A 576,716-nucleotide genomic window follows, 5' to 3' on the forward strand; every position below is an offset into this window, starting at 1 on the left:
TCAGTGCAAATAGACCCAATATGAGATTGTGCATCATTTTCAATCCACTTATGAAAATTCTTGAATTTTTGAAAAGCATCAGATTTGTTCTTCAATAAATAAACCCAACACATTCTGGTGTAATCATCAATAAATGTCATGATATATTTATTTCCATTTGCAGAAGGAACAGGCATTGGACCACATAAATCTGAATGAATGAGTTCAAGCTTCCTATGTGCTCTTGAACGTGAATCATGAAAAGACTGTTTGCTATGCTTTCCTACAATGCAAGCATCACATTGCTTATGTTTTCTAGGAATTGTAGGCAAACCAGCAACACCATTTTTCTTTAATAAGCAGAGATTGTCATAGTTTAAATGTCCAAATCTAGCATGCCATAATAAACTTGATGGAAGTGTACCTTCTTCATGATGAGAAATATATGAGAAATGTTGTGCATGAGCAGAAGTTCCTTGCAGTTTAAGAAGTCTTTCTTCTTCTATACCCCTCATGACAAGTGAGTGGTCAGATGCCTTTCTTACCTCAAGCTTGCCATAAAACATATGAATGGAGTGACCTTGCTGGCGGATATGGACCAGGGACAACAAGTTTCTCTTGAGTTGTGGGAGATATAGAACATGATCCAGAAGAAAGTCTGGAAGACCAGGCAGTTTAAGCCTAATTGTGCCAAGCCCTGATGGCTTGATTTTTGACTGATCTGCAAAGTATACTGCTCCATCAACATTGTCAGTGAAATCTTCAAAAAAATCTTTCCTATGAGTCATATGACAGGTTGATCCTAAATCAAGCAGCCAATCATTTTTCGAAGAAGCAAGTGAAGCATTAAACAAATCTTCATTTACTTCAATGTTACATTGTGCCTCAATATAGTGAGCGGATTCAGGTGCTTTACCTTTGTCTGTGTCATCAGTTTTACCTTTCTGCTGGTTTCTTCTCTGCTCAATTTTGTCCCATGGTAGCTTGCATGTAGAAGCATCATGTGATCCATTTCGTTTGCAGTGAATGCAATGCAAATCTGCCTTTTCTCCTTGAGAATGTCTGCCCCCCTTGCCTCTGAAGTATCTTCCTCTTCCTCTTCGTCCACCTCTTCCTCTTGTATAATCTTGAGCAGGATGCGTTTCTTTATGAGCAAGGCAAACAGTCTCTTCAGAAGATTCAGGGACTGTTTTCTTTCCAAAGGCTTTCTCTCTTTCAGCAAACTTTTTCAGAAGAGACTCAAAGGTTATGTCTTTAAGATTTCCATTTGCTTGTAAAGACTCAAGATAATTGGAGTAGGTAGGATAGAGTGCTTTGAGAAAGGCAATAAGAGAGATATCCAGCTCAACCTTAGTGGATTTAATATCATGCATTATAGACTTTATTTCAGATGCAAGAGCAAGGGGATCATTATTTTTCAGTTCAAGAGTGAAGAGTTTAATCATGAGCTGAACAACTTCAAGTGCAGAATGTGAATCATAGAGTTCTTTCAGCTTTTGTAAAGCTTCAAACGCAGTGGAATAGGATGAAATATGACGACTTACTTCTTCATTTACAGATGTTGCGATCAATGCATAGGCTTTGCTGTTCTTGTTTTCCCAAATGACAAGTTCTTTATCTGATGTAGGCTGCACAGGGTCTTTGTCTTCTTCTTCGACACACATTCCTTTCCACAACTCATTGTAGATGAGGGTGTGTTTTACCATCCGAGACCATTCAGAATAGTTCTCCTTGCCAGTGAGAACTATTCTGACCATAGAGATGATTGAATGCATTCTGTAAAAAATTACTTCTGCTAAAAAAATCCTTACGTTACAGACTTCAAATCCCTCTAATATTTTCTAAAAGCATCAGCATTTCATTGTACTTATCACTGCAATACTACTATGTTTTGAGAAATGCGCAATGGATCACTTCAATATATCACTTCATTCTATTAATATATCACTTCAATATATCAATATATTATGTAATTAAAAAAAATGCGCAAGGGATATATCACTTCAATATATATATCAATTCAAAATGCATAAGGGATATATTACTTCAATATATATTAATGCAAAACTATTATGAAAGCAGCGCAATATGTAAAACTTTTGGATGATACTGCGCGTTTTAATCTTCACTGATTTAGCAGATTGCAGAGACAATATGCATTTCCTCCTCTTGCGCCGATGATACCATTCACCATATAGTATTTTCACAACTCTGTATATGGACCAGACTTTTTAAAAGAGACAAAATATTATTCAGTCCAGCTTCTTGCAATACTAGGTTCGACCATCGCCGACAAACACCGTTCTCAGGGAAAGTGGCGTTATCTGCTTGAAAGCATTCATGGATGCTAACACCATAGATGATAATGATGGTCACCAGTACTATGTGCAATGTGCATCTACATCAATTGTATTGAAACTATTCATTATCGTCTCTTCTTTGAGCGTAATGACTATGTCACTATGAAATATGATCCACATCCGTTCAGCTCTGCAAAAACAATGTGGCAGGCCAGCGCAACAAAATAACGATAAATTAAAATGGTGTATAAAATGTAAATCTCAATACCATGTCATCGACATTCCAGAAACGATGTCGCAGTTGGAAGGGGTCGGCTTTCTGTATCTTCAAATCAACAAATTGCTTCCCGATTTTCGTTTTCCCATGAGAGTCACCTCCAATATTACGGTGGAATGGTTAAACCATATTGTGGGAAGAAAAATAAATCAGAGAAGCTGAAATCGAAGCATCTTTCGCCTCTGAATGATCGGCCTCTATCAGATAAGAGGAGGCTGAATCTATTGGAATTTATATCGAAAGATCTTCCTGCTTTGGCTACGACCCCAGCAGATGCGAGTGCATCCCTTACAGAGCAAGTCAGAGCAGAAATTCTCTCGGACGCTGTGAATGCGATGATGAGACAATTAGAACAGGCCAAAGCGGAGCGCAAGGAGAGGAAGCGGCAATTGAAAGCCCAGAAAAAGACTCTGAAATTAGCTGAAAAGCAGAGGTTTGGTTCGGTCAATAGAAGATCTGAAGATAGATAGAATGACTATCGGAGGTTCCTCCAGGCAATGGTAATGCCAGAGAGAAAATCTTCAAAATGAAATGCGCACAATGCCATACTGCTGACAAGGGTGCAAGTATCAAGTAGCGTAACGGACCAGCGTCATTAGACTATGTCAGAGGAATATCAGACAAAGGCAGAGCAGCGCAGTGCTCAGGACAGAGGCAGGAGTTACAACTATTTTTAGAACCTGGAACCTGTGCTCTGATACCATGTCAGGCCAGGGTAACTCCAGAATAAGCAGAAGAAAAACTGATATGTTATTTCATTAGAGAACTATTGTTTATATACAAAAAGGAGACGGAACAATTCATCTTCTTGATGACTGTTCACGTTCCAGTTCACCCATCCGTTGAGGATTAGGTGTCAACAGTACTCTCTCCATGGTTTTCTAATATAGCAAACTACATGGTTTCAACACAGTTCCCACCACACCAGTCCTCGAGAGAGAAGAGTAAGATAGTAAGGAAAAGCGCTCCTTTCGCCTGGATTGGAGGAAATCTCTTCAAACTTGGCCCAGTTCAGATATTGAGAAGATGTGTCAGAGAGTAGGAAGTCTTTGACATCCTCCTGACCTATCATGATGGGCCTTGTGGAGGTCATTTTGCAGCAAAAAGAATTGCCTTAAATATATTGCAAGCAGGCTACTACTGGCCCACTCTTCATCAAGATGTGAGGAGATACATGAGTGAGTGTGATTAGTGTCAAAGGATGGGGAAACCCACTCCAAAGGATGAAATGCCCATGCAACATCAGGTGACCTTTGAGCCATTTGAGAAGCGGGGCATGGACTTTGTGGGACCTATCAACCCCCCTTCCAAGCAGAAGCAGTACATCATTGTGTGCACCAACTTCCTGACAAAGTGGGTAGAGACAAAAGCAATCAAAGCAAGAACAGAAGAAAAAGTAGTTGATTTTTTGAGAGAAAACATATTCTACAAGTTCGGGTATCCGAGAGAGTTGGTCACAGACCAAGGCAACCAGTTCACTTCCAGCCTGATTGAAGACCCGCTCACACGTCATAAGATCAATCACATGACATCCACCCCTTACCATGCACAATCCAATGGGCAAGTAGAGGTAACTAACAGAGCTTTGGAAGGGATCCTTACCAAGGTAGTGAGCAACAACAGAAAATACAGGGTGGATAGATTAGTTGAGGCCACTTGGGCCTACAACACAACATGGAAGATGACCACCGGGTTCACACCCTATGAACTGGTCTATGGGAAGAAGGCTTTGTTGTCAATAGAGTTTGAATTAAATACCCTAAGGATGGCAACTCAGCTGGACCTAGACCTCAGCCATGCATAGAAGGAAAGATTACTTCAGCTCAATGGATTGGATGAACACAAATTGCAAGCCCTTCTCCATACAGAGGTATTTCAGCTTCAGAGAAAGATATGGCATGACAAAATTATCAAGGAGAAGAAATTCCAAGAGGGAGATTGGGCACTACTCTATGATTGAAGATATAAATATTTTTAAGGCAAGCTGAGGAAAAGAAGGTTGGGACCCAAGACTACGGAGAAATGAAATGACAATGTTTTAGTGCTGATCAGAACCATTGATGATGAAACCATCCCCATGCTTGTCAATGGACATTGGTTGAAAGTTTACAAGAAACCCCTCTCCAAGTGAGATTTTATTGAAGAATTGAATAAAAAAGTGATGGTAGTGGATCATGTCTTAGCTTCCACTTCAACCACTCACTAAAGAAAAGAAAAAAAGTAAAAAATAATAAGGACTCAAGTGAAAACCTCCATGAGGCACTTGAGTCCCATCCTTGGGTTGAAAACCTCTTCTAAGGTGGCCCAGTGATGTCAAAAAAAAAAAAAGAGGAAAAAGAATAAGATCCCTAGGTGAAAACCTCCCTTGGAGGCACCCCGGGTAGGAAATTAGGGTGAAAACTTCTTTGAGGCACCCTAATTGTTATTAAAAAAAAGAGGGAGAAAAAAATGAATTTCTATTACATTGCAGGTTTGCAAGAGGACTACAGGGAGTAGAAGAAGGTGCCAAGGGAACCCTAACATTCATACTAGCACCCATCTCATCTTATCCACACCTTCCTCCATTTTTGGCATCTCTTTCACCCCACTGTACTTTTTTTTGCAAAACTGTGTTTTCTATAGGAGGCTCTGTGTTTTCTACAAGAGGCTCCTGTAGGAATTACAGAGAGCCAAAAATATCTACAGAAGGTAGTTTGAGGGGCCAGAAGAGCTTCATGAGGAACTTGTCATCCCTCTTACCACCTTCAAGCCTCCTTGCTATAATCTCCAAGCCCGCATCACACCCCCAAGCATCATTTATTTTCCTATCGAAGAAAAACACAGAAAAAACACTTTTCCAATATGAAAAAAAAAAAACCAAAAAAAAAAGGAAAAAGGCACCAATAACCTTACTTGAAGCTTACCTATTTTCCCTCCATCATGCATGACACCTATGGAATTATTATCGAGCTCCAAGCACAGGGAAAAGCTGAAGTTTCAAGGGGAGAAGTAGCTACAAGAGCTCTTGTAGGAATTCTTGTAGCAGCTAATCCCATAGAAGTTCAGCACCAAAAACAAAAGAGTGCACATCTGTAGGTTGAAGAGGCACATGCAGCTCAACTCCAGCAAAGGAAGAACTTGCAAAAACCCAAAACAACACATCAACCAGCAAAGACAGCATGCATAAAGGTAAATGAAGGCATGCAGCAGAGAGAGCCACAACACCTCACAACAAATACACTTGGATCACAGGTAAGTAACTAATTCACTCCTCTATTTGCATTTGTGTAATTAGGGGTCATATGAAGGCAACGAGATGGTTGATATTGAACGAGGGAAAGGTGGCCAATTAACTTGGCCACCTTCATCTAGTTGACTTCACTTATCCGAGATGTCACCCACATGTGCGCACAGTCAACTGAAGAAAAGATGCCAAGGATAGGTAGTGGAGAAAGAGTAAACTCTGGTGCAATGATGAGGGATGATTACGAGGAGGGGTAATGATGACCAAGTAGGTGTGGACCAATGGTCCAAATATAGCCAACGTACACCTTGCCAGCACAACACTTATAACCAAAAATATCCATAAAGGGTAATGAGCACTCCTCCTCGCGTATTCTCACCACCTTTTCTTCATTTTCTCTTTGTAACTCAGCTACAACAGCCTTCTTGTGCCCCCATAGCCTCGTAACCACCATTCTCTATCGATTTCCCCCCTATCTTCACTCTCGGCATTTTCTACAAGAGCAGGTACAAGATAACTACAGGAGCACCTACAGGAAATCTATAAGAGGGACAGTGAGCTTCTACAGGAGGGGCAGTAAGCCATTTTGAAGGGAGAAAACATGGGTTTTTGCACTAAATTTAGTCTGAAGAGGTAGGGTTCATGCATGCCCCATGTTGAGTATCAATATATGAAAGAAGTGGTCTCAATTTGAGGATGAAATCAGTCTTTAGAAGGGCAAGAAATACATAAAAATTCTCTTGTTTATTTAAAAAAAACACAGTCTCCTCTGTTTTTCTTTATTTTTCTCAAAAACTCTCTATCTCCACCAACATATTTGGTTTTTTTTTTAAAGCATAGGCAGTATTACAGGAGTGTTTATGATAAGGGAGCCCACTAAGTCCACTAGGCTCCGTGCACATCCTCAAGTATTGGACATATTCAGAAGGGCAAACTGGACGACCTTCTTTGAGAAATTTTGAGGGTTTGATGAGGATATTTCCCAAGAATATTCTCTCTATCTAGTCCCTCACACAAGAACACGTGCCACTATAACCATTGGAGGCCTCTCCATTGAAATAACCATAGAATTCATCAGTAGGGTCACTACCCTTCCTCTTGCGCTTCCTTGAAGTAAAGATGAAAAACCCATGGGCCAAGCTGCCAAGAAGAAATTCTTCCAAAATAATGAAACCCCTGTGGAAGATAAAAATGGAATTAGAAGGGTTAGTATACCATATCCTTGGGATGAGGTTAGCTACCAAATAATCAAATACATTTCTTGTGAGGGAAGGCACAACATTTTCTATGGTTATCATTTCAGAATCCTCCATGACTTGAGTTATGGCATGGATACCCCAGCACCTTAGAAGCTCAACATCCCTTATTTTCTCCTTCAATCCCTCATTGACTCTAGCACCAAGGTACAAGCAGGAAACCCAGGGCAGTTATCTCACCATGGCTTAATCAAACTCCTAGTAGAGGAAGCCCTCCATACCTTTACACTCCCTATAACATGTGAAATTTTTCGAAATATGACAGCTAATGATGACATAAAAGCATTAACCTATGATTTCAGTCCTACTAGCAGTGAGGAGGAAGAACAACAAGGAGGAGAAGGTGTAGCCAGTGGTGACACATCAGAGCAAGAAAGGAGGGAGGAAGGAAAAGAGACAGAGGAGGGAAAATTTGAAGAGACAAAAAAAGAGATAGGAGAAGGAGAAAAAGAGGCAGAGAAGGCAGAGCAAGGGGAAGAGTCCCCTGAGACTTTGGAAAGAGAGATAGTTGTTGCCTTCACTGCCCTCAGTACACTAGTCAAACCAAAGCAGAAGAGAAAAAGATAGACCTCCATGTATTTCAAGGCAAGGAAGAGCACAAGAATTAAAATAGGCAAACCTCAGCCCTCTTCAAAAGTTCCCATTACCATTGAAGATTCACCATCTGCCAAGGTGAAAGAGTCTCCTTCCAAGACACCTATCACATATGAAAGGGGGACTCCAAGATCTTCTACATGGAAGGGGAAGGTAGTACTACAAGACCCAAAACCAGACCTACAGGAGGCTGAGACAGTCCTACAGGAGACACTGTCTAAACTACAGGAGACCCAAAAGCTTGAGGAAAGGATAGAAGGATAGCTAGAGGTGAAGCAGGAAGGAAAAGAGATACAGGAACTTGACCCCCAACCTAGTCTTGCCTCCCACTACAATCTACTTGAGGGTGGTAGAATAATCCCACAAAAATTTGTAATCCCACTGTTTTTCGAATTGGAGAAAGAAAGAGTGAGAACTCATAGGTGGATGCAGATAGCCAAATCCAAAGGAGTTGAGGATGTTGGCCATATGGAAAACAAACTCAGGGAAATGGGTAGAGAATTGAGTGCTCTCAGAGACAGAGAAGCCATTCCAAGAAGCCACCTTGAAACTAAAAATGAATTATTAAGGAGGCAACTACAAGAAAAAGAGACTCAGCTGGCATACATGGCTAGCTTATCCATGGAGGCATTACAATTCAAAACACCAGCCAAATCTTATGGCCTCTATCTGAAGGACCAATGGCTTCAATTCCAAATAAATATTTTGGCACAAATAGGCACAACGCCTTTCCAAGACTATAGGTAGTTCATGGACCTATGTGACCAAAGCAACTCAGAGGATAAAGCAAAAATGGTAGATTTTTACGTACACAACATGGCCCTCACAAACATGAATGTGTGGGACCCCAATGCCAAGCTAGGGGACTTGCAATTAATGGCCATGGCTTCATGGATGAACCATAAAGAATTGAGAGCAGCAGAAATAGAAAGATTGATGATAAAAGACCAGAATGAGCCATTAATGATAAGAGTTGAGCCATCAGATCCTATGGCACTCATCAGCACACACAACCTGCTTGCCAATGACCCTCATATTTCCCCCAAATATCTAACCAATCAGGCACAAGCCATTGCAAACTTTGAATATATGCAAAGGCTACTTGAGGATGACTGTGTGCATGCATGCATGATAATATGGAACCCTTACCTCACAGTTTGCAAATCAGGGAATACCAGTCCCCCATGAGGCTAAAGGAGTCATTGAAAAGAGTTCCAATGTACAAGCACTCCATGCAAAGGCTGAAGGTCAACTGGATTGGCCTTAAACTGAGTCCCCCACTCCTATTAGGCATGCTGGAAGGTAGAAGAGAAGAAGAAGAGGAGTAGCAGTGGAATGACATAGACAAAACAATAGGGTTTTATGACCAACATGAGTAGACCACATCAGAAGCCTGGGATGCTAGGGAGGCCACCAGGGCAATAAAAGATAAGGAGATTGACTAAGTTGCTCAGAGGATGAGCAATATCTTTAGTAGGGGGGTGATGATGAGCCTCATAAATGGGTAATTATATGGGTTCATTTTACCTCGTAACCTAGTCAAATCAACCATTCTCTTAGCTTATTGTATGATTTTATGATTATATTTATGCTTATAGAGTGAGTTGAGTTAGTTATGATGCCATGTGGTCTAACATGTATTTAATGCAGATTATTGATTAATTTCGAGGTCAAAGTCAATGATCCAATGGTCAAGTGGCAGAAATAACTTGAAGTAGATAGAGGAGAGGAATTATAGGAGGGAATCCCTCTCATTTATTACTTCTCACTTCGAATTCCCCTTTTTTCAGCTCGGAGTACAAGCAACCGAATCATGCACTAGAAGGCTGTCGAGCAAGTGGAGGATGATTGAGAGTTATCTTGAGTTTTGGGAGCCAAGCCTACCTAATTTTAAGGAAGCTGTTGGTAGCTTCAGATGTATAAGTAGATAGGACTAGGGCCTCACTAGGGTCAGATTTTTGTTTATGTAAACTCTGCTCAAATTTTGAGCTTATTATTTTGTGACGGGTTCATGTAATCTTGCTATTTTTTTGATAATGAATATGGAATCCTTTTTGAGCTAGCACTAAGTTACCTCAGAGGGTTGAAGCTCTTGGGTTAGGGACCAATCCAAGCAGCCAAGCTTCTCTTTACTTGTATTTGTATGCTTTACTTCAGTTTGTAGATTAATTTGATGCTAGACATATTTCTTTCATGGTTAAGAATATGTTGCTTTTGATGATTTAGTAGTTTGCTTTCATTTGTGCTTTTTGTAGCAGGTTAAGCAGTGATCAAAAAAGATTCAAAAGGCTAGAAAGAGTGCCTTGGCCTCTCTTCCTCCCTTTGGGACCATGATATGAGGCAAAGACCCTCTTGCTGCCCCAAAAACATAGATTTTCCTCCTTCATAGGACTTCTAGTGTTTGCAGCTTTGTAGTATGTTAATAGTCTCGTTTTTCTTTGCTTCAGATCTTCCTTATCATGTTCACTTCCTGATTTGCAATATTCCTCTTTCATGCTTTCCTTGCTTGTATCATTTCTCAACATTTCCTTTCATAGGTCATAGTTTAGATCATTTTAATGCAAAACTCTGTTTTTCCTAAATGTACTCATTTCATTGTTTGCTTGATCTTCTTGGTTAACTATCAATTCATTTGTAGTAGATCTCTTCCAGAAGTAGGCCAACTTATCAACACTCACATCCTCCATCTGATCCATGCCCTACAGGTCTCCCAAACCTCACCTCAATTCTGCCTTAGTTTCTTGCATTTTTCATAGAACTTCTTCCTCTCTCCTTGAGAAAACCCAATCATCTTTCTCTCTCCTGGCGGTTCATGGTAGACCTTAGGCACCCTAACACCTCACCCCAACCTTCATCAACCTTTTTCACCCACTCTCACACCCTCAAAATAGCGGAAATTTCTCTCGGCCTCCTCCTGTAGGCCTCCTGTAGTTTCCTTGTTTTCCTCTTGTAGTTTCCCTGTGTCCTCCTGTAGTTTTTCCTGTAGGCATTCTTTTGAAGGCCGAGTGTGGGAAAAGCCTCCAGAAGGCCACCTAAGACCTCCTAGGACCCATTCACACCATCTTCCATCCTCCCAAGCTCCAAAACCACCCTTTAATGCCACCTGTTCACTGCCACACTCACACACAATAAATTATATGCATGTTAAATTCACATAAAAATACATCAAAATCCAAAAATATGTTTTTTTGCCTATTTACCTCCAGAAATACCATGGTTAGATGTTGTTTTCTTTATTGAGTAGGTAATAGAGTTTCTTTCATGGTTTTCATAATGTTTTTGGCAAAAGTAGTATTAACTTGTTAATTAGGGTTTACTAGGTCTTGCTTTACATTCCAGTCTTTTTCCTTTCTACAATTAGAATAGCTTCTATAGAGTAATATTTCTTTTCTTCCATCACAAATAAAGCTTATTCTAAAATCTATAGAATTTGGCTTGAGCTCCTAGTGATCTCGTGTCGGCTGACCAAATGACAACTTGTAGTGAGAACTAGTACTTGTGCATATAGCACTGACGCTTCCAAGTTTGTTATGAACTACTGGGTTGATAAAAGTAAGGTTGGTATCCTAGGAGTTGCAGCATTCTTGCTGCAATATTGGCACTCACCACGCTAGAAACAGCGGGCTCAGAAAACCAAATGCAGGAGGTGCAGTAGGCAACAACCCAGTGCGCTTCCGACATTCAGGCCGTTCGGGACCGATTGGAGGGACTTCGCCCCAAGATTGCCGCGCCAACTGAGTGACTCAGGGACGAGTCATGATGTTTGTGTTGGGGGCCTATTGGGCATGGAATCCCCCAAAACACATTTTGGGGCTCAGAGCCCAATTTTTCATCAGATATGTTGTAAGACTTTGCGAATTACGGGCATAGAGCGCGAAGTATAGGTTGAGTCATAGGGTCGTACGCCCTAAGTTTTGTAATCTAATGTAATGTCATGTCGGCCTACCCATGGTCCACAGACCATGGGATTGTATAAATAGAGTGAGGTTCTAAGTTGTAAAGAGAGTGAAGAAGGATATAGATGAGTACGAATGGTTCGAGCATAGAGTAAGAGTCTAAGTGTATTAGGTCATAGTAATTGGAAGAGGCTCTACAACTGAGTGCAAAGAGGCCTAGTAGAGTTCGCAGCTGAGTGCACGGACCCCTGTAGCTGAGTGCGCAAGGCGAAGTTGATTCTTTAACCGAAGAAGAAGAGTAATAAAGAGAAGTTTGATTTTGAAGACTATGTATCTGATTTTGTATGATTTTGTATGAATTTATACTATTTTGTTTATCGCACGCACTTATATGAATGTTGGATATAGTGTTAGTTATCACTAGACTTACACAGATAAGTTAAGTAATCAAATAATAACAGGTTAATAGTAAGGAACTTGGGTAATAATACCGATCGCACCCCGAGTAGGGCTGCGCGAGGGCAGCATCACAAGTTGTGTGGAACTAATAGATGCGCATAGTGACAAGTGCACAGGGTCAAAATGAAAATCACCAGAGCTCATCAGACATCCTTAGGGTGTGAAACCTAGTGAAGCACCCTCCCATACTACTTCGGGTGAGACCTCAATCTGCGCTCCGCGGACTGTTGTCGAAAGGGCGAGTAGTACTGGGATTTGTTTGGCTAAATCAGCTCTGAACCTGGGTCAGGCCCATACAAACCAATAGAATTGTAGGAATACTGATAGATCATGGTGAGACGATGAACAGGATGAAGAAGGACTACACATGCTAGAAGACTTGCTTGCAGCTGGACGAACATACCAAGCAAATCAAGCAACAAGTGAGAGGAGCATGTCCATGGAACCATCAAGCAAAACCAATACCATTGAAGACCTCGCATCACCAAGCCATGTGGAGGAGAAGACAAACCACACCAAGAATACATCCATCGCTCAACAACATAACCACTTGGCATGGACACAACAATCAACCAGTACATGTCAACAGTGTCATGTTGAGTTGTGTCATAAGTTGTCTTCGCCACATCACCATTATGGGCCATATCTGTTGTAACTGAATGTAATATAAAGTGAATTCCAATGGATGCAAACAAGAATTCAAAGAGTCATGTCAGTTGAAAAGTCATGGGAAGTTGAACAGTCACGAGGGTAGTCCAAGAGTCATAAGGTTCAAGCATCATCCTTGGCTATATATACCCCTTGTTACACAACATTTTTTCATTGTCCCTGTACTCCCCGTTCCTTGATCCTGGAAGACCTCTACAGTGAACTCTGCATGCTTTTCCTTCATGAATAAATTTGCATTGTGTCCCTCTTCAGGAGCAAATAAATTCCCTTTTGCAGCATTTCCCCTGAAACTTATGTTCAAGACCAGCGCTAATCACCTTTGTCTCCCCCGCACTGATGTGCAGAGATTAAGACTACTCCTCATGCTGACTGGAGCGACTGAGCTGTGTTCGAGTTGTGTCGGTCCTGTTATGGGAAGTTTTTTAAATTAGAGCCAAATCTTCAAGCTCTAGAAGCTTTGTAACGGAATTTTGGTAAATGGTTTGGCCAGATGGGGTCAAGGATGTTAGTTTGGGCTCCTTTCCCCTATAATGATGGTACTACCTCAAGGGATAAGACCTTCTCCCATGAGAAGAGGATCCATCTCCTATCCATGTTTCCTATATAGACCTCCCTTCTTCCTAAGTACAAGCTAGTTAGAGTGTTGATGTTAGTGTGCTTATGCTATTTTGGTTTGGAGTAGACAAGAAAGCTATTACTAGTTGTGTGAGGGAGAAGTGTGATTTGGTTTGGAGTGAAGCCTAAAGGGAAGAGTAAAAATATTGTTGCTTGTGGCCATCATGGAATTCTAGTAATAGTGTGTGGGAACCTTGTCTTGTCAGAGGAAGACTGCAACGTTAAGACAAATGGTTGTAATCTCTCTTTGATATTAATATATGCAACTATCAGTTGATTTCCTACATGTTTTGTAATCTTACATATTCATGGCTTAATGTTTCTTGACTTGTTGAGTAGGTTCAATTGAAATTTGTCTATTATCATGTTTGTTGCCTATTGTTGTTTACTTGTTTCAAGTGCTTGAAGAAGGAATAGAGAGATAGTTGGAGCGAGCAAGCGAGGACATCATCAAGCAGGATAAGCAGACCAAGAGGTAGGCCCTCTTGATTGATTCTAACCTAAGGAAATATTCCATAGAATATATCTATTGTGGATAGACCCATTATCAAGCTAGAGGAATTCGTTCGTTTCCACACTTATAATTTTACTTCATCACAAATTGGCAACTCCACTGGGGAATCCCGATCCTTTTGTTTGTCTTGGATTTCATGATTTCATGAGAAGTTTTCTAGTTCCACGTTTTCCCTCTGGTTTTGTTTCTTTTATCCTTCTTACTAGACTAAATTTAAAATTCATAGTAGCAAATCTGGTCCCTGTTTCAATTTTATTTTTTATTTTTTCTTAGCTCCCTTGACCAGAGTGCTTAATCCACTAACAGTTGCACTAACTAGCATGAGTTGTTGAAAAACATTCGCATTGTCCAGCCTCTAGCACTTGTTATCAGTTAGATAGACACACCGATGCTTGTAAGTGAATATTAGGGCTTGACCTCAATCTTGGCCAGTGTGTTCTTCTCTTGTGTTTTTGACCCCGTAAGCCTTTTAGACTGTTTTCTCCCTCATTAAAAAGCTACTTTTCATTTGGTTTTGTTTTCTTGGATTATCATCTTTCTGCTTGATTGATTGAGTCATTGAGTGGCCAACGACACTAGGGCATCTAGTTGGTCATCCATTCAACAATTTTTGAAATCACTAAGTCGGGTTGTAGGTGTGCTTACTCTTTGCATTTTGTTTTTGGTCCTTTTTTTGACTTTGGCCTCTTTTTGCACAAGTTCGAAAAGTTTTTGTTTGCTTGCCTAAATGTTTCTTTTCCGACATGGATTACATTGCTCGTCTTGTGGTTGGTAAAGTTGGTGTTTCATTGATCTGAATGAAATTCTTTTTTCATGTTTTCATCTACTGGAGAGCTTATTGTCTCGAGAACTTTTTCACTGAAAGATTGTATGCGAAAAGTTTGTTTCATTGTTTCATGGAAAAGTATGAAATTCTAGCTTGTTTCATTTTTTTACGATAACTTGCATCTTTAAAAGACCATAATTGCATCATCATTTGAAAAAGGAAGAGAATTTTTTTCTTTTGAAAGATCTAATAGATAAGTGCTTGTCAAGAAATTAGGAATTGGGATGCATTTTTCATTAGTCTATTTTTTGAAAAAGTAAGGTAGTGAAAGATCATTTCGTTTTCAGTTTCTTGATTGTTTTCATTTGATTGAGTAGTTTCTACCCTCTCTAGTGTAGGAATTTCATCGAACTGAAAGGGTCTTGTCTCATTTAGTTGCATTTAAAGTTTTTTGAGTGGAATAGCTAAGACCTAAAAACTAAAACATAACTAAAGATCAACCTTAAAATGAATTCAATTAACCTAAGGTGCATTTGAAATTAACGATCATATATAGAAGGTCTAGGCTAGAGACATGTTCTGGCATATTTAAACCTAGCAACTATCATTAGCTTCAACATTAGACAACACTAGTACAGATTTGTGCTCCCCATACCATCGAGTATATAATAGAAGACCCCATTAGGCTACAATCCTTTTATCCTTAAGAAGCTAAGTCAGCCGCCTTACAAACATGATACACTGAACACAACATTTGAGGAGATCGCCTGCTCGTACTTCTTGGTTTTCTACGAGGTATTCTATAGTTCACGGTTGCCTAGTAATCTTGTTTACCTAGATCATCCAGAGCAGTCATTTGATCTTTTTGACTCATTAAACTTAAAAGATTATTCGAGCACTTGTCCTTTCGAGCTCGTTTCCAATCGAAAGAGATAGAATCATCTTTGTTTCTTTCTCGACTCTTAAAAGATGAAAGAGACTTAGTATTTTATGCATCTTAATAATTTATTGCCCATGATCCAAAACACCATGTTAGTCTTTTTAGAGACCAAATCATGAGTTTCCTTAAAAAAAAAAAGTTAAAGCCTTGAAGTTATTTATTCCATCGACTAAGACAAGGTCATCATGGCTAAACCTTCTGGTTCACCTAATTCCTCTTCCTCTCCTCCATCTGAAAGATTATCAGAGGAGTTGTTTCCTGAGTTACCAGAGTCACTCGAGGACCAAAATGTTGAACTCACAATTATTTTGAGTGTTCAACCGTTGTCATCTCATCCTCCACCTACTTTCAATATTGGGTCATCTGTTGATCTTGGCCCGGAATCTCTGGACAACCTCGTTCGAACTATATATATCTCATGTGGCGCACCAAGGCACTCAAAAAATAAGTGTGCATGTCCAAATAGAGTATGCGTTCTCCATACATCTGAGACACATGTCTCTCAAAAATCACCAGCAGGAAATAAAAAACCTAGGTGTCTACTAAGGTGGGTTGTGCTCTCTGTAGCACACCACCACCCATGCCACCCGCCTCAACAGGTGGTGCGCCCTGGGTTCCACTCATATTGTGTGGGTCTGGAACGCTATGGGGACCTCCTTGATCCCCATGTAATCTAGAATCGTTGATGTCAGGCCCTCAAGGTTTCGGGCCACTGTCTCCACCGTATCATCAACTAGAGGAGCCAAGGCTAGCGCCGCGATGCCATGCGCATCCCGCTGCGCCTCTGAAGCCAGCTCGACGGGTCTCACTGGTCCTACATCTACATACCATAGCGTTCATCATCAAGACATATACATGAAAAATTCAAAAAACATCATACAGATAATAATGCAAAAAAATGTCATCAAGTGTCTTACCACCATCATCCCGCTGCTCTCCAGCGGGCAACTGCATGTCAGGATCTTCGCGGAAGTCCATGCTAGCATATGGCCAATCCTCCATGAAGATCGTCTGGCACTCCAGCAACTCTCGGAACAATGTCTCCCACGCCACCGGTCGTCTGCCACCTCCTCGTGGCATGACGTGTGCCCACCGTGTAGCCCTAGTCTCACGTGGTCTGGGAAAATCCAAATCCATGTCTTGTAACTGCAATGTCGACACCCACTCCAGCATGAGTGGGACTAAGATGGATCCATAACCAAATTGCTTCATCTCTCCTCGATGGTAGTTGGTGAGTTGCCTCTTCATGTTTGTCGTCACCGTTTCTGCCAAGTTAAACATGGTTGGATTGAGACATTCGAGAGCCAGCCGGACATGGGTCTTCAAAGCCTCATGTTGGGCTTGGGAGCCCACTGCCCATGTCACCATGAAAAGCAGGAATATGTCAGCCACTGTTGGGATTACCACCTTCCCACTCCTCGTCTTGCGTGCCCGTGGGCACACTTGAGCCATCAGCATCTCTAAGGAATCACCCCCAGGTCGCTGCCCCTCTAGGATAGGCCTCTCACCTCGACAAGACATACCGGTCAAAAAATATATGTCTGTAGCATCAAACTCGATATCCAGGCTTCGGATGATGAATTTCCCATCTGTGGGATTCCAGGCCCGAATCAGTAGCTCCAGCAAATCAGGTTGTGATCGGAGATGCGGAGTTAGGAAGAATTTGAGCAATCCGCTTGCTCGTAACGCATTTCGACACCCCACATCGGTGAAAGATTCTATGTCATTGTCATCATGTGTCCACTCTTGCTAGACAAACGCCATTATCACCTGCATGACAGAAAAAATCGAATTAGGACTTCATTTACCAAATTCAACGCGTAATTTGCATAAAAAATAATAAGTTTGTGTCGTCATCGCACGTGTTTTTAAAACACAGGTGATGACGGGGGGTCTCTAGTTCATTTTTTCATGATCATCGTGGAAGTACACCACTTTTCTACAATGATCGAGGCTCGTTATTTGTAAATTTTTCTCGGTCATCGCGGACCTGAAGGCTATAACCGCGATGACCGAGCAGCAGAGCTCGGTCCAAAAAACAGCCTAAACTAATACATATAACATTTGAAATGCATGAAAGAGGTATGGAATTGAAGCGCGGGGAAAGGACTAATTACTTGGAACAAGTTTCACGGTGAATGATGGACAAATATGACCGAATTTAGCTCGCCAGCTTTGGTGCTCCAAAATACTCCACAGTGCAATGAATAGTAACTATGGTAAAAATGGTAGGATTAAACCCTTTTTATAGTAATTTTTGGGAATTTAAAAATTATATTTTGTAAATGTGGGTTTTTTCCTCGTTTTTGTCGCATGGTGAGTTAAAATGTCATTTTTTAACTATGTTTCTCTGTATATTGTTCATTTTATATCGAATGGGTTCACGTTTGACGTGCTTTGTGCAGAGCTTCAGGTAGTGGAATTATGTCAGCTTCGTGAGCACTTGATCCAAAAAAGGTCGTCTTTAAGCTCTTTTCCAACTTAAAAAATGAAAACATGGCTGAGTTGTTCCTCTTGACTAGTTAAAAGAAGTAAGAGGCGGTGGCCTTTAAGCTCTTTTCCGACCGTTTAAACACAAAACGATTGTCGGGCCTTTGTCGTTTCACGCTCGTTATCGGTTACGAAACGACATGATTCTGACCGCTTTTCTACTTTTTCGGGTCGAAGTCACTAGTTACAAAAAGTACTCCTTGATTGTAATGGTCGGACGGTTCTTTCGAGTATTGTTTTATACTTTTTCATACTCGAGAGATGCAAATTTACGAAAAAGGACCCCCGTGGAGTTTTCTTTTCCATGTCTTTTTCAAACTCTCTAAACACGAAAAAGACTCCAAGTTTTACCTATGTTGGACTCATTAAACCCTGACGACATTGGACTCGTCACCATGACGGGACTTGAGCTTCTCCTTCCTAGGGCTCATTAAATTATTACTAGGTTGGAATCAATAGCAGGTTTATCGTTGATTGTCTCTGGCAGCTAGTCACTCTTGAACATCGACACTTTTGCTTTTTGTCGGGTTGGGACATCCATACATCGTCATTTGGCCTTCCACAGGTTTGGGTTGTCATTTAGCCTCATTCCATCTGATTCATGTCGTCTTCATCGAGCCTCTGATCCCTTGGTATCTGAATGCTGCCACCCTCGGAGTCGTGTCGCCGACATGTTCAAGAGTATAATCCTTCTGCAGTTTACACCCTCACCTTCTCCTCTGATACTTTGTTTCGCCATCTACCACTTGTTCCTTATCTCGTGTCGTTGATGGGGGAAACATTATGGCCCTCTTGCGATGGGTCGTCTCCTGTCGACATCAGCTCATTATCTAGGAGATTGATTTAGAGATCCCCTTTGGTACCTTAGAGCTTGAATGCTTCAATGGCAAGTTCTTCGCAACTGATGCTCGACTTTCATCATTGGTCGTCGATTGGGTGATTCCATGAGTGTTTGACTTCAGCGCTCTTTTCACACTTCATGGATTGTGCTAGCTAGTACCTTTAGAACCATTGGCATTATTGGTGGTTTCTCTCGTGCTTGTTAATGGTTCTCATCATTGACTGGTAATCAAGTGATTTTCTATCATGCTCGACTTCAGCACATCTATTCGCATGCTAGAATTTGTACGATGATCGAATGGGTTCAAGACCCCGAACTCAGATTACACATGTTCGGGCTGTGTGGATTGGTTTAGGATTACATGAATCATTGATGGATGGCTCTGACCATACCTGAGTCTTCATGGATGGCTGTGGCCATACCTTTATCATCATCATGGTCTCATTAGCTGGATGGTTGTGTCCATACAACAAACCTATTTCGTATGTCTTTTGGATGGCTGCGCCCATGCCTAGACTACATGTACTTCATTATGAGAGATATCAGTTGTACTTGCATGCAGGTTCTTCCAGATGGTATTCTAGCTTAGTCAATTTCATAAATCATTTCACCACTCCCTCTCTCTCGGGCTTCATACTTTAGGGGGCATCTGTTACACAGTAATTTGTCACTGTCTTCATCCCAGTCTTCCTACTGTGTCATGTGTCCAAGTCAAACATGCTCATATGAGAAAAATGCTCTCTGATGTTGCCAAATGACCCACTTTTCCTATGTTATTTGTCTCATCGCATCTATTGGCTAAATAAACGCGCTGAAGGGCGCTCCAAAATAGTCTAGAAGCACTACCATCGCGGAAGTACACCTGATTCCCACGATGGTCTGATTTTATGTGCCAACGCGAGGTTGCTTGTGATCTTTAGCAATGACTTGACTAGATACATTATTTAATAGTGATGTCAGCGCGGAAGATGAGTTATGCCCCCGCGATGATCTAGATTGGGCGAATTTGTTCCAACAGTCGGCCTTCCAGATGACTCCAGACTTGGTTGTTGGCATAGTTTGTGTCGTCCTCCTTTCTCTGGCGAGGTTGTTCCATCATTTATGCTACCTTCCTTGGGGATAAGCTCACTCTTCCACCATTCATGGAGAATCCTTCTCCTATTTAAACTCTCACCATTGCTATGCATTGCTAGTTTTTGGAATGGTTGCTGATAGTTGGCTAGTTGAGTAGTGTTGTTAGTGTTTGTGAGTTTGCTAGATAGCTGGTGTGAGTGTGACAAGTGTGGGATTATTGATAGCTTGTGGAAGGTTGTGAAGTGCCCTTAATCTTGTGTAAAACGTATGAGTGAGAGAGACTTGTATGTTGGGAGATCCATCTTCAAAGAGTGAATGCTTGAGGAACATGTTGGCTGGACCCTTCTAAGAAGGCTTGTGACATCAAGACTTTGGTTGTAAGCTTACTCTTATTTCATTATTAATGCAATCAGTGATGTTTTCCTATGTCTTGTATGTAATGTACTTGATATCTCATGACTTCTTGACTTTGTGAGTAGATAGATCATTTTTGTTCCGGTTACGTGCTTTGTTGTATTTCCTTTTCATTATTTCAGGTTGATTACTCATTAGGAGAAGGAAGTCAAAGCTGGAGCAGCGCAACGGAACTCCATCGACCACCAGTTGAGGTAGGCCTCCAACTATGATTGTTTAAGGAAAGCTATTGTTGATTTGTCCTTGTTTGTGACTAGACCCACTCTAGGCTAGAGGGGTTGCCTCTGTCCGCAGCAAGAACACTTTCCTGCATCACAGATCTGCTAGTTCTTTTGGTTGTATAGTGTTGTTGTTGCTTTTGAGTTTGGTAGATAGCTTTGGTGTGAGTGTGATAAGTGTGGGATTGCTAAATAGTTTGCAAGAGGTTTTGTAGTGCCCTTAACCTTGTATTGAAGCTTGTGAGTGAGACAGAGGTATTGTTGTTTGGGAGACCCATCTTTGGGAGTGAATGCTTGAAGAAACATGCTAGCTGGACCCTCCGAGAAGGCTTGCGACATCAAGACTTGTTTGTAAGCTTTGCTCTTGATTTATTATTAATACAATCAATGACGATTTCCTATGTATTGTATCTAATCTACTTGATAGCTCATGATTTCTTGACTTTATGAGTAAATAGGTCATTGTTGTTTTCGATTACATGCTCTATTGTTTTCTTGTGGTGTTTCAGGTTGATTTATCATTAAGGAGAAGGAAATAAAAGCTAGAGCAACGCAATAGAAATTCATCAACCACCGGTTTGAGGTAGGCCCCCAACGATGACTATTCAAGGGAATTAATTGTTGTTTTTTCCTTGTTGTGACTAGACCCACAATAGGGCTAGAGGGGTTGCCTTTGTCTGCAGAGGGAACACTTTCCTACTTCACAAGTTCGCAACTCCACTAGGGAGTCCTTCGTATGTTTTTTCTCTTGTTTGCTCTTGTTTGGTTTTGATTTAGTGTCTCTTGAATTTTGGGGTTAAACTATCAGTCTTTTGGGTTATCTGGGTCAATCTGGGAAGTCCCTTTATTATATGTAAGGATAGGCTAGTTTTGTTTGGGAGTTTTTGTTCATCTTTCATTGTTTTTAATATCGTCACTGAAAAAAGGTTAACAGTCGTGCCAATGTCGCCCTGTCTCTGTTTTAAAGTTTTGTGTGTCACTAAATCCTATCGTACAGCTGCGAAGATTCTTGAAATTGGCCCGTCACAGAAGAGACATGTACTCTTGCGACTGTCTCACGGAATCTGTCAAGGGTGCGGACACGACTGACCTTCCTAGAAGTCTAAGACATTCTAATGACAAACAAGACAAAATGGAGTGATCTTTCTCTAAATATACCTTTTAAAACATGGAAACTACAAGTGTTTAGGCTTACCTTATTCCAAAACGCTATTGTTGAAGTCCGTCCTTGCCGATCCGGATGAGCTCCTCCTTCACATCAATTCCTGCAACCACAAACAATCAAACCATTACCAAGCACTTGCATTTCATATAATAAAACATATATTCAACATGCAGACCAAGGAACACATGAAATAACTCATTAACACAAGCTATTGAGAAAAATAAACCAGTTTGTATTAATAACGAAGCAAAGAAACTCTTACAACCTGGCCTTGGTGTTGTGCAAGTTCCTCCCAGGGTCCATCAAGGGTTTTCCTCTACTTTGACAAAGCTCACCCACTTCCAAGTAGAATCATGTAAAGACAATCTCTCCTCACAAAGGTTCTAATGGAAGACCTAAATCCTGCAGCATTTACCCAAAGAAAATGTATAGCTCCAACCTCCCCTCCCTCTGGCTCAATGTCTTTATTTATAGTGCTGTAAAGAGGTTATTCAGGTCCACCATCAATGGGATAATCCCCCTCTTTGGGTGGGATAGCTCCCTTATTGATGGGATAAGTTCCCTCTTAATAGAGATACATGAACCAACTGGAGGCGCATCCATTTCATCAAACTGACCTCTAGAAAGTTCTAGAAGTAACCACAAGTAACTTTTTCAAGATAAAACTCGTGCATTTTGCCTTTTACAGAAGGACGCACCTGTCCCTTAACATACAGAGCATCCATGGACGCAGCTTTTGTAAACATGGTCAGCGTCCCCACAGTTAAGGCTAGAGAGAACCTGCGACCCCAGAGATAAACATAGTTTTTACAATACTTTCTCTCTTCTTTGAGTTTGAGATGGATAACAGAGGCATAAGACTTGCCTAAAAAGGGTAGCATGACTGTTGATTTGAGCCATACTAACTGTAAGTAGTCAAGGTGACATTTTTTAGTGTAACAGATTGCCCCCTAAAGTGCGAAGCCTGGAATAGATTAGGGTTTTGTAATTCTAGGAAGGGTGAAGCGCTTTATCATTTCAAGGATTGTCTTGTGGATGACCTGGTTGGAATCTGCAATTTTCAACACAAAATACATGTATAAGATTATATCATCACTGAGGTAGGCATTCCCATACTCAGATTCAAAACTTTAACTAATGGACTAACTATTCTGATACAGGAATGATCTTGCAATACATCATTTTTATAGACTTTTGTAGACACAGTATGGACGCAGCCATCTGTTTATGATTAGTCTACATAGACAATGAATACAAAACTCCTCGCAGCCTGGATGGTAGAAACTAGATCCAGGGTCTTCACTTCTACTTCCCGAATTGGTACGATTCTAACCATGTGATTAAATGATTTGATGTCGAACATGTTAGAAACCACTTGATTACCAGTCGATGATGTGAACTGTTAACAAGCGTGAGAGAGACCACCAGTAATGTCAATGGTTCTCAAAGTACCAAGCACAACCCGTGAAATGTGAATAGATGTTTTGATGTCGAACACTTCACGGAATCCTTTGATCGAAAGTCAATGATGTAAACTGTCGTCAAAGGCGAGAAACCTGCCATTGATGCATGAAGACTTCAAGGTACTGTCGATTCCTAAGTCATCTTTCTAGATAATGTGTCGATGTCGATAGAAAGTGACTCGTTGCAGGCAAGCCTGCAACACGAAATCATTGTTCAAGTTGAAGAAATGTTGCTGTAAGGACCGACTTCAGGGATGGTCAAATGGATGACAAGTATTTTGCAGATGAAAGTTTTGCTTGCAGACCTCTTGAACACATAACGACACGACTGATGGCTTGGTGATGAATAACTCAAAGTTAATCCCCGGAACCCGGTTAAAGACTTTCAAAGTGGTTTGGTCAACTGTGAGGTAAAAGATTTCCCAACCCAGGTGAATGAAAAAGTGTCGCGTTCAAGAGTGGTAATAAAGTTTCTTTTGAGACAAAAGGTGACAAATAGGTTCATTCTTTTCTCTTTTCCCCCACCATTTCTGGCAAGTACCTCTTTATTTTTAACAAGCTTGAGGAGGATAACATATGCTTGATTATAAGCTCATCCTTCGGACGAGTCCAACCTAGTTTAAATTCGAACCCTAGGAAGGAGTGGTTCGTTCCTGTTTGTAATTGAACAGGTCCTTTACTGTAAAAGTTTAACGAGCCCAGTATAGGAGAAACTCGGCGTTTTTCAATTTTAGAGAGTCTGAAAAACTTAAGGAAACTCCACGTTGAACTTTTTCGTAAATTTGTGTCCCTCAAGCCCGAAAAAGTATAAAATAATACCTGGGGGAACCGCTTGATCTTGCGACCAAGGAGTACTTTCATAATAGTGTCGTCGACCTGAAAAGTAAAAAGCGATCAAGGACACGTCGTTTTATTTCCTTATCGAGTTTGAAACGACAAAAACCCGGCAATCTTTTCCTGATTTTACGGTCAGAAAAGAGCTAAAAGGGGACCGTCTTTTAATTCCGTTTTAACGAGTGTAAAAGAAACGCTCGGCAATCTTTTCATGTTTTAAGAGTCTGAAAAGAGCTTAAAAGATGACTCTGAGGTTTCACTTTTTCATAAGTTTTAACGAGTTCGAAAAAGGGATAAAAATGTACTCATGGTTTTCACTTTTCGTAAGTTTTAATGAGTTCGAAAAAATGATAAAAATGTACTCATATGGCCGACTTTCAATTTAATTTACGAGCAGGAAAAGACAGAAAGAACTCGACATTTTCATTTGTTTTACGAGAATGAAAGATAGCAAAATAATCTCGGGATTTTCATGAGTTTAACGAGTCTTGAAAATAACTGAAATTGACTCGAGATAGGTTTCATTTTTACAAAAGCTTGAAACAGGGAAAAACTATGCTTCAAAGTAGTTTCATTTTTTCACAAGCTTGAAACAGAGAGAAAACTGTGCTTGATGCCCCCTAAGCGTAACTGCTAGAGCGCATGCCCCCCAGCTTCATTTCATTCAACTAAGTACAAGCCGGATGGAATGAAGACTCATGAACGAGATCGTTTGAAAGACCCGACCTAAACTATAAGAAAATTATGCAAAACTAACTAACTTAAATATACAACCTAACATCTATGAGATCTAGTCAATCTCTCGACTCAAGTAGAGGAGGATTTGTTTCATTTTTTAACGAGCTTGACACAGGAAAAGAACTATGCTCGGATTCAGTTTCATGTTTACGCAAGCTTGAAACGAAAAACTATGCTTGTTATAAGTCCACATGCCCCCAGCATAATGACGCAAATTAAGGTACATGCCCCCCAAGCTTCATTGCATTCAATGAGGTGGATGGAATGAAGCTTTACTTTCAAGATCTTGGAAAGACTTGTGGGAGTTGTTTCATTTTTTAGTGAGCTTGACACAAGACAAGGAACTATGCTCATAACTACTCTCTACAATCTACCTAACAAAAAACTTTACGCTAAAAACCTTGATTCATTTTTTAACGAGCTTGACACAAGACAAGGAACTATGCTCTAAAATCCTTGTTTCATTTTTTAATGAGCTTGACACAAGACAAGGAACTATGCTCATAAAATCCTTGATTCATTTTTTAATGAGCTTGACACAAGACAAGGAACTATGCTCATAACTACTCTCTAATCTACCTACTTAACCTACCCTTGTTTCATTTTTTAACGAGCTTGACACAAGACAAGGAACTATGCTCGAAAAGTTCGCATGCCCCCAGCATAATGATGCAAAGTGAGGTACATGCCCCCCAGGCTTCATTGCACTCAACCGGCTGGATGAAATGAAGGTTTACTTTCAATATTTAACTTGAAAAGGGAGTTGTTTCATTTTTAAGGAGGTTGACACAAGAAAAGAACTATCCTCATACCTGATTCATTTTTTAACGAGGTTGACTCAGTAACAGGAACTATCCTCAAACCTGATTCATTTTTTAACGAGGTTGACTCAGTAACAGGAACTATCCTCACAAAATCCTACTTTCTACAATCTAACTACATATCCTAAAATCTAGCTGATTCATTTTTTAATGAGGTTGACTTAGTAAAAGAACTATCCTCATCAACCGATTCATTTTTTAACGAGGTTGACACAGTAAAAGGAACTTTCCTCGGCAGTCTGTTTCATTTTTTAACGAGGTTGAGACAGGAAGAAAAACTATCCTCGTACACACTGATTCATTTTTTAAACGAGGTTGACAAAGTAAAAGGAACTTTCCTCACAACATCCATTTTCATTTTTTAACGAGGTTGAGATAGGAACAAACTATCCTCGTACACACTGATTCATTTTTTAAACGAGGTTGACACAGTAAAAGGAACTTTCCTCACATCCATTTTCATTTTTTAACGAGGTTGAGATAGGAACAAACTATCCTCGTGGACACTGATTCCTTTTTTAAACGAGGTTGACACAGTAAAAGGAACTTTCCTCACAACATCCATTTTCATTTTTTAACAAGGTTGAGATAGGAACAAACTATCCTCGTGGACACATGTTTCATTTTTTAACGAGGTTGGTACAGGAAAAAACTATCCTCGCAACACTGATCATGGCTTCCAACTGGAAGAAAGACATGTCAATGGACACTCCTTGATCATGGCTTCCAAGAGGTCTTCATCAGAAGGAAGAATAGTTCTCTGGAAGGAATCCATGTCAAGGGACTCGAAAGGGATAAGAACATCGTGTTCAAGTAATCCCATAGAGTTTTCCATGTCAATTACCAAATCTAAATCAAAGGAAGATGAGCAAACAGTGAGAGGCTCACTTTCATCAGTAACTGAAAACATGGGACCAGTGGCCACATAATTAACCCGTGGCAGGGTAGATACCACTTTAGAATCCGGAACATTTAGGGGTGTCATATTATTGGTAGTTGAGACAAGACTAGGGAACGAAAGCTGGTCTACAATCACAATACTGCCATTGTGAGGGAAAGACATCACGCGAAAGAGTGTCGATACAACAGCTTTCATTGCATAAACATAGTCTCGCCCAAGGAGTAAATTGAAATCCAAGGGACCTCGAACTACCATAAGATCAATACAGACAGTTTTACCTTCCAAGGTAATAGAAAACTTAGGAAGGATCCCTAAAGGTTCACTAATGGTTCTGTTAAAAGCTTTTAGATTCTGCGTAACAGGTGCAAGCTGAGGGGAACCCAAAGCTTTCCAAACAGTTGAGGATAAAATACTAACAGAAGCACCCTCATCTACCTGAGTACGATGTATGTCCCTACCACCAGCCTTGACAATGATTTGGAAAGGGATGGAGGAAGGAAGACGAGGTTCTGTCAGTCTATTCCAATCAAAGGAAAAGACCTCAGTGCTTGGAGGGGGTTCTGTAGAAACAGGTGAAATGCCCCCCGGCATAGAAGAATCTGATGTAACAAGAAGAACCTGAGCGGTATGAAGTTCACTCTCTAAAGGGAAAGTGGAATCGACCGAATTTGAAATTGAATCGACCACTTGATCAACTAACGGATCATCAACCTGAGTGACATGAGTTTCACTCTCCAATGGAAGAGTGTGATTGACGGTACTTGAATTTAGATCAATCACTCCGTCATTTGACGGTAGGTTGGGAGAAAGTTTACGGTAACCAGTTGGAAATTCTTGCTGTGGAACAGGAAGGTTTTCCAACAATGTTGAGGCTTCATCCATGTGAGGGCAAATGTGAGTTTGATGACTCCCTTTGCATAACTTACAAGGAAACCTAACTTTACCCTTTTTCCCAGGAACCTGACTATCACTGGTTGATGGATCAATGGAAAGTTGACGAGATTTTTCTGACCATACTTCCAAGACCTTTGGAATTCCAGGACAACTGACAAGGAAGTGGTCACCCTTACAAAGCCTGCAAGGGTATTTGGGTTTACGGTGCATGTCGGAATTTTCCTTAACACAACTAACACTTACAGCCATGGTTGGTTGGTTTACTTCTTTCTTATCTTGCTTCTTCTTCTTCTTCTTCTTCTTCCCTTTCTTCTTCTTCTTAGCCTCCTGGTTACTAGCATCAAGGCTTTTACCAGGCGAAGAGGAAGAAATGGAGGAAGAAAAATTAGGCGAAGAAGGTAAAGGGTCAACTGAAGGTTGGTGATGTTGAGATGGTGAACTCTGTTGAGGTGAAGCATCCGGTTGAGGTGGAACAATTGGAGTATTTTGGGCCAACGAAGTTGAAAATAACCATATCGGTAAACCTATTGTAAATCCAGGTAATGACAAAGTAGCCATATAAGGAGGACCAACATTCCCAAAGTAAGGAAAAGTACTAGGATTCTCATTAGGAGGGGTTCCTAGGTTGATAAATTCCGGAACATTTGCCATTATATTCAACTTCAGTGAATTTTATTAACAATTTTAAACTAAAATTAACAATTCACAATTTACACCTAACAATTAAAATTCACAATTCACACCTATGGTCTCTAAAAGTAAAAACAAACAAATTAACACGCGCTATCAAATCTAGGAGTCAAACCACACACAAACAGTAGCCTTCCGGACCGAAAACACTAGTTGGTGATTAAGCCCAACCTCGCAGAATCCAGTACAGAAATAGTGGGTGGAACAGTTACCCCGACAACCTGCTTAATGAATAGACTGGACCAAGTTCCTCCACTTTAACCGTCCCGAGTGAAGTGAACCCCCCAGAAAATCCAAGTGAGTATAGCCGACGTCTGCTCCAGGTACAGTGGGACCTTCCCTCCACCGTCACCTTGGGTAGAATCCTAAAGATTATGGTCACTAAGGTTACCAATCACAACAATTACACCTGGGGGAACAGTCTAAACTCCGACAGCACGCAAGGGCAGAGTAACAAGCTCAATCCCCTTACCGGCTCCTTGACAGTAATCCAAGGTTTACCGATAAGTGACCCCTGGCTCCTCGACAATGGTTAATCCGAGGTTTACCGTTTGTAATACGTACTGTCTGGCGTCGTTCCCAACGAGGGGGGAATGATCCCCTCACTGGTTCGGACACGAGCTCGTGCTTCTCCTTTAAGAGGAGCTTTCCCAGAGTGCAATTGAAACAATTGGATTTATTCTACTCAAGATAAACTATATGTTTGGTTTTGTAGTCTTGGAGAGTTAAGTACTTACCTACTCCAAGACCCTAGCCTAAGCTATGTTGGTGTTTCAGAGCCCTAGAAATGTAAAAATTACTAGATGAATTTTAATTAAGCGCTGTGTTATTAAGGCTGTTATTACTCAAATGGGTAAATGGAGATGAAACCAATGGTGTTATGACCCGACTCAACTGAATGCAATCGAATATGATAATGTAATCCTTTCAATTCGATGAATCCTACCTAAAGTAAGGAGAGAGTTTCCATTCACTTCCAACAATGCAAAAAATTGATCATTAAGAGAAAATATAACAAATTCTCTAATGCACTAATTTCATCAAGAAGAACTAATGCAAATCAATTCCAAACCATTTTTTTTATTTTATTTTGAGTAAATTCAAATCAAAGAAAACTGATCTAAATCTACGATTGATTTTTCAGAATGTAAACTATGCAATTGTAATCTAAGCACAATTCACTTGAAAAGTATGCAAATGTAATCTATGCACATTTTTCATTTATATTCTGAAAATGAGAATTCTAATTATGCAAATGTGATCTATGCAAGAGAATTCTCAGACACAAGACGATTCTAATGTGATCTAAGAACCAATCAAGTGCAAGTCGAGAAAACTGGGTGAGAGTTCCAAAGATCAAAACATAAAAACACTCAAAGGCGATTAACACTCATACACAATTTAGCCCCCCCCGGCGAATGAGGGGGAAATTTTTTTGCAAAAACAGAAGCAAAAAGATCCAAAATTGTGAAAGGACTGAGACAAACCTCCAAGTAATGACCAAAGGAAATCAAATTAAGAATTTCTCAAAAAAGAGACTCAAAACACCCAATTGATGAAAGCTTAAGAGCAGGAACAAGCTTAGGTGAAGATTCTGGACAAGGGACTAATGAATCTGGGCAGAAAAAACTAAGAAAAAACAAAATCTAAAAGCAATTAAAGCAAAAATGGAGTTTTCCTAAATTTTTACAGGAAGACGCAGGTAACGCGTTAGAACAGGCGCGGGCCCGCTCTGTGCAAACGGCAACAGCGCGTCCGAAGACGCACTGTGCAGTACTCAGAGGGTGCGTCCGTCTGAAAAACTCAAGAAAAACCAAAATAAAACTAATCCTAAGCTAACCCACCCAGAGACAGAATCACAGAGCCAAAACCAGAAAAATAAACCAATTTTCTCAAAGCAAAGTTCACATAAAGGAAAAGACTTTTCTCATCAATGGAATCTTTCCCCAGTGGAGTCGCCAATTTGTCTCACGGAATCTGTCAAGGGTGCGGACACGACTGACCTTCCTAGAAGTCTAAGACATTCAAATGACAAACAAGACAAAATGGAGTGATCTTTCTCTAAATATACCTTTTAAAACATGGAAACTACAAGTGTTTAGGCTTACCTTATTCCAAAACGCTATTGTTGAAGTCCGTCCTTGCCGATCCGGATGAGCTCCTCCTTCACATCAATTCCTGCAACCACAAACAATCAAACCATTACCAAGCACTTGCATTTCATATAATAAAACATATATTCAACATGCAGACCAAGGAACACATGAAATAACTCATTAACACAAGCTATTGAGAAAAATAAACCAGTTTGTATTAATAACGAAGCAAAGAAACTCTTACAACCTGGCCTTGGTGTTGTGCAAGTTCCTCCCAGGGTCCATCAAGGGTTTTCCTCTACTTTGACAAAGCTCACCCACTTCCAAGTAGAATCATGTAAAGACAATCTCTCCTCACAAAGGTTCTAATGGAAGACCTAAATCCTGCAGCATTTACCCAAAGAAAATGTATAGCTCCAACCTCCCCTCCCTCTGGCTCAATGTCTTTATTTATAGTGTTGTAAAGAGGTTATTCAGGTCCACCATCAATGGGATAATCCCCCTCTTTGGGTGGGATAGCTCCCTTATTGATGGGATAAGTTCCCTCTTAATAGAGATACATGAACCAACTGGAGGCGCATCCATTTCATCAAACCGACCTCTAGAAAGTTCTAGAAGTAACCACAAGTAACTTTTTCAAGATAAAACTCGCGCATTTTGCCTTTTACAGAAGGACGCACCTGTCCCTTAACATACAGAGCGTCCATGGACGCAGCTTTTGTAAACATGGTCAGCGTCCCCGCAGTTAAGGCTAGAGAGAACCTGCGACCCCAGAGATAAACATAGTTTTTACAATACTTTCTCTCTTCTTTGAGTTTGAGATGGATAACAGAGGCATAAGACTTGCCTAAAAAGGGTAGCATGACTGTTGATTTGAGCCATACTAACTGTAAGTAGTCAAGGTGACATTTTTTAGTGTAACAGCGACAACGTCGCTTTGTTGCTATGGCTAGTGGCTGATTGTCCCTAGTTGCTGGTGTTATGCCTGCGACGATTCCTGTAGAGTTGTTTTTTTCAATTCTACCTCCTAAATTCACCAGTCTTGTTGATCCCCTGCTATATTTTTCTTTCCCATTAGTTTGTTTTTAATTGCTTCTCATTTATATACTCCCTCTTTGGTTTCATTGAGTGCACCTTGCATTTTTGGCTTTGTGACCTAGTTTTTTCAAATTTTTGAATTCCTTGGCTTGGTTGCTTGTTTGCCCAAGGTTCATCTGCAACCTTCTTGTTGATCTATTTGAGGCTTCTTCATTGCTCATTTCTTGCTGGTTGATTTTTAGTGACAATTATTAAACCAATTTTTTATATTGATTCGATTTCTTTTCACTACCAAACATAGATCACAATTGTTTGGATTGATCGGTTCACACTTGCTTGTTTGTATCTTTAAACTCAAAACAATCAAAATCAAATGACTGCATTCATTTACTATACGAAAGTGAAAGTATATTTGCATTTCGAGTTTTCATGTTTGAGGAATTGGAAAGAAAATTTAAAATCTATCATCAGTAGTATCCATGCACTGTAGGATTGATGTGTTTATGACTTATGTCTCTTAGCTGATTTTGGTTTTGTCTTGGTTTGGGAATTATCTCTCTACCCTCTTGTAGGTAGGAATTCATATAAGTAAAAGATGTTTTACTCATTCTAGCTGCATCCTAGGTTTTTTTTGATATACATACGGTAAGGCTTGGAAACTAAAACATAATTCAAGATCAACTCCAAAATGAACTTAACAACGTGTTGGAACATAACACACATTATTTAGAGGTCTAGGCTAGAGACGTGCTTCAGCATCATTAAACCTAGTCACTATTGCTTTCACTTAAGGTTGGGTGATTCCTCCTTCTGTGACTCAATAATGGTCTAGTATAGACTTGTGCTCCCAGTACCATCGAGTATATGTTGGGGGACCCCACTAGGTTATCATCCTATATCCTTAGGAAGTCGTGTCTGTTGCCTTGGAAATCTTAACGCACCGAACACAACATTCCGAAAGATTGACTGTCGTATGAGAATTCCTTGGTTTTCATATGATCGCCAAGGTGTATATGCAATTTTATGGGTTGTTTGGTAAACCTTTTTCCTAGTTTCTCCAAAGTAGTCACTTTCATTCCTTTTCAGACTCCTTAAAAGAAAAGGTCCATCTAAGCACTTGTCCTTTCAGGCTCATTAAATATTCGAAGGTGACTAGAGTCATCTTTTCATCCTTTTCTTGACTCTCTAAAGATGAAAAGGTCAAGTTCTATTCCTGTGTCTTAAAATTTATTCCGCCACGTTCACAGTTGCCCCGTTATATCTTGTTGCGTTTTAGTTTGCGTACAGTTGTCTTCCTTACCCGATTAGTTTTCCCTAGGGTTTTTTAGTTAAATCATCCTAGCGGAATCACTGATCCCGTCTCTCGTTCCAAGCGACCAAGGATATCCACCTTCTATCACTCCTGAGGTAATGGTTGTTAGTGATACTCTTCTTGTCATTTCGAGTATCCAACCGCTTAACTCTTGCGCTCCAGAAGATGAGTCTTATGATATTCATTGGAACCCTGTCTGGGAGACTTTCGAAGAAGACTTTCCCCTTACTCCTTGTAGTGTTTCGGTCCTAATGTCTTCCTCTGACATGGATGAAACGAACCCCATCACGAGTGAAGATACCTTTATGGCAAGTGGTGAAATCCCTATACCTATGGAAACTTCACCCTTCCGAGTCACTCCTATTGGTATCATGTTGCCTCTACGCTATAATGCTCTGGCTCATATCATAGATTCTAGGTCTCCCCTTACATGTTCCATCTGGTCTCGTACTATCACTCTGACTTTGGGACCCTTTACTCCCCAGATTCACAATGTAACTTCCACATCTGTTCTAACTATTCCAACCATTTGTGTGGCTTCCTCAACCCCCGTTGTTAGTGCCATCACCGCATCTTCAATTGTGACCATTATTGTTGGACCTTCAACTGGTCCTCCAAATAGTGGCCTGTCGACATCCACATCTGGGGTTGTTGACCCTAGCCTTAGTTCCCCACCTTCTTCTGGTTCCATTCCAGTAGGGGGGCATATGATCAATATTTCCAAGCTCTTCAGAATTTGGATCCACAAAATTAGTTTCATTATTATGATTCTCAAGGAGCCCATATTTACCACCCTGGACCCATAGCATCTCAGCCTACGGTTGAGGTTTCGGTTCCATTATCTGTCACTTGGGATACCACCGCTTACCATGGTGGCCAAGCACAACCTTCAAATTTTCAAATTCCACCTTGTTATCACAAAATCCAACCCCTGATAGGCTGTTGTGATTAGGAAGACTTTAAGTAACTATTTCAAACCTACTTTAGGCTGAGGCTTAGCCTCCCCAACCTGAGAGGGCTCTCTCAAAGTATTAATGATCTTTGATTATGATAAAGATGGCTAACTCTTGTGAAACAAAGGTAAAATGTGAGTGGTGGAAACAAAATTAGAAACTATCCATTGGGCTTATGGAGTCAACATCATTTCAATATAAAAATGTTATCAACCTTACATAGAAGTCAGGGCATTCAGGATTCAACACATTTAGAACATACCAAAAACATATAGGACCATACAGTCTATGAATGTATACAGGAAATTAGAGCACCATGAGTGAGTTCTAAGTGATTACACATTCATACCACTGCAAATATTGGGAAAAGAACAATACAACACATTCTGAACATCGAATCCTTCCTGAGTCTTGAGAAACAAAGCAAATTTTGTATTACTGAAAAAGACTCTTTACATAAAGCCAAATATCAAAGCTTTTCTGAATAATTTTCCAACCCTTAATACATTAGTTCTCTCTCCTATATATAGAATTCTTTACAAAGCTGAGATTCATCCTCCTATGTGAGGGGAACTCGAATTATGCTTGCTATCACACCTACTCAAACTTTAACTAACTATTAAATACAACGACTACTAACTAGGAGCTTTAGAAACCTAAGACAATTAGGAGTCTAATTCTACATCATGCTGAGCATAGCATTAATTACAATCAATTCTCGTTCTTTGACAAGTGGTCTCCTTCAATTTAGCTGTGGTGGATGTTCGAAGCTCCTTACTGGTCCTTAATGTCTTATCCTTTTACTGCTCCTGAGAAATAGGAAACTGCCCCTGTTTTTATGCTTTTGGTTTCCTCAAAGATATTCGGAAGTAATTAACCATGTTGATCTTCTTGAATTAGTCAACAATCTATTGGAGTGCCACGTCCTTCATGTGCTGTAAGCCTTTCCCATGTACATGTGTGATGACAAAAACTTCTTTAACTCTGATTGAAAAGTCTTCAAAATTTTGTCGACTGAACTTTAATTATGCAGCTACAGCAGTTTCATAGCGCGCTACGAAACTGCTGTGTAATTTCAAAAACACAGTCTTCCTTTCATAGCTAAATGATCGCCACTGTTCATGGCTTAAGCCCCTTACTCCCTTGATCACCTTGACAAGATTTGCTTGCAACTTTTCAAGAAACGGATATTTCTCCCAAGGAAGAGATGCAATGACACCAGTAACACCATTGACTATTCCAAATATAACTGTAGTAATCTGGCTAGATTTTGAATCTGGCAAATGCATAACAAGAGATCCATGCCTAATAAGATACAACAAACTCTCCTAAGTGGTATTCACCTACAACTTCCAATTTTCCTCTCTCTTCATCAGTTGCAGCATCAGTTATACAACATGACTTTATGTTGAAATATGTCAAAGCAACAAGACCTGAAATTGTATCCATGCATGCCACAGTCACCGGACAGCCTACATAAACAATGCCTGAATCTGCAACTTTATTTCGATAAGTTTGCATCTCCTTCAAGTTTGTAAGCCCAGTCAGAGGTTTGATATCTGAGTTCTTTATACAATTGCACCATCCAATGTTCAATGCTTCTATTTTTGTAAGCCCTTTTTAGATGTACCAATCCACCATGAATCCCTGAGCACATCTCCAGATCCAGACTTGTCAAGTTCACAAGACCAGCTAAGGTACACAAGCCTGATGTAGTTATTGCATTGCTCTTTTAAAACTAAGTGAAGTCAAGTTTATAAGTCCACATGTTGCTAGTGATTGCAATCTTCTTTGTATAAAGATGAAAAATGTGCTCCCTGATATTGCCTGCTCTAGAATTCAAAGCACTGTATTTTGCATTTAGAACTTCAAAATGTGCATTATCAGCACCTCGGGAACGAATAGACATTGCACACAAAATTTCCATTATTGCATCACTCAGAAAATCACTGCTTGTTAGGTCATTAGGATCTACTCCTTCCCACTAAACTTGCTCAATTATAGTTATTGCAGGTTTGATTCTTCTATCATATTCTACAGTTTCCAGAAGCTTCAACTCATCACTAACAAAACTGTCTTCTTTGTGAAGGACCACCCTTCCATTTGTAATGACAGCATTATCGTCTGACCCAAGTCCAAAATCTGACGATAAAAAAGCAGAAACCCTTTGCAAATAATCCTTGAAAGAGTCCCATGAGATTTCTGACAGTGCAGACCTCAAGCGATCTGACTTTAAATCATTTGCTTCAGCCAACTTAGTAACTTCTTCAATAAAATCTTTGACATTGGTATTACTTGTTTGTGAACTATATAAATGTTGTGCCTCATACCAAATAATTAACTGGTTTAGAAATTCTAAAGCCTTGGCATGGCACCCTTTTGATTCCAACCAAAAGATATCGAAGTCCATGACGAAGAACTTTCAACCCTCTCTTTGAGGTAAGATCAACAGCAAGAAGATGGGTAACTGGCTTCATGTCATCTTCAGTTTCTGGAGAATGTGAATATTGAAGTTTCACCACCACTGAATCCCTCTGATGTGGCAAGGGACACAAACTTCTGATGGTCCTTTTCCTCTCTAATGAGGCCTGTGAGATCTTCTAGTCCAGCATCAGAAATACATTGACAATAGTTAAAATTCAAATTTACACAATTTTGCGATAGTGAAAGCCCTGAATCTGTCACGTCTGAGCTAGAAATATCAACTGCCAAGAGGGGCAGTCCCTGCGTTGCAAGAATTTCAACCCAACTTTGCCTAGATCATTTCTCTCTGCTCTGTCGATCGGAGAGTTCCCATGACAAAACCAGGCGGCTGAAATTGAATGGCCGGATATGTAGGTCCACCACCACGCCCAATACTTCCTCCATGGACTTTTAATATCAAACTCTTTATAAGCAGCTACAACATCTCCCTATGCTTTATATAATTCCCATGCAGCAGTGAAACGCCCTACATCTTATCCTGAATCAAAATAACCAACCATAACCTTGTGGTGTTCATTATCATTTTCAATAATATGGTTTCGATACCAATCTATCGATAATGAAGATATTGTAGCCAGTTTCAGGTATCATGCAGCTGACTGAAAAAATATTGATCATCCACAAAAATGTAGTGCAATAAGATAAAAGAGCCCAGAATAAACATCCACTACTTCCCAAATGAAATCTGTGATCAGCTAGCAGAAGAAAAACATCGGGTATTGAATGAGATGTAAACCAACTCAATTTAGTCCAGAAATCATAAATTAGGACCAAGAGATAGGCGAAGTGTATAAGCTGACAACTGTTAATGGATTTTGATGGATATGACAGCTGTGTAAGATTGGCTATGGATTCGAACAAATCCCCGATTTCGTAGTGCAGCCAGTGCAAAATGTGGGTTTTGCACTACGAAAACACCTAAACGGAGTTTATGCACTACGAAAACACCTAAACGGAGTTTATGCGCTACGAAAACTCCTAAATAGTTTCGTAACACATAAGAACCTTCAAACAAAGCTGATACATGGAAACTATATGGGTTATGAGACCAGTGATGAATGAGAATGGATAGTTGACCTTTATTTAACCATCCCACCAAGACTCCTAGGACTTAGACACTAAAGTAAACAAAAAATAAAACCTAGACTAGCACCTAACCTTTACAATCAAACTGATGTGAACAACTTGTAAATTGTTTCTTAAGTGATAACACACCCTATCAAGGTCAACTGTCTCACAGACAACCATCTTACAGACAACTGTATTATAGGCAACCTTATCCAGGGAAACCTGTCGACCCACAAGGACAACCCATCTAGGGACAACCTTCGGCCTTCAGTGGTTCCTCTTTCACATACTTCGGGCAACCTTCTGGAAACCCAGGACAAACTTACATCCAACAAGGGCAGCCTGGTTCCCAGCAATGTCACCCTTCTGGACAAGTGGGTCAGCCTCAAATTCAACAAAGCCAACCAATTGTTCATCCTACTCAACCATCTAGTCAGTCTGGGCAACCTTCGGTTGCACAAGGTCAACCCAATACCCAGCAAGTTCAAACTTCTGGGAAAATGGGTCAACCTCAACCTCAACTGGGCCAACCTTCTAGCTAGATGGCTCAGCCTCAGTTTTCCCAAGGAAATTCATTTGGGCCTGCTCAACTGGGCACTCAAACGCTCATTGCTTCTCAAAGTCCACCGAGTTTTCAGCCCTAGTCTGGGCTCCAGACCCAATCCAATCTTCAAACTCAGGTTGGATCCCAAACCCAACTTGCTTATCAAATGTAGCCTGGTCCCCAAGCTCAATTTGGAGCCCAACCAACTTATGGTTTTCAGCAGTCCCAAGGGCAAACTCAATTTTCCCCATACCAAAATTATCAACAACTGCAGGTTAACCCTTATCAGAATATCCAGCAACCATATGTTGCTCCTGCAGGACAAGTTGGTAATCAGTGGAATGCTGGGGGCTAGATCCATGGTCAACCATCTAGCTACAGTTATAACCCCTATGGAAAAAATCCCTACCAACAAAACCCTTATGGGCTGAATCCGTCCGAAAAAAATCAATGGGGGCAACCGAGAACTGGATGGAACTCTGGTGTTACCTCTTACCCATGGCCTCAAATGTCCTTTAACCCTCAATTACCATTTTTAGCGATGTTGGAATTACCAGATGTGTCCAAACTGACAAATGATCCCATTCTTCATAATTCGTATTGGCCACCGGTTCCAACTAAAATCCCCAGTGATTGCCCCAAATTTGATGGTAAGGCTGGAGAAGATCCCCAAGCTCATGTCATGACTTATCATGCATGGTTTTCATCAAATTCATGGCTCGATGATTCAATCCAGCTGCTCCTTTTTCAATGGACTCGCACTGGCTCTGCCACAAAATGGTACATTGAGCTAGCTCGTAGATCTTTTCAGCACTTTAACTCGCTGGCTATAGCATTTTTAACTCATTTTCAGCTGCCGATTCGATATGAAACAAACACACAAATCTTGAAATCCTTAAAGCAAAACATGGCCACGCATATCTCCAATCATATTCGTGAATGGAGAAGACGTCACCGTTTGGTTAAGTTCTAGATCCCCGATTAGCTTCTGACTGACTAGTTCACAACCTCATTCATCGGTCTGATAGCCCGGGACAATGCTATGGGGGCATGTGTAACTGAAGAGTAAGCTATCGCACGTGCTCAGTATCTTGACTTGGTTTACTCCCAATTCGGTATGCTATATGATTATTTTCCTGACGCTCCATGACCCGAAACTTCTAAAGCCACATCAACACCATTTGTTGATGGTGTCATCGGTTCTATCAATGCATCCTCTAAAAAATCTTCCACCAACCCTGGGAAGAAAAATTCTAACACTCTGAATGAAAATGCTTCTCAAGCCGTATCCAATTCTGGTAACACTCCTAAGGTTAACGTCGTTCAGTCCACCATGGCGGATAAAACTTCGAAAGGAAAGAAGAAGGGAAAAGGAAAGAATAAAGCCGATCAACCAAAGCAAGATTCCCCTAAACCTCCAGCCGAGGAAGGTACCAAGTGCAAGCCTAAGTATCCTTGTCTTATTTGCGACGAGGATCACTATACTAAAGACTACCCAAGGCGGTCTCAAGTTAGTTGTTTATTAAAAGGTTCCCCTAGGACTCCTGTCGTGCTCAAAGAGCCTTCTCCCTTGCGGCAGACTCAAATGGTGGCTGATCCATCTCAATCCTCTTTTCCCTTTGGTTCTTAGGTATTTATGGCTAGGAAAATTCCCATCCACATCAGTACTCAGTCAAAAGAGTATCCTTCACCTACTAGGAAGGAAATTGAGGTCCCCTCTAGTGCTCCTTTGTCCAGTTCTGGCTTGCTCCATATCAAGCGACCTAGTACTGAGTCAGTCATTCGACCTCCTCCTAAAGGGGCGCTCCGGAAGTCTTCTTACAACCCTAATGCTCGTGTTGTGCAACATTATAGCGTTGTTGAGGACTTGGCCCAGGCTCCGTAAGCTATGTCTGCATTAGAGGTCCTCCAGAGCTGCCCCTCTCAGAGGAAGTCATTGCTATCGTCCATCAGTGGCATTGACCCGACCGACTCGGATTTGATCACTTTTGACCTAGACAATCATGTACCGAGATTTCCCCACCAAATTGCCTTCCTTGTTCAATTCATCATCAATTCTAAAACTATTCATTGCACTATCATTGATGAAGGCGCTTCTACTTGCATTATGTCTATTGCTTGTTGGAAGGCTATCCGTTCTCTGACTCTGAGTCAATCTCCCAATACCTTGGAAGCCTTCGATGGGAGAGATTCCGTCCTTATGGTATACTCTCATGTCTACCTATTACCCTGGAAGGGAAGATGTCGAAGTGGAGGACGAAGTTTTCGATGCCATTTTAACTTACAACCTTCTTTTAGGACAAAGCTGGACATAAGCCATGCGAACTGTGGCTTCATCTCTATTTTGTGTCCTTCATTTTCCCCATTAGGGGAAGATTGTCATAGTAGAACAGTTGTCCTTCTTCACCTCTTCCTCCTCCGATGGCAGCGTGCCTTTCGTGGAGCATACCTTTGTTCCATATGAGAGTGTGGGTGCTGGATTGTTCAAAGATCCTGCCCTTATGGGTGTTTTTTCACTCCCACCTCCCAGCATTGCTCCCGTTCATATGATTTTTGTTCATTCTGATCCTTGGCTTTTCTTCTCGTTGATCAAATAGAATCTTGGTGCAATGTGATGCTGTTGAGTCTTGCCGACCTCAACTACGTCGAAATTGTTTCTATGTCAGCTTCTCTCATGAACCTGCTCCTTCGAGCAGGGCTCTCGACTCATACATCCAATCCCCTTGGCTTCGAGATGCCGCTTCTTCAGACCCTTTACAGGAAATCTTTCCTTCTGATGAAGCAATTATTGAGACTGTGTCTTTTGAGGAACCCCCTTGGTCTGATCATCACCATCGTTCCTCGTTTCTCCCGACGCATAAGCTAATGCTTACTTGTCTTGAGTAGCTTTCTCCCTGTATCCCCTCCCAACCCCTTCAGACACCCATCCAAATTCATCATGTTTTTTCTAAAGGAAACATGGGGAACATTATGCAAACTCAGCCGATTGACAACTTTGTTATAATAGGGGTTGTCAAGCACATTCATATCGGAGTAACCTGTACTCCGGAGGAGATTCAGCTTTATACTAATCTTTTTCACGAATTTCATGATGTTTTCACTTGGTCTTACGAAGAGATGCCCGACATCGATCCTAGCATTGTGGTGCATGAAATACCTACATATCTGGGTGCCAAACCTGTTTGACAGTGTCTATGCCCCGTGCACCCACAAGAGGCTGTAGCTACTAAAGAAGAAGTCAAAAAGCTTCTTAAGGCTGGCTTTATTTACCCTATCCCACTCACAGATTGGGTTTCTAATATTGTCCCTGTGACTAAGAAACATGGCACTATTAGGGTATGTGTTGATTATCGCGACATTAATCGTGCCTGTCCCAAAGACAACTACCCTACACCTTTCATTGACTAGCTCATTGATGAGTGTGCTGGGAGTGAGATCTATTCATTCATGGACGACTTTTCTGGTTATAACCAGATTAATATCTCACCTGTGGATCAACACAAGACCACCTTTATCTACCTATGGGGTACTTTCACTTATAAAAAGCTCCCTTTTAGTCTAAAAAATGCCAGTGCTACCTTCCAGTGCGCAATGTCTTACGCGTTTCATGATATTCAACACATTGTGCAGCCTTACCTAGATGACCTTCCGACTCATTCAACGAAACACCATGACCACCCAAATCACCTTCACAAAAATTTTCTTCGCTATTGACACTATCGTATCTGTCTTAATCCGCATAAATGTGTCTTCTACGTGGAATCTGGCAGACTTCTTGGGTTTGTCATCTCCCAAGAAGGTATCTGTCTAGATCCCCTTAAAGTTGAGGCCATCCTGAATCTCCCTCACCCTGCTTCTTTGCAGCAATTGCAGATTCTGCAAGGCAAAGAAAATTTTTTATGCTATTTCATTCTGAATTATGCTGAAGTGGCCAAAGGCTATACGCGGTTATTAAAGTAGGATACCCATTTTCTTTGGGATACCGCTGCACAAGAGTCATTCGAGCAGCTCAAGGCCCTCCTTATTTCTTATCCATTGCTACGTCCACCTGATTATCACCGTGACTATACTCTTTATTTAGCTGCTGCCGATAGCACCATCGGGATGGTTCTGGTCCAATACTATGATGATGGTACTGAGCATGTTGTTTATTATCTCAGTTGCAATTTACTTGATACAAAAACTCGATATGCCTATGTCGATAAGTTGGCATTGGCAGTCGTTTACACCATCCAACATTTCTACCACTATATATTATTGTGCACCACGATGGTGATTTCTGACTACAACCCAATGATGTACATCTTGTCACGTCAGCTACTCGGGGACAAGTACTCAAAATGGACTATCATCCTTCAAGAGTTTGACTTGGAGTTTACTACAGCCAAGTTTAAGAAGTCCTTCGTTTTCACTGAGCTGATTTGCTCCCTACCATCCGCTACCGCACCCTCTCGATCAGAGGACCATATCCCAGATGAATCTCTATTCTTGATTAGCACCCTTGATCCTTGGTATGGGGATATTATTGTCTACCTTTAGACATCCTCCTTTCATCTAGATTTGTCCAAGGATGCTCCATGACATATTTGCCATCATTCTCAACCTTATCGCATTGTTGGGGACACCCTATACCATCTCGGTGCTGACTCTGTTCTCTGCCGTTGTTTGACGTTTGAGAAAGTCGAATGAGTTCTACATGACTACGACTCTGGCACCTGTGGTGGTCATATTTTCGGATATGCTACTGCTCAGAAGATCCTCCGTGCTGGTTATTCTTGGCTGTCTTTTTTTAAAGATTGCATTCTTACCGTCTGTTCTTGTCATGCGTGCCAAATCTACCAATGGAAGATGCGTGCGCCTCCTGCTCCTTTACACCTTGTCATTACCGTCGACCCTTTTTCCAAATGGGGCATTGATTATATGACCTATAACCCTCTCTCAGCCGGGGGCATGGGTATATCATCATTGCCATTGATTATTTCATGAAATGGGCTGAGGCAATGCCTATGCTATCTAATGACGGTAAGACAGCGGCACAATTTTTATTCAATCATGTCATTTCATGATTCAGAGTCCCTCAAGCTATCATCACTGATTACGGTTCTCATTTTTGTAGTCATATGATGATTGAGTTAAAAACCTAGCTCGGCTTGCAGCATGATAGTTCAACACCATATTATCCTCAGGCCAATGGCCAAGTAGAAGTTGACAACAAAGTTTTGGTCACGATGCTTCAACGCACCATCGACATGCACAAGTCCAACTGGCATTTGATGTTGTTTTCTGCCTTATGGGCTTACCGAACTTCAATGAAGAATGCCACCAGGTTCACCCCATTCCAATTGGTTTATGGTCAGGAGGCTACCTTTCCGATTGAGTGTGAGATCCCTTCTCTTACATTATCCATCGAATTTCTCCCAAACACTACTCTGGTAGAAGAACATCTTCTTTACCTAGAGTGGTTAGATGAGACCCATCGACTAGCCTCTCTAATCATTGAAGTGCAGAAGAAGAGAGTGAAAACTCACTTCAACCAAGCTGTCAATCCTCGTTCTTTCATTGAAGGAGATTTAGTCTTTCTCTATGATCAAGCAAATGATAAGCTGGGGGTAGGCAAATTCGAGCCTATGTGGCATGGGCCTTACATTGTGAAATGTGTTTTGCAAAAAGGGGCTTATGAGCTGATCGATTATGAAGGGAATCCTCTAGATAAGCCCCGAAATGGGCTTTATTTGAAAAAATATTATGCATGAATTTCATGCATCTAATTTGTACATACGTGTGTTTTCAGCAGGTGTGTTGTTAGTGTGTGTTTTCATGTTTGGCTTGGTGTGTAGGCATAATTGCCACTTATTGTGTCTTTTTACTTCTTGTGCAGATGTCTGGTACACCTTATGTTGCTTTCGCTGATCATGCCTGCCGTAGTACCCGGAACCTTTCTTTTGCGGCGTGAGTGATCTACGATCCTCACGGTGAGTTAGTATACCTTCAAGGTGTTTGTCTGGGTTGCACCACAAACAATGTCACTGAATATAGTGCTATCATTGAATCACTAACCAAGGTTGTCAACCTCAATATTCGCGCATTGGTTGTGAATCTGGATTCTCAACTTGTTGTACACCAGCTTAAGAGGCATTATTTTGTTAGAGATCATCATATTTTAAGGTTGTATTTACGTGTTAAATTATTGGAAAGGAATTTTGATTTTATTACATATCAACACATTCCCAGAAGATTAAACAGATTAACTGATGCATTAGCAAATCATGTATTAGACAGACATTTACGCAACATGTAATCAAAACATTGTATAGAAGCATTTAAAACACAATAATGAACCATAGATAGCATGTATATATATATATATATATATATATATATATATATATATATATATATAGATATATATATATATATCGTGTATCTATATATATATATATATATATATATATATATATATATATATATATATAGATATATATATATATATATATATATATATATATATATATATATATATATATATATCGTGTATATATATATATATATATATATATATATATATATATATATATATATATATAGATATATATATATATATATATATATATATATATATATATATATATATCGTGTGGCGCACTGAGGCACTCAAAAAATAAGTGTATATGTCAAAAATAGAGTCTGTGCTCCCAATACATCTGAGACACATGTCTCTCAAAAAATCAGCAGGAAGTAAAACCTAGGTATCTACTATAGTGGGTTCTGCTCTCTATAGCAGACCACTGCCCGTGCAACTCGTCTCAAGAGCCTATGCACCCTAGGTGGCACTCCGACTGTGTGTCTCTGGTACTCTACTGGGACCTCCTCGATCCCCCTATAATCCGGGATCCCGTCAGTCAAGCCCTCAAGGTTACGGGCTATCTCCTCCACTGCATTGCCACTAGGGTGAACCAGGGCCAGTTCCATGTTGCCCTGCGGGTCCCTCCATGCCTCAGGAGCTAGTCCTACCAGCCTCTCTGGTCCCACATCTGCAAGTAACATAAGAGACATTATTAAGACATATGCATGATAAAATCCAAAAACATCATAAAAATCTAAACATAAATAGTGTGGTGTTTCAATCAAGTGTTTACCTCCCTCATCCCACTACTTGGCCGTCGGAAGTACCATGTTAGGGTCTCCACAGAAATCTGTGCCTGCGTACGACCAGTCCCCGACTATGACCTTTTTTTAGTCTAGCCACTCTCAGAAGAGCATCCCCCATGATACCGGTCAACCGCCACCCCCTCGCAGCATAGCATGTGCCCAGCGGGTGATGCGGGTCGCTCGTGGCCTAGGTACATACAGGTCCATGTCTTGCAGCTAAAGAACTGGTACCCACTCTAGCATGAACAAGATCAGAATAGATCCATACCTAAACTACTTCGCCTCCCCGTGCTGGCACCTCGTCAGTTGTCTCTTCATGTTGATGACCACTGCTTTGGCCCAGTTATACATGGTCGGATTAAGGTAATCAAGAGCTAACCGAAGGTGAGTCTTTGTTGCCTCATGTTTGTCTTGCGAGCCCGCCATCCTCGTCACCCTGAAAAATATCGAGCGAAGAGTCAAGTTTTCCACTGTTGGGATTTGCAATTTCCCGCTAGTGGCTGAATTGCGTACCCCTGGGCACACCCGTGCTATTAGCATGTCTAAAGTCTCGCCAGAAACTCAGTGACCCTCTAAGATCGGCCTCTCGCCATGGCAAGACAATCCAGTGAAAAATATATGTCCATGGCATCAAATTCGATATCTCTGCCCTCGATGATGAACTTCTCGTCTGTCGGGTTCCAGGAGCGGATTGAAAACTCTAGTAAGTCAAGTTGTGCTCGGAGATGTGGAGTGAGGAAGAATTTCAGCAATCTGCACTTGAGTAGGGCTCTTTGGTACCCAGGATCATTAAAAGCTTGTTCGTCATTGTCATCATGAGTTCTTTCCTGCCACACGAAAGCCATTTTTCCCTGCATCAAAGGAAAAATTGATTAGAGCACCTTTCATAAGCTTAAAAGCATGAATTATAAAAAAAAAGTTGACTTTATGGTGCCACCGCAACTTTTTTTCAAACAACGGCGATGGCTCAAGGTTAGCCATTCATTTTTTCAGTGACCATCATGGGAGTACATCTATATCTGCCGATGATCCCGATGGTAGCTCGTGTTAACACGCTCAGCCATCGCTAACTCGAGCGGATGTTCCGTGACGACCAAGAGGCGAATGTGGATTTCAAAATCCACCCAAAAACCACCTATCTACCATCAAATTGAACGAAAAAAGCTTTGAAATGCAGCGCAAGGAAGAGATTACTTACCTGGTAAAGCCTCGGGCGAAATTGTTGACCGTTGGTGCCAAAATCAAGCTCGGGACCTCACTCAATTTTGCACACCAAAATGCCAAGGTAAAAACTCACAATGGTAAATGTGAAAATAAACTTACCATACCCCCTTTTATAGTGTTTTTTCAAAAAATTAAAATTTTACACTATATGGTTTGGGTTTTTTCCATTTATTTTAGGGTTTTGGTTAGGGTTTGACCTTGTATCCACAAATATACTGTTTTTATGTTGAATGGGTCTTCTGTTGTGGTGTTTTGTGCAGAAATACAGGGGGTGAATACATGTCGTGATCCATATACACTTGGTCCATATTTTGTAAAAATTCCACTTTAGAGCTCTTTTGTGACTTAAAAGATGAAAATATTGCCGAGTTTTCCCTTTTGACTCATTAAACGAAATAAAAGGTAGTCCACTTTGAGCTCTTTTCTGACCGTATAAATGTGAAAAGATCGCCAGACTTTTTTCATTTCAGGTTTGATATTGGTTATGAAATGATGTGTCTTTGAACGCTTTTCTACTTTTTTGGATCGAGGCCACTAATTACGAAAAGTACTCCTTGATCGTAATGGTCAAGCAGTTCTCTCGAGTATTATTTTATAATTTTTTAGGCTCGAGAGACACAAATGTATGAAAAAGGACCCCACTGGAGTTTTTTTTTTCGTGTCTTTTTCAAAATATCTAAACATGAAAAAGACTCCGAGTTTTTCCTATGTCGGACTCGTTAAACCCTAACGACATTGGACTCGTCACCATAACGAGACTCGAGCTTCTCCTCCCTAGGGCTCGTTAAACTATCACTAGGTTGGATTTTTTCGAAGGACAAACTTATATTACAAGCATATGCTATCCCCTTCAAGCTTGTTTCCAAAAAATAATTGGGGTACTCTCCAGTAATGGTGGGGGGAAATTTGGATGTCATCATTGGTTACCTGCGGCAGCTAGTCACTCTTGAACATCGACACTTTTTCTTCTTGTCGAGGGGATATCCATCCATCGTCATTTGGCCTTCTGGGGTTTTGAGTTGCCATTTCACCTCACTCCATCTGATCCATGTTGTCTCCATCGAGGCTCCAATCCCTTGGTACCTGAATGCTGCCACCTCCCAAAGTCGTGTCGCCGATGTGTTCAGGAGTATAATTCTTCTGCAGTTCACACCCTTACCTCCTCCTCTGATACTTTGTTTCACCATCTACCACTTGTCCCTTTCGTGTCATAGATAGGGGAAACATTATGGCCCTCCTACAATGGATTGTCTCCTGTTGACGCCAGCTCATTATCCGGGAGATTGATCTAGAGATTCCCTTTTGGTACTTTGGAGCTTGCATGCCTCAATGGCAAGTTCTTTGGCCCTGACGATCGACTCTCATCATTGGCCTTCGATTGGGTGATTCCACGAGTGTTCAACTTCAGCTCATTTTTTTCACTTGATGGATTATACTAGACAATACCTTGAGAGCCATTGGCATTATTGTTGGTTTCTCTCGCGCTTGTTAACAGTTTTCATCATTGACCGGTAATCAAGTGACTTTCTATCATGCTCGACTTCAACACATCTATTCGCATGCTAGAATTTGTACTATGATCGGTTGGGTTTCAAGAACCTGAACTAAGATTACACCTGTTCGGGTTGCGTGGGTTGGTTCGTGATTACATACATGACTCTGTGACGGATGGCTGTGACCATACCTGAGTCTTCATGGATGGTTGTGACCATACCTTTATCATTATCATGGTCCTATCAGCTGGGTGGCTGCGTCCATATCACAAACCAAGTTTTGTATGTCTTTTGGATGGTTGCGCCCATGCCTAAACTACATGTATTTCACTATCAGAGATACCAGTTGTACTCATGCCTACAGGTTCTTCCAGGTGGTGTTCCAGTTCAGACAACTTCGTAAATCATTTCACCCCTTCCACTCTCTCACGCTTCATGCTTTAAGGGGCATCTGTTACGCAGTAATTTGTCACTGCCTTCATCCCAGTCCTTCTACTGTGTCATGCGTCAAATAAACATGCTCATATCTTCCCACCAATACAAGAAGATTAAGCAAATTCTCTCTAATGTTGCCAATTGACCCTCATTTCCTAAGTTTTCTGCCTCGCCGTGAGAGTACACTTAATATACGCGATGGACCTCTGTGATAAACAGTCCCATCGTGAACCCATCACGAGAGTACACCTATTTCCTGTGACGGTCAGATTTCAAGCCCCGGTGTGAGGCTATTAACCATATACAGTGACGAACGGTCTGCATACATTTCTTCCTAGCGATGTCGTCGCTGAAGCTTAGTTCACGACCAACGATGATCCAGATTAGGCAAATTTTTTCCAGCGGTCGGCCTTCTGGATCTCTCTAGACCTGGTTGTTGGGTCAATTTGGGTCACCCTTCACCCTCTGGGATGGTAATTCCATCTTTTGTGCTGCTTTCCTTGAGTATAAGCTCCCTCTCCCTCATTTCATGGAGACTCCTTCTCCTATAAAATTAGTCACCATTGCTATGATCTACTAGTTCTTTTGGTTGTATAGTAGTGTTGTTGCTTTTGAGTTTGGTAGATAGCCTTAGTGTGCATGTGACAAGTGTGGGATTGCTAAATAGTTTGAAAGAGGTTGTGGAGTGCCCTTAACCTTGTATTGAAGCTTGTGAGTGAGAGAGAGGTATTGTTGTTTGGGAGACCCATCTTTGATAGTAAATTCTTGAAGAAACATGCTGGTTGGACCCTCCGAGAAGGCTTGCGATGTCAAGACTTGGTAGTAAGCTTTGCTCTTGATTTATTATTAATCCAATCAATGATGATTTCCTATGTCTTGTATGTAATCTACTTGACAGCTCATGCTTTCTTGACTTTCTGAGTAAATAGGTCATTGTTGCTCTCGGTTACATGCTCTGTTGTTTTCTTGCGATGTTTCAAGTTGATTTCTCATTAAGGAGAAGGAAACGGAAGCTAGAGCAGTGCAACGGAAATTCATCAACCGTCGGTTTGAGGTAGGCCCCAAACAATGACTATTTAAGGGAATTAATTGTTGTTTTGTCCTTGGTGTGACTAGACCCACTCTAGGGCTAGAGGGGTTGCCTTTGTCCGTAGAGGGAACACTTTCCTACTTCACACCATTTCTTCTCTGGCATTGCGCACCCTTGCAGCTAACTTACGTACGTGCACCTCCACCGGTTCCGCTGCTTGGATGACCAACTCCAGGACCATATGGTAGGCTTCCTCCACCACCTACACTATCTATCTATTTTGCGCCACTGTCTCGTTGCGCTGCAGGCTCAAATTCTCAATGTTGATGTGTTTCTCGTGCATTACTTGTATAGCGCGACTCTCCATGGCCCGTAGTTCTGTAGTGACTCCATCCTGCAAAAGATAGAGCGTCTTCTGATGGAGCACTGCCATGTTTAAACCGATCACTTTCAAGCTGTTGAACATAGGCCTATTGGCCTCATTCTCTGTCATTAGTGCTCCATCCGGTAGCACTATTGTGTTGGTCACCCTCATGCGCAGAACTTTCTCAGTCACTGAAGTTCCAACTGCGAGGCTTGTTGACACAGTGCCAACCTGTGGAGTGTGCACCTACAACTCTTGTATTTGCATCCGAAGATCCCCCAATACCGACTGGTGTTATTCCTCAAACTGTTGAAGGGCCTTTGTGGTGACATCCCTCATTGTTTCACCAATATCATGTAGATCCCCCTCAGTGAGGGTGATTGGGTCAAACGACATCTTTGAGGCCTTTGTCTTCTTTCATGGCCCCACCTCCTCTCACAAGCACAGACATTTGAGCTAGTTGGACGTTGTGTGTGGGCCTACGCCACCTTGTTTAGTGTCTGTCTCTAGTTCAAGCGAAGGTGACTTCTATCCTTCGTACTATTCTTCTGTTGTTCCTCGGCAAACTTCACAGTGTCGCATGCCGCCTGGGCCTTAGCCACTACTTCTTCCTTCCTGCACTTTTTCGCCAGCTACGCCATTTGTAGTTTCATCTCTTCCTTCTTCCGTTGCATGGCGGACTTCTTTGCCTCCACCATGGAGCCCGTTGGAGTGCACCACTCTAGCAGCCAAGACTCAAGGACTACAAAAATTACATTGTCAATCACCAAATATGGTAAATCATGCCACATCTTCATGGGGTCCTTCCGCGCCCTGATGAAGACATGGTGGAAATCTACCTTGAACTCTGCAAAGCTCTGCAAACTATTGTAGACCATGGGTGATAACTGCATCTTGCAATTAATCCCCATCCTGATGTTCATCTCCATGAGCACCCAAAAGATCTTGCTCTCCCTTATCCTATGTGCGTCCTTGGTTGCACATAGCGAAACATACTTCACTACCTCTAAAAGGTCCTACGTGATCGATGGGAACTAGCTATCTTCGGGCAACTCCCATGCCACTAGTACTATTGACAATAGGACCCATGCATAATGAAATTTTTTTCCATGCTCCTGTGCCTCGTGGCAGTTCGCAAGGAACTCACCACATGGTAGTTTTCCTAGTTGAACTAGACCCCTTTTGCGAATTGTGTTGCTAGTGCAACCATTGGCGAGGGAACCTCAGCCACATGGCACTTCTATATCACCTTTCCTACCAATATCTGTGTTGTGACTTTGACTACAGGTTTATTGATGTTGGAAATGGCATACCCTCGCTTCTTCTTCTCCAAATTAAACATCTTTTCATGGCCTCTGCGATGACCAAATCGTCACTCTTTCCTTCTGAAATGTTTGTCGGGTCCTCCCCTATGCAAGGGAGCCATGTAATCCTATGAACCAGATGGTCTGTGATGGGGATGGGCTCCTCTAGCAACAAGCACCCATCATGCACCAAGTAGAGTAGTTGTCTGATAATGAAAATGGTCACTAGGGAACGGTGGTAATACGACACCGAGAGACGGTTTCGCAATCCTACTTTCTCAACACCTCTGATCCATTTCCGCGGCTCCAACTCTATTATTCCAGCTGGCGTGTCTTTATTCTGGTGCATTAGCCACGTGGTCGCTAGATGTGGGAATTTCTCATGTTCTGTGAGGTCCCAATATTCAAATTTCAGAATGGGCACCCATCCCAAGTGCGCTCCTTCAAACACAATATCATCTGGAAGCAACAGAGTTTGTAGAGAGCTCTTTCTCTCATCTATATCTTTGGGCACCTTGGCTTTACCCTTCTACAGAGGAACATATGTAGGCAACCTGGTGAGAGGGTCCACACCTTGGGTTTCGGCTTCCATCTCTACATCCTCCTCCTCCACCAAGATCTCTTCAAAGTATTCCTCCTCATCGGCATCCAAATTAATGACCTTCCCCTTTTCCTCCATTGTGAGCTTGGCCCTCAGATGATTTCTAGGCGAGACGCACACGGGTATCATGGCCTGCTTTTCCTTCTTAGGTCTCGGCGTGCGCAGTGATTTATGGACCTCAGTGATTATCCTGACACTCTCTGGGGCTTCTACTTCCGCAATTGCCCGCGGGGCTTCCTCAGCTGTCATTGCTCTAGTATCCATGACTTCTTTGGGTGCTGCCATAGTGCGATTCCACAGTTCTCTTAGTGTCTGGTAATTTCTCAAGCAATGAATTTGCTTTCAAAATATCGAATAAGTCTCGGTTCATGAATATCTGAGCGTGCAACAACTCAGTTCTCAAATTGCCAAGTTTTGTTTCCTGGATAGCCATTCGTGATTTATATCGCCTTTCTAATAGGAATTCGATCGTTTCCCCCACATTCAGTTCATTCATTCTAGATTGGCAGCCAATTTTCAAGAATCTAGCCCATAAAGTTCACCTTAAATTCCTGCCACCCGCTCCCTTTGGCCACATCATGAATAGTGACTTTAACAGTCACTTTCCGGCTGACCCACGTGCCAACGCAGCTACCCTTGAGTTGTTGCATACCTTGTGACACTTCACTACTATGTGCAGTCCTGTCATCGTGTAGTTCCTAGGCAGAGTAGTTTATAGTCCCGAGCCTCCTTTCAGTTTCCTGGAGCGCTAAGACTATGCTTTTGTCAGCTAGTCAAATGGCCGAGCCACCTGTGTATGACTTCAAATGACTGCCATTCACTTTTCCCAGGAAAGGTTCTCCATTTATCTTTACCAACTGCACCGCGCCTCCATCAGTAATATCCTTAATAACATACAGCCTTGGCCAATGCATTTTGATCTTCCCTCGAACTTTATCAAACTTTCTATCATACAACATAACCAAATCATTCATCGTAAAGGTGCACAATGTAATATGTCGATCGTTCCATGCCTTTTCACGTTTCTTTTGTACCTGCTGGTGAAATCCAGCCAAAAATCATTCTTCTTCGAGCTCATCCAACTGTGCCAGCCTCTCCTCCAGAGCTCCATGATTGTAGAGTCTCCAAAATGTATTCAAAATATCATCCACTTTCACCTTTATCACCACCATTTCACTCACATGTCACAACTCCATGACCATATAACCTTTCATTAGCCTCCATTTTCATAATTATATGGGTTACCTTTGTGCTTTCCAAAAGTTAATAATTTCTAGTATTATAAGTGAATTAAATGGCTAAAACTTAGAAACATGACATATACTTTCTAGTACTTAAAAATGGCTTGAGTTTCATGACATGTGTAGGTCATTTGGAAGCTTCCAAGGCACCCTTATGTGGCCTCCAATGCTCAAATTCGAATTATCTTCAAGATATGGAAGAAGATTTGGATAAAGGTAAAAGATGATATGTGTCTCATGATTACCTATTTGAGTTGTAACTCTATCAGATTTTCTAGGGATCTAGGGAGAGAATAATGGACCTCCATTAATGAGGTAGCTTCTTGTGTTTTTTTATAAATAGGAGAGCCTTCTCCTTTGAAAGGCATGTGTAAAGTTGGGGAAATGCTCATGTTTTAAATATAGAATTCGGATTTGGCAACATGCTCATGAGTGATGTTCAACTTGATTTGGTTATGCTTGCATTTGGAGCCTCTCAACTTTCCATCCCTCATGCTTTTGGATTGGCCACCTACAACGTGTGAGATTTATTGCTTTCATGGATTAAGATTTATTCTTTCATATCTTTTCCTATGTGAGAGGCTAAGAGTGATTGCCTTTATTTGCTTTCTACCTAGAATTTAAGAGCATTTGATTTTATTTTCTTTCATATATTTTCATGTGTGAGAGGTTAGGAGTGATTGTTGTTATTTTGTTTCTACCTAGAAGTTAAGAGCATTTGTTTTTATTTTCTTTCATATCTTTTCCTGTGTGAGAGGTTAAGAATGATTGTTTTTTCTTTCAGTTCTAAAAGAGTCGTGTGCTGTTCAATTCCTGTAAGATTGAAAGATTAAGATTTCAATTCCGCGTGTTGCACTATAATTGTACTATAATTTCTTTTTAGTTGATTGTTGAATTAGAATAGGTGAATTTGGTTTGTCATTATTTGGTTTCATAGTTAGATTGATCTAAATTGAAACTTAATTTCTAGCATATACAGTGCATGCACGCTTCGCAAGTTTTACGAAACCCCTGGGTTGATAATTAAATGATAGGTAATTATCTTGCCTCAACACCATTTAGCTTTACCAACTGCATCGTGCCTCCATTGGTAATCTCCTTGATAACATACGGCCCTAGCCAATGTACTCTGAGCTTCCTTGGAAATTTATCAAACTTACTATCATACAACAGAACCAAATCATTCACCTTAAAGGTGTGCATCGTAATATGTTGATCGTGCCATGCTTTTTCACATTGCTTTTGTACCTGTTGGTGAAATCCAGCCAAAAATCGTTCTTCTTCGAGCTCATCCAGCTACGTGAGCCTCTCCTCCAGGGCTCCATGATCTATCATATATGTAAGCATTGTTATGCCCAAACTAGGAACGATGTATTCCATAGGCATTACGACTTCCACTCCATAGTCAAGCCTAAAAGGTGTTTGTCCTGACAGTTTCTTGCATGTCTTCCAATAAGCCCATAACGCTGCAGGTAGGTGTAGGTCCCAATCACTTTGCTACGCATTGCATACCTTAGTCAATGCGGTCTCTAGTACTTTGTTGAACGCCTCTGTCTGTATATTCTTCTACATGATTATTCTTGTTGAATAATGCCTTCCCAATGTTAGGATCCATATGCAAGTTCGCCCCCCACAACACATGCCTATTGATCAGGTAATTTAGTGTGGAGTACAAGTGCCTCTGCGTAGGTTGGGGATCTTCTCCATAGGCCGACATCCACTTGGCCAGATGTGTGCCCAGATCATTCTGCCCACCATGCTTTTCTGTTAGTTACATCTTAGGTTTCCCAAATCGTACTCTCATCATTCTCCCCATTCACGCTAATCATCAAAACTCCCTTTGTGTGTACCCCACCATCTCGCGAGCGTAGTGCGCAGTACCTAGTCCAAGGCCTGGAAGCATTGTTTTTCTAGCACCTCCCTTTCAAATGCATCCAAGAAGGTATCTACCTCACTCAAACCATCATAAGTAAGCAGATCTCTTACTTCTATCAACACGCAGTGTAGTGACCTGGTCATCATATTGGAATTTAGTGTAGTTACCTCATGTAACCTATTCTGCCATTGTTCTATTTCTTCGTCAGAATCCGAAGTGTAGGAGCTCTCTTGCTCCCATGTAATTAGTCCATCCACAGTGGGATTCAACTAGTCTCGGTCTCACATTGTTATCTTATAAATGCAGTCCAAATCATCATTGCTCTCATAGTCGCGGACCGGTTCCGTATAGCGAAATCCTTCCGAAGGGTCCAAGGGTACAATTACATGGAGTGGCTTCTTTTCAAAGATCATTTTCCACTTATTCAGATTAATTACCTAGTTCATGTTAGTGGCCTAGTCAATTCCTAAGAGCACGAGGTAGGGATTGCTATCATCAACAATATCTATCACTTCGAAATCTACCAGCGAGCTCGCTCCCTCAATATCCACAGTTATTCCAATCACCCCATGGGTATTATGTTCTGCTGGTTCTCCATCCTTAGTTTAATTGGAGACCATTGCAGTGCAGGTCTCCCCATTTCTTCCCATGTCTGTTTTGGCATAACATTCACATCTAATCCTAAATCCAGAATGACTTAATTTATTCGTATTCTCCAATCTGCACGGTAAGTCTCATTTCTCATCTTGTTCTTGTCTTATGTTTTCCAATCTTCCGGACTACTATGTTTCTAATTAGATATCGTTTTTGGGATTCAACTGCGTTAAGTAAGTCATTCAAACGTATGACCATTTCCATGAGAGGTAGTCGTAACTGACTAATTTCTCATGATTTTTGAATAGTTCACTTAGCACTCATTGCATCGGGTGATGCTCACAGGGGTGAAGAAGTGGGATTGAAACTAGTGAAATGTGGAGAACGAATCACATAGCATCAATCATCACTTCCGGGGCTTGCACCCGGTAACCAGGACTTCCCAGGAGGTCACCCATCCCAGAACTCCTCTGGCTCAAGCGCGCTTAACTGTGGAGTTTTTCCCCACAATCAAGCCCACTTAGCTTGCTACCCCATTTGCAAAACCTTAGCAAGTATTGTGCCTCATGAACCATTCAAGTAGAGATCCCTTGACTCTTTTTGAATTTAAGTATGGGGGATTTACGCAGTGCATTATATTAGATATCGTTTTTGGGATTCAACTGTGTTAAGTAAGTCATTCAAACGTATGACCATTTCCATGAGAGGTAGTCGTAACTGACTAATTTCTCATGATTTTTGAATAGTTCACTTAGCACTCATTGCATCGAGTGATGCTCACAGGGGTGAAGAAGTGGGATTGAAACTAGTGAAATGTGGAGAACGAATCACATAGCATCAATCATCACTTCCGGGGCTTGCACCCGGTAACCAGGACTTCCCAGGAGGTCACCCATCCCAGAACTCCTCTGGCTCAAGCGCGCTTAACTGTGGAGTTTTTCCCCACAATCAAGCCCACTTAGCTTGCTACCCCATTTGCAAAACCTTAGCAAGTATTGTGCCTCATGAACCATTCAAGTAGAGATCCCTTGACTCTTTTTGAATTTAAGTATGGGGGATTTACGCAGTGCATTATATTAGATATCGTTTTTGGGATTCAACTGCGTTAAGTAAGTCATTCAAACGTATGAACATTTCCATGAGAGGTAGTCGTAACTGACTAATTTCTCCTGGCACAGTCCTAGCGCATCTGTTGATGAGTTCCTGTAACCCTTTCACAACCTTACTGTCGTGTAGTAACTTCATACAGGTTTCCAGGAAAGTCGTGAGCATAGATGGGTCCACTTCTAGCTCTGGTTTATCTTTGCTTCCTGAAGTGGAGGCATCAATGAAGCTCTTCTTAGCTTCCATGAAAGCTTCCTGAGCCCTCTCCAAATCAAACTTATCTTCTTTCGTCAGAGCTTTGCGAACTCAAGTACTCTCCTCTAGTTGTTTCCCTTTGTCATCTCCCATCGCGATTGCACTTCAGAGCACAATTTTTACATTCAAGTCTTCTTTGTGTGGCTCACATCTCATCATTTGTAGGTTCTAAGTCAGGGGAGGTAGTAGTGCTCCTTTGTCATGTATCCTAGCTATCAGTGTAGGACAATCTTCTGTCTCATGATCAAATAGCGTGCAATATTTGCACGATGGGCGCGTTGGATTCATGTAATCATGGGCATAGTGTCCTAGTCCTCCACAAATATTTGCACGATGGGCGCGTTGGATTCATGTAATCATGGGCATAGTGTCCTAGACCTCTACAATTGTAGCAAATCAACTATCTGTGACCTCTACCAAGTCCTCCTCCACCTTGACTTCATCTGCACCCCTGAAATCCTATCTACACCATTCCCGCATTTTGGTCAAGGGGCTGCATTTCAGCCTGAAGTCTGTAAGTGGGAGCTATATCCGTCATCAATTCATAACTCCTACACATATGCTCGTCATGTCCCACCGACCTAAAAAAGTTGCAGAACAACTGTTGTGAAGTTTGCATATACATCTATAACAAGTGACAATTGTCAGTGGCATGTTTTTCGGCTATTTGACAGATTTCTCAACACGAAGAAGGTGTTGTGCTAGGTCCTACTTGATCTTTCAGCCTTAACAAAATCGGTCCTCCTCCTACAAGGTAATTCATAAAAACTAGGCAGTGTCTTTGTCATGACCCTGATTCTTCCATTTCACACACCATACTTCTTCACGCACTTATGGCCAAACTGTCCTATCCTGTTTCAAAATCTTCATCTCAAGGCACACATTCTTTTGCTGCAAGTGGATCTATTGAACTCCTAAGTTAGGATTGTGCATCGAGGTCTCACGAAGCCTTATGGAAATCTCCAAAGCCTCTTCCTGATTTTTTATCTTCTACTACGACAACGCACTCCTTAAATGTGGTAGTAGTGAAGCTACAAACCACTGGCGATGTTTTCCATCTGTCAAATTCATATTGGCTTTGTGAATCATACATTTCAGCCTCTAATCTAGCACCCAAGGAGTCTCTCCTAGTAGCATCATGATCTCTTGAAATCCCACAGTCAACTACGCTTTAGAATTAGGCCTGCTAAATTCTCTATTTAGCGTTGTTTAGATATCCGCGACTCTCGCATTTGGGTTACCATTGGAATACTTAATATACCAAGTCAGCGTACGATCTTGCAGGGTGCTAATTAGTGTCAGTCTCTTTATATGGTCATCTGTAACACCTTGTGCTTCCCATATAGCCCTTACAATGAACTAGAATTGGTATGTACCGTCATTTCCCAAACCTTTGAGCATAGGAAATTTCACTGTGTTTGCCATACTGAATCACGGTGGTGGTGGAGTTGGTATGGGTGAAGATGGAGGTGATGGTGGTGAAGCCAATGGTGGTGTGAGTGGAGGTGGTATTCATGGAATCCTTTGTCTTATCAACTTAATAGAACTTTGCGAAGAGACCTTTGCGAGCTCTTCTTCATCCCCTCGTCGAGGTGAAATCAAGGGGCTATTTTTTGGACCCTTATTTCCTCTGTTCCTGTAAACCTTTCCACTTTGCATAGCTCCGGACATCAAGGTAGCTGCATAACCCACTTTTTGTACAACAATATTTTAATCTAGGTATTCAAATAGTTTATGTACTTACCTCACAATCATTTAAGAAAGCGTCACTCTGCCTCGCTATAGCTGACTCAGGTGTCAATCGTGATCTCAGTAATGAATCCTCCTATAATATGATCGAGCCAATGATCGACGGCACGCACGATTTTATCTTTTGATGCTTCCATTCTTTGTACTAGCTTTGGGATCCCACAATAGGACCATCAATTTTCCACCTTCCTTGGCTGTTTTCTAGCTTCGCGATCCACTTGTATAACTTAGTAGGGAAGAACGCGAAAAATATTTTGTGGATCCCCGTATACAGGTAGTTGTCTAACCACTCTTCTTTTAAAAGTCATGGGTTTCTATTCTCCTGGACCACAAACTCATGAATACTACTGTCCAACCAGCCTTCGATGTCTTTCTTAGTTGGATTCCAATGATACGACATCGCACATCTCTATGCAGATTCTAGTCTCGGCAACATAACCATTTGTTGTCTTATGGGGGCATGACAGGTTCAGAGTCATTTAGCCAAACAAATCCCTACACTATTGGCCATTTCAGCATCATCCTGCGAGCGTGGAATGAAGTCTAACCCGAAGCAGTATGGGGGGATGCTGGAACCACTTTTTTTCACCCTTGAGACGTCTGTGATGTCGGTTTAGTCCAACAAGGCTTGCCTTTGCACAGGTTGCTTCACACTCTATTCTAACCTTTAATACCTTCGAGATTTGTTACAATCAGCTTTTGCACAGCCCTAACCAGGGGCTAACATCCTTTCACACTACTAAGGCAGTGAACTACACTAATTCCCGAACTAGACTAAGTATCTTACTTATCTTATTAACAGATCTTGATTATCTTCGCGTAAACAGATATTGTAACTGGCGTTCATTTAGCCAATACAGTTATACACATTCGCATATCATATAAGCATTAGAAGTGAAATTCATACCCAATATAACAGATTTGTAAACAAGAAATAAATACATAGAGTTAATAGAGACTTCTCTTAATTAATACTTCCAGATAATTACAAACTCGACTCGTCCTACGCACTTAGCTATAGGGGTCCACGCACTCAACTGCGGACCACTAGGCCTATGCGCACTCAACTACGGAGCCTCTTCCTACTCTACGACCCAAAACTATACTTTACAGAACTATCTCGCATACATTACATTAACAAAATAAGGATGGAAAACCCTATGACTCTTTTACAACTACGCCCTCCGCGCCCACAAAATGTTGAGTCTTTACATTGGAATTGCAAAATTGACCAAAATCTGGGCTCTAAGCCCCAAAACTGCCCTTGGGGGATCCCCTGCCCAACAGATGATCAAGCTCTCATTCTTATTCATAGTCATGATTCTCTTTCTAATTCACAAGTTGGTATTAGCAATCATTCAAATTATGTTATTCTAACCAAGTCTTGTGAAAAGAAGTTTGTTTTAAGTTAGTGTCAATTGTGTTTTAATAATAATTATAAAACTGTTATAGACATTTTTGTGCCTTACAGCTCTAAGCATGAAATGTCCATAAACCAAGGGATCCTAAGTCCCTAAAAGTGTTGTTCCGACCCCTAAAGGAACAAGGTCAACAAGTTACAACTTCTCCCAGAAGTTCTCCACCAGAAACTGCTCAGAATCAGTCAAATCAGGATCATTTCAGCTGCTCCACTGGCTAGCTACGTTGCATAGCACCCAAATACACTAGCTAGGTGCGTTGCAACGCACCTAAATGCACTACCAGGGTGCGTTGAGCGGGAAATGACAAATGGTAGTGTCATTCCGCGAGGTGGAAAGACAATGGAAGCTTCCAGAATCTTCTCCAATGACACTTGCCTCACTGAGTTCGACCAAGGATGAGTAAGAGGCTCTCAGTCTCCAAGTGGAAGCAAGAACTGACAGAGAGAAGCCACTAGTCAAATCATAAGTTGACTCATCCTCCTTGCATACATCTATATATGGATCCCTCATCCCAGAGATCCAGAGGCTGGAATTTTGTACATTGCAGAGAATTGTTGTTGGTTTTGAGATAGATATCAGAGTATTGGGTGATTTATGCTTTGTTGGAGGTGAAGAGGGGCTTCTTTGCTGGGGGGTTGATGCTGGATCAGGAATCATCGGTTGTAACTCCTCCTGGATCTTCTTTTTATATCAATAAAACTATTTGAGTTTCTCCTACATGCTTGTGTATCATTGATGTTTGTTACATTTGTATGTTTAGCTTAAATCTGATCCTAAGCTATTTATGAATATAAATCCATGTCTTTGTGTAGTTTTCTTCTTCTGTGATCTTACAGGAACTTGGTGAAGCTGGGCAAGTAAGGGAGCAGGTAGCTGGAAGCTGTCAAAGAGGAGAGAGATTGGATCAAAGGACTAGCGCAAGACACAGGTTGGTTCATCCTATTCCTCTTCGTTTATAGTTCATAAAGAAGAATACAAAAGTAGTTTTCTCTATTTGTTTCTAAGGTCACTGTCACACCTTAGTGGGATAGGGTCATTCTGAATAGACACTTTTCCCGTTAACAAAAACTAGTGTAAATTATGATTTGATTTTATTATTTTTCATTCACTTATTTTGTTTAACTTCCGATTTATTTATTTATTTATTTATATATTTATTTATTTATTTTTATTATTATTTTATTTTTTATTTTTTTTCATTTTTCAATTTTTAGATACTTTGTGCTATCATATTGAGCAGCTAAGTATTGAACACTCAATTGATGTGTTGCCTAAATGGGAAAATGAAGTTTCACATTCTAATAGTGAACATCAAGAGCTATTTCTCTTCCAATTCCAACTGATGTTCATTTCTTATCAATTACTTCTTTCTTCTCGAAAGCGGTGTCAACAAGAGCGTGTATTTTCACAACATGGCCAGAAATTTGACCTAATTAATAATCTTCCATTGTATTTAACATATTTTCATCCATATTTCATAGACCCCTTTGAAAAATATTTGGAATGTTTTCCTTCACGGAATATTGTTAACAGTTTAACACTTGCACATAACACTAACAAATTTATGCAGGCCATCAGAGTGAAAAGGAATACTAGAGATTGGTGATTGGAACTTTGGAGATGATTTACATGAGCATCGTTTTAAAAATGATGATAAGGGAATCTCTGATATGCTATGTGGCAGTCTTGTGGGGTCGGGCTTTTGTTATTTTATTTGTAAAAGAGCGCTTTTATCGTTTTTAGGCTTATAATTTAGAAAACTCTATCGGAAAAAGTTTAATTTGCAACTTTTTAGAAGAGGACATGTTATGCAATTTGAAATACCCCGATAATTTTTCTCGATAAGGGATTTAAAACAACAACCATTAGGGAAATTTTGAGGTCTAAAATGGTTCCCTTAAGAAAAATGTACAACTAAAATAAAATTTATAAGAACCATTAGGATTCAACATAATTATGTCAACCATGGGGGGTGATTCACCATTTTTGGAGTAAAAACATAAAAATTTTAAAAAATAGTAAAATAATAAAACTACTTTTTCAACTCGTATTTTCAACTTATCTCCCTAAGGTTTTACTCAAATTTTGAGTGGGAGTACTCATTGGATGCAAAACTTGATTCCTCGTCCAAGGAGTACTCATGTTGCATACTTTCAATGGACCCTCCTACACAAAAAATGAGAAATACATTAGAAAATATGATTGCAATCACGTTTTTTTCATGTATTTCTCATTTTTCATGTAGTAGGGTTCATCGAAAGTATGCAACATGGGTACTCCTTGGATGAGGAATCAAATTTTGCATCCTAGAAATTTGAGTAAACCCATACGGGGATAAGTTGAAAACACGAGTTGAAAAATAGTTTTTCTTTTTTCCGTCTAAAATTTGATGATGTAATCTAATATTATTTTATTATTTCATAATTTCCTTAGGAGGCCCATTTTAGACCTCAAAATTCCCCTATTGCACTTGTTTACGAATATGCGTGATGATCTTAAGCTCCAATATAAGGTTTTGATAAGGCAGATTTATCATTTTAGTCAAGTTCTAAAAAAATGAACTTAATATTACCTTATTTTATTGAACCCTAAAGGATTTTATCCTAAATTAAAAAGGGTCACCATATATTATTAGTTCTACTATTAACCAGAATGGGGGGGTTGTTGAGTAGTACAACACAAGCATAATCAAATAGGTTCATATTTCCATCATGAACTAAACATTGAATAACACAATCTAAGAATTCATTACCATTCAAAGGCATAAAATATATCACCAAATATACAACTTTTCAAGACAATAATGGGAGTAGTTCCCCAACACCAAATTTACACAGTTTTTAAACGTTGCAGAAGGAGAACTGCACGAATTAATCCAACCTTGCCAAGATTTCCAGGATGGTTAAACTTATTCAAAGATTTGTGGTTTATCAATTAATTAAAGAATACATAGGTTCATATAGTCATCATAAACATAATGTTGAACGACTCAATCTAGACTTACCGAGCATAATTAAATAGGTTCATATTTCCATCATGAACTGAATATTAAATATCACAATCTAGGCATTCATTACGAATCAGAGCTATACACGATCTTATACCAAACATAGGAATAACAAGGAACATGATAGTTTGTAACTCACACATAAATATAGTATAATTATATTTTAAGATGGTTGGCAACTAGAGGGGGGACTTCAACTTTCCACCCAGCCATAATCCAACTACATTGTAACTTTCTTATAACTGACCACCCTCAAATTAGATCCAAAGTCTTACGAGATCCTTACTTAGGGAATTTCACACTAAAGGATTGGTCACATACCTATGAGATGAAGTCCACTATCCTGATGCTTTAACAACTTCTCTCTAGTAGTAAGTACCATAGAAATTTGATAGAAATTGCAACTACTCAATATTTTGAACTAAAAACAAGAGACACAAATTATACTCTACTAATTTGTGGAATGGAAACCACAATTTAGAACAACATGCATAGACATGCAACAAGCAAAACCACAAGTACACAATGAACCTAACTAGGAAAAATTCCCTCAAGCCTCTTTGCATTAATCATTTGAAGAGAGAAACAATTACACTTGATTTCTCTAGCTCTATACAGAACTTGCAAAAGCAACACTATTCTCTTTGTTGAATGAAAGCCTCTAGCCAACACTTAGCCAATTTTTGGCTCCTCCAGCCTCTTGTTTCCTTGTGGAATCTTGAGAAAATTCGAGCTCCTAAATAATAGGGAAGTCCATATTTCCTTGTGTAATTCCCAAGGATGGTCTCTTGATTGCATACAATAATTATATACAACTAGTATACAACTTATATTACACTAGCCTTGTCTCCTCCACTCCAGCTAAGAAACTGGAATTCCATGCATGCATGAGCTACTTTGGGCTAGTTGATTAGTTAACTAACAGATCTTTGATTTAGACTATTGTCCCACTGTACAACTGACCTGCAACTGACTCTATCAATAGTTAGAGGGCAGTTAACTAAGTACAACTGAAAATAACTGAACTAGATTGCTAAATTTTAGCAATCAACACATGCATGACTAAACTCCAAGCCCACTAACTCAAATTTACTGACCTAAGTGACAATAGCCATGTCACACTAGTTAACTACCTCCAAGTTGTCATGTTGATGTGAAAAATCGATTTACTCAATTTGACTAAGGTTAAGGTCAAATTGAGTCTTTCTTTCTACACTTTCTAACAAACACCATGTTAGCCTCCTATTGCAACAGGGTTTCATTTTTCATGATTGACATTCTTACATGCCAAATATGTCATACTTTGCAGGCTGGAGTGTTCCATATTTCCACAGGATACCATGAAGTGTGCTTAGTCCAAATAACACTGCTGTTTTCCAATTTTGATGAGTTTTTCCAGTTTCGAAGAGTTTTCATTTAAGGGAGGTCCAAACAGTTTAACCTTGGTCTCCCTAGGTTTCAATTTCCTGTTTTAGAATATAGAGAATGCATCTGACCAAATAGTTTAATCTTGGCAGATCTGTAGATAGGTAGAGAATCAAAGGGACCCAACTGCTTAATCTGGGCCCTGGCAGAAATAAGGGTAGATTTAGATAGGAAACATTCAAAAAGAAAAAATTGTAAAGCTAGGTCTGCAAGTCTAAGTGCACCGAAATCAAAAGAAGAAAAAAATGTTAGGTGAGTAGGCTGGGTAGGTAGCTGTGAGGTTGCAGAATGATGATTTATGATCAATTTTGTGTTACAAAGTGTTTTATCTCTTCAGATCACAGTTGTAGATAGTTTTTCATCTGAAACAGCTCAAGCTGGACATCACTAACTCCCCCTTCTTCTAATTCCCCAAGTCACTAATTTCCCCAAAGAGGTCAAGATCTGCTTGATTCCTCTTAGTTTCATCATTCTCCATGTCATTTGTCTTGGTGAAGATTTGCTTCACTCAAGGATCCTTTATTTCCATCTATAACTCACTTTTCCCTCGAGGATTAGCCTAAGGTCTCTTACCTTAGCGCCTGCTTATCATCACCATATTAACCATTAACCCTACTATATAGCTCCCTATCAGTTTTCCCCTTCCCCTACTAAAACTATGTATATAAAACTCCCCTATGTAACTATCCCCTCCCTGGAAATATAGCCATATTTCTTCTAAGTCAGGGAAAAAATGGTCCATTAGGGGTTGTTTTTAACCCATCCGTGTCATAACAGGAGTTAGATGACACCTGTTCATGCTAACAACCTCTCCCCTAGCCCTAAAACCCTCAAAAACCCACTTTGGCGCCCTTACACCAAAGTTTTATTCACAAAAACATGTCCCGCCCGCTTATTAACCCCCCAAAACCCACATAAACCATAGTTTTACCCCCGCCACGCCGTATTAAAATTCGAATATTCCATGAATATTCTCGCCCCTTATCCCTCCGCCATATCGTGCTCCCCGTCAACCGTTAGATTGCCCACCCCACAAATCTACGGTGGGCGGGCCTTCCTGTCCCCTGACGAACCTGAAGGTTAGCGTCCGGGAGATGGGTGGTATTGCCGCCGTACTCCTGCCACGCGTCACCTCTTGGGCTGTGGCGGAGCCCCCTCCCCCGAAACCACCTTTGACCAAAGGCGGTGTGCCCAGAAACCACTTACTGCCCTTCCCCTATGACGTAAGCCCCACGTCACTTGCTGCATCATCTGCCTGCGTGGCCTCCTGCCATTGTACCACCGAGTCACCCTGCCACGTGTCCTGCCACCGTGTCCCCTGCCATATTGCCACATCACCTCTGTACGTGATGATGTCATCATGCTGACTTCATCCGCCACGTCATCATGCTAACATCATTGCTGACATCATCCGCCGTACGAAGTCTGTTATGCTGACGTCATGCTGGCGTCATCAGCAATTTTACCGTAAAGGGCGAAAATCGCACTCCGGAGCCCCGGAATCAGTTTTTGAGGCAGTTTTTGATGCGCAAATCGCGTATCGCTGGATAAAATAGGCCTGAATGGGGAATCTTTAGGGAATCTTTTCAAAACGCAGCCCCCAGCAAGCCTGAAATGCTCTGAATGACCCATTTTTCTTCGCGAAGCTTGCCGAAAGGAGCAGAAGACAGTTCTAAAGGAAACAGAGGCCGAACAACGGCCATTAATTTGTGATTAGACCCACAGCAGAGGAGAAACGCGACCCAATTCATTTGTCAAAGAGTATCATATGGAGAAGAATAGCCAAAGAGTATCAGCCAAGATTTTTTAGGGGCTCGAAGCACCTGAACATTGATGAGCCCCCCAGAAAGTCAAATCAAGAGGCGTAAGCCCATCCTTGCCCTCAAATCACAGTTAAAGCTTTAATGTTGGCATTATGTTTTCTGGTATGACTGTATGTTACAGATGTTGTACTTGATGGCAACTCCAGTGGTAAGGCTCTCAGTTTGTTGAAAATTAAGAAGGACGCAGGCAATCGGTTCAGAAAGTGCGTCCCCGCAGGTATACCATGCAGAACCCGCGTCCAAGGACGCCGGCCAACCGTTCAGGGGGTGCGTCCACCTAGTGCACACATTTCAAGGCAGAGAAAAAGCACGTGGGGGCTTCTTGTGTGGTATCTAGCCGACGGTTTTGTGTTTCTATGGTGTCGGCTCGTGGTATTGTTCCATGTTTTGAGGAGGAGCTTGCCTATATAAAGCAAAGGAGTTCATTTGGATTAGAATTGTCTTTGGTTGAATATCTTATTTGGTGAGATCTAGTCCAGATCTAAGAGGGCGAATCTTCTAATGGACTGTGATCTCTATGGCGCATGATCAGATCTGTAGATCTGACTGTTTGGGTTAGTCCTGAAGTCTTCATATCATTTATATCTGAAAGGACGCAGGTTCAGTGAAGGGAAAGTGCGCCGGGACGCAGGTACTGTAAAGGTCAAGTGCGCCGGGACGCAGCTCAGCAGAGAGAGACCTGCATGGGGACGCAGGGCAGACGTGGCTCAGGTGCGTCCGGGACGTAGCTCAGTAACGGGAGATCTGCGTGGGGACGCAGGATAGACCAGGTTCAGGTGCGTCCCTGAGGTAAAAGGCGCGGCGCGATAGTATCTCTGGGTGCGTCTATGGGTTAACAGGACGCGGCGCAATAGTGCTCTTGGGTGCGTCCCTGTAGAAAAAGACGCAGTACAATTGAAGAAACAGTGCGTGGGCACGCAGTGGAGCAGAAGGTTAACTGCGTCTGGTCGCTGGCCACAGAAGGGAAAACTGCGTCTCTGTTCTGATTGATTATATTTCTCTGTTGATAAGGTGTTCTAGGTTAATTTTGTTATTGCTGTTCTGATATCTGTAGTAATCTGTAACTGTTATGTACTTGTTGATCATCTGATGCTTTATGAAAAGAAGTAGGGGGTTGTAGCTCCCTTCCAGGAGTAGACTGGAAAACGAAGAGAGAGTTGTAGCTCTCTGCAGGTTGCAGCCTGCGTACTGGTAAAGGACTGCACCAGTACAAAATCATTGTAAAAGAAGTTTCTAAATTTAAAGAAGATAGAGACATATTGCAGCAGGTGGTTTTCACCCACATTGGGTTTCCACCTTACATCTTGTGTTCTTTGGTGTGACTATCTGTTTTTCATGCTCATTATTTTATGGTACTAACATGCAAAAATAATTCAAAGATCAAATAAGGAAGATTTATTAATTTGCTAGATAATACTGATTCACCCCCCTCTCAGTATTATTTCCAACAATTGGTATCAGAGCCAGGTTCTTCAGAGAAGCTTGATCGCTTGAAGGTAGATCGTTCATCATGAGCAACTACGAGAGAGAAGCATCAGTCAGGCCACCGATTTTTGATGGGACAAACTTCAATTATTGGAAGGTAAGAGTTACTGCATATCTTCAATCTCTTGGTACAGAAGTTTGGGACATTGTAGAAACAGGCTATGCTTTTCCTTCAGCTACTCCTATAGATCCAGCTGAGAAAAAGAAGTATGAAACAAATGCAAAAGCAGTCAGTACTCTATTAGGAAGTATATCCCAAACAGAATTCATGAAGGTAATGCACTTCAAATCAGCAAAAGAGATATGGGACAAAATGGTCACGAGCTATGAAGGAGATGAACAGGTAAAACAAGCTAAACTTCAAACTCTCAGGATTCAATATGAGACTCTCAAGATGTATAATGATGAAAGTGTGGCTAATTATTTTCTTCGGGTAGATAAGATTGTTAATTGTATGAAAAATTTGGGTGAAGAAATAAAAGAGGCTATAGTAGTTCAAAAGATTCTAAGATCATTATCCCCCAAGTTTGAATCTAAAGTATCTGCAATAGAAGAAAAGGAAAATCTCCGTGTTCTCACTATGTCTCAGCTACATGGAATTCTAACTGCTTATGAAATGAGAAAGGGAGGTCCATCAGACAGAAGGGAAGCTGCTTTTAAGGCATCAGGCAAAGAAGATTACTATGAAGCAAGACACGTTCCAGAAGAAGAGGAAGAAGAATCAAATTTTGTCAGAAATCTTCAAAGGGGTTCTGGAAGGTTCAGAGGTAAGCTACCTTTCAAATGCTTTTCTTGTGGAAGAGTAGGTCATTATGCTGCAAAATGTCCTTATAAGGATAAAGGAAAGGAACCTGCTAGATGGAACAAGAAACAAAGTGCAAATAAGAAAAGCTACTACACCCATGAAGATAGTGATGGCTTATCAAACAGTGATGAAGATGAACAAGGTAATAAATATACGCTGTTAATGGCATTTGAAGATGATGATTATGAGGATGCTGTAGATGTGGATAATCTCTATGATGAAATTACTAGACTCAAGAGATGTATAGAAGAAAAGAATGTGATCATTGATACTCTACAATTTCAAATTGATGAAAAGGAAAAACATCTTGAAAAACTAGAAGGAGAAATTGTTGGTCTCAGAAAAGAAATTGAGAAAACAAAAGCTATCAATCTTAAGTTTGTCAAAGGATCTGAAACTTTGGATGAGATTATCAATGTGCAGCGGTCTCCTCTAAACAAGACAGGTTTGGGCTATAATGGAGAAACCTCTCAAGCATCCACCTCAAAAAGTTATCATGATGCAACAAGAAGAAATGAGAAAAAGAACAATGAAGATAATCAGGTAAAGCAGGGACGAATTACAAACAGAAACTATCAGGGGCAATCCATCTTAAGGGTGAACAAAAGCTACAACCAGCCACAGGTAAAATCTTCTCAGTTTGGTTCAAGAATAGATGAAAATAGAAATTACAATCAGTTGACTGGTAGATTCAATAACCGCAGAAGCTTCTTCAATGGACAATGCTTTTCTTGCCATAACTTTGGTCACAAAGCAGCTCAATGTGTTGCATATAAAACAATCATGACTAGGGAAGCTCAAAAACAAAGAAGTATGATTACAAAAAGGACCTATAACAACTTTTCGGCTCTTGAAAATGAAGTTGAATGTTCTATTTGCAATAATTTTGGTCATGAAGACTCTGAATGCAGGAGCAGGTTTCAGGAAAGAAAGGAACAAGAGCGGAAAAAGGAACAAGCCTCAAGCACCAAAACATGGAGAATAAAGGAACCTCAAACAGAAATATGTGGGATAGCACTCTATGCAGAGGGACAGGAAAATCTATGGTACATTGACAGTGGATGTTCGAAGCATATGACAGGTGAAAAAGAAAAACTTGAGTCTTATTCTACGTTAGAAAAGGGAAAGAAAGTCTCTTTTGGAAATGATACTCCTGCAACTATAAAAGGAAAAGGTATTGCTCCTTTAAAAGAAAATGTCAAGGCTGGAAATGTTTTGTATGTTGATGGATTGAAGCATAATCTTCTAAGTGTCAGCCAGATGTGTGATCAAAGAACCGAGGTTATTTTCAGATCGAATGGATGTCTTGTTCGTGATCTTGATACAGGTAAAACAGTACTCAAGGGCAAAAGAACTCCAAATAATCTATACATATTTGAAGAAGGACAACAACAATGCTATCTGAGCAAGGATGAAGAGCACTGGTTATGGCATCGAAGGTTGGGACATCTAAGCTTCTCACAAATAAGGAAAGCATGCAAATATCAGGCAGTTCGCGATCTTCCAGATATTAAAATTCCTGACAACACCATATGCAGATCATGTCAGTTTGGAAAACAAACCAGGGCTAACTTTCCAGAGAAAGAAGGATCAGCTAGCATGCCTCTTGAGCTAGTACATACAGATACATGTGGCCCATTCAGGAAAAGAACACCTAGAGGAGAGGAATACTTAATATTATTTATTGACGATTTCTCCAGGTTTGTCTGGTTGGGACTTATGAAGCACAAAGATGAAGCATTCGAAAAATTCAAATCCTTCAAAGCCTTGGTTGAGAATGAATCAGGTCACAAAATTAAGTGCCTCAGATCCGACAGAGGTGGGGAATTTACTTCAAATGAATTTTTCGATTTTTGTGATGAACATGGGATAAGGAGAGAATTCTCTACAGCTAGAACTCCTCAGCAAAATGGAGTTGTTGAAAGAATGAACAGAACAATCCAACAAATGGCTCGTGCTATGCTTGATGAATCAGGAACTCCCGCAACTTTCTGGGGTGAAGCTGCACATGCTGCGGTTATTATTCTCAACAAGACAAATGTCCGGGTGAACAGCACTCAAACTCCTCATGAGCTCTGGAGTGGTAAAACTCCTTCGGTAAAGCACTTCAAAATCTTTGGGAGCAAATGCTATATCAAGAATACTGATGAGCAACTTGGAAAACTTGAACCTAGAGCAGATGAAGGCATCCTTCTTGGCTACTCTCCACATAGCAAAGCATACAAATGCTACAATAAAAGACTTGGCATAATTGTTGACAGCATTGATGTAGTGGTTGATGAGAAGGGATATATTCCTAGGCAAGTACATCATGAAGATATAGAAGAAGATGAAGGCTACCCTCAAAGACAGAATGATGAAGAAGAAGAACCCCAAGGAGAACCTCAAGAAGAACCAGAGGAGCAGACAAGAATAGAAGAGAAAACTCCATCCAGATATGTTCAGAAGAATCATCCAGAATCTCAGATTGTGGGGCAGAAAGAAACAGGTGTACAAACAAGAAGAACAGTTGCAGAAGCCTCAAGCTATTTGGCATTACTCTCCTCTACTGAACCACAAAATGTGAAAGAAGCATGCAAAGATGAATGTTGGGTGAAAGCAATGAATGAAGAACTTGAGCAAATCGAAAAGAACAACACTTGGGAGCTGGTTCCTAGACCAAAGGATAAGAATGTTATCGGAACAAAATGGGTCTTCAAAAATAAATTGAATGAAAATGGAGAAGTAATTAGAAACAAAGCCAGACTTGTTTGTAAAGGGTATGCGCAGCAAGAAGGAATAGACTTTGAAGAAACTTTTGCTCCTGTTGCAAGACTTGAGGCCATTCGAATGTTCCTTGCTCTCTCAAGTTTTCAAAACTTCAAAGTATTTCAAATGGACGTGAAATCAGCCTTTCTGAATGGAGACTTGGAAGAAGAAGTGTACATTGAACAGCCAGATGGGTTCATTCTTGGAAATGATCCAAATCTTGTATGCCGATTGAAAAAGGCTCTCTATGGTCTCAAACAAGCTCCAAGGGCTTGGTACTACCGGTTGGACAAATATCTTCATCAACAAGGTTTCTCAAAAGGTTCAGCAGATAGCAATCTGTATATAAAAGATGAAAATGACAAATTGCTAATACTTGTTGTATATGTAGATGACATTATTTTTGGCAGCAATGAAGAAGCTATGAGTCAAAGCTTTGCCTCGGTCATGCAAAAAGAATTTGAAATGTCCTTGCTAGGAGAACTGACATATTTCCTTGGTTTACAAATCCAACAAAAGGAAGGAGGAATCTTTTTATCTCAAACCAAGTATTTCAAGCAGATTTTGAAAAAATATGGCATGGAAGATGCAAAACCAGTATGTACACCCATGGTCACAGGATGTAGTCTCAGTGCAAATGATGAATCTGCAGCAGTACATCAACCAACCTACAGATCTATGATTGGAAGTTTACTATATTTGACAGGTACCCGACCGGACATCATGCATGCAGTTGGAATAGTTGGAAGATTTCAGGCAAATCCGAAGGAGACTCATCTTCAGGCAGTAAAGAGAATTTTCAAATATCTTCAAGGGACTCAAAATTATGGCTTATGGTATCCTAGAGATACAGATCTTACCCTTCATGCTTATACAGATGCAGATTGGGCCGGAAGCGTGGATGACAGGAAAAGCACAAGTGGTGGTGCGTTCTTTATGGGTTCCAGACTGGTATCTTGGTTCAGCAAGAAACAGAGTTCGATTGCCTTGTCTACAGCTGAAGCGGAATATGTTGCTGCTGCATCTTGTTGCACTCAACTCCTTTGGATGATGCAGACTTTGCAGGATTTTCAAATCACTTGTACACCACCTATTCCCATCTTATGTGATAACACAAGTGCAATCAGCATCTCAAAGAATCCGGTTATGCATTCAAAAACCAAGCACATACCAATCAAGTACCATTTTCTCCAGGAACAAGTACTTGAACAGAAAGTCAAGTTGGAGTATGTTCCTTCCAAGGAACAAGTTGCTGATATTCTTACCAAACCATTGCCCAGGGACACGTTTGAATACCTCAGGCAAAAGCTGGGGGTTGTTGATGCATCATCTTGTTGAACCTCTTCTTATTGGTGGTACAGGCTCAGGGGGAGCACATAATGCATTGTTGGCATTATGGAGAAGGAGATCTTGGAAATAGCTGCAATATGTCTCTATCTCTTTCATGGTGGTGCGTTGCTGCAGATCTGTTCATTTTCAGGGGGAGCATGAGCTTAGGGGGAGCATACCCTTTGCCCTTGATGTCAAAGGGGGAGAATGAAGCTGAAGTTTGTGAGGTTGCCATCAAGTCCAAAGGGAGAGATTGTTGGCATTATGTTTTCTGGTATGACTGTATGTTACAGATGTTGTACTTGATGGCAACTCCAGTGGTAAGGCTCTCAGTTTGTTGAAAATTAAGAAGGACGCAGGCAATCGGTTCAGAAAGTGCGTCCCCGCAGGTATACCATGCAGAACCCGCGTCCAAGGACGCAGGCCAACCGTTCAGGGGATGCGTCCACCCAGTGCACACATTTCAAGGCAGAGAAAAAGCACGTGGGGGCTTCTTGTGTGGTATCTAGCCGACGGTTTTGTGTTTCTATGGTGTCGACTCGTGGTATTGTTCCATGTTTTGAGGAGGAGCTTGCCTATATAAAGCAAAGGAGTTCATTTGGATTAGCATTGTCTTTGGTTGAATATCTTATTTGGTGAGATCTAGTCCAGATCTAAGAGGGCGAATCTTCTAATGGACTGTGATCTCTATGGCGCATGATCAGATCTGTAGATCTGACTGTTTGGGTTAGTCCTGAAGTCTTCATATCGTTTATATCTGAAAGGACGCAGGTTCAGTGAAGGGAAAGTGCGCCGGGACGCAGGTACTGTAAAGGTCAAGTGCACCGGGACGCAGCTCAGCAGAGAGAGACCTGCATGGGGACGCAGGGCAGACGTGGCTCAGGTGCGTCCGGGACGCAGCTCAGTAACGGGAGATCTGCGTGGGGACGCAGGACAGACCAGGTTCAGGTGCGTCCCTGAGGTAAAAGGCGCGGCGCGATAGTATCTCTGGGTGCGTCTATGGGTTAACAGGACGCGGCGCAATAGTGTTCTTGGGTGCGTCCCTGTAGAAAAAGACGCAGTACAGTTGAAGAAACAGTGCGTGGGCACGCAGTGGAGTAGAAGGTTAACTGCGTCTGGTCGCAGGCCACAGAAGGGAAAACTGCGTCTCTGTTCTGATTGATTATATTTCTCTGTTGATAAGGTGTTCTGGGTTAATTCTGTTATTGCTGATCTGATATCTGTAGTAATCTGTAACTGTTATGTACTTGTTGATCATCTGATGCTTTATGAAAAGAATTAGGGGGTTGTAGCTCCCTTCCAGGAGTAGACTGGAAAACGAAGAGAGAGTTGTAGCTCTCTGCAGGTTGCATCCTGCGTACTGGTAAAGGACTGCACCAGTACAAAATCATTGTAAAAGAAGTTTCTAAATTGAAAGAAGATAGAGACATATTGCAGCAGGTGGTTTTCACCCACATTGGGTTTCCACCTTACATCTTGTGTTCTTTGGTGTGACTATCTGTTTTTCATGCTCATTATTTTATGGTACTAACATGCAAAAATAATTCAAAGATCAAATAAGGAAGATTTATTAATTTGCTAGATAATACTGATTCACCCCCCTCTCAGTATTATTTCCAACATTTAAATGCAGACGGATAGCAAAGAAGCAGAAACCCATACACATTTATTTCAGAAAGCACTGCACCAAGCCACCGAGGACAACATCATTTATTCAGTTTTGATACGGCGGCCCTTAGCGCAGCCCGAGATATTTTTATGCATTTATTTCTGGATAGGATTATGTTAAAGTAATCATCTTTCTTTTAGACCTGTTTCGGTCAAGTTGTAATAAGAGCAGTTGTAGAGAGTTTTTCTATATATATATCGCTCTCTACATTGTTTCAAGCGGTTGGTTAATTGAGAATTTTCACTAGAGACTCGCATTGTATACTTTAGTTTTTCTATAACCAAAGATTACTGAAAGCTTGGAGAGCAAATGGCCTGTTGTTAATGAATGTTTTGAAGAAATGAAGATGGAATTCTTGTGCTGTAGCCTGAAACAATAAGTGCATCTTACCTCTGTTTTATTGTTTACCACTATCTAAATAGCAAAAAGAAAGAATAGCTTAGAATTTGTTTAAATACACTCTATGCTCAATTTCTGCTATTTCCTTATGTTTTCCTTTGAATGAATTGGTTATGAATATGAATTCCTCCTGGCTCATATTTACCCCGATTCACCTGTGTTTGCCAATTATCTAGGGATTCTTAATTGCCCCTAGGTAGAGCTCTGTTACCTCCATCTGTTAAGCTGATTGAGAGATTCTTAACTGCCTCTCATTACTTAGCATTCACTCCATCATTTAAACCTGAAACATTGTTTCACGCGCAACTATCTTGCTCTACCTTCCCTTATTGTGACCAAGGGAGTGCACCAGCAGTCCTCCTCCTCGACTCCACGCCCAATGGTTTGAAACCCTTGGACTATGCTCTGCCTCTCTACCTGAAACATCAATTTTCCCACCAAAAACAAAAAAGAAAAAACCCTCTGAACTCAATACCTAGCCTAAAATCCTTCTCAACAAAGCTAAATCAGAAAGAGAGAGCCCTCTCTGATTGGAGGTGGGCTAGAACCTGCAATCCAAAGTTGGTCTGTGGTTACCTCGGCCATATCCTTTTCCGGAGCTTAAGGACAACCTGAGTGATAACATAATGGTGACCATATTGGGGATTCCTCAGTTAATTTCACAAAGAAGGTAATAAAGCTCCGTTGAGACCATAAATCAATCTTCCCTATTGTTGTTTATCTCTTAAAACTACAGATGAAGCCTGAATGTAAGCCACGAAGCCTTTGAAACTGTTCTTTGCTTTGCATTAACAGAAGTAAATAAAAGCTGCTTCAGTCAATCTTCATGCTAGTTTTAAGTTGCAAATAGTTGTCCCAAATTTTTATTAGTTCCTTGCTAATTACAAAAATATTCCCAGAGAAATACCAAAAAACTAGTTCAGAAGTTGGCTCCTAAGAAAAATCCGCGACACACAAGGTCAAATCCAGACCCGAATCCACCAGCTATTTTTGAGAACCCTAACATAATCCCGAAGATCCGCAAGAAGCAAGAAAGACAGGAAAATTTTGTTGATTTAAGTCCTGAAATAGCTTACCCTAGCTGCATTCCGACTCCTGTCAAGGTTTTGTTTCATTCAGACCCTGTTTCGCCTAGTTCATCATCCACACCTCAAACTCCTCCTTCCACACCTTCATTCACAGCACATACTACCACTACTGTTGTTCCCAGCGTTCCAGTTGCTCCTATTATCCCAGTTATCCCAGTTATCCTTGTTGTTCCATTAATCCCCGTTGTTCCACTTATCCCTACCAATATGGCTAATAGATATGCACCCCTGCAATTACCTGCTAATGCTGAGGCATTACCTCAAGAGTACCCATCTAAAATCACATATTTTGATAGTACTGGCCCTTTTACTGCCATTTAACATACTAAAAAGATGCAAGACTATTTTGAAAACTACGAGATAGATGATGATAGCGCGAGAATGAGAAATTTTGTTCAGAGCTTAACAGGTGATGTCTGAACCTGGTTCAGATCACTTGCTACAAATTCCATAACCACTCCAGATGAGCTTTACCAATCCTTTACCAACAGATGGGAGAAAAAGAAAGACCCCTTGCACATACTAGCCGAATATGATACAATTAAAAGAGGTCCTCAAGAGACTGTTTTAGAGTACCGTGCAAGATTCAATAATGTTTACAATGCAATACCACAGAACCTAAGGCCTCCCCTTGATCTGGCCTTGTACAAATTTCCGGATGGTTTTGACCCTGATATGGCATACCAGTTAAAAGAAAGAGCTCCTCAGACCCTTGCAGACATGCAAAACGTTGCTGTCAGTGTTGAGGCTAACTTAATTGCCAAGAGAAACAGAGCTAGAATGGAAAGAAAAACCACCTTTAAGGAAGAACCCTCAGCCTTTGACCAAAAGCTTGATTCTATTATCAATGGCCTACAAAGGCTAGGAGAAAGAGTAGAAAATGTTGAGAGAAAAGCATCATGGGAAGGACAACAGTCCAATACCATAAGGAATCCAAATTTTAGGAAAACACAGAACACAAATGCTGGTAGGTCTAACCAATACCATGACATAAGACCCCCTTTTCAGGATAACTATGTTGAAGGATCTACTTCTAGTGAACCCATAGAGGACACTCACATGAACCTGATGGATCTAAAGGGTGAGCACCAAACTGTCCTGTCCCAAGAAGACCAAAATGAACTCGATTACAATCAGTTTCAAACTAAATCTGGTGAGTCCTTTGATTTTAAACAAGGATATGATACTGTTGTGTATGAAGTACACAAACAATATAACATGTATTTCATTAAATTGGGAATTAAATAGTGGATCTAGAATTTCAAAATAACCAAAGAACTCAATTCTAGTAATTTCCTTGTAATAAAAAATTTCCAGTTTTAATGAAATATGTGTTATATAAGTTGAGAACTAGGACCATTGACATTTCGGAACCTAGTTAAACAAAGGATGGCAAACAACCCAACAAGACCAAAGGTAAGGCTGTCATAACAGAACCAGCTGATACAAATGTTCAAAACCCGCATCAAGTGACTGTAGAAGACATAACAGAAATACAGCCTTCCAAAGATCAGCCTTTGCCACCTTCTCCCTCGAAAGAAAGCTCGAACAGTGTCCCAAAAAACTTTACTGAAACTAAAAAACCGCAAGTTATCAGTCCTCATAACGCTGATAAACAAGAGCAAATCGCAGATAATTTAAATGAAAAGGAAAAAACTGCCTTTATCAACAACAAGACTCCATTGGAAAAGCCATTTAATTTAGAGGCAGAAATAGCTAAGTTGAAAATATCCATCCCCCTCTCAGAACTTGCCAAACACGATGTATATAGGCAACAAATTCAAAGGTCACTTCAAATTCCAGAAAACAAGGACGATGTAAATGTTTTGGATGATTCCCCTGAACTGTTGTTTGGACCAGAAGTCAATGGAAAGTCAACACATGGACCTGTCCCACCCTTTTATGTCAGTTTGCATATACATGACAAAGTTTTGCACAATGCTATGTTTGACTCAGGGGCATCGCACAATCTAATGCCCAAAGCAGTTATGGAAAAACTGAACCTTGACGTTACAAGACCTTACAAAGACTTGTACTCATTTGACTCAAGTCAAGTGAAATTTCTAGGCCTCATCAAAGACTTGTGTGTCTCCTTAGTTCAATATCCAAATAAGACCATCCTCATGGATGTAGTGGTTGCCGACATTCCACCAAAGTACGGTATGCTCCTATCAAGATCATGGGGAGCAAAGCTTCAAGGATCCCTTCAATTAGACCTTTCCTACGCTACTATTTCAGTCTTTGGGCAACCAAAGAGACTGTACAGGGAAACGTTGATGAAATATGTGGTAAGTAGTGAGAGAAAGACTGAAAATTTTCCCATTTATTCAATCCATTCTGATATGGATTCCTTTTTTTTTTAATGATGATACAAATTCTCCAACTGATAATGAGCCCTTGGATCTGGAACAACAAGCACACATCAATGAAGAATCAGTTGCACACACTAGTGAAACTGTCACAACAGTTAACACAACCAGCATGTTAGAAGAACATCCCCAAATAGAAATTGTAAATCTGCCCAATCCTAAATTAGCTGAAACTCTTAGTACAAACCACAAGCAAGAAATCACTTGGTATTTAGAGTTTGATGGCTCTGTTAACAAGTTGGGAGCAGGGGCAGGTGTCTGGATTCACAATACATATAACAACCATGCAGAAGGTCATGCCTACAGACTGAATTTTAAATGCACAAATAACATGGCAGAATATGAGGCTCTGCTACTAGGCCTTAAACTGCTCAAAGCTCTAGGAGCTGCAAAAGTGTCTATTTTAGGAGACTCTGATTTAATCATACAACATATGAAAGGTAATTTTGTTACCAATGACAATAGAATGAGAGCCTATAGGACTGCTGCCACTAATATACTCAATGCATTCACTGAATTCAAGATGGCCAGAATTTCAATAGAACATAACATTCATGCACACGGCCTAGCCACCTTTGGTAGTACATGCAAGCTTCCTTTTGACCCAAACCATCACTTCACAGCTGAAATAAAACATAGGCCCGCTATCCCAAGTAACATCAAAGATTGGCAGGTATTCGAAAATGATGCCCAGATTAATAATTTCCTCACCCTTGAGCATGAGTTTTCAAATGTTAACATCGACTTGGATGCTATGACAGATTTGGAACAACAAACAAATGAAGATCAGTAAGCTATAACAGCTGCAACAGCCAAGCAAATCCTGAAACCGATTGTTTTTTACAAAGAAAACATAGAACAGCTAAAACAAATGCATTTGGAAGACATTTCCAAAGCAGAGGCAGAAATAATTGACTTAAAGGATAACTTTCTGCCTGCTGGCCTAACCCCATTAGAAGACATGTTCGACGCCAATGACGTTCCTAGAAAGCCAAAATTGCAACCCAATAACACTGATATAGAAGAACACAACATTGGGACGACAGAAAATCTAAAAATAATCCAATTGTCCAAAAATTTTCCACTCGATCAAAAGCCCAAATACATTGACTTGTTCAAAGAGTTCCAAGATGTATTTGCTTGGAGCTATGAGGATTTGAAATCCTATGACACCTCGGTGATCCAACACACAATCCCCTTAAAACCGAACTAGAAACCCTTCAAGCAGAAACTTAGAAGAATCAACCCTATGCTTCTTCCCCCAATTGAGAAGGAAGTAAAGAGGATGTTTGAAGCAGGCATCATAGCACCCATCAGATTTTTTGAATGGGTATCCAATCTTGTTCCTACAAGAAAAAAGACAGGTGAAATCAGACTTTGTGTAGATCTCAGAAATTTAAACCAAGTCTCCCTAAAAGACCATTACCCTTTGCCTAAAATGGGTCACGTCTTGCAGAGAGTAGTGGGGTCATCTAGAATCTCTTTGCTAGATGGTTTTTCAGGTTTCAACCAAATACTTGTTCACCCGGATGACCAGGACAAAACTACTTTTACCACACCGTGGGGAACATTCAAGTATGTAAAGATGTCATTCGGACTTAAAAATGCTAGTGGAACTTTTCAACGAGCAATGGATATTGCATTTGCCAAAGAAATACATGACTTCCTAGTTGTCTATCTTGATGACTTGACCCCATTTTCCAAATCTGATGAAGAGCACCTCAAGCATCTTAGAAAAATTTTCATGACATGTAGGAAATATGGCATTTCCTTGAATCCCAAGAAGTCCCTATTTGGCCTCGAAGAAGGCAAGTTACTTGGCCACATTATATCAAAAGATGGGATTAGAATCGACCCTGAAAGAATCCAGGCCATCCTCCAAATTCCATATCCAAGAAACATAAAAGAGTTACAAGCATTCCTTGGAAAGATCAACTTCCTAAGAAGATTTATTCCAAATCTAGCTGAACTAATACAATTGTTAAGCAACATGTTAAAGAAGGATTCCAAGGTAAGATGGTCCCTGGAAACCAAGCAAGCCCTTGAAAGTATCAAAGCTGCATTAACCCAAACCCCTGTACTCACCAGCCCACAGTTTGAGAAAGATTTTATCATATTTTCGTTTGCATCTGATCACACAATAGTCGTTGTCCTTTTGAAAAAGGATGAAAAAGGAGCTGAAAAGCCAATCGCTTTCTTCAGCCGAGCCTTAAGAAACGCCCCTTTGAAGTACCCAATAATGGAAAAGCAGGCCTACGCACTTGTTAAGGCCATCAAGGATTTCAGAGTGTACATTTTATGTTCACGTGTGATTGCCTATGTCCCACACGCTACTGTAAAAGACATATTCACCCAAGAGGGATTAGAAGGAAAAAGAGGCAAGTGGATTGCAAGCATCCTTGAGTATGACATACAAATAAAACCAACCAAGCTGATAAAGGGACAAGGTTTAGCCAAACTGATGTCCGAAACAAATTTTCAAGCCTTAGACATTAACCAACTGGATAAGGAATCGGAGCTGGCGACTCCACAGATCAGTGAAATATTTCTGCAATGCCCTTGGTACACTGATATTTGCTTTGTATTGTTAAACCTGTGTGCTCCCCCAAGATTGTCCAGGACCAAGAAAAGATTTTTGAAAATGAAGGCTTTAAAGTTTTGTGTTATAGATGGTGCATTATTTTGGAGAAATCATGAAGGTATACTGCTGAATTGTTTAACCATGAATGAAACTAATAATGTCATGAAAGAATTCCATGCAGGTGACTGTGGAGGAAATCTATATTGGAAGTCCACTGCTGATAAAATTATAAGGGCTGGTTTCTATTGGCCCTCTCTTTTTGCAGATGTAAATAGGTTTGCCATGTCATGTCACAAATGCCAAATTTTTGAGGGCAAGAGAAAGTTGTTACCCCTGCCCCTGAAACCCATCTCAACCGAACAACCTTTTCAACAATGGGGTCTTGACTTCATTGGAGAAATCCATCCCTCTTCCTCAGGCCAGCACAAATGGATCCTAACAGCGACTGACTATTTCACCAAGTGGGTTGAAGCCATTCCCTGCAGACAAGCCAATGACACCATCATTATCCAATTCCTTGAGTGCAATATCCTTTCTAGATTTTGCTGCCCTGAGAAAATCATCACTGACAATACCGTTGCCTTTAAGTCCAAAAAGATGATCAATTTCTGCCACAGATTTCATATTACCTTGGGCCACTCTACAGCCTATTACCCTCAAGGTAATGGCTTGGCCGAATCATCTAACAAAATCCTCATCAACATCATAAAGAAAGTGCTGGAGGAGAACAAGAAGAACTGGCACAAAAAGTTGGTAAATGCCCTATGGGCAGACATACTCTCGAGCAAGAGATCCATTGGGATGAGCCCTTATGAGCTAGTATATGGCATGGAGGCAAGATTTCCTTCATCCCTGGGCATTCCTACTATCAAACTGTTACAGGAAATTCAGGCTGACCTAAACGACATTCAAAGAAGAATCAACCAAACCATTCATCTTCAGCAAACCAGAGAAAAAGTTTATGGCAGAGCTCAAATTTTGCAAGAAAAGCTTAAAAAGATGTTCGATAGAAGAGCTAAGGCTGAGGATTTCAATGTTGGTGACAAAGTTCTGAGGTGGGACTCAAGAAGAGAAGACAAGGGAAAACATGCAAAGTTTGATTTTTTATGGAAAGGTCCATTTGTTGTTTCTGCTGTTCAGGGAAATAACACTTATTTTCTCAGATCTATAGAGGACAACACTGCTGAAGAAGGCCCTGTCAATGGCCGTATGCTGAAACATTACCATGACCCCTTTTAAGGGACACAATGCAGTTTTGTATATATCTTTGTACAGTCTTATTTGTATATATCAACACTCTGTTTTTATTTTTGTATAAGCAGGCCGATTTTTTAAGGAAAAGCAGTAAATTTGTGAAAGACAAGTTTTAAAAGCTCTGTCTCTGGACCAATTTCATCAAAACAGCAAGAGGAAAACTGTCACATTACAAGCAATTCATGGTAGAAAAGAATTATTTGCAGTCATTGTGCATAATTATCAAGCACGCAGAAGGAAGCAGACGATGCTACACAGTTCACAGTAATTCAGTTGAGGAGGAGGTTGTTCATAGTTCAAAGTTTTACATTTTTAGCAGCCAGAACAAATGTTTCCAGTCTACAGCAACCACAAAAGATCAAGGCAGTCTGACCTGCTGTTCTTGGCTTTTCACAAGGAAAAGCCATCCTTAAGTGGGGCCACTGTTAGCCTCCTGTTGCAACAGGGTTTCATTTTTCATGATTGACATTTTTAAATGCCAAATATGTCATACTTTGCAGGCTGCCATGTTCCATATTTCCATAGGATACCATGAAGTGTGCTTAGTCCAAATAGCACTGTTGTTTTCCAATTTTGATGAGTTGTTCGAGTTTTGAAGAGTTTTCATTTAAGGGAGGTCCAAACAGTCTAACCTTGGTCTCCCTAGGTTTCAATTTCCTGTTTTAGAATATAGAGAAAGCATCTGACCAAATAGTTTAATCTTGGCAGATCTGTAGATAGGTAGAGAATCAACTGGACCCAACTACTTAATCTGGGCCCTGGCAGAAATAAGGGTAGATTTAGATAGGAAACATTCAAAAGGAAAAAATTGTAAAGCTGGGTCTGCAAGTCTAAGTGCACCCAAATCAAAAGAAGAAAAAATGTTACGTGAGTAGGCTGGGTAGGTAGCTGTGAGGTTGCAGAATGATGATTTATGATCAATTTTGTGTTACAAAGTGTTTTATCTCTTCAGATCACAGTTGCAGATAGTTTTTCATCTGAAGGAGCTCAAGCTGGACATCACTAACTCCCCCTTCTTCTAATTCCCCAAGTCACTTACTAATTTCCCCAAAGAGGTCAAGATCTGCTTGATTCCTCTTAGTTTCATCATTCTCCATGTCATTTGTCTTAGTGAAGATCTGCTTCACTCAAGGATCCTTTATTTCTCATCTATAACTCACTTTTCCCTCGAGGATTAGCCTAAGGTCTCTTACCTTAGCGCCTACTTATCATCACCATATTAACCACTAACCCTACTATATAACTCCCTATCAGTTTTCTCCTTCCCCTACTAAAACTATGTATATAAAACTCCCTTATGTAACTATCCCCTCCCTGACAATATAGCCATATTTCTTCTAAGTCAGGGAAAAAATGGTCCATCAGGGGTTGTTTTTAACCCATCCGTGTCATAACAGGAGTTATATGACACCTGGTCATGCTAACAACCTCTCCCCTAGCCCTAAAACCCTCAAAAACCCACTTTGGCGCCCTTACACCAAAGTTTTATTCACAAAAACATGTCCCGCCCGCTTATTAACCCCCAAAACCCACATAAACCCTAGTTTTACCCCCGCCGCGCCGTATTAAAATTGGAATATTCCATGAATATTCATGCCCCTTATCCCTCCGCCGTATCGTGCTCCCCGCCAACCGTTAGATCGCCCCCCCCACAGATCTACGGTGGGCGGGCCTTCCTGTCCCCCGACGCACCTGAAGGTTAGCGTTCGGGAGATGGGCGGTATTGCCGCCGTACTCCCACCACGCGTCACTTCCTGGGTTGTGGCGGAGCCCCCTCCCCCGAAACCACCTTTGACCAAAGGCGGTGCACCCAGAAACCACTTACCGCCCTCCCTCTGTGATGTAAGCCCCACGTCACTTGCCGCATCATCCGCCTGCGTGGCCTCCTGCCACTGTACCGCCGAGTCACCCTGCCACGTGTCCTGCCACTGTGTCCCCTGTCGACTACCACGTCACCTCCGTACGTGATGATGTCATCATGCTGACTTCATCTGCCACGTCATCATGATGATGTCATTGCTGACGTCATCCGTCGTACGAAGTCCGTTATGCTGATGTCATGCTGACATCATCATCAATTTTAGCGCGAAGGGCGTAAATCGCACTCCGGAGCCTCGGAATCAGTTTTTGAGGCAATTTTTGATGCGCAAATCGCGCATCGCTGGATAAAATAGGCCTGAATGGGGAATCTTTAGGGAATCTATTCATCACGCAGCCCCCAGCAAGCCCGAAAGGTGCCGAATGACCCATTTTTCTTCGCGAAGCTTGCCGAAAGGAGCAGAAGACAGTTCTAAAGGAAACAGAGGCCGAACAGTGGCCATTAATTTGTGATTAGACCCACAACAAATGAGAAAAGTGACCCAATTCATTTGTCAAAGAGTATCAGATGGAGAAGAAGAGCCAAAGAGTATCAGCCAAGATTTTTTAGGGGCTCGAAGCACCTGAACATTGATGAGCCCCCCAGAAAGTCAAATCAAGAGGCGTAAGCCCATCCTGGCCCTCAAATCACAGTTAAAGCTTTAAATTCAGACGAACAACAAAGAAGCAGAAACCCATACACATTTATTTCAGAAAAAACTACACCAAGCCACCGAGGACAACATCATTTATTCAGTTTTGATACGGCAGCCCTCAGCACAGCCGAAGATATTTTTATGCATTTATTTCTGGATAGGATTAGGTTAAAGTAATCATCTTTCTTTCAGACCTGTTTAGGTCAAGTTGTAATAAGAGCAGTTGTAGAGAGTTTTTCCCTATATATATCGCTCTCTACATTGTTTCAAGCGGTTGGTAAACTGATAATTTTCACTAGAGACTCGCATTGTATACCTGAGTTTTTCTATAACCAAAGATTGTTGAAAGCTTGGAGAGCAAACTGCCTGTTGTTAATGAATGTTTTGAAGAAATGAAGATGGAATTCTTGTGCTGCAGCTTGAAACAATAAGTGCATCTTACCTCTGTTTTATTGTTTACCACTATCTAAATAGCAGAAAGAAAGAATAGCTTAGAATTTGTTTAAATACACTCTATGCTCAATTTCTGTTATTTCCTTATGTTTTCCTCTGAATGAATTGGTTATGAATATGAATTCCTCCTGGCTCATATTTACCCCGATTCACCTGTGTTTGCCAATTATCTAGGGATTCTTAATTGCCCCTAGGTAGAGCTCTGTTACCTCCATCTGTTAAGCTGATTGAGAGATTCTTAACTGCCTCTCATTACTTAGCATTCACTCCATCATTTAAACCTGAAACATTGTTTCATGCGCAGCTATCTTGCTCCACCTTCCCTTATTTTGACCAAGGGAATGCACCAGCAGTCCTCCTCCTCGACTCCACGACCAATGGTTTGAAACCCTCGGACTATGCTCTGCCTCTCTACCTGAAACATCAATTTTCCCACCAAAAACAAAAAAATAAAAAACCCTCTGAACTCAATACCTAGCCTAAAATCCTTCTCAACAAAGCTAAATCAGAAAGAGAGAGCCCTCTCTGATTGTAGGTGGGCTAGAACCTGCAATCCATAGTTGGTCTGTGGTTACCTCGGCCGTATCCTTTTCCGGAGCTTAAGGACAACCTGAGTGATAACACACCAGAGTGACTCACTTACTTCTCTGAGTTCAATCACACGGCTTCACTCAAAGTCTACATGGGCTATTGCTCATTTCCCCATTTTTATCTCTGAATGTTCTTCCGCTTAGACACAGACCTAGCCTAGTTTCCATTGTTTAAACATTAGTCTAAGTTTTGATGTTTTTACTTCTACAACTTAGGAAATTAGCATTACATGATTTCTTTCTCCATTTATGTAGTAGAATAGCTCTCCCCTAGACTAGGTTTGCTCTCCTTCCATCAAAATGAAGCTTCTTCTGACCCTATAGAATTCTGGCTTGGAATCCCTAGGGTCTCTTGCCAAATGAGCAGTGACAATAGACAATACCTTCACTTCTACTCGTGTATATAGCATAGTCACCTCCAAGTTTGTACAAACCCCAGGTTGATAAATAAAGCTGGTAGCCCTGGGGGTTGCAGCATATGAGCAACTCTTTCAGTAGGGGGGTGATGATGAATCTCATCATTGAGTAATTATATGGGCCTTAATTGGAATTAATTCACCTCCTAGCTTAGTCAAACCAACTATTCTCACAACTTATTACATAATTTTGATTATATTTTGCTTATGGGTTGAGTTAGAGTTGGATGTTTTTCTTTGTGGTCTAATGTGCATGTAATGTAGGAATAAAAGGTAAAAGTAAGGAACTATGGTAAAAAAGCTTGGTAAAAACTCAGATGGGCAAGGGAGAGGAACTGCAGGAGGTAAATCCTCCTCATTTACTATCCATCCATTCGAATATCCCTCCATAAGCTAAAAGTACAAACAACAAAATCAGGAGTACTAAAAGACAACCAAGCAAGTAGAAGTACAAGCAACCTCCCTACTAGAAGGTAGCTGAGCTAGTGAAAGTGAAAGAACAAGTTACCATTAAGTTGGGAGCTGTAACTCCCTAATTTTTAGGGAATTCATTGAGACATCAGATGTATAGATAGAGAGGCTTAAGACCTCCTTTTTTTTAGTCAATTAGCCAGTCATTAATTAGCTAGTTAGTCACCAATAGTCAAGTGCAGACTTGTAACAGTTTGATGTAACACAATGTTCTTTTATAATGAAGATGAGTTTCGATTTGAGCCAGCACTGAGTTAACTCAGAGGGCTAAATATCTTGGGTGAGGGCCTGACCCTAGCAGCCAAAGCTCCTCTTTATTGTATTGTTAAGTAGCATAGCTTCCTACTTTCTGTTAATTTTCTTAATCAGATGCATTCTCATTATAGCAACAGTATAGATTCATGTTTTCTGTTAATTTACTTAAGCAGTTCACTTCCATTGCAGCAGTAGAATAGATGCATGGTTTGATTTTTCATTTGGTATAAAAGATGCATTTTCATTACAGTGTTTCAGCACAAAGTCATGGCTTTCCTGTTCATGTACTTAAGTAGCTTCTTGTTTTTTGTTTATTTGCTTGAATAGTTGCAGTCTCATTACAGTAGTGTCGAACAGTTTAGTTGTGATTTAGTTTTCTTCATTTATGCTTTCAATTAGCCTGGTAGCAAAGAATTGATCCACAAGTTTGCTCACGTGTGTCTCGGCCTCACCTCCTCCCTATGGGACCATGATGTGAGGAAGAAACCCTAAAACAACCCCAAAAACATAGGCTTTTGGTTTTCAGAAATGGTTTTTCGTTTAAACACAGTCACTGAGTTCATTGTCACTCTACCCCTTTAATATTCATCAGCTTGATTCACTCTCTTTCTTTCATTCAGACCTCACTCACATTACCATGTCCTTCCCCTTCAACACGAAATTCCTGAGTAGAAGCTATTAAATTCATGTTTAAATGATTTTTGCCGGTAAATCTCTCTATATGGAAAAACTGACCAATCACCGCTCAAATTCCTTTTTTCATTTGACTTTTCGCCCTTTAAATCCCCTCCATCAATCTAACTCAGCTAATCCGACGCCTATCGCACACCCACTCACCAACGTGCTCGGTCGATTCCCCACCATAGATCTGATGGCCTTCACGCGATATCGCGTGGATCTCCTGTCCGACCATTATCCGGCTGAGGGAACGTGATATGATCATTTTTCCCATGCTATGTTATAGGAGAAATTGACCTCCTAATCAACTCAGAGGTCAAAGACAATGTGACTGAAGCAATGGCCACAATTACAGGCCCAGAATCCACACTAACGCTCTCTATACACAGACAACCTACTTTATAAATCTTGTTACCAAGCATAAAGGAGCGTTAGTCACCCTACTAGCTCATGTTGTTAGACCAGGTGGAGCGTTAGTGAACTTAATTAATGTTCAAAAGGTCATGCCAACGAATCTGCTCATAAATATCTAGATATTAAATCCCTAGATTTGTGCAAGAAAAGCAAGGAAACTCCAAAAATCAAGATATTTGGAGAAATTCTATTTTGAGAATGAAGGCAAATGTAAAAAATCTTATTAACAAGGCAGGTTCATGGTTTTTTCCCTAATGAGCTCTAGATGGAGCTTGGCAGCCCTAATTCAATTGCTACATAAGCATCGAGAGGGCCATTGCAAAAGGGTCAGAGCATTTGGAAGGATAGCCCATACAGCTGTTGTGAACTGTCATATTCTTGAAGAAGTTAGATGAAAGAGGGAGAGAGAGAGAGAGAGGAAGAAGGGGTAAGGAAAGCTAATACAATGGATTGTTGTAATCACTCTTCCATTCTAAATATAGAACTGCAATTGTGTTCCCTACTCCAAAGTGTCAGTGATATTATTCATTTATATGTTCATTCTGATGCTTTTTGAGTTGAGTAGTTAAGTTATACATTTATACATGTTTGTTACAGATTCTTACATTAGTTTTTAGAAGCGTATGCTGTGATTGGTTTGCTTTGTCCTTTGTGCAGGAATCGACTTGGAGCCAGCTTAGAAGGAGTTCTTCTTGCCGCACGAAGATCCCCAAGTGAATCTATAAGGAACCAAAGGAACGAAGATCCCCATACCCTATCAATTTATGTTTGATAGATGAACATGTGTGTAACAGGTAGCTTTTGCAGATAATCTTACAGTCTATCGAAGGTCCCAGGAAAGCCTTTGAGGGTAGTTTTCATCCCATGCATTTTACCCCATAGCAGAATTGGCAACTCCACTGGGGACTATACATCTAGTTCCCGGTTACCCGGACTCCTCTTAGATCTTCTCTTTCTTCTAAGAGATTCCCACTTCTTCAAATCCTTTTCTGACCCACCATCTACCTTGTTACATCCTGCAAAGTTGCATTTTCCTCAGAAATTGATCCTAAATACCCTTTGTTTGAGCTATTTCCTTCACTAACGTAGGTTGCTAGTCTACACAGAGCTTTATAAAGCTCTTTGACTGTGCACAGGGAGCGTTAGTGGCCAAACTAACTCTCTGTTTACAAAGAAACAGAGCGTTAGTCACCCATTTCCATATTTTTTAGAAGATTCTGTGGACCAGAAGGGGGGGAACTTGTCTCAGGGGCTAAATTAAGATCTGCAACAGTATCATGTTAACAAATTTGGTGTCTTGAAAATTTTATTTTTAAAAAAATGTTTTAGTTTTTCTCTCTTAAAAGAAATTTTTTTGAAAGAAAGGCTGATAAACTGTATTGTTCCTTCTGTCGAAATAGTTGTAGGTTGCTTCATTTTGGTTTTCAGTAGTTGTTAGGGAATATTGATAAAAGAAACTTTCGGTTATGCTTGTGTTGAATGGCTTTATATGCACTGATGAATCCATGAATATGTGAAAAGATACATGTGTAGAATAAGACTTGTTTGCATAAGAAATTGAAAACAAATAATTCAAAGCATTGTTCTTCATGGTTTATTGAGTCGAGAGTCTCACCATATTCATACGTCAACACCTCTACCAAAGACAAATAAGAAAGTACACTAAAATTTACATTAAAATCAATCAGTTACTCTTTTTGAGCAAACCAACATTAGCTAGATTAGGACCTTGGGATAAGCATGTGAGTGAACTGCCCAAGGTTGAAAATCAAAACTAGTGTCGTTAACGAGTGAAAAATCCTTCTACACTCATATTATCAGGACCACTCCACTAACAATGGAGCGAAATACGAGACAACATCGAACTGTAATTGAAGGTAGCCCGCCTTCTCTTACAACTCCTTTAGGCATTCTATGTATTGGGGATCCCTCTGGGGATTTCGGAACTGAGTCGGGGACTCAGGTATCCTACCCACATAGCATGTTGTCTACAACTATGTCCCCCCTAGTAATGTCTGTGATTTGAGGTATCTCTAGTGGCCAAAAATTTTAGGTACTTACCTAAGGTGACTGGGACGGGTTGTGCTTGTACCTCAAACTGACGGATCTACTTTGTCTTCAGTTTTTGGGAGGGTGCTCGTCTTCACGAGAGTACTTGGCCCCTCAATCTGAGGTTTGGGCAAAGCTCAAAAGTAACCATAACCATACATTTGGCCATCCTTCTTTATTATTCATTGAGAGACTGGGTTTCATCTCTAGTAATCGGTGCTTATTAGATGAGGTAATTTCCCTCTATTTGCTAATTGACATATTTAGTGTACTTTTTCTTTTTAGGTACCTGCATGCTCTTATTTTTGAGACTTTAACGAATATCACATTAAAATCTATTTGATAAAACTTAACAGTCATTGTGGCTGCATCCAGCCCTCATCGTCAATCCAGACGACTGTTAGGACTTCATCCACTCATTGTGGAGGATCCGCCGATTTCCACTGACTCGGATTCCTTATCTTCGAGGAATCAGTCTCCTAAATCGTACACGGGATCTGTGTGGACGACCGACGATTCTAGTCTGCCAGAGGATTTCTTCACGAAAGGATTTCTTCCTCATTTTAACACTCCACTCACAAATATGTCGGAACCTATCGTTACTCCCGTGGTACCTGTACTTCCTTATTCAATAGGGGGAGCTTTACCATCTATTCAGTCGACGCCTCAAGGGTTGTGGAATTATAGAGACACTATTGGTATTCTACCACTTCCCCAGTCGATGAGCATCACAACATTAGTAATGTGGAATCCTGCTATCCCGTTTGTCCCAGGTACTGCAACTCACATAACACTCTCTATAAGTGGAACCCAGTAGATGCCAGGTTCCACTCCTATGGTGCGAAAAAACATACCTTCGACTAGTGCCACATATAGTGCTCCATATAACACTCAATATGGCACTATGGGTGCAGTTCCAGTTTACCAACAACAAGGTCGGCCGCCAACGTATAGTTACAACCCCTAGATTCAGATATCTGGGGCGGTTCCCAATATGCACATGCCAGTGGGGAATGTCATAGTTCCCTTGCCATTCTCAGGCATGCATGGACAGGTGCTGATTGACATGAGTGTTCCCTCTATCAATCAAAGCCATATGGTTAGTTCTGTGTCGGTTGGAAATCCACAAGGGATTCACACCCAATCTATGGGGGCAACCTACTCACAAATTCAGATGAGTCAATGGGGAACCGCTTATACTTGGGGCCACTTCATACCCCAGTATCAAAATCCTCATGGAAATCCACTCTATAACACCGTACCACAAAGCAACTGCTACACCACACAACCCATGTACACCATGGGCACCCAAACGATGGGAGGAGCGCAGAGCTCCTCAGGTCATCTATCATCACCATGGTCCGAGTCGGGGGCACCCAACAATTTGCCCTTTTTGGCAACATTGGATATTCTCGACTTATACAAGTTGAAAAACGACCCCATCTACCACAACATACAATGGTTTTCGATCCCGCATAAAATACCAATGGACATTCCAAAATTCGACAGAAAACAAGGGGAGGAACTGGGCACCCATATCACCACCTACCATCTGTTGAGTGTTTCTAACTCCATGGTGGATGATATTTTCTGGTTACATCTTTTTCCCCGCACCCTTACTGGAAATGCAGCAAAGTGGTATATTGAGTTACCATGCACGTCAGTAAATACCTTCGATAATTTAGCAATGGAATTCCTGAAGCACTTCCAGCTACATATCCGCTATGAGACTGGTACAGAGCTCCTCACTTCATTTCGTCAGGATACCCCCACCCACATCTCCGATCATATACATGAATGGAGATGTAGGTGGAGGTTAGTCAAAGCTCCCCTCCCAGACTTTCTCTTAACGGACTGGTTCGGCAGGTCATTACTTCCGAAAATCGCTAGAGATGTCGCTCTAGGTGGTGTGATCATAAAAGACCAATCCATAGGTCATGTCCAGCACTTGGATTTGATATATTCATAGTCTAGCACTCTTTACGACATAATCCCCCATGCCCCTGACAACCCTAATGCTTCTGCTACCGCCAAAACGACTGCTCTTCCTACCACTACGATAAACTTTGTGCAGTCTACACAAAATCCCAGTGGTAAGAAAAAGAAGATAAGAAAAAGACCTCTCCTTCTGAGGAGCAGTCAACAAATCAGCCCAACCCAAAACAAAAGGCTATTATGCCTACTACTAATGAAAAGGATACACCTACCATATTTCCTTGTAAACTCTGTGCTGAAGACCACAAAACCTGGCATTGTCCGTGGCTTCAGGAATGCATAGACTACCTTGCTAAAATGGATAGTGGTAAGAGCCCCACTGTGCTTAGGAATCCTTTGCAGTAAAATCCTATTGCAAACCAATAGCAACCCATGGCAGGGGGCAACAATGGTTCGCAAAATCCTTCAGCTTGTGAAGGATCTTCTGCCGTTTACACATTTGGAATGGTAGATCTCACCACAAGAGCCAAATCTTATGGAGCTCCTATCACTCTGACAGTAGAACCATCCTCAGGTCAAAACCCATCGCCGCCCAATGATCTGCATATCGAAAGGCTGGTTGAGGACTTTGTAATTTGACCCCACAAGGGGGCACTTCGATGCACAATACACAATACATCTACACGTGCCACCCAACACTACAACGTCATAGAGGATTTAGCGCAAGCACCATCTGCTATGTCGGCACTCGAAGTATTACAAACATACCCCAGACAAAGGAGAGCTTTGCTTTCAGCTATCAAAGGTATTGACCCTGTGGATTCCATGCTTGCTATTTTCGACATGGACAAGTGTAAACCTCCCCTTTCCCACCAGCTTTCATTTCAGGTGCATATCACTTCAGAAGGTAAAGGTATACATAGAACTGTCATCGACGAAGGTGATTCAACCTGCATCATGTCAGCTTCATGCTGGCTCACCTTGGGTTCTCCAACCCTATCCCCACCGTTGAACTCCCTTAAAGCTTTCGATGGCCACACCTTTATCCCAAAAGGATACCTAGCTATTTTTCCCATCACTTTGGCTGGAAAAATAATAACGGTCGACGTAGAAGTCGTGGACAAGAAACTTGACTATAATCTATTGATGGGTCGTAGTTGGACATATGCCATGACGACAGTCGTATCTACTGTCTTTCGCATCATCCAATTTCCATTGGATGGAAATGTTATTATAGTAGATCAGTTTTATTTTTGCACCCTTGATTATTCACCATTACCAAGTGGCTCTGTACCCCTAATAGGAGGTGGAACTGATAGTTATGTCAGTATAGGTACCATTCTACTGAAGGCTTCTTCCCTCATGAGTTGTTTCCCTCTTCAACCACCGCAGGTTTCACAGATTGTCAATATGCTTTCATCTTTTCCTCATGAACAGACCGATCCATGGATCCTACTGGCTCCTTCAGACATTGACGCTTATGAAGAACAAATGCCACTGTCACCAGTTGAATTGGCCTGTGAAGCCATTCAAATTGCATCCAAATCTCCAGTCACTTTGGTTTCAGCCAACAATACCACTACCCCTCCCATAACTGCTCCTTCTTTCAATCCACTCAATCAAGTCCAATCGGTGGACGAAGCTATTAGAGAGATCACGAGGTTAGAAGAGCAACCTTGGGAGGATTCACACCATCATGTTTCGATATCTGATTCGGACATGATGCCTCTTCAAATCCTGTCACCTGACGCACATGAAATCGCTTCCTCACCGTATACGATTATCCAAATTTTGGACTCAAAAGGAAACAGGGGAAATATTTCACAAACATTGCTCCCCGATATTTCTATCATGATAGGCGTTGTGGAAAACATACAGAGTGGAGCCAATCACAATCCTGAGGAAATTGTGAGCTTCACCTACTCATTTAGGGACTTCCACGATGTTTTTCCTTGGTTTTATGAGGAAGTGCATGGCATAGACCCTTCTAATGTCAAGCATGAGATCGATAAAGGTTGAGAATTCTCTTTATGGTATTTTTCTTGCTCGTTAATATGAAAAACCTTAAGTCTTCTTCTTTGGGCTTGTTAAACTACTACAAAGATGAATAGAGCACTTTTTGAGATATTTTATTGCTCTTCAAAAAATATAAACATCATTGAGTTTTCATTGTTGAGCTCATTAAAAACCATCCAACCATGGACAGAGCACTTTTTGTGACATTTTATTTCTCTTTAAAAAATATAAACATCTCTGAGTCTTTGTAGTAGGGCTCGTTAAAAATATATACCACAATGAGTAAAGAAATTTTAGGGATAGTTTATCACTCTTTAAAAAATATAAAAATCCCCAAGTTTTCATCATTTGAAGTCATTAAATATATGCAACGATGGTCATAGAACTTTTTATGATATTTTATTGCTCTTTAAAAAATAATAACCATATCCGAGTTTTTCTTCACTTGCAGTCGTTAAATATATGCAAATGCTGCTCTGAGCACCTCTTTTTTTTTATCTTTTTCCAGCTCATAAATTGAGAAAGACCAATAGAGCATCCTTTTTAGGCACCTTTTTCTCACTCTTTAAACTGAAAAAATCTTGAGCTGTGTCTTTCTGCTCGTTAAACATGCTAAAGATGACTCGAGCATTATTTTAGGTACTTTTTCTTACTCGCTAAAAAATAAAAAAATCTCAAGTTTTTGTTATTGAGCTCGTTAAAGTGTCACAACAAAACACGAGTTTAGTCCGTCCCCTCGTACTTGCAACAAAATCAGGTCGAAATCTATTGGAAAAATGTTTCTCTTTATCTGGGTTCAATAGATTAAAATACGGAAAAGTAACCGATTCGGGTATACTATTAACCTTTTTTCACACCCGGTTAACAACTATGACAAAGGGACCACCATGGAGTCTCTCTTTACGATCTTTTAAGACTCTATAAATATGGAAATACCACCGAGTTGTCTAGTCTGGACTCTTTAAATACACAAACAAGATATAGAGTCGTTCTTTTTACGAAACTTTTCATACTTAATCGACGAGTTTTCTTGTTTGAACTCATTAAACTAATTAGATAGGGCAAAGAGTCATTCTTTTTGCAATCCTTTTAAGACTCTCTAAACATGAAAATATCGATGAGTTTACCTGTCTGGACTCATTAAAAAATCAGATGGGGAAAGTGGATAATACAACTGTATCTTGTATTCGAAAGCGTGGTTTGATAGCAAACGTTCCCTTGAACATGGCACTCCCTCAGATAAACCTTCATTTTGATAGCCTCTCAATATGAACCCTAGAAACCTATGAGTTTTTAGCCTATATACCCTAATTTAATTGCATCTCCGTATCTTAAACACTCTGTAGTGTTCATGAGTCTAGTGTTGTCTGGTTAAAACCGTTGTCATGCCTTCTACTATTCAAGTGTCCCAACTTGTTTCCTCTATCAACCAATCCTATATATCCTTTCATCATGCCCTCCATTGTTTAGACCCAAAAGCTCAAAAGATTCTTCAAAAAACAAAATCATCCTTGTCCGGTTTCATGTCGATTGATGTAGGACACATCATTTCCTACCTTTCGACAAGTTTCTTCCTATCGACTTCAACACTCTATCTAGGAAGATAACCTAGAAACACATTCAGTGCCTTGGTGCTTGCAGACATTAGTGGCAGGTTACCTTGTGCTTGATCACGGGTTTTCATTATTGGCTCCTAGTTAAGCGATCCTACGAGTGTTCGACGATAAAATATCTTTCACACTCACTAGTTTGACTGTGCATCTTGGAGACCATCACCATTATCAGTGGCCTTCCTCGCATCTGTTAACGATCTCAACTATTGGCTGGTAATCAGATGATTTCGTGCATGTTCGACATCAACACATATTATCACATGTATCAATCTATCCTGTTCGATGAAGCAAGAATCAAGACCTTGGGTAGAGGCTTGCATCATTCAGCCTTGTTTCCTCTCCCATGTTGCGATATTGTTCTTTGGAGACAACTATTTCAGGATGATCTATTATAACACTGGACCTGCCCTTTGCCATATTGGCGGCCAACATTGTTATATCTCCAAGGAGAAAATTACTCTGACATAGCTACTGAGCATGGGAATGCCTGACTCAAGACATGATTTTAGAAGTTTATATATATGTATCTGTGTTGTATCAGGTTTTCCTTGCCACCTAAAACTTCTCTCTCTCTCTACAAAGATTTTTGACAGAAAATTACAGTATTTTTTCATAAATTTTTGGCTATCGTCTCTCCCTATGATCTCATACTTTAGGGGGCATCTTTTATAGGACAAATTGACCTCCTAATCAACTCAGAGGTGAAAGACAAGGTGACTAAAGCAATGACCACAATTGCAGGCCCAAAATCCACACTAACGCTCTCTATACACTGACAACCTGCTTTATAAAGCTTGTTACCCAGCATAAAGGAGCATTAGTCACCCTGCTAACTCATGTTGTTAGACCAGGGGGAGCGTTATTGAACTTAAGTGATGTTCAGAAGGTCATGCCAATGAATCTGCTCATAAATATCTAGATATTAAATCCCTAAATTTGTGCAAGAAAAGCAAGGAAACTCCAAAAATCAAGATATTTAGAGAAATTCTATTCTGAGAATGAAGACAAATGGAAAAAATCTTGTAAACGGGGCAGGTTCATGGTTTTTTCCTTAATGAACTCTAGATGGAGCTTGGCAACCCTAATTCAATTGCTACATAAGCAGCAAGAGGGCCACTCGAAAAGGGTCAGAGCATTTGGAAGGATAGCCCATAGAGCTATTGTGAACTATCATATTCTTGAAGAAGTTAGCTGAAAGAGGGAGAGAGAGAGAGGAAGAAGGAATAAGGAAGGTTGATACAATGGATTGTTGTAATCACTCTTCCATTCTAAATATAGAACTGTAGTTGTGTTCCCTACTCGAAAGTGTCAGTGATATTGTTCATTTATTTGTTCATTCTGATGCTTGTTGAGTTGAGTAGTTAAGTTATACATTTATACATGTTTGTTATGGATTTTTACATTAGTTTTTATAAGCATATGTTGTGATTGGTTTGCTTTGTCCTTTGTGCACGAACCGACTTAGAGCTGGCTGAGAAGGAGTTCTTCTTGCCGCATGGAGATCCCCAAGCGAATCTAGAAGGAACCAAAGGTGATCCTCTTTCCATACCCTGTCAATTTATGTTTGATAGATGAACATGTGTGTAACAAGTAGCTTTTGCAAATAACCTTACAGTTTGTCGAAGGTCCCAGGAAGGCCTTTGAGGGTAGTTTTCATCCTTTGCATTTTACCCCATAGCACTACGTGTCAGCTGAGGAGGCTAATCACGTGAAATTCTACAAAACTACTTACAGCTTTGAGGGCGTACGATATTCCACTTACCACCCTCTAAACCTGCTCTCCCATTTTCGCACATTTTCCTTTTACCACTTCCATCTTCGTCATCGATCTTTCTCCTAATCTGACAGTTGTCACTTCACCCAACACCATTTCCGCACGTTCCTTTTGCCCGAGATCTCCGCCATCCATCCACCGATTGATTTCATGATATAATCTCAGTCATCCATCCTGTTAGTTGACCATGTTCCATCTGCGTACATATCCTCCTGTGATCTGATCTCAGTCATTCGTTCGCTTTCCACCCACCTGATCCAATGGTTCTTATGCAGTGTTTCTCATTACGTCCCCTTTCCATCATTTTGATCTCCGACCGTTCTTCCGCTTAGACACGGATCTATCCTAGTTTCCATTATTTAAAACTTAGTCTAATTTTTGATGTTTTTACTTCTGCAACTTAGGAAATTAGCATTACATGATTTCTTTCTCCATTTCTGCAGTAGAATATCTCTCCCCTATACTAGGTTTGCTCTTCTTCCATCACACTCAACCTTCTTCTTACCCTATAGAAGTCTGGCTTGGAACCCCTGGGGTCTCTTGCCAGATGAGCAATGACAACAAGCAGTACCTTCACTTCTACTTGTGTATATAGCATAGTCACCTCCACGTTTGTACGAACCCTGGGTTGATAAGTAAATCTGGTAGCCTTGGGAGTTGCAGCATATGAGCAACTCTTTCAGTAGGGGGGTGATGATGAGCCTCATCATTGAGTAATTATATGGGCCTTAATTTGCCTTAATTCACCTCCTAGATTAGTCAAACTAGCTATTCTCCCAAATTATTGCATACTTTCGATTATATTTGCTTATGGGTTGAGTTAGAGTTGGATATTTTTCTTTGTGGTCTAATGTGCAGGTAATGTAGGAATAAAAGGTAAAATAAAAAAACTATGGTAAAAGACCTTGGTAAAAACTTAGATGGGACAAGGGAGAGGAACTACAGGAGGTAAATCCTCTTCATTTACTGTCCATCCATTCGAATATCCCTCCATCAGCTAAAAGTACAGACAACCAAATCAAGAGTACTAAAATACAGCCAAGCAAGTGGAAGTACAAGCAGCCTCCCTACTAGAAGGCAACCGAGCTAGTGAAAGTGAAAGGACAAGTTACCATTAAGTTGGGATATGTACCTCCCTAATTTTGAGGGAAGTTGTTGAGACTTCAGATGTATAAATAGAGAGGCTTAGGACCTCAGTTTTTTTAGTCAGTTAGAGAGTCATTAGACAACTAGTTAGTCACCAATAGTTAAGTGCAGACTTGTAACAGTTTGATGTAACACAGTGTTCTTTTATAATGAAGATGAGTTTCGATTTGAGCCAACACTGAGTTAACTAAGAGGGCTGAAGCTTTTGGGTTAGGGCCTGACCCTAGCAGTGAAAGCTCCTCTTTATTGTATTGTTAAGTAGCATAGCTTCCTACTTTATGTTCATTTGCTTAATAATATGCATTCTCATTACAACAATAGTATAGATTCATGTTTTCTTTTCATTTACTTAAACAATTCACTTCCATTGTAGTAGTAGCATAGATGCATGGCTTGATTATTCATTTGGTTAAATAGATGCATTTTCATTACAGTGGTTCAACACAGAGTTATGGCTTTCCTAATCATGTACCTAAGCATCTCCCTGTTTTCTATTCATTTGCTTGAATAGTTGCAGTCTCATTACAGTAGTGTAGAACAAATTAGTTGTGATTTAGTTTGCTTCATTTATGATTTCAATTATCCTGGTAGCAAATAAAAGATCCACAAGGTCTCTCACTGGTGTGTCGGCCTCACCTCCTCCCTCTGGGACCATGATGTGAGGAAGAAACCCTGTAGCAAACCCAAAAACACAAGGTTTTGGTTTTCACAAAGGGTTTGTCATTTAAACATAGTCACTAAGTTCATTGTCACTCTGCCCCTTTAATAGTCATCAACTCAATTTACCCTCTTTTTGTCATTCAGACCTCACTCACATTCCCATTTCCTTCCCCTTCATCACAAAAATGCCTGAGCAAAATCTACTAAATTCATGTTTAAACGGTTTTTTCTCATAAATCGCTCTACACAGCAAAACTAACCAATCACTGCTCAAATTCCTTTTTGCGTTTGAATTTTTTCCCTTTAAATCCCCATAGTTGATCTGCCTCAGCTGATTCGACGGCTATCGTACACCGTCTCACCAACCTGCTCGGTCCATTCACCACCATCGATCTACCTTGCGAGATCCAACGACCTTCATGTGATAACACGTAGATCTCCTGTCCTACCATTATCCAGGTGAGGGCATGCGATATGAGTGGTTTCCCTGTGCTACGTGTCGATCAGGGAGGATAATTGCGTGAAATTATACAAAACTGCTTACAGCTTTGAGGGCACGCAATATTTCTCTTACTGCCCTCTAAACTCACTCTCCCATTTTCGTACGTTTTCTTTTTTCTGCTTACATCTCCGTCATCGATCTGTCTCCTGATTTAATGGTTGTTGATTCACCCTATACCATTTCCGCACATTCCTTTTCCCTGTGATCTCTATCGTCCATCTGCCGATTGATTCTGTGATATAATCTTAGTCGTTCATCCCATTAGTTGACCATGTTCGGACATCTTCCTACGTATCCTCCTGCAATCCGATCTCAGTCGTTCATTCACTTTCCACCTACCTGATTCAATGGTTCTTATGCATTGTTGCTGATTACGTCCCCTTTACACCATTTTGATCTCCGGATGTTCTTCTGCTTAGACATAGACTTAGCCTAGTTTCCATTGTTTAACCCTTGGTCTAAGTTTTGATGTTTTTACTTTTTCAACTTACGAAATTATCTTTACATGATTGCTTTCTCCATTTCTGCAGTAGAATAGCTCTCCCCTAGACTAGGTTTTCTCTCCTTCCATCAAAATCAAGCTTCTTCTGACCCTATAGAAGTCTGTCTTGGAACCCCTTGGATCTCTTCCCAAATGAGCAGTGACAACAAGCAGTACCTTCACTTCTACTTGTGTATATAGCATATTCACCTCCAAGTTTGTATGAACCCTGGGTTGATAAGTAAAGCCAGTAGCCCTGGGAGTTACAGCATTCTTGCTGCAATACCTAGGTGTTGTTGGGAAAAGTATCCAATACGGAATGACCCTATCCCACTCTAAGGGTGATAATACCTCAGCAACAACCGAATGCAAAGCTATTCAAGATTACTTCTTTATGGGATGTAAGAGAGAGGAGAAAGAGATCCACTAACCGTTATCTTCCACTAATGATTGATCCAATCTTCCCTCTTTGCTGCTTGCTCCCAACTCCTTGCTCTTTCACTGGCCCAGCTACACAAAGATCCTGCAAAAGCACAAGAAAAGGAAACTACAAGAAGCATACATCCATAATTGATTCAAGGATTAGAATAAATCAAATATACAAGCATCAATACGCCCCAGAGACACATGCATATAGAAGAACCTAAAATGCTTTATTAATGGAAGAAGTAAAGTTCTGAGAGTGTTACAACCATAAGAGGCCCAATCCAGCAACACCTCCCAGCAGAAAGAAATCTCCTCTTCACCTCCTTCAAGCAAATCACCCAATAGTTCTATACTCAAACCAACAGCACTTCCTTACATTCACCAGATTCCAGCCTCCCTAGACCTCATGAGAGAGCTCTATATATAGGAGTTTTGGAGAAAGGATGAGTCAGCTTGAGCTTGGCATGAAGCTGACTAGTGTCCTCTCCCACTTCAGTTATACTTCAGTTCTTGAGTCCACTTGGAATTTCTTGCTTCCACTTGGAGATCTAGATCCTCTTACTCATCACAAGGTGAATTCCCTAATCCAAGTGTCATTTTGGAAGCTTCCTGGGCACTTGACACCTTGCAGAATGACTGTGCCACTTGGCCAATCTCGCCTAGCGCAGGTAGCCTTCATTAGAGTTGACATTCAGTGCAGGTACAGAGTGGATCAGTTGACATTCAGCGCAGATGCTCAGTGGAGCAGTTGACATGATCCAGAATTAGCTTGTTTTTGAGTGTTTTCAAGTGGAGAACTGATTTTTAGTGCTGTGGTTTGCTGACCTTGTTCCTCTAGGGGTAGGAACAACATGTTTAGGGACTTTGGATCCCTCAGATTATTGATATTTCATGCTTCATGCTGTTAGGCACAAAAATGTCTATAACAGTTGCCCCCTAAAGTATGAGGTCGTTTATCGGGTGAAATGCTTTATCAGGAGGATCCGAAGTTCATTCAATCGCTGAGAGGTGCCCTGTAATAAATACAATACAATACATTATTTTTCATTCTGCTTTCATGATCTAGCTAAGGCGGGCATTCCCATGCTCAGCTTTATAAATTCATTTTGGTACATATAACAGACGACCGTCTGATAGTAGACTGATAATTCTCTGCTGAAATTATCATCCTTTGAGTAGGATGATCATCTGCTGTAATAATGTACATATCAAATGTCTTTATATCTTGAATATATATCGCAGCCCGGATGGATGAAACTAGATCCGGGGTCTTCAAACTCGTTCAATCTTCACTCTAAGTACAAGTCGATCCATGTGAGAATTGCGCTGAAGTCGAACATGGAAAGACATCGCTTGATTACCGGTCAATAATGTAAACCGTTAACAAGCGCGAGAGGAATCACCAATAATGAAAATGACCCTCAAGGTACTGCAGTACAATTCACGTGGTGTGAATAAAGGACTTGGCGTCGAACACCACGCAAAATCTTCTAGTCGAAGGTCATTGATGTATACCTGTCGCCGGAAGTGAGAAACTTGCCATTGAGGCATGCAAGCTTCAAAGTACTGAGGGGGGGTGTTCCTAGATCAAATTCTTGGATAATGAGCTGAAGTTGACAAGAAGCGATCCATCAAAGGAGGGCCTTAATGAATCCCACATCAGTGACACGGAACGGAGCTAATGATTTTAGTGGAGGTGAAAACAATCTGTGAAATATGATTCAGGGTGGCGATCATGGGTGGATGAAGGATAATGTATGGTAGTGGATGGGACACGGTTGACTCTTTCTGAACACATCTCTTGAACATATAACGACACTGATGTGATGGATCGGTAGCATTACCCCAAATGTGGATGGTTTGGCGAGGACCATGGTGATGAGACCGGTGAATGAAACAACCCAACCCAATGTGATACGGAGGACAAAGTGTCATGTTCAAGAGCGACTTGCTACCATTAAAGCTTTGAGGTTCTCCCAATTTTTCCCCAGTCATTTCTGACCAGTACCTCTTTATTTTTGTCAAGCTTGAAGAGGATAACATATGCTTGTTCTATAACCTGCCCTTCGGGCAAGCCCATCATTATGTTTTAATGAGCTTAGCGATAGGGAAACTCGTTCTCGTCTAAAGACAAGTTTGTCGCTATTTAACCATTTTAACGAGTCTAACGACAAATAAAACTCGGTCCTTTTCATTTTTAGAGAGTCTGAAAAGGTACAGAAAGTTAACTCCAAAATTCCTTTTTCGTCATCTAATCCCTTAAGTCCGAAAAAGTATAAAACAATACAGAAGGGATGAGTTTTCGATAACTTTAACGAGCCGAATAAAACAAGCGCTCGACCTTTTTGAGTAATAATCCCTCAGGTCCAAAATGATTAAAATCTAGAGGAGGGATAGCTCTTCCGGTCACTTTAACGAGCTGGAAGGCCAAAACTCGGCAAACTTTTCATATTTTACGAGTCAGAAGAAAAGAGCTCAAAGAAGACTCATCTTTTGAGGAACGAGTGATAAACAAGGATAGCAGTAGATTCCAGGTACAGGTTGGGATTTTCCAATCACAGCAGTGTCACAAGGATGGCTAAGTGAAATCACTCTTCGCAGCTGTTCCTCAAAATGGGTAAACAATTATATGGGGGTGAACGATCGGCCAAATGGAATGGAGGTGGCAAGTGCGAACACGACCAAGGCTTTTTATGGCTAATAAATTTACGATCACAATGGTTATTTACCGAAATAGGTTCATTTTTTAATGAGCTTAAACTCTGGAGGAAACTCTTGCTCACGCTTTTCTATTTTTTAACGAGCATAAATTCCACGGTAAAACTGCTCGATCTTATGTTTATTTTTTAACGAGCATGAACTATGTGCCAAAACTGCTCGGTTATATGGTCAAATTTTGATTTTTTACCATTACTAGCTTTTCTCTTTTCAAATATAGTACTGCATTTTCAATTGCTGCAACAAACTTTGTTAGAAATGAATAATATTTGCATGGAAATGAGATTATAACCCTAATATTTCACTTTAAACTGTGTAAAAAGCCATTAAAAGGTGTTTTTACCTCTCATTTACCACTTCATTTGCATTTGGTTTGTTGGAGCTCTGGAGGTGCCTCTTCCCCCTTGATTTTCACCAGTTGATTCCGGGAGATTCTGCGGAAGATTTTCGGCGCCGTCTGGGCCAGGTAGGAGCTAAACCCTAGTTCTTTCTTTTCATGGTTTCATTTCTCTGTTTTAGGCCTGTTTCCCAGTATTTCTGAGCCCCAGGGGTTTTTCAAAATCGCCCTAGTTCCAGCGCAGGTTCCCCTTTCGAAACCTACGCTGAAGGTCAAGCTGCCTTAAGGCAGCCTGACCCTCAGCGTAGGTGGGGGACTCTCTGCCTGCGCTGGGCTCAAAAAACTGAGTTTTAAGGTCATTTTTTGATGATTTTTTCGCTAGTTTTTCATCAAAATCAGGAACTTACTCTTTCTCTTGTTTTCTTTGCAGGGAACCTTGAACAAAATGTCCCTTACATGGCGAGAACGAGAACATGAAGAGGAGGACACGATTGCCCTCCATGACCCTGTCACGATGAACGCGTTGCGGAACTGTGGCCTGCTGAAGTTCTTCTGTATCTCTAGTATGAGAGCACAGATTTCTTTGCTGCAGTACATGCTTGATGCTTGGGATCCTGTTAACCAAGTGTTCCAGACTAGGGGAAAGGCCATCCCCTTGACCATAGAGGACATGTACTTCTTGACTGGACTGTCAAGACGAGGTGCCCCCATTTCCTTGTCAGGTACGGCCCGGGGGACTGATTCCACCAGAGATTATGTCCGCCAGTATTGCAGGGAAGGTTCTCAGCCGAGCAGAGACGGCAAGATTGTTATTCGTGAGATTATTGATTGGGCTCTCAGGTCCATTCTGTTCACTATTGGTAGGATGGTCGGCAGTGCAGCTCTACATGTTGCCAACAGGTCTTATATGCAGCACGCTTTGGAGTGTCTCCAATCGAAAGTATTCAACTGGTGTGATGCAGTACTTGTTCAGATGAAAAGTCAATTGACCAAGGTAAAGGACGGGAAGCTGAAGAACTTTGGATTTGGTTCTATTCTGACTGCCTTCGCCTTGGAGAAAATCCCACTGATGCAGCCTCAGTAAATCATACTTGACTTGCCTTCTCCGACCGAGCCACGCATGCAGAGGTGGGTTGACCACATGTCTAGGCATGCTGGTCAACCTCAGTTTACTTTTACTGAGGCCTTCTTTAGGTGGTTCGAGCGTCAGGAGATGGCGTTTTCCGAGTATCCATATGTGGGTATGGATTTCCGAGGCGATCCGGATTTGGTGCTACCGGATGGCGAGCAGTGGGGCGCCATTGGTAAACTCCTTGACCATATTACTGTTTACTGTTCTTATTCATAATGTTGATGTGCTTTATTCTATCAAGGCTTTTAATTGTACTCTTGGGTGCATGTAGATATTGGTCCTGTCCGTCCAGCAGTTCGTCTGAGATCGCCCGCTGCTGCCCTGGCAGTGGAGCCTGCTAGGAGAGTTGTTATTCGCGATCTTGACGATACTGAGACCCTTACAGCTGTGCAGGAGCAGGTTGAGAGCCTTACTCGTGGTCTTCCAGATGTACAGATTGACGAGTTACCTTTACAGCTGCAGCGGCATACTATTGGTGTGCCTAGACGATGGACTCGTCTCTTGCGCATGATTGCACAGGCCGTGACGTACTATCATGAGCACCACTAGGCTAGGGTGCCCCCTAGCATCTTTTTGAGTTTTTAGGTCATATGACCAATTTTGTCTTGGTTACAGAACATTATGTATGAACTTATATAAACAGCTTATATGTATTTTGATTTTCGAGTTTTATTCTGGTTGATTTACGTGATCCATATGTACAATCTTTGATGATGTGTCCTTTTTATAAATGTTGCAAATGTCTATCTGACACATAGTTTGCTAATGAGTCAGTTAATGTGTTTAAGTTTCTTGAAATATGTTGATATTGAATTGAATCAAATCGTCTTTCCAAGATCTTAACCCTTAGGAACATGCGATAAATAGCTGGATTACGAACAGAATATATACCATTGAGTTGTAGTATTACGAGCTGTGAGTCTAGCCTGACAATTAGTCGGCTTATGCCACGTGTGATGGCATCAGAGAGTAGTTCTATCAACGTGCTATACTCAGCGATGTTATTTGTTGATTTCCCAATACTACACCTCTGAAACTTACTAACTCGCCGCTTGGATCAAAAATGGCCCAGGCTGCGGAAGATAGGTTTTGCGAACTACGACTCGCTCCGTCAGCATATCGAACACATGTATCCATAAGGTTCGACATCTGCAACGAACGAAAAAGGTGGATCAGTCGACCAGAACAAACACTTTAGACAAAACAAAATACAACAAAAGCATGCAGGTTACTATTAAGCATAGTAACGCTTGAGGTACAGCCCGTTACGAGGCTGCGCCAGTGGAATTCCGTCATAATCCATTAACTCGTAGGCTCCTTTTGATAACACCCTTTTAACAATATAGGGGCCCATCCATAAGGACTTGAATTTTCCTGCTCCCAATTTATCGGATTCTTGGTCATAAAGCAAGACCAAATCACCTTCTGAGAAGACACGGGGTTTGACATTTTTGTCGAACTGAGCCTTGACTCGTTTCTTATGGGCCTCGTTAGCCAAAGCGGCATCACGACGGGTTTCATCCAACTGGATTAATTCCAAGAAACGAGCCTCTTCTTCTGAAGTTCCGGGGAGAAGATCGACTGCGAGTTTAAGCGACGAAATTTCGCACTGGATTGGCAAGACTGCTTCCAGGTCATACACCAGTTGAAAAGGTGTGAACCTGGTTGCGTTCTTTACCGACGTTCGGTAAGCCCACAAGGCTGAGTACAGGATTAGGTGCCACCTTCTTTTATGAACCCCAATCATCCTTTGCAACATACGCTTCAGGACCTTGTTGATTGCCTCAACTTGTCCGTTGGCTTGCGGATAATATGGGGTAGAGCTGTCGTGAGATAGCCCTAGCTTGGTAGCTAACTCGACCATCATGTGATTACGAAAATGTGACCCATGATCTGTGACTATAGCCTGTGGTACGCCGAACCTGGCAACTACATGATTGAAAAAGAAAAGGGCAGCTGTTTCACCAGTGTTATCCAATGTAGGCATCACCTCGGCCCATTTGGTAAAATAGTCAACAGCGACTATAATATACCCATGCCCCCCAGTCGAGGTGGGGTTACATTGCATGAAATCGATGCCCCACTTGGCGAAGGGCCCAACAGCAACTATCGGCTGCAAAGGTGCGGGTGGTCGTCTGGTTTTGCTATCAAAAATTTGACAAGCATGGCAACTTCTGACTGCGGTTATGCAATCTTTGAACATGGTTGTCCAGAAGTATCCTGCTCGTAAGATTCTTTGTGTTGTTTCATATCCAGACTGATGCCCCCCACACGCGCCTGAATGACATTCATTCAGGGCTTTTTTGGCCTCCTCATGGGTAAGGCACCTCCTCAAAACTATATCGACACCACGACGGTAGAGTGTATCACCGACGATCATGTAGTCTTTTGCTTGGTATCGTATACGTTTTTGTTCAGAGCGAGAGGTGTTAGGCCTGAACTTTTGGGTTTGGAGATAAACTATGATATCTCCATACCACTCATCGCTTACAGATATCAGAAACAAACTTTCGTCCACGATTGATTCTTCCGATGTTTCATCGTTGGACGATGATGGGAGATCGCACAATAATTCTGCGAAAACTAGAGCTTTCTTTGATTTGGATTTTACAAATTCCAGATCAAACTCTTGAAGGATCGCTATCCATTTTGAATATTTGCCCCCCAGCAACTTTCGCGACAGTATATAAGTCATGGGGTTGCAATCTGACAAGATGGTAGTTTTCCGAAAGAGGACATAATGTCGAAACCTTTGAATCGCTTGAACAGCTGCAAGCGCTAGTTTTTCAACATAAGAATATTTACTTTCTGTCTCGTTTAATTTTTTACTTAAATAATAGATAGGATGTTCAATTCCATCGACTTCTTGAACTAAAACCATTGCAATGGTCGTATCCGCTACAGCCAGATACAGGTTAAAATCTCTTTGATAGTCCGGGGCGTACATTAATGATGCTTTTACTAGACAATCTTTCAGAGCATCAAAGGAAGCTTGCGCCACGTGGTCCCAGACAAAAGGTACATCCTTTTTCAAAAGACGAGTATAACCCTTAGCAAGTTCTGCGTAATTTGGAATGAACCTCCTCAGAAAGTTTTCTTTCCCTTGGAGTTTCTGAATCTGAAGCAAATTTGAAGGTGGAGGCAAATTAATGATTGCCTGAACCTTACAGGGGTCAAGACAAATCCCATCCTTAGAGACTACAAAGCCAAGTAAACGACCAGAACCGACGCAAAACACACATTTGTGTGGATTGAGTCTTATCTTGTAGTGTCGGCAACGTAGAAATATCGCTCTTAAATGCTACGGATGACCAGTCCGCTTTCGCGAATGAGCCGGAAGATCGTCGAGATAAGGTTGAACAATGTTCTTGATGTCATGGAAGGTATAATTCATCGCCCTCTGAAACGTCGCCCCTGCGTTCTTTAAACCAAACGGTAATTTTCGATAAGCGAATGTGCCCCACAGACAAATAAATGCAGTCTTTGACTGGTCCTGTGGGCGGATATTTATTTGATTATACCCGGAAATTCCATCCATAAATGAAAAGATTTCACATCCGGCGCATTCATCAATTATCTGGTCGATGAAGGGTGTAGGGTAGTTGTCCTTCGGACAAGCTTGGTTTACATCCCTATAATCAACACACACTCTAATCGTCCCTTGTTTCTTCATAACAGGGACAATATTCGATACCCAATCGGTTAGAGGAACCGGGTAGATGAATCCAGCATGGAGGAGTTTTTCAACTTCTGCCTTAATGGCAGCGCCTTTCTTCGGATGCACTTGCCAAAGCCGTTGTCTTACTGGTTTGACATCATGATACATTTTAATTTCATGTTCAACGATACTCGAGTCAATGCCTGGCATTTCATCATATGACCAAGCAAAGACATCTCTAAATTCACGAAAAAGAGCGTTATATATTTCTGTTGAGGGCCCTGAGGTCGGGTCGACAACAAGGGGGATACCCACCCGGTCTGGAACCTGGTTGGCGGCTCCTTGCCCGTTTGGAGTAGCGGGTCCAACTGGGGGTAATGGGACCAGTTTCCCAATGTGATGGGTGTGTGTGTGTGCGTAGAGTCTGATGGTATTAATCTAAGGAAGGGGGAGGGATTCTTCTAATCTAGTTTTAATTCTAACTGCTAAATTAACTCTACGCTAATGTAATCTAATGAAAAAAAATACATCTAATCTATGCTAACCCGGGGTGTTTTTCTTTTGTTATGCGATCTAGAAAGATTTCTAACAGCAACCGGTAATAAAGATCATTCAACTGATATCAGAATATAAATCAATAAAGATAAACCATTCTGCATAAGAAGTTAGGCAGAGTAGTTGTGAACAGCATATCGCATAATCAATTTTTCTATATGTTAAACATAAATAAATGACCCCACCGTACAGAAGTGCCAAATGGTAATACAGACATTCATGCAATAACATACAAAGAACTCAGCCACATATCACTTTAGGAATACTAGCAGAATCTAGCCAAGAGATAAAAGTACCATTTATGACTAAGTTCACTAATAAACTTCAAGTAACAATGATTTATTTCTACTTGTTCTAACATCTGCTAAGAGTATAGAAGTGCAACATCAGTAACAGATATTAAAATGCAAACATAAATAAATCTCGATCCATCCATTCATCAAAAACCTCCTCTGAGGGTGCAGAAGTGCATGTTCTGAGGATAAGTTTTTTGACAGATTTCCGGACCCTTCTCCAAAAACCATGAGAAGGGTTAAATACTACTAACTAATCAATCTTAATTACATGAAATTAGGGAATCGGCCTCAAATGACCGCCCTTTTACTAAAAGCAACTTTATTTCTAAATTTAAAATCTAATTTCTGACCGTTTCTGTATATTCTCTTTAGTGTTGTCAACAGTGTAATGCTTTCCTGGGAAGAGTCGGCTAGCCGCCTTCTTGTTTCGCTCGGGAGATAAAAGTGGAAATAGCAGGAGCTGGCACTTCCTTCCGGCAGACCAGAAGATATTTTCGAAAACCTTTCTCCAGCTGGGTGTATTCGCCGCGTGTATACTTAGCGTGTCCCAGTTTCTTCTCGAACTGATTTTGTTGTTGCCGTTTTCGGTTTCCAGTCGTGCGAATGACTGAGTGGGTTAAGAGTCGTGCTACATGGGCAACTCCCTGTGTCGAGAATTTCTTCCGTCCTTTGTTCCAGGTTTCCCTGAAGCGTTCTCCTTCTCATGCGCTTCTTTCTCTGCTTCACTAAGTCTTAGCTTCAGGATCTTTTCTGAATACGCTGCTTTTGTGCGCCTTTGACTTTGAGTCCTGGATAGTCTAATTTCATCAGTGCCGGTTGGCTGATAGCCCGGAATTCGCGGTTCTGCTGCATGCGGCATCCATTTTGCGAAAGCATTCTCTCTTTGTTGATTGGCGCTTTCCTCTTTCCTTCAGATGTTTCCTGCATATAAACTTATATCAGTTGCGTGTCTTGCAGTTTACGCAAAGGAGAAGTGAAATGAGAAGACTTGACGTGAAAGCATTAATCTCTAATGAACGCATAATTCTGACATCCATCATCACTTGACTCTTCAATAAATGTAACGCAATCATTCCTAGATACTTAAGCATTAGGTCATTAAATTCTTTCAAGGCGCGCGCTTAATGCATGGGTCTATCGTGTGGTAAGTCTTTTCAGATCGCAGGTCACATATCGCAAATCGCAAATATCGCAAGTTCTCGTTTAATGGTTACGTCGTATAGTGTAATGCTTGCGATTTGCGATATCGCATATCGGCGATCGCATTGCTCGAAGGTTTTTCTTTTAAGGGGCGCGTGTGAAGTATGCGATGCGATGAACTTCGCATCGCAATTTCGCAGTATTTGTTTTTTGCGCTCGAGTTATGCTTCGGCCTTTCTTTGCGATGCGATTTGAGCCTTAGGGAGAGAAATACAAAAACTTTAGAAAAAGTATTTTTTTGGGATTTTCGTTCAGGGTCCCCTCTTCGCTTGACGTTATTACTAATGTCAAATGAAGAAAGGGGGGTTGTTGGTGACCACAACAATGGCGATTCACTGTGAAGAACCAGTTATCTCTGCTTGTTCTATTGCATTTTCACTTCCAAAACAGAAAATTTTTCTTATGCCTAAATTTTGTTATGGACAGATAGAGTATTACCTTTTATCCTGTCAATGATGTTTCGTCACAACTTCTTATTCGATTCTGATTGTTTGTTTCCCTTGGGTTATTTTTTGTATTCATACCTAGTCATTACTCAGTCTCCTCAAAGACAAAATAAGGTCTTCTCTGCGTACTGGCTTTGTAAAGTATGCTCATTTGTCGCAGGTAGAGCCTCTGCTGCCCGCAAGCGTCCATAGCCTCGACAGGGTTACCATGTTATCCAGCAATGATCCTTTTTCCTGCTTGAGGTTATTTACAACATTCCAGAGAAAAATCCTTTTGACACTTTTTCTTTCTTTTTTTTTTTTTTATTTATTTTTTTTTTATTCTCTAAAGAACAATGTCTTGGTTTGGTGGCCAAATTATGACACAGTCATTCACTTGATTTATACTTTTTGCTGAACAAGCTAGCTCGTGATGAGACCCCTTGTCTTTCGATTGCACAATCTTGAGTCGTTGCCCTGTTTTGGTAGACAGTAGTGGCAAAGTCAGCAAGTTATAATATATGTGATCATGATAAGCCGACTCGTGATGAGACCTCTTATTCTTTGAGATATAGTGTTTTCTTGGATTGTCTCTCTGGATGCTGCGATTTTCCTTAGCATGGAGGAAGTCATTGTTTTTCCTTAAGAAAGCTCTGGACGACAATAATAGAGTTTTAAGAACAGCAGTTTTGCAGAGAATACCTATTTTGCTATCGATGATACCTTTCATAGCATTGGCATAAAACAATTTTTGCCAAAAGTTACTCTCATCCCAAGTTTCTTTGTGAAGTTTGAAACTAACATCATATTCAAGTTAAAGTCAACTCTATTTGTCAATAATAAAAGTCAGATTTTTTGAAAATTTTTGCTATTTATACAAGTGAAATCAAAATTTGATACAGAAATAGTATGTTTCTTCATGAATACTATTTATGATCATTCACAACCAGCCCTATCTATGAAAAAATGAAAACTAACATGAAAATTTAAAACTATCCTACAAAAACAGAAGGATGACCTTCTATGGGAAATATATTTTGAGGATTTGTCCGTTTACAGGCAGAGAATCTCTTCTGCCTGTCAAGTCCTGCAACACAAAAGTTGACGGGCCTATGACTTCTACGATTTGAAAAGGACCAAGCCATAGCTTCTGGAATTTTGTATGTTTGCCCTTTTCTTCGTGAGCCTTATCCCACTTCAAAACTATATCACCCATCTGGAAGTTTTTTCTGGTCTTTATGTTCGAGTCAAAAGAGGATTTTATCAGCGCTTGGTGGTGAGCATGGGTTTTCTTGGCCTGTTCTCGTCGTTCTTCTAACTTGATTACCTCCATTTGCCTTAGTTGTAAGGGAGAAGTAGGTACTTCATCAATGTATTGTACTAAGGACAAAGAGGGAATGAGTAAGTGAGTAGGAAGAACTGCTTCTCTCCCGTAAACCAAATTAAAGGGAGAAGTCCCGATAGAGGCTTTCTTGGTAATTTTGTCTGCCCATAAGGCGTTTACCAGCGCTTTGTGCCAATTCTTTTGGTTTTGGTCAACTGTCTTTTTGATAATCCTGATTAGGTTCTTGTTCATTGATTCAGCCAACCCATTACCTTGCGGATAGTAGTTGGCATAATACTTCAGTTTGAACCCTCTTTTGAGTGCGAACTCAGTCATGGTATTTCCAGAAAAATATGAAGCGTTATCAAATATTAAGGCCGTTGGCAATCCAAACCTAGTAATGATAAACTGATCTATGAATTCAACAATGTTTTCAGAATTAGTTGTCTTGAGCGGAACTGCCTCTACCCATTTAGTAAAATAGTCAGTTGCAGTGATGATATACCTATGCTGTTTAGAGGAGTGAGGAACGATCTCACCTATTATGTCCAGGCCCCATTGGCTGAATGGCTGTTCGATGTTAACCGGCTCCAGTGGCATGGATGACTTCTTTTGTTTTCCTGCAGCAGTTTGGCAGACTTGGCATTTTCTCACGTGATTGTACGAGTCTTTGAACAGCGTGGGCCAGTAGTATCTTGCACGTAAGATCTTGTGTGCGGTGGCTTCTCCAGCATAGTGTCCACCTGCTGGTCCATCGTGGAGTTCCTGCAAAACCTTTTCAGCTTCAGTTTTCTCAAGACATCTAAGAAGCATAGAATCATAGTTTCTTTTAAATAAGACATCATTTACGAGCTGGTATTGTTTAGCTTTTAACCTCAGGGCTCTCTTTTTTATGTGATCCAGGTGAAATGGAGCATATCCGTTCTTGAGGAAATAAATGATGTCGGCATAAAATGATTCTGCGTCGTTTAGGCTTACCTCATACGCGTGTACCTCTTCAGGTGACTCTTCGGGGATTTGCGATGCTCCAGCTAACATCTTGCAGAAGCCTTGGCCTCTTACAATGTGTGCCGGCTTGATTTCCAGGTCGTATTCTTGCAAGGCGGTGATCCAATTCACTCTCTTTTCGCCCACATCTTTCTGAATTAGGAGGTTTCTTACCACCGGGAATGGTACTATGACCTTGGTATGGGCCTTTAGCAAGAAGGGTCTGAAATATTTGACTGCTTTAAAGACGGCATATGCCTGTTTTTCTACGTCTGAATATTTCAGCTCAGCACCTTGTAAGTTTGAGCTAAAGAATGTGATTGGGGCTTCTGCATTTTCTTTGTTTTCCTGGGTCAAGATCGCAGCATACGAATGCTCTGAGGAAAACGTGTATAAGACAAATGGTTCTGAAAAATTTGGGGTTGCTAGGGATGGAGCGTCGATGATGGCTTGTTTGATTAAGTTAAACGCTTTGTGCTCGTCTAGACCCCATTTAAAGTCTGAATTCTTTTTTATCATTTTTTGTAAAGGAGAAATAATACGTGAAAAATCTGGGACAAATCTTTTCACAAAATTGATCTGTCCTAGGAAAGATTGCATGGTCTTTTTGTTATGGGGCATGGATATCTCGGAAATTTCTTTGATTCTGGCAGATTCGATATGAATGCCCGATTTGGACACTATGAATCCTAGCAATTTTCCTTCACTCAACGCGAAAAAAGATTTCTTCGGGTTAAGCGAGATTCCATACCTTAAACATCTTTGAAAGATTTGCTTCAAATCTTTGAGATGGTCGCTTCGTTTTTTGGAGTACACAGTTATATCATCCAGGTAAATCACTACTGATTTATTGATTAACCCTTTGAACGCAATATCCATAGCTCTTTGAAAAGTAGCGCCGGCGTTGATCAGACCGAACGGCATCTTTCGATACGCGTAGGTACCCCATTTAGTTCGGAAGGTGGTTTTTAGCTGATCGTCTGGGTGTACCAGCACTTGATTATATCCTAAAAATCCATCCAGGAAAGACATCAATTCTGAGCCTGCTACAGCCTGTAATATTTGCTCCATAGGTGGGAGGGGAAAATTGTCCTTCTTACAGGCTTTGTTGAGATTCCGGAAGTCGATGCAGTTTCTAATATCTCTGTTTTTCTTCCTAACAGGTACCATATTGGATACCCATTTGGAATGTCTGACCGGGAAAATTATTCTGGCTCTCAACAACTTATTCAGCTCAGTTTTTATCTGATTTTCCAGGTTGGGGTGAATTTTTCTGAGCTTCTGTTGGACGGGTTTCTCGTTATCGATCATAGGGATAGTGTGCTGAATGATAGAAGTGTTATAAGTTTTCAGCTCATCGTAGTTCCAGGCAAAGACGTTTTTGTACTGTCGTAGAAGACGAATGTATGCTGATTTTTCTTCAGGAGCTAGGCCTTGGCCTAGATTGATGTTTTGGGGTTTCTCGTCGGTTCCTAAGTTCACTGATTCGTAGTTCAGAGTTGAACTGTAAAGTTTGGCGTTAGCTGACCTTTTGAACCGACTTTTTAAGTCATACAAATCTTCTAATTTGACCACTGATTTGGGTATAGCATTATCAGTGCCACTTTGTTGTATTTGGTGGTCATGACAGTCCTCGTCAATTATCTGGTTTGAGTAGGATCCTTCGGACGTAAGGAAACTTACGATGTCTGGGTCGTCATTGAATACTCTCCAGTTGGTGATGTTGTCAGGAATAGACGGTTTAAAAATTAATTCTATCGAAAACCTATCTGGACTAAAGTCTTCGGAGGGAATGAGTCTGGAGGCTACGTTTGCTAGCAGGTCTGCGCTTGCATTGTGAAGTCTTGGGATTGATGAAATATTGAATGCTGTAAAATGCGCAGTGAGATCTTGCACTAAAGATTGGTAGTGCTTTAAATGACTAGACAGGAAGTGTATGGTGTTACGTACCTGTTTGACGATGATCTCGGAATCTCCAAAGACTTGAAGATATTTGACGTTGGAGCCGATTGCTTTGTATAGGCCTTGCACCAAGGCTTCGTATTCAGCTGTGTTGTTCGTGCAATCGAACTCCAGTCTGCATGTGAGTATGGTCTTATTTACGTCTGGGCTAATTAAGACGCATCCTGCTCCCGCTCCCTCGTTGGACTTAGAGCCATCAAAATATAATTTCCAAAATAAAGAAGTATTTACAGGGTTATCTAAGAAACTAACACATTTTGAATCATCAGTCTGGGAAAAGTTTTCTACTTGGGACACGACTGAATTTTCTAAATATGGTGATATGTGAGCATTGAAATTTCCAAGGAAAGAGTCTACCGAATAGTTGCCTATGATGCTGCTGTTGTATGCTATGGCTTCGTTCTCTCCCTCCAGGTCCGTCACTATGTACTTTTGGTGCAGTTCTCGTTCAACCTTTATTTGATTTGGCTTCCCGTTGAAGGGTAACCACATGTGCGACCAGTCAGTCGAAAAATATCCGTGGAGCTTCTCGGACCAATCCCTGCTAAGAATTAGACCATAAAATTCAGGGATGTCAGCAACTAGAATATCGATGACCTGGCACACCTTGGGGTTGGACGATAGTCTTATGTTCACTTGATTTAGTTCGCCTATCACTTCGACTTGTGATCGATCAAGTTGAACTATGCGTACTGCGGATTTTTGCGGTTGAACATTAAGTTTGGCACATATTGACTTGGGTAGAATATTGGTTGAAGCACCAGAATCAACCAAGCAGTTATGCACGTTTCTGTTAAAGATCTCGTAAGTGAGGAGGAAAGGGGGAGTGTGAGATCTAGACCTCCCTCCAATCAAGGCGATGTCATTTGGATCTATTTTATTGATCGCGTTGATTGGGGGTCTTCCTATATTATGGGAAGCTATAGCTGTAGGTAGAGGCGCAGTAGGTACGGCGTGTAACTCTTTCATCATGATCTTCTGTTGGTGTTTCAATTTGCTCAGCTCGTACAGGGTGATATTAGCCCTAGTCTTCTTCATGTCGTCGATGATGTTATACTCCATTTCATCCGACACTATTAGTGTCTTTGATGGAGGTGATTGCTCTGATTGGACTGGGCTAAATGAGGTCGCTTTAGGGGTTGTCTTCTTTGTTGCGGCCTTTTCTTTTGCTGGAGGGCTTGCGCCCTTCTGTTTTGGGGTAGTCTGGGGAGGATCAAGTTGATTTCTGCTTCTTGTGCTAACCGGAAGTGCTTCTTGATCTTCCTCTTGTGGGAGGATGAAATCCCACATTCCTTGCAGTTCCACCACTTCTTCATCGTCGGTATGCGTTTCAGCGGTGTTCTCTTCTTCTTCTTCTTCAGATTCCACGTTAGAGACCACGCTAGGTGGCTTCGTCTCCATAGGAGGATTTCTCTTAAAACTCCTAAAAGGCTTTCTTGGGGACGATTCTGCTACTTGTTTCCTGATATCAATCATCTCATTTGACATGGCCTTTAATACCTTTTGTAATCCTTCTATGTCGAAAGGATCCTTCGTTTGCTTCTTCTTGGTTTCTTCTTTGAAAGAGATTTTCTTAGATTTACGCTCTTCGATTGTAGATCTCTTTTCTAAGGCTACTAAGCGTCTTTCGACTGCTAATGCCTCAGCCAAATTTTCGACTAAGGTTGTCTTGCTTGCCCTATCTACGAAGATGGCCAAGTTTGAAGGTAAGGTCGTGATGTACCATTCGCATCTTACTTCCTCGCTGGGTTGGGAAGCAGCGGGGATTTTATTGAGGATCTTGTTGAACCGTAAGTTAAAATATTTAATGGGTTCCCGAGCCTCAGCTTTAAGATTGGACAGATCGTTGATCAGTGTCGCTGTCGATCTATCATCGCCGAATTTAGTGAGAAATTGATTTTGAAAAATATCCCAGCTGGTGATAGATCCGGAGGGTAACGAGAAGTACCATGACCCGGTCGTCCCTTGCATCATATAGGGGAAGAGTCGGACCACGGCATCTTCGTTGGTAACTCCGTTGAGATTAACAGAAAGCATGAAATTATTGATATGTTCTTCAGCTAGCATTCCAGTTTCTGGATTGAACTTTGGTAACCACTTCTTAGGATGGGCAGGTATTGGACTCAGGGGTGGAGGCATTAAAACCGCCCCAGGGTTGTTCCATGGAGATTGTGCCATCGCTGAGTTATTGGTTAGTAAAAGTGTAGAAGATGATCTTTGAGGTTGAGAAGATAGAGATGTTATGATCTTTGACGATTGTGGAGGAAGAGTTGCGGAAGATGGATGAGTGATTTGAGGTGGAGATGTGGGTGGTCGACTTCGCGGAGAGGGAGTTGAAATGGATGAGGTGGATGAAAGAGTCTCTCTGTCAGACTCTTGAAATGTTTTCCTTGCTCTTTTCCTAGTGGGGAGAGGGATTTCAGTTGGCTGAATGCCAAACTTTTCACTCTTCAATCGGGTCAGGGGATGAGCAGGGTTGTATTGCGAAGTCAAGTTTCTTTTAGATTTATCAGATTTCTGGTTAAAAATAGAGAATCCCTGGAGTTTACGGATCAAGGTTTGAACTTCAGGGGGATTGACAATAAGTTGTTCTGATGTATCGGGATGTATAGCAGCGGTGGATGTCCGAGCGACTTCCAGTTCCGAGTTTAGTCGTATTGGGGAAGTCGGGGAAGTTGGTGAGGGTGATTTGCTCTTAGAATGGTATTTGGGTTTTGAATTATGTGCCATTCATAGATGTTGCCCTCCTTCTAGCGCCAGAAATGTTGAGGGCCCCGAGGTCGGGTCGACAACAAGGGGGATACCCACCCGGTCCGGAACCTGGTTGGCGGCTCCTTGCCCGTTTGTAGTAGCGGGTCCGACTGGGGGTAATGGGACCAGTTTCCCAATGTGATGGGTGTGTGTGTGTGCATAGAGTCTGATGGTATTAATCTAAGGAAGGGGGAGGGATTCTTCTAATCTAGTTTTAATTCTAACTGCTAAATTAACTCTATGCTAATGTAATCTAATGAAAAAAATACATCTAATCTACGCTAACCCGGGGTGTTTTTCTTTTGTTATGCGATCTAGAAAGATTTCTAACAGCAGCCGGTAAGAAAGATCATTCAACTGATATCAAAATATAAATCAATAAATATAAACCATTCTGCATAAGAAGTTAGGCAGAGTAGTTGTGAACAGCATATCGCATAATCAGTTTTTCTATATGTTAAACATAAATAAATGACCCCACCGTACAGAAGTGCCAAATGGTAATACAGACATTCATGCAATAACATACAAAGAACTCAGCCACATATCACTTTAGGAATACTAGCAGAATCTAGCCAAGAGATAAAAGTACCATTTATGACTAAGTTCACTAATAAACTTCAAGTAACAATGATTTATTTCTACTTGTTCTAACATCTGCTAAGAGTACAGAAGTGCAACATCAGTAACAGATATTAAAATGCAAACATAAATAAATCTCGATCCATCCATTCATCAAAAACCTCCTCTGAGGGTGCAGAAGTGCATGTTCTGAGGATAAGTTTTTTGACAGATTTCCGGACCCTTCTCCAAAAACCATGAGAAGGGTTAAATACTACTAACTAATCAATCTTAATTACATGAAATTAGGGAATCGGCCTCAAATGACCGCCCTTTTACTAAAAGCAACTTTATTTCTAAATTTAAAATCTAATTTCTGACCGTTTCTGTATATTCTCTTTAGTGTTGTCAACAGTGTAATGCTTTCCTGGGAAGAGTCGGCTAGCCGCCTTCTTGTTTCGCTCGGGAGATAAAAGTGGAAATAGCAGGAGCTGGTACTTCCTTCCGGCAGACCAGAAGATATTTTCGAAAACCTTTCTCCAGCTGGGTGTATTCGCCGCGTGTATACTTAGCGTGTCCCAGTTTCTTCTCGAACTGATTTTGCTGTTACCGTTTTCGGTTTCCGGTCGTGCGAATGACTGAGTGGGTTAAGAGTCGTGCTGCATGGGAAACTCCCTGTGTCGAGAATTTCTTCCGTCCTTTGTTCCAGGTTTCCCTGAAGCGTTCTACTTCTCATGCGCTTCTTTCTCTGCTTCACTAAGTCTTAGCTTCAGGATCTTTTCTGAATACGCTGCTTTTGTGCGCCTTTGACTCTGAGTCCTGGATAGTCTAATTTCATCAGTGCCGGTTGGCTGATAGCCTGGAATCCGCAGTTCTGCTGCATGTGGCATCCATTTTGTGAAAGCATTCTCTCTTTGCTGATTGGCGCTTTCCTCTTTCCTTCAGATGTTTCCTGCATATAAACTTATATCAGTTGCGTGTCTTGCAGTTTACGCAAAGGAGAAGTGAAATGAGAAGACTTGACGTGAAAGCATTAATCTCTAATGAACGCATAATTCTGACATCCATCATCACTTGACTCTTCGATAAATGTAACGCAATCATTCCTAGATACTTAAGCATGCGGTCATTAAATTCTTTCAAGGCGTGCGCTTAATGCATGGGTCTATCGTGTGGTAAGTCTTTTCAGATCGCAGGTCGCAGATCGCAGATTGCCACCATCGCAGATCGCAAATCACAAATCACAAATATCGCAAGTTCTCGTTTAATGGTTACGTCGTATAGCGTAATGCTTGCGATTTGCGATATCGCATATCGGCGATCGCATTGCTCGAAGGTTTTTCTTTTAAGGGGCGCGTGTGAAGTATGCGATGCGATGAACTTCGCATCGCAATTTCGCAGTATTTGTTTTTTGCGCTCGAGTTATGCTTCGGCCTTTCTTTGCGATGCGATTTGAGCCTTAGGGAGAGAAATACAAAAACTTTAGAAAAAGTATTTTTTTGGGATTTTCGTTCAGGGTCCCCTCTTCGCTTGACATTATTGCTAATGTCAACTGAAGAAAGGGGGGTTGTTGGTGACCACAACAATTTCCAGTTCTGAAGGGGAACAACCTTTGCCGACATAAATATTCTCTACCATATCTGTTTTAGTCGAGATATTTATGGCTATAGTCTCTTCAATATTGGATAGGTTTCTCTCGGAATCCACCGTGTTTACAGTATTTGTTAGGAATTCAAAAACTGAAGGGTGATAAAGGTCACTTTGAGTATCTTCTTCATATTCCGGAAGAAGGGAACGATGGTGGTGATCATTCCATGGTGCCCCCTCAATCATCATTGATTGTAAGATTCCTTCGTCAGTCCCATGTACTTTCGACCAAGGATCTAATGGGGTTCCATATTCTCTAGACCTATCTACCCAAACGCTTGACGAGCGTTGATTTGGGTTCGCCTCCCATGCTCGAAACATTGATTGCTACAATATTTCTAAAGTGCTTGGGGGCAAAACCATTGAATGATCCATGTTGACCTTCGTGGAAGATATCATGTTGCAGGTTGCTACAAACGGTACATTCCCTATATAAATAGGAGGTGGTAGCGCGAAAGTTCCCATCAATGTGGGGTCTTTCAATAATCCTACTCCGATATCTTGAATTGAATGGTTGCTCTCATGGATCATGGGAATGCTTCCTGTAACTTGTGAACCATTAGGGAGGAAATTCTGTTGGTCGACGATCGTAATCCCTCCTTCAAACGGGAATGCGATCTTCCTAAAATAAGTCGACACGACAGCTGCCATGGCATAAATCCATGGTCTACCCAGTAGGATGTTATAGTCGAGATTTCCATCAATGACCTCAACATCAATTTCTACTGTTTTTCCTCCTAGTTCAACTTTCAAGTTATTAAGGATACCGTATGGGGTATAAGTCTTTCCGTCGAAAGCTTTTAATGTCGTCGAAGATCGCGACAAGGTTGGAGATCCTAAAGTTTTCCAGCAACTCATTGACATAATACATGTCGAGGCTCCCTCATCAATTATTGTTCTGTGAACGGTTTTGTTGAGTGCTTTCACTTGAATAAGGAAAGCTAGCTGAGCTGGTAACTGAGGATCATATCCCTTGTGATCAAAGGATACAAGATTGGAATCCTTAGGATCAACCCCACCAATTTCCAATAACAACGCCTGCCTTTGGGTTGGACAATTTTGTAGCACTTCAAGAGTCGACATAGTGGATGGCGATTGGGCCAAATCTTCCACTATGTTATAATGTTGCGCCGCTCTGGCACGAGGATTAAATGTCGACTTGTGTACTACACCCTTTGGCGGTTTTATTGTTAATTCAGGGTGGTACAACTTCTGTCGAAGTTGTTGTCAAACCACTTGGTTGATCTTTACCTTTTTCGTTCGACAGCTGAGGATTCCCATAATCTTTGTTCCTTGTCGAAATCAAAGCATCATTCTGTTGTTTCGAAACCGACAACATAAGGACTTGCGACGGGGAAGCATTTCCACTATCAACCAGATTTTGACCTGGGTTGGGAAATGGATCAGTTAACACAGCTGATGTTTGGGAACTTTTAAAGAACCTCTTTAACTCAGCTTTGAATGGGCAATTCTTTGTGTAATGATCCTCATCATCACATATTTGACATGGATAAATTTGTTTCCCTTTTCCAGGAGGGTTTGAAGAATTTTTTCCAGGGGATGACTGACCCTGTTTCTTCTTCTTCCCTTTGTTTTGTTTCTTCTTGCTTCCTGGTTGATTGGTTTCTTTGCCTTTATCTTCTGATACGGCATTTACTTCCGAAGCAAGAATTTCTTCTTTTGCATTTTGGTCTGAATTCTTACGGGATTTCTTTGACGAACCCCTTGTCGATTTCGTGTTTGCCGTGCCAATCACGCCGTCACCGGCATGAGAGTCACTATTTGATTTAGGAGGGGGAGGAAATGAAAATTCCGGTCTAGGGGCGTCAGGTATTTTGTCATAGAGCGTGCCGGACTGAGTATAAACTAAGTCCAAATACTGCGCACGAGCAATAACTTGCTCCTCTGTTACGACTCCCCCCTTGGCCACATCTTCCGTAATAGCCGGAAGTAACGACTTTATAAACCATTCAGCTAACAACTGATCGGGAACATACGTTTTCACCATCCTACGACGACGACGCCACTCATGTATATGATCAGATATATGGGTAGCAGTTGTCTGTTTGAAGTTGGTTAATATTTCTGTTCCCGTTTCATACCTTATCGGTAATTGAAAGTGGGTTAAGAAAGTCGTGGCTAGGGAACTAAAATTGTCGAAAGAGGCTCTTAGCAATTCAATATACCATTTAGCCGCTGGACCTGTCAATGTCCTCTGAAAAAGGCGAAGTCTTATTGAATCGTCGTTAAGGGTGTTCGACGAACACCACAGATGAAAAGTCATCACGTGATTCGATGGGTCTTCACCTGGATTTCCATTGAATTTAGGAATGTCAGATGGAAGTTTATGAGGAATCGCTGGCCACCAAGGGGCATAAGCAATCAGATCGTTCGTTAACTGGTGTAAATCGGGTAACTCTAAAGTCGCCACGAATGGTAACTGTTGATTCAGGTTAGGCGAAGCATAACCAGGGTACGATGCAATCGCTTGAGCAGTGGGCCTTTGCATACCAGCATAATGTAATTGATGTTGGTATGATTGATACGGTTGGTGGACTTGACCACTGTAAAGTGGTTGGTTTTGACCGTTTTGGATATACGGTTGTCCACTGTTCGCAAAGATCTGCTGCTCAGAACCTTGGTACACTTGCTGGAATTGCGGTTGTTGGTATTGTACAAGCCATGGTTGTGACGCCATGTTCTGTTGCGCCATGCTAACCATTGGACCAAGGTGTGGGGTAATTGTACCCGTTTGTACTTGTGTCGTCCCACCAGTTGGCGATTGTGGTTGTGACCCATGGTCAAGCGACTGTTGCATTACAACCTGAGAAATCTGAGGTTGACATGTAACAGGTATCGCTTGAACTTGCGACACGGTTACAATAGCCGGTGTGGTTGGGATGTTCGTCACAGGTACACACTGTTGCATAGAATATACAACCCTTGGCTGTTGAGGTAGCATAGGTACCCAACTACTTGCTGCAATTCCAGTATAACCTGAATACTGTTGCGAACTCACGTATGGGTACCCTCCCGGAGGGGGTAATGAAATGGCATATTGCCCCCCATACGGTATCAATCCCGAACTCAAGGGGATTGATTGCCCAGATTGACCTCCAAATGGATCAATTTGGCGAGTTTCAACATAAGAGTTGCCGGGTATTACTCCGGATGAACAAACTGGAACAGACCATACTATCGAAATAGTCCCTTGGTGGACTCCTTCTAGCTGTTGAGAGCTAGTCGGGACAGCTGGTGTGCCGGCAAACATCGTCGGAGTGACGGCAGGGACTTCTGATGTCGCTGTGTCATTTGACACAGTCCTAGATGACGACGGTTGTTCAGACATTTTAAGTCCATCCAATAGATTACCTAGCGATTCTAAAGGTACTTCCACTTGTGGTGGATTAACTTTTGATGAAGGAAATAAAATGATCCCGACTCCAAAATGAGTTGGAGTACTTGCTTGCGGATCCTCTGCAATTTCCTCTATCGCAATCAAACCCGCTGGAAGAGGAAGACCGTCAGGTCCGTAAAATATTTCTGGTGCCGAAGAAGTGGTTGTTTCGACAACGACAGTTGTTTGAGGAACAAAACTCTCTGGACCGGTTACAGATGGAACTCGTTCAGTTATACAAGTATTTGCCCCCAGACTAGGATCAGTATTACTGTCCTTTTGTGGCTGTTGAACTTCTTCTATAGAGGCAGGGTTTCCAGAAATGTTAGGAGTAACTGGAACCTCAGATGCAGTTGGAACACTTGTTCTAACTTTCAAAGGAGATTTTGAACCGGTTAAACGAGTTCGCTTTGCCCGTACTGTTTTCGATTCCGGGGGCAAAGATGGTTGACTCGTAAGCCTCCGCGAACGACGGGGTTTCAATTGACTTTCTTCCACGATTGTGGATTACTCGATCAACTAAAATATTAAAAGGGGAAATTTGTGTTTCCGAATTGAATGAATTTTATTAGACGCTTTTAGACACAACTTGCTTTTTCACTTTTTAAGAGTCGAGAAAAAGCTAAAGATGACTCTAGTCTCCTTCGATGTATTAACGAGCCCGAAGTGACAAATGCTCGGTTGGACTTTTTCAGTTATAGAGTTTGAAAAAGGCCAAAATAAACTGCTCTAGAGATCTAGGCAGAGGGTGTGCCAAACCTTTCGCAAAACCACAGAATACGTTTTACGGTACGAGTGGTCGATCTTCGTGAATGCTATGTTCACTGCATTGCGATCAGTAGGGCGGCCGACACGGATTCCTATGGATAAAGGCTTTGTTCCTATAGGGGTCTCCCAATATATACGCGACGGTACGTGGGAGCACAAGTCCGTATTAGTGCCATCGACTCTTAGGAGGAATCACCCACCTTCGTCGAGATCAATAGTCACTACGTTTAACAACGCCTGAACACGTCTCTAGCTTAGACCTTTATCTGTTTGCGTTATGTTTCAAAGCGTTGTTAGGTTCATTCAATATATTTTAAGTTGATCTTTTTAAATTTTGCCTTTCAAGGTTCACCACGAGATGTTTTGATACAAATTCCTAAATGCAGTCTAAGATGAGAAGCAAGCTTTTTCAATCTTTTCGACTTATGAAAATCTTAACTACTGAGGGAAAAGAGAGACAAAATATTTTCACACAGATCAAAGAGCATACACTAATGCACTTTTTCCCTAAATCAACATACAAACTTATATGCAAAATGCAAAGATGCAGGTATTTCTTTTCTCTTTCTTAATGTTTGTGCGACACAAAAAAGAAAGCTGTTGTATAACTTTGAATTCAATTTCAAGTGAAAGAAAACAAGCTTGTCCAAAATCAAAAGAGACCTTAAGATTTCCTTGTTTCGACACTGGAAATATATAAATTCAAACCATATGATGAAAACAAAAGCTCAATCAGCTATGAACAGCAAACAAACTAACTCTTAAGATCAAAACGACACTTTATCACAGGTCTAGATCTAAGAGGCCACAACAAGACTAGTTCACTTTCGTTATGGGAAACTGTAAATGATACAAGAAATAAATAAAGAACAAACACAGTTTCTTTATACAACCGAGGCAGAATAGTGACAAGGAAAGTTGGTTTCAGATAGGTACATTGACTGTTAACAGGCAGCAAAAACAAGAGTGAAAACAGGGCAAGAAACAGCAGGAAACCCCAGTAGCACTAGACAAGACTGGTCCAGCGCAGGTGGTACACAGGAAGTTTGACCTTCAGCGTAGGTAGCCCCTTCGGGAACTGCGCTGAAATGCAGACAGCCTTCACATAGCTTGCACTGAAGAACGAAACTTTCGTTTCTCTTGGTTTCCGGGTCACAGATTGCTCAAAAATTCACAGTTTTTGTCCAAATCAGAAGCTATCAGTCAAGGACACACTAAGGGATGAAAAGGAAGATGAAAAGCTATCACTAAGAGCTTATTAGAGTCCTTGTGGATCAGCTCTTCAAATCATAAACTTGCCCAGAAACTGAGCTAGAGTAGCTGCCCTCTACTTTGCATTTGAAAGATCCAAATGCAGTTCAATTCAGTACTCCCTATGTTTATGAAATGAATAGCAAAAACACAAACAACCAACAAGATACGATCCCCAGTGGAGTCGCCAATTTGTTGTTGGGAAAAGTATCCAATACGGAATGACCCTATCCCACTCTAAGGGTGATAGTACCTCAGCAACAAGCGAATGCAAAGCTATTCAAGATTACTTCTTTATGGGATGTAAGAGAGAGGAGAAAGAGATCCACTAACCGTTATCTTCCGCTAATGATTGATCCAATCTTCCCTCTTTGCTGCTTGCTCCCAGCTCCTTGATCTTTCACTGGCCCAGCTACACAAAGATCCTGCAAAAGCACAAGAAAAGGAAACTACAAGAAGCATACATCCATAATTGATTCAAGGATTAGAATAAATCAAATATACAAGCATCAATACGCCCCAGAGACACATGCATATAGAAGAACCTCAAATGCTTTATTAATGGAAGAAGTAAAGTTCTGAGAGTGTTACAACCATAAGAGGCCCAATCCAGCAACACCTCCCACCATAAAGAAATCTCCTCTTCACCTCCTTCAAGCAAATCACCCAATAGTTCTATACTCAAACCAACAACACTTCCTTACATTCACCAGATTCCAGCCTCCCTAGACCTCATGAGAGAGCTCTATATATAGGAGTTTTGGAGAAAGGATGAGTCAGCTTGAGCTTGGCATGAAGCTGACTAGTGTCCTCTCCCACTTCAGTTATACTTCAGTTCTTGAGTCCACTTGGAGGTTCTTGCTTCCACTTGGAGATCTAGATCCTCTTACTCATCACAAGGCGAATTCCCTGATCCAAGTGTCATTTTGGAAGCTTCCTGGGCACTTGACACCTTGCAGAATGACTGTGTCACTTGGCCAATCTTGCCCAGCGCAGGTAGCCTTCATTAGAGTTGACATTCAGCGCAGGTACAGAGTGGAGCAGTTGACATTCAGCGCAGATGCTCAGTGGAGCAGTTGACATGATCCAGAATTAGCTTGTTTTGAGTGTTTTCAGGTGGAGAACTGATTTTTAGTGCTGTGGTTTGCTGACCTTGTTCCTCTAGGGGTAGGAACAACATGTTTAGGGACTTTGGATCCCTCAGATTATTGATATTTCATGCTTCATGCTGTTAGGCACAAAAATTTCTATAACACTAGGGTCACCAGTCGGTGGTTTTTCAAACCACCATATTAAATCACCACCTCCACCTTTTATTTATTCAAGATACATCTGCCCAAAACCATAAACCGTTCAGCCTACCCCCCAAAATCCCGCCGGTGGTTTTCAATAAGTCAAACAGTCAACCTTCACTAACCATGCCACATTCATTCCACTTCATACACTACATCATCCATCCGCTTACCTTCATCCAATAAAACTTCACCATGTTAGTTTCTTGTTGCGCCACAACGCTCCCATTCCATTGCCGGTCTCATGGTTAATTGAAACTATGTTTTTCCCTATACACCACATTAATTTAAAACATGGTTTTCGTACCATAAGAATAAATTTTATGAAAATGAAAGAGGTTTTGTTTTCAAACATCCTTATTAACAAAAACCTCTCCCAGTTTTGTAACAGCTCTTATGGTTTGGGAGATTTTATAGAAACTTTAAAGACATATGTTCCCAAATTTTTCGTGTTTAGCCATATTTTGGCAGAACATATTGTGGCCAATAAAAGATGATTCTTGAGAAACTGAAGTAGGTTTGTGTTCCTAATATGCTGAGTTACAATAAACTACTTATGATTTTACACATCTATTACATAAGCAGAGATAAAAGTACATCGTCACAACCTATATTTCGAACTATGTGAGTTCCTTTTTAGACATCTTTTTGCAGAAAATATTATGAACAACTAGAGCCAAATTTTTTGAAATTGACAGAGGTTTATCTCAAGAACATATTCATATACAATAACCTCTCTTAGTGTTTATAGAAATGTCTCAGATTGAGATATACAAAGAGGCATTACTGGACCCTATTTTTCAGGATTTCGGGGTGAGGCCACCTCATCAACTAAGAGTTGCAATTCAATTTGAATTTCTCCTTTTTATAAAGAGAAATGCATAATGATTGTGGCAAGTAGATACATTAGTTTTTAATGTCCTGTATTTCAATTCTATTTTGTAAAATAGTTTAAGATATTTGTAAACAAATATTGATATTTTAGTTTAGAATTTGTATAAATACTTCATCAATTGAAGTAATTAGGGTGGGATTTTGACGCCAAATCTCTACACTTTGTAATAGCTTCTCTTATTTTATTTCTAATGAAAGCCTTATGGCTCTAGTTTGGCAGAATTTTGTGTTTCTTGTATATTTTTCCAGTATTTCCATATATGTTTTTCAATCTCTCTGAAATCCCCTGTAGATTTATAATTACGCAAAGAGATTAGTATAGCAAATTGTCTATCTGATCTAGCTCCTCCTTGAAATTGTTGGAAATATTGAGGGGGGGTGAAGCAGTGTTCCATTTCAATTGTTATTTTTACCAGTTAAATTATTTGTATTTAGAAGGCAAAATGAACAATAGGAATAAATGATTTTATTAATATAATATTTACAATAAATCAGGTACAATATATATAAGGCTCCAATCTATTTCCAACCACGAACTTGGTCATTTGTGAGGCTCCAACCTCTAGTGCTACAACCCTATCTTCTTAAGGAACCAACCTTGTGTTTAGGAGCACCAACTCCAAGGACACCAATCCTTCCAATTATGAGGCACCAACCCCAAGGGCTACAACCCTATCTTGTCAAGGCACCAACCTTTCTTTTTTGAGGCTCCAACGTTTAGGGCACCAACCCTCTGGGCTCCAACCTTTAGGGCACCAACCCTCTGTGCTCCAACCCACTGCTATATTTTTTCTAGATATGTTTGGTAGTTATTCTCTGCTCCCAACATTTTCTTCACTGAATTTTGTCAATCTACAGCTTCACTATTCCATGCTACATCATCAATGAAAACCTATCTTCATATGAAGGAGTCTTCACAACTCTTCATGTTTCCCACAAAGAGTCTGCAAAGTTACCTCATGATGATTTCAAATATACACCATGATCTATAATAGTCTTTACACAACTTCAATGTGTCTAGAATGAACTGCAGTAAGATCTGCACAAAACAACGCTCTGTTTCAAGCCCTCGTTCTCACTGTCACAGTAAATGCTTCAGGAGTGACTGCTTCAGGAGTAACTGCTTCAGGAGTGACTTCTTCTCATTTTTCTTGCTATCGTGATCTCTTACTTCCCAAAACCAGACTCACAAACGCTTCAATGATAGTGCTAGCTACCGCTCCCTTCAAACGATGTCAAATGAAACTTTATTTTTCCCCTTCACGGAATTGTTCTTCAGGTTGCGTTATGTACTTGATTAATTCATCACAGGTCCGAGCCTTTCAAAGATTAACCCAATCAACATAATTGCTTCATCATTTGGCTTCCTCCTATCTTGCTAGACCTACGGCTTCCTTCTAACCTGCTGAACCTTCAACTTCCTTCTGTCCTGCTGGACCTTCGACTTCCTTCTGTCTTGCTGGACCTACAACTTACTTCTATCCTTATACTTCCTTTTTTCTCACTCAATATTCAGCTTATTTTGTACCTTCATTGTCTTCCAGAACTTTGCCTTCTCGACCTTTTGACTTCTTCTTTCGTTTGCTTGACCTTCAGCTTCTCAATCTTTGGCTTCCTCTGTCTCTTCGAGTTCAACAATACACAAAAGACACGTTCAGTTGGATGAGAGGCTGAATTACAATAGATGTTTGGTGGTCCCCACATGCCACATTATTACTTTAATCGTAATCGAAACTTCATGAAAAATTGGAGTTATTCCTTTAATCCCGCAAACGAATGCCAGTCCCACCTGAATGCACAAGACCGGACCCAAAATAAAATAAACCTGTGTCCATAAACTTCTTAGGTCCACTCAGTCCCAAGTCTTATCGGATTAATTCTCCATCGTTGATGTCATCAATAATCCGACAGTTGTTGATCCACCCTATCAACAAACCCAATCGCCGATCCTCCACTATTTAATCAAGGCACGCAGGATCCAATGATTCCTAATCCTTCTTAATACTCTCAAGATAAATGTAAACTTATAAACATTATATTAAAATTAAATTAAATATACCAAAAATCAACTTCACATTCTTTATTTTTAATTTTCAAATATATGCAAATTCCAAATTGTTTAGTGAAATAAATCTTTCCTTCCCATTAACTTTATTTTCTCCATGAAAAAAATATACTTTATTTCTAAACATAAAAATGTTATTCAACATCTTAATTCCAAAGTGGTCGACTCAAATATTTCATTAACTTTGTTTTCTAATTATATAATACCTCTAAATGAAAATGAAAAATTTATTTTAAAAAAAACCTAATATTATTATAAAAAAAAAAATTCACTTTTAAATATATAGATATTAATTATTATTTTAATTTTAAATTATTTAATCAAACTTTCTCATTAACTTTATTTTTATAATTATATTAAGTTTTAAACTTCCGTGAATATATGAATGCTGTTAATTATTCATTATTTAAATTTACAAAAATATTTTGTAACTATACAGCCACCAAAATAATCTATATTAGTATGATAAAAATATATTTTATTATTAATAATTTTGATACTATCCCCTCGTTTTTCAAGGCAATCTCTATGCAGAATCTTTCATATCAACCTCTCACAACTATTTTTCAATTCGAAACCACATGAACACTAAGCCATCTTATACACATGAAAGCCATCAAACTCAAGCTAGACAAATTGTTTACACTAATGTATCTCCCCTAAATTTTGGAGGAAAGGGATTTTCTTACATCATTATGTTAAAAAAATAACATATAATATCACAGTCGTAGGTAAGCCCATCTCAAAACCACTGTGAATCCGAAGGTGAATGCAAAGAAGAGGGTTCACCATCGTGGAAGAAGGTGAAACGAGGATGGTTTGTGCAAGTCTGAGGGAGCAGCTTATTCTTCGTCTGGAATCAGGGTAAATGCAAGTAGAGCGTGCTATTCAAGGACTACTTGATGGGCATGGACATGCGTAAGTATGTGAAATGACATGGAGCTTTTCCAGAAAGCAGTGCGATAAAAGCTGTTTTGTCAGCAAAAAGAAGCCCTTCGCTACCGCCACAACAGACTAATATACTTTGCTTGGAGTTATTGTAAAAACTTGGTCAGGCAGTCAGTCAGGCACACATACAGGAAAGTTAGACTCCTCTGGAAACTTCTCGCAGAATGCAAGTGACAGCTTTCACATTATAATTAGAGGAATAATTTATGGAAGATTTGGTAGTCGATTTAGCACATGACTGATTTTGGAGGAGCAGCTGGGTTTGAATTGGATGGAGTTTTTTGTCCAACCATTGAGCACTGTGGTGAGCAGTGTGAGCAGTGTGGTCAGCAGTGTGAGCAGAGAAGAGTAGTGTGAGTAGTGTGGGCGGCAGTGAGAGCAGCAAGCAGTGAACAGTGAACAGTGAGTAGTGTGAGAGCATGGATTTTTTATGCAGCGGAAGTATCGAGCAGCGAGCAAGTAGCAGCAAATGCATTCAAACATGACAAAGGAACTAGAAATTTCAGAGCATGTGGAGACAAATGATTTAGGACAAGTGAAAATTGCCTCATCTGCCAAGGTTAGGAAGTGGGTTTGGGTCAATTCCAAACAATATCATGGCATTTTAAAACGAAGAATAGCCCGTCCAAAATGGAAGCAAGCAAGGAAGAAATGGTCTCAAAAGAAAAGTAATTGAGCCCTTCGCAAAAGACACTCAAACAAGTCTCCTACACAAGCACGTGGAAACAAGAAGTCCAAAGGCAAAGTCATTGATGATTTCATCTTATATAGTCCCACATTCACACCTCTCACCTGGTCATCTGATCTTTATGTGAAAGAATTGTTAAATTCCAAACAAAGTTTGGAGGTTTTAGAAGCTAAAGGGCAGAAAAGAGATCATAAAATTCAGATAATAACAGCTGAGAACAATGTGTTAGCAAAAAGCAATAAAATTTTAAACGAACAAGTGACATTGGTACAGGAAGCTCTCCTGATAGGAAACACAGAATGGCAATGCATGAAGGCGAATGTGCAAACCATAAAGAAATATGTAGTGGAATGTACATAGGTGGTGAATGTGAAATCATCCCAAGATAAAGGGACAACGATTTCCCAAATAAACAACCATGAAGAGAATGCAAGAGAAGAAACGAAAGGAGATTCCACCAAAGTTTCCAAAACATGGGCTCAAGTTATTAGCAATTCTACTAATAAGGAAGGAGAAACAAATATTCAGGTTGACAACATGCAAGATAGTGAAGCAAGGAAAGACAAAATAGGTCAGCAAAAATAATTATTAAATGGGTGAAAGGCTATGGGAAAAATGAATGTACTCTTGACCTTGCAAGAGACTTCCTGAAAGACAAGTTGCTATGGCAAGGAAAAATATGTCAAGCATGGAGGGAGGGTAAGTTTAACGGGGAGAGAGCCAGGCCCATAAAATTTATTATGCCTAGCTTGTGTTATAAATATATTATTCCAAGCAAGAAACATCTCTTGAGGGGTTCCCATTTTTTCCTAGAAGAAGATTTAACTGTAAAACAACAGGAGGAAAGAAGGGAGGAAATGTTAAAGATTAGGGAAGCAAGAGATGAAGGAAAGAGAGCATGGATTTATAAAGGCAAAGCTGTGATAACGCAATTTGGACCTCCTTCTAGAACAGAACAGCAAGATGGTAATAAGGAAGAGGCAACAAACTGTTCAACAGGAAATTAGAAAGCAGGGTCGATATGGGAAAACAAGGAAAAAGACTCAAATGTGAGTCTTGCATGTCAAAATAAATAGCAATCAAGTCGTACCTAGGTTTCCTTAAGATTAGTTTGTTGGAACTGCAAAGGTTACCCATGGATACGAGGACCTGGGTTAGGGCCTATTGTGGAAAACAGAGACACAACTTGCCTCATAGAGACACATGAGCATGAAGGGTGCAAGACACCTTTGTTTGAAGGATACATGAAGATGGCAGTGTGGAACAAGGTAGCAGGGAATGGCAAAGGACACAGGGGTATCATGGTTTTAGTAAGGGAGAAAGAAGGTCATCTTATTCAATTAGAAAAAGAAGACTCAAATAAGCAATTCATTTGGTTTAAAATATTAGAAAATGGAAACCACATTAGAATTACAGCATGCTATTTTGTGCCACAGGTTTCAAAAATCTGCAAAGGTAAAGGGCTTGACCACAAAGATCCATTTGCAGCTTTAAAAGCAGATATTGCAACATATTCGCAGCTAGGTGAAGTCCTTATAGTGGGTGATTTCAATGCTAGGACTACAAGTGACCAAGCTAGCATTCTTTGTTGTAAAGATGATTGTGACCCTATTTGGCTTACAAAAGAAAGTAATCATCAGTGGGAAAGAATTTCATAGGATAAGGGCTGCAATTTCTTTGGTGAACAATTGCTTACTCTATGTGGGGCCTTTGATTTAGTCATTTTTAATGGCTTTACTAGATGGGCAAAGTCCGATAATTTCACTTGCAATACTTACAATGGAGCAAGTGTGGTAGATTATGTAATTTGCTCACATGGTTTTTGTGAGAAAATGGAAGAAGTTTTGGTTGGAGATCAGCTGTGGGATTTGAAATCAGATCACAAGCCAATTTATTTATATTTCTCTTGGATTGGAAAAAAACAATTAGAGTAAAAAACTCCGCATGTCCAACAAAATCTCCCACAAGGCAGAATTCTTTTGACGCCAGAAAATTGTAATACCTTCAAAATGGCACTAGAGAGGCTCTTTGAGAAGGAGAAAATTACAATTCACAACCTTCATAGTCATGAATTAACACATTTAATTCAATGCGCACTTGCAAAGTGCAAAAGAACAAAAATTAAGAAGTTTGAAACAAATTTCTTTTTGGTTAATGCTTGGTTTGACGAGGAATGCAAAAAGGCAAGGAGAATGTGGAAAGAGTCAAAGAAGGACAACATAAAGCTCAAATCATACAAGCAGTTATTAAGCAAGAAAAAGGCTGATTTCATGGTTTCAAGGAGGGAAGAACTAATCTCCCTTAGGAAAAATAATCCCAAATTATTTTGGAAGGAGCTCCAACCGAAAAAGATACAAATTGGAAATGATATTACAGCTTCTAAATGGTTTGACTGTGCAAGACAACTCTATGAGTAGGTTCCCAAGGCTGACCTGCCCCCTTGGTCAACACCAATACTAAACTCTTCATGATACAAGAGGTAGAGATGGGTATCAAGAAGTTGGGTGTTGGAAAAGAAAAAGACTTAGCTAAACTCCAAGCAGAATATCTAAAGTGGGGCTCAAAGATTCTTGCACCTCACATTACAAAAATCTTCAACAATATCATACAACAAGGGCTCCCCACAGATTAGTCAACTAGTCTGGCAATACCTCTTTTCAAGAGCGGTGATGTCAATAATCCCTCCAATTATAGGACCATCATGATAAACCCTTTTTTTGCAAAACTATTTGGAAGCATGCTAGAAAACAAAATTAGCAAGTGGGCAGAAGAAAGAGATAAGCATGCTAAAGGGCAAGAAGGTTTTAAACCTAAACATTCCACAGTTGATCATTTCATAACTTTAAGGCACATCATTGAAAAAGTTTGGGAGAAAAAGGAAGAAGTATTTTGTTGCTTTGTCGATTTCAAAAAAGTGTTTGACTCGGTTCCTAGAGATAAACTTTGGTAGAGAATGGAGGAACTTGGGGTTCCTAACATTTGAGAGCAGTTGTGCATAGGCTGTATGAAGATGCGAAAGTTATAATTAGAACTTCAGTAGGCATTTCTAAAAGTTTTAGAAGCAATATTGGGGTTCAGCAAGGTTTCCCACTATCTCCTACCCTTTTTTGTTTATATATCGACAAGCTTGAGGAGTGGTTAAATTCGCAAGGGGGTGATGGTATCTCTTTGTGCAAGTTTGTTATAAGGCTTCTTTTGTATGTAGATGACCTTATTCTAATTGCTAAATCGGCTCTTGGTTTGCAAGAGCACTTACTATCCCTTGAGCATTTTTGTAGAAGTGTGGGGATGCAAGTCAATATCAGCGAAACAAAAGTAGTGGTCTTCTCTACAAAAAGAAAGCATAACCAGCATAAGTTCTACTTTGAAGGAAACATTCTGGAAGAAGTTGCAGATTACAAATACCTCGAGATTGACTTCAACAAAATTCTAAGCTGGAATGGTTGTATAAAGAAAAGAACTTTGGGGGGTTGCAAAGCATTTTATAATTTTTAAAATAGGTGTAGAGAGGCAGAGTTATGGGACTGGAAGACCACTCAAACTCTGTGAACTGTGGACTAGTTGTACCTCCGACATGCAGTGGAGACAAATTGAGAAAATTCAAAAGCATTTGATTACAAACAAAGTTAAGATTAAAAGTGCAGTTCTTTATGATATCTTGTTAAGTGATATACGGACTTCTCCTATTGAAGCAATTGCTATGGTGATTCATAAGGTATTTAAAAAAAAATTGAGCAAATGGAAGAGGGCAGATGGCCTAAGGTTGTCTTTAATGATAGATTGTGCAAGAGCAAAAGAACTTGGATGCAGCAAAATAAAAAATGGTTTAGTAAATGGGGTATTTGCTTGAACACGTGTCCCATAAACAACAAAGAGATAAAATATTTTGTTATGGAAAAGTTCCACAAACATACTTGGAATAAGGAGCTAGGAAGAAAGAAAAATTACTATATTGAATTGTTTAATCCCACTCATAATCATCAACCAAAAGCATACATAGAAGCCAATATTTCTTGGAGAGCCAAAATTCTTGTTGCTCAGTTAAGGACTAATTCTCATCAACTCCGTTGTGAAACATAGCGCTAGAAAAGGCCAAAGGAAGTGTGGGAGGAAAGGGTATGCATTTTTTTTGCTTCCGGAGAAGTGGAAACAGGAAAACATTTCATTTTACAATGTGAGGCCTTCAAAGACAACAGGGAAATTTATGCAGATATGTTGGCAGCTAGCTCTTGGGATAATCTATTTAGTGAGGGGTTTTTCAAGAAGTTAGGAGTATTCATTGTGAAGCTTCACTGAAAAAGGGCCGAATAGATCAAGCATATGAAGAAGAAGTCTGTCCAATAGGCTATTTTTAGCCTCTTAGACATTAAAATAAATTCTTTCTTTCTTTCTTCACCAACCCACCCTGCAACACATAATGGTTCTAATGCGAACATAATAATTCTATTATGACTTTTTGAAGCAGCGACTAAAATATTTTTATTCCACCAACATTCAACATGAAACTAGTGGGACTTTTGGAAGCAACAATTAAAATATTTTTTTTCCACCCAACATTTCATAGGAAACGCTCACCCATAGGGAGACCATTGAAAATAGAGAATGGACAAATACTTCACCTATCTTCTATGAATAGTTTCAAAATAAAATACACGGTTGCAAAGTACAACATTGCATATGTTTATATAGAATGGATAATACTTCACCTATCATATATGAATAGTTGCAAAATAAAATGCAAAGTACAACATTGCATATGTTTATAGAGAATGGATAAATACTTCACCTATCATATATGAATAGTTGCAAAATAAAATATATTGTTGCAAAGTACAACATTGCGTATTTTTAGGTATTTTATATTTTCTCTTAAATATGTTGTTTTTTTCTATTTTAATTGTTTTTTAATGTTGGTATAAATTTATTTTGATTTTGGTTTTTTAATGTTGGTATAAATTTATTTTGATTTTGGTTTTTTTAATGAAAATAGATTAATCACAAGTTTTTTAATAATATACTGTTGCAAAGTACAACATTGCGTATTTTTAGGTATTTTATATTTTCTCTTAAATAGGTTGTTTTTTTTCTATTTTAATTGTTTTTTAATGTTGGTATAAATTTATTTTGATTTTGGTTTTTTTAAATGAAAATAGATTAATCAAAAGTTTTTTTATTAGTTTGATTGAATATTTATCAGATTTTGTCTGGTCAAACTAGGGATGAAATTAATGATGGTTATTTGGATTTTAGGATGCATCATAAATATAAATTTCGTCATTTTAATTAATGTTCATCTCTCTCTTTTTTTCCAAGCTTCTCAATATTCTCATGGATTGTTACAAAGATGCCCTTTATCTTCTTTACTTTTTTTGTTGGTTGTCGAGTAGATTAATAAAAGATGCCATAAGGAAGGTTGACCTCAAAGGCATAAATGTATCATAGAACTCTCATGTTTTCCACTTTCTATTTGTAGATGATATTCTCTTCTTTCTATTTGGATTTGCACATAATATTTCCACTATTAAAGAAATTGTGAATAGATTTGACCTCACAGCAGGCATGCAAATCAATTCCGAGAATTCGAATATTGCTTGGGCCTATGTCCCAAATGCTTTCATTAAATCATTCCACATTTTTTCTCTTTCAAGATCATACCTCTCGAGGAAGGTATATGTATCTTGGCTTTCGTCTCAAGCCCAATGCCTATTGGAAAGTGGATAGCGTCTGGGTGATTAAGAAAATTGAAAAAAAATGGACATATGAAAAATTAAATTACTATCCAAAGTGGGTTGTTTGGTTCAAGTCACATCAGTTATAGAAGCCATTCTTAGTATCGGTCCTCAATTGTGATTATTCCTAGAGGAGTTCTATAGAAGATACGTAGTCCGTGTGTTAATTACCTATGGTATGGTGGGAGGTAGAAATTTGGCATTCCCTTAGTCAAATGCAATGATGTTCCAAATCCAAAACTATTGGGTGGTTGGGGCATAAAAAAATTTCTTTTACTTTGCCAATCTTTAACAACCAAGAGCTTATGGAGGTGTCTAGATAATAACAAGTTGTGGGGGAGGGTCACTTGAGATAAATATTTAAGGGTGGAGTCCATAATCAAATGGATCTAAGACCCATCACAGACCATTAGAAATGCTTCAGTAGTATGGAGATCTTTGGTGAGTGTTTTCCCTTTGATTAGTAATTGGGTTGCTTGGAAAGTCAGAAATGGTAAGAATGTATGCATTAGTATAGATCCTTGAATTGGCACTAGGGACAACTTCTCTTTGAGTGTTGCTCCTTCACCTTCACAATTATAGTATTTTGTTATAAGGAATGCAAAATATGACCAACCTCATGAAATTGGGCCCCGGGCATGGCGATCAACTATCAAATTGAGGCTTCAAAGGGAATCTTGCTATTGAATGGAGTAGTCATATCAATATGCTTGTATCCTCTCTTATTCTCTTATATCTAGAAAGTGATGACATTCGAGCATGGTCGAAGAATGTTACGTCCGGTGATTACACAACTAAGTTGAGATATTATTCAAATATGGAATTAGATTTCGTAGGTGATAGGTAGTGGTGGTGGTCTTTTACGTGGAAACACAACATACCACTAAAATCCAAAATCACTCTCTAACTGACCCTTAATTAAAATATTTTGGGAAAACGACTAGAAGCGAGGATGGTCATGCAAAAATAGATGAAGCTTGTGTTGAGTCCAGGTTGAAACAACCTCGTAAATATTTATTTCATGTAGTTATAGAGTTTAGGTTTGGGGTTTAATAAAAATTATTTGTAAACATGTTTCTTCAAATTTGAATAAGGAGACTCTTTAGGATTGTGTCAAAGATTGTGTGAATGATGTCACAGTCGGAGAGCAGCTTGTTCTTCCTACTACTTTTGTGAACTCAATATGGTGGGCTTGTAATTAATTCATCTTACAAGATTCTTATATTCCTATTGAGGTTGTGATAGGAATCATTGCAGGCATCTACAAAAATTTTAGGACCACTCGTAAAAGAAAGAAAGAAAGAGTCCCAATCATGCCTTCTCTTCTCTTGGACATTACTTGGGCCTTCTTTGATGTGGTTAGTCATGGATATCCTCCCAGATGTAGTGTGGGTGCTATCATGCATATTCATCAAAACCACCAAATGTTGATTCACTACTCAGGGAGTTTACAACCCTATGGACATTGTTCTACATGGAAAATTTAAAAAAAATTAAGAAGTTACAGATTATGGGAGATTTGAAATTGGTGATAGATTAGATTGACGGAAAAGAAATCATTGATGCCCCTTTCCTGGAACACATTTTATTGCATATCAATGAGGAATTAGGGAAGCTGGAATAGTAGTTAGTTAAACATATTTTCTGGGAGATGAACATGAAAGAGGACACATTATCTAAGGAAGATTTACAACTTCCATCAAGTTTCTTTAGCATTTATGAGGTACTAGATGGATATGAGACTATCGCCATGGAATTTCATCTATAGCACCTGCATGAATGGTTGAATTGATCTATGTTTCTTTTTAGGACTACTCATAATGACATATGTAAGGATTTGACACATATATATATATATATATATATATATATATATATATATATATATATATCTATTCAAGTGGTTCGAGTTCATCAAATATTACATCAGACTTGACTTGTGGCTTGAGAAACCACGACACAAGGCATCTAAGCTGTCAAAATCACTCGAGGATCACACACGGCCTAAGCCACACAAACCTTTGACATGACTAGATTTTTTCCCACGAAGTATCGAACAAGTGACCTTCATATCACAGAGTGACTTAACAGTACACCCCATCACCATCTATTCTATGCCCGATGGGCGATTTGATAATTATTTTTTAATGGATTTGAAAACGTATATTTTCAATCTTCTAGAAATATAAGTTTTTATTTTTTTATCTTTTCCCCGAAAATAGATATATATATATATATATATATATATATATATATATAGAGAGAGAGAGAGAGAGAGAGAGAGAGAGAGAGAGAGATCATTTTAATTTTGAATTTACGAAACGTTGATAGGGAACACATTTCTCAACATGACTACCTCTTCTGAGTGTAAATATTTCTCAAAATGCAAACCTATTTTTGAATTTAAAGCTTGAAAAAAGATATTTCTATCAACCTTCGATTTATAATATGGAGAAGAACAACATCTTTTGATGAATTGATTCCCATGTGAATGGATTGTATGGATTTTTTTTTGTGAGTTGCATGGATTATTCATTTATTACAATTTTATGAAAAAATTATTTCCGCAAATTAGTTGTAATTCATTAATAAGTGCTCAAGCAGAATACATCCGGATAAATCTTTTTTCTAAATAATTCCTTATCTACTTCTAGATGGTGTTTGTGCGCTTAATCATTATTGAAGTAAATGAATTTATTTTTCATGCTTCAATGATCAATCTTTCTTCTTATACCTTCTTTTAAATTGAGTTTATGGTCCTCGCTAAGATGGATAGGTAATATATTTATTTGGTTTACAATTATGTAGTTTTAATAGTTATTCAAACAGGAAATTAAATTTTATATCCATCTCTATGGAGGATTTGGAATTGATTTCCATTTATTTTAAGTGGCAAACCAACCCCACATATTACATGGAAATTACTATCCCAAATGACAGCAAGTCTAGTTTAAACTTTCCGTTGGTAGTTTCCCCTAGTTGATATAAGAATATTTCTGCATATCAACACGACCACATTAACTTGTACAACAAAAAGGTACTATTCAGAGTTAGTGTTATTGAGAGATAATACAAAAATATGAAACATCTAATACTCCATGTCCTTAATACTCTAAACTACCGACACCTAACAGTCGATATCCTAACAATGTGCCATGTCGACTCATCATGTTTCATGCCACATCAAACTACCATACCAAAAAGACATATTGGAATGATATCGGGTTCCATAAGTATTGGGAGGAAAACCTAAAAGCCAATGTTTGAACATCCCCATACTCAATCACCTAATAACCCAATATCCAATCATTCGAAAACTTGACATCAGGATACTCAATGACATAACACCTAATATCTTCAAGGGTGATAATTATAGGTATCAAAAGTCAATATCCTAATACACAATCATCCAACATCTCAAAACTCGGGTCATTGGTCCATTTAGGAAAGACTAAAAGAATTCAATACTATTCTCACCTGATCCAATAATGGACAATTAACTATTGTAACTCCACTTTTTCATTCAACTAACATTTTATCTACTAGGTCATTATGTCATCAAACCAATGGCCACTAAGCAGAAAGAAAAACCCTGCTTCATGACACTCACCCAATTTAGTTGACAGATGTCAAATAATGAGAAATTTCTGACTAACTAATAGACATTCGCTATCTATCAATATCATGGGTTCATGTTTATAGGTTGATCATTTTATTATTAACATCCTATAGTTGATACCCTAAAAGCTGACATCCTGTCATCCCAAACCTTAGATCCTTTCAACTAAGTTCTTGGTCATGTCCCTTCTACTAGGGCCAAAGCCTGTAAACCCCAAAATTTATAAAGTTCTTTTAACAAACCAAAAATTCTAAAACTTTCATTGCACTTCCCAAGCAAGTTTCAAAAGGCCGAAAAATATTCTCTATCCTATTAATGAATCCAAAAACACAACCTTCAATCAAACATCTCCACAAAAGAAAGACATAAAATGGCCAATTTACAAAGCTTCTCAACTTTACCCGGCTAAGATGAAATACTCTCACTCCTTTGGACTACAAACTACAACATCATGCTATCAACTCCAACTCTCACAAATAGAGGGACCAAAGTTTTGACTTATGTCTAGAGGAAATAATTCTTCCCATCACAAAAGAATGATCAAATCTTCTCATTCAAATAGGGATACAATCATAGTTATTTAATCCCACCACTAGCCTGATAAAGGACATTCACATTATAGAGTATATAAAGAGCCTTAGAGCTCAGGTCAACTTATACATTCACCTCACTAAACCACATACCCCATATTCATCATAGGTAACTTGTTTCAAAGAACAATTATATAGTCATAGCATTCATTCATGAAAGAAGTAATATCTAGAACCCAAGAAAAACAATGTGATAAATTTATCTCATCACTTATACATATTCTACAAACAAACATAACAACTTCTAGCTTATCATTAAAATATGCACTATTACCAACATAGAAAGAATAATGAAACATTGAACATCAATTTCATTTGATTGGTAGAGAAATATATACACTTCCCTCATTCAGTGAAACTTTTTGGAAACTATATAAGGGAGAGCAACTCTTCATCCAACCATCGACACAACTACATTGCATATTTCTTGTAGCTAACCATTCCCAAGCTAGATTTTTTGTCTTAAGAGGGAGCTCACTTAGATTTCAACAAGATTCATTTCAAGGTAGAGGACATGAAATCCACTCTCCTTCACATACATGAGTTAGGATTTCACCTTTCAATTACTAAGCTAAGGCCCATTAAAAAATCAAAGTATGACCACCAAGGGTCTCCAAAATACAAAGGGGAGCCCTTCATTAATTTAGTAGTTCCTCGATGCTTCTCCTTTTACCAGTGCCTTGCATGCTCAATTAAGAAAAACCATTTAAAATTTCCTCCTAGCCCTTTGACTTAGGTTCAAGGGTTCCTCATTGATTTCCTTATCCACTTCAGTTAAAATCAAAATTTCACATAATATTTTTAATTTGTTAATGTAAGTATTATTATATTATTTTTAAATGTAACATTAATGTCTCTTGTTGCAATCAACAAGCATAGATCCATCTTAAGTCCCGATCTACCAAACCCCGAGAGGGATTAGATTTTTTAAAGATGTAAACATCTCTTGGAGTGCAAAACCTGAGGAAAGTTTTGCACCTCGATTATCCCTCTCCCCACCTAGATCCAGTGTTAGGATGGATCTATGCTAGATTTGAGAAATGCACTAATAAAATGTTTAATCATAATACATTTTTTATTATCACTTATTTTATATAATATATACATAATTGACATTGAAATAATAATATTTTATTTATGATTCACACTCTCCACATTAAAACATAACCATATGGCTCTCTCTCTCTCTCTCTAAAATGTGTGTGTGTGTGTTTTCAATATTTTTTTAAATTTTATATGTCAACTCCATATTAAACATTGAAGGAATTACCAATTTTGCATACCCTGAGGTAGAAATCCGTATTAATTAATAAGAACTCTCTTTCTCTGCATTAAATTCTCTTACTTAACACATAAGATTTTTTTAAATTTAAATTACTATTGAAAATAACAACAAGAAATGTTAAAAATAGAATCTAGAAATTCCAATTTAATTTGTCCTTGAATTAAATTGTGAATTAAAATTGTAAATTCTTTTCTCATAGCAACTTGTAATCGTTAACTAAGTTAATTTGAATTAGTTAACTTAGGAATTTCAAGTTTGAAGTCTTTTGGAAGTCATGTATATGTTCTCCCTAAGTTTTAGGCGTCCAATATGAGTTTAAATTGAGTTTCAAATTAGATCACTCGGTTTACTGAGTTATGTTCAGTTAAATTACTTCTAAATTATTTTTGAAACGAATAGAGGACTAACAGCCAGTTGGTGCACTAATGCATTCAATAGTGCTACTCCATTTAACTAAATATTTCCTCATGAGAAACTCATGCATGTCAATTCAGAGAAAGACCCAATTGAGACTAGATTATAGGGACAATGTACTATCAGTTGTATGATTTAATGAGTTGTATAGATCATGCATGCAATCAAGAACTGGACCTAGTTTGGGTTGCGCAGTTTTGGATGCAATAGATTCCCATTAATATGGTTTATTCAGCCATAGGAATTGCACAAGGAAATAGGGCTTGGAGAGCAATAGAAGAGGCTAAGGTTTGACTTGAGCTTGCTTGTGAGCTGAGAGATTGATTATACTTGTGTAGGGATTGTTCTTGTGAGAACAAGCATTGTATTATCATCTTGTATTTATGACTTAATGCAATATAGATAGTGGGGGTTTTGAGCTGTGGCTTTCCCCGCATACTTATTTTGTTATGTACAATTGATTTGTCTTCCTCTTGCTATTATTATTCTCATTGATCTTTATGGGCTTCTGCTGTAAAGAGTAGAAATAGATTCTTGTCTTTTACTTTAATACATTGCATGAACTTATGAATCTACAATTATTTTATTTTTTGTAAATAAAATTGATATAACATTATGTTATTTATTATAGACATTGAAATGTTTTGTTATCAATATAATTTTGTTTTAAATATTACATATTAACTAAACATAAAATAAATTACACATAATATAATATCAATATAATATTATTTCTATATGTCATTTGCTTTAGTATTAAGTAGTGAAAAAAATACATAGTTTCCTCGTATCAATTTTTTTTAATCTTTTTATATAAAATTGATTTATTTAAAGTAAATATTGATTTTTTTGTTATATATAGATAAATAAATATAATTTTTAAATATAATATTACGATAATACTTTATTAGACATATTAATAAAAAATATATATTAAAATCTTTCAACAATATAAATTATAATTATATTTACAATTAAAAACTAATAAATTATATAAAAAATATCACTTAAAGGAAACCGACTCACATTTCAACCTTCACTATGACTTCCTTACCCATGAACTTAATATTATAAACCACAAAAAAGCAAAAAACTAGTAGTTGAACCCAAACGGTAAACGTACGAGCATATACTTCATTGTAAAACCTTATTAATCCTTAAACACCATGTTCCCTTTTAAACAATATATGCGATGGGGTATGTTGCCTATGAATACTATTGTACCACCCCTCGAACCATCAATCGCTCTACATATATGAAAGATAGCGAGTTTTCATGTAATATATATCTATATATATTAATTTTATTTTATTTTATGGTCATGGTCATGGTCATGGTCATAGTCACAGTCATGTGACCTTTTTTTAACCAACATTAAATATTAGGAGGATTAAGGCAAAATGCAAGTCTAAAAATAATTGCAATTTATAAGAATGATTTAATTTAAATTAAGATAAAGTCACATACGAAATTGATGTATGAAACTTTTTTGTTTTGGCCACAAAAAAAACACATATTCTTAACAATCATATCCAATCAAACTAAACACATTAATATGTTTCTATATTTTCATATAATATTTATTATAATGAATATTAAAATCAAAATTCAATCTTAAAATAAATGGTTTATAAGCTCAGTGTACTTCCACTACACCACCTTAATGACACATAATTGGTGATGATGATACAAATTAACTACTTTTAAGTTCAACTAAGCCTCACATAATTTTAGTGACAATATCTCACATGTAAATAGATCATATGAAAAGTTAAATATTTACATACAAAAAAAAATTGTTGTCTTTCTTCCATTCAGCCAGCTATTGTGCATCTGATGTTGTTGGTTTTGGAATATCAATTTGTGTGTACTCCAATACTCCATTGTCATCCAACACAACTTCCATTCTATATTTACAAGAACATAAATTTGAAGTTCCCTCCAATGTATTTAATTCATTGAAAGACATTGTTCTTGTATTGAAGAAATACCTGCACCACAAATCTGTTATTCAAAATTTCTTTGAGAGATGATCAGGAACCTAGTTTCTATTTTGTTTTCAATAGCTCTAATATCATGTAGAAATAACTCAAAATTTGTAGTTGTTAATGAAATCAAACTAAAATGAATAGACACAAATTTCTTCTACTAAATTATGCAGAAGGAAAATTGACAATAGAAACACATGCAATCACTCAATCACAATGAACACAATTTTTACTGGGGCAAAATGCTTAGGAAAAACCCCTCCTTTGTTTGTATTATATAGGATAAGAACAATAATATATTAAAATGACTGCTTCAACTTTTGAAGCTTAATCTACACTACAATATTGATCTCCTCATGTCTATGCTCCGACCAATACTTAGCAAAAATAGGCCTCCTTCTTCCTCCTATTTCCTTTCGCAATTCATGCTCCTAAATAATAGGAAAATATCTTATTTCCTTGTGCAAATCCCAAGAGAATTAGTTCACCTACTCAAAGCAAACATTGTACACTCTCTAGTATACAATGATAATTACAATGTGCCTTTTTCCTTCAACTTCACTAGGCAATTCCAATTGCATGCATGACTAGGGCTATTTTCAGTAAATTGACTAGTTAACTAAGAGCTAGCTGAGTTTACAACCATTACAGCTACTCAAATGAACTCATACTGACTCTATTCTAGACTAGAGCTCAAATAACTGACTTTCACTAAATATAACACCTCTTGATAGTTAGATCTTAGCCATCAACTAGCAAAAAAATCTACTTCTATCTCACATACTCAATTTGACTAACTTAACTGAGTGATTTGGCCATGTCACTCCTGCTAATTTCCTTCTAATTCTTCTTTTTAAAGTGGAAATTTAAATTTCTCCATTTCACTAAGGCACAAGTCAAATGAATCCTTTTCTTGCTACAATGTAACACGATGAATGAATCTAAACAACATATCATCCAATTAGAGTTGGCTAGGAAACAGATCCTGGAAGAAAAAGAGGAAAACTAGAGGCTTAAAAGTAGAGCAGTTTGGATTAAAATAGGCGATGAGAATACACCGTTTTTTCAAAAATTTGTAAAATAAAAGAGGGCCATCAATATGATTTAGACTCTAAAAATCCGAAAAGGTGAGAGGGCTTCAAATTTCTTGGATCTGGTCAACTTGGGAATTCGTCACTTTCATTCCCTGTTCGTGGCTTCCCAAGAAGCATCCCTCACAGAGGTAATTCAAGTATCTTCTCTATTTCCTAGATGCGTTGATGATGAAGTAAACAAAGAACTAATGGGGTCGGCCACTGAATGGGAAATTGAGATTATTCTTCATGGATTTAAAAAAGATAAAATCCCTGGGCCGAATGGGTGGTCAGTGGAGTTCTTCTTGGAATTTTATGACATTCTTGGAAGGAATTTTCCAATGGTAATTAAATAGAGACGAAGGCTGGGTAGAATGTATGATGCCTTTAACTACAACTTTATAATGCTAATCCCCAAAATGGACTCGCCAAGAATCTACAATATGACTATAGATCGTTCTCACTTTACAACTACTTCTACAAGATTATAGCTAAGATCGTAGCAAACTTCTTGAAGCCTATACTCTCATAATACATCACAAAGGAGAAATTTTATTTTTTTGAGGATTGAAAAATTCACAAGGCGATAGGGACAACATAAGAGAGCTTGCACAGTTTGAAGTCCAAAAATCTTAAGGGGATGGTCTATAAGATAGACCTATCTAAGGCGTATCAGAATGTATTTAACTCATCTTGGGTATCATTTAAATTTTATTAATTGGATAATGTTTTGTATTTATACTGTATCATTTGTTTTATTAATCTGTTATCACTCAGGTTGTCCTTAAGCTCTGGAAAAGGATACGGCCGAGGTAACCACAGACCAAGTTTGGACTGCAGGTTCTAGCCAACCTGCAATCAGAGAGGGCTCTCTCTTTATGATTTAGCTTTGTTGAAAAGGATTTTAGGCTAGGTCTCGATTTCAGAGGGTTTTGTTTTGTTTTTGGTGGGAAAACTGATGTTTCAGATAGAGAGGCAAGGCATAGTCTGGAAGTTTCAAACCATTGGGCATGGAGTCGAGGAGGAGAACTGCTGGTGCATTTCTTTGGTCACAAGAGAGGGAAAGTGGAGAAAGATAGCTGAGCATGAAACAATATTTCAGGTTTAAATGGTGGGAAGAATGCTTAGTAATGAGAGGCAGTTAAGAATCTCTCAATCAGCCTAACAGAGGAGGTAACAGAACGCTACCTAGGGGCAGTAAAGAATCCCTAGATAATTGGCCAACACAAGTGAATTGGGGTAAACATGAGCCAGGAGGAATTCATATTCATAACCAATTCAAACAGAGGAAAACATAAAGAAATAGCGGAAATTTAGCATAGAGTGTATTTAAACAAATTCTAAGCTATTCTTTCTTTCTGCTATTTAGATAGTGGTAAACAATAAACAGAGGTAAGATGCACTTATTGCTTCAGGCTGTAGCACGAGAATTCCATCTTCATATCTCCAAAAAAACATTCATTTACAACAGTCAGTTTGCTCTCCAAGCTTTCGGCAATCTTTGATTATAGAAAAAACCCAGGTATACAATGTGAGTCTCTAGTGAAAATTCTCAATCAACCAACCCTTGAAACAATGTAGAGGGCGGTATATATAGGGAAAAACTATCTACAGAGTTCCTTTATTACATCTTGACCTAATTAGGTCTGAAAGAAAGATGATTACTTAACCAAATCCTATCCAGAAATAAATGCAAAAATATCTCGGGCTGCGCTCAGGGCCGCCGTATCAAAACTGAGTAAATGATGTTGTCCTTGGTGGCTTGCTGCAGTGTTTTCTGAAATAAATGTGTATGGGTTTTTGCATCTCTACTGTCTGTCTGCATTTAAAGCTTTAACTGTGATTTGAGGGCAAGGATGGGCTTACGCCTCCTGATTTGACTTTCTAGGGGGCTCATCAATGTTCAGGTGCTTCGAGCCCCTAAAAAATCTTCGGCTGATACTCTTTGGCTCTCCTTCTTCCTCTGATACTCTTTGGCAATAAACAGATGATGTTCTGACATGCTGTGGGTTAAATCATCATTTAATGGCCATTGTTCAGCCTCTTTTTTCTTCAAAATTGTTTCTGGTCCTCTTGGCAAGCTTCGCGAAGAAAAATGGGTCATTTGGCGCCTTTCGGGCCTGCGGGGGGCCGCAGAATGAAAAGATTCCCTAAAGATTCCCCATTCAGGCCTAAAAAATCTAGCGATGAGGGATAGGCGCAAATCGCTCATCAAAAACTGTCTCAGAAACTGATTCCTGGGCTCCGAAGTGCGATTTTTGCCCTTCGCGCCAAAAAAGTGCTGATGACATCAGCATGACGTCAGCATGATGTGACGTTGTGCGGCGGGTGACGTCAGCGATGACGTCAGCATGATGACTTGGCGAGATGACGTCAACATGATGATGTCATCTTGTACGGACGGTGACGTGGCAGGTGCAGTGGTGGGGTACGTTGGCAGGAGGCCACATGGCAGGTGCAGTGGTAGGGTACGTTGGCAGGAGGCCACGTGGCAGGTGACTCGACATGTGACTGGGCAGGGGGGTGACGTAAGTGGTGACGTCACCGGGCAGGAGGCAGTAAGTGGTTTTGTGGCGCACCACCTTTGGGGGGGGAGCGGTTTTGTCAGAGGGGGCTCCGCCACAGCCCAGGAGCTGACGCGTGGCGCGAGGTACGACGGTAATACCGCCCATCTCCCGGACGCTAAAGCTCAGGCGTTTTGGAGATGGGACGGCTCGCCCACCGTCGATCTGTGGGGCGGACGATCGGACGGCTGGCGGGAAGGACGAGGCGACGGCTGGTTAGGGCGGGGAATATGTGCAGAATATTCCCTTTTCAATATAGCGCGCGGTGGGTTTAAAACTTAGTTTTATGCGGGTTACGGGGGTTATATGGGTTTAATACGCGCGGGTCAATGTATTTGTGCACAAAATTTTGGTTTAGGGGCGGAAAAGGGGGTTTTTGAGGGTTTAGGGCTAGGGGAGAGGTTATTGTCAGGTTAATCCCTTTTAAGACACAGATGGGCTAAAAACAGCCCCGGATGGACCTTTTTTTCCCGGAATTATAAAAATATGGCTATATTGCCAGGGAGGGGATATTTACATAGGGGGATTTTATATAGAAAGTATTAATAGGGGAAAGGGGAAAACTGATAGGGAGCTATACAATATTGTTAGTAGTTAATATGAAGGTGATAAGCAGGCGCTAAGGTTAGGGACCTTAGGCTAATTTTGGGGAAAAGACTTTGAAAATAAATAGAATCCTTGAGTGAAGCAGATCTTCACCAAGGCAACTACTATGGATGATGATGAAAATTAAGAGGAATCAAGCAGATCTTGACCTCTTTGGGAAGTTAGTAAGTGACTTGGGGAATTTAGAAGAAGGGGGAGTTAGTGATGTTCACCTTTGAGCTCCTTTGCCTGAAAACTGCCTGCACTGTGATCTGTAAAGATAAAGCACTTTGTAACACAAAATTGATCATAAATTATCATTCTGCAACCACACAGCTACCTACCCAGCCTACTCTCCTAACATTTTTTCTTCTTTTGAATTGGGTGCACTTAGACTTGCAAACCCAGATTTACATTTTTTTTTTTTTTTGAATTTTTCCTATCTAAATATACACTTATTTATGCCAGGGCCCAGATTAAGCAGTTGAGTCCCTTTTATTCTCTACCTATATAAAGATCTGCCAAGATTAAACTGTTTGGACAAATATCATTCTCTATATTCTAAAACAGGAAATTGAAACCTAGGGAGACCAAGATTAAACTATTTGGACCCACCTTAAATGAAAACTTTTTCAAAACTGGAACAACTCATCAAAAATTGGAATCAGCAGTGGCATTTGGACTAGCACACTTCATGGCTTTCTTCTTTGGTCTATTATGGAAATATGGAACACTGCAGCTTGTAGAGTATGACATATTTGGCATGTAAAAATGTCAATCATGAAAAATGATGCCCTGTTGCAACAGGAGGCTAACAGTGGCTCCACTTGGGGATAGCCTTCCCTTGCGGAAGGCCAAGAACAGCAGGTCAGATTGCCTTGATCTTCTGTGGCTGTTGTAGACTGGAAAAATTTGTTCTGGCTGCTAGAAATATAAACTTGGAACTATAAACAACCTCCTCCTCAACTAAATTACTGTGAACTGTACAACATCGCCTGCTTTCTTCTGCGTGCTTGATAATTATGTACACCATTGTTTGAGCATTATGCCTCTGAAAATCAAGGGCCAAAACTGATGTGTCTTCTCTGACTCTGGTCCTAAATAGTTACTGACCAATTTCTTCTTCCTTGTCAACACTCTTTGCAACAGCTTGCCTTTACCATGATATATTGTAATGTGTCTGTGCTATTCTTCGCTATTGAGCTGAAATTAGTGTAGAGACAGGGCCTTTAAAACTGGAATACTTGCATCGGCTGGAACTTCACAGTTTTACTGCTGCTTCTTAAACAATCGACTTGCTTATAAAAATGAAAACAAAGTGCTGATATATACAAATAAGATTGTACAAAGATATATACAAAACTGCATTGTGTCCCTTTAAATGGGGTCATGGTAATGCTTCAGCATACGGCCATTGACAGGGCCTTCTTCAGCAAAACAATCCTCTACAGATATGAGAAAATAGGTGTTATTTCCCTGAACAGCAGAAATAACCAATGGACCTCTCCATAGAAAATCAAACTTGGCATGTTTGCCCTTGTCTTCCCTTCTTGAGTCCCATCTTAGAACTTTGTCACCAACATTGAAATCTTCAGCCTTAGCTCTCTTATCAAACATCTTTTTGAGCTTTTCTTGCACAATTTGAGCTCTGTCGTAAACTTGTTCTCTGGTTTGCTGCAGGTGGATGGTCTGATTAATTCTTCTTTGAATGTCATTCGGTTCAGCCTGAATCTCTTGTAACAGCTTGATAGTAGGAATGCCCAGGGACGAAGGAAATCTAGCTTCCATGCCATACACTAGCTCATAAGGGCTCATCCCAATTGATCTTTTGCTTGACAGTCTGTCTGCCCATAGGGCATTTACCAGCTTTTTGTGCCAGTTCTTCTTGTTTTCTTCCAACACTTTCTTTATGATGTTAATGAGGCTTTTGTTAGATGACTCGGCCAAGCCATTTCCTTGAGGGTAATATGTTGTGGAGTGGCCCAAGGTAATATGAAATATGTGGCAAAAATTGATCATCTTTTTGGACTTAAAGGCAGCGGCATTGTCAGTGATGATTTTCTCAGGGCAGCCAAATCTTGAAAGGATATTGCACTCGACGAATTGGATAATGATGGTATCATTGGCTTGTCTACGGGGAATGGCTTCAACCCACTTAGTGAAATAGTCGGTGGCTGTTAGGATCCATTTGTGCTGGCCTGAGGAAGAGGGATGGATTTCTCCAATGAAGTCAAGACCCCATTGTTGAAAAGGTTTTTCTGTGGAGATGGGTTTAAGGGGCAGGGGCAACAGCTTTCTCTTGCCCTCAAAAATTTGGCATTTGTGACATGACATGGCAAACTTCTTTATGTCTGCAAAAAGAGAGGGCCAATAAAAACCAGCCCTTAGAATTTTATCAGCAGTGGACTTCCAGTATAGATGTCCTCCACAGTCACCTGCATGGAATTCTTTCATGACATTGTTAGTTTCATTCATGGTTAAACAATTAAGAAATATACCTTCATGATTTCTCCAAAATAATGCACCATCTATAACACAAAACTTTAAAGCCTTCATTTTCAAAAATCTTTTCTTAGTTCTGGAAAATCGTGGGGGAGCACATAGGTTTAACAATACAAAGCAAATATCAGCGTACCATGGGGATTGTAAAAAGATTTCACTGATCTGTGGAGTCGCCAGCTCCAGTTCATTGTCCAGCTGGTTAATCTCTAAGGCTTGAAAATTCGTTTCGGACATCAGTTTAGCTAAGCCTTGTCCCTTTATCAGCTTGGTTGGTTTTATCTCTATGTCATATTCAAGGATGTTTGCAATCCACTTGCCTCTTTGGCCTTCTAATCCCTCTTGGGTCAATATGTCTTTTACAGCAGCATGTGGGACATAGGCAATCACGTGTGAATATAGTATGTACACTCTGAAATCCTTGATGGCCTTAACCAGTGCATAGGCCTGCTTTTCCATTATTGGGTACTTCAAAGCAGCGTCTCTTAATGCTCGGCTGAAAAAAGCGATTGGTTTTTCAGCTCCCTGTTCATCCTTTTGCAAAAGGACAGCGACTATAGTGTGATCAGATGCAAATGAAAATATGATAAAATCTTTATCAAACTGTGGGCTAGTTAGGACAGGGGTTTGTGTTAAGGCTGATTTGATACTCTCAAATGCTTGCTTGGTTTCAAGAGACCATTTTACCTTGGCATCCTTCTTTAACATGTTGCTTAACAATCTTATCAGCTCAGCTAGATTTGGAATAAATCTTCTCAAGAAGTTGATTTTCCCAAGGAATGCTTATAGCTCTTTAATGTTTCTTGGAAATGGGATTTGGAGGATGGCTTGTATTCTTTCGGGATCAATTCTAATCCCATCCTTTGATATGATGTGGCCAAGTAATTTGCCTTCTTCAAGGCCAAACAGAGACTTCTTGGGGTTCAAGGAAATGCCGTATTTCCTACATGTCATGAAAAATTGCTTGAGATGCTTGAGGTGTTCTTCATCAAATTTGGAAAATGGGGTTAAGTCATCAAGGTAGACAACTAGGAAGTCATGTATTTCTTTGGCAAAAGAAATATCCATTGCTCGTTGAAAGGTAGCACCAGCGTTTTTAAGACCAAATGGCATCTTTACATACTTAAATGTTCCCCAGGGTGTAGTAAAGGCAGTTTTGTCTTGGTCGTCTGGGTGAACAAGTATTTGGTTGAAACATGAAAAACCATCTAGCAAAGAGATTCTAGATGATCCCACTACTCTCTGCAAGATGTGGTCCATTTTAGGAAAAGGGTAATGGTCTTTTAGGGAGACTTGGTTTAAATTTCTGAGATCTACACAAAGTCTAATTTTGCCTGTCTTTTTTCTTGTAGGAACAAGATTGGACACCCATTTAGAAAATCTGATGGGTGCTATGATGCCTGCTTCAAACATCCTCTTTACTTCCTTCTCAATCGGGGGAAGAAGCATAGGGTTAATTCTTCTAAGTTTCTGGTTGAAGGGTTTCTTTTTTGGTTTTAAAGGAATGGTGTGTTGGATCACCGAGGTGTCGTAGGATTTCAGATCCTCATAGCTCCAAGCAAATACATCTTGGAATTCTTTGAATAAGTCAATGTACTTGGGCTTTTGATCAGGTGCTAAGTTTTTGGACAGTTTGATCATTTTTGGCTTTTCTACTGTCCCAATGTTATGTTCCTCTATCTCAGTGTTTATGGGCTGCAATTTTGGCTTTCTTGGCACGTCATTAGCATCAAACATATCTTCTAATGGGGTTAGGCCAGCAGGCAGAAAGTTATCCTTTAAGTCAATGATGTCTGCCTCTGTTTTGGCTATATCTTCCAACTGTATTTGTTTCAGCTGTTCTATGTTTTCCTTGTCAAAAATAGTTGGTTTCAGGATTTGATTGACTGTTGCAGCCGTTACGTCTTGCTGATTCTCATTTGTTTGGTGTTATGGATCTGTCATAGCATCCATGTCGATGTTAATATTCGAAAACTCATGCTCAAGGGTGAGGAAATTGTTAATCTGGGCATCATTTTCGAATACTTGCCAGTCTTTAACGTTATTTGGGACTACGGGCCTATGTTTTATTTCAGATGTAAAGTGATGGTTTGGGTAAAAAGGAAGCTTGCATGTACTAGCAAAGGTGGCTAGGCTGTGTGCTTGAATGTTGTGATTTCTTGAAATCTTGTCAAGCTTGAATTCGGTGAATGCCTGTAGTATATTAGTAGCAGCGGTCCTATAGGCTCTCATTCTGTTGTCATTGGTTACAAAATTGCCTTTCATCTGTTGTATGATTAAATCAGAGTCTCCTAAAATAGACACTTTTGCTGCTCCTAGAGCTCTGAGGAGTTTAAGGCCTAAAAGCAGAGCCTCATACTCTACCATGTTATTTGTGCATTTAAAATTCAGTCTCTAGGCATCGCCTTCTGCATGGTTGTTATATGTGTTGTGAATCCAGACACCTGCCCCTGCTCCTAACTTGTTGACAGAGCCATCAAACTCTAAATACCATGTGATTTCTCGCTTATGGTCAGTATCAAGAGATTGGGTTGTTTTAGGATTGGGCAGATTTAAAATTTCTGTTTGGGAATGTTCTTTTGGTATGCTGGTTGCATCAATTGTTGTGACAGTTTCGTGGGTATTTGCAACCGACTCTTCGTTGATGTGTGCTTTTTGCTCTAGAGTGAAGGGCTCATTATCAATTGAAACATTTGTATCATCATTAAACAAAATAAAAGAATCCATATCAGAGTGGATTGAGTAAATGGGAAAATTTTCAGGCTTGCTCTCACTACTTACCACATATTTCATGAGCGTTTCTATATACAGTCTCTTTGGTTGCCCAAAGACTGAAATGGTGGCATAGGAAAGGTCTAATTGAAGGTATCCTTGGAGCTTTGCTCCCCATGATCTTGACAGGAGCATACCGTACTTTGGTGGAATGTCAGCAACCACTACATCCATGAGGATGGTCTTGTTTGGGTATTGAACTAAGGAGACACACAAGTCTTTGATGAGGCCTAAACATTTCACTTGACTTGAGTCAAATGAGTATAAATCTTTGTAAGGTCTTGTAACATCAAGATTCAGTTTTTCCATAACTGCTCTGGGCATAAGATTGTCCGATGACCTTGAGTCAAACATAACAATGTGCAAAACCTTATCATGTATATGAAAACTGACATAAAAGGGTGGGATAGGTCCATGTGTTTATTTTCCGTTAACTTCTGGGCCAAATAGCAGCTCTGGGGTGTCATCCAAAACATTTACATCATCCTTGACCTCTGGCATTTGAAGTGATCTTTGAATTTGTTGCCTATATACATCGTGTTTGGCCAATTCTGAGAGGGGAATGGATATTTTTAACTTAGCTATTTCTGCTTCTAAATTAAATGGTTTTTCCAGTAGAGTCTTGGTGTTGATAATGGCAGTTTTTTCTGTTTCATTTGAATTATCTGCGTTTTGCTCTTGCTTATCAGTCCTATGGGAGGTTTTTGCTTGCGGTTTTTCAACTTCAGGAAAGTTTTTTGGAACCCTGTTTGAGCTTTCTTTCGAGGAAGAAGGTGGCAAAGGCTGATCTTTGGAAGGTTGTATCTCTGTTATGTCTTCTACAGTCACTTGATGCGGTTTTGGAATAGGTATATCAGCTGGTTCTGTTATGACAACCTTGCCTTTAGTCTTGTTGGGTTGTTTGCCTTCCTTTGTTTTACTCGGTTCGGAAATGTCAATGATCCTAGTTCTCAGCTTATATTGTTTATGTACTTCATACACAGCGGTATCATAACCTTGTTTAAAATCAAAAGACTCGCCAGACCTAGTCTGAAACTGATTGTAATCGGGTTCATTTTGGTCTTCTTGGGATAGGACAGTTTGGTGCTCACCCTTTAGATCCATTAAGTTCATGTGAGTGTCCTCTATGGGTTCACTAGAAGTAGATCCTTCAACATAATTATCTTGGAAAGGGGGTCTTATATCATGGTCTTGGTTAGGCCTACCAGCATTTGTGTTCCGCGTTTTCCTAAAATTTGGGTTCCTTATGGTATTGGACTGTTGTCCTTCCCATGATGCTTTTCTCTCAACATTTTCTACTCTTTCTCCCAGCCTTTGCAGGCCACTGATGATAGCATCAAGCTTTTGATCAAAAGCTGAGGGTTCTTCCTTAAAGGTGGTTCTTCTTTCCATTCTAGCTCGGTTTCTTTTGGCAATTAAATTGGCTTCTATGCTGACAGCAACATTTTGCACGTCCGCAAGGGTTTGAGGAGCTCTTTCTTTTAACTGGTATGCCATATCCGGGTCGAATCCATCGGGAAATTTGTACAAGGCCAGATCAGATGGAGGCCTTAAGTTCTGTGGTATTGCGTTATATACATTATTGAATCTTGCACAGTACTCCAAAACAGTCTCTTGAGGACCTCGCTTGATCGTATCATATTCAGCTAGTATGTGCAAGGGGTCTTTCTTTTTCTCCCATCTGTTGGTAAAGGATTAGTAAAGCTCATCTGGAGTGGTTATGGAATTTGCAGCAAGTGATCTGAACCAAGTTCTTACATCACCTGTCAAACTCAGAACAAAAATTCTCATTCTCACACTATCATCGTCTATCTCATAGTTTTCAAAGTAGTCCTGCATCTTTTTGGTGTGCTGAAGGGCTGTGAAAGGACCGGTGGAATCAAAATATGTGATTTTCGATTGGTACTCTTGAGGTAAAGCCCCAAAATTAGCAGGTAATTGCAGGGGTTCATATCTATTAGCCATATTGGTAGGTATAAGTGGAACAAAGGGGATAAGTGGAACAACGGGAGTAACGGGGATCACAGGAGTAACTGGGACGTTGTTGGGTCCCTATAATACTAGTGATTACCCCATTAATATTGTAGTTATACCCCTTATTTATATTGTTGTGCCCCCATTGCACCCATATTGTTATTAATGCGCCCATAGAATCCCTCTATTGTTATTTGTGTGGCTTTATATTATTATTGTTAGGTCGGCAGGATTATATTGTGACTCCTTAGACTCCTATATATAGAAAGGAGGTTTTGTCATTTGAATCATCCAAGAATTGTTCATTTATGTAATGTAAAGGAGGTGGCCCCCCTGAAGAGGCTGAATTCTAAGGCGTTGATCTATCTTTTCTATCTTTTCTTGAGCTGGTTTCATAACATTTGGTATCAGAGCTTTGGATTCTAGGGTTTCGCTGCTCCAAATAGGTCATCGTGGAATTTTCGCTATAAATTTTGTACTTTGACGTTTAAGAAGTCACAAAAAAAACCCATTTGAGAAGAAATCACGCTGAATCTTGGGTCCGAATTTTTGATCTTTTCGCGGGAAATTTCCGGAGATATGATCTGAGGAAGTTGGTCTTTTTGCAGACTCCTGAATTACACTCAAAACAGGTGACCTAGGGAAAATCGTCATAACTTTCTTTCTGTGCATCAGATTGAAATTTCGTAAGAAGGTACAGAAAGAGGACGGACTGTAGTTTTATTTTATATATTTTTCAGAGTCAAAGGTTGAAACAGTGACACGTGGCACTTCATACAAGTTCGCTCTACTGAACTAGTCTATAATCAGGTCACTGCGGGAGATTGTGCATAACTCTTCCTTGGAGAATCCAATTTGGATCAGACTAGTGGCATTGGAAAGAGGACATAGAAGGCTACTACAGGTCACAATTTCAGAACTGGATGATTCGAAATTACAGAGATACATCAGATTCAATATCAGGCTTCTACAAAGTAAAAAAAGGTGTGTAGTTTTTTTTAAATTTTTGCATAAGCTTGGTTTGAAGGAATTCAAAGGGCATAGTAAAGCATTATTATCGGTAACTGATGCCCCGAGGAAAGAAAATGCAAACACCTAGTAAGGAACCTGAAAGCTCTAGCATGACTCATGAAGAAGAGGAAGAAATGCTACATGATATATCAAAATTACAAGAACAAGTGCAACAAATGTCACGCTCACAAAAGCTAACAGATGCTAAGATAAAGGGCATGGAAGCTAAGATGGATGATCTAAAGGTAGATTTGAGGACAAATTTGAAGACAGACATGGCAGATTTGAAGACAGATTTGACAAATTTTCTACAAGAAATACTTACTAATGGTGAAAAGGTTGTAAAGGAAACTCATGATGTGAACAAAAGAAATGTTAATCATGATTCCATAGACTCTAATGTTGGATCGAAGACCCACCATATTCCAAAAATCGATATGAGGAAGTTTGATGGCAAGGATCCCGCCACATGGATATTACAGATGGAGCAGTTCTTCGATCTCAATAATGTGCAAAACACACAAAAGGTACGTATGGCAACTTTATATTTGGAACCAAATCAGTTTGTATGGTATCAATGGCTTTGCTCTCGTAAACAATTTATCACTTGGGCAATTTTTACGGAAGAATTGATAGCACATTATGAGGATACAAAAAGCAACACTTTTTTTAGCCAATTGATAAGTCTCAAACAAAAGGGTTCAATAATGGAGCACATTGAGGAGTTCCAAAAATTGAACATAAGGGTAAAAGATATTCCAGAGGAGCATAGGATTGATGTGTTCATAGGGTCTTTAAAGGATAATATCCAACATGATGTTGCCTTTGGGAACCTGATTCATTAGAGAAGGCATTCAGGTTAGCAAGAAAAATGGAAAGCAAAATTATGGCAACCAGGAAGCATACCACTCACAACTATAAAGACGGAAGTGTTGTTGCCCCTAGTCTTCCACAACCTATAAGGTTGACACCACAACAATTGGAAGAAAAAAGAGCAAAAGGGCTTTGTTACAGTTGTGATAGCAAATACACTAAAGGTCATAAGTGTGCTGAGAAGAAATTATTCTACATAGATTGTGAAGAGGAAGAAGAAAAGGAGCAAGAAAGGTCAAAAGAAGAGGATATGCTCCAGGAACAAAGCCTAGATGAAGAACAAATAAATCCGACCATATCTTGTAATGCATTGGCGGGAATTACCACTCCTCAAACCATCAAGATAGAAGGACAAATCAAGAAGAAAAAGGTAATAGTGTTGATTGATTCAGGAAGCACCCACAATTTTATTCATTGTAGGGTAGCAAAAGAATTGAATTGCTTCCTATATCCAGCACCAGAGTGTCAAGTGATGATTGCAAATGGAGGAACAATAAATTTCTCTGGAAAGTGCCATAATATCAAGCTATCCATGGGAGAATATGTATTGACTAGCCCAATGCTTTCCATTCCAATGGGAGGTGCTGATGTTGTACTAGGAGTCCAATGGCTACAATCCTTGGGTACAATAGCTTTTAATTTTCAAGAACTTTTCATCAAATTTTCTACGGAAGGAAAGGAAGTTGAATTAAGGGGTATTGCAGGGAAACCAGGAAAGATAATCAGCTCTAATGGTATGACAAAGCTTCTAAAAAAGGAGCAAAGAGGTGTAATTGCACAATTATGTTCGCTAGATGTTTCCACATTAGAATCATCTATTTCTCCAGATCTCCAAAAAGTCTTGGACAATCATTCCAAGGTATTTGAGACTCCCAAAGGTCTCCCACCTATGCGTGATCATGATCATGCTATTCATCTGATTCCAGGAAGTGTTCCTCCAAACATCAGGCCGTACAGATATCCCTATGTCCAAAAAAGTGAAATTGAACGTATGGTTGCAGAAATGCTAGAGGCTGGTATAATTCAACCGAGTCAAAGTTCTTTCTCTGCTCCAGTAGTATTGGTGCACAAGAAGGATGGATCATGGCGCATGTGTCCGGATTATAGGGAGCTCAACAAGCTCACTATTAAAGATAAGTTCCCCATTCCTGTCATTGATGAATTACTGGATGAATTGCATGGATCAATTTACTTCACCAAGTTGGATCTTCGTTCAGGATATCATCAAATCAGAATGAAGATTGAAGACATTCCGAAAACGACATTTAGAACTCATGAGGGTCATTATGAATTTTTGGTCATGCCTTTTGGCCTTACCAATGCACCTTCAACATTTCAAGGTTTGATGAATTCAATTTTCAAACCATTCCTTAGAAAATTTGTGTTAGTATTTTTTGATGATATACTAATCTACAACAAGTCTTGGAAGGATCATGTTGAACATGTTGACAGGGTGCTACAACTATTGGAGGAGAAACAATTATATGCAAAAAGATCCAAATGTTTCTTTGGAGTCCAGGAGGTGGAATATTTGGGTCATATTGTATCTCATGAAGGAGTTAAGGTAGACCCTAGCAAAATTAAAGCCATTAAGGAATGGAAAATCCCCACATCCATAAAGCATTTGCGAGGATTTCTTGGGTTGACAGGGTATTATCGCAAGTTTGTTAAGAATTATGGGAGAATAGCAGCACCGCTAACAACATTATTGAAGAAAGATGCATTTTCATGGACTCCAGAAGCAACAAAGGCCTTTGAACATCTTAAAGAGGCAATGTGCCAAGCACCGGTCTTAGCTACACCAGACTTCACAAAAACCTTTATTGTGGAATGTGATGCTTCAGGAAATGGAATTGGTGCTGTTCTAATGCAAGATGAAAGACCCATTGCTTTTGAAAGTCGTCCAATCAAGGGAAAGTTTTTAAGAAAAGCTATTTATGAGAAGGAAATTTGGCAATACTTCATGCACTTAAGAAATGGCGACCCTACCTAATGGGAAGACACTTCAAGGTAAAAACGGATCATGATAGCCTTAAATACTTTTTAGAACAAAGATTATCCTCTGAAGAGCAACAAAAGTGGGTCACAAAGATGTTGGGTTATGACTTTGAAATCATCTACAAAAAAGGGAAGCAAAATGTGGTGGCAGATGCACTCTCAAGAAAGGATGAGGATGTGGAAGCATTGTTGTGCGCCATTTCTATTATCCAACCAGATTGGATAAATGAAGCAAGGGAGGAATGGAAGAATGACGAAGAAGTGTGGGCACTTATTCGAAAGCTACAACAAGATTCCAGTACATCTGATACATTTAGCTGGAAAAATGATTCGTTATGGTACAAAGATCGCTTATACCTCTGTAAGAATTCCCAGCTAAAACAAAAGATTCTTATGGAATTGCACACTTCTCCCTTAGGAGGGCACTCAGGATTTTTAAAAACTTACCACAGGGTTAAGAAGGAATTTTTTTTGAATGGCCTTAAATCAGATATTCAAAAGTTTGTGGCAGAATGTTTGGTTTTCCAACAAAATAAAGTTGAAACAATTAAGACACCGGGTCTATTACAACCTTTATCCATTCCAAGCCAACGTTGGGAGGAGGTATCAATGGATTTTATCACAGGTTTACCCAAGTCTGAGGGAAAGAGTGTCATCATGGTGGTAGTTGACAGACTTACCAAGTATGCACACTTTTGTGCATTATCACATCCATTTAAAGCCAGTACAGTTTCTACTGCATTTATGGAAACAATTCAAAAGCTACATGGAAACCCAAAGATTATTGTAAGTGACAGAGATCCCATTTTCACTGGAAATTTTTGGAAATAATTATTTTCTTGTCTTGGTACTCAGTTAGCTCATAGCTCATCTTATCATCCTCAATCTGATGGGCAAACTGAGATAGTAAACAAATGTTTGGAAGGATATCTTCGTTGCTTTGTATCTGATAAACAGACACAATGGGTCAAATGGTTGCCTCTGGCTGAATGGTGGTATAACACTTCCTTTCATACAACAACAAAAATGACCCGATTTATGGCACTTTATGGGTATCAACCACCATCCATCACATCATATTTAAGAGAAAATTCTAAGATTCAAGTAGTGGAACATCACATCAAACATCAACAACAAGTCCCCCAACTCTTAAAGGATAACCTCGTGTTGGCACAGAATAGAATGAAACAACAGGCAGATCAAAATCGCAGTGAAAGAAGTTTTGATGTAGGTGATTGGGTATTCCTACGGATACAACCATATAAGCAAATGTCCCTCAAGCAAGCTAAGAAGGATAATAAAATATCACCAAAGTATTATGGTCCGTACAAGGTGTTGCAAAAGATTGGTACTATGGCATACAAATTGGATCTTCCTGTAGCTTCTCGATTGCACCCAGTTTTCCATGTTTCATGCTTAAAGAAGGTTATAGGCGACAAGCTCCCAGTTCAAACAATATTGCCAGAAATTGACGAGGAAGGAAAAATTATATTGGAACCAGAAGCAGTTATAGAAACAAGAACTCAACAGCTACGAAATCGATCAATTTCAGAGTACCTTATCAAGTGGAAGAACTTATCGGCTGAAGATTCCACATGGGAGGATGAGAATTTTATGCAGAAATATCCAGAACTACTCAAGCGTTGAGGAAAACACTCTTTTGAAGGAGAGGGGCATGTTGGGTCCCTATAATACTAGTGATTACCCCATTACTATTGTAGTTATACCCCTTATTTATATTATTGTGCCCCCATTGCCCCCATATTGTTATTAATGTGCCCATAGAATCCCTCTATTGTTATTTTTGTGGCTTTATATTATTATTGTTAGGTCGGCTGAATTATATTGTGACTCCTTAGACTCCTATATATAGAAAGGAGGTTTTTTCATTTGAATCATCCAAGAATTGTTCATTTATGTAATGTAAAGGAGGTGGTCCCCTCGAAGAGGCTGAGTTCTAAGTCGTTGATCTATCTTTTCTATCGTTTTGGTGTGTTGAAGGGCTGTGAAAGGACCGGTGGAATCAAAATATGTGATTTTCGATTGGTACTCTTGAGGTAAAGCCCCAGCATTAGCAGGTAATTGCAGGGGTGCATATCTATTAGCCATATTGGCTTGTATAAGTGGAACAAAGGGGATAAGTGGAACAACGGGAGTAATGGGGATCACAGGAGTAACTGGGACGCTGGAAACAATAGTAGTGCTAGTATGTGCAGTGAATGAAGGTGTGGAAGGAGTACTACGGGATGTAGATGATGAACTAAGGGAAATAGGGGTTGAATGGAACAAAACCTTGACAGGAGTCGGAATACTGCTAGGGTAAGCTGTTTCAGGGCTCAAATCAGCAAAATCTTCCTGTCTTTCTTGCTTCCTAATGATTTTGGAGATTATGTTAGGGTTTTCAAAAACAGCTGGAGGGTTGGGGTCTGGATTTGACCTTGTATATCGTGGATTTTTCTTGGGAGCCAGCTTCTGAATTGTTTTTTGGGTAATTTTCTGGGGAATATTTTTGTAATAAATAAGGGACTAATTAAAATATGAGACAACTTGTTTGTAACTTAAAACTAGAATGAAGTTTGACTGAAGCAGCATTTATTTACTCCTGTTAATGCAAAGCAAAAAACAGTCTCAAAGGCTTCCTGGCTGACATTCAGGCTTCATTTGTAGTTTTAAGAGATAAACAACAGTTGGAAAGTTTGATTTATGGTCTCAGCAGAGCTTTCTTACCTTCTTCGTGAAACTATCTGAGGAAGGTCCCCAGTGGAGTCACCATTATGTTATCACTCAGGTTGTCCTTAAGCTCTGGAAAAGGATACGGCCGAGGTAACCACAGACCAACTTTGGAGTGTAGGTTCTAGCCAACCTACAATCAGAGAGGGCTCTCTCTTTATGATTTAGCTTTGTTGAAAAGGATTTTAGGCTAGGTCTCGAGTTCAGAGGGTTTTGTTTTGTTTTTGGTGGGAAAATTGATGTTTCAGACAAAGAGGCAAGGCATAGTCTGGAAGTTTCAAACCATTGGGCGTGGAGTCGAGGAGGAGAAATTCCGGTGCATTTCTTCGGTCACAAGAGAGGGAAAGTGGAGCAAGATAGTTGAGCATGAAACAATATTTCAGGTTTAAATGGTGAGAAGAATGCTAAGTAATGAGAGGCAGTTAAGAATCTCTCAATCAGCTTAACAGAGGAGGTAACAGAGCGCTACCTAGGGGCAGTAAAGAATCCCTAGATAATTGGCCAACACAAGTGAATTGGGGTAAACATGAGCTAGGAGGAATTCATATTCATAACCAATTCAAACAGAGGAAAACATAAAGAAATAGCGGAAATTGAGCATAGAGTGTATTTAAACAAATTCTAAGCTATTCTTTCTTTCTGCTATTCAGATAGTGGTAAACAATAAACAGAGGTAAGATGCACTTATTGCTTCAGGCTGTAGCACGAGAATTCCATCTTCATATCTTCAAAAAAACATTCATTTACAACAGTCAGTTTTCTCTCCAAGCTTTCAGCAATATTTGATTATAGAAAAAACTCAGGTATAAAATGCGAGTCTCTAGTGAAAATTCTCAATCAACCAACCCTTGAAACAATGTAGAGGGCGGTATATATAGGGAAAAACTATCTACAGAGTTCCTTTATTACATCTTGACCTAATTAGGTCTGAAAGAAAGATGATTACTTAACCTAATCCTATCCATAAATAAATGCAAAAATATCTCGGGCTGCGCTCAGGGCCGCCGTATCAAAACTGAGTAAATGATGTTGTCCTTGGTGGCTTGCTGCAGTGTTTTCTGAAATAAATGTGTATGGGTTTTTGCATCTCTGCTGTATGTCTGCATTTAAAGCTTTAACTGTGATTTGAGGGCAAGGATGGGCTTACGCCTCCTGATTTGACTTTCTGGGGGGCTCATCAATGTTTAGGTGCTTCGAGCCCCTAAAAAATCTTCGGCTGATAATCTTTGGCTCTCCTTCTTCCTCTGATACTATTTGGCAATAAACAGATGTTTTTCTTACATGCTGTGGGTTAAATCATCATTTAATGGCCGTTGTTCGGCCTCTGTTTTCTTCAAAATTGTTTTTGGTCCTCTCGGCAAGCTTCGCGAAGAAAAATGGGTCATTCAGTGCCTTTCGGGCCTGCTGGGGGCCGCAGAATGAAAAGATTCCCTAAAGATTCCCCATTCAGGCCTAAAAAATCTAGCGATGAGCGATAGGCGCAAATCGCTCATCAAAAACTCCCTCAGAAACTGATTCCGGGGCTCCGAAGTGTGAATTTTGCCCTTCACGCCAAAAAAGTGATGATGACGTCAGCATGATGTGACGTTGTACGGTGGGTGACGTCAGCGATGACGTCAGCATGATGACGTGGCAGGATGACGTCAGCATGATGACATCATCCTGTACAGGCGGTAACGTGGCAGGTGCAGTGGTAGGGTACGGTGGCAGGAGGCCACGTGGCAGGTGACTCGACATGTGACTGGGCAGGGGGGTGACGTAAGTGGTGACGTCACCGGGCAGGAGGTGGTAAGTGGTTTTGTGGCGCACCACCTTTGGGGGGGGAGCGGTTTTGTCAGAGGGGGCTCCGCCATAGCCCAGGAGCTAACGCGTGGCAGGAGGTACGGCGGTAATACCATCCATCTCCCGGACACTAAAGCTCGGGCGTTTTGGAGATGGGACGGCCCGCCCACCGTCGATCTGCGGGGCGGACGATCGGATGGCTGGCGGGAAGGACGAGGCGACGGCTGGTTAGGGCAGGGAATATGCGCAGAATATTCCCTTTTAAATATAGCGTGCGGTGGGTTTAAAACTTAGGTTTATGCGGGTTACGGGGGTTATATGGGTTTAATACGTGCGGGTCAATGTATTTGTGCACAAAACTTTGGTTTAGGGGTGGAAAAGGGGGTTTTTGAGGGTTTAGGTCAAGGGGAGAGGTTATTAATCTGGCCAGGTGTTAGATTAATCCCTTTTAAGACACGGATGGGCTAAAAACAACCCTGGATGGACCGTTTTTTCCCGAACTTATAAAAATATGGCTATATTGCCAGGGAGGGGATATTTACATAGGGGGATTTTATATACAAAGTTTTAATAGGGGAAAGGGGAAAACTGATAGGGAGCTATACAATATTGTTAGTAGTTAATATGAAGGTGATAAGCAGGCGCTAAGGTCAGGGACCTTAGGCTAATTTTGGGGAAAAGACTTTGAAAAGAAATAGAATCCTTGAGTGAAGCAGATCTTCACCAAGGCAACTGCTATGGATGATGATGAAACTTAAGAGGAATCAAGCAGATCTTGACCTCTTTGGGAAGTTAGTAAGTGACTTGGGGAATTTAGAAGAAGGGGGGAGTTAGTGATGTTCACCTTTGAGCTCCTTTGCCTGAAAACTGCCTGCACTGTGATCTGTAAAGATAAAGCACTTTGTAACACAAAATTGATCATAAATTATCATTCTGCAACCACACAGCTACCTACCCAGCCTACTCTCCTAACATTTTTTCTTCTTTTGAATTGGGTGCACTTAGACTTGCAAACCCAGATTTACAATTTTTTTTTTTTTTTTTTGAATTTTTCCTATCTAAATCTACACTTATTTCTGCCAGGGCCCAAATTAAGCAGTTGAGTCCATTTGATTCTCTACCTATCTAAAGATCTGCCAAGATTAAACTGTTTGGACAGATATCATTCTCTATATTCTAAAACAGGAAATTGAAACCTAGGGAGACCAAGATTAAACTGTTTGGACCCCCTTTAAATGAAAACTTCTTCAAAACTGGAACAACTCATCAAAAATTGGAATCAGCAGTGGCATTTGGACTAGCACACTTCATGGCTTTCTTGTTTGGTCTATTCTGGAAATATGGAACACTGCAGCTTGCAGAGTATGACATATTTGGCATGTAAAAATGTCAATCATGAAAAATGATACCCTGTTGCAACAGGAGGCTAACATAATCAATGGGGCTCAACACAATTTTTTCATGTAGAGAGGGGGCTTCGACAGGGCCTCCCTTTGTCCCCCCTTCTATTTCTCTTAGTTACTTAGGGATTGACTAGAATTATCAGAGAAGTTAAGAGAAGGGGTGAGCTAAAAGGGTGACTTTAGCAGGTGAACTTTCTCTCTCCCATTTATGCTTTGTAGGTGATGTGTTATTGTTTGGTGATGGCTCTAGAAGAGACACGATCACCATAAGAAATGCTTTGGCCCTTTTCTGTAAGGATACAGGCATGGAAAATGTCTACACAAGTCCACCATATCAACTTCACGATGCTCTAGGGATGAAATAGCATATGCCCAATCATTGTTTCCTTGCAAAATGGTGGACTTTGAAGAAGAGTTGAAGTATCTTGGATTTAATTTGAAGCCAAACAATTATAAGACAATTGACTAGATGTGGCTATTGGAAAAAATTAAGAAGTGCCTCAAAGGGTGGAGTTTCAAATGGTGATCCCAAGTAGGAAGACTAGTGCTTATAAAGTGAGTTTTGGAGGAAATTTTGGTGCTTTAGATGTCGCTATCCTAGATCCTAAAAGGGATTCTACATATGATCAAAAAGTGTTGTTGCATATTTCTCTGGAAGGGGTAAAAGGAAGGCCGGACTTTTGTATGGGTAGGCTGGGATAAAATTGCTCTCCTAAATAAATGGGGGGGTTGTGGTTTAAAAAAATGTTCCTGCTTTTCCCAAGCTCTAGCTGCAAAATTTGGTTGGTGGTTTGTTTCTTCTAACACCTTATGGATAGAGGTGGTCTACAAAAGTATATTGCCCCAGCTTCATTGCTAGACAAGATCAGATCACCAATCAAAAGTAGGCTAAATGTGTAAATTGTGTGGAAGGCAATTGTTAATTTTTTCAACATTCTTGGAAGTGGATTAGCGTGGAGAGTTGGGAATGAAGAGAAGGTCTGAATAGGGAAATATCCATGGGTGGGTTGAGGGGGTGACTATCAACTTCCTCAAGATCTGGTGATCACCTGGTAACTCGAGGAAAGAAAACATTCAATCAGGGAGTTGATCCGGAGAGTACACCTTCGTGGGCGCAAGGATGGATGAACCCCCAGGATATTAATTTGCCTCAAGAATGGCAAAAGGTATGGAAAAGTTACTCCCTAGCTTTAAACTTTACTGATGTCAGGATACAAGAGTGTAGGATGAGCTCCACTAGAATCACTCCCCCTTTGGGGAATATTCTCCAAAGGAGGGCTACCTTTATATAAATTTTGCAAAAGAGCCAGAGAAGCATGAATGGTGGTGGAAGTCACTCTAGAACCTTAAATTCATAGCAAAGGCTTGACTATTTCAATGGTGTTTAATGGAAAACAAAATTTTTACGGGCGATAATCTTAAAAGACAAAACTTTTATGGGTTGACATGGTGTATGTTATGCAAGGCAATAGAAGAGTCGATTCACCACCTACTTGTAGCATGTCTAGTCTTAGAACAAGTTTGGAATTTGGTATGCAATTATCTATCAGGTTGGAATTGATGGGAGGGTTAATCCTACAACTTAAATTGGTATGCCTGGTGGAATGTGGTAAATCCCAAGAAGCTGAGATTTTTTCCTCCAATCATCAGTTGGGGAATTTGGTTGGGAAGAAATATTCTTATCTTTAAAGATAAACCTTTTTTTCCTAACAAAATTATTGTCCAAGTAGTTGCTATCTATGATTTTTTTGTGATTCATGAAGAAAATTTAAGAATCTACAACATTGTTGAGGAACATATTAATAAATCTATGTTGTGGGCCTATTTAGATGGTTCACCTCAGGAAGGGAGCTGATACGGAGGGGGGAATACTGTATCTAAATGAGAATCATTCCTTCAAATTAAAAACTAATTTGGGCAATCGAACACATAAATTTGTTGAACTTCTAAGTCTAAAGTTACTTCTCCTTTTTGCTACTAAAAAAAATGTTGATAGTTATGGTTTTTTAGAGAATCACATACAATCATGAATTGGTTCAATCAACACTCCTTTTGTCACATTCACACACTTAGGCCAATTTTGGAGGAGTTCTTGTTGATCAAAATAATTTTTGACTATATATCATGTCTTTATATTTACACCGAAAGAAATACCATTTCAGATGAACTTTCCAAGGAGGGGGCTCAACAGGAGAGGGGAGTTTGGCAGATATTAGAGCAAATAGGCCATGAGCATTATGTATACTATCATAGGACATTTATAGAACCTATACAATAGACAAAGGACTAATATTGATATAGATTTATTCAGGGACAATGTGGGTAGTTCTTGGTTACTATTGGCAACATGATCAAATCATAGCAAATTTTTCCCTCCTTTTTACAGTATACCTTTTTTGACATAGGTTATCATGCACATGATACTCTATTTCTCACGTAGTTTTTGTATATGTAGCTTATATGATATTGGACTTACTCATACAATTTTTTATAGGTGCAAACTATATGATACTGCTTAGTATAAAAATTTGTAACAAAAACTCCCTATCTACAATATTTTTGGATGTGATTTTGAGGCATGTACAACATGTAATTTTCATCATCTAATGAAAATTATGATTTTTCCTTGTAGGAAAAGAAATGTAAATAATTTCTTATAAATTTACCAACATTGTAACTAAAGACATTTTATAAGTGTCATTACTAATAGTAATATTATCGTGTAAAATTACAATCTAATACAAACATGCAAGCATTTAAGACGACAAATTTTGACAAATCACAATAACTTAAACATTCATGTTAAGTTAAATAAGATATATTCATCAGCTATAATTGGTTATATTTAAATTAATTGATGATGATGATGATGATGATGGTTAATGTTCGATGAGACCAAACGTTGGTCTATCGGACCTAAAGAAACAAATTATTTATTTTGATTTAAGGTTTTATTCCTATGCTCAAAAAGCTTGGAGAGAAGCCTCCTGAGCTCACTATATTTTGACATTGTAAAAGGCTAGGAAGGTTAGTATTGTAACAAAGATTGTGAAACTGAGATCTAATGTGGTTGTATGCGGGGCATGTTAGCTCTGCTATGTTCTTCGACATTTGATGGATTAAAATAGGTGTTGAGTAGTGCTGGTTTGGTTGCATAAGGCTGGCAGCAGTTTTTTCACGCTTTCTCCTTCATTTTCCCTTTTCTCCTTATAACTCCCGCTACCCTGTTTTACACCCACATTTGGCATAAAACCCTTGTTTACTTAACTCCCGGGCATTTTTTTGTTTATAACTCTATAAAACCTTGATAATCCGTATAAACCCCTTATAAACCCTTTTCCCACAGATCCCGGGTGCAAGGTCTAAACCCACAAAAACGTATGTATTTAACCATGCGCCTGTACCGCCCCTGACCCATCAAATCAATGTGGACCCGTGCATTCATTCTGTGCCATCCGAACCTCCACCTCATGATCCAATGACATACGCTGCTCTCACCACGCGAACCTGCACAAACGATAACCCGTGGGGAAAGCGGTTTCCCCGCTGTCCCATCCGCCACGCTTCACAATCTTACAGGATCGCGCCATCGCGCACGTAAACCACCTTTTCCCGTAAGCGGTGCGAGGAAACCGCTTACCGCCATCCAGTACAGTCCCCGCTCGCTAACCCTCTTGCATCTTTGCCGCCCGTCAGACGTCGGATCTGCCCAGCCATGATTCGACGGTCCACGTTCTTCCCATGCATATGCCTTCCGATAGCCCACATACTCCGATCTCCACCGCCAATTGGTCAGATCCAACGGTTTGTATTCAATTACATCTCTGTTTCCTCCTGCCGCCCACCAAAAGATCTCGGTCGTCCATCTGAGTCATCCAACGGCTAGCATTGGTTCCCAAGCCCTCGTCTGTTTGGCATGCAGTTTCCTTGTTTTGACTTGTCCTGTGCACACGAAGGAGGAAAGAAGCCATGATCCAGTACCTTGCGCATTGAATCCTCAGCTACCACATTCAAAGAACAGCATGGCCAAGGATGAGAAGGATATCCTTGAGAAGAGAAACATGACATTTCACCTGCTCATAAAGTACAATAGAGTACCAGAAAGGTCATTTTGTCCATTAAAACAATCAAATTGTATTGAATACCATATCCGATAGTAAATGTGGTTGGTGGTCAGTTATGAACCCTCCGCGCATAGGTTATGTAGAGCAATTTTGTAATCAACCTCTATATATACCCAGAAATAGAATGTAAGAGGGTTGACGGATGTTATTTTGATATAAGCTTCAACTTCTGGAGTCTGTAACTACTGTGATACCTGCAGCTTCTGGTCTTCATTTTCAGCTAATGCAAGCTTATTTTGCTGTCAATTGCTCACTTTCCACTTCTTCTTGTTTATTCTAGGCTGTGCCTGTTATGCATCTTTCATGTGCTCTTGATGTTTAGCATTAGAGGGGCTGTCATCCCACCTCTGTGTTAGAATCTAGCTTGTATCATTGAATTTGTATGCAGGTTTCTGTTATTTTAATGCCAGAGAGCTGTCATCTTGTCTGTGCATTAGGAAATAGAATTGTAGACCTCCTTACTAGTTGCAGCTGGCCATCACAGGGTCCTGTGCATCTACTGGTGTGATCAGTATTCTCCATTTTCACCTGTTCCTCAAACTGTGAGTAATTGGTGGTCTAAAGCCCTATAGTCTGGGGGTGTTCACCCATGTCTGGGGTTAAGCATAATAAAAGTGGTTATCTGGCTTGAATATGTATCATTTCTCTCATTCATCCACCATTTTCCAACATTTTTGTGAGTTTGTAATGTTCCCGAGCATCTCTGAGATACATCCTAAGAGAGTTTCTTGGGGTGATAACAGGGCACTCTAAGAGGAAGTGGTTTTCATCCTCGATGTTCCTATTCTCACATATATGACAGATCCTTTCCATCCATGGTGTTTTAGGAACTACCCAATAGCCTGTTTCACTATGAAGCTCATGAGAATTCGTTCTAATCTCTACTATATTAATTTTCTTCTTTGAGCTAGTTAAAATAGAGAGATACTTTTGATCTTCTACGGTGGGGTTGATGACCTTCTTATAATAACTTAATTTTCTTTTAGCCAATAAATCTTTCTCACACCACATTTTTTCTTTGAACTTAGAAGTAACAATATCTTTAATGTTATTAATGTTTGGCAATGCATCATACTCGTCGATCTCCCAACGGTTTAACCAGGCCCTTATAAATAGATAATAGATACAAAACATGCATTTATTACATAGTACATTCAATAAGATAGAAAAGACATTAATAAGATTTTCAATTCATTGTTTTGATAAATGGAATTTAATGCACCATTGATTCTAGTACTTTTGACAACTTTATTTTAAGGTATTATTAGTTACCAATAAGCCTTATAATCCAAAAAAATGGAAAACATCTTAGTAGAAGGTTTCCTAATGCTACTAGGGATTTTAGTCCTTCATTTGTGATAGAAAGACCTTGCTATAGCAAATAAGTTTCAACAAAGTTATTGAGACATTGTTTGAACCCTAAATATAATAAATAACAACTTGGCTAGGGTCATAATGGTGAAGACCCCCACCCCCTCTTAATACTCTCAAAATAAATTTAAATTTATAAACATTATATTAAAATTGAAATTAAAATTAAATTAAATATACCAAAAAATCAACTTCAAGTTACTTTCACATTAAGAAAAAAATTTCAGTAGAAATCACATAGGATAATTTTTGCCAACGCATTTCAAACCATCTAGTGTGGTTCATCCTCACAACATTATTTTTTTTTTCAAATATATGCAAATTCCAAATTGTTTAGTGAAGTCAAATCTTACCATTAACTTTATCTTCTCCATTAAAAAATGATTATTTATTTCTATAATATTATTCATCATCTTAATTTCCAAGTTATCGAATTAAATCTTTCATTAACTTTGTTTTCTAATTATATCCTACATAAAACTGAAAATAGGAAAATTATTAAAAAAAGTTATATATATTATTTTAATTTCAAATTAAATAATCAAACTTTCAATTAACTTTATTTTCATAATTATATTATTTAAAAGTTTCCTGAATATATGAACGTGGTTAATTATACATTATTTTAATATACAAAAATATTTTGTAGCTATCCAGCCACTCAAATAATCTAAGATTATTTTAAAAACACATAATACTATAAAAAGATTTTTTTATCCATAGATACTATTTATTAATTTCAAATGACTTAATCAAACTTTCCCATTAACTTTATTTTCATAACTATATTGTATAATAAATTTTAAACTTTCTTGAATATACGAATGCCTTTAATTATTCATTAGTTTAATTTACAAAAGTATTTTGTAGCTAAACAGCCACCAAAGTAATCTATAACCAGATGATAAAAATATATTTTATTATTGATAATTTTGATACCATCCACTTATTTGTCGCGAGAATCTTTCAGACCAACCTCTCACTGTTATTTTTCAATTCGAAACCACATGCACACTAAGCCCTCGTATACACACTAGACCCATCAAACTCAGGCTGCACCAATCGTTTACACCCATGTATCTCCCCTCAATTTTGGAGGAAAGGGATTTGCTTACATCATTATGTTAAAATAACAGATATCACCAACCCACCCTGCAAAACATAATGGTTCTATTGTGAACATAATAATTGTAGTGTGACTTTTGGAAGTAGCGACTAAAATATTTTTATTCCACCTAACATTCCACGTGAAACTATGGGGACTTTTGGAAGTAGCGATTAAAATATTTGTGTTCCACCAACATTCCATAGGAAACACTCACCCATAGGGAGACTATTGAAAATAGAGAATGTATAAATACTTCACCTATCTTATATGAATAGTTGCAAAATAAAATATACGGTTGCAAACTACAGTATTGCATATTTTTTCATGTTTAATATGTTGTTTTTCATTTTAATTGTTTTTAATGCAGCTATAAATTGTTAAATAAACCCATTTCAAAATACAATCTAAATGAGAAGTTTACTCGACTTCTTATCAAAATGGATGTTGGTTCTCAAAAATATCTCCACGCCGAGATTCATTAATTCTAAATTTTATCAACATTCATTAATTCTAAATTTTATCAAAATGGATGTTGGTTCTCAAAAATATCTCCACACCCAGATGCATTAATTCTAAATATAGGATGTAGGGTCTAAGGTTAATCACAATTCTGAATTAAAGAGTTTATTTTGTTAAGTAATATGAGTTTTGTGATTTTTATTTTTGTTAAGTGAGAGGTTCATTTTACAATATATTATGAAGAGTACAAAAAATATTTTAATATCAATTATTTATATATTATAATTATATATATATATATATATATATATATATATATATATAAAGACTGGGATCTCGCATGATTATTATTACAATCTCGAAGGGCTCTCTCTCATGATATAAACACAGTCATATATATAAACAGATCTCGGTCATATAGCCTTGTTGTCTCGCTGTCCGGATTTTAAAGCTCGTTGTTTCGGTGATATATGAACAATCATATATATAAACAGTTTCGGTGATATATGAACAGTCTCGGTGATATATGAACAGTCTCGGTGATATATGAGCCGTCTCGGAAGATATATAATCAGTCTCGTCTCGGGGATATATAAAGCAGTCTCTTGGTTTTAAAGCTCGCAATCCAAAGCTTGGAGATCTTGGCTCTCACATCAGGTTCGGATATCAGGTGCACACATTCCTTATCTTTTTCTTTTTAATACATATTTGCTCATATAATGTCAAGTATGAATACTTCACCACAGTTACCAAAGATTACGAAGGGCAGACCTAGCACAGTTACTCTACAAGGCCTCTATGAGTATATAGAGTCTTTAGAGAAACACAGAGAAGAAAGAGAAGCCAAGTTACAAAAAGAGTTAGAAACCGTGCTGGAAAACAAATTTGCATCTCTTGAAAACACTATCCAGAAACAAATAGAAAATAAAATAGAACTACTGGAGAATAAAATGGAGGCAATGGAGACTAGATTGCATGTTATAGAAAAACAAAACCAAGATACTAACCAACCATCCCAGCAAGGAGACGCTGATACCTTAGAGGGTCTTAAAATGAAAGACATGATTAAAGAATTACAAGAAAAAGTTAATAGCCGCCTCACCGTAAATAGTGTAGTAGATAAGTTAGATATTAAACCAATTAAAGACGAAATGAAAAAATTAATAGAATTAGACCACGAACGTAACAAAAGGACCTTAAACCTTATAATCTTCGGTTTAAAAGAGGAAGAAGATGAGGATACTTTAGCCTTAGTCCAGACAGAATTACATAATAGATTACAAATTGAAACAACGTGTCTCACAGGAGCAACAAGGTTGGGGAAATTAACCGAGAATAAAGGAAGATTAATCCGCATAAAGGTGAGCTCTACTGATCATAAGCACAACATACTTAGTAAAACCTCAAGTCTAAAAGGAACGGGAATATTCATAAATGAAGATCTCATTCCAGAAGATCAAGCAGAATTAAGAAAGGAGGTTCAAAAGGTAAAAGAAGCTAGAAAGGAAGGAAAATGGGCAATAATCAGAAATAGAAAAGCCTTTATTCGGGACAAAAACCAAAAAGATAGTAATCAATAGCAATTAAACATGCTCCGGATCCTTTCTTGGAACTGTCGGGGCTTCCCATGGAACAAAGGCCCCAAGCTAAGTTGGATCTCAAATGATGTTGATATTATTTTGCTTGTTGAAACTTGGGAGCACGAAGAATCTAAGGTCCCTAACATAGATGGCTTTACGCTATGGTCTACATGGAACAAGCGATCCTCCCGTAGAGGCATTGGGGGAATAGCTTGTTACATTAAGAAGAACATCTCCCCCTATGTTAGGCTTTATAAAAACGACCCTTACAACCAATTTAGTTGGATAGAGATCAGAGACATTAATAATAAAAAGTCCTACATAGCAATATGTTATTTCCCCCCCATTAATTCTAACTTCTATAAGAAGAAGAATCTAGATAAAACTAACCCTTACAATAGTTTAGAGAACGATATTTCTAGCCTAAGGAATGATGGTAATATCCTTTTAATAGGTGACTTCAATGCCCGAACTTCAAGTAACCAAGCTATTGTTTTAAGCAATCGTTCCAACCCTAATCCTCTTTGGTTAGACGAAGACCCTACCCTGGCTAGTAGGTACAAAAGGAGCTCTGAAGACCTCGGGGAAAATTTGTTTGGGTCAGAGCTTGTCAAGCTCTGTAGTGCTCAGGATCTCATAATTTGCAACGGTCTAAAAAAGTGGCCCAATTCCAGCAAGATGACCTGCATCCATGGACTTGGTAGCAGCGTAGTAGACTATGTTATTTCCGATCTTCCTTTATACAACGAAATGATAAACTTTGACATCTTAAACGACCACGAGCCTGACTCCGATCATAGGCCTTTACTTATAACCCTCAATTTTGTCATGCATAGAGTCCCCATAGAAAATAATACTTACAACCAAAAGAACTTAATATTTGATAAAAATAAAAAGGACCTCTTTCTAAATGAATTAAAAACTAACTTGCCTCCTTTATCTAGTATAGATAACATAGAAGACCTATATCATAATTTTACTACAACCCTCTCATATTCTATTAAAAAGTTCTCAATTGAAGTCTCAAATAATAAAAGAAATAGCAAAACCAATCCTTGGTATGACAAAGATTGTAAGAATGCGAGGAGAGCAATTAAGGAAGCTGTTGATGATTCTCTTAAAATGGACAAGATAAGAATATACAAAGCCCTAATTAAAAGGAAAAAGAGACAGTACATTCGTCAAAGACAGGAGAATCTCTTACACCTCTCTAAGGTAGCTCCTAAAAAATTTTGGAGGCAGATTCTGACTAGGAAGACTAAGGATAATAATAAAATTGCTCTTCACGATTGGAATTCTTATCTTAAAAAGCTTTATGAATCTCCTAATGTCACGGATAATTTGGAAACCCTGCTCACAACGAAAGAAGTCTTCTCTTTAGAAGACATTAAGTTTGGGGTTAATCGCCTCGCGAATGGGAAAGCTAAGGACATTGAAGGTTACCAGGCAGAAATCTTAAAAATTGGAGGCCCTGTCCTCATCCCCCACATCCACAAGCTTTTCAATCAAGCTGTTAAGCAAGGGTTCCCTAAACCTTGGACTGGGAGCCTCATTATCCCTATTTTTAAAAGTGGAGATACAAATAACCCCTCTAATTATCGAACAATTATGATCAGCCCTCTCTTAGCCAAATTATATGGTAGTATTCTGGAAAAAAAGTTAAGCATATGGCTTGAAAGTGAAGATAAGCGGGCTAAAGGCCAAGCAGGTTTCAGAAGGCATCACTCAACAACAGACCACCTTGTTACGCTAAGGATCATTGCGGAGGAATGTCGTAATGATAAATCCAATTTATTCTGCTGCTTTGTAGACTTTAGAAAGGCTTTCGATACGGTTCCTAGATACAACCTTTGGAATAGGTTAGAAGAGCTAAAAGTTCCTCTTGAGTTAAGAGTTGCTGCTATAAGGCTATACGAGAATGTAATTGCCAAGCTAAAGAACAATGAGGGGTGGTCAAAAGATATTAAGTGTAACATCGGAGTTAAACAAGGTTGCCCCCTCTCCCCTACTCTATTTGGCATTTACATCGATAAGCTCGAAGGTTATTTAGAAGAAGCAGGATGTGGTGGCACAATCTTAGCTGGGATAGTCATTATCCTTCTTCTCTATGCTGACGATATTGTTCTTCTGGCAAGGTGCCCTTCTGATCTTGATAAGCAACTCAAGCTTCTTAAGGATTTCTGCTCTACCATGGGTATGACTGTTAACACAAAAAAAACAAAAGTTATGATTATCAAATCTAAAAAGGACACTTGCGCTAATTTTACGTATGACAATAATAACTTGGAGGAAGTGTATTCTTACAAGTACCTAGGAATTGATATCCATCGCAAGCTCAATTGGAACCATAGCATTGAGAAAAGGATCAATGGGGGATGGAAAGCTTATTTTGGTCTTGAAAATAATTGTAAAACAGCAAACCTCGTAATGTGGGATAAAAATAAGTTCCTCTTTGAAACCTTAGTCACTCCTGTTATCTTATATGGCTGTGAAGTTTGGGGCTGCAGCATCTCCAGAGAATCATGGAGGAAGATTGAGCAAATCCAGAAGCGTTTTATAACTTATAACCTGAAAATTAAAAGTAATACACCCTATCCTATTCTCCTTATAGAAGCAGGTCTTTCTTCTATTGAGAGCCTAGCTATGCTTAGGTTTCTGATGTACAAGCACAAGCTCAATAACATAGACAATCATAGACTTCCTAAGCTAGCTTTAACTTCCAGCCAAAATCACCTAAGGCTTAACCGAGGATGGCATAAGGACACAAGGGCCTGGTTAAACTATTGGGAGATCAATGAGAATGATGATTTGCAAAACATAAATAACATTAAAGATATTGTTACTTCTAAGTTCAAAGAAAAATTGTGGTGTGAGAAAGATTTAGCGTCTAAAAGAAAATTAAGTTATTATAAGAAGGTCATCAACCCCACCCTTGAAGATCAAAAGTATCTCTCTATTCTAACTAGCTCAAAAAAGAAAATTAATATAGCAAATATTAGAACGAATTCTCATGAGCTCCATAGTGAGACTGGCCGCTGGGTAGTTCCTAAAACGCCATGGATGGAAAGGATCTGCCATATTTGTGAGAATAAGAGCATCGAGGATGAAAACCACTTCCTCTTAGAGTGCCCTGCATACAACCACATTAGATCTCAATTTCACAACCTTTGTTACAATACTGACCTTTCTGGCCTTTTACAATGCCAAAATTATAGTGAACTCGGGAGGCTTCTCTCCAAGCTTTTTGAGCATCGGAATAAAATCTTAAATCAAAATAAATAATTTGTCTTTTTAGGTTCGATAGATCATTATTTGGTCTCAGCGGACGTTAACAACCATCATCATCATCATATATATGAAGAAATTTGATCTTATCAAGATCTATATTTAAAATAGATCTATATTGATAATATTCATTTTTACAAAAACGATTTCCATTTTTACTCTAAGGCGGTGTTAATCTTCTATGATTGTTTTTGTTTCCACACTCAATACTAGCAATTAGTCGATGAACAAAGGAAGGAATCAAGATTGAGCGGATGATTGAGCGACCAACCTTTTGCATGATCAAGAAACCATTACATTGATCTTCCTTCACAAATATCTCGACATTGTAGTGTTAGCTCCCATAACAACCGCCGATAGCTCCCATAACAACCACAGTAATTTTTGGAAACAACTGCAGTAATTTCTGGAAACTAACTACAGTCATTCCCTTAAGTTCAGGAAACCAATTGCAGTTATTTCCTAAAATTACGGAAATCAACTGCAGATAAATTGATTTCTTGTTGGGAGCTCCTGGAGTGGTCCATTACTCCCTCTGCAGTTCTCTACCATGATCTGTGGAACACTTGACACATAGCCAACAGAAGCTTGATGGAAGCTTGGCTATATATACTTTTGTTTGGTCCCCAAGCTCACTAACTCAATCCCCTTCAGCTTTACACGACCAAGTTAGAGTGAGCAGAGATTGGAAGGCCAGGAAGGAGTCATTTCGTGTGCAAATCCTCAGCGGTATTGCAAAGTTGTCAAATGGTTGCAAAGCATGAGGTAACTCAAAAAACTGAGAGGCTCTGCCAAGAGCATAGGGAAAATATTTGGAGGCAGGCAGCTGCAACGTCTTTTTGACTCACCCTAGTTTACTATTTTCTTTGTCCTTTAGCATTGATCCTCCCGTGAGTGACCATATGGCTGATCATTATGAAGGATTGTTATGTGCATTTAAATATTTCCAATGCCACCACACTATGATTTCTTGCTGTGCTTGAAACTAGTGGGTGAGAGTCTCTAGTTTGAGTGTAGTGCCTTCATTATCGTTCTTGAATGCTCGCATGTTCTTTGATGGTGATAGTCCTGCGTAAGTTTTGGCTGAGGTTCAGTTATAGGTTCTCTACATCAGCATAAATCTCCATAGTTCATATTTGAGTTGCAGAAAACAAAAGAAGGGACTACCGGAAGCGTAGCATAAAGTTTGCTTTTGGAGTGTGAGCAGCATCAATGGTCGGAGGTATTTTTCTTGGGCATTAAAGTTTATTCCACATTAAAGTTTAGATTTAACATTATTAAAGTTTTTGATTCATTTAAGTGTTTTATTCCGCATTAAAGAATCGTTATAATTCTACCATTTGTTATCAGAGCTATTTTTATCTCTGCCTTGGTGTAATTGTGTGCAAATTTATAACTGTGTTCATATTTAATTTGCATGAAGCGGTGCTTTAATTTTATTTTATTTTGCGAGGAGTTATTGCCGTCATTTACAGTAATGTTGATATTTATGGTGGTTTTTACTCGTACTCTATCACTTACAGTTCTAGTTATATTCATGCTTACCTTTACACTTTACTTCCAGCTAAAGCCTTTTTGTTTTTACAAGAAACAGTGATTTGGAGTTTATTTAAGATGTCATTTTGACTTATTCCTTTCACGAAACATTGTTTTTGACTTTTGTTAAAGATTTGTTTATAGTATTAGAAGTAAATTTTAAGTGCTTCATCAGTGCGGTGAGTGTTTCTGCTTTCCATATTTTTAATTGCTTCATATTAAACTGTGTATATGCCATTTCACGTAGCATGAAATGTGAAGCACTATGTATAGTTTTGTTTATGCAATTTAAAATAAATAATGTCTGAGTGATCTATATAATTTTTAATTGATTAGAGAATAGCCACAACATCTCTAATTAAATAATATTATATATTATGATTGATTAGGATCACATAAAGAATATTTAGACATTAATTGTAATTAATTATACTAAATATAATAAATTTTATCCCACGAGAATTTTTATTATATTTATATAATTAATTAGGACAAAATATTCATAACTTACCCATAGGAATTATGAATTAATAGTTTTATCATAATGTTCAAATTTAAGATAGAATTTATATCAAATTATAATCATAATATACCCTTTAGAATTATGAATTAAGTGAATAATTTGATAAATTCTATCATAAAGAATAATTGAATCTGCTTGAATTGGAAATTTAAACCACAAGCAATTTTTATGTCATTAGATTCATTTTTAAGCATGGTTTACATTGGTAAAGCATGAAATTTTATTTTTAGGCCTCAATTTTAACATAAGCATGTATTCTTTAATTTTATGCAGTTGTACAACCTGCAAATTTCTCTAAAATTCGTTGTGATATCCCTGAACTTAAGGGAGATAACTATAAGGTCTGGCAGGAGAGAGTTCTCCTTCATTTGGGGTGGATGGACATAGACTATGCTATTAGGAAAGATGAACCACTGACACTCACTAATACCAACACTGCAGTGACCATCACACTTTATGAACGATGGGAGCGATCTAATCGCCTAAGCATGATGTTCATTAAGACTAAAATTTCAGCTAGTATTTGTGGTTCCGTTGATCAGCATGAAAAGGTCTGAGACTTGCTAAAAGCCATTGATGATCAATTCGTCACTTCAGACAAGGCACTAGAAAGCACCCTAATCATGAAGTTCTCATCCCTAAGGCTCACTAGTGTGAAAGTTGTGCGTGAACACATCATGCAAATGAGGGACATTGTGGCTCAATTGAAGAAACTCGAGGTTGAAATATCAAAGTCTTTCTTGGTGCACTACATCCTGAACACCCTTTCGCACCAATACGGACCCTTCAAAATCTCATACAACACACATAAGGATAAATGGTCAATTAATGAACTCATGACCATGTGTGTTCGAGAGGAAGAGAGACTGGTGATGGAACTGTGAGAAAGTGAAATGTTGGCAATGCGAGGAAAGAGAAAATATCAAGCCAATCGGAAAGGGAAAGGTAAAGTACCTCCCCAAGTTGATATCAAGAATGATTCCAAGTGTTTCTTCTGTAAAAAGAAGGGACACATGAAGAAGGAATGCGCCAAATTTCAAAAATGGCTTGCGGACAAAGGTAATCCAATCTCATTTGTTTGTTATGAATCTAATATGGTTAATGTCAATATTAACACATGGTGGATTGATTCTAGATCAACAATTCACATTTCGAATTCCTTGCAGGGTTTGCAAAACCTAAGGAAGTTAGTGGGAAGTGAGCAAAGCATCTTATCAGGAAACAAGATAGGCTTGCATGTGGAAGCTATAAGAACATGCTATTTAACTTTAAGTAGTGGCTTTGTTTTAGAATTAGAAAAGACCTTTTATGTTCCAAGTTTTTCTAGAAACTTGATATAGTTTCAAGACTTGTACATTTTGGATATTCCTTTAACTTTTCAGAAATATCTTTCAGTTTATTTTATAAATCTGATTGTGTTGGGAATGGTATTTTGTCTAATGGTCTTTACTGCATTAATTTACAAAACAATGTCACTTATGATTCAATGCATGTTCACAACACTAAAAGATGTGTTATTAATGAAGATTCCCCTAAATTGTAGCACCGGAGATTATGTCATATCTCCATAGAAAGAATTAAAAGATTAGTAAAATGAAGGGGTACTTAATACTCTAGATTTTACTGATTTTGAGGCTTGTGTGGATTGCATAAGGGGAAAGCAGACCAACAAGTCAAAGAAAGGTACCAATAGGAGTTCAGACATATTAGAGATCATACATACTGATATATGTAGTCCAGACATGGACTCACATGGTCAGAGATACTTCATCTCTTTTATAGATGATTACTCACGATATATGTATCTCTACATGCTTCATAAAAAGAACAAATCATTAGATGCCATTAAGATTTTTAAGGCTGAAGTAGAGAAACAATGCGGCAAGAAAATTAAGATAGTGAGATCAGATAGAGGTGGAGAATATTATGGTAGATACACAGAAGATGGACAAGCACCTAGGCCATTTGCAAAATTTCTTCAAGAGCATGGGATTGTTGCCCAATACACCATGCCTGGTTCACCCAACCAGAACGGTGTAGCAAAAAGAAGAAATCGAACATTATTGGACATGGTACAGAGTATGATTAGTAGCTCCAATATTCCTAAATTCTTGTGGATTGAAGCACTTAAGGCGATAGTGTATATATTAAACTGAGTTCCAACCAACGTTATTCCTAAAACGCCATTTGAATTATGGAAAAGTTGGAAACCGAGTTTGCGACAAATGTGCGTTTGGGGATGCCCGTCTAAAGTGAGAATATATAATCCACAAGAGAAGAAGCTGGACCCAAGGACCATTAGTGGGCATTTCATTGGATATGCTGAAAGGTCTAAAGGTTAGAGATTTTATTGTCCATCTCATAGCACTAGGATTGTGGAATCAAGAAATGCAAAGTTTCTTGAAAATGACTTGATTAGTGGGAGCGATCAAACCAGGAACATAGTTTCTGAGAAGGATCATTTAGAATCTCAACCTTCCACCTCAAGTGATAGATTGGTTATTGTTCACAACACCCCTTAAGTAAAAACTGGTGTTGAACAACCAATTGTTGAAGTTCCACAAGTTGCTGACGACATTCTAGTAGATCAGGTAGTTCAAGAGTTGCCAAGAACTTTTGAACAACAAGTTGAACCACATAATTCTCAGGAAGATGATGGTACAAGATTAAGAAGATCTACTAGACAAAAGAGATCAGCAATTCCTGATGATTATGTTGTGTATCTGCAAGAATCTGACTGCAACATTGGAGCCGAAAATGATCCCGAGTCATTTTCACAAGCCATGAGTTGCAAAGAATCAGAACTATGGTACAATGCCATGAAGGAAGAGATGAATTCTATAAAGAGTAACGAAGTCTAGGATCTTGTTGAGTTGCCTAATGGTGCAAAAGCCATTGGATGTAAATGGGTCTTTAAGACAAAGAAAGACTCATTGGGCAACATTGAGAGATACAAGGGAAGACTTGTTGCTAAGGGATTCACTCAGAAAGAAGGAATCTACTACACAGAGACTTTCACTCCTTAATCTAAGAAAGATTCCTTACACGTAATTATGGCATTAGTAGCCCATTTTGACTTAGAGTTGCAACAAATGGATGTGAAAATGACATTTCTTAATGGAGATCTAGAGGAGGAGGTTTACATGAAACAACCTGAATGATTCCCCTCTAGTGATGGTGAGCAATTGGTTTGCAAGCTCAAGAAATCCTTATATGGTTTAAAACAAGCATCCCGCCAATGGTATTTGAAATTCCACAATGTAATTTCTTCATTCCATTTTGTAGAAAACATTATGGATCAATGTATATACCTGAAAGTCAGTGGGAGTAAAATAAGTATTCTTGTTTTATATGTGGATGACATTTTGCTAGCAACCAATGATAAGGGTTTGTTGCATGAGGTGAAACAATTCCTCTCTAAAAATTTTGATATGAAGGATATGGGTGAGGCATCTTATGTCATTGGCATTAAGATCCATAGAGACAGATTTCGACGCATCTTGGGTCTGTTTCAGGAAACCTATATTAATAAGATTTTAGAAAGATTTCAGATGAAGGATTTTTCACCAAGTGTGGCTCCCATTGTGAAGGGTGATAGGTTCAATTTGAACCAATGCCCTAAGAACGAATTTGAAAGGGAACAAATGAAGAACATTCCATATGCTTCTGCTGTCGGAAGCCTAATGTATGCTCAAGTCTGCACAAGACCTGACATTGCATTTGTTGTGGGAATGTTGGGGCAATATCAGAGTGATCCATGTTTAGACCACTGGAGAGTTGCAAAGAAAGTAATGAGGTACCTTCAAGGAACCAAAAACTACATGCTTATATATAGACAGACGGAAAATTTGGAAGTAATTGGCTACTCAGATTCTAACTTTGTTGGATGTGTTGATTCATGCAAATCAACATCAAGATACATTTTTATGATGGTCGATGGAGCTGTATCATGGAGGAGTGCCAATTAGACCTTGATTGTCACTCCCACTATGGAAGCGGAGTTCATCTCCTATTTTGAGGCTACTTTACATGGTTTATGGCTTAAGAGTTTCATTTCTGGGATTAGAATTGTGGATTCTATCTCTAAGCCATGGAGAATGTATTGCGACAGTTTAGCTGTTGTTTTTATGCTAAAAACAACAAAAGTGGGAGTCAAAATAAACACATCGACATTAAGTATTTAGCTATAAGGGAATGTGTTAAAGAAAAGAAAGTGGTCATTGATCACGTTAGCACTGAGTTGATGATTGCTAATCCTTTGACTAAGGGCATGCCACCATTTAAATTCAAGGATCATGTCATGAATATGGGACTTGGTTCCATTATTTAGTTTCTCATTGTATAGACAATGTTATTTTAATGAAATTCTTAATTATTGTGACATTTTTCTCATATTTATGTGCACCTTAATTTGATTTGAGAAAATTCATCTGTGTAGGACCAAGAATAAACATAGGGTTTATTCATTAAGAAATTATTGCCACATAAATTATAATAGAAATAAATACATAGAAATACATGGAAGATAATACTCGTCATTAGAGGACTTATCACCATGATTCATGTATCTATTACTTAATACAGATTATCAATGGCTTTTAAGATGAGACATTAAGATTGGAAGTATGGACCAAGTGGGAGAATGTTAGCTCTCATAACAGCCATAGTAATTTTTGGAAACAACTACAATAATTTCTGAAAACTAACTGCAGTCATTCCCTTAAGTTCAGGAAACCAACCGCAGTTATTTCCTAAAATTATGGAAATCAACTGCAGATAAATTGATTCTTGTTCGGAGCCTCTGGAGTGGTCCATTACTCCCACTGCAGTTCTCTACCATGATCTGTGGAACACTTGACACATAGCCAACAAAAGCTTGATGGAAGCTTCGCTATATATACTTCTTTTTAGTCCCCAAGCTCACTAACTCAATCACCTTCAGCTTTACACCATCAAGTTAGAGTGAGCAAAGCTTGGAAGGCCAGGAAGGAGTCATTTCATGTGCAAATCCTCAACAGTATTGTAAAGTTGCCAAAAGGTTGCAAAGCACAAGGTAACTCAAAATGTTGAGAGGCTCTGCCGAGAGCATAGGGAAAATATTTGGAGGCAGGCAGCTGCAGCGTCTTTTTGACTCACCCTAGTTTACTATTTTCTTTGTCCTTTAGCATTGATCCTCCCGTGAGTGACCATATGGTTAATAATTATGAAGAATTTTTATGTGCATTTAAATATTTCCAATGCTACCATGGGTTATAGACAATTTTGTGCCTTACAGCAACAGACATGAATTGTCAATAATCCAAGGGATCCAAAGTTCCCTAAACATGATGTTCCTACCCCTAGAGGAACAAGGTCAGCAAACCAACAGCTCTCAGATCAGTTCTCCACCTGAAAATACTCAAAAACAAGCAATCCTGAAATCAAAGCAGGTGCTCCACTAGGTTTCTGCGCTGAAACTCAGTTGCTCCATGGTGTACCTGTGTTGCAAAGCAAGTGGAACAAAGGCCACCTGCGCTGAGCGAGATGGGACAAGTGGCACAATGAGTCATTGCTCTGGAATCTTCCAAAAATGACACTTGGATCAGGGATTTCGCCTTGTGATGAGTCAGAGGCTCTGTTTCTCCAAGTGGAAGCAAGGTTCTCCAAGTGGACTCAAGAACTGAAGATCAACTAAAGATTAACTGAAGAGAGAGAGGACACAAGGCAGCTACACATCAGTTGCAAGCTGACTCATCCTTTCTCAATTCATCTATATATTGAGCTCTCTCCTATGAGCTCAGGAGGCTGGAATTTTGTGCAAAGTAATGATATGCTGTTGGTTTCACTATAGAACTATTGGGTGATTGTTTGAGAGAGGTGAAGAGGAGAAATTCTTTCTGCTGGGAGGTGTTGCTGGATTAGGACCTTCAATGGTTGTAACACTCTCAGAACCTTTACTTCTTCATTAATAAAAGCTATTGAGGTTCTTCTATATGCTCTTGTTTCAATGATATATTGTGATGATTGTATATTTGATTTACACTAATCTATGAATCAGTTATGATTGCATGTTGCTTGTAGTTTCCTTCTTTGCTATTTTGCAGGATCTCACTGTAACTGGGTTAGCAATAGAGCAAGGAGCTGGGAGCAAGCAGCCATAAAGAAGAGTTTGGATTCGACATTAAGCGCAAGGCAACGGTTAGTGCATTTATCTAATCTCTTTTGCTTTCATAAAGAAGTAAACCTTAAGTAGTTTGCTTTACAGTTGTTGCTAAGGTACTATCACCCTTAGAGTGGGATAGGATCATCCGAGTCGGATACTTTTCCCTACAACACCATGCTATGATTTCTTGTTGTGCTTGAAATTGGTGGGCGAGAGTCTCTGGTTTGAGTGTAGTGCCTTCATTATTGTTCTTGAATGCTCACATGTTCTTTGATGGTGATAGTCCTGCATAAGTTTTGGCTGAGGTTCAATTATAGGTTCTCCACATTAGCATAAATCTCCATAGTTCATATTTGAGTTGCAGAAAACAAAAGAAGGGACTGCCAGAAGCGTAGCATAAAGTTTGCTTTTGGAGTGTGAGAAGCATCAATAGCCTGAGGTATTTTTCTTGGGCATTAAAGTTTATTCCGCATTAAAGTTCAGATTTAACATTATTAAAGTTTTCGATTCATTTAAGTGTTTTATTCCGCATTAAAGACTCGTTATAATTATACCATGCAGTGTCTTGAGGTCTTAGCAGCTCAGTGTGGTGGAAGTCATATGGGAAGCAGGTACGTCGGAAGGCTTACAAAAGGGAGCCTCGCCATATCAAGTAATCAATTGCAACCATTTTCTATTTCTAGAGGGTTGCCAGTGAAGACATGGGACTCCATTATTAAATATATAATCCATGAAGTGTTCGCAATTTTTAAAATGTACACTCTTTTGGAAGGGATAATACACATTTGGTTGGATTTATGATAGGTTATTATTTTTTATACAAATTTTGTAAAAAAATATAAAATGGAAAAGTGTGAAAATGAGAATCTTTTTTTATTATGTTTTTTTGGTACAAATTTCCACTTCAACACTCCCACACACATTCCCCACCCTGTACACTTCTCCATAGGGTTTTCGAATGCTAATGCTCAGACTACATCAATTGGCTATTTTTAGTAAATTGACTTGTTAACTAAGAGCTAGCTGAGTTTACAACCATTACAACTACTCAAATGAACTCATACTGACTCTATTCTAGACTAGAGCTCAAATAACTGAATTTCACTAAATATAACACCTCTTGATAGTTAGATCTTAGCCATCAACTAGCACAAAAATCTACTTCTATCTCACAAACTCAATTTGACTAACTTAACTGAGTGATTTGGCCATGTCACTCCTACTAATTTCCTTCCAATTCTTCTTGTTAAAGTGGAAATTTAAATTTCTCCATTTGACTAAGGCACAAGTCAAATGAAGCCTTTTCTTGCTACAATGTAACACGACGAATGAATCTAAACAACACATCATCAAATTGGAGTTGGTCAGGAAACAGATCTTGGAAGAAAAAGAGGAAAACTAGAGGCTTAAAAGTAGGCAGTTTGGATTAAAATAGTTGATGAGAATACACCGTTTTTTTCAAAAATTTGTAAAATACAAGAGGGCCATCAATATGATTTAGACTCTAAAAATCCCAAAAGGTGAGAGGGCTTCAAATTTCTTAGATCTGGCCAACTTGGGAATTCGTCACTTTCGTTCCCTGTTCCTAGCTCCCCAAGAAGCATCCCTCACAGAGGTAATTCAAGTATCTTCTCTATTTCCTAGATGCGTTGATGATGAAATAAACAAAGAACTAATTGGGTCGGTCATTGAATGGGAACTTGAGATTGTTCTTCATGGATTTAGAAAAGATAAAATCCCTGGGCCGAATGGGTGGTCGGTGGAGTTCTTCTTGGAATTTTATGACATTCTTGGAAGGAATTTTCTAATGATAATTAAAGAGAGTCGAAGGCTGGGTTGAATGTATGATACCTTCAACTACAATTTTATAATGCTAATCCCCAAAATGGACTCGCCAAGGATCTATAGTATGACTATAGATCGTTCTCACTTTACAACTACTTCTACAAGATTATAGCTAAGATCGTAGCAAAATTCTTGAAGCCTATACTCTCATAATACATCTCAAAGGAGAAATTTTCTTTTTTTGAGGATTGAAAAATTCGCAAGGCGATAAGGACAGCTCAAGAGAGCTTGCACAGTCTGAAGTCCAAAAATCTTAAGGGGATGGTCTATAAGATAGACCTATCTAAGGCCTATGCTTGGGTGAGTTGGTTATGTATCAGAATGTATTTAACTCATTTTGGGTATCATATAAATTTTATTAATTGGATAATGTTTTGGAAATTTTATGTTTTTTAATCAATGGGGCTCAACACAGTTTTTTCATGCAGAGAGGGGGCTTTGACAGAGCCTCCCTTTGTCCCCCCTTCTATTTCTCTTAGTTACTTGAGGATTGAGTAGAATTATCAGAGAAGTTAAGAGAAGGGGTGATCTAAAAGGGGTGACTTTGGCAGGTGAGCTTTCTCTCTCCCATTTATGCTTTGTAGGTGATGTGCTATTGTTCGGTGATGGCTCTAGAAGAGACACGATCACCATAAGAAATGATTTGGCCCTCTTTTGTAAGGATACAAGCATGGAAAATGTCTACACAAGTCCACCATATCAACTTCACAATGCTCTAGGGATGAAATAGCATATGCCCAATCATTGTTTCCTTGCAAAATGGTGGACTTTGAAGAAGGGTTGAAGTATCTTGGATTTCATTTGAAGTCGAACAATTATAAGACAATTGACTAGATGTGGCTATTGGAAAAAATTAAGAAGTGCCTCGAAGGGTGGAGTTTCAAATGGTTATCCCAAGTAGGAAGGCTAAAGCTTATAAAGTCAATTTTGGAGGAAATTTTGGTGCTTTAGATGTTGCTATCCTAGATCCTAAAAGGGATTCTAAATATGATCAAAAAGTGTTGTTGCATATTTCTCTGGAAAGGGGAAAAGGAAGGCAGGACTTTCGTATGGGTAGGTTGGGATAAAATTGCTCTCCCAAATAAATGGGGGGGGTTGTGGTTTAAAAAATGTTCTTGCTTTTCCCAAGCTCTAGCTGCAAAATTTGGTTGGTGGTTTGTTTCTTATAACACCTTATGGATAGAGGTGGTCTACAAAAAGTATATTTCCCAAACTTCACTACTAGACGAGATCAGATCACCAATCAAAAGTAGGCTAAATGTGTAAATTGTATGGAAGTAAATTGTTAATTCTTTCAACATTATTAGAAGTGGATTAGCGTGGAGAGTTGGGAATGACGAGAAGGTCTGAATAGGGAAATATCCATGGGTGGGTTGAGGGGATGACTATCAACTTCCTCAAGATCTGGTGAATTTCCTGGTAACTCAAGGAAAGAAAACATTCAATCAGGTAGTTGATTCGGAGAGTACACCTTCATGGGTGCAAGGATGGATGACCCCCCAGGATATTAATTTGCCTCAAGAATGGCACAAGGTATGGAAAAATTACTCCCTAGCTTTAAACTTTACTGATGTCAGGATACAAGAGTGTAGGATGAGCTCCACTAGAATCACTCCCCCTCTGGGGAATATTCTCCAAAGGAGGGCTACCTTTATATAAATTTTGCAAAAGAGCTAGAGGGGCTTGAATGGTGGTGGAAGTCACTCTAGAACCTTAAATTCATAGCAAATGCTCGACTATTTCAATGGAAAACAAAATTTCTACAATCGATAATCTTAAAAAACAAAACTTTTATGGGTTGACTTGGTGTATATTATGCAAGGCAATAGAAGAGTCGATTCACCACCTATTTGTAACATGTCTAGTCTTAGAACAAGTTTGGAATTTAGTATGCAATTATCTATCAGGTTGGAATTGATGGGAGGGTTAATCCTACAACTTGACTTGGTATGCCTGGTGGAATGTGGTAAATCCCAAGAAGCTGAGATTTTTTCCTTCAACCATGAGTTGGGCAATTTTGTTGGGAAGAAATATTTTTATCTTTAAAGATAAACCTTTTTTTCCTGACAAAATTGTTGTCCAAGTAGTTTCTGTCTATGATTTTATTGTGACTCATGAAGAAAATTTAAGAATCTACAACATTGTTGAGGAACATATTGATAAATCTATGTTGTGGGCCTATTTAGATGGTTCACCTCAGGAAGGGAGCCCATACAGAGGGGGGGAATACTGTGTCTAAATGAGAATCATTCCTTCAAATTAAAAACCAATTTGGGCAATGGAACACATAACTTTGTTGAACTTCTAAGTCTAAAATTACTTCTCCTTTTTGCTACTAAAAAAAAATGTTGATAGTTATGGTTTTTTAGAGAATAACATACAATCATGAATTGGTTCAATCAACACTCCTTTTGTCACATTCACACACTTAGGCCAATTTTGGAGGAGTTCTTGTTGATCAAAATAATTTTTGACTATATATCATGTCTTTATATTTACAGGGAAAGAAATACCATTTTAGATTAACTTTCCAAGGAGGGGGCTCAACAGGAGAGGGGAGTTTGGTAGATATTAGAGCAGATAAGCCATGAGCATTATGTATACTATCATAGGACATTTATAGAACCTCTACAATAGACAAAGGACTAATATTGATATAGATTTATTTAGGGACAATGTGGATAGTTCTTGGTTACTATTGGCAACATGATCAAATCATAGCAAATGTTTCCCTCCCTTTTACAGTATACCTTTTTTGACATAGGTTATCATGCACATGATACTCTATTTCTCACATAGTTTTTGTATATGTAGCTTATATGATATTGGACTTACTCATACAATTTTTTATAGGTGGAAACTATATGATACTGGTTAGTATAAAAATTTGTAACAGAAACTCCCTATCTATAGTATTTTTGGATGTGATTTTGAGGCATGTACAACATGTAATTTTCATCATCTAATGAAAATTATGATTTTTCCTTGTAGGAAAAGAAATGTAAATAATTTCTTATAAATTTACCAATATTGTAACTAAAGACATTTTATAAGTGTCATTACTAATAGCGATATTATTGTGTAAAATTACAATCTCATACAAACATGCAAGCATCTAAGACGACAAATTTTGACAAATCACAATAACTTAAAGATTCATGTTAAGTTAAATAACATATATTCATCAGCTAGAATTGGTTATATTTAAATTAATTGATGATGAGGATGATGATGATTAACGTCCGCTAAGACCAAACATTGGTCTATCGGACCTAAAGAAACAAATTATTTATTTTGATTTAAGATTTTATTCCTATGCTCAAAAAGCTTGGAGAGAAGCCTCTCGAGCTCACTATATTTTGACATTGTAAAAGGCTAGGAAGGTCAGTATTGTAACAAAGATTGTGAAACTAAGATCTAATGTGGTTCTATGTGGGACACTCTAGGAGGAAGTGGTTTTCATCCTTGATGTTCCTATTCTCACATATATGGCAGATCCTTTCCATCTATGGTGTTTTAGGAACTTCCCAAGAACCTGTTTCACTATGAAGCTCATGAGAATTCGTTCTAATCTCTGCTATATTAATTTTCTTCTTTGAGCTAGTTAAAATAGAGAGATACTTTTGATCTTCTACGGTGGGGTTGATGACCTTCTTATAATAACTTAATTTTCTTTTAGCCGCTAAATCTTTCTCACACCACATTTTTTCTTTGAACTTAGAAGTAACAATATCTTTAATGTTATTAATGTTTGGCAATGCATCATTCTCGTTGATCTCCCAATGGTGTAACTAGGCCCTTATAAATAGATAATAGATACAAAACATGCATTTATTACATAGTACATTCAATAAGATAGAAAAGGCATTAATAAGATTTTCAATTCATCGTTTTGATAAATGGAATTTAATGTGCCATTGATTCTAGTACTTTTGACAACTTTTTCTCTTAAGGTATTATTAGTTACCAATAAGCCTTGTAATCTAGAAAAATGAAAAACATCTTAGTAGAAGGTTTCCTAATGCTACTAAGGATTTTAGTCCTTCATTTGTGATAGAAAGACCTTGCTATAGCAAATAAGTTTCAACAAAGTTATTGAGACAATGTTTGAACCCTAAATATAATAAATAACAGCGTGCTAGGGTCATAATGGTGAAGACCGCCACCCCCTCTTAATACTCTCAAAATGAATTTAAATTTATAAACATTATATTAAAATTGAAATTAAAATTAAATTAAATATACCAAAAAATCAACTTCAAATTATTTCCACATTAAGAAAAAAAATTCAGTAGAAATCACATAGGAGAATTTTTACCAACGCATTTCAAACCATCTAGTGTGATTCATCCTCAAAACATTATTTTATTTTTTATTTTTTACTTTTCACTTTTTTTTCAAATATATGCAAATTCCAAATTGTTTAGTCATGTCAAATCTTACCATTAACTTTATGTTCTCCATTAAAAAATGATTATTTATTTCTAAACATAAAAATATTATTCATCATCTTAATTTCGAAGTTGTCGAATTAAACCTTTCATTAACTTTGCTTTCTAATTATATCCTCATAAAACTGAAAATAAGAAAATTATTAAAAAAACATTATATATCTATATCTATATATATATATATATATAATTTTAATTTCAATTAAATAATCAAACTTTCGATTAACTTTATTTTCATAATTATATTATATAATAATTTTAAAAGTTTCCTGAATATATGAACGTGGTTAATTATCCGTTATTTTAATTTACAAAAATATTTTGTAGCTATCCAGCCACCCAAATAATCTAAGATTATTTTAAAAAACATAATACTATAAAAGATTATTTTTTATATATAGATACTATTTATTATTTTAATTTCAAATGACTTAATCAAACTTTCCCCATTAACTTTATTTTCATAACTATATTATATAATAAATTAATAAATATGTATTAACTTTATTTTCATAACTATATTATATAATAAATTAATAAATATGTTTTAGAATTATAAATTTGAGTGGTGAAATTTTAAAAATTCAAAAATTTGAATCTAGATTTTCATGTATATTCATATTGTACATAATTTTTTGAATTAATATTGTGTAAATAAATTGAATTATTTAACCAATTTGCAAAATCTAACTATAAAATTCTAAACAAGTTGAAAAAAAAATAAAAAAATTAACTATTAATGAGACTGCGCTGCGCATGTTACAGAAAACCCAACTTGCACAATCTACCCTCCACCTAGGGTTTCTGTCGAAAGTTCTGAGGTTTCTGCTGTTTTAAAAATAATGCGCCATAATTAGTCCGCATGCTAACAAGGTGTGGTCCTGGTCCTGGTCCCCTATGCAAGTAGTATCTTACTTTTATGGGTGCTTCCACTTAGCAACGAGAGGGAGCTCCAAAACGATAGGCCATCCGTCAAAATAGGGCTGGCGGGTATTGCGTGGCTCAGGTAACGGCAATGGGCAGGGTAGAAACAGATATGAACCACCGTTATCTGTCGTTCCTGTGAGGTGAGGAGGAGATAAGATTTTGAGGGCACAGGTACCTGTCGGGTGATGACGTTAAGGAAGAGAATGACTCGATCGATAACAGCTAGATTCTTTTGGAGTAGTCTTTAACGCGACTTTTTGAAAGCCTTTCCGGCGATTTTTTCCGGTGAAAATCCGGCAGTAATTTATTGGAATCCAAGTTTGATAGCTAATTTCTGCACAATGAAAGCGTCCCAGGGGTTTTTCAGGGTGCTGAATCGGAATATGCAGTTAAAAAACCATTTTAACTGCAACAAATCATGATTTCATCTCAATTTCTTCCGCCGGATTCCGTCACCGGAATCTCAAAAAGTCGCATTATAGACAACTCCGATTCTTTTGGATGCCACGTATTCTTGAAACAACGTACAGTCCCTGTACCACTTTTAATCCTCGTTGTCACGGATGGTTGTGTGACATGTTCTGTTGTTGAATGTCATTTCAAGTGAAACATCTTTGATGATTTGTAGTATGGCCCCACACCCACCTCCACTTGTGGAGGATGTGGGTGATGGTGTTACATTTTCAGGGTTAAATAATTTATAGCATGGCCCCACATCCACCTCCACTTGTGGAGGATGTGGGTGATGATGTTATGTTTTCAGGGTTAAATAATTTATAATATGGTCTCAGACCCACTTCTACTTGTGGAGGATGTGGGTGATGGTGTTATGTTTTCAGGGTTAAATAATTTATAGTATGGCCCCACACCCACCTCCATTTTGTAGAGGATGTGGGTGGTGGTGTTATGTTTTCAGGGTTAAATAATTTATATCTGTGTTGTCTTTTTTTTTCTTAACAATTTTTTCATATGTGGTATCAAATGAGTCGTTAAAATATAATCTCTATTAATTTAGATTTATTAATATTAAGTAAAAAAAAACTAATGTACGGCTAATAATTTTGTTTTTATCATGATTTTTCAGAAGATTTTTAATAATAGAAATAATTTAAAATTTTCAAAAACTATTTTTGAAATACTTAAAATAATGAAACATGACAACTATAACTTAGATTTCAAAAAAATTCAAACACATTTATTCAAAATCATTAAAGGAAAACCATTCTTTTCTGAGCAAAATAGTTATTTGTTTATGCTATACTAATGGTTTGAAAATTTAATAATAAACTAAGTTAATAATATACTTGTTTGTAATTATAAGGTGAAAATTATATAAAATAATAAATTAATTTATAATTTATAATTAAATATAAAGGCAAACATAAATTTTATAAAAAGTTTCCAATTTTATTAGGATTAATATAGATTTGTCTTAAAATTTAGATGAGATAAAAAATGGAAAAAATAATTTATCTATAAATAAATTTTGAATAAAGAATAGTAATTTTTATAAAAAAAGCGCTGGATTTTATTATAATTTATATATTAGTTAAATATTTTGAAATTAAAATCTAATAATAATAAATAATAATAATTAAATTATGTGTGATGGGATTAATAGCATTTTATATAATGCATTTTAAATTGTGATATATCATTATAATAAAAGGTAAATAAGAAATAAATAATATATTAAATTTATAATAGATATGGCAAATCTTTATCAAAATGAAATGGTTAAACAATTTCAAACAACACTGAAATATATATATATATATATATAATTTGTGTAGCTATATTTGAAAGGAGCTTTGTCTTCATCATAGAATATTTAGGATGAACTGTTTTCCAATCAATTGAGTACAATAGTTTTTCCTTGAGTGCAGAAACCATAGTCACAAAGCCTAGTAAAGTAAAAGAGTGAGAATTTAATTTGTATTTAGAAAGTGATCTTGAGATTCAATGAGCAGATTGAGATTTTTTGTTTTTTTTGCTTCGTGTTTGGCATAAAAACTTATAAAGGGTAGTTGTTGACTTTCTCGGCATGCTCACAAATCAAACTATGAAAATTGTGACAACTCTAGGTAAACATAAATGCTAGAGTTTGAGATTCATACGTACTTGGGCATTGAATTGGTTGAGAGTTCAAAGAGGAGCAAGTTTGAATTGCCAACAAACAAAATTTGACTTGGGAATACCTCTCAACTTCGCCCACTTTTATTATAAGGATAAATACCTTAGTCATCTTTCCAAAAGAAATAAGCAATTTTCTTTTCTACATCTAATAATATTATAATTTCAGGTCATTTACAAATCAAAACTCGATGCTAAAATAAATAATTTTTGTAACTTTATATTTTAATATCAATACAAACATATTTATTTTTGAAACTTAAATAATTAGAACTTAAAATATCCCCGTTGGGGTGAATAATCTGAGAAGCATGCCGTCTTAGGGTAATTCAAGCACTCCCATGCAGTTGAAATGAAGACACTAAATGGCAAGTACTAGAGGTTAGGTGGCTTGTAGGAGATTTTTTTGGAGATTGTGTCAGTTCTTATTCCCCTAGTGATGGTGTTGGCTTAGGGGGTCCTGACCCAGGTTCAAAGTTAGTTGCGCCAACCAACAAAACCCTACACTACTGGCCCTTTCCGGAACAACCTGCGTAGCGCAGGCTGCAGTCTCACCCGAAGCAATATGGGGGGATGTTGGAACTAGGTTTCTACATCCAAAGATTAGTGTGATGTCTTTTAGCACCCTAGATCCACCTTTGCGCAAATATATAAGCCCCTAGGGCTTGGCACTACAACTCTGTTTAAACAAACTTTGACCTTCGCGAAGGTTTATGAATGGTCTTTATGGACCCTTAACAGTCAATTTATCCACTTACATGCACCATAAAACAACCTTAGATTAGAGTTCGTGTAGGTCTACTTAAGTTACTTAGTAAACATAATAGAATTCATCATAGTCTTCGCGAAAGTACTTAACATGTATTGCGTACAATTATTAAGTCTTATTAAAGAGAATCGTGCATGATTAGCTCAATATTCTATAAACATATTATTCATTAACAACATATATCACAAATAGAAGTACACAGAGATAAACAGATATATACAATATTTCTTCAGAAACAACTCTTTATTGATTTCCAGTTCAGAATATAGACTTAACACTTCCCTGTGCACTCAGCTATAGGGGTCCACGCACTCAGTTGCGGACTCTACTTAGGCCTCTGTTCACTCAGTTGTAGAGCATTTCTCTCCTATGTAACCCACTTATTTGTGCTATCACTTTTCTTCTACTAACCCATTACATCTCAGATTATCTTCTCTTTTAGACTCTCTAAGACACACCTATTTATACAATCCCCTAGTCCGCAGACCATAGGCGGATCTCAAAGTTAACTCAACATTTACATAAACAAGGGGCTAAAACCACTTTGACTCCTAATCATCTACGTGCTCCACATCCACAAATCGTGGAGACTTTACATCATTTACAAAAATACATCAAAACTTGGGTTATTTTAACCCCAAAACTGACCCAGGGGACCCCATCCCAACAGGCCCCCAACACAAAGATCATGACTCACCCTCGAGTCACTCGGATTGCATTGTGATCTTGCTGCGAAGATCCCCCAGCTCTACTTGGATCACGGTAACTTCGGCAACACTCTGAGTGGTTGTCTGCTTCACCTCCTCAACTGAATTCTCTATAGTTGGTCCTTCTCATTGTCTATTGCATCTGCTGCAAGCTCGTTAGCTTCTCTTGAATATTGGTCATGACTTGGTAAGCCTCCTCTAACCAAGGTTGCAGCCTGGCCTTAATCAAGGCCTCCTTCTTCTGCGCCGCCTCTACCTGTGCGAAGAGCAGCTTCCCCTCCTACAATTTGGCTAGACGTTGTGGTGGTGCAATGTAATGCATCATTGCCCTGACTTCGTGAGATTACCTTTGCAGTTCCCTAGCCTCTGTATTCAATGTCTATAGGTTTGGATATTCCTGTAGAGTCGTCACCAACTCCATTGCTTTCTCACATAATGTCGAACAGTCAATGATTGTGGCATCCAAGGTGGCCATTCCTTCTTTTATGGCGGCTCCGTGTTTTTCCTGGACCTCAAGCGGAGTCGTGGGCTGCAATTTTAACTACAACTCTGTGATCTTCATATTGAATTCAAATTGAACTCGGTCAACCCCTACCTTGGCTTCGCACACACCAATAGATAATTTTATGATCTTCGCCTCTAGCTATGCATCTTCAGGGATTTGAAGCTCAGGCACTGTTCTGCATGCCTTTGTGACTGCAGACATCAATCGGGAACTCTACGCCTGTAGCGTCTCCTTTTCTTTTAAGGCTTGCATCTTCTTAGTGAACATCTGCTCGTTGTTCACTCTGTATTCGTTGATGAGATTGAGAGCGTGCTGCTCCTGAGCTCTCAATTCTTATTTCACTCCTCCATGCAGTACGTGGATGATCTCACTGGGGAGCGCTACTATGTTTAGCCTGATATTCTTGATTATGCTTAGGATGACATGATCATCGGTTGTCTCTGCGCGAAAGTAACCTTTTGGTAATGCAACTGTTCTAAGCCTGGGGGTCCTTACCAACTTGGTTTCTTGACTCATCTTAAGTTCCAGGCTTGTTTGTTTTGCACTTGCTCGACTAGTGCCCAACTGTATCCTGTTTGCCTGGATCTGCATCTCATGTAGATCCTTTTGGATGCTCCCCAACATTTGCATATATTGTTTCTCAAACTGATGCAACACTTCAGTCGTTGTGTCCCTTATTTTATCCCCGATCTCATCAATATCACCCTCCATCAAGACCATGGGATCACCCTATGACTTGTCTAATTTTTGCTTTTTCCGGGGACCTTCTTGCTGCCCCTTTCTGTGCTTCTTCAAAATGAAGGGGGTGTTGTGCCCCTCATCTCCTCTGTCACCTTGTTGGGACAGTTCTTCCTCCTCGATCTCTGGCGAAGGTGATTTTCCACTTCTTTTTGCCTTGTGCTGCTCTTGTTCTGCCTACTCCTTGGCAACGCACTCTTTCTCCATTCGAGCCTTCTCAACATCTTCCTTCTTTCTCTGTGCGGCTAGGTTCTACGCAACCTGCTTAGCCTATTCATTTCTCTTATATGCTACCGAACTTCCCACAACCTTACTTGTTCCAGCATGTAAGTCTAAGGGGGCATGCCACTCTGCCGACCATTGTGAAATCACCTCTTGCATATCTGTCTCTGTCACCAAATATGGCAAGTCATTCCATTTCTGCTATGGATCCTTCCATGCTTGAATGTAAACTCAGTGGAAGTCAACCTTGAACATTGCATAAGCTAACAACTGTGTGTACAAGGTTGGGGACAACCGTGGCCACTGATTGATGGCCATGCTGTTATCGGGAAATCTAGTGTCTATTCAGAGCTGCTAGTCCCACTAAGACGGGTAGCTATCTTAGAAACAAACATATTAAAGTCACTTGTTTTTCCTTTACAAGAGAGAGATGAGAAAGAAGCAGAGAGTACCAACCTTAGTCTTTCGCTTGGCTTCTTGCGTGTTTCCTTTCCCCTTTGACAGAATCTCACCACTGCTTCCTTACTTATCCCGCTTCAAAGAACACCTGTACATTCACAACAACATTATACCATCAAAGCATAGAGATCTTTCACTGTAAACAATATAGGATCAGATATATATTGACCATATAAATGCATATATCAACATAATATTCAGAGATACACAAGAATATGGAGGAAAACTCAAATAGCTTTATTAGTAAAAGTAGTAGAAGAGAGGATTACAACCACTTGGTCTGACCCAGCACCATCCTCCCAGCTTGAAAGCCCTCTTCACCTCACAAAAAGCAAGATCACCCAACAATGTCTTCAAAGAGAAACCAATAGAACCTCTTTGCAAATTACCTAATTCCCACCTTTGGATCTCTGGGATGAGGGATCCATTTATAGATGTTTGCAACGGGGTGAGTCAGCTTCTAGGATTTTGATTAGTGTCATATCTCTAGTAGTTCTTGGTTCCACTTGGAGATTTCATGACCTCTTACTCATCCTTGGGCGAATTTAGGGAGGCAAGTGTCAAATGAGCAGCTTCTAGAAGATTTTCAGGGTCTCCACTTAGCAAACTGCTTATGCCAATTGTCTGCTCTCACTCATAGCACCCTATAGAAGGGATTTTCAGTATGCATCACACTTTTTACATGTGGTAGGTGAGATGCATCTCACCCTTTACACTAGGCAGTCTGTATGGTCCTTCTTTGACCAGTTCTGAGTGGTTTCTCATGGAAAACTTCTAGGAGATGATGTAATCAGCTGACCTTGCTCCTTTAGGGTATGAAACAACACCTTTAGGGACTTAGAAGCCCTTGGTTTATGGAAATATGTGATTGGGGTTACAGTGCCCAAATATGTCTATAACAGTTGCCCCCTAAAGCATGAGGTCGTAAATCTTTTGATGTCGGGTGAAATGCTTTATAATGAGGATCCAAGGTTTTTCGCACTGGAAGGTGACCTGTAATAAGATACAATACAATACATTATCTTCATAATATTTTCATGATCTAGTTGAGGCGGGCATTCCCATGCTCAACTTGATAAATTCATTTTCATGTACATAGGACAGACAACCGTCTGTGTGCAGACTGATGATTCTGGTAGAGCCATCATCCCTTAGTTTGGATGATTATCTGTGCAACAATGATGTACATTTGATGTCTTTATTTTTCTGATTATATCGCAGCCCGGATGGACGAAACTAGATCTGGGGTCTTCAAAACTTGTCCAATATTCGCCCGAAAGTACAAGTCAATCCATGTGAAAAGATGTTCTGATGTTGAACATGGAAGGACATCACCTGATTACCAGCCAATGATGTAAGTTGTTAACAGACGTGAGAGGAATCACCGATAATGATGATGACCCTGAAGGTACTGCAGTACAATTCACGTGGTGCGAATACATGAGTCGATGTCGAACACCACGCAAAATCTTTCGGTCAAAGGCCATTAGTGTAAACCTGTCGCCGGAAGTGAGAAACTTGCCATTGAGGCATGCAAGCTTCAAAGTACTGGAAGGGTTGTCCCTAGGTCAGCTTCTTGGATAATGAGCTGATGTCGACAAGAAGCAAATCATCATAGGAGGGCATTAATGGATCCCACATCTACGACACGGAACAGAGAAAATGATTTTGTAGAGATGAAAACGATCTGATGATACAAGGTTCAGTGTGGCGGTCATGAAAGAATGAAGCGTGAAGGTATTGTAGTGGATGAGACACAAGCTGGGTAGGTGAATTCTCTGAGGGACTTCTCTTGAACATATCGACGACACTGAAATGGATTGGTAGCATTAACCCCAAAAGTGGATGGTACGGTGGACCAATGGTGATACGACTGGTGAACGGAATAACCCAACCCGACTCAATCATGGTGATGAAGTGAAAGTGTCATGTTCAAGAGCGACCTGCTACCAATAAAGTTTCTTCAAGTTTTCTTCCCAATTTTCCCTAGTCATTTCTGACCAGTACCTCTTTATTTTTGTCAAGCTTGAGGAGGATAACATATGATTGTTCTATAATTTGCCCTTCAGGCAAACCCGTCGCTATGTTTTAACGAGCCTAGCAACAGCGAAACTTGTTCTTGTCTGAATGGACAAGTTTTTCACTATTGTTTTAATGAGTTTAACGACAAGGATAACTCGGTCCTTTTCAATTTTAGAGAGTCTGGAAAGAGACGAAAAGAAAACTCTAATATTCCTTTTTCATAATATAATCCCTTAAGTCCGAAAAAGTATAAAACAATGCGAAATGGATGACTTTTCGATAGTTTTAACGAGATGAACAAGACAATGCTCAATCTTTTTGTGTAATAATCCCTCAGGTCCAAAAAGATTAAAATCTAGAGGAGGGATAGCACTTCCAATCACTTTAACGAGCTGGAGAGGCCAATTGCTCGGCAATCTTTTCATATTTTACGAGTCAGATGAAAAGAGCTTAAAGGAGACTCATTTTTTGAGGAACGATTGATGTTTTCAGATAGCAGCTAGTTCTAGGTGAGGTTTGGAACTTTCCAATCACGACAGTGCAAAGAATGTGGCTAATAGGACCACTCGTCACAGTTGTTCCTCAAAAGGGTTAAACAATCAAATGGAGGCGAATGATCGGCTAAAACAAAGTGGAGGTGATGGTAAGAATGCGACCAAGGCTCAAAAGCTGATGATAATCATTCACAATGGTTATTTACCAGAGGTGGGTTCATTTTTTAATGAACTTAAACTCTGGTGGAACATATGCTCATTGCTAGGTTTAATTTTTAATGAGCTTGAACTTCGCGTAAAACTGCTCGTGCTAGTCATATAATAAGGATGTCTCATCGATAGGTTCATTTTTTAGGGAGCTTGCACCATTCAAAATTATGCTCCGACTCCTTTTATTATGTAAGCTAGGAACTACCAATCCTACGAGTTTAAAGGGTTAAGAACCTACAAACTAAGAAAATAAATTGTCATTTTTCACTTTCACGCAAAAATGTTTGCATGCCCCTAGGTATAGCGAAGTAGAGTTTCCCAGGTTACCCCTCAATTTGTAGACAAAACATTTGTTCTATCAGGAAAGGCCTACCTTTTCCAAGTTACCCTTCAATTTGCAGAAAAAACATTTGTTCTATCGAGAAAGGCCTACCTTTTCCAAGTTACCCTTCAATTTGCAGAAAAAACATTTGTTCTATCGAGAAAGGCCTACCTTCTAATAGAGGTATCTTATTCCGGTCTAATCCCATTTTCCTAAACGGACGGGTGTGTCAGACCAATCATATATCCCCTGTGGAAACCTACCCTATACTTGAAGTTTTCCTGCCGAAGCAGACCAGGGTGCATGCCCCCTGGGTTTTAGTCACGACCACCGAATCACTCGCACTCATCAGGTGGACGGACTGGAGATTGATGAGACATTCCTTGTGCAAAAAGACCTGTTAGGGATGGCATTTGATTATTAGCTATGTTTGAATTGGGGAATGAAAGCTGGTCTACGAGCTAGACCACTCTGCCTTCATGCAGAAAAAACATTACTCAAAAGAGTTAGGAGATAATGGCTCCCATGCTATAAATGTAGTCACGCCAAAGGAGTAGATTGTAATCTAAGGGTCCCTGGACTACCATTATGTTCAGATAAAAGGTTTTCCTTCTCAAAGTTATAGGTAAACTTGGAAGGATCCCTAACGTTCGATTGGTTCCTTTGTCGAAGCCTGTCGAATTTCGCATCTTAGGCAAAAGCGATGGAAAACCAAGCGCTTTCCAAGCAGTTGAGGAAAGGATACTCATATAATCTCCTTCATCTATGATGGTACCAACCATGACCATTTTGTAAGTTTGCACTATGATTTGAAATGGTACATTAGATGGTAAACGAGGTCTGCCTAGTAGATTCCAATCGAATAAAATGACTAGGTTGCTTGGAGGTAGGACCGAATAAATGGCCGGATACAACTCTAACGAATTTCCTTCGTACAGTAAAGGAATGGGCAGATTGCCCCCATGTTCATCAAAGTCTGTGTTTACAAAAAGAATTTGAATGGTGTTGTTCTCATTCTCTTTGGTGACTGTATCATCTGAAGGTAAATCTTCTAAATCCAAGATGGGGTTGACTGCCATCTGGACCTGTTGACTTTGGTCCGATGTGGACTCAGAGGGTTTATATTCAATGATAGGTGCTTCGACCGACACCAAAGGTGGGTCAGTTGAATTTTCAACTAGCAATGGATTCGGCAAGAGTTTCTTATATCCAGGAGGGAGTCACTGCGGTGATGCAGGACGATTAGTCAAGACTCTTTTAGCTTCATCCAGGAAGGGAAAATGGTGGAGGGCATGATCGCCTTCACACAATAAGTAGGGAAATTTAGATTTTCCTTTATGTCTGGTGACTTTTCTTTCACTAGCTGACAATGTACTTTCAACATGATTGTCAGAGGTTGACGACACCAGATTGTGCAAGCGGGGAGACCAGTCCCTTATGATCCGTGGGATGCAAGGACAATCTCGGTGATAGTGGTCTCCTTTGCAGATGACACATAGAGATTTAGGATTGGGCGGTGCAGTGTGTGGATTTTCGCTAGACGATGCATGGTTGCCTCCTTTTGCCATTGGCTCCATCTTATTCTTCTCCTTCCCCTTCTTCTTCTTCTCAGTTACTTGGTTTTTAGTTTTACTATCGTCACCAAGCAAAGAGGAAGAAGGAGAGGGAGAGACAAATGAAGTAGAAGGTTGGGGAGGAACTTTGGTATCATCTAGTTGATGATTCGATTGTTTAGGAATCACGGTGCTTTGAATGACAAAGGTCAATAAAATCCATACCAGCAAGCTAATCGTCAGTCTCGGAAGAGACAATGTGGCCGTATGAGGTGCACCAACATCTCCCCAAGAGGAGAATCGACTAGGATTTCCCCAAGGGGAAGTCCTTGGTTGGTAGACTCCATTTTCTCAACCTAAGACCAACAAGGGAACAATGATGTTATTCTGATTAAAATAAATTTTAGACGCTTTGACACAACTTGCTTTTTCAATTTTTAAGAGTTGAGAAAAAGCTAAAGATGACTCTAGTCGCCTTCAATTTTTAGTGAGCCTAAAGTGACAAGTGCTCAGATGGACCTTTTCCTTTAAGGAGTCTAAAAAGGAACAAAAGAGACTACTCTAGAAATCTAGACAGAGGGATTACCAAACCAATCGAAAAACCGTAGAATACCTTTTACGGTACGGTAGTCAATCTTCTCGAATGTTGTGTTCAGTGCATTTTGATTGATAGGGCGGCAAACACGACTTCCTAAGGATAAAGGATATAATCTATTGTGGTCTCCCAATATATACTCGACGGTACGTGGGAGCACAAGTCCGTACTAGCACTTGTCGTCTCAAAGAGGAGGAATCACCCAACCTATGATGAAAGCGACAGTTACCAGGCTTTACGACGCCGGAATACATCTATAGCCTAGACTTCTAAATGTTGTGTGTTAGGTTCCAAAGCGTTTTTATGTTCATTGAATTTATTTTATAGTTGACCTTTCTTAAGAAGTTTTCCTTTAAGGTTCACCACGTGATGTAGATATACAATTCCTAAAATGCAATCTAAGATGATAAACAATCATTTAATCTTCTTTTTGCAATGAAAATCCTAGCTACTAAGGAAAGAGAAACGAAATCTTTTCAACATAGAGCAGAGAGCACACACTAGATGCACTGTCCTAAATCAAAACCAACAAGTAGTCTAAATGAAAATGCACATGAATGTATTTGTTTTCGCTTTCTTAATGCGTGAATGACAAAAATAATGCTAAGTACAAATCTGAATTATTCCTTCTTTCAAAGCGACAATACTAACGATTTTTCAAAAAACAAAAAGGAGACAAGACGACACTTTACAATTTTGAATTGAAAAGTAATTCAGATCAAATACAAGAGTAACAGTGTAATCGACTATCAAAAAGAGAAGGATTCTTTTCCTTGACTGAAAATGACACTTGCGATACTTTCAAATCCAAAGACGACAGTTCGATTAAGCTACCATTTTGTAAATGAGAACTATGAATGGAGAAAAATACATAAAAACATTCACAAATATTTGCACAATGGAGGTTGGATGATGCAAAGAAAGGGGGTTTCATTAGTGGTCTACTGATCACAGATAGCAAAACTCCTGAATAAAGCTGAAGAGAGTGAAGAAAAAACCAAAATCTGGAGGCAGATCTAGTCTTGTATGATCATCACACCTGTAACACAGGGAAACAGGGATGCATCCCACCTACTGCACACGGGAGGTGTGATGCATCTATATTTCCAATAAGAGAAGGTGCGATGGTCCAGGGATGAGACTTTAACTTGGTTTTTGGTCAGAATTTGCAACCTAGTTCAGGGATTTAGGCCGAGAAAATGATAGTCAGTAACTACAAAGTACAGGGGCTGATCTAATGATGTTAGTCAAGCTACCTATAGGGCACTTGGGATGTTTGCAAGTCAATTTTCCAGTTCATAAATAAACCCGGAGATTGACTGAAGCAGCATTGATCTACTTTGCACTTGGATAGCAAATGCAGTTTGAAGGCTAGCTGGCTTAACTTCAGACTCCATCTGTGGTTTATGAATCAAACAAATAGAGACAAGCAATCAAACTAATCGCTCCCTAGCGGAGTTGCCATTTTGTTAACAGGAAATCTAGTGTCTATTCAGAGCTGCTAGTCCCACTAAGACGGGTAGATGTCTTAGAAACAAATAGAATAAAGTCACTTGTTTTTCCTTTACGAGAGAGAGAGATGAGAAAGAAGCATAGAGTACCAACCTCAGTCTTCCACTTGGCTCCTTACTTGTTTCCTTTCCCCTTTGATAGAATCTCGCCACTGCTTCCTTAATTATCCCGCTTCAAAGAACACCTGTAGATTCACAGCAGCATAATACCATCAAAGCATAGAGATCTTTCACTGTAAACAATATAGGATCAGATATATATTGACCATAAAAATGCATATATCAACATAATATTCAGAGATACACAAGAATATGGAGGAAAAATCAAATAGCTTTATTAGTAAAAGTAGTAGAAGAGAGGATTACAACAACTTGATCTGACCCAGCACCATCCTCCCAGCTTGAAAGCCCTCTTCACCTCACACAAAGCAAGATCACCCAACAATGTCTTCAAAGAGAAACCAGCAACACCTCTTTGCAAATTACCCAATTCCCACCTTCGGATCTTTGGGATGAGGGATCCATTTATAGATATTTGCAGGGGGGTGAGTCATCTTCTGGGATTTTGATTAGTGTCATTTCTCTAATAGTTCTTGGTTCCACTTGGAGATTTCATGATCTCTTACCCATCCTTGGGTGAATTCAGGGAGGCAAGTGTGAAATGAGCAGCTTCTAGAAGATTCTCAGGGTCTTCACTTAGAAAACTGCTTGTGCCATTTGTCTGCTCTCGCTCATCGTACCCTACAGAAGGGATTTTCAGTATGCATCGCACTTTTTGCATGCGGCAAGTGAGATGCATTGCACCCTTTGTACTGGGCAGTCTGTATGGTCCTGCTTTGACTAGTTCTGAGTGGTTTCTCATGGAAAACTTCTGGGAGATGATGTAATCAGCTGACCTTGCTCCGTTAGGGTATGAAAAAACACTTTTAGGGACTTAGAAGCCCTTGGTTTATGGACATATGTGATTGGGATTGTAGTGCCCAAATATGTCTATAACACATGCGGAGACTCATTTCCATCAGGACCCAAAAGATCTTTATCTCTATGATCCTCTCGGGGTCCTTTGTAGCCCACAAGGAGGCAAACTACATTGCCTTTGGTAATCCTTCTTCCAACGGAGGAAAATTACTATCCTCTGGCAGTTCCCATGCAACCAACACAATAGATTGCAACAACGAAGCATAATGAAATGACTTGGTTTCATCCTGGGTCTCACGACAATTTTCTAAGAACTCTTGACAGATATACCTAGACTAGTTGAATTGCATGCCCTTCGTTCACTGTGAAGCTGGGGACACTATGGGCATTGGAACTTCATCCATGCGACACTTTCTCATTACCTTCCACTAGTACAAAATGGGTAATTAGTTACTAAGAAAATGACTAAAATTTGCATATAAACGACCATTTTTCAGTCAGTGACTTGTAGTAGCTAATTTAAAGTATCTTATAATGCAACCAACTTTTAGTCATTTTTAGCTTAGTCATTAACTGGTTGTCTCAATTTCATCGTCTAGTTTTATATTTAGTCATAAATTTGGTCATTAATTTAGTCATTGATTGAGTCATTAATATCCACAATTAGTGATCAAATATACAACAAAATATATTACTATATGGTCACCCGAAAAAACCAATGAATGACTAAAGAAATATGACCAAAATGTTAGTCGTGTTATAAGATACTATAAATTAGCTACTAATAGTCATATGTATGCATATTTTAGTCATCGTTTGAAACCAATTAATGACAAAATAAATATGACTAAATTTTGATCGTGTTATAAGATACTATAAATTAACTACTAATAGTCGTATATATGCAAAATTTAGTTGTCATTTGTAATAAAAAATTTATCATTTGCAGTATTCATTTATCTTTTTTTAGTAATTTCATATTCATTATATAAATATCTAATTTAATAGTTTATATTCATTTCATTTATTTTCATTAATAATTATTGTAAACAACTAATTTAGTTGTATATTAATTTTTTTGTGTTCATAATTAATCAATATAAACTACTAATTTAGTAGTTTTCGATTGATTTTATGTGTTCATTCTTAATCAACATAAATTACTTAGTATGATTTTTTGACTAAATTAAAAATATGTTATACAATGTGCACTGATTCATCTAATATAAAAATGCAAAGTTACATATGTTAATTACAATACTAAACAACATCAAGTGTAGCTATAAATAATTTCAACGCATATATTATATTATATGAAATGTCAAGTGTAGAGCATTGGAAAGGTATGTTTTGATGCATAATTTAGTGATGTTTCAAGCAATGTTTGTAATCCTTTCTTTGTTATAAAGTAAGAAGAATGTAATAAGAATGAGCACGAATGACCAATTATTAATAATCGTCTTCTCTATGCAGAAAATGACAAAAGGAGGAAAACGCAGTGTAAAACTGGAGTTCCATGAGAAGATAACGATTGTCTCTTTGGAACTAACTAAAGTCCAGACCAGGGCGAGCAAATCTCGGCAAATCAATCTGGGACGAGATAAGGAGCTGTCAGTTCGGAAGACTAGGCAAAGAAAAGAGAGGAGTTAACAGCTTAACAGATCCCTCAGGATCTTTGATCCTGAGGGATCGTTACTTTCAATTATTTTGTTGTCTGGTTAACTCCGCCATCACTAGTATAAAAAGGGTAGCATTGAAGACTTAAAGGACTCTGGTTTTTATCTTGTATCTTTATTCTCTGTTTACAGACTTCACAGTCAGTTGGAACTCAGACTATCAAGTCTCTTTGAGACTTAGTTTTGCCGTACTATCGTTGATGTGTTAATATAATATCTTTGGTATTATTTTCCCTCTGCGTCTGAAGTAAATTCCGGCGGTGTGCCATTGGAAGCTAAGGGCCCGGCTCCAACGGACACTGGCTGATTGTATCATTACAGTTTGGCTTTGTCTGGTTTGTTTATCATTCTCAATAATTTGACATATTTACATGTTGTTCCATATTCGTTCATCAGTAGTTCCCTATTGTAAATCTTTATAACAAGCTCATATCATATTTCCAGAATTGGTCATATAACGATTATTCTGAGTTGTTCACTTCTGTTACAGAATTTATAAGTGGAATGCTTTAGCTACATATAGTTGGAGTGACGATCATAAGAAAGTGGAATCAATGTTGTATGTGGACTACTGGTGATCATGTCAGATTATCTGTACATATGATTGACGTTTCCTGTTTATTTGATTTAGTTGTCTACTTTTATATATGATTGACGTTTCCTGTTTATGATGGTTTGCTGTTCCATTTGGTTAAGCTGTTTACCTATATAAAGGATTGCTCTGTCTTTGTGTATAAGTTGATGTAAAGGATTGAGAGTGTTGAACTCGCGAGACTTTGTTTCTTTACTGCTGTTCCTTTTACTGCTATTCCATTTCTGCATTGCCGTTCCATTTTACTTTCCTGCTGTTCCTTTTTACTCGCATTCCTTGGTGTGGTGTGAGAGGAGGATCAAGGCTGTCGTGAGACACAGCAGACGCTACTATGCTCCCAGAACCATGATCCATACTCTAAGTTCTTTTCTTTCAAACAGTTTCTAGAGGGATGGGTTATTACTTCCGCACCCTCGACTGGTAAAGTTGCTCCGTGTAATTCCTTTCTGCAAAAGTAATCTAGCCATAGTTAAGCATCCGTTTACTCTTGTATTTCTTAGGCCTATACTACGAACCATTACTCTGACAAATAGCCTCAAATTGAGATACCCTTTGCAATAACAAAACGCTCCCGGATTGACTTGTAATGTGAGATAACTAGAGGTGAAAAAGGCCCTTGTTATAGCTCTACATTTTGGCGCCGTTGCTGGGGAAGGGTATAGCCATTTGTCTTTTAAACAGGGTAGTGTGCGAATCTGCTAGGGGAGAGTTGGATTTTAAAAACGAAAGGTAAGAACCTGCGTACGGAGCATGTAAAAGCCCTGCTCCACCGTCCGCTTTCATAGCAGAATTGATTGGTTAAATAGGATTTAGCAGTTTAATTGGAGTGCATGACTAAGCAGAAAAAGTTAGAGAAATATCAAAAGCCTCCATCCAAAGCCAAGGGGCCGGTGACCCTTGGACGAACGACCTTCATAGACGAAATCTATAAGAAATCCGACTCTTAGCCATCAGTAGGTTATAAGAAAGTCAGTTCTAAACAGCCTACTAGTTCCCTTCAGGCCTCGGGATCACCATCTGAAGCCTTTGCTGAAGTGCACAGTCAAACAGAGGAGCAGGATTTTCAAGAAATTGAAAATTTGACTCCTGGACCATTGCACGAAGGGACCCAAAGCAACCTTTGTGAAGGAGAAGGAGAAACAGGGGAAATCGAGGAACCTAGATCTCCTATTGAATTAAACCAGCCTTTAAATAGCCCGGACAAGGGAAGCACTGTAAAAATCCTTGTTGAAGGAATTCATTCATCGCAGACAGTTGGGGCCATTATCATCCCTGATCAAGGGAGTGGTGTCAAGACAGTCCCTGTTAAGACTACCCCTCCTCAACCAAGGAACACTCTCTTGGAAATTCCTGAAGATTACTGGCATATATTCGATCCCATGGCACAGAATCAGCCAAACACCCAGACCTCCACATTGCAATATCCGATAGTAGATTCTGTAGCAAATGCGCCCATGAAAGCCATCCCTCTCCAGCATATCCCCACATTTCATGGCCTTACATCAGAAGATCCGGACGCATTCTTGTTCGAATTTGATGTATTATGTAGAGGATACGATTACACCACCGATCCCCAGAAACTGAAATTGTTCCCCTCTACATTAAAAGGGGCTGCGTTAAGATGGTTTATGGGCTTAGGTGGTGGGGTTATTAACAATTGGGATCAAATGAAAGAAGCCTTTTTAAAGAAATATCAAGATTACTGTAGGTCGAGAGAACTAAAAGATGAAATCTTTCAAATCTCAGCCAGACCAAACGAAACCCTAGAAGAATATGTGGAACTTTTCCAATATAACTTGCAAAGATCCCCTTATGCATCGCTACCTCTGCCTGATAACGTGTTGAAAACTGCATTAATTAGAGGTATGAAAGAACAATGGATCGAAACGTTAAACATTATGGGGAAAGGAGACATTTATCAGGAAAATTTTGCTAATATCATTGATCTGTGTATCAGGAGCTCAAGAGGCAGCACGAGGATAAAACCAGCGGAATATGATCGCTTCCCCAGAGATAACAGAACATCAACAGAGGGAGTAACACGGGTGGAACTTGGAAATTTGCTAGAAAATTTTAAAACTGACATCCTGGGAACATTAACTACACAACTTGACATTGTGCAGGCTAAACAGAAGCAAGCCGAGGCGGAGCAGAATCTAGCAGCTTTTTGCCCGCGATGCAGGAAGAAACACAGCCACAAAGAATGCTCGCTGGATACAGTCCAAATATGTGCTATCTGTACCAAGGACCACTTGACCGAAAGCTGCCCTTCACTTCCTAGTTTCAAGGCAGTATACAAAGAAGCAGAAGAGGAGCCAGAACCAGCATATTTTATTAACCAGCGTCGTCAATGGTAGCCTAGGCAATCAGGTATGTTTTCAGACCCCTCATCTTCTTTTCAACCCCCGCAGTTCAATACTCAGCAACAGAATATGTGGCAAAACCAGTCTCAACCCCCGTTTTCAAATTGGTCACCTCAAATGTTTCCTACTCCGAATCCTTGGATGTCCCAATTCAGTTGGCCAAACTGCCCTTATCCTCCACCATATTGGCAGAATAATTCATATCCTCCGCAGTGGACCCCTTCTACTTCGCAAAGCTCAACCTGGCAGACAAGCTGGCCAAGATCGACATATCAGCCAGCAGGATCAATTCCATTCCCTCAACCGACTCTGCCAGCCTTACAACAAAGCCCCCAGCCTAATCTGAGACCGCAGCTCCCAACCCAACCCAACCCTAATCCAAATAATAGACTAGTTCAATCTCTTCAAATTATAGAATCCTCAGAAATTGAATCTGATCTGCGGGAGTGCAACGATCTTCAGTTAAGATCTGGGCAAATAATAGAAACTGAGGGACATAGAACAACTCACATTGAAGATCAGTTACCTATAGAACAACCATCACAACAGGAAGATGTAAATAAAGACCAGGCTCATCAACAAGCAATTACATCTCCTCCACCATTCCCAGAACGATTAGCCATTCCACGACCAACACAATATCCAGACTTTGATATTCTGGGAGAACTACAAAATTTGTATATAAGAATTCCATTCCTTCAAGCTATACAGGATATCCCCATATATGCAAAAACCATAAAAGACCTGTGCAGCAGAAAACCAAAAAGAAATGTAACTTCTAACCCAAGAGTCCAGGTAGTCGGCACCTTATCCGACCTCCTATCAGGAAAAGAAACACCAGTTAAATACGAGGACCCTGGGAACCCAATTGTCACTGTTCAAATTTATGGGCAGACCTTGAGCAACGTCTTAGTTGATCTAGGGGCTGCAATTAACATCCTGACAACATCAGCTTGCCAGAAACTTGGAATTACATCGGTAGAACCTACTTCCACTTTGTTAGAACTAGCTGACCGATCAGTAATTAGACTAGAAGGCACCCTGTATGATGTCATGGTTTCAGTAGATTCCTGGGAATACCTGACCGACTTCCTGATAATTAATCCGAGAACCCGACTAGATGGACATCCGCTAATTCTAGGTAGACCGTGGCTCGCTACTGCTGACGCCTACATTGGTTGCAGGCAGGGAAACATGACCATAACCAGAGGGCCGGATATCAAAAATTTAATTTTGTACCCTCCAGCTCAGCTAAGCATCACGATGATGAAAACCAACCTGCGCCCTGCCTCATATATCACAGACAACATTAGACCTCCATTAACAATCCAGGAAGCGCTAGATTTCAAAGATCAAACCAAAGACGATGCCATTAATAAATTCATTAATCAAACAGAATCCACATTTTATACACAATGTTTTATGATAAAGGCGGCATTTGACAACGAATTAGAAGAGGATCCCCTGAAGAACGAACATGACCAAAGTATACCGGTGACTTCTGTCGCTAATAGCAAAGTAGTGCAAATTGAACCGGGAAAGACTTTAAATATTAACGCTAATCTGACATCAGATCAAGAGACAAAACTCATCCAGCTGTTACGAAAGTATCAGGAGGCATTTGCGTGGGACTATCCCGATATGAAGGGATTGACCCCCAGCTATGTACACATCATATTTATATTGAAAAAGATGCAAGACCTGTTCGACAACCGAAAAGAAGACTCAACCCCCATTTAAAAGATGTTGTAAAAGATGAGCTTCAGAAACTTTTAGATGTTAATTTCATTTATCCTATTTCTGACAGCAAATGGGTCTCCCCACTGGTGGTAGTACCTAAAAAGAACGGGAAATGGAGGATCTGTGTGGATTATAGAGAATTAAACAAAGCCACGCAAAAAGATCATTTCCCCCTTCCATTTATAGACCAGGTATTGGACACCTTAGCAGGCAAGAAATTTTTCTCTTTCCTGGATGGCTTCAGCGGATACAACCAGATTCAGATTGCCCCTGAAGACCAGGATAAAACTACCTTTACTTGCCCCTGGGGAACGTTCGCTTATTGAGTCTTACCTTTTGGGTTATGTAATGCTCCAGCCACATTCCAAAGGGCTGTTCTTAGCATCTTTGCAGATCTAATTAATGATGGATTGGAAGTCTACATGGATGATTTCACACCATATGGAGAGGACTTCGATCCAGCTCTAGATACTCTCGAAAAAGTCCTACAGCGCTGCATCGCTACCAGACTCTGCTTGAGTCACGAAAAGTGTTACATGATGATGACTGAAGGACTCATTCTGGGACACTATATTTCAGCAGCTGGTATTCAGGTAGACCCGGCTAAAATCCAAATACTTTTGCTTATTCCAACTCCCACTAATCAGACAGAGGTACGCAGTTTTCTTGGTTTTTCTGGCTATTATAGACGATTCATACAACATTATTCACATATTGCCGCACCTTTACATGCATTAACTGGAAATGTTGACTTCTTATGGACAGAGAAATGTGATCGGGCCTTCAAAGAACTAAAGAGGCTGGTATCTACAGCTCCAGTTCTCTGTGGACCTAATTGGAATTTACCATTCCAAATTTCAACCGACGCCTCAGACACAGCAATCGGTGCAGTTCTGGGCCAAGAAGAGGATAAAAAACCATACGCCATCTATTATATCAGCAAGAATTTGGTTCCAGCTGAATTAAATTACACTGTCACCGAAAAAGAATTTTTAGCTGTGATACACGCTGTTAATAAATTTAGACACTATATTACAGGCTATCCTATTATTTTGTATACAGACCATTCTGCTATTAAGTACTTAGCAAACAAGCCTGTTACAAATGGAAGAGTAACCAGGTGGTTGATCTTGTTACAGGAGTTCGACATTACAATCAGAGATCGACCGGGGAAGGAGAATCCTGTAGCCGATTTCCTCTCACGAATACCAAAGTCAGTTGAAGCAGCAGCAGTCGAGGACCAATTTCCAGACGAACACTTATTCGCTGTCGCTGTTCAGACTCCCTGGTACGCTGATGTTGCTAATTATCTTGCAGTAGGTAAGCTTCCAAAACATTTAACTCCCAATGAACGGAAACAAATTGTTCAGAGAAGCACTCGATTTTCGTGGGTTGGGGGCTATTTGTTTCACACAGGAGCAGATATGGAAATCAGAAGATGTATCCGGGAGGACGAAATCTTTGATATTCTGAAAGCCTGCCATGACGGGCCATGTGGAGGACACTTTGCTGAAAAAAGAATAGCACACAAGGTACTACAAACGGGATATTACTGGCCTACAATTTTCAAAGATGCGAAAAAATTTGTCCAGGCCTGTGATAGCTGTCGGCGTGCAGGACGACCTGGGCCAGCCGACGAAATGCCTTTGCAGCCCCAATTAGTAATCAAACCTTTCGAACGCTGGGCTCTGGACTTCGTCGGCCCCATCAGCCCGCCATCAAATCAAAGAACCTATATTTTGGTAGCAACTAAATATGTTACCAAATGGGTTGAAGCGGAGGCATTGATTAGAGCTACAGAAGATTCGGTAATACAGTTCTTGCTCCATTTGTTTGTACGTTATGGTCTCCCAAGGGAAGTAATTACAGACGGAGGACCACAATTTGTAGGGCACCACTTAGCTGCAACACTCAATAATTATCGTGTCCAGCATAAAATTACTACCCCATACCATCCTCAGGCGAATGGGCAAGTGGAGAGCAGCAATAAGGTAATAGAGTCGATTTTGACAAAAACAATTGCCTCACATCGGCGTGATTGGGCCGCCCGATTACCCGAGGCACTGTGGGCTTATCGAACCACATGGAGAAGCACCACCGGCTACTCACCATATCATTTAATGTTTGGAAAGCAGCCCATTTTTCCTATAGAATTCGAAATCCAAACGCTGCGAACGGCCCAAGAAGTTGGATTGGATTTAAGTGAAGCACAGAAAAACCGATTACACCAAATTAATGAATTAGATGAAATAAGGCTCTCTGCATTACAGAATACAGCACTCATTCAACAGTAGCGCGCCAAATGGCATGATGCGCTTATCAAAAACAAGATATTTCATGAAGGAGACTGGGCTCTGTTATATGATTCTAGATTTCAGGATTTCCCGGGGAAGCTTCAGACTCGTTGGTTGGGACCATATGAGATTCAAAAAGTCCATGACAATGGGACCCTTACACTGACCACAATCGATGGGTCTGGATATACATTTAAGGTAAACGGTCATCGAGTTCGTCTGTATCACAAACCGCTCACTCGGGAATCTTTTTGTCAGCAGCTACGCCAAGATACTAACATTGAGATTATGGGCGAGGAAGCAAAAACTTCCTCACCTATAGATCAGTAAGAATTTACTTCTTATTACCACATTTTGTATATAAAATTGTAAATTTTGTATATATGTTTTTAGTATTTGTGTGTGCTCTTCCTTTTTAAAAAGGAACAACACCTTTGTTTTTTTGCTGTTCCTTTTCAAAAAGGAACAACACTTTTGCGTTTTGCTGTTCCTTTTCAAAAGGAACAACACTTGTGTGTTTTTGCTGTTCCTTTTCAAAAAGGAACAACGCTTTTGCGTTTTGCTGTTCCTTTTCAAAAGGAACAACACTTGTGTGTTTTTGCTGTTCCTTTTCAAAAAGGAACAACACTTTTGCGTTTTGCTGTTCCTTTTCAAAAGGAACAACACTTGTGTGTTTTTGCTGTTCCTTTTCCAAAAGGAACAACACTTTTGCGTTTTGCTGTTCCTTTTCAAAAGGAACAAAACTTGTGTGTTTTTGCTGTTCCTTTTCCAAAAGGAACAACACTTTTGTGTTTTTGCTGTTCCTTTTCAAAAGGAACAACACTTGTGTGTTTTTGCTGTTCCTTTTCAAAAAGGAACAGCACTTTTGCGTTTTGCTGTTCCTTTTCAAAAGGAACATCACTTGTGTGTTTTTGTTGTTCCTTTTCCAAAAGGAACAACACTTTTGCGTTTTTGCTGTTCCTTTTCAAAAGGAACAACACTTGTGTGTTTTGCTGTTCCTTTTCAAAAAGGAACAGCACTCTTGCGTTTTGTTGTTCCTTTTCAAAAGGAACAGCACTGGTGTGTTTTTGCTGTTCCTTTTCAAAAAAAAGGAACAACACTATTTGCGTTTTTGCTGTCCCTTTTCAAAGGGAATAACACTTGTGTGTTTTTGCTGTTCCTTTTCAAAAGGCACAGCATTTGTGTGTTTGAACAACACTTGAGTTTTTGCTGTTACTTTTCAAAAGGAACATCACTTTTGGGTTTTTGCTGCTCCTTTTGAAAAGGAAGCAGCATTTGTGTGTTTTGCTGATTTTTTTAAGGCAATGCATCAAATGAACTCCTCCTCACTCTTCCTTTCAAAAACAAAAGGATGTGTTGTCCATCCTCTTTTCAAGGTCATAAGTAACAACTATACCTTTGTGCAATGAATATAAAAGACAGGACATATCGAGATCAGAATATCATGAATCGCTATCTTTAACAAACCTAGTATTGATGCAACAACAAAGGAAGGATCTACACACTCATAATTTTTGCTGTCATAGTCTCACCTCCTATGCCTTGTTGGATATTTTTATCATGTTGAGTTCCTACAATTTTCTCTATTATTACTTGGAAATAAGAACAGAAGATTTATATCTTCCAAGTTGAGATGACAAGACTTCTTCCGCCATTCCCACTCTTAAGGAGGGCTGAACCACTCTTATGTGTAATTATACAAGAGCACAATCTGATATTTTAATATATATATATATATATATATATATATATATATATATATATATATATATATATATATATATATATATATATTTGTCAAATGCAGGATAGGGGGTTTCATCAAAGAACCAACCTACTATGATCATAAGATTGGAAGCAAAGTGGCATTCCCATCATGGCCACCACACCAGGGATATGGTCCAACAGGTTCACTATATAAACAAACCTTGGAACAGGGGGTCTCATCACGAGCCGGCCTGCCCACGATTCGCGCCTCTCTCGTGAATAGCATCATGGTTATCTGGTTACCAAGCCAGCATGATGGCCTGCATTTTGACAAGAATTGCTCTTCAAAAACACACAAAGAACCATGGTTCCAGGGTGAAATAAACAACTCTGCCAAGGTTATGAACACCTGTTGGAAGCAGAGCTCTGTTAGTGGTATCGGAGTCGTAATATATACACCAATTTGGATGATATTAAATACTTCCTTCTATCCTTGTAATAATGATATCTTACATTTTGATGGATACATCACATGAATATCTGTCACTACCAATCATGGCAGAGATATTGACTATGACTACCTTAGACTTTATATGAGTGCCAGACGTCCTATCCTCCTATTTTGCATCACATCACGAAGGCTTATGCAAAACGCGATCTATCTGTTGCCTCGATCTCGGTATTTCTTTGTCTAATCTAAAACTTGGCAAAACTCTACATGCTGTTCCTTTATGACTTGGTGACGGGATGGCGGCTCCTCCTCCATTTGACGGCTGGGACAGCCTATCATATTGCGAGGGGGGAGGTGACCTCATTACTCCACCGGCCACGTGGTAACACACCATTCGGAAATGATATGGTACGAAGGTACGATACGGGCTAACGGCATGATAATACTATTTTTGCAATAAGTTGTTATTTACAATCGATTTTTCATGCATGCTCTGTGTTTTTTTCTAGCTGCGATTACGTTCTTTGCGACAGGTAACTGTTGTTCCATTTAGGAGCCGAAACAGAACCATGGGAGGCAAAGCTATCAGAAGCGAACCTAGTGAGCTGGTAGTCTCCGAAGCTGCTCGGGAGATCCTAGAAAGGGCGGGGTGGTTAACTTATTTTAGCCGCCTGCGTGAATCAAACGAAACTGTGGCCATGGAATTTCTGCAGAACTTGCAGGAAGAACACTCCGTAGTGGGTGGAAAACAGATAACGGTCACAGAGGAAATAATCGCGGAGGTAACAGGATTACCAGCCTCAGGACCAATATGGACGACAAAGAAGGAGGGGCTGCAGAAGATCATAGAGATTTTCCAAGACGAAGGATAGAATCTAACAGTAAAAGGGAAAGGAGTGCTGCCGGCAACGTTGGGAGAACCCTGGAGCGAATTGGCAAAAGTAGTGCAGAGCTACATCACCTGCGAGGGCCGAAAAGATGTGGTAAGACCGCGTCACCTTAAGCTCTTAGATGTGTTAAAAGGAAAATGTTATGTGCATCTCCCTGCATTGTTAAATTCATTATTGCATGATGCCTCTCGGAGCCTGAAAAAGGCACACCATGAAGATGCAGTAGTTAGCCACCATGGGTTGATCCGCCTGATAGTGAGCCATAGTCTCACTCAGCAGCAGAGTAGCTGGGGGGAGCTTATTTCAGCAATCGGAGGGGGAGTAGCATCACCATCCCCAAAATCTAAGCACCCTGCTAGCACCTCTGAAGCACCCAAGGAGCCCAGAGCATCTCCATCGCCAAAACCTAAGCGTCCCTCGGATACACCCGAGCAACCCAAGAAAAACACAGAGTTATCAAAACGAAAACGCTCCTCTAGGGAATCTGGACATGTAGAAAAACATAAGGAACGGGCTGCAGAAGAGCGTGCTGCCTCGAAACGTAGGCATCCCTTTGGCACGACAGAACAGTCTAAAAAACATAAAAAGGTGGTGGTGGAAGAACAGGTGGCCAGTACACCTGAGCGACCTAAGAGACCTAGGAAGTCAGCTCGGCTGGCAAGAATAAAAGGCAGGCTGGAGAAAATCCAGCCAAGCATTGACCAGCCGATCGAGATAACAGATGAGCCACCTATGTCAGAACGGGAACCTTCGAGGGAAAATGTGGAACAAACTGAGGACGAAGCAGAAGCCGAGGAAGGAAAGAAACCTTCTGACTCTGAGGCCGAAGCCGACTACCCGAAGGCAGCCATTGAGCAGCCAATTCAGGAGGAGGAGATGGAACAATTGGGAGGCAGCCCTCCACAGGTCGCCATGGAGGAAGAAGAGCTAGCCACTATCTTGGCCAGCCTGGGAGATTATACTTCACCTTCCAGTCCAGCAAGCCCTCCTGAGGGACCCTCTGAGGAAGAGGCACATAAAGAATTGCATGAAGAGATAGCGGGAGGAGAAAACCTCCCTCTTGTTGATGGAGAGAATGTAAATACCGACCGGGAACAATCCGTTCCCAAGGCACCAGAAGAAAACCCACCTGCTGATGATGTGGGGAATGAGAATGCTTATTGGGAACAATTCGTTCCCAGAATGCCAGAAGAAACCCTCGATGAAAGAGGGACAGAGCTGAGGGCCACTCATATGCCCACTGCCGAGGCAAGGGAAATTAAGAAATTGAGAAAGAAACAACAGAGACTGCTGAATATTATAGCCCAGCTTCGGCAGAAAATTAGAAGTTTGAAAGCCAGTCTGAGAATAAGGAGGACCGTAAGGAGAAAAAGAAGAAAAAATGCAGTAGGTTCCTGTCAGAAGAGAAGGCAAGGGGCTTATAGGCGTTTCGTAGGTCAATACTCTGCTAATAGACCTACGGCTGGTCCGACCAGCACTGAGGAACCAAATGCCGTTCCATCTGATATGGAACAACAGAACGCCATTCCGGAACAAACTGCTGTACCAAATAGCCCATTGGGACCAACTGTTGTTCCAATCAAAACCGAGCCGGAAGATGATATTCCATTTACAGAGGGGCCACCGTACCCCTTTATCCAGGTGAAGAAAGAAAAGGAAAACAAAGAGGTCCAAACTGAGGCATCACCGTTAGGAATAATTCGGGACACGAATTCCAGGCAGCGAAACGTAAAGGTACAGGTAAGACTCCCTGCCTCTGAGAATTCTTGGAAAAGGGATCCAAAAACCAAGGCCTTGCACCACAAAATGAAGCAAGCCTGGCAGGAGGCTGACCAGTTGAGGCAACAAATGATCCCTCGAGAAAAATACGAGGAGTTGCAGCAGGAAGCTGAGCAGTTGAAAGAACAAACGATCCCTCGGGCAAAATATGAAGAATTGCAGCAGCAACTGCGCAACATGAGTCAATTAGAGAGTCAGGCCTTTGAAGGATGGCAGAAGGAACAGGAAAAGGCTGCCAAGGTAACACGTCGATTAGATGCTGTTATTAAACAAATTGACACAGTATGTTCGCTGTATGATGATGTTTTGACTTGCACGGCCCCTGCAAAGAATTATGCTTTATTTCTCCTTGAAAGATACTTAAGACTGAAAATAAAAGCTGTCAGGGCAGGTGCCCCTATTCAGATTAATACTGTTAATGATTTTATTGATTGTTGCAAACATTATGGGGTTAAGGTTCAACGGTTGCTATGTGAATTCTATTTGCACAATATGGTGCTCGAACAGGAAACTGACTTAAACCCGGGCCCTTCGTGGGGGATATACCGCTCCAAGCCTTTGTCTCGTTTGGGGTCAATCAGTTAAAGTGGCTCAGGGCTTACAATGCCTTTCAGAGGCAGGAGCACAGCCTAGATCTATGGGTCAGGGTCGAGCCTAGAGACCCAGTTCACCTATGGCAATCACACAAAAGCCTCATGAGAACCCAGGGCGTCATGGAACTGTTAGGACCCATCCATGAGGACTTGATCCGAAATAGCGTGGAATTCTTTCTGGCTATTAAAGATTCTGCCCTGGATGCTGCCAAATTCCGTTATCGGGTTTCCACCCCAAGCATCCAGCTCAGGGAGCCATTCAACTATGAGAATTTTGAGCTGGCTGCTGAACGGTTGAGCCTTTATGGCCAACGCCTTTTGCAAGCTGGGCCGTCTTGGTTAGGATACCGGTTCCGTAGCCCAATTATTTGGCACCCTGCACCTGGATACCAGGCCTTGTATGACATGCCTGCAGATCAATTGAATTACTTCTTTGATAATCTCGTTGTTCACCATGGTTGCAGACCTCCTCACGAGATACCCTCTCCCGCTTATTCTCTTACCGTTCTCCATGTTAATTATAACGTTTTCATGAGGCCATGAAACAGGGTAAGCCGGGGGGTGTGTAGAGCATTGGAAAGGTATGTTTTGATGCATAATTTAGTGATGTTTCAAGCAATGTTTGTAATCCTTTCTTTGTTATAAAGTAAGAAGAATGTAATAAGAATGAGCACGAATGACCAATTATTAATAATCGTCTTCTCTATGCAGAAAATGACAAAAGGAGGAAAACGCAGTGTAAAACTGTAGTTCCATGAGAAGATAACGGTTGTCTCTTCGGAACTAACTAAAGTCCAGACCAGGGCGAGCAAATCTCGGCAAATCAATCTGGGACGAGATAAGGAGCTGTCAGTTCGGAAGACTAGGCAAAGAAAAGAGAGGAGTTAACAGCTTAACAGATCCCTCAGGATCTTTGATCCTGAGGGATCGTTACTTTCAATTATTTTGTTGTCTGGTTAACTCCGCCATCACTAGTATAAAAAGGGTAGCATTGAAGACTTAAGGGACTCTGGTTTTTATCTTGTATCTTTATTCTCTGTTTACAGACTTCACAGTCAGTTGGAACTCAGACTATCAAGTCTCTTTGAGACTTAGTTTTGCTGTACTATCGTTGATGTGTTAATATAATATCTTTGGTATTATTTTCCCTCTGCGTCTGAAGTAAATTCCGGCGGTGTGCCATTGGAAGCTAAGGGCCCGGCTCCAACGGACACTGGCTGATTGTATCATTACAGTTTGGCTTTGTGTGGTTTGTTTATCATTCTCAATAATTTGACATATTTACATGCTGTTCCATATTCGTTCATCAGTAGTTCCCTATTGTAAATCTTTATAACAAGCTCATATCATATTTCCAGAATTGGTCATATAACGATTATTCTGAGTTGTTCACTTCTGTTACAGAATTTATAAGTGGAATGCTTTAGCTACATATAGTTGGAGTGACGATCATAAGAAAGTGGAATCAATGTTGTATGTGGACTACTGGTGATCATGTCAGATTATCTGTACATATGATTGACGTTTCCTATTTATTTGATTTAGTTGTCTACTTTTATATATGATTGACGTTTCCTGTTTATGATGGTTTGTTGTTCCATTTGGTTAAGCTGTTTACCTGTATAAAGGATTGCTCTGTCTTTGTGTATAAGTTGATGTAAAGGATTGAGAGTGTTGAACTCGCGAGACTTAGTTTCTTTACTGTTGTTCCTTTTACTGCTGTTCCATTTCTGCATTGCCGTTCCATTTTACTTTCCTGTTGTTCCTTTTTACTCGCATTCCTTGGTGTGGTGTGAGAGGAGGATCAAGGCTGTCGTGAGACACAACAGACACTACTATGCTCCCAGAACCATGATCCATACTCTAAGTTCTTTTCTTTCAAACAGTTTCTAGAGGGATGGGTTATTACTTCCGCACCCTCGATTGGTAAAGTTGCTGCGTGTAATTCCTTTCTGCAAAAGTAATCTAGCCATAGTTAAGCATCCGTTTACTCTTGTATTTCTTAGGCCTATACTACGAAGCATTACTCTGACAAATAGCCTCAAATTGAGATACCCTTTGCAATAACAAAACGCTCCCGGATTGACTTGTAATGTGAGATAACTAGAGGTGAAAAAGGCCCTTATTACAGCTCTACATTTTATGTGTTCATTCTTAATCAACATAAATTACTTAGTATGATTTTTTGACTAAATTAAAAATATGTTATACAATGTGCACTGATTCATCTAATATAAAAATGCAAAGTTACATATGTTAATTACAATACTAAACAACATCAAGTGTAGCTATAAATAATTTCAACGCATATATTATATTATATGAAATGTCAAGTATTACAAAATTAGTTTACAACTTAATATTCGCTAGATGACAATTTACACATGAAATGTTGTTTCACCACTACAAAACATTTTCATTATGTTGCCAAAGAATTGCAACTGAATTCACCAACTTTGAAGACTTTACCATCAATCTCTATGTGTGTGTCTTATGTGGGATATTGGTTTTAAGCGTATCACTATATTGGTTCTCTTCTCTCTCTTTTTTCATTTTTCACCCTAGTGTTATTGTTTTCCTCTTTCTTCAAATCTTGCTGCTGACCATCAATATTGAGTTCCTTTTCTGGAAACAAAAGAAGATATAGCGCAGAGTGTAATACATGATATACGATGAACACTAGAATATAAACTAAAGTAGAGTATAAAGGATTTATATGACATATACCTCAACATCAACAATGTTAAAGTCATTTTCCCCCATAAAAGCAAGAAGCTCGAACAAGATTTCTTTTTTTGAGCGATAGTGGCCACTATGTGGTTAGATGACCTGTATAAACAAAGAAAATAAAATGTCACCATAGAAAATAGAACCTTAGTAACTTAGTATTCTTAGTATTCAAAATTCAGTGAAAGCTTAAGCATAATCACGCTAACTAAGTTACATTCTAATAATCTCAAGCTATAAATAACTTTTGAAAACAAATAATCTAAGGTGTGATGTTTAATCCTTGTTGTTTTATTTGCAACAACACCTCATTCTCTAACGCATGAACTTGGTCAAGTATATAAAAAACATTTGCTCAAATAACAACATGAAAGTAAACTTTTTTAATAGTCATAAAAATATTTCAACACAAAATAATTAACAGAATTTCAATCAATATTGTGTAATACTAGTTTCATCTTCAAGCTTTGGTTGTTGTTTAAATGGACATGATACCAATTATTTTCAATTTCATAGTTAAAATACAAAGAAAAATCAAAAGTGATGCTTAAAATATAATAAAACAATAAAGAGAGGATATCATGGAATGGACACTGCAATTATAAAAACATTGTTTACCTATCAATCGATGTATTGTTAGGCATTCCTAAAACATTTGCTTGCCCAAAATAACCATGAGGTGAAAGAATCGCGACATTAAAAACATCGATGGAAAACCTATGCTCAAATCAATTTTAATTTTGCCACTTAACAAATAATTGAAACAATATATGGCATTGATCTTAAACAACGTAGAAAAAAATCCTTAGTGGCACAAACTCTCCCAATATTTGTATCAGAGCTTAGAAGAATTTTGTATACTTTTTTTAGGATTATCTGCAATATGCCCCTTGTCTTTAGTAAAGCTCAACAACATATTACACTCTTTAAATGGAAAATCAGATACAGTTTCAATAAACAAACTGATAAATTAAGAGTGAAATGCATATGGACACTAATACCATTGAACCTAAAGTATGTTACCAATAAGAAGATTGTTTTTAAGAACTTAAAGGAGGACCAAATACCAACCCAAGCATCATTTAAGAGCCTTTTGAAGATTTCCATACTTCTTTCTCGCGGACCCTTTCAACATGCATTCGAAAGATCGGGTAACAAAGTAACCTGTAGTTCCAACCATTGAATTAAAATAAGCAAATGCTATTTTCCACCTCTTGCTCTTGAGAGCATTTCTTTTACATTGCCCCTATTTCTGAGTGTGTCATCACATCATCCAACCTACACATGGAAAACAAATATATTCAGTTGTTGAATATATTAGAAATTATCAAATGTAAAATTAACTCAACTTGATCTTTACATGGCATAGGCACAATGAAATGGTACAATAGAAGCATGCTAACTCAGAAACAAGAGATGATAAAAAAGAATAATGGAGCATTTTTTCCTGCCATAGAATTTTCTTTTGCCACAACAATCGAAAGGATGTCATGTATCAACATATGCTCCTCATTGGTACATGCATTTCCTTATTCAATGAAATCTTGCACATCTACTGCCCTCTTACTAGACATGACCCTTGATCCCAGAGCTTAAGCGCAGTGAGAATAAAGCTTATGCAAGTATGCATGCGACTTGATATTCATGGTCAAACCAATGAATGTGGCAATGACATTGAGATTTCACATTCTTGGCTAACATTGTTTGCCTAGAACAATGTTCTTGGTAACTAGAATTTCTCATTCTCATTCTTGGTATATGTTTCCTGCATTGATCATCATAGACAACTAGATGTCATAAAGTCAAATAAATATCAAACTTTAACCATAACTCCTATAGTCAAATATTAAGCTCCATCTCGCATAATGAATTTTAAGGAATTTCTCATCATATCCCAGTAAATTCTAATTTAAGATCCTAATACCATGGACTATAATCAATATGATTAGCCTCACATCTTTCATCACAAAAATAATTATCCTTATATAATGACCAAATTTTAAATTGAAATCATAACCTTCAAAGTTGTCATTACAATCATCCATCATTAGCCTCAAATGAGGGCATGTATATTATGGTTTTAGATGAAAACTATAATCTAATTGAAAGATACAGTTTATGAAAGCATGCATAAATATTTGAAGATGTAATCAATGTGAGGTATGTAATTTATACAACATATTTCAAAATTTAAAAATAATAAATAAATAAATATGTAATTTATACCACATGTTTTAAAATTTAAAGATAGAAAATAAGTAAACATAAATAGTAATAAGTAAACCAACATAGATCCATCTTTACTGTGGATCTACCAAGTAAAGGGAACAAATAATTTTTCACTCTATACGCTTAGTAGATCCAGAGTAAATATAAAGTGAATTATGGAGTAAATATAAAAATATGTTTTATTTATTTACCATACCTCTTGTTTATTTATATTTTTATTAATTTACCATACCTCTTTTATAAATATGGTATTTGGCCCATGGTATTAAAATATTATTTGGCCCATAAGATTCACCTAAATAAAACCTCTTTTTTGAGTCTTCGTAATATAAAGAGGTTTATGGACTAAATATAAAAAGAGGTTTTATTTATTTACCATAACTCTAATTTATTTATATTTTACCATACCTTTGGAGTAAGTATAAAAAGAGGGTTTTATTTATTTACCATACCTATTTTTTTGAGTGTTCATAAACCTCTTTATATTTTAAATTGATATTGTGTTTATATATAATAATAATTAGATTGATTTCTAAATTGGACCGATATTAGATTAAAAATGTTAAATGTTTACGTTTACATTTACATTTTTATGTGAGATCTACCTCATAGTGGGTTGTAGAGCGCCTCTCGACACAATAAATAATAATACTTAAAAAGTAAAGAGTAATAATAAATAATAAATAGTAACTAAATAATAATAAGTAGATAAATAGTAACAATTATAAATAATACATATTTAAATTTAAAAGGTTTACATAAATACATTATTTTTTAGGCCAAAACTTTATACGTTACCCATAAATGTTCTTAATATTTATTGAATTCGAGGTGTTATAGGTGTTTTGGAGTCTAAGTGGAATTTTAATAAAATATGAGAAAAAATTGGAAACGAAAAAAAACAAGTTTATTAAAAATGCATAATCTACATAAGTCCAAATGTCTGGGAGTTTGGGATAAAAATAAAATGACCAATCTACATAAGTTCAAATGTGTAGGAGTTTGACATAAAAATAAAATTATCACTCAAAGAATACCCAAATGTCTAAGAATTTGGGATAAAAATAAAATGACCAACTACATAAATCCAAATGTAGGAGTTCAGGATAAAAATTAAATGACCACTCAAATAATACCCAGATTCTCAATAAGAACTCATAATGCGGAAGGCTTTTAAAAATAATAAAAACTAATTTCTTTGAAAATAACAGACCAGATTCGGAAGTTCGAGAGATTCTGAATAAGAACTGATAATGGGGAAGGCTGTTAAAAATAATAAAAACTAGTTTCTTTGAAAAGCATGATCTGGGGAAATTCAGAAGTTCTAGAGGCTAGGGTGATAAGAATTGATAATGGGGAAGGATGTTAAAAATAATAAAAACTATTGTATTTGAAAACCATAATTTGGGGAGATTCCGAAGTTCTAGAGGCTAGTGCGGGTAGGTTATGGAACAAGTTTAATCTTATGGATATTTGGATATCTGGCTCTAGATGGCTAAAACATTTTTGATGTTGGAAATTTTATTTGCAAAAGCACTATATAAAAGATTTATCAAATGATAAATAATATTAAGAAATAAATTATACTGAAGAAATGCTTAGATCCATATATATCCGAGATCTGAGGTGTAAACAAACTCAAAATTTGTAAAAATACCCGAACTTCTTGTAATTTGTAAAAATGCCCAAAATTCTAGTAATTTGTAAAAATGCCCGACCTTCAGATCATGTAAGGAGAAAAAATGAAATTTATTAAAGAAATCCATATAAAGTGGATTGAAACAGAATGGTGTTTTAGAAAAATGCCTGGAATCTAGACTTACTCACAAAATATTAAACCTTAGCTTATGCTTTGTAGATCCAAGCTAAGCTACAACTGTAGTTTCTCCACCTTCCTCATTCTCCACATTAATTTTCAACGTACTCCTTATTGCCTAGGGATTGGACATATACACACAGAAAGAGGAACAAACCTCATCCTCTGGCCTGGAAGATGTGCTCAAATAGCTCCCCACCTACTGGGTCTCCCCACCTGCTGCGTATTCCATGAGTATAGCTAGATAGGTGGGAGTTAGAAATACCTCCTTGAAGCAAACTATTTTGGGATGCTATATAGATCTGTGATTAATAATCTCGTGCCTCACATTTTCGTCAATCTTCCTTAGTTGCTATGCATTGTCTTTGTCTTTACCCCACCTGGGACCAACCCCATCCCAATAAGATAGGACACTAACTGCACCCAACCAGTAGAAAAGAGGCTGCTTCTCTATGCTCTGTTGGGAGGAGTGGGTGCCATTATTGTTACACAACTTAATGAAAATAGCACAAGACAATGCCGAGTAGATTCACCGAAAATCTAGCTTCACCAAGCAGACCTAGATCAATGCTACCATCCCAGAAACAGTGCCAAATTGTAAAACAATGTCAATTATCATGGAAGGGTCTAATCTATAACACCTAGGGTTTACCACCAAAGCACCCTAAACCCCAAATTTATTGCCTCTACATTTTAATCATTCTTTTCCCTTCGTGATCAATTAAATGCCAGTCCACACGGTTATACCATTGCGGAAAACCCTTCTCAATAAGAACAAAAAATTCGATGAGAAAATAAGAGTAGAGGAAGAACTCAAAAATAAAGCAATAAAATTGAATTCCTAAAAAGAAAAAAGAAAAAGTGAAAAATACCTTGGAATCTCAACAATTTAGATTTAGATCTGGGCAAGCTTGAGAAGTTGACTGGCAAAATTATGTAAATTAGAGACACTTATTGATGTAACATGCAAGCCTTTATTTGTTTCATATGAGCCCCTGTTCATTGCTTTCCATAATTGAAATGCCAATTTTTACACATAGCATCGGACTTGTTATAACAATTTAGTGAAATATTTATTTATACTCCTTTCAATTGCAAAATAATTTTATTTGAGCTGATTTGGGCACATGAGCCTAAATAGTTTATAATGGGCTAGTGGATTATAGTAAATTATTTTAATATCATTTCACACACTAAATTTTATTTTCTTACGCTTTTCACATTAAATTTTATTTTACCGAGTTTCCTAAAATCAGATATTAAAATTGATTTTCAAATAATATAAAATGTCTATATTTTTTAATATTAAAATTTAGTTTTAATTTGCTCCATGGTGTGGATTAGTTGATGATGGAATGAGTTGTTAAGGCATTTTTTATAACGTTAATTGTTTAAAACTTATATTAGCTTAGTGTACCACGTGTGAGGTAATGTGGGTATACTTGGAGTTGATTGTGTTAAAATTGATTTTCAAATAAAATAAAATGGCTATATTTTTTAATATTAAAAGTTAGTTTTAATTTGCTCCATGGTGTGGATTAGTTGATGATGGAATGGGTTGTTAAGGCATTTTTTACAATGTTATTGATTTAAACTTAGACTATCTTAGTATCCCACATGTGAGGTGATGTGGGTATACTTGGAGGTGATTGTGGTAGTGGATAGAATTGATCACTGTCATGTAAGTACAAGCTCGCTCTATTTTTCCATATTCAAAAAATAACAATAACAATAATAATCTTATTTTTTTAATTTTATTAAATTAATTATTTATCAAAATTAGATGTTAATAAAATCTCATGATTTTATCGGAGGTAGTTTAGGTGATGGCAATAAGGTAAACTAATTTTCTTGTAAGCATTTTTAAAATTGTGTTGTCACTCAAACACTCTCATAGATAAAAAAAAAGTCTTAACCCCACCTAGAATGCCTAAAAGACAACTCTCAAGCAAGCCACCCAATGTCACATCGGTGGCTTTATCTCACTCTTTAGAATACAATGAAGGATATCCTTGTCTAAGGGGGGAATCCATAAAGATCGAGCTAAGCTAGGTCATTGAGTAATGAAGGAAAGTTCCTTAACAAAGGCTAGTGATTTGACACTACTCACTCTCAAAGTAAAAGGTTAGGGATAAGTGTGCGAATAATCAAACGAAGCATGAATTATGAACAAATTTTGAATGATTTTAATTAGAAAACTATGCTTATTCATGCAAAAAAATTATACTTGAAAAATGAAAAATAAAACTTTCTCAATTAACCATATAACATGAGATGCTAGTGAAGCATATATATAATGGCACAATAAAAATAGAAAATGAATCATAAATTGTGTCTATACAAGTAAGGCATTAGATCATTCATTCATCATATTCATTAGCATTGGAGATTGAGAATTTGTTATCATCATCAAGAGACCATTCCATAATTAAGAGATCATACACCAATAGTATTAATTATGTTTGAGACGTCAAAGAGTTATGTTTTTGCAATGATAAATAAAGGAAATTTTCAAACTTTTCGTTGATACTAAAGACAATGAAGACAACAAAGTTGAATGTGGACCACTTACACATTTGTAACATTCAAATGTCATCCATTTATCATCAATTTATCACCATTTATAGTTGGGTAGTTTGTAAGTGTAGAATTGTTACCCAAATGATGTATTTGTAACTCAAACTGTGTAATTACAACTAATGAAGCATGAGCAATATGATTAGAGTGTGAACACATTAACCACTATGTATTTATTATAAAATTACCATTAAGGCTAGAGATCAATGCAAGTTTTAAATCTCCCCCGACCAATAAGAAATTCCTTATCATGTCAACATCAAATATTTAAGAATTGCGTGCTTTGTGTAAATTGTGTGTAGAGTGCACCAATAGTGGCACTATCGTACTTCAATCACTATCTTGTTAATGTGTGTTAAAATGTGACATTTCAAATTAGAAACTGATCATACATATATAAAAAGGCAAGCAAGTAAACAGTCAAGAAAATCTTAAAAATAGTGAATTGTTGTCCTTATGAACCAAGTCATTTCATGTTCCCATGCATTTATTTGTGTAAGGGCATGGTTAAAATGTTAAATGTGTTAAAAAAAATGTAAGAAATAAATGTATCAAGAACAAAATTTGACCATGATGTAAATTTGTAAACCCTTTTCACAATTATTAAAGAGCTTAAATATCAAGGTGTTTCATACATTCATGTACTCATGTGAAGCTTAAGAGTGTTTACTATGTAATAGATATGTTAATTAGATATGTCAAATCCAACATGAACAAGTATAAATATGATAATGTGTCCTTGCAGGTAAAGCGTTAATCATTTTTAATTTATGCTAATCATTTTTAATTTTGTTACTTATTCTCTAGTCATATATTTTAGTCCTAGACTAAATTAGTCATTTAAGTTAGTCACTTAATTATAGTCATATATTTGATCCCTAAACTAAATTAGTCATTTAAGTAAGTCACTTTTAGTTCGATCACTCAAATTGCTCAAATCTAGTAGTAATTCACTTGAAATAATTGCCGTGACGAACGTTTTTAGTCACGTAGTCACTAATCTCTCATTTTTTTCTAGTGTTCCCTACTAATATTTGCATGGAAATTTTCACTGTGGGGTCGTTTATTAATAGGATGGAATATCCTTGTGCCTTCTTCACAAGGTAAAATTCTTTCTTCATTCTTTCTTCCAAGTCCTTTTCTCCGATCTTTCTGCCAAACTCCTTGGCTAGACTCAAACCTTCATATGTCATATGTGTGATTTGGTGGATAAGCATGTCAATGATGGGGATACACCTTCCTAGCCATAATCACCCATTATGCACCAAAGTGAGCAGCTGGCACACACAAATCATATTGATAGGGGTGCGGTGATAATGGGGAACCCACAACATTTAGTAATCTCCAATTCTCCACACTGTAGATCCATTCCACCGTCTCTAATGCAGTAACCTTCAACTCCGCATAGTATACACGCTTCATATATTTATCTGTTTCTAAGTGAGGGAACCTAGCATGATCTGCGAGGTCCCAATCTTCCATATTCAACAGTGAGATATGCATAAGCCGCAGACCTCCAAAGGGAACCTGCTCAAGTACCAGGGGCATAGAAATGGAAAAATTCTTTGAATTTGTGTCCTTTGTGACCTTCACCTTCCCCTTGCGCGAAGGTATATAGTCGGGTAGCTTTGTGATGTGCTCCACTCCCTCAACATCTATATTCTCTGTACCTTGGTCTTCTTCCACCTCTAGGTCAACTACCTTCTGAGGATTCTTGTCCTTCTTTTGTTTCTGCATTACAAAATGCTTACTCGAAGATTCACACACTAGTACGAATTTTTCTGCTTATCCTTCTTTGTTTTAGCTGTCTGGGTTTCTCTTGTAGGGGTAAGCTTCAACCTAGGTGACCTCGGCACTATAGGCACAAGAGTCAAATCTTCCATACTCACAACTTTTGGGGAATCTCCCTGAGAGGCAACATCACCACCGATACTCACGGTTTCTGTAGAGCTTGGTCCAAGCATCTTTTCGAGAATGAATTTATGATTTAAATTAGACAACTTATCAAATGTAGGGCTCGTAACTAAATCCTCCTAATACGATCGATTCATAGGTGACAAACAACAAATCTCAACAACAACTGTAAGGGCACAAAGTGTTCTTTGTTGGACCAAAATTCACAATTTATAGGTGATTTTGAATTTGAATATGACCGTCCCCCCTGTTGGGCATGGAATCTCCCCATAGCATGCTTTGAGGCTCAAAGCCTAAGTTTTGGTCAAATAATGTTGTAAGACTCCGCGAATTGACAGTGCGGAGAGCGAAATGTATGTTGAGTCATAGGGTTGTCCGCCCTAAGTTTTGTAAGATAGTGTCGGCCTACCCATGGTCTGTGGACCATGGGAGTGTATAAATAGAGTGAGGCTCTAAGTTGTAAAAAAGAACAAGAAATATATGGATAAAAAAAAGGGTTCAAGCATAGAGTAAGAGTCTAAGTGCGTTGGGTCGTAGTAGTAGGAAGAGGCTCTGCAGCTGAGTGTGCAGAGGCCTAGTAGAGTCCGAAGCTAAGTGCGCGGACCCCTGCAACTGAGTGCGTAGGGCAGAGTTGAGTTTGTAACCAAGGAGAAGAATAATAAAAAGAAGTTTGATTCCACATCTTATGTATCTATTTTTGAGTTAGTATATGGTTGATATCTTTTACAATTATACTGTTTTATTTATCGCGCACTGATATGAATGGTGAACACTGTTAAGTATAACTAAACACATGTAGAAAGGCGAAGTAATCAACTAATATCGGGTTAATAATAAAGGATTGGGTACTAACGCGGATCGAGCCCTGAGTAACACTGCACGAAGGCAGCATCACCAATTTCCAGGTACTGATAGGTGCCCGCAGCGATGTGCCCATAAGGTCAAACCGCAGACCATCGAAAATCATCAAACATCTCTAGGGTGCAGAAACCTAGTTCTAACACCCTCCCATACTACTCGGGGTGAGACCTCAGTCTGTGCTCCACAGACTATTGCCGAAAGGGCTAGTAGTACCGGGATTTGTATGGTTAAATCACCTTTGAACTTGAGTCAGACCCCTACAAGCCAACAAATGGTTCTATTGTTGGGACCGAGATCTGCATAAGGGATGTCTGATGTCGTGTCATTGGAATCCAACAAAGAAACAGATTGAAGGGTGGTTGGACAAGAATATTCACGAGTTCACGGTAGAGGAAAACAAGAATCCGCGAGTATATAAGGAACAGTGGTTGGAGCGCTACCTATATACGGAAATCCATGAAATTTTCTTTGCATCCTTTCCTTCTGAGCTGTATGAGTGGATTGAAAAGCTAGCAGACAGTCAAGGAAGGTGCACACTCGATAACCCAATTGTGCAGACTCTAGAGCTAGTGTGCAGATTAAAAGCATCAGAAGATAAGACCGCGCGGGCTGTGGATCATTGGCTCGATCAAATTATAGGAGGATTTATCACTAAGTTCATGGTGGATACGACTGTTAGCTACAGTGAGGCAAAACGATGCTTCATCAAAGGACCCTAAAGTAAGTATATTAAACCTTTGAACACTTGGATTAAGATGCTATTGTGTGAGAAGTGGGTTTTGCAAATAAATTAATGTTTGGGACTACGCGAAGTGGGAAGATATACCAAAATAGAGGTAGTGAGGAATTAGAAACTAGTCCCTTAATTTCACCCTCGCGGGAAAGTGAGGAAGAGCTCATGAAATTTTCTCAGAGAAGCACAGTCAGTCTGATAAGGCAGAGAATTCCACGCTTACCAACCCCACCTACACCATCACCCATCTCAGCCTCTTCACCTCCATCTCCACCCACCCCACCTCCACCACCACCACAGTTCAGTATGGCGAGTGCGATCAAACTACCGGTATTCAGAGGAGTAGGGAATGAAGATCTAGACCAAATCTGGTTTGTGGTAAGGGCGATATGGGAAGCCCAAGGAGTCATGGATGAAAATATAAAGAAGGCTACACTGGTAAGTGCGTTGTAGGATCGTGCATTAACATGGTACATTAAGCATTCTAATGACCATTCAAATGTGGGAATTGCAGAAATCCAGGCTGCGTTGAACAGGGAATTTAGCAGGCCAAAGTCAGAGACACAATCAATTATCAGGTTTAAGGAGATCGTGATGTTCTCGGGTGAGACCCCTTGGGATTTGGAACAGAGACTGAAGAGTATGATTCGTGAAGCCAACATGACTTTAATGGATGGACAACACCGTGAATGGTTTGTATCATCATTAACACCACATCTAAGGACAATGTTGTCACAACAAAAGCTTTCCACCCAGGCTGAAGCCTTGTTAATGGCAATGAGATTGCATGAGACCCCTATAGAAGATCCTGGTCTGGGAGTCCAACAAATCCACACGCAACTACAAAATCTATGTCTAGAAATGCAGAGTTTGAAATAGGATAGGACACCGTGGCCAAAGGCACATGAAGGGGTATGGACATATGATATGAAGATCGCTTGAGCGCACACCACCCCCAGGCTAGAAAATCGGAACACAATGCAACGGCAGGAAAGGCAAAGCACGCTAAACGTTATCCACGGAGAAGCATTCAATAGGGTGTGTGAAGTATTGAATAGGGTTCACCAAGTGAAATGCACTGACTGGGACCTACACGTACCAGCGGTTCGATGGGCCTATAGGACCATGTGTAAAACCCTTACCACGAAAATAATTCCAAGGTGGAACAATGAAGTAGGGACAATAATCTCTGAAGAGCATGACAAGCTGAATCCACACGTAATAGCACCCATAGGTGTGACCGTATGCGAAACCCAGGACGACGAACTTAAACATCTACACGAAGTAGAATGTATAAGGCTTCAAGAAGCCACTTGGCAAGGGAATCTTAGACTTCGTGAACTTGAAAAGGACCAAATACGCCTAAGGGACAAAAGCAGTTTGATGGACATGAAGGTCAAGAGGCTGCGAAACGCGGTCAAGCGAGCACATCTTGTCGATAAACCAAGGATGCCCAGGCAAGGTGCGTATGACTATCCTAATAAATTAAAATACTATCGCCGAGAATTAATTAGCCTGCTGCCATGACTAGGACCGTGTATCACCATCAACGGTAGCCAGGGGAGTGCACTACATAAAGTAGAGTGCGCGACGACGACTGCCACAAGGACACATGAGGATTTTCTGCAAACTATAATAGAGGGAGAGATGGAGTCTCGCACAAGTGGAGTGACCACCTGACTAGCTGTAGGAAGAATAGTCTTAGCACTCGAGGCAACTGAAAGGGAGTGTGGGACTATAAATTACTCTACCTAGGAGCTGTGTGCTCTGACAGGTGTGCGTAGGAACAACCTGTCCCAAGGTTCGCACCCGCGTAGGGGGGGATGCGCTACTGCACGGATAGGCTGGGAAGTGACCTTTGGTGTCACCGTTCATGACGGGATGTTCGATTTGAGACCAAATGGAGCGGGCAGCGAGCATTTAAAACAGTAGTTATGGGAAAGATTTTGGAAAATCTGCACCAAGAAAGAATTAATGGCCCGGAATTGGGGGGAATGGTCGAATTTGAATTCAAAAGACACTATAAAACTCCAAGGGCTAGCCACAAGACAACACTTGTTTGCTTGAGACTTGAGCAGTCGAATAGAACACATAGTGTTGAGAGCTGAGCATTATTAGGGCCCCTAAGTTCGCGAAAATCTACATACATTGAAGAAATTATGACAGCCATTGAGGATGGGTTGGGAATTGAATAAGGAACCACCAAGCAGTCCGCGCAAACTCCCATGGTACATGATGTTCCCGAAGGCACTGGCGCTGTGATAGAAATCCCTAAATCCCCCAGACGGCAAGACCAAAGAAAGATAAATAGGGAATGGGATCAGTACGCATGTCCTTGAGGAGTCTCCAAAATAAGTTATCAATGGAAGAAAAAGGCAAGGCAGTTACCATTGAAACAGATGAAGAGGAAGAGGACTTGCAAGCTCTGATTGCCACAGTAGAGGAAGAAGAAGAAGTGGAGGAAGACATCCAACCGTTACACTCTGCAACGAAATTTCCCTAGTATGTCCCTCCACGAAAAGGGAAAACCAAGATACCAAAGGATCTGGATGCAACGAAGAGTGCACTCTAGACCCCGCTCCTCCCTGGTGGAATTACCTTTGAGGGTTCGCTCCTAGGACATGTGCCCACTCTAAAATTTGAAGACTAGGATCTCGCGGATAGCGAGAAGTTCTCGCACTTAGAGACAGCGAGCCTAATGAAACAAAATAAGGAGGGGCCAGTGATAACATTAGAGCCACAAAAATGGTTGTGCGGTGTGGAAAAGGTTGGGTTTCTTCATCTACTATGGATACCACATTTTCACCACGCGCCCATCACCATTTTCGTCATCAGGCAGCTGCTTTGCCTGGTGCATGATGGGTACTTATGGCTGGAGGAGCCTATTCCCATCACGGCAGATCTCATCCACAGAATTTCTCAACTTCCCTGTAAGGGAAAGGAACCCGCAATGATAGCAAGAAAAAGCAGTGATTTGGCTCTTACAGAAGCCATGAAGACAAAATATAAGCTCAAGAAAAAAAAGAGGGGTTACGTTATCACTAGTATTAAGGATAAAGGGGTACGCGTAGCCACACAACTCCTGGCCGGAAAAATAATGAGAAAATGCTGCGGTGATGAAGTACCAACATCGGTGGTTGCGTTGGCCGAACAATGTGCAGAGGGGGTCCAATTCAACTGGGTCGAGTTCCTCTGTGAAGAATTTTCTCTCAACTGTCAGGAGGCCCAGGAACAAGGTAAGACCTTCCACTACACGTGGTTTCTCTTATCCATCTTGATGGTAGCAGGAGAACTGCCAGAGGATAACCATTTCCCAAGCATTGACAAAGACCTACTAGAGGTCGCGAAGTACGCTTCACTCTGGGCCACCATGGACGCGAAACGGATTCGCGATACTAAGATTTTCTTTGTGCTCATGGAGGAAAGAATCTGAATGTGGATTAATAGGAGGTTGCACCTGTCCCCCATAGTGCACAACAGTTTGCAGAGTTTTGTAGACATCAAGGCAGACATGCACAATATCTACATCAGGGTGCAAAAGGATCTGGCACAATAGTCGACAAATCTCCCATTCATAGCCACTGACGACGCAATCTTTACAATGTCAGAAACATGGCCTCCAGAGTGGTGCGCCCTGGATTTAGCGGAGTTGAAAAATATGGCAACGTAGCAAACGAAGGTTGATGCCAAGCTGTGCATCACCCAACTGACCAAGAAAAGGGAAAACAAAAAGTGACAACCAAGGTCAGGGCAGCTCGTGAAGCGACACAGGCAGTCGCGGAGTAGAAGAAGGCTGTTGGAGCAGTAGTAGTAGCATAGACAATAGGGGCCACAACAGTGTAGGCTGAGAAAGGCCAAGCAGTGTCTGTAGGGCAGGAGGCAGAAGACACGAACCTTGTAGAAGAGAGAGTGGACCCAGGAACCACCTAGACCCAACTCAAATCGTCGTGCGTCATCGAAAGATCGGGTCCAAGAAAAAAGGTCAAGGCCTCAAAGCTAGCCATCGACCCAATCACTTTAACTGAAGGTGATATCTATGACATCAACGAGACAGTTCGCGATGTCACCAATGAAGTGCTCCAAGGATTTATGATGGAGCAGCAAACTGTGTTGGGGGGCCTAAGGGCACAGCTACAGGAACTATAGGTATAGCCCCCACAGGAAGGTGCCTTGTCCACCTACGTCACACCAGGCACATCAGCAGTAGAATAGATGCTACGCACGAGGATGGCCAATACCATAGTGTTATTGGAAGGAGAACTAGTAGTAGTAAATGAGATTGATAGAGCTGCGGTTAACATGATTAAAGGACTTGGCCTCAATTTGGCTACCCTTTTATGAGACACACTATACGAACTGTAGGATGGGATAACAGCAGAAATCCACACCAGGGAGGGCCATGCGATCTAGCTTCTAGGCGAGCAGAGGATAAACATCAAATAGCTCAGTTTGCAGCGTGATGAATTGGTATCGCAGAATCAACGGTTGGAACAGGTGGTAGACGATGCTTGTAGATGCATCCTAGAGTTGGCCATCCCAGCCGATCTACCAATAGTAGAGTGGATTCACAGGTTGGCAACCAGAGTCCGTGAAGCCAGAGAAGAAACAACAAAGATTCAGCTAGAGCTGAATGTTCAAATTGTTGAGTTGCGGCTTAAGGCGCAGCCTTCCACCCCCCTAAAAGTCAGAGAACAGTGCACTAGTGCTATCAAAGCAAGGATGGAAGAGATTGAAGGTTCAGTCCGCGACTGTACCAACATGTTGGAGCAGGCGTTGGAGGTCCTCACCATGTTGTAAGAGGACCCCAACATTCAGCGGCTGGAGACCAAGGCACACGAACTCCAGCAACAATATGATAGCATTAGAGGGACTGCGCAGACAGAGTCCTTACTCAGCGACTTGAAAGGATGCAGTAGGCGAAGGATTTAAAGAAAATGTGGACACAGCATACCAAAAAGAATAAGTTCTAAAAGCACACATCCAGCTGTGGATTGATGAGTTCTTCACCATCACGGAAAATATCAAAGGCAAGCTCACACATATGCAGGGAATGTACGCATTAAGACATGGATGCACTCATGACACAGAGGCTTCGAAAGAATGAATGAAGCAGATTCAACAAACTGCAGAACAGTGTGTTGCAGACCTTCGAGCAGCACAGGACCAACTAGAAAGACTCTGCACCAAGATTGTTGTGCCAATAACTTGAGGGAAAGTCACGATGTTTGTGTTGGGGGCCTGTTGGGCATGGAACCCCTCGACAGCATGTTTTGGGGCCCAAAGCCTAAGTTTTGGTCAAATAATGTTGTAAGACTCCGTGAATTGCAGGCGCAGAGTGCGAAATGTATGTTGAGTCATAGGGTTGTCCACCCTAAGTTTTGTAAGATAGTGTCAGCCTACCCATGGTCCGCAGACCATGGGAGTGTATAAAAAGAGTGAGGCTCTAAGTTGTAAAAAATAACAAGAAATATATGGAGAAAACAAAGGGTTTGAGCATAGCGTAAGAGTCTAAGTGCGTTGGGTTGTATTAGTAGGAAGAGGCTCTACAGCTGAGTGCGCAGAGGCCTAGTAGAGTCCGTAGCTGAGTACGCGGACCCCTGTAGCTTAGTGCGCAGGGCGTGGTTGAGTTTGTAACCATGGAGAAGAATAATAACAAGAAGTTTGATTCCACATCTTGTGTATCTATTTTGAGTTAGTATATGGTTGATATCTTTTGCAATTATACTGTTTTATTTATCGTGCACTGATATGAACGGTGAACACTATTAAGTATAACTAAACACATGCAGATAAGCTAAGTAATCAACTAATATCAGGTTAATAATAAGGGATTGGGTACCAACGTGGATCAAGCCCCGAGTAAGGCTGTGCAAAGGTAGCATCACTGGCTGCGAGGTATTGAGAGGTGCGCCCAATTACCTGTGCACAGGGTCAAACCGCTGACCACCGAAAATCATTAGACATCTCTAGGGTGCAGAAACCTAGTTCTAGCACCCTCCCATACTACTTTGGGTGAGACCTCAGTCTACACTTCGCAGGCTGTTGCCGAAAGGGCGAGTAATACTGTGATTTGTTTGGCTAAATCACCTTTGAACCTCGGTCAGGCCCATACAAGCCAACACCCCCCAAATTCTGACAATTAATATTGGTTTGGAGGCAGATCTTCAAAGATTTTTTCCTTAAATGCCACCAGCATGCTCCTCTTAATTGTCTTCTAGATTTCAAGTCATGAATAATGACTTCAATGGTCACTTTTCTGCTGTGCTACGCGAAACTTCCTTCCATAGTGCAGCTTCCCGCGCACAACTTCATAACTTGTATCTTCATCATCTTCCATGCATCTTGCTTGCTGTGTAGTCCTCCAACCCTGGTAGTGTAGTTTATAGTCTCGCACTCCCTTACAACTGCATGGAGCACTAAGACTGTCCTGCCACCATATAGTCATTGCATAGGATCCCCTGTATATAGCTTCAATCAGCTCCCATTCACTCTTCCTAGAAAAGGTTCCCCATTCAGCTTCACGAGTTGATCTACACCTCCATCTATAATCCCTTTGATAATATCTGGCCCCAGCGAATGCATCTAAAATTTCCTTGGAAATTTAGTGAACTTACTATCATATAGCAAGACAAAATCATTTACCTTGAACATGTGGAGTTTGATGTCGCGATCGTGCCAGGATTTTTCACATTCCTTATGTATTTGCTGATGGAATCCTACCAAGAGTCAGTCCTCTTCAAGCTCCATCAGCTATGCGAGTTGTTCCTCTAAGGCTTCGTGTTCTGCCATATCTGTGAGAGCTGCTATGCACAAACTAGGCACAATATACTCCATCGGCATTACGGCTTCGACACCATATACCAATCTGAATGAAATTTGTTATGTCAGCCTCTTGCAAGTAGTCCTATATGCCCATACTACTGCAGGTACATGCACATCCCAGCCATTTCGTTGCATGTTGCCGATCTTCATAAGCGCATTGTCCAAAATCTTGTTGAAGGCTTCAATAGTTCCATTGGCCTGTGGGTGATACAGTGTACTCTTCTGATGGTAGACCTAGAATTCTTCTGTTAACAGGTTGATTGTTTCATTCAAAAAGTGAGTACCTCTGTCGCTCATCAACACTTTTGGGCAGCCAATTCTAGTTAAGAAATACTCAAACAAAAACTTTGCTATTGTCGCCCCTATATAATCCTTAACTAGCTATGCCTCCATGGGCGTGCTAATTTAAGCATAACCTTTGATGAAATTCTTGTAGTATCCTTGTTAGGTTGTGTTATATTCTTTCCACGATTAGCCCACATAGTTAACTGGGGGTTAGAATGGGGGTGGAGCCCCCACTTTGTTGCGCCGATTGCGTAGCGGGGGGAGTCACAGGGGGTTTGAGGGGTGCAGGTAACCCCACTCTATGGGGTCTAGGGTAGTTCCCTAGAAAATTTTTGTTTTAGACCCTATATTAGGTTGGGTGGACCTACCTATGGTTTTGTGCATGTGTTTTGCACATGGTTTTGGACGTGATGGTTTTCGGTCTATGGTTTTGGACGTGATGGTTTTTGTTCCATGGTATTGGGTGCTTCGACATGTATAAATATGTATTGTAACATTGAAAGGAAAATAATGAAAAAGCAAGCTAGTAGTCCCGGTTTTGGGATCCACGGGAAAATATCTGTGTATATGTGTTTTATGTGTTATGCTCTTGCATTGTTTATTTTCTGTGTTTTATAATTCATATGCAGGTAATTTCTATAAAGGGTTAAAGCCTACATTTGGTATCAGAGCTGTTTTGGATTCAAGGGGATGCATTTTCTACTGAGGGGTTTCACTCGGACCTATGGCAGACCCTGTTCAGTGGGAGATTTGTGGGATCAATTCCGATGGTGAAAGAATATGGCGAGCAGTGGAAAGATAGAGATCGAGAAATTTAATGGTCAGAGTTTTGAGTTATGGAAACTCAAGATGCAGGATCTGTTGATGGATAAAGATCAGTGGATCACGGTAGATCCAGGTACTAAACCAATGGGAGTGTCTGATGCAGAATGGAAGAAGTTGGATCGGAAGGCAAATAGCACAATATGATTATGTGTCTCAGATTCAGTATTGTTGAATGTATCAGGGGAAGCTACGACGAAGGCTTTGTGGGACAAGTTCGGGACTTTATACCAATCTAAGTCTCTGGTGAATAAATTGTTCCTACAGAAAAAGCTGTATAACATGAGGATGAAAGATGGAGACTCTGTGACAGAGCATCTAAACGCATTTAATACTATGGTAAGTCAATTATCATCTGTTGATATTAAAATTTCAGATGAAGATAAGTGCATCAGTTTGTTGTGTTCTTTACCAGATTAGTGGGATAGTCTGGTTATTGCAATAGGTAGCAATGCAACTGCCTTGCAGTTTGATGAAATAGTCTCATCCTTGCTGACGGAGGAAATGAGATGGAAAAATATGGAGAGCTAGAATGGTGATGCCTTGTTTGTACGAGGACGGTCCCAGAACAGAAACAAAAATAAGTCATCAAGTGGGAGGTCTAAATCTAGAGGGAGATCTAAATCTCCAGGAAAGCCTATAAAGGTGGTGTGCTAGAAATGCGGAAAGGAAGGGCACTACAAAAGGGACTGTAAATCTAAAGCTCCTGATAAAGGAAAGGGATCTGATGATGCTCCTTTTGCAAAGATGAAAACCACCTCAGATGAAGGTGGGGATGTGTACTTGGCTTCTTCAAGTACACATGTAGATCATGAGGCATGGTTGATTGACTCAAGTGCATCCATTCACTTCACTCCCCATAGACAATGGTTCTACGAGTATGACAAATATGATGGTGGTGATGTCTTCTTGGGGGATTATAGGAAGGCTAGAATCATTGGTCATGGAAAAGTAAAGTTGAGGTTGCAAGGTGAAAGGGTTAGAGCACTTCTGGGTGTTCTGCATATTCTTGCATTAGCCAGAAATCTAATTTCTGTAAGCAAGCTAGATGATGCAGGTGTAAAAACATTGTTTGAGAAGGATACCTACAAGATCGTTCGGGGGCAACTGGTATTGATGCGGGGAGTTCGAGTTGGAACTCTGTACAAGCTGCAAGGTAGCACCATTGTTGATGGGTGCAACAGTTCTGTGGTTCTTGAAAGTGGAGCAGAAAATATAGTGGTCTCTGGAGAGAAGACCATGATGTGGCATCAAAGGCTTGGACATATTGGAGAGAAGGGCCTTCGAATACTTCATGGTAAAGGTATGGTAGAAGGTATGAGTAATAGCTCTCTGGATTTTGATTTTTATGAAAATTATGTATATGGGAAGCAGAATCGGGTGAGTTTCCCCTCTGGTGGTAAGAGGGCGAAACATATAGTAAAGCTTTTGCACAATCATGTGTTTGGACCTGTGAAGGTTCCATCACTGGGTAAGTCTATGTACTATGTATCCTTAATAGATGAATTCTCAAGGAATACATGGATATATTTCCTTAAGAATAAATCTGAAGTCTTTGATAGGTTTAAATAATTTAAGGTTCTGGTGGAAAACCAGATAAAGAAGAAGATAAAGGTGATGAGGACAGATAACAGTGGAGAGTTTTCTAGCAAGGAATTTGAAGAATTATGTAACAAGTGTGGTATAACACGGTAGAAGACTACTCCATATACACCTGAGAAAAATGCAGTTATAGAAAGAATGAACAAGACATTGATGGAAAGGGCAAGAAGCATGCTCTGTGGTGCCGAGTTAGGACAAGAATTCTGGACAGAGGTGGTGGAGATAGCATGTTACCTGGTCAACAGGTCACCTTCATTAGCGTTGGAGGATAAGACTCCACAAGACTTATGGAATGGTAAGAAACCCTCTCTTTCACATCTGAGGGTATTTGGATGTGATGCATATGTACATGTTCCAAAGGAGAAATGAACCAAGTTGGATAGTAAATCTGAAGAGTGCATCTTTATTGGGTATAAGGATGGTTTAAAGAGTTATAAGCTTTGGAACCCAATAACAAGGAAGGTTGTGTACAGCCAAGATGTGGTGTTTAGAGAGGTAAAAGATGTTATTAAACATGAAGTCCAACCAAAGGAACTTGAGAAGATAGAGTTTGAGCTAAAGGAGGAAGAATTAGACTCTACAACAGAGGAGGAATCAGAAGATGAAGAGCCACAAACTCTGGGTGTGAGAAGATCAGTTCGAGAAAGAAAGCAGCCAGAAAGGTATAGTCCTCTTCTTTCTATTCAAATTTTTCTTTATCTATTACTGATGATGATCCTAGAACTATGAAGGAAGCAGTAGATTCAAAGGATGGAAAACTCTAGAAAGAGGCCATGGTTGATAAAATGGAATCTTTGCACAAAAATGAGGCTTGGGATCTGGTGGAGTTGCCAGCTAGAAGGAAACCCATTGGCAGCAAATGGGTGTTCAAGAAGAAGACAAATGCAGAAGGAAAGGTGGAGAAATACAAATCTCGGTTGGTAGCAAAAGGTTATTCCCAGGTGTCGGGAATTGATTTTAGTGATATTTTTTCTCCTGTTGCCAAGGTAGCTTCTATTAGATTACTTTTATCTGTTGTTGTTGCTTTTGATTTTGAGGTAGAACAGATGGATGTGAAGATAATATTTCTTCATGGGGATCTAGAAGGGGAGATCTACATGAAGCAACCTGAAGGCTTTGTTGTGAAGGGTAAGAAAGAACTAGTATGCAAGTTAAAGAAGTCTCTGTATGGGTTAAAACGGTCACCATGGATGTGGTATCAGAAATTTGATACATTTATATGGGGACTTGGCTTCACCAGAAGCAAAGAAAATCACTATGTGTATTTCAAATTAATTAGTGACCGTGTTATTTATATGGTGTTGTATGTGGATGATATGTTGTTGGTTGGAAATGAAAAATTATCTGGGATTTGAAGACCCATTTGTCCTCCAAATTCGACATGAAAGATCTTGGTGCTGCAAACTATATTTTGGGCATGGAAATTAAAAGATATCAGACAAAGAGGAAGCTCTAGTTAACTGAGAGGAAGTATGTCGAGACAATATTGCAGAGGTTTAATATGTAGGATAGTAAATTGGTGAAGGTTCCTATTCCTGTAGGTGTAAAGTTATCTGTTGAACAATGTCCCAAGACGTAAGAAGAGGAAGAGGACATGTCCCATGTTTGATATGCAAGTGCAGTCGATAGCCTAATGCATGTGATGGTCTGTACTAGACCAGACATTGCACATGCAGTGGGATTATTGAGCAAGTTTATGTCAAAACCACGAAAGGAGCACTGGACAATAGTGAAGCTGGTTTTTAGGTATTTGCGTGGCACTAGTGATTATGCTTTGTGCTACCAAGGAAGACTAGGATTGGACAGAGTGTTGGATATTCGTGGCTTTGTTGATGCAGACTGGGTTGGAGATCTGGATCAGAGAATATCTACAAGTGGGTATGTGTTTAACCTATTTGGAGGTGCAGTCAGTTGGATGAGTAAGAAACAATATGTAGTGGATCTATCAACTACAGAGGCAGAATACATGGCAGACACTCATGCAAGCAAGGAAGCAGTTTGGTTGCAGAGATTTTGTTCAAGTATGGGGTTAGTACAGGGAGCTATAAGGATATATTGTGATAGCCAAAGTGTAATTTTCTTGGCAAAGAACCTTGCATATCATTCAAAGACAAAGCGCATTGATGTTCAATATCACTTTGTGAGGGATATGATAGAAGACAAAAAGGTGTTGCTGGTAAAGGTGGACACATTGAAGAATACTGCAAATGCATTGACAAAATATGTGAGCTCTGAGAAGTTCTCTTGGTGTAGAGAAACAATGGACATTGCAGGGCTGGATAAATGACTAAGCTCTCTTGTAACCCCCTGTAGAAAGAAAACAACAAGTGGGAGAATGTTGGGTTATGTTATATTCTTTCCGCGACTAGCCCCCCCTTCGTTGCACTAATTACGTAGTGGGGGGAGTCACAGGGGGTTTGAGGGGTGCAGGTAACCCCACTCTTTGGGGTCAGGGGAAGTGCCCTAGAATATTTTGGTTTCAGACCCTATATTAGGTTGGGTGGACCTACCTATGGTTTTGTGCGTGTTTTTCACACATGGTTTTGGACGCAATGGTTTTCGATCCATGGTTTTGGACGCGATGGTTTTCGATCCATGGTTTTGGACGTGATGGTTTTCGTTTTATGGTATTGGATGCTTTGGCATGTATAAATATGTATTGTAACATTGAAAGGAAAATAATGAAAAATCAAGCTAGTAGTCCCGGTTTTGAGATCCAAGGGAAAATCTCTGTGTATATATGTTTTATGTGTTATGTTCTCACATTGTTTATTTTCTGTGTTTTATAATTCGTATGCAGGTAATTTCTGTACAGGGTTAAAACCTACAATCATGTATGTCCCAGGGTCATGCAAAACTGCTTAACACTTCTCGGGTCCTCCAAATTCACTATCACCACAATCCTAGCAAGTTCCACCATCAACCCTTTCTTGCACACCACATGACCGAGCAAAATTCCAAAGGGAACACAAAATAGGAATTTCTTCAAATTTAGCGCGATTTGATATCTGTAACATGTATCCAACATCAGGCACAGACTTGCTACATGGCACTTCACTTAACCAAACACCCCCTAATCATCAAAGTATACTTCTAAGAACCTATGGACGAACTCCTTAAACACTTCCATAACAACACAAGAGAATATTGCAGGCACATTCTTGAGTCCAAACAGCATCACAGTATACTAGAAACAACCCCTTTCCGTCACGAAGGTTGTTTTTCTCCTATCCTCTGATGCAATCTTAATCTGATGATACCATGAAAAATCGTCACTAAAGGAGTAGGCCTCCTGCCCTCCAATGTTATCCACTACTTCATTTGTAAACGACATTGATAATGGGTCATGGACACAAACATCATTAAGATTCCTCAGATCTACACAAATCGTTATTTCACCCTTCTATTTCTTCTCCTGAACCACCATAGGGCTCACCCAATCAAATTCCTCCACAGGTTCTATGATGCCCGCCTCCAGCATCTTATCCAACTCCTGAGGAACCTTTTCCTTTTATTTGGGATTAAGATGATTCGACCTCTACTTAATAGGATTTGTACCTGGTTTCAAAGTAATCTTCATGACACCTAAGTCACCTATTATGCCCTTCAGGTCCGAAAACTTGGTAGGAAAAATATCCTGGTACTCGTAGAGTAGATGAACAACTTTATCCATAGTGGCATTGTCCCAGTAATCCCCAATATTTCCAAACTTCAGTTCTGCTTCAGTACCAATGTTTACTTACTTTTTCTTCAATGGCACGATGATGTTCAGGTTTTCTATTTGCAGACCTTTGACTTCACGATACCCTTCTGCTTCTGGGATATTAATGTTCCTTGGATCCTCATCATCTTCTTCGGTGGTCACATTATAGCATTCCAGCGCATGGCGCAGCTGGGTGCTCCAATCTGGTTGGACGCACTCAATAGGTTCTTACGGCGTTCTGAAGATAACTACCTTAATCTCATGTAGGGCTTCATCGATGCTAGCGAAGCCATCTTCAAAACTGAAGGTCAATAAGAATCCTTCCCTCAATATATCCCACTCTGCGGTGTTGTGGCGGATCTCTGTTTCCAGATACCAGTTCATGGAAATTGTATCTAAAGTATGGAAAGATAGGTGTACCCAATTCTGCTGTAGCTCTGTTCCATAAGCTTTAGTCCATTTCACTAGGTGATCATGTGGATCATCCTTCCCACTATATTTCTCAACCAATCTAGTGTTAGGTCACCCAAATGGTAACCTCATCATTCTTCTATAATCCCACCATCCATCAAAGCTATCCTTGTACATACCCCACTATCGAGCAGGCATAACACGTAGTGCCAAATATAATGCTTGGAAGCGGTGATCCTCAAGGACTTCACGCTCAAATGCATCCAAAAAATTATCCATGTCAGTTAACCAATCATAAGAAGGTAAGTTTATTACATCTGACAAACAAAAACACAATGATTTCGTCATCATATTTCATTGTAGCGTGGATACTTCACGCAAACGATTATGCCAATGTTTCAACTCTTCATCTAAATCAGAGGTGCAAAATCTCTCCTAATCCCATACGATCCTCCCATCTACCATTAGATTGATCCAGTCCTGATATGGCACTGTTATTTTATAGATCCGATCTAGTTCATCATCACTCTCCTCCTAATCGCGGACTGGTTCAGTATATCGCGCTCCTTCTGCAAGGTCCAACGACAATGCAACTTGAAGGGATTTACTTTCAAACGAAATTGTCCTCTTCCTCAAGTTGATTACCCCATTCATTTCAATGGCCTAGGCATAGCAGGGTATTGGTTATTGTCATCAACGATCTCTATCACCTCAAAGTCAACCATGGCACTCGCACCTTCTATATCAAATGTGATTTCGTATAATTATCCCATAGGGATGATCTTCTACTGGTTCGCCATTCTGACCTGAATCGGAGACCATTGCAGTGCAGGTCTCCCCATTCTTTCCCATGTTTGTTTTGGCAAAACGTTCGCATCAAACCCGAGCTCCAAGATGACTTGGTCCATCTCATAATCTCCTATGTTCATGGTGAGCCTCATCTCGCACCCTACACTTTTCTTATGTTCACCAGTTTTTCTAACTATGTAGTGTCCATCAAGGGCATTCTCTTTGCTGTAACATTTTTTTATTAACTCCTGCAAGCCTTTCACAGCTTTGTTGTCACGCAACAGTTTCATGTAGGTTTCCAGAACGTGGTAAGGACAGAGGGATCAACCTCTGTAGGCATGCTAGTTTCTTGCACTTTGTTCTAGCTTCCTAAGGTGGAGGAATTAGTGAATCTCTTCTTGGCTTCCATAAACGTTTCCTTAGCATGCTCCAGATCAAATCCAACTTCCTTTTCTGGGGCCTTGTGGAACCATCCGTCTTCTTTAGGCTATTTACCCTTATCATCACCAGTCTCTATTCCACTCCTTAGCACTATATTCATGCTCTGGTCCTCTTCGCGAGGCTCAGATATCATCATTTGTAAGTTCTGCATAGGTTGTTGAGGCTGCACTTTCTTTTCTTGCATCTTAGCTATCAAGACTGGGCATTCTTCTATAGTATGGTAAAGCTAGCTGTAGTATTGACATGATGGGCATGTCTAATTATGAATCTCAGACATGTAGTGCCCTGTTGTTCCATACTTGTAACAAATAACCTGTACCTAAACTCTTTTTGGCCCTCCTCCTCCTCGGCCTTGTCCTCATCCCTGATAACCTCCGCGCACTCCTTCGGTGCCCTACTCTGGAGGTCGAGCTTTAGCTTGCATCTAGTATGTAGGTGTTCTTTCCATAATCATCTCATAGCTATGATAGTGGCGCTCATCATGGCCCACATATTTACAGAAGTCACAGAAAAACTACTGGGGTGTCTGAATGAACTTTTGAAGCAAATGACAAATATTCGTTGTGTCCTTTCCAGCAACCTGACAAATAGCGCACCATAGTGCAGCCCCCATGCCTGGCCCTATTGGGGATTTTGGATTTAGGGGAATTGGTCCCCTTCCTGTAATATAATTCATGAATACATGACAGTGGTCTTTATCGTGCCCCTGGCTATTACACTTCAGAAACTAGACTTCTGCATGCACCTCTGATTTAGCCTCCTTGTCTTTCTTCAATATTTTCAATTCTAAGAAGAGGCTCTATAGCTGAGATTGAATCTGGTGTACCCCCAAGGTCGCATCCTGAATGGGAATTGCATGCAATCTCATCGCGATTTCCAAGGCTTCTGCTTGAGTTCCTATCTTCTATTATGATAGAGCAATCCTTAGGTCGGGCAGAACCGAAGCTAGAAACCATTCGCGATGCTGACCATCCGTGAGCTATGTGTTAGCTTCTCGAATCACACATCTCAACCTTTGATATAATTGCCAAGGCATCTCATCAACCCTCATCATGATTTCCTTAAATCCGACTACTAACTGTGAGTCAGACTTAGGCTTACTAAACTCATTTTTTAAAGAAACCTTAGTATCTATTAGTGATGCCAGAGGTTGATCAAAAAAAAACTTGACATATCAAGTTAGCACGTGATCCTACAAAGCAATAACCAACTGTGATTTCTTTATGTTATTATCAGTAATATGTTGCGCAGTCCAAACAACATCTGCAACAAACCAAAAATGCTTTGTATCTTCACTTCCAATTCCATTGAAGATCGACAGCTTCATCGTATTCACCATGTTGGATGGTGGTGGTGGAGGTGGAGGTGTGGGCAAAGGTGTATGCAGTGGGGGTGGAGGTGGAGGTGGAGTGGATGGATGATTTATTCAAGGAAACGTTTGAGTGATTAGCTGAAGAGCGCTTCACAGCGGAGTCTGTTCTGCCCCTTCTTCATCACTTACGGGAGGTCCAATCAAAGGACTATACTCTAGTCATGCTCTTTCTCATTCTCTAAAGAATCGTGTAGTTCGCATAGATCTAAACATCAAGGTAATGGCATCACCCATTTTTCACACAACAACATTTTAATCTAGGTATTCAAACATCTTAGATACTTACCTCATAGTCCCTTGAAAAACATTTGCTCCGCTTCACTGTAGCTGACCAAGGTATCAACCATGATCCCTATAACAAATCCTGCTATAATCCGATCAAGCCAGTGATCAACAACCCGCGTGATCTTGTCTTCAGAGGCCTCTAATCATTGTACAAGTTTTGGAGTCCATACTATTGGACCGTCAAGCTTCCACCTCCCTTGACCGTCTACCAACTTAGCTAACCACTCATATAATTCCATTGGGAAGGTCCAGAAGAAAATTTTGTGTGTCTACGTATACAAATACCTATCCAACTACTGCTCATTCGACAGCCGCAGATTCCTGATTTCCTACACTGTGGATTCATGAATTTTTCGATCCAACCACTTTTTAATTTCTTTCTTGGTGAGATTCCAGTGATGTGACATCACACATATCCTTCATGCAGATCCTTGTCTCAGTAACAGAACCATTTGCTAGCTTAGGGGGTCCTGATCCAGGTTCAAAATTAGTTGCGCCAACCAACAAAACCCTACACTACTGGCCCTTTTGGCAACAACCTATGTAGCGTAGGCTCTAGTCTCACCTGAAGCAACATGGGGGGATGTTGGAACCATGTTTCCGCATCCACATATTAGTGTGATGCCTTTTAGTGTCCTAGATATGCCTTTGCATAGATTTATAAGCCCCTAGGGCTTAGTACTACAACTCTGTTTAAACAACCTTTAGACCTTAGCGAAGGTCTATGACTAGTCTTTGCGAACACTTAACAATCAATTTATCCACTTACACACACTAGAAAACAACCCTAGATTAGAGTTCATGTAGGTCTACTTAAGTTACCTAGTAAACATAACATAATTCATCACAGTCTTCGCGAAAGTACTTAACATGTATTGTGTACAATTATTAAGTCTTATTAAATAGAATCACGCATCATTAGCTCAATATTCCATAAACATATTATTCATTAGCAACATATATCGCAAACAAAAGTAAACAAAGATAAATAGATATACATAGTATTTCTTTAGAGACAACTCTTAATTGATTTCCAGATTAGAATACAGACTCAACAGTTCCCTGCGCACTCAGCTGGAGGGGTCCACGCACTCAACTGCGGACTCTACTTAGGCCTCCATGCAGGGGTCAACATCGCATGCGATATTTTCCTCAGACGCTTCCAATTGTCGTACCAGTTCTAGAGTCGACACTATTAGATTGTGAAGCCTCCAAATTCCTTGGTTGTTTGCCAACTTAGCTATCCACTCATATAGTTTGACCAGGAAGGTGCAGAAGAAAATTTGGTGTATTTCTGTGTACAAATATCTGTCCAACCACTCCTCTTTTGACAAGTGCAACTTCCTCTTCTCTTGCACCATGAATTCGTGAATCTTTCTATCCAACCACTTTTTAGTTTCCTTCTTGGTCGAATTCGAGTGATGCGACATCACACATATCCTTAAGTAGATCCTAGTCTTGGCAACGGAACCATTTGTTGGCTTAGTGGGTCCTAACCTAGGTTCAAAGTTATTTATGCCAAACAAAACCTCACAATACTGGCCCTCCTGACATCAACCCGCATAACATAGGCGAAGTCTCACCCGAAGCAATATGGGGGGATGCTAGAACCAATTTTCCACATCTAGAGATTAGTGTGATGTCTTTTATTGACCTAGATCTTCCTACATGCGGATCTATAAGCCCCTAGGGCTCAGTAATACAACTTCCTTTAAACGGCCTCTAGACCATCTGAGTTCACGTAGATATACTTAAGTACTTAATAAACATAACATAATGTATTATAATCTTCACGAAAGTACTTAACAAGCATTGTGTACAACTAATAAGACTTATTCAATAGATTCATGCATTAATAAATCAATAATTCATAAAGACATTATTCCATCACAGCATATATCGTAAACTTAAATAACAAAAGTAAACAGATAAACACATGAATTTCTTCAACAGTCTTCTTTATTTATCTTCAATATGACGTTACAGACTTAAAGTGCCCTACGCACTCAGCTGCAGGGATCCATGCACTCACTTGCAGACTCAACTCTAGGCCTCCGCGCACTCAGCTACAGAGCCTTTTCCCTTCTATCTACTTGATGCTTACTTGCCCCTTTTCCCTCTCTCAGACATAGATATAGGTCTCCTCTTAGACTCTCTAAAACACACCTATTTATAGCCTTTTACATATAATCCCACAGTCTGCGGACCATAGGCGGATCTCAAAATCGACTCATTTTTACATAAATAAGGGGCTAAAATCCCTTTTGATTCCTACTATATACGTGCTTTACATCCACAATTTGCGGAGACTTCCCATCTTTTACCAAAGTTTATATCAAAACTTTGGTTTTTAACCCCAAAACTGACCAAGGGGACCCTTTCCCAACATGCCCCAAACACAAAGGTCATGACTCACCATCGAGTCTCTCAGCTAGCACGAAATCTTGCTATAAAGATCCCCCAGCTCCACCTAGACAACTACAACCTATGCAACACTTTGCATAGCTTCCTACTTGACCTCTTCTATGAGCTTCTCTCTAGTTGGTCCTTTCACGGCCAACTTCACCATTTGTTGTGTTTGCTGGAAGCCCGTCAACTTCTCCTAAATGTTGGTTGATACTTGGTAAGCTTCTTCTAACCAAGGTTCCAAACTGGCCTTAAACACGAACTCCTTCTTCTGAGCTACTCGTACCTGTGTGAGGAGCTACTTCCCCTCATGCAACTTGGCGAGGCGCTGTGCTGTAGAAAAAGAGTACGTCATTGCCATAACCTTGTCGTAATGCTTCTGGAGCTCGCAAATATTTGTATTCAATATCCGTAGGTTTGGGTATTCCTGCAGAGTCATGACCAACTCCATTACCTATTCAAGCAAGTTTGTGCAGTCAGCGACTGTGACATCCAAAGTGGCCATCCCTCCCTTGATGGAGGCTCGACGTTGCTCCCTGACCTCGGGTGGAGTTGCAGGTTGTAATTTGAGCTGCAACTATGTGATCTTCATATTGAGTTTGAATTGAACTCGCCCAACTACCGCCTTCACCTCATGGAGTCCTGTAGCTAATTTCCAGATCTTAGCCTTCGGCTATGTGTCCTATAGGATGTGCAACTCCAACATTGTTTTGCACGCCTCTACTATCGTGGCCTCCAGCCTAGAACTCTATGCTTGGATTGTTTCTTTTTCCTTTAATGCCTGTGTTTTCTCGGTGAACATTTGTTCATTATTCACCCTGCATTCTCTGATCAAATTGAGAGCGCGCTGCTCCGGATCTCTCAATTGCTTCATCGCCCTTGCTTGCATCGCATAAATAAATTCATTTGGGAGCATTGAAATATTCATCGTGATGTGCTTAAGGGTACTTAAGATGATTCAGTCATCAGCCAACTCTACGCATAGGGACCCTTTTGGTAAAGCAACTATGTGAAGGTCCAATATCCTTACCAATTTTGTAGTCTGACTTGTCCTCGGTGCCAAGCTCACTTGTGCTGTGCTCGCTTGATCTCTGCCCACCTGTATCCTACTAGTTTGGATTTGCAGCTCATGTAGATCCTTCTCGATGCTCCCCAGCATCTACATGTACTGTTGCTAAAAATATCTCAACAGTTCAGTTGTGGTGTCCTGGACTTTGTTGACGATCTCATCGAGTTCGCCCTTCGTCAACAACATGGGATCACCCGTAATTTATGCGAATTCTTCTTCTTGCAGAGACCTTACTGCTATTCTTGTATGCACTTCCCCTCATCTCCTCCGCCACCTTGTTCAGACTATTCTTCCTCCTCAGTCGTGGGTGAAGGGGATTTACTGCTTCTCTGTCATTCGCGCTGCTCTTGATCAACCTGCTCCTTAGTAGCATTCTCCTTTTCCATCCGAGCCTTCTCTGTAGTTTCCTTCTTCCACTATGTAGCCAACTTCGACACAGCCTGCTTTGCTACATCCTTCCTTTTCTTTTTAGCCAAGATTCCCGCACCCTTACTAGTTCCCGCATCCAAATTTGATGGGGCCACCATTTTGCTAGCCATCGCTTGATCACCTCCTGTATGTCATGATCCATGACCAAGTATGGTAAATCCTACAATTTCTGTTGCGGGTCCTTTCGTACCTGAATATAAACGCAATGGAAGTCAGCCTTGAACACGACATACGCTGAGAACTACACGTACAAGTTTGGGGAAAACCGTGGGCACTGGTTGATGGCCATGCGGAGGCTGGATTCCATCAGAACCCACAATATATTTATTTTGGCGATCTGTGCAAGGTCCTTCGTGGCCCATAGGGAAGCGAACTGCGCAGCCTTCGGTAATCCCTCCTTCAATGGAGGAAACTGGATATCCTCGGGCAACTCCCATGAGACCAACATGATAGAGTAGCAACCATGCATAGTGGAATGTCTTGGTATCATCCTCGAAGTCATGGAAATTCATGAGGAATTCGCTATATAGGTACCTTGACCAGTTAAACTGCACACCCTTCATGCATTGTGTAACTAATGAGACCACAGGCATCGGAACCTCGTCTGCATGACACTTCCTCATTACCTTTCCTACCAGGATTTAGGTGGAAATCTGCACCACAGGATCATTGATAGATGTGATTGAATATTCGTGTGGCTTTTTCACAAGTGTAAACTCATTTTCATCTTATCCACCAAATATTTTTCTCCTTCCTTTTCGCCAAACTCCTTGGCTGGATTGAAGCCCAAATGCGGCAGGCGCATGATCCTCTGGATGAGCATGTCAGTGATGAGTATAGGCCCTCCGAACCATAAGTACCCATCGTGGACTAGAGTAAGCAACTCACACACACATGTCATGTTTATAGTGGTGCGGTGATAGTGTGGCACCCACAACAGGTTCAAAAACTCGGAATTCTCGACTCCATGGATCCATTCCACTATTCTAACTCAGTGACACCTGAGTCTGGGTAATAGACACGCCAATACAGAGTGGAGGTGATGATGAGAACATGACCAAGGCTTTAAAGGCTGAAGTACTACATTCACGACGGTTATTTACCAGAAATTGGTTCATTTTTTATTGAGCTTAAACGTTGGGGAAAACATTTGCTCATTGCTTATGTTTATTTTTTAACGAGGATGAAGTCCGCGTTAAAACTGCTCAATGTAACGGTCATTTCTTGACTTTACCATAAATTGCTTTGTTCCTTCAAAGATTGTACTACATGCTCAATAGCTTCATCAAACTAGTTAGAAATGAACAATATATGTTTGAAAAACGAGTTAAGACACTAATATTTTACTCGAATTATGTAAAAATTAATTTAAAAGTGCTTTTACCTCTCATTTTACCATTTCATTTGAACTTTGGCTTGTTGGAGCTTTGGAGGTGCTTTCCCCCCTTGATTTTCATCAGCTGATTCCAGGAGATTCTGTGGACGATTTTCGGCGCCATCTGGACTAGGTAGGAGCTAAACTTGAGCTCTTTCATTTCATCCTTTCCATTTTGCTTTTTGAGCCTGATTTTTGGTTTTTCTGAGTCTTTGGGGTTTGACAAACTTGCCCTGGCTTCATCGCACCCTTTATGCATCGAAAGGTGCATTGGATGTTAGCCTTTCCACTGGCCAATTGACATGCAACGCACCCTGAACACTACTGTAGGTGTGATGAGCACAACGAAGGAAATTTATGCATAGTTTTCAATGGAAATTTTTGCTTGTTTCTCACCAAATCAGGATCTAACGCTTCTCTTGTTTGTTTTAAGAGATTTATTGGAGCAAAATGACCATTACATGGTGAGAACGTGAGCATGAAGAAGATGACATGCTTGCCTTACATGATCCGGTTACAGTAAATGCATTACGGAACTGTGGCCTGTTGAAGTTTTTCCGCATTTCTAGCATGAGACAACAAATCAACTTGCTACAGTATTTTCTCGATGCTTGGGATCCTACTAGCCAGGTGTTCCAAATTAGGGGCAAATCCATCCCCTTAACTGTAGTGGACATCTATTTTTTGACTGGCTTATCGAGGCGGGGTGCCCCTATCTCTCTATCAAGTTCGGCCCGTGGAGGTGAATCCGTGAGAGATTATGTTCGCAGGTATTGCAGAGAGGGATCTCAGCCGAGTAAAGACGGCAAGATCATCATTCGAGATGTCACTGACAGGTCTTTGAGGACCATTATGTTCACTTTTGGTAGGATCGCTGGTGGTGCGGCTCTTCATATGGCCAACCGATCTTATATGCAGTACGCCTTGGAATGTCTCGAACCAAAGGTGTTCAACTGGTGTGACGCAGTACTCCTTGTGATGAAAGAACAGTTGACCAAGGTGAAAAGCGGGAGGTTGAAGAACTTTGGATACGGTTCTATTTTGACCACCTTCACCTTGGAAAAGATACCACTGATGCAGCTGCAGTATATTGCACTTGGTTTACCTCCACCGACTGAACCACGTATGCAGAGATGGGTCGACCATATGTCTAGGCATGCTGGTCAGTCTCAGATTTCCTTTTCCGATACCTTCTTCGTGTGGTTCGATCGTCAGGAGATGGTTTATTACGAGTATCCATATGCTGGTATGGACTTTCGGGGTGACCTGGATTTGGTATTGCCGACTGGAGAACAGTGGGGTGCCATTGGTAAATTCTTGACCATATTTCTGTTTATCGTTTTTCCTTTTATAATGTCCTTGTGCTTTATTCTATCAAGACTAATCAGAACTCATGTGCTCATGCATATGTTGGTCCCGTTCGGCCAGTAGTACGCCTGAGAGTGACAGCTGTCACTCCAGCAGGAGAGGCTATGGGAAGGGCTATCCTTCACGACCTTGATGTGGCCGAGACTCTTTTAGCATTACAGGATCAGGTCGAGGGCCTCACTCTAGGTATTCCAGATGTGAGGACTGGCGAGCTGCCTTTGAGGTTGCAGCGACATACTACTGGCGTGCCAAGTTGATGGACTAGGCTTTTACGCATGATTGCACAGGCGGTGACTTGTTATCACCAGCATCATTAGACTAGGGTGCCCCCTAGCGTTTTGAGTTTTGGGTCATTTAACCAATTTTGTCTTGGTTACAGAACATTATGTGTGAACCATAAACAGTTATATTTATATATATTTTTTGTTTTCGGAGTTTTATTTTGGTTAAGTTACATGATCCCGATGCAAATATTAATGAGATGCTTCTTTTTATAAATGTTGCAAATGTCTATCTAACACATAATTTGCCAATGAGTCAGTTAGTGTGTTTAAGCTTCTGGAAATATGCTGATATTGAAAAAAATCAAATTGCCTTTCCAAAATCTTGACCCTTAGGAACATGCGATAGATAGCTGGATTTCGGACGGAGTAGATACCATTGAGCTGTAGTATGACGAGCTGTGAGTCTAGCCTAACGACCAGTCGGCATATGCCATGTGTGATGGCATCAGAGAGAAGTTCTATCAACGCACTATATTCAGCAATGTTATTCGTTGATCGACCAATACATACCCCTCTAAAACTTACTAACTCGCCGCTTGGATCGAAAATGGCCCAGGCAACAGAAGATAGGTTCTACGAACTACGACTTGCTCCGTCGTCATATCCAACAAAAGATTCCAATAGGTTCGACATATGTGACAAATGTAAAAAGCGGACTTACTTGACCAAAACAAATACTTTAGCGAAAACAAAAATGTAACAAAAGCATATAGGTTACCACACTGAATCATGCATAGTAACGCTTAAGGTACAACCCATTACGAGGTTGTGCCAGTGGAATCCTGTCATAATCCATTAACTCGTAGGCTCCTTTTTCTAACACTCACTTAACAATATAGGGGCCCATCCATAAAGACTTGAATTTACCTGCTCCTAATTTATCGGATTCTTGGTCATAAAGCAAGACCAAGTCACCTTCTGAGAAGACACGGGGTTTGACATTCCTGTCGAACTGCACCTTGACTCGTTTCTTATGGGCTTCATTAGCCAAAGCAACATCACGACAGGTTTCATCCAATTGGATTAGTTCCAAGAAACGAGCCTCCTCTTCTGAAGTTCTGGGGAGAAGGTCGATTGCGAGTTTGAGGGACGAGATTTCACACTGAACTGGTAAGATTGCTTCTAGGCCGTACACCAGTTGGAAAGGTGTAAACCCGGTCGCATTCCTTACCGATGTTCAGTATGCCCACAAGGCTGAGTACAGGATCAGGTGCCAACTCCTTTTATGGACTCCAATCATCCTCTGCAACATGCGCTTCAGGACCTTGTTGATTGCTTCAACTTGTCCGTTGGCCTGTGGGTAGTATGGAGTAGAGCTATCGTGGGACAACCCTAATTTGGCAGCTAATTTGACCATCATGTGATTGCGAAAATGCGATCCATGATCTGTGACTATAGCCTGTGGAATGCCGAATCTGGTGACTACATGATTAAAAAAGAAAAGGGCAGTTGTTTCACCAGTGTTATCTAATGTAGGCATCGCCTCGGCCCATTTGGTAAAATAGTCCACTGCGACTATGATATACCCATGCCCCCCGGTCGAGGTGGGGTTACATGTCATGAAATCAATGCCCCATTTGGAAAATGGCCCAACAATAACTATTGGTTGCAAAGGTGCGGGTGGTGTTCTGGTTTTGCTATCGAAAATTTGACAGGCATGGAAACTTCTGACTGCGGTTATGCAATCTTTGAACATTGTTGGCAAGAAGTATCCCACTCGTAAAAAAAATTGCGTCGTAGCGTAACCGGATTGATGCCCCCCACACGCGCCTAAATGGCAATCATTCAGGACTTCTTCGGCCTCCTCATGGGTGAGGCACCTCCTCAGAACTGTATCGACACCACGACGGTAAAGTGTATCACCGACGATCATGTAGTCTTTTGATTGGTATTGAATACGTTTTTGTTCGGAACGGGAGGTATTAGGCCTATATTTTGGGTTTGGAGATAAATGATTATATCTCCATACCACAGATTGCTTGAAGATATCAGAAACAAAGATTCATCCACGATTGTTTCTTCGGATGTTTCATCGTTGGATGACGATGGGAGATCGCATAATAATTCTGCGAAAACTAGGGCTTTCTTTGACTTGGATTTTACAAATTTCATATCAAACTCTTGTAGAATTGCTATCCATTTTGAATATTTGCCCCCCAGCAACTGTCGTGACAATATGTAAGTCATGGGGTTGCAATCTGACAGAATGGTAGTTTTTCAAAAGAGGACATAGTGTCAAAATCTCTTTATCGCTTGAACATCTGCGAGCGCTAGCTTTTCAACATGAAAATATTTGCTTTCTGTATCATTTAAGTTCTTACTCAAATAATATATAGGATGTTCAATTCCGTTGTCTTCTTGAACTAAAACCATCGCGATGGTTGTATTCGTTGCAGCCAGATACAGGTTAAAGTATTTTTGATAATCAAGAGCGTACATTAATGATGCTTTCATTAGGGATTCTTCTAAAGCATCAAAGGAAGCTTGTGCAACCTGATCCCAGACAAAGGGCAATTCTTTTTTCAATAGACGTGTATAACCTTTAGCAAGTTCAGCGTAATTGGGAATGAACCTCCTTAGAAAGTTTGCTTTCCCTTGGAGTTCCTGAATCTAAAGCAAATTTGAAGGTGGAGGCAAATTAATGATTGCCTAAACCTTACATGGGTCGAGACGAATCCCGTCCTTTGAGACTACAAAGCCAAGTAAACACCCAGAACTGACACAGAACACACATTTGTGTGGATTGAGTCGTATCTTGTAGTGTCGGCAACGTAGAAATATCGCTCTTAAATGCTGCGGATGATCAGTCCACTTTCGCGAATGAGCCGGAAGGTCATCCAGATATGGTTGAACAATGTTTTTGATGTCATGGAAGGCATAATTTATTGCCCTCTGAAATGTTGCCCCTGTGTTCTTTAAACCAAAGGGTAATTTTCGATATGTGAATGTGCCCCATGGACAAATAAATGCAGTCTTTGACTGGTCCTATGGGCGGATATTTATTTGATTATACCCGGAGAATCCATCCATAAATGAAAAGATTTCACATCCAGCGCATTCATCAATTATCTGGTCAATGAAGGGTGTAGGGTAGTTGTCTTTTGGACAAGCTTGATTTACATCCCTATAATCGACACACACTCTAATCGTTCCTTGTTTTTTCATAACAGGAACAATGTTCGATACCCAATCGGTTAGAGGAGCCAGGTAAATGAAACCAACATGGAGAAGTTTTTCAACTTCTGCCTTGATGGTAGCGGCTTTCTTGGGGTGCATCTGCCTTAGTCGTTGTTGTACTGGTTTGACATCTGGATACATCTTAATTTCGTGTTCAACGATACTCGAGTCAATGCCTGGTATTTCATTATATGACCAAGAAAAGACATCTTTGAATTCGTGAAAAAGAGCGTTATATATTTCCAGTTCTGAAGGAGAACAACATTTGCCAACATAAATATTCTCTACAACATCTGTTTTGGTCGAGATATTTATGGCGATAGTCTCTTCAATGTTGGACAAGTTTCGCTCGGAATCCATCGTGTTTACAGTATTTGATAGGAAATCAAAAACTGAGGGATGATAAAGGTCATCAAGAGTATCTTCTTCACAATCCGGAAGAAGGGAACGATGGTGGTAATATTCCCATGGTGCCCCTTCAATTACCATTGATTGAACAATTCCTTCTTCGGTGTAATGCACTCGTGACCAAGGATCTGAAGGGGTGCCATATTCGTTAGACCTATCTATCCAAACGCTTGGTGAGCGTTGATTTGGGTTTGCCTCCCATGCTAGGAACATTGATTGCTACAATATTTCCATTGGGTTTGGAAGCAATACCTACGTATGATCCATGTTTATATCATTTTATGAGATCTTTTTAATCGAAGATATCATATTGCAGGTTCCTACTGATGCTACTTCCACTAGATTTATTGGAGGTGGAAGGGAAAAAGTTCCCATTAATATAGGGCCTTTTAGTATGCCTACTCCGATATTTTGAAGCGAATGAGGGCTTCCATGGATCATTGGAATGCTTCCTGTAACTTGAGAACCATTGGGGAGGAAAGTTTGTTGATCGACAATTGTAATCCCTCCTTGAAAGGGAAATGCAATCTTCCTAAAATAGGTCGACACAACAGCAGCCATAGCATATATCCATGGTCTTCCCAGTAGGATGTTGTAATCGAGGTTTCCGTCGATTACTTCAACATCTATTTCTACTGTTTCCCCCCCCAGTTCAACTTGCAAGTTACTTAGAATACCATATGGGGTATATGTTCGTCCGTCGAATGCTTTTAATGTCATCGAAGATCGTGACAAGGTTGGAGATCCTAAAGTTTTCCAGAAACTCATCGACATAATACATGTAGATGCCCCCTCATCAATAATTGTTCGATGAACAGTTTTGTTGAGGGCTTTCACTTGAATGAGGAAAGCTAGTTGAGCTGGTAACTGAGGATCGTATCCTTTATGATTAAAGGACACAAGATTGGAATCCTTTGGGTCTATCCCACCGATGGCTGATAATAAAGCCTGCTTTTAGGATGGGCAATTTTGCAGTACCTCAAGTGTCGACATAGCGGATGGCGATTGGGCTAGATCTTCCACTATATTATAATGTTGTGCCGCTCTAGCATGAGGATTAAATGTCGACTTGTGTACTACTCCCTTTGGCGGTTTTATTGTCAGCTCAGGAATGATGGGCGGCGCAACTTCTGTCGAAGTTGTTGTCGAACTACTAGGTTGATCTTTATCCTTGTTGTTCGACAGCTGTGGATTCTCGTAATCTTTGTTCCTTGTCGATATCAAAGCATCATTTTGCTATTTGGAAAACGACAACATCAACACTTGAGACGGGAAGCATTTCCATTGTCAACCAGATTTGTCCCTGGGTTCGGAAACAGATCAGTTCATACTGCCGAGGTTTTTGAATTCTTGAAGAATTTTTTAAGCTCAGCTCTGTGTGGACAATCTGATGTCCAATGATCCTCATCGCATATAAAGCATGGATTTTTTGGTTTCCTATTTCCAGGAGGGTTTGCAGAAGATTTTTCAGGTGATGATTCCTCCTATTTCTTCTTCTTCGCTTTGTTTTTCTTCTTGCCTCCTGGTTGCTTGGTTTCTTTGCCTTTATATGTCGAGACGGCATTTACTTCCAAGGAAAGAAGTTATTCTTTTGCATTTTGACTGGAAATATTACGGGCCTTTTTAGATGTAGCCTTTTTTGATCTCGTGTCTATTGCGCCAATCACACCATCGCCGACATGGGAGTCATTGTTTGATTCAGGAGGAGGAGGGATCGAGAATTCCGGTCTAGGAGCGTCAATTATTTTATCATAGAGCATGCCAGACTAAGTGTAAATCAAGTCTAAATATTGTGCACGAGCGATAACTTGCTCTTCGGTGACGACTCCCCCTTTTGCCTCATCTTCCGTGATGGATGGCAATAATGACTTAATAAACCATTCAACTAAAAGCTGATTAGGAACATACATTTTTACCATTCTACGATGATGTCGCCACTCATGTATATGATCGGATATGTGAGTGGCCGTTGTTTTTTTGAAATTGGTAAGAAGTTTTGTTCCCGTTTCGTACCTTATCGGTAACTAAAAATGGGTTAAAAAGGTTGTGGCTAGGGTACTGAAGTTGTCAAACGAAGCTCTGGTCAACTCGATATACCATTTTGCTGCTCGACCAGTTAACGTCCTCTGAAAAAGGTGAAGCCTAATCGAATCATCGTTTAGGGTGTTTGACGAAAACCACAGATGAAATGTCATCACATGATTCGACGGATCTTCACCCGGATTTCCATTAAATTTAGGAATATCTGATGGAAGTTTATGCGGAATCGCTGGCCACCAAGGGGCGTAAGCGATTGGATCGTTTGTTAACCGATTTAAATCCGGTAACTCTAAAGTTGCCACGAAGGGTAACTGTTGATTCAGGTTAGGTGAAGCATACCCAGGATAAGATGGAATTGCCTGAGCAGTGGGTCTTTGCATACCAGCATAATGCATTTGATGTTGGTAACTTTGGTAAGGTTGGTGGGCATAACCATTGTAGAATGGTTGATTTTGACCGTTTTGAATATACGGCTGCCCACTATTTGCAAGTATTTGTTGCTCAGATCCTTGGTATACTTGTTGGAATTGTGTTTGTTGGTATTGCCCCAGCCATGGTTATGAAGCCATGTGTTGTTGCTCGATACTAACTGCTTGACCAAGATGAGGGGTAATTGTACCTATTTGGGCCTGTGTCATTCCACCAGTCGACGATTGTGGTTGAGTCGCAGGGTCAAGAGGCTGTTGCATTACAACCTGAAAGACCTGAGGTTGGCATACAACAAGCAGTGCTTGTACTTGCGACACTGTCACAATAGCTGGCGTAGTTTGTATATTTGACATAGGTAAACCTTGTTACATCAAATATACAACTCTTGGTTGTTGAGGTACTATCGATACCCAACCGCTAGATGTAATTCCAGCATAGCCTGAATTTTGTTGTGAACTCTCGTATGGTTGCCCTCCCGGAGGAGACAATGAAAGGGTATATTGTCCCCCATATGGCGGTAATCCGGTACTTAAAGGAATATTTTGTCCTTGAGGACCGGACTGCCCAAATTGACATCCTGAAGGATCAATTTTTTGAGACTCAACATAAGAGTTTCTGGATACTATTCTGGATGAACAAACAGGAACAGACCATACTGTCGAAATAGCCCCTAAGTGGGCCCCTTCTAGTGATTGAGAGCTAGTTCGGACAGATGGTATACCGGTGAACATTGTTGGAGTGATAGCAGGAAGTTCTGTCGTCGCTGTGTCGGACGACACAATCCTAGATGTCGACGGTTGTTCAGACATTTCTAGTCTATCCAAAAGATTACCTAGCGATTCTACAAGAGCTTTCGCTGGCGATAGACTAATTTCTGATGAAGAAGGATACAGAGTGATCCCGACTCCAAAATGCGATGGAGTACTAGATGGAGGATCCTCCACAATCTCTTCTATAGCAATCAGACCAGGTGGAAGAGGTAGACCGTTAGGTTCGTAAAATATTTCTGGTGCCGAAGAAGGTATGGAATCTGCAGTGACAGATGTTTGGGGAATAACACTCTCTGAACCAGTTGTAGATGAAACTGGTTCAGTAACACAAGTGTTTACCTTCAAACTAGGATCAGAGCTACTGTCCTTCGGTGGCTGCTGAACTTCTTTTGTAAAGCCAGGGATACCAGAAATGTTTGGAGTAACCGGAGTCTCCGCTGTTATTGGAACACTTGTTCTAACTTTACCAGGAGATTTGGAACCGGTTAAACGAGTTCGCTTTGTCCGTAATAGTTTCAATTCTGGAGACAAAGACGGTTGACTCGTAAGCCTCCGCGAACGATGGGGCTTCAATTGTCTTTCTTCCACGATTGCGGATTACTCGATCAACCAAAAATAAAGGGGAAGTATGTTTCCGAATTAGATGAATTTTAGACGCTTTGACACAACTTGTTTTTTCAATTTTTATGAGTCGAGGAAAAACAAAAGATGACTCTAGTCGCCTTCTATTTTTAATGAGCCTGAAGTGACATGTGCTCAGATGGACCTTTTCTGTTAAGGATTCTGAAAAGGAACGAAAGGGACTGCTTTGGAAATCTAGACAAAGGGATTACCAAACCAATCGCAAAACTGCAGAATACTTTTTACGGTACGGCAGTCAATCTTCCCGAATGTTGTGTTCAGTGCATTATGATCGATAGGGCGGCAGACACGGCTTCCTATGGATAAAGGATTAAGCCTATTGTGGTCTCCCAAAATATACTCGACGGTACGTGGGAGCACGAGTCCGTACTGGCACTTATCGTCTCAAAGTGGAGGAATCACCCAACCAATAGTGAAAACAACAGTTACCAGGCTTTACGACACCGGAATACTTCTCTAGCCTAGACTTCTAGATGTTGTGCGTTAGGTTCCAAAGCGTTGTTAGATTCATTAAATTTATTTTATAGTTGATCTTGCTTAAGAAATTTTCCTTTCAGGTTCACCGTGTGATGTAGATGTACAATTCCTAAAATCCAATCTAAGATGATAAACAGTGATTTTATCTTCTTTGTGCAATGAAAATCCTAGCTACTAAGGAAAGAGAGACAATATTCTTTCAACAAAGAGCAAAGAGCACACACTATATGCACCGTCCTAAATCAAACCAATCAAACAGTCTAAATGCAAATGCACATGCATGTATTCGTTTTCAGCCTTCTTAATATGTGAATGATAAAAGAAAGCTTATGCGCAAATCTGAATTATTTTCAAAGCGACAATTACTAACAAGTTTCTTTTCAAAATCAAAATGAAGACAATGACAACACTTTACGATTTGGAAATAAAAACTTGCTTTCGACACTAGAAAAATTCCTAATTCAGATCAAATACAATAGTAATAGGGTAATCAACTATCAAGAACGATCAAATTCTCTTCTATGACTGAAAACGACACTTGCGACGCTTTCAAATCAAGAAACGACAGTACAATTACGTTACTTCTTCATAAGGGAGAACTGAAAATGACTCAACAAATACATAAAAACATTTACAGTTCTTTGCACAATGGAGGCAGAATAACAGCAAGGAAAGGGGTTTCAAACAGAGGTGTACTGACTACAGGCAGCAAAACTCCTGAATAGATCTGAAAAGAGTGAACACATAAACCAAAATTCAGGAACAAGGCCTTGTCTGATCAGCGCACATGTAACACAGTGAATTTGAAATGCAGTGCACCTACTACACTCGGGAATTGCACTGAATTTGAGATTCATAGAACAGACAGTGCGCTAGACGAGGGACGAGACTTTGATTGGGTTCTGGGTCACAATTTGCAGTTCAATTCAGGGATTTTGGTCGAGCAAGTGGTAATCAGTAAATAAATCATAGGGGTAGATCTAAGGAGGTTACTAAAGCCACCACAAGGGAAATTAGAGAGTTTGTAAATCAGTTGTTTAATTCATAAACAAAACCCAGAGATTGACTGAAGTGGCATTTATCTACTTTGCATTTGCATAGCAAATGCAGTTTGAAGGCTACCTGGCTCAACTTCAGGCTCTGTCTGTAAGTTTATAAAGTAAACAAATGTAGATAAACAAACAACCTAGTCGCTCCCCAGTGGAGTTGCCATTTTGTTACAGGGAAAAGTGTCTATGCAGAACTGCTAATCCCACTAAGGCTGGTAGCTACCTTAGAAATAAACAAAGTAAAGCTACTTTCGTTTCCCTTTATGAAAGATAGATGATAAAAGAATGAAGGAGACCAACCTCTGTCTTGCGCTTGGTTCCTTGCTCGATTCCTCTCTCTTCTGATAGTCCTTTTCTACTCGCTTTCTTGTATACCCAGCTTCACAGAGTACCTGTAGAATCAAAGCAACATAACACTATACGAGAACATGGATCTATTATCATAAAAAATCTAGGATCAGATGTAAATTGACCATACAAATGCATAAAACATAAATCACACAAGAGTATGGAGGAAAACTTGAATAGCTTTATTGATAATCAAGAAAGAGCCAAGAGAGTTACAACCAGTTGTTTTGACCCAGCATCATCCTCTCAGCAGGTAAGCCCTTCTTCACCTCATGAAAAGCTTAGATCACCCAACACTATGATGTTGCCTCAAGAAACTAACAACAATTCCTTACAAGATGCAAAATTCCAGCCTCTGGATCTCTGGGATGAGGGATCCATATATAGATGTCTGTAAGGGAGATGAGTCAGCTTGTGATTTGATTAGTGTCTTCCCTCTGATAGTTCTTGCTTCCACTTGGAGATTGATGATCTCTTACTCATCCTTGGTCGAATTCAGAGAGGCAAGTGTCACAAGAGAAGTTTCTGGAAGATTCCATGCTTCTCCACCTCGCGGATTGACACTGCCATTTGTCGTTTCTCACCCATCGCACCCCATAGAAGGGATTTTTGAAATGCAATGCACCCAATGTGTGTATTTAGGTGAGATGCAACGCACTTTGCCTATGGAGCAGGTGAAATGATCCAGTTTTGACCAGTTCTAAGTAGTTTTTCATGGAGAACTTCTGGGAGAAGCTGTAATCAGTTGACCTTGTTCGTTTAACGGTTGGAACAACAATTTTAGGGACTTAGGAGCCCTTGGTTTATGGAAATTTTATGCTTGGGGTTGCAGTGCCCAAAAATTTCTATAACACATTCACAACAAACCAGAACTGATTTGTATCTTCACTCCCTATATCCTTGAAATTGCCAGCTTTATTGAGTTCAACATGTTCAATGGCAATGGTGGTGGTAGAGGTGTGGATGAAGGTGTATGCTGTGGAGGTGAGGGTGGAGGTGGAGTGGATGGATGATGTATCTGCGGAAAAACTTGTCTTATTAGCTAGACAACAATCCGCAGTGAGGTCTGTACCACTCCCTCATCGTCACTCGAAGGAGGTCTAATCAACAGGGTATATTCAAGACCTACTTTATCTTGTTTTCTAAAGATCTGCCCACTTCGCGTAGATCCAAACATCGAGGTAATGGAATAACCCATTTCTCACACAAAAGCATCTTAATCCAGGTATTCAAAGACCTTAGATACTTACCTCATGGACCCTTGAATAAGCATCACTCTGCTTCGTTGTAGCTGACCGAGGTATCAACCACAAACTCTGTAACAAATCCTCCTATAATTCGATTGAGCCAGTCATCAACAACACATGCGATTTTGTCCTTAGAGGCTTCCAATTGCCATACCAGTTCTAGAGTCCACACTATTGGATCATCAAGCCTCCACCTTCCTTGGTCATCTGCCATCTTAGTTATCCACTCAAATAGTTCGATCGGGAAGGTGCAAAAGAAAGTTTTGTGTATTTCTGTGTACAAATGTATGTCCAACCACTGCTCTTTCGAGAGGCGTGGGTTACTATTCTCTTACACCATGAATTCATGAATCTTTCTGTCCAACCACTTTTCAATTTTCTTCTTGGTCGGATTCTAGTGATGCGACATCACACATCTCCTTAAGAAGATTTCGGTCCTGGCAACGAAACCATTTGTTAGCTTACTGGGTCCTGGCCCAGGTTCAAAATTAATTGCGCCAAACAAAACCATACACTACTGAGCCTTTCAGCATCAACCCGCGTAGTGTGGGATGAAGTCTCACCCAAAGCAATATGGGGGGATGCTGGAACCAAGTTTCTACATCCAGAGATCAGTGTGATGGCTTTTATTGACCTAGATCTACCTTCATGCAGATATATTAGCCCCTAGGGCTTAGTAATGCAACTTCCTTTAAACAACCTCTAGACCTTCATGAATTTTTAGGATAGGTCTTTGTGAACCCTTCACAGATGAATCAACCACTTACATGCACCATAAAATAACCCTAGATTTGAGTTCATGCAGATCTACTTAAGTACTTAATAAACATAACATAATGTATTATAATCTTCACAAAAGTACTTAACAAGCATTGCGTACAGTTAATAAGACTTATCCAATAGAGTCACACATCCATAAATCAATAATTCATAAAGAAATTATTCTATCACAACATATATCGCAAACATAAATAACATAAGTAAACAGATAAACACATGAATTTCTTCAATAATCTTCTTTGTTGATCTTCAATATGAGGTTACAGATTCAAACGGCCCTGCGCACTCAACTGCAAGGGTCCGCGCCCTCAGCTACGGACTATACTCTAGGACACCGCACACTCATTTGCGGAGCCTTTTCTGTTCTATCTACTTGGTGCTTACTTGCCCCTTTTCCCTCTCTCAGACATAGACATAGGTCTCCTCTTAAACTCTCTAAGACACACTTATTTATAGCTTTTTACATACAATCCCATGGTCCACGAACCATGGCTGGACCTAAAAACCGACTCATATTTACATAAACAAGGGGATAAAAACCCTTTTGACTCCTCACTATCTATGCGCTTCGCATCCACAATTTGTCCAAAGACTTTCCATATTTTACCAAAATTTACATCAAAACTTGGTTTTTTAACCCCAAAACTGATCCAGGGGACCCCATCCCAACAGGGCTAAAACGCCTTTGACTCCTAATCATCTATGCGCTCCCCATCCACAAATCGCGAAGAATTTACAAAAATACTTCAAAACTTGGGTTATTTTAACCCCAAAACTGACCCAGGGGACCCCATCCCAACAAATGGTTACAGTGAGTAGAAGCATCACTTGGAAGATAAAAAAGTTGGAGGTTAGAAGTTATCACTTTCTCAGTTCATTCGAAGGGCCTCTTTAGAGAGCCAAGATGGCGTATAGAAGCTGTTACAGGTTGGCATTTAGAGAAAGCATTGGAAACAAGAGCGAAACAAGTAGTTATATGGGATCGTGGGTTGGTGCCTAAGCGGGGTTTAGCTCTGCCTAGTTGTCTCGTAGCTTCCCTCAACTCAGCTAGAAAGCGTCTCGCCTCATGACCCCAAGCTTTGAAATGGCAGCTAAGGAGGTAATTTCTTCATTCCTATTTATGTTAGTGTTTTATGTCAGTGTTTTACTTGTGCGGCTCTAAAAGCAATGTGAATAGTGGGTTTTGAACCTGTGGTCAGCTGGTGGGTGGTTTGGGCATGAGGGAGCCCTTTTGATTTTTGAGGAAAGATGTTTCAGTGGGGGCAATTGCTCTCGACCTTGCATGCTGAAAATTATGTGGCTTGCTAAACACTCGATAGTTCAAGGTAATAATGTGTTTTTGGGGCGGGGTTGGGCAACAATGGACGAAGCTGATGATGATCCTTTGCTTAGAGGTATTATTTCACCCTATTTGATCAATATTTTGTGTTGTCAATTTTTCCATTACTAGGACTTTTGGGCTCATCTCGCCTCCTGGGGAGAGCCTTTTTTGTACTAGGGTTGCGGCCTGTGTGGTACAATGTGTCTCAGCGTAAGTTGGCCCACTAGTGAGGTAAACCCCTTGTTGTGATGCTTTGGTGAGGAGTCCATTAGTTATAGACAGAAGAGATGATACGCCAATGTGGGTGTGCCCGATTGGGTAGTTGCCTCTATGGAAAGCATGGTGCTCAAGCTAACAGAGAGAGGGAGATGAATAAGGATGAGGTGGGAGGTGTGGATATGGGAGGTGAGGCAATGCATGGAGAGGCCCAGTCTCCGGACAACGTAGAAGAATGTCCCTCACTTGGAATAATAGCTGCTCAACCACGGGATATTCAAGCCAACTTGGACATTATCTGCCAATAGAGGTATGATGACTGGAATGAGATTGTAGCCTACATCAACGATGTCTAACATGACCAGGGATAAATTCTAGAGTAGTTGGCTTGTATGCGACATAGACAACGCCACAACAATGTGTGAATGGATGAGATTGAGGCGTGTTTTGTACACATCGAATATCATGTCTGTGAAGCTCACGACCCTCTAGTAGCTCCGGGTGGTCAAACTCTGAATCCCCCTACCTAATATGAAAATTGCAGGATGTTTTCTAGTTTTGTATGTGTTTTGGATAATCTGGCAATTTTTCCCTTGGGATATATGTACGAAATGGACACATCATATACGTTTTTATCCAATTCTCCTCACTAACAAATCCTATTGGAGTGAAGTGGGGAGAGCTGAAGGTCATCATAATGCATGTTGTTTCTATATAATAATATAATGAAATTTCATTGATCAACAAAAAAAAATGATAGCTCTTAAAATATTTGTAAATAATTTGTTATAAATATACCAATATTATAGCCAAATATATTTTATAAATATTATTACTAATAGTAATATCTTCATGTAAAATTACAATCTAATACAAACATGCAAGCATTTAAGACGATTTTTTTTTTATAAATCACAAGAACCTAAAGATTCATGTTAAGTTAAATAACATATTCATAAGCTAGAATTGGTTATATAAATTCATTATAAATATAGATGATAATACAAAACATGCATTTATTACATAGTACATTCAATAAGGTAGAAAAGACATTCATAAGATTTTCAATGCATCAATTTAATAAATGGAATGAGTTGCACCATTGATTCTAGTACTCTTGACAACTTAATTTTTATGAAAGTATTCCTATCTACCAATAAGCCTGTATTCCAAATGGAAAACATCTTAATAGAAAGTTCCCTAATGCTATTAAACTTTTTAGTCCTCCTTCTTTTGTAATATAAAGACCCTACAATAGCAATTAAGCTTCAACAAAGTTATTAAGATATTTTCTAAACCATAAATATAATAAACGCCCCCTAATGCTATTAAACTTTTTAGTCCTCCTTTTGTAATATAAAGACCCTACAATAGCAATTAAGCTTCAACAAAGTTATTAAGATATTTTCTAAACCATAAATATAATAAACACCAACGTTGCTTCCATCATAATTGTGAAAACTCCTAACCCTTTTTAATACTCTCAAAATAAATTTAAATTTATAAATATTATCTTAAAATTGAAATTAAATTAAATTAAATATACTAAAATATCAACTCCAAATTATTTTCACCTTCTTTATTTTTTAATTTTCAAATAAATACAAATTCCAAATGGTTTAGTCCCATCAAATGTTTTCTTCCCATTAACTTTATTTTCTTCATTAAAAAACTATCATTTATTTCTAAACATACAAATGTTATTCATCATCTTAATTTCAAAGTCGTTTAGTCAAGTCTTTCATTAACGGTTTTCCAATAATATGATACATAAAAGTGAAAATGAGAAGATTATTTAAAGAAAACATAATATCATTTAAAAAAAATAATATATATATATATATATATATATGGAAAATATATATAATTATAATTTTCCATATATATATTATTTATTATTTTAATTTCAAATTTCAAATTAGTTAAGCAAATTTTACCATTAAATTTATTTTAAATTTACCATTAAATTTATTTTAAATTTCAAATATTTTGTAGCTAAACAGCCACCAAAGTAATCTATATCCAGATGATAAAAATATATTTTATTATTGATAATTTTGATTCCATCCCCTTCTTTGTCGCGGCACAATCTTTCAGATCAACCTCTCACAATCATTTTTCAATTCGAAACCACATGCACACTAAGCCCTCGTATACACATGAGACCCATCAAACTCAGGCTGCACCAATTGTTTACACCCATGTATGTCCCCTCAATTTTGGAGGAAAGGGATTTGCTTACAACATTATGTTAAATATAACATATATCACCAACCCACCCTGCAAAACATAATGGTTCTATTGTGAACATAATAATTGTAGTGTGACTTTTGGAAGTAGCGACTAAAATATTTTTATTCCACCTAACATTCCACGTGAAACTATTGGGACTTTTGGAAGCAGCGATTAAAATATTTGTGTTCCACCAACATTCCATAGGAAACACTCACCCAGAGGGAGACTATTGAAAATAGAGAATGTATAAATACTTCACCTATCTTATAGAAATAGTTGCAAAATAAAATATACTGTTGCAAAGTACAGCATTGCATATCTTTATTATATTGCATATTTTTTCATCTTTAATATGTTGTTTTTTATTTTAATTGTTTTAATGTTGGTATAAATTTACTTTAATTTTGATTTTGGTTTTCTTTAATGAAAATAGATTTAACCATTTTTTCAATTGTGTTGATTGGATATTTATCACATTTTGTCTCTTTAAATTGGGGATGAGATGAAATTAATGATGGTCAATTAGATTTTAGAATATATCAAAAATGTAAATTTTCTCATTTTAATTAATGGTCATTTCTCTCTTTTTTTCCTACGCTTCCCATGCATTGTTACAAGGTTTCTTTTATTTTTTTTGTTGGTTGCCAATGTAATGAGTAGATTAATAAAATATGCCATAGAGAAGGGCGACCTTAGAGGCATAAAGGTATCATATAACTCTCATGTTTCCCACTTGTTATTTGTAGATGATATTCTCTTTTCTCTGTTTGGATCTACACATAATATTTCCACTATTAAAGAAATTGTGAATAGATTTGACCTCACAACAGATATGAAAATCAATTTCGGGAAGTCGGAGATTGCTTGGGCCTATGTCCTAAATGCTTTCATTAAATCATTCCACGTTTCTTCTCTTTCAAGATCATATCTCTCGGGGAAGGTATATGTATCTTGGCTTTCGTATCAAGCCCAATGCTTATTGGAAAGCAGATTGGATCTAGATGATTAAGAAAATTAAATCAATAATAGACATATGGGCAAATAAATTACTATTGAGAGGAGGTCGTTTGGTTCAATTCACATCAGTTATAAAATCCGTTTCGAGTATTGGTCCTCAATTGTGATTGGAGTTCTAGAGAAAATTAGTAGTTTGTGCATTCATTACCTATGGTTTGGAGGGAGGTAGAAATTTGGCATTCCCTTAGTCAAATGGAATTATGTTGCAAATCCAAAACTATTGGGTGTTTGGGGCATAAAACGATTTCTTTTATCTGCCAATCTTTAGTAGTTGAGAGCTTATGGAGGTGCCTAGATAATAACAAGTTGTGGGGGAGGGTCACACGACATAAATATTTAAGAGGGGGGGAGGTGGGGTTCAATAATCGAATGGATCTGAGACCCATCAAAGACCATCCCAAATGCTTTAGTAGTATGGAGAGATTTGGTGAGGAATTTCCCTTTTATCAATAATTGGGTTTCTTGGAAAGTTAGAAATGGTAAGAATGTTTGTTTTAGCAATGATCCTTGGATTGACATTAGGGACAATTTCTCTCTAAAGTATTGCTCATTCACCTTCACGATCGTAGTATTTTGTTATAGGGAAGGCAAAATCCGACCATCCTCATGAAATTGGATCCCAAGCATGGCGATCGACTATCGAACTAGGGCTTTAGGGGAATATTGCTATTAAATGCAGTAGTCATATTGGTTTGCTTGTATCCTCTCTTATTCTCCTAGATCTAGAAAGTGGTGACATTCTAGCATGGTCAAAGAATGTTGTGTCTGGTGATTACACAGCTAACCTGAGCTATTCTTCAAAGATGGAATTACATTACATATGTGAGAGGTAGTGGTTGTGGTCTTTTATGTTGAAACACAACATACCACTAAAAGCCAAAATCACCCTCTAGCTTGCCCTTAATTAAAAGCTTTTAAATTGGGAAAATGACCAGAAATGGGGATGGTCAGGCCCAAATAAATGCACCTTGTGTAAAGTCCAGGTTGAAACAACCTCACAAATATTTATTTCATGCAGTTATAGAGTTTAGGTTTGGGGCCTAATAAAAAAATATTTGTAAACATGTTTGTTCAAATTGGAATAAGGACACTCTTTAGGATTGTGTCAAAGATTAGGTGAATGACATCATAGTCAGAGAGCAGCATGTTCTTCCTGCTACTTTTGTGAACTCAATATCGTGGTCTTGTAATTAATCCATATTACAAGATACTTATATTCCTATTGAGGTTGAGATGGGAATCATTGAGGGCATCTACAAAAATTTCAGGATCACTCGCCAAAAAAAGAAAGAAAGAATCCCAATCATGCCTCCTCTTGTCCTATACATTCCTTGGGTCTTCTTTGATGGGGTTAGTCACAGATATCCTCCCATATGGGGTGTGGGTGCTATCATACATATTCATCAAAACCACCAAATGTTGATTCGTCACTCCCCTGGGTTTGGAATGAACACACCAATGGAGTTTACATCCCTATGGAAATTGTTTTATGTGGCATATTTAAAAAAAATGAGAAGTTACAGATTGTGATAGATTTGAAATTGGTGATAGATTAGGTTGAAAGAAAGGAAATCATTGATACCCCTTGCCCATAACACATTTTATTTCATATCAGTGAGGAATTAGGAAAGCTGGAATGCTAGTTCGTCAAAAATACTTTCTGGAAGCTGAACATGAAAGAGTACACCTTATCTAAGGAAGCTTGAGAACTTCCATCTCTTCCATTGGGTTTCTTTGGCATTTATGAGGTACTAGATGAATATGAGACCATAGCCATGGAATTACATCTGTAGCACCTGTATGAATGACTAAATTGATCTATCTTTCTTTTTAGGACTGCTCATAATGACGTATGTAAGGATTTGATAAATAGTTTTTTGTTTTTTATTTTTCAAGTGGTTTGAGTTCATTAGATATTTTATCAAGCTTGACCTGTGGCTTGAGTAATCGTAACCGAGGTCATCCAAGCCATCAAAATCAACGAGGGATCACACTTGGCCTGAGCCATACCATTTCATAACATGACTGAATTTCTCTCCATAGAGTATCAAACTGGTGACCTTCATATCTTAGAGTGGCTTAACAATACATCCCATCACAATCTATCCTAGGCTCCATAGGCGATATGATCAATATTTTTGAATTGATTTGACAATGTATATTTTCAATCTTCCAGAAATATAAGTTTTTATTTATTTATCTTTTTTTGGGAAAAAAATCATTTTATTTTTAAATTTACTGAGTGTTGATAGAGATCAAATCTCTCAAGATTCCTACCTCTTTTGAGTGTAAAACATTTCTCAAAATGAAAACCTATTTTTGAATGTAAAACTTGAAAAAATATATTTCTATCAACCTTCGATTTATGATATGGAGAAGAACAAAATCTCTTGATGAATCAATTCTCATATGAATGGATTGTATGATTTTTTTTGTGATTTGCATGGATTATTCATTTATTACAATTTTATGAAAAAATATTTCCATGAATTAGTTGTAATTCATTAATAAGTGCTCAAGTAGAATATATGCTAATACATATTATTTCTAAATAATTTCTTATCTACTAGTAGATGGTGTTTGTGTGATTAATCATTATTGAATTAAATTAATTTCTTTTGCATGCTTCAATGACCAATGTTTCTTCTTATACCTTCTTTCAAAGTGAGTTGATGGTCCTCACTACGATAGATAGGTAATATATTTATTTGGTTTACAATTGGTTAGTTTTAATAATTAACCAAATAGGAAATTAAATTTTATATTCACCTCTCTAGATGATTTGGAATTGATTTCCATTTCTTTTAAGTGGAAAACCAATCGCACATATTGGGTGGAAATTAATATCCCATATGAGAGCAAGTCTAGTTTAAAATTTCCATTGGTTAGTTTCCCCTAGCTAATATAAGAATATTTAATCATATCAACATGACCACATCAACTTGTACAACAACAAGGGTCTATTGGGAGTTAGTTCTATTGGAAGACAACACAAAAATATGAAACGTCTAATTCTCCAGTTCATTAGTACTCTAAAGTACTGACACCTAACATTCGATATCCTAACAATGTGCCATGTCAAACCATCATGTTGCATGCCACATTGACCTACCATACCATCAAGACATATTGGAATGATACCAGGTTCCATTAGTATTGGGAGGAAAACCTGAAAGCCAATGTTTGAACATCCCATGGATACTCGATCACCTAATAACCCAATATCCAATCATTGAAAAATTGACATCAGGATACTCAATGTCTTGACACCTAATATATTCAAGGGTGATAGTGATAGGTATCGAAATTCAATATCCTGATACCCAACCATCCAACATCTAAAAATTTGGGTCATTGGGCCATCGAGGAAAGACTAAAAGAGTTCAATATTACTCTCTCCCGATCTAATAATGGACCATCAATTGTTGTTGTAGAAATTTTGAATAATTTAACACATATTCACAGAGATTATCCTGATCATACAATTATAAGCGGAACATGTATAATACATAATATCCTCTATGTTGATCATCAATTTACAGAAGAAGAAACATTCACAGGCACACATAGAAGCATCAATCAAACTCATTAACACAGTATGTATCCCGGGGAAAGCATCTCGCTAAAAACCCCACACTATCTGTATATTATATTGATTGAATCATGTAACATTACAAAGTACAATGCTTATCACAAGAAATCCAGTACCAGCTCCACCTGTTACACGCAATACAACTAAGATCTGATCTCCAAATCTATTCCACTGCTTGCTTGCCTCCACTGCTCAATACCTGCTCAAGAACTGATGAGAATGGCTTCCCAAACTCGTATTTCACCTGCAAAATAGTCACTCACACTTTGTTGGACGTGAGAACAAGCTATAATGTGGGAAAATACGTGAGAAAACTCATTGGCATACTCAATCCCTTTATTGTGCAAGATCTGGTGCACAACTATAGTCACAACTGATAGCAATCTGATTCTCTAACACCTGTCCCTGCTGAACTGAACATGCACTGACATGCAACTGAGTTAACTGATGTATTCTATAGTTGTATTATGAGTTAATAACTTGTGAGTTAATTAATAACTAATTCACCCAACTCGTCTCTAGTCTATTTGCCAGTTAGACTAAATACAACCAGTTTAACAAAGCTAAACTGAACACAACTCCATCAACTCCACCAAACTCAACTGATTGAGTTCTAACTAAAGTCATGCATGCAAATATTAGTCATCCCATAGGTAACCACGTATTTCCCTTTGGGATCTGCATGTACCACATCTGTAGCTCATCCTGAAGTGCTCCAAGAGAATAAGATTAAGTTTATAGTCCAAATATTATTGTGAGATAATAATATTTGACTTTTCTATTTTTGACTTTAATCACTCACACTGTGATCACTCACACTGTGATCACTCACACTTTCATCAAAAATATAATTCCATCTATTTTTTCCCAACTTGATCAATCATCCATAAACATCAACCTACAATCCATAGACATGATCCATATGTCTAAAAATAGACATAGTCTAAAAATAGACTTGCGCCAAAAATAGCCTTCGGGCCCACTTAGTGAAGGCGACTCTTTTCACTAAGATCCATCATCTTGTTTCAATCTCAACAAGCATTTCTTGTTGCACACTTTTCAACACTCCCTCTCAACAAGAAAGGCTTCCTCTCAAACCCGATCCTGTAACTCTGGAATGTTCTCCATGCAACACATTTGGCCGGTCCACTTGCTCTGTCATCAAAGTCTCTGACTGCTATTGCCTCTGTCGACTGAAACTCTGCATCTCTGTGCTCTTCAGTATCTGACTACTCTAGCCTCTGTCACTTTGATCTCTGACTGCATACGTGTTGCTGCTGGTTCTATCTCCCAGCATTGCATCCACACTGCACCTCCCAATTGACATCCATGTTGGGATAGAAACACCCTCTGATGTTGAAGCTCTACCTGCTGCTAACAAGTGCTCCCTCTCTGACATCTGCGCTACTGCAACATCTCCATGCATCTCGCACCATTGCAGACCTCTCTGTGCCACCTAGCACTGTGCAAAACACTTGTGCCTCTCGCATTGCTACAGCCTACTAGCTATGTGTTGTCCTGGGATTCCCTGCACTGTCGCTCTCTCTGCCGCTCCATCCGCATCAGTCTCTACCCAATCAGTCAGTTCCTACTACTACACATCTGGGCTCCCGTAGCAAGGTCTCATCCAAGAGGTTGGGTACCTCAATGATCCTGCCCCTCCTCCTTGGGACGATCAATCCACATCACCCCACCTCCTACCTGGAGGTATGGCTGCATGCGATCCCTCAACCCATCTGGCTCGAAGTTTCGCCCTACTGGAGGTCTTTGGATGAGTAGATGTCTCTACTCTATCTCCTCTCAGCTTCCCCTGTTGTGGCTCCTCCACAATCTCCTGAAGCTGCTGCACCAATCGTGGCTCCTCCACAATCGTCTGAGACTTCTTATGGCTCTGCATGTTGAGAGGTAATATACGCTCGCTCTCAACCACCAAGTCTCCATCAGTTGCCTCGTTGCTCAAGGCTTTGCATGCATCTTGAACCTCAAGAGCATACATGTTCTTGACCCGTGAACCAATCTGCTTCACCTGTCTAGTGATGATGTGTCTAAGGAAAACCTTTCCCTTACTAAAGATCACATCATAGCCTCTGTCTTCCAACATCGCGATCGACACCAAGTTTCTCTTCAGTCCTGGTACATACTTGACATCGGTCAAGGTAAGGCGAGCTCCATGCTCCCTCTGAAAAATAATCGTGCCTACACCTGAGACACTATACTTCTCATCATTACCCATCCCTATGGGTATCTGGAGATCTTTCTCCTCCAAAGTACTGAACAAACTTTTGTCACCGGTCATGTGGAAAGAAGCTCCACTGTCAAGAAACCAACCGCTTCCCACCATGGATGAAACCATGCATGCGAAGAGTGTGAAGTCCAACTCAAACTGTGAAGCAAGTGAGGCTGCCTCACCTTCAGATCCTTCCCCGGATCCCTTCTTGGACTTCTTCTTTGGGAAATTAGTAGCATAATGACCCAACTCATGACAACGAAAGCATCTCACCTTCGCCTTGTCAACCTTCTTCCCATCATTGGAAGAACTAGATTCAGAAAGAGAAACCTTCCCCTTCCCCTTCTTCGCCTTACTCGCTAAGGCACAGTTCTCCTCATCCTGCATGGATGAAGAACCGTCTCTGGTGTGCCGTCTAATCTCCTCCTGCATCAAATCCGACCATAGTCGTTCCCAATTTGGCAGTTTCTCCCTTCCATTCACTGAGTCCTGGTAGCTATGCAAAATCTTAGGAAGGTCAAGGAGTGCTAGACTCACCATCCTCATCCGACAGTCACCCCCACACTTCCCAGCTCATCCCGGCATTGGGTGAACTTCGTGAGATACTGGGGCATACTGTCTCCATTCTCACACTGAATGTTTCTGAGTTTTAATCTCTTGCTTTGGAATTAAATTTGAATTCCACCAGCACAAAACTCAACCGCTTCCGATCTAGAATTTGTGAGAACAAAGTATTTCTTTTACAGAGATTGACTGTCTGGGCATTCACTAGATATCTCACCTTCCAAAAGAAGGATGAATCCAGAGGCTACCTAGCCCGATTACAGACTCTGCCTGAAGAAATAAAATGTAAACACTTTCTGAATAATAGATCCGATGATCAATCCTCGCTTGATATCCTGTAAAAATCTCTTCTACAAATCAAGCAGCTCCGATACCATGTAGAAACTTTTTCTGCAATTATCTAGCTGTGATACCATGTAGAAATTTTGAATAATTTAACACATATTCACAGAGATTATCCTGATCATACAATTATAAGCGGAACATGTATAATACATAATATCCTCTACGTTGATCATCAATTTACAGAAGAAGAAACATTCACAGGCACACATAGAAGCATCAATCAAACTCATTAACACAGTATGTATCCCGGGGAAATCATCTCGCTAAAAACCCCACACTATCTGTATATTATATTGATTGAATCATGTAACATTACAAAGTACAATGCTTATCACAAGCAATCCAGTACCAACTCCACCTGTTACACGCAATAAAGCTAAGATCTGATCTCCAAATCTATTCCACTGCTTGCCTGCCTCCACTGCTCAATACCTGCTCAAGAACTGATAAGAATGGCTTCCCAAACTCGTATTTCACCTGAAAAATAGTCACTCACACTTTTTTGGACGTGAGCACAAGCTATAATGTGGGAAAATACGTGAGCAAACTCATTGGCATACTCAATCCCTTTATTGTGCAAGATCTGGTGCACAACTATAGTCACAACTGATAGCAATCTGATTCTCTAACACCTGTCCCTGCTGAACTGAACATGCACTGACATGCAACTGAGTTAACTGATGTATTCTATAGTTGTATTATGAGTTAATAACTTGTGAATTAATTAATAACTAATTCACCCAACTCGTCTCTAGTCTATTTGCCAGTTAGACTAAATACAACCAGTTTAACAAAGCTAAACTGAACACAACTCCATCAACTCCACCAAACTCAACTGATTGAGTTCTAACTAAAGTCATGCATGCAAATATTAGTCATCCCATAGGTAACCATGTATTTCCCTCTGGGATCTGCATGTACCACATCTGTAGCTCATCCTGAAGTGCTCCAAGAGAATAAGATTAAGTTTATAGTCCAAATATTATTGTGAGATAATAATATTTGACTTTTCTATTTTTGACTTTGATCACTCACACTGTGATCACTCACACTTTCATCAAAAATAGAATTCCATCTATTTTTTCCCAACTTGATCAATCATCCATAAACAGCAACCTGCAATCCATAGACATGATCCATATGTCTAAAAATAGACATAGTCTAAAAATAGACTTGCGCCAAAAATAGCCTGCGGGCCCACTTAGTGAAGGCGACTCTTTTCACTAAGCTCCATCATCTTGTTGCAATCTCAACAAGCATTTCTTGTTGCACACTTTTCAACATTTGTAACCCCATTTGTTCATTCAACTAACATTCTATCTACTAGGTCACTAGGCCATTGACCAATGGCCACTGAGTAGAAAGAAAAACTTTGCTTCATGAAACTTGCCCAATTTAGTTGATGGATGTCAAACAATGATAAATTTCCTACTAGATAATAGACATTCATGATCTTTCGATATCACGGGTTCATGTTTATAGGCCAATCATTTTATTTCCAACATCCTATAGTTGATACCCTAAAAACTAACATCTTTTCATTCCAAACCTGAGATCCTTTCAACTAAGTTCTTCGTCATGTCCCCTCTTCTAGGGCCAAATCCTCTAAACCTCAAAATTTATAAAGCTCTTCTAATAACCCTAAAATTCTAAAACTTTCATTGCACTTCCCAAGCTAGTTTCAAAAGGACAAAATTGACTCTAATAGGGAAGAAACCTTGGCCACATATTTCTAAAACCTAAAAAATCTTCTCTATCATATTAATGAATCCAAAAACTAAACCTTCAATCGTAAATCTCCACAAAAGAAAGACATAAAATGGCAAATTTCCAGAGCTTCTCAACTTCACCCAACTAAGATGAAATTCTCTCACTCCTTTGGACTACAAACTGCAACATTACGCTATCAACTCCAACTCTCACAAATAGAGGGACCAACTTTTTGGCTTATGACTAGAGGAAACGATGTTTCCCATCACGAAAGAATGATCAAATCTTCTCATTCAAATAGGGATACAATCATAGTTTTTTAATCCCACCATTGGCCTAATAAAGGCCATTCACATTATAGAGTACATAAATAGCCTCAATGTTCAAGCCAACTTATACATTCACCTCACTAAACCACACATCCTATATTCATCGAGGGTAACTTGTTTCAAAGAACAATTGTATAGATATAACATTCTTTCATGAAAGAAGTAATATCTAGCACCCAAGAAAAATAATACGATAAATATGGCTCATCATTTATACATATTCAACAAACCATCTTAATAACTTCTAGCTTATCATTAAAAATATGCATTGTTACCAACATAGAAAGAATCATGAAACATTGAACGCCAATTTCATTTGATTGGTAGAGAAATATATATACTTTCCTCATTCACTAAAACTTGTCGGGAACTATATAAGGGAGATCTACTCTCCATCCAACCATAGGCACAACTACATTGCATATTTCTTTTAGCTGACCATTCCCAAGCTAGATTTGATGTCTTAAGAGGGAGCTCACTTAGGTTTCAACAAGATTCATTTGAAGGTAGAGGACATGAAATTCACTCTCCTTCGCATACATGACTTAGGATTTTTCCTTTAAATTACTGAGCTAGGGTCCATTAACAAATCAAAGTATGACCACCAAGGGTCTGGAAAACACAAAGGGGGGGCCTTCATTAATTTAGTAGTTCCTCAATGCTTCACCTTTTATCAATTCCTTGCATGCTCAATTAATAAAAACCATTTAAAATTTCCTCCTATCCCTTTGAATTAGGTTGAAGGGTTCCTCACTGATTTCCTTATCCAATTTAGTTATAATCACAATTTCACATAAGATTTTTTTGTCTCAAAAGCATTTTTGTCTCCTTTTTTTTATAGTCATGATCTCAAGACCTACGTGTGGTTCTATTTCATTCCCATATGTTTTTCTCCAATTCACTTTGAACACTCTTCTCTTTCATTTCATAGTTTCTACCCCCAAACTCCTCCTCTCTCTCTCTTCTTCTTAATCCATGACTATTTATTGATTTTTCCTACTCTCTCACTCTATCTTACATCCCCACATAGAATGTTAACAATATGCATTCCTTGCATGAGAAAATTGGGTCCCTTTCTTAGGATATATGGTGAACCATAAGCAAGGAAAATTTTAAGGATGGAAAATTTTCTTGAAGTTTAAAACATTGGCGAATCTCACTAATCCCTAATATGCAAATTATAAATGTTTATTGATATATTTGTAAAATTAATCAAATTTATAATTATTCTATATATAGTCTCTCTATAATGTTGGCGATTTTTAAGGTAAAATAATTTTATATTCTAAAATTTGGGCGAATCGTCTTTTATAAATTTGGAAATTGGCGAATCTTTTTTGTGGAAAAATCATGGAAAATTAGCCCACTGGGCGAACATTAGCCCCTAAAATTTTCCATGACCATAAGTCTACAAAATGGTTACCCAGTGCATGGTCCAAGAGAATTTTAGTACCATTCCAATCATTCTTCTCAGAATTGTTGGTAGTTGGGTAGTTCAACTGCGAAATCAGAAATCAAAACATTTAGTTCAGGTAAAATATAAAACTTTCCAAGTCCCCCTTATAGGTTTCTTCTCTTATGCATTGGGATTCATGTTGGTTTATCTCTTCTTTAGCTTTAGCAATATATTAAATAAAGATGAACATTTAAATAAATTGAAATATGAAAAATATACATGTTGGTCATCCCAACATTATCAATATTAATTACATCTTACAAAATTTGGAGATTAAAAAGGGTTGTTACAAAGGACACCTCTACTTGATTTCCTTAAGGGAAAAATGAATCTAATAGCCTCTTAATATTATGAAACCAACCAAAATGTCTATGGGCACAATTTTCACTCTGAATTCACTCCCCTGACCCATTCATGTGTATCCAACACTCTCTACTCGTGAAATTAACTACATTCCATCTTTCTCAACAAGATATTTTTTGGGTTAGAGTTGCAAATTTGTGGGTCAAAGAAGACATTTCCATATGGGTGCTTGTCATAATTCTCACAAATAGTTCAATACAATCCCTTGATATCCCTCATAATTATAGGAAGTTGTTAATTCAAGTATAAATTTCTTCATTAATTCACTTCCCAGGGTAATGGGAAAGTCTATATTTTTAACTTTAATTCAAAAAATAAAATTATGGGTAAGGGAGTTTACACATGAAACACTTTCCTCCATTATACTTATTATCACTCCAGGGAACTCTCCTAGGTTGCAGCTCGAGAATTCCTGGTAACATATAATCTTCAATATTGTTCTCTGAACTATTGGAATGGATGAAGGTTTAGATCAAGCCAGATAATGATTTCAACTCTAATTTCACTCCAGACATGCATGAAAACCCTCAACTTAACAAGGTTTTAGACCACTAATGCTCAATAGTTTGTAGATTCAATGGATAGATGGAGAATACTGACTGTACCGGCAGATGCATATATAAACACATATGAATTTCTAGCTACAGGCAGTAAAAGAAGCTTGCAAAACTAATTTATCAATGCAGAGATAAGATGATAGTTATCTGGCATTAGACATAGAAGAAATCATGAATAGACTATCAGAAGTTGAACCCTTGTTACATTTAACTTTCAGCCATTTATAGGCCCTTTACAATGCTCCTGAGCTCTCAAAGGCTTGGAGTGTCTTAATCTATCCTCAATGTATTTTCAACAACCTGATGCAATGACTAGGCAAGCATGGGATTAGAGGTTTATTCTTCTGACAGAAGAGTAACCGCATTTGGGTAGTTTGTTGTGTTGTCTGGGAGCTCGCTCGTGCAAGCGATGCTCCATGACCATTCTGTTTGTTTGGATGAGTTGCGTTGTCTGCTCCATGATCGCTTCTGCTTATTTGGATGAGCCGTGTTGTCGCCTTTCCCATTCCATCCTTTTGTCTCATGGTCTCTGTCTCCTGGCCTCTGTTAGGTGATGGAATGGGTCTGCGTGCCTTTTGAAATCGTTTCAACTGATAACCATGATTGTTTTCTGTTTCATACAGAAAACGCCGCAACTATGAAAATCCCGCCCATCTCTTTTCTTCCGGACTTCAAAAGTCCTTAAATATGGCTTATTCCTCTATCGGGTCTGCCATTTGGGTCGCTATCTCAAATCGCAAGTGGCCTAGTCCCTTGTGTCCCTTTGTATTTTTGGAATAATATGTTGAAAAACACTAAAAATACATCAAAAATTGGCTTTAGTGGACCTGAAAAATTATATATTTTGATTATCGAGCCCTTTCAGTTCCGAGTCTTATCACATATCACAAGTCCAAGGCTCCCTTTATATTTCATTAAATAATGAAATACACAAAAAATGCATTGAAAATGGCTTTCCCGCGGACCTCAAATATTATGCAACATAATGTATATAATCGTCGGGTACAGTTCGTCGGGTCGCACATATACTTGTACATAGGCCTTGCCCCTTAATTTTTCTCCAATTGAGACATCGTAATGCGATGTGGGCCGTCGATCTGTGCGCTTGATCAACAATCCACGTTGAATTGTCGATCATCGTCGCCATTTCCATATAGTCTGTGTCGATTGCCACTGTCTACCTGTGTCGATTGTGGCTACTGATTGTGACCGCTAACCCAATCATCGGAGATCATTGATCGGGGGTGCCTTCCACCCAACCTTCAGTCCTTTGTGTTGGCCAGTTTACAATTTTCCACTTAGATCTAGGTCGTTGATCAGCCAGATCTAACGACTGTTGTGCATTGCACTATCTATGCCTTTGATACATGGTTTTTTCATGGTGTTTTGAGTGTTTTAGCCTCCCAATAATGCTTTTCTTCCCTTTTAAGGGCTCTCCTCCTGGGCCGGTTTTGATCTTTGAATGATCCTTAATCAAATTTCGAAGCCTTTGGTAGTGTTTTGGATCCATTTTTGGGCCAAATGCCAACAAGGCTAACACTAGCTCCTTCTGGGGATGAAATCCTTCCTATGAGGTCTCAAGAATCACAGATCAATGGCTTTCCTGTAAAAACAAAATCAAATATTCCTCCTAGTGTTCCATTGGGCATGGAGTCTATTTTTTAATGAAAATAAAAACTGGAAAAACGTATTTACAATACCAAGGCTTTAAAGCCTTAAATGAAATAAAATTTGAAGAACCGCCCATTTACTGGGCTACCAAAAACACCTTCCCATTTGAGAACCCAGTCACCAAACTGAAAATTGTCCCATTCAAAGGTTTCTTTGATATTCTTCTGATGAATTTCAGCAGAGTCATCAAAGACTTGTAAAAGCCTATTAATTTCATCATCCTCTTCAAAAACTTTCCAACATTTGACATTGTTAGGCAAAGATGGTCTATATTTCACTTCATCTCTATATGCTTTCAGCCTTGGATGTTTTGCTTGGAAGGTTTTGTTCACCTGCTGAATGATAAGGTCTGCTTCGTACTTTGCTGTGTTATTTGTGACTTGAAAATTTAATATGAAAGGTAAATGAATGCATTCATGTGTGGGGGACACAAGGACTACACTTTCCCCTGCAGCTTCTTTAGAGTAAGCTCCATCACAAAACATGTCCCAAATCTGTGGGCCTTCCTCCTCTGCAATCTGGCAAACTGGTTTCTTAAGTTATGAGGAGGCCAACTGAGATTCTTCAATCTAAAGATAGCAAGCTCCAAAATCAGTGTCAATAGCATAGATGGGATGATTAGTGGGATTCCTTTCATTGCTAATAATATAAGCCAACTGAGCCTCTCTGTACAATCTCCTATTTTCACCTCCAAAAACTGGGATAGTAGCATAGGACAGATCATTTTGCAATTTTCCACCTAATTTCTTGATCCAGCCTCTGGAAAGAAACATGCCAAACTTGGGGAGTACATCTGCTACCACAATATCCATCATCATGCTTTTCATGGGTAGCTGAGACAAGGTGATGGCTAGATCCTTGATTAATCCCAAACATTTCACTTTTCTAGAGTCAAAAGAAAATAGGTCATGATAAGGCTTGGTAATGTCAAGACCCAACTCATCCATGACAGCCTTGGGCATTAGATTATTGCTGGCTCCAGTGTCTAGAAGGAAGTTGTGAAGGATTTTATCATGAATAGTCAGAGAGACATAGAATGATGGGGAGTTGTCTTCACACTTTTCAATCATTAGGATGAGAATAACAGCTAGTTTTTCATCTTGCAAATTTACATAGTCAGTGGAGGCTTGGATGGCTTTAGGCTCAAGGGCATCAAGGATGGATCTTTTGAAGAAATCATTCTTCACTAGTTCAACCAGAGGTATATGTATTCTTAGCTTTTGAATTTCTGAATGAAAACTGAAGGGAGAAGGAGACTTGTCAAGGCCTCTTACCTCGTGAGGTTTGAGGATGATGGGATCAACTGCTGGTAGCTTCTACTTATTAGCTTATTGTATTGCAGGGACAACATCTCTTTGAACAGGGGTTTCCTTGTCATTATTCATCTTCAACCTCAGATTATATCTTTGTTGATCTTCATCTTGTAGAACAGCTTCACCGTCCCACTCTTGGATGATCTGGTCATTGAACAATGACTTTTCATAGGCAACTAAGGTAAAAAAGGAGGCATTTCCTTTTTCTTCCAGACAATGGATCTCATCGTCTTCTTCAAATTGCTCTTCTTCCATGACTACATTCTGGAAGGGGTCTTCACCCTTTAGTCTTCATTGGCATCTTTTCTTCTTTGCAAAATCTGCAACTGCTCATTAGCTCTTCTATATGGATTTGGATTTGGATTTCTAGGAGCAAAGGTATTAGGAACTCTTCCTTTCCCGGGGTGGTGCTCAACCTTTAATTTGTAGATCTCAGAGGCTAATGACTCTATCATCTTAGTCATTTTATCGATATTGGGATCTGAAGATGATGAAGACTCACCCCTCTGTCTTCTTCTATCAATATTTCCCTTAAGCTTCTCTGTAGCCATGATGTTTGATTCTACTTCCAAGGCTGCATCCTACATATCAGCCAAAGTAGCACATTGCGTCTCCCTCAACAGTAGACAGAAGACAGAATCAAAGGCGCTAGCATAGATGAGTTTAGCAGAGGTAGTTGTGGGTTTTACTTCAGTTGGTATCTTGATGTACATCCGGTTAAACCTCTTATTAAAATCAAACAGCAACTCACCATTTTCCCTCTTTAAGTTACCAAACTCAGTATGGTAGTAGAGGAGATCCTTCTTATCTCCCCAATTCTTTAGGAATGCATCATCTAAAGCCTCAATATCTACTATAGATCTTGGGGTCAGTTCTATGAACCATTTTCTAGCCTCTCCATCTAGGCTTTGGACAAAGACTCTCATCCAGACATCATCTTCACTAATGTCCAAGTTATCAACATAGCTATAGAATGATTCAAGATGTTCTTCAACTATAACACCTTCAGTCCCAATGAACTTAGGCCTATATTTCTAATATTCTCCAGTAGGCATGGCATTCAAAGGTGTGGGCGTAGTAGAGGTAGAGGTCCATACCTAGCAGCTATGATTCTTTCCATTTTGGTAGGAGCTTGTGGGCCTGCCATAGCTTTGGTGGCTATAAGGGTACTGGAAGTCTAAATGATAGAGGGTTGAGGAGTGATTGATAGGACTAAAGTAGTATGATTGATAGGAGGTGGGGTTTCCTTTGGGCTTACAAAAAAAGGAGAACCCAAAGAATACGGAGCTTTATGAATCTCTGAGAGTTTTTCTTCACTGCTAGTATTAGATGTTATACTCTCAACATGAATTTGTTCTATTACAGGATTTTCTTGAAGAGATATAGAAGATTGTTTAGGTTTTCCTGAACTTGATGCTCCTTTCTACAATATATTTCTTTCTTTGATGATTTTTTTAGGATCAACTACTAGGCCAGCTTGTGACTTCTGAGGATTTCTCCGAGTATGCCTCACAAACTGAGCTAGAACTATGATCTGGAGTCAGCAAAAAGGTTCGGCCTCCAGTAGAGTCACCAGATAGATGATTACAACCAAACAAGTGCCCAGACTTTGTCTATCATCAAAGCTGGATCTGTGTCGTCTCCCAGGGAAGCTGATCTTCAGTCTCCTCTCCCCAACAACAACGCCAATTATGTTATCACTCCAGGAAACTCTCCTAGGTTGCAACTCGGAGACGCCTGGTAACATATAATCTTCAATATTTTTCTTTGAACTATTAGAATGGATGAAGGTTTGCATCAAGCTAGATAACCATTTCAACTTTGTTTTCAATCTAGACATGCATGAACACCCTCAGCTTGACAAGACTTTAGACCACTAATTCTCAATAGTTTGTAGATTCAATGGATAAATGGAGAATACGAACTATACCGATAGATACATATATAAACACATATGAATGCTAGCTACAGGTAGTAAAAGAAGCTTGCAAATATAATTTATCAACGCAGAGATAAGATGATAATTATCTGGCATTAGACACAGAAGAAATCATGAATAGACTATCCAAGTGCAAACTTAGAACAAAAGAGAAATGGATATTGAACATGCAACAACAAAAGAATCTTGTATTACTGGAATGAAGATGAGAAGCTACAAGGAACAGAGTATCAACAGTCTCCAGAAGTTGAACCCTTGTTACATTTAACTTTCAGCCATTTATAGGCCCTTTACAATGCTCCTGAGCTCTCAAAGGCTCAGAGTGTCTTAATCTATCCTCGTATTTTCAACAACCTGATGCAATGACTAGGCAAGCATGGGCTCAGAGATTTCTTCTTCTAACATAAGAGTAACCGCATTCGTGTAGTTTACTGCATTGTCTGGGAGCTCGCTCGTGCAAGCGATGCTCCATGACCATTATGTTTGTTTGGAGGAGCTGTGTTGTCTGCTCCATGATCGGTTCTGTTTGTTTGGACGAGCCACGCTGTCACCTTTCCCATTCCATCCTTTTTTCTCACGGTCTCCGTCTCCCGACCTCTCTTAGGTAATGGAATGGGTCTGTGTGCCTTTTGAAATCGTTTAAACTAATAACCATGATTGTTTTCTGTTTCACATAGAAAATGCCGCAATTTTGCAAATCTCGCCCATCTTTGTTCTTCCGGACTTCAAAAGTTCTTAAATATGGCTTATTCCTCTATCGGGTCCACCCTTTGGGTCACTATCGCAAATCGCAAGTGGCCTAGTCCCTTGCTTCCCTTTGTATTTTTGGAATATGTTGAGAAACACTGAAAATACATCAAAATTGGCTTTAGCGGACTTGAAAAATGATCTATTTTCATTCCCAAACCCTTTCAGGTCCAGGTCTTATTGCATATCACAAGTCCAAGGTTCCCTTTGCATTTCGTTAAATAATGAAATACACAAAAAATGCATTGAAAATGGCTTTCCCCCAGACCTCAAATATTATGCAACATCATGTATATAACTGTCAGGTCCAGTTCGTCGGGTCGCACATATACCTGTGCATAGGCCCGACCCCTTAATGTTTCTCTGACTGCGATATCACGATGCAACGTGGGTCGTCGATCTTTGCTCTTGATAGACCATCTACGTTGAATCGTTGATCGCCGTCGCCATTTCCATATAGTTTGCGCTGAGTGCCATTGTCTACCTATGCCAATTTCCACTGTCGATTGCGACTGCCAATCCAATCATCAGAGATCGTTGATCGGGGGTGCCTTCTGCTCAATCTTAAGTCCTCTGTGTTGGCCAATTTGCAATTTTCCACTTAGATCTGGGTTGTTGATTGGCCAAATCTAACCGTTGTTGTGCATTGCACTATCTATGCTTCTGATACATGGTTTTTTCATGGCGTTTTTAGTGTTTTAGCCTCCCGATAGTGCTTTCCTCCATTTTAAGGGCTCTCCTCTTGCACTGGTTTTGATCTTTGAATGATCCTTAAGCAAATTTCGAAGCCTTTGGTAGTGTTTTGGATCCATTTTTGGGCCAAATGCCAAAAAGGCTAACAATACTCACTAGGTACCACTCATGTCATCATATTTTACATTAGTGATCCACCTATTCATTTAGTTGTTGGGAATTTCCATTAACACCAACATAGATTGATCTAAATTTTGGATTTACCAAGCACCAAGAGGGATCAAATCTATCAAGATGTAGACCTCTTTTTGAGTGAAAAATATGAGGAAAGCTTTGCACCTCGAGAGATTTAGTTCCTCTTGGATATGTATATCTCAAGTTAATATGGATCTATATATGTTTTGAGAAAAACACTAATAAAATGTTTTAGCTATAAGAAAAAAATTATTTTTGCTTGTTTTATATAATATAGACATAGTTGAGATTGAAATATTTTATTTATGATTCACATTCTCCACATTACAATGTTCATACATGCCCCTCATATTCAGAGGGATAAAACATATATCCATTTGAAATAATCTCTCTCTCTCTCTCTCTCTCTCTCTCTCTCTCTCTCTCTCTATATATATATATATATATATATTTAAATAGTGGGAAACCTACCATAACTTAGTTTTCAAACTATCACTAGGGATAACCATAATTACCTGATATCCGCTAATACCTGCTGACTCATTATTATTATACAAGGAAAACCATGCCACCTAGAATTACCTGTTGGTGGTCTATACGAGGCCATACTTTCACTCCTACAAGATGCCTTTGGTTCTTGGGTTGTTAACCTTAGTTATGGTTCTTCGCACACACACACACACACACACTCATTTAATTATTTTACGCAATACTTCATATCACTACGAATGAGCCTTGGGACAATATAAAATTATGTTATTTAATATGTATATTGAAATATTTTATTTATGTGTGATACTAATTTTTTGTTATTAATATATTTTTGTTTTAAATATTACATGTCAACTAAACATATAATGAATTATACATCATATAATATCAACAATATTATTTTTACGTGCCATTTGTCAATTATGAAGGATTACATATCTCACTCATACTAAAAAGTAAATTATAACTATTGCTTGTATTAAATTATTTTATTTATGGGAGCCATTGGTTTTTTTTTGTCATTACTATTTTTTATTTTGTTAATGTAAGTATTATTATATTATTTTTAAATGTAACATTAATGCCTCTTGTTGCAATCAAGAAGCATAGATCCATCTTAGGTCCCGATATACCAAGTTCCCATAGGGATAAATCTTTTAAAATGCAAACATCTTTTTCCGCGCAAAACTTGAGGAAAGGTTTGCACCTCGATAGGTATTATCCCTCTCCCTACCTAGATCCAGGGTTAGGATGGCGTTAGGATGGATCTACTTTGGATTTGAGAAATGCACTAATAAAATGCTTTATTTTTATTTTATTTTTTATTTATACTCTCCACATTAAAACATATCCGTAAGTCTTTCTCCCTAAAATGTGTGTGTTATTTTAAATATTACATGTTAACTATACATAAAATGAATTATGCATAATATAATATCAATATAATACTATTTATATATGTCATTTGTCGTAGTATTAAGTAGTGAAGGAATTATATATTTCCCTCATACTAAAAATTATTTTTTTTTCCCTCTCTTTATATAAAGTTGATTTACTTATAATAAATATTGATTTTTTTATATTATTTTTTAATTCATTAAAAGTATATTTTTTATTATTTTTAAATAAGACGTGATGCAGTAACATCTCCTTTATACTAAATTATATAATATCTCTAAAAAAATACATTTACTTTATTAAACATATTAACAAAATAAATCCATCTTAAAATCTTTCAACAATATAAATTATAATTATATTTACAAATAAAAAATATTAAATTATATAAAAAATAAAATAAAATAAAAAAATTATCACTTAAAAAAAAAATATTCAACCCTCACTGTGACTTCCTTACCCATGAACTTAATAATATAAATCACAAAAATAAAAATAAAAATAAAAATACATTTACTTTATTAAACATATTTAAAAAAATCCATATTAAAATCTTTCAACAACATAAATTATAATTATATTTACAATTAAAAAATATTATATTATATATAAAAATAGAAATTAAAAAAAATAAAAAGACAGTTATCACTTTAAAAAAAATTTAACCCTCACTATCACTTCCTTACCCATAAACTTAATATTATAAATCACAATTTTTTTAAATAATATATTATATGGAAAAAAAATAATTATCAGTTAAAAAACCTACTCACATTTCAACCTTCACTATAACTTCCTTACCCATGAACTTAATATTATGGACCCAAAAAAAAATTAAAAAATAATATATTATGTAGAAAAATATAATTATCCCTTAAATAATTTAACTCACATTTCAGCCCTCACTATGACTTCGTTACCCACTATGACTTCGTTACCCATAAACTTAATATTATACACAAAAATATGTATATATATATATTAAAAAAAAATAACTTAAAAAACCTACTCACATTTCAGTCCTCACTATGACTTCCTTACCCATGAACTTAATATTATAGACCAAAAAAAAATTATCACTTAAAAAACCTACTCACATTTCAGTCCTCACTATGACTTCCTTACCCATGAACTTAAATATTATAGACCACCAAAAAATAAAAAATAATACATCATTAGAAAAAAAAAATTATCACTTAAAAAAAACCTACTCATATTTCAGTCATCAGTGTGACTTCCTTACCCATGAACTTAATATCATAGACCACAAAAAGGAACTTAATATCATAGACCACAAAAAGGAGAAGGAAAAATAATTATCACTTAAAAAAAACGTACTCACATTTCAGCACTCACTCACTATTATAGACCAGAAAAAGAAAAAACAAGCAGTGGAACCCAAACGCTAAATCTAGGAGCATAGACTTCATTGTAAAACCTTACTTATTCGTAAAAACCATGTATATGGGATGGGGTATTTTTTCTTTGTATCGCTTCTACACACGTTAATGGCTTTATATATAAAAAGAGATTAAGTGAGTTGGTATGTAATTATATATATTAGTATAATTACATTAATAAATGTGATTGTGATTGATATATAATAAATATTAATTATAATCAGTATTTTTATATATTGGTGAAAAGAAATGCCGAAGCGTGTTAGTGTGGCTAGAGCTATACGTGGTTGAGAGGATGACGAGATATGGTGTGAGTAAGCCAAAGAAACAAAAACGATGACGAAGGGACAGCTTAATTATTATTTGTAATGTATAACAACAATGTTATTTTATAAATAACATTCCAATTATATATATATATATATATATATATATATATATATATATATATAATTTAATTTAATTTAATTTAATTGGAATCCACCTCTCCAACACTTCGACATGGCTCAACCTGCTTTTCAACAGATCGCCATATACAGAAGTGGCATTGTTCCAATCATGTTCAGAAGGTAATTAATTATTACTCTAATTAGTGTGTTGACGTTAATTTCCTCTTCTTCAATCCTAAAAATTCTATTCGCAACTTGACATTAATTGGGATGGAATTCTAATTAAGCAACAAGGTTAGTATTTATGTGTGCAGAGTACCATGCGTGAGGAAAGGAGGAGTTCGATTCACGATCAATGGGCACTCCTACTTCAATTTGGTGCTCATTACCAATGTAGGAGGTGCAGGCGATGTGGAGGCGGTTTCCATCAAAGGTTCCAACACTGGTTGGCAAGCAATGTCCCGCAACTGGGGACAGAATTGGCAGAGCAACTCATATTTGAACAGATAGATTTTTTCCTTCCACGTCAGCACCACTGGTAAGAGAACCATCATTTCCTATAGCATTGCTCTTGCAAATTGGTGATTCGCACAGACATTTGAAGGACTACAATTCTAAGACATTTTCATCTGCATCAATTCTACTTGTCCAACAGTAACACGAAAAAAATGAAACCAAGGTGACATGAAAATATCACCCTCTTTCATGTGGTTATTACTTCAAAAGTAAATTAGGTAGTACTCCTAGTGTTGAACTAGGGATGCATAGATTGCCACCCTCTTATGACTATTGTTTTCGTATAGAATTGATATATACTTCACGTATATTGTTACAGCTGAAAATAATTAATATTATATTGTATTAATGGAGAAATGCTTACATGGTTGTAACGTAACTCCTTAAGTTATTATTAGTTCCTAGGTTGTAGGAGTTTGTTCTCACCTCCCTATATTTTGAGATGTATTTATTGGTTCATCTTTGTTTAACTGAATATGAGAGTGTATGCTCCAGTTTGTGAAGTCTCCAGGTGCAGCTTGCTCACCTGTGAGCTGCTAGTTAATTTAATTCGTTTTTTCCTTTCCAGTTTTCTAACATGGTATTAGAGCTCAGATATGGTGAGCCTAATTTACTTGCAGAGCCTTATTGGCTACATTAGAGCCCTAGTGGCTATAGAGCCTTCATGGCTACATAGCCTTCATGGCTACATAGCCTTCGTGGCTATAGTGCCCTAGTGGCAACATAGGAGCCTCAGTGCTGACATTTTCAGAGTCTAGGTGGTTGGAATGACATACCTTACTCATAAGGAGAAATTTATTTTCTCATAGGTCTCAGCATATCTCCAGCAGAGAACAAAGCAGTCATCATGGTTTTTAGCTTGATAGAAGCAATGATCATCACGGATCTTAGGGTCAAACCCACGATGATCAACCCCTCCTTAGAGGGATTTTAAATCATAGATGTTTTTAGGTATAAAAGAGTGATGGCATGTTTTTTATGGTTCTGAGCTTCAGATTGGGAAGTTTGGTGGCAGATCTGAGTTTCAGACATAGAGATCATGGTAGATTGGTGGTAGATCGACCATATCAAAGACAGATCAGGTAGTGTGGTGGAAGATCTGTGATCGATTCAAAGGTTATAGTATGTTTTGAGATTTTTTTTTTGTAGCTTGTAATTGTTCACTTGTTGAGAATCAAATGTAGATCGAGGGATTGAGATTCTGATCACTCAAAAATGGATAATTTTACAAAAGCTTATCTCAATGAGTCTAATTAACTCAATGGGGCCAATTATACCAATTCAAAATTCAAGCTACAAACGTTTCTTGAGAGATTGAGCACTTGGTCGATCGTCAATGGCAATGAGCAGAAGCTGACCATGGAAGCGGGTGGCACAAAAACACTAATGTGAGATTGGGATGAAAGGGAGAATAAGGAAAAAGTATTCTTGAATATGTCTATTAAAGACAATATTATCTCGCATATCAGAGACTGTAAATCGTCCAGTGACATATGGACTACACTCAAGAACCTTTACCAAAAACAGAACACCAATCACACCTTGTCGCTCAAAGGTAAGTTTTTTTCCATGAGGATGGAGGAGAATGAATATGTTCCCGAATTCATTGCATGGGTCAAGGACCAGAACGAAAGACTAGGAGACATCAGGGAGAAGGTGTCAGATTCCAATATTGTCATAATTACATTCAATGGGATGATGGATGAATACTAGGTGTTCATCACAGGCTTGTATGTAAGGAAGGAAACACATGCATTTGAAGAGCTAACAGGAATCTTGATACATGAAGAATGTTGGCATTATGATACAGGTATTGTCCTTGATGGCAACTCACTCAGATGAAAGATCACAGTATAGCAGGTGAACAATAAAGAATTACAGATCAGTCTTCACAGAATGAAGAAAGAGAGGTATATGCAGGTTCACCATTGACCAAGCTGCGTATACACGCAGGACCACTATATACAAGTCGTGTATACATACACATGCACTTTCACGAAAGGAAAAGTGCATATACCTTGGAAAACTAAGTTTGTTGGTCCAAGATATTTGGTCCATGGTATCTTGATCCATGGTATTGGTCCAAGGTATCTGGTCCGAGGTATTGACCCTAGGTATTTGGTCCAAGGTATTGGTCCTAAGTGGTTTTGTTCCATGGTATTGAGAAAGGCCTAAAAATATAAAAGGAGGAGAAGATCATTAGGCCAAGAGTGCAAGTATTGAATATCTGATGAAGTGTGAGATCTAGTATGCAAGTTATCAGCTTATGGTGATTTGCTTGATCTGAACCAAGGATGAACCTTAGCAGTTGATAAGGGATAAGATCTAATGATGGATCAAGATCTTAAGGCTTGAAATGAATTATCATTATGTGATCTGATCATGTATAGTCTAGATCTGAATATTGACACATGTGTTGTTCTGTAAATGTTATGATCTGGGTATAACTGAAGTCTAGAATAGCTGAAAAATTATGAATTAATATTTGCAGATGTATACGCTGGTTGGCTTTGGTAAAAGTGCATATACACGCTAGTTTGGTTCATCAGAGTAGCGTATACATTATGAGATATAATATTTGACGTTGCAGTTGGATCTGGCTATTGTTGCAAAATTCTGGTTTCTGCTCTGTGTTTTGGTGACTGTGTTTTTAATGACAGTATAAAGAATGTTCAGATTGATTGGTTGATTGTGATTTTCTTCAGTGATTTAGCTGTGGGTGATTCAGAGATTGATGATTAAGTTTCAATGATTGGTTAATTCAGATGTATTTGATGGTTGTATTGCAGTGGTGATTGACATTGAGCTTCAATGTTGTTGATGGGTCTAGTATGAAAATTGGATGAAACATGGCCTTCATATTTTGTTATTGTGTTCCAAGAGTACCCAGCCTGAAAATTTATGAAACGTGGTCCCTGGAGGAAGAGAGAAGGTCATAACCTTCTATAGGTCGGTGCCTACGTACTAGCAAACAAATCGGCTAGTACAAGAGCTAGGGGGTTGTAGCTCCCTTCCAGTAGTAGCTGGAAAACGAGAGAAGGTTTTAGCCTTTTGCAGGTAGAAGCCTGCATACTGGTATAAGTTTGCACTAGTACAAAATTGTAAATAGAATTTTCTTATTATTAAAGGAAGACATAGATGACAACCGTAGGTGGTTTTTACCCACATTGGGTTTCCACCTTATATCTTGGTGTTCATGTGTGATGCTTATGATTTATTATGCTTTTACTGCACTATCTAATTAATATCTAACATACTGGTTAAAGTTCAATACATGATAAATTGGGTAAATCAAAAGTTCTCTGCATATACATTGGTTGCTTTAATAACAGTCGCGCGTACACACTGGTTCACTTAGCTAAAGTAGTGTATACAAATCTACCTATGGAAATGAGAAATTATTGAGTTACTAATACTGATTCACCTCCCTTCTCAATATTATTTCCAACAATTGGTATCAGAGTAGTTCCTTATAAAGAAGCTTGATCACTTGAAGGAAGATCCATCATCATGAGTAATTAATAAAGCAGTGGGTTCATCAGACCACCAATCTTTGATGGGAGCAACTTTGTTTATTGGAAGATAAGAACCACATTCTACCTTCAATCGCTCAGAAAATATGTCTGGGAAATTGTGGAAGGAGGATGTACATTTCCATCATCAATTCCTACAAATACGACAGGTAAAAAGCAATACGAAACCAATGTCAAGGCTGTCAACAAATTATTGGGAAGTTTATCTCAATCAGAGTTTGTCAAAGTTATGCAGCTCAAATCAGCCAAAGAAATATGGGACAAAATTGTTCTAAGCTACGAAGGAGACTCTTAGGTAAAACGTGTTAAACTGCAAACTCTCAGAATTCAATATGAAACTCTTAAGATGCATAATGATGAAAGTATTGCCAGTTACCTCCTACATATAGATGAGGTTGTTAATTGCATGAAAAATTTGGGTGAAGAGATAAAGGAATTTACCTTAGTTGAGAAAGTTTTAAGATCCTTGTCTGCTAAATTTGAATCAAAAGTATCTGCCATAGAAGAAAAATAGGATCTACAGACTATTACTATGACACAGCTTCACGAAATCTTAACTGCCTTTGAGATGAGAAAAGGAGGCCCATCAGATATGGGAGAAGCCACATTTAAAGCTTCAGCAAAAGGAAAAGGAGAACTCAATGAATCAAGACATATTTCAGAAGAAGAAGATGAAGTAAACTTTGTCAAGAAGCTTCAACGAGGTTTCGGAAGATTTAGAGGTAAACTACTTATAAAATGTTTTTCTTGTGGTAGAGTCGGTCATTATGCTATCAAATGTTCTCATAAAGATAAATATGATAAAGGGATGGAATCTACAAAATGGAATAGAAAACAAATTGTAAGTAAAAAGAGTTACTATACTCATGAATATAGTGATGGATTATCAAATAGTGATGAAGATGAAAATAGTAATGACTATAGACTTCTAATGGTGTATGAAGATTTATTTTTTTTGGATGTTTTAGAAGAAGATGATCTTCATGTGATCCGGATCTTAGGAGGAGGCCCCCAAGATCTAAAATATTGAAAAGGATCTTGGGAGGAGAGACCCCTAAGATCTGAAAACTTGCAATGGATCTTGGGGGAAGGACCCCAAGATCTGAAAACTTGAATTGCTAGAAGAAAAATAGGAGAATGCCCAATAAACAAAACCACAAAGAAACTTTTATTTAAAATAGTAATGAAAATAAGCCAGCTAGGGCGATGGTAGCTTATCTCTGAGAAGAGATGTGGTTGCTACATGCCTCTGAACTGTAAAGGCTACATTGTGGAGGAAAATCCGTCCTTTTACAAAACGTGACTTGTTACTTATAGTATTTTTCAGTTACAATACCATGGGTCAATTCCATGGGTGAATGAATACCATGGGTGGATGCCATTTACAATACCATGGGTAAATTCCATGGGTCGATGAATAATATGGGTGGATGAGTACCATGGGTGGATTTTACAATACCACGGGAGGATGCCATTTACAATACCATGGGTAAATTCCATGGGTCGATGAATAATATGGGTGGATGAGTACCATGGGTTGATGCCATTTTTCATTCGAATCATTCCTCCCTCCTTAAGAAGTAATGGTCCCCATTGCGTAAAGTTCCCTCCTGCAAAGCCTTTGTTGAATATGAAGAGCCACTGAAGATAAGGGTTTTATGTGGTTAGCCAAAAACCCTGATAAACGAAGATCCGAGGATAGAGATACCCTGTAATGCTTGTGACCATCTGTGATTCTGACAGTGTGCGGCCTAGCAAATGGACTTCCATGACAAGGATTTTATGCGGTTGACCCATAACCATGATGTTGGTTGCTAATGAAGTAGCAGGTGCCTACATAGCCTGGGATGGGAGGGCACGTCTCCAAATAACCCAAGCCGAATGCTGCTATGTTGAAACTGATGAATGTGAAGCAGGTGCCTACTAAAGTGGGGTGGGAGGGCACGTCTCCAATGGAAACCCACTCTGAATGCTGCTCCAAAGTTAAAATGGACATAACTTGGCCAATATAACTCAGAATATTTATTATAACCTGTTTTTAGAAGTAGAAGGATCATTTTGCATCTTCCCGTGAGTTGGAAATCCCTATCTGGACACTCTGAGATCTCATATTCGTGCTGCAACAGTTCCGTCGTCACAAAAATTCTGATAAAATAGCTGATTTTAAATCTGCGATATCTCCCACATCCGAACTCCGATTCGACCCATTTGTTTTTTGAAATTGGGTGATTTTTCGAGAGGAACCCAGATCTGGTATTTGTTTTTGCAAGTTTTGTACCAAATGTTTCAGATCTGATCTGCAAAGTCGCTGCCCAAAAAAATTCCTGCAAAATAATGACAAAAGAAAAATTCTTCTTGCTTGACCCAAGAAAGTGCTCTGTGGAGGTTGTAGCACATGCCTGAAGTTTGTTGAATATTGCTGCAAAATTTGAAACTGAAATATGGATCAAACCCTTGTTCCCATGGAATCGTAACCTGCTCTGATACCACTGATCTGGATATTGGGAGGAGGCCCCCAAGATCTAAAATATTGAAAAGGATCTTGGGAGGAGAGACCCCTAAGATCTGAAAACTTGCAATGGATCTTGGGGGAAAGTACCCCAAGATCTGAAAACTTGAATTGCTTGAAGAAAAATAGGAGAATGCCCAATAAAAAAAAACACAAAGAAACTTTTATTTAAAATAGTAATGAAAATAAACCAGCTAGGGTGATGGCAGCTTATCTCTGAGAAGAGATGTGGTCGCTACATGCCTCTGAATTGTAAAGGCTACATTGTGGAGGACAATCTGTCCTTTTAAAAAATGTGACTTGTTACTTATAGTATTTTTCAGTTACAATACCACGGGTCAATTCCATGGGTGAATGAATACCATGGGTGGATGCCATTTACAATACCATGGGTAAATTCCATGGGTCGATGAATAATATGGGTGGATGAGTACCATGGGTAGATTTTACAATACCACGGGCGGATGCCATTTACAATACCATGGGTCGATGAATAATATGGGTGGATGAGTACCATGGGTTGATGCCATTTTTCATTCGGATCATCATGAAGAAATCTCTAAACTCAAAATCTGTTTAGAAGAAAAGAATATGATTATAGATACCTTGACATATCAACTTGCTGAAAGAGAAAAACACAATGAAAGACTAGAATGTGAACTTGTGGGTCTAAGTAAAGATCTTGAGAAAACAAAATCTCTCAATCTTAGATTTGCTAAAGGATCAGAAACCTTAAATGAAATTATCAAAGTGCAACATTCTCCTCTGATAAAGATATGTCCTGGATATACTAAAGAAGCAACTCAATCACAGAAGCCGTCAACCTCCACTAAAAGCTATCTTGATGTAGCAAAGAACAGTGAACAATATGACAATTATTAGCAAAGGCATAAAGCAAATCACCAGGTAAATCAGGCTCAATTTTCTTCAAGGATGAACAGAAGTCACAACAAACCTCAAGTAAATCATACTCAATTTGCTTCAAAGATGAATAGAAACTACAATCACCAGGTCAATAGATTCGATTATTGCAGGAACTTCTTCAATGGTCAATGTTTCTCATGTCATAATTTTGGACACAAAGCTGCTCAGTGTGTTGCCTACAAAAACATCATGACTAGAGAAGTACAAAATCAAAAGAATTTGACATGGATCAAGAAAAGTTCCTATAATAACTTTTCTCTTCTTGAAAATGAAATAGAATGCTCAATATGTAACAAATTTGGCCATGAAGAATCTGAATGCAGGAGTAAATTTCGGAAAATATCTCAAAAGGAGCAAACTCCATTAAATCCCAAAATATGGAGAAATAAATAACTGCAATCAGAAAGATGTTGTATAGCCTTGTATGCGGAAGGATAAGAAAACCAGTGGTACATCGACAGTGGATGCTCAAAACACATGACAGGTGACAAAGAAAAACTTCATTCATATAATGCCTTAGAAAAGGAAAAGAATGTCTCATTTCGAAACGAAACTCCTGTTGTCATAAAAGATAAAGGCTCTGTTTTCTTCAAAGAAAAAGTTAAAGCTGGGAATGTTATGTATGTTGACGCTCTAAAGCATAACCTATTGAGTGAGTCAAATGTGTGATCAAGGAAATGAAGTGGTGTTTCGGTCAAACAGATGTGTTTTTTGTGAGCTTAATACAGGGGAAACAGTGATCAAAGGTACAAGAACTAAAACAACTTATACATACTCAAGGGAGGACAACAATAGTTCTATCTAAGCAAAAATGATGAAAACTGGCTATGCAACAGAAGATTGGGACATCTAAGCTTTTATAAAATAAGAAAACCATGTAGATTCCAAGTTGTTCGTGATGTTCTAGATATCAACATTCCTAAAAATAATATGTGCAAATCATGTCAATTCGGTAAGCAAACCAAATCTCACTTCGTCGAAAAGGAAGGGTCAGCTAGTAAGCCTCTTGAACTTGTTCATACTGATTTATGTGGACTGTCAAGGAAAAAGTCACCTTGTGGAGAATAATACTTTATATTATTCATTGAATATTTTTACAGAATTTGTTGGACATGTCTTCTCAAGCATAAAGATGAAGCATTTGAAAATTTCAAAGCCTTCAAAGCTTTGGTTGAAAATGAATCAGATCGCAAAATCAAATGCCTGAGATTTGATCGAGGAGAGAAATTTACCTCGGATGAATTCTTTGAATTTTGTGAACAACATGGAATAAAAAGGCAGTTCTCCACCGCAAGGACTCCTCAGCAAAATGGAGTGGTAGAAAGAATGAACAAAACTGTTCAACAAATGGCATGAGCTATGCTAGATGAATTTGGAATTCCTGCAACCTTCTGGGGTGAAGTTGCATTCACTGCCATCAATATTCTCAACCAAGCAAATGTTTGGGTAAACCACACTCAAACTCCACATGAACTCTGGTATGGTAAGACTCCTACTGTAAAATACTTCAAAGTTTTTGGAAGCAAATGTTACATCAAAAGCGCTGATGAAAAACTTGGTAGGTTTGAACCCAGAGCAGATGAAGGTATTCTTCTTGGCTACTCTTCCCGAAGTAAAGGATATAAATGTTATAATAAAAGACTTGGGAAAATTATTGAAAGTATTGATGTTGTGGTTGATGAAGCATGCAAAAATCCAAAAAAGATAAAAAAATTAAGATTATGAAGAAGATGAGGATCATTTTCCCACATCAAATCACACTGATTCTAAAGAAGAAACCAATGAAGCACCAGAAGAAGAGATAATGGTAGAAGAAAAGAATCCTTCTAGGTATGTTCTGAAAAATCATCCAGAAACTCAAATTTTAGGAGAAAAGGGGGCAAGTGTGCAGACAAGAAGAACTATTACAGAAGCCTCAAGCTATCTAGCATTACTATCTTCCACCGAACCTCAAAATGTAAATGAAGCATGCAAAGATGAATGCTGGGTCAAGGCCATGAATGAATAACTTAAGCAAATTGAAAAGAACAATACTTGGGAATTAATTCGTAGACGTCATGATAAAAATATCATAGGAACTAAATGGATATTAAAACACAAGCTGAACAAAAATGGGGAAGTTATTAGAAACAAGGCCAGACTTGTTTGTAAAGGATATGCTCAACAAGAAGGTATAGATTTTGAAGAATCTTTTGCACCTGTTGCTAGACTTGAAGCCATAAGAATGTTTCTTGCTCTTTCTAGTTTTTAGAAATTCAAAGTATACCAAATGGATGTAAAATTTTCCTTTCTTAATGGAGAGTTAGAAGAAGAAGTATATATTGAACAGCCAGAAGGATTGATTCTTGGAAATGATGCAAAACTTGTATGTAGACTCAGAAAGGCTCTTTATGGTATAAAACAAGCTCTAAGGGCTTGGTATTACCATCTTGACAAATATCTCTACCAACAGGGTTTATCAAAGGGATCAGCAAATAACAATCTATATACAAAAATTGACACTGATAAATTGCTAATAATTGTTGTTTATGTTGATGATATCATATTTGGTAGCAATGAAGAATCCACGAGTTGGAATTTTTCTTCAGTAATGCAGCAAGAATTTGAAATGTCCTTGCTTGGTGAGCTTACCTACTTTCCTGGTCTACAAGTTCAACAAAATAAAGATGGCATTTTTCTTTCACAAACCAAATATCTCAAATAGATCTTGAAAAAGTATGGCATGGAAGATTCAAGAAAGAGTACGTACCCCAATGGTAACAGGATGCAGTCTCAACTGAAATGATGAATTAGCAGTAGTAGATCAACCAACTTATAGATCCATGATTGGCAGTCTGCTTTATCTAACAGGTACCTGACCTGACATCATGCATGCAGTAGGAATAGTTGGAAGGTTCCAAGCAAATCCAAAGGAATCACACCTTCAGGCAGTCAAAAGGATTTTCAAATATCTTCAAGGAATACAAAACTTTGGTGTATGGTATCCTAGAGATATAGATATTACACTTCATGCATATACAAATGCAGATTGGGCAGGAAATGTTGATGACTGAAAAAGCACTAGTGGTGGTGCATTCTATATGGGTTCTAGGTTAGTGTCTTGGTTCAGCAAGAAACAAAGTTCAATTGCATTATCTACAACTGAAGCAGAATACGTGGCTATTGCATCTTGCTACACACAACTACTTTGGATGATGCAAACCTTGCAAGACATTCAGATCACATGTACTCCACCCATCTCTATTTTATGTGATAATACAAGTGCCATTAGTATTTCAAAGAATCCATTCATGCACTCCAAGACCAAGAACATACCCATCAAATATCATTTTCTATGTGAACAAGTGCTTGAGCAAAAGGTCAAATTGGAGTATGTTCCCTCCAAAGCATAGGTTGCTGATATATTCACTAAACCACTGCCCAGAGAGACATTTGAATATCTCAGACAAAAGATGGGAGTAGTTGTTGCATCATCTTGCTGTTAAATCCTATTTTTTTAGAGAAAGGTTGTTATACGCAAGTTTCATGAAGTGAAGTCGCGTACATACGCGGGTTTCTATGGGCACAGTCGCGTATATGTTGATTTGAAGAAAAGAAGTAGGCCAGACTTAGAAAAAAGGGGTCTGCTATGGTTCTGTCATTTATCTGCTCTACTTGGTGATGGTTACAATCTGTTGATAACATGTGGAAATATATTGGTCCTCATAAAGTTGTTGATAACTTGATGTATATATGATTGATGATGATGTTTTGATATTTCTTCTGACATTTGAAATGATCAGATCTGACAGTGAACAGGTGGAACAGGTTTAGGGGGAGAACATGGTATGCTTCTAATAAAGCATTGTTGGCATTATGTCTAGAAGTTTTTGGTACCTAATCAATGCTGATGAGTTCTTGCTGACATATGTTGATTATCATGGTTGATAATATGGGATGTTCCCTAGTGATGATATAATAAAGGTTGCTGGTCTGGATGCTATTGACAAATGATGCTGATGGTACACATCATATGATAGTTGTTGATGACTATCATAGTCTTGTTTAAGGAATTTGGTCTCTGTTACATATATCATGTATATCATTTAATGTAAAGGTCATGAAAAGACCTAATTTGTAACCGCACTATGCATGGGATGGATGATGTAATGTTTCTTGTTTTTTTTTTTCATCATGTATAAACAATTGGTATATCCCCACTTGGTTGGGAGATGGATGTATGTATGAGTCATTGGTGATGTATGTATAGAGTCATGTTTTAGAACATCTTTTTGCAGACTTTGCTTGTGCTCAGGGGGAGCATGGATTCGTTCATGAGAAGCTCAATCAACACACTTTAGCATATCAAAGAATTCAACATGTACTCAAGGGGAGCATGACCCTTTGCCCTTGATGTCAAAGGGGGAGAAAAGTGACTTGGTGTGGTTGTTGCCATCAAGTCCAAAGGGGGATATTGTTGGCATTATGATACAAGTATTGTCCTTGATGGAAACTCACTCAGATGAAAGATCACAGTATAGAATGTGAACAACAAATAATTACATATCAGTCTTCACAGAATGAAGAAAGAGAGGTATACGCAGGTTCACCATTGAACAAGCTACGTATACACGCGGGATCATGGTATACAAGTCGTGTATACGTACACATGCACTTTCACGAAAGGAAAAGCATGTATACCTTGGAAAACTAAGTTTGTTGGTCTAAGGTATTTGGTCCATGGTATTTTGATCCATGGTATTGATCCAAGGTATTTGGTCCGAGGTATTGACCCTAGTTATTTGGTCCAAGGTATTGGTCCTAAGTGGTTTTGGTCCATGGTATTGAGAAAGGCCTAAAACTGTAAAAGGAGGAGAAAATAATTAGGCCAAGAGTGCAAGTATTCAATATCAGATGAAGTGTGAGATCTCGTATGCATTTTATCAGCTTATGGTGCTTTGCTTGATCTGAACCAAGGATGAACCTTAATGGTTGATAAGGGATAATATCTAATGATGAATCGAGATCTTAAGGCATGAAATGAATTATCATTATGTGATTTGATCATGTATAGTCTAGATCTGAATACTGATGCATGTGTTTTTCTGTAAATGTTATGATCTGGGTATAACTGAAGTTTAGAATAGCTGCAAAATTATGAATTAATATTTGAAAATGTATACACTAGTTGGCTTTGGTAAAAGCGCGTATACACGCTAGTTCGGTTCATCACAGTAGCATATACATTATGAGATATGATATTTGAGGTTGCAGTTGGATCTTGCTATTGTTGCAAAATTCTGGGTTCTACTTTTTGTTCTGATGATTGTGTTTTTAATGAAAGTATACTAAATGTTCAGATTGATTGGTTGATTGTGATTTTCTTCAGTGATTCAGTTGTGGGTGATTCAGATATTGATGATTGAGTTTCAATGATTGGTTAATGCAAATGTATTTGATGGTTGTATTGCAGTGGTGATTGACTTTGAGCTTCAATGTTGTTGATGGGTCCAGTATGAAAATTGGATGAAACGTGCCCTTCATATTTTGGTGTTGTGTTCCAGGAGCATCTAGTCTGAAATTTTATGAAACATGGTCCCTGGAGGAAAAGAGAAGGTCATAGCCTTCTATAGGTCGATGCCTACATACTAGAAACCATATCGGCTAGTACAAGAGCTAGGGGGTTGTAGCTCTCTTCCAATAGCAACTGGAAAACGAGAGAAGGTTGCAACCTTCTGCAAGTAGAAGCCTGTGTATTGGTATAAGTCTGCACTAGTACGAAATTGTAAACAAAATTTTCTTATTATTAAAGGAAGACAAAGACGACAACAGTAGGTGGTTTTTACCCACATTGGGTTTCCACCTTATATCTTGGTGTTCATTTGTGATTCTTATGCTTTATTATGCTTTTAATGCACTGTCTAATTAATATCTGACATACTGGTTAAAGTTAAATACATGATAAAATGGGAAAATCAAAAGTTCTCTACATATATGCTGGTTACTTTAATAACAGTCGCGTGTACACGCTAGTTCACTTAGCTAAAGTAGTGTATACAAATTTGGTTGTGGAAATGAAAAAATATTTAGATACTAATAGTGATTCACCCCCTCTCTTAGTATTATTTCCAACAAAGAAGAGCGACAGAAAAAATTGAGACCATAGAGTGTCGATCTTGCTCTGATGGTGAAGAAGAAGCCATACAAAGGGAAAACACCACATGGACATAAAGGTGGCAGCATTTTTCAAAAGATACCATTTAGAGGTATGTCTCCAAGTAACAATGGTAACAAATATGATATTAAATGCTTTTACTGTGGGAAGAACAGTCATTTAGCTAACTTTTGCTTTAAGAAACAGGAAGATGAGGCTAGAAATAAACAGAGAAAGCACACAGGGCACTTTACCGATGAAGGTCACGGTCATGATCTTCAATTATTTGTAGCTGATTATGATATTTAAGCTATTGAGGTGGATAAGTCCAAAATATGGTTCGTAGATTCAAGCGTGTCTTCACATATGACAAGTAATAGACATTGGCTCGAAAATTTTGAAGAAAATGCTTGTGGAGCTAACATATATCTAAGTGATGATAGAGGTTATCAAATCAAGGGGTACGATGATATTCTGTTGATGTTACTTGATGGTAATATCAAATATATTAAAAATGTGATGTATGTACCCGGGATCAAGAAGAGCTTGATCTTTGTTTCAATGATGGTAGATCATGATCTGCAAGTCGAATTCTTCAGATCATATTGTGTCATAAAGGATAGAAAGAAGGAACCAATTGCATCAGGAGTGCAAGTGGGAGGCATGTATAGGTTTAATGTCAAGAGCATGCCACACCAAGCTCTAGCTTCAACATGATTGACAACCGAGAATCTCTAGCATCAAAGATTTTGTCATTTAAACCTACAAGATCTCATGCTACTACAAAGAAAAGGTATGGTTGGTGGACTACCTGCTTTTCAGAATGTTCATTTAGATTGTGATGGATTTGCATTAGGGAAAATTCATAGAGAAGAGTTTCCTTTGAATGCTGATAGGAAGAAAAGAGATATTCTGGAGCTTGTGCATACAAATATATGCAGGCCTGTGTAGACTAGGTCACTAGGTGATGCAAAATATTTTTACTTTTTACTGATGATTGCAATAGATTCTCTTGGGTGTATTTTATTAGAAAGAAGAGTCAGACATTTCAATGCTTTAACTAATTCAAGAATATGGTGGAAAAAAATATAGGGAAATTCATTAAGATTCTCCGCTCTGATTAAGGGGGAGAATACAAATTCAGAGAGTTCAAGAAATTTTATAGCTATCATGGGATTATTCAATAGTACACAGTACCTCACACTGAGTAGCAAAATGGAGTTTCTGAACAAAAGAAAAAGAAAACCCTTGTGGAGTGCACATGAAGTATGCTTCAAGGTAAGGGTCTATCAAATGGATTTTGGGTTGAAGCCATTAACAGTGTAGTATACTTGAAAAAGAGGAGTCCAATTAAATGTCTCAATTTTAAAAATCCTTTTGAAGCACTTTATGGATATAAGCCTGTAGTGAATCATTTAAGGGTTTTTGGGTCAAAAGCCTTTTCCCATATTCCCAAGGATGATAGGAAGAAGTTAGATCCTAAGGCCACGAAATGCATCTTTGTAGGATACTGCACTGAGTTTAAAGCTTATAAATTGTTTAATCCTTTGACTCATAAAGTTTTTGCGAGTTGAGATGTGTTATTTCATGAGCAGAATGAGGAAGGAAATAAGGAGAATAGTATTGAAGAGTGGCACATTCCATTGTTGATGGAAGAAAGGAGTGAGGACATGCAACAACAGTAGCAGCGACAGCAACAACAACAACAGAAAGAGGAAGAGGTAGGTGATGTAATTGGTAAGTCAAGCCCGCAAAGGTCTGAAGCAAACAGATTTGAGGTAAGTCCATTACCGAGAAGATCATGTAGGATGACTCAACTACCAGCCAGATTGAAAGACTATGCCTTAATTTCAAACATTTTAGATGTTATAGAACCCACAAATTATAAATAAGCTAGTCAATCTCATGAGTGGAGGGCTACAACGAATGAAGAATTTGAATATATTATGAGAAATAATACTTGGGAACTAGTTGAATTGCCTTAAGGAAAAATACCCATAGGTTGCAAGTGGCTTAACCAACCTAAATTTATTATATATGGGAGTATAGAAAAGTTTAAAGCTAGACTAGTAGCAAAGGGTTATTCACAGAAAAAGGGAATTGGCAATGAAGAAACCTTTGCTCTGGTAGCCAAACTGAATACTATTAGAATGTTAATCGTTGTAGCTACAAAACATCAGAGTAAGCTACACTAGTTAGATGTTAAGTCTGCATTTTTAAATGGTGATTTAAAGGAAGAGGTTTATTTAATGCAACTTGAAGGGTTTCTTAAACAAGGGCAGGAGCATTTGGTTTATATATTGAAAAAGGCCCTTTATGGTTTAAAACAGGCACCCAGGTCTTGGTACGAGAAGATTGATTCATTTTTCTTACAACATGGTTTTCATAGGAGCAAGAATGAACCAAATCTATACACCATGTATGATGAATAGGGGTAGATAATTTTGATTTCCTTCTATGTGGATGACATGAGTATAACAGGTAACACAGATGCATTAATCAAAGAAATCAAATTGCATATGTCATAGGTTTTCGAAATGAAAGACCTTGGAAGGATACATTATTGTCTAGGTCTGGAAGTGTGGAGAGACTCTTGGAAAACATTCCTTACTCAAGGTAAGTATGTCGAAGGGCTGCTCAAATATTTCAGAATGGCAGAGTGTAAGACAACATCAGTACCTTTGCAACAGAAACTGAAATTGTGTACAAACGATGGCTCTAAGGAGGTGGATGCTACTTTGTATAAGTAGCTAGTTGGTAGTCTGATATATCTGACTACAACTAGACTAGACTTAGCATACTGTGTGAGTGTGCTAAGCCAGTTTATGTCTAAACCTCTTTAAATTCATTGGGTAGCGGCAAAAAGTGTATTGACGTATCTTAATGGTACTTGTGATTATGGTATTTTATACATTGATACATCTCATGTTACTTTAGCAGGTTCTTCAGACTCTAATTGGGCAGGTAACCTAGATTTTCGATGATCTATAATGGGTTATGTATTTAGTATTGGATCTGGGGTCATAACATGGAGCAGTAAAAAGCAAAGCATTGTGTCTTTATCTTCAGCTGAAGCCAAGTACCAAGCAATATGTGCAGCGGAATGTGAAGCTATCTGGTTAAGGAGGCTTCTCCATGATGTAGGAGAAGAGCAAAAAGAAGCGACTGTCATCAATTGTGACAACCAGAGTTCCATTAAGTTGGAGAACAATCCAATGTTTCATAAGAGCATGAAACACATAGATACTCAGTTTCACATTGTTAGAGAAAAAGTTGAGTGAAAATAAATTTTTATTGAATACTGTAAAACATGTGAGAATATCGTTGATATTTTTACAAAGCCTCTTGGGAAAGTGAAGTTTGAATTCTCTTGGGGGATGTTAGGACTTCAGGATAATCCTTTCTCCATTAAGGGGAAGAGTTGAAAATAATTAATATTATATTATATTAATGGAGAAATCGTTACATGGTTGTAACTTAACTCCTTAAGTTAGGATTAGTTCCTAGGTTGTAGGAGTTTGTTCTCACCTCCCTATTCTTTTGAAATGTATTTATTGACTCATATTTGATTAATTGAATATGAGAGTGTACGCTCCAGTTTGTGGTGTAGCTTGCTCAGGTGTGAGCTACTAATTAATTCAATTCATGTTTTTCTTTCCAGTTTTATAACAGTTACACTAACTTAGAACAGTAATATATAATTGCAACAACAACATATTTCTCCTGAATTGAGTAAAATTTAAATGGGAGCTTGGATCATTTAATTGTTATCATTAATGGCAGTTTTTGGAGACTTTCATGTCTTTTACATGTCTTGTCCGAAAGAAATGTAGGTTAATTGAATTTAGTAACTATCCTCTTAGACAAAATTAATTAAAGTAAATTGTTTTATGTAATCATGTAGTTTTTGGAGATTTTCATGTCTTTTACATTTGTGTTGTTCAGCAACAATGTAGGTTAATTGAATTTCGTAGCCATCCTATTAGAAAAAATTAATTGAAGTAAAGAGTTTTATGTAATCATATATCGAGAATAATACAAGCATGTTCAATTGTGTTAGTTCATAGCATACATAACGCACAATATATTTATACTCAGAGACTTAGACAACAATAACAAAGAACAATTTCAGACATAGACAAATGGAGAAACAACAAGATTACTCAATCAGAAACAACACAATAGATAAAACAATCACTAGAGAACAGAAATCACTTTGCATTACGTAACAGGCCTGGACCTTGGCTTACCTTCCTTGGCCAGAGAAATTACAAATTTATAAAGGATGAAGAAGGATCTAGAATCCTGCATGTATTTTAGATGGAGATCTAGAAACTAATGGCAGTGTAGAAGGATCTAGAATCCTGCATGAATTTGGCTTCACACTTAACATTCTCCCACTTGAAGCCAAATATGAATCAAGTCACACTAAGTCTTACCATTCCTCTACATAACTCATGTTTATTTCATGGTAGAATCTTAGTGAGCATATCAAAAGGGTTCCAAGGATAATTGTTCTTCCTCCAACACATGCTGAATCCAGTGGTACCTTAAGTCAATGTGCTTGGTTTCTGAATGAAATGCTGGTTTTTTCGCCAAGTGAATGGCACTCTGACTATCACAATATAGCACATACTTGTCCTGCTTTATTCCTATCTCTCCTAGGAATCGTTGCATCCACAACATCTCTTTACAACCTTCTATTGTAGCTATGTACTCTGCTTCTGTTGTAGAGAGGGCTACTATTCTTTGTAGCCTTGACACCCAAGATACTGTTGTACCTGAAAATGTATACAAATAACCTGTAGTGGACTTTCTGGTGTCCATATCTCCAACCATATCTGCATCTGTAAATCCTTCAAGCAAAATCTTATTATGACCAAAACATAAAAAATAATGACTAGTACCCTTGAGATACCTCAAAATCAATTTTACTTCTTGCCAATGTTGTTTTCTTGGATTGGCAAGGAACCTGCTCACTACTCCCACTGAATATGCAATGTCTAGTCGTGTGCATACCATGGCATACATCAAGCTACCAACTGATGTAGCATAAGGAATCTTTCTCATCTCTTCTTTCTCCTTGTCATCACTAGGACATAATTCAGTACTCATCTTGAAGTGGGTTGCAAGGGGTGTACCAACTGGCTTGGCATCCTTCATATTAAACCTATCAAGCACCTTCTTGATATATTTTTCTTGTGACAGCCACAACCTTTTGTTTTTCCTATCAGGCATAATCCACATCCCCAATATCTATTGTGCTAGTCCCAAATCCTTCATTGCAAATTTGCTATCCAAATCTTCCTTTAACCTATTGATCTTATTCTTATCATGCCCAACAATCAACATGCCATCCACATATAACAATAATATGATATAATTTCCTTGATCATACCTCTTGATATAGACACAATGGTCAGCTTCCAACCTCTTAAAACCATGTTCCAACATGAGTGAATCAAATTTCTTGTACCATTGTCAAGGTGCCTGTTTCAACCCATAGAGACTCTTCTTCAACCTACAAACAAGGCCTTCTTTGCCTTTTTCCTATGAAGCCTTCTGGCTGCTCCATATAAATTTCTTCCTCCAATTCACCATGAAGGAACACAATTTTTACATCTAACTGTTTAGATTCTAAGTCTAAAGCATCAACTAGACCAAGAATGACTCTATTGGATGACATTTTAACACCAGGTGAGAAAATTCCAGTGAAGTCAATACCTTCATTTTGGGCAAAACCTTTCACCACGAGCCTTGCTTTATACCTCTCCTCCTTTTCGTCACCTTCATGCTTAATCCTGTAAACCCATTTGTTTTGTAGAGCCTTTCTTCCTTTTGGGAGGTTTACCAACTCCCAAGTTTTATTTTCCAGCAAAGAGTTCATTTCTTCTTCCATTGCTTTCTTCCATTCTTCACTGTGCTCAACTTTACAAGCTTCTTGAAAACAATTAGGCTCACCTTCATCAGTAACAAAATATAGATTGAAGGAGGATACCTTTGTGAAGGCTTATGAGGCCTAAAATATCTACGAACCAACTGTGTTGGTGCATTATCAGGTTGAATCTCCTGTAAAGGTTCTTGCAAGATTCCTTCTTCTTGTTGTTCATCATTTTCCACTTGTTGTTCCTCATGCTCTTGAATTTGCTGTTCATTTTCTTGTATTGGTGGTATGTTTTCCTGCTGCTCTTCAAACCTATCAATAACCTTCTCGACCTCCAACTCACCTACAGTCCTCTTGAACATTTCTGACTCATTAAATATAACATCCCTGCTTCTAATAATTTTATGTTTGACTAGATCCCATAGACGATAACTAAAATCTTCATCCGCATATCCCAAAAAAATGCATTTCATAGATTTATCATCTAGCTTAGTTCTATTTTCTTTGGGAATATGTACAAATGCTTCACATCTAAAGATTTTCAAGTGAGAATAATTCAAATTCTTACCAGTCCAAACTTCTTCAAGGATACCGTTATCCAAGGTTGTAGTTGGAGATCTATTTATGAGGTAGCAAGCAGTATTGACTGCTTCAGCCCAAAAATTCTTCTCCAAACCAGAATTGGACAACATACTTCACACCTTTTCCATTATGGTGTGATTCATCCTTTCTACGACACCATTCCGTTGAGGAGTACCAGGCACAATCTTCTCATGCTTTATGCCAAACATGTTACAATATTCCTTAAATGCATTTGAGCAATATTCTCCACAATTATCTGTTCTTAAACACTTTAGCAATTTGTTAGTCAGTCTTTCAACAGCAACATGGAATTTTTGAAATATTCCAAAAAATTCACTTTTACTTTTCATAGGATATGCCCAAACCTTCCTGGATGCATCATCTATAAATGTTACAAAATATGATGCTCCTCCTAATGATTTGATGTTAACAGGCCCAAGCACATCTAAGCGTACCAATTCTAAGACATTTTTCTTTCTGTCATGGCCACCTCTAAGGAATGAAACCCCTTTTTGTCTACCATATATACAATGTTCACAAAGATCAAGATTCTAGGATTTTAAATCTAGCAATAAATTTTTACGAACAAGGATTTTTAATCCCTTCTCGCTCATGTGACCCAAGCACTTATGCCACAAATCTGTTGAATTTCCTTCTTTTGTGACAGCAGCCAAATATAATTTTCCTAACAGTGTCTTCAATGTGTATAATGTTCCTGTCTTGGGTCATTTGGCCACGACCAATGCTCCTTTGCTAATTTTCCAACCTCCTTTTACAAATCTTGTGGAATAGCCTTCATCATCCAATTGTCCCATAGAGATTAAACTCATGTGCATTTCTAGTACATGCCTGACCTATTTCAAAAATATATCTTGTCCATATTTCATCTTGATCTGGACATCTCCCACTCCAACAATACTGCAAAAATGATTATTCCCCAAATGCACTCTACCATAATCACCAAGATTATATGAAACAAAACTATCGTTGCATGGGGTTACATGGTGACATGCCCCAGAGTCAAGGATCCAATCAAAGCTACTACTAGATGTATATACACATGCATCCTCTACTAAAACAGTAAACAACACATCACCATCTATGGCTACAGCAGTAGTCTCACCTTCATTTGTGCTGGATGACTTGTGATTTGTATTGGACGATCTCTGATCCTTTTGTCCTTTCTTCCATAATCGACATTCTTTCTTCATGTGACTGGGTTTGCCACAATGAAAGTAGATAATCGTACCTCTCCTTCATTTTGATTAGCCTCTCTATCTTGATCACCCTTGCCGGCCTTGATCAATTCTCCTACCACGATCATCTAAAGCTAGAGCTTCTCCTCCCTGGTTTCCACAATTGACTCACGTCATAGTTCCTCATTCATTAGACTAACATCATCAAACTTCAGGGTCCCTGCAGTTGTTGAAGTGCTCATAGCTACAATTAAATTTTCCCAGCTATCTGGCATAGAACACATTAGAAAAATGGCTCTAATTACATCATCTAAAATGATTTTAACAAAGGCAAGCTGATTAGTAATAATATTAAATGCATTCAAGTGCTCAGCAATTGAATCACCCTCCTTCATTTTGAGATTATAAAGCTTCTTCATCAAGAACACTTTGTTCGATGTCGTGTTCTTCTCATATAGATCATGGAGCTTCTTCCATAATCCTTCAGCCGTCTTTTCTCCAAACACATTGAAATACACATTCTTTGCTATATATTGGTGGATTGTTGCAATCGCCTTTCTATCTAGCTTATTTCATTCTTCGTTTGTCATCGATGAGCGTTTCTTTGTTGTGGCCGCAATTGGAAAATACTGATCCTTCAAAATTAGTATATCCTCCATCTGTGATTTTCATACGGCAAAATTAGCCCCGCTCAACTTCTTCAGATCGGTAACTACTGTTTCCATTTTCAATATATTGATACCTAAAAACAAAAACTCCCCTTAAAAATAAAACATTAATTATTACTCTTTAAAATTTAGTAATAATGACCTTCCTCCTTTTAAAATACCCTTTTCAAAATTCCTACTCCTTTTTAAAATATATTTTTCAAAATTCCAACATGTAATTATGTAAATATAAAAACATATATAATGTGTTAACCTTTTCACATTTCACACATACATATGTTGGTTTGTATATGTGCAAGATTGATGAAAAAAAAATTACGAACTCCATGTAAAGCACTTACACACTGCACATTTTAGGCTTCATGGCACATTTCACCATATGCTCGTAGCCTTTTTATCTCTTGCAACAATTGTCTTAACATTCCTCAACTAGTTCCTCAACTATTTCCTGAATAGATCCTTTTCCAGGACTCTCTTCTTTGTAGCGATTTCTGATTTCCTAGACAGATCCTTCAACAGCTCCAGAGGTAACAACCAACATTTTAGTGAACATTGCCAGAGTAAGATGATGGAACTAAGCGGCTTGCACAGTGGATATTCGACCCTAGCTCCGATACCAGTTGTTAGTTCAGAGCATACATAGCATACAACAGATTTATACTCAGAGACTTAGACGGCAATAGTAAAGAATAATTTCAGAGACACACAAATGGAGAAACAACAAGATTACTCAATCAGAAACAACAGAATAGATAAAACAATCACTGGAGAACAGAAATTACTTTGCATTACCTAACAGACCTAGACCTTGGCTTGCCTTCCTTGGCCGGAGAAATTACAGATTTATAGAAGCTGAAGAAGGATCTAGAGTCATGCATGTGTTTTAGATGGAGATCTAGAAACTAGTGGCAGTGTAGAAAGATCTAGAATCCTGCAAGAATTTGACTTCACACTTAACAAATAGTATTAATTGTACTATGTTTAGAGTAAAACAAAATACGTGTGTGCACCTTTTTAAGGATGAAAACATGAAACATGATAATAATTTCACAGGTCAGTGAAGGACAAAGAGACTTTTAAAGGCCTTTGCATTCATCTGCACTCTTGGGGTTGCAATTCATGTGTTACTATAAATATCATTAAATATTTATTTTAACACGGACTCTTGCTTCGTCGTGCCTCGCCAATACGTGTTTGAATTATGACTTAGCTGATATTACGTTCCATTAGTCTGAAGACATGATTAACTAAGCAACAAAGTTATTTAATTATTGCTTTTAGGTAGAAAGTTCGTTTTTATCTTAGATCAGTAACATCATCGAAAATAAGTAGACTCCTTCTCTATATACTCTTAATTCAATATTGCGGAAGAAGTGATGTGTGAGAGGTGCCAAAGTGCAGAGCTCTCTCCCACACATCAATTTTTCTTTTTCTGCGCTATTTCATTATCATCTTTCACAAGTCATTCTCTTACCAATCAGATAAAATAGCACACAGCAAAAATATTCTATTATTTTGAGTGAGGAAATTACACACATATTTATATAAGCAATAGTATCAAGATAGGAATTCTATCTTAGATGTACAGTAGTGTGGTTGAGAGATTCTCTCAACCACACACTAAACTAAGAGAAACTATATTCTAGCTAATTCCAATTATGTAGGAACAAACTTCTCAAATAGAGAATTACAACCATAAACAAGTAGGAATTAATTATTTCTAACTCCCCCCCTTAATGACTACTTGTCATGATAGTCAAATCCACCACCATTAGTCGAATTGCATGTACAAAACCTCCCAAAACACAATCTGCCTCCCCTCGCAAATCGTCAAATGAAGATAAGGATTCCCGCGGATCCCCTTCTACTCAGACAATTAAAAAAATCATCTGAGTCCGAGCCAGGTGTTCTGCAGTCCACCTGCTCAATTGAGCACAAAGCTCTCATGTACACACGGCCACAAAGACACCTCAAGCCACAGAGGCGATTCTGCCACAAAGGCAAGCTGGTCACAAAAGCACTTCAGCCACAAAGACTATAGATGGTTTCTGGCTCACCACCAACCCTCACTTTACAGTGACAAAAGATGGTTTCAGGCTGACCATAAACCATTACAAAGTGGTTTTAAGATCACCACGAACTTTCAGATGCCTTTAAAAAATCTTACATTTGATTCCACATTTTGGAGTTTCTGGGTACATACAATGACTATTACAACAACTGGACTTGCTTATAACATGCTAGGGAGTCTATTCCACAAACCAAACTAACTCAAACAAACATCTATTTTGTTGTCCACCATAAACGTTGTTGTTGCTACTTTACCTCATCATTTCATAGTTGACATCTTGGGCATCTTTGTCAAATAAATTCTTGGAACTCCATGAACCTGTCATTTGTTAGAATAGCCAATTCTAACAAAATAACTTCATAATGAGGTGGCTAATCTCAATATGTATATCAATTTAAATTCCAAAAAAATACTTCTCCAAAAAAAACGTTTACCCAAGTATGCACAAAAAAAAACCATGCTTCTCCCTTCAAATCGAACACAAAGTTTCTCTCCTCCTTGAATGAAGAATGCACAAAAAAATAAAACACTCGGACTTTCCGATCACCATACGCAGTCTTCGACCCACTCCAGTGACAAATCGGACCAGCAAACGAGTGATCCACTCAGCCTGCGATGTGCAGTCTGCCGACCTTGCTACGATGATTGACCGATCTGCTGCCACACTGCTCGGATTTCACTCTCCGATTGGCAGACACACCACAGCTGCCGTGCTATTTTATCTTTGATACAAAGATAAAATAGCACACAAGAACACCGCCCACACTGCTATTGTGGGAAGATCCAAGATCATACACTGCATGTTGTCTTTGATCCAATCCCTATTGGATTGCTGACAACATATCGCTCCATGCTGCTTCACAAATAGGCATCAGCAGCACCATTGCAACTGCTTGCTGGTTTACACTTCGACGAGCAACAATTCACCACCGCAGCTCCCACACTTCCTCTATACCACCATTCCATCAGCATGCAGACCTGTCTCAACACTTACCAATGCTGCATCGCCGGCTCAACTGCTTGGAAGTCATAGGATATGATCAGAAGAGGGTCAGATCCAATAGAAGCAAAGAACACATCAACGCCATCTTCCTCTAGAAATTTGACTGGAAAATTAGCAACATATCCTTAATAAAAACAACGATTTGTAGGAGGCTTCGATCTCCCCTCAGTTTAAAATCAACCTTCAAAACTCGTCCACACCGGATCCAGATCCGCGGTCTCCACACATATGCATAGAATCGGTCAATGCAGTAGATCTGCGCTCCAACAAATCCGCCCTCATACGTGGGCATGAACAACACTCGCCAACATCGTCACAACCAACTTCATCCAATCTATCTTCATCCTCTCACTTCACAAGCTCTCCCTCACAAAAGAACTCAGTATCAGGAGAAAAGATCTCAGTATCCGCTAATGTCCAAACTCTGAATCCTCCGCTTGCCAGACAGTACGGAAACCTCCACGTCAATTTTCAGATAGCAATCAGTCATAACATAAATATATGCATGTAAACGACGATTAGGCCCCACATTTAATCTTTCTCTGTAGATGAAAACTTGTAGAGCATGAATCCGAAATCGTCCTTGCAAACTTCTGCATCAAGCTGGAAAGAACACGGCTAGATCTGCACCTTGAAACCCTCGTAACACACACTGAGATGAAAAGTCGTGCCCAATACAGGCCAACGTCTGTCGGTTGTGCCAACGATCTATGAAACAGATTGATCAAGCAAGAAATTTTCTATATGTTGCATCCTCGATATCTGATGCATCCTCGATGAATGATCTTTGCATCCTCGAGCAATCTGATATCCCTTGTTATCTGTTGTGTGAGAACGTGATTACGGCCATGCTGCCACTGTGGCCTCACAACCAAACTTACTTGGCTTCCTGTGTGAAGGTGCCGATTGATCCACCAATCGACTCGGATTTGCAAATTGATCCACCTATCTGCCACTGTTTACGTTGTAACCCCAAGCGATTTTCTTGGATCGTTGTGGGCTGTGGGCACAAACAAGTCGCTCCACACTTCTACATTGCCAGTAGCTCACTTTCAGCCTCTCCGAGTAAACAAAGATCTATGAGCAAGCAAATTTGCAAACAGAGATCTATTTTAGTCTATCCAACTCCCCCACGGATCTAACAACAGAGATGCCACGCGCAGACCACAAAAAAAATAACCACAAGTTTCGAAGGATGATTGGCACTTCAGTATCCACTGCTTGTGCCTTCTCAAGCTGCTGGAAATCATTCAAGCGAGGCCAACAGGGCGTCCCTTGACAAACGTCTGCTCCTCTCAGCGCACAACAAATCAAACTCCTCCAATCTGTGCTAAGCCCGTCAGTCAATTCACGCATATGGCACAATTCAAGCCACGTGCACTCCTCTACACAATCAGATTTGGGCAGTGTCCATATCCACGCAGCTAGGAACAATACAACAAACAGATCTTCCTCTTGAGATTCGATTTGTGCAGCCTTCTAGAGCTTTTACCAACAGCACTCTAGGCTCAGTCCTACGCAACACTAGAATTTCTTTCTGATGGACAAACAAACAGAAGCTACAACAAAATATATCTTTCATTTGCCTCAACCCAGGAGGGGCCAAGCCCACAAGGGCCATGCCCACGTAACTCTGAAGCTCTGATACCAAGATAAAATAGCACACAGCAAAAATATTCTATTATTTTGAATGAGGAAATTACACATATATTTATACAAGCAATAGTCTCAAGATAGGAATTCTATCTTAGACGTACAGTAGTGTGGTTGAGAGATTCTCTCAACCACACACTAAACTAGGAGAAACTATATTCTAGCTAATTCCTATTATGTAGGAACAAACTCCTCAAATAAAGAATTACAACCATATACAAGTAGGAATTAATTATTTCTAACTCAATCCACTTAAATATTTTTAAGTCATCACATCGTCCAACCATAATAATTTATTCTATAATCATGGAAATTGACAAATTTTATATTAAAAGTTATATGTGCAAACAAGTTTTGAAATAGCTCAATCATTACAATTCACGCATATGAGGAAACTTACTTTTGACGACCAGATAATCGTTGGTTGATAACATTTTTCTTCATCCAAATTGATTCATTGGAGTCAACTAGGAATTATATTGTTGCACATATGAGATCAACATACAAAACCATTGCTCACCCTTCGTTTCTCTCGCAGCTATGACGTTGAGGCCTGAAGGCAATTTACACTATAGAATACTTTGAATAGTAATTTGATAATCAGATTTATGTTTTCTTAGGCTTACATAATATTAATTATTAATTATTAATGTTATAGCATAGAAGAAGTGGGAGGTGTGGAAGTGGGATTGTCAGCATTTTTTGCATATCACTTTTTCTACTTTATTGTATTATCATTTCTCACAAGTCATTCTCTCATGCTAACTCTTTTAAATATTTTGAGCATTATTATTTTGTTTAACAATAATTATTTATTCTATAATGAAGAAAAATGATCAGTTTTACTTTTAAAAGTTACATGCACAAACAAGTTTAAAAATATTTCATTTGAACACTTTATTTTTATGAATTAGAGTAACATGGGTATTTTATTAACTTAAAAAATATATATATGTTTTTTTTATGAAACTTATATAAATATGTGCTAGAGTAGAAAAGAACAAAAAATAAAAAATAAAAATACTCCCAAAAGGAACAAATCGGGGTCCCCATCAAGTAGGGATAGTAGAGTCAGCTTCTTAGTTTGAAAAGAGGTTGGTCTTAGCCAGTATGCCATTCAGGGGTCCTGTAAGACTCCTCTGGAAACTCTACAAAGCTTGACAGGAGATGTCTTAGCCAGAATGTCGTTCAGGGGTCCTGTAAGACTCCCTCTTTTACTTTACGAAAGCCTCACCTCTTCCTGAGGTCACCTCACATTAGGGTGAATTGGCCGTGGGCTCAACCAAAGACCCGACTCCCCCCGGAAAGGCTCAATAGATGGTCCCTCTCCATGGTGAGTAATGATTCATCAGTGTTACCGAGGTGTAGTGAGAGGAGGATGGTCGCTCCCCGGAAATTTTGAACCAATAGCTGGGCATATCTATAGTGAGCGAGAAGGACTTCTGATCCAGGTGGATATTGGTGGCCACCTGCCAAGTCCACCTGGACCCCCACCATTGTCTTTCTCAGCATTTTCAGTTTCCTTAATTGTAGCACAACTTACTATTTTTAGCAGTTTTTCGGGTCCTGAACTTCCGGAGCCGTTTTGAGGCCCTAAACGACATTTTTTGGGGAATCCGGGGGCAAAACGAGTCCATGGAATGGACTGGTGTTGCCCATTCCAACAATGATAGTGCTCGGATAGATCTTTCTAATGAGCTATTGTACATGTCAAACGGAGATCATATGCCAAAGTTACGACCCCGGGAAGTTGATGTACCAACTTACCCCCAAACGGGGCCCATAGTTTGGCATTTCATCTCCTAGGGTTAGGTTTTGGAATGTTAAGTGTTTTTCCATTGTTTCTCAACAATAAATAGGCCTTCGAGCCTCATTGTAACACAGTTCAGAGGCATGTAGCCATCACATCTCTTCTCAGAGATAAGCTACCATCGCCCTAGCTAGTTTATTTCCATTTCTGTCTGTAAGCATATTTCAGTATTTTCCATTAATGAAATGAAGTATTATTTCCACTGCATCTTTGTGTATATGGTTATCTCTATAATTTGTTGCGTTCCTATTTAAATTTGGATCAGTGGTATCAGAGCGGTCTGCTTTTTCTCTGTTTTTCTTTGCATGTCCCCAACAAGGTCGGGATATAAGGAGTTAGGGCTTGAACTGGTTGAACCTTTGCAAGACCAGCCTCGCAAATCTCGACGGCCTCCCATGGCGGACAAGAAGAAAGACGAGGGGGCAGGAGATCCCATCAAAATCTTGCTCGAAGAAGCGCTCGAGCGACAACGGAATACGATGATGGACAGCTTTGCGCAGATCCTTCAGCGGCTACCCAAAAGCGGCACACCGGCTTCCAGCAGCTCCTCTGGAAACGCCACACCCTTTAAGGTACAAGTTAATTTTGAAATCCCCATATTCGAGGGTCAGATAGATGCCGATGCCGTAGATAAATGGTTAAATCTGCTAGAGGGTTATTTTTCTGTTCATGAATTTTCGAGTCGGGAAAAGATTGTTTTTGCTCTTCTCAAAGCAGCCCCCCACGTCAAGGACTGGTGGGAAACCTACTGCGAGCAGAAGGATGAAAGTACTGGCTCACTATTTTCAGCCGCACCCACCTGGGATTCGTTCCGGGATGCCATCAAGGAGCAGTACTACCCTGTCGGAAGCTATGAGGATGAATACATAAAGTGGACCACGCTGCGGCAGGGAAGGGACCAAGACGTGCCGGAGTTCACCAATCTTTTCCATACCCTTCGCACAAAGTTTGGTATCAAGGATTCGGAGCAACATTTGATACTCAAATACCGTGGCTGCCTGCACAAGTACATCCAGGAAGAAATATAGTTCCTAAACATCCCCTCGCTCGGTGCAGCATACCGGTATGCCGTCAAGGTCAAGCAGAAGTTTAAACAAAAGAAGCGAGACTTTGGATCTGCGAATCCAAAGCAGGGGAAAGGTGCCCCTAAACCACAGAACAAAGGACAAAGCCAAGGCGGGACAGCCCAAGACAACCAGCCGAAGCTGCAAGCAAAGAGCAATGCTGCGAAGCCGAGAAAGGACACTGGAAAATGGTGCGAGTTCCATAAGAGCTCCACTCACAACACAAGTGAGTGTCGGGCCAAGCAGTCACTGGTGGCTGAGCTAAAGGTTTCAGAATCAGATGCATGTTCCGACTCTGAGTCAGAAACCGATAAGGGGTATGAAAAAGGGAAGCAGATCATTGATGCGGATCCCAGCGCCACTGTTGCTACCGCAAAGATCCAGAAAAATGAACCCGAAGATCCAGAGGAGGAGGAGCGTCTCTTCCACTCCCAGATGTGGGTAAAGGGCTCCCCGATACAGTTCATTGTTGATAGCGGGAGTCAAAAGAACCTCATTTCGGCAGAGGTCGTGAAGCGGTTGGGCTTACCAACCACAGCACATCCACAACCATACACCATTGGGTGGCTTCACCAAGGGTGAGATCTTCGCGTGAGCCAGCAGTGTCGCCTTCCATACAACATCAAGCCCTTCACGGATGAGGTATTGTGTGACATTGCTCCCCTTGAATTTTGTGATGTATTACTAGGACAACCATACTTGTGGAAGCGACATGCTGTGTATGAATCAAGGCCCCGTGCTGTTATTATTACATTGGGAAATAAGTTGTTCAGGATACCAGAGGTAGCACCACCTGCCGCCATCTCTTTGATTACTGCAAAACAATGCAGTAAGATCATTTCCAAAACCAGGAAATTTGTTTTCCTGATGATACGCCCTCAAGGGAAGAAGAAGACAGTGGCCGCGGCCTCCAAACGGGGTCCCTCTGCATGGCAGCTACAGATGGACAAGATTGTGGAGGAGTACGAAGACATCTTCACCTCCCCGGCAGGGGTTCCTCTGCACTGTCAAGTCAAGCACTCCATCGATCTGACCCCAGGTGCGCCGCTACCCAATGGACCAATTTATCGGCGCTCCGTTCTGGAGAACAATGAAATCAAGAGGCAGATTCAGGAGCTCCTGCAGAAAGGTCACATCCGTCCGAGTTCTTCGCCCTGTGGTAGCCCGATAGTGTTGGTACAGAAGAAGAATGGGACGTGGAGACTCTGTATTGACTATCGGGCGCTGAACAAGATCACTGTCCGTAATAGGTACCCGATCCCACGGATTGATGACCTCCTAGACCAACTAAAGGGGGCGAAATATTTCAGCAAGATCGATCTGAAGTCAGGATATCACCAGGTACCAATTGAACCCTCATATGTGTGGAAGACTGCCTTCAAATCCAAGGAGGGCCTCTTCGAATGGTTGGTCATGCCTTTCGGATTGACGAATGCTCCTGCAACCTTTATGAGGCTAATGGATGACATCTTGTGGCCATTCACCAACTCCTTTGTAGTAGTATACTTGGATGACATTCTGATCTTCAGCCAGAGTTGGGAAGAGCACCTCCAACACATCCGACAGGTTCTCCAAACACTGCGGCAACACAAGCTATGTGCCAATTTGGAGAAATGCACTTTTGGCATGACCGAGGTTCAGTATCTGGGATACATCATTGATGAACAGGGGGTGCATGTCGATCCAGCCAAGGTCCAAGTCATTCAGGATTGGCCCTCTCCAACCACTCTAACAGAGCTCCGCAGCTTTCTAGGTCTTGCCAACTTCTACCGCAGGTTTGTGTTGGGATTTTCTCATATTTCTTGGCCCTTGAGTCAAGTCACCAAGGGCGGGGCGAAAGCAAAATTCTTTTGGTCTGAATCTCAACAGAAGGCATTCAAGGAGTTGAAGGATCGCCTCTGCACGGCACCAGTGCTCGCGTTACCAGATTTACAACAACCATTTGAGGTCGAGACAGATGCCTCTGACTATGCTATTGGGGCAGTCTTTACTCAACATGGACATCCAGTGGCATATCACAGTGAAACACTTTCAGACACAGTCTGGAAGTACCCCACTTATGATAAAGAGATGTATTCCATTGTACAGGCCTGCCGACAATGGAAGCATTACATTTTGGGGAAGGAAACGGTCATCCACACAGACCACCGACCTCTGCAGTTCATACAGACCCAAGGGAAATTGCAGAATGATCGCCATCAGAAGTGGTCTACATACCTGCAACAGTTTCACTTGAATATCAAGTATAAAAAGGGCAGCACCAATAATGTTGCAGATTGCCTCAGTCGACCACCGATCATGGCGCTAACCACCGTGCTCAACTCTTGCGGGCACGAGACTTCTGATTGGCCACTTCTCTACAAAAGCGACCCAGAATTCGGCCACACATACCAGACACTCTTGGAGGGTCGGCAGGTTGCAGATTTTCACCTCCAAGATGCCCTATTATGCCACCTCGGTCACCTTTGTGTTCCTTCAAGCGAGCGTGCCAAGATGATTTGGGAAGCACACTACAGTCGGGCTGCTGGGCATTTCAGGGTCGAGAAAACAGTGGCAGTACTGCAAAACTATTTCTATTGGCCGAATCTTCGACAGGATGTTGGGAAGTACATCCGATCATGTACTGCCTGTGCCATTGCCAAACCGACCATTAAGAAGCAAGGCCTCTATACCCCGTTGCCTACCCCTAGTCGACCTTGGGAATCCATCTCCATGGATTACATGTCAGGCCTTCCTTCACTAAGCATGGAAATGACTGTGTTTTTGTGGTCGTCGACAGGTTCTCAAAGATGGCCATTATGATGGCCTGCAAGAAGAATATCACAGCAGAAGCCACTGCTAAACTCTTCTTTGAACGAGTGTGGGTGCACTTTGGGATCCCACAGTCTATCATCTCAAATCGGGACAGTCGGTTTCTTAGCACCTTTTGGTCCAGTCTCTGGTCAATGCTGGACACCAAACTCACGAAGTCCACAGCCTTCCATCCTCAAACTGATGGCCAGACAGAGGTTGTCAATAGGATGATTGTGCACATTCTGCGCATGTATAACTCAAAGCATCCACGCACATGGGACGAGAGCCTCCCCTACGTTCAACACAGCTACAACCGAGCTCTTCACAGCTCCACTGGCCATAGCCCTTTTCAGGTGGGTTTGGGATTCCAGCCACTATGCCCCATTGATGTGGCCATGCCACTTGCAGCTACTCACATGAATTCAGCTCATGTCCAGTCCGAAACAGATAAGGCCACCAGCTTCATTGAGCGCATCCAACATATTCGCCAGCAGGTCCATGACATTCTTGAGAAATCAAATGCCAAGTACAAGCAGCGACATGATCAACATCGGGTGCCACACAAGTTTCAGGTGGGCGACAAAGTCTGGTTGCATTTGCAAAAGGAACGCCTTACTGGAGCCTATCGGAAATTGAGACCACTCCGATATGGTCCTTACACCATTACTAAGGCTATGGGAGACAATGCATTTGAGCTCAGCATTCCCCCATTCCTTGCCCTGCACCCAGTATTCAATGTGGACCGCCTTTGGCCATACTTTCCACCATTGCTAGACACATCCGACATTGCAAAACAGCTCAAACCCACAGAATTAAATCCAGATTGCATGGAACAAGCTGCAACTGATCGGATCATGGACACACAGATCAAGAACACTCGCCAACAGAATATCCAACTGTATCGAGTTGTCAAAGCGGGCCAACTCCTTCAGCAGGGCAAGTGGCTCACCAGGGAACAAGTTCAGCAGAAGTTTCCTCATCTCATGGAGGAGCTCAACGCAATGGGGACCATTGCTTCCTAAGGGGGGAGGAATGATCCAGGTGGATATTGGTGGCCACCTGCCAAGTCCACCTGGACCCCCACCATTGTCTTTCTCAACATTTTCAGTTTCCTTAATTGTAGCACAACTTACTATTTTTAGCAGTTTTTCGGGTCCTGAATTTCCGGAGCCGTTTTGAGGCCCTAAACGACGTTTTTTGGGGAATCCGGGGGCAACACGAGTCCATGGAATGGACTGGTGTTTCCCGTTCCAACAATGATAGTGCTCGGATAGATCTTTCTAATGAGCTATTGTACGCGTCAAACGGAGATCATATGCCAAAGTTACGACCCCGGGAAGTTGATGTACCAACTTACCCCCAAACGGGGCCCACAGTTTGGCGTTTCATCTCCTAGGGTTAGGTTTTGGAATGTTAAGTGTTTTTCCATTGTTTCTCAACAATAAATAGGCCTTCGAGCCTCATTGTAACACAGTTCAGAGGCATGTAGCCATCACATCTCTTCTCAGAGATAAGCTACCATCGCCCTAGCTAGTTTATTTCCATTTCTGTCTGTAAGCATATTTCAGTATTTTCCATTAATGAAATGAAGTATTATTTCCACTGCATCTTTGTGTATATGGTTATCTCTGTAATTTGTTGCGTTCCTGTTTAAATCTGGATCAACTTCACTTAGTTGTTAGAGATGGATGGGTTTTAAACCCAGGGTTCTTAAAACCTATGGTAAGGCAACTGGACTTCCATCTAGGGTATGGTAACAGGAAGTGGCCAACCACTTGACCTGAGCTCGCCTTTAGTAGCTCGATATGGTTGGTATCTAGAGCTATCTTGGTATTGGTACAAGTTAGTAGCCATGAACAAGCAGGTACTGAACTCACCTCTGTATATTCTTAGCTACAGGCTGGTAGCTAGATAAGGGATGGTTGCTGAAGACCCCAACAAGAGGATTGCAATTAATCATCTATAGCATGGTACCATTTTTTTGAACTTTTCCCCTCTCATGACTTTTCCCATTGCACCTTTTCGAGAATTTTTTAACTCGTTTAAAAGCTCAAGGCTTGAGGGGCCCATCAAGGCTTCAACCCATCGGGCAAGTCCTTTATTTTTATTTTTATTTTTTTTTCTCGCTAAAAAACTAATCTATTATATACAGTAACAGGAAAGACATTACAATCATAGAGTTTCATCCCCAGAGGCCAAACCTTGGCACTCTGGACTGTAAGAGATCAAAAGAGCCACCTTCGCAGAGGTGCCATAACTAACCAAAACATCCCACGCAGGGGTTCCTTGTCCTTCAAAAAAGAGCAACCAGTTCGAACTAGATAGCCCGCTCAGGGGCAGCAGATAGCCAACAACATTTTCCCACGCAGGGGCCCCAAAAAACATGACACGAACAAGCATTAAGACCAAATAACATAAACCGAAAGCCGAAGCAAAACCTGAGTGTTGCTGGAGTGGGTAATGCTGCGCGGAAGGCCAGCTACTCCTCCGGCTCCTCTTCGACGATCGGGCACCACCCAAATTTTTCCATTTCCTCCACAGAAGGGAAGGGGTCCAGGTTGATGTCATCCTTCTTGGACGTGGGCACTTCCCGAGGCTGGGGAAGGCTGGGGGCCTGTTCTGCATCCTTCCCAGGCATGGCCTGGACAAATTCTGACCTTTCGCCCTGTTGCATCCCTTTGTCGCGGAGCTCTTCGCTGTCGGATTGTGCTTCCTCCAGAAAAAGTACCGAAACATGGGCATTGATACGGGGTCTGTCCATCGAGCTACTGAAGGTAAAAATGGCTGAACCAAAGGCTGGCGAAGGAGCTGAGTCAGGGTCTGGGCTGCTAGAGTCCATGAATTGTCTGGATTGGATAGGATTGGCTGCAGTAAAGCGATGGCATCGGCAACAACAACAATGGGAGTGAGGATCATCAACAGGAGGCCGAGAGGAACCTCCACGTGCAGAGCCTCGACGGCTGAGAAATCGTTGTCGAGGCCTGACCATTTTTGCAGGAGCGCCGAGGGAAATGAGCAGAGCGGGGTGGGGAGGCGGAATTGACAAAGAGGCGAGCGGGCGGCAGGTATTGACACAGAGGCGGGATTGACACCGAGGCCCTTCAAACTTGAGATTGCATACAGTAAACAGAGGGACTGCAGGTATTGTCTCCCGGAGAGCCGAAGACCAGGCGAGGGCCTGAACAGTGAATGCCAAACGCTGAGCATGAAGCAGCTTATGCTGAGCCCCCCCATCACCTTTTTTAACCGCTGCATCGTAACCTCGATCCTCGAACGCCATAACTGCTCGTTGCAGTCGAGCCCACAGCTTGAACGGAGCAATGAATGCAAACCTGCGGTAAACCTTACCATATATTCCTTGGCGGTGATCGGGCATTGAATGCCAACCTTACACCTAAGGCAGCACATGTCTAGCATGTGGCTCCTCATAGCTTACCGTCATGTCACCCGCATCCGGGGAAACTGCATCTCTTTGGATCAGGCTTTCGCATTCCTGGACCTGGAAATTGTTTGGAATGATATCCAAGCTTCCTGATAGGAGGGTCTGTTCATTTTCTACCCCTATGTTGGCCAGGAGGTTAGCTACCTTGTTGCCCTCTCTTTTTGTGTGATTGAAGGAGATGGCCCTGTTATTGCGCAATTCTTGTTCAATAGCATTCAGCCTCGCTTCTAGCCTCCAACTGGATGCTACTTTCCTGGCTTGAGAGCCATTCTGTATGTGCGTAGCCATGTTTATAAGGATCTGGGAATCGCCTTCCACTGTCAGGGGTTGAAGGTTGAGTTTCCAGGAGAGAAGGAGACCTTGCCAAAGTCCCTCTAGCTCTACGAAGTTGTTGGTATCCCACCCAATGTTTCCAAAGTAAACCTGCAGAGGAGTGCCTTCATGATTCCTCAATATTCCTCCAAATCCAACTGCTCCAGGATTGCCTTTGGAAGCCCCATCAAAGTTGAGTTTGTATGAGAATTTAGGGAGGGCGTTCCAGAGGTTGTTTTCCTTGATGTTGCTTTTAGAAGGGCCATTCTTGGGAAATTCTTGAGGCAGATGCAGTTGCCAATTGTCAAGAATGCTTTTCTCATTATCTGTAGAGGGGAGATCCTCCTTTGTCCATGATCGTAGCGACATCGTTTCTTTGAGATTCCCAAGTAGCCTGTTCCATATTTATTCATTTGGAGAGCACTTGTTTTTGAATATACGTTTGTTCCTTTCCTTCCAAATGTTCCATAGGACAATTCCGGGGATGATGTTCCATAGATAGTTGAGTATCTCGCTTTTGTAAGGGTTCTGTGGCCATTGTCTTATGGAGTTGATGATGTCATTCTCCATTCTGCATCTTTTTTGGCATCTGAAGCTCGCCTTTTCCCATAACTGATTGGCTAGTGGGCAAGTGTCCAGGAGGTGTTGGAGAGTTTCTTCGTTTTGATTTCTGTTGTGACAAGTAGAAGGACCATGAAAGTTTTGTCTCCTTAGTTTATCCCATGTGAGAATTCTTTTATGTCCTACCAGCCAGAGGAAGAAGTAGATTTTCGGCCAGGATCCGAGACCCAAAATTTTGCTCCATATTGGATCTGAAGGAGTGGGGAAGTTGCAAACCAATTTGTAAGCTTCGGAGGTGGTGTAGGTCCATTTGGGTTGGTATCCCCATCTGAGGATGTCATTTCCTTCATCATGCCTAATGCTTCTTTTCCTTAATTCTTTCTCTAACTCTTCTGCCTCCCAAGTATTTGTATTATTGAGTATTTGGTTACTCTGTCTCCATTTCCTGAATCCATGCTCCATCTCCTGCGTCCAAAATTGTTGGATTTTTTCCTGCTACTGCTCCTGCCTGTCGGGTATCAGAGATGGATGCAGAACACTAATAAGCTTGGGCATTTGGTTCCAGGCATCTGTCCAGAATCTTGCCGTGCGACCATTCCTTATTTCCCAGAAGCTGTGCTGCTGAATTAGCTGATAGTGTTGTTTGGCCGCATTCCAGATTAGCGACCCCTTGTCGGTGGGAGTAAATCTGATGAGCTCTTCCTGAGGTATATTATTGGCGTATTTGGCTGTCCATATTTTTACCCAAGGCTTTTCTGCATTAGTGACCCATTGCCACCAGATTTTGGCATTTATAATGGAATTGCTGTACTCTGGGTCCCTCAGCCCGATGCCACCCTTGTCTTTGGGCATGCAGACAGTAGTCCATTTAACCAGTGCCCACTTGCGGTTAGTTGCCGAGCTGCCCCATAGAAAGTCACGCTGAAGGTTCCTTATTCTTTTGAGAACCCATTTTGGCGCTGCAAGGATTGAGAAAAGGTAAAGAGGCATGGCCTGAAGGACAGACTTGATGAGCACCACAAGACTTGCTAAATTTAGAGATTTGTACGTCCAAAGGTTGCGACGGGATTCAAGCTTCTCTAGGAGAGAACGCCAAGCGGGATGCTTTATGGCTGAGGCAATTAGGGGAGCTCCAAGATATTTAGAGGGGAGGGTTGTAGAGGGAAAGCCCAGAATGCGAATGACAGCAGATTTGACAGAAGGAGGAGAGTGAAAGAAGAAAATGTACGATTTGGAGCAATTGACATTGGTGCCTGAGGCTTCAGAGAAATCATTGAGAAGGGTTTTTAAGCACGAGGCTTCCTGGACAAAGGAGTAACCAAAAAGCATGGTATCATCAACGAACTGCTGATGAGAGGTGGCAGGGGTGTTGTGAACAAAAATGCCTTTGAGCTGTTGAGAATGGAGGGCGTGTTTGATGTGACGACCTAGACCCTCAGCCATAAGAACAAAGAGGAAGGGGGATAGGGGGTCCCCTTGCCTAATACCTAGAGAGGGTTTGAAGGGGCGGGAGGGGATACCGTTCACTAAGATGGAGAAGTGAGTGGAGGTAATTAGACTCATGACCCATCGGATCCACATGGAGCAAAATCCAGGGCAAGTCCTTTATTAATGTGTTATATATATATATTTGTGAAAAAATAGAAATTTTGATTAAGAACAAATATAATATGGTGTGTGGGAAACATGAAACATAAACGTGTAGAAGAAAATTTATATTCCTTACTCTATTTAAACAAAGTAAAATTAGATAACAATCCCATCCCGTAAACCAATATTATAATTAACTATTGCAGATTGTTAAATAAGCCCATTTCAAAATACAATCTAAAAAAGACATTTACCTGACTTCTGATCGAAGTGGATGTTGGTTCTCGGAAATCTCTCCACGTCGAGATTCATTAAATTTAGGATTGAAGGTTAATTGCAACCCTGAATTGAAGAGTTTCTTTTGCCATGCAACATGGGCTTTACGATTTCCACATTTGTTGTATTCCTTCATCCAAGAACAATCTCCGTTTAGAAGCACCTCTATGAATTTGCTAATGTCCCTCATTGTTTTTGCTTCTGTTATCACAAAATCAGGTACTGAAGGCTGCCAATCAGCAAGACTCTGTGTAACTGTTTCAAACCAGGCTTTAGACTAAGGCTTAGCCTCCTTAGTCAGAGAGGGCTCTCTCACAGACTATGGATATTGACTAATAACAAGGAAAGATGGCTAACTCTTAAAACACATGAAAAATAAGCTGGCTGGACAAATATCAAAGTGATTCCCATTGGGCTTATGGAGTCTCACACATCTCAGCAAACAAGAAACACTATCCTTTCATAGAAATCAGGGCACTTTACATCTAATGTTCAAACATAACTTACATAAAATACAGTTTGCCAAGGCATACAGGAAGTCAGAGCATGACACATGAGTTCTGAGTGATTATGCAGTAACAAAACTGTAAAAGAACACTAAAGAGAATAAACCATCATACATTTGAACCATTAGATCTATTGTGAATCCTGAGAAGAAACAACAGTCCTTTGCATTACTGAAATCTGCTATATATAAACCAAAATAGTCTTCTTCTTTATCAAAACATCCAACCCTTTTTACATTCATCTCTGATCCATAAATAGGAACACACTATTAACCACCTAGAGCGAGCTCAAAGGCTGTTATTAACTACTCCTATCTGCTGTTTAACTATTTCATTAATTACATAAGTGCTGAACTGTAATTACAAAAGATCCTAATTAATTCAAAACTCAAATCTGTCCTCCTCGTAGCATGATGACTTTCTGATCCTTGACACCTGGTCCTTTTTGATATGGCTGAGCTGGATGTCTTTAGTACTCCATATCGACCTTGTACGCCAACTCCTTTAACTGCTCAGTCATGCTGGAGATGTCCCTTGCTTTTCGGCCCTAATTCCTTAACTTTCTCAAATGCATAGCAGCATGTCTTCTAGCTTTTAATGACTTGAAATATGGAACGCTGCCACGTTCCTGATGTGCTGGCCACCTTTTTCCATGTACCCGTGTGATGACAAAACTTGACAAAAAGATTTGCCGCTTTGTCAATTATAATTGATTGGCTCAACTGAAACATGCAGCTACAGCAGTTTCGTAGCGCGCTACGAAACTGCTGTGTAATTTCATCATACACAGTCTCATCACTTCTCTGCATTCTTGCCATCTTCTCCTTGCAGTTGATGGACCTACAACAGATAAATGACGAATAACAGCTGCTCCTAACAACGCTGATGCCACCACTGTATAGCTAATGCAATGATCAAGATACCAATAATGTACTCTAAAGCATATTAAGAAAACTCTGTATATTCCAGCCACAAACAAAACAACAATTCGAATTTTGAGAAACTCAAAGCCAAATAATCATGCTTCAATACCAACTTCAATACCATCCACACAAGCAAACTCATAGGACCTCCGGACATACTCATCTACATCTAAGCCTGCTCCATGAAAAACCAATTCATAACATGTGTGTCTCTGTCCATTTTCAAGAGTCCTTCATCAAATGTCTTTAAATGTTTGATCTTTACATTTGTACCATCTTTGCTATAAACGTCAGGAAGGACATGCCGAAGCATGTTATAGACAAGGCAGTAGAAGTTGTGAAGCTGGATTTAGTTGCATAAAATGATGCAACAGATAAAAGGTCTTTGATTACCAACATGGCATCCTTCAAATCACTGATGTTATATTTATCTGCAGAGCCAACCTGTGTGTGTAAAAACTCATTAGGAGTAAGAGATCCATATATATATAGCTCAAAACAGCCCTGCATGCATCAATGGATATGTCATCGATATTAATTGTCGATGATTCCTTTTCCTTCGAGTCATGAGCAAACATACTTTCAAAAACAGGTGACCTAGCAGCTAGAATAGCACAGTGAGCACCAATGCTTCTTTTGACCATTTGCCAGCAATTTCCGTGGCATTTTGAAATGCAACAAAAATATAAGAACGCTAATGAATAGCAACAACAGGTATTAAGTCTTCATACAGTTCAGGTTTAGTGCCCACTGCCACATTCCAAGTTTTTTATATATTCGAGCAAGGAGAGAAACTCCAGAACTTGAAGGGCTAACAGAGCTTGATAATTTCACTTCAAGTTTATCACGGGGAACAGAGGACATTCCAGTTCTTCTAGCTTCCTTTTCGTTTGGCTGAGATGGCTGAGATGAGCAATTAATGCTCCATACTAGCTTTGAACACCGAAGGCTTTGATCTGTTCTGTGTTGGCTGAGAATAACCCTAAATTTTCGGTTCTGGTCCCCCATCACCGAATATGCAGCAGTAGTTACCTTAAGCCTTTAATAACCCAAGAATATAGGATATTACCATGTTACTGATATGCTTACTGACATGCTGGAAGCTTCTTTGATGGACAGGTGTGCCAACCGAAACTTTTCATATGCAGCTCCCTCTAAACCCTAATCACCGAGATTAAAGTGACTTTATGACCAAAAATTCCAAACTTAGGTTAAAATTTTTCACCTTTTGTTAAAGGTACACATGGCGTATGTTGAATGGCTCTAGCAGCTTTCTTTGATCCCCTTCATGTCACTGAGGTGTTTCCTTTGCAAATTTTTGATTCTGCCATCAAACTGTTATATGCGTTTCAAAAACACACCTACAGTAGTTTCGCAGTTTCGTAGCGCGCTGCGAAACTGTTTTAAACAATTTCAATTTCTCCTGAGATTTTTAATGCTCTGCCACGTGATTGCAAAACTCCTTTTTACCTTGGATATGTATAGCAGGGTCTACATGCCTTCAAAATAATGAACTTAAGCAAAAATTGACAAAACTTAGAATGACACCTTTCTTCATATGTGAAGACAAAAACTCCTCCAAGCTGCCTGACATATTTTGGACTGTAGTGAATGTGTTCACTTTATGACAAAAGTTTAAAGTTGCATTCGAATACATGTTTCCTCCACCTGTATTAACTTTGCTGAAGATTGATAATTTTGTAGGATCCCTTGAAGATATAACCTTTTCAACATTTCCACTTGCAGTTCAAGACTAGTGATTGAGATTGGAGTATTTAGCTTCAGCTGCTACGAAACTGTTGTTCTGCCTGAAAAATGGCTCTTGGGACAGAACTCATAACGTCTCACAGAAAACGTATTTGGAAAAACGGAAGGAGGATTTTGTGAACCAATCCATGCTGAACAAAAACCTCTTTTAGGTTTTTGAAACCTTACTCCAGCTGCCCAGAATCGATCCTTGAAGAAGATGTGTAAAACAGGAAATTAGAAACTGCTCCTACAGCAGTTTCGTAGCGCAACTTTGGTCATTAATTTCTCTTAGCTCGTAATGGATTTGAGGAAACTGAAGGAGGTTTTTCTAGTTCAGTCTGTTAAGAATAAAACCCTCTTTCCATTTCCCAAAATAGGCTTTCAGTTGCTTTAGAGACCTCCTGGAAGTTGACTAGTAAACACAGAAAACAAACTTTTTTTTATGTTGAAACAGGCTGCTACAGGGGTTTCGCAGCGCGCTGCGAAACTGTTCTATCATCTTTATGCAGCTGTGATGATGTTTCCTTAGCCTTAGGGCTAAATTCCTTGCTTAATTTAGGAGTTGCCTCGCTTGAACTTGATGAAGATTTTTGATCTCTTACTTTTTTTCATTGGAATTTTCAGTGATAACAGTGGCTCCACTTGGGATAGTGTGCCCTTGTGGTACACTAAGAACCTGCAGTTCCAGTGCCTTATCCTCCTTTGATGAACAAAAATTATTTGACAAACATCTTCTTCAAGCTTATTGGGCCTTCACCTCGGGCTTAAACCTGATGATCACTGCAGGAGATAGAAGTCTATATCTACCACTACTAAAAAAAATTTGCTCAGTCAACCTTGAGCTTATTTGCATTTATCTTACCTACCTACCCTATCAGCTGCAAGCTCCACTTGTAGCTCAAGCAACATGATATTTCCAATAAAGCCAATCAATTGTCTTTTCTGATATGGGAGGCTCTTGACTGCATTCAACCTCAACATAACCATGGTAGTGGGATGACCAAATCAACTCATAATATACTTGATCTTCATCATGCAAATGAAAATGAAAGACCGGAGTGCAAAGCTTGTCCATATATTCACTTATAGGGTCAAAGAATACATGGTTATGTTGATGATCATCATAATATTCCACATCTTTAGACAACTGATTCTCAACCACACAAGGTTCTTTTGATATGCTATCCAACTGCTTTTCTGAATGATTATCATAAACAATATAATTTTCTTCTTTCTTATGATCATTTATTGCTGTAAGCTGCTGAGAAGTTTGACATAAAAAACCAACCTTTTCCTCTGCCTGAGGTTCGTAAAAGCTATCTTCCAGTACTTCTTCTTGCTGTTTGCAATCAATTTCATCTTCATTATGACCAAAAGACTGGCAAGTTTGCTGCATCTTCTCATTCATATCAAGGGATTGAACATGGTTTTCACAAATAAACCCCTGCTGATCTTCATGCTGCTCTTCACAGGATGTTATACTTTCTTCTTGGTGCTGGAATGAATTGTTATGAAGAGACTCTAAAATTTCTTCATCCATAAATTCATCACCATCATAGCAATCTTCCAAGTATTGAATAAGACTTAAAGACTGTCTAGAGCAATCTTTGAGCAGCAATAAGGATGGATAATCTTCTTTATACATTTCACAGAATTCATCATGAAAACTAGCAAGCGAATAGATTGAACCATTTTCCAGACTTTTATACCAAGAACATGCTTTTCCTTCTAAAGTGGTCATAAACATTTTCATGAGACAATCTTCAGGGAAATGAACCTTAAGACTGCGTACATGCATATGGAATTTAACCAGATGAAGAGCAGCATTGTCCTTCTTTTCATCTTTGAATATTGGAAGATCATCTAACCAATCAACCTCTGGCATAGGATTTGGAAAACTAGGGATATGAGACCGATTCATAGGAGCATACCTGGCATTCATTCTTGCATTGGAATTCATCTTGAAACTTCATCAAGCTACTGATCTTCTAGCAGTGGAGTCACCTTCCAATTTCTTATTTGATGTGTGGAGTCACCAAGGTAGTTTTGCAGCCTCAAAGAGATGTCTGAGCTCCTGCTACCTTCAGAAGTTCAACCATTGATTTCGGGAATGAATAATCTTCAGGCTCCCGGCAGACGCACCAAAATGTTATCACAAAATTAGGTACTGAAGGCTGCCAATCAGCAAGACTCTGTGTAACTGTTTCAAACCAGGCTTTAGACTAAGGCTTAGCCTCCTTAGTCAGAGAGGGCTCTCTCACAGACTATGGATATTGACTAATAACAAGGAAAGATGGCTAACTCTTAAAACACATGAAAAATAAGCTGGCTGGAAAAATATCAAAGTGATTCCCATTGGGCTTATGGAGTCTCACACATCTCAGCAAACAAGAAACACTATCCTTTCATAGAAATCAGGGCACTTTACATCTAATGTTCAAACATAACTTACATAAAATACAGTTTGCCAAGGCATACAGGAAGTCAGAGCATGACACATGAGTTCTGAGTGATTATGCAGTAACAAAACTGTAAAAGAACACTAAAGAGAATAAACCATCATACATTTGAACCATTAGATCTATTGTGAATCCTGAGAAGAAACAACAGTCCTTTGCATTACTGAAATCTGCTATATATAAACCAAAATAGTCTTCTTCTTTATCAAAACATCCAACCCTTTTTACATTCATCTCTGATCCATATATAGGAACACACTATTAACCACCTAGAGCGAGCTCAAAGGCTGCTATTAACTACTCCTATCTGCTGTTTAACTACTTCATTAATTACAAAAGTGCTGAACTGTAATTACAAAAGATCCTAATTAATTCAAAACTCAAATCTGTCCTCCTCGTAGCATGATGACTTTCTGATCCTTGACACCTGGGCCTTTTTGATATGGCTGAGCTGGATGTCTTTAGTGCTCCATATCGACCTTGTACGCCAACTCCTTTAACTGCTCAGTCATGCTGGAGATGTCCCTTGCTTTTCAGCCGTAATTCCTTAACTTTCTCAAATGCATAGCAGCATGTCTTCTAGATTTTAATGACTTGAAATATGGAACGCTGCCACGTTCCTGATGTGCTGGCCACCTTTTTCCATGTACCCGTGTGATGACAAAACTTGACAAAAAGATTTGCCACTTTGTCAATTATAATTGATTGGCTCAACTGAAACATGCAGCTACAGCAGTTTCGTAGCGCGCTACGAAACTGCTGTGTAATTTCATCATACACAGTCTCATCACTTCTCTGCATTCTTGCCATCTTCTCCTTGCAGTTGATGGACCTACAACAGATAAATGACGAATAACAGCTGCTCCTAACAACGCTGATGCCACCACTGTATAGCTAATGCAATGATCAAGATACCAATAATGTACTCTAAAGCATATTAAGAAAACTCTGTATATTCCAGCCACAAACAAAACAACAATTCGACTTTTGAGAAACTCAAAGCCAAATAATCATGCTTCAATACCAACTTCAATACCATCCACACAAGCAAACTTATAGGACCTCCGGACATACTCATCTACATCTAAGCCTGCTCCATGAAAAACCAATTCATAACATGTGTGTCTCTGTCCATTTTCAAGAGTCCTTCATCAAATGTCTTTAAATGTTTGATCTGTACATTTGTACCATCTTTGCTATAAACTTCAGGAAGGACATGCCGAAGCATGTTATAGACAAGGCAGTAGAAGCTGTGAAGCTGGATTTAGTTGCATAAAATGATGCAACAGATAAAAGGTCTTTGATTACCAACATGGCATCCTTCAAATCACTGATGTTATATTTATCTGCAGAGCCAACCTGTGTGTGTAAAAACTCATTAGGAGTAAGAGATCCATATATATATAGCTCAAAACAGCCCTGCATGCATCAATGGATATGTCATCGATATTAATTGTCGATGATTCCTTTTCCTTCGAGTCATGAGCAAACATACTTTCAAAAACAGGTGACCTAGCAGCTAGAATAGCACAGTGAGCACCAATGCTTCTTTTGACCATTTGCCAGCAATTTCCGTGGCATTTTGAAATGCAACAAAAATATAAGAACGCTAATGAATAGCAACAACAGGTATTAAGTCTTCATACAGTTCAGGTTTAGTGCCCACTGCCACATTCCAAGTTTTTTATATATTCGAGCAAGGAGAGAAAATCCAGAACTTGAAGGGCTAACAGAGCTTGATAATTTCACTTCAAGTTTATCACGGGGAACATAGGACATTCCAGTTCTTCTAGCTTCCTTTTCGTTTGGCTGAGATGGCTGAGATGAGCAATTAATGCTCCATACTAGCTTTGAGCACCGAAGGCTTTGATCTGTTCTGTGTTGGCTGAGAATAACCCTAAATTTTTGGTTCTGGTCCCCCATCACCGAATATGCAGCAGTAGTTACCTTAAGCCTTTAATAACCCAAGAATATAGGATATTACCATGTTACTGATATGCTTACTGACATGCTGGAAGCTTCTTTGATGGACAGGTGTGCCAACCGAAACTTTTCATATGCAGCTCCCTCTAAACCCTAATCACCGAGATTAAAGTGACCTTATGACCAAAAATTCCAAACTTAGGTTAAAATATTTCACCTTTAGTTAAAGGTACACATGGTGTATGTTGAATGGCTCTAGCAGCTTTCTTTGATCCCCTTCATGTCACTGAGGTGTTTCCTTTGCAAATTTTTGATTCTGCCATCAAACTGTTATATGCGTTTCAAAAACACACCTACAGTAGTTTCGCAGTTTCGTAGCGCGCTGCGAAACTGTTTTAAACAATTTCAATTTCTCCTGAGATTTTTAATGCTCTGCCACGTGATTGCAAAACTCCTTTTTACCTTGGATATGTATAGCAGGGTCTACATGCCTTCAAAATAATGAACTTAAGCAAAAATTGACAAAACTTAGAATGACACCTTTCTTCATATGTGAAGACAAAAACTCCTCCAAGCTGCCTGACATATTTTGGACTGTAGTGAATGTGTTCACTTTATGACAAAAGTTTAAAGTTGCATTCGAATACATGTTTCCTCCACCTGTATTAACTTTGCTGAAGATTGATAATTTTGTAGGATCCCTTGAAGATATTACCTTTTCAACATTTCCACTTGCAGTTCAAGACTAGTGATTGAGATTGGAGTATTTAGCTTCAGCTGCTACGAAACTGTTGTTCTGCCTGAAAAATGGCTCTTGGGACAGAGCTCATAACTTCTCACAGAAAACGTATTTGGAAAAACTGAAGGAGGCTTTTGTGAACCAATCCATGCTGAACAAAAACCTCTTTTAGTTTTTTGAAACCTTACTCCAGCTGCCCAGAATCGATCCTTGAAGAAGATGTGTAAAACAGGAAATTAGAAACTGCTCCTACAACAGTTTCGTAGCGCAACTTTGGTCATTAATTTCTCTTAGCTCGTAATGGATTTGAGGAAACTGAAGGAGGTTTTTCTATTTCAGTCTGTTAGGAATAAAAACCTCTTTCCATTTCCCAAAATAGGCTTTCAGTTGCTTTAGAGACCTCCTAGAAGTTGACTAGTAAACACAGAAAACAAAGTTTTTTTTATGTTGAAACAGGCTGCTACAGGGGTTTCGCAGCGCGCTGCGAAACTGTTCTATCATCTTTATGCAGCTGTGATGATGTTTCCTTAGCCTTAGGGCTAAATTCCTTGCTTAATTTAGGAGTTGCCTCACTTGAACTTGATGAAGATTTTTGATCTCTTACTTTTTTTCATTGGAATTTTCAGTGATAACAGTTTCCACGGTCAATACTAGAAATTCATCGATGAATGAATGAAGGAATCAACATTGAGCGGACGATTTAGCGACGGACCTTTTGCATGATCCAATCAAGGAACCATTGCACTAAACTTCCTTCACAAATATTTCAACATTGCAATGTTGTGAAGTCTTAGCAGCTCATTGCAGTGGAAGTCATGTGGGAAGCAGGTTTGTCATAAAGCTGACAAAAGGGAGCCTCGCCATATGAAGCAGTTGGTTGCAACAAAACAATTTTTCAAAGGGTTTTAAGTTAAGACATGGGAATCCATTATTAAATATCTAATCCACAGTGTGTAATTTTTAAAATGTATTGCTTTTTTGGTAGGGATAATACTGTTAGGATATTCCGACACATAGGAAATAGTTAAGTACATCTTGGTCTAGTATAGAATTAGGTATAGAGTTAGGTAAAGTGTGTTTCTTTACTATGTACATTTTGTAACTTACAATTCGACGGTCACGATATGTGGTGATCCGACGGTTCATTCTCTCCTCGGTATTACCGACACATCCGTGGCTTAACACCCGATTGGTCCATGATCTCTATTTAAAGAGCATAGAGGGTCATTTGTAGGGTAATCCGTCTATGAGAGAAGCATATGTAAATTTTCATTCTTTTATTAATAAATTGCCTGAAGTGGCTGCGTTGGCTCAGGCCATGTACTGTTTCCCTCTTTGAGGGTTTTAACCACGTCAAAATACTGGTGTATTGATCTGTGATCTGTTTGTGAGCGGTGTCCTTTGGTGTTCTGTCTGAGGAACTTACCCTGTAAATTCCTACATGGTATCAGAGCTATTTGAGGGCTGCGTCCGTTGGTGATCCAAATCTGAAGCCGATAGAACTGCATCCGACTGTCGTTTCATAGATCTATTGTTTCTGACTGCTTTCGGGCCGAGAGGATTGCTCTGTTGTACTGGGAGCATCTGTTCCAGTGAGGAACCCCTTTCGTTTCATGCGAAAAGGTTTCCAGTAGCCCTAGCTACGTCATTTTTAATATCTGGAGGTATACAGTGTTTATTTGCAGTTTACAGTTATTTTCTCTCTGTTTATTTCGGTTTCGGTTTATTTAACTTTTTTATTACCGGATCTATACCTTTCATTTCGACGTATGCTCTTTGCCCTGCGACTCTGTGCGATCTGGGCAAATCAGAAACAGAAAGGAATGATTTTTCTCATGTGTATGCTCTTTTCCGCTGCGCCTTAGTGTGATCTTGGAAAACCAGAAACATTGAGGAAAATATTTAGTTTCCGGCTAAAGCTAACTTCGAGCCACAAGATTCGTTTTTGAAAATATTTAGTTTCCATCTAAAGCTAACTTTGAGCCGCAAGGTTCATTTTTTTTGTATGTTCGTGTTGGGTTTTGTGTTTTTTGTTTTGTAGGGAAAAAGAGCTTTCTTAAAGCAAGCACGCAACCCAAAGCATCAACCCCCCTCTCTCTCTCTCTCTCAAACTTTTTGTATAGCCCACTTGGTGCAAAGCTAATTTATGAGAGTAGAGGTCTTGGATTCAAGTCTCCATTTTGTGGGGGCGGATCTTTTCATTTCCGCACATTCCCACACTTCGTCGGCGACTTCGTCAATTTTTTTTCAAAAAGCCATAACTTCTTCATCCAGAAGCCGTTTTCAGAACCGTGTTTTTTTAAACGGCCTAATTTTTCGAGATATTTCTATTGGTACACTTAGTTTCAGTATCTACAGCTTCAGTTTCTGTTAAAAATGGAAAGTCCATGCCAAGTCATTCTTGATAGCACTAACTACTTCCAATGGTGGTCCTACATTGTGGATTCACTTAGAAGTAAAGGTCTTTACAGAATAGCCACAGGCCAAGAGACCAAACCGAAAGATGAAGATAAGGCAGCTAAATGGGAAAATAAGCAAGACCAAGCAAGGGGGTTGATAGGGATGTCTATTTCTCCAGATCTTAGATTCCATATTGCAGAACTTGATACTCCTGATGAGGCACTGCAACAAATTACTAAAGTATTTGGAATTAAAAATGAACTTAAATCCCATCAACTTGAAAATGAATTGCTTACATTGGACCCCAATAATGTTTCTTGCATTGAAGATTTTTTGTCCAAGTTCAAGACCCTTAGACTTCTCTTGGAAGGTGTTAAGGTTAAGAAAGAAGATAGTAGCCTTATCTACTCTATTCTTACTAAGTTGGGACTGGCCTATTCTGTGTTTGTTTCCACCTTCCATTCTACAAGAGAAGCCTTCATTTCTCAAGGACAAACCTACAAGTCCCCTTCCTTTGATTCATTCTGTGATTCTTTAATAAGAGAACAAGAAAAACTCTTACACCTTGGTCTTCTTCATCTTGGAAACTCTTCTAAGAAAGCGTTAGCCGCCCAGCAGCAACCAAATCCAAAGAATCCTAAGAAGTTGTATCCTAAAAAGAATTGTCCTAAACCAAACAAGGGTTCTAAGCAATTTCAGCCTCAAAATGAAAAATCATTTCAACAAAATGATAAGACAAATAAAAACAAAGGGAAGAAGACTGATAGACATTGCAACTTTTGTAATCGAGATGGCTACTTAGAATCCAAATGCTTTAAGAAGATGGAAATCTTGGAAGCAGCAATGAAGAAGCATAACATCCATTTGGAGCAATCTTCAACTTCAACTTCATCTTCAGGAATGGCACTTTCTGCATGTGGTTGTCAAGCATCTCGGTCTGGCTATGCACTAAATGTATCTTCTTCTTCTCATTCTCATGAGTGGCTCATTGATTCTGGAGCTTCTTATCACATGGCCAAAAACAAAGCCATGTTTTCTTCTTTAAATGATTGTAGCACCAAAAATATATATGTTGGTGATGATAGATTTCTTAGTGTTGTAGGGACTGGAACTGTTCATCTAGACAATGGTTAGTTTAATGATGTATTATGTGTTCCAACCTTATCCTGCAACCTTCTATCTGTATATTAGATAACCCATTTAGGTGAAGGTAAAATCTTTGAATTTTCACCTCACGATGTTGTAATTAAGGACCTAAGAGATCCTAGACAGATTTTAGCTATTGGCATTGCTGATGATTCTACAAGGTTGTATAAGTTTCACAACTTTGGGTCATCAAATCTTCCCTCAGTATTTGTTGCTCATAATGATGAAATGAGAAAACTTTGGCATGAGCGATTTTGTCACTTAAACTATCACTCTCTTCAGAATATATGTAAAGAAAATATGGTGACACGTCTTCCAATGGTATCTTGCAGAGATGGTGTTTGTTCCGGATGTGTACTCGGAAAACATCATCGGGACAGTTTTGAAAAACGTGCCTCTTGGCACGCCTCAGCCCCTTTACAGCTCGTGCATAGTGATTTATGTGGTCCACTTCCAGTTGCTTCATTCTCTGGCTACAAGTTTTTCTTAACTTTCATTGATGATTTCTCCAGACGCACTTGGTTATACTTCTTAAAACTCAAGAGTGAAGTATTTAACATGTTCTTGGCCTTTAAGGCCTTTGTTGAAAAACAATCTGGACATCAAATTCTTAAGCTAAGATCTGATAATGGCGGAGAATATGTTAAAAACACATTCATCAAATTTTGCACTGAGAATGGAATTCAAATGCAACATATTGTTCCATATACTCCACAACAAAATGGTGTAGCTGAAAGGAAGAATCGCACCTTAAAGGAAATGGCTAATTGTATGCTTCAATATAAAGGACTTAGTATTAATTATTGGGCATAAGCAATTAACTGTGCAAATTACATAATAAATCGCACTCCTACTAAGTTTTTAAAGAATATCACTCCAGAAGAAGCATGGAGCTCAATCAAACCAGATGTAAGTCACTTTTGTGTTTTTGGAAGTGAAGCATGGGCCCATATTCCAGATGAGAAACATAAAGCTTTAGAACTTAAGAGTGAAAAAAGTATTTTTGTTGGATATTCTGAAGATGTCAAAGGATATAGACTTATTACACTTAAGTCCAAAAATGTTATCATTAGAAGAGATGTAAAGTTTGATGAAAATATATTGGCTTGCGAGCCTAGTTCGGCGGATGTGCCACCTCTCCCTATCTCTTCTACTTTTGAAAATATTTTTTCTTTAGATGATGAAAGTGAGGATGAAAATACTCCCCCACCTTCTCAGGATCCTCCTTCAGCTCCTCAGCTTCCAAAATGGGTCCGTGCTACTCGGGATGCAGCAGGTGATCTTGCCAGTGATCCTACAGATCAGCAACGTACACGTTCTCAGTTCGAGAGAGCCTCTTCTTTACTAGCTCAAGCTTCAGTGAATTATGATCCTGACACCTTTGCAGAAGCTTCAGGCCATCCAGATTGGGAAGCAACTATGAATGAAGAATATCATTCATTATTGGCAAATGATACATGGGATCTTGTTCCTCTACCAAAGGGACAAAAACTTGTTAGATGCAAATGGGTTTACAGAACCAAGTGTGGACCAGATGGGAAACTTGATAAACATAAAGCTCGTCTTGTTACTAAGGGTTTTTCACAAGTTGAAGGCATTGACTACACTGAAACCTTCTCCCCTGTTGCCAAAATGAACTCTATCCGCCTTGTTCTTTCCCTTGCTGCTTCTTTCAAATGAGAAGTCCATCAGATGGATGTTAAATCCGCCTTCTTGCATGGGACTTGCATGAAGAAATCTATATGGAACAACCTATTGGCTTTATACAAACTGACTCCAGCCTTGTATGTCGGCTTAAGAAATCCCTTTATGGTCTCAAGCAAGCTCCTCGAGCCTGGTATGCCAAAATGGATAACTTTCTTTTAGAATCTAGCTTCTCTAGGTGTCATTCTGACAATACTGTCTACACCAAGAAAGTGGGCAAGTCTCTTATCATTCTTGTTCTCTATGTTGATGATCTTATCCTGAATGGTAGTGATCCCAACCTTATAAACCATGTGAAGTCTAGCCTTAAAAGGAAGTTTGAAATGACAGACTTAGGACACTTACATTATTTTCTCGGTCTTCAAGTCTTGCAATCCAAGGAAGGTATTTCCCTTTCTCAGTCCAAGTATGCATGTGATATTCTACGCCACTTTCACATGGAAGATTGTAAGACATCCCCTTCTCCGTTTCAGTCTGGAGTCAAAATTTCAGTCACTTGTACTTCTCCTGAAGTTGATGCTACCTTATATCGTCAACTTGTAGGAAAATTTTTGTATCTAACCCATACTCGTCCTGACCTTTCCTTTGTCGTTGGCCTTGTTGCTCGGTTTATGCAAAACCCACATGAAAGTCATTGGAAAGCAGCTAAAAGAATACTTCATTATGTTCGAGGTACAATTGAGTTTGGGATTCATTACAGTGCCAAAGCAGCTCCTCTATTGGTTGGTTTCACTGATTCTGATTGGGCTAGTGACCCTGATGATCGGAAGTCTACTACAGGTTATGTTCACTCTTGGTTCAGGACCTATTACATGGGCTTGCAACAAACAAGGTGCCATTTCTCTTTCTTTAGCAGAAACAGAGTATCGTGGTGTCGTAGAAGCTAGTAAGGAAGCCTTGTGGCTTCGTCAGATCCTGTCAGAGTTTGGCTTTCAGCAGCAACATCCGACTACACTTTGGTGTGATAATCAAAGTGCCATTCAGCTATGCAAAGATCCAGTCCACCATCAGCGCAACAAACACATTGAACTGCACATGCACTTCATCGGAAAGCTCATTCACGACCATGTTCTTGAAGTGCAATATTGTTCAATAGATGATCAAGTTGCAGACATCTTTACAAAGGCTCTCACAGAGGCAATGTTCACTAAACTTCGATTTATGGTTGGAGTTCAGGAAGTTGTCACTAAGGGGGCATAGGCTCTAGTGCCTCCTTCCTTCTCCTATTGTGTCATATTTGTAAATCCTTCAATCCTATCCCAAGTTGTTCTTAAGGGGGGATGTTAGGATATTCCGACACATAGGAAATAGTTAAGTACAACTTGGTCTAGTATAGAGTTAGGTATAGAGTTAGGTAAAGTGTGTTTCTTTACTATGTACATTTTGTAACTTACAATCCGACGGTCACTATATGTAGTGATACGACGGTTCATTCTCTCCTCGGTATTACTGACACTTGATCCGTGGCTTAACACCCGATTGGTCCATGATCTCTATTTAAATAGCATGGAGGGTCATTTGTAGGGTAATCCGTCTATGAGAGAAGCATATGTAAATTTTCATTCTTTTATTAATAAATTGCCTGAAGTGGCCACATTGGCTCAGGCCGTGGACTGTTTCCCTCTTTGAGGGTTTTAACCACGTCAAAATTCTGGTGTATTTATCTGTGATCTGTTTGTGAGCGGTGTCCTTTGGTGTTCTGTCTGAGGAACTTACCCTGTAAATTCCTACAAATACACATTAGATTGTATTTATGATATAGTTTTTTTTTTAATATACTTTGTTTGAATGAAAATTTTGTAAAAAAACATAAAAATAGGGAACTGAGGAAGTGTGGATGTCTCTTCCACATGTTCCTCTTTCCTCACACATTCCCATTTTTGCACCTCCACACACATTCCCTCCTATATATTTCTCTATGGGGATTTCGAATGCTATGCCTAGACTACATCAGGCCCTTTTTGTTGGACACCGATGTGGACCGAGGTCTGTTATTGAGCTTCTAAAGTGTAAGCATTACAAGATTTCAAAGCAAGATCGCGTCAACCTCATATAAGCCTCATTGGTATAAGGAAAGAAGAGTCAAGACCACAAACTTCCTTTAGCAAGAAGTGTGAGCCTCATTGGTATAAGGAAAGAAGAGTCAAGACCACAAACTTCCTTTAGCAAGAAGCGTTTTCTAATTTGTATGCAGAAAAAGTGTTGTGTGGGAGAATGGGTGTGCAAAATAAGACACAAACCATCCGTAACAACAGATGCGGAAATGAGATCCTTTTTTAATAATGATAAAACTTTAACCATACACTTCCTTAATCATGCCAACATATCCATAACTACCAAAAGATGCAAGGACTATGCTGCTTTGCAACTATCATTTTTGTTTTAATTTACAGATCAATTTATTTTTTGAAATTTCTCATTACCAAATAAAATTTATTTTAATATTTTTAATAATATAATCTGATTAAAATATTTTTGTTTTATTTTTTTAAATTAATAAATATTTTTTAAAATAATAAATTTGAATGGTGTAATTTAAATTTGAATTTTAAAAATTTGGAAACAGATTTTCGTAAATATCTATATTGTTAAATAAAAGCTTGGAATTGAAACTCTGTAAATAAATTGAATTATATAACCAATTTAAAAAATCTAACCGTCAAAATTTATTCCTGCATTTTAAATAACAAATTACTATTAATGACTCTGAGCTGCACAATCTACCATCCACCGAACGAGATTACTATTTAGGGTTTCCGTAGAAAGTTCTGAGGTTTCTGCCGTTTTAAAAATAATGCGCCATGATTAGTCCGCATACAAACAAGTTGTGGTCCTGGGCGTGGTGGTCCCTATGCAAGTAGTATCTTATTTTTATGGATCCTTCCATTTCCCAACGGGACGCAGCTCCGAAACGACACGCCATCCGTCAAAATAGGGTTGGCGAGGATTGCCTGGTCAAGTAACGGCACTGGGCAGGGCAGAGTGCCTGGCTCAAGTAACGGCACTCGGCAGGGCAGAGGTTCCCTGCGGCAAGCGACAAACAGATGTGAAACACCATTATCTGTCGTACCGGGCAGGATTAGATTTTGAGGGCACTGGTACCTGCCGAATGATGACGTTGACGAAGAGAATGATTTGATCCACAGCTAGATTTTTTTGGCTGGCCCGCACGGTTAAAAATGGTTGCAATCTGGTAATTTAAAAAAAAATGGTGTTTTTATTGTAAAATTAAATTTATCAAAAAATTTGAAAACTTCAAAATTATAACCTAAATTTTTTCAAAACTGTACCTAAATTTCCATGATGCAATTTGGAAACCTATCTTAAAACTCCAAAGTTATAACCTAATTCTAGGCTAATTTTTTTCAAACCTATTTAGACTACTGCGATTTTTTTTTAAGGTGCCATGTCTTCTTGAAAAGTACAGCTCCTGTGGTTGTGTGACATGTTCTGTTGTTGAATGTCATTTCAAAGTTTGATGATTTGTAGTATGGCCCCTCACCCACCCCCGCTTGTAAGGATGTCGGTGATGGCGTTTGGTTTCCTGATGTTAAATATTTTGTGTTGTGTTTTTTCATATTTTTGTGTTGTGTTAAAGTGTGATTTTGTTTGTAATATATTTTTGAATTACATATGTTTTTTCATAAATTAAAAAAATATTTTTCATAAATTAATTTTTTTTTTAAATTACATAAAGTTTTTTACAATTTTTTTTTTTTTTACTATAATAAAAATAAAAATGAATATATATATATATATAGTTAGTTTAATTAAAAATTATAATAAAATATTATTAATTTTATTTTTAATACGGTTAATATTATAGTTTATAAGGAAATGTGGTAATTAATATTATTAATTAGTATAAAATACATATGGAAAAAATATTTCAATATAAAACTTAAATAAAATGTTTAAGAGAAATTTTTCGGCCTAAATCACAAGATAAAACATTTGTCGACGTTTCCAACCAACTAGTGTAGTTCATCATCAGGACAAGTTGAAGAGACAGATCCAGCTTAGCATGTTAAATAGTTTGAGCAAAGCCTCCAACAACTATCACGACTAACCGCTACTTTTGACTATAGGACTAAAATCAAAATTAGTTATATTAGGAGACCAATAAAAATATATAAAAATTAATTTAAATGGTGTTTAAGGTTAGTTAAAAAGGGGTATAGTTTGTTAATTAAAAATTACCAATTAGCTAGAAAAAGGGATAAGTTGTATAATTATAAATAACATATAAAAGTTAGTTAGAGTTAATAAAAATAATGGATCGAAAACTTATAAATAAGTAAAAAATAAATAGATAAATATAATATACAAATAAAAAATAAAAAAATAATCACAGAAGCTATTGAAATTGAAAAAAGGCCGAACAATCTGAATAGAGATGACGGCTGGAAGATCAGTAGCTGCTGGATCCCTGCCCTTTCTTCCTAGTCTTGTTTTTTCTAGCTTTCGATGTTCTCTCTTTTTTTGGCAGATCTTTTTCCTTGATGCCTTGTCTTCATCCTAGAGTTTCTCCTTTTGACTGTGTATAATTATTTATTCATTTATTTTTTAAGTTAATAGTATTCTATTACTATTACTATTATTATTTATTTATTATTAAATAAATAAATAAATTAATAAATAAAATTATTTCCATTTTATTATTTATCTGTTTATTTTATTATTTTACTTTATTTTACTTTATTTATTTAATAATTTATTAATTGGTTTGTTTTTATTTATTTATTTATAGTTATATTTCTATTTCTATTTATATTTTTTATTTATATTTATATTTTTTATTTTATTTTTTAATTTAATTTATTTAATTTATTATTTTATTATTTTTATATTTTATTTAGTTATTTATTTATTTATTTATTTATAAGTTTTTGATCCATTATTTTTATTAACTCTAACTAACTTTTATATAACTAACTTTAATATGTTATTTATAATTATACAACTTATCCCCATTTTTCTAGCTAATTGGTAATTTTTAATTAACAAACTATACCCTTTTTAACTAACCTTAAACACCATTTAAATTAATTTTTATATATTTTTATTGGTCTCCTAATATAACTAATTTTGACTCTAGTCCTATAGTCAAAAGTAGTCGTTAGTCGTGATAGTCGTTGGAGCCTCTGCTCAAACTATTTAACATGCTAAGCTGGATCTGTCTCTTCAACTTGTCCTGAAGATGAACCACACTAGTTGGTTCGAAACGCGTCAACAAATGTTTTATCATGTGATTTACACCGAAGAATTTCTCTTAAACTTATATGGATCACAGAAGCCTCAATTCAACAATTAAATAAAATGTTTAAATATCTAAGTTAAGTTTTATATATATCTATATACACACACTAAAGAAGTAATAAAAAGAAATAATTCAATTATTTCTTAATAAAATGAAAATATGTAATTCATTTAATTGATGATGATGATGGTGGTGGTGGTTAACGTCCAATGAGACCAAATTGGTCTATCGGACTTATAATTTTCTTAGTTTTTAATTATCTAGCTCCTCTTGGCGAGATTGGTGTTGTAGCTTTCTTTTTTCTCTCTACGGTCTTCCAACTTCCTTTATCTTGCATCTCCTTCATCTCTTCTGGTTCTTGGGACATTGGTGTCTTAGCTTCGCGATCTATTGTGTTTGTCTTTTTGAAGATAGTCAGAGAAGAAGTTTGGTCTAGGAGATCTGCTTTGCTGTTAAATGAAGATTTATTTTGTGCGGTATTCGAATCCTCACAATTGTTGATTTGTTGGGCGGGGCTTTCTCTTTGCTTGTCTTGAGAGTTGTTTCTTTCTTACTCGATTTCTTGTGATTCAGAGTTTTCTCTAGAGTATTCTTCTTTGATGGCCGTGTAGTGTTTTTTTTGTGCTCCTTCCCACCATCTAGATCTGTGGTGGTTTTTTCTAGCAGAATTTTTCTCGGAGGTTTTTGGGCGATTTTTCGCTGGATGGCCTGTCTCAAAGCAGGATCGACATCTAAAGAGGACACTTTCATAATTGAGTTTCTGGTTCCACACATAGTCTTTACTTGTTAGGTTATTTCAGCTGGGAATCCGGCACTGAAGTCCATTTCCACATAGATTCGTGCATAGGTTGTTCTGGCAAATTCCTCTGTTTCTGGGCACCTGCAATAAAATTTCTCAATTGCATTTCCAATGGCTTTTAGCAAGGAGAGATTCCAGAGATGCAACGGTAGGCTTGGCAATCTCGCCCAAATTGGGGCTGAGGTTATGACTGTTGTAGAGGGATCAAATGATGGGTTCCATGGCTTCATGAATAGGCCCGATTTTTACCAAAACCAAGGGTTGAAATCTAGAATACATTGTCTGCTTTCAAGATTTTCAAAATATACTATAAAGAAACCCCTAGCACAAGGGTAGATATTAATTTCATCAGAAATGAAACGCTTCCATACCTTCGAGATCCAATTGTAGAAAGTTGTCAGTCGTGGCCAAAAACCATTGAACCGTCAGATTAGGGCACTTTCGAAAAACTTCAAAGCCTCATCGAGTAAGGCCTGGACCATGTGGACAATGGGAGCTAGGGCTTCACTGACGATATGGGCAGAAGCTTGCCCTCCAGAAGCGGATGAGCTAGCAGCTATTTTTGCAAAGTTGGGAGCCACATTTTACTTGCTCGTAGAACCCAGTCGCAGAGAAATAAGGCAAAAGATAAGATTAGATCTAGATCTAGCCGCAGAAGATTAGATCTAGAACCTAGCCGCCTAGATCTAGATCTAGCCACAGAAGATTAGATTTAGAACCCAAAATGTACAAACAAACTTATTCACTCAAAATTTTCAGATGCTAGTGACAACTAGATCTCATCTAAATAGCAAGTGCGGATCAGAATTATTAAACCTGGAGTGCGCATGAGAAGAACCTTTCATGGAAAATCGCTCTTGACTTGGCTTCTTGAGGCCTGTGTACTAACACCTGCCACGGCAACGAAAGTTCGCGTTAGTGCTCTAACCCTTTCAACTGCGGAAGGAAATCGCATGCATGCGAAACACAGTAAGTCCAAGATTTGTAACGAATATATATTGATATGTGACATTTAAAAAAAATATTTAAAATTATATTAATAACAGAAAAACATTTTAATATTAACAATATACTCCATATATAAAATATTTTAATGTTCATATTAAGTAAAAATATTTTAATGTCTATATTAAATAAAATATTTCAATGTCATATGTATATGTTATATGAAAAAAAAAATGCTTATGATTAAAATATTATAAAACATTTCAAGCAATTTCAACTAGTTTTATTATTTTAACATTGGTTGAAAGTGCAAATTTAAGTTCTGTACTTTATCTAATCCAAATGTCCAAAAGGAATTTTAAGGTATCGTATCTATCTTATAAATATCTTGAAGTGCAAATTTTTTTTCCAAATTTTATACTCTAAAAAAATTCATATCCAAGAGATTTGATACCCTCAAACATGATTAAACCAAAAAAACAAATTTAAAATATTAACCAATTAAGTAAACTTATTTCTATAAAAGGAAAATTGATTTAAAAAATAACAAATACATTACACCTAAATCATCCTTTTAAGAAATATTGTAACTAATATTTCATTTCATCTATAATCAAAATTGAATTTTTTATAATAAGGATAAACACCTATATCATTATTATAAAAAATATTGTAATTAATATTTCATGTCTTGTATAATCAAAATCGGATACTTAATAAGGATAAACACCTATATAATTATTCTAAAAAATATTATAATTAATATTTCATGTCTTGTATAATCAAAATCGCATACTAAAATAAACAAATTTTGTTAACTTTACATTTTAATAACAAACCTATTTACTTTTGAAATTTGAGTGATTGGCAATTTTTGAAATTCAAGTGATTAGATTTTAAAAATAGTTGTAAATAATTTCTTATAAATTTAACAATGCGTTAAGAACATTTTATACATGCAAGTACTAGTGATAATGTTATCATCTAAAATTATAATCTAATTCAAATATTTAAGCATTTAACATAATAAATTTTGAGCAATCACGGTAATTTAGAGACGTAAAATTATAATCCAATATAAATATGTAAGAATTAGATAGTAAATTTATGTAAGAATTAGATAGTAAATTTTGACGAGTCACAATAATTTAGAGATTCATGTCAAGTTAAATATGGTTAGAATTATAATAATTTAGTGATTAATGTTCAATTAAATAGGGTTGGAATTGGTTATTATATTTTGTAAAGACAAGTTATATTGTTTTTTTGGTAAATAAGTTTTGGTTTCAATTAGTTTTGAAATTTTTAAATAAATTCTATCAAATTTATTAAAATTTAGAAAAAAATATTAAATTAAATATTTTGATTTTTTTCTTTTATAAATGTATTTTTTTTTCTCATATATTGATTGACTATTTTTATTTGATTTTAAATTAAATTGTTAGATATAAAAACTAGCAATTATCTCAAAAAGTGTAAAAAAAGGTTTATAAGTTTTTTAAAATTGGAAAAATAATATAAAGATTAACTAATTTGTAAATATATATGTCATATACCATATAATTTTTATATAGATATTATAAAAATAATATTTTAGTTTTATGGATCATATATATAATTTTTAGAGTTCAAACTAAAAACATTAATTTGATATACTTTTAACAAAATACTAAAAAATTGAGAATAACAATTGTTGGAAACCATTATTTAAATTCATTTAAAATGATGGGATTATAAATCTACTGTCTAAACTATATTATTAATTAATATTTTTTTACTTTTTTTTTTCTAAAAATTAATTAATTTTTTTTAATGTGTATTTTAATTTACATATGAATTTTATGTAGTGCTATTTTAATTTAGTATATAATCCAAATTAAAATACAAAATAATGAAATTTTGTAATGAAGATTAAACTTTGGATGAACAAAGACATACAATGGCCATAAAAAGGATTTTCAAAAAAACATTTTTGTATACATTTCGGCCAATGAAAACGCAAAGATTATCTTAAACTTTGCCATACAAAACCACTGAAATGCAAATGGCAACACTAGAGTTTGGCAGAAATTTATAAGTACCTGGAAAAGTTGAAAACTAAGCAAATGCTCACAAGTATTATGGGCCATAAATAAGTATGCCAACATTTTCTACTTTTAAGATGTCAATATGGTGACACCATTTATATTTTTACCATTTATTTTCACTTTTTATTGTTGTTTCTTAATATCTTATTCATTTTATTTATTGACCTTGATAATGGTTGAACACAAATATATAATAAAATAAAAAAAATATTTTTGTGTTTTTTAATTCTAAAACAAGAATAAGTCGATGGTGATAGCACAATTGGGAAAAGGCATGTTAGCATGCCCATGTGTGTCACAACACCACTATAGTAATAAAATATATATATATATATATATATATATATATATATATATATATTTCTTTTACCGTAACGCGGCCACTCAGCGCCACATAACGCCACATCACGAGTTTATCTACGTGTAAACCTTTCCGGTTACATTCGTTGGATTTAATGTTTCAGGTGACCGGAGTTATATTCCGATGAAATGGTTGTTGGTTTGCATTAAATCACTGGTTAGTCAGTGTCTCCTACGTAAAACACCTGGCTTTGCTCCGTATCCGTTCTCTGCTCCAACATGTGATCTGGCATGGCATCGTACCCTCAACTGTTGCACTCCTCGGTCCTCGCTCACCTCCAACGGTGCAGATCATCAGATCTGGATCCGAGGGTGGAGATTTACCTGAGGGTTTTGTGTACAATGTTATATCGGCTCGAAACTTCATACTACCCATTTGGCCTTGGCGCCAGTTCCATTTTTGGCCTTGCCTCTCCGCGCATCGGGGTTCACCTGTTAGCTGTTCATTCGAGACTCTACTTGCTGTCCAGGAACTAACCAACCAGCTCTTCTGGAATTCTGTATGCAGGTGAAGTTATTCGTTTGTATTCAACTTATACTGGTTTTTTTTCCTTTCTTTTTCTCCTCGCAGGGTCGCACAATTAAGTTTATGACTATTAATATTTTTTTTTTTGCTTTCAATTGTGTGAAGGAGGACGCCACAGACGAGGTTCCCTCTGCTACGGAGAATGACAAGGTCTTCAGAACTTCGTCATCCCACGCTACTCACCAGGTAAGTCTCCATACCTTGCATGTATGCTTTCTGGATGAAGGTCAAGGGTGTTCATGCTTGTTAGTCATCGTTTCAGGGTTTATATATATATATTGCTTGCTTCCGGATTTAAAGGTATTAGCTGGAGTACCCAGAACAGGGTTCCTTGGGAATTTTCTCAGAGATTAAATGGGCTTTCTGACCCCGAACAGCCATGGTCAAGGCTTGGCATGCCCTCAGGCTTTAACGCTTTCGGTCAGTCCCGTTTTGGGTTATAATGATTGTAGACAGTTTTTATTTGATTCGTAGAATGTCTACGGAAATACCCAAGTAGCCTGGGTTTCGATTTCTCTGTCTAGAATACAATTTTTTTTAAAGTTAATGTAAGGGTCTTGAAGCCCAAAGTAATGTTCAACTGTTTTACAATGGACAGGGCTGAGTTCTTTATGGCCCCTGCTCCAGTTATCTTCCAATAAAGTTGTAATATTTGCCCTGAATCACAATATTTTTGAATGCTGATATTTAAATTCGTATATGGAGATTTTCAGCTCATGAGGAAATGTTTATTCTATAGGTCTAAGCATGATACTGAGAGCCTTGGATCCATTCTCACAGGATTTAAAAGTTTGTCTTTCTGCAAGTTAAATTCATATTTAATTAGATATACTATCACTATATTTTTATTGCCATGTGGTTGTTTCTATTTGTTTATGGTGGAACTCTTCCTATGTCTCTGAATATAAAATTTACTTGCTCTGTTCTATTTTTCGAATATACATTCCTCGAACTTCTTAGCGTTCTTGTTGCCTGAGAATTCTTGTTACAGTATAGGAAAAAGGTTATTTGTTTGTTGTCAGTTAAATCTCTGGAACTAATATCGATGTTGCTGCCGTATAATTTTTTTAATTATGAAGATATTCTAGCAGTTTCGCAATTCTGGAGTTGGTCTATATTGTGCCACAACTAGCAGTTTCTACCATGTTGATTCCGAATTTCTCATTCTATTATAAATGCAAATTGAATGGCTCAGGATTACCCTTCCCCTCACAGACTTCCCGATAACTACCGTCTAACAGTTTGCGTTTTCATATTTTTGTTGTTTGTTTCTTCTGGTAATAACACAATGTATATCCCCGAGTCCGGATAGTTCCATAGTCTCTTGTTTTATGACTATCTATTTTACGGCCACTAGGATTTACCAGACCTAAAGAATTCTCTTCCGATTATAGTGAATCACCAGTCCTATGATTGCTTCCTTAACTCTCTATTGCAGTTAACAGGTTTATCCTTTATCGTATTTTTTTTAAGAAACACAAATATATCGCACAGTAGTGTTTGGTTCCCAAATTACAATACACAGAGAACCGTAAAAGGGTCAAACCCTCCTTAATAATCATCTACTGATCACCACTGTAATTTTTCTTTTGGGAAATTAACAATATGGTATGCATAATAACAATATGAAGGTTGGGTTTCCTTAATAAACATCCACTGTTCTCAACTGTAGTTTTCAGTTGGCAATTAATATTATGGAATACATATTAATTAATGAGACATATTTCACCAGAGGCTTTTACTTACCTGGTCCACCTGAGTCGTAGATGCTCCAGAGAAATTCACCTGTAATCTTTTCTTTCTCTTGACCGCCCAACCATGAGATTCGTCGTCAAGACCAGAATTTCCCCCCTAGCTCTCTTGCAGGCCCACAACCCTCAACAAGACGCATGCACCTCGTGCTTGGCTATCTAGTCCTCACTAGACTTAGCCAGTTTTCTTTTTTTTTCCTGCCTGTCCTTACAATGCATATTTTTTTTCCTCCCTTCCCCCTTTTCTATGGAAGTCTTTACAGTTAGGGAAGGTAGTTTGATTATAGTTTCAACAACTGTCTTTTCCCCAACTTCCCTCTCAGAAGTTGCCAGCAGTTCAGGAAGTATTTCTTACCTAAATATATTTTAAAGCACATAATAATAAGTAAAAGTACTATTAAATTTTAAAACAATTAACAATGTCATACTTAGTTCTGTCTTTTACCACAGTGAAAACTCAAATATTTACATTCTCCGGAGACATCACATCTCCCCCTCCTGAGATTGGAAATCGTCTCGATGTCTGATGTTCATAAACAGCTCTGAGTAAGCCTTTTTTATGAGCTCTTCATCTTCCCAAGTGGCCTCATCAGGCCCATAGTGCTGCCACTGCACTTTAACTTGGGTAATAACTCGCTTCCGCAGCTGTACTTCTCTTCGGTCGAGGATGCTCAGTGGCTCGACCAGGACCTCTCCTTCCGGTTCGACCTGTAACCAACGACATTCCAAGTCAGTTTCTTCTAAAATAAACTTTTAATCGGATCTACTAGAATTAATCCTCACCTGTATGTCCTGCCATTTGATCACATGTTTAGGGTCATAAATGTATTTTTTTAGTATAGAGACATGGAAGACATTGTGGACCCGGATGTGACTTGGCAAGGCGAGCTGGTAAGCCACTGGCCCAATTCTTGCCAAGACCTGGAATGGTCCACAATATTGGGGTGCCAACTTGGCACACCCGCTCCATTGCAGGGTACTCTTTCTGGCTTGGATCCTCACATAAACATGGTCACCGACTTGGTATTCTTTGAACCTCTTTTTCTGGTTAGAAAAGCTCTTTTGCCTATCCTAAGGAGCCTTTAAATTAGCGCGCACCATTTTCACCATATCCTCCATTTTCTTGAGAATTTTCGGGCCTAACCTTAATTTGTCTTTAGGTCCACCCCAGCTTGAGTGTGTGCAGCATTTCCTCCCGTACAGGACCTCAAAGGGGCTCATTTGTAATGACATGTGATACCCATTATTGTATGGGAATTCAACCAGGTGTAAATACTCCTCCCACTGCGTTGGTTTCTCCATTACATAAGCTCTTAACATGTCTTCTACCACCTGGTTCACTCGCTCTGTTTGACTGTCGGTCTGGGGATGATAAGCTGTACTCAAATTCAGCTGTGAACATCCCAGTTCTGCAAATAATGTCCTCCAAAAGGTTGATGTAAATTTTACGTCATGATCAGAAATTATTGTCTTCGGGAGTCCATGCTGTTATAGACATTTTTGTGCCTAACAGCATGAAGCATGAAATGTCAATAATCTGAGGGATCCAAAGTCCCTAAACATGTTGTTCTTACCCCTAGAGGAACAAGGTCAACAAACCACAGCACTGAAAATCAGTTCTCCACCTGAAAACACTAAAAAACAAGCTGTTTCTGGATCATGTCAGCTGCTCCACTCTGTACCTGCGCTGAATGTCAAAAGTAATGAAGGCTACCTGCGCTGGGCGAGATTGGCCAAGTGGCACAGTCATTCTGCAAGGTGTCAATTGCCCAGGAAGCTTCCAAACTGACACTTGGGTCAAGGGATTCGCCTTGTGATGAGTAAGAGGGTCTTGATCTCCAAGTGGAAGCAAGAATCTCCAAGTGGACTCAAGAACTGAAGATTAACTAAAGTGGGAGAGGACACTAGTCAGCTTCATGCCAACCTCAATCTGACTCATCCTTTCTCCAAATCTCTTATATATAGAGCTCTCTCATGAGGTCTATGCAGGCTGGAATTTTGGGCAAGTAAGGAAGTGCTGTTGGTTTGAGTATAGAACTATTGGGTGATTGCTTTGAAGGAGGTGAAGAGGAGATTTCTTTCTGCTGGGAGGTGTTGCTGGATTGGGCCTATTATGGTTGTAACACTCTCAGAACTTTACTTCTTCTATTAATAAAGTATTTGAGGTTCTTCTATATGCATGTGTCTCTATGGTGAATTGATGCTTGTATATTTGATTTATGCTAATCCCTGAATCGATTATGGATATATGCTTCTTGTAGTTTCCTTTTCTTGTGCTTTTACAGGATCTTTGTGTAGCTGGGCCGGTGAAAGAGCAAGGAGCTAGGAGCAAGCAGCAAGGAGTGAAGATTGGATTAACCATTAGCGCAAGATAATGGTTAGTGGATCATCCTTCTATTCTCTCTCTCATCTCATAAAGAAGTAATCTTGAATAGCTTTGCATTCAGTTGTTGCTGAGGTACTATCACCCTTAGAGTGGGATAGGGTCATTCCGTATTGGATACTTTTCCCAACAACACATGCAGTTTAAACACATTCTGCATGAAGATGTGGGCAATTTGCATAGCCCTGTAGGTGGATTGCACAGGTATAAAATGTGCTGCCTTACTCAGCTTGTCTACCACCACCATAATAGAATCATTGTTCTTCTTTGTCCGAGGCAGCCCTGTTATGAAATCCATAGAAATGGTTTCCCATTTCCATTCCGGAATGGGTAAGTGTTGTAATAACCCCACTGGGTGCTGATGCTCTGCTTTAATTTGTTGACATTCCAAACATCGCGCTAAATACTCAGCTACATTCTTTTTCATCCCTGGCCAATGGTACTCTTTCCGAAGTGCAGTGATCATTTTTTGATACCCTGGGTGTCCAACATAGTGGCTGATGTGAAATTCATCTAAAATCAGATTTTTAAGACTGTTTTGACTAGGTACGTACAACCTCTTTTTATAATGCAACATTCCAGCATCATCTACTTCATATCCTTGCTGATTTCTCTCGCTGGAAAACTGTTGTACCTACTGTTTTATTTGCTGGTATTCAGCATCTTGGTCTGCTGCTTTTTTTATCATTTCCTTTAAGGGATTTTTCCATTTACTGGAGGAGATTTCGTACAAACATTGCACCTTCCGACTTAAAGCGTCAGCCACCCGGTTTTCTCTCCCTTTCAAGTGCTTAATATCAAAGTCAAACCCACTTAGGAAATCTGCCCAGCGTGTTTGTCTCGCATTTAAAGTGGGCTGGCTGAAATAATTTGTCAGATTGTGATGGTCTGTTAGTAATAAAAATTTCCTCCCCATGAGATAATGTCGCCACATCTTCAATGCGTGTATGACGGCTGCTAAGTCTAAATTATAAGCAGAATACTTCTGCTCATGCTCCTTTAGCTTTTTTGATTCATAAGCAATCACTTTTCCTTCTTACATCAACACACCTCCCACACCCTCCTTGCTTGCATCAATGCATACCACATAGTCCTTATTAGGGTCAGCTATACTCAAGATGGGTGCTGTGGTGAGCAGATGCTTAAGTTGCTCAAAGCTTTTTTGACATTCCGGGGTCCATTTGAATGCCCTTCCCTTTTTCTGTAAGGAGGTGATAGGGTACGCTACCCTTGAAAAACCTTCCACGAATCGTCTGTAGTAACCTGATAACCCCATAAAGGACCTGATGTCTGCCACATCCTTTGTTACGGGCCATTCCATTGTGGTCCTTATCTTCTTAGGGTCCACTGCGATCCCTTCTTTTGTGATTATATGGCCTAAGTACTGTATTTCTTCCTTGAAGAAATCGCACTTCCTGAACTTAGCATACAACTAGTGTTCACGGAGGGTTTGTAACACTAGTCTGAGGTGCTCCTCGTGCTCCTCTCTAGAGCAGGAGTATATCAGTATATCATCGATGAATATCAGCACAAATTTGTCCAAAATTGATGAAACACATTGTTCATTAAACACATGAAAGTGGCAGGGGTGTTGGTTAACCCAAAAGGTGGCACCACAAACTCATAATGCCCATACTTTGTTCTGAAAGTTTTTTTAGCGATGTCTTCCTCCTTAATCCTAATCTGGTGGTAACCTGAGCGCAAATCAATATTGGAGAACACTGTTGCACCTTTCACTTGATCAAAAAGTTCATCGATCTGAGGTAAGGGATATTTATTTTTGATTGTTGGCTTGTTCAGCTGACGATAATCTATACACATTCGAAGAGTTCCGTCTTTTTTTTTAACAAATAATATTGGGGCTCCCCACGGAAATACAATCGGGCGAATATAATTTTTGTCTAACAGTTCTTGTAGTTGCATTTTTAATTCTGTCAGCTCAGGTACACTCATTATATAGGGTGCTCGAGATACCGGTGTTGCCGCTGGTATCAATTCAATGGTAAAGTCTATATCCCTCTTAGGCGGAAATCTGGGAATCTCTTCTGGAAACAAATCCGCAAATTCTTGTATTACAGGGATGTTATCCAGCATGGCTATTTTATTCTTTGAATCAGCATAACCCACCTGGATGGCATAAATCTGACACCCCTTTCTGATGCATTTTGCTAACTGGGATGCAGTTATTGGCCGGACCTGCATTGACCGCTTAATCCCTTGCATCTCTTGCTTCTCTCCAAAGTCATCCTTATAATAAATAGTCTTTGTCTTGCAGTTCACTAATGACCAGTGCTTTTCTAACCAGTCCATTCCGATCAAAACATCATATGAACCAAGAGGAAGCACATTTAAATCTGCTACTACTGGCTGCCCTGCTATTGTTAAAGGGAAGTTATTAATTTTTGCCAGCACTCTTCTCTTGGCCCCCGTAGCTAGCTGTACCAGCCATGGATTCTTGAATTTAACAGGTTGTAGTTTACAATGCTCTACTACCTTAGGACTAACATAACTTAGGGTGGCTCCCGGATCAATTAAAACAACTACAAAAAGGTCTGAAATTTTACCTTCGAATTCCACCATGGTCAGCTGGTACTCCGTCTGACGATCGTCCAGGGCTGCATTAATCCTTGGCATGCTACGTCCCACATCACCGACTGTCGATGCTTCATGGATTTGGGATAAATTTTTGGTTCCCTTTCGCTGCGGACAGTTCTTGACGTAGTGTGGTCCTCCATAACCCCAACATTGTACTGGGGGTCTGGCTGCCCCTTCACCATCCAATCTGGCAGACTGTTCGCTCACTCTGGACTCACTGGTTGGCTTGGATTTGAATGAGCCTCTCTGTATAGTTCTGCTGTTCTGTCCCTTGCCAAATCCATTACCACTACCGCTGCGATTTCCTTTACTGTTCCCAGTTGTCTTATTACCTCTTTTCTCATTCCATCTTTTATTCGAAGCTTCTCCTTTCTGTTTATTCTGCTGGTAGCAGATCCTGGCTTTGCGGATAGCTTCATCCATCGTCCTATGATTGTCAAACTCAATCCTTTCGCGTATATACAGGGGTAAACTACTAACAAATCTTTGTATCTTAGCTTTTTCTTCTCTAATGTAAGGCACATAGCGAAGCAGGGAAGTAAAACGGGTTATAAATTCGTCCATAGTCTGTTGTCCCAACCGAAAGTCGTGGAATTCCCTTGCCTTTTTGTCGTAGAAACGTTCGGTCAGATATCTTTCTTTGAAGTAATTTTGAATTTTCTCCCATGTTATGGTCTGTTCGCTTACCCCCTTGACGATCTTAACTTCTTCCCACCACAGGGTCGCTTTCCCCTGTAATTGAAAGATGGCCAATCGTGCCTTCAGGTTATGATCATATTCATGCAGCTGAAAATATTTGTTCATGTTAATTAACCATGCTTTAACTGCTTCCTCCTGTTCCCCGTCAAAGTGTGGGGGTTTAATCTTATGAAATTCTCCCTGCAGTTCCACCCTTTGACATTTTTAGGTTTGTTGTTCAGATGCATTGTCAGATCGTTCCTCCCCCTCTTCTGAGCTTTAAGGCTCTGAATAATGGTTTTTCTCTTCTGAAATCCTCTGCTGTTCTGCACTGGGATTAGCTAGTGGTGGGTTCTGTCTGTCAGATAGAATTTTTAAAATCCTTTCGTGTTCCACTGTCAGTCGTGCATTACCCTCTCGTAATCAAGCCATCTCATTCTTCAGCTCCTGTACCGTCTCTAATATTGCAAGGTTCATGCTACGCATATCCTCGTCGAGTTGTACCCATAGCTCTGGGTTATCCCCAGGGTTTATTGCAGGTCCCTGACTCGCTATAGATCTATGCGAAGCGCTGCCAGCTCTCTGCATACTTACTGTCTATTGTCTCGCTGTTGTTTTCCTTTGTCTCAACCTAAGAAATGGAACCAGAAGAGGAGTTAGCAATATTAACTGTGTGCTTACAAATATAATAAAATTGCAACTGCATAATTCTTTGTTTATTTTCATCCAGTTTTGTTAAGCTTCTTCCAGTGTTGTCCCGGAGGTCACAGTATTGATCCTCTGCTCTGATACCAATTTGTCACAACACCACTATAGTAATAAAAAAAAAATTATTTCTTTTACCGTAACGCGCCCACTCAGCGCCACATAACGCCACATCACGAGTTTATCTGCGTGTAAACCTTTTTGGTTACATGCGCTGGATTTAATGTTTCAGGTGACCAGAGTTATACTCCGATGAAATGGTTGTTGGTTTGCATTAAATCACTAGTTAGTCGGTTTCTCCTACGTAAAACACCTCGCTTTGCTCCGTATCCGTTCTTTGCTCCAACATGTGATCTGCGTGGCATCGTACCCTCGGCTGCTGCACTCCTCGGTCCTTGCTCAGCTCCAACGGTGCGGATCATGAGATCTAGATCCGAGGGTGGAGATTTACCTGAGGGTTTTGTGTACAATGTTATGTCAGCTCGAAACTTCATACTACCCATTTAGCCTTGGCGACAGTTCCAGTTTTGGCCTCGCCTCTCCGCGCACCGGGGTTCACCTGTTAGCTGTTCATCCGAGACTCTACTTGATGTCTAGGAACTAACCAACCAGCTCTTCTGGAATTTTGTATGCAGGTGAAGTTATTCGTTTGTATTCAACTTATACTGTTTTTTTTTTCCCTTTCTTTTTCTCCTCGCAGGGTCGCACAGTTAAGTTTATGACTGTTAATTTTTTTTTTTTTGCTTTCATGGTCAAGCCTTGGTCAAGTTTTGACCGAAGTTATACTCCGATGAAATGGTTGTTGGTTTGCATTAAATCACTAGTTAGTCGGTTTCTCCTACGTAAAACACCTGGCTTTGCTCTGTATCCATTCTCCGCTCCAACATGTGATCTGGCGTGGCATCGTACCCTCAGCTGCTGCACTCCTCGGTCCTCGCTCACCTCCAACGGTGCGGATCATCAGATCTGGATCCGAGGGTGGAGATTTACCTGAGGGTTTTGTGTACAATGTTATATCGGCTCGAAACTTCATACTACCCATTTGGCCTTGGCGCCAGTTCCATTTTTGGCCTCGCCTCTCCGCGCACCGGGGTTCACCTGTTAGCTGTTCATCCGAGACTCTACTTGCTGTCCAGGAACTAACCAACCAGCTCTTCTGGAATTCTGTATGCAGGTGGAGTTATTCATTTGTATTCAACTTATACTGTTTTTTTTTCCTTTCTTTTTCTCCTCGCAGGGTCACACAGTTAAGTTTATGACTATTAATATTTTTTTTTTTGCTTTCAATTGTGTGAAGGAGGACGCCGCAGACAAGGTGCCCTCTGCTACGGAGAATGACAAGGTCTTCAAAACTTCATCATCCCGCGCCGCTCACTAGGTAAGTCTCCATGCCTTGCATGTATGTTTTCTGGATGAAGGTCAAGGGTGTTCATGCTTGTTAGTCATCGTTTCAGGGTTTACATATCTATATATATATATATATATATATATTGCTTGCTTCTAGATTTAAAGGTATTAGCTGGAGTACCCAGAACAGGGTTCCTTGGGAATTTTCTTAGAGATTAAATGGGATTTCTGACCCCGAACAACCATGGTCAAGGCTTGGCACGCCCTCAGGTTTTAACGCCTTCGGTCGGTCCCGTTTTGGGTTATAATGATTGTAGACAGTTTTTATTTGATTCGTAGAATGTCTACGGAAATACCCAAGTATCATGGGTTCCGATTTCTCTGTCTAGAATACAATTTTTTTAAAGTTAATGTAAGGGTCTTGGAGCCCAAAGTAATCTTTGACTGTTTTAGAATGGACAGGGCCGAGTTCTTTATGGCCCCTGCCCCAGTAATCTTCCAATAAAGTTGTAATATTTGCCCTGAATCAAAATATTTTTGAATGTTGATATTTAAATTCGTATATGGAGATTTTTGGCTCATGAGGAAATGTTTATTCTACAGGTCTAAGCATGATACTGAGAGCCTTGGCTCCGTTCTCACAGGATTTAAAAGTCTGTCTTTCTGCAAGTTAAATGCATATTTAATTAGATATACTATCGCTATATTTTGATTTCCATGTGGTTGTTTCTATTTGTTTATGGCGGAACTGTTCCTATGTCTCTGAATATAAACTTTACTTGCTCTATTCTATTTTTCAAATATACATTCCTCGAACTTCTTAGCGTTCTTGTTGCCTGAGAATTCTTGTTACAGTACAGGGAAAAGGTTATTTGTTTGTCTTCAGTTAAATCTCTGGAATTAATATCGATGTTGCTGTCGTATAATTTTTTTAATTATGAAGATATTCTAGCAGTTTCGCAATTCCAGCATTGGTCTATATTGTGCCACAACTGGCAGTTTCTACCCTGTTGATTCCGAATTTCTCATTCTGTTATAAATGCAAATTGAAGGGCTCAGGATTACCCTTCCCCTCACAGACTTCCCGATAACTACCGTCTAACAATTTGTGTTTTCATATTTTTGTTGTTTGTTTCTTCCGGTAATAACACCATGTATATCCCCGAGTCCGGATAGTTCCATAGTCTCTTGTTTTATGACTATCTATTTTACGGCCACTAGGATTTACCGGACCTAAAGAATTCTCTTCCGATTACAATGAATCACCAGTCCTATGATTGCTTCCTTAACCCTCTATTGCAGTTAACAGGTCTATCCTTTATTGTATTTTTTTTAAGAAACACAAATATACCGCACAGTAGTGTTTGGTTCCCAAATTAACACACAGAACCGTAAAAGGGTCAAACCCTCCTTAATGATCATCTACTGATCACCACTGTAATTTTTCTTTTGGGCAATTAACAATATGGTATGGATAATAACAATAAGAAGGTTGGGTTTCCTTAATAAACATCCACTGTTCTCAACTGTAGTTTTCAGTTGGCAATTAATATTATGGAATACATATTAATTAATGAGACAGATTTCACCAGAGGCTTTTACTTACCTGGTCCACCTGAGTCGTAGATGCTCCACAAAAATTCAACTGTAATCTTTGCTTTCTCTTGACCGCCCAACCATGAGATTCGTCGTCAAGCCCAGAATCTCCCCCCTAGCTCTCTTGCAAGCCCACACCCTCAACAAGACGCACGCCCCTCGTGCTTTGCTATCTGGTCCTCACCAGACTTAGCCAGTTTTCTTTTTTTTTTCATTTTTTTTCCTCCCTTCCCCCTTTTCTCTGGAAGTCTTTCCAGTTAGGGAAGGTAGTTTGATTGCAGTTTCAACAACTGTCTTTTCCCAAACTTCCCTCTCAGAAGTTGCCAGCATTTCAGGAAGTATTTCTTACCTAAATATATTTTAAAGCACATAATAATAAGTAAAAGTACTATTAAATTTTAAAACAATTAACAATGTCATATTTAGTTCTGTCTTTTACCACAGTGAAAACTCAAATATTTACATTCTCCGGGGACATCACAATGTGTATCCAAATGACTGGAAGTTCAATCCTCTGGACATGTCTCACTAGCAGTCTTACACGTACTAATGGTAAGGCAAAACATTGCTAAAATTTTCAATCCTACTTAGATCTTATATTACATTTCAGAGAGAATATAATTCTTTTTGTGCAAAGTTGTGAGTATTGCAGCGACTGAAAAAAGTTTTGGAAAGTAATATTTATATTCAAAGGGAACAAATTCTATAATACTTTAAAGAATTGTGATGCAATAAATGACTTCCATTTAACTATTTTTAAACGCAACACTAAAAACTAACACAATTCTTTCTTTGCAAAATTATGATGCATTAAATCGCTTCCCTCCAAGTATTTATGAAAGTGACACTAATAACTACAAAACAATAACACTGATTTAAAATTTTTGAGCTACTCCTCTCCTTAGAGGAGAATTGAAAACTAAAGTTTTCAAAAACACTTGAACTATAAAAAGTGATAACAGTTTTAGTATAATATAATAGTATCACTTTAAAATAACTTTATTTTTTAATTAAATAAATGTCTCTTTTATTTTTACCATTATAATTCATTTAAAAAATCATAAAATAAATCAATTTTTATAAACATTATATAAGCCCTACCTTGAACTACACAAATTGAAGTTCGAACTACCATCTCTCCATAGCTATTCACAGAATTCCTTTTCCCCATCAACTCCTTAGTACCCAGCCATGAACACTACATTAAATTAAATTCTTTGTCCTCTTCAATTCCAAAAGAAAAGCGCGGAGCTTGATGGCCAAACTTGAAGACTGTGCCCAAGGCAAGTTGCAACTTCTGTCAAAACAACGTAAAATTCATTAGAAATTGCTTGTCCAATCTAGTACATTCTAGTCCATTCTGTAACATTATGATGAAGTTACCTTAAGTTTGATGTAACATTTTGTTAATGGCGTTCATTAGCGTTTCTTATCACCGTCAAGTTTTTCTCCAAATCCTGAGCACTCTGAGCACTTCAACAATTCTTACTCTTCCGAGACGCTGCAGTAGAGCAGTCTTGAATTGGTGTTATACGCTCCTCCCACAAGAGGCTGGGTCAAGCCTGTGTGCTTTGTCAAAAGCATAAAATCTATTCCTGACATAACCATTATATTTTATTAGCGACCATTTAACTATATATCATATTTATGTTTGATTATTTAATTATATAATATCCATAATTTTGTCAATGTTAGTTGCTTCGGGCATGACAATGATTAAAACTGAAATTTCAGGGGTGTGTATACTTACGGTAAGTGTAAGGACATAGTTGATTAGCAGTCTGATAATTTTCAATTTTCCATTAAGTGTTTACTTGTTTATGCTCCTGAAGACCACTGGGACTGATATATGTTTGCCTTATGGATTTTATTAATTCACCTACACGTCGTGTATGAGACAACCTACAACCATTGTTATCGTTAATTATGTTTTCCAGAGGCATAGATTACAAGACTTTTGTTTTACTTGTTTCTTTTATTTATTATTTGAATCTTAAACACTCTTCGTTGCATGCAAAACTTTTGAAGGATCTTTTTTCAGCGACAATGTTTAGGCTGATGCCTGCAACCAGGGACATCGAAATGTAAGAAACCTCAAAGAGCCAAAGAAGATATTTAAATTGGAGCAGCAGGAGCAACTTTTTCCAAGCCACTATTTCGATTGGACCAATTGACTCTTGTCACACTTCCAAGCTGTACATAATTTTTTTTTTTTACAGCAATATTAACTTCTTTAACATATGCTTTCTACATTAACATTTACATATGTATGGTTACGCATTTAATCATAAACATTTATTTGTTAACACAAAATCCCAAATACGCAACAGACATAATGAAATATAATCAACATATATCACTTTGAAAGCTCGCGGGTATATACATTCACTAACTATATGTACACATATATTATAGTGGTAACATACGCATATATTATAATGGTAACAGCTATAGAACTCAGGTTTCCATATCCCGAGATATCTCGGGTTGTGATAATTTGTTCGGCGATTAGCCTCAATCCAACTGGAGGAATTAACATCGTCCATTTGGAAGGATGAACAGCAGATGGCAAGCTGCCATGTGCGCCCGGTACTCCAAGCGCCTAACACCTCGGGCTTGCCATTTTCGCGCCTGAAGTTTCACCGAGAGCCACCGGCATTCGAACGACTATCTGAGGTTTACTGCAGATCAAAGGTTATAGTTGTGCCACGAAACGGTGAGGTATTAGAGATATATATATGTATGTTTTTCCTTTCGGGTGGCTTTAGTTTTCATTTCATTGCCTCTGTGTCGCCACAGCACTGTAAGTCTTAGCTCTGTCGGCATTCCTTCTGCATCCAGCGACACCGCCCTTGGGTCTCAGGTATGCAGCTCCTGCTTTTCGGTTTGGCCTCTTCACCCTTTGAAGTTATCGAAAATCCTTGTTTAAACGACACCAGACTTGGTTATTGCTGGTATTAATGTTTTTTCTTTATTCATAACATTCTTTCATTGATTTACACCAGGGTTTTTCCATCTATTAACCCGGCTAATGGTTCCATGCAGGTGGTTCATCGTTAATCCATAATGAACGAGGGTTTCCTCCATTCAGCCGGTTAGCCTATTACCAGGTAAGGTTCAAAAACTATCACAACTATGTATACTGGATTTATCAAACAATGGCTGAGTTTTTTTTTTATTCCCTTGGCAGGGATGCCGGGCATTAATTCTCGGGTCTGTTCCCTGCACAAGCTCAGGGTCTTCCCTGATGGCAATAGGTTTTTAGCCCCTGTTTAGACGGACTCCTCTGTTAGGAGGCACTTCATTATGAGTATTGTCTGTATAGCCATGACTTATTTATCAAATGTAATTGTCGTTTTAGCTTATGTACTGGTTCTCTTTTGAACGCAGACAACAATTATTTATTAAACTGTGACTCCGGACTGAGAGGGTTTGGTCTTGTTTAAACTTGTTGAAATATAGTATTTGTATCACGGGTAACCCCGTAGGTTCAGCTCTACTCGTCCTATTTCTTTCTGGTTATTCACCTTCTTTGAACTGGCTTGGTTACAGGCTTAATGTTTGATGTTTAATAATATATATATCTTTTACAGAGTATCTATTGTTTCCTTTCAGTTTAAATGATGAATATATTTGTCACAAGATTCCGACTTTGGTGCCTCTGCTGGCTGAGCACAAGCTTCGGCTTCGGCTCGAGTGGTTCACCAAAGCGGGGGTTTGCTGGTTAAATCTGGCTGAGGGTGCATGTAACCCCGGTTACCATTGCTCTTTCCTCGGCATCCATACTTATTTGTTATGTTGTTAACAGTGAATGTGTAAATCTATTTAGTCCGTTTGCGCGTCACAGCTATATGATTATCTGGAACTGTTACGGTGTGGTCCGGTTTTGTTAACCCTCTCTGTGTTTTTCTCACGGTCTACTTGACCGGGGTTCAATATATAACAGCACTGTTTTATGAAAAGTCACACAGCCTGTATACGGATTTAGTTGGTCGGCGAGACACACCAGGTTCACATTATGGGTATATGTCATGCTTCTATGTGTATAATGCAGTCCTTTAGCAAAGAACGTGTAGACATTTATTTTTCGTTTATCTGTGCACAAAGATTTCTAGTTCTTTACCTCGATTCTTGAATATAAATATAGGGTTTACAGTATCATTCCCCGTTGATGAATTCCTGCTATCACCGAAATGATTGACCTGTTTACTTCTGTTTCTGTTTTTATTTCGAATGAGGAATGCAAGTTTTTCATGTGAAATTTTAATACTCTTCCCTACCGAATGCATGTTGTTTCAATCTCTGTCTATAATACAGAGGTTAATGTTCTTTTCTTGTTTTCTGTTAAAGAAGAATAGTCAGATGTCTTTCAACTATTTCTATTTTCTCAGTACAGAACAATACAAGAAATATTCCATTAGATATATGCATTATAAGCCATACCTGCTTATCTGCAAACCTACTTGTAATGCTTGTCAATCCACCCGTCCGTAGGAAGATTCTTCGCGATCTTCCACCCCCAAGCACTTGCAGACCTCTTGACTGCAGTTTCTCTGGCTCTGCCAGATCTCGCTATCTGGTCCTAACCAGACATAGCGCATACAGGAAAATTCCTTTCCTCTTTCCTATGCCATCTGATCCTAACCAGACATAGCATCCTTCTTTTTTCTCTGCCATCTGATCCTTACCAGACTTGGCAATCTTTCCCCTTTTTCCTCTGGGGACTCAACTACCTCCTGAAGGTAGTTAGGGTTTTATTTTTAACTGTCTCAATAGTTATTAATCATGATTAATCATATGCTTAAATCAAATAATACTAACACAATTTTTAATTATCATAATACTAACAACAGAGTTGTATACTTTTCAAATAAAGTCTTTGTTCATAGTTACTTTTACTATTTACCAACATTAACTTTTCACGAGGGATGTTACATCTCCCCCTCCTGAAAGTCTACATCGTCCCGATGTTGCTGTTCATTCAAAAACAATCTGGGATAAGTATCCCTCATCATCTGTTCATCCTCCCAGGTGGCCTCTTCAGGCCCAAAGTGCCGCCACTGCACTTTAACCTGGCTGATGACCTTTTTCCGCAGCTCGACTCTTCTCCGATCTAATATGTTCACTAGTTCGACCAGGAACTCTCCTTCCGGTTCCACCTGAAACACATGACAATCAGATTAGCTGCTTACTAGTATTCTATTTCAGTTTACATTATTTAACAGTCTTCCCTTACCTGAATGTCCTACCAACTTATTATATGCCTAGGGTCATACACATATCTCTTTAAAACTGATACATGGAAGACATTATGAACCCGAATATGGCTGGGTAGGGTGAGCTGGTAAGCTACTGGCCCTACTCGTGCCAGAATTTGGAATGGTCCACAAAAATGCAGTGCCAATTTGGCACAAGCATTCCATTGGAGGGTACTTTTTCTAGCTCGTATTCTGATATACACATGCTCACCCACTTGGTACTCTTTAATTGTTCTCTTCCGATCTGCAAAATTCTTCTGCCTGTCCTGTGTCATCTTTAGATTAGCTCGAACTTTTTTCACCATAACTTCCATCTCCTCCAACATCTCAGGGCCCAGCAAGAATTTGTCCTCCGGTCCACCCCAACTGGAGGGTGTGCGGCATTTCCGGCCATAAAGCACTTCGAATGGGCTCATCCTCAAGGATGCATGATAACCATTGTTATAAGCGAATTCCACTAGGTGTAAATAATCCTCCCATCGCGTAGGTTGCTGCATCACATAAGACCTCAGCATGTCTTCCACTACTTGATTCACTCGCTCTGTATGTCCGTCAGTTTGCAGATGATATGTGGTGCTGAAGCTCAATTGAGTTCCTAGACCTTCAAATAAGGTCCTCCAAAAAGCTGAGGTAAATTTAACATCACGGTCAGATATTATTACTTTCGGGAGCCCATGAAGTTTAAATATATTTTGCATGAAAATGTTTGCGATTTGAGCTGCACGATAAGTGGATTGAACCGGTATGAAGTGAGCTGACTTGCTGAGTTTATCTACTACCACCATTATAGAATCATTGTTCTTTTTGGATTTCGGAAAACCGGTAATAAAGTCCATGGTTATGGTCTCCCATTTCCATTCTGGTATGGGTAATGGCTGTAGTAATCCTGCAGGGTGCTGATGTTCAGCCTTCACCTGTTGACACTCTAAACAGCGCGCCAGGTATTCTATCACATCCTTTTTCATGCCTGGCCAGTAGTACTCCTTCCTTAGCGAGGTGATTAATTTCTGGTAACCAGGATGTCCTGCATAAGGACTTTTATGATTTTCATCTAGAATCTTTTCTTTAATGCTGCTCTGATTGGGTACATAAACCTTCTTCTGGTAGCACAAAATTCCGGCTGCATTCAAGGTGTACCCTTGTTGTATTAAACGGGTATCTGAATTCTGTACCAATTGCTTCTTTTGCAAATAAATCTGATCTTGCATCGCAGCCTCGTCAATCTCTTTGTCAAGGGTGGACCATCCTTGACTAATACCAATTTCATAAATGCAATGCACTTTTCGGCTCAGTGCATCAGCTACTCTGTTCTCTTTTCCCTTTAAGTGTTTAATTTTGAAATCGAAATTTCCCAAAAAGTCCACCCATCTTGCTTGTCTTGCGTTTAAAGTCGGTTGACTAAAGTAACTAGTCAAGCTGTGGTGATCCGTCATTAGCAAAAATTTTCTCCCCACTAAATAATGGCGCCACATCTTTAATGCATGGATCACCGCGGTTAATTCCAGATCATAGGAAGAATATTTATGCTCATGTTCTTTTAACTTTCTGGATTCATATGCAATCACTTTACCTTCCTGCATTAGCACTCCACCCACGCCCTCCTTACTGGCATCTGTACAAACTACATACTCCTTTTCGGGATCTGCCACACACAACACAGGTGCGATGGTAAGTAAATGTTTGAGCTGTTCAAAACTCCGTTGACAGTCTGCTGTCCATTTAAACACTTTTCCCTTCTTTTGCAAGGAGGTGATAGGGTAGGCAACCCTGGAAAAACCTTCTACAAACCGCCGATAATAACCAGCCAACCCCATGAAGGATCGAATATCTGCTACATCTTTGGGTGTTGGCCATTCCATTATAGTTTTGATCTTTTCGGGGTCTACAGCTATACCCTCCTTCGTAATAATGTGGCCCAAATATTGGATCTGTTCTTTATAAAAATCACATTTGCTGAATTTCCCATATAACTAATGCTCCCGTAATGTCTGTAACACTATCCTCAGATGTTCCTCATGCTCCTTGATATTCCGGGAGTATATAAGTATATCATCAATGAAGATCAATACAAATTTGTCTAGATATTGATGAAATACACTGTTCATCAAACACATGAATGTTGCAGGTGCATTAGTTAATCCAAAAGGCAGTACCACAAACTCGTAGTGTCCATAACGAGTACGAAAAGCTGTCTTGGCTATGTTCTCATCTTTAATTCTGATTTGATGGTAACCCGATCTTAAATCGATCTTTGAGAAGATTGTCGCCCCCTTTACCTGATCAAACAACTCATCAATGCGGGGTAGTGGATATTTGTTTTTAATAGTCAGTTTGTTCAGTTGTCTATAATCTATGCACATACGCAGAGTTCCATCCTTTTTTCTTACAAATAGCACAGGAGCTCCCCAAGGAGATACATTGGGACGGATATACTTCTTTTCTAGCAGCTCTTGCAGTTGCATTTTTAACTCAGTTAACTCTGGCACACTCATCCGATAGGGTGCCCGGGAAACTGGGGCTGCTCCAGGTACCAGCTCAATGGTGAAATCTAAATCCCTTTTGGGCGGCAGCCCTGGAATTTCTTCAGGAAATACATCTACAAAATCTTGCACTACCAGTATATTTTCAACAGTTGCAACCTTATCCATAGAATCTGCGTATCCTACTTGTACTGCATAAATCTGGCATTTCTTCCGGACACATTTAACCAGCTGTGAGGCCGTGATTGGCCGGATTTGCACTGGTTTCTGGATGCCTTGAATCTCTTTTCCCACTCCCAATTCATCTCGGTAAGAGACTGTTTTCGTTTTACAATTAATTACAGACCATCGTTGTTCCAACCAATCCATTCCTATCAGCACATCATAGGAACCAAGAGGGAGTACGTTTAATTCAGTTGTTATTGTTTGGCCAGCTATCCTTAATGGACAGTTGCTGACTTTAGTTAGTACTCGTCTTTTGGCCCCAGTGGCCAGCTATACTAACCAAGGGCTTTTAAATTTAGTAGTTTGTAAACCACAGCTTTCCACAACTTTGGGACTTACATAGCTTAAAGTAGCTCCTGGATCTACTAAAATAGAAATAGTTTGATCAAAGATCTTACCTTCAAACTCTATCATTGTGGGCTGGTAATCAGCTTGTCGATCCTCCAGTGCTGCATTTATTCTGGGCATAGATCGAGCCGCATCTCCTACTGTCGAAGCTTCATAGATCTGGGACAACTGATCGCTTTCCTTCCGATGAGGGCAATTTTTAATATAATGGGGTCCACCACAACCCCAACACTGAACAGGTGGCCTAGCTGAGCCTTCATTGTCCAATCTAACTTGCTGTTCACTATATTTGGATTCTGCAGGAGGCTTGAATCTGTTCTGATTTTTGGTTGGATTTCTAGTACTGGCCCCTTTCGAAAATCCTTTTTGAAAGCTGCTGCGAGCTCCCTTACTTCCCATAGGCATTCTGCTGCCCCTCTTATCTGTCCAACGCTTCCCAGAATTTTCTCCTTTTGGTTTGTTTTGCTGATAACATAGTCTTGCCTTCCGAATTGCTTCATCCATCGTCTTCGGATTATCAAACTCTATTCTTTCTCGCATTGCCAGAGGTAGGCTACCAAAAAACCTTTGTACCTTAGCCTTCTCCTCACGAATATATGGCACGTAACGAAGCAGGGATGTGAATTTAGTTACGAATTCATCGATGGTCTGTTGTCCAAGCCGCAGATCATGAAATTCTCGCGCTTTTTCATCGTAAAAGCGTTCTGTCAGGTACTTCTCCTTGAAATATTTTTGAAACATTTCCCAGGTCACATCCTGCTGTTATAGACATTTTTGTGCCTTACAGCATGAAGAATGAAATGTCAATAATCTAAGGGATCCAAAGTCCCTAAACATGTTGTTCCTACCCCTAGAGGAACAAGGTCAGCAAACCACAGCACTGAATATCAGTTCTCCACCTGAAAACACTCAAAAACAAGCTAATTCTGGATCATGTCAACTGCTCCACTGAGCATCTGCGTTGAATGTCAACTGCTCCACTGTGTACCTGCGTTGAATGTCAACTGCAAAGAAGGCTACCTGCGCTGGGCGAGTTTGGCCAAGTGGCACAGTCATTCCTCAAGGTGTCAATGCCCAGGAAGCTTCCAAAATGACACTTGGATCAGAGAATTCGCCTAGTGATGAGTAAGAGGGTCTAGATCTCCAAGTGGAAGCAAGAACCTCCAAGTGGACTCAAGAACTGAAGAATAACTGAAGTGGGAGAGGACACTAGTCAGCTTCATGCCAGCCTCAATCTGACTCATCCTTTCTCCAAAACTCCTATATATAGAGCTCTCTCATGAGATCTAAGGGGGCGGGAATCTGGTGAATGTAAGGAAGTGCTGTTGGTTTGAGTATAGAACTATTGGGTGATTTGCTTAAAGGAGGTGAAGAGGAGATTTCTTTCTGCTGGGAGGTTATGCTGGATTGGGCCTTTTATGGTTGTATCACTTCCTGAACTTTACTTCTTCCATTAATAAAGCATTTGAGGTTCTTCTATATGCATGTGTCTCAATGGTGTATTGTTATACTTGTGTATTTGATTTATTCTAATCCTTGAATCAATTATGAATGTATGCTTCTTGTAGTTTCCCTCTCTTCCCATTTTGCAGGATCTTGGTGTAGGTGGGCCAGTGAAAGAGCAAGGAGTTGGGAGCAAGCAGCAAAGAGAGAAGGTTGGATCAATCATTAGCGGAAGACATCGGTTAGTGGATCTCTCCCTCCTCTCTCTTACATCTCATAAAGAAGTAATCTTGAATAGCTTTCCTTTGATTGTTGCTGAGGTACTATCACCCTTAGAGTGGGATAGGGTCATTCCGTATTGGATACTTTTCCCAACAACAAATTGGCGACTCCACTGGGGATCGTATCTTGTTGGTTGTTTGTGTTTTTGCTATTCATTTCATAAACACAGGGAGTACCGAATCGAACTGCATTTGGAGCTTTCAAATGCAAAGTAGAGGGCAACTACTCTAGCTCAGTTTCTGGGCATGTTTATGATTTGAAGAGCTGGTTCACAAGGACTCTAAATAGCTCTTAGTGATAGCTTTTCATCCTCCTTTTCATCCCTTAGTGTGTACTTGATTGATAGCTTCTGATTTGGCCAAAAACTGTTGATTTTTTAGCAATCTGTGACCCGGAAACTGAGAAAAACAAAAGTTTATCTCTTCATTGCAGGCACCGTGAAGGCAGTCTGCATTTCAGCGCAGATCCCGAAGGGGCTACCTGCGCTGAATGTCAAACTGACAGTGTACTACCTGCGCTGAACCAGTTTTTCCTTGTGCTACTGGGGTTCCCTGCTGTTTATTGCCCTGTTTTCATCCTTGTTTTTGCAGCCTGTTATCAGTCAATGTACCTATCTGAAACCAGCTTTCCTTGCCACTATTCCGCCTCGGTTGTATAAAGAAACTGTATTTGTTCTTTGTGTATTTCTTATATCATTTGCAGTTTCCCATAACGAAAGTGAACTAGTCTTGCTGTGGCCTCTTGGATCTAGACCTGTAATAAGTGTCGTTTTGATCTTAAGAGTTAGTTTGTTTGTTGTTCATAGCTGATTGAGATTTCGCTTCCGTCATATGGTTTGAATTTATATATTTCTAGTGTTGAAACAAGTAAATATTAAGGTGTCTTTTGATTTTGGACAAGCTTGTTTGCTTTCACTTGAAATTGAATTCAAAATTATACAGCAACTTTCTTTTTGTATTACATCAACATTAAGAAAGAGAAAAGAAATACCTGCATTATGCATGAGCATTGTGACAGTTTGCATGTTGATTTAGGGAAAAGTGCATTAGTGTGTGCTCTATGATCTGTGTGAAAAGATGATGTCTTTCTTTTCCCTCAGTAGTTAAGATTTTCAAAGTTGAAAGATTGAAAAGCTTGCTTATCATCTTAGACTGCATTTAGGAAGTTGTACCATACATCTTGTGGTGATCCATAAAGGCAAACTGCTAAACAAGATCAACCTTAAAATAAATTGAATTTACATAACAACGCATTGAAACATAATGCAAACACATAGAGGTCTAAGCTAGAGACATGTTCCAGCGTCGTTAAATGTGATATCTTAGCGTTGAGTGATTGGGTGATTCCTCCACGGTGAAGCGATAAGTATCAATACGAACTTGTGCTCCCACGTACCGTCGCGTATATATTGGGATACCCCTATAGGAACAAAGCCTTTATCCATAGGAAACCGTGTCGGCCGCCCTACTGATCGCAATGCAGTGAACACAGCATTCACGAAGATCGACCACTCATACCGTAAAACGTATTCTTTGGTTTTGCGAAAAGTTTGGCACACCCTCTGCCTAGAACTCCAGAGTAGTTTCTTTTGGCGTTTTTCAAACTCTATAACTGAAAAAGTCCATCCGAGCATTTGTCACTTCGGGCTCGTTAAAACATCGAAGGAGACTAGAGTCATCTTTAGCTTTTTCTCGACTCTTAAAAAGTGAAAAAGCAAGTTGTGTCTAAAGCGTCGTTATAAAATTTATTTTAAACGGAACATAATCACCTCCTATTCCTGCGTTGATCTTTAGGTTGAGAGCATGGAATGCCCCAACCAAGGAATTCCACATGATGGAAATCCTAGTCCTTTCTCCTCTTGGGGAGAAGTTGGTGCGCCCCACATGGCCACATTGTCGCTTCCAGGACTGACAATTGGCCTGCCAATTTGGCTATTTTCAACCAGTGTAGTTCAGAACACCATGGTTCTTGAACAGTCGAGTCAACAGTTAGATGAGTCTAAAGCTGCCCATCAGCCTTCTACTTCCTATAACTCTTCCTCCAATCCTTCATCTTCGCAAGGTAGAGCTGGCAAAAGCCAAGCTCCCATGGAGAAGAAGGAGAAGAAGAAGAGAGAGAAGAAGAAGAAGGAGCCTAAGGCGACTGGGGGCAAGCAAAAGACATCTAACAAAAATCCACACACAGCACAGACCGGGCCTAAATCGCCATGTGTCATATGTAAAGGAGACCACTTCCATAGAGATTGTCCCTATATTCCCCGGATACTAAGGGACTGGTCCCCTCGTTTGCACAATTCGGGAGCATCAACCTCTGATAGCCATGTTGAATGCTTACCGTGAACCAGCGAAAGTGAAGGTTCAAGACAAAGAGGGGGAGCAAGATCCCCCTGCAGACCGTGTGAAGGCGATCACGCCATCCACCGTTGTCCCTTCTTAGACGAAGCGAAGAGAATTTTGGAAGATTGCCTAGTTTCACCGTTGAGACTTCCTCCTGGATACAAAAAACTCGTGCCAAGTCCTTCGTTGGTTGAAAATACAGCTGGCCCGCTCAAGTGGTCAGCTGAAGCGTCAGTCATTGAAAATGAACCTACCGAATCCAGACCAGACGAAAGTCTAAAGGTTGAAATGGCAGTTGACCCGGTTCTGCCTTCAGAGGTTTCATCTTCAAATGACACCGTCACTGAAGATTCATCTTCAAATGACACCCTCACTGAAGAGAATAAGGATGACACCATCCAGATTCTTTTCATCAACACAGACTCTGATGAGCATCAGGGCAATGCGCCCATTCCTTTATCACAGGAAGGAACATCGTCAGGGTCATATCCGGCCGTGTATTCGGTCCCACCACCAAGCAACCTGGTTGTGTCCTTTGATTGGAACCAACTAGGCAGACCCCGGTTGCTAGCCAGTATACCATTCAGAATCATAGTCCAAATTTATAGAATGGTAATGGCTGGAACTATCATTGATGAAGGGGCATCTGTGAGTATCCTTTCCTCTGTTGCTTGGAAAACACTGGGTTCCCCGGAGCTTTTGCCTGAGATAAGAAATCTCTCGGGTTTTGATAAAGGAACCAGTCGACCATTAGGGATCCTCCCCAATGTGCCTGTTACATTGAAAGGGAAGACCGTTCAAATGAACGTGATGGTCGTTCAAGGACCCTTGGATTATAACCTACTCCTTGGACGAGACTATATATATTGCATGGGAGCTATAGTCTCCTCACTCTTTAGAGTAATGTGTTTTCCACACGAAGGAAGAATGGTCAAGCTCGTAGACCAACTTTCATTTCCGGGATCACGCATCGCAAATAGTCACATACCAACCCTCAATGGTCTATTCACTCAAGAAATGTCTCCACCCCCAGTCCTCCTTCCCGATGAGTGCGAGTGATTCAGAAAGATGGGACTGGAACCCAGGGGGCATGCATCCTGGTCTGCTTCGGGCAGAGGAAACCTTGGGTATAAGGTAGAATTTCCGCGAAAGAATATGACTAGTCCGTACCCCGTCCGTGGATGGAAGAGGGGTTGTTCTAGAACAGGATTCTTTTGTTAAGGTTACTTGTTTGACAAAGGTCATTCACCATTGTCTACTTCGGTAGACAGTGCCGAGGAAATGTTTTCGTTTGATGGTGTTAACAAAACAATCTTTGGGTAACCAGAAAGAGGCAAGCCTCCCTCAATAACACATATGTTTTGTCTTTGAGTAGTGTTCTTCTCTTGTCGCAAGTAGCTGTTCTCTTGTGATCTTGCAAAGATCTGTTAAAAGTTGGGCCGACGGGAAGACAAGTACCGCATAAGACCCGTTAAAAATAACGAGAAGACAAGTATCGTTAACATTAGACTAGCAAGACGACAAGTAGTTGTGAACACCCAAAGAAAAACAGAAGTGGGGGAGAGGAGGGGCAGCCTTGAAATTGTATTTTATACCTGGGGGCATGCAAACCTTTTGGAGTGCAAGCAAGGGACGACTATTTATTTTTTAAATTTTTAGGTCCTCCCTTTAAACCTATAGGTCTAACCCTTTAAACTCGTAGGATTAGCCGTTTCCAAACTTGCATAAAGAAAGGATGAGAAGGAGCATAGCTTCGTGAGATAAAGCTCCATAAAAAATAGCTATCTCACAGGAGACATTCTTATCTTATGACTGGTATATCGAGCAGTTTTATCGCGGAATTTATGCTCGTTAAAAAATAGAAAAGCGAGATCCGAGCAGTTTTAGCACATAGTTCATGCTCGTTAAAATATAAACATAAGATCGAGCAGTTTTAGCACAAAGTTCATGCTCGTTAAAAAATAAATGCATCCCAGTAAATAACCACTGTGATCGTAAATTTATTAGCCATAAAAAGCCTTGGTCGTGTTTGCACCTGCCACCTCCATTCCATTTGGCCGATCGTTCAACCCCATATGATTGTTTACCCATTTTGAGGAACAGCTGCGAAGAGTGATTTCACCTAGCCATCCTTGTGACACTGCCATGATTGGAAAATTCCAACCTGTACCTGGAATCTGCTGCTATCCCTGTTTATCACTCGTTCCTCAAAAGACGAGTCTTCTTTGAGCTCTTTTCAACTGACTCGTAAAATATGAAAAGATTGCTGAGTTTTGGCCTTCCAGCTCGTTAAAGTGACCGGAAGAGCTATCCCTCCTCTAGATTTTAATCTTTTTGGACCTGAGGGATTATTGCACAAAAAGGTCGAGCGCTTGTTTTATTCGGCTCATTAAAATTATCGAAAACTCATCCCTTCTGTATTGTTTTATACTTTTTCGGACTTAAGGGATTAGATGACGAAAAAGGAATTTTGGAGTTAACTTTCTATACCTTTTCAGACTCTCTAAAAATGAAAAGGACCGAGTTTTCCTTGTCGTTAGACTCGTTAAAATGATTAAATAGCGACAAACTTGTCTTTAGACGAGAACGAGTTTCCCTATCGCTAGACTCGTTAAAACATAGCGATGGGCTTGCCCGAAGGGCAGGTTATAGAACAAGCATATGTTATCCTCCTCAAGCTTGACAAAAATAAAGAGGTACTGGTCAGAAATGACTGGGGAAAAATTGGGAGAACCTCAAAGCTTTAATGGTAGCAAGTCGCTCTTGAACATGACACTTTTCCTCCGTATCACATCGGGTTGGGTTGTTTCATTCACCGGTCTCATCACCATGGTCTTCGCCAAACCATCCACATTTGGGGTAATGCTACCGATCCATCGCATCAGTGTCGTTATATGTTCAAGAGATGTTGTTCAGAAAGAGTCAACCGTGTCCCATCCACTGCCATACATTATCCTTCATCCACCCATGATCGCCACCCTGAATCATATTTCACAGATTGTTTTCACCTCCACTAAAATCATTAGCTCCGTTCCGTGTCACTGATGTGGGATTCATTAAGGCCCTCCTTTGACGGATCGCTTCTTGTCGACTTCAGCTCATTATCCAAGAAGTTGATCTAGGAACACCCCCCTCAGTACTTTGAAGCTTGCATGCCTCAATGGCAAGTTTCTCACTTCCGGCGACAGGTATACATCAATGACCTTCGACCAGAAGATTTTGCGTGGTGTTCGACGCCAAGTCCTTTATTCACACCACGTGAATTGTACTGCAGTACCTTGAGGGTCATTATCATTATCGGTGATTCCTCTCGCGCTTGTTAACGGTTTACATCATTGACCGGTAATCAAGCGATGTCTTTCCATGTTCGACTTCAGCACAATTCTCACATGGATCGACTTGTACTTAGAGTGAAGATCGAACGAGGTTGAAGACCCCGGATCTAGTTTCATCCATCCGGGCTGCGATATATATTCAGGAAACATAAAGACATTTAACATGTACATCATTGCAGCAGATGATCATCCTACTCAAAGGATGATAATTTCAGCAGAGAATTATCAGTCTACCATCAGACGATCGTCTGTTCTATGTACCAAAATGAATTTATAAAGCTGAGCATGGGAATGCCCGCCTCAGCTAGATCATGAAAGCAGAATGAAAAATAATGTATTGTATTGTATTTTATTACAGGTCACCTCTCAGCGATTGAATGAACTTCGAATCCTCCTGATAAAGCATTTCACCCGATAAACGACCTCATACTTTAGGGGGCAACTGTTATAGACATTTTTGTGCCTTACAGCATGAAGCATGAAATGTCAATAATCTAAGGGATCCAAAGTCCCTAAACATGTTGTTCCTACCCCTAGAGGAACAAGGTCAGCAAACCACAGCACTGAATATCAGTTCTCCACCTGAAAACACTCAAAAACAAGCTAATTCTGGATCATGTCAACTGCTCCATTGAGCATCTGCGCTGAATGTCAACTGCTCCACTGTGTACCTGCGCTGAATGTCAACTGCAAAGAAGTCTACCTGCGCTGGGCGAGTTTGGCCAAGTGGCACAGTCATTCCTCAAGGTGTCAATGCCCAGGAAGCTTCCAAAATGACACTTGGATCAGAAAATTCGCCTAGTGATGAGTAAGAGGGTCTAGATCTCCAAGTGGAAGCAAGAACCTCCAAGTGGACTCAAGAACTGAAGAATAACTGAAGTGGGAGAGGACACTAGTCAGCTTCATGCCAGCCTCAAGCTGACTCATCCTTTCTCCAAAACTCCTATATATAGAGCTCTCTCATGAGATCTAAGGGGGCGGGAATCTGGTGAATGTAAGGAAGTGTTGTTGGTTTGAGTATAGAACTATTGGGTGATTTGCTTAAAGGAGGTGAAGAGGAGATTTCCTTCTGCTGGGAGGTGATGCTGGATTGGGCCTTTTATGGTTGTATCACTTCCTGAACTTTACTTCTTCCATTAATAAAGCATTTTAGGTTCTTCTATATGCATGTGTCTCAATGGTGTATTGTTATACTTGTGTATTTGATTTATTCTAATCCTTGAATCAATTATGAATGTATGCTTCTTGTAGTTTCCCTCTCTTGCCATTTTGCAGGATCTTGGTGTAGCTGGGCCAGTGAAAGAGTAAGGAGTTGGGAGCAAGCAAGAAAGAGAGAAGATTGGATCAATCATTAGCGGAAGACATCGGTTAGTGGATCTCTCCCTCCTCTCTCTTACATCTCATAAAGAAGTAATCTTGAATAGCTTTGCTTTGATTGTTGCAGAGGTACTATCACGCTTAGAGTGGGATAGGGTCATTCCGTATTGGATACTTTTCCCAACAACACCTGCTGTTATAGACATTTTTGTGCCTCGCAGCATGGAGCATGAAATGTCAATAATTACAGGGATCCTCAGTCCCTAAACATGTTGTTCTTACCCCTAGAGGAACAAGGTCAGCAAACCACAGCACTTCCTATCAGTTCTCCACCTGAAAACACTCAAAAACAGGCTATTTTTGGATCATGTCAGCTGCTCCATTGAGCATCTGCGCTGAATGTCAACTGCTCCTCCTTGTACCTGCGCTGAAAGTCAAAACCAATGAAGGCTACCTGCGCTGGGCGAGATTGGCCAAGTGGCACAGTGAGTCATTGCTTTGGAATCTTCCAAAAATGACACTTGGATCAGGTATTTCGCCTTGTGATGAGTCAGAGGCTTTGTTTCTCCAAGTGGAAGCAAGGTTCACCAAGTGGACTCAAGAACTGAAGATCAACTAAAGATTAACTGAAGAGAGAGAGGACACAAGGCAGCTACACATCAGTTGCAAGCTGACTCATCCTTTCTCAATTCATCTATATATTGAGCTCTCTCCTATGAGCTCAGGAGGCTGGAATTTTGTGTAAAGCAAGGAAGTGCTGTTGGTTTATAGTTAGAGCTATTGGGTGATTGCTTTTATAGAGGGGAAGAGGAGATTTCTTGCTGCTGGGGAGGTGCTGCTGGATTGGAGCCATTTATGGTTGTAACCTTCTCAGAACCTTTTTCTTCTATCAATAAAGCTTTGATGTTTTCCTATATACTTGTATTGCAATGATGTATTGTTTTTATCTGTATATTTGATTCATTCTAATCCATGCATCAGTTATGAGTACATGTTTCTTGTAGTTTCCCTCTCTTGTTTTTGCAGGATCTTTGTGTAGCTGGGCCGGCAAAGGAAGCAAGGAGCTGGGAACAAGAGGCAAAGAGAGAAGACAGGATCGACAAAAGCGAAAGACATCGGTTGGTCAATCTTTTCTTCCTTCTCTGTACTTTCATAAAGGAAAAATATCAAAGCTTTACTTTCAGTTGTTGCTAAGGAACTATCACCCTTAGAGTAGGGATAGGGTCATTCCGAGTCGGATACTTTTCCCCACAACAAACTGGCGACTCCGCTGGGGAGCTAGTATCTTGTTGGTTTATTGTGTTTCTTGCTATTCATCTCATAAACAAGGAGAGCACCAAATCGAACTGCAATTGAGTCCTTCAATTGCAAAGTAGAGGGCAGCTGCTCTGGCTCAGTTTCTGGGAAAGTTTATGATTTGAAGAGCTGATCCACAAGGACTCTTGTGCTCTTTGTGATAGCTTTTCATCCTCTTGATCATCCCTTAGCTTGTACTTGACCTATAGCTTTTTATTTCAGCAAAAACAGTGAATTTTTGAGCTTTTTATGACCCGGAAACCCTTGTAAACGCAACTCTCGTGTCTCAGTGCAGGCTGTCCAAAGGCAGTCTGCATTTCAGCGCAGGTACTCCCTTCGGGAACTGCGCTGAGAGTCAGTTTGACAGACCAGAGCCTGCGCTGAACCAGTTAGGCTATGTCTTCCTGAGGGTTCCCACTGAGTCTTGGCCCTGTTTTCACTGTTATTTTGCTGCTGATTGCTTGTCATTTGTACTTGCTGTAAACCAACTTTCCTTGACATTATTCCGCCTCAGTTGTGTGATGAAACTGTGATTGTTCTTTCAGTATTTCTTGTTTCAGTTACAGTTTCCCATTGTGAAAAGCAAGCCAGTATAGCTGTGGCCTCTTAGATCCTGAACTGTAAAAGTGTCTTTGTGATCTTAAGAGCTAGTTTTATTATTGTTCATGGTTGTTTGAGTTTGTTTGTTTTTCATTTTATGGTTTGAATTCATACATTTTTAGTGTCGAAACAAGTACCTGTAAGGCGTCTTTTGATTTTAGACAAAACTTGTTTGTTTACGCTTCAAATTGAATTCGAAAATTATACGACAGTTTCCTTTTGTCTACATCAACATTAAGGGAAAAGAAAAGAAATACATGCATCTTGCATTTGCATTTTTTGATAAGTTTGCGTGATTGATCTAGGGGAAAGTGCATTAGTTTGTGCTTTGTGCTCTGTGTGGAAAGATAATGTTTTTCTCTCCCCTCAGTAGTTAGGATTTTCAAAGCTAAAAAGATTGTAAAGCTTGCTTATCATTTTAGCTGCATTTAGGAATTTGTACCAATACATCTCGTGGTGATCCTGAAAGACAAACTGCTAAACAAGATCAACTTAAAATATATTGAATGAATCTAAAAACACTTTGTAACATAACGCTCACAATAGAGGTCTAGGTAGAGACGTGTTCCGGCGTCGTTAAACGTAGTGACTGTCGATCTCTACGAAGGTGGGTGATTCCTCCTGAGGGGCGATAGCACTAATACGGACTTGTGCTCCCGCGTACCGTCGCGTATATTGGGAGACCCCTATAGGCATTTATCCTTTATCCTTAGGAAGCCGTGTCGGCCGCCCTACTGATCGCGATGCAGTGAACACAGCATTCACGAAGATCGACCACCCGTACCGTAAAACGTATTCTGTGGTTTCGCGAAAGGTTTGGCACACCCTCTGCCTAGATCTCCAGAGCAGTTTCTTTTGGCCTTTTTCAAACTCTATAACTGAAAAAGTCCAACCGAGCATTTGTCACTTCGGGCTCGTTAATACATCGAAGGCGACTAGAGTCATCTTTAGCTTTTTCTCGACTCTTAAAACATGAAAAAGCAAAGTTGTGTCTAAAAGCGTCTAATAAAATTCATTCAATACGGAAACATAATTCCCCTTTTTGTATTTTAGTTGATCAAGTAATCCGCAACCGTGGAGGAAAGTCAATTAAAACTTCGTCGTTCAAGGAGACTCGCGAGTCAACCGTCTTTGTCTCCGAAATCGAGAGTAGTACGGACGAAGCGAACTCGCTTGACTGGGTCAAAATCTCCCATTAAAGTTAGAACAACAGTTCCGACAACATCTGAGATTCTGGTCACTCCTAATATTTCTGGAATCCCTGCCTCTATTGAAGAAGTTCAACAGCAACAGAGGGACAGTTGTACTGATCCTAGTCTGAGGACAAGTACTTGCATAACTGAACCAGTTCCATCTGGAACCGGTCCACAGAGTCTTGTTTCTCAAACAACTGTCGCTGTCGAAGCAACCCCTTCTTCGGCACCAGAAATCTTTTACGGACCTGACGGTCTTCCTCTTCCTCCTGGTCTGATTGCAATAGAGGAAATCGTAGAGGACCAGCAAGCAAATACTCCAACTCATTTTGGAGTAGGCGCCACTCTTTTTCCTTCTGCATCAGAAGTTTGTCCATCGCCACTGGAAGTTCCTGTAGAATCGTTAGGCAGTTTATTGGATAGACTTAAAATGTCTGAGCAACCGTCGACATCTAGGACTGTGCCAAATGACACAGCGACAGCAGAAACTCCTGCTGTCACTCCAACGATGTTTGCCGGCATACCAGCTGTCCCGACTAGCTCTCATCAGCTAGAAGGAGTCCACCCAGGGACTATTACGACAACTTGGTCTGTTCCAGTTTGTTCTTCCGGTATAATACCCGGTAATTCTTATGTTGAAACTAGACAAATTGATCCCTTTGGAAATCAGTTTGGGCCATCCAGTCCTCAAAGGCAATCTATACCCTTGAGTTCCGGATTGTTACCATATGGGGGGCAATATGCCTTTTCACTTCCCCTTCCGGGGGGATACCCATACGGCAGTTTTCAACAACATTCAGGTTTGACTGAAGTAACGACGAGTGGTTGGGTACCTATGTTACCCCAACAACCAAGAGTTGTATATTCCATGCAACAGTGTGTACCTATGTCTAGTATCCTGACGACGCCAGCAATTGTAACCGTGTCGCAAGTTCAATCGATGCCTGTTGTATGTCAACCCCAAGTTGTAATGCAACAGCCCATTGAACCTGCAACACAACCACAATCGCCAACTGCCGGGACGACACAGACACAAACGGGAACCATAACCCCGCATCTTGGTCCGTCGGTTAGTATCGCACAGCAAAACATGGCTTCGCAACCATGGATGGTGCAATACCAACAACCTCAGTTTCAACAGGTGTACCAGGGATCTGAACAACAGATCTTTGCGAATAGTGGGCAACCCTATATTCAGAACGGGTTAAATCAACCACTTTACAGTGGCCAAGCCCACCAGCCATATCAGTCATATCAACATCAGTTGCATTATGCTGGTATGCAAAGGCTTACTGCTCAGGCGATTCCATCGTATCCTGGGTACGCCTCGCCAAACCTGAATCAGCAGTTGCCATTCGTGGCAACTCTAGAATTACCAGATTTACATCGATTGACGAACGATCCAATCGCCTATGCCCATTGGTGGCCAGCGATTCCTCACAAACTTCCTTCGGACATTCCTAAATTCAATGGAAATCCTGGCGAAGACCCGTCGAATCATGTGATGACATTCCATCTGTGGTGTTCGTCGAATACCTTGAATGATGATTCGATAAGGCTTCGCCTTTTCCAGAGGACATTGACTGGTCCGGCGGCTAAATGGTATATTGAATTACCTAGAGCCTCTTTCGACAATTTTAGTTCCCTAGCCACGACTTTCTTAACACACTTTCAGTTACCTATAAGGTACGAAACTGGAACAGAGATCTTGACCAATTTCAAGCAGACAACGGCCACACATATATCAGATCATATACATGAGTGGCGTCGTCGTCGCAGAATGGTAAAGACCTATGTTCCAGATCAGCTATTAGCTGAGTGGTTTATAAAGTCGCTTCTTCCTGCTATAACAGAAGATGTGGCCAAGGGAGGCGTCGTAACAGAGGAGCAGGTTATTGCTCGTGCTCAATATTTGGACTTAGTATATACTCAGTCGGGCACGCTCTATGATAAAATACCTGACGCCCCCAGACCGGAATTTTCAATCCCTCCTCCTCCCGGATCAAATAGTGACTCTCATGCCAGTGATGGCGTGATTGGAACTGCAAACGCTAAGTCGACAAAGGATTCAAATAAGAAAGCCCGTAAGACTTCGAATCAAAAAGCAAATCAAGAGATTCTTGCTTCGGAGGTAAATGCTGTATCTACGGATAAAGGCAAAAACTCCAATCAACCAGGAAGCAAGAAGAAACAAAACAAAGGGAAGAAGAAGAAACAGGGTGAGTCATCCCCTCAAAAAACTCCTTCAAACCCTCCTGGGCAAGGGAAACAAATTTATCCATGTCATATATGCGATGAAAAGGATCATTCGACAAAGAACTGTCCGTTCAAAGCTGAGTTAAAGAGGTTCTTTAAAAGTTCCCAAACTTCAGCTGTGTTGACTGATCCATTTCCCACCCCAGGTCAAAATATGGTTGATAGTGGAAATGCTTCCCCGTCACAAGTGCTTATGTTGTCGATTTCTAAGCAAAATGATGCTTTGATCTCGACCAGGAATAAAGATTGGGAATCCGCCGGTGTCGAACGACAAAGGGAAAGATCAACCCAGTAGTTCGACAACAACTTCGGCAGAAGCTGTACCCCCCCTCACGCATGAATTAACAATAAAGCCACCTAAGGGAGTAGTACACAAGTCGACATTTAATCCTCGCGCCAGAGCGGCGCAGCATTATAACATAGTGGAAGATTTGGCCCAATCGCCATCTGCTATGTCGACTCTTGAGGTACTGCAAAATTGTCCATCCCAAAGGCAGGCATTGTTATCAGCAATTGGTGGAGTGGATCCTAAAGATTCCAATCTTGTATCCTTTGATCACAGAGGATATGATCCTCAGTTACCAGCGCAACTAGCTTTCCTTATTCAAGTGAAAGCACTCAACAAAACTGTTCATAGAACGATTATTGATGAGGGAGCATCGACATGTATCATGTCGATGAGTTGCTGGAAAACTCTTGGATCTCCAACCTTGTCGCGATCTTCGACGACATTGAAAGCATTTGATGGTAGGACGTACACTCCGTACGGTATCCTAAATAACTTTAAGGTTGAACTAGGAGGAAAAACAGTGGAAATTGATGTTGAAGTCATTGATGGCAATCTTGACTATAACATCCTACTGGGAAGACCATGGATATATGCCATGGCAGCTGTAGTGTCGACATATTTTAGGAAGATCGCATTCCCGTTTGAAGGAGGGATTACGATCGTCGACCAACAGAATTTCCTCCCTAATGGTTCACAAGTTACTGGAAGCATTCCCATGATCCATGGGAGCAACCATTCAGTGCAAGATATCGGAGTAGGCTTGCTAAAAGATCCCACAATGATGGGAACTTTCGCGTTGCCACCTCCTTTCCATGTAGGGGATATCCCGTTTGTAGCAACATGCAACATGGTATCTTCTTCGAAGGTCGCAGGAGACAAAGTCGTCATGGATTATCAAGTGGTTTTGCCACCTAGCCCTATAGAAATATTGTAGCAATCAATGTTTCAGGCATGGGAGGCGAGCCCAAATCAACGCTCGTCAAGCGTTTGGGTAGATAGGTCTGGAGAATATGGTACCCCATTAGATCCATGGTCAAAAGTTCATGGGACTGACGAAGGAATCTTACAATCAATGATGATTGAGGGGGCACCATGGAATGATCACCACCATCGTTCCCTTCTTCCAGAGTGTGAAGAAGAAACTCAACACGACCTATATCACCCTTCAGTGTTTGAATTCCTAACAAATACTGTAAATACGGTGGATTCAGAGCGAAACCTATCCAATATTGAAGAGACCGTAGCCATAAACATCTCGACAAAACCTGATGTTGTAGAGAATATTCATGTCGGCAAAAGTTGTTCCCCTTCAGAACTGGAAATATATGGTGCTCTCTTTCGCGAATTTAGAGATGTCTTTGCATGGTCATATGATGAAATGCCAGGCATTGACTCGAGCATAGTTGAACATGAGATTAAAATGTATCCTGATGTCAAACCAGTAAGACAACGGCTTCGGCAGGTGCACCCCAAGAAAGCCGCTGCCATTAAAGCAGAAGTTGAAAAACTTCTCCATGCTGGATTCATCTACCCGGTTCCTCTAACCGATTGGGTATCGAATATTGTCCCTGTTATGAAAAAACAAGGGACGATAAGAGTGTGCGTCGACTATAGGGATGTAAACCAAGCTTGTCCAAAGGACAACTACCCTACACCCTTCATCGACCAGATAATTGATGAATGCGCCGGATGTGAAATCTTTTCCTTTATGGATGGATTTTCCGGGTATAATCAAATAAATATCCGCCCACAGGACCAGTCTAAGACTGCATTTATTTGTCCGTGGGGCACATTCGCTTATCGAAAATTACCCTTTGGTTTAAAGAACGCAGGGGCGACGTTTCAAAGGGCAATGAATTATGCCTTCCATGACATCAAGAACATCGTTCAACCTTACCTCGACGATCTTCCGGCTCATTCGCGGAAGCGGACTGATCATCCACGGCATTTGAGAGCAATATTTCTACGTTGCCGACACTACAAGATAAGACTCAATCCGCACAAGTGTGTGTTTTGCGTCGGTTCTGGTCGTTTACTTGGCTTTGTAGTCTCTAAGGATGGGATTCGTCTCGACCCCTGTAAGGTTCAGGCAATCATTAATTTGCCTCCACCTTCAAATTTGCTTCAGATTCAGAAACTCCAAGGGAAAGCAAACTTTCTGAGGAGGTTCATTCCAAATTACGCAGAACTTGCCAAAGGTTATACTCGTCTTTTGAAAAAAGATGTACCTTTTGTCTGGGACCAGGTTGCGCAAGCTTCCTTTGACGCTCTGAAAGATTCCCTAGTAAGAGCGTCATTAATGTACGCCCCGGACTATCAAAGAGATTTTAACCTGTATCTAGCTGCAGCAGATACAACCATTGCGATGGTCTTAGTGCAAGAAGTCGATGGAATTGAACATCCTATTTATTATTTAAGTAAAAACTTAAATGACACAGAAAGTAAATATTCCTATGTTGAAAAACTAGCGCTTGCTGCTGTTCAAGCGATTCAAAGGTTTCGACATTATGTCCTCTTTAGGAAAACTACCATTCTGTCAGATTGCAACCCCATGACGTATATACTGTCGCGACAGTTGCTTGGGGGCAAATATTCAAAATGGATAGCGATCCTTCAAGAGTTTGATTTGGATTTTGTAAAATCCAAATCGAAGAAAGCTCTAGTTTTCGCGGAATTATTATGCGATCTCCCATCGTCGTCCAACGATGAAACATCAGAAGAGTCAATCGTGGATGAAAATTTGTTTCTGATATCAGTAAGCGATGAGTGGTATGGAGACATCATTGTTTATCTCCAAACCCAAAAATTTAGGCCTAATACCTCACACTCGGAACAGAAGCGTATACGATACCAATCTAAAGACTACATGATCGTCGGTGATACACTTTACCGTCGTGGTGTCGATACGGTTCTGAGGAGGTGCCTTACCCATGAGGAGGCCGAGAAAGCCCTGAATGATTGTCATTCAGGCGCGTGCAGGGGGCATCAATCTGGATATGCAACAGCACAAAGAATTTTACGAGCAGGATATTTCTGGCCAACTATGTTTAAAGATTGCATAATAGCTGTCAGAAGTTGCCATGCGTGTCAGATCTTTGATAGCAAAACCAGGAGACCACCCGCACCTTTGCAGCCTATAGTTGCTGTTGGGCCTTTCGCCAAGTGGGGCATCGATTTCATGCAATGTAACCCCACCTCGACCGGGGGGCATGGGTATATTATAGTCGCTGTTGACTATTTTACCAAATGGGCCGAGGCGATGCCTACATTGGATAACACTGGTGAAACAGCTGCCCTTTTCTTTTTTAATCATGTAGTCGCCAGGTTCGGCGTTCCGCAGGCTATAGTGACAGATCATGGATCGCATTTTCGCAATCACATGATGGTTGAATTAGCTGCCAAACTAGGGCTATCTCATGACAGCTCTACCCCATATTATCCACAAGCCAACGGACAAGTTGAGGCAATCAACAAGGTCCTGAAGCGTATGTTGCAAAGGATGATCGGGGTTCACAAAAGAAGATGGCACCTACTCCTGTACTCAGCATTGTGGGCTTACCGAACCTCGGTAAAGAACGCCACTGGGTTCACACCATTCCAATTGGTGTATGGCCTGGAGGCAGTCTTACCGATCCAGTGCGAAATTTCGTCTCTTAAACTCGCAATTGACCTCCTCCCCGGAACCTCAGAAGAAGAGGCTCGTTTCTTGGAATTGATCCAGTTGGATGAAAACCGTCGTGACGCCGCTTTGGCGAACGAAGCCCATAAGAAACGAGTCAAGGCACAGTTCGACAAGAATGTCAAACCTCGTATCTTCTCTGAGGGTGACTTGGTTTTTCTTTACGACCAAGAATCCGACAAATTAGGAGCAGGAAAATTTAAGTCCTTATGGATGGGTCCCTATATTGTTAAAAGGGTGTTAGCAAAAGGAGCCTACGAGTTAATGGATTATGACGGGATACCACTGGCGCAACCCCGCAACGGGTTGTACCTCAAGCGTTACTATGCCTGAATAGTAACCTGAGTGCTTTTGTTGTATTTTGTTTTCGCTAAAGTGTTTGTTTCGGTTTAGTAATCCACCCTTCTCGTTTGTTGCATATGTCGAATTTTTTTGAGACATATGTAGGATATGTCGACGGAGCGAGTCGTAGTACGCGGAATTTGTCCTCCGCAGCCTGGGCCATTTTTGATCCAAGCGGCGAGTTAGTGAGTTTCAGAGGTGTGTGTATTGGGCAGTCAACAAACAACATCGCTGAGTATAGCGCGTTGATTGAACTCCTCTCTGATACCATCGCTCATGGTATACGCCGACTAATTGTTAGGCTAGACTCACAGCTTGTGATACTACAACTCACTGGTATATATTCAGTCCGCAATCCAGCTATTTATCGAATGTTTCTAAGGGTTAAGATTTTGGAAAGAGAGTTTGATTCAATTCAATACCAACATATTTCCAGAAACTTGAACACATTAACAGATTCATTAGCAAACTATGTATTAGATAGACATTTACGACATATATAAAAAGAGATGCATCGGTGCTAATGCAAGTGGATCACAAATAAACCAGAATAAACCCCGAAAATCAAAATATATAAAGTTGTTTATAGTTTGTACATGATGTGCTGTAATCAAAACAAAATTGGTCGTATGACCTAGAACTCAAAAAGATGCTAGGGGGCACCCTAGCCTAGTGGTGCTCATGATAGTACGTCACGGTCTGTGCAATCATGCGCAAGAGATGAGTCCATCGTCTAGGCACGCCAATAGTGTGCCGCTGCAACTGTAAAGGTAACTCGTCAATCTGTACATCCGGAAGACCACGAGTAAGGCTCTCAACCTGCTCCTGCACAGCTGTAAGTGTCTCAGTATCACCAAGGTCGCGAATAACAACTCTCCTAGCAGGCTCTGCTGCTGGGGCAGCAGCTGGCGATCGTGGACGGGCTGCTGGACGAACAGGACCAACATCTGCATGCACCCAAGAGTTTGATTAGTTTTGCACAGTAACATCATGAGTAAAAACAATAAACAGTGATATGGTCAGAGATTTTACCAATAGTGCCCCATTGCTCGCCATCCGGTAGCACCAAGTCCGGATCACCTCGGTAGTCCATACCCACATATGGATACTCAGAAAACACCATCTCCTGACGCTCGAACCACCTAAAGAAGGCCTCAGTGAAAGTAATCTGAGGTTGACCAGCATGTCGGGACATGTGGTCAACCCACCTCTGCATGCGTGGCTCGGTCGGAGAAGGCAAGTCAAGTATGATGTACTGAGGCTGCATCAATGGGATTTTCTCCAAGGCGAAGGCAGTCAGAATAGAACCAAATCCAAAGTTCTTCAGCCTCCCGTCCTTTACCTTGGTCAATTGACTTTTCATCTGAACAAGTACTGCATCACACCAGTTAAACACTTTCGGTTGGAGACACTCCAAGGCGTGCTGCATGTAAGATCTGTTGGCAACATGTAAAGCTGCGCTACCGGCCATCCTACCAATGGTAAATAGAATGGACCTAAGAGACCTGTCAGTGATGTCACGGATATTGATCTTGCCGTCTTTGCTCGGCTGTGAACCTTCCCGGCAATACTGACGGATATAGTCTCTGGTGGAATTAGTCCCTCGAGCTGTACCTGACAAAGAAATGGGGGCACCCCGCCTTGACAACCCAGTCAAGAAGTACATGTCCTCTATGGTCAAGGGGATGGTTTTCCCCCTAATCTGGAATACTTGGTTAACAGGATCCCAAGCATCAAGCATATACTGCAGTAAAGAAATCTGTGCTCTCATGCTAGAGATACGGAAGAACTTCAGTAGGCCACAGTTCCGAAGCGCGTTCACCGTGACCGGGTCATGGAGTGCAACCATGTCCTCTGCTTCATGTTCTCGTTCTCGCCATGTAAGGGACATTTTGTTCAAAGTTCCCTGCAAGCAAACAAGAGAAGGAGTAAGTTCCTAATTTTGATGAAAAACTGGCGAAAAATCATCGAAAATCACATGCAGGATCAGTTTTTCTAGGCCCAGCGCAGGCAGAGAGTCTCTCCCTTGCGCTGAGGCGCAGTCTGCCTTAAGACAACCTGACATGCAGCGCAGGTTTCGAAAGGAGAACCTGCGCTGATGCCAGGGCGCCTTGATGAAACCCCTGAGGCTCAGAAACCATGAAAAATGTGCATGAAACTGAAAAAGGAAACCATGAAAGTGAAGGGCTAAGGTTTAGCTCCTACCTGGTCCAAACGGCGCCGAAAATCGAGGAAGAAGAGGCACCTCCAGAGCTCCAACAAGCAAAATGCAAATGAAATGGTAAATGAGAGGTAAAAACACCTTTTTATGACTTTTTACACAGTTTAAAGTTAAATATTAGGGTTATAATCTCGTTTTCATGCAAATATTGTCCATTTCTAACAAAGTTTGTTGCAACAATTGAAGGTGAAGTACTACATTTGAAAAGAGAAAAGCTAGTAAAAGTAAAAAATCAAATTTGACCATGAATCGAGCAGTTTTACCGCGGAATTTATGCTCGTTAAAAAATAGAAAAGCGTGAGCAAAAGTTTCCACCAGAGTTCAAGCTCATTAAAAAATGAACCTATCCCGGTAAATAACCATTGCGATCGTAAATTTATCAGCCTTAAAAGCCTTGGTCGTGTTTTCATCCATCACCTCCACCGTCATTTGGCCGGTCGTTCACCCCCATATGATTGTTTACCCATTTTGAGGAACAGCTGCGAAGAGTGATTTCACCTAGCCATCCTTGTGACACTGCCGTGATTGGAAAATTCCAACTTGTACCTGGAATCAGTTGCTATACCTGTTTATCACTCGTTCCTCAAAAGACGAGTCCTCTTTGAGCTCTTTTCAGACTCGTAAAATATGAAAAGTTTGCCGAGCTTTGGCCTTCCAGCTCGTTAAAAGGACCGGAAGAGCTATCCCTCATTTAGACTTTAATCTTTTTGGACCTGAGGGATTATCACACAAAAAGATCGAGCGCTTGTCTTGTTCGGCTCGTTAAAAGTACCGAACACCCATCCCTTCTGTATTGTTTTATACTTTTTCGGACTTAAGGGATTAGATGACGAAAAAGGAATTATGGAGTTAACTTTCTGTACCTTTTCAGACTCTCTAAAAATGAAAAGGACCAAGTTTTCCTTGTCGTTAGACTTGTTAAAATGATTAAATAGCGACAAACTTGTCTTTAGACGAGAACGAGTTTCCCTATCGCTAAGCTCGTTAAATCATAGCGATGGGCTTGCCCGAAGGGCAGGTTATAGAACAAGCATATGTTATCCTCCTCAAGCTTGACAAAAATAAAGAGGTACTGGTCAGAAATGACTGGGGAAAAATTGGGAGAACATCAAAGCTTAATGGTAGCAAGTCGCTCTTGAACATGACACTTTTCTTCCGTACCACATCGGGTTGGGTTGTTTCATTCACTGGTCTCATCACCATGGTCTTCGCCAAACCATCCACATTTTGGGGTAATGCTACCGATCCATCGCATCAGTGTCGTTATATGTTCAAGAGAGGTCATTCTGAAAGTGTCAACCGTGTCCCATCCACTGCCATACATTATCCTTCATCCATTCATGATCGCCACCCTGAATCATATGTCACAGTTTGTTTTCACCTCCACTAAAATCATTAGCTCCGTTCCGTGTCATTGATGTGGGATTCATTAAGGCCCTCCTTTGACGGATCGCTTCTTGTCGACTTCAGCTCATTATCCAAGAAGTTGATCTAGGAACAACCCCGTCAGTACTTTGAAGCTTGCATGCCTCAATGGCAAGTTTCTCACTTCCGGCGACAGGTATACATCAATGACCTTCGACCAGAAGATTTTGCGTGGTGTTCGATGCCAAGTCCTTTATTCACGCCACGTGGATTGTACTGCAGTACCTTGAGGGTTATTATCATTATCGGTGATTCCTCTCGCGCTTGTTAACGGTTTTCATCATTGACCGGTAATCAAGCGATGTCTTTCCATGTTCGACTTCAGCGCAATTCTCACATGGATCGACCTGTACTTAGAGTGAAGATCGAATGAGTTTGAAGACCCCGGATCTAGTTTCATCCATCTGGGCTGCGATATATATTCAGGAAATATAAAAGCATTTGTCATGTACATCATTGCAGCAGATGATCATCCTATTCAAAGGATGATAATTTCAGCAGAAAATTATCAGTCTACCATCAGACGATCGTCTGTTCTATGTACCAAAATGTATTTATAAAGCTGAGCATGGGAATGCCCGCCTCAGCTAGATCATGAAAACAGAATGAAAAATAATATATTGTATTGTATTGTATTACAGGGCACCTCTCAGCACTTGAATGAACTTCGGACCCTCTGGATAAACCATTTCACCCTATAAACGACCTCATACTTTAGGGGGCAACTGTTATAGACATTTTTGTGCCTCGCAGCATGGAGCATGAAATGTCAATAATTACAGGGATCCTCAGTCCCTAAACATGTTGTTCTTACCCCTAGAGGAACAAGGTCAGCAAACCACAGCACTTCCTATCAGTTCTCCACCTGAAAACACTCAAAAACAGGCTATTTTTGGATCATGTCAGCTGCTCCATTGAGAATCTGCGCTGAATGTCAACTGCTCCTCCTTGTACCTGCGCTGAAAGTCAAAACCAATGAAGGCTACCTGCACTGGGCGAGATTGGCCAAGTGGCACAGTGAGTCATTGCTTTGGAATCTTCCAAAAATGACACTTGGATCAGGTATTTCGCCTTGTGATGAGTCAGAGGCTTTGTTTCTCCAAGTGGAAGCAAGGTTCACCAAGTGGACTCAAGAACTGAAGATCAACTAAAGATTAACTGAAGAGAGAGAGGACACAAGGCAGCTACACATCAGTTGCAAGCTGACTCATCCTTTCTCAATTCATCTATATATTGAGCTCTCTCCTATGAGCTCAGGAGGCTGGAATTTTGTGTAAAGCAAGGAAGTGCTGTTGGTTTATAGTTAGAGCTATTGGGTGATTGCTTTTATAGAGGGGAAGAGGAGATTTCTTGCTGCTGGGGAGGTGCTGCTGGATTGGAGCCATTTATGGTTGTAACCTTCTCAGAACCTTTTTCTTCTATCAATAAAGCTTTGATGTTTTCCTATATACTTGTATTGCAATGATGTATTGTTTTTATCTGTATATTTGATTCATTCTAATCCATGCATCAGTTATGAGTACATGTTTCTTGTAGTTTCCCTCTCTTGTTTTTGCAGGATCTTTGTGTAGCTGGGCCGGCAAAGGAAGCAAGGAGCTGGGAACAAGAGGCAAAGAGAGAAGACAGGATCGACAAAAGCGAAAGACATCGGTTGGTCAATCTTTTCTTCCTTCTCTGTACTTTCATAAAGGAAAAATATCAAAGCTTTACTTTCAGTTGTTGCTAAGGAACTATCACCCTTAGAGTAGGGATAGGGTCATTCCGAGTCGGATACTTTTCCCCACAACACCTGCTCACTCACTCCCCACACCATCTTGACCTCCTCCCACCATAGTGTGGCTTTGGCCTGCAGCTGGAATATAGCCAGCCTTACTTTAAGATGATGATCATATTCGTATACTTGAAAATACTTATTCATATTAATTAGCCATGCCTCTGTAGCTTCTTCTGATTCCCCATCGAAATGAGGTGGTTTAATTTTCCGAAACTCCCCTTGTAGTTCCATCTAGGGTCTTTTTTGGGTTTGATATTCAGAAGCATTGACAGACTTCTCTCCTCGCGTCTCTGCTTTGTCCTCTGCTTCCTCTTGTTCAGTATGATAGCTCTGCTCATCTGTTACTCGTGGCTGTTCAGGCCTCGGATGTGACTGCTGTTGATGTTGCTTATCGGATAAGCTTTTCAGAATCCTTTCCTGTTCTACATTTAATCTTGCGTTATCTGCACGCAACCGGGCCATTTCGTCCTTTAGTTCCTGAACTGTCCTCAATAGCGTCGAATCAGTATTGCGGCCTTCTGCTCCCAATTGCACCCAAAGCTCAGGATTTCCCTGAGGTTGCCTCATGTTATCGGGTTGATCCAAATTTCCATGAGGAGCACTATTTTCTCTTCTCATTCTGTTGTTTGTTGTTACCTGCTTAAGAATAACTCATTAAACAGATATAATTTGTCTTTAGCACACTCAATTTTTGTCATGATACTATGTATATTTACATTGCTGTGTAACTTGAAATTTTCCCAAAGGTCACAGAGTTGTAAACTTGGGCTCTGATACCAATTTGTCACACTTCCAAGCTGTACATAATTTTTTTTTTACAGCAATATTAACTTCTTCTACATATGCTTTCTACATTAACATTTACATATGTATGGTTACGCATTTAATCATAAACATTTATTTGTTAACACAAAATCCCAAATACGCAACAGACATAATGAAATATAATCAACATATATCACTTTGAAAGTTCGCGGGTATATACATTCGTTGACTAACTATATGTACACATATATTATAGTGGTAACATACGCATATATTATAATGGTAACTCGAGAACTGATTATCGCACAGTTGGCACTGTCAGTCTTAATGGTGTATTTATGGTAACAGCTATAGAACTCAGGTTTCCATATCCCGAGATATCTGGGGTTGTGATAATTTGTCTGGCGATTAGCCTCGATCCAACTGGAGGAATTAACATCGTCCATTTGGAAGGATGAACGGCAGATGGCAAGCTGCCATGTGCGCCTGGTACTCCAAGCGCCTACGGCCTGACACCTCGGGCTTGCCATTTTCGCGCCTGAAGTTTCACCGAGAGCCACCGGCATTCGAACGGCTATCTGAGGTTTACTGCAGATCAAAGGTTATAGTTGTGCCACGAAACAGTGAGGTATTAGAGCTATTTATATGTATGTTTTTCGTTTCGGGTGGCTTTAGTTTTCATTTCATTGCCTCTGTGTCGCCACAGCACTGTAACTAAAGACGCATTCCTTCTGCATCCAGCGACACCGCCCTTGGGTCTCAGGTATGCAGCTCCTGCTTTTCGGTTCGGCCTCTTCACCCTTTGAAGTTATCGGACATCCTTGTTTAAACGACACCAGACTTCGTTACTGCTGGTATTAATGTTTTTTCTTTATTCATTACATTCTTTCATTGATTTACACCAGGGTTTTTCCATCTATTAACCCGGCTAATGGTTCCATGCAGGTGGTTCATCGTTAATCCATAATGAACGAGGGTTTCCTCCATTCAGCCGGTTAGCCTATTACCAGGTAAGGTTCAAAAACTATCACAACTATGTATACTGGATTTATCAAACAATGGCTGAGTTTTTTTTTTTATTCCCTTGGCAGGGATGCCGGGCATTAATTCTCGGGTCTGTTCCCTGCACAAGCTCAGGGTCTTCCCTGATGGCAATAGGTTTTTAGCCCCTGTTTAGACGGACTCCTCTGTTAGGAGGCACTTCATTATGAGTATTGTCTGTATAGCCATGACTTATTTATCAAATGTAATTGTCGTTTTAGCTTATGTACTGGTTCTCTTTTGAACGCAGACAATAATTATTTATTAAACTGTGACTCCGGACTGAGAGGGTTTGGTCTTGTCTAAACTTGTTGAAATATAGTATTTGTATCACGGGTAACCCCGTAGGTTCAGCTCTACTCGTCCTATTTCTTTCTGGTTATTCACCTTCTCTGAACTGGCTTGGTTACAGGCTTAATGTTTGATGTTTAATAATATATATATCTTTTACAGAGTATCTATTGTTTCCTTTCAGTTTAAACGATGAATATATTTGTCACAAGATTCCGACTTTGGTGCCTCTGCTGGCTGAGCACAAGCTTCGGCTTCGGCTCGAGTGGTTCACCAAAGCGGGGGTTTGCTGGTTAAATCTGGCTAAGGGTGCATGTAACCCCAGTTACCAATGCTCTTTCCTCGGCATCCATACTTATTTGTTATGTTGTTAACAATGAATGTGTAAATCTATTTAGTCCGTTTGCGCGTCACAGCTATATGATTATCTGGAACTGTTACGGTGTGGTCTGGTTTTGTTAACCCTCTCTGTGTTTTTCTCACGGTCTACTTGACCGGGGTTCAATATATAACAGCACTGTTTTATGAAAAGTCACACAGCCTGTATACGGATTCAGTTGGTCGGCGAGACACACCAGGTTCGCCTTATGGGTATATGTCATGCTTTTATGTGTATAATACAGTCCTTTAGCAAAGAACGCGTAGACATTTCTTTTTCGTTTATCTGTGCACAAAGATTTCTAGTTCTTTACCTCGATTCTTGAATATAAATATAGGGTTTACAGTATCATTCCCCGTTGATGAATTCCTGCTATCACCGAAATGATTGACCTGTTTACTTCTGTTTCTGTTTTTATTTCGAATGAGGAATGCAAGTTTTTCATGTGGAATTTTAATACTCTTCCCTACCGAATGCATGTTGTTTCAATCTCTGTCTATAATACAGAGGTTAATGTTCTTTTCTTGTTTTCTGTTAAAGAAGAATAGTCAGATGTCTTTCAACTATTTCTATTTTCTCAGTACAGAACAATACAAGAAATATTCCATTAGATATATGCATTATAAGCCATACCTGCTTATCTGCAAACCTACTTGTAATGCTTGTCAATCCACCCGTGCGTAGGAAGATTCTTCGCGATCTTCCACCCCCAAGCACTTGCAGACCTCTTGACTGCAGTTTCTCTGGCTCTGCCAGATCTCGCTATATGGTCCTAACCAGACATAGCGCATACAGGAAAATTCCTTTCCTCTTTCCTATGCCATCTGATCCTAACCAGACATAGCATCCTTCTTTTTTCTCTGCCATCTGATCCTTACCAGACTTGGCAATCTTTCCCCTTTTTCCTCTAGGGACTCAACTACCTCCTGAAGGTAGTTAGGGTTTTATTTTTAACTGTCTCCACAATTATTCATCATGATTAATCATATGCTGAAATCAAATAATACTAACATAATTTTTAATTATCATAATACTAACAACAGAGTTGTATACTTTTCAAATAAAGTCTTTGTTCATAGTTACTTTTACTATTTACCAACATTAACTTTTCACGAGGGATGTTACACCTCTTCAACAACATCAATGGTTTTGATGCCTCAGCATAATAATTATTAATTTGGCGTCTTTCTTCTGAAACAGGTCACCACAGACATTGCCCCTAAATTAGTAGAATGGTGCCACCGTTCTCGCATGTTGCATAACAGGTAGAACATATTCGACCAGGGAAAAGTGCCATTTTGGGGATAAACCCTTAAGGCAACGACAACAAAGAAGTAGGCGTGGTGTTCGATTTTTTCCGGGGTTATTTAATTTAAAAAATTAATAATACAAATTTATGAATAATATTATACATTAGGAATATGAATTTTTATATTAATATATTCAATAAATTGATATTATAAATTTAATGAAATAATAAATTTAAGAGATTAATACTAAAACCCAAAGAATATAAATCTTAGAGTTTTTACTAATAATTCATTTGGTTTATTATCTGGTTAACATTATTCTCTTGGGTTTATAATCCCTTACATTCTCTTCCAATCCCTAGGTTTATAATATCATATTCCTAGAGTTTATATTTATATTACATAATTTAAAATTAAATAATAATAAATGACATTTAATATTAAATGGTAACTATTATATAGAAATAATGATTATTAATTATAATGATAATAATAATATTTTTATTGCAATAGGTTTTTTATTATTATTATTTCTATTGTTACATATTTATCAATGGTAAATACAAATGAAGTCTTTGGCTATATCAATAACATTAATATTTTTAATGTGATTGTGCTAGTGTTAAAGTTGATTTTGTTTGTACTCAATGTTTGAATTACATATGTTTTTTTTTAATATATTGCAAATTAAAAAGAATATTTAGTATAGTAAAAATAAAAATGCACACACACACACATATATATATATATTAATTAATTAATTAAAAATATAATAAAACATCAATAATTTCATTTTTACTATTGTCAATATTACAATCTATAATGAAGGAGATGTGGTAATTAATATTATGACTTAGTATGCAAGTGACATGACCACAATATTTTACTTTCACTATCGGTATCACAAACAAAATATTTCTATGTTAAAGTCCTTAAAGAGATAAGGTAATTAAAATAAAAAAATATTTTCCTTCTAAATATTTCAATATAAGACATAAATAAAATGTTTGAATATCCAAGTTAAGTAACATATACACACACATATATATACACACGGAAAATATTTCAATCCCTACAAGGAAGAAGTAATAAAAAAAATAATTCAGTTACTTCCTAATAAAATGAAGATATGTAACTCATTTAATTGTTAATATATATTGATATGCCACATTTAAAAAATATATTTAAAATTATATTAATAACAGAAAAACATTTTAATATGAACAATATACTCCATAAATAAAATATTTTAATGTCCATATTAAGTAAAAATATTTTAATGTCCATATTAAATAAATATTTTAACGCCATATGTATAGTTAAATGAGAAAATAAAAAAAAAGTGCTTATCATTAAATATTATAAAACATTTCAAGCAATTTCAAGTAGTCTTATTATTTTCAGATTTGTTGAAATTGCAAATTTAAATTGTGTAGTTTACATAATCAAAGTTTCCAAAAAAACTTTCAAAATATTGTATCTATATTATCTACTAGATAAATTAAATTTCATAAGTGCAATTATTTTTCCAAATTTTACAGTCTAAAAAATTTCACATATCAAGAAATTTAACTAAAACAAAGAGCAAGTTTCAACAAATTAATTTAACTTATTTCTATAAATTAAAATTGGATTTAATAATAACCAACACATTTTTATTCATGTCATGTCTGATCAAAATTAGATACTAAAAAACAACTCTTAACTTTACATTTTAATAACAAGCATATTTACTTTTACTTTTGAAATTTAAGTGATTGGTTTTTTTTGAAATTCAAGTAATTAGATCTTAAAAATAACTGTAAATAATTTCTTATAAATTTACTTTTGTGCTAAGAATATTTTATAAATTGACGTACGAGTAGTAATGTTATTACCTAAAATTATAATTTAATACAAATAATAATAACTTTTGACAAATCACAATAGATAATTTAGAGACGTAAAATTATAATTTAATATTAATAGGTAAATAAAAGATTAAAATAATTTAGAGATTCCCGTCAAGTTAAATATGTTGGAATATAATTTTAACGTCTACATTTATTTTTTATTTTAAGTATCCTTGATTTAGCCACATGTATTAAAAATCATGTTGACACTTGGTTTTTGGTAAACTAGCTCGGTGGACCAACTTGCCCTTGTTTTTTTGCCTTTAAAGGCTTAATATTATGGAAATATTGGTCCAACCACTTTCCTAAACCATTTAGACATCTAAGTGCATGTTCACATCAAACCACATCTCATCCACTTGAGTTATTTGAGGATTGGCGCCCCACATGAAGATTCCCCCTTAAATCAAGGGATTTGGTCCCCCAGACCATTTTGGCATGTTTTAAAGTTACCTTCCTTGGGAAATGCACCCCTCCTCATGCTTTCCTCGTGGTTGATAGTTGGCATAGGTTGTCTTGAGTAATTGTTGCTATTTTAAGCCTCCCTTTAGTTTTTCTTAGCCTTATCTAGTTATTTGACTAGTTTTTTCCTAGTTTTCTAGATTCCGCAATTTCTATATAACCACCTTCCTTTGGGATTAGAGTTTTTTTTGTTGCTCATGTATTACTATTGTTCATTAATTTAACACATTGATTTTATGGAGAAAATTCTTTCTCTCCTCTCTTGAATATCAACAAATTACTTGTGTTTAATTTAACTAGAATTCTAGATCTATCGAAGTTTCTGTAGGAATTCTACATGGTATCGGAGATAGTTTGAATTTAGTGGATTGTACACGGTTTTATTTGCAGGTATAGATCATCAAGAGGTGCAGCAAGAATCAATGGATCATCTCTCTTAGCCCACAAAACTCGTTCTAAATCCTTTCAATTACCTCGAATGGAAGATAGAGATCACTCTGCTCCTCCGAAACAAAGGGCTTTACAGCGTAACAATGGGAACGGAGACTGAACCGAATTTTGCAGTAGAGAAGATCAAGTATTTCAATAAATTAGATGAAGAAATTGGGCTGATATACCTATCAATTTCCAAAGAACTCCTCTTTCATGTCAGCGGAGCCACTACTCCCAATGCGGTCTAACCACATTGGAAGGACTATTCAACAAGTAGGATGAAATGAGAGTGCATCAACTGGAGAATGAACTCATATACCTCAGTCCAACTCATTTCAGCAACCTGCAAGAATACTTCACCGAGTTTAAATCCCTCCTCGTTGAACTTGATTCATGTGGAGTCAACAAAGAGGAAGATCAACTCATGTGAGGTAAAAAGTAATTCTCTGAATTCATGTATGTGCCATGATGATGATTTCAGTGTTTTTGAAAATCATACCATAGGAATTGGCTCCAAAATGTTGAAGAGAATGGGGTATGAAGGAAGAGGCTTGGGCGTTAATGGCCAAAGCATTGTCAACCCCATCAAAGTAGAAGAATTACCCCTTCAGGTAGGACTTGGATATGTCAGAAAGGAAGTTGGGGAATGCACCAAGACAGCTAGCGAACCACCAACAATAGATGATGAGAAGCCCTCATCAGTTCATTCCAAGTTGACAGAGGAGGTAAAAGATGTTGATTTCCTTTTGGTTTTGTGTTCACATAGTATGATTTATGTTGGAGATGTGGAGATCCCAATTACACGAACGAATATGCAGCTCCTTACTAGGACAAGGCATGAGGAGGATAAAGAAGTTGATGTTAATAACCAAGGCATAACTCCACCATTGGAGGTTGTGCAAATACCTCCATTTGCAGGCTTGAGATACACCAAGGGATAATGCTCGAAGGTGTTAGATTCTTCCGAGACATTGTCGAAATCGTCGAGGAAAGAGAATGATGGGAACACATCCCGATCATCCCATGGCAGTTTCCATTGCAGGGAAAGAGCCAAGGCAAGCTCTCATTGCCATAATGACATCAGAGACATCAAGGAAAGGTATAACCAATCTCGATGTTCGAATGTTAATTTCCATTATAATCATGTTGTTAATGATGAGTGTAAAACATGGCATTGAAAAATGATGGGAAAGAGATATTGGGGTTTAACCAAAATCCCTTTCCTTTACAAAAATCGATCTAGAGGCCTATGGGTTATGGCCCACAAAGCCTATCGGAAGCGTTTATTCATTTATTTAGGCCATAAACTTTTATGATCATGGACCACATAACATTATTGGGCTCCCTTTTAAAATTTTGGAGCCATTTATTTATCGCTATTGGGATTTATTTTGTTAATGTCGAAACATCAAAGCTTAACCACAATACACATAAACATGGGAAAATCCCAACCGGAACACAAATCTAGATCTCAAATTCTATGTACTCGAACCTATATATATCATCGAGTCCGCCTCTTGGTCTATTGCAAGTCCGCTGCTTCACGCCATTCCACAATGCCACTCCAACCTCCGATCTCTGATCCTTCCGATAGCTGATCCTTGCATGTCGGCGATATCGGCATATCGCTCATCGGATATTCAACTCCACCATCCCTTGACCTCCGTCAAATGCAATCGTCGATCACACCTCTATCGTTGATCCTCTTTCAATCCAACAGTCCTTGTTTCATCGGTGGTCACTCATTGGCATTCCTTGAAGTCTGGGGTCCAGCCCTTTGGAAACGAGTTCTGCCGATGCGATAACTCTGTTCCACGGACTTGATCCTATCCATTGATCACAAAGATCCAACGGATCCTGTGCATCAATTCTTTAATCCCTCTTGGACTTAGTTCCGCTTATTATTGATGGAATCTACGCTTAATCCCGTCCCTTTACCATTTCTCCATTATACATGAACACGTATATATAACAACATCCATTAATTAGTGGATCACCATCGATCTTACTATGATCAATGGTCGATCAATGCATTCACAATTTGTGATTAAACCCTCAGCACACATACACGAACCAGAGTTAAAAAGAGACATATTACACAGATATGCGAAAACCCACAGAATACACAATCTATTTATTATATGCATAAGATTACAGAACTAAGGCATTGCAGCCTTTGAACGGGTTCTCCTCTGGCTACATTGTAAACACTCTAATTCACAATCTCTATCTATATCACTATGTCTCTCCTCCTCTTCTCACACTTGAAAACGCAAGTTCATATATATAAGGAACATTGTTGGATCAGATCACGAAAGGATCCGATCAATCCTCTAGTAAAAGCCCTAAAGCTCTCATATGCATGCATGCATATAACACACAGTACACTACATTCAAAAGTCTTCGAGACTTATCCATTCCATCTTTAAATCTGTTTTAAAATAGATTTTTCCCTGTTTTTCTCCCCTCGTCCACGTGCTCCTCTTCTCTCCACTTTAGATTCCTCCCTTTGACTAAGGGTGTTGGATGCTCCTGCACCAGACTCCCGAGGCACAAAAATTTATGACCTCCTGGTCATATGCTTCTCCTTGTCCTTAGCAATTCTACCCACTTCACTTCTTTAGTGGAATTACCTTCATGGTCTTTTGTGAGCTGCAACCAAACCTCTGCAGTAATAGTGTCCTTCTGCTACATAATACCTCACCAAGCCCTCCTCACTCGGTCTTTTGGCATCCTTTAGGTTCTCTCCTCTGGAACCATATGAGCACTCCATGCTCTAGGTTTGCTGCAATCTTCTCACCTTCTATTGTCGTTATCTGCACGACAGTAAGACCATAACTCTCTAGCTCTATCAACTGTACCTCTTGCTCCTTCTTCTTTCTCTATGGAATCCTTCTTTAATCTTTCACACAAAATCTTCTTCTGCTCTGATACCACTTGATGGTCATGAGATATTGGGGTTTAACCAAAAGCCCTTTCCTTTACAAAAATCGATCAGGAGGCCTGTGGGTTATGGCCCACAAAGCCTATCGGAAGTGTTTATTCATTTATTTAGGCCATAAGCCTTTATGATCATGGACCACATAACATTATCGAGCTCCCTTTTAAAATGTCGGAGCCATTTATTTATCGCTATCAGGATTTCTTTTGTTAACGTCAGAACATCAAAGCTTAACCACAATACATAGAAACACCAGAAAATCCCAACTAGAACACAAATCTGGATCTCAAATTCTATGTACTCGGACCTATATATATCATCAGGTCCGCCTCTTGGTCTATTGCAAGTCTGCTGCTTTGCGCCATTCCGCAGTGCCACTCCAACCTCCGATCACCGATCATCGCATGTTGGTGATGTCGCCATATCGCTCATCGACTATTCAACTCCGCCGTCCCTTGACCTCCATCAAATGTGATCGCTGATCACACGTCCACTGTTGATCCTCTTTCGATCCAACGGTCCTTGTTTCATCAGTGGTCGCTCATCGACACTCCTTGAAGTCTGGGGTCCAACCCTTTGGAAATGAGTTCTGTCGATGCGATAACTCTGTTCTGTAGACTTGATCCTATCCATTGATCACAAAGATCCAACGGATCCTGTGCATCAATTCTTCAAACCCTCTTGGACTTAGTTCCGCTTATTATTGATGGAATCTACACTTAATCGAGTCCCTTTGACATTTCTCCGTTTATGCATGAACATGCATATATAACAACATCCATTAATCAGTGGATCTCCATCAATCCTACTATGATCAATGGTCGATCAATGCATTCACAATTTGGGATTAAACCTTCGGCACACATACACGAACCAGAGTTAAAAAGAGACATATTACACAAATGTGTGAAAACCCACAGAATACACAATCTATTTATTATATGCATAGGATTATAGAACTAAGACATCGCAGCCTTAAAACAAGTTCTCCTCTGGCTACATTGTAAACACTCTAATTCACAATCTCTATCTATATCAGTTTGTCTCTCCTTCTCTTCTCACACTTGAACACGTAGGTTGATATATATAAGGAACATTGTTGGATTGGATCACGGAAGGATCCGATCAATCCTCTAGTAAAAGCCCTAAATCTCTCATACACATGCATGCATATAACACATAGCAGATTACATTAAAAAGTCTTCGAGACTTATCCATTCCATCTTTAAATCTATTTTAAAACAGATTTTTCCCTGTATTTCTCCCTTGGTCCACGTGCTCCTCTTTGCTCCGATTTGGATTCCTCCCTTTGACTAAGGGTGTTGGATGCTCCTGCATCAAAAAACATGTACCTTTTGTGGATTACATAACCATGCATTTTCTAAGTGTTGGAAGAGAATGGAATCACACAAAAGGATTAGGCGTGAAAGACCCTCTCAATAGCAAGTAAAAGGACATGTTAAGAAGATCTAGAGGAAGAAGACCTGTTGCAGTCATTGCAACAAAAGTGGTCATCAAAGAAACACATGTTGGAGGCTCCATCCAGAGCAGTGTCTTAAAGACAAAGCGTCGGTGCATGAACTAGGTGAAACAATTGTTCGACGAGAAAAACCACCACAGGGAGGTGACCCATTCACACTGATAAGTGAAAAATGGTTTCTATATATGTTAGCTTGTTATGATCATGCTTTTGTAAATCATTTGTTGCATTTTAAAATGTAAAAGTTATGATGTGTTTTCCGTCGTTAAGCAAAAATGACGCCTGGTCTTATTTTGAGTGGCATGATAAACTGTGAAAGTGATGTCATGTTTCCATCACTTGTCAAAGAAAATAGAGTTTGGCCTTATCTTTGTAAATCATGTGTTGTAGTGATGATGTGTTTTCCATCACTTGTTGGAAGCAATGATGATATGTTGGCCTTGTTTTTATAGCTGGGGTATTGTTTCCATTTTGATGTAAACCTAACCATTGAGTATGGGTTATAAACTTGTGGAAAGTATGGGATGCTTGGGTATTAGTTGGTCATCAAATTCAAGCATGTAATTTGAAAAACAATGTACTAAATGTTGTAGGTGTTGGATCATCACTTAAGGCTCCGAAGAAAAAAGGCGAAGGAGATGAAAGCGAGGCTTTTCAGGACGCTTGTGATGCAAACAAGGTATAGGAAAGTTGTAGATTATTTGTCATTCTTTTGGAGGACCAAAAGCTCCTTAGTGGGGAGGATTGATCCAGGTGGCTCTAGAGACACACACAGGACAAAGAGGGCTTATGGAAGCTCAAAAATCAAAGTGATCTGAATTATTTCCATCTAGGACCAAAGTGTAGATCTCGTCGTCCTTATCGCAGCGGTGCCAACAGTTCGTCAATCCAAGCTGGTATGAGGGGGAACGAGCCAGTCAAATTTTTAGTCAAAGTTGGGTTGTGGGCGAGGTTTAAGTGTCCTACAATTTAATCGACCCCGGGGCATGAAACCTAGCTCCCGAAAGCGGTTGAAATTGTGGCCTCGTTAATTTGCCCAATATCCCTTATTTTCTAAAGATTTGAAAAACACCTCTATTTTAAAAATTCAAAAAAAATAATATTATGAGGTGGTAAGCCATGACCCCTGCCACCTCCCTTCCCAACTACATTACCAAAAATAAAAATAAAAATTATGGGCTGACAGGCCATGACCCCCGCTAGCCCTCCCTCAACCCATCGCATAAAATCAAAACTAACTAGGCTGGCGGCCATGACCCCATTGGACCCTCCTCGAACATGTCATTAAACATAATGACTATATATAGGGTGGGCGCATGCCACTTCTGGTGGACTCAACCCACACCCCAAAAACATATCACATGTCGTATTAATTAGCTGGCGGGGATCGAACCCGCCCGGCCACATAGCCAGCCCGCACCACGGGCAACCCAACCATTAAACCATATAACAACCACAAAAGACCAAACCTAAAATGTACACCAAAATGCGCCCCAATTTTAATATATGAGATGCGGGAGTTAAGGGGCGGGATGCCCAATGCGAACCCAACCCCCAAAACAAAATAAATACAATTAAAAAAAAATGAAGATGGGTAAATATGGAGGGGCCGGGGTTTGACCACCCGACCTCCTCATTTAAATTCGAGGTTCCTTAACCACAATGCCAAATGAGTTTTTTTGTAAATTCCACCCACCAAAACTTATATAAACCTCATTTTTTAGTGCACCCATAAGCATGGAGGACCAGGATTGTGCACGGAAATTAAAGCGGCAATTTTTGATAAATTTTTGTAGGTGAAAACCATGATCCTCAAAAAGGGCAGGCGGAACCATGATTGAGCAAAATTCTCACGAGGGTGAAATTTTTGCAATGTCCAAATTGGACAAATTTTATGTTGATTTTACACCTCTCAGCGACACAAACCCGATGGAACAGTCAGTTTCCTGATCTGAGTAGCAGATTTGTAGAGAACCTGGAGGAGAGAATATTTGAGGAATCTAGGGGGAATCTAAAATATTCCTTAAGCCCCAGATTCTCACTTTCTCAGAATTTAGAAATTTGACAGTCAATTTTTCACTATTCGATGCCAAAAATCTAATGGTGTGTTCAGATTTTCCATTTTCATTTTACTTTTCAACCACTTTTCAAAGTGGATTGCAGGTGTCAGCTCAGCGTGCGAGCTGTAATTCCATGAGATTCAACACCGCGAGATTGATGGTACGAAAATATTCAGCAGTTTGACATCCTTGTCTTTAGATGACCCCTGGATGTGAGGTATATGCAGTGTGCTCATGTACTTCTTTTGCTATGTATTGTGCTGCACAGATCCCTATTTGATGTTTTATGTGGGATCTTGTTTTCGTACTTGTTTCATGATTCTTGCTTGATGTGGTGTGGAATCATTGGTGGGATGTACTTGTTGTCATGATTTGTCATGTTTTATTTGAGATAACTTAGTTGTCATATTGATGGGATACTCATGTTGTCGCCATGTATGTTTGCATTAAGATCCCTTTGATGCCATATTGGCAGAATGCTTATTATCATCATGCATGAGTTTGTGTTATACTGATAGGAGTCCTTTTTGATTGAGAGTTCCTGTATCGGAACATCTCTTGGCGCCACTCCTACGTGAGGGCATTTTCCTTGTATGATAGCGACATCACTCCTTATGTACATCATCACTATTGAAAACACTTAATGCAGCAGCCTATGTCATCTTGACATCAGGGCCCAGAGACATAGTCCCTCTTGGACGAACTCCATTATCAGCAGCTTATGTTTTCATGTGTTGATGATTGTCATGTTACCTCTTCTTTACAGCATGCAAATGTATTCATTTATGTTTTTTAAGAAATGCAATTTAACATATCATGGAAGTAAAAGGTCTTGGGAGGGTCTTTTGTCACACTCAGACCCGGATCAACTCGAGTAGCCAAACAAAATACTATTAGAATGTTAATCGTTGTAGCTACAAAACATTAGTGGAAGCTACACCAGTTAGATGCTAAGTTTTCATTTTTAAATGGTGATTTAAAGGAAGAGGTTTATTTAATGCAACCTCAATGGTTGTTAAAAAAGGGTAGGAGCATTTCGTTTGTAGATTGGAAAAGGCCCTTTATGGTTTAAAACAGGCACCCAGGTAGTGGTACGAGAAGATTGATTCATTTTTCTTATATCATGGTTTTCATAGGAGTACGAATGACCCAAATCTATACACCATGTATGATGAATAGGGGCATATAATTTTGAGTTCCTTATATGTGGATGACATGATTATAACAGGTAATGCAGATGCATTAATCAAAGAAATCAAATTGCATATGTCATAGGTTTTTGAGATGAAAGACCTCAGAATTTTATGTTATTGTCTAGGTATGGAAGTGTGAATAGAATCTAGGCAAACTTTCCTTACTCAAGGTAACTATGTCGGAGGGCTTCTCAGAAAGTTAAGAATGGAACAGTGTAAGAGAACATCAGTACCTTTGCAGCAGAACCTGAAATTGTGCACAGACAATGGCTCTAAGGAGGTGGATGCAACCTTGTATAGGCAGCTAGTTGGTAGTCTGATATATCTCACTACAACTAGACCAGACTTAGCATACTTTGTTAGTGTGTTGAGCCAGTTTATGTCTAAACCTCTTGAAATTCACTGGATAGCAGCACAAAGTGTATGGAGGTATCTTCATGGTACTTATGATTATGGTATTTTATACGCTGATACATCTGACGTTACTTTAACAAGTTTTTCAGACTCTGATTGGACAGGTAACCTAGACAATCAATGATCTATCGTGAGTTGTGTATTTAGTATTAGATCTGGGGTCATAGCATGGAGTAGTAAAAAGAAGAGCATTGTGTCTCTATCCTCAACTGAAGCCGAGTACCAAGCAGTATGTGCAACAACATGTGAAGCTATCTGGTTGTGGAGGCTTCTCCATGATGTAGGAGAAGAGCAAAAAGAAGCGATTGTCATCAATTGTGACATCCAAAGTTCCATTAAGTTCGAGAACAATCCAATGTTTCATAAGAACATGAAACACATAGATACTTAGTTTCACTTTGTTAGAGAAAATGTCTATTCAAAAGAAATTTTTTATCGAATAATGTAAAACATGTGACAATATGGCTGATATTTTTACATTGCCTCTTGGGAAAGTGAAGTTTGAATTATCTAGGGGGATGTTAGGACGTCAAGATAGTCCTTTCTCCATTAAGGGGGAGAGTTGAAAATAATTAATATTGTATTGTATTAATGGAGAAATCGTTACATGGTTCTAACGTTACTCCTTAAGTTAGGATTAGTTCCTAGGTTGCAGGTGTTTATTCTCACCTCCGTATTCTTTTGAAATGTATTTATTGACTCATCTTTGAATAATTGAATATGAGAGTGTACGCTCTAGTTTGTGCAGTCTCCAAGTGCAGCTTGCTCACCTATGAGCTGCTAATTAATTCAATTCATGTTTTTCTTTCCAATTTTCTAACATTTACACTAACTTAGAATAGTAATATATAATTGTAGCAACAACATATTTCTCCTGAATTGAATAAAATCGAAATGGGAGATTGGATCATTTAACTGCTATCATTGATGTCAGTTCTTGGAGATTTTCATGTCTTTTACATGTGTGTTGTCCAACAACAATATAGGTTAATTGAATTCCGAAACCATCCTTTTAGACAAAATTAATTGAAGTAAAAAGTTTTATGTAATCAAGTAGTTTTTGGAGATTTACATGTAAAAGAGATTTTCATGTCTTTTACATGGGTTGTCCAGAAGCAATGTAGGTTAATTAATTTTCGTAACCATCCTTTTAGACAAAATTAATTGAAGTAAAAAGTTTTATGTAATCATATATCGAGAATAATACAAGCATGTTGAATTGTACTATGTTTAGAGTAAAACAGGATACGCGTGTGCATATTTTTAAGGATGAAAATATGAAACATGATAATAATTTCACAGGTCAGTGAAGGACAAAGAGACTTTTAAATCCCTTTGCGTTCATCTGCACTCTTGGGGAAACTCCTATTTCCAACTCTATAGAAAAGTAAATGCGCTCTGACATGCGAGGCAAATAGCACTCGCCCTCTCTCTCCATGCTGCTATCTCAATTCACGTGCTGTCACTCAGAGGGAGAGCGCTATTTTCCTTGCATGTCAAAGCGCATTTACTTTTCTATAGAGTTGAAAATAAGAGTTTCCCACTCTTGCAGTTCCAATTCACGTGTTACTATGAATATCATTAAATATTTATTTTAACACGGACTCTTGCTTGGTCATGCCTCGCGAATACGTGTTTGAATTATGACTGAGATGATATTACGTTCCATTAGTCTGGAGACATGATTAACTAAGAAACAAAGTTATTTAATTATTGTTTCTATGAAGAAAGTTCGTTTCTATCTTAGATCAGTAATAACATTGAAAATAAGTATACTCCCTCTCTATATACTCTTAATTCAATATTGCGAAAAAAGTGATGTGTGAGAGGTGGCAAAGTGCAGATTTCTCTCCCACACATCACTTTTTCTGCACTACTGCATTATCATCTTTCACAAGTCATTCTCTCACCAATTCATTTAAATATTTTGACATCATCACTTCGTCCAACAATAAAAATTTATTCTATAGTCATGAAAATTGACCAATTTTATATTTTAAAAGTTATAAGTACAGACAAGTTTTGAAATAACTCAATCATTGCAAGTCATGCATATGAGTAAACTTACTTTTGACGACCACACAATCGTTGGGGGATAACTTTTTTCTTCCTTCAAATTGATTCATTGGAGTCAACTAGGAATTATAGTGTGCACATATGAGATCAACATATGAAACCATTTCTCACTCTTCGTTTCTCTCGCAGCTATGACTTTCAGGCCCAAAAGTGGGGGATAACCTTTTTCTTCATTCAAATTGATTCATTGGAGTCAACTAGGAATTATAGTGTTGCACATATGAGATCAACATATGAAACCATTGCTCACTCTTCGTTTCTCTCGTAGCTATGACTTTCAGGCCCAAAAGCAATTTACACTATATAATACTTTGAATAGTAATGTTATAGCGTAGAAGAAGTGGGAGGTGTGGAAGTGGGAATGTTAGCGCTTTTTTCATATCACTTTTTCTACTCTATTGTATTATCATTTCTCACAAGTCATTCTCTCATGCTAACTCATTTAAATATTTTGAGCATTATTATTTTATTTAACAATAATCATTTACTCTATAATTAAGAAAAATGACTAGTTTTATTTTTAAAAGTTATATGCACAAACAATTTCAAAAATATTTCATCTGAAAACTTTATTTTTATGAATTAGAGTAACGTGGGTACTTTATTAATTTGAAAAAAAAAAATATGTTATTTTTTTATGAAACTTATACAAATATGTGTAGGAAGGTGAAGTCTTTTAAAAAATACCTCGCCATTTCGAGCGACATTGTAGAGTAAAAAAGAACGAAAAAAAAGTACCCCCAAAAGAACAAATCAGTGTCCCCATCAAGTAGGGATAGTAGAGTCAACTTCTTAGTTTGAAAAAAGGTTGGTCTTAGCGAGTATGTTGTTCAGGGATCCTGTAAGACTCCTTTGGAAACTCTATGAAGCTTGACAAGAGATGTCTTAGCCAGAATGTCGTGTCGTTTAGGGGTCCTGTAAGATTCCCTCTTTTACTTTATGAAAACCTCACCTCTTCGTGAGGTCACCTCACATTAGGGTGAATTGGCCGTGGGCTCAACCAAAGACCTGACTCCCCTAAAAGGCCCAATAGTCGGTCCCTCTCCACGGTGAGTAATGACTCATCAGTGTTACCGAGGTGTAGTGAGAGGGGGATGGTCGCTCCCCGGAAATTTTGAACCAATAGCCGGGCATCTCTACATTGAGTGAGAAGGAAGTCACTTAGTTGTTAGAGATGGATGGGTTTTAAACGCAGGGTTGTTAAAACCTATGGTAAGGCAGCGGGACTTCCATCCAGGGTATGGCAACGGGAGGTGGCCAACCACTTGACTTGAGCTCGCCTTCAGTAGCCCAATAGGGTTAGTATCTAGAGCTAGCTTGGTACTGGTACGGGTTGGTAGCCATGAACCAACAGGTACTGAACTCACCTCTGTATCTTCTTAGCTACGTGCTGGTAGCTAGATAAGGGATGGTTGCTCAAGACCCTAACAAGAGGGTTGCAATTGATCATCTACAACATGGTACCATTTTGTTGAAGACCCTTTTCCCCTCTCAGGACTTTTTGTTGAAGACCATTTTCACCTCTCAAGACTTTTCCCATTGCACCTTTTCGAGAATTTTTTAACTCTTTTTAAAAGGCTCAAGGCTTGGGGCCCCATCAAGGCTTCAACCCATCGAGAAAGTTCTATATATATATATATATATAACAATCCCAACCCGCAAACCAATATTATAATTAACTATTACAGATTGTTAAATAAACCTGTTTCAAAATACAATCTAAACAAGACGTTTACCCGACTTCTGATCGAATTGGATGTTGGTTCTCGGAAATCTCTCCATGTTGAGATTCATTAAATTTAGGATCGAAGGTTAATTACAACCCTGAATTGAAAAGTTTCTTTTGCCATGCAACATGGCCTTTACAATTTCCACATTTGTTGTATTCCTTCATGCAAGAACAATCTCCGTTTAGTAACAGCTCTATGAATTTGCTAATTTTCCCTCATTGTTTTTGTTTCCACGCTCAATACTATAAATTCATCGATGGATGAATGAAGGAATCAACATTGAGCAGACGATTTAGCGACCGACCTTTTGCGTGATCCAATCAAAGGAACCATTGCACTAAATTTCCTTCACAAATATTTCAACATTGCAGTGTTGTGAGGTCTTAGTAGCTCATTGTGGTGGAAGTTATGTGGGAAGCAGGTTTGTCATAAGGCCAACAAAAGGGAGCCTTGCCATATGAAGCAGTTGGTTGCACAAAACAATTTTTCAAAGGGTGGTAAGTTAAGACATGGGACTCCATTATTAAATATCGAATCCAAAAAGTGTGTAATTTTTAAAATGTATCGCTTTTTTGGTAGGGATAATACACATTAGATTGTATCTATTATAGAGTGTTTTTTTTTTTTTTTTTTAAATGAAAATTTTGTAAAAAAACATAAAAATGGGGAACCAAGGAAGTGTGGATGTTTCTTCCACATGTTCCTTTTTCCTCACATGTTCCCATTTTTCCACCTCCACACACATTCCCTCCTATATACTTCTCTATGGGAATTTTGAATGCTAATGCCTAGACTACATCAGGCCCTTTTTATTGGACACCGATGTGGACCCAGGTCTGTTATTGAGCTTCTAAAGTGTAAGAACTGCAAGATTTCAAAACAAGATCGCGTCAAGCTCATATAAGCCTCATTGGTATAAGGAATGAAGAGTCAAGACCACAAACTTCCTTTAGCAAGAAGTGTTTTCTAATGTGTGTGCAGAAAAAGTATTGTGTGGGAGAATGGGAGTGCAAAATAAGACACAAACTATCAGTGACAACAGATGTTGAAATGGGATTTATGTTGAAATGGGATTATTTTAATAATGACAAAACTTTGACCATACACTTCTTTAATCACACCAACATATCCATAACTACCAAAAGACGCAAGGACGATGCTGCTTTGCAACTATCATTTTTGTTTTAATTTACAAATCGGTATATCTTTTGAGATTTCTCATTACTAAATAAAATTTATTTTAGTATTTTTAATAATATAATCTGATTAAAAGATGTTTTGCTTTATTGAATTTAGGCTTCTGTGATCCATATCAAATTTTTTGAAGATTCTTCGGCGAAAATCACATAGAGATACTTTTGTCGACGCGTTTCGAACCAACCAGTGTGGTTCATCGCCAGGACAAGTTGAATGAGCAGATCTCGCTTTGCACATTAAATAGATAGGGCAGAATATCCAATGACCTAATTTTCTAGACAAGGTAACGGCTAAAATGACAACAACTAGATTTGACCGGGAAACGGCTAGTTTGACTTTGATAAGGGGTATAAACTATATTTATTTAAATAAGTTAATTCGGTTATTAATATTCTTAATAAAAATAAATGTAAGTGGACCATTTTATAAATATATATTAGAATAAGTAAATTAATATATTATAATAAGTAAATCATAAAATAAATTAATTTCAAATTGTTAGATATCAAGGTTATTATATATAAATATTAAAAATAGAGTGATCTATAAATAGTTAATTAAATCTTAATATAAGTTAAAGGGACATATATTTATAAATATATAATATTAAAATAAATTAATATAAGTAAATTTTAAAATGGTTAGATATCAAAGTTTTTATATAAATATTAATTAGTTATAAAAGTTAAAAATAGAGTAATAGTTAATTATATTTTAATTAAAATATAAGTTAAAGGAACATATATTTATAAATATATATTAAAATAAATTAATATTATATTCATAGACAAAGAGTTTTTAGAAATATAAATATCAGAGAATTCAAGTGTTAGAAAAATATTACAATATTTAAAAATTAATTAATAGTCTATTTAAGGGTAAAAATAGTATATTAGTTTTAAATTAATTAATTATAAAATAGATTAATTTTTAAATTAATTTTATAAAATAATTATAAAATAAATTAAGTTTAAATTAATAGTCAAAGAATTTTTAAATATATAAATATTAGAGAATTCAAGTGTTAGAAAAATATTACCATATTAAAAATTAATTACTAGTTTATTTAAGGGAGGGGAAGAAAGGAAGAAAACGACTAGGAGGAGAGGGTTGGGACCCAACAACTACTGATCTTCCAACCATCCTCTCTATTGAGATTGTTCGGCCTTTTTTCAATCTCAAGGGCTTCCCTAAATTTCCGGTGATGGAATTGCGACACTCTAGCAATCACACTAGCTTCCTCGATGCAGACATGATGATTGGTTTTCTCCACATGCTCTGCTAAAGCGAAAGACTTGGTTCTCATATGCTTAAGGTCAGTTGCATGCTCACTAATCCTTTGATTAATGGAGTGACCAGTCTCACCAATATAGGGGGTCCCACATGAACAAGGAATAATATAAATCCCTTTTATGTTCAAAAGGATCTTTCACAGATCTGACGGATTTACGAATGGTGTCAAGAGGTCTAACGGTTGTGGGGACATTATGCTTCTTAAGAATCCTCGCAATACAGAAGATGGACACTACGAATCCATTCTTTAGGTCTTCTTCTGGTTAACAAATTCTTCGATGCTTTGAGGAAAGCCCTTTGTCCCAAGTGTCTACTATCCCTTTGTCCCAAGTGTCTACTATAACCATTCTCAACAAGGGCATTAACAAGATGGGATTTCTCCTCTTCGAAGCTCTTTTCATCAAAGATCCTTAAGGCACTAGTCGCAAAGGTGTTCCGAACCCCCAATTTCTAGGCCAAAAAATCTTCAAAAAATGTTTTGTTTTATTTTTTAAAATTAATAAATATTTTTTAAAATAATAAATTTGAATTGTGTAATTTAATTTTGAATTTTAAAAATTTGAATACACATTTTCATAAATATCTATATTGTAAAATAAAATTTTGGAACTGAAACTCTATAAATAAATTGAAATATATAACCAATTTCAAAAATCTAACCGTCAAATTCTAAAAATTTTCAAAATGCTAAATTTATTTCTACACTTGAATATACATTTTAAATAAAAAACTACTATTAATGACTCTGCGCTGCACAATCTACTATCCACCTAAGGAAATAACTATTTAGTGTTTTTCTGGAAAGTTCTGAGGTTTCTGCAGTTTTAAAAAGGAGTCATTTAACGAGGCTGAGGAATTGGAAGAATTGCTCGAAAGGTTAAAAATGGTTGGAATTTGAGCAAAAAAAATTTCAAAATTTTTTGTAAAGACAGTATTTGTTTTTATGATAAAAATAGATTCAGCACCATCTAAAATGTACACTTACAAAATTCCTTGCCAAATTTTATCTAAATATAACCTAAATTTCCATAATTTCCAAAGCAACTCCTCCCCTCCTCCCCTCATTAGAGTACGCGTCTTAAAAATATTGCGCCATAATTAATCCGCATACAAACAAGTTGTGGTCCTGGTCGTGGTGGTCCCTCTGCAAGTAGTATCTTATTTTTATGGATGCTTCCATTTCCCCACCGGACGGAGCTCCGAAACGACACGCCATCCGTCAAAATAGGGTTGGCGGGGATTGCCTGGCTCAAGTAACAGCCTGGGCAGGGCAGAGTGCCTGGATCAAGTAACGGCACTGGGCAGGGCAGAGGTTCCCTGCGGCAAGCGACAAACAGATATGAAACACCATTACCTGTCGTGCACGGGCAGGATTAGAGTACCAAAAACGAACGTTTACTGTGAGGTGAGGAGGAGATAAGATTTTGAGGGCACAGGTACCAGTCGAATGATGACGTTGACGAAGAGAATGATTTGATCCACTGCTAGATTTTTATGGCTGGCCTGCACGGTTAAAAACGGTTGCAATCTGGTAATTTAAAAAGAAAATTGGTGTTTTTGAGAGCATAAATAAATTTAGCATTATCAAAAACTCAGTTATAACCTAAATAAATTTAGCATTATCAAAAACTCAGTTATAACCTAATTTTTTTCAAAACTGTACCTGAATTTCCATATGCAATTTTGAAATAAACTTCAAAGTTATAACCTAATTCTAGGCTCAATTTTTCAAAACTGTACCTGAATTTCCATGATGCAATTTTGAAATCTAGTTAGACTACTGCGATTTTTTTTAAGATGCCATGTCTTCTTGAAAAGTACAGCTCCTGTGGTTCTGCGATTTTTTTTTTAACATGCCATGTTTACTTAAAAGTACAGCTCCTGTGGTTCTGTGACATCTTCTGTTGTTGTATGTCATTTCAAAGGAAACATCTTTTGATGATTTGTTGTATGGCCCTTCACCCACCCCCGGTTGTAAGGATGTCGGTGATGGCGTTTGGTTTTCTGATGTTAAATATTTTGTGTTGTGTTTTTTCATATTTTTGTGGTGTGTTAAAGTACGATTTTGTTTGTACTATATTTTTGAATTACATATGTTTTTTTTCAAATTAAAAATAAAAAGATATTATTAGTTTTATTTTTAATATGGTTAATATTATTGTTTATAAGGAACCATGGTAATTAGTATTATTATTTAGTATAAAATAGACATAGTAGCAAAAATATTTCACCATTTGAATTACAAATAAAATATTTTTATATGTAAATGTTTAGAAAAATAAGGTAATTAAAAACAAATTTTTTTCCTTCTAAATATTTCAATATAAAACTTAAATAAAATGTTTAAATATTTCAATATAAAACTTAAATAAAATATTTAAATATCTAAGTTAAGTAACATATATATATGAAAATATTTCAAGCCCTACAAGTAATAAAAAGAAATAATTCAATTACTTCTTGATAAAATAAAGATATGTAATTCATTTAATTGTTAATATATATTGATACCTGGCATTTAAAAAATATATTTAAAATTATATTAATAACAGAAAAAAATTTTAATATTAACAATATACTCCGTATATAAAATATTTTCATGTCCATATTAAGTAAAAATATTTTAATGTCTATATTAAATAAAATATTTTTTTCACGAAGAAAAAGCTTGATAATATTATATAAGTTATATAATGGGCGAAATATTACATCATAGCTGAAAAATAAATCCAACCAATCTGAAGACAATAGACTCTAGAAAGGTTAGTTCTGAAAATATCCCCAATATGCCTAATAGACAGATATAAGACAACGTTTACATAATATGGATATATAACAACATCAATAGGATGATAGAGAAGATAATGCCACATCATCAAAATTCCGAATAAATATAGGATTGATATATCCACCTACACACTAACAGTGGCATATTAAAAAAAAACCAAAATTATATATAAACAAATAACTTTTTTTTTCTTATGATTAAAATATTATAAAACATTTCAAGCAATTTCAACTAATTTTATTATTTTAACATTGGTTGAAATTGCAAATTTAAGTTGTGTACTCTATCTAATCTAAATGTCCAAAGAGAATTTTAAGGTATTGTATCTATCTTATAAATATCTTAAAGTGCAATCTTTTTCCAAATTTTATACTTAAAAAAATCACATACAAGAGATGTGATGTCTTCAAAGCATGGTTAAACCTCAAAAAAAAAAAAGTTTAGAATATCAACAAATTAATTTAACTTATTTCTATAAAATAAAAATTAATTTAAAAAATAAGCAACACATTACACCTAAATCATCATTCCAAAAAATATTGTAATTAATATTTCATTTTATATATAATCAAAATTGAGTTTTTTATAATAAGGATAAACACCTATATCATCATCCTGAAAAATATTGTAATTAATATTTCATCTCTTGTAGAATCAAAATTGGATACTAAAATAGACAAATTTTGTTAACTTCATATTTTAATAATAAACCTATTTACTTAATAATATTTCATCTTTTGTATAATCAAAATTGGATACTAAAATAAACAAATTTTGTTAACTTTATATTTTAATAATAAACCTATTTACTTTTGAAATTTAAGTGATTAGTTTTTTTTGAAATTCAAGTGATTAGATCTTAAAAATAGTGGTAAATAATTTCTTATAAATTTACCAATGTGTTAGGAACATTTTATGCATGCAAGTACTAATAATGTTATCATCTAGAATTATAATCTAATTCAAATATGTAAATATTTAAGATAATAAATTTTGATCGATCACAATAATTTAGAGGCGTAAAATTAATTTAAGTGATTAGTTTTTTTTGAAATTCAAGTGATTAGATCTTAAAAATAGTGGTAAATAATTTCTTATAAATTTACCAATGTGGTAGGAACATTTTATGCATGCAAGTACTAATAATGTTATCATCTAGAATTATAATCTAATTCAAATATGTAAATATTTAAGATAATAAATTTTGATCGATCACAATAATTTAGAGGCGTAAAATTATGATCTGATATAAATATGTAAAAATTTAAGATAGTAAATTTTGACAAATCACAATGATCTAGAGATTCATGTTAAATATGGTTGGAATTATAATGATTTAGTGATTCAGGTCCAGTTAAATATGGTTGGAATTGATTATAATATTTTCTAAAAATAAGTTATATTGTTTTGTAGGTAAATAAGTTTTGGTTTCAGTTAGTTTTGAAAATTTTAAATACATTCTATCAAATTTATTAAAATTAAAAAAAAAAATTAAAAAAATTAAATATTTTGATTTTTTTATAAATATATTTTATTTATTTTTAATTATTTGTATATTGATTGACTATTTTTATTTAATTTTAAATTAAATTGTTAGATATAAAAACTAGCAATTATTTTAAAAAGTGCAAAGAGAGGCTGATAAGTTTTTTAAAATTGGATTTATATGTCATATACAATGTATTGGCCAATTTAACTTTCATATAGATATTATAAAAACGATATTTTAATTTTATGGATCATATATATATATATAAGTTTTAGAGCTCAAACTAAAAACATTAATTTGATATACTTCTAACAAAATAGTAAAAAATAGAGAATAAAAATTGTTGGAGGAAACCACCATTTAAATTTAGTTAAAATGATGAGATTATAAAATCTATTGCCTAAACTATATTATTAATTAATACCTTTTTTCTTCTAAAAATTAATTAAATTTTTTTATTGTGTATTTTAATTTACATATGAATGTTATGTAGTGCTATTTTAATTTCATACATAATCCAAATTAAAATACAAAATAATGAAATTTTATAATGAAGATTAAATCTTGGATGAACAAAAACCTACAATGGCCATAAAAAGGCTTTTCAAAAGGCATTTTTGTGTATATTTCCCCTAATGAAAACACAGATTATCTTAAACTTTGCCATACAAGAAAACGAAAATGAAAATAGCAACAATAGAGCTTCTCAAAAATTGATAATTACGTGAAAAAGTTGAAAACTAAGCAAATGCTCACAAGTATTCTAGGCCATAAAAAAGTATCCCGATCATTTTCTACTTTTAAGATGTCAATGTGGTGACGATTTATATTTTTACCAATTATTTTCACCTTTTATTGATGTTTCTTAACAACTTATTCATTTTATTTATTGACCTTGATAATGGCTGAACACAAATATATAATAAAATTAAAAAAATATTTAAAAGGCATGTTAGCAAGCCCATGTGTATCCAAATGATTGGATGTTCAATCCTCTGGACATGTCTCACACCAGCAGAACCAACAATTGTTTTATAATTTTTTATAAAACAAGAATATCATACAAATTGTATAATGTAGACAGTGACATATATTTACATATTAACAAGTACAATATTGTCTTATAGGTACTAATGGTAAGTCAATCATTGCTAAAATTTTCAATCCTACCTAGATTTTATTTACATTTCAGAGAGAACATAATTCTTTTTCTGCAAAGCTCTGAGTATTGCACCTACTAACAAAAGTAAGTTTTGGTAAGTAGTATTTATATTCAAAAGTAACAAATTCTATAATACTTCAACGCATTGTGATGCATTAAAATTACTTCCATCCAACTATTTTTAAAGACAACAGCAAAAACTGTCGCAATTCCTTGTTTGCAAGATTGTGATACATTAAATCACTTCCATCCAAGTATTTATGAGGGTGACACTAATAGCTGCAACAAAAAAAATAACACTGATTTAAAATTTTTGAATGGCTCTTCTCCTTGAAGTAAAATTTTTGAACTACTCTTCTGCTTAGAGTAGAATGAAAACTAAGGTTTTTAAAAACACTTGAACTATAAAAAGTGATAATATTTTTAGTATAATATATCAGTGTCACTTTAAAATAACTTTATTTTTTAATTAAATAAATAAAATAAATACTAATTATATTTTTAGTAAATTAAAAATATGTCTTTTATTTCTACCATTATCATTCATTTAAACAATCATAAAATATTTCACATCATAAACATATTATGAAATCAAGTTTTAAAAACATTATATAATCCCTAGCCTGAACTACTCAAATCCAAGTTCGAACTACCAGCTGTCCATAGCTATTCACAGAATTCCTTTTCCCCATCAAATCCATACTACCCAGCCATGAACAGTACATTAAATTAAATTCTTTGTCCTCTTCAATTCCGAAAGAAAAGCGCAGAGCTTGATGGTCAAACTTGAAGACTGTGGCCAAGGCAAGTTGCAACTTCTGTCATGACAACGTAAAATTCATCAGAAATTGCTTGTCCAATCTACTCCATTCTGTAACATTATGATGAAGTTACGTTAAATTTGATGTAACATTTTGTTAATGGCGTTCATTAGCGTTTCTTATCACCGTCAAGCTTTTCTCCAAATCCTGAGCACTTTAACAATCCTTACTCTTTCCAGACGCTGCAGTAGAGCAGTCTTGAATTGGTGTTATACGCTCCTCCCACAAGAGCTGGGTCAACCCTGTGTGCTTTGTCAAAAGCATAAAGTCTACCTGACATAACCATTATATTTGATTAGCGGCCATTTAACTATATATCAGATTTATGTTTGATTATTTAATTATATAATATCCATAATTTTGTCAATGTTAGTTGCTTCTGGCAGGACAGTGATTAAAACTGAAATTTCAGGGGTGTGTATACTTACGGTAAGTGTAAGGACGTTGATTAGCAGTCTGATAATTTTCATTTTTCCATGAAGTGTTTACTTGTTTATGCTCCTGAAGACACTGGGACTGATATATGTTTGCCTCATGGATTTTATTAATTCACCTACACGTCGTGTATGGGACAACCTACCACCATTGTTCTCGTTAATTATGAATTCCCGAGGCATAGATTATAAGCCTTTTGTTTTACTTGTTTCTTTTATTTATTATTTGAATCTCAAACCCTCTGTTGCATGCAAAATTTTTGAAGGATCTTTTTCCAGCGACAATGTTTACGCTGATGCCTGCAACCAGGGACATTGAAATGTAAGAAACCTCAGAGTGACAAACAAGGTATATAAATTGGAGCACCTAAGAGCAACTTTTACCAAGCCACTATTTCGATTGGACCAATTGCCTCTTCAACAACATCAACGGTTTTGATGTCTCAGCATAATAATTATTAATTTGGCGCGTTTCTTCTGAAACAGGTCACCACTGACATTGCCACTAAATTAGTAGAATGGTGCCACCATTCTCGCATGTTGCATAACAGGTAGAACATATTCGACCGGGGAAAAGTGCTATTTTGGGGGTAAACATTGATACTAAACCTGAATCTACCGAACAAATATGTTCGGTCATACAAGTAAAACCAACCCTGAAGGTAACGACAACAAAGAAGTATGCGTGTTTTATTTCTTTCTTCGGATTTTTTAACTTAGAGATTAATATTATAGATTTATGAATAATAGTATATCTTAAGAATATGAAGTTTTAGATTAATATATCTAATAAATTGATATTATAAGTTCAAGGAATTAATAAACTTAAGAGATTAATATTAAAAATCCCAAGGAATATAAACTTTAGAGTTTTTAGTATTAATTCATTTGGTTTATTATCTTGAGTTTATATTTATATTACATAATTTAAAATTAAATAATAATAAATGACATTTAATATTAAATAATAACTATTATATAGAAATAATGATTTTATTTTTTTTACTGAAGCAAAAGACGATCTTTCTATTTCATTAAAACAAAAATAATGTTACAAAATATACAAAAAACCATCTATCTTCATGGACTGAGGAAAAGAAAAAGGCATCCTACCATAGACATGGCCCCTCCTACAACAATCATTATCAAACTCTCAAATTACACAAAAAATTGGACTAAATGATTCTCCAACCATGTGGAAAACGCCGGGGCCTTCCACCTCCATTGCCCAGAGAATCAACAATAGCCGCCACCGACCATACTTCGCGCACCAACCACCGGCTGAAGAAAAAGCACCCCAATAAGACTCATGGAGAAAAAGACATGGCCCCACAGAAACAGCATGACCGTTTCTAACTTTAGAATCGGATGGCTAGATCCAATGGCCAGGAGCAATATTGCGTAGCCAAACTGACCTAACGTTAGTGTGCGATGGGGCAGTATTCCTTACCACCCCCTTGCCACATGTAGGAAGCCTAATGGGATTGCTACCAAAAATCCATACCATTTACCACTCAGGAGCCATGCAATCACCTAGAAAATGCTATGTACCCTGTTTTCTATACCAACAGTTATTTGAAGGGAGATTGTCGTCGCCGGAAATCCCGCCAATCTAGACCAATGAACAACACGATCAATCTTGGTCGCCGAATCGCTTCGCCTGATCCGATGGCTGAGGATCATTTCGCACTGCCTAATATCAGTGAAAATTAGCGCTTCCCGCCAACTAGACCGATAACCTACACGATCAATCCTTGTCGTTGAAACGCTTCGCGTGATCCGATGGCTGAGGATCATTTCACCCTCACTAAGTTCACTGAACATTAGTGTGCGATGAGGGCGGTATTTTAGCCGACCCCACCGCCACGTGTAGCCCTCTGTATGGAATAGCTCCAAATTATGCAAAACCATTTCCTGCTTGTGATGGCTGTGATCACCTGAAAACCTCTCCTAGCCCGGTAAACCGATCCCGGACGGAAAACCCCTAGTTTGCAGTTACCGAGAGTACCTGGGATCCTACCAATCGTTTCGTTATCTCTGCCAGAAACCTTGGAGGACGAAACACCCACCAACCGATCTTTCTTAGACGAACCAGGGCCACCTGATTGAGTATCCACTGGAATCTCAAAAACAATGCTGACTCGTTTTATTATGGTTGAAAAAGAACTGCAACCCCCTGAAGACCCGAAAGTAGAAAAAATAAGAAACATAGAACACCTGAATCAATTGGGTTCCGTCTCCATGGCCCTACTCCGAAACACCATCCTGTATTCATCTGCCTGGCCATAAATTTCACTTTTAACCTATTCTGAGGCATTTCTTTCCAGCCAAAAGCAACCCTGTTCTCTGTGTTGATCACCCCTTAATTGGCAAGAAGATCAGCCAATTTATTTGCCGATTTTCTTACATGTTTAAAGCTAACAGTCCGAAGGTTGTGGAGGTGCTATTGAATCCATTGAAAGCCCTGGATTAGACACCAGTTCTTTGAGACTTTTTCCACTCTTGTGCCCCAGCTGATCCTCTTGACTGATTCGATGATTAACTCTGAATCAGCTTCAACAATCACATTTTTCTGGTTATCCTGTTTCAGGAAATCTAAGCACTACTCCATAGCCATCAATTCCACCATGTTATTTGTGGCTCTTCCTAAATGATAGTAGAAGATGAAAAGTACTCCATCATGTTCATCCCTTAACACCCCTCTATAACCCACTGACCCCGAGTTGTCCTTTGAAGCCCCATAAATGTTGAATTTCAAAAAGCCCTTGGGGGGAGGATGCCAAAAATCTTGCTTAGAATCCAGGGAGATAACTTTCCTATCCCATCCCTGAGGAATAAGTCCCTGCAAACCCAGATCACCAAGAGTTTTCAAATCCGCAGTAGAAGGAGGGTTCTTGGGGAGATGTCGCACAATAGTGCCAACCGTTTCCTTGATTTGTTTTAAGATCTGCTCAAAAAGGATTTGGGATGGCCTCTTTTCATTCTTGAAGATTATGTTGTTCCTTTCTTTCCAAACATTCCAGATAACTTGGCATGATGGCCCATGCTGAGCTAAGAATCTCATTGTCTGAAAAGTTTCTTCTCCATCTATTTAGGGTATTGATGATGCTCTGTTTGTCCCTGTCAGTCTGTTGGAAAATGGTGGCAAAAGAATCCCATAAACTAGAGGTGAAGATGGAATTGTTGAGGAGGTGCTCCATAGTTTCCTCTTGGGCTTCACATAGCTGACATCTGGAAGGCCCTAGGACAGCCATCTTCCTGATATTATCCCAGGTCAGGATTTTCTTATGCTGAACCAGCCACATGAAGAGTTTAATCTTCATCCATCCTTGATGTCTCCATAAGTCTTGCCAAGTCTTATCTGGAGCTTGTGAGTTGAGGTCAAGGAGAATGAGTTTTGCTTCTTTGAGATTAAAGGTACCCTCATTTTTGTTGCCCCATCTTAGCTGATCTTGCTCGCCTGATTTCAAAATCTTCCTTTGCTCTAACATATTTTTTAGAGTCTCTGCTTTAGCCTTTAGGGGGCTTTCACCCCTAAACTTAGAGTTCCTCTAGGTTCTCCATTTTCCACTACTGTTGGTTTGGACCCAAAAGTCTTTTACTCTAGATAACCCTTCAGTATTTGTATCTTCTTTGAGATCCCTCAAGTCTTCCTTTAACAAAATAGGTTCTTGTTGCCATCTGTCCTCCCATAATAGGGCTAGGTTTTCTTATCTGATTTCCCAGAAGCTGTTTTCTTGGACTAAGCCCCTGTTGTCCTAGACATCATTCCAGATGTGAGAGCCCTTGTTATATCCTGACATTCTAATTAGATCATTTTTTTGCCACATGTGTGCATATTTTTCTTTCCATATCTTTGCCCATTGTGCCTCAGGATCTTTAACCCATCTCCACCATAATTTAGCTCCTAAAGCCTTACTTAGAATCTCAGGATCATCTAGACTGAGTCCTCCATAGCTTTTGGGTTTGCAGATTTTTTCCCATGCTACCAAGGCCCATTTCTTTCTTTCTTCCCTCTTGCCCCAAAGAAAGTCTCTTTGCACGTTTCTAAATTGCTACAGAACACCTTTGGGCACTGGGAGAGCTAATAGCATGAAGACTGGAATTGATTGAAGGACAGCCTTGGTTAGCACCAACCTTCCAGCTAAATTTAAAGATCTGAAAGTCAATTTCCTAATCTTATCTTGCAGTTTGCTAATCACTAGCTCCTGGATGCTCTTGTGAAAATGCTAGGCCATTAGAGGGACTCCCAAATATTTTGAAGGGAGGATCTCCCTTTGAAAGCCCAAAATTCTTGAAATATTTCTCTGAATAACAATGTAAGTATTGAAGAAAAAAATCTTAGATTTGGAGAGATTAACTTCCATACCTGAAGCCATGGCGAAGTCTCTCAGGATTTGCTTATATGCTAGAGCTTCTTTAATTTTGGGGATGCCCTGCAGCATGGTACCATCCACAAATTTTTGATGTGTTAAAGCTTGACCATCTTCAGTAAGTTGGAGACCTTTGACTTTACCAACTTCTTTAGCATGCCTGATAGATCTACCCAACCCTTCCATCATGAGAATGAAGAGAAAGGGAGAGAGTGGATCTCCTTGCCTGAGGCCTCTTGAAGGAATAAAAGTCTCTAAAGGAGAAGCATTAACAAGAATTGAAAAACTAGGAGAAGTTACTAGGGTCATTACCCATCTGATCCAATTGTGATCAAACCCAAAAGCCATGAGGACTTTTCTGATATAGTTCCAATTCAGCTTATCATAAGCTTTGGCTATATCCAACTGCATGATCATTCGAGCTTTCCACTTGCTTGTTAGTGAGTGCACCACCTCGTGAGCTTGAATTATGTTGTCGAGGATTTGCGTACCTTCCACATATCCAGATTGTTCCCCTGGCACCAGGGTGGGGAGAAGAGGTTTGAGTCTATTGGCCACAACCTTGGATATTATCTTGTAGACGACATGGCACAGGGAAATGGGTTTGAACCTATCAGGAGTTAAAGCTAAATCCCTTTTAGGGATCTAGGCAATAAATGTGGTATTAAGCGCTTTCAGAATGGTTTTGTCCCTCCTAGAGTCTTCCACTACATTCAGAACATCCTGTTTTACAATATTCCAGCAAGCTTTGAAGAAATCAACATTGAAACCATCCGGACCTGGTGCCTTACCATTTTGCATTTCTTTTAGGACCTCACTAATCTCCTCTTCCGATACTAGTCTATTAAGGTTGAAATTGTCCTCATTGGAAACCAGCTTTGGAATATGTCTTGATATATCCCTAATAGATTGTTCCCTATCTGAACAGGATTCCTGAGCAATACCACGAAAGTGCTGAACCAGCACTGCTGCTATTTCTTCATGAGAGTGAAGAAGATTACCTCCTTCATCCTTGATAGAAGAAATCTTGTTGTGAGCTCTGTTCGCCATAGTGGATCTGTGGAAAAATCTGGTATTGCGTTCTCCTTCTTTTAGCCATTGCACTCTGCATTTTTGCCTCCAAAAAATCTCCTTTTTATTTACAGAAGTTCTCCCTTTCTTGTTGATACTTGGTTGCCTACTCATTTCTATCCTTATCAAAACCCTCCCTAATAAGGTTTTGGTTGAGTTCCTGCATTTTTCCCTCAATAGATTTTTTTTTCCTTCAAAAATATTACCAAACTCCTTATTCCACTCCTTGAGCCTGAGTTTGATATTTTTTAGTCTTTTTTGGAGTAGGAACATGCTTGTGCCTTGAATGTTTAATTCTTCAGCCCACCAGATGGCTATGATGTTCGCGAAATCTGGGTGGAAAAGCTAGATGTTCAAATCTGAAAGGTCTATTCCTAGGGGTACCAATGCCTTGCATATCCAGTTGCACAGGCCAGTGATCAGAGCCTCCAAAGGGGAGAACTCTTGCAACTATGTCCTTATCCTTGAGCATAAGATCCTCTGAGATAATGAATCTATCTAATTTGAAAGCCACCTGAGACTCTCCTCTTTTATTATTCCAAGTAAAGGTACCATTACTCACACCAATATCCACTAACTTCATATTATCTATGAAAGATTTGAAAGCACAAGAATCTTTATTTAGAGTTCTGGTGCCCCCTTCTTTCTCCGATAAAGATTTGATCATATTGAAATCACCCCCCAGGATCCAAGGGATACTTGCATGTCTTTCCCTGAGATCCTGCAGGGAGTCTAAAAGCTTGAGTTTGCCATCCATTCTTTGGGGACCATACACATTCGTAACTAGGCAGACTTCCTTATCTCCCACTAGTTGTATGACCACTGATAGATAATCCCTGACTACCTCTGCATCTATAATGTCAATTTTTTGGGGGTTCCAAAGAGTGAGAATGCCACCTACTATATTCTCTGCTTTGACTTCCAGAAACTCAAATTTATTGAGCCATTTACTGTGAATCTCTTTTATTTTCTGAATGGAACATTTAGTCTCCTGGAGGAATATTACATCCGGTGCTGCTTGTTTCATTGTATTACTAAGTAACATTTGTTTTCTTTTATTGCCTAGGCCTCTAATATTCCAAGAAGTGAACTTCAGTACTAAAGATTTGTAAAGGAGTAACTAGATAGGTCTTTCATCTTACCTGAGTCTATCATTAGCTTTCCACATTCCATTAAAAGCTCGTTCTGCTTTTTCCTGCCTCTTTTCTTTCCTAGGTATCTGGGTGCCAAGCCCGATGTGGTTTTCATAGCTTTCACACCTTCGTTGCTCTACCTTTCATGATTCCCTTGGTTTTCCAGCCCTGTGGTCTGATTTTTCCATAAGAACAACTGTTCAACTCTATTGAACTCCTCTGGAGGTAACGAATCCACTCCCTCCCTAGTTCCTTGTTTCAGGAATCCTTCTAGATCTAGATTCTCTTTCTCAAGAATCTCATGTAGTTCGTGGTCTTCCATTTCCATCTCACATTGGGTCATTTCCAGATCCATCTCCATTTCTGTGTCACTCATCATTTCTTCTTTTTGTTTGTTAACGGTTTGTTTTTGCTCATCCTCTTCTTCGTTCTCCTCGTTCACTAGAGTGTCTCCCTTGGCCTAATCTGCTTTTGTTATCCCCTCTTCCTCTTCTAGTGCTTGAAACCTATTTTGACTGGCTTGTTGCCTTTCATTTTGATGTGTCTTCGATCCCCTCTTGCTCCCTATTCCTTTCTGGACCACTTTGTGAAAGCTTTCATTATCTTTCATGATATTGGTTTTACTATTATTTTCAGTTTTACTAAGAGGGAAATCTCTGAATAGATGCTCATGTTCATGAAATTTACGACATCTGAATGGGATGTGCTCATAATCCACTGTTTGTACCCATTATTCATCAAACACTTTTAATATTACCTCATCTAGCAGAGCTCCAGAAAGATCCATCTCCACGAATATTCTTGCAAAGGATGTGTATTTTCCCCTTTTGGTGGCGTCAGAAGCTTTGAAAAACGTCCTAACTTATTTCCTATGGCAGATAGGGATTCCAGTTGCCAGTAATCCAAAGGTAGAGAGTAAAGTCTGACCCAGACCGGGACCAAGGTAAAAGTTTCACGTTCTGGGACAAAATTCATGATCCAAGGTCTCATATACAGGCCTGCTGCTTCATAAAAGTAGGGCCCTCCTTCAAACACTATGTCCTTATCTTCAATGTTTGTAAAGACTATAGTAAAGAGTCCCTTTGACCCAAGATGTAGATCTATGCTTCCCTTTGGTTTCCATTGGCATTTAATCCATGTTTGTAATGCTTTTTCAGTGGACCATAAACCCATGAACTTACAAATGATTGCATAAGTCTGCATGTGGTCCCTATGCACCTCCAGAGCAGGATCATTCAAAACAACTCTAGGAGTGATAATAGTCTTGGGTTTGCATGGTCCCCTTTGAGTTTTGTCTTTTGTGCTTTGTTCCTTGTTTGCTTCCTTGCTTTCTTTATTGTTGTTATTCTCCTTAGATTTAGAGCCCTCTTGCTCCTTTTCTCTATTTCTTTGCTTTTCAGCTGAAGGATCTCTATCCTCTTCTATTGGTTTTTTTCCTCTGCTAGCCACTACCTGCTTGTAGGAGGGAGTGGAGCTCCCTCCTTTATGGCCTTCCATGGAGAACGAACTGTGCTGAACTGTAACCCTAGCTCCAAAATCACGCTCCTACTCCTTCCATCCCCCTAACCACCATATAATGTTAGATTAAATATTTCATAGAAATAATGATCATTAATGATAATGATAATAATAATATTTTTATTGCAATAGGTTTTATTATTATTATTATTTCTATTATTACATATTTATCAATGGTAGATACAAATTAAGCTTTTGGCTATATCAATAACATTAATACTTTTAATGTGGTTGTGCTAGTGTTAAAGTGTGATTTTGTTTGTACTCTATGTTTGAGTTATATATATATATATATATATATATATATATATATAATTTTAAATATATTGCAAATTAAAAAAATTATTTAGTATAGTAAATATATATATATATATATATATATATAAATAATAAAACATCAATAATTTCATTTTATTATTGTCAATATTACAATTTATAATGAAGGAGATGTGATAATTAATATTATAACTTGGCATGAAAGAGACATGACCACAATATTTTACCTTCACTATCCGTATCACAAACAAAATATTTTTATGTTTAAGTCTTTAGAGAGATAAAGTAATTAAAAAAATTCTTATATTTTCCTTCTAAATATTTCAATATAAGACATAAATAAAATGTTTGAATATCCAAGTTAAGTAACATATATATACACACACACGGAAAATATTTCAATCCCTGTAAGGAAGAAGTAATAAAAAAATAAAAATCAATTACTTTCTAATAAAATGAAAATATGTAACTCATTTAATTGTTAATATATATTGATATGGGGTATTTAAAAAATATATTTAGAATTATATTAATAACATAAAAACATCTTAATATGAATAATATACTCCATAAATAAAATATTTTAATGTCCATATTAAGTAAAAATATTTTAATGTCCATATTAAATAAAATATTTCAATGCCATATGAATATGTTAAATGAGAAAAAAAATGCTTATGATTAAACTATTATAAAACATTTCGAGCAATTTCAAGTAGTCTTATTATTTTAAGATCTGTTGAAATTACAAATTTAAGTTGTGTAGTTTACATATTCAAAGTTTCCAAAAAAGCTTTTAAAATATTGTATCTATATTATCTACCAAATAAATTAAATCTCTTAAATGCAATTATTTTTCCAAATTTTAAAGTCTAAAAAAATTCACATATCAAAAAAATTAATCTCTCCAAACAAAGAACAAGTTTCAGCAAATTAATTTAACTTGTTTCTGTAAAATAAAAATTAATTTAATAATAACCCACACATTTTTATAATAAAAGTAAACACCTAAATCATCATCCAAAGAAATCTTGTAATTAATATTTCATATCGTGTATAATTCAAATTAGATTTTTTATAATAAAGCAAGCACCTACATCTTCCTTGTAAGAAATATTGTAATTAATATTCATGTCATGTATGATCAAAATTAGATATAAAAAACAACTCTTAACTTTACATTTTAATAACATGCATATTTACTTTTATTTTTGAAATTTAAGTGATTGCTTTTTTTTGAAATTCAAGTGATTAGATGTTAAAAATAGTTGTAAATAATTTCTTATAAATTTACCATTATGCTAAGAACATTTTATAAATACAAGTACGAGCAGTAATGTTATTACCTAAAATTATAATCTAATACAAATATGCGAGCATTTAAGAAAATAAATTTTGACAAATCACAACAGATAACTAGATAATTTAGAGACGTAAAATTATAATTTAATATTAATATGTAAGTGACAAATCACATTAATCTAGAGATTCATGTCAGATTAAATATGGTTGAAATTGGTTAAATATGCATTTAAAATAATAAAATTGGACAAATCTCAATAATATATTGATTCATGTCAAGTTAAATATGATTGGAATTAGTTATTTAAAATAATAAATTTTGACCAATCTTAATAATTTATTGATTCACGTGAAGTTAAATATGGTTGGAATTAGTTATTATATTTTTTAAAGATAAGTTATATTTTTTTCTTTTTAGCTAAATAAGTTTTGGTTTCAATTACTTTTGAAATTATTAAACATATTTTATTAAAATAATTAAAGTTTAAAAAAACATATTAAACTGAATATTTTGATAATTAAAATAAAATGGTTTTTTTTAAATGCAAATAATTTTTTTCTAATTGATTGTACATTGATTAATTATTCGTATTGGCTTTTAAATTAAATTTTCAGATATAAAAATTATTTTAATTTTCTGAGGGTCTCAGCTGCAAGGTGAGACCTTGGAAGTCAAGTCTGTGCAGTTTTATGAGGGAAGACACGTCAGGGTAGTAGAGGAACTAGATAGTACAATTCTGCGCAGTTTCTGGGAGTAGTAAGTCTCGGCAGAGGGAGGAGATTGGGGGGCACCTCTGTACAGTTTTGGGAGGTAAAGCAAGCTCAAGTCTTTACGCATTACATGCTTCCAATAGGTAGGGAGGAGGCTTGATGACTGATCCCGAGAAATGAGCAGATCAAGTCATGCTTGAGGAATCTTTTGCGCAATTCTGGGAACGAAGGCAAGATGCTCACGTATGGGATTATGCATTGCAACTGTCCTAAAGGACAATTTCTATGCATTACGCAGTTCCATGCAGCAGAGCAGCATCACTGAGGGCTAAGACTACGCAGTGCAGCTCAGTCGATGTCTGGTGAAACAGGGTTGTCCAGTCGCAAGGATTTTCAGGAAAAAGGATAAGTGTGGGAAGCAAGTGAACCTGTCAGGAACTTGACATTGTGATCACATATTTAGCATACTTCGAAGACATGACAACATAGACCACTAGAACAACAAGACAAAGCATTACCCTCTGTGAGACAATCCAGATCCAAAAGGGACAAGTGCGACACTCGAGATAGACCTTAGGACAACCATGATGACAGTTGTGCGAGAGTGCTCACAACTTTATATGTGAGTGCGACCAATGCTTACAAAGCTAGGAAAAATCAAACAGATAAAGACAAACCTTTGAAATCACTAGAACAGGACCACAAGCATGATAAAGAAATCAACATGCCAAAAGACGAAAGTCGGTCAAATAAGCAAAAGGGGTGAAAAGAATCAAAGGAGCTCACAGAAGCTTGAGTGTTTGCAACCATAAAGGGAAAACCAAGGAAGGCTCTGAAATTGAGTGCAAGCCAAAATTTTGGAGGGTGTTGTAGCCGCTACAATGGGTAGGGAGAGGAATGACTATTTGAAGGATAGGTTATGCCTAGGTCACACGAGAGGTAGAAGAGGGAGCAGAGAATGTGGCAAGTGTTGGCAGAGATTTTAGCTATCCAGTTGGTAGCATTAGTTTGGTCATGTTCCCGAGTGAGAAGATGAAGAATGACAAGATTGTGGAGCAGCCAATGCATGTTCCTCCTTGTTCGAATCACCTTAGCTTCCATTTCATTAACCTAACATCCAATGTTAGCCAGAATAACATTATCATACAAAGTAATGGCATCATCTGCATCAGGGTCTATAGGCGGATGGTATCTGCCGTGTCCAGGACGAATGCAGTGAACTCTCACGTGATCATGGATCATGGAGGCGTAATTGGAGTCGAGGAAACGTTCAGGAGGCATAGGAATGTTGAGGGCAGAAGCAAAGTAGGTAGGCCAAGTGTTGAGTGAAAGAACTGGAGACAGAGGAAGAATGCTCCAGAATGTATGCATGATGAGGAGAGTAAATGAACAATAGGTGACAGTGAGGCGAGCATTAGTTCTAGGCGTGCTAGGTTGTTGCAAGGAGTAGGTAATTAAGGAGGTCGATAGCATGGTGAATTGCGTTAGGGAGAGGGACGCCAAGTGATGGGTGAAATCAATCAGACTGTGATAAAGTGGTTGGGCCAACTATGACACCCGGATATAGGGGTACATAAATTTTTTTATATTTATAATATTGATTTAATTTTAAGGCCTGTATCAAATTAAAATCCTTTTGATCACCATCACCATCGTCTCTCTCATGGGATGTTCAAGTTCAACCAAGCCTCACATAATTTTCATGAAAACGTTACATATATGAGTACCCATGAGGTGTAGGCTAGTTGGTTTAAGTGGGGTTTAGTCTCTGCGAAGTCTCAAGTTCAAACCATATGTGGAGTGGTCAACTAAAATATTAATTTCAAAGTCAAAATAAATTTATATATCAAATTCATGTATCAAACTCTCTTGTTTAGGAATAAAAAAACACATATTCTTAACAATCGAACCCAATCAATCTAAACATCATTAATATGTTTTTATATTTTCATATAATCACTTATAATAAACCAATAAATTATACCTAAAACACACTTACACTATACCACTTTAATGATGATAATACACATATTCTTAACAATTAAACTCAATCAAATAAATATAATTTTATATTTTCATACCATCATCTTTTATAATAAATATTAAAACCAAATTTTAATTTCAAAACCAATTGATTATAAACTCAACACAGTTCATTGTACCACTTTAATGAGACATACATTATGATGATGATACAAATGAACTCTATTCTTTTAAGTTATAAACAACCATAATAAACATAACAAAAAGAAAAATATTAAGAAAATTAAGGAAAAATAAAAGTCGAAAAGAATTGCTTGAAAATTTAATTTTAAAGTCACTATTAAGTTAAAGATTAAATTCATGTGAATAAAAAACACATATTTTTAATAATAAGACTTAATTAATCTAAACATAATTAATATATTTTTATATTTTCATATTCTTAATACAAGACCTAATTAATCTAAACATAATTAATATGTTTTTATATTTTCATAATAATAAACCTTAATAAACCTTAATTAATCTAAATGTTTTTATATTTTCTTATAATGTAATAAACCAATGGATTATAAGCCCAACACTCTTCCACTACACCATAACACTCTTCCACTACACCACTTTAAGGACACATACAACATTATTATGACACATATTTGACAATTAAACTTAATCAAATGAACATAATTAATATAATCTGTTTTTGTATTTTCATGTAATCACAACATAATTAATATGTTTTTATGTTTTTATATTTTCGTATAATCACATGTAATAAACTGATGGATTATAACCCAAACACTATTCCACTACGCCACTTTAAGGACACATACAACATGATGATCATACATATATTTAACCATTAAACTTAATTAAATGGACATAATTAATATATTTTTATAATAAATATTAAAATCAAATTTTGATTTGAAAATAAAAAATTATAAATTCAAGATAATTCACAACGTCATTTTAATGACACATACATCATATACATGATGATGATGATGCTATAAATTATCTTCTCAATTGGATTGTTTTCACTACAATAGTCTTAGTGGGAGGCATGAGGTTTCCTTATGGTGTTGGTTTTTTGGTAGGAGTAATTACTTGCATGCAGGTATTATGATGTTGGTTTTTTGGTAGGAGTAATGACTTGCATGTAGGTATTATGCATGGTGAAAGAGGTGGTGGTCTTTAGTGATAGAGGTTGGTTCTACACTTGGCTCTGCATGGGCTGCGCGTGGCATTTTCTTGGTTCACATAACTTGCACCATCTACCTAAGTCTATTCATATTAATTTCTAGCAAATGGGAGATTGCGGTTTTGTTCACAACAAAGGGTTTGGAAAGATAATTCCTTCTTTCTACTTTGGAAAGGGGAAAGCTCATTTATGAGGTTACTCTGGGCCAACGTCTTAGGTAGTACACTTGGCCCTCATTATGGAGAGCTCATGGGGCACATTTCACTCTCTGTACTAGATTCATCATGTCTATCACTTATTATATATGCTCCACCATGGTCTTAAGGTGGCGGAAAGGTGGTGGTTTAGTTGCTTATGGCCTTAAGGTTAAACAATTATTTTCTCCATGGTGGACAAAATTCGACTGTGTTATGGTCACAAGAGTACTATTTTCATTAGTATTTTCATAGGTAGTCATAGTAGGGCTGCATCGTTGTTTGTTAAAGAGTTGGGTAATTTTGTATCCTATAGTATTTTGATGTCTAGTTACCATCTCTCCATCGGGGTGTCTTCAATTTCATATTAGGTGTCAATTTTCTTTGTGTTATTCTTACATAACTCAAGGATTGTTCCATCCTTTGAATTGGTCGCGATTTTTCCCTCAATAGCCTCATAGATCCTTGATCCCATCGGGATTTCATTAAGTTGCCCAATGCTGCTTTATGGACTGTGGTGCCCAGGTACCTTCTCCATCTGGTTCTGGAAAAGGACCACGTTTTCACTAGTTCTTCACTAATCCAAACGTTTCAAACTCAGGAATATCCTTGTCCTCATAAAATCTGGGGTTCTAAGAAGTCAGGGAAGATATTAATTTGGGATTGTAATTGACATAAATTATTTCTCTTCTGTCCACACTTACTCCTCTATAATGATGTCATTGAGTTTACTGCTTGCGTTACAGTGGGGTCTTACCATCCCGTCATCAGTCATAACTTAATAGTTCAATTTGTTAGTGTCATCGTCTTATGGTTTGTTTTCAAGATTTATGCAGAGATGGATCCTGGGCAATGACTTCTCAGCCGCAACGGTGGTGCCCCTAGGGCATCCTCTTCCAAACATCATCGTCTATTCGGGTGGGAATCAATGGCAAAAAATTTCGACTCTACTCCTCTTGAGGTCAGAAAGGAAATTCTATATTTGGAAGCCATGGAGTTTGAGAATCGTAAATATCACTCTGGCTCAGAAATTGGAGGTAGCAACCTTAAATATGTTCCCAATCAATGGAAGTTTTAGAGGAGAAGATTGTGCTTCCTTCACTCAATAATGTTGCAACGTAAGTTGGAAAAACTACTCAGCATGGTAATCAGTGACAAACAAGCTGCCAACTATGAGCTCTTTGTAGGCCAGGAGGAGATTAAGAGAATAGTGAGAGACATCAAGTACAATTTGGATGATATCGGTGTTAGATTAAATTGAGTGGAATGCTTCGTGGTCTCAGATTCAAAGACTAACTCTAATAATCATCAGGATGAGGCTCAGTCATCATCACTCCACCTCTAAACATTGCCCATGCAAACTCTTCTCCTCATTCACCAGCTATCATTTTGGATTAATAAGTCTACCATGCAATATGTCACTCCACCTCTAAACATTGCCCATGCAAACTCTTCTCCTCACTCACCAGTTATCATTTTGGACTAATAAGTCCACCATGCAATATGTTCTAGTATTTACTGTTGGAAGGTACTTTTTTTTATAAACAATATAATATTGTTTTGTCAGTAATGCTAGTGGTTTCTGTTGATGCTATTTCAATTTTGGCATTTTGTTTGCCTCAGTTAAAGCATCAAGAAAATTAAAGAATCACAATACATTTTGTTGTAGTTCCCCGTCTTTGTGTAATCTAGTGTAGTCTCATTTTGTAATTTTTTTGCCATATTTAATATCTGCCATATCTTTGTTTATTTTGGAAAAAAAGTCAAAATCCTCTAAATCAATAATAGGTATGAAAAATTCCCACTATAATATTTTTTGCTATCTATAAAAATGTGTGAAAAAAAAATTACAATTTTTTTTTTTAATTATAAACAACATAATTATAATATTCTTTTGCTATCCATAAAAATTTGTAAAAAAAATTTACAATTTTTTTTTTTAATTATAAACAACATAATTAGAAAGAAAAAGGAAGGAGAGGAAAAGCTCACCCCGTTGCTATTAATTATCTCTTTTCTTTTGAGTTATAAACAAAAATAATTAGAATGAAAAATGAAATAGAAGAGGAAAAGCTCACCCCGTTGCTATTAATTATCTCTTTTCTTTTTAGTTATAAACAAACATAATTAGAATGAAAAGTGAAATCGAGGAGGAAAAGCTCAACCCTTAACTATTTTCGAAAAGGTACTCATTTTTTGGTGGAACCTAGAAGAGTTTACTCTTATTTTATTTTAATTGACAATTGAGTCTACTCTTCGAGATTTCGTAACGGATATAAAAGATAGATACGTGCTACATTCGTGATTTCATAACGGATATAAAAGATAGATACGTGCTACATTCGTTAGCACGTGGGGTTTTTAAATAAAGTAGTTAGTTAGTTTATTTATTTATTTAAAATTAATAAATTTATTTATTTATTTATAGATTTAAATTTTTGAATTTAAGAAATTTAAATATTTTAAAAAATTGAATGCAAATTTTTATAATAAATTAGATAATTAAAAAATCATTTTTTAAATTTTTAAAATTATTAAATTTATTTATATATTTTTAATAATAATTTAAGATATTGGATTTATTTATATATTTTTAAAAAATAATTTTGAAGACCAAATTTATTTATATATTTAAATACACATTTTAAAAAATATAAAATAAATTTAATGAAAAAGGACTCAAAATTGTGTTTACAAGAATGCAATGCACTTGTTACAGAAAGCCCCACTTCCACAACCTACCATCCACCAAAAGAGAACTATTTAGCGTTTCTACGGAAAGTTCTGAGCTTTTTGTTGTTTTAAAAATAATGCCCCCATACTTCGCAAACAAACAAGTTGTGGTCCTGGTCGTGGTGGTCCCCAATGCAAGTAGCATGTTATTTTTATGGGTGCATCCGTCAAAATAGGGCTGGCTGGGATTTCCAGGTTCAAGTAGGGCAGGGCAGAGGTTCAAGCCGGCAACTGACAAACAAATATGAAACGGTGTTATCTGTGGCGCCCGGGTAGGATTAGAATATCAAAAACAAACATTTATTATCAAGATATTTGCTCAATAGTAAATTCAAAAATATGTATCAAAGAATATATTAGCATTTGCCCCAATAGGTGTAAAGACAGAGATGCTGATAATGTTTTCGGTTTTTTTAACCTTTCTAATATATATGCAAATATATTATTTTCAGATTAGAATTACTATGGATGAATGACTTCGAGAAGTTGGGTTTTTTTAATTACTATTATTGCATTATGCCAATATGAAATCTTAAGTAGAAGAGAAGACAATGGGTGAAAGAGATAGCTTTGCAAAATTGTAAAATCACAACTCTTATATAATGTGAAATTTTTATACATTCAAATAGAGTTTGAGCCTTTACCCGGTTAACTAAGTATGTTAAACCAACTTCAATCTCCTTGTAATTTCTATGACACGATCATTGTTGTACCATATTTCAAAGTGGAGGTGTGTTTGCATTATTTTCTTTATCGATTTTTATTATGAAACTTTGGATAGGTAAGTCATCATAATACATTTGAAAATAATAATCCTTCTTCACTACTTCTCTAAAGTTCACCAAATCCCTTTGTTGTGCAAAGAAGTTTCGAATTTTTGTTTTCCTGGAAATCAAGCTTATATTAAGCACCAACCATTTGGTCACCATTTAACACTTCTCCAAGATCTTCACTCTTCTTAGTCACCTTATCTGCAATATTGACAGAACATTGCTTATTAATATTATGCTTGTTTCTTCTACAAAATACATAGTCAAGAAATTCAAATATTCAAAATACAAACCTGGAGTACAAAATGGTAAATCAAAATACCGGTATGTTTCACTGCAAAACAGATATAAAAGAAATAAACATTTGATGAGTGATAGAGAAATTCCTAAAAACAAGGACACTTTAAATTTAAACTGATAAAATTGAACTGTAGTGACCCTCGTGGTTTCTAACAGCATACATAACTATCATATCATCATTGTATCCACTCCATAACTGTTTGTAACAAGTTGTATAGTCTATGGGAAAGGTTGATACATAAAGCCAAGCTTTTCTTTTGTCATGAAGGTTCTTTGATAGAGTATTAATGATTCCTCCACTCTCTTCGCAACCAACATAAATGTCTTTTCCTCCTCAGATATCCTTCAAGGAAATCATGGTTCAGGGATTTCTGCTGACAAAGCCTCTCACCCCAAGTGAGTGATTCCACCCAGGAAAGTTCTGTTATGTTCTCCTCATGAAAACAATTTGTGGCCTGTCAAAGTTCTTCATACGAGTATATTTCCAAATTTCCTATCTTAAACCTAGGGAGTACAGGTGGCTCCATGTCCTTTCTCTCGTATTCTTTGAAACCGGTAGCATGACTATGGGTACCAAAAGGTTTCGACCTCTTCACACTATGTTAATAACAATGCCATTTTCCTCATGCTCACTACTTCTCTCTTCTCTTCTGTCAGAGATAAAAATTAATCAATGTCGACTTGAAGTTTAAAGAGGAGGCTGTTGAAGATAATTGAGAATATCCTAGAATAGGTAGAGTTGGTTCATGTAACCTCAAGATAGAAATTAGTTTCTATTTCTTAGGATGTTGTTCTAACTTCCCTAAAACTATGTTTTCTATTTAATGTGTAATGTTCATGAACAATGTAGAGCATTCTGCAGAGCCAGACTCTCCTGGTTTAGACTCTCTTTCGTAGAGCTGACCAGTGGGTTTTATTTTTATTAATACAAACATTGCCATTTTTCTCATGGTATCAGAGTGTCAGGCCTGAGGAACCTGTACGCTGGCTGGTGGGTGTTTCTCTAAACCGAGATCATCACAGTTGTGAGGAGGATAACTGCGACGATTCCGAGATCGTCGCTGGTTCTGAGTGTACCTTTGCGATGAGGGCACTATAGCTCGTTCACTCATATTTTTTAACTTTTTCGTCGCAAGAAAGACATGTACAGTTACGATGACATCGCAGAAAAGATAATCATATCTACGACATTCGTGGAAGCCAAGAACAAGGCTATAACTGTCAGAGAAGCTGCACGGGGAAGCAAAGAACAAGGCTGTAGCTGACAACAAAAGGATGTCTGGAGGCTAAGAAGGAAGCCACGATGATCTGTGGGTGTGCTGCAAGATCAAATAACATTGAAGAACATTGTTCTGTCTCTATCACAGATCTGGGGTAAATTTAACATCTTTTACCTGTTGATTTTTTTTTCTAAATCGCCAAGATGAATACAAATATATTTGAAGCATGCATGAATGATCATAAAAAACTCGATGGTTCCAATTATGCAAATTGGAAGTTCAAGATGTAGACTCTGCTAGAAGCATAGAGTGCTTGGACGATTGCGAAGGGGGATGAGCCAAAGCCCGCTGCTGGATTAGCATCGATCCCAGATTGGGAGAAACAAGAAAGTAGAGTGTTCTGCAGAGCCAGACTCTCCTGGTTCAGACTCTCTTTTGTAGAGCTGACCAGTGGGTTTTATTTTTATTAATAAAAACATTGTCATTTTTATCATGGTATCAGAGCAAGGACAATGTTAAAGATGTTAGTGAAAGACTGCATTATACTGCACATCAGAGAAGGTAAGTTAGCTAACGAGATCTGGGGAATTCTGGAGGAATTGTATGAGATCAGGAATTCCAATCATCTTCTATTCCTCAAGAGTAAGATCCTCTCCTTAAAGATGGAGGAGAATGAAACAATTGCTTCATTGGTAGCAAGGATCAAGGATCTGAAGGAAAAACTAGTAGACATTGGTCATACAGTTGACGATACAGATCTTGTAACCATTACAATAAATGGTGTCACTAATGATTATCAAATGTTCATCACTGGGATAAATGCCAGAGAGAAAATCCTGCATTTTGAAGAGCTGACAGGTATACTGATGCAGGAAGAAGAGAGGAGATCAACTCTGAAGCCCCAAAGTGTCGATCTTGCATTGATGGTGAAGAAAAACTTCTACAAAGGAAAAGGAGGTCTACAACAGCAAAATGGAGCAAGTTCACAGAAATGGCCAAATTAGACCCAAGGTATGCATCCGAATAAAACCTACTTTGAAACTAAATGTTTTTATTACGAAAAATTGTGTCATATTGCGAGGGAGTGTAGGAAAAAGAAATATCATGAAGAATAGTAGAGGCAAAAAAAACACGCAAGTCATCTCACCAATGGTGATCAGGTGCAGAATTTCAGATTGTTCATGGTAGATCGTGATGAAAATGTTGATGCAGACATCTGGTATGTAGATTCAAGAGCATCAACACACATGATAGGGAATAAGAATTGGCTCAAGGATTTTAAAGAAATCAACAAAGGCGCACAGATTTACCTAGGTGATGACAGAAGTCATCAAATCAAAGGATGTGGGAAAGTTTCTGTCATTCTACCTAATGGTAATATCAAACAAATTTATAATGTTATGTATGTGCCTGGTATAACAAAGAACTTGATTTCTGTATCTATGATTACAGATCAAGATTTGAAAGTTGAATTTTTAAAATCTAACTGTTACATTAAAGATCTGCTAGATGGCATGAAGACAATTGCTACAGGGATCCGAACAGGAGGTCTATACAAGTTGGATGTGAGACCTGCACCGATTCGAGCATTGACAGCAGCGAGCCTGACTACAGAAGAGCTTTGGCATCAGATATTCGGCCACATCAACTACAATGATTTGTTGTTATTACAAAAGAATGAAATGGTAAGAGATCTTCCTATGCTAAAGCAAATACATAATGATTATGATGCCTATACTTTAGGAAAAATGCATAGAGAAGAATTCCCTATTAGAGTAGAAAAGAATCAAAGGGATATACTGGAATTAGTGCACATAGACCTTTGTGGACCCATGTAGACAAAATCATTAGGAGGTGCATTGTATTTTCTACTATTTATTGATGACTGTATGAAGTTTTCTTAGGTGTATTTGTTAAGTAAGAAGAGTCATACATTTGAATACCTTAAGAAATTTAAAAATATGATTGAAAGACAAACATGGAAATAGATAAAAATTCTTTGTTCTAATCAAGGGGGAGAATACAGGAGGGATGAGCTTATCAGATATTGTAAAGATCATGGAATTTTGCAGCAGTTTACAGTACCCCATACTCCACAGCAGAATGGAGTAACAGAAAGAAAGAACATAACACTGGTGGAATATGCTAGAAGTATGCTGAAAGGTAAGAATCTATCAAATGGTTTTTGGGCTGAAGTAGTGAATACTGCAGTTTATTTGAAAAATAGGAGTCCCACAAAAATTCTTGAGTCTAAAACTCCTTTTGAAGCATTATATGGATATAAGCCTGCAGTAAAACACTTAATAATATTGGGATCGAAAGCATTTGCCCACATTCCAAAGGAAGATAGAAGAAAATTAGATTCAAAAGCTATCAGATGTACTTTTATAGGGTATTGTTTGTCATACAAAGCATACAGATTTTTTAATCCCTCTACTCACAAGATTTTTGTCAGTAGAGATGTTAAATTCCATGAGCAGGATCATGAAGAACCTGATGAGCACTATGATAGATGGACATTCCGTACTTTGAGGAAGAAGAAGTAGAGAATAGTCAGGGTCAGCAACAAATAAAGGCAAAGGAAGAAGAAGAACAACAATAGCAGCAACAACAACAGCAACAACAACAACAACAACAACAAAAGTAAATGATGATCAAATAAGGTTTGAAACCACCAACCCACCACTCAAGAGATCATGTAGGAAAGCTCAAATGCCTGCAAGATATAAGGAAAATGCTTTTATAACTAGTATGATGAATGTGGTTGAACCGTCTAGTTATAAAGAAGCAAATGAAAGTAGTGAATGGAAAACAACCATGGAACAAGAATATGATTCAATAATTAGAAATAACACTTGGGAATTGGTTGAACTTCCTAAAGGAAAACAAATCATAGGTTGCAAATGGTTATATAAACCGAAAATTAATGCAGATGGAACTATAGAAAAACTGAAAGCTAGGTTGGTTGCAAAGGGGTACACACAAAAACAAGGGATAGACTATGAGGAAACCTTCACCCCTATAACTAAATTAAACACTAGCAGAATGTTAATCACTTTAGCTACTAAGAAACATTGGATGATGCACCAACTAGATTTAAAGTCTGCATTTTCGAATGGAGAACTAAAAGAAGAGGTTTATCTAGAGCAACCAGAAGGGTTTGTCCAGAAAGGAAAATAACATTTAGTCTGTAGATTGAAGAAAGAACTTTATGGACTAAAATAAGCTCCTAGGTCATGGTATGGGAAAATAGATTCATTTTTTCTACACGCTGGCTATAATAGAAGTAAGAATGACCCTAATATTTACACCATGAAATATGAACAAGGGTGCGTAGTGTTGATTTCATTATATGTAGATGATTTGATAATTACAGGTGATGTTACATATCTAATTGATGAAATCAAGAAACAGATGTCACAAATGTTTGAGATGAAGCACCTTGGTGAACTCGGATACTGTTTAGTTCTTGAAATATGGAGAGATTCAGGTCAAACATTTTTGTCCGAAGCGAAGCATGTCAAAGGCCTGTTAGAAAAGTGTAGAATGGATTAGTGTAAGCCTGAACGAGTACCATTGAAACAGAACATCAAATTGTAGTGTGAAGATGGCTCAAAAGCAATGGATACAAAAATTTACAGATAGCTGGTTGGGAGTCTCATCTACCTAACCACCACTAGACCTGATTTGGCTTATGTCTAAACCACATTAAAGCCATTGGAATGCAGTGAAGAATGTTTTGAGGTATCTACAAGGTACTGTAGATTGTGGAATTATTTACACTAACTCTTCTGATGTTAGATTGGCAGGATTTGCAGATTTAGATTGGGTAGGAAATGTAGATGATCGTAGATCTATAATATCTTATGCACTCAGTCTTGGATCCGGGGTGATCACATGGAGTAGCAAGAAGCAGAACACAGTCTCCTTGTCCTCAGCAGAAGCAGAGTATTAAGCCATGTGTGCAACAACGTGTGAGGTAGTTTGGTTGCGGAGACTTCTCCAGGATGTTGGGGAAGAACAAACAGTCGCAACAACAATCATATGCGACAATCAGAGTTCAATCAAGCTGGCCAATAATCTGGTGTTTCACAAAAACACTAAACATATTGATACTCAATTCCACTTTGTCAGGGAGAAAGTGCAATCCAAAGAAATTCATCTGGAATATTGTAATACATGTGATAATGTTGCAGACATTTTCACTAAGCCTCTTGGGAAATTTAAGTTTCAAATGTTTAGGGAGATGTTAGGCATATATGTGAACCGATTCTCCATTAAGGGGGAGAGTTGAAGATAATGGAGAATATCCTAGAATAGGTAGAGTTGGTTCACGTAACCTCAGGATAGGAATTAGTTTCTATTTCTTACGATGCTGTTCTAACTTCCCTAAAACCATGTTTTCTATTTAATGTGTAATGTGCATGAACAATGTAGAGCATTCTGCAGAGCAAGACTCTCTTGGTTCAAACTCTCTTTCGTAGAGCTGACCAGTGGGTTTTATTTTTATTAATACAAACATTGCCATTTTTATCAGAGGCCAATAGAAACAGTCCTAAGATGAAGGGCTTCCTAAACACAATAATAAGACAAAGCAGAGTGGTCGTGAGGAAACAACATGCAATTTCTGTGTAGAAAAACCCAAAGTGAAGATGCGAAAAATTTTGTTGGTATTTGCTGGAAGGCACCCTTAATTCAATGCAATTTTTTTTCTTCGTCTAATGAAAATTGTGTAGTGATTTGAATCTAAAAGACTGAGAAGGGCGATCTGACATTAAACGAAGGAAGAGGAAGTGAAGGACAAGAAATGTATAAAGGATTCCACAAATACACCGACGACGAAAAAAATGGATTGTAGTGTAGAAGTCTTCAGAGTCAACACACCAATGAGACTTTCCCACTAATTTAAAATTTAATTAATGAAGAAACTTATAATAAACCACATGGAATTGTGGGACATGTGTTCAAGGTTGTGTTGGGATTATGGATGGAATTTGAGCGGTAATTTCGTTAGGGGTGATTTGCCAATTCAAAATTTTATAAAATTGTCAAATTTTTTACTTGATATTAGGAAAAGGGCTGGGAAAGTGTGAAAACCGTTAAATTTGATGGGTGACTATGTTTTGAAGTTCCAACCTAGTTAGGATGATGAGTCTCAACAATGTTTCCATGATAAACCTCATTATAGAAATTAAATTGATAAATACTTTCAATTTAAAATAGAATGAGATGGAGTTATTAAGTATTAAGAATAATATCCTCTTGGGGTAGACTCCTTAAAATGTTAAAGGTTTTATATATTGGATTTTAATAAAGATCAACCATAAAAGGTCAATTTTTTTAATATATCATTTTTAGTCATTTAATTATATATCATTTTAATTTTTTAATATTAAATGATAAAAATAATTATATGTTAATCAAGTTAATCCTTTTAGATATTAGAAATTTTAATTCAAAATAGATTTCTAGTGGTTTAATGTAAGTATTTTTGATTAATTTTTAATTTACTGTTATTTAATGTTACATAACATCTCCTCTCATACTTGGCTATATAGTACAAATAGTTTTAAAAGACAATTAAATTGATGTAATGATCATGTTATATTAGTATTTTCTATTGACATAATGATTATGATATATTGAAGAAAGAGCTTCGCCCCATTGAAAATATGGCTACTACTAGGTATTTTACATACAAGAAGAAGTTAAATAACAAGGTATTCAAAATGTTTCCTAAAATTGCTTCTAACTCTAGCCAAAATTCTCAGCTTTGCTATTACTAGGTATTTTACATACAAGAAGAAGTTAAACAACATGGTATACAAAATGTTTCCTAAAATTGCTTCTAACTATAGCCAAAACTCACAACTTTAGCTCTAGGAAGGATCACATTTTAAGGAGGATTTAGTGAAATTGCTTCTAACTCTAGCCAAAAATGCGAGCTTTAACTCTAGGAGGGATCGCATTTTAAGGAGGATTCAGTGGGTGATAAAGAGTTGGAGGGAAAAAGAAACTGAGATATTATAAAGAGGATTAACCCCAATCTGGAAACTTGATCAACCCTAATCTGGAAAGATAAAATATCTCTGTCTTGATTAATGTAAAGAAGAAAATAAACATTGTAAACTAAGAACTGATTTTCTTAAGCTTCATAGTGAATGTAAAGAAGAAAATAAACATTGTAAACTAAGAATTGATTTTCTTAAGCTTCATAGTGAATGTAAAGAAGAAAATAAACATTGTAAACTAAGAACTGATTTTCTTAAGCTTCATAGTGATTCTGGACCTTGGGATGAAAGACTCTATCAACTTTGTAAAATTAATAGGGTTGAAGATGAAAAACAATTTCTCTTAGACTGACCATTGTATATTCACAATCTATTTAATTTTCAAAATATTTGTCACACTACCAACACTTTTTGAAAGTTTACATCACCAAAACTATTGTTATTTTGGAATTCTTCTCTTAATTCTTTTAGAGAATAGAAATAAAATGCTAAATAATATCGAGTAATCTCCTACCTTCTCAATGTCTCATAAACCATATCAATATTAGAAGATATTAATCATCATCATTCAACTTAGATCTTATGATGAATCACTTCTTTTAATTGTTAGGAATGTCAAGCATATAGCAAGCAACAAACCATCATATTAATACGAGGCACCACTACCATGTAAATACTGAAATAATATGTTAACCACTATGAAACATTAATTTTCCTATTAAAAACATTATATTAAAAAAACAATTCCAAAATGCATAATATTAAAATGAGAAAGTCTAAAAATAAAATAATTTAGACATTTTTCAATATTTTTTTTGGGGACAAATTGTATTTTTTTAAATCTATGAATAAAACATCTTATTATACTCACCACAGGCCTCAGGTTACTTTGTTTTTACTAAACCAATTTGTACCTTCTCCATAATTTAACATTATTAAAAAATTAAAATTATTTATGTTCAAAAATATATATATATATTTTTAATTATAATGAGCTTTATATATATATATATATATATATAGAGAGAGAGAGAGAGATAAAATTCAAAATGTACTGGAAATTTATGGGGATTGAAAGTTTCTACTTTGGTGTTTGTAAAATTCAAGTTTTTAAAGCCCTTAATGACGTTGAATTCATTTATGCATTCAAAAACATATTTTAAATAATGAAAATGTCTCATCTCATAAAAAAATTGTATTGCTAATTTTTAACTTAAAAAAGAATAAACATAAAACAATGAAATTAAGCCTATTTAATGTATTTTTTTTAAATAAATATCATATATGTAATAAGTTTACTCTATTATTTTTCTATTTGTTAGTAAAAGAAAATTTTAAATAAGTATATAATTTCAAGGATAAAAATGTCTAATTGTTTTATATATAATATAAATTTTCCCAAAAAAGGGGTAATAAAAAAGGAAATATAAAATTTACACTCATTTTATACAAAAATATAAAATAAATGGTAAGTGGTAGATAATAAATATGTGATTAGATAGTTTGTGTGGGTTTCAATGTCCATTCGCTTATTGGTTCAAATCTTATGGAGAGGGCTTGAGGGTGGGAGCTATTTGTGGGGCATAAAAGCCCTCTAAGGGGACTTAAGTTCAACCAAACATCACATAATCTTGGTGACAACATCTCACAAATAGGTAGTCATATAAAAAGATAAATATTTACATATAAAAATTTTCATTTATAGTAATCATTTAATTTTAAGGTTTTCTTCTCATCACCATCACCTCTATCATGGGTCATTCAATTTCAACCAAGCCTCACATAATTTTGGTGACAACATCTCACAAGTAGGTAGATATTAAAAAAAAATGACACATGAAAATTGTCATATGTAATACTAATTTATTTTTAATGTCATACTCATACTATATGCTTTCTCCTCACCATTAAATATTAGGAGGATTAAGGGAAAACGAAATTTGAAAAATAATTAGATTTATAATAACTAAAAATCCATGTTAACTTTGGATCTACCAAACATGGAGAAATATCAAATTTCTCAAAATTCAAACCTTTTTTTAAGTGAAAAACTTCAGGAATGGTTTGCACCTAGAGAGGTTTGATTCCTCTCAACTCTTGGAATATCTCGGTTTGATCAACTGCATATTGTCTCCCTCATATTAAAAAGAAAATCATTTTTTTTTACTTCCAATTACTTTGTCTCTCTATATAAAATTTATGTAAAATTAAGGTGGGAATCAATGTATTTTATTTATTGGTTTTTTTACTATTTTTTAACTTGTTAAGGAAAATATTATTTTATGATTTTTAAATGTAACATTACATAACGACATCTCCCTCATATTGGGCAGTAGAGTGCCTCTCGGTGAAAAAATAATTTAATTTTAAAGTTAGGGTCAAGTGACACACCAAATTGATATATGGGAACTCCTTGTTTGGGGACAAAAAACACATATTAGTAGCAATTAGATCCAATTAAAATAAACATAAATAACATGTTTTTATAATTTTATATAATCATTTTAATAATTAGTATTAAAATCAAATTTCAAACTTACAAAAAATGGATAATAAGTCTAACACACTTCCACTATATCGCTTTAATGACACATACATGATGACACTGACACAAATTAACTCCTTTTTCAAATTAAAAAAAAAAAAAAAACAAAACAAAAACAAAAAAAATCATGAGACATTTAAGTTCAACCAAGCCTTACATAATTTTGGCGGCAACATCTCACAAGTAGGTAGATCATATAAAAAGATAAATATTTGCATATAAAAACTGTCATTATAATACTAATTTAATTTTATTGTCACAGCCTTCTCATCACCATCACCATAACCTCTCTCATTTGATATTCAAGTTCAACCAAGCATCAATTTTAGTGACAAGATTACATAGGTAGGCTCAAGTTGAACCAAGCCTCACATAATTTTGGTGACAACATTACACAATTAGGTACCTATGAGGTGTAGACCAGTTTGTTTGAGTGGGGTTTAGTCCCTGCCAAGTCTCGAGTTCAAACCTCATGGGGAGGGGTTGATGATGAAAGCCACTGTGGGGGAATTGAAATATCCCAAGGGTTGTCTAGAACCAACCAAGCCTTGCACAATCCTAGTGATAACATCCCACTATGGAATGATCTTACTTCTTCCATCCTTGCACAATCTTGATGATAACATCAACTATGGGTTGATATTTCTTCCTCCCTCTTTGCAAAATCCTAGTGATAGCATCCCACTATGGGTTGATCTTTCTTCTCCCATCCTTACTCAATCTTGGTGATAATATCCCACTGAGCCTTGCACAATCCTGGTGATATCATCTCACTATGGGTTGATCTTTCTTCTTCCATTCAATAGATGAGACACCTTCTCATCACCATCAAATAAACAAAAGTTGAAAGTAAATGTCATTTATAATAAGAATTTAATCTTAAATCCAAGATCAAGTTAAACATCAAATTCATGTATGAGACTCCCTTATTTGTGAATAGAAAAATACATATTTTTAACAATTAGACCCAATCAATCTAAATATAATTAATGTCTTTTTATATTTTCATAAAGTCATTTATAATAAATATTAAAATTATATTTCAATTTTAAAACCAATGATATTATAAATCAAACACACTTCCACTATACCATTTTTGTGTGAACTGTAGAAATTTATACTACTTAAAAAAGAGAGTACATGATGATTACATCCATATCCAAAGTGCCTTGACTTCAGAAATCAAAGACATACGAACATAAGTTTCCTCCATACAACAATATAACTAGACTCCTCATAAAAATCATAGTCCATTTTCCACTCTAAGAAGTTGAGACAAGTGAAAACACAACAACTTAAACCAAATGCTATGCATCCACAAACTAGAAAGAACTGTAAAAAACAATGACAAGAAAATTTTAACCCAAAACCTTGAAGCCAATATCCAAAAACAACAACAAAATTAACAATAAAATTTCATAGATAAAAAAACATAAATAAATGAAACATACACCATAATGATAATACATATATTGTTAACAATTAAACTCAATCAAAATGACAATAATTAATATATTTTCATATTTTTATATATTCACATTTTCTAATAAATAATTAAATCAAAATTCAATTTTAAAACATTAGATTATAAATTCAACACACTTCACTACACCACTCAAAACACTTCGCTACACCACTTTAATGACATATACATCCTAACGATGATACAAATTAATTCTTTTCTTTTAAGTTATTAACCACCATAATAAACATAATAAAATTGAAAAAAGAAAATAAACAAAATAAAATAACAAAGCTCACCCCTAGCTATTTTCCAAGGGAACTCATTTTTTTTTGTCCTTTTTTCTCTTTTATAATAAACATAATAAAATTGAAAAAAGAAAAATAAACAAAATAAAATAACAAAGCTCACCCCTAGCTATTTTCCAAGGGAACTCATTTTTTTTGTCGAAACGTGAAGACTTTATTTTTATTAGCCCAAGCCTCTTCTTATGAATTATGAAATTGCTTTAGGATAAATATTTCTATTTTTCTGTAAATTTAAAAATAAATTTTTAATTTCAAAAATATTATTTTTAAATTTTCATTGGCTAAGTGAACCTTGATGTAATATAGTTTTCGAATGCCTTGATGTAATATAGTTTCTTTATTCGAAAGTAACTTATTTTTGGTATTTATCAGTTCCTCACAAACCATATTAAAATCAATAAAGTAAATGACACTAAAATTGGTGGGTGAGGGAGGTGGTTTATACCATTGTTGTGAAAACAACTTTCATTCCTCAATTTTCGAAAATGATATCAAGCTCTCCCATGATGGTTTTTGGAGAGCTCTTTTAGAACTCAATATCCAATGAAGCCTCTTTAATTGTTTAAGTGTATTCATCTTTAGCGGAAGAAAGAGCGAGAGAAAATGTATGTGAAAAAATGCATGCGAAGAATAAAAAAACAAAAACTTTCTTCTGGGCACATCTCTATTCCTTTCTTCACACACTCAACCTACTAATTTTCAACAACTCCATTTTGTATAACGAAGGCTATGAAACAAACATTGTAGCTTTGAGCATGGTCCTTTTCAACATTCGAACTACTTGCTACCAATTGAAATGCAACCACCAGTTCGATCCTCATGGTGTCTATCGGGCACGGTGACAGTTATCGCTACTGACCTTTCTCCCCATCTCTTCTCTTCCTCCCCATATCTTCTCTTCCTCCAATATCTTCTCTTCCCAATTACAATGGAGGATAATGAAATCCACCACTCTATCCTTTCTCTCCCATCTCTTCTCTTCCCAATTACAATGGAGGATAATACAATCCACCACTCCTGAACACTTTAACATGACTCAACTTGCTTTTCAACAGATCAGCATATACAGAGTGGCATTGTTCCAATCATGTTTAGAAGGTAATTAATTATTACTCTAATTAGTGTGTCGATGTTATTTTACTCTCCTTCAATCCTAAATATAGCGAATACTCGTTTGAATGATGACTTAGCTGATATTATGTTTCCTTGGTCTCAAGACATTATTAGATTTGTGTTTTCTCATTCTGGTAGAAAAGTTTGTTTTTATCTTAGATCAGTAATAACATCGAAAATAAGTATACTATATATAGAATATTAATTCAATAGTGCACAAGTATACCAATACATATATATAGTACATATATTAATTCAGTGGTGCACAAGAAGTGATATGTGGGAGGTGTAGAAGTGTGGATGTCTCTTCTGCATTTCCACACCTCCCACACATCACTTCTTCTACGCCTCCCACACATCACATCTTCTACACTATTGCATTATCATGTCTCACAAGTCATTCTCTCACCAACCCATTTAAATATTTTGAGCATCATCACTTCGTTCAACAATAATAATTTATTCTATAATAATGGAAAATGGCGAATTTTATGTTTTAAAAGTTTTAGGTACAAACGAGTTGATTAGCAGTCTGATAATTTTCATTCTTCCATTAAGTGTTTACTTGTTTATGCGCCTGAAGATCACAGGGACTGATATATGTTTGCCTTATGGATTTTATTAATTCACCTACTCGTGGTGTATGCGACAACCAACCACCATTGTTATCGTCAATTATAAATTCCTGAGGCATAGATTATAAGAGGTTTGTTTTACTACTTCAAACATGTTAAATTTGTAATTTCAACAGCGCAGGGCAGTTTTGGAAAACCGCCCGGTCTCCCCGCACCGCCTTTGGCAGAAGGCTGTACCCGCACAGGAGGCCTCGACACAATCAGGAGGCGCCATGCGTCCACTGTACAACAGCTTTACCGCCTGCTCCCCGGACGCTAAAGGTCGTTTTGTTTGCGTGACCTTGACGAGCGAATTTCGTTGGATCGAGTCAGGAGCTCGGATCTGCGCGAAGCTGCGCAGACTTTAACGACCGGGCCCGACGAATGAGGTGGCGACACGTGGCACTGAAGTGACGTCAGCCGACCCCGCCCGCGTCAAAAAGAAATTTTTTTGTGTCGTTTTGTGGTTGACCGCCGTGGAGGAAACGACATGGTTTTAATGCTTCTACGTAGAATTAGGTGGCGGCTTTTAATGTGGTAATGGGCATACGTCCCATATGTTATTTTTTATATATGTTTTTACGTAGAATTTGGTGAGGCCATTTGATATGGTTATGGGCCACATTTTTTATATGTTTTTATATATGGCTATGTAAGCCCGTGTGTGGCAATGGTTATGTAGTTTTTTTTGTTGTGTATTGTGACTGCGGCAGCGCACAGTGGTGTGGGTTAGTTTTTTTTGTTTTGTTTGTTTTAAACGCACAACAGTGCGAGAGCTCATGGATTTGTAATGAACGCACAGCAGTGCGAGATATCATTGGAATGAATAGAACGCACCGCAGTGCGAAAAGAATTTGAAAACATGGATGTATTGTATTGCTTGCTCATCACAAAAGCAAGAGATAGCATGAGATTGGTTTTGTAATACCCACATCAGTGGAAGACCAGAAGTGAGAGAGAGAGACAGAGTCTCTCCAGTGAATCCCTCTCTGCGTAGAGGATGAAAGTTGTAATAGTTTTTGTTTTTAAGCAATAGAAAATGTTTTATGTTGTGTAATGGACTGTTATGAGTCATTTTGTTTTTAATAGCTTCGTTGTGCAAAGGTCCTGGAACAAAGGAAATAGAGCATTGGCTCTGTGGTATTTGTTTGTTTGGTTTTGGTATTTTCCCATTCAAAAATACCCAACAGTGGTATCAGAGCTGGTCCAGGCTCTTTGATGGTGACAGAGCTAGTCCAGGCTCTTTGAAGACTCAAAGAAGCTGAAGGAAGGTGTTGTTGCAGCAGTCAAATTTCTCCAGCAGTGTGAAGTTTCAGCCAAAAGCATTAAGGTATTCCTCAAGCTTTCCTTTGTGTTACTGTTGAAGAAACAGTCAGTGATTTAAAAAAAACACAGTCAAGTATTTAAAGCCTAGATAAGAATGGCGAGGTCAAAGAAGAAAGCCTCCAAGCCTGCTAAAAATGTGTCTCCCTCCTCTACTAAAATAGAAGGCAATCCATTTGAATACATTTTATTTGAAACCCCAAAGTTTGATGGAAACTTTGATGTATGGGAAATAATGATGAGGGCTTTCCTAATGTCTGAGGGGATTGAAGTCTGGGAGTCAGTGATTGATGACAGCAAGATGGATAAAGAATCCATGGAGTATGATGCACAAGCAACAAAGACTATCTTGGATGGACTCCCTGATTCAGTAAAGAAGAATCTAGGAAAATATACATCAGCAAAGGATATATGGGACAGACTACATGACCTTCATGCAAAGGGAGCACTGACCATGACAATGAGTCAAGAAGAAACTTATGAACCCATCATAGAAGCTGAGAATGAAAAGCTTGACCTCATCAAGCTTCAAGTAAGAGAAAGGGATGAAGAGATCGCTAAGCTTAAGAAGGAGCTTGACCAATGCAAGAAGAAATATCATGAAGAAGTCATATCCATGACAAATCAGCTGAATAGTGCAAAGAAGCAAGCAGATGTCTTGACAAGTGAACTTGAACAAAGACACAAGAGAGTGAACAAACTTGTAGAAGAGATTGGACAGTACAAGGTAGAGGTCTCCTCCCTTAAGTCTGAACTACAAGAAGCCAGGAAGCAGGCACAAGGAGCTGAAAAGAAAATGAAGAGCAGTCAAGCAAAAGATGAAGAAATCTCCAAAATGAAGACAGATATTATCTCCTTCAAAATAGTAGCAGCTGAAGCTACTCGTAGCAAGGAAGAAACTGAGGGACAACTAGCAAAGAGAAATGATGTATGTGAAAAGCTAGAAGAAGAGATTGTCCTCCTCAGGAAGAAGGTTGAAGGGATGAACAAGATCATGAAGAGCTCTCAAGCTTTGGATGACATGCTCAGCTATCACAAATCTCCATCTGATAAATCAGGACTTGGGTATGTAGGTGAACCCTCAAACAAGGATGAGGATGCTTTAAGCAAAGGAGATGTGAAGAAGCCAGAAAGAGATGGTGATGCTCCTAGTTCCAGCAAAGGCAAGGAGAAAAATGAAGGCTGCAATAGAAGAAATCCTGCTCCAAGCAGAAAACCAACTCCAAGAAGAAATGTAGCTGATGTCAAAGAGGCAAGAGGCAATGGTTATCATCAAAGGATCTCAAGGCAGCAAGGGTTCAGAAGTGCATCAAGAAAACCTCCATCTCCCAGGTACCAAAGTTCATTTTATGGTTATTGTTATGATTGCTCAAACTTTGGTCATATGGCAAAAGACTGTAGAGCATTTCATAAAGATAGATGTTGTGGTCTCCGACAACCTCCAAGAAACAATTTTAGAAGAAATCATGAAATGTTATTCATGAACAATGTTGAATGTTTCAAGTGTCATAACATTGGGCATATGGCACGAGATTGTAACTTGACATGGGCTCTTACACAAGCTAGACCCATGCAAAAGAAGAAAGTTACAAAAGTATGGAGAAGGAAGGAAAGGCAATCTGAAAACCCCTTGAACTCCCCAGTGGATCTAAATTTGTTTTGAGAAGACTCTGCCAAAAGAAGACAAGCACACATTAAAGGGGAGCTTGTAATTTTTACTTGCTGAACTGTATTAACAGTCACTCTTTGATGAAGACCTTTTATAAAGGAAAGACATGAAATCAAATCTGCCATAAGAGCAGAGAATAAAAGGGGACAACGCTCAAATGTAAAGTGCAGCGGCGCAATAAGGAGTATGCAGAGCATGGAGACCCTCACAGCAGTGGGAGGACAAAACATAAAACAACAGTTTGAATTTTTTTTTGTTATGGAGCACATGCATTGAAATGCATAGCAATGGAAGGTAGTTTCCTTCTATGTAATGTGAGAGAATATACTCATAGCAGAGTGAGTATAATACACAGCAGACGGAAATGTTTTGTATTGGGAATGAAAATGCAAAGCAGTGATAAGAAAATGAGAAGAAGGAAAAACGCAGCAGAGCATAAATGCCCAGTGGCTGAGAATGTAATGAAATTTTTCACACAGCAGTGAAAAATGTAATATTTTTTTTGTATGCAATGCAGCATGCAAAGAAATGCATAAAGAAAAATAGGGACAACAGATTTTTAATGCACAATGGTGAACGATAATGTGTGGCAGCAGAAAAATGAAAGGAACTGCACAGCAGTGCATTGTAAAAAAAAATGAATGAAGACTAATATTGTGTGAAGCAAGGGTGTAAAAAGAAAAGGCAGCAGCCCGTGTTAATTTTTTGTTGTGTGGAGAATGCAGCGCAAAACAACGTGAGGATGATTTCTCTCTATGTGCAAGTAATGGAGAGTAAAGAGTTAGTGTATGGGCACACAGCAGTATGATGAAACAAAAGGCAACCACAGTGCAAATTGCAGAGGCAACGCAGCAGCAAATAAAAACCCAGGGATGACAGTCTATGGTTATGGGTATGGACAGCAGTGAATATGAAAAATGCAGCAGCAAGAAGTTATGGACAGCAGCATGATGGCAAGAAGGAGAAGCACACAGCAATGCAAATAAGAAAATGCAGCAGCATGAAGTTTTTGTTGAAGAAATGAAAGGTAATGGACAACAGCAGATGTAAAAGAAATTTTTTTTACAGCAGTATATGTAACTGTAATGAATGTGTTGTTCATTGAATTGAAATGCAATATATGCAACAACAGTGAATGTAAGAAATATTTACACACAACAGTGTAAATTTGTAAGTTGGGACAGTGTAATTGTTCCAGAAAAGACAGAGTATTTTGTCTTTGAAAAGTGCACAAGCAGTGCAAGTGTAGACACAGCAGTGTGGGGTAGACACAGTAAAGAAGATGGCACAACAGTGCAGCAGAGAATATGCAGCAGCATAAAAGAACATTGTAATGAGTTTGCACACACAGCAGTGCAATGATTGTTTGTTTTGGAACTGCATTTGAAGCAGTCATTTGGTGAATCCCTCTGTTGAGAGGAAGATGCTCTTTAGCATTGTTTGGTAAATCCCTCTGTTAAGAGGAAGATGTTTTTTTATAACAGGTGAATCCCTCTGTCATGAGGAAGGTGCTCTTCAACACATTGTAATGGTGAACCCCTATGTCAAGAGGAAGATGCTTTTTAGCATACACATGGTAAATCCCTCTATCAAGAGGATGATGCTTTTCAGCATAGTCACAGGTGAATCCCTCTGTCAAGAGGAAGGTGCTCTTCAGCACATTGTAATGGTGAATCCCTCTGTCATGAGGAAGGTGCTCTTAAGCACAGTTTCAGGTTAATCCTTCTATTAAGAGGAAGACAACTTTGTTTGTTTGTGAACTGCATTAGAAGCAGTTGGTGAATCCCTCTATGTGAGGAAGATATCTTTGTAACAGCAGTACTGAGGAATCCCTCTACGAGAGGAAGTGTTTGGGTATGTCCTAATGCCCAGCAGTTGAAATTAAAGGGGAGTGTTAAATTTGTAATTTCAACAGCGCAGGGCAGTTTTGGAAAACCGCCCGGTCTCCCCGCACCGCCTTTGGCAGAAGGCTGTACCCGCAGAGGAGGCCCCGACACAATCAGGAGGCGCCACGCGTCCACTGTACAACAGCTTTACCGCCTGCTCCCCGGACGCTAAAGGTCGTTTTGTTTGCGTGACCTTGACGAGCGAATTGCGTTGGATCGGGTCAGGAGCTCGGATCTGCGCGAAGCTGCGCGGACTTTAACGACCGGGCCCGACGAATGAGGTGGCGACACGTGGCACTGAAGTGACGTCAGCCGACCCCGCCCGCGTCAAAAAGAAATTTTTTTTGTGTCGTTTTGTGGTTGACCGCCGTGGAGGAAACGACATGGTTTTAATGCTTCTACGTAGAATTAGGTGGCGGTTTTTAATGTGGTAATGGGCATACGTCCCATATGTTATTTTTTATATATGTTTTTACGTAGAATTTGGTGAGGCCATTTGATATGGTTATGGGCCACATTTTTTTATATGTTTTTATATATGGCTATGTAAGCCCGTGTGTGGCAATGGTTATGTAGTTTTTTTTGTTGTGTATTGTGACTGCGGCAGTGCACAGTGGTGTGGGTTAGTTTTGTTTTGTTTTGTTTGTTTTAAACGCACAGCAGTGCGAGAGCTCATGGATTTGTAATGAACGCACAACAGTGCGAGATATCATTGGAATGAATAGAACGCACCGCAGTGCGAAAAGAATTTGAAAACAGGGATGTATTGTATTGCTTGCTCATCGCAAAAGCAAGAGATAGCATGAGATTGGTTTTGTAATACCCACAGCAGTGGAAGACCAGAAGTGAGAGAGAGACAGAGTCTCTCCAGTGAATCCCTCTCTGCGTAGAGGATGAAAGTTGTAACAGTTTTTGTTTTTAAGCAATAGAAAATGTTTTATGCTGTGTAATGGACTGTTATGAGTCATTTTGTTTTTAATAGCTTCGCTGTGCAAAGGTCCTGGAACAAAGGAAACAGAGCATTGGCTCTGTGGTATTTATTTGTTTGGTTTTGGTATTTTCCCATTCAAAAATACCCAACAAAACACTCTCGTTGCATGCAAAACTTTTGAAGGATCTTTTTTCAGCGACAGTGTTTAGGCTGATGCCTGCCACCAGGGACAATGAAATGTAAGAAACCTCAAGGAGCGAAAGAAGATATATAAATTGGAGTAGCAAGAGCAACTTTTACGAAGCCACTATTTCGACTGGACCAATTGCCTCTTCAACAACATCAACGGTTTCGATGTCTCGGCATAATATTTATTAATTCGGCGTGTTTCTTCTGAAACAGGTGACTACTGAAATTGCCACTAAATCAGGAGAATGGTACCATCATCACCGCATGTTGCATAACAGGTAGAACATAATGAGGCTTTGCGATTTCCACATTTGTTGTATTCCTTAATCATGCAAGAACAATCTCCGTTTAGGAGCAGCTCTATGAATTTGCTAATGTTCCCTGATTGTTTTTGTTTCCACGCTCAATACTAGCAATTCATCGATGAATGAATGAAGGAATCAACATTGAGCGTACGATTAAGCGACCGACCTTTTACATGATCCAATCAAGGAACCATTGCACTAAACTTCCTTCACAGATATTTCAACATTGCAGTGTTGTGAGGTCTTAGCAGCTCAGTGTGGTGGAAGTCGTGGGAAGCAGGTTTGTCACAAGGCCTCGCCATATATGAAGCAGTTGGTTGCAACAAAACAATTTTCAAATGGTTGTAAGTTAAGACATGGGACTCCATTATTAAATATCTAATGCACAAAGTGTTGTAATTTTTAAAATGCATCGCTCTTTTGGTAGGGATAATACACTTTTGATTGTATTCATGATAGAGTTATTATTTTTTTTATTTATCATGTTTAAATGAAAATTTTGTAAAAAGATATAAAAATGGGAAACTGACGAAGTGTGGAGGTTTCTTTTATATATCTCTTTCTTCACACATTCCCTCCTATATACTTTTCTGTGGGGATTTCGAATGCTAATGCTTAGACTATATCAGACCTTCTTTGTTGGACACCCATGTGGATCCAGGTTTGTAATTGAGCTTTGAAAGTGTTCTTTGTTGGACACCCATGTGGACCCAGGTTTGTAATTGAGCTTTGAAAGTGTAATCACTGCTAGGTTTCAAAGCAAGATCACATCAAGTTCATATAAGCCTCTTTGGTATAAGGAAAAAAGAGTCAAGACCACAAACTTCCTTTAACTAGAAGTGTTTTTCAATGTATGCAGAAGAAGTGTTGTGTGAGAGAATGGGTATACAAAACAAGAAACACAAATTATCCTTAACAACTGAAAACATTGACCCTGCACTTCCTTAATCACACCAACATATCCATAACTACTTAAAGAGATAAAGACTATGCTGCTATGCAACTATCATTTTTGTTTTAATTAACAAATCAATATACTTTTCCAAATTTCATAACAGATATAAAAAGCAAATACTTACTGAATTCATTACCAAATAGAGTTTGTTTAATTTTTTTCATAACTTAATTTGATTAAAAAATGTTTTGGTTTGTTTTTTTAAATTAATAAATATTTTTTAGAATGATAAATTTGAATCGTGTAATTTAGAAAATTCAAATATTCTAAAAGTACGAATGCAGATTTTCATAAATATTTATATTGTAAAATAGAATTTTGGAATCGAAACTCAGTAAATAAATTGAATTATATAACTAATTTCAAAAATGTCAGGGTAAAATTCTGAAAAAAAAATTTCAGAATGCTAAATTTATTCCTGCATTTAAATATACATTTTAAATAAAAAATTACTATTAATGAGACTGCGCTGCACAATCTACCATCCACCTAACAAGATAACTATTTAGGGTTTCCGTGGAAAGTTCTGAGGTTTCTTCCGTTTTAAAAATAATGCGCCATGATTAGTCCGCATACAAAAAGTTGTGGTACTGGTCGTGGTGGTCCCCTATGCAAGTAGTATCTTATTTTTATGGGTCCTTCCATTTCCCAACGGGACGCAGCTCCGAAACGACACGCCATCCGTCAAGATAAGGTTGGCGGAGATTGCCTGGCTCAAGTAACGGCACTGGGCAGCGCAGAGTGCCTGGCTCAAGTAACGGCACCGGGCAGCGCAGAGGTTCCCTGCGGCAAGCGACAAACAGATATGAAACACCATTATCTGTCGTGCACGGGCAGGATTAGAGTACCAAAAACGAACGTTTACTGTGAGGTGAGGAGGAGAAAAGATTTTGAGGGCACAGGTAGCAGTCGAATGATGACGTTGACGAAGAGAATGATTTGATCCAGATGGATTTTTTTGGCTGGCCTGAACGGTTAACACTATAAAGAAAAACACCTGGCACACAGAATCTTAAAACTTGAAAATTATAACTGTACCTGAATTTCCATGATGCAATTTTGAAACCTAGTTGGACTACTGCGATTTCTTTTAAGATGTCATGTCTTCTTGAAAAGTACAGTTGCTGTGGTTCTGTGACAAGTTCTGTTGTTGAATGTCATTTCAAAGGAAACATCTTTTGATGATTTGTAGTATGGCCCCTCACCCACACCCGGTTGTAAGAATGTCAGTGATGGCGTCTGGTTTTCTGATGTTAAATATTCTGTGTTGTGTTTTTTCATTTTTGTGTTGTGTTAAATTGTGATTTTGTTTATACTATATTTTTTAATATTTTTGAATAACATAGTTTTTTTTTTTAATATTTACTATAATAAAATTAAAAATGAATATCTATATATAGTTAGTTTAATTAAATAGTTTATTAGTTTTATTTTTAATATAAGGAAATGTGGTAATTAATATTATTATTTAGTATGAAATAGATATGAGAGAAATATTTCACTATTTAAATTATAAACGAAATATTCTTATATGTAAACTTTTAGAAAGATAAGGTAATCAAAAACAAAATTTTATATTTTTTTTTTCTAAGTATTTCAATATAAGGTTTAAATAAAATGTTTAAATATCTATTTAAGTTTTGGCATTTACATCAATAAGCTCGAAGGCTATTTAAAGGAAGCAAGATGTGATGGCATGATCTTAGCTGGGATAGTCGTCATCCTTCTTCTCTATGCTGACGATATTGTTCTTTTGGCAAGGTGCCCATATGATCTTGATAAGCAACTCATGCTTCTTAAGGATTTCTGCTCTACCATGCTTCTTAAGATTTCTGCTCTACCATGGGTATGACTGTTAACACTGACAAAAGAAAAGTATTGATTATCAAATCCAAGAAGGACACTTATGCTAATTTTATGTATGAAAATAAGAACTTGGAGGAAGTGTATTCTTACAAGTACCTAGGAATTGATATTCATCACAAGCTCAACTCGAACCATAGCATTGAGAAAAGGATTAATGGGGGTGGAAAGCTTATTTTTGTCTTGAAAATAATTGTAAAGCAGCAAACCTCGTAATGTGGGATAAAAAGAAGTTCCTCTTTGAAACTTTAGTCACTCCTGTTATCTTATATGGCTGTGAGGTTTGGGGTTGCAACATCTCCAGAGAATCATGGAGAAAGATTGAGCAAATCTAGAAGCGTTTTATAACTTACAACCTGAAAATTAAAAGTAATACACCATATCCTATTCTCCTCACAGAAGCAGGTCTTTCCCCTATTGAGAGCTTAGCTATGATTAGGTTTCTGTTGTACAAGCACAGACTCAATAACATAGACGATCATAGACTTCCTAAGCTAGCTTTAAATTCCAGCCAAAACCACCTAAGGCTCAATTGGGGGTGGCATAAAGACACAAGGGCCTGGTTAAACTATTGGGAGATCAACGAGAATGATGCATTGCAAAACATAAATAACATTAAAGATATCGCTACTTTTAAGTTCAAAGAAAAAATGTGGTGTGAGAAGATTTAGCGGCTAAAAGAAGATTAAGTTATTATAAGAAGGTCATCAACCCCACCCTAGAAGATCAAAAGTATCTCTCTATTTTAACTATCTCAAAGAAGAAAATTAATATAGCAAAGATTAGAACGAATTCGCATGACCTCCATAGTGAAACAGGTCCTTGGGCAGTTCCTAAAACGCCATGGATGGAAAGGATCTACCATATATGTGAGAATAGCAACATTGGGGATGAAAACCACTTCCTCTTACAGTGCCCCGCGTACAACCACATTAGATCTCAGTTTCACAATATTTGTTACAATACTGACCTTCCTAGCCTTTTACAATGTCAAAATTATAGTGAACTCAGGAGGCTTCTCTCCAAGCCTTTTGAGCATAGGAATAAAATCTTAAAAATAAATAATTTGTTTCTTTAGGTCCAATAGACCAATGTTTGGTCTCAGCGGACGTTAACCATCATCATCATCATATATATATATATACTTTCTCTAAGAAAATATTTCTTTTTTTTTGCTGAAGCAAGAGACTTTCCTTCTATTTCAAAAACCAAAAAGTAAAGTTACAATAAGTACAAAAGGCTTGAAAATCTCAAGGCCTACGAAACCAATGAGATCGTACTATCAAGAATGTGACCCACTAAACAAACTAAGGGACAAACTAACTGATCAAATTGTCCCCGCAATTACAAGTTGACCCAAAGTCAAAGTCCGCCAAACCTCCCATCATTAACTCTCAAAGATTGAACAAACTCGCGTCCCCACAAACTAGCCCGACCAGATCTAACCGTCGATTGCCCCCGCAAAAAAGGATGGCACAGAGAGATATCGAAGAGCCAAGATGTGAGGTTTTTAAGGTGTGATGAAGGGTGGTAAGGCAACCCCCACCCCTACCACGTGTTGAGCGCTGAGTGGAATCACTCTCAACGAACCAAAACCACTTATTGTTTGTGAGCCTAGCGATCAAAAGAAAACCGCTTAACGCCTGGTTTTCCAAACCGAAAAAAAGTGCCGTAGAATTTCCTTTGAGGGATCACTTCAGCCTATCAAATTGCTACAACTGAAAATGGAGCTCGCCGCCGATTCATTCTGAAACTGTAAATGAAACCTTGTGTCGCCATTCTAGACATGAAGGAGATAAGTTCCCTTTCCCTGAAGGAAGTTATCACCAAGCAGAGTAAGCCCTGTTTCAAAGAGTCAACCACTAAAAAGGGTAAGAATAGGCATAAGAGAGCTTTAATCATGGCCTGCCCCTCATGCCCAAAAATTGCAAATTTCCTTGTCCTCTACGGCTTGAGCATCGCAGAGAGCTTTTAGCCTACTTCGAGGTAAGTCCTGCCAATTCATTTCGATCCCGCAGTCTGAATTAATCACTTCGAGGTTGGCCAGTAGATCTGCAAGTTTATTGGCCTTCCTCCGAACATGATTGAAGCTAGTCGTTCGTAGACTCTAGAGATTTTTTTGGATTCTCTGGTACACCTGTATAAGTCTCCATTGTTTTGAGACCCTTTTAGGCGTTGTTCCAAAGCTGATTTTCTTAACTGCATTTATAGAAATCTTGGAGTCTGCTTCGATGAGAACATTTGAGCTGTGATTGAGTTTAAGAAGCTCTAGACATTGTTCCAAAGCCATTAATTCAGCCATGTTGTTGGTGGCTTTGCCTAAATGACAGTGGAAAATGAAAATTATTTTTCCTTCTTCATCTCTTAACACACCTCCATAACCTGCAGTCCCCAGGTTGCTTTTTGAAGCCCCATCAATGTTGCATTTCAGATAACCTTTTGGTGGAGGATGCCAGTACTCCTTTTCCCTTTCCAACACTCTTTCTTTTTTTCTAAGACCCTTGAGAGTTCTCAATTCAAGTGCAGTGGGAGGATTCGAGGGATAACTATGCATAGTGGTGGAAACAGTCTCCTTAATTTGCTTTAAGATCAATTCCATCACGCAAAAAGGAGTATTTTTTCCATCCTTGAAAATTCTCTTATTCCTTTCCTTCCAAACATTCCAGATAATGAAGCTTGGTGTCAAGGTCTAGGCTAAATTAAGGATCTCATGCTTTGAAAAGTTTTTTCTCCACTTGTTCAGGGTGTTAATGATGCTTCCATTGTCTCTGTTTGTCTGTTGAAAAATGATGTTGAAAGAATCCCATAACCAGGTGGTATAGGTGTAGTTGTTGAGAATATGCTCCATAGTCTCCTCTTGAGCCTTACATAATCGACATCTAGAAGGCACCATAACCCCCCTCTTCTGAATGTTCTCCCAAGTTAATATTTTCTTGTGATGAACTAACCACATAAACAGTTTGATCTTCATCCATCCTTGGTGGCTCCAAAGTTTTTGCCATGACTTAGCCAAAACGCAGGGTTCTAGGTTAAGGGTAATTCTTTTTGCTTCTTTCATATTAAAGATGCCTTCGTTGTTTTGGCCCCATCTTAACTGATCATGCCCCTCTGTAACCAAGATCTTCCTCTGTTCTAATATTTTCATGAGTTCTTCTGTTTTGCTTTTATGGGATTGTCCCCTCTACATTCTATTTTCCTCCAGCTTCTCCATTTCTCAGTGTCATGAGGAAGATTCTAGAAATCCCTAACTTTTATTAGTCCATGGAAATCAGTTTCTTGCTTGATGCTCATAAAGTCCTCCCTTAACAACATTGGTTCTTCTTGCCATTTATCTTCCCAGAAGAGAGCTTGTTCTCCTGCTCTGATTTCCTAGAAGCTGTTGTTTTGTACTAGGCTCCTGTTATCCCAGGCTTTATTCCAGATGTGAGAGCCTTTTATGTTTCCTGACATTCTGATAAGATCACTCATTTTCCAGGAGCTTGCATATTTTTCTTTCCAGGTTTTAGCCCAATGTGCCCCTGGTTCTTTAACCCATCTCCACCAGAGTGTCTATCGAGCACGGTGACAGTTATCGCTACTGACCTTTCTCCCCATCTCTTCTCTTCCCAATTACAATGGAGAATAATGCAATCCACCACTCTATCCTTTCTCTCCCATCTCTTTTCTTCCCCATTACAATGGAGGATAATGCAATCCGCCACTCCAACACTTTAACATGACTCAACTTGCTTTTCAACATATCGGCATATATAAAGTGGCATTGTTCCAATCATGTTTAGAAGGTAATTAATTATTACTCTAATTAGTGTTCGATGTTATTTTACTCTCCTTCAATCCTAAAAATAGCGAATACACGTTTGAATGATGACTTAGCTGATATTACGTTTCTTTGGTCTCAAGACATTATTAGATTTGTGTTTTCTCATTCTGGTAGAAAAGTTTGTTTTTATCTTAGATCAGTAATAACATCGAAAATAAGTATACTATATATAGAGTATTAATTCAGTAGTGCACAAGTATACTATATATATAGTATTAATTCAGTAGTGCACAAGAAGTGATATGTGGGAGGTGTAGAAGTGCGGATGTCTCTTCTGCATTTCCATACCTCCCACACATCACTTCTTCTACGCCTCCCACACATCACATCTTCTACACTATTGCATTATCATGTCTCACAAGTCATTCTCTCACCAACCCGTTTAAATATTTTGAGCATCATCACTTCGTTCAACAATAATAATTTATTCTATAATAATGGAAAATGGCGAATTTTATGTTTTAAAAGTTTTAGGTACAAACGAGTTGATTAGCAGTCTGATAATTTTCATTCTTCCATTAAGTGTTTACTTGTTTATGCGCCTGAAGATCACAGGGACTGATATATGTTTGCCTTATGGATTTTATTAATTCACCTACTCGTGGTGTATGCGACAACCAACCACCATTGTTATCGTCAATTCTAAATTCTTGAGGCATAGATTATAAGATGTTTGTTTTACTACTTCAAACACTCTCGTTGCATGCAAAACTTTTGAAGGATCTTTTTTCAGCGACAGTGTTTAGGCTGATGCCTGCCACCAGGGACAATGAAATGTAAGAAACCTCAAGGAGCGAAAGAAGATATATAAATTAATAATTTATTCTACAATAATGGAAAATGGCGAATTTTATGTTTTAAAAGTTTTAGGTACAAACGAGTTGATTAGCAGTCTGATAATTTTCATTCTTCCATTAAGTGTTTACTTGTTTATGCGCCTGAAGATCACAGGGACTGATATATGTTTGCCTTATGGATTTTATTAATTCACCTACTCGTGGTGTATGCGACAACCAACCACCATTGTTATCGTCAATTCTAAATTCTTGAGGCATAGATTATAAGATGTTTGTTTTCTACTTCAAACACTCTTGTTGCATGCAAAACTTTTGAAGGATCTTTTTTCAGCGACAGTGTTTAGGCTGATGCCTGCCACTAGGGACAATGAAATGTAAGAAACCTCAAGGAGCGAAAGAAGATATATAAATTGGAGCAGCAAGAGCAACTTTTACGAAGCCACTATTTCGACTGGACCAATTGCCTCTTCAACAACATCAACGGTTTTGATGTCTCAGCATAATATTTATTAATTCGGCGTGTTTCTTCTGAAACAGGTGACTACTGAAATTGCCACTAAATCAGGAGAATGGTACCATCATTACCGCGTGTTGCATAACAGGTAGAACATAATGAGGCTTTGCGATTTCCACATTTGTTGTATTCCTTAATCATGGAAGAACAATCTCCGTTTAGGAGCAGCTCTATGAATTTGCGAATGTTCCCTGATTGTTTTTGTTTCCACGCTCAATACTAGCAATTCATCGATGAATGAATGAAGGAATCAGCATTGAGCGGACGATTAAGCGACCGACCTTATACATGATCCAATCAAGGAACCGTTGCACTAAACTTCCTTCACAAATATTTCAACATTGCAGTGTTGTGAGGTCTTAGCAGCTCAGTGTGGTGGAAGTCATGTGGGAAGCAGGTTTGTCAGAAGGCCTCGCCATATATGAAGCAGTTGCTTGCAACAACACAATTTTCAAAGGGTTGTAAGTTAAGACATGGGACTCCATTATTAAATATCTAATGCACAAAGTGTTGTAATTTTTAAAATGCATCGCTCTTTTGGCAGGGATAATACACTTTTGATTGTATTCATGATAGAGTTATTATTTTTTTAATCTATCATGTTTAAATGAAAATTTTGTAAAAAGATATAAAAATGGGAAACGGAGGAAGTGTGGAGGTTTTTTTTTATATATTTCTCTTTCTTCACACATTCTTACTTCTGCATCTTCACACACATTCCTTCCTATATACTTTTCTGTGGGGATTTCGAATGCTAATGCTTAGACTACATCAGAACTTTTTTGTTGGACACCCATGTGGACGCAGGTTTGTAATTGAGCTTTGAAAGTGTTTTTTTGTTGGACACCCATGTGGACCCAGGTTTGTAATTGAGCTTTGGAAGTGTAACCACGGCGAGGTTTCAAGGTTTCAAAGCAAGATCGCGTCAAGCTCATATAAGCCTCTTTGGTACAAGGAAAAAAGAGTCAAGACCACAAATTTCCTTTAGCTAGAAGTGTTTTTCAATGTATGCAGAAGAAGTGTTGTGTGAGAGAATAGGTATACAAAACAAGAAACACAAATTATCTTTAATAACTGAAAACATTGACCCTGCATTTCCTTAATCACACCAACATATCTATAACTACTTAAAGAGGTAAAGACTATGCTGCTATGCAACTATCATTTTTATTTTAATTAACAAATAAATATACTTTTCCAAATTTCATAACAGATATAAAAAGCAAATACTTACTAAATTCATTACCAAATAAAGTTTGTTTTATTTTTTTAATAACTTAATTTGATTAAAAGATGTTTTGCTTTGTTTTTTAAATTAATAAATATTTTTTAAAATGATAAATTTCAATCGTATAATTTAGAAAATTCAAATATTCTAAAAGTTTGAATGCAGATTTTCATAAATATTTATATTGTAAAATAGAATTTTGGAATTGAAACTCTGTAAATAAATTGAATTATACAACTAATTTCAAAAATGTCAGGGTAAAATTCTAAATTTTTTCAGAATGCTAAATTTATTCATGCATTTAAATATACATTTTAAATAAAAAATTACTATTAATGAGACTGCGCTGCACAATCTACCATCCACCTAACGAGATAACTATTTAGGGTTTCCGTGGAAAGTTCTGAGGTTTCTGCCGTTTTAAAAATAATGCGCCACGATTAGTCCGCATACAAACAAGTTGTGGTCCTGGTCCTGGTGGTCCCCTATGCAAGTAGTATCTTAATTTTATGGGTCCTTCCATTTCCCAACGGGACGCAGCTCCGTACGACACGCTATCCGTCAAAATAGGGTTGGCGGGGATTGCCTGGCTCAAGTAACGGCACTGGGCAGGGCAGAGGTTCCCTGCGGCAAGCGACAAACAGATATGAAACACCATTATCTGTCGTGCACGGGCAGGATTAGAGTACCAAAAACGAACGTTTACTGTGAGGTGAGGAGGAGATAAGATTTTGAGGGCACAGCTACCAGTCGAATGATGACGTTGACGAAGAGAATGATTTGATCCACTGCTAGATTTTTTTGGCTGGCCTGCACGGTTAACACTATCAAAAAAAAACCCTTGGCACACAGAATCTTAAAACTTGAAAATTATAACTGTACCTGAATTTCCATGATGCAATTTTGAAACCTAGTTGGACTACTGCGATTTCTTTTAAGATGTCATGTCTTCTTGAAAAGTACAGTTGCTGTGGTTCTGTGACAAGTTCTGTTGTTGAATGTCATTTCAAAGGAAACATCTTTTGATGATTTGTAGTATGGCCCCTCACCCACACCCGCTTGTAAGAATGTCGGTGATGGCGTTTGGTTTTCTGATGTTAAATATTTTGTGTTGTGTTTTTTCATTTTTGTGTTGTGTTAAATTGTGATTTTGTTTATACTATATTTTTTGAATAACATAGGTTTTGGTTTTTTTTGGTTTTTTTTTATTAAAATAAAAATATTTACTATAGTACAATTAAAAATGAATATCTATAGATAGTTAGTTTAATTAAAAATATAATAAAATATTATTAGTTTTATTTTTAATATAATTAAGGAAATGTGGTAATTAATATTATTATTTAGTATGAAATAGATATGGCAGAAATATTTCACTATTTAAACTATAAACAAAATATTCCTATATGTAAATTTTTAGAAAGATAAGGTAATTAAAAACAAAATCTTATAATTTTTTTCTAAGTATTTCAATAAAAGGCTTAAATAAAATGTTTAAATATCTACTTTAAGTTTTGGCATTTACATCGATAAGCTCGAAGGCTATTTAGAGGAAGGAGGACGTGATGGCATGATCTTAGCTGGGATAGTCGTCATCCTTCTTCTCTATGCTGACGATATTGTTCTTTTGGCAAGGTGCCCATCTGATCTTGATAAGCAACTCATGCTTCTTAAGGATTTCTGCTCTACCATGGGTATGACTGTTAACACTAACAAAAGAAAAGTATTGATTATCAAATCCAAGAAGGACACTTACGCTAATTTTATGTATGACAATAATAACTTGGAGGAAGTGTATTCTTACAAGTACATAGGAATTGATATTCATCACAAGCTCAACTCGAACCATAGCATTGAGAAAAGGATTAATGGGGGGTGGAAAGCTTATTTTTGTCTTGAAAATAATTGTAAAGCAGCAAACCTCGTAATGTGGGATAAAAAGAAGTTCCTCTTTGAAACTTTAGTGACTCCTGTTATCTTATATGGCTGTGAGGTTTGAGGTTGCAGCATCTCCAGAGAATCATGGAGAAAGATTGAGCAAATCCAGAAGCGTTTTATAACTTATAACTTGAAAATTAAAAGTAATACACCCTATCCTATTCTCCTCACAGAAGCAGGTCTTTCCCCTATTGAGAGCCTAGCTATGATTAGGTTTCTGTTGTACAAGCACAGACTCAATAACATAGACGATCATAGACTTCCTAAGCTAGCTTTAAATTCCAGCCAAAACCACCTAAGGCTCAATCAGGGGTGGCATAAAGACACAAGGGCCTGGTTAAACTATTGGGAGATCAACGAGAATGATGCATTGCAAAACATAAATAACATTAAAGATATCGTTACTTCTAAGTTCAAAGAAAAAATGTGGTGTGAGAAAGATTTAGCGGCTAAAAGAAGATTAAGTTATTATAAGAAGGTCATCAACCCCACCCTAGAAGATCAAAAGTATCTCTCTATTTTAACTATCTCAAAGAAGAAAATTAATATAGCAAAGATTAGAACAAATTCTCATGAGCTCCATAGTGAAACAGGTCCTTGGGCAGTTCCTAATACGCCATGGATGGAAAGGATCTACCATATATGTGAGAATACGAACATCGAGGATGAAAACCACTTCCTCTTAGAGTGCCACGCGTACAACCACATTAGATCTCAGTTTCACAATCTTTGTTACAATACTAACCTTCCTAGCCTTTTACAATGTCAAAATTATAGTGAACTGAGGAGGCTTCTCTCCAAGCTTTTTGAGCATAGGAATAAAATCTTAAATCAAAATAAATAATTTGTTTCTTTAGGTCCGATAGACCAATGTTTGGTCTCAGCGGACATTAACCATCATCATCATCATCACCATCATCATCATATATATATATATATATATATATATACTTTCTCTAAGAAAATATTTCTTTTTTTTTGCTGAAGCAAGAGAATTTTCTTCTATTTCAAAAACCAAAAAGTAAAGTTACAATAAGTACGAAAGGCTTGAAAATCTCAAGGCCTACGAAACCAATGAGATCGTACTATCAATAATGTGACCCACTAAACAAACTAAGGGACAAACTAACCGATCAAATTGTCCCTGCAATTACAAGTTGACCCAAAGTCAAAGTCCACCAAACCTCCCATCATTAACTCTCAAAGATTGAACAAACTCGCATCCCCACAAACTATCCCGACCAGATCTAACTGTCGATTGCCCCCACAAAAAAGGATGGCACGGAGAGATATTGAAGAGCCAAGATGCGAGGTTTTTAAGGTGTGATGAAGGGTGGTAAGGCGACCCCCACCCCTGCCACGTGTTGTGCGCTGAGTGGAATCGCTCTCAAAGAACCAAAACCACTTATTGTTTGTGAGCCTAGCGATCAAAAGAAAACCGCTTAACACTTGGTTTTCCGAACTGAAAAAAAGTGTCGTAGAATTTCCTTTGAGGGATCACTCCAGCCTATCAAATTGCTGCAGCTAAAAATGGAGCTCGCCGCCGAGACATTCTGAAATGGTAAATGAAACCTTGTGTCGCCATTGCAGACACGAAGGAGATAAGTTCCCTTTTCCCCAAGGAAGTTATCACCAAGTAGAGTAAGCCCTGTTTCAAAGAGTCGACCACCGAAAAGGGTAAGAAAAGGCATAAGAGAGCTTTAATCATGCCTGCCTCTCGTGCCCAAAAATCGCAAATTTCCTTGTCCTATCCGGCTTGAGCATCGCAAAGAGCTTTTAGCTTGCTTCGAGGCAAGTCCTGCCAATTCATTTCGATCCCACAATCTGGATTAATCACTCCGAGGTTGGCCAGTAGATCTGCAAGTTTATTGGCCTTCCTCCGAACATGATTGAAGCTAATCGTTCGTAGACTCTAGAGATTTTTTTGGATTCTCTGGTACACCTATATAAGTCTCCATTGTTTTGAGACCCTTTTAGGCGGTGTTCCAAAGCTGATTTTCTTAACTGCATTTATAGAAATCTCGGAGTCTGCTTCAATGAGAACATTTGAGCTGTGATTGAGTTAAGCTCTAGACATTGTTCCAAAGCCATTAATTCAGCCATGTTGTTGGTGGCTTTGCTTAAATGACAGTGGAAAATGAAAACTATTTTTCCTTCTTCATCTCTTAACACACCTCCATAACTTGCAGTCCCCGGGTTGCTTTTTGAAGCCGCATTAATGTTGCATTTCAGATAACCTTTTGGTGGAGGATGCCAGTACTCCTTTTCCCTTTCCAACACTCTTTATTTTTTTCTAAGACCCTTGATAATGATCTCCTGCATTCCCAACTGCTTGAGAGTTCTCAATTCAAGTGTAGTGGGAGGATTCGAGGGATAACTATGAACAGTGGTGGAAACAGTCTCCTTAATTTTCTTTAAGATCAATTCCATCAGGAAAAGAGGAGTATTTTTTCCATTCTTGAAAATTCTCTTATTCGTTTCCTTCCAAACATTCCAGATAATGAAGCTTGGTGTCAAGGTCTGGGCTAAATTAAGGATCTCATGCTTCGAAAAGTTTTTTCTCCACTTGTTCAGGGTGTTAATGATGCTTCCAATGTCTCCGTCTGTCTGTTGAAAAATGATGTTGAAAGAATCCCATAACCAGGTGGTATAGGTGTAGTTGTTGAGAATATGCTCCATAGTCTCCTCTTGAGCCTCACATAATTAGCATCTAGAAGGCCCCATAACCCCCCTCTTCTGAATGTTCTCCCAAGTTAATATTTTCTTGTGATGAACTAACCACATAAACAGTTTGATCTTCATCCATCCTTGGTGGCTCCAAAGTTTTTGCCAGGACTTAGCCAAAACGCAGGGTTCTAGGTTAAGGGTAATTCTTTTTGCTTCTTTGATATTAAAGATGCCTTCGTTGTTTTGGCCCCATCTTAACTGATCTTGCCCCTCTATAACCAAGATCTTCCTCTGTTCTAATATTTTCATGAGTTCTTATGTTTTTGCTTTTATGGGGCTGTCCCCTCTGCATTCTATTTTCCTCCAGATTCTCCATTTCTCAGTGTCATGAGGAAGATTCTAGAAATCCATAACTTTTATTAGTCCATGGAAATCAATTTCTTGCTTGATGCTCATAAAGTCCTCCCTTAACAACATTGGTTCTTGTTGCCATTTATCTTCCCAGAAGAGAGCTTGTTCTCCTGCTCTGATTTCCCAGAAGCTGTTGTTTTGTACTAGGCTCCTGTTATCCCAGGCTTTATTCCAGATGTGAGAGCCTTTTATGTTTCCTGACATTTTGATAAGATCACTCATTTGCCAGGAGCTTGCATATTTTTCTTTCCAGGTTTTAGCCCAATGTACCCCTAGTTCTTTAACCCATCTCCACCAGAGTTTGGCTCCTAAAACATGACTTAGAATCTCCTGATCATTTAAGCCTGGGCCTCCATGACTTTTGGGTTTACAGATTTTATCCCAAGAAACCAGGGCCCATTTCTTTCTGGTTTCCTCCTTACCCCAGAGAAAGTCTCTCTGAATGTTCCTGAATTGCTGTAAGACCCCTTTGGGAGCTGGCAGGGCTGATAAAAAGAAAATGGGGATAGATTGAAGAACTGCCTTCGTCAAAATCAATCTGCCAACAAGGTTCAACGCTCTAAAGGTCCATCTTTTGATCTTCTCTTGCATCTTGTTAAGCACCGATTCCTAGATACTTTTGTGCATTGGTTTATCTGTAAAGGGGATTCCCAAATACTTTGAAGGGAGGACCTCCCTTTCGGAGCCCAGAATTCTGGAGATGTTCCTTTAAATAGCAATGTTAGTGTTAAAGAAAAAAATTTTGATTTGGAGAGATTGACTTCCATACCTAAAGCCAAGGCAAAGTCATTTAATAATTTTTTGTATGATGTAGCTTCCTTGACTTTGGGGATACCCTGCAGCATGGTGTCATCAACAAATTGTTGATGAGTCAAGGTTTGGCCATTCTCTGATAATTGTAGGCCCTTGATCTTTCCTGAGACTTTAGCATTTTTAATGGTTCGGCCCAATCCTTCCATCATGAGTATAAAAAGGAAGGGAGATAGTGGGTCTCCTTGTCTGAGGCCTCTGGAAGGAGTGAAGATCTCTGATGGCAAGCCATTCACCAGATTTGAAAAGCTGGTTGAAGTAACCAAAGCCATAACCCATCTGATCTAGTCATGGTCAAACCCAAGAGCAGAAAGGACCTTTTTGATATAAATCCAGTTCACCTTGTCATACGCTTTTGCAATGTCTAATTGCATAATCATGCTGGCCTGCTTTTTGCTAGTGAGGGAGTGAACAACCTCGTGGGCCTGAATAATATTATCTAGGATTTGCCTCCCTTCCACATAACCAGACTGTTCCGTAGAAATTAGAGAAGGAAGAAGAGGTTTGAGTCTGTTGGCCAGGATCTTGGAAATAATTCTGTAAACAACATTGCATAAAGCAATAGGTGTGAACTTATCAGGAGTCAGGAATGAGTCCTGTTTGGGGATCAGGGAGATGAAGGAGGTGTTGAGGGCTTTCAGAATGGATCTGCTTCTTTTGAAGTCCTCTACCACCTCCAAAATATCCCGTTTGACAACATTCCAACATGCTTTGAAAAATTCTACATTAAAATCATCTGGACCAGGAGCTTTGCCATTCTACATGTCTTTGATCACCATACTAACCTCTGCTTCAGTTATTGGTTTTTTTAGGTTAAAGTTATCTTCTCTAGACACCATCCTGGGAATATTCTTTATAATTTCCTTGATGTGTTGGTCTCTATCTGGATTATTTTCATTTGTGATGCCTCTTAAATGTAGAACCGTCACATCTTCAATATTCTTGTGAGAGGTCTGAAGCTCCCCATATTCATTCAATATTGAGGAGATTCTATTATGCGTTCTATTGGCTATGGTGGAACGGTGGAAAAAATGAGTGTTTCGTTCACCTTCTTTGAGCCATTGAACTCTAGACTTTTGTCTCCAAAAGATTTCCTCCTGTTTGCATAAATTCTCCCAATCAAGGTTGTATTTTTCAGCTTGCTCACTTTTTGTTTTATCAAAACCATCTATGATCATTGCTTGATTTAGTTCCTGCATTTTGATTTCTACTGATTTTTTGTTTACAAAAATGTTACCAAAATCCTTCTTGTTCCATTCTTTGAGCTTGATTTTTATGTGCTTTAGTCTTTTGTGGAGGAGGAACATTTTGGAGCCTGAACCTGTAGATCTTCGGACCACCATTTTTCAATGTTGCTGATGAAATCTGGGTGGGAGAGCCAGATATTCTCAAATCTGAAGGGTTTGTTTCTGGGAGCATCAATTCCTTTGATTTCTAATTGAATTGGCCAGTGGTCAGAGCCTCCAAAAGGGAGAACACTAGCAGATATTTCTGTATTGGTGAGCATCAGCTTCTCAGAGATTAAAAATCAGTCTAACTTGGAGGAAACTTGAGCATTACCTCCTCTTTTGTTGTTCCAAGTAAAAAGACCGTTATGCATTTTAGAGTCCACCATTTTCATGTCTTCAGTGAAAGAATGGAATCCTACTGAATCTCTACTGAGGATTCTAGTGCCTCCTTTTTTTCCGAAAGAGCTTTAATCATGTTAAAGTCTCCTCCAATGACCCAAGGGATTTCTTTGTGTCTGCTTCTGAGATCGACGAGAGAGTTTAGAAATCTAAGCTTCTCATCTATTCTCTGAGGACCATAGACATTCGTAACCAAGAAGGACTCAGACATCCCCATTGGTTGAATGATAGTTGATAAGTAATTTCTTGTTGCCTCCACATCTACAATGTTGACTTTTTGGGGGTTCCAAAGAGTGAGAATGCCTCCTGCTGTGTTCTCTACTTTGACTTCTAGAAACTTAAATTTACTGAGCCATTTGTTATGGATTTGTTTTATTTTATAAATGGAGAATTTTGTTTCTTAAATGAAGATTATATCTGGCATTGCTAGTTTCATTCTGTTACTTAGCAATCTTTGTTTTCTTTTACCACCTAGACCTCTGATATTCTAGGATATAAACTTCATAATTAAAGATTTGTAAATGAGTAACTGACTAGATCTTTCATCTTACCTGAATCTATCATTAGCTTTCCACACTCCATCAGGAGCTCATTTTTCTTTTTTCTGCCTCTCTTCTTTCCTGGATTTCTGGTGGCTAATCCTGGAGTTAGTTTCATTGTTTTCACTCCTCTATGCTCTAGTTTGTGAATTTTTTTACCTTTCTCCAGTCCTCGTTCCTGTGTTTTCCATAAAAACAATTGTTGTATTCTGTTGCAATTTTCTTGAGGTAGAGAATCTATTCCTCCTTTTGTTCCTTGCATCAGGAATCCTTCCAAATCCAAGTTTTCCTTGTCGAGTATTTCTTGTAGTTCGTGGTCTTCTAGATCCATTTCACTTTGGGTCATTTCTTGGTCCATTTCCATTTCTGTTTCACTTCTCATGTTTTCTTTTTTGGAGTCAATGTTCGGAGAATGATTTGCATCCTCTTTTTTTTCTTTTTCTCTAGCATCTTCCTCCTGATCTTGACTCTCTCTTGTGATTTCTTCAGGCTCTTCTAGCACTTCAAACTTATTCTGACTACCCTTTTTCCCCTCAGTATGTTGTTGCTTTGATCCCTTTTTTCCTCCCCTTCCTCTACTAGCCACTTTCTGAAAGCTTTCAGTGTCCTTCATTGTATTAAGTTTTCCTTTCTTATTTTCTTCGCTGAGAGGGCAGTCTCTTAACAGATGCCCATGTTCATGGCACCTTCGAAATCTGAAGGGGATATGTTCGTAGTCTATCGTCTGCACCCACTCCTCATGAAAAACTTCCAGGATGACTTCATCCGGAAGTGCTCTTGATAGATCCATTTCCACACAGATCCTAGCAATGGAGGTATATTTTCCCCTTCTTGTGGTTTCAGAAGCTTTAACATCCTAGTTTATTGCCAATGGCGGCCAATGATTTAGTTTGCCAATAATCAAGGGGTAGAGAGTAGAGCCTTACCCACAGAGGAACTGAAGAGAAAGTCTCCCTCTTGGGGACAAAGTTCATTCTCCAAGGTCTCATATAGAGACCAGCAGTAGCAAAAAAAATAGGGTCCTCCTTCGAATATTATGTCTTTATCTTAGATGTTAGAGAACACTACTGTGAAGAATCCTTTTGACCTAAGATGTAGGTCAATGCTTCCTTTGGGCTTCCAATGATACTTGATCCACATCTGTAAAGCCTTTTTAGTGGGCCATAACCCCATGAATTTACAGATAATGGTGTAGGTTCCCATATGTTCCCTGTGCTCCTGCAAAGCAGGATCATTTAATATTACTCGAGGAATGATTTCTGCTTTTGGTTTGCAAGGACCTTTATTTTTTTGTCTCTTGACCCTAGACTTTTGTCTTCTTCCTCTTTGTCCTTTGTGCTACTGTTTTCTTTTGTTCTGGTCCCATCTGTTTCCTTTTTATTGTCCTTGTTTCTGTAGTTCATACCATCTTTACTATTTCCAGTTGGTGATTTACTTCTTTTGGACACTGCATCTTTGTAGGAGGGAGCTGAGCTACCTCCCTTGCCACTCTCCATTAGGATTGAACTCTGCTCGCTGTGGAAACCCTAGCCGCTACGTTTCTCCTACCGTTGCTCGATCGCAACCCTTATTCTTATTCTTATTCTTATTTCTTCGATTCTCCTCTAAGAAAATATTTCAATACCTGCACAGAAAAAGTAAAAAAAAAAGAAATTATTCAAATACTTTTTAATAAAATAAAGATATGTAATTTATTTAATTGTTAATATATATTGACATTTGGCATTTAAAAAATATATTTAAAATTATATTAATAACAGAAAAGCATTTTAATATTAACAGTATACTCCATAAATAAAATATTTTAATGTCCATATTAAGTAAAAATATTATAATGTCTATATTAAATAAAATATTTCAATGCCATATGTATATGTTATATGAAGAAATTTAAAAAAAAGTTTATGATTAAAATATTATAAAACATTTCAAGCAATTTCAACTAGTTTTATTATTTTAACATTTGTTGAAATTGCAAATTTAAGTTGTGTACTCTATCTAATCTAAGTGTCCAAAGGGACTTTTAAAGTATTGTATCTATCTTATAAATATCTTGAATTGCAATTTTTTTTGGAATTTTATACTCTAAAAGAGATTCACATTCAAGAGATTTGATCCCAGAAGCATGGTTAAACCTCCAAAAAAACAAGTTTAGAATATCAACAAGTTAATTTAACTTATTTCTATAAAATAAAAATTGATTTAAAAAATAACCAACACATTACACTTAAATCATCATTCTAAGAAATATTGTAATTAATATTTCATTTCATATATAATCAAAATTGAATTTTTTATAATAAGGTTAAACAGGTATATCATCATTCTAAAAAATATTGTAATTAGTATTTCATGTCTTGTATAATCAAAATTGGATACTAACTCCCGATCGGATGAGACGTGGTGTCAGTAGCAATAGACCTTGATTGGACATGGTCAATACCGAAGTGTTTATGACAGCCGCCCCCCACATGCTTAAGACGAGGGTGTGGTGTCCTCACTCATGAATGCATGGGATGTGGGCTGACAGGGTGGTAGAGGGAGAGTTAAGGCAAGGTGGCAGAGATGGGGAAGGTATTCGATGTGTCGGGCAAGTGAATTTTTCATATGAGAAGGAAGGAAGCTTAGAGCAGAAGAGAGGAGACAAAACATTGGTTGCGGGCTAGCAACGACTTTCTAGTATGTAGTTTGGTCTTGCTCCTGGTCAATTTCTAAGCTTTGGTCGAATTCCTGCGGAAATTTCATGCATTGGTGGGGGTTCCATTGGGGGTAAGGGAGAGGCAAAGGGCTACCCCAATGGGGCTTAGCTCAGTCAGGAAGAAACTAGGGGAGGAAAGGGAGGGCCATGGCCTGGCTCTGCGTGTCAGTCATTCTGTTATTGAGCCAAAATTTTGGCAATGGCATGGATATTGTGGGGTTGAGCCAAGCTACAGGCCCACACTTGTTAGCCCAGTCCGGGGGAATTGGGGTTAGAAGGCATGTCAGGTCGGGGGGGTTGAGTGAAGCCAAGAGAGGTAAACCAGAGTTGCGAGCAGGGGGTTGGGATATCAACAACACAAAAAATTAGCTATGGAAATCCTGGCAATTGCACTTGCATGGTAGAAAAATTGTAGATAGGGACCCCATTGGGCATAATTGGCAGATAGGAAAACATTTCCATCGCAAGAAGTGGCAAGCTGAAGAAGGGGCATGCGGGTATGAACAAAATTGTAAATCTCGGGTCCAGACGGGTCTAAATGCCAGGTTCCTAATGCAGGGGATGACCAGCTTCTGAGCCATGGTAAGGGGGAGTGGCACGGGGAAAAAACTGAGGACCCAAGCTTGGAACCCAATCCCCCAGGCCACCTATGGCCACATGGATTCCTTAACCCGCTGCAGGTTAGGCAGAGCAAAGAAGCAAGGTTTGCCCAGTTGCTATGGATTGATGTGAATGGAATTAGGGATCTAATGGTGTCTAAATGTTTACAGGGCATCAAAGAACGGGACATGCTCTAGCTAAATGAGGGTGTGGTTGTGGAAGTAAGGGCCCGGCTCGACGGGTGATGCAGGAGCATCTAACCACGCTTAATCAAAATTCAAATTCAGAGCTGTGAAAGAGGAAATGTGGACAATCTTGTAAACTGGGGCAAATTTTGTTTAAATAGAACTAAATTGATGGAGATGATAGGTCTCTAGAAGGCTTAATTAAATGTAATTATCTGCCATGTATACGTATAGAGAGATTTAGGGTATTTGATTAAGTGATTGTGGGAGAAACTCATGGATCATAAACGATCCCTCCCTTTGTAATTTCCTATATAAGAAAGTCTCTGTTGTGTGAAATAGAGGGATAGAGAGGTAGACTACGCAACGTAGCCACAGGGCAATTTGTGAGTTAAGGTCGTGAGGCCTTGGTTTGTAATCGAGTTCTGTATATATTTGAAATAAACGTGTTATTATACATTTGCATGTTATACAAGTTCTGTGTGTTTGTGTCTTTATATATACGTTCTTTCCTATAAAGTTGATAAATTGCATGTGTGAGTGTAAGGGATGAAGTTCCTATGAAATCCGCCTTAGATAAAGTATGGCAGAGATAAAGTGTGTTGCAATATGAGTTTCGTCAATAAGCAAATGGGATAACCATTGGATCGAGCGGGATTGATCAATGGTGGAGATTGTCTGGGCTAGTCAGCAAGCGGTGACATGATAACCGTCCGATGGAAGAAGATCCAGGGTGATCGCGTGGGAAATTGCAAGCAAGTTTCTTCGGCTAGCAGACCCGATAAACTCATCAAAAAGAGTTTACAGTTTCGAGTGATCGGATCGTTCCTTGAATGGGTGATCAGATGCATACCGCTTCCGAAAGTGCGTGCAGGTTAACATTTGACTCGGATGTGATAAGGTTTTGTTCAACAAGATTAAAACCTTATTGAGTTTTGACCATCGAGACCATTCATTGGTTGAGCGATTGGACAAAAATCACGCTTGAATGTGCATATGGGTTAACACGCCGGGTAGACCCAATATGTTATCAAAGAGGGTTAACATTTATTTGGGTTCTAGTCTTAAATGGCCATAAACATTCAATGAAGGACTGACGGTGATTGGTGAGGGTTTGCTGAAGTCCGTTGATTTGAAGGCTTCTGATATATACGTGGACCCATAACCCATAGGTTCATGCATGAAATATGTAAAGATATAACTTTGTTGTATCAAAGAAGCTGAGTTGTCGTCATTTTTGGTATTAGAGCAAAAGAGGATTCTGCGTGCAAGAGGTACAGTCATGTTGAAGATTGGAAAGTTTATTGTCTTATATTGTCGTACAGATAGTGGCAGAAGAAGGTGAGAAGATTGCAGCAACCTAGAGCCAAGAGTGCTCAAATGGTTCCAAAGAAGAGAGAACCAAAGAGATGCCAAAAGACTAAGCTCAGAGGAGAGAAGCTTGGTGAGGTATCATGTAGCAGGGAGGACTTGTTACTGCAGAGGTTTTGTTGCATCTCACAGAAAGATCATAAAGGCAATTCCACAGAGGGTGTGGGTAGAATTGTTAAGGGATGGAGAAGCACATGACCAGGAGCTCATAAATTTTTGTGCCTTGGGAATCTGATGCAGGAGCATCTTACCACACTTAATCAAAATTCAAATTCAAAGCTGTGAAAAAGGAAACGTTGAAAAGCTTTGTAAACTGGGGCAAATTCTGTTTAAACAGAACTAAATTGATGGAATGGATAAGTCTCTAGAGGCTTAATCAAATGTAATTATCTGTCATGTATGCATATAGAGAGATTTAGGGGATTTAATTGAGCAATTGTGGGAGAAACTCATGGATCGTAAATGATCCCTCCCTTTGTAATTTCCTATATAAGAGAGTCTGTGTTGTGTGAAATAGAGGGATAGAGAGGTAGAGTATGCAATGTAGCCACAGGGAAATTTGTGAGTTAAGGTCGTGAGGCCTTATCCTGTAATCGAGTTCTATATATATTTGGAATATATGTGTTATTATACATCTGCGTGTTATCTGAGTTTTGTGTGTCTGTGTCTTTATATATATGTTCTTTCCTGTAAAGTTGATAAATTGCGTGTGTGAGTGTAAGGGACGAAGTTCCTATGAACTTCGCCTTAGATAAAGTATGGCAGAGATAAAGTGTGTTGCAATAAAAGTTACATTTATAAGAAAAAGGGATAGCCATTGGATCGAGTGGGATTTATCAACGGTGGAGATTTTTTGGGCTAGTCAGTGAGCGATAACACAATAACCGTGTGATGGAAGAAGATCCACGGTGATCGCGTGGGAAAATTGCAAGAAAGTTACTTCGACTAGCGGACCTGATAAACTCATTAAAAAGAGTTTACAGTTCCGAGTGATCAGAGGCATATCACTTCCGAAAGTGCACGTAGGTTAACATTTGATTTGGATGCAATAAGGTTTTCTTCAATGGGATTAAAACATCGTTGAGTTCTAACCATCGAGACTATTCATTGGTTGAGCGATCGGATAGTAATCACGCTCAAATGTGCGTACGGGTTAACACACCAGGCAGACCTGATATGTTATCAATGAGGGTTAACATTTATTTGGGCTCTAGTCTTAAACACTCATAAACATTCAACGAACGACCGACGGTGATTGGTCGGGATTTGTTGAGGTCCGTTGATTTGAAGGCTTCCAATATATACATGGGCCAATAACCCACAGGTCCACACATGAAATTTGTAAAGATACAACTTTGTTGTATCAAAGAAGCTGAGCTGTCATCATTTTTGGTATCAGAGCAGAAGAAGATTCTTTGTGCAAAAGGAGGTACAGTCATGTTGAATATTGGAAAGTTTATGGTCTTATATTGTCATACAGATAGCGGCAGAAAAAGGTGAGAAGATTGTAGCAACCTAGAGCCAGGAGTGCTCAAATGGTTCCAAAGAAGAGAGAACAAAAGAGATGCCAAAATACTAAGCTCAGAGGAGAGAAGCTTGGTGAGGTATCGTGTTGTAGGGAGGACATGTTATTGCAGAGGTTTTGTTGCAGCTCACAAAAAGATCGTAAAGGCAATTCCATAGAGGATGTGGGTAGAATTGCTAAGGGATGGAGAAGCATATGACCAGGAGGTCATAAATTTTTGTGCCTTGGGAGTGTGATGCAGGAGCATCTGACCACGCTTAATCAAAATTCAAATTCAAAGCTGTGAAAGAGGAAACGTGGAAAATCTTTGTAAACCAGAGAAAATTATGTTTAAACATAACTAAATTGATGGAATTGATAAGTCTCTAGAAGGCTTAACTAAATGTAATTATCTGCCATGTATATGTATAGAGAGATTTAAGGGATTTTATTAACTGATTGTGGGAGAAACTCATGGATTGTAAATGATCCCTCCATTTGTAATTTCCTATATAAGAGAGTTTGTGTTGTATGAAATAGAGGGATAGAGAGGTAGAGTACGCAATGTAGCCACAGGGCAATTTGTGAGTTAAGGCTGTGAGGCCTTAGCTTGTAATCGAGTTATGTATATATTTGAAATATACGTGTCATTATACATCTACGTGTTATCTGAGTTTTGTGTGTCTGTGTCTTTATATGTACGTTCTTTCCTGTAAAGTTGATAAATTACGTGTGTGAGTGTAAGGGACAAAGTTCCTCTAAACTTTGCCTCAAATAAAGTATGGCAGAGATAAAGTGTGTTGCAATATGAGTTTCATTGATAAGCAAATAGGATAGCCATTGGATCGAGCGAGATTGATCAACGGTGGAGATTGTTTGGGCTAGTTGGTGAGCAGGGACGCGATAACCGTATGATGGAAGAAGATCCACTGTGATCACGCGGGAACTTGCAAGCAGCTTAATTTGGCTAGCGGACTTGATAAACTCATTAAAAATATTTTATAGTTCCGAGTGATCAGACCATTCATCGAATGGGTAGTCAGATGCATATCACTTCCAAAAGAGCACATAGGCTAACATTTGATTCGAACGCGATAAGGTTTTGTTCAATGGGATTAAAACCTCGTTGAGTTCTGACCATCGAGACCATTCATTGGTTGAGCAATCAGACCTTAATCACACTTGAATGTATGTACGGGTTAACACGTCGGGTGAACCCGATATGTTATCAAAGAGGGTTAACATTTATTTCGGTTCCGATCTTAAACAGCCATAAACATTTAATGAAGGACTGACAGTGATTGGTCAGGATATGTTGAAGTCCGTTGATTTGAAGGCTTCCGATATATACGTGGGCCCACAACCCACAGGTCAACGCACAGAATTTGTAAAGATACAACTTTGTTGTATCAAAGCAACTAAGCTGTCATCATTTTTGGTATCAGAGTAGAAGAAGATTTTGTGTGCAAAAGGAGGTACTGTCATGTTGAAAATTGGAAAGTTTATGGCCTTATATTGTCATACAGATAGCGGCAGAAGAAGGTGAGAATATTGCAGCAACCTAGAGCCAGGAGTGCTCAAATGGTTCCAAAGAAGAGAGAACAAAAGATATGCCGAAAGACTAAGCTCAGAGGAGAGAATCTTGGTGAGGTATCGTGTAGCAGGGAGGACTTGTTACTGCAGAGGTTTTGTTGCAACTCATAGAAAGATCATAAAGGCAATTCCACAGAGGATGTGGGTAGAATTGCTAAGGGATGGAGAAGCATATGACCAGGAGGTCATAAATTTTTGTGCCTTGGGAGTCTGATGTAGGAGCATCTGACCATGCTTAATCAAAATTCAAATTCGAAGTTGTGAAAGAGGAAACGTGGACAATCTTTGTAAACTAGGGAAAATTTTGTTTAAACATAACTAAATTGATGGAATTGATAAGTCTCTAGAAGGCTTAATTAAATGTAATTATCTGCCATGTATGCGTATAGAGAGATTTAGGGGATTTGATTGAGCAATTGTGGGAGAAACTCTTGGATCCTAAACGATCCCTCCCTTTGTAATTTCCTATATAAGAGAGTCTGTATTGTGTGAAATAAAGGGATAGAGTGGTAGAGTACGCAATGTAGCCATAGGGAAATTTGTGAGTTAAGGCTGTGAGGCATTAGCCTATAATCAAGTTCTGTATATATTTGAAATATACATCTTATTATACATCTGCGTGTTATCTGAGTTTTGTTTGTCTGTGTCTTTATATATACATTCTTTCCTATAAAGTTGATAAATTGCATGTGTGAGTGTAAGGGACGAAGTTCCTATGAACTTCGCCTTAGATAAAGTACGGTATAGATAAAGTGTGTTGCAATATGTGTTTCATCGATAAGCAAACGGGATAGCCGTTGGATTGAGCAGGATTGATCAATGTGGAGATTTTCTGGGCTAGTCAACGAGCAGCAATGGGATAATTGTCTGATGGAAGAAGATCCACGGTGATCATACGGGAACTTGAAAGCAAGTTACTTTGGCTAGAGGACCCGATAAACTCATTAAAAGGAGTTTACAGTTTCGAGTGATTAGACCATTCGTTGAATGGATGATTGGACGCCTATCACTTTTGAAAGTGTGTGTAGGTTAACATTTGATTCAGATGCGATAAGGTTTTTTTCAACGGGATTAAAACCTCATTGAGTTTCAATCATCGAGACCATTCATTGGTTAAGCGATCGAATGGTAATCGCACTCAATATGTGCGTACGGGTTAACATGCCGGGCGGACCCGATATGTTATCAAAGAGGGTTAACATTTATTTGGGTTCTCGTCTTCAATGGCCATAAACATTCAACGAAGGACCGATAGTGATTGGTCAGGATTTGTTGAAGTCCGCTGATTTGAAGGCTTCTGATATATATGTGGGTCCATAACCCATAGGTCCACACATGAAATTGGTAAAGATATAGCTCTTTTGTATCAAAGTAGCTGAGTTGTGATCACCGGGCATCCAAGAGACCCAATCTGATGGAAGGTCATAGGGGTTGCAAGCCTACTGAGCACCTCATAGCGAAAGATGCTACATCATATAGGGATGAAATAGACGAAGGCATCCGAAAGCTGATAGATGACTAGGAAGAAGGGATAAACTAGGGGATGGAACAAGACGACGAGATAGAAATTTGGAGGACGATGGTTCCTAACCCAGGGAACACAAGAGGTAGAATCATGTAATTCAAACACACCCTATACCTGTATTTCTTGGTGAAAAGTTTGTTGGGTAAAGAAATGGAAGAAATTTATGTGGGTATGGCAGTCACACTGCAGGGCTTGCCCAATTACAATAAAGACATGGAGAAAATCATATTTCAGTTGCACAAACAGGATGTCGTGATGGATCATATCGATTGCCACATCCCTTGCATCGTGGAGCTGTTTGAAATGCCAGAGGCCACTGTTGATAACTGCTCTTGTTGTCTCAAACTCAAAGGAGCAGAACGTCAAGAAGGATTAGTTCCTCTATGCTTAGTTTTTGTTTATGCGGATAGCATTTAAATTTCCTATTGTTTATGTTAGAAGTTATATAGTATTTGGACATGAGACTGAGACCTACTTAGCCTTGATAGAAATACTGAAGAAATTTTATTTTTGGATGGCATATAATGTTGACTGGTGGCCAATAGACTTGGTTTCCCTTTGGGGCGAGTTGAGGCCACCAGGTAAAACTGTGTGGTGTAAATTTGCCTTATATATATAATAGAAAATGGATGGTCCTGCCAAGCATTACAAAAAAATAAAAAATTGGATACTAAAATAAACAAATTTTGTTAACTTTACATTTTAATAACAAACCTATTTACTTTTGAAATTTAACTGATTGGCTTTTTTTGAAATTCAAATGATTTGATCTTAAAAATAGTTGTAAATAATTTCTTATAAATTTACCAATATACTAGGCACATTTTATACATGCAAGTACTAGTAGTAATGTTATAATCTAATTCAAATATGTAAGCATTTAAGATAATAAATTTTGACCAATCACAATAATTTAGAGAGGTAAAATTATAATCTAATATAAATATGTAAGAAATTAAGATAATAAATTTCGTGATTCATGTCGAGTTAAATATGGTTGGAATTGGTTATTATATTTTTTAAAGATAAGTTATATTGTTTTATTAGGTAAATAAGTTTTGGTTTAAATTAATTTTGAAATTTTGAAATAGATTATATCAAATTTAATAAATTTAGAAAAAAATATTAAATTAAATATTTTGATTTTTTTTATAAATGTACTTTATTTTTTTCTAATTGCTTGTGTATTGATTGACTATTTTTATTTGATTTTAAATTAAATTTTTAGATATAAAAACTAGCAATTATCTCAAAAGGTGCAAAGAGAGGTCTATAAACTTTTTAAAATTGGAAAATGGTAAAAAATTGGAAAAATAGTATGAGGATTAACTAATTTGTAGATATGTATGCCATATACCATATGTATTGAAGAATTTATTTTTTTTTGATATTTTAAAAATGATATTTTAGTTTTATGAATAATTGATGACGATGATGGTTAACGTCCATTGAGACCAAACATTGGTCTATCGGACCTAAAGAAACAAATTGTTTATTTTGATTTAAGATTTTATTCCTATGCTCAAAAATCTTAGAGAGAAGCCTTCTGAGCTCACTATAATTTTGACATTGTAAAAGGCTAGGAAGGTCAGTATTGTAACAAAGATTGTGAAACTGAGAGCTAACCTGGTTGTACGTAGGGCACTCTAAGAGGAAGTCGTTTTCATCCTCGATGTTCCTATTCTCACATATATGGAAAATCCTTTCCATCCATGGCGTTTTAGGAACTACCCAATGACCTGTTTCACTATGGAGCTCATGAGAATTCGTTCTAATTTTTGCTATATTAATTTTCTTCTTTGAGCTAGTTAAAATAGAGATATACTTTTGATCTTCTAGGGTGGTGTTGATGACCTTCTTATAATAACTTAATTTTCTTTTAGCCACTAAATCTTTCTCACACCACATTTTTTCTTTGAAATTAGAAGTAACAATATCTTTAATGTTATTTATGTTTTGCAATGCATCATTCTCATTGATCTCCCAATAGTTTAACCAGGCCCTTGTGTCTTTAGGCCACCCCGATTGAGCCTTAGGTGGTTTTGGCTAGAATTTAAAGCTAGCTTAGGAAGTCTATGATTGTCTATGTTATTGAGTTTGTGCTTGTACAGCAGAAACCTAATCATAGCTAGGCTCTCAATAGGGGAAGATCTGCTTCTATAAGGAGAATAGGATAGGGTGTATTGCTTTTAATTTTCACGTTATAAGTTATAAAATGCTTCTAGATTTGCTCAATCTTTCTCCATGATTCTCTGGAGATGCTGCAAATCCAATCCTCACAACCATATAAGATAACAGGAGTGACTAAAGTTTCAAAGAGGAACTTCTTTTTATCCCACATTAGGAGGTTTGTTGTTTTACAATTATTTTCAAGACCAAAATAGGCTTTCGAGACCCATTAATCATTTTCTCAATGCTATGGTTCCAGTTGAGCTTGTGAAGAATATCAATTCCTAGGTACTTGTAAGAATACACTTCCTCCAAGTTATTATTGTCATACATAAAATTAACGTAAGTGTCCTTCTTGGATTTGATAATCATAACTTATATATATATATATATATATATATATATATATATATATATATATATATATATATATATATATATATATATATATATGAGCTCTAAAAATGTGTATATATATATATATATATATATATACAACTAAAAACATTTTTAGAGCTCACACTAAAAACATTAATTTGATATATTTCTAACAAAATACTAAAAAATAGAGAATAACAATTGTTGGAAACCACCATTTAAATTCAATTAAAATGATGGGATTATTAAATCTACCGTCTAAACTATATATATATATATATATTCTATGGTGTATTTTAATTTACATATGAATGTTATGTGGTGCTATTTTAGTTTCAGATATAATTTAAATTAAAATACAAAATAATGAAATTTTTTTATGAAGATTAAACCTTGGATGAACAAACACATACAATGGCCATAAATAGGCTTTTCAAAAGGAATTTTTGTGTACATTTCCGTCAATGAAGACAAAAAGATTATCTTAAACTTTGCCATACAAGAAAACGGAAATGCAAATGGCAACAATAGAGTTTGTCAAAAATTGATAATTACCTAGAAAAGTTGAAAACTAAGCAAATGCTCACAAGTATTCTGGGCCATAAATAAGTATGCACATTTTCTACTTTTAAGATGTCAATGTGGTGATGATTTATATTTTTACCAATTATTTTCACTTTTTATTGATGTTTCTTAACAGCTTATTCATTTTATTTATTGACCTTGATAATGGTTGAACACAAATATATAATAAAATTAAAAAAATATTTATGTGTTTTTTAATTCTAAAACCAGAATATGTCCCACGGTGGTAGCACAATTGGCAAAAGGCATGTTAGCAAGCCCATGTGTATCCAAATGATTGGAAGTTGAATCCTCTAGACATAATTGGCAAAAGGCATGTTAGCAAGCCCATGTGTATCCAAATGATTGGAAGTTGAATCCTCTAGACATGTCTCACTAGCAGAACCAACAATCAATTATTTTTTATAAAACAAGAATATCATACAAATTGTATAATGTAGACACTAACATATATTTACATATTAACAAGTATAATATTGTCTTACAGGTACTAATGGTAAGGCAAATCATTGCTAAAATTTTCAATCCTACCTAGATTTTATATTACATTTAGAGAGAACATAATTCTTTTTCTGCAAAGTTGTGAGTATTGCAGCTACTCACAAAAGTTTTGGAAAGTAATATTTGTATTCAAAGGGAACAAATTCTATAATACTTCAAAGCATTGTGATGCATTAAATCACTTCCATCCAAGTATTTATGAAGGTGACACTAATAATTGCCAAAAAAAACTGATTTAAAATTTTTAAGCTACTCTTCTCCTTAGAGTAGAATTGAAAACTAAGGTTTTTAAAGACACTTAAACTATAAAAAGTGATAATATTTTTAGTATAATATAGCAGTGTGACTTTAAAATAATTTTATTTTTTAATTAAATAAATATTAATTATATTTTTAGTAAAACAAAAATAAGCCTCTTTTATTTTTACCATTATCATTCATTTAAAAAATCATAAAATATTTTACATCATAAACATATTATCAAATCAATTTTTAAAAACATTATATAATCCCTAGTTTGAACTGCTCAAATCGACGTTCGAACTACCAGCTCTCCATAGCTATTCACAGAATTCCTTTTCCCCATCAAATCCATACTACCCAGCCATGAACACTCCATTAAATTAAATTCTTTGTCCTCCTCAATTCCAAAAGAAAAGGGCAGAGCTTGATGGTCAAACTTGAAGACTCTGCCCAAGGCAAGTTGCAACTTCTGCGAAAACAACGTAAAATTCATTAGACATTGGTTGTCCAATCTAGTCCATTCTGTAACATTATGATGAAGTTACGTTAAATTTGATGTAACATTTTGTTAATGTCGTTCATTAGCGTTTCTTATCAGCGTCAAGTTTTTCTCCAAATCCTGAGCACTCTGAGCACTTTAACAATTCTTACTCTTTCCAGACGCTGGAGTAGAGCAGTATTGAATTGGTGTTATACGCTCCTCCCACAAGAGGCTGGGTCAAGCCTGTGTGCTTTGTCAAAAGCATAAAATCTACCTGACATAACCGTTATATTTCATTGGCGACCATTTAACTGTATATCAGATTTATGTTTGATTATTTAATTATATATCCATATTTTTGTCAATGTGGGTTAAGCCTGTGTGCTTTGGCAAAAGCATAAAATCTACCTTACATAACCATTATATTTCAATAGCGACCATTTAACTATATATCAGATTTATGTTTGATTATTTAATTATATATCCATAATTTTGTCAATGTTAGTTGCTTGACAGTGATTAAAACTGAAATTTCAGGGGTGTGTATACTTTCGGTAAGTGTAAGGACATAGTTGATTAGCAGTCTGATAATTTTCATTTTTCCATAAGTGTTTACTTGTTTATGCTCCTGAAGACCACTGGGACTGATATATGTTTGCATTATGGATTTTATTAATTCACCTACACGTCGTGTATGGGACAACCTACCACCATTGTTATCGTTAATTATGAATTCCCTAGGCATAGATTATAAGCCTTTTGTTTTGCTTGTTTCCTTTATTTATTATTTGAATCTCAAACACTCTTCCTTGCATGCAAAACTTTTGAAGGATCTTTTTTCAGCGACAATGTTTAGGCTGATCCCTGCAACCAGGGGCATTGAAATGTAAGAAACCTCAAAGAGCCAAAGAAGATATATAAATTGGAGCAGCGAGAGCAACTTTTACCAAACCACTATTTCCATTGGACCATTTGCCTCTTCAACGAGATCAATGATTTTGATGTCTCACAATAATAATTACTACCACAATTATATTTAGCAATGTGATTGATAAATCTCAATATGCTTATATGAAATATATATACAACTACATTTTCCAATGTAGTTGATATACCGCAATAGGCTTATATCAACCACATTAATAATTATTATAAATATTTAGGATTATTAATAACTATATAAATATTAACAACAAGATTATTTCTATATATTATTATATTAATATTATAATAACAATATAAACTCCTAATATATATTAATTAATAATAAGAATAGCTCGTAGTAATAATAATAATAATAATAATAATATTTTATTATAATATTATAATAATATTATATTATTATTATATTATTATAATAATATACAAATATAATTATTATAATAATAATAATATAATCAATATTATTATAATAAGAACAGTAATGACGAATTATTTATTATTTATGATAATTAATAACTATACAAATAATAGCAACTATATTCCTATATAGTTATATATTTATGATTATTATATTAATATTATTATAATAATATAAACTCCTAATATATATAAATTAATAATAAGAATAGCTCATAATAATATTAGATTATCATTATATTATTATAATAATATAATAATATAAAATTATAAAAAAAATAACAATGGTATAATAATAATAATATTGTATTATTATTATACTATTATAATAATATACCAATATAATTATTATTATAATAATAATATAATCAATATTATTATAATAAGAACCATAAAGACCAATTATTTATTATTTATGATAATAACTATACAAATAATAGTAGCTATATTCTTATATAATTATATATTTATGATTATTATATTAATATTATTATAATAATATAAACTCATATTATTATTATTATTTTTATTATTATTATTATTATGCTTTAGTATTTTTAATATTTATCGTAGGGTTTGTATACATAGGACTAATTATTAGGATTATTAATAACTATATAAATATTAACCAGATTATTTATATATTAGTATATAAATATTATAATAATTATATAAACTCCTAATATATATTAATTAATAATAAGAATAGCTCATAATAATATTATATTATCATTATATTAATAAAATAATATAATAATATAAAATAATGGAAAAATCGTAACAATTATATTGTATTATTATTATTATAATAATAAAATAATATAATAATAATATCTTATTATAATATATTATTATTATTATATTATTATAATAATATACAAATGTCATTATTATTATAATAAGAATATAATCAATATTATTATAATATATTACTATAACAATAACAACAAAGACCAATTATTTATGATAATTAATAACTATAGAAATAATAGCAACTATATTCTTATATATTTATGATTATTATATTAATATTATTATAATAATATAAACTCATATTATTATTATTATTATTAGGCTTTAGTATTTTTAATAGTTATCTTAGGGTTTGTATACATTGGGTTTATAATATTAGTCCCTTTTGTTTATTATTACCTAAGGGTTTAATACTAAAATCTCAAGGGATTATGAACCAACAGGAATAATATTAAACAAAAAGGAGTAAATTTATAAAGCCAAGGAACTAATAAACCCAACTCTTTAATATTATAAACCTAAGGAATTAATGAACCCAACAGATAAATATTAAAAAACCTAAGGGATTAAGAAGCACAAGGAATTAATATTACAAACACAAGAAAAACATAAAGATGACCATGATTGATATTATAAACCCAAGTTAATAATAAACCCAAAGGATTAATACTAAAACCCCAAGGGATTATGAACTGAAGAAAATAATGTTAAACCCAAGGGATTAATATTATAAACCCAACATTGGTAAACCCTAATATAAATATTAGAAAGACAAAAATAAACATGGTTTATTTTCATGGTGAGAGAATCCTTGTCACAATGTGACATTCAACCATGGTTGGCCATGGTTGCCTATGATTGACAATGGTTGACCATGATCGATATTATAAACCTAAGGGAATAATAAACCCAAGGCATTGATATTATAAACCCCAAGGAATAATAAAACTAAGGTATTAATACGAAAACCCCAAGGGATTATGAACCCAAGGGAATAATATTAAACCCATGGGACTAATATTATAAACCCAACATTGTTAAACCCAAATATAAACACTACAAACACTAAAATAAACATGGTTTATTTTCATGGTGAGTCAATCTTTGTCAAAATGCGACATTCAACCAAGGGACTAATATTATAAAACTAACATTGGTAAACCCAAATATAAATACTACAAATAATAAAATAAACATGGTTTATTTTGACGGTGAGACAATTGTTGTCACAATGCGACATTCAACTATGGTTGGCGATGTTTGGCTATGATTGACAATGGTTTACCATGATTTATATTATCAACCAAAGGGAATAATAAACCCAAGGGATTGATGTTATAAACCCAAATGAATAATAAACCCAAGGGATTATGAAGCCAAGCGAATAATATTAAACTCATGGGACTAATATTATAAACTTCACTTCGAGTAAAGGCAAATATCAATACTACAAATACTAAAATAAACATAGTTTATTTTGACGGTGAGACAATCCTTGTCACAATGTGACATTCAAACATGGTTCACCATGTTTGGCTACGATTTATATTATAAACCCAAGGGAGTAAAAAAACCCAAATTTTGATATTATAAACCCAAATGAATAATAAACGGAAGGGAGTAATACTAAAACCCCAAGGGAACAATATTAAGTCCAAGGGACTAATATTATAAACCCAGTATTCATAAACCCAAATATAAATATTACAAACACTAAAATAAATATGTTTTATTTTCATGGTGAGACAAGCTTTGTCAAAATGTGACATTCAAGCATTGGACTAATACTATAAACCCAACATTGGTAAACCCAAATATAAATACTACAAACACTAAAATAAACATGGTTTATTTTGATGGTGAGACAATTCTTGTCACAATGCGACATTCAACCATGGTTGACCATGTTTGGCTATGATTGACAATGGTTTACAATGATTGATATTATAAACCAAAGGGAATAATAAACCCAAGGGATTATGAACCCAAGGGAATAATATTAAACCCAAGGGACTAATATTATAAACCCAACATTCGTAAAACCAAATATAAATATTACAATGTCTAAAATAAACATGATTTATTTTCATGGTGAGACAATCCTTGTCATAATGTGACATTCAACCACGGTTGACCATGTTTGATATTATAAATCTTGTTGGAATAATAAACCCAAGGGATTGATAGTAAAACCCAAATGAACAATAAACCTAAGGTATTTATTTTCATGGTTAGAAAATCCTTGTGACAATGTGACATTCAAGCATGGTTGACCATGGTTGGCTATGATTGACAATGGTTTACCATGATTGATATTATAAACCTAAGGGAATAATAAACCCAAGGGATTAATATGAGAAATCGAAAGGAATAATAAAACGAAGGGATTAGTACTAAAACCCCAAGGCCTTATGAACCCAAGGGAATAATATTAAACCCGAGGGTCTAATATTATAAACCCAATGTATATAAACCCTAAGACAAATATTATAAACATTGAAATAAACATGATGTACCATCATTATTTTTCATATTAAGACAATCCTTATCACAATTCCATGTTGGACCATGGTCGACATCATAATAAACCGTGTTTGACTCAGGAATAATAAACCCAAGTGATTGATATTATAAACCCAAGGGATTATGAACCAAAGGGAATACTATTAAACAAAAGGGACTAATAATATAAAACCAAGGGAATAAAAAACCCAAGGGATTATTATTTATTTTCATGGTGAGACAATCCTTGTCACAATGTGACATTCAAGCATGGTTGACCATGGTTGGCTATGATTGACAATGGTTTACCATGATCGATATTATAAACCTAAGGGAATAATAAACCCAAGGGATTAATATGAGAAACCCAAAGGAATAATAAAACGAAGGGATTAATACTAAGACCCCAAGGGATTATGAACCCAAGGGAATAATATTAAATCCAAGGGACTAATATTATAAACCCAACGTATATAAACCCCAAGACAAATATTATAAACATTAAAATAAACATGATCGACCATCATTGATTTTCATATTATAAACCTAAGGGAATAGTAAACCCAACTTATTTACATTAATACTAAAATCCCAAGGGATTAATACTAAAACCCCTAGGGATTATGAACCCAAGGGAATAATATTAAGCCCAAGGGATTAATACTAAAACCCCAAGGGATTATGAACCTAAGGGAATAATATTAAGCCCAAGGGACTAATATTATAAACCCAATATTGATAAACCCAAATATAAATACTACAAACACAAAAATAAACATGGTTTATTTTGATCGTGAGACAATCCTTGTCACAATGCAACATTCAAACATGGTTGACCATGGTTGGCTATGATTGAGAATGGTTGATGATGATTGATATTATAAACCTAAGGGAATAGTAAACCCAAGGGATTAATACTAAAACCCCAAGGGATTAATACTAAAACCCCAAGGGATTATGAACCCAAGGGAATAATATTAAACCCAAGGGACTAATATTATAAACCCAATGTATATAAACCCTAAGACAAATATTATAAACATTGAAATAAACATGATGGACCATCATTGATTTTCATATTGAGACAATCCTTATCAAAATTCCATGTTGGACCATGGTCGACATCATAATAAACCATGTTTGACTCAGGAATAATAAACCCAAGCGATTGATATTATAAACCCAAGGGATTAATACTAAAACCCCAAGGGATTATGAACCAAAGGGAATACTATTAAACAAAAGGGACTAATAATATAAACCCAAGGGATTGATATAATAAACCCAAGGGATTATTATTTATTTTCATGGTGAGACAATCCTTGTCACAATGTGACATTCAAGCATGGTTGGCTATGATTGACAATGGTTTACCATGATCGATATTATAAACCTAAGGGAATAATAAACCCAAGGGATTACTATGAGAACCCCAAAGGAATAGTAAAATGAAGGGATTAATACTAAGACCCCAAGGGATTATGAACCCAAGGGAATAATATTAAATCCAAGGGACTAATATTAAATCCAAGGGACTAATATTATAAAACCAATGTATGTAAACCCTAAGAAAAATATTATAAACATTAAAATAAACATGATCAACCATCACTGATTTACATATTGAGACAATTCCTATCACAATTCCATGTTGGACCATGGTCGACATTATAATAAACCATGTTTAACTCGGGAATAATAAACCTAAGTGATTGATATTATAAACCCAAGGGATTAATACTAAAACTCCAAGGGATTATGAACCTTAGGAAATATTATTAAACAAAAGGGATTAATAATATAAACCCAAGAGAATAATGAACCCAAGGAATTGATATAATAAACCCAAAGGAATAATAAACCCAAGGGATTAACACTAAAACCTTAAGGGATTATGAACCCAAGGAATTATTAATATTAAAAAGTTGAAGAACGAAAAAGATTACGAGCTCTGCTCCAGCCTGAACCCTCCGCGCGCCTCTGCCCCAGCCCCCAGGCTCTGCCTGGTCGGGCCTTCTCGCCCCGGCCCTCTCTGCGTTCAAGCTCGGATCCCCTCGGGTCCTGTCGCCGTCGTACTGACCCCTAGCACTCCCAGCAGGCCTGCAATGGCAGGATCCGCTCCCCCTCCCCCTGGCCCTGAGAATCAGGAAGAAATTTTCGCCTCCCTTTTGACTGAAACTTCAGATTCTAGACAGCGTCCTTCTCAAACAAAGTTTATCAAAAAGCTGGATGAGATTCCTGAGGTGAATCTGCCCCCTTCCCTACCAAGGAAATCGGCTATAGCTCTTGCAGAAAGAGGTCTTGTTGGTCAGTTTACTGGGCTCTGGCCGTCCCCAAGAACTGTTCAAAAATGGGTGGAGCGTAACTGGAGCCCAATGATTCAGGGAAAGATCGCCATCAGATTCTGTGGACGTGGGTATTTCACATTCTTGTTCGAATCAAAGGAAGACAAGAACCTCATTTTTCGCAATGGCCCCTACTTCATGGACACAAGAGGCCTTTATCTGAATAAATGGACCCCGGATTTCGATCCGGAAATGGACATCCCAAACGCAGTTCCTGTTTGGGTGCGCCTCCCTCATCTTCCACTTCACTGTTGGGGGGATGAATCGGTAAGAGCAATAGGCAATGCAGTTGGAAAATATATCGACAGATCGGAGCCCAGAGAAAACATGCACGCATGCGCAAGGATCTGCGTTGAAGTCGACCTAGGGAAAGGCCTACCTGAAGCCATTAAGATCAAGGTGGACTAGTGGATGCACATTCAGCAGCTGGACTACGAACAGCTCCCCTTCAAATGCAAGGTATGTCACGAGTATGGCCATTTTGCAAATAGATGTAGCAAGCTAAAAGTAAAGGAAATAGAACATAATGAGGAAAACGCAGAGGGTCCATGGGAACAAGTCAAAAGGAAAAAGTCCTCGTCTAACCAGGGCCCTAGTACCACAGCTCCCCCGGCCTCAAGCTTCCCTCCTCCGCCCCCTCCTCCCCCTCCCTCAACTTTTCCCTCGACCTCTAACCCCTTCGAATCTCTAGCAGCTGAAACCCCTCTCTCACCCCCTCAATCCCCCCGCCCTGCCTCTCCTTGCTCAATCCCCCCTCCCTCTCCCCCCCACACCATTGAACGAATACTCACAAGGAACAAAGCAAAAGAAACCAACCAGCCCTCTGACCCACCAAGGAAAGTAGGCAGGAAATCGAACAAGGAACTCAGGGACGAAACAGCAGCAAAGGAGATGGCAACTGGGACTCAGCAACCTCTAGATTCCTATTTAGGACGGCCAAAAGGAAGTGGCGAAAAAACAAAGGAGAAAGCTGGACTCCACCCCACAGCTGGTAAATAATGAATTTGGTCTCCTAGAATTGCAGGGGGATGGGCTCCTCTTTAAAACTAAAAGCCATCAAGGATCTACTAATACAGGAACAGCCAGACATCCTCCTAATTCAGGAGACCAAACTCACCAATCAGGACTTCCTTCATCATACCCAACGATTCAAAAATTTCATAGGCCTCTCCAATGATTCCGATGGGGCATCAGGAGGGATTGGAACTTTATGGAATAAAAATAAGTGGGAAATAAACAACTCACACCAATGCACTTGGTGGATTAGAACAGATCTAAAGTACAAAATCTCGCAGGAAATTTATCATATATATAACATATACGCCCCCAATCACTACAGGGACAAATCAAGTTGCTGGAACACCCTAGAAGAACACATCTCCTCTCTTCAAAGCAGCAAGCTAATACTTGGGGGCGACATGAATTTAATAAGGAATGTGCAAGAAAAATATGGAGGAAATTATCATGCAGATCCTTCAAGAGACAAATTAGAAGCTATAATACAGATCTTCAATCTAATCGACACCCCTCTGTCAAATGGAAAATACACCTGGTCCAATAAAAGAACAGGCATACACAATATCAAGGAAAGGCTGGACAGGTTCCTAATCCAGGAAGGGGTAGCAGGAAACTTCCACTCAATAAGGAGTCAACTAATCCACGGTTCTGCCTCGGATCATAAGCCGGTGGTCCTTATTTTGGACAAAGGTCCAAACCTCGGCCCTCTCCCCTTTAAATATAACAAAAATTGGGACCTCTACGAAGATTTCAGCAACCTCATTCAAAATCAATGGGCAAAAGAAGTTATAGGGTCGCCCTATTTTGTTTGGGAAACAAAGCTGAAGCAGCTCAGGACAACAATAAAGCAGTGGGCGAGGGAGCAGGCAAAAATAGAAAAGAAAAAGAAAATCGATCTGCTAGCGGAAATGGAGCGTTGGCATATAGAAAAGGGGCAAACTCAATACTCAGCAGAGGACCTCGAGAAGGAAAAAACCCTGTACAAGGAGCTTTACAGGCAAAACCGGATAGAGGAAGAGGATCAAAGAACAAGATCCCGCTGCCTCTGGCTGAAGGCTGGAGATAAAAACACTTCTTTTTTCCATAATAATATCAAGATTAGAAGAGCATGCAACCAAATAGATAAAATCGAAGTAGCAGGGATTGAGCTGAAGGAACAAGAAGAAATAAAAAGCGCAGCCTTTAATCATTTTAAGGACCTTCTCACAGCAGACATTCAACAACATAACAGTGAGACTTTCCTCAATATTATTAAGAGTAAAATCACAGAGAACCACAACAAGGAGCTGGAACAAGAACCCTCAGAAGAGGAAATCAGAGAAGCCACCTTCAGCATGCAACAAGACAAAGCCCCGGGGCCGGACGGCTTTACAGTTGCTTTCTACAGACAACATTGGGAAACAATAAAGAAGGATTTTGTGAGAATGATAAAGAATGCCTTTAGAAATCACAAGGTCAGGAAAAATACAAAATCCTCACATATAGCCTTGATTCCTAAAGAAGCAAACCCAAAAACCTTTGATAGATTTCGCCCCATATCGCTTTGCAATGTCTCATACAAGATCATCACCAAAATCCTTGCCAATAGATTAAAGAAATTCCTCCCCCTTCTAATCTCTGAGAATCAGGGCGGTTTTGTCCCAAGTAGGCAGATCATTGATAACGTCATCCTAGTTCAGGAAGCCATCCACAGCAGCCTCAATAGAGGAGAACGGGGAATGATCATCAAACTGGATATGGCAAACACTTTTGATCGAGTGGATCACACCTTCCTCAGAGCAGTTCTAAAAAAATTTGGCTTCTCCTCCAACTTTGTCAACATCATCAATGGATGTATTTCCAATCCTTGGACCGCGCCTCTGATCAATGGTCGCCCAAGCAATTACTTCAGAAGTTCAAGGGGGCTAAGGCAAGGCTGCCCCCTCTCCCCCTTCCTCTACATTCTTATGGCTGAGTCTCTGAGCGCCCATCTGGAAAATCTTAGAAGCAAAAAAGAAATCACGGGCATTCGCATTGAAAGAGGAGCTAAGGAGATCAATCACTCACTCTTCGCGGATGATACACTCCTAATCGGAGGGGCATCTAGCTTGATGGCCAGGAGATTCAAAAGAGTACTGGATGCCTTCCTTCTTGCCTCTGGGGGAAAACTAAACAACAGAAAATGTAAAATTTACACTTGGAATGTTCCTCTTCAGATTCAACAAAGAATCTCCCAGATTCTAGACATTCCTCTACAAAGAAGCTGGAGCTCCTTCTCATATTTGGGCCTTCCTCTGGCAAAAGAGCACATCAAAGCAGAGGTCTGGACAAAACATATCGAGAAGATGAGAGGTCTTATGCAGAGTTGGGGTGCTTCCTGGCTAAACCTTGCTGGCAGAACCATTCTTATAAAAGCTGTTCTCTCAGGCCTTCCTATTTACCAGTATGCGATAATCATGGCTCCCGCAAGCACCCACAAGCACATGGAACTCATTATGAGAAGTTTTCTCTAGCAGGGGGGAAAACAGGACTCAAAGAAGTCCAGCCTCGTCAACTGGGATCAAGTCACCCTTCCGTATGAAAAAGGAGGATTATCCATAAAGATCCCAAGTCTTTCCAATCAGGCTATGGGGCTCAAGCTGATTTGGAAGATCATTTCAGGAAATGGCTCGTGGTGGGTTGAGACAATTAAAAGTAAATATCTTAGTGGTCCGAACTCCAACATTCTACAAGACCCAATTGTGGATAGGTCGTGCACTCCAATGTGGAGACTGATTAAAAAAGTCCTTCCTCACTTTAGAGGGAATGCTTCCAAGAAACCAGGCAGTGGAAAGAACGTTAAAATTTGGCTTGACAGAATCATGGGCTCCAACCCCAGAGACTCTCTCCAAGAACTAAGACCCCTCCAAGGCTGGATGGAGGAGCACAACATATCCTCTTTGTTCGATATATCCTCTTGGTCCCAAAATAGATGGCTTGATTGAAAGGCTCTGAACCTGCCTCTGGACCTCAGAGATCAATGGCATAAGCTGAAAATCTCTTTATCTGGTGTCGCCCCAATCAGCAAGGAGATGGATGACAGTTACATTTGGGACACCTGTGGGGGAAGTTTCACAGTGAGAGAGGGTTATAAATCATTGCAAAACATGACTCCCACAGCAACTTGGAATCTCCATAAGGCAGCTTGGAACAATGAATGCATCCCCAAGGTGAAACATTTTAATTGGGCTCTTTTAAAAGGGAAAATCCTTACTGCCGAGAACCTGAGAAAGAGAGGAATTCAAGGCCCCTCGATTTGTTGTTTTTGTCAAGCAGAGGAAGAATCCATCCATCACTCCTTCCTTCGATGCACCTTTGCTCAAAGCTGTTGGAAACAACTACTTAGCCCACTGGAAGCCAGAAGCAGCTATGATCAGGTGAACAACTTACAGAGAAATTGGAAGAAAGATTATCCTCTGAACAGGAAAGGGAAAAAAAATCTCCTAAGAATATGGAATTGTATACCAGCTACGCTGTGCTGGAATATTTGGTTGGCAAGGAACCACTTCACTTTTAAAAACGAGCAGATCAAAATAGACAGGATTATCGCCAAGACTATAGCAGGGATCTCAGAGGCTATCAGCGCTAACCACATCGCTCCTCCAGACCCGCAAGGATGGACAAAGGAAGAGACTGACTGGTACAAAAGGTTCAACATTAGTCATTCCCAAAATCCCTCCCCTCAGAATAAAGCCCCTCGGAATCGTCACAATTGGAAAATCAGGGGCGACAAAGAAGAAATAAATAACTGGATCACAGCCCAGAATCGTCCCTTACTCCTCTTTGATGGAGCATCAAAGAGCAATCCCGGGAGAGCAAGCGCGGGGGGAGTAATTAAAGACCAGAAGGGGAACATAGTCAGCAATTACGAATGGGGACTCGGTCACGCAACCAACAATGAAGCGGAAGCCTACATTCTGCTCTTAGGCACCTCGATTCTCCACAGGTTAGGATACCGGGACGCCTTAATCCTTGGGGACTCAGCTATAATAATTGCAGCAATGAATACAGGTAAAGATTTTATCAAAGCCAGTCTCAATAGCATCAAGGCAAGGATAAACGATAATCTCAGATACTTGGGGAAAACCACTTTCATGCACGTGTTAAGAGAAATCAACGCAGAAGCGGATTCCCTTGCTAACAAAGCGGTCAACCGGCAACAAGGACAAGTCAGGGATAATAGCAGAATCTACGCAAGAGCTATACCTTAAGGTCTCCAGTGGCCAGACTGAGCACAAGGTAAGCTTCTTCAGAAATTGTCAGAACTTCAATCTCACTCCTGGTTCTCCCACACTCGCCCATCCTATCTCCCTCAAAATGCCGACGCTCCTCTCCTCCCTCGGCCTCAGAGCTTCTCTGACTCGTGACAATCCCCTCACTCCTTTAGGTAAACATCCTTTCAGCCCCATCGAAGTCTGCTCCCTAAATCTGCTGATGGATCCGCCCTCTGCCTCCTCAGGAAAATATCTCGTGCTCCATCATCATGAAGGACCCCTCTCGTTCCTTTATATCCCCCTCCCACCCCCTTCTTCTCACCAATATCACAAGAAGCAGTTTGGGCAAGAGGTGTTTCCAGAGCATTGCAGACCTCTCTGCGGAAGCAAGCAGTCGCTCCCCGCGCCTGCTCATTCCACAAGCAACCAGCAAGAAAGTCATCAGGGCGTTACAGACATTCCGGCCATCCACACAGCATCCAGGTATAATACAAGTCTCTTGCAAGATATTTTTACACTAACTAGTCGGTTCTCAGTCATGGCAGAAAGACAACAGCCAGAGGCTCGGGGGAGAGAGGCGCCCCGTGAGAATCCACTTGACAGAGTCCTGGGCAATGACACCTGCACACTTTGCAAAGAGCACTGCTTCCTGATTGCCCGGTTTATGAAGCATCACAACGAACTGCGCGAAGACTTCATAGCAGACAGCAGATCTAAGCGCAAGAAGCTGGAAAAACGCAAGAAGGAAATAGAGAGCCTTAAGGACAGGTGTGAGCATCTGGAGGAGGCAATCAAGCACATTCAATCCATCACAGAGAGCATGCAGGCAGAAGCCTCTACCAAGGATAGCCAAAAGGAGCAACAGAAAGAAGATCACATGGAGGAAACTGTAAACCAATTCTGGTGTTAACCTCATGAACAGCAAAGTCTGCCTGATAGATGGCCTTTTTGTAAGACAGTACAGTAGATATCTTTTCCAACACTCTCTTCTCAAGCTAAACTCTCAGACTTCAGGGGCTACGCCCCTTCTTAGGACCTCTTCTCTCACTCTTCTACTAGCATATTCTGTATCTTCTCCTGCTCTCTGCAGTTTTTATAATATATGAGTACACGATCTTGTTAAAAAAAAAAAAAAAAAAGTTGAAGAACGAAGAAAACCAGTAATTTGATATTATAAACCATTGGGAATTGATAAACCCAAGGGAAAAATATTAGAAACCAAAGGGATAAAAAATGGCAAGGGATTAATAGGAATTAATTTTTTGAACCACATTGTAAAGGACTTGTCTTTAGTGCGACTTTTTAGAGTTTCTGGTGCCAGAATCCGATGGAAAATTTTGTGGTGAAATCTTGATTTGTGTTATTTAAACTAGTTTTTTGTGTTATTCAACACCCTGAAAAACCCCTCATGCACTTCTATTGTGCAGGGGTTGCCCATCAAACTTGTGATTTCAATGGATTCTTGCGTGATTTTAGAGAAATTAGACCAGGAAAATCCACAGGAAAAGCTTCCAAAAATTCAGACAACTCACATTGTAAACCATTAAGACATCAATACAAAAAATTAATATGAATACATTAATAATAATATACTATAACCATTAAAACATGATAAATCATCAAGACATTAATAATAACACATTTATATCAACATTGACTATATTTATTGGCTATTGGAAGAGGTTATTGACTATGTTTGAGTAATGGTTGACTTGATTTGAATATGTTTGTCTATATTTGACTAATGTGGTTGAATATATTTGATTATTAATATTAATTAAAAATATTAAAAAGAGATTATGTTTGAACAACATTAGTTTAGTCTCCTCATTTTTCAATGTTTCATTGCAACATTTGATAAATTACAATGTAATATAACATAAACAATATTAGTTATCATTAATGATTAGTTATCAAAATTAAAATTAAAGTTTAATTTGATATTTTTTTAAATAAAAATGACCAAAAATATATTTTTATTAAATTTTATTCATCCACAATTTTTTATTTATAAAATAAAAATCCTAAAATTTATATATTTAGAAATACACATATTTATGTATAAAATAAAAATCCTAAAATTTACATGTTTAAAAATACACATATTTACCTAGAGAGATAATTAAAACAAAATAGATATGAACAACATTCCATTATATTTTTATATCTCATCTATTATTATTTTTAATTAATAATATAAATTTTCATAATACATACATTAAATAAATAGGTTAATCTTGGTTTTAATCTCATAATTCAAAACATTTAGATTGTACTTTTTCTCCATGATTCACCATATCGCAATGGTACAATTTCTTATGATTCACTCATTCATCGTAACAACGGTCTACTTTTTTGTTTTAAATGATTCATACAATTTAATAAATACGTTAATTTTGGTTTTAATATCATAATTCAAAATATTTAGATTGTACTTTTTCTTCATGATTCACCATATCGCAATGGTACAATTTCTTATGATTCACTCATTCATCGTAACAATGGTCTACTTTTTTGTTTTAAATGATTCGTACAGTTTATTTATTGATTTTTTGTGGTGTAAAGTTAGATGTTTTTAAAAATATATGTATATATAATTTATATTAAAATAGTTTATAATTATTAACATAAAATAAAATTATAATTTAATATATTTTTTAAATAGGCAATTTTTTTTAAAATTATCATGTAAGTATTTGAAACAACGGTAAAAGTTGATTTGAAGGTTGTAATAAACATTTATAAACTATTGCAATGTTTGATTGGATTGCTTCACTTCAATTTGATGCTGAGTGTTTTGTCACGAGAAACAGACACTACACTACCTTTCACCATCAGAGGTTTCTCCATTGAAAAAATAATGGAAAGCACCTGACAAGAAGCAACCTTTCGGAGAACTAAGTTCTTGGCATCTTGTTTATGACTCTACATGATTCTATATTGACAATTGAAACGGACCAACGAATATTTTTTAAATCTCAAAATTTCAAGTTCACATGTGTTACAATGGACGTGGTGTCCTATTCTTTCTCTCATTTGAAATCTGTGAAGGCATGCAACTTTATTAATTCTTCATAAAACTTCACATTCTAGAAAAATCCTTTTATTTTGGGCAAAAGGAATGGAAGCTTTTGGTGGTATGATCATATTTCCATTGATGGTGCAAAAATATTATGGAGAGAAAGCGGAAAACTATATACATATATACATTCACAGAGCTGAAACACTGAATAGTTTACACCATCCATGAATGTTGGGAAAATTACTAGTAGAAATAAAGAATCTACAAATTAATCCAGTTATGTCCATCAAGAAAGCTAAGTCAAAGGAAGGGCTTGACTTCATCATCTGTCAGTTCTCTGGACCAAGAAACGCGACCAGAGAAGTTTGCTCCAGGCCCCATGCACTTATACTGCCCATAAAACACAGTTCTGCAAAGTTCAAAAATACAAGAATGTTTAGATGATGAATTACATTACATAGTTCTCGATAAAAAATTAATGATGTGAAAGATTAACAAAAAATAATGATGTGATTTATGTGAAAGATATTCATTAGGATATTTGAAAATCAATGAATTGGGTGAAATCTGTAATACACAGGTTTGTCTTTTGGGGTCTCCCATGTCATACCATCTGGTGGGCAGAATGATGGCATCCATATAAGTGAAAGCTAAAATCACCAAGGAGAAGGATCCCCACCCCCGCCCCAGGTAGAAAGCTCCCGACCCCGTTACCTTAGATCTCAAGAATGCAAACCCCTTGTGGTCGTCCCATTTCTCCGGCTTCTGCGTTGTCACCGCGCCGTAGGTATGGTTGAACATGGTTGATCATGTTGGACATTGATTAACCATATTTGACCATGACTCACCATATCCAACCATGGTTGACTGTATTCAACCAAGGTAGAGCTTGGAATGTTCTAGGTTTGCTTTGGTTGACAAGGATCATCATGGTTATGACTATAGTTGACCACAAGATTGTGACCATGGTTGACCAAAGATGACTATAAATGACCATGGTTGACCAAGGTTTTCCTTGGTTAAGCATGATTGGACATGGTTGATATATTTGGGCATGGTCAACCATAATTTTCTATGATAGAATATGGTTTTCCATTTTTACAATGGTTGACCACATTCAACCATACAAACCTTGGTTTACCATGTTTGACCATTAGGGATGGGTAAAGCAATAGGTTTCCTATGTTGAAAGGGATGAACATGGTTGACCAAGGTTAACCATAGTTGATTATAGCTAACAAAGCTTGTACATCGTTGAGCATGGACGACAATGAGTGATAATGATATTAAAAATGTTAATGTTAATATCATTAATGCTATCATTAATAATTTTTTAAATATCATAATTAATATTAATAATATAACTATTAGTATATAATTATTATATTTAAATTTTTATTAATTACTTTATTATTTATTTATTAATATTAATATTAATATTAAATCTACTTATATCAACCATGTTAATGTGTTTAATAATATTGATATTGTTAATTAAATATTATCAATATCTATATTATAATTTAAATGTTATTAATAATATTAATGGTATTAGGTTAATGACACTAAATGCTAACTATTTTAAAAAATTATTATGATTAATAATATTTTTTTCCTAGACAAATTATATTAATGATATTATTAATATCATTATTAATAATATTAGTTTTAATATTAATTTGAATGTTGTAATAATAATAATTGATGATGATATATATCAATATTAATGTTTTAAATGATTAATATTAATGTTATATAATAATTTATATTAATATTAATAATATTTAATGATTATGATTAACCATACTTGATCTAGGCTTGTTATGGTTGAACATTATTGGCCATGGTTGGATATATTTCAGCATGTTGATCATATTTTTCTATGATAGAATATGTTTGTCCAATTTTACAATGTTTGACAACCTTAAACCATAGAGAGCTTGGTGACCATGTTTGGCCATTCTCTTAGGTTTATATTAGATCTAAATTTTTATTAACAATTATTACACACTAAATATTATTAATATTATTTATCAAAACTAATGTTAATTCTACTTATATTGACAAAGTTAATGTGTTTAATAATATTGATATTATTAGTTAAATCATATTAATATTATTATTATATTTTAAATATTATTAATAATTTTAATATTATTATGTTAATAATATTAAATACTAATAATATTTTAATAATTTTAAAAAATAATTAAAATTAATAACATTAATAATATTATTTTCTAGACATTGTGAATATTATTATATTAATTATATTATGAAAACCTCAAAACTTAAAACTAATACCAAAACATTAAATTTTAAAGGATACTTTAAACTAAAAGCTTAAAACATAAAATCTTATTTCTCAATTTTCACATTACTTCAATCACCAATTGAACTATCCCTAGAACAAATTTCAATATATAATTAATTAACTTAATTAAATAATAATTTAATATATTTAAAAAAATAAACATAACATTATAGTCACAATAAAAAATATAATTAATTAACATAATTAGATGATGTTGTTGACCTTAATAATCCATTATGATAAAAGATAAAAATGAGCAAGACAAAGTGATGACAATGACCATTTCTGTAAATAAAAAACTACTGAGAAAGAAAACATTATTTGTGTGGTTTCCCTAGCATGGACCCAATACAACCAATAAAGCTTATGTGAATTAAAAGATAAAGTATTAAAAACTAAATTGCATTTGTGTCAATGACCATTGCACCTACAGAGGGTCCCGGAGAGATTCAAATCTCCCTTGATGATGCCATAACTCTACCATACAAATCTCGATATCTACATGCATGCACATGGTTGAACACTTATAAAAACCTTAATTTCAAGATGCAATATGTATAAAAACCCTACTTTCAAAAAAAATATTAAAACCTCAGGAAATCCCCAATAATATTACCTATGGTGCTAGGCACATCAAAATTGTTGTAAAAGGTCATAAATGCATAAAAATTGTTGTAAAAGGTCATAAATGCATATTATTGTTGGCTTAAGCATGGGAAGTGAGCATTGTTATTAATGGTTTTTTCCACCATATTTAATCGATTGTTCTAGTTCACCACCACTTTCATGGGTCCCATCCGGACCTCCCTTTTCCGATCACAAAACAAGTCCAAAGAAATCCTCACTGCCTGTGGTTCGTCCTCCCTTCTTGCACTCCCAACCTACAGCAAGCCTCGATTGAACCTTGCAGGGTGTGTACATCTTGCAACGTGGTCGGGAGGATTGCAAGTTCGCCCACTATGCTCTGGCCTAGAAGTGGTGGAGCTTAATACGTTAGCACCTACAAAACACTCAAACCGTAAATTATGTTAATTGATATAACATCAAAAGTATAAAAAATTTAAATTAAAAAATAAATTTTTTACTAATCCGACATCATTTGAAAAAAAAACAATATCATTCGAAAAAAACAAAACTCAAAAATAAGTTTCCTATTTGTCAAATCATTGACCATCCCACAAGGTATTAATATATTCGAGGACTTCAATTCTAACTTAGAAAATGCAAAGCCTTTTCAACCAGAAAATGAAGAGAGATGTTTTAGAAATATTGGAGGAATTTCTTGTAATTACAAGTTGATTTAAAAATTTTATAATTTATTTGTGTTTAATTTTTTTAAACATATTTAAAGAAAACAACTTAATCATTGTATTATCCACTATAATTTAATCATGAAATTTGAATTCAAATTTCCAATAAATCAAGTAGACAAGACAAAAATAGTCATTTCAGCAACAATTTCAATAAAAATTATTTTACCTGATACAACCAAAAAAAACCTCTAAAACTTAAAATAATTTTAATAAACAACATCAAAATACCCCTGAAAACAAGTTGCAATGGATGACAGGAGACTATGAATCTTGTGTTACCCAAACTATGCACACAGATTTATTCAAAAATATTCGACTTTACATTAGTCACCTTGACGCGCATTGGGAATTAAACACTACAGTTGTAACTACCATGGGTGTTTCAGGGGATTCTCTCAGATTTCGGTTAGAGAGTGGATAGACAAAAGGCATATAGCTACCAGATCATGAGGGCAAAGGGCATATAGCGAGTTCGCTCAAACCCACTCTGGCTAAAGAGATTTTCCATAAATATGAATGAGTTAATTTTGTATAATAGCATAGGTACGTAAATTAAATGGCAGGAGAATGTTAATGTGAATAGAGATTCATCGTAATAAATATTAAAATATTTACTTGACATATTATATATTTTATTATATATTAAAAAATATCATAATTATATATATATGAACTACATTAATAATTATTTGATATAATTTGATCTACTCATTCTTGTGAGGATAATATTCATATTTTTCAAAAATTTCAATTTCAATAATAAAAAACCTTAATATTATAAAAATCTTAATAAAATTACTATAATATAACCTTTGAAGATTTAATATAACCTTTTTTGTTTGTTACTTTTGTATATATTGCTGCTGGATAAATGCAACAACGCAAATTACAAACTATAAATTTTAATAAGTTTTCTTTACTCGTTGTACTATAGTCATTTAATGTTGTCTTGTCAGCAAATAAATAAAGAAATTAATTTATAGGCTTTACTTTTCAAAACAAAAGGAAACCCTTAGCAGTTGTAATTATGACACTTCAAAATCGAAACTATAAAAATATGAAATGAAATCGAACCCAGTGAAATTGGACCTAGTGAAATCAAAATCAAACTCGTAAAGGAATTCTAAGCTGAAAGGATAAAGGGACATGGATTCCATCTTCAAATACATTAATAAATATGAGTTACTATTAATTCAAATCACCTTGAAATATTTTACAGCTTACCCCAAGCCAGGTATCACATCCTCCCTTCCTCGGGCCTTTTTTAACCCCAAATTCCATCCATCCCAATATCACCGGGCGTTCTACCTAATCGACTAAATGGCGACGTTCCATCTCCGCCTTGTTCTGATCACTGCCGTCATCGTCTGCTTCTGTCAATTGCCTGCAATTGCATTCAAGAGGCACCTGAGGGCCCTTGTCACACAGATCACCCAAGATGCCACTACGTTGTGCTACACCGTCGAAATCTGGCAAAGAACACCTGCGCGGATCCAGCGTTTAGTGCTAGACATCGAGCAGAACTACATGTGGGTAAGATGCGTGACAAGAAAAGTCACATATCCTTTACTTACAGCCCGGTCGCCTGCAGCACGCAACTGTGCACGGGAGTTTTAGGGTTAGGGTTCATCAAAAAAAAAAAATGTATTCACTTTTGTGAATGTTTAGAGTAGGCTTTAACACGGCACCCGAGATCTAGGTTTAGGGCATGGGAGTTTTAGGGTTAGGGTTTATGATGAGCAACTATGAGTATCATTCATAGCTATATAGGCCTCAGCAATGGCGTTGATTAACAGAATAAAATTGGGGATGCTAAGTTGTGGGTTACGATAAAATACCTGGGTCAAATCCTGTAGATGCCATCGCTGCAAACGAGAATGTTGCTCAAATCTCGTAGATGCCATGTCTGCAAACAAGGATGTTGGTGCGGTTGGTGGATAATTAAAATCGTTGTTGGTGATTCTGGTGGATAACCATTCAATTCGATTCCATATAGATATCAACTACCCTCAAGACATGGAATCGATTCCATATGGATAACCATTCAATTGTTGTGATCACTACAATAGTGTAGACTTTCGACTTTTTGCAAATTCTTACAATATGACAAATTTTATTTCCACGATTTGTGAAGGCTTGTGAGCAAGTGAGCAAGGAATAAAATGAGGCCATAAATCTTAAATCAAATTCGCAATATGAATACCTACAACATGACCAATTTTATTCCATGATTCCTTGAGGCTTATGAGTTACGTGAGGCAGGCAGAAAATGAGGCCATAAATCTTAAACAAAATTTGCAAGGTAAAGTTGGCCAGCCATGATGTATCGATGACACTCTCCGTGACATGTTATAAATCTTAAACAAAATTTGCAAGGTAAAGTTGGCCAGCCATGATGTATCGATGACACTCTCCGTGACATGTTGATCTTGAGAAATTGAAACTGATTTTTGATCTCTTGAAATAGATGATGGGACGCAAAGATAAAGGTGCACAATTAGAATCACGTAGTCACATAACCTAGTTTCATAGGTTTCAGAATGCAAAGAGACATCAGTTTCAACGCTTTTTTGGCATTAATTTTTTAATTTCATTTTTTCTAATGTTATAAAATCCCATATAGCAGGGGAGAAGGCCAACAATCAAGCGTTTCATGATTAGATGATGGGATAACTGTATGTTGACTCCATGCGCATATTGAAGGACAACTGTTGTTCCATTCTATATTGTTTCATATTCTTTTTATTTTATTTTTTAATATTATTTTTGTTAATCTTTATACGTGGATATAAGTGAGAGGCATAGTGAAATTTTAATCTCATTTGGTAAAAAAATAATTTAAGTAGGGTTTAAACATCCGATTTAGATATGCAAGGAAGTTATGGCTTTTAATTTCGCAGTGGTTAATTTCAGTCATAGATCGAGTGGTGACTACGAGAATATGCTAGCATCTTTTAGTTTAGACCATCAAATCAAAGGGATTAATTAGCAAAATGATTAAAATGCCCAATTACAATAGGAAGAACGCCTATCGGCATAATTAATTTGGCGTGTTTCTTCTGAAACAGGTCACCACTGACATTGCCACTAAATTAGTAGAATGGTGACATTGCCACTAAATTAGTAGAATGGTGCTACCATTCTCGCATGTTGCATAACAGGTAGAACATATTCGACCAGGGAAAAGTGCTATTTTGGGGGTAAACATTGATACTAAACCTGCATCTGCCAAACAAATATGTTCGGTCATACAAGTAAGACCAACACTGAAGGCAACGACAACAAAGAAGTAGGCGTGGTGTTCGACTTTCTTTCTCGGGTTCTTTTATCTTGGATTACTATTATAAATTTATGAATAATAAAATACTTTAGGAATATGAATTTTTAGATTAATATATCCAATAAATTGATATTATAAACTCAAGAAAACAATAAACTCAAGAGATTAATCTTAAAAATTCAAAGGAATATAAATTTTAGAGTTATTAGTATTAATTCATTTGGTTTATTATCTCTCTCGTTAATATTATTCCCTTGGGCTTATAGTCTCTTACATTCATTGTCTTTCAATCCCTAGGTTTATAATATCATATTCATAGAATTACATAATTTAAAATTAAATAATAATAAATGACATTTAATATTAAATAATAATTTTTATATAGAAATAATTATTATTAATTATAATGATAATAATAATATTTTTATTGCAATAGGTTTTTTATTATCATTATTTCTATTGTTACATATTTATCAATGGTAGATACAAATGAAGCCTTTGGCTATATCAATAACATTAATTTTTTTTAATGTGGTTGTGCTAGTGTTAAAGTGATTTTGTTTGTACTCTATGTTTGAATTACATATGTTTTTCTTCCTTTTTTTTAATATATTTCAAATTAAAGATAATATTTAGTATAGTAAAAATAAATAAATATATAAATATATATATAGTTTAATTAAAAATATAATAAAACATCAATAATTTCATTTTTACTATTGTCAATATTACAATCTATAATGAAGGAGATGTGGTAATTAATATTATGACTTAGTATGAAAGAGACATGACCACAATATTTCACTTTCACTATCCGTATCACAAACAAAATATTTCTATGTTTAAGTCTTTAGAGATAAAGTAATTAAAAAAAAAATCTTATATTTTCTTTTTAAATATTTCAATATAAAACATAAATAAAATGTTTGAATATCCAAATTAAGTATAACACACACACAGATATATATATATATATATATATATATATATATATATATATATATATATATATATATATACACCGAAAATATTTCAATACCTGTAAGGAAGAAGTAATAAAAAAATATCTCAGTTACTTCCTAATAAAATGAAGATATGTAACTCATTTAATTGTTAATATATATTGATATGCGACATTTAAAAAATATATTTAAAATTATATTAATAACAGAAAAACATTTTAATATGAATAATATACTCCATAAATAAAATATTTTAATGTCCATATTAAATAAAATATTTCAATGCCATATGTATATGTTAAATGAGGTAATAAAAAAATGCTTATGATTAAAATATTATAAAACATCTCAAGCAATTTCAAGTAGTCTTATTATTTTAAGATTTGTTGAAATTGCAATTTTAAGTTGTGTAGTTTACATAATCAAAGATTCCAGAGAAACTTTGAGGATATTGTATCTATATTATCCACGAAATAGATTAAATCTTTCAAGTGCAATTATTTTTTTCAAATTTCACAATTAAAAAAATGTTAATATATAAAGAAATTTAATCTCTCAAAACAAGAAACAAGTTTCAACAAATTAATTTAACTTATTTCTGTAAAATAAAAATTGATTTAATAATAACCAACACATTTTTATAATAAAGTTAAACACCTAAATCATCATTCTAAGAAATATTGTAATCAATATTTCATATCATGTATAATTAAAATTAGATTTTTTTATAATAAAGTAAACACCTACATCTTCATTCTAGGAAATATTGTAATTAATATTCATTTCATGTTTGATCAAAATTAGATACTTAAAAAACAACTCTTAACTTTACATTTTTTTTTCTTAAGTAATGCTAGTCTATTAATGAAAAAGGTAAAATTACAATGAGGCTCCGGCCTCTGTGGTGCTGAACATAGTTATATCAGTATGGGACCAAAAACCAAAAACATGACTGCCCACCGAGGGGAAACCAGTCCGAATGTATCCATAATCAAAGCCCACGCAGGGGTCCCAGATCATAAACAAAAAACAAGTAAAGCCCACATAGGGGTCTTGAGTAAGATCCAGCCAAAATGAAACACGTGGATTGAAAAAACATTAGGAAAACAAAGAGTCAGAACCTGGCTTGCACATCTGTCAAGCGGAGCCCACTAGGCATCTGGTGGATGCTCCTCCACAATTCGACAGCCATAGTCAATCCAGTCCACTGACTCTTCCTTAATGCGACAGCCGTAGTCATTGCCCTTCACCACCACTACTGACGTGCCACCCCGGCTGCCACTGACCTCTTCTGTGCTGCCCAAGCAGCCAACGACTACATGCTAGCCGCTAGCCATTTCCTCTCCATGCAGGGTGCTGCCATGGCCATCTTTGTGCCTAAGTAAGGTTGTCTTTCTGTCTGTGTTTTCTCCATCTCCTGTGTCTCGCGCCTCCTCAACCTTCTCCTGCTTACTGGTCTTCCCTTCCTCTAGTTCAGGTCCTTGAGACCGTGTAGCTTACTCCTCCTACTACTAAATTCTTCGCTGAATGCCACTATGATGGTGGCAATAATGATGGGTCGATGCAGCGTGCTTTGAAAACAGAACTGGGCAGTGTGGCAAGAGGGGTGAGGGGGGTCAAGAGGACCAATTGATTGGATGGTAGCATTCGCTCTTCTGGCCCCATAATCCTGTGCCCGGCATTTGCCACTGCGGGTATTCAGGTAATGGCCAGTGAGATGACCACTGGACTAATCAGAAGAAGGGGTGGAGGAAGGGGTCTCTAGTTCAGGGATGGGCAGCGAGGCTGGTCGAGTGCTACGGCCTTGACTGCTACCACGTCTGCTACACATCCTATGGTGAATCCGTGTCATGGCGTGGCCAGCAGGTTGGCGATTAAAGTTTTGGGCAGGGATGATAGAGGTATAATCAGAATGAGTAGCTGGTGAGGTATAGTTCACTCTGGGATTACCGATGTTGTTGAGCCTGGATGCAGGGGAGTTCTGGGCAGAGTTCAGAATACACTGAATGATTTGGGTGAAATGGAAGCCATTTCCCAAGTCCACACAGCTAAGAAGCCAGTAGCATCGTCCTGTGACTGTGCGGAAGTTCGACTCCTAAGCTTGAGAGGGGCAAGAGCATCTAAGCGGGGAGGGGGAGAAAGAATTCTAGCGAGTGTTTTCCATGACCATAAGCCTGTTGCAGCTGTCTCTCCCTGAGCACCAGATTAATGGTGCCTGCATGTTGACATTATTGTGCCATAAATTGGCATGGAGGAGGATGCGGATAGCCATGTGGCTTGGCCGTCTGCCGTTCTCCTATCTTATCTTCATTAGTTTCCATTTAATCACCCGCATCTAGGTGCGCCCCATCACTTTGTAACAGTTCCTTTTATTCCTCTAAATGGGAAACATTAGTAATAATATTGCACGAACTTGTGTGTAGAGTCCGATCACTATCCACTGCCAAGTTTGCTAGGAGATCCGCTACTTTGTTGCCATCTCTTCTAATCTGTTTGAAAGTGATTGCTCTGTTATTAGTGAGCCAATGTTCTATGAGCTCTAACCTTTCTTCCAGTTGCGAGCTGCTGACCACTTTGTATGCAGGTGTCCCCTGCAAAATCTGTTTGGCCATATTGATTAGAATCTGAGAGTCACCTTCAATAACTAATGGAAAGAATCTTTGATGTCGGGCTAAAAGAAGTCCTTGCCACAACCCTTCTAGCTTTGGTGAATTGTTTGTATCCCATCCAATTGAGCCCAGAAAGATTAAAAGTGGTTTTCCCTTGTGATCCTGAAATATTCCTCCATATCCTGCTCTGCTTGGGTTGCCTTTGGATGCTCCATCAAAGTTTAATTGTATCATATTGTGTGGCAGAGGAGTCCATTTGCTTGGGGAAATGTGGTGAAAGGACGATCTAGAATGTTTGGCCTTTACCTGATTCATCCGCAGGTTCCAATTCATCCATATGTTTTGTTCTTATGTAAGGGATGGAAAGTCCTCTTCATTCCAAGTTTGGAGTGTTAATTTTTCCTGAAGATTATTGAAAAAGCTGCTCCATAGAACTTCTAATTATGTACACCTGATCTTTGAAGATGTAGCAGTTCCTTTCTTTCCATATAGACCACATGAGAAGGCCTGGAATGATTTTCCAGAAAGAGTTGAGAAATTTGCTTTTATACGGATTGGTTTCCCATCTACATATGGTGTTGGTAATATCTTCTTTATCTCTTCCTTCTTTTTGGCATCTGAAAATTACTTTTTCCCAGAGTTTTTTTTCCAATTCACAAGTGTGCATGAGGTGCTGAATGGTTTTTTCCTGTTGTTTACATTTGGGACATATGGAGGGTCCATGAAAACTCTTTTTTCTTAAATTATCCCATGTGAGTATTTTTTTGTCCTATCAGCCATAGAAAAGTGGATACCTTGGGCCAAATATTGGGTGACCAGACTTTATCCCATAGAGGATCCTTGACTATTAGGTTTCCTATTATGAGTTTGTATGCCTCTTGAGTGGTAAAGGTACCTCTGGCATTATAGCCCCATTGTATTTTATCATTTTTGTCAGAGAAACAGATTTTCCTATTGTTCAGCTCTGTATCCAAATCCTTATGTGTAGATTCAATTTCTTGCCTGATAATATGTGCTGAGCTTATCCATTGTCTATAGTCCTGAATGAGGGTGGGCTTCCAATGTTGGCTGACAGTATCCATCTGATGCACTTCCCAGTCTGGTGCTTGATAAGGTCCAATTAGGTCACTTAATTTCGGTCTTTGCTGCCAAGAATCACTCCAAAAGCGTGCATTATTGCCATCCATTATTTCCCAGAAGCTGTGTTGTTGGATTATAGCTTTGTACTGACTAGCCGCATTCTAGATTAAAGATCCTTTTTCCACTTCTATGAGTCTAATTAGCTCATCTGTCAGGCGGTTATTTGCATATTTGGCAGTCCAAAGGATTTCGCAAGGTGTGTGCGCTGCAGAAATCCATTTCCACCATAATTTTGCGCCCATGACTACATTGCTATGTTAAGGGTCTCTGAGGGCAGTGCCCCCTGATAATTTTGGAAGGCATACATTTGACCATTTGACCAGTGCCCATTTTCTATTCTGTCCTGAGGAACCCCATAAAAAATTCCCCTAGAATTTTTTATTTTCTTAAGCACCAATTTTGGTGTTGCCAAAACAGAGAAAAGATAAAGAGGCATAGATTGCAAGACAACTTTGATTAAAACTAGGTGATTAGCCATGCTGAGTGCTTTGAAGGTTCAGGAGGAAAGTCGAGTTTCAAATTTTTCTAGGAGCAGTTGCCATGAGGAATGCTTTAAGGCAGAGTCAGCCATGGGAGCACCCAAATATTTGGAGGGGAGAGAGGCGACTATGAATCCAAAAATACGGGCTATAGAAGATTGATTGATGGGGGGGGTATGAAATAAAAAGATTTGGGATTTGACATTATTAATGTTGGCTCCATAAGCTTCAAAGAACTCATTCAGAAGCGATTTGAATCTAAGGGCTTCTTGAACCGAGGGATGTCCAAATAGCATATTATCATCCACAAATTGTTGATAGGTGAAAGCAGGGGTATTGGGGAATGAAATTCCTCTGCATTGATGTAAATGCAAAGCATTTTTTATACTTCTGCCTAGCCCTTCCGCCATCAAGACAAAAATAAAGGGAGAAAGAGGATCCCCTTGACATATGCCTCTGGAGGGATGAAAGGGGTTGGTAGGTATGCCATTGACGAGAATGGAGAACATAGTAGAGGTTATCAAACTCATGACCCATCTAATCCAAGGAGGAGAAAAGCCAAAAGCTATCAGCATCTTTTGGATGAAAGTCCAACTTAACTTATCAAAAGCTTTTGAAAGGTCAATTTTTAGGAGCATACCTACTTTTTTGAGATGTTTCAAGGAGTGTATGATCTCATGGGTGAGAATGATGCCATCTGTGATTTGCCTTCCTTCCACATATCCCGATTGTTCTGGCGAGATTAGCATAGGTAACAATGGCTTCAGGCGAGAAGCTATGACTTTAGATATGATTTTGTAAATTACATTACAGAGAGCGATAGGCCTGAATTTGTCCGGTGTGAGAGATTGCTCTTCTTTAGGTATAAGAGTAATGAAGGTTGCATTCAGAGCAGGAAGCATCCAGCGAAGAGTGTGAGACTCTTCAACTACCTGCCATACCTCCTCTTTAATGAGATCCCAGAAGTAATGGAAGAAGTTGGAGGTGAAACCATCTGGACCAGGTGCTTTTCCTTCCTTGAGCTGTCGCATTGCTGATTCGACTTCCTATAGGGAAATCAGACTAAGGAGTAGCTGATTATGTTCTTCTGTTATAATTCTTGGGATGTTCTGAATAATCTTCTCTATAGCTGGCTGTCAGTCGATTTGTGGTTCTTGATGCACTTTTTTGAAATGAGTAAGCAACTCTTGTTCAATATCCTCATGGGTTTCCAATCGCTCTCCTTGTTGATTCTGAATGTGAGCGATATTGTTGTGCATCCTTCTCTGTATGGTGGTGTGGGTAAAAAATTTTGTATTTCGCTCACCCTCCCTGAGCCATCTGAATCTAGATTTTTGTCTCCAAAGTATCTCCTCCTACTTTTCTCTTTTTGCTATCTAATTCTGAAGGTGTTTTTCCTGCTCTGAGAGGGCTTCCGTTCTTCCTTTTGTAATGATTGTCTGCTGGATGCTTCACATTTCCTGAGATAAAGCATTCTGAGCCTGAAAGATATTTCCAAAGGTTAGTTGATTCCATTGCTTGATGTTCTTTTTGAGATATTTGAGTTTTTGTTGGAATTGAAACATTTTTAATCCTTCTGGAGGATTGAAGCTTTTCCATGCTGATTGGAACAAATTGCTAAAGTTAGGATGTGTCAGCCAAAAGGCTTCAAAGCGGAAGGGTCTTCGAGTGATGTTCCTAGGTCTTTGCCATTGAAGTGAAATGGGCCAGTGATCTAATCCATCAAGAGGTAAGATCGAGGCTGAAAAATCTCCTCCAAGATGTATGGCATTGTCTGAAAGTAGAAATCTGTCAAGTCGGGAGGCGATTTGCTGGGTTTCGGTTCTTCTATTGTTCCAAGTGTGAATGCCATTGTTGAATGGCATGTCAATAAGCCAGTTGCTTTGTATGAAATTCTTTAGATGGGTACTGTCACTGTCCAATTTGTTTCTGCCTCCTCTTTTTTCTTCCAATTTGGTAATCATATTGAAGTCACCTCCTGCTATCCACAGCGGATGTGTTCTGGTGGAGTTGAGCAATGTTAGTGTATTCAGTATTGCTAACTTATTTGCTGTGTCCTGTGGGAAGTATACATTGTTGAGGTGACCATGTACATTTGTCCCTAGTATATGGAAAGTTTCTTGAATGAAATGATGACTTGCGTGGATGTTTGTGAGTGTGATGGCTCGTTCATCCCATGCTATTGCTAATCCTCCCGAGGCTCCTAGAGCGTCCACTGCTATTGTTTGACTGCCTGGCCAGGCTTTAGAAATAGTTTGGCCCAGTGTGATAGTGTTGCATTTTGTTTCTTGCATGAAGAAAATTTGAGGTTTCTCCTACTGTATCAAATTTTTGATCATTCTGTATTTCCCAGGGCTGTTTAGCCCTCTTATATTCCAAGATGTGAGCTTCATAGTTCATTATTGGGGAGGGGACTGTAGTACTTTGTAAGCTTTGAATATCTTCCTGATTCCACCAGCATTTCCCCAATGCGGATGGTTCTTTGTAGGTCTATCTTTCTCCCTCTTTTTTTAGTATCTTTGGGAATACTTTTCCCATCCCAGTGACTTCCTGGTTGAATTCCTAGAGATCTTTGCTGATGTGCTCTAGAAAGAATGACTTCCAAGCTTTCCAGCTGTCTTTCTGGGATTTTGTCAAATTCCTTTTTCCTGCAAGCTTGCTCTAGGCCAAAAATGTCCAGATCTCCTAGGTCTATACTTTCAGGTTCTTCCTCCATATGATTGGTTCCATAATTTTCCATTAAGAAGTCTGTTGAAGCAGTGGGTATTTGTTGAAGGATGTCAATATCCATGCCATGAGGTTTCCAGATTGGAGTCTTGCTGAGAGGGGAAGTGTTGGACTCTTTGGTTTGCGGGGGCTTTTGAGTATACCCTGAGCCTGTGGGAATGACCTTAGAGGTTAACTTGAGAGATTCAGTGGAGGGCAAGGGGGATTCAGGGTCTATTGATGCAGGATGGGCTAGAATGTCAAAGTTATTGCTAGTGGAGGGAATTGATGTATTGACAGGAGGAGTTTTGAGTTGAGATGCAGGTTTTTTTTTATTCTTTTTTCAATTGTTTACCTTAGTGAAACCTTCAGAATCAGGTTTCTCTAAGCAAGTAGACGTTTTGGGCTTCACATTTAGCGGGAAGTCACGAAAAAGATGGCCATGGGCATGACATTTTCTACGTCTGAATGGAACATGTTCATAATCTATTGTTTGTACCCACTCAAAATCATCATGATATAGACTTACCGTATCCAGAAGAGTGTTGCTTAGATGCATGTAGACACAAATGCGGGCATAGGATGTGTATCTTCTGAGTTTTGTCTCTTCCGCAGTTTTTATGAACTCCCCCAAACCATTTCTGATGTCTTTCAGTGAGTCTTCATCCCAATATTCCAGCGGGAGGGAGTAGAGGTGAATCCAGACTGGTGCCCAGCTTAGATCCTCTTTGTCCGAGTTGAATCTCTCAATCCATTCTCTCAAGTAAAGACCAGCAGCATTGAAGAAATAGGGTCCCCCATCTATTACCCTATTCCTCTCTTCGATGCAGTTAAAAACCGCCATGAAGAAACCTTTTGGTCCCAGCTGCAGGGTGATATGCCTTTGGGTTTCCATTTAGTTGCAATCCATCCCTGCAAGGCTTTCTCTGTGGGCCAGAAGCCAATAAATTTCCCTATTAATGCATGATCCTTCATGTATTGGATTTGAGTGTTGATTCTTTGACTGGGTAGCTCGATCTTTGGTCTTACTGCTGCAACAGGTTTGCATGTTGTCGAGGCTGCTTTAGGAACCTCATCAGTTCTTGCATTAGCCTCCTATGTGTGCTGGTTCGTTTTTGCTTCTTCCTGTGTCTTTTTTTGTTTGCCTTGATTGTTCTGATTTGCCTGCTGTGTCCGGATGTTCGTCTGTTCCAAAACTGTTGTTCCGTCGTTTACCTGCTGATTCAAAGGTTCTCTTGGATCATTGGGGGGAGGCTCGGATTCCCCCCCTGGGAGGTAATCCATTATAAGTACTCTATTTGGTGCTTTATGTTGGTGCCAGTGCTCACAGTTGAGCTGTAGCAGGGGCACAGTGGTCAGAGTAGGTCTGACATTGCAGAGTCTGCCAAAAACCTAAGTCACCATTGCTCCTGAAAACCTAATCTTTCTCAATCCTTAACTTTACATTTTAATAACAATCATATTTACTTTTACTTTTGAAATTTAAGTGATTGGGTTTTTTTGAAATTCAAGTGATTATATCTTAAAATTAGTTGTAAATAATTTCTTATAAATTTATTGTTGTGATAAGAACATTTTATAAATGCGAGTACGAGTAGTAATGTTATTATCTAAAATTACAATCTAATACAAATATACGAGCATTTAAGATGATAAATGTTTACAAATCACATTACATAATTTAGAGACGTAAAATTATAATTTAATATTAATATGTAAGTGACAAATCACAATAATCTAGAAATTTGTGTCAAGTTAAATATGGTTGGAATTAGTTATTATATTTTTTCCTTTTGGTTAAATAAGTAAGTATTGATTTCAATTAGTTTTTAAATTATTAAAGATATTTTATTAAAATAGTTGAAGTTTAAAAAAAATATTAACTTCAATATTTTGAAAACGAAAAAAAATGGGTTTTTTTAAATGTAAATTATTTTTTTCTAATTGATTGTACATTGATTAATTATTCGTATTTACTTTTAAATTAAATTTTCAGATATAAAAATTAATTTAATTTTATGAGGGTCTCAACTGCAAGGTGAGACCTTGGGAGGCAGGTCTGTGCAGTTTTATGAGGGAAGACACATTAGGGCAACGGAGCAACCAGATAGGATAATTCTACGCAGTGAGTCTCGGTAGAGGGAGAACACTAGGGGACACCTCTATGCAGTTTTGGGAGGTAAAGCATGCTCAAGTCTCTACACATTGCGGGGTTCCAGTAGGCAAGGAGGAGGCTTGATGAATGATCATAAGAAATGAGCAGATCAAGTCATGCTTGAGACATCTTCTGCGCAATTCTGGGAAGGAAGGCAAGTTGCTCACGTCTGGGATTGCGAATTGCAACTGTCCTAGAGGACATTCTCTATGCACTGTGTAGTTCCATGCAGTAGAGCAACATCACTGAGGGCTGAGATTGCGTAGTGCAGCTCAGTCGGTGTCTGGTGAAATAGGGTTGTCTGGTCGCAAGGATTTTCAGGAAAAAGGCTAAGTGTGGGAGGCAAGTGAACCTGTGAGGAACTTGACATTGTGAGCACACACATAGAATACTTTGAAGACACGACAACATAGCCCACCAGAACAACAAGACAAAGCATTACCCTCTGTGAGACAATATCGATCCAAAAGTGACAAGTGCGACACTTGAAATAGACCTTAGGACGGCCGTGATGACACTTGTGGGAGAGTGCTTACAACTTTATATATGAGTGCGACTGATGCTTACATAGCTAGGACAACTCAAACAGATAAAGACAAACCTTTGAAATCACCAAAACATGACTGCAAGTATGATAAATAAATGAACATGCCAAAAGATGACAGTTGGTCAAACCAGAAAAAGGGGTGAAAAGACTCAAATGGAGCTCAAAGAATGAGCTCGTGTGTTTGCAACCATAAAGGGAAAACCAAGGAAGGCTCTGAAATTGAATGCAATCCAAAATTTTGGAGGGTGTTGTAGCCGCTACAACGGGTAGGGAGAGGAATGACTATTTGGAGGATAGGTTACACCTAGGTCACAGGAGGGTAGCAGAGGGAGAAGAGAATGTGGTAAGTGTTGGCAGAGATTTTAGCTATCCAGTTGGTAGCATTAGTTCGGTCATGCTCCCAGGTGAGAAGATGACGAATGACAAGATCGTGGAGCGGCCAATGCATGTTCCTCCTTTGTTGAATCACCTCAGCTTCCATTTCATTAACCTGACATCGAATGTTAGCTAGAATAACATTATCATACAAAGTAATGGCATTGTCTGCATCAGGGTCTATAGGTGGATGATATTTGCCCCATACATGATGAATGCAGTGAACTCTCCCCTGATCATGGATCATGGAGGTGCAATTGGAGTCAAGGAAACGTTCAGGAGGCATAGGAATGTTGAGGGTAGAAGAAAAGTAGGCAGGCCAAGTGTTGAGTGAAAGAACTGGAGACAGAGGAAGAATGCTCTAGAATGTATGCATGATGAGGAGAGTAAATGAACAATAGGTGACAGTAAGGTGAGCAATAGTTCTAGGCATGCTAGGTTGTTGCAAGGAGTAGGTAATGAAAGAGGTCGATAGCATGGTGAATTGCACCAGGGAGAGGGACGCCAAGTGATAGGTGAAATCAATCTGACCATGGGAAAGTGGTTGGGCCAACTATGACACCCAGATCTAGGGTACATACAAAAGTTTTTATTTATAGTACTGATTTAATTTTAAGGCCTGTATCAAATTAAAATCCTTTTGATCACCATCACCATCATCTCTCTCATGGGATGTTCAAGTTCAACCAAGCCTCACATAATTTTCATGACAACATTACATATATCGGTACCCATGAGGTGTAGGCTAGTTGGTTACAGTGGTGTTTAGTCTCCGCCAAGTCTCAAGTTCAAACCCTATGGGGAGTGGGTCCACTAAAATTTTAATTTTAAAGCCAAGATAAAGTTAAATATCAAATTCATGTATGAAACTCTCTTGTTTATGAATAAAAAAACAAATATTCTTAACAATCGGACCCAATCAATCTAAACATCATTAATATATTTTTATATTTTCATATAATCACTTATAATAAATCAATAAATTATAACTAAACACACTTACACTATACACATATTCTTAACCATTAAATTCAATCAAATAAATATAATTCTTATATTTTCATACCATTATATTTTATAATAAATATTAAAATCCAATTTTAATTTCAAAACCAATTAATTATAAACTCAACACAATTCATTGTACCACTTTAATGAGACATACATTATGATGATGATACAAATTAACTATTTTCTTTTAAGTTATAAACAGCCATAATAAACATAACGAAAAGAAAAATATTAAGAAAATTAAAAGTTGAAAAGAATTGCTTGAAAATTTAATTTTAAAGTCACGATGAAATTAAACGTTAAATCCATGTAAATAAAAAAATACATATTCTTAATAGTAAGACTTAATTAATTTAAACCTAATTAATATGTTTTTATATTTTCATATTTTTAATAATAAAACCTAATTAATCTAAACCTATTTAATATGTTTTTATATTTTCATATAATTAAATATAATAAACCAATAGATTATAACCTCAACACTCTTCCACTACACCACTTTAAGGACACACAACATTATGATGACACATATTTGACAATTAAACTTAATCAAATAAACATAATTAATATAATATGTTTTTATATTTTCCTATAATCACAACATAATTAATATGTTTTTATATTTTCGTATAATCATGTGTAATAAAACAATGGATTATAACCCAAACACTCTTCCACTACACCACTTTAAGGACACATACAACACAATTATACATATATTTAACCATTAAGCTTAATCAAATGAACATAATTAATATATTTTTATATTTTTATAATAAATATTAAAATCAAATTTTAATTTGAAAATAAAAAAAATTATAAACTCAAGATAATTCAAAACGTCATTTTAAGGACACATACATGATGATGATGCAAATTATCTTCCTCAATCGGGTGTTTTCACGACAATACAGTCCTAGTAGGAGGCATGAGGTTTTCTTATGGTGTTGGTTTTTTGGTAGGCGTAATTACTTGCATGTTGGTATTATGTATGGTGAAAGAGGTGGTGGTCTTTAGTGATAGAGCCTGGTTCTACACCAGGTTTTGCATGGGTCACACGTGACATTTTCTTGGTTCACATAACTTGCACCATCTACCCAAGTCTATTTATATTAATCTCCAATAGATGGGAGACATTTTCTTGTTCACATAACTTGCATCATCTACCCAAATCTATTTATATTAATCTCCAATAGATGGGAGACATTTTCTTGGTTCACATAACTTGCACCATCTACCCAAGTCTATTTATATTAATCTCCAATAGATGGGAGATTGGGGTTGTGTTCACATCAAAGGGTTTGGCAAGATAATTCATTCTTTCTACTTTGGAAAGGGGAAAGCTCATTTATGAGGTTACTCTGGACCAACGTCTTGGGATGGTTGAGATATGGTTTTGGTAGTACACTTGGCCCTTATTATGGAGAGCTCATGGGGCACATTTCACTCTTTGTACTAGATTCATCACGTCTATCACTTATTGTATATGTTGCACCATGGTCACAGGGTGGCGAAAAGGTGGTGGTTTAGTTGCTTATGGCCTTAAGGTTAAACTATTATTTTCTCTATGGTGGATGAAATTCGACTGTGTTATAGTCACGAGAGTTCTATTTTCATTGGTATTTTGATGGTGAGGGTGCAGGCGTTAGAGACAATCTCCCTAATCTGCCAGCAAGCTCTTCAATATCTCGATCAACTTCCCTTTCTTCTGGATTGAGCGCATCAGTCATTAAAATGATATTTCATTTCTTTTCAAAAATCCTCTACCGTGCTTTATTAACCAACAGTGGCTTTTCGGTGAAGTCTTAAAACGATATCCACTTGACGGTCTTACGCAACATCATATATATGTATGATACGTTATATATATCTACAACATCCTCTTTGGCATCCTCTTTGGCATCAACGATAGTTATAGGTGGGGACTTACCATGGACAAAGGCTCGTATATAATGGGCCGATGGCTATATATATTCCCGCCCTCTCTATACAGTTTCGGTCGATGCATATACAATTCGGCGGAGGCTCAAACAATGGTCTTCTCAACGGACCCGATACAATTATATGTAACCTTCTAATATGTCGCCAGTTCCGTTGTTCGGCGATCGCTCAAACAATGGTCTTCCGTTCCTCCGGAACCGATACGCTTATATGCAACGTTTAATACTTCGGTGGCTCCGCAATTCGGTGGTTGACTTAATTAACAATTGCTCCACCTCGGACCTGGCGATACATATGTGTAGCAATACTTTGCCGGTAGCTCAAGAGGTTGCTCGCCTCTCAGGTGGTCAAAGAACCAGGGAACGCCATGCATGTAATATATATACTGACTGATTATCAACTGAAGCTCGGAATTCGACAAAGCACAATGGAACTCCACGCATATGAATGTTCACGGCTTCAACAGCTGGAAAAGGACGCCAAGCGGAGATAATAAAGCCATTCATCCCTCTCTATATACAGCGCAGTCCTGTTCAACACTTCAACACACAATTTGAATAACTTTTGCTCAGACATACAAGTTAACAGGATCCCTCAATATCCACCATTCAGTCAAAACAAAGAATTAAACATGCATATACAGCGTTTAGGATTCGCTGTCCGCCCACTAAGTTTAATACAGAGTTAAATATATATCAAAGGAAAATCACTGGTGCCATGTGGAGACTGCGGAAGTTCTAAAGTCATTACATAGACTTTCCTTTAATTAACATTACCATTATTCTGCGCAAAACAGAGGATTTTCATCTGATTGTAATGAAATGAAATTAGAATGCTGGTTCTAATACACACAGTCAAATAGTAAGCGGAGAAATAAAAAGGCCATTCATGCCTTCCAATACACAATTAAAATCAACTATTGGATACATGCATAGTATCATAAAAACCCATTGCACTAAAATGCCAGAGAGTTTTTAAAATTATACTTTGGCACTCGCCCTCTACTCTCTCCCCTGTCTGAGAGCTTAGCTGCCTCTTTATTTATAATAATAATGGATATGCTTTACATAATGATTGAAACATAAAAGCTTCCACATGCAATGCATTCACCTGACAAAAGCATCTTGAGGCTTTATTCCATCTTTTCTCTGTCTTAAAATAGAAAAGCCTCCTTATGATCCACATCCATTCCTTTATGCCTAAAAGCTCTCCTTAATTCCTATTTTCTCATTTATTTATTTTGAGAATATCTAATTAAATCACACTTAAAAGCCTAAATATTAGACTGACTTGGAACTTAGGAAACTAATGCATGACCCCCTATATCTATTATTTACAATAATTTCTCTTGGGCTGAATGCTCTTGCATCATATTTCCACGAGTAGTCATAGTAGGGATTCGTCATTGTCTATTAAAGAGTTGGATAATTCTGCATCTTATAGTATTTCACTGTCTAGTTACCAGCTCTCCATCGGGGTGTCTTCAATTTCATATTAGATGTCAATTTTCTTTGTGCTATTCTTACATAACTCAAGGACTGGTCCATCCTTCGAATTGGTCACAGTTTTATCCTCGATGGCCTCACAGGCCCTTGATCTCGTCAGGATTCTGTTCAGTTGCCCAGCGCTGCTTTATGGAGTGTGGTGCCTAGTTACCTTCTCCATGTGGTTCTAAAAAAGGGCCATGCTTTCACTAATTCTTCACTAATCCAAACGTTTCAAACTCAGGAAGATCCTCGTTCTCATAAAATCCAGGGTTCTAAGAAGTCGGGGAAGATATTAATTTGGGATTGTAATGGGCTTAAATCATTTCTCTTTTCCCCACACTTTCTCCTCTATAATGTTGTTGTTGAGTCTATGGCTTGTGTTATAGTGGGGTCTTACCATCTCGTCATCAGTCATATCTTGATAGTTTAATTTGTTAGTGTCATCGTCTTATGGTTTGTTTTCAAGATTTATGCAGAGATGGCTCCTAGGAAATGACTTCTCAGCCACAGGGGTGGTGCCCCTGGGGCATCCTCTTCCAGTCATCATTGTCTATTCGAGTGGGAATCAATGGCAAAAATTTTCAACTCTACTCCTCTTGAGGTCAGAAAGGAAATTCTACATTTGGAAGTCATGGAGTTCGAGAATTGTAAATATCACTTTGGCTCAGAAATTGGAGGTAGCAACCTTAAATGGGTTCCCAATCCGTGGAAGTTTCAGAGGAGAATATTGTGCTTCCTTCACTCAATAATGTTGCAACGTAAGTTGGAAACACTACTCAACATGGTAATCAGTGACAAACAAGTTGCTAACTATGAGCTCTTTGTAGGCCAGGAGGAGATTAAGAGAATAGTGAGAGACATCAAGTACAATTTGGATGATACCGTTGTTAGATTAAATCAAGTGGAATGCTTCGTAGTCTTAGATTCAAAGACTAACTCTAATGATCATCAAGATGAGGCTACAGTCATCAACACTCCACCTCTAAACATTGCCCATGCAAACTCTTCTCCTCATTCACCAGTTATCATTTTGGACTAATAAGTCTACCATGCAATATGTTCTAGTTTTCACTGTTTTGTAAAAATATAATATTGTTTTATCAGTAATGCTAGTGGTTTCCGTTGGTTTACTATGCTATTTCAATTTTGGCATTTTTTTTGCCTCAATTAAAGCATCAAGGAAAATAAAGAATCACAATACATTTTGTTGTAGTTTTTTCCATATTTAATATCTATTGTATCTTCTTTATGCTGGAAGACAATCAAAATCCTCTAAATCAGTAATGAGTATGAAAGATTCCCATTGTAATATATTTTGCTATCAATAAAATTCCTAAAAAAAAAAGTTACAAATTATCTTTCTCTTTTTTTAATTATAAACAACATAATTAGAAAGAAAAATGAAAAAAGAAAAGCTCGCTCCATTGCTATTAATTATCTCTTTTCTTTTGAGTTATAAACAAACATAATTAGAATGAAAAATCAAATAGAGGAGGAAAAGCTCACCCCGTTGCTATTAATTCTTTCTTTTCTTTTCAGTTATAAACAAACATAATTAGAATGAAAAATGAAATAGAGGAGGAAAAGCTCACCCCTTTAACTATTTTCGAAAAGGTACTCATTTTTTGGTGGAACCCAGAAGAGTTTACTCTTATTTTATTTTAATTGACACTTGAGTCTACTCTTCGGGATTTGATAACGGATATAAAAGATAGATACGTGCTACATTCGTTAGCACATGGCGTTTTGGGTTTTTAAATAATATAGTTAGTTAGTTTGTTTATTTATTTAAAATTAATTCACTTATTTATTTAAAATTAATATATTTATTTATTTATTTATAAATTAATATATTTATTTATAAATTTAAATTTTTGGATTTAAGAAATTTAAACATTTTAAAAAATTGAATGTAAATTTTTATATTTTTTTTTAATTGTCATTTTGTAACTTAAATAAATTAGAATATCTATAATCAATTTTAAAAATTTATTTATGAAATATTAAAATATTAAATTTATTAAATTTATTTATATATTTAAATACATATTTTTAATAATAATTTAAAATATTAAATTTATTTATATATTTTAAATAATAATTTAAAATACTAAATTTATTTAAACGCACCTTTAAAAATAAAAATAAAAAATAATATAGCAAATTTTTAATGAAAAAGGAACTAAATTTGTGTTTACAAGACTGCATTGCACTTGTTACAAAAAGCACCACTTCCACAACCTACCATCCACCAAAAGAGATAAACAAATATGACAAGTTACCTGTGATGCCCGGCAAGTGACAAACAAATATGAAACAGAGTTATCTGTGATGCCCGGGTAGGATTAGAAAATCAAAAACAAACATTTACTATCAATATATTTGCTTGATGGTAAATTCAAAAATATGTATCAAAAAATATATTATATTAGCATTTGGCCCGAGAGGTGTAAAGACAGATATGCTGATAATGTTTTCGGGTTTTTTTTCACCTTTCTAATATATATATTATATTATTGTCATTATTGTCAGACTAGAATTACTCTGGATGAATGATTTGGAAAAGTTAAGTTTTTTTAATTATTATCATTGTATTATTCCAATATGAGATCTTAAGTAGAAGAGAAGACAGTAGGTGAAAGAGATAGCTTTACAAAATTGTAAAACCAAAACACTTCTTATATAATAAAATCATTCTTTAAAACATGCATGTGAATAGTGGCGAAAAATCTAGTTAAAAAATAAATGTTACACAAAAATTTATAATAGACAACCAATGGATTTCCAAATACTGAGGCAAGGATGAAGGCTTTGAATGTTTATACATTCCCATTCAAATGGAGTTTGAGTCTCTACCCACTTAACTAAATATGTGAAACCAACTTCAATCTCCTTGTCCTCTGTAACGTGAACAGTAAAATTTGGAACTATACGAACAGTAATTTCTATGACACGATCATTGTTGTACAATATTTCAAAGTGGAGGTGTACAAGGTGTTTGTACAGTTAAATTGGATCTGCATTATTTTTTTTAATCGATTTTTCTTATAAAACCTCGGATAAGTCATCATAATACATTTGAAAATAATAATCCTTCTTCACTATTTCTCTAAACTTCGCCAAATCCTCCTGTGTTAATTTTTTTGTCCAAAGAAGTTTAGAACTTTTCTCTTACTGGAAACCAAGCTTATCTCTAACACCAACCATTCAGTCACCATTTAACACTATTCCAAGATCTTTCCTCTTCTCAGTCACCTTATCTGCAATATTGATAGAACATTGCTTATTAATAATATGCCACAACAAACATGCTCGTTTCTTCTACAAGTCAAGAAATTCAAATATGCAAAATTTCTACAAACCTGGAGGACAGAATGGCAAATCATAATAGCGATATGTTTCAGTGCAAAATTTCTACAAACCTGGAGGACAGAATGGCAAATCATAATAGCGATATGTTTCAGTGCAAAACAGATATAGAAGAAATGAACATTTTATAACTCATAGAGAAATACCTAAAAACAAGGATACTTTAAATTTTAAACTGATAAAATTGAATTGGAGTGACCCTTGTGTATTCTAGCAGCACAAGTAACTATTATATCATCACTGTATCCGCTCGACAGCTGTTTGCAATAGACGGTCTAGTCTATGGGCACGTTTGATACATAAAGCCAAGCTTTGCTTTTGTCATGTAGGTTCTTTGATAGAGTATTAATGATTCCTCCACTCTCTTCGCAACCTAAATAGATGTCTTTTCCTCCTCAGATATCCTTCAAGGAAATTGTGTGGTTCCAGGGATTTCTGCTGACCAAGCCTCGCACCCCAAGTGAGTGATTCCATCCAAAAAAAATAATGGTTTTTTTCATGAAAACAATTTGTGGCCTCTAGAATTTCTTCATAGGAGTATATAGTTAAAAATAATGGAGAAATGTTTATATGGTTGTAACGTATCTCCTTAGTTTAGGATTAGTTCCTAAAGTTTAGGAGGTTGTTTACAACTACCTATTTTTCAGTGATGTATTTAATATTGTAATATTCATTTGATGTAATGTAGAGTGAACGAGAGAGAGTCTCCTCTTTGTTTTGAGTGCAGTCTCCCAGGTGCTGTACACACCTGTGAGTTGCAACTCCTTCTTTTTAATTCAAAGTTCGATTTTTATCTTGGTATCAGAGCTTAGGGTAGAAATAGCCTCATTTTGTTTTAAGGGATGTATCATTAGTTACATTTATGTAGTGGTAGGAGTACATGTAAATGTGTCTGTGTGATCAGGTGGAACTGCAGTAACACCTGGAGCAAAGGGTCTCAGATGAATGATCATCTCTGAGCCGAAGAAAGGGTTGGAGCACATTTTTTAGAAGCAGCAGCAGATTGGCGCGGATTTTTTGCAGACAGTCACGCCAATCCAGAACAAAACAGAAAGGCGCAATTTTTTAAAGAACAGAAGCGCCCATTGGCACGGGTGTGGGGTTGTTAAGAGCGCCAATGAAATTATAACTAAATTGGCATGGATCCGTGGTTGTTAAGTGTGCCAATTTCCATGGACACCGTAAATTTTTCTTTTCTGCAATTGGCGCGGATTTGTAGTTGTTCAGAGCGCCATAGAGCCAACCTCTTTCTCTCTGGAAATCTGCAATTTTTTGTTGCAGATCGGAGTTGCCCGGTGGTGGCACATGGAGATTTCTGCTCGGCAGTAGCAGATTTGATTTGCCCGGTGGTGGCGAATTGAGGTTCCTTGATCCGCTCGGATCGGACCTGCCTCGTGGTGGCGAATTGGGGTTCCATGATCTGCTCGGAGGTAGCAGATCAGACCTGCCCAGTGGTGGCGAATCAGAGCTCTGTGATCTGCTTGGTGGAAGCAGATCAGTTTTTTGCCCGGTGGTGGCGCAGTGCAGCTCCTTGATCTGTTCGGTGGAAGCAGATCGCCTTTGCCCGGTGGTGGCGTGTTGGAGCTTGCTTGTTGATCTATTCGGTGGTAGCAGATTGGTTTTGCCCAGTGGTGGCACAGTGAAGTTCCTGACCTGTTCGGTGGTAGCAGATTGGACTTGCCCGGTGGTGGTCGATTGGAGTGTTCAGTTGGGTGAAAATGAACAACAGTATAGAATCATACCTCCACGAGTCTGGCAAACTCGATGGAACAAATTTCTCCAACTGGAAATTCAAAATGCCAACTTTGCTGGAGAGCGTAAATGCATGGGGGATTGTTGAGGGAAATGAGCCGAAATCTGGAACAACTACCCAAGAACAAGATTGGGATAAAAGAGAAACGAAAGCAAAAGTTATACTGAAGATGTCCGTTAAGGACAATATTATCCCACATATCAAAGATTCCAAGTGAGCCGTTGATCTATGGACAACGATCAAGAACCTGTACGAGACTCAGAATACAAATCGTGTTCTGGCACTCAAGGGAAAATTGTTTGCATTGAAGATGGACGAGAATGAGTCCGTTAGTGGATTCATGGCCAGAGTCAAGGATCTGAGAGACAAACTGGGAGCTATTGGAGAAAAGTTTCCGACTCAGATCTAGTTACACTCACATTGAACAGAATGACGGATGAATATCAGACATTCATCACAGGACTGTCAGCGAGGGAGAAAGCCCCTTCATTTGATGAGCTGACAACGATTCTGCTCCAGGAGGAGGAGCAAAGGCAGAATCTGAAAATCATAGCAATGACCTAGCTCTGATGGCGAAGAGGCGACAATACAGAGGAAAGCAGCACCATCACCAACATCAGCACCAACAACCGCAGCAGCAGCAGCAGAAGGGGACCAGCTCTTTTCAAAAGAGACCATTCATAGGTATGACTGATAATTATGTTAAGAGATGTTTTTATTGTGGGAAACCTGGTCATCAGATTAAAGAATGCTATAAGAGGTAGGCAGGTGAAAGAAAAGGCAAACAGAGGAAACATCAGGGCTATTTTGCTGGAGAAGAGGAGGACCACAGCCATGATATTCGACTATTCACAGTCGATTGTGCTCTTTCAGCATCAAAGGGAGATGAGGACGACATATGGTATGTCAACTCGGGCGCACCCTCACACATGACCGGTAAGAAGGACTGTTTTGAATTTCTTGAAGAATCTGCATGTGGATCAAAAATTTATCTAGGAGATGACAGTGGGTATGAGATCAAAGGATGTGGAGATATTCCTGTGAAGCTACCTAGTGGCGACATTAAACATCTTAAAAATTGATCAAGGTGGATATTGGTGGCCACCCGCTAATTCCACTTGGATCCCCTCTAATGCTTGTTACAGTTTTTTTCAGTTTCCTTAATTATAGCACAGTTTACTATTTTTAGTAGTTTTTCGGGTCCTAAACTTCCGGAGCCGTTTTGAGGCCCTAAACGACGTTTTTTTGGAAATCCACCGCAGCGATTTTTCTGATAAAATTCATCTTTTCCATCGTAGTCCTCAGAGAGATCTTTCCAACGGGCTATCATGCACGTCAAACGGAGATAATACGACCAATTCGCGACCCCGGGAAGTTGATGTACCAACTTACCCAAAAAAACGGGGCCCACAATTTGGCGTTTCATCTTCTAGGGTTAGGTTTTGGAATGTGAAGGGCTTTCCATTGTTTCTCAACAATAAATAGGCCTTCGAGCCTCATTGTAAGACAGTTCAGAGGCATGTAGCCACCACATCTCTTCTCAGAGATAAGCTACCATCGCCCTAGTTGGTTCATTTCCATTTCTGTTTGTAAGCATATTTCAGTATTTTACAGTAATGAATTGAGGTATTATTTCCGCTGCATATCTGTCTTTATGGTTATCTCTGTATTTTATTGCATTCCTGTTTAAATCCGGATCAGTGGTATCAAAGCGGTCTGCTTTTCTTCTTTGTTTTTCTTTGCATGTCCCCAACAAGGTCGGGATATAAGGAGTTAGGGCTTGAACTGGTCGAACCTTTGCAAGACCAACTTCGCAAATCCCGACGGCCTCCCATGGCGGATGAAAAGAAAGACGAGGGGGCAGGAGATCCTATCAAAATCTTGCTCGAAGAAGCCCTCGAGTGACAGAGGAACGCGATGATGGACAACTTTGCCCAAATCCTTCAGCGGCTACCCAGGGGCGACGCATCGGCTTCCAATAGCAACTCTGGAAACGCCACACCATTTAAGGTACAAGTTAATTTAGAAATCCCCATATTCGAGGGTCAGATAGACGCAGATGTCGTCGATAAATGGTTAAATGTGCTAGAGGGTTATTTTTCTGTTCATGATTTTTCCAGTCGGGAAAAGATTATTTTCGCTCTTCTCAAAGCAGCCCCCCATGTCAAGGATTGGTGGGAAACCTACTGCGAACAGAAAGATGAAAGTACAGGCTCACTATTTTCAGTCACACCGACTTGGGATTCATTCCGAGATGCCATCAAGGAGCAGTACTACCCTGTCGGAAGCTATGAGGATCAATACATAAAGTGGACGACGCTACGGCAGGGAAGGGACCAAGACGTACCAGAGTTCACCAATGTTTTCCATACCCTTCGCACAAAGTTGGGTATCAAGGATACAGAGCAGCATTTGGTACTAAAATATCGTGGCTGCCTGCACAAGTACATCCAAGAAGAAATAGAATTTCTGAACATCTCCTCGCTCGGCATGGCATACCGATATGCCGTCAAGGTCGAGCAAAAGTTTAAACAGAAGAAGCGAGATTTTGGGTCTGCGAATCCGAAACAAGGGAAAGGTTCCCCCAAACCGCAGAACAAAGGACAAAGCCAAGGCGGGGCGGCCCAAGACAACCCGCCAAAGCTGCAAGCAAAGAACAGTGCCGCGAAGCCGAAAAAGGACACCGGAAAGTGGTGTGAGTTCCATAAGAGCTCCACTCACAACACAAGTGAGTGTCGGGCCAAGCAGTCACTGGTGGCCAAGCTAAAGGTTTCAGAATCAGATGAATATCTAACTCTGAGTCAGAACTCGATAAGGGGAATGACAAAGGGAAGCAGATTATCGATGCGAAGCCCAACGCCATTGTTGCCACCACGAAGATCCAGAAGGAGGAACCTGAAGAACTAGAGGAGGAGGAGTGTCTCTTCCACTCCGAGATGTGGGTAAAGGGCTCCCCGCTACAGTTCATTGTCGACAGCGGGAGCCAAAAGAACCTCATTTCGGCAGAGGTCTTGAAACAGCTGGGCTTACTGACCACAGCGCATCCACAACCATACACCATTGGGTGGCTGCACCAAGGACGGGATCTTCGCGTGAGCCAACAGTGTCACCTTCCATACAACATCAAGCCCTTCACGAATGCGGTATTGTGTGACATTGCACCCCTTGAAGTTTGTGATGTGTTATTAGGACAACCATACTTGTGGAAGTGACATGCTATGTATGAGTCAAGGCCCCGTGCTGTTATTGTTACTTTGGGAAATAAGTTGTACAGGATACCAGAGGTAGCACCGCCTACCGCCATCTCTTTGGTTACTGCAAAACAATGCAGTAAGCTCATTTCCAAAACCAGGAAGTTTGTTTTCCTGATGATACGCCCTCAAGAAAAGAAGAAGACGGTGGCCACGACTTCTAGACAAGGCCCCTCCGCACGACAACTACAGATGGACAAGGTCGTGGAGGAGTATGAGGACATATTCACCTCCCCCGCAGGGGTTCCTCTGCACTGTGAGGTCAAGCACTCCTTGATCTAACCCCAGGTTCGCCGCTGCCCAATGGACCAATCTATTGGCGCTCTGTTCTGGAGAACAATGAAATCAAGAGGCAGATTCAGGAGCTGCTTCAAAAAGGTCACATCCGTCCAAGTTCATCACCCTGCGGGAGCCCGATCGTGCTGGTACAAAAGAAGGATGGGACTTGGAGACTCTGTATTGACTATCGGGCGCTGAACAAGATCACTGTCCGTAATAGGTACCCAATCCCACGGATTGATGACCTCCTGGACCAGCTAAAGCGGGCAAAATATTTCAGCAAGATCGATTTGAAGTCAGGATATCACCATGTACCAATCGAACCCTCCGATGTGTGGAAGACTGCCTTCAAAGCCAAGGAGGGCCTTTTCGAATGGTTGGTTATGCCTTTCGGATTGATGAATGCTCCTGCAACCTTCATGAGGCTAATGGACGACATATTGCGGCCATTCACCAACTCATTTGTAGTGGTATACTTGGATGACATCTTGATCTTTAGCAAGACTTGGGAAGAGCACCTCCACCACATCCGACAGGTTCTCCAAACACTGCGACAACACAAGTTATGTGCCAATTTGGAGAAATGCACTTTTGGCATGACCCAGGTTCAGTATCTTGGATACATTATTGATGAACGAGGGGTGCATGTGGATCCAGCCAAGATCCAAGTCATTCGGGATTGGCCATCTCCAACAACTCTGACAGAGCTTCGCAGCTTTCTAGGCCTTGCCAACTTCTACCGCAGGTTCGTGTTGGGATTTTCTCATATCACTTGGCCCTTGAGTCAGGTCACCAAGGGAGGAGTGAAAGCAAAAACATTTTGGTCCGAATCTCAACAGAAGGCATTCACAGAGTTGAAAGGTCGACTCTGCACAGCACCAGTTCTTGCATTACCAGACTTGCAACAACCATTTGAGGTCGAGACAGATGCCTCTGACTATGTTATTGGGGCAGTCCTTACTCAACACGGGCATCCAGTGGCATATCACACTGAGACACTTGCAGACACAGTCCGGAAGTATCCCACTTATGACAAAGAGATGTATTCCATTGTGCAGGCCTGTCGACAATGGAAACATTACATTTTGGGGAAGGAAACGGTCATCCACACAGACCACCGACCCCTGCAGTTCATACAAACCCAAGGGAAATTGCAGAATGATCGCCATCAGAAGTGGTCCACATACATGCAACAGTTCCATTTTAATATCAAGTATAAGAAGGGCATCACCAATAATGTCGCAGATTGCCTCAGTCGACCACCGATCATGGCATTAACCACCGTGCGCAACTCTTGTGGGCACGAGACTTCTGATTGGCCACTGCTCTACAAAAGCGACCCGGAATTCGGCCACACATACCAGACACTCTTGGAGGGTCAACATGTTAAAGATTTTCACCTCCAGGACGACCTGTTATGCCACCTGGGTCACCTTTGTGTTCCTTCCAGCGAGCGTGCCAAGATGATCTGGGAAGCACACTACAGTCGGGTCATTGGGCATTTTGGGGTTGAAAAAACGGTGGCTGTATTACAGAAATATTTCTATTGGCCGAATCTTCGATAGGATGTCGGGAAGTACATCAGATCATGCACTGCTTGCGCCATTGCCAAACCGACCATCAAGAAGCAGGGCCTCTATAGCCCGCTGCCTACCCCTATTCGACCTTGGGAATCCATCTCCATGGATTACATGTCAGGCCTCCCTTCCACTAGGCATGGAAATGACTGTGTTTTTGTGGTCGTCGACAGGTTCTCGAAGATGGCCATTATGGCGGCCTGAAAGAAGAATATCACAACAGAAGCCACTGCTAAACTCTTCTTTGAACGAGTATGGGTACACTTTGGGATCCCACAGTCTATCATTTCGGATCGGGACAGCAGGTTCCTCAGTACATTTTGGTCTAGCCTCTGGTCGATGCTGGACACCAAACTCACTATGTCCACAGCCTTCCATCCTCAAACTGATGGCCAGACTGAGGTCGTCAACAGGATGATCGTACACATTCTACGCATGTACAACTCAAAGCATCCACGCACATGGGACAAGAGCCTTCCCTATGTTCAGCACAGCTACAACCGGGCTCTCCACAGCTCGACTGGCCACAACCCTTTTCAGGTGGGATTAGGATTCCAGCCACTATGTCCCATCGATGTGGCCATCCCATTTGCAGCTACTCACGCAGATTCTGCTCATGTCCAGTCTGAAACAGATAAGGAAAACAGCTTCATTGAGCACATCCAACATATTCGCCAGCAGGTCCATGACATTCTGGAGAAATCAAACGCCAAGTACAAGCAGCGACATGATCAACATCGGGTGCTACACAAGTTTCGAGAGGGCGACAAAGTTTGGTTGCATTTGCAAAAGGAACGCCTTACCGGAGCCTATCGAAAACTCAGACCACTCCGATATGGCCCTTACACCATTACCAAGGCTGTGGGAGAGAATGCATTTGAGCTCAGCATTCCCCCATTCCTTGGCCTGCACCCGGTGTTCAATGTCGACCGCCTTCGGCCATACTTTCCACCATTACTAGACACGTCCGACATTGCAGAACAACTCACACCCACAGAGTTAAATCCAGCTTGCATGGAACAAGCTGCAACTGATCGGATCATGGACACATAGATCAAGCACACACACCAGCAGAATATCCAACTGTATCGAGTTGTCAAAGCAGGACAACTCCTTCACCAGGGCAAGTGGCTCACCAAGGACCAAGTGCAGCAGAAGTTCCCTCATCTCATGGTGGAACTCAACGCAATGGGGACCATTGCTTCCTAAGGGGGGAGGAATGATCCAGGTGGATATTGGTGGCCACACGCTAATTCCACTTGGATCCCCTCTAATGCTTGTTACAGTTTTTTTTCAGTTTCCTTAATTATAGCACAGTTTACTATTTTTAGCAGTTTTTCAGGTCCTAAACTTCCGAAGCCGTTTTGAGGCCCTAAACGACGTTTTTTGGGAAATCCACCGCAACGATTTTTCTGATAAAAATCCTCTTTTCCGTCGTAGTCCTCGGAGAGATCTTTCCAACGGGCTATCATGCACGTCAAACTGAGATAGTACGACCAATTCGCGACCCCGGGAAGTTGATGTACCAACTTACCCAAAAAAATGGGGCCCACAATTTGGCGTTTCATCTTCTAGGGTTAGGTTTTGGAATGTGAAGGGTTTTCCATTGTTTCTCAACAATAAATAGGCCTTCGAGCCTCATTGTAAGACAGTTCAGAGGCATGTAGCCACCACATCTCTTCTCAAAGATAAGCTACCATCGCCCTAGCTGGTTCATTTCCATTTCTGTTTGTAAGCATATTTCAGTATTTTACAGTAATGAATTGAGGTATTATTTCCGCTGCATATCTGTCTTTATGGTTATCTCTGTATTTTATTGTGTTCCTGTTTAAATCCGGATCAGTGGTATTAGAGCGGTCTGCTTGTCTTCTTTGTTTTTCTTTGCATGTCCCCTACAAGGTCGGGATATAAGGAGTTAGGGTTTGAACTGGTCGAACCTTTGCAAGACCAGCCTCGCAAATCCCGACGGCCTCCCATGGCGAATGAAAAGAAAGACGAGGGTGCAGGAGATCCTATCAAAATCTTGCTCGATGAAGCCCTCGAGCGACAAAGGAACGCGATGATGGATAACTTTGCCCAAATCCTTCAGCGGCTACCCAGGGGCGACGCATCGGCTTCCAACAACAACTCTAGAAACGCCACACCATTTAAGGTACAAGTTAATTTTGAAATCCCCATATTCGAGGGTCAGATAGACGCAGATGCCGTCGATAAATGGTTAAATGTGCTAGAGGGTTATTTTTCTGTTCATGATTTTTCCAGTCGGGAAAAGATTATTTTCTCTCTTCTCAAAGCAGCCCCCCACGTCAAGGATTGGTGGGAAACCTACTGCGAATAGAAAGATGAAAGTACAGGCTCACTATTTTCAGTCACACCGACTTGGGATTCATTCCGAGATGCCATCAAGGAGCAGTACTACCCTGTCGGTAAAGTGGACCACGCTACGGTAGGGAAGGGACCAAGACGTACCAGAGTTCACCAATGTTTTCCATACCCTTCGCACAAAGTTGGGTATCAAGGATACAGAGCAGCATTTGGTACTAAAATACCGTGGTTGCCTGCATAAGTACATCCAAGAAGAAATAGAATTTCTGAACATCTCCTCGCTCGGCATGGCATACCGATATGCCGTCAAGGTCGAGCAAAAGTTTAAACAGAAGAAGCGAGACTTTGGGTCTGCGAATCCGAAACAAGGGAAAGGTGCCCCCAAACCACAGAACAAAGGACAAAGCCAAGGCGGGGCGGCCCAAGACAACCCGCTAAAGCTGCAAGCAAAGAACAGCGCCGCGAAGCCGAAAAAGGACACCGGAAAGTGGTGTGAGTTCCATAAGAGCTCCACTCACAACACAAGTGAGTGCCGGGCCAAGCAGTCACTGGTGGCCGAGCTAAAGGTTTCAGAATCAGATGCATGTTCTGACTCTGAGTCAGAACTCGATAAGGGGAATGACAAAGGGAAGCAGATTATCGATGCGGAGCCCAACGCCACTGTTTCCACCACGAAGATCTAGAAGGAGGAACCTGAAGATCCAGAGGAGGAGGAGCGTCTCTTCCATTCCCAGATGTGGGTAAAGGGCTCCCCGCTACAGTTCATTGTCGACAGCGGGAGCCAAAAGAACCTCATTTCGGCAGAGGTCATGAAACAACTGGGCTTACCGACCATAGCACATCCACAACCATACACCATTGGGTGGCTACACCAAGGACGCGATCTTCGCGTGAGCCAACAGTGTCGCCTTCCATACAACATCAAGCCCTTCACGGATGAGGTATTGTGTGACATTGCACCCCTTGAAGTTTGTGATGTGTTATTAGGACAACCATACTTTTGGAAGCGACATGCTGTGTATGAGTCAAGGCCCCGTGCTGTTATTGTTACTTTGGGAAATAAGTTGTACAGGATACCAGAGGTAGCACCGCCTACCGCCATCTCTTTGGTTACTGCAAAACAATGTAGTAAGCTCATTTCCAAAACCAGGAAGTTTGTTTTCCTAATGATACGCCCTCAAGAAAAGAATAAGACGGTGGCCACGACCTCTAGACAAGGCCCCTCCGCACGACAACTACAGATGGACAAGGTCGTGGAGGAGTATGAGGACATCTTCACCTCCCCCGCAGGGGTTCCTCTGCACTGTCAGGTCAAGCACTCCATTGATCTAACCCCAGGTTCACCGCTGCCCAATGGACCAATCTATCGGCGCTCTGTTCTGGAGAACGATGAAATCAAGAGGCAGATTCAAGAGCTGCTGCAAAAAGGTCACATCCGTCCGAGTTCATCGCCCTGCGGGAGCCCGATCGTGCTGGTACAAAAGAAGGATGGGACTTGGAGACTCTGTATTGACTATCGGGCGCTGAACAAGATCACTGTCTGTAATAGGTACCCAATCCCACGGATTGATGACCTCCTGGACCAACTAAAGGGGGAAAAATATTTCAGCAAGATCGATTTGAAGTCAGGATATCACCATGTACCAATCGAACCCTCCGATGTGTGGAAGACTGCCTTCAAAGCCAAGGAGGGCCATTTCGAATGGTTGGTTATGCCTTTCGGATTGACGAATGCTCCTGCAACCTTCATGAGGCTAATGGACGACATATTGCGGCCATTCACCAACTCATTTGTAGTGGTATACTTGGATGACATCTTGATCTTTAGCAAGACTTGGGAAGAGCACCTCCACCACATCCGACAGGTTCTCCAAACACTGCGACAACACAAGTTATGTGCCAATTTGGAGAAATGCACTTTTGGCATGACCCAGGTTCAGTATCTTGGATACATTATTGATGAACGAGGGGTGCATGTGGATCCAGCCAAGATCCAAGTCATTCGGGATTGGCCATCTCCAACAACTCTGACAGAGCTTCGCAGCTTTCTAGGCCTTGCCAACTTCTACCGCAGGTTCGTGTTGGGATTTTCTCATATCACTTGGCCCTTGAGTCAGGTCACCAAGGGAGGAGCGAAAGCAAAAAAAATTTGGTCCGAATCTCAACAAAAGGCATTCACAGAGTTGAAAGGTCGACTCTGCACAGCACCAGTTCTTGCATTACCAGACTTGCAACAACCATTTGAGGTCGAGAAAGATGCCTCTGACTATGCTATTGGGGCAGTCCTTACTCAACACGGGCATCCAGTGGCATATCACAGTGAGACACTTTCAGACACAGTCCGGAAGTATCCCACTTATGACAAAGAGATGTATTCCATTGTGCAGGCCTGTCGACAATGGAAACATTACATTTTGGGGAAGGAAACGGTCATCCACACAGACCACCGACCCCTACAGTTCATACAGACCCAAGGGAAATTGCAGAATGATCGCCATCAGAAGTGGTCCACATACCTGCAACAGTTCCATTTGAATATCAAGTATAAGAAGGGCAGCACCAATAATGTCGTAGATTGCCTCAGTCGACCACCGATCATGGCATTAACCACTGTGCTCAACTCTTGTGGGCATGAGACTTCTGATTGGCCACTGCTCTACAAAAGCGACCCGGAATTCGGCCACACATACCAGACACTCTTGGAGGTTCAACATGTTAAAGATTTTCACCTGCAGGATGACCTGTTATGCCACCTGGGTCACCTTTGTGTTCCTTCCAGCGAGCGTGCCAAGATGATCTGGGAAGCACACTACAGTCGGGCCGTTGGGCATTTTTGGGTTGAAAAAACGGTGGCTGTATTGCAGAAATACTTCTATTGGCCGAATCTTCGACAAGATGTCGGGAAGTACATCAGATCATGCACTGCTTGCGCCATTGCCAAACCGACCATCAAGAAGCAGGGCCTCTATAGCCCGCTACCTACCCCTAGTCGACCTTGGGAATCCATCTCCATGGATTACATGTCAGGCCTCCCTTCCACTAGGCATGGAAATGACTGTGTTTTTGTGGTCGTCGACAGGTTCTCGAAGATGCCCATTATGGCGGCCTGCAAGACGAATATCACAGCAGAAGCCACTACTAAACTCTTCTTTGAACGAGTATGGGTACACTTTGGGATCCCACAGTCTATCATTTCGGATCGGGACAGCAGGTTCCTCAGTACATTTTGGTCTAGCCTCTGGTCGATGCTGGACACCAAACTTACTAAGTCCACAGCCTTCCATCCTCAAACTGATGGCCAGACTGAGGTCGTCAACAGGATGATCATACACATTCTACGCATGTACAACTCAAAGCATCCACGCACATGGGACGAGAGCCTTCCCTATGTTTAGCACAGCTACAACCGGGCTCTCCACAGCTCGACTGGCCACAGCCCTTTTTAGGTGGGATTAGGATTCCAGCCACTATGTCCCATCGATGTGGCCATGCCATTTGCAGCTACTCACGCAGATTCTGCTCATGTCCAGTCTGAAACAGATAAGGCAAACAGCTTCATTGAGCACATCCAACATATTCGCCAGCAGGTCCATGACATTCTGGAGAAATCAAACGCCAAGTACAAGCAGCGACATGATCAACATCTGGTGCTACACAAGTTTCTAGTGGGCGACAAAGTCTGGTTTCATTTGCAAAAGGAACGCCTTACCGGAGCCTATCGGAAACTCAGACCACTCCGATATGGCCCTTACACCATTACCAAGGCTGTGGGAGAGAATGCATTTGAGCTCAGCATTCCCCCATTCCTTGGCCTGCACCCGGTGTTCAATGTCGACCGCCTTCGGCCATACTTTCCACCATTACTAGACACGTCCGACATTGCAGAACAACTCACACCCACAGAGTTAAATCCAGCTTGCATGGAACAAGCTACAACTGATCGGATCATGGACACACAAATCAAGCACACTCGCCAGCAGAATATCCAACTGTATCGAGTTGTCAAAGCAGGACAACTCCTTCACCAGGGCAAGTGGCTCACCAAGGACCAAGTGCAACAGAAGTTCCCTCATCTCATGAAGGAACTCAACGCAATGGGGACCATTGCTTCCTAAGGGGGGAGGAATGATCCAGGTGGATATTGGTGGCCACACGCTAATTCCACTTGGATCCCCTCTAATGCTTGTTACAGTTTTTTTTCAGTTTCCTTAATTATAGCACAGTTCACTATTTTTAGCAGTTTTTCAGGTCTTAAACTTCCGGAGCCGTTTTGAGGCCCTAAACCACGTTTTTTGGGAAATCCACCGCAGCAATTTTTCTGATAAAAATCGTCTTTTCCGTCGTAGTCCTCGGAGAGATCTTTCCAACGGGCTATCATGCACGTCAAACGGAGATAATACGACCAATTCGCGACCCTAGGAAGTTGATGTACCAACTTACCCAAAAAAACGGGGCCCACAATTTGGCATTTCATCTCCTAGGGTTAGGTTTTGGAATGTGAAGGGTTTTCCATTGTTTCTCAACAATAAATAGGCCTTCGAGCCTCATTGTAAGACAGTTCAGAGGCATGTAGCCACCACATCTCTTCTCAAAGATAAGTTACCATCGCCCTAGCTGGTTCATTTCCATTTTTGTTTGTAAGCATATTTCAGTATTTTACAGTAATGAATTGAGGTATTATTTCCACTGCATATCTGTCTTTATGGTTATCTCTGTATTTTATTGCGTTCCTGTTTAAATCCGGATCAGTGGTATCAGAGCGGTCTGCTTTTCTTCTTTGTTTTTCTTTGCATGTCCCCAACAAGGTCGGGATATAAGGAGTTAGGGCTTGAACTGGTCGAACCTTTGCAAGACCAGCCTCGCAAATCCCGACGGCCTCCCATGGCAGATGAAAAGAAAGACGAGGGGGCAGGAGATCCTATCAAAATCTTGCTCGAAGAAGCCCTCGAGCGACAAAGGAACGCGATGATGGAAAACTTTGCCCAAATCCTTCAGCGGCTACCCAGGGGCGACGCATCGGCTTCCAACAGCAACTCTGGAAACGCCGCACCATTTAAGGTACAAGTTAATTTTGAAATCCCCATTTTCGAGGGTCAGATAGACGCAGATGCCATCGATAAATAGTTAAATGTGCTAGAGGGTTATTTTTCTGTTCATGATTTTTCCAGTCGGGAAAAGATTATTTTCTCTCTTCTCAAAGCAGCCCCCCACGTCAAGGATTGGTGGGAAACCTACTGCGAATAGAAAGATGAAAGTACAGGCTCACTATTTTCAGTCACACCGACTTGGGATTCATTCTGAGATGCCATCAAGGAGCAGTACTACCCTGTCGGAAGCTATGAGGATCAATACATAAAGTGGACCACGCTACGGCAGGGAAGGGACCAAGACGTACCAGAGTTCACCAATGTTTTCCATACCCTTCGCACAAAGTTGGGTATTAAGGATACAGAGCAGCATTTGGTACTAAAATACCGTGGCTGCCTGCACAAGTACATCCAAGAAGAAATAGAATTTCTGAACATCTCCTCGCTCGGCATGGCATACCGATATGCCGTCAAGGTTGAGCAAAAGTTTAAACAGAAGAAGCGAGACTTTGGGTCTGCGAATCCGAAACAAGGGAAAGGTGCCCCCAAACTGCAGAACAAAGGACAAATCCAAGGCGGGGCGGCCCAAGACAACCCGCCAAAGCTGCAAGCAAAGAACAGCGCCGCGAAGCCGAAAAAGGACACCGGAAAGTGGTGTGAGTTCCATAAGAGCTCCACTCACAACACAAGTGAGTGTCGGGCCAAGCAGTCACTGGTGGCCAAGCTAAAGGTTTTAGAATCAGATGCATGTTCTAACTCTGAGTCAGAACTCGATAAGGGGAATGACAAAGGGAAGCAGATTATCGATGCGGAGCCCAACGCCACTGTTTCCACCACGAAGATCCAGAAGGAGGAACCTGAAGATCCAGAGGAGGAGGAGCGTCTCTTCCACTCCCAGATGTGGGTAAAGGGCTCCCCGCTACAGTTCATTGTCGACAGCGGGAGCCAAAAGAACCTCATTTCAGCAGAGGTCGTGAAACAACTGGGCTTACCGACCACAGCGCATCCACAACCATACACCATTGGGTGGCTGCACCAAGGACGGGATCTTCACGTGAGCCAACATGTCGCCTTCCATACAACATCAAGCCCTTCACGGATGAGGTATTGCGTGACATTGCACCCCTTGAAGTTTGTGATGTGTTATTAGGACAACCATACTTGTGGAAGCGACATGTTGTGTATGAGTCAAGGCCCCGTGCTGTTATTGTTACTTTGGGAAATAAGTTGTACAGGATACCAGATGTAGCACCGCCTACCGCCATCTCTTTGGTTACTGCAAAACAATGCAGTAAGCTCATTTCCAAAACCAGGAAGTTTGTTTTCCTGATGATACGCCCTCAAGAAAAGAAGAAGACGGTGGCCACGACCTCTAGACAGGGCCCCTCCTCACGACAACTACAGATGGACAAGGTCGTGGAGGAGTATGAGGACATCTTCACCTCCCCCGCAGGGGTTCCTTTGCACTGTCAGGTCAAGCACTCCATTGATCTAACCCCAGGTTCGTCGCTGCCCAATGGACCAATCTATCGGCGCTCTGTTCTGGAGAACGATGAAATCAAGAGGCAGATTCAGGAGCTGCTGCAAAAAGGTCACATCCGTCCGAGTTCATCGCCCTGCGGGAGCCCGATCGTGCTGGTACAAAAGAAGGATGGGACTTGGAGACTCTGTATTGACTATCGGGCGCTGAACAAGATCACTGTCTGTAATAGGTACCCAATCCCACGGATTGATGACCTCCTGGACCAACTAAAGGGGGCAAAATATTTCGGCAAGATCGATTTGAAGTCAGGATATCACCATGTACCAATCGAACCCTCCGATGTGTGGAAGACTGCCTTCAAAGCCAAGGAGGGCCTTTTCGAATGGTTGGTTATGCCTTTCGGATTGACGAATGCTCCTGCAACCTTCATGAGGCTAATGGACGACATATTGCAGCCATTCACCAACTCATTTGTAGTAGTATACTTGGATGACATCTTGATCTTTAGCAAGACTTGGGAAGAGCACCTCCACCACATCCGACAGGTTCTCCAAACACTGCGACAACACAAGTTATGTGCCAATTTGGAGAAATGCACTTTTGGCATGACCCAGGTTCAGTATCTTGGATACATTATTGATGAACGAGGGGTGCATGTGGATCCAGCCAAGATCCAAGTCATTCGGGATTGGCCATCTCCAACAACTCTGACAGAGCTTCGCAGCTTTCTAGGCCTTGCCAACTTCTACCGCAGGTTCGTGTTGGGATTTTCTCATATCACTTGGCCCTTGAGTTAGGTCACCAAGGGAGGAGCGAAAGCAAAAAAAATTTGGTCCGAATCTCAACAGAAGGCATTCACAGAGTTGAAAGGTCGACTCTGCACAACACCAGTTCTTGCATTACCAGACTTACAACAACCATTTGAGTTCGAGACAGATGCCTCTGACTATGCTATTGGGGCAGTCCTTACTCAGCACGGGCATCCAGTGGCATATCACAGTGAGACACTTTCAGACACAGTCCGGAAGTATCCCACTTATGACAAAGAGATGTATTCCATTGTGCAGGCCTGTCAACAATGGAAACATTACATTTTGGGGAAGGAAACGGTCATCCACACAGACCACCGACCCCTGCAGTTCATACAGACCCAAGGGAAATTGTAGAATGATCGCCATCAGAAGTTGTCCACATACCTGCAACAGTTCCATTTGAATATCAAGTATAAGAAGGGCAGCACCAATAATGTCGCAGATTGCCTCAGTCGACCACCGATCATGGCATTAACCACCGTGCTCAACTCTTGTGGGCACGAGACTTCTGATTGGCCACTGCTCTACAAAAGCGACCCGGAATTCGGCCACACATACCAGACACTCTTGGAGGGTCAACATGTTAAAGATTTTCACCTCCAGGACGACCTGTTATGCCACCTGGGTCACCTTTGTGTTCCTTCCAGCGAGCGTGCCAAGATGATCTGGGAAGCACACTACAGTCGGGCCGTTGGGCATTTTGGGGTTGAAAAAACGGTGGCTGTATTGCAGAAATATTTCTATTGGCCGAATCTTCGACAGGATGTTGGGAAGTACATCAGATCATGCACTGCTTGCACCATTGCCAAACCGACCATCAAGAAGCAGGGCCTCTATAGCCCGCTGCCTACCCCTAGTCGACCTTGGGAATCCATCTCCATGGATTACATGCCAGGCCTGCCTTCCACTAGGCATGGAAATGACTGTGTTTTTGTGGTCGTCGACAGGTTCTCAAAGATGGCCATTATGGCGGCCTGCAAGAAGAATATCACAGCAGAAGCCACTGCTAAACTCTTCTTTGAATGAGTATGGGTACACTTTGGGATCCCACAGTCTATCATTTCGGATCGGGACAGTGGGTTCCTCAGTACATTTTGGTCTAGCCTCTGTTCGATGCTGGACACCAAACTCACTAAGTCCACAGCCTTCCATCCTCAAACTGATGGCCAGACTGAGGTCGTCAACAGGATGATCGTACACATTCTACGCATGTACAACTCAAAGCATCCACGCACATGGGATGAGAGCCTTCCCTATGTTCAGCACAGCTACAACCGGGCTCTCCACAGCTCGACTGGCCACAGCCCTTTTCAGGTGGGATTAGGATTCCAACCACTATGTCCCATCGATGTGGCCATGCCATTTGCAGCTACTCACGCAGATTCTGCTCATGTCCAGTCTGAAACAAATAAGGCAAACAACTTCATTGAGCATGTCCAACATATTCGCCAGCAGGTCCATGACATTCTGGAGAAATCAAACGCCAAGTACAAGCAGCGACATGATCAACATCGGGTGCTACACAAGTTTCGAGTGGGCGACAAAGTCTGGTTGCATTTGCAAAAGGAACACCTTACCGGAGCCTATCGGAAACTCAGACCACTCCGATATGGCCCTTACACCATTACCAAGGCTGTGGGAGAGAATGCATTTGAGCTCAACATTCCCCCATTCCTTGGCCTACACCCGGTGTTCAATGTCGACTGCCTTCGGCCATACTTTCCACCATTACTAGACACGTCCGACATTGCAGAACAACTCACACCCACAGAGTTAAATCCAGCTTGCATGGAACAAGCTGCAACTGATCGGATCATGGACACACAGATCAAGCACACTCGCCAGCAAAATATCCAACTGTATCGAGTTGTCAAAGCAGGACAACTCCTTCACCAGGGCAAGTGGCTCACCAAGGACCAAGTGCAGCAGAAGTTCCCTCATCTCATGGAGGAACTCAACGCAATGGGGACCATTGCTTCCTAAGGGGGGAGGAATGATCCATGTGGATATTGGTGGCCACCCGCTAATTCCACTTGGATCCCCACTAATGCTTGTTACAGTTTTTTTCAGTTTCCTTAATTATAGCACAGTTTACTATTTTTAGTAGTTTTTCGGGTCCTAAACTTCCGGAGCCGTTTTGAGGCCCTAAACGACGTTTTTTGGGAAATCCACCGCAGCGATTTTTCTGATAAAAATCGTCTTTTCCGTCGTAGTCCTCGGAGAGATCTTTCCAACGGGCTATCATGCACGTCAAACGGAGATAATACGACCAATTCGCGACCCCGGGAAGTTGATGTACCAACTTACCCAAAAAAACGGGGCCCACAATTTAGCGTTTCATCTTCTAGGGTTAGGTTTTGGAATGTGAAGGGTTTTCCATTGTTTCTCAACAATAAATAGGCCTTCGAGCCTCATTGTAAGACAGTTCAGAGGCATGTAGCCACCACATCTCTTCTCAGAGATAAACTACCATCGCCCTAGCTAGTTCATTTCCATTTCTGTTTGTAAGCATATTTCAGTATTTTACAGTAATGAATTGAGGTATTATTTCCGCTGCATATCTGTCTTTATGGTTATCTCTGTATTTTATTGCGTTCCTGTTTAAATCCGGATCAAAAATGTATTATATGTTCCAGGAATTAAGAAAAACTTGATCTCTGTCTCAATGATTACAGACCAGGACATGCAGGTGAAATTATTTAAGAATGGTTGTGTCATTAAGGATAGCCAGATGGGAACAGTTGCAACAGGAGTGTGCGTGGGGAATTTGTACAGATTCGATGCAAAGAGTATTCCACGACAAGCAATGGTTGCAGCTGGATCAACAGTCGAAAATCTCTGGCATCAGAGGTTTGGACATCTCAATTTGCAAGACCTCATCTTACCTCAGGAAGAAAGGTATGGTCGATGGACCTATTTTTCATAATGTCAAGTTGGAATGTGATGGATGTGCATTAGGGAAAATGCATAGAGAAGAGTTCCCTTTGCATGTCAACAGAAAGGAAAGAGACATCCTAGAACTAGTGCATACAGATATTTGTGGACCTATGCAAACTAGGTCCTTAGGAGGTGCATATTATTTTCTGCTGTTTACAGATGACTGCACTAGGTTTTCATCGATGTATTTTTTAAGTAAAAGGAGTCAAACCTTTCGGTACTTTAAAGAGCTCAAATCTATGATAGAGAACCAAACAGGAAAGAGGATAAAGATTCTCCGCTCTGACCAAGGGGAAGAATACAAGTTAGGAGAGTTCATGAACTTCTGCAAGCAACATGGGATTATGCAGCAATTCACAGTGCCACACACTCCACAGCAGAATGGAGTAGCAGAACGCAAGAACAGAACTCTTGTGGAGTGCGCCAGAAGTATGCTTCAAGGTAAAGGTATATCAAATGGTCTTTGGGCAGAAGCCATTAATATTTTTGTTTATTTAAAGAATAGGAGTCCTACTAAATGTCTAGGCTTCAAACCCCCCTTTGAAGCATTGTTTGGACTCAAACTAGCAGTTAGTCATCTAAGAATATTTGGATCCAAAGCTTATGCTCATATACCAAAAGCAGATAGAAAGAAGTTAGACCCCAAAGCCTTGAAATGTATATTTGTAGGATATGGCACAGAGTATAAGGCATACAAGTTATATAATCCTGTGACTCATAAAGTTTTTGCAAGCAGAGATGTTATTTTTCATGAACAGACTGAAGAAGGAAAGGAAGACTCTAGCAATGATAGCCACATTCCATTGCTGATAGAGATGAACAGTGACGAAGATGAAGAGTAGGAGCAGGAGCAGAAACAGGAAGAAGTAGTAGCAGATAGTGTAATAAGTGATGATGCAGGCCCGGAAAGTGCTGAAACAGATAGAGTTGAGGTAAGTCCTCTACCTAGAAGATCAGGTAGGAAGACTAGACTACCTGAAAGATTGAAAGGCTATGCTTTAATGTCCAAAATTTTAAACATTGTAGAACCTTCAAATTATGTAGAAGCAAGTAAATCAGATGAATGGAGGGCTGCAATGCATGAGGAAATTGAATCAATATATAAAAATCATACTTGGGATTTAGTTGAGTTGCCTGAAGGAAAAACCCCTATAGGTTGTAAGTGGCTATATAAACCTAAGATAAATGCAGATGGGAGTGTAGAAAAATTCAAAGCTAGACTGATAGCAAAGGGTTATTCACAGCAAGAAGGCATAGATTTCGATGATACCTTTGCCCCTGTAGCTAAACTAAATACAATTAAAATGCTAGTCTCTTTAGCAACAAAACATAAATGGAAGCTACACCAACTAGATGTTAAGTCTACATTTCTGAATGGAGAATTAAAGGAAGAAATTTATTTAGTACAGCCTCCTAGTTTTCTGAAAAAGGGGCAGGAGCATTTAGTGTGTAAATTGCATAAGGCACTTTATGGTTTGAAACAAGCACCCAGGTCATGGTATGAGAAAATTGATTCATTTTTTATACATCATGGTTTTCATAGGAGCCTCAATGACCCAAACCTGTATACCAAGATAAATAAACAGAGGCAAATCATTTTGATTTCTTTGTATGTGGATGACATGGTTATAATAGGAAATGCAAATAATTTGATCAAAGAAATCAAGCAGAAAATGTCACAGGTATTTGAAATGAAAGATCTTGGAGATCTTCATTATTGCCTACGTTTGGAGGTGTGGAAAGATTCTGGTCAAACTTTTCTAACTCAAGGAAAGTATGCCAGAACCCTGTTGGAAAGATTCAGAATGGAACAATGTAAAACAACAGCAACACCATTGCAGCAGAATCTCAAGTTAAGCAGTGATGATGGCACAAAACAGGTGGATGCCACTTTGTATAGACAGCTAGTGGGAAGTTTGATATATCTCACGACAACTAGACCTGATCTGGCATATTCTGTTAGTGTGCTGAGCCAGTTTATGTCCAGACCACTTGAAAGTCACTGGATTGCAGTAAAATGTGTGTTGAGGTACCTTAGTGGTACTTGTAGTTATGGTATTTTATACACTGACATTTCTGATGTTACTTTAGCAGGTTATTCAGATTCTGATTGGGCAGGTGACCTGGATGATCGTAGATCCATCACAGGTGATGCATTTAGTATTGGATCCAGGGTTATTTTGTGGAGTAGCAAAAAGCAAAGTACTGTAGCATTATCATCATGTGAAGCTGAGTACCAGGCCTTGTGTGCAGCTACATGCGAAGCTATCTGGTTGAGGAGATTGCTTAGTGATGCAGGCGAAGGACAGAAAGAAGCAACCAGCATCAAAACTGACAACCAGAGCACAATAAAGCTTGCATACAATCCAGTTTTCCACAAAAATATTAAACATATTAACACTCAGTTTCATTTTGTTCGAGAAAAGGTACAGTCAAAAGAAATATGTGTGGAGTATTGTAACACTTGTGATAACTTAGCTGATATTTTTACTAAGTTTCTAGGGCGAGTAAAGTTTGAATTATTTAGAGGGATGTTAGGAGTGCAAAATAACCCTTTCTCCATTAAGGGAGGGAGTTAAAAATAATGGAGAAATGGTTATATGGTTGTAACGTATCTCCTTAGTTTAGGATTAGTTCCTACAGTTTAGGAGGTTGTTTACAACTACCTATTTTTTAGTGATGTATTTAATATTGTAATATTCATTTGATGTAATGTAGAGTGAACGAGACAGAGTCTCCTCTTTGTTTTGAGTGCAGTCTCCCAGGTGTTGTACACACCTGTGAGCTGCAACTCCTTCTTTTTAATTCAAAGTTTGATTTTTATCTTATATGGCCAAATTTCCTATCTTACGCCTAGGGAGTACAGGTGGCTCCATGTCCTTTCTCTCATATTCGTCGAAACCAATAGCATGGTTATGGGTACTAGAAGGGTTCGTCCTCTTCACATGTGTTAAGAACATTTCCATTTTCCTCACGCTCACTAATTTTCTCTTCTCTTCTGTCATAGATAAAAAATAATTAGTGTCGACTTGAAGTTGGAAGAGGAGGTCAATAGAAGCAGTCTTAATATGAAGGGATCCTAAACACATTAACAAGACGAAGCATAAGAAGCCAAAGTGAAGATGCGAAAAATTCTGCGGGTATTTGCTGGAAGGCACCCTTAATTCAACATGACTTTTCGTCTCCGTCTGTAGAAAATTGTGCAGTGATTTCACTCTGAAGACGAGAAGGGTGACCTGACATTAGAGAGAGGAAGAGGAGGTGAAGGACAAGAAGTGTGTGAAGGATTCACAAATACATCAAAAGGCAAAAAAAAATAGATTGGAGTGTAGAAGTCTTCAAAGCCAACACATATTCCCACTAATTTAAAATTTTTCTAATGAGGAAAGTTATAATAAATGACATGGAATTGTGGGAACAATGTGGGACATGTGTTCAAGATTTTGTTCAGTGACAACGAATTTGAATAGTGTTTCCATGATAAATTTTGCTATAAAGATATTTATTTAGATACTTATTTGTTAAATTGATAAACAATTTTAATTTAAAATAAAATGAAAAAAAGTTATTAAGTAATGAGAAAAAGCTTTATGTGTCCTCGTAAGGGGTGGACTCCTAGACTCCTTGAAATGATAAAAGTTTTATATAATGGATTTTAATTAGGGTCAGCTATAAAAAGCTAATTTTTTAACATATAATTTTTTAATCATTTAATTATATATCCTGTTTTAATTTTTTGATATTAAATGATAAAAATAATTATATATGAAGAAATTTAATCCTTTTAGATATTAGAAATCTTAATTCAAAATAGATTTCTAGTGGTTTAATATAAGTTTTTTTAATTAATTTTTAATTTAATGTTATTTAATATTACATGACATCTCCCTCATATTTGGCTATAGAATACAAATAATTTTAAAAGACAATTAAATTGATGTAGTGATCATGTTATATTAGTGTTCCCTATTGACATAAGGATTATGATATATTGAAGAAAGAGCTTAGGCCCATTGAAAATATAGCTACTACTAGGTATTTTACATACAAGAAGAAGTTAAACAACATGGTATCCAAAATGTTTCCTAAAATTGCTTCTACTCTAGGCAAAATGCCTAGCTTCAGCTCTAGGAGGGATGGGATAAGGATGCCCAATCTTGGCTACAATATTGGAGGATTAAGGAGGAGATTATTTTGTAGAATAAGGATCATTTTTAAAATATTACTACTTCATATTTTAATGAGGATTTAGTCGGTCATAAAGAGTTTAGGGAAAAATAAACTTAGATATTATAAAGAGGATTAACCCCAATCTGCAAATTTGATCAACCCCAATCTGGAAAGTCAAACTATCTCTATCTTGATTAATGTAAAGAAGAAAATAAACATTGTAAACTCTATCAGACTCTATCAACTTTGAAAAATTAAGAACTCACATTAGATTTAATTTTCAAAATATTTGTCACACTACCAACACTTTTTGAACTTTTAAATTGCCAAAACTATTGTTATCATGGGATGCCTCTCTTAATTCTTTTTAAAACATAGAAATAAAATGCTAAAAAGTTTCAAATAATCTCCTACCTTCTTAATGTCTCATAAACCATATAATTTTTAAAATTCTTAAAAGACATTACTCATCATTATTAAACTTATATGTTATGATGAATCACTTCTCTTAATTATTAAGAAGGTGAAGCATATAGCAACCAACAAACCATCGTATTAATAAGAAACACCACTACCTTTTAAATATTGTTAGTATGATAAAATCATGATATTTTAGAATGCGTTATCATGAACTAATATCTTAACCACTATGAAATATTAAATTTCCTATGAAAACATTAGGTTATTAAAACAATTCCAAAATGCATAATATTAAAACGAGAAAGTTTAAACATTAAACAATTTGGACATTTTTCAATAATTGTCGAGTAAATTTTGTTTTTTAAGCCAAATTGTATTTTTTTATTAATAAAATTTATTATTGAATATATAAACAAAACATCTCATTATACTTGCCACACTCATAGTATTACTTTGTTCCAAAAAAATGCAGCTTCTTCATAATCTAACATTATGGACTGATTTTTTTTTTTAATAATATTTAAAATTATGTATATAGATTATGGACTGATTTTTTATTTTTTTTAATAATATTTACCATTATATATATATAAAATTTAAAATGAAGTGGAATTTTGTGGGGATTGAAATTTTTTACTTTGGAGTTTGTAAAATTCAAGTCTTTTAAAGTTTTTCATGATGTTGAATCTATTTATGCATTTAAAAACATATTTTAAATAATGAGCTTATAAAAAATTGTATTGCCAAATTTTAACTTAAAAAAAATAAACATAAAACAATGAAATTAAGCGTTTAATTTAGTGTTTTTTTTTAAAATAAATATCACATATGTAATAAGTTTTCTTTATTATTTTTCTATGTGTTAGTAAAAGAAAATTTTAAATAAGTATATAATTTCAAGGATAAAAATGTTTAACTGTTTTATATTAAAATCAATTTTCCCAAAAAGGGGTAATAAAAAGGAAATATAAAATTTACACTAATTTTATACAAAAATATAAAATAAATGGTAAATGGTAGATAATAAATATGTAATTAGATAGTTTGTGTGGGTTTCAATATCCATTAGGTCATTGGTTCAAATCTTATGGAGAGGGATTGAAGGTGGAAGCTATTGTGGAGGATAAAAACTCTCTCATGGCACTTAAGTTCAACTAAACATCACATAATATTGGTGACAACATCTCATAAATATGTAGTCATATAAAAAGATAAATATTTACATATAAAAGTTGCCATTTATAGTAATCATTTAATTCTAAGGTTTTCTTCTCATCACCATCACCTCTCCCATAGGATTCACCTCTCTTATGGGGCATTCAATTTTAACCAAGCCTCACATAATTTTGTTGACAACATCTCACAAGTAGGTAGATATTAAAAAAGAAAAATTACATATAAAAATTGTCATTTGTAATAGTAATTTATTTTTAAGGTCATATTCATACTAGATGCTTTCTCCTCATCATCAAATATTAGGAGGATTAAGGTAAAACAAAAGTTGAAAAATAATTGGATTTATAATAACCAACATAGATCCATCTTAACTCTGGATCTACCAAACATTTAGAAGGATCAAAATTCTAAAAAAGCAAATATTTTTTTAAGTGCAAAACTTTAGAATGGTTTGCACCTAAGAGATTTAATTCCTCTGGACTCTTGGAAGATCTTGGTTTTATCAAGTGCATATTACCTCCCTCATATTAAAAAGAAAATTAATTTTTTTTACTTTCAATTACTTTGAAGGCGGAAATCAAATTATTTTATTTATTGTTGACATTAGTTTTTTTACTATTTTTTATTTGTTAAGATAAGTACTATTTTATGATTTTTAAATGTAATGTTACATGACAACATGGACTCTTGGAAGATCTTGGTTTTATCAATTCCATATTATCTCCCTCATGTTAAAAAGAAAATTAATTTTTTTTACTTTGGATTACTCTATCTTTCAATATAAATTTTATGCAAAATTAAGGTGGAATCAAAGTATTTTATTTATTGCTGACATTGGTTTCTTCACTATTTTTTAGTTTATTAAGATAAGTACTATTTTATGATTTTTAAATGTAACGTTACATGACAACATCTCCGTCATATTGTGCAATAGAGTGCCTCTTGGTGCAAAAATGATTTAATTTTAAAATTAGGATCGAGTTAGACACCAAATTGATGTATGAGACCTCCTTGTTCGGGGACAAAAAACACATATTCGTAACAATTAGATCCAATCAAAATAAACATAATTAATATGTTTTTATAATTTTATATAATCATTTTTATAATGAATATTAAAATCAAATTTCAATCTTACAAAAAAAATGGATTATATGTCTAACACACTTCCACTGTACCACTTTAATGACACATACATGATGACAATGACGCAAATTAACTCTTTTTTAAAATTAAAAAACAAAACAAAAACAAAAATTTTCATGAGACATTTAAGTTCAAACAAGCCTTACATAATTTTGGTAGCGACATTTCCCAAGTAGGTAGATCATATAAACAGATAAATATTTTCATATCAAAATTGTCATTTATAATACTAATTTAATTTTAATGTCACAACCTTCTCATCACCATCACCATCACCTCTCTCATGGGACATTCAAGTTCAACCAAGCCTCAATTTTAGTGACAACATTACATAGGTAGATTCAAGTTCAACCAAGCCCCACATAATTTTGGTGACAACATTACACAATTAGGTACCCATGAGGTGTAGACTAGTTTGTTTGAGTGGGGCTTAGTCCCTTCCAAGTCTCAGGTTCAAACCTCATGGGGAGGGGTTGATGATGAAAGCCACTTTTGGGGAATTGAACTATCACAAAGATTGTATAAAATCAACCAAGCCTTGCACAATCCTAGTGATAACATCCCACTATGGGATGATCTTTCTTCTTCCATCCTTGCACAATCTTGATGATAATATCAACTGTGGGTTGATATTTCTTCTTCCCTCCTTGAAAACTCCTAGTGATAGCATCCCACTATGGGTTGATCTTTCTTCTTCCATCCTTAAACAATCTTGATGATAACGTCAGCTATGGGTTGATCATTCTTCTTCCCTCCTTGCGGTGATAGCATCCGACTACGGGTTGATATTTCTTCTTCCATCCTTACTCAATCTTGGTGATAATATCCCGCTGAGCCTTGCACACTCCTGGTGATAACAACCCACTATGGGTTGATCTTTCTTCTTCCATTCAATAAATGAGACACCTTCTCATCACCATCAAATAAACAAAGTTGAAAATAAAATTGATTTATAATGAGAATTTAATTTTAAATCCAAGATCATGTTAAACATCAAATTCATGTATGAGACTCCCTTATTTGTGAATAGAAAAATACATATTCTTAACAATTAGACCCAATAAATCTAAATATAATTAATGTGTTTTTATATTTTCATAAAATCACTTGTAATAAATATTAAAATTGGATTTCAATTTTAAATCCAATGATATTATAAATCAAACACACTTCCACTATATCCAAAGTTCCCTGAGATCAGAAATCAAAGACATAGGAACATAGGTTTCCTCCATACAACAAGAGAACTAGACTCCTCATAACAATCATAGTCAATTTTCCATACTCCAAGTGGTCGAGACATGTGAAGACGCAACAACTTAAACCAAATTCTAAGCATCCACAAACTAGAGGTGATTGTAGAACAACAATGACAAGAGAATTTTAACCCAAAGCCTTGAAGCCAATACCCAAAAGCAACAACAAAGTCAACAGTAATACTTCATAGATAAAAGACAGAAGTAAATGAGACATACAACATGATGATAATACACATATTCTTAAGAAGTAAACTCAATCAAAATAACTATAATTAATATATTTTTATATTTTCCTATATTCACATTTTCTAATAAATAATTAAATCAAATTTCGATTTTAAAACAATAGATCATAAACTCAACCCACTTCAATACACTACTCAAAACACTTCGCTACACCACTTTATTGATATATACATCATAATGATGATACAAATTAACTCTTTTCTTTTAAGTTATTAACCACCATAATAAACATAATAAAAATGAAAAAAGAAAATAAAACAATAAAGCTCACCCTTTACATATTTTTGAAAGTGACTCATTTTTTTGGTTGAATTTAAGAAGATTTTACTCTTATTAGTCCCAAATTCTTCCCACGAACTATATAAATCGCCTCAAGATCGATTAGTTTGTCGAGTTTTTGTGACTTTTTATTAAATTTAAGTAAAGTTTTGGGAAAATGTTGAATATTTCTATTTTTGTGTAAATTCAAAAAAAAATCTAATTTCTGAAAATATTATTTCTAATTTTTCATTGGTTGAGTGAGCCTTGATGCGATATAATTCCCCTAGTGAGCCTTTATTTTTTGTATTTATTAGTTTCTCACAAACCATTTTAAAATCTATAAAATAAATGACACTAACATTGACAATATTACCCTGACACTACGAGTGCTCTACCAAAGTCTTTGGTGTGTGTATGGGAGGGGTTTATACAATTGTTGTGAAAACAAATTTCATTCCACGATTTTCGAAAATGATAGCAAGCTCTCCTAATTGTGGTTTTTGCGAAGTTCTTTTAGAACTCAATATCCAATGAGGTCTCTTTAATTGTTTAAGTGATGTTGGAATATGTAATTCCTACTTATCCCAATTGTGATTATTTCTATTGATGGAGTCTATCCCTATTTTGTTTCCTAGATTTGTGTGTGGTTGAGATATTCTCTCAACCAAAAGATTGTGTGTCCAAGATAGTTCCCTTATCTTGAGACAACACTTCATATATTTGTTTGTAACATTATTTGATTAATTTAAATATAGATCTCCCTTATAGAAATTTAATATGGTATGAGAGCGAGTGAGGGCCTCGGCCGGTGAAATAAAAGGGTATGTGTATTGGCTTTTTTTTTTGGTCCATCTATCAAAGTTGTAGTGATCATTTTTTTTTAAATGCTGATCAACTTTTCAAATTGTAAGGCTGGTATGAGCGATTGTTGGTATCACTGTTGTGGGCCGTGTGAGCAGAGTTTGTTGGCGAGATTTGCCATGTGGCCAGAGTTTGTTGGTGAGATCTGTCGTGTGAGCAGAGTTTGTTAGCGAGATCTATGGTGGCACATCGAATCTCCCTTTGTTTGACCAGTGTGAGCTAAGAATTTCAATTCGACCAGTGGATTGAATCAATTCCTATCGATGGCCTACGTTTTGAGTGGCAGATTTTTGTAGTCACGGGAGAAGATTTCAGGTGGAGCTTGGCATCGCCTGAGAGATAAATGTTTATCCATGCAATGGTGCCTGGTTGGCGCTTGTGCAGATCAAAATCTTAGAACATGTTTGCAACTATGGCATTATTACCAAGTGAGGGAGAGTTTGTGGATCAGTGTTTCTCTGGTAGTAGTGTTGGAGTCTTTAATAGCGAGCACTGAGCTGTTCACTAGTGCGTGGAAGTATTTTACAAGCCCGTTGCCATAGCTAGGGGTATTCTGAGGAAGAAATTTGCAGAAAATGTGGAACGATGGTGAATGCAAGCGATTGGCCGCTGCTCTGTGTATGGGGTATGTTCTCTCCGTCAATGAACTACGGTCAAATAAGGAAGTTGGGGATTTTTTCAAGTAAACCATAGTGCCTAATCTGCTAAATCAATTAGATCGAGATCACTGCAGAGCTAAATCAATTAGATTGAGATTGTTGTTCAGCTGACAAAGTTGTGGTGGATCTAAGTTCGTATCAGATCAGATAATGTGGTATATGTCAATCTATGGCATTGTTCAAATTGTGGCATGAGTGAGAATCGTGGTATCATAACAACATCATTGTATATTAGTTAATCTATGCTCTGGAGTGATTGCACCCGCAGGAGATGTATGGTGCTTTCTCACAGGTGATCTGGAAATCTAGTTGGAAGTGCGTGGTGCCTTCGTGTTTTTTTTCCTTGCAGGCTGATATTTTTTCCGAGTTGCGCTCTAATGAAGGCGATGGGATTCTTGGTATCGGTCGCACAAACATGGAGGTGTTGAAGGCAGTGTAAAAATTGTGCAAGTGTATAGAGGATATCCGCTGCGCTTGAAAGGCAGGATACTTCTGCAAATCTGGAAGAATTAGGAAAAGCGAGTTTACTCATATTATGGGTTGGTGCTAGTTGAAAATAATTATATTATTTTGTATTAATGGAGAAAATGGTTACATTGTTGTAACGTATCTCCCTAGTTTAGGATTAGTTCCTAGAGTTTAGGGGTTTGGTTACAACCTCCTAATTCCTAGTATTGTATTTAATGATGTAATATTCCATTGATGAATAATAGAGTGTACGAGAGTGATCTCTCTGTTCTGAGTGTAGTCTCCAGGTGCAGGCCTCACCTGTGAGCTACATCTCCTTCATTTTCAATTATGTTCACATTTTATCTTGGTATCAGAGCTCAGATTGGGTGAGCCTGATCTTTTATCGCCTGTTGTCATTGAAGTGCCTTTGTGGCCAACTTGCCTTGTGGCAGAATTGCCTGTGTGGTGTGAGGTGCCTCTATGGCCGCGTGTACACAAGGAACTTTGTGCTCAATTGAGCAGGTGGACTGCAGAACACCTGGCTCGGACTGGATGTTTTTTAGTTTTTCTGAATAGAAGGGGATTGGCGCGTTTTTCGCGCTGACAGTAGCGCCAGGAGGGAAATTGGCGTGACTATCGAGCTATTAATCGCGCTAGAGTGCCAAAATACCCTATTGGTGCAGAATTTCAAGGATTTATCGTGCCAGCAAATTTTACTTACACGAATTATTTCTTGGTGCAGATTTTTTTCTCGGGCACATGCCAACCTACCTTCAAGGAGATCTGCGGAAAGCCTCATCTTCGTTTGGCGATTTGCAAAGGGAGAAGATCGGAGAAGTGGCAGATCTATCCGAGAGAGGTAGATCAGATCAATTTGGATCAGATCGATTTTTGGCTGTATTGAAAAACAGCGGATTTGCTCATCGGAGCGCAACTGATTTTGCTGAGTTGTCAGATATTGGTGGATCTGAATCGGTGATAGATCGATTTGACAGGTATCGATTTTTTTGTTACTGTTGAGTAGATTCACATTTTTAAATCTGATCAGAATGAGTAATACGACGGAATATTACCTCCACGAGTCTGGCAAACTCGATGGATCTAACTTCACGAACTGGAAGTTTAAGATCCAGACATTGCTTGAAGGTGTGAATGCTTGGTCCATAGTTACAGGTGATGAACAGAGGGTGAATGCGAGGACGCAGGAGCAAGACTGGGATAAGCGAGAGAACAAGGTGAAATTTTTGCTGAAAATGTCCGTGAAGGGCAACGTTATCCCGCATATCAAAGACTGTAAAACATCCGCGGAGATCTGGACGACCATCAAAAATGTATATCAGACCTAGAACACAAGCCAAGTCATGGCACTTAAAAGCAAGTTATTTTCAATGAGGATGAATGAAAATGAGACTGTTGTTGCATTTGTTGCGCATATCAAAGATGTGAAAGACGGATTAGGGAACATCGGAGAGACGATGTCCGACTCTGATCTTGTCTCAATCACACTGAATGGGATGCGAGATGAATTTCAAATGTTCATCACTGGATTGGCGGCAAGGGAGAAAGTGCCCACATTTGATGAACTGACAGGGATCTTGCTTCCAGAGGAGGAGAAGCGGTAGAACCTGAACCCCCAGAGTGATGATCTTGCGCTAATGGCAAAACGACGATCATTCAGAGGGAAGCAGCCACAACAGCAATCACAATAGAAAGGAGGAACATCGCAGAAGCATCCACATAAAGGTATGATTGCAAATGATTCCGTAAAGAAATGTTATTATTGTGGAAAGAAGGGCCATATACAGAGTGTATGCTTTAAGAAACACGCTGATGATGCAAAGAGGAAGCAGGCAAAGCATAGAGGATACTTTGTTGAAGATGATGTTGAAGAAGATATCAGTCATGAATTCCGACTGTTCATAGTTGACCATGCCTTTTCAACATCTGATGAGGATGATATATCGTATGTTGATTCCAGAGCATCCTCTCACATGACAGGTAAAAAGGAATTTTTTGATAGTCTTGAGGAAAGTACATATGGATCAAAAATCTATTTAGGAGATGAGAACGGATATGAGATTAAAGGTTATGGGGTTATTCCAGACAAGTTACCAAATGGAAAAATTAGTCATCTTCAAAATGTTTTATATGTACCTGGAATTAAGAAAAATCTGATATCTGTATCCATGATAACTGATCAAGATATGCAAGTCGAGTTCTTCAAGACACATTGTGTGATAAAGGATTGCAGGAAAGAAATAGTTGCAACAGGCGTGCGTGTTGGAAGCCTATACAGACTAGATGTGAAGAGTATATCAAAGCGAGCCATGGTTGCAGGAGGATCGACAACCGAACAACTCTGGCATCAGAGATTTGGTCACTTGAATTTGCAGGACCTCACGCTATTGCAAAGAAAAGGTGTGGTTGAGGGGCTCCCTATCTTTCATAATATTCAGTTAAATTGTGATGGATGTGCCTTAGGTAAAATGCATAGAGAACAGTTTCCTGTGCATGATAGGAGGAAGGAAACAGATATTTTAGAACTAGTGCACATTCATATATGCGGACCTATGCAGACAAGGTCGCTAGGTGGAGCATATTATTTTTTGCTATTTATTAATGACTGCACTAGATACTCATGGGTTAATTTTCTGAGTAAGAAAAGTCAGACTGTCCAATGCTTTAGAGAATTTAAAACCTTGGTGGAAAAACAGTTTGGTAAGAGTATAAAAATTCTCCGGTCTGATCAAGGGGGAGAATACAAGCTAGGGGAATTCATGAAATATTTCAAATCTCACGGGATTGTTCAGCAGTTTACAGTGCCACACACACCATAGCAGAATGGAGTTGCAATACGCAAAAACAGAACCTTAGTGGAGTGCACAAGGAGCATGTTGCAAGGTAAGGATATATCTAATAGTTTTTGGGCAGAAGCTATTAATACTGTTGTATATTTAAAGAACAGAAGTCCTACCAGGTATCTTAGCTTCAAAACTCCTTTTGAAGCTCTATATGGATTCAAACTAGTAGTAAATCATCTAAGAGTATTTGGGTCAAAAGCATTTGCCCATATACCCAAAGCTGATAGGAAGAATCTAGATCCTAAAGAAATTAAATGCATCTTTGTTGGTTATGGCACAGAATTTAAAGCATATAAATTGTTCAATCCTGAGACTCATAGGATATTTACAAGCAGGGATGTAGTGTTTCATGAACAGGTACAAGAAGGGAAAGATGACATTGGTGATGATTGGCACATTCCATTGTTGATGGATGAGAGTAGCGAGGATGAAAGAGAGCAAGAGCAGAAAGAAGAACAGGAAAAAGGTGATAAAGCAAGCCCATTTAGAGCTGACAAATTTGAGGTAAGTACCCTACCAAGGAGATCTGGTAGAAAGACTCAATTACCATTAAAATTGAGAGACTATGCTTTGATGTCAAAAGTTTTGAACATTGTAGAGCCCACTAATTACAAAGAAGCTAGTCAATTTAAGGAGTGGAGAGCTGCAATGAATGAAGAGATGGAATCAATTCTTAGAAATGACACTTGGGATTTAGTTGAACTACCTAAGAATAAAACACCCATAGGATATAAATCGCTGTTTAAACCAAAGATGAATGCAGATGGAAGTATAGAGAAATTAAAAGCTAGGCTAGTTGCAAAAGGATATTCACAGTAGGAAGGTATAGATTTTGATGATACTTTTGCACCTGTAGCAAAGTTAAATACAATCAGAATGCTTATTGCTTTAGCTAGTAAATATAATTGGGAGCTACACCATCTTGATGTCAAATATGCATTTTTAAATGGTGAGTTGAAAGAGGAGATTTACTTAGTACAGCCATAAGGGTTTGTATAGCAGGGGCAGGAACATCTTTGTTTGCAGATTGAAAAAGGCTTTATATGGTTTAAAGCAAGCACCTAGGTCTTGGTATGAAAAGGTTGATTCTTTCTTCTTAGAGTATGGCTTTCATAGAAGTTTAAATGACCCAAATATGTATACCAAGTATAATAAGCAAGGGCAGATTATTCTGATTTCTTTGTATGTAGATGACATGATTATAATAGGAGATGCAGATGATTTAATTACATGAATCAAAAGGCTTATGGCACAATTTTTTGAGATGAAAGATCTTGGAAGACTTCATTATTGTCTGGGATTAGAAGTATGCAGATATACTGGGCAAACTTTTCTTACCCAAGGGAAGTATGCCAGAAATCTGTTAGAAAAGTTTGGTATGGATCAGTGTAGATCAACAACAACACCTTTGCAGTAGAATCTGAAGTTGAGCAATGACGATGGCACTAAAGAGGTTGATGCTACAATGTATAGATAGCTGGTTGGCAGCTTGATATATCTTACAACAACCACACCTGATTTAGCATACTTTGTTAGTGTATTGAGCCAATTCATGTCAAAACCACTTGAAAGTCACTGGGTAGTAGCAAAAAGTGTGTTGAGGTATCTTTGTGGTACTGCTAATTATGGCATTTTATACACTGACGCATCTGATGTTATTCTAGCAGGTTTTTCAGATTCAGATTGGGCATGTAACTTGGATGATTGAAGGTTCATCACAGGTTACGCATTCAGCATAGGATCCGAGGTCATAGCATGGAGCAGTAAGAAGCAGAGTACTGTAGCCTTGTCTTCATGTGAAGCTGAATATCAAGCATTGTGTGCAGCGATGTGTGAAGCGATCTGGTTGAGAAGACTTCTCAATGATGCAGGAAAAGAACAGAGCAATCCCACTTCCATCAAAAGCGACAATGAGAGCACCATTAAATTGGCATACAATCCAGTGTTTCACAAAAACACCAAACATATAGACACTCAATTCCATTTTGTCAAAGAGAAGATACAGTCAAAAGAAATTACTGTTGAATATTGTAAAACTTGTGACAATATGGCTGATATTTTTACAAAGCCACTTGCATGTGTGAAGTTTTAATTGTTTAGAAGGATGCTAGGAGTCCAGGACAACCCTTTCTCCAGTAAGGGGGGGAGTTGAAAATAATTATATTATTTTGTATTAATGGAGAAAATGGTTACATTTTTGTAACGTATCTCCCTAGTTTAGGATTAGTTCCTAGAGTTTAGGGGTTTGGTTACAACTTCCTAATTCCTAGTATTGTATTTAATAATGTAATATTTCATTGATGAATAATAGAGTGTACGAGAGTGATCTCTTTGTTCTGAGTGTAGTCTCCAGGTGTAGGCCTCACCTGTGAGCTACATCTCCTTCATTTTCAATTATGTTCACATTTTATCTTGGTATTAGAGCTCAGATTGGGTGAGCTTGATCTTTTATCACCTGTTGTGACTGAAGTGCCTTTATGGCCAGCTTGCCTTGTGGCAGAATTGCGTGTGTGGTGTGAGGTGCCTTTGTGGCCGCGTGTACACAATGAGCTTTGTGCTCAATTGAGTAGGTGGACTGTAGAACACCTGGCTCAGACTGGATGTTTTTTAATTTTTCTGAATAGAAGGGGATTGGCGCATTTTTCGCGCTGAACGTAGTGCCAGGAGGGAAATTGGCGTGACTGTCTTGCTATTAATCATGCCAGGGCGCCAAAATACCCGATTGGCGTGGAATTTCAAGGATTTATCGTGCCAGCAAATTTTACTTACACGAATTTTTTCTTGGCACGGATTTTTCGCTCGGGAATGCGCCAACCTACCTTCAAGGAGATCTGCAGGAAGCCTCATCTTCGTTTGGCGATTTGCAAAGGGAGCAGATTGGAGAAGTGGCAAATCTATCTGGGAGAGGTAGATCGAATTAGTTTTGATCAGATCGATTTTTGGATGTATTGAAAAACAACGAATTTGCTAATTGGAGCGCGACTGATTTTGCTGAGTTGTCAAATATTGGCGGATCTAAATTGTTGACAGATCGATTTGACAGGTATCGATTTTTGTTACTGTTGGGTAGATTCACATTTTTAAATCTGATCAGAATGAGTAATACGATGGAATATTACCTCCACGAGTCTGGAAAACTCGATGGATCTAACTTCACGAACGGGAAGTTTAAGATCCAGACCTTGCTTGAAGGTGCGAATGCTTGGTCCATAGTTACATGTAATGAGCAGAGGGTGAATGCGGGGACGCAGGAGTAAGACTGGGATAAGCGAGAGAACAAGGCGAAAGTTTTTCTGAAAATGTCCGTGAGGGACAACGTTATCCCGCACATCAGAGACTGTAAAACGTCCGCGGAGATATGGACGACCATCAAAAATCTATATCAGACCCAGAACACAAGCTGAGTCATGGCACTTAAAAGCAAGTTATTTTCAATGAGGATGAATGAAAATGAGACTGCTGCTGCATTTGTTGCGTGTATCAAAGATGTGAAAGACGGATTGGGGAACATCAGAGAGACGATGTCCGACTCTGATCTTTTCTCAATCACACTGAACGGGATGTGAGAAGAATTTCAAATGTTCATCACTGGATTGGAGGCAAGGGAGAAAGCGCTCACATTTGATGATCTGACAGGGATCTTGCTGCAAGAGGAGGAGCGACGGCAGAACTTGAACCCCCAGAATGATGATTTTGCGCTGATGGTGAAACGACGATCATTCAAAGGGAAGCAACCATAGCAGCAATCACAGCAGAAAAGAGGAACATCGCATAAGCATCCACATAAAGGTATGATTGCAAATGATTCCGTAGAGAAATGTTATTATTGTGGAAAGAAGGGCCATATACAGAGTGTATGCTTTAAGAAGCACGCTGATGATGCAAAGAGGAAGCAGGCAAAGCACAGAGGATACTTTGTTGAAGATGATGTTGAAGAAGATATCAGTCATGAATTCTGACTGTTCATAGTCGACCATGCCCTTTCAGCATCTGATGAGGACGATATATGGTATGTTGATTTCGGAGCATCCTCTCACATGATAGGGAAAAAGGAATTTTTTGATAGTCTTGAGGAAAGTACATATGGATCAAAAATCTATTTAGGAGATGAGAGTGGATATGAGATTAAAGGTTATGGGGTTATTCCAGTCAAGTTACCAAATGGAAAAATTAGTCATTTTCAAAATGTTATATATGTACCTGGAATTAAGAAAAATCTGATATCTGTATCCATGATAACTGATCAATATATACAAGTCGAGTTCTTCAAGACTCATTGTGTGATAAAGGATTGCAGGAAAGAAATAGTTGCAACAGGCTTGTGTGTTGGAAGCCTATACAGACTAGATGTGAAGAGTATATCAAAGCGAGCCATGGTTGCAGGAGGATCGACAGTCGAACAACTCTGGCATCAGAGATTCGGTCACTTGAATTTGCAGGACCTCATTCTATTGTAGAGAAAAGGTGTGGTTGAGGGGCTCCCTATCTTTCATAATATTCAGTTAAATTGTGATGGATGTGCCTTAGGTAAAATGCATAGAGAACAGTTTCGTGTGCATGATAGGAGGAGGGAAACAGATATTTTAGAACTAGTGCACACTGATATATGCAGACCTATGCAGACAAGGTCGCTAGGTGGAGCATATTATTTTTTGCTAATTTACTGATGACTGCACTAGGTACTCATGGGTTTATTTTCTGAGTAAGAAAAGTTAGACTTCCCAGTGCTTTAGAGAATTTAAAACCTTGGTGGAAAAACAGTTTGGTAGGAGTATAAAAATTCTCCAGTCTGATCAAGGGGGAGAATACAAGCTAGGGGAATTCATGAAATATTGCAAATCTCACAGGATTGTTCAGCAGTTTACAGTGCCACACACACCACAATAGAATGGAGTTGTAGAACGCAAAAACAGAACTTTAGTGGAGTGCACAAGGAACCTGATTATCTTCTATATTCAAAGGTATCGCCAGATAGGACCCCAGTTCGAAATGGGGGCGGCAACGTTGCCCGTAAAATATTCGTTGCAGGGGGGGTCCAGGGGGGGCGGCTAGGACCTTTGGGAGCCCCCCTGGTGGGGGGTTTCGGGGGCATCGCCCCCGAAGCTAAAAACAACTGTAAAATTGCCTTGTAAAAGTATAGTATTTTCTAGTCAATCTGGGTCGTTCATTAGGCGGATGATCTGACGGTAGAACTTATGTTTATTTTAGGGTTTTTTGCCCTAGAAGGCAACCCCTCTCTTTGTATGAGGGTATTGTATTTGAGGCTGTGTGATAGATGTGTATTCTGTGTGAGTGAGAAACATAAAGATGAGACTGTGAGAGAAAACAGAGGATATTACAGCGGATTTGCTGTAGGTTGTATCTCTTCATTTTGCTGGATAATAGAAAGGAAGGACTGCTGTTCGAGGTGGACGTAGCCCAAACTGGGTGAACCACGTATATCTGTGTCTCTCTTGTTTTGTGCATTTTCTGTGTTTATATTTCTGCAATATTTTATGTGTTCCATTGCTCTGTAATATATAATTTTCTAACAACTAGTATCAGAGCCGAAGGTCTATTTGGCTGATAAACTCGCAGGAAAGAAGGGTTCCTGGTTCTAGTGGGAGCAATGGCGGAATATGGTATGTTTAGGGTCGAGAAATTTAACGGCCAAAACTTCTCGCTGTGGAAGATGCAGATGGAAGATTATCTGTATCAGAAAGATCTATACCTACCATTGGGCGGAAAAACAAAGATGCCGACGGGTATGAATGACGAAGAATGGAACCTTCTTGATAGAAAGGCACTCGGAACAATACAATTGTGCCTTGCTGCGTCAGTCGCCTTCAACATTTCGAAGGAAACCACGACAGAGGGTTTGATGCAGACGTTGTCGAAACTATATGAAAAACCTTTGGCCTCAAACAAGGTATTTCTTATGAAACGGTTATTTAATATGAATATGTCGGAAGGTGGATCTGTTGCAAACTATTTAAATGATTTTAATACAGTTACAAGTCAGTTAAGTTCTGTAGGGGTAAACTTTGATGATGAAGTTAGAGCTCTTTTATTCTTGTGCTCATTACCAGAAAGTTGGAATGGTTTGGTAATGGCCATTAGTAACTCCATTTCTGGATCTAGTATTTTAAATTTTTATGATGTTGTCGGTGCTATCCTTAGCGAGGAAATGCGACGGAAAAGCTCCGGTGAGACATCGGGAAATGCTTTGAGTGAAGAGTCTAGAGGAAGAAAAATGGAAAGAGGAAAGAGCTCAGGATATCGCAGTAAATCAAGGAAAGGTAGATCCAAGTCCAGATTGGGGATAGTGTGCTGGAAATGTGGAAAGAAAGGACACATAAAGAAAGACTGTAGATCTCAGAAGGGAAAAGAAGGAGATGCACAACAAGAAAAAAATCATGAAGCAAATGTGACAGGTGAGGTGTTACAAGATTCTTTGATTCTTTCTTTGGAAAATATTACTGATTCCTGGGTGGTAGATTCAGGGGCTTCATTCCATGCCACAACGGATAAGAAATACTTTCATGACTATGTTCAAGGAGATTTTGGACAAGTTCGTCTGGGTGATGATAAACCCTGTAAAATCGTTGGAATGGGTAAGGTTCTTGTAAGACAGTAGAATGGAAACCAATGGCTATTAAAGGAGGTAAGGCATGTTCCAGATCTAAAGAAAAATCTGATTTCAACAGGGCAGTTAGGCGGTGAAGGTTGTGTGATAACTTTCACAGATAAAGCTTGGAAGGTCACCAAAGGAGCCCTGGTAATAAAAAAAGGTAAAAAGGTTGGTACACTGTATTTATGCAATGGTATTTCTAACTCTGTTAATGCTTTAACTTCCAAAGGAGCAGATGCAGCATTATGGCATCATAGGCTCGGACACATGAGTGAAAAGGGGATGAAGATTCTTCACTCAAGGAATTTGTTGCCGGGTTTGAAGAATGTTGATTTGGACTTCTGTGAGAATTGCATTTATGGAAAACAGAATAGAGTCATATTTCTCAGAGTTGGGAAAGAAAAGAAGAATGAAAAATTAGAGCTTGTGCATACAGATGTATGGGGACCTGCTCAGGTATCATCTCCCGGTGGCTCTCGTTATTATGTTACTTTTATTGATGATGCAACTAGAAAAACTTGGATTTATTGTATTAAGAATAAATCTGATGTATTTGATACTTTCAAGAAATGGAAAGCTTTGGTTGAGATTGAGACAGGAAAGAAATTTAAGTGTCTTAGATCAGACAATGGAGGTGAATATTGCAGCAAAGAGTTTGATAGGTATTGTTCAGAGCATGGAATTCGTAGAGAGAAGACAGTTCCAAGAACACCACAAGAAAATGGTGTGTCAGAAAGGATGAACATAACAATCATGGAGCGTGCAAGGTGCATGAGATTGCATGCAGGATTGCCTTTACAGTTTTGGGCAGATGTTGTAGATACTGTTGTTTATCTAATAAACAGAGGGCCTTCAAGTTCCTTGGATGGTGGTGTTCTAGAGGAAGCATGGACAGGTAAAAAGGTAAACTACTCTATTTTAAAGCCTTTTGGTTGTGAGGCCTTTGTCCATATTGATAAAGAAAATAAAACAAAGCTTGAGGCAAAGTCAAATAAATGTACCTTTATTGGATATGGTGTTAATGATTTTGGTTATCGCTTATATGATTACAAAAATCAAAAAATCATTAGGAGCAGAGATGTAATATTCAATGAAAAGGTCTTGTATAAGAATCAGTTGCAGGAAAAGAAACAGGAAAAGGAAAACAAGGAATACACAGTTCTTGATGAAATCACTGAAAAAGTAAAGGTGCCTGAAAATAATAATAATCAACAACCACCACAACAACAACAGGCACCCCAAACAGCTGAAAGTGGTGTTAGAAGATCTACTAGGATAAGTAGACTCCCTGAACGATACTCTCCTTCATTATATTATTTATTGTTGACTGATTCCGGTGAACCCGAATGTTATGAAGAAGCAATGTAGGTTGAAAGCAGGAAGAAGTGGGAGGTAGCCATGGAAGAAGAGATGGACTCCTTAATGCATAACTAGACTTGGGATTTAGTCAGGTTGCCTGTAGGAAAAAATACATTGAAGAATAAATGAGTTTACAGGCTGAAGGAAGAAGATGGAGGAAAACAAAGGTATCAAGCTAGACTTGTGGTGAAGGGGTTTGCATAGAAGAAAGGTATTGATTTTGATGAAATATTTTCTCCTGTTGTTAAAGTGACTTCAATCAGAACTATTTTAAGTCTTGTAGCAGCTGAAGATTTGCATCTTGAGCAGTTAGATGTAAAGACAACCTTTCTCCATGGGGATTTGGAGGAAGAGATATATATGCAGCAGCCACAAGGATATGAGGTGAAAGGGAAGGAGAAACTAGTGTGCAGGTTGAAGAAGAGCTTGTATGGCTTAAAAC

At 38.5% G+C, this 576,716-nt stretch overlaps 1 pseudogene; it reads right to left on the reverse strand.

Annotated features, from left to right (window-relative positions):
* Nucleotides 1–534,601: 534,601 nt before the first annotated feature.
* LOC149172993 (transmembrane 9 superfamily member 4 pseudogene) lies at nt 534,602–537,723 on the reverse strand (annotated as a pseudogene).
* Between the last annotated feature and the right edge of the window lie 38,993 nt (nt 537,724–576,716).

Source organism: Pinus tabuliformis, chromosome 4_2, assembly GCF_031772625.1.
Source record: "Pinus tabuliformis cultivar Carrire ecotype Pingquan chromosome 4_2, CPIR1, whole genome shotgun sequence".
Taxonomy (NCBI): domain Eukaryota; kingdom Viridiplantae; phylum Streptophyta; class Pinopsida; order Pinales; family Pinaceae; genus Pinus; species Pinus tabuliformis.